General features: G+C 44.6%; 3 protein-coding genes, 2 long non-coding RNA genes and 1 pseudogene across 29 annotated transcripts; 3 read left to right on the top strand and 3 right to left on the bottom strand.

The window, feature by feature from the left end:
• Positions 1–7,214: 7,214 nt before the first annotated feature.
• On the bottom strand, positions 7,215–161,357 carry ALPK2 (alpha kinase 2). Of its 2 annotated transcripts, none has more exons than XM_049697699.1 (13): positions 161,219–161,357; positions 122,436–122,555; positions 118,061–118,178; positions 92,932–94,687; positions 53,178–56,550; positions 50,167–50,314; positions 45,217–45,344; positions 45,081–45,116; positions 41,036–41,310; positions 39,449–39,537; positions 27,813–28,030; positions 22,292–22,340; positions 7,215–8,002 (listed from the first exon to the last, which is right to left on the bottom strand). In XM_049697699.1, the coding sequence occupies exons 4-13, from the start codon at positions 94,306–94,308 to the stop codon at positions 7,789–7,791; spliced, it is 5,907 nt and encodes a 1,968-aa protein (XP_049553656.1). In that variant the 5' UTR covers positions 94,309–94,687; positions 118,061–118,178; positions 122,436–122,555; positions 161,219–161,357; the 3' UTR covers positions 7,215–7,788. The 2 variants fall into 2 exon arrangements, with proteins under 2 accessions (XP_049553656.1, XP_033280822.2); XM_033424931.2 differs by lacking the exon at positions 161,219–161,357 and adding an exon at positions 134,244–134,665.
• MALT1 (MALT1 paracaspase) lies at positions 161,354–221,012 on the top strand. Of its 4 annotated transcripts, none has more exons than XM_004268050.3 (17): positions 161,354–161,628; positions 171,371–171,537; positions 180,556–180,677; positions 184,909–185,068; positions 186,521–186,699; positions 187,117–187,213; positions 187,809–187,841; positions 190,738–190,764; positions 192,516–192,548; positions 198,045–198,248; positions 205,985–206,162; positions 207,300–207,374; positions 207,919–208,046; positions 211,818–211,967; positions 213,113–213,270; positions 214,396–214,521; positions 215,561–221,012. In XM_004268050.3, exons 1-17 carry the CDS (start codon positions 161,354–161,356, stop codon positions 215,999–216,001), a joined length of 2,553 nt encoding a protein of 850 aa, XP_004268098.3. In that variant the 3' UTR covers positions 216,002–221,012. The 4 variants fall into 4 exon arrangements, with proteins under 4 accessions (XP_004268098.3, XP_004268097.2, XP_049553674.1 ...); XM_033424935.2 differs by lacking the exon at positions 161,354–161,628 and adding an exon at positions 169,932–170,092; XM_004268049.4 differs by lacking the exon at positions 187,809–187,841.
• On the bottom strand, positions 162,888–249,430 carry LOC117200755 (uncharacterized). Of its 2 annotated transcripts, none has more exons than XR_007471592.1 (5): positions 248,992–249,430; positions 233,117–233,264; positions 190,968–191,034; positions 168,022–168,086; positions 162,888–163,015 (listed from the first exon to the last, which is right to left on the bottom strand). It is a non-coding gene; the product is annotated as an uncharacterized LOC117200755 (long non-coding RNA). The 2 variants fall into 2 exon arrangements; XR_007471593.1 differs by lacking the exon at positions 248,992–249,430 and adding an exon at positions 240,772–241,078.
• On the bottom strand, positions 169,795–170,420 carry LOC105747911 (histone H3-like centromeric protein A; annotated as a pseudogene).
• A 37,980-nt stretch (positions 249,431–287,410) lies between the features above and the next one.
• LOC117200756 (uncharacterized) lies at positions 287,411–300,254 on the top strand. 9 transcript variants are annotated; one of them, XR_007471583.1, is made up of 5 exons: positions 287,411–287,425; positions 287,511–287,716; positions 291,407–291,519; positions 291,805–294,195; positions 294,581–296,352. It is a non-coding gene; the product is annotated as an uncharacterized LOC117200756 (long non-coding RNA). The 9 variants fall into 9 exon arrangements; XR_007471584.1 differs by lacking the exon at positions 287,411–287,425 and adding an exon at positions 298,592–300,254 and having other exon boundaries at positions 287,443–287,716; positions 294,581–295,129; XR_007471585.1 differs by lacking the exon at positions 287,411–287,425 and adding an exon at positions 298,079–298,578 and having other exon boundaries at positions 287,443–287,716; positions 294,581–295,129.
• Positions 300,255–305,450: 5,196 nt separating this feature from the next.
• On the top strand, positions 305,451–415,033 carry ZNF532 (zinc finger protein 532). 12 transcript variants are annotated; one of them, XM_033424936.2, is made up of 12 exons: positions 306,753–308,155; positions 308,240–308,349; positions 348,163–348,908; positions 349,099–349,147; positions 355,915–358,277; positions 370,240–370,421; positions 374,847–375,023; positions 382,190–382,352; positions 386,276–386,557; positions 409,126–409,238; positions 411,445–411,592; positions 413,007–415,033. In XM_033424936.2, the coding sequence occupies exons 3-12, from the start codon at positions 348,783–348,785 to the stop codon at positions 413,499–413,501; spliced, it is 4,098 nt and encodes a 1,365-aa protein (XP_033280827.1). In that variant the 5' UTR covers positions 306,753–308,155; positions 308,240–308,349; positions 348,163–348,782; the 3' UTR covers positions 413,502–415,033. The 12 variants fall into 12 exon arrangements, with proteins under 12 accessions (XP_049553662.1, XP_049553661.1, XP_049553660.1 ...); XM_049697702.1 differs by lacking the exons at positions 348,163–348,908; positions 349,099–349,147 and adding exons at positions 343,546–343,669; positions 408,482–408,511; XM_049697703.1 differs by lacking the exons at positions 306,753–308,155; positions 348,163–348,908; positions 349,099–349,147 and adding exons at positions 306,338–306,479; positions 408,482–408,511.
• The last annotated feature ends 24,485 nt before the right edge of the window (positions 415,034–439,518 follow it).

Here is a 439,518-nt window from a genome sequence, read left to right as displayed (position 1 = left end):
CACCCAGTGAGGTGTCTCTGTCTCAAAGACAGTAAACATGCCCGAGGCACTGAGACCAGAGGCACTGAAAGCCAGCTTGAGGGTAGTGACAGCGGGACCCCAGCAAAATGGGGGCAGGGGGCAACCAAGATGGTCTGGGGGCCTCTTCTGCACATCCCTTCTTTGCTTTGATATTCTTCCTGGAGGTTGCTAGGGCTCAGATAAGCGAGGGCTTTCGTGCTTAAAATGACTGTCCAGGGGATTGGAACTCTAGAAGCAAAATGGTGAGGGCAGAGCGCAGGAAAGCAGAGTACCATCCCATTTGGTTCACTACATCCTCTGGGGTAGAGGTGGTTTTTCTTCCTTATCTCAAGCTCATCATTGGGAGGGAGGCTGAAGGAAGATGACTCATGGCTGCAGGACCACATCTAATTTAAACCCTCCTTCTGCTGCAGTGAGGGGTTTGATTTATGTTTCCTGTAACACAGACCTGGAAACAATAGCAAAGATCCTATCGATCTTCAAGACTGTATCACAAGGCACTGTTAGCAAGATGTGTAAATACAGACATAAAGACAAAACAGGACACCCTCCTGGGAAGCTGCAGCAGTGCCAAGTGAATCAATAATCGAGGGCGAACTTTTCTGTGGTCTGTTGATTCTGAGAAACAGCTGGACTACCTGCAAACAGCGGCTGCCTCTGTTGAATTTCATCTGCCAGGATTTTCCCACCTCGGCCAATTGCTACCCTGCCTGCTCTCCTTCCGTGTGGAGATGACCTGTATGCAGGGTTGGTCCCTGCCCTGTAGAGCCCTGGGAAGAGCTGCCTCGAGAAGGAAGTTTCCGGATGCTAGAATGGAACAACCTAATTTGGTTTCTGCCTCGCCCTTGTGTCCCCCCTCCCTCTCTGGGTCCCTCCAGGCTGCCTGTGACTTGCTTCTGAGCCCTTTAGAAGCGATGTCTTTCCGGTTTCCCGGTGCCCTCCCCGCTTCCCTCCTCTCTGCTCCTCCCCCTGACTCCTTCCTGGGCAAGCACTATACTCTCAGTATTCTAGCTGCTCAAGCTGTGTCTGTGCTAAGCCTTCAGCGCCTTATAAATCCACAAAAACAAGCCGGTCTCTGACCAATCAGCAAAGCCCCTGCCTCCATCATGCCCCCAGCCTGCTCCTCCTTTCTCCCTATTCAAAGGAAACCTCCTGTGTTTTCAGGCACATTCGCTTATTGTCACCCAGGGGTGCTCCTTTTCTGCTTGCTTCTGAACCCTGGCCCTTGAGATTCTCCCCCATGGGGCTACCTTCCTTTCTTCTCTCTGTCCATCCATCACTTCTTTTTATGCCCTGCTCAAAATTCACTTCTTGGGCTTCCCTGGTGGCGCAGTGGTTGAGAGTCCGCCTGCCGATGCAGGGGACACGGGTTCGTGCCCCGGTCCGGGAAGATCCCACATGCTGCAGAGCAGCTGGGCCCATGAGCCATAGCCGCTGAGCCTGCGCGTCCGGAGCCTGTGCTCTGCAACAGGAGAGGCCACAACAGTGAGAGGCCCGCGTACCACCAAAAAAAAAAAAAAAAAAAAAAAAGAAAATTCACTTCTTCCAGAAAGAAGGAAGATGAAAGAGGAACTGGTGGTTGGAAGGGCTACTGATCAAAGCTGTGCTTATCTAAAAACAGCAGGAAGGTAATGCAGCTGGGCTCTTCAGCAATTCCTGGACTGTCTTTAGGCAGCAAATGCTCCTTGATGCTTGAAAGGGAGGGTTTTTAAGAGACGTGCAGCAAAATTATTAACACTTTGATTTGCTCAGCCCCCTTAATAGAGGGACCGTATAGCCTGCGACCAATCAAACATTGTAAAATGACTTGAAAACTGAAGCCTGAAAAAAATGCATGACATCAATCTACTGTATGGCATGATTTCTCCTCATTTTCCTCTTTTCTGAATATCAATGATAAGGAAAAATATAGTTTATTTACGGTCGTAAGTCATCTTTAGGTGATGTTTTATTGTACGATTTTTGCCCTCGTGAATAGTAGAATGATTCATGAAACTCATTCCTTTATTAGGAGTGAGATATAGATATTTATAGATAAATAACTTCTCCAAGCTAAGAAGTATATAAAAGCTTGGAAGTTGTAATGATTCATATTTATTGAAAGCCACCCTTGGTCAGTTATTTTTATATGTAAATTAATTCTCATATCTTTGCAAGTTAGGTATCATTACTCATTTTGTAACCAAGCTGGACCCTGCTGTGTTCTCTGCCTCTTGTTTATAGAAAAACCTTAGCCTCCTAAGCCTTCCCTGAGTTCCAAAGAGCAAATGTAGTCGGAGAAGGGAAAAATGCAGAAACCAAGGAAAACAGTGAAGCAAGACAAAATAGGAGTTTAGTCATAAAACAAAGAATTTTAGTTCCTCTTCAGGGGCCATAACATTCTGAGCCATATCCTTGAGCTGTTTTGCAGATACTGAAATCGCCACCAGGTGGAGTATATTAACTGCATGCTGACCTCAAGCACATAGACCTAGAGTGGCTGGAACCAGGAAGTTGATGATGTTGACTCTCGATTACCTCACCACCAACCAATCAGAAAAATGTCCACGAGCTGAGCATGCACCCCACAACTCTCCCTCAATCTGTCTTTAAAAACCTTTCCCTGAAATCCACCAGGGAGTTCAGGTCTTTTGAGCATCAGCTGCTTGTACTCCTTGCTTGGCAACTGCAATAAATACTGCACTTTCCTTTATCACAACCCAGTGTCAGTAGATTGGCTTTATCACAGGAGGGCGAAAGAACGCAAGTTTGATTCAGTGACAATTTATCAGATGAGGGAGTTGGGTTCAGAGAGATGAGGTCACTCCCAACTCCTTTATTAACAAGTGGTATTGGAATAGGTTTGTAGCAATCAGATTCTCTTAAGAGATAAGAGTTCAATGGATGTGATGCAGATGGAGATGTTGACGAGGCTATTACGTAGATGGGTCTGGAATTCAGAGAGATAATTTGGGAATTGTCAGTGTATAAATATGCTTGGCTGTGACACTCCTCACTTTCACAGCTGACCCGCTGCACAACTCAAGGGGGCAACAGTCCCATTTCTCCTGTGTGAAAGACAAGGACACAATTTGGGTTGAATTGTCCCTGCAAAAACTCATACGGTGAAGTCCTAACCCCCAAGGACCTCAGAATGTGACCTGTGTTGGAGATAGGGCCTTTACAGAGGTAATCAAGTCAAAACAAAGGTCATTAGGAAGGGTCCTGATCCAGTATGACTGGTGTCCTTATAATAAGAAGGGAAAATGTGGACCCAGACACGCACCTGGGGAGAACTCCACGTGAAGATTGGACTCATGCTGCCACAGGTCAAGGAACTACCAGAAGCTAAGAAAGGGGCTGCAACAGAGCTTCCTCTATCACCGTGAGAGGGAGCATGGCCCTGCCAACACCTCGAGCTGGGTCTTCCAGCCTCCAGAAGCATAAGACAATCCATTTCTGTTGTTTAAGCCACACAGTTTGTGGTACTTTGTCCCAGCGGCCCCAGGAAACTAATACAGACACCAAAGAAAGTATTGTGGACAACGTAACTCTGGGAAGCAACCACTACCTTACCATTCATGTAGAGGTAGACGGAGAAAGAGGAAGGGATGGGCTGGAGAGGAAGATGGAGGTGAGACATTCCATCAGAATTGCTTCTGGTGCTAAAATGAAAGTTTGCGTCCCTAAGAAGCTGACAGACTGGTTTTTCTTAGTATCTGATGAAGACATGTAATGTTTGAAAAAAGCCTCTGAGATGATTTCTACCTTGGTCCATGTGGGCCTCTCATAAAAAGTAGAATTTTAAAAATCCTTGATCCTGTGGTACCATTTGCAGTTTAAATATTTGTTCACTGCATCTGTCAAGTTGAAGTCTGTGCTCACATGACCACACTGATGAACCTGGCAGTCCATCTTGCCTCTCAGCTCTTATAGAACAGTCTAGAACAAGCCAGTTCTCAGAGGATTTCAGAGCTGCTACAGCAGAGAGTTGGAAAACATACCCTTTGCTGGAAGGCAGAAGAGGGTTTTGTGTCTCTTTGATTTTTTAGAACTATTGAAGCCCAAGTGGCGTCTGCAGATCTAAATGGGGGAGAAATGCCCACCTGTTCACATTTGCACACACTGGGCCAGCAGAGCAGAGCGTACACGAAGGAAGCGAGCCAGGACCGGGCCGAGGCCAGCTCCTCCCATCTGCAAACAGTTGAACACATGCCCGACACACACACAAAACAGGATGTATATTTAGAAAAGAGAACACTGTATAATTAGAAAATCATTGTTACTTCTTTCGGCACTCTTTTTAATAAGAATCTATTGAAACCCTTTGCTATTAGGAGGCTTATCAGAAGCACGGCTGGGGAGGCGCTGATACAACAAGATAATGTGAAATATTCACACGATCCCAAACCAGACGTCTCCAGAACAGGACGCCACTGGCAAGAAGTCCTCATCTCTGCCTTCCTCATTAGTGATAAACCTGCTGTTGGAAACACCAGCCCATTTTCATGAGGTGTCACCTGCCCTTCACGGAGCTCTGCCTGGAGCCCTTTAGGCAACGGAGGTGCTTGCGTGCATGTGACAACCCTGCAGGCATCAGGCACCACATCTCCAGCTGGACCCACCAGGCTGTTCCAGCTCCATCCCGGGCTGAGTGTCTGTTGTGTTTATAGACCTCCTAGCACCTCACACTTCCAGAGGCAGATGGGAAAAACCATAGGAACTGGATGTGGTGCAAAGTGAGCTAGAACAATGGCAACGGGTGTGGGCATTTCCGAGACCCCAGAGAAACTCCTTTGGTGTAAGAGCTCACGGCACACTCAGCCTGTTAGTTGACGGTGCGAGGAAAACTGCCATTCATCTCAGAACAGAAGGTCAAGGTTTGGGTGGCTGGACGGATGGCCAGACAGCCCCACAAAGGCCATCCCTGGGAGCACTGGCTGCGACAAATCCGACTGTGGGCACCCCTTCTGTCCCTGGTCCTCCAAATGTTTATAAACAGATGAAATCAGATTATTATAAACAATAAGGGCACTTTGAAAAATAAGCTAAGCATCTGTAAAAGGAGGCAGGGGCAGCTCCATCCAAGCCACCCTGTGGGCTGCCTGCAGAATGCCAAATCCGGGAGAAAATCCTTTCCTTTCCACTGTCTCTCCAAGTCCAAATTCAAAGCCAGCTCGGGGTGGGTGGGGGGAGGAGGGTTACAGGATGACTTTGACTTTTCATTTTGTACCTTTCAATAATTTTTTTGAACACTTGTGTTGATTTGTTTTGGTTTTTTTTTTGCAGTACGCGGGCCTCTCACTGCTGCAGACTCCCCCACCGCGGAGCACAGGCTCCGGACGCACAGGCCCAGCGGCCATGGCTCACGGGCCCAGCCGCTCCGCAGCACGCGGGATCCTCCCGGACCAGGGCATGAACCCATGACTCCCACATCGACAGGCGGACTCCCAACCACTGCGCAACCAGGGAAGCCCGTGTTGATATTTTTATAATTACAAATTATTACCAAAGAGAGGGTCTTTGGTCCCACCCACACTGATGTATATACACTAATTCCAATCAAAATGTGCCCTGCGCTTTGTTCTTATGGAACTTTCTAGAGCTCCACTGCCAAATACATCTGCAGGATCTCGGCAGGGAAAGCAGGCTACAGGCTGCCTCATAGAAAAAATGAGCATTTTGTCATCTGTAGCTGGGGGAGTCATTTCAGAAGAAAAGCTGGAGATGACAGATTTTCTGAAAAGATGGGCTGTGAGTAGCTGAAGAGTTTTCTCCTTCAAATCTCTTTTCAAAACAAACATTACATCATGTCCTCTTCTTTATCTAAACCCCACGCCCGTGGAGAGCAGTATTCTCAGGCGGAAGCAGCCAGGAGTCTCCTGTGGAAGCCGGCTGCCTCGGAGGGACTGCGCACGGTGACCACCCCGTACTGTGAGCGCTGCTGCCCTGTTTCTTTGTCTCCAAGTTGCTCCCTCCCAGAACTGAAGCAGCTGGATGCCTCCTCCAGCCGACTGCTGTTTGAACTCTAGGCCTAGTCACTCCCCTCAACATTTCAGGCCCTTTCTCCCTGTGATCTAGACACCCCTCCTAAGTGTGGTCCCAGGCCAGCACGCAGATCCCCTGGGAGCGTGATGGAAATGCAGAGTCTCAGGCCCCACCCCCGACCCACCGAATCAGAGCCTGCATTTTCACAAGATCCCAGGAGGTTCGTGTCCACTTTCAGTTTGAGGAGCCCCCTCAGAGGAGGCCTAATAATCCTCCCTGGTCAGGGAGTAGTTGAAGCATCTTTGAAAACAACCAGCTATCTGAAAAGGCTACATCCTGTAGGTTTCCTCCTTTGCGCCCTTCTGGAAAAAAGCAAAACTATGGAGGCAGTAGAACAACCGGTGGCTGCCAGGAGTTGGGTCTCCAGGGAAGGAGGGAGAAATCGGTGGAACACAGGGGATTCTTAGGGCAGCAAAACGACCGTGGGTGATGCTGTGATGGTGGATACATGTCATTGTATGTGTGCCAAAACCCAGAGAGTGTGAGCACAAAGAGTGGACTGAAATGTAAACTGTGGACTTTAATGAATCATAATGTGTCAACACTGGCTCCTCAGTGATAAGAAATGTATCACACTAACGTCAGATGCGAATAATAGGGGGACATATGGAATGGCGGTAAGGGGCCATATGGGAACTCTTTGTACTTGCCACTCATTTTTTGGTACATGTAAAACTGCTCTAAAAAATAGTCTATTACTTAGACAATAACAACAACGCACTGTTGGGGCTTGAGATGTTCTTATAGTTTGGGGTGCGTGAAACAGTCGCTGAGCTGTCCTTATAGCGTTTCCTCCTGCCCAATGTGAACTGCTGTGGCCATTCTGCTCCACAGCTGGGCAGGACCCAGACTGGTAGGAAGGAGACCCCTTTGGAATGGGTGGATGGGACCAGGACCCTGTGAGCTTGTGTGTCCCAGCCAGGATTTGTACGCATCTTCCAGAGTAATCCTACATGGGGCAGCCCTAGGTTTAGGGAGCTTGGATTTAGAGAGCAAAGTAGGAAGTGGATCACACTAGAAGTAGTGCTTATAAGAATAGGGAAAAACACAGATGCAAATATTCTGTGCTCCGGGAGACGTATTAGGAAATTACTAATCCTGGAGGAATGTGAAATAGGGCACACATTCTAAAGAAAAGTGTCTGTGCTAATACATGCATCTTACGCTTTTTGTCTAAAGATGAATTTAATTAAACAGAACATTCTAACCAGATATGTGAGTAATGATGGGAAGTGGCCTGACGTTTCGGAAGCCCCCCTCCAGCTACAATAGCATAATCGACTCTAGTGCGACAGATAGACCCAATGACGGAATTCACGTTTTCTGTTGATATAGTAGCTGGATGTCCAGAAATTCTGAGGTTAGGAATGGGGGTAGGGAAGATTGGGGCTGTGGACAGACCCTGCTCAGGACCAAGTCCGTAACGAGACAGCCACGTGCAAATACACAAACAGACGCATAATGTGAGGTTGGTACAAAGGCTAACGGTATAGACAAAGATGGACTTCTTTGAGACTGACAATGGATTCAGTCTCTCCATAAGCCTGCTCACAAATCCTGCTCCGAAATCATCTCAGTGAAGACAGCAGGTGACGGCTTTGGAAGCAGCTCGGAGCACAGGCAGCTGGGAATAAGGATCGTCAGCTCTCTGCAGGCTACGTGTTCCCTCCAGGGTGTTTTCAAATTTCTACCCACAAGGCTGTGTGCTGCCAGCCGGTGACCGTTAGTTAACAGGAGATGTTAGGTTTTCTTTCCTGCTGGGGTCCCAGATGCCGTCTTCCTCACGGTTGTGCAGTTTGGCTGAATTTTGCTTTTCCCAATGCTTGGCTTCTTCTGTTTCTGGCTGTTTTGAAGCGACTTCAGCCCCAGCATTTTACAATACTTGTTACACTGGTGTAGCGCTTTAAACTGATCAATGAAGGTCATGGAACAGTTGCCTTTAAATCCTTTGTACCTGTGGGTTTGGGTGGAGGGAAACAATTTTTTTTTTTTTTTAAACAGGACCCTTCACCAATATTCAAAGAAACGTTTCAGCGGGGAAACTAATGGTGTGTGAAAATATATTTATTCCTACTTTAGGCAAGAATGGCCAAATGGTTGACATAACTACTGATAGAAGAAACAAAACCTGTGGATTGAAGTAAAGGCAAAGACCAACTGGTATGAAGTAAAGACCAAAGATTATGATCAGACAAATGTTCTAGGGGTTGACAGTTCTGCTATGTCAGCATTTTATAGCTTTTTTTTTTTTTTTTTTTTTAGTCATAGTGACTAGTGCTGGACCATCTCCATAAAAATTAGAAGATCTCTTGGTGATCTGAAAGCCATCCCATCCCATCCAGAGGTTCTGAATAAAGAAATCTAGAACTTTGGGGCTGGAAGAAGTTGAGTTTAGACCCTTCCACTTATCACTGAAGGAGTTTAGGCTGAGAGGCTGTGTGGCCAGCCTAAGACAGCAAAGCAAGTGGGTGTGAGAGAAGAGACCAGGGTGCAGCCCTCTGCGTCTCCCTCCTACAGAAGGGCTCTCTCCTGTGACAGTGCATCCTCTCCTCAGGAGGAGAAGAATCTGGGCCTTTGTCTCTGGTAGGCTCCTGGAGGGACCCTGCTGACCTGCCTGGAGTGGTCTCAGGGGCTGTTCCTTTGGGTTGGGACATTTCATATTCAAATCGTCGATGGCTGTGTTTTCACATCTCGATCGATCATGGGAGGTAAGTGTCCTCCTGAATGGACAAGTCCCCATGCCCCCAAATCTCCAAAATCCAGCAAGAGAGCTGGTGAAGGGTTGCTGAGAGGATGACGATGAGGAAATGCACACAAACCACCTAGATCAGCGCACGACGTACAGTGGGTGACGTTCAATTAACGCTGGCCAGGCTGTGTTACAGTTGTCAAGGTTATAATGGGTGCAGCCGGTAGGGGCTTCCTGTGGAAGGGACGCTGAAGCTGAGATTGAAGGATATGGGATTTGCCTGGTAAAGAGGATAGGCAGGGGTGTGGATGGCATATGAGACCATCGACATAATTTTCAGGGCCCAGTGCAAAACAAAAACATGGGTTCCTTGGGCAATAATTATTAAGACTTTCAAGATGACAAGAGCAGAACATGCATTAAATGAAGCCCAGGCCCATCTGAGTTTGGGGCCTTATGTGACCACACAGCCTGCCTGCCTAGGAAACTGGTCCTGCTGGGTGTGTTCTGCTGCATTTGATTAATAGGGCCAAACGCTAATTGGCAAAAGGAAGTCTGCAATGCTGGCATTGCGCTGAATCTGTAGCTAACGTGATTCAAGAAATTGGGCCTCCTTCATTTGCTGGTAGAAACCATAAAGGCCAACAGACCTGAATTGAATAAACTGGGACTTGTGCGCTTTTCCCTAGGAAACCCAAGCTGGGTTTTAGGCTGTTAAGGGCCTGAAAGATTTCTTTCATCTCTGAAGCCAAAGCCTCAGTGAGCAGCTCCATCCTGACGTGTTTGTTACAAATCCAGCCTGCCTCTTCCTCCCCCTTGAAGGGAAACGGCTCTTCCCCCTCTCCCTGGGAGCCCACAGTACATTTTCTTGTGAAAAATGACTCCGTTTTTAAAAGCCAAACTCCCTCGTTGAAGAAAAAGTCAGCCCAAGACAGGTGTTGACTCTAGCAGGGTAGAAAGAAATGCCACTGCCAATCATGTCATCTTTACATTTCTATCTTCTTCTGTAGGAGGTCATGAGAATGGCTGAAATAGCCTGCCTGCATTTCCTTGTTGTCTGAGCACGCCCTGGAGGGATGCGAGGCCACTTGGACCTGTGATTGTCAGATGGAATGGAAAGCCTAATCCCATCCTCCTGCCAGGGAGGCCCCACTTGTCTCACACGATTCCTGAGCTTCTCAAACTAGGATGATCAAAGGCAGCCTCCCTATAGAAGCACATTGGAAACTAGTCAAGGTCATCTGTCTAAAGCTGCCTTGAGGCTTGTAGACGTTCAGACAACACCTAGTCTCAGCAGAGAAGAATCACTCGTTGCACTGCAACCTCCCAGAAAATTTGCTAATTGCTTCTTAAGCCCAGCCTGGCGGTCAAGTGTATAATGCTGCGTAACAAATGGTCCCTTACATAATGGTTCCCACCTTCTGAAATGGGAATGGCTGAGTTTGGGACAAAGGAGCAGGACTTCTGGGCAGCCCAGCTGGGTGGAGCCCAGATCTCTTCCTAGGAATCTAGCACCTTCTTTAGACTCCTCCGGGAAAGCCAGAGTAGGCAGCAGAGACTGGGGCCGATTTTACTACAGAAGGCCGCACACAGATAGGGCAAGGCCCTAGAGTGAAGGCAGCTTTGCTCAGTCAAGGAGCCCCTGACTCAGCCCCTGGCTTCCTTCAAGCCCCAGCTCGAGTGCATTTCTGTGGAGCCTCCCCCCTCTCACACCATGAGAAGAAATCTCTCCAGCATCTTCCCTGTATCCTTGTGAGAACTACACCTACTTCTCAGAATTCAGGGTATGCCTTCCCGTGCACAGACTGATCTCCCCCAGGGCACTACATTATGTCCAAATACCTGTCTAGGGAGGCTTTTCCATAAAGGTCAAGGGAAGAAGTGAATGCATGCCGGCCCCATCCTCAGAGCTGCCTCACCTCGGCCCAGGGCATCTCCAGATCACACTGCTAAACTTCCTTTTCTCTCTCCGTCTAATTTTGGACTCTCAAATGGGCCTCCCGGGCAATATGGAACATCCCTCCCCAGCTACCTCAGGTGTAGACTATTTTTGCTACCTAGCATCTGCAGAATTAAAAATCGTTCTCCTTTCTCAATTTGGTCTCTTCTCAGCCAGGGCTGCTGGGCTTCTATTTGACCTCTTATTCTCTCAAACTCACAGCCATTGCTGCTGCCTGGGAAGAAAATAGGGCAACATCGTTTGTGTTCCTAGATCAGTTAACCCAGAGTTTTTCCAAAGGACACAAGTTCAATTACACCAAGTGTTCGTACACCCAAGAAATGAAAAATCCAGGCTCTCCTGCTTGTGGTCCACCTTGCATGCCACGCGTGCCATCTGCCACCCTCAGGATTGGAGGGGACCACAAATTTGAAGCATCATGACATCTCTCCAGCAAGGTCCCCATTGCAGACACTCGCCATTGTTGTTCTTGTTGGATGAATGTATTGGGTCGAATAGTGTCTCCCCCGAAAGTCATGTCCTTCCCAGAACCTCAGAATGTGGCCTTATTTGGAAATAGTGTCATTGCAGATGTCATTAAGATGAGGTCATACTGGAGTAGAGGGGGCCCTTAATCCAATAAGGGCATCTTACTGGTGTCTGTGTAAGAAGAGGAGAGGATATAGACACACAGGGAGAATAGCACGTGACAACAGAGGCAGAGATGGGAGCCGTAATCTACAAGTCAAGGAACGCTGAGGATGGCAACGAGCTCTGGAACGTAGGAGAGAGGAGGGGACACATTCTCCCTCAGAGCCTCCAGGAGACACTGACCCTGCTGCCTGACTCTGGACTTTCAGCCTCCAGAACTGGGAAAGGACACATTTCTATTAAGCTACCTGGTTTTGTGATCATTCATTTTGGAAGCCCAAGGAATCTAATACAATGGGAGAAAATAACCTTGTATTTGAGAACTTTCTCACACATTTCCGTTTTTAGAAACCTTAGTTCTATTGAATTTTATTAACGGAATCTTTGTATCCTTATCCTCAAATTAGTATAATTTTCTAGCCCTTCGCTTTAAATTATCCGTCTTCTCTCACAATCTCCAAGCATGGAACAATACATTTATTCTACTGAACGTCATCCAGCAGAGTATTTTCGTAAATATCTTGCCCCTTGGATGGGAGTGGGGCATACACATCACGCAGGGGCCTTGCTAAAGTGCTGGCTTGGAGTGAGCAGGTCTGGGGTGGGGTCTGAGATGCTGCTTTTCTAACAAGCTCTGAACCCATGCAGATGCAGGGACCCCCCTTGGAGTAGCAAGGAGACTAAAGTGTGAATGATCTCACATCATCCTTCTTTGACTTCAGAAACCTCTTTAAATCGGAAAATGGACCTCTTTCCTTCTTGACGTTTGTGTCATACAACTTTGTAAAATCGCTGTCACAATCCACTTCAGGAGGAGCCAGGAGGCTATCTTTACATCCTGCCTTCGCTCCACACAGACTTATTCAGCTTTTCGCCATTTAGTATTATGTGGGCTGCGGGTCTGTCATAAATGGCTTTTATTATGGTGAGATACGTTCCCTCTATACCCACTTTTTTCTGCATCTATAGAGACGATCATGTGGGTTTTGTCTTTTCTTTTGTTGACGTGGTGTATCACACTGATTGATTTGCGTATGTTGAACCATCCTTGTGACCCTGGAATGAATCCAACTTGATCATGGTATATGGTCCTTTTTTTTTTTTTTTATGGTCCTTTTTATGTGTTGTTGGATTCTGTTGGCTAATATTTTGTTGAGGATTACACAGATTTATTCAAAATGTGTTGGAAACCGTGCTAGGCTGACTTCTTGCTTAAAAGCGAGTCCCCTTGGGCTTCCCTGGTGGCACAGTGGTTGAGAGTCCGCCTGCCGATGCAGGGGACACGGGTTCGTGCCCCGGTCCCGGAGGATCCCACATGCCGCGAAGCGGCTGGGCCCGTGAGCCGTGGCCGCTGAGCCTGCGTGTCCGGAGCCTGTGCTCCGCAACGGGAGAGGCCACAGCAGTGAGAGGCCCGCGTACCGCAAAAAAAAAACCAAAAACAAAAACCGATTCCTCTTTCCTCTCCTGCTGATAATGGATGGCACAGCCTTTCGGACTCATACGAAAACCACCACTTAACAGCAATGGTCGGCTCCTCCCTCAGCTTAGCACAGATTCCTTGTGCAATTTACTGCCTCCAAACACGCCCAGAGAGGGGAGGGGGTGGAGCAAAGCTGCAGAAAACTCCCATCTCTGGCTGCGTGGAAGAAATCAACGTTCTTGTCTGGCTTAATAAAGGACTCGTTTAAAGAAAACTCGGTGAGACAAGAAAAACCTATAGAAAGTCCCCACACATTGGTAACCCTTTTAGAAGCAAGCCAGAAACTATTTATAACAGAGGTTTTAGTCTGAGATGCTTTCTAAAGAAAATTTTCATTTATGAGGAACGGCTAGAAGGACTTGGAATTCAGGTTGAGGATGGCAGGGAGGAATTGAAAGAAACCCCCTAGTCTGGGGAGGGGGTGTGCGTGTGCCGTGTCTGTGCAAAATAAAACCAGGGCTGAATTTAGGAACAGGTAGAATCGATTGTCACCTACGTGGAAAAGAAAGGGCGCTAAGGGAGCTGCCTGCTCTGGAACCATCTAGTAATTCCTGCCATTCCATCAATATCTCCATTTCTTCATGTTTGTTCATTCATTTCTTCATTCACTGGGCACCAGCTGTATGGCAGACATCGTAGGGGGATTAAAAAGGATTAATAATGTACGTGGCTCTTTTCCAGAAAGCTGGCATCTTGCAGGGGAAACGGACACGTAAACAAATAATTACATTATGCTGTGATAAAGGCTCCAGTAACCCAGGGATGTGATTTTTTCCCCACTGCCTGGTGGGTTCTAAGGATGTTTCATGGAGGAATAATGGCTCTGGGATTATGTGGCAGGGGTAACAGCATGGACAAAAGTTCAGAGGATGTTCTGAGCAGACCAGGCGTCCTGAGGAGAGACGAGGCCAGAGGCCGTTTGATAAGCCATGCTGTCATTTCTCTTGTGGGTACTCAGTGTTTCCCAAAATACGTTCCAAGGAACAAGAGCCCCATAAGATGCTTTGAAAAAAATAATAATTCTGTGTTGTAAATACTGTGAAAAATGCTATATAATCGCTCTCCTTGCCCCCTTGGGGTTCAAAATACACACCGGCTCTTGAAAGACCCTGTGAAGTCTCACACGGAGGAAACCTCCTACACTTATTCAAGCCAGGTCTCCCAGATTATTTGACAACAGCCATCTTGTTTTCACACGACCACTTTGCAAGCTGCTACCGTAAGAGTCACTGGGCCTTCTGGGGGGGACGATGTACCGTAACCAAATCCGTTGCCCAGAGAAGTTGTATTCTGCTCCCGTCTCCAAGCTGACCTTGGAGGTCCCCTCTAGACAGGGGACCTCAGCCCCCAAACACCATGGGAAGCCCGGTCCAGCCAGCACCACCCACCCCGGCCTCCCCATCGCCAGGGCCTCCTGGTGGTCGTCTTTGCTTCTCGCCTTGTCCGGGGCGCATGCCATGGCCACCCCGGGTGTCAGTCAGATCACGGTCACACAACGGCTCAGAAGGCTCCACCTCCCTTAGAACAAAGCCTGGCTCCTTCGCATGGCTGCCAGCCTCTCCGTCCTTCTCGAGGACGCCACAGCCCCTGCCCTCAGGCCTCCGTTAAGCAGGAGCCACAGTGCCTCCATGGAAACAAGCCCTGGTACTTTCTTCCCTACAGCCACCCAGGCTGGGAGAAAGCCGGAGCGCAGCGGCACGCCCACGGTCTGGTTCTCAGCTTCTGCTAGCAAGGCCATTCCAGCAGCCCTGCACACTTGCCAGCCTTCTGCTCTGACGCCTTCTGAAGGCGCCCCAAATCCAGGGGGGCCTCTGTGATGTGAGCCCTAGGACGAGGGAGCAGAGAGGGGCCCCAGGGGAGAAGAGGGGGCCCCAGATGTCTACTATGGGTCTGTTCTTGAGGCCGGGAGGCCCGTCCCCGTGGCTGTGCGGGAAGCATGTGGTCCTCGCCTTAATATCTGAAATGGAATCTGAAGCTGGGACCCAAGAGAGCCAAGGAGGGGATACGGGGGACAAGACAGCATGAAACAGGCAGTCTGAGACTGGGCTGCTGTCCCGGGCCACAGAGCTCCGACCCCCAAAGCCCCATCCTCATTCCACCTGCATATGGGGAGCCCCTTCAGGGCCACAGGGCCCGGAAGGTAAGGCGAGAGCGTCAGCCTCGCCAGAAAAGCACCTGCTCCGACGTCCAGGGTGCGGGGAGGGTGGCGCGGAGGCCACCCTGGACAAGCCCTGAAACCCTCAGGCAGGGGCCTCTCCTCTGAAACGGACTCTATTCAGCCCCGCAGTCTGTACCCCTACGGGCTCCTTCTCTTCGGCCTTTTTAGACGCACACACATGCCCCCCATGCCTTTTTCTAGTGGCATCTCCCTCTTCAATCCCGGTGTAGACCTTCCTGAAGGCACTGTAGCTTTTTTCCAGACAATTCTGGCCTTCACCCAGCCCTATCCTCTCAGGCGCTGGTCCTCCTGCTGTCTACCAGCCTGTCCTGCAGGGGGCGGTCTCGAGTCCATCAATCTTTCGAGATCTTTCAGTTCAGACTTGTCTCTGAATCTGGAAGACAAACGACTAGGGGCCTGGCTGTGTCCCTCTGGTTCTGGGCATGGACCGGGCAGGGGGGTAAATAGTGAGTAATGTCGGGGAAGTGGGAGGAAGCCCATGGCTCCAACTCCAGTCACTTCAACAGAACTGTCTTTTGTGAGACTTTGGACAGGAGGCCAAGAGACTGCCATGCTATTCCCGCTCTGTGGACAGGCTGGGTCCTGGCTGACTCTTGGGCCCAGGAGACTCTGAACACCCACTAGGAGCATTGCCAGTAGTGCCAGCCTCGCCAAAATTGTGAAGAGAATAAAGTGTTCCCATCATGGGCCTCCACATCTCCTTGAAGGCAAAGACTGGCCAATAAACCAGCCACTGGCCAAGTAGCTCTGCTACATAATGTCTCGATCGGATTTAAATGAGACGCAGGCTGCCTTCCAGGGTAGGTGACAGCAGTGGCGGAATGGGAAGGCAGACATTTGGGGTGTGAAAGTGCCTTTATTAGGTCCCTTAGGCCTGTGAGACTGGTCCCCTGGAGCCTGGTGTTGGTGAGACAGCTAGAACATCCGGGATCCACAGCGACACGGGCCTGCTGTGCAAAGCACTGAAAGGATGTCAGGAAATTCTGTTCCAAATCCCTTTGTTTCCTCCCCTCCTGGAAGATTCATGCGTTGCATTAAATAGTCGCCCAGAGTCACCACACACACACACAGCACATGCCCCCGTGTGCACACGGGCACACCCCCGAGCCTATTCTCAGGGTGTGTTTCTTGAATATGAGATCCCATTTCCTTCCACCCACAAGTATGTTTCGGCCCTTCCTCTCCAGGCAGGGTGGTGTCTCGGGATGGTGCCTGGGTTAAGCCTCCCAGGTGGCGGCCGCCGCTCTGTCTGCTCACAGCACACAGGGCTCCGTGGTGGGCTGCTCTTAGCATGGATGGCTGATCCTTTTTCTGGAACTCAGCTGACTGAATGTGGGAGGCTGTGTTCATTTTTCCTGCTTCATGGCTCATAGGACATCACGCTGATGCCAGGAGAGCCTGCTTTCTTGAGGCAGTTGTCCTCACTGTGCGCCTGCCTTGATATCTGGGCCCTATCACCTCACATGTGCCGCTCAGCGAGAACAAGCCATTCGTGATTCTCTCCAGGGTCTCCTGAATTTGGCTTCCACGTCAGGGATGCCTGACACATGCCATGTATCCTATGCATGACTGTTCTTTCTTCCAAAGGTAGAGCCACGATGCTGGCTGGCAGCCTGGTGGCCACAGGGAGGGGTTCCTCTGTGGTTATTCATATCGATCCTATTTTTGGTTCAATGCTTACAGACTGGGAAGAAATCTCTCAGGGTACTTCGTGTTTCACCAACATGAAGTGGGCTTTTCGGGGGAGAGATTACAGAAGACAAAAGCGTTGGCTCTGGTGCCCTCTGGTGGCTGAATCGCAATATCACCATCTCCCCAGAAACTCTACTGCTGGCTGGGGACAGGTGTGTGTGTTTGCAGGATCCACTGTGACATGTGCAGCTCTGCTCCCCAACAAGTGTTGGTATACACTGATTTTAGTTTGATTAGGTTAAATTTCCAAGTCTTCGGGTATGGAATTAGTCATTTTTTCCTCCTCTCCCTTCAGAGAACTCTAAATGCTCAAGCGATTTCAAATCAGAAATATGTTCGACAGTGCCGTTAGTATCTTGGGTCTGCCTAGAAAATGTATTATTCGATGTTGAAGCGATCCTATTTGCCACACTTTGTAACATGAAGTTTTGGTACGCAACACTGCCGAAGGATTGTAGGTATTGGGGTACAGCATTCTTTTTTTTTTTTTTTTTTTTGCGGTACGCGGGCCTCTCATTGTTGTGACCTCTCCAGTTGCAGAGCACAAGCTCCGGACGCACAGGCTCAGCGGCCATGGCTCACGGGCCCAGCCGCTCCGCGGCATGTGGAATCTTCCCGGACCGGGGCACGAGCCCATGTCCCCTGCATCGGCAGGCGGACTCTCAACCACTGCGCCACCAGGGAAGCCCTGGGATACAGCCTTCTTATCGCTGGCTCACAGGACAATATGCCATGCTTCAGTTTTAAGGCTCATACCACCAGGTAAAGTTGCATTAAAATGAATAAGTCATGACGGTCCCCTATTTTCTTTTATAAGATTATAAATAGCTTACCCTTCAAATAGTATTATGACTTCACTAAACAAGAGAACAAGCCAGGTCCCATTTACTGGGGCGTCCGCAGTCAAACATAGGGTTCAGGTTGAGTCACAGGGAATATTTTCTTTAGATGAAAGTAAGTGGCTCCTCTTCCTGAAGAAGATCCTGACCACTGCCAGCCAAAAAGGGTGGACCCTAAATTTGGGAGATTTTCTTCTTTCTGGTTTAAATTTATTATCATCATTGTTAATAATTATTAAAGTAAGTCATACCTGCCTCCTCACTGTTTCTCCTGTCCATACCTGGTGTTCTTTTTCATGCGATTAAAAGAACATGTGTAATGCTGCCTACATGGAGCGCTGCTTCTTAGGACGGGGGCACCCGTTCCCTAGGCTTCCGGAGAGCGGGCCACTGTCCCTCTCCAGCACGGATGAAGGACGCCTGCGCAGGCTGCTCGCTAAGAATTAAGAGAAGGGGCTCAGTGCTCAACCACCAATGTCCTCTCCTGCTGTCTGGAAACCCTGTGGCATCTGCCAGGCTCCCCAGTCTTTCCTTCCCCTGCTCGAGGTTGCTTCCCACCTGGACTTCTTTGCCTGTCTGTAAGCTGCCTTTGCACTTGAACCCTTTGCAAGTCTCTCCCATTGCCTTGTCTCTATTCTGCAGCTTTGACTTTCACTCGAGTTTCTTCAGTGGCACCCCGCCTCCTGTCCCTCGGGGCCCCGTACCCCGGTAGGGCTGCGCCTATAAGCAGGCTGCCGCCTTTCCCTGCACCTCTGCTCCTCACGTGGCAAGTAAGAAGGTGGGATGGACCCAGCCCCCAGGGGCTTCCGAAGACATCTCCCAGACCCCGACCCTTGTCCTCTGGTCAGAGAAGCTTCCCCTTTTATCAGTTTTTGGAGGAAAAAGAAAAAAATGTGACTTCACATAAAAGTTTTTTAAAAACACAATGGACAAGATGATCTAATACTCCTAATATCTAATCTTTCTCAGACACTTCAGAATTTCCTTCTCTCCCACCCCCTCCTTGGGAGGGAGGCAGTAAGTAACACTTAATAGACAACATTGTGCACTGGCCTCCAGCTACCAGCTCTAATGGGTGCTGGGCAGCTGTCCCAGGCCAGATAAGTCACATTAAAGCTGAGAACAAAACCAAAGGCATTGGATTTCTTTTTTAAATTAGGAGGAGAAAAACTATGGTCTGGGTTCCTGGAAGCCGTTAAGATGCTTTTAAAAGATATCTTAAATCATCACTCTTATGCTTGCCTTAGTTTTTGAAACTTCTTGGGCAGGTTTCTGCTTTGTTTTGGTAGACAGTTGTTCCAAATAATGGTATGGAATTTGCCTACCCTGGGGTCAGGCTGGGGCATGGGTTGGGGGGAAGGTATTTATGAAGCATGTACTGAGCTTCAAGGGACTGGATGCAGATGAACTGGGGGAATCTTTTTTTTTTTTTGGCGGTACGCGGGCCTCTCACTGTTGTGGCCTCTCCCATCGCGGAGCACAGGCTCTGGACGCGCAGGCTTAGTGGCCATGGCTCACGGGCCTAGCTGCTCCATGGCATGTGGGATCTTCCTGCACCGGGGCACGAACCCGTGTCCCCTGCATCGGCAGGCGGACTCTCAACCACTGCGCCACCAGAGAAGCCCGAACTGGGGGAATCTTCAAGACAACCCCATGTCCCCATTCTGTAGATCAGTGGCTTTGAGAATGTCAGGTCTCATGTCCACAGAGCTGGTAAGATAAGAACCCAGCACTCAAACCAGGTCTGGATGAGGCCTGAATTTTTAATGTTCTGCAAATATGGAGCCTGTAAAGGAAAGCTTTAACTTGGGAATTTTTTCTGGGGTCCAGGAAAAGTCCTTCGTAAATAGGGGTAACATATTTTCTCAATGGGGAAACTTATCCAGGACAAATGAGTAACTAGACAGGACGCTAGGATGGCAGGCATGAAATAGTACTGTCCTGGGCAAATCAGGCTGTACTGTCACCCTTTTCATCACATGGGCCAAATTCCTATGACACCAAGAAGAAAGGCTACCACTAGAAGAATCAGAAGTAAGTGGCAGGACCGAGAACTGAACCCGCGTCTTCTTCTAAAAGCCCTGTTCTCCTCACTACATCATACTCCCCTCCTGATGTGCTCTCTTCACAAGCCCAAGGCCATGACCCAATTCCCTGACCCATATGACAGGGCTCCGGTCAGCAAGGGGGATGGAGTGTGGAGATAGGAAAATACAATTTTGTTTGGAACTGAGCAGATTTTGAGAAGGAAAATATGCCAACTGCATCTTAGTTCTAAAACCAAATTAGAAGCTTTTGCGTAGTTGGTGAGAACTTCATGAATCAGACTTATTGATCTGTAGGTTAAAAGAGAGTGGTCCCCTTTCCACTTTTTTCAAATCCCTCTACTTTTCTCCATCCTCCATACACTAATTGAAAATTAGTGTACTTGTTAAAGCACTGCTGATGCCAATGGTCTGAAATATCCAGAAAGCTCAAGTAAATAAGCTGTTCCCAGCTGTAGGAGAGTGAGCTATATTAACCATGCTATTTTATTGTCTGTGTTTCTGACATTTTGACATCCGGGGCTTTGCTGGCCCTGGAGAGACTCCCCTTCCCAGGGTTAGCCAATTCCTATAGATAGTAAATAACTGGCCTTCTAGAATGCCTTTATATGCCAACTAACCAATCTGCAGCCTACTCCCACCATCTCCTCTATTGGGGTCTCACACTCTGGGCCACTATCCACCCGCCCTAATCACCCCAGGGCAGGTACCAGATGAGCCCAGACAACCGGACACCTCAGAGCCTGCTGGAACTTTTCAAACGAGTCAATTCCAAGCTTGCTTACCCAGCCCCACCTATTCCTTCCCTCCAAAACCACAGTAAAAGCTATCATCCATGTTTTCCCCTCACTCTTTCTGCCTCCTGACGGACCCTGGTGCTTCCCCCTGTGGCCCCCCATGGCCTGCAAGCCCCCTCATCTTGGGAACTGTGAACAACTCTTTTCAGTGGCAATTGTCTCCTGATCTGTCAGCTTCATCATATCTGAACCACAAGAAAGCCTATTTTAATTGAAGTATAGTTGATGTACAATATTATATGTTACAGGTATACAATACAGGGATTCACACTTTTTAGAGATTATGCTCCATTTATAGTTATTATAAAATACTGGCTATATTCCCCATGTTGCACAATATATCCTTGTAGCTTTTTTTTTTTGCGGTATGCGGGCCTCTCACTGTTGTGGCCTCTCCCGTTGTGGAGCACAGGCTCCGGGCGCGCAGGCTCAGCGGCCATGGCTCACGGGCTTAGCCGCTCCGCAGCATGTGGGATCTTCCCAGACCAGGGCATGAACCCGTCTCCCCTGCATCGGCAGGCGGACTCTCAACCACTGCGCCACCAGGGAAGCCCTTGTAACTTATTTTATAACTAATAGATTGTACCTCTTAATCCCCTACCCCTATCTTGCCCCTCCCCCTTCTCTCCCCCCACTGGTAACCACTAGTTTGTTCTCTGTATCTGTGAGTCTGCTTCTTTTCTGCTACGTTCACCAGTTTGTTGTATTTTTAGATTCCACATACAAGTGATGTCTTACAGCATTTGTCTTTCTCTGTCTGACTTATTTCACTTAGCATAATGCCCTCCAAGTCCATCCATGTTGCTGCAAATGGCAACATTTCAATCTTTTTTATGGTTGAGTAGTATTCCTTTGTGTAGATATATACCACATCTTCTTTACCCATTCATCTGTTGATGGACACTTAGGTTGCTTCCATATCTTGGCAACTGTAAATAATGCTGCTATGAACATTGGGGTGCATGTATCTTTTGGAATTAGCGGTTTTAATTTTTTTGGATATATACCCAGCAGTGGAATTTCTGAGACATATGGTAGTTCTATTTTTAGTTTGAGAAAACTCCATATTAAAACCTCCATTTAAAAACACACACCATCCCTTCTAAAAGTCACTTGCTTGCCCCCCCACCCATTTCTTCCTCCTTACAAATGGTCCTAGTACATGGGAAGAGCAGCAGTGGCAGAAAGCATGGTAGCTCCAACCTGGAGCTTCATTTTCACAAAGAACCTCAAATAGCCTGCTCTCTCCTCATTAGTGGTCCAGCAAAGCAGTGAGAAGAGACAGTTTGTTCAAGAGATACCCCAGTAAAATGTTATTTTAGTGCTCTCCGGGCACACCCCACAGTGAGCAAAGCAACTCCCTATGCTAAATTAGGAAATCAATACCACTGACAACAGCCATAGTCACTAATCACAGCCCTTCCATAGCCATTTGCCCCTGTAATCAATCATCAACATGGGAGTCTGGGAGCCGCCTAAAATACTTTTGAGTGAAAAGTATGGGGAAAATACATTAGAAATATGCAAATTGAGTTCACTCAGTTGCAAAAATAGAATTTTTAAAGAAGCTTCTAATAGTGAAGATATTAAATATAGAAAAACAGAATATTCCTAGTTAAAAGGAGTCCCAATAATGCTGGCATTTCCCACCCCCCCAACCATGGGCCACCTGTTAGTAATCAATCTTGAAATGTGTTCAGAGTCCTTATTTGTTTCAAAGTTAGGAAACAAATGTGTTTCCCTGGGAGGACAAAGTCCATAAATATTTTAGGTAAGTGAGAGAAGTGAACTGAATTCATCCCAAGAACATCTGTCTTTCGCAGTTAGGACAAGAAATCTCCTCTGCCCACATCAGCCTAACAGCATCTGCCCAGTAGGTGTTTGGAAACCCAGAGGTGAGTGATGTGCACTTGATTTTTTTCTTCTACTCACCCTTTAGCCAATGTTGCTATGCCAACGTCAGTCAACTTCATTCCTACACCTATGGGAAGAGAGAGCAAAGACGGGATTTGTGTTACACGGGTCTCCTCAGAAAAGAGGGACCATCTATTCACAGGGAGGGGTAGCGTCAGCCCCATCATCATTTCCGTTCCTGCATAAACACATACTTTCCTCCTTGTTTCCATCAGCAGAAGCCGACAGCCTTTCAGACGTGCATCCTGCTCTACGGGAGCACAGTGGGCAAGGCAGGCTTCTGAGGCAGCCGGTCAGGGGAGCAAGGGGCGGGGCCTGCTGCCTCACCACACATGCCCTTTACAGCTCCGGAAACGGAAGTGCTGTCCTCTGCCTGCCTGGACCACTGCCTCTGCTGGAGGAGGGAGGCCTGTCACTTGTCCCAGGAGTTCTCTCCCCAGAAACGCTCTGATTTGGGCTTAGGCCTGTTCTGTGTTCTTCATCAAAAGCGGAAGCCCTTGTACAACAGTGAGAGAGTTCAAGGTGGCCTTTGTTCAGTTCAAGGCCAGACTCCAGACACACAATTGCCCATCTCCAGAAAGATGGCATTCCGGTTCAGGACTGACGGTTTTCTGGGTCGGCTTTAGACCCAGGGAAGCACTACTGAGTTATGTGCAGACTTTTAACCATCGGCCTGGAGATGTCACGCGCGGTCTGACCTTTTGATGCTTATCCCAACCTCTCTCCATTAAGCCATTGGAAGTTGCGTGATGGGGGGCGGGACACCCAAGCAACAAAACAGCTGCCTGAGCTTCCCACGCTGGTCCCTAAACAAGCCATAGGCATCCCTGGTAGAATCGCAAGCACTCAGCAGTCCTTTTGCTTCTCCCCTCGCAGCAGAAGCAGATGGGACAGTGGCTAAGGAACCAGGGATTCAAAGAGAATGAAAGCCCTACTGTCTTGCAAGGTGGGGAAGGGCAAGGTTGCTGTCACCTTCTGCAATCGAAAAGCGCCATCCTTTCTCACCCAGGTCTGGAAGAAGGCAATCCTCTCTGATGCCCAGAGCGCGGACAGCCTCCGGCCTTTCCAGAATCTCCTTGCCAGACCGGCTACCGTTTCTGCTCCTGCCTCTCTAGGGTCGTGGCTGTAGGTACTAGCTCCGACTCTGTGGACCGCTGCCTTAATCTCACCCATGCCGTCTATTGACCGGCCTTTTACGGCAGGGCATGGGGTCCATGGTGCTATGCCCCCTGAGCCTCGCCTCCTCTTCTCTGGACCCCGACTCTTGTCCCACCCGGGCCAGGCTGTGGTCATTATATTCCCCAAGGCCAGCCGGCGACTTGCTCACTGAAGGGCCTGGCGGCCCAGAAGCCAGTCTGGGCTGTGGACGAAGGAACCAGCATCCCTGGCAAAAGCCAACCCTGGGGGTCAGGCCTGATGGCAACCTAGTTCCATGGGTCTCCCTCATATGAGCACTGTTTTCTCAGGCTCAGAAAAGGGCAGCTAGGGACTTCCCTGGTGGCGCAGTGGTTAAGAATCCGCCTACCAATACAGGGAACATGGGTTCGAGCCCTGATCCGGGATGATCCCACATGCCACGGAGCAACTAAGCCCCTGCGCCACAACTACTGAGGCTGCGAGCCACAACTACTGAGCCTGCGCACCTAGAGCCCGTGCTCCGCAACTAGAGAAGCCACCGCAATGAGAAGCCCGTGCTCCTCAAAGAGTAGCCCCGCTCCCCGAAACTAGAGAAAGCCCACGTGCAGCAATGAAGATCCAATGCAGCCAAAAATAAATAAAATTAAATTACAAAAAAGAAAAGGACAGCTAAAGCATTAATTTTCTGATTCAGCAATGTCTGCCTGGAGTGAGGCAAAAATACATGTCATGCTGCTGTTCAGACAGAAGCAAAGAGCCCTGCTTTTCTGCAGGGCACCTGGGAGCTAAATTAGACACAGCACTTTGGGGGAACCAGTAAGCATTTTAAAAGCTTTCACAGTTGGCAACTAATTCATCTCATTCTTTCAAAGCTGCTAACAACTAAAGCACATGTGGAAATGCTTCACGTAGTTGTTATGATAGGAACTGGGCTTTAAAAAAAAAAAGACTCCAAACTGCAAAAGCCCTCTCTGGACATCTTGTTTCGTGGAAAAGTTGTACTTAAAAAGTACAGCTCTAAGCCGCATAGAAGTCCAATTTTCAAGAGCCATTTGGCAAAAGGTCCTTGAGCTTGGGAATGGCTTTTCCTCAATTCTCACAATTACCAGCTGTCATTGATGTTTGGAAAAGCAGAATTTGATTTTCAAAAGGAAACTTCTCTCTTGGTTTTCTAGTTTGCCAGCAATTCAACAAAGGTTACTAAGGGTCTGTATAGGATAATAATTTAGATTATAGTGTGCAGCTATTAAACCAAGTTGGGGATAATAGTCATGTACAGGTTGTTTCTGACGGAAGGTAGGAAGAAGGCAGTATTACAGTTTGTTCTCCAGAACTCGAGTTCTTGGGTTATTTGGGTGACGGCTTCTTAGGAAGCCCAGTGGTCTCCGGTGTGTGCGGATCTTAGGGCCAAATCACAGGCTCACCTTTCACCCCACTGACCTGCAGGACTCGCCACAATCTCATCAACAAGCCGAGGCAACCAGGGAGAGAATAACTTAAGAGTCTGAGAAAGTGAGACTGGAGCTTGGGTTTGTTTGGGATTTTTAAATCCTAATTCCAGTGTCTTAGTAAAATTATAAAACGTGGGGATCGCTTAGAGAATGGATGTGTTATCTTGTGCCACAGTGATGATGACAATAGTAAGATCCTTCCCAGCAGCAGCAGAGAGTAAATCAACACCCTTAGGAAACACCATGCCATCACTTTCAACCACACACGTCATTTACGTCATTACGTCATTCCACTACAGCTGTTTACTAGTGACTGGAAGCAAAATTAACCGTGCGTGAAGCTCCGGAGTGCTGCTTTTCAGTAGATGAACTGTATTTAATGCAAAATTAACTCTGAAGGAGGAAAGATGGGGAAGTCTCAACAGTTGCACAGTCTAATTAAAATAGCTGTCTGTTTAAGACCGTATTGTCTGTGTGTGGCAGCAAAGTCTCTTCAAAAGTGAGTAGGGCTTCCCTGGTGGCACAGTGGTTGAGAGTCCGCCTGCCGATGCAGGGGACGTGGGTTCGTGCCCCGGTCCGGGAAGATGCCACATGCCGCGGAGCGGCTGGGCCCGTGAGCCATGGCCCCTGAGTCTGCGCGTCCGGAGCCTGTGCTCCGCAACGGGAGAGGCCACAACAGTGAGAGGCCCGCGTACCACAAAAAAAAAAAAAAAAAAAAGTGAGTGGATATGGCTGGCTTCAACTTGCAGATCAGCCTCCCCTGCGAGTCTATAACATTGCACTTCCCAGCTGACCTCAGAGGAATCCCTCACAGGAGCCTTTGACATTAAGGGATACTTGGAAATCTTGCAAATTTGTAAATTTGAGTTTTAGTGGAAAGAGTTTGGGGTTCAGAGTCAGAAGCAGTGTTGGAGTCTTGGACCCCTCTTCTTCTGAGTGAGCTGGGGATTAGATCATTATCTCCCAGCCTCTGTTTTCTCATCTGTAAAATGGGGATCATAACATCTCTTTGGCAGGGTTATTATGAAGATTAAACAAAAAATAGGGGAAAATGAGTGCAGACAAAAACTGGTGAAATCCACGTAAGGTCTGTAGTCTTGTTAATTACATCGTGCCGATGTGAGTCTCCTGGTTTTGATAGTGTACTGTAGGTATGTAAGGTGTTATCGTTAGGCAAAGCTGGGTGAAGGGTACATGGGGACCCCTCTGTACGTTTTTGCAATCTCTCATGCCTATGGTTATTTCAAAAGTTTTTTAAAATAGGGAACACTTACTATGTGTCCATGCTGTGCTAAATGTCTTGCTATCTCATTTCATCCTCCCAACCACCTCACGTGGAAATTACTGAGGCACACAGAGGTAAGTGGTTTGCCCAAGGCTAACAGCTAGAAAGTGGAGGTGCAGGAAATAGAACCCACAGGCATTCTTGCTCTTCACCACCATGATGTATAGAGCTTGGGATTCTTATACGTGACAATGTCTGACATTAGTAGGTACTCAGTTATAGTTCAGATTTTTTTCTTAAAGCATTATTATTTGGAAAAGAAAAGGAATAGGAAAGCCCCTGTGGCAGAAGCTGTTGGGACCCTGCCCATCACCCTCACCCTCACCCCTTCCATGCACACAGCTCTAAGTCCAGATACCACCACCAGCATCTCTTGGCCTGAGAACATGCTCTGATAACAGGCACCTGCTTTGCTCAGCGTGGCTTGCCCATGTGCTGGTGGCAAACGCAGGGGAGTTAACACCCCCATCTAGAACAGCCTGCTGCTGGTAAGTAAAGGGAGTTGGAGTATAAATACCCCTGCTCCCTCACTCCTTGGGTGTGCTAATTCTGAGAAGTGTGTTCTGCCCAGCCTCCCCCAGTTTCCCCAGCAGGCCTGAGCTTCAGTAACACAGTGGTAACCGGGTATAAGGTACCCTATTGACTTTCTTTCCCTTCCCTGCCACACTCCCTCAGTCTCCTACCAGTGTTTCCTGGGATCCCTTCCCAAATATTTGCACTTGAACATTCGCGTGCAATAAAGGATTCACCTTGCCTAAACAAAGGATTCGTTTTTTGCCCAACTTTTTGGAGGTAACTGCTAAGCTCTGATAAGAGTGTCCAAAGAGGCTAGAGGCAGAGGTCAGTCTCACAAGCAGGCAGTGACGGCTCCCTAATAAAATCTCTGAACACCAAGTCTCAGGGGAGCTCTCCTGGCTGGCAGTGCTCCCACATCACTGAGGGGGGAAGCACTGTCCCCACGGCTTCACTAGGAGGGGACAAATGGGAATTCCCACCTGGTCTCTCCTGGACTCTTTCCCGTGTGTCTCTTCCCTTGGTTGATTTGAGTATCTTTTCACTATAATAAACCGTAACCATGAACATAATAGCTTTCCTGAGTTCCCTGAGTCCTCCCAGGAAATTAAGGAACTTGAGGGTGGTCTTGGGGAAACTGCAACTTTGTCTCAGGGCTGTCTCTGTGGGAAACCTAACTATGACATCCCTACTTCATACAACAAATGTATTCCCCAGAATGTGGGTGTAAACTGAAAACATGCTGTAAATTCGCCAGCAGAGCCTGAAATCTAAAGCAACTGTGAAAGATCCTTTCGCCTATTAAGAGTGAATTCTTACATTTTAATTTATCTTTTGGTACATCTGGATTGTCACGTGTACGTCTGAATTTGTGCCTATTGAGGATATAGAGCGCCAGTTTTTGGTTACCTGTTGTAATGGGAAGGTGTTACTAGAATGAATTATTAAAATGTACTTTGTTACTCCATTGAGTTGCTCGTTTAGGGCTCCTTTGTTGCTTTGTTTCTGATGAGACATTAGTAACACTTTCTGCTGGTGAAGGTGCTTACAGTCTGTACCCAGCAGACCTCTCCCTCTGCCCGCCCCCACCCCCCACCAGGGACATCCCAGGCCCACAGCATCCCTGGAGCCCAGGCCAAGCCGCTCTCCTCACCCTGCATGTCTGTGACCAGGAGGCAGCCACTTGTTTTCTGGTAGACCCAGTGCTGGAAGGTGCAACATTTCTGACCAGCCTCCGATTCTCTTCTCAAGAAGTTTATCTCCTTCCCATCCCTGATGGAATACTTCACAAATTCTCCAATCAGCTCTTCCTCCACTGTTGCGTATGGGATATTGTTCTCAGGTCGATGGATAAGGAAAATAGGAATGATCCTGGAAGGGAAGAGAACATGGGCACACGTCGTGTTCTCAGATGGGAATAAAGATGGCGGGGATATTCTACCCTGACCTGGAGGAGTAGGGAGCTGCAGGATAAATCCCTGGGTTCCATCAGCTGTAGATTAAAAATTCCCCCAATGATTATTCAGTGGATAAAAGGATGTGTTCCTTTTATTTGTTCCTACAGTTGGTGAGAAACTCCTCTTTGAGATGGAGTTTAATTGCTCATGTAGCAATGAATGTCTTCATTATAGGCATACCTCAATGACCCATTGGTCAGGTGACTAATATATCCATCCATCCAGCATCTATCCGCCCTTCAATCCATCCTTCCTTTCAGTCAACAAATATTCATTCAGTGGCTTCTATGTGTCTTCCAGACACTGTTCCAGAAAACAGCAGTAAAGAAAAGAGGCTCTGCTCTCAGGGATCTTACATTTAAATGAAGGAGACAGACCATAAACAAGTGTCTAGTGCCCTGTGCTATATGAAGAAAACTAAAGCAGTGGAGAGGAGAGAGGTAGCACAGGGTGTGGAGGAGGGGTTGCGATTTTATTTAGGGAGGTCAGAGAAGGCCTTGATCGTAAAGGACATTTGAGCAGAGACCTGTAGGAGGTGGGCACGGAGAGAGCCATGAGGACGTCTATGGAAGGAACATTCCAAGTAGAAGGAACAGCAAAGGGAAGAGGCCCTGGGCAGGAGCATGTGGGGCGTGTTCAAACAGCAGCGAGGGGCCGATGTGGCTGGAGAGCATCGAGCAAGGGGAGCGTGGTGGTTTGCGTGAGGATGGGAGAAAACGGGGAGCTGGACCTTGGGGAGTCTGGGCCACTTGAGAAACTTTGCCCTTTGTACTGAGCAGGAACAGAAGCCACTGGAGGGTTCTGGATACAGGAGTGACATGATCAAACTTGCATGTGACAGGGATCACCCTGCCACCCTGCATGGTATGGAGCATGAAAGGGCAGACGCGGGACACAGGGAGGAGGCCACGTGAGAACGATGGCAGCTGGAGGTGGAGAGGTGATCAGATCCCGCACTGACCCATTCACCGTCACACCACCCTAGATGATTATCCCCAACCTGCTCCTCTCTCCTCAGACCGCCCACGCCTTCTCCCCAGCCTCACTCTCAGATGAGGACCTTGCTTCCTGTTGGACTGTGAAAACTGAAACAATAAGAAATTCTCACAGCTACACCCACCACGTGTTCCTGCCTCCCAAGGTCAGTGCCCATGTCCTCTGCCTGCCCACCATCTACAGTGGAGGAGCCCTCCTTGCTGCTACCTGAACCATCTCTCCGCTGGTGCCCTGGATCCCGACCCCTCCCTGATGCTCAAGGATATCATTCCAGTGACGGCTCCCCACTGTCTCTCCCACCAGGGTTTCCCCCTACAGACTCATTCCCAACGGCAACAGGGTGTAATAACTCTACTCAGCCTGTGGACCTCACAGCCCACCCCCACTACCGACTCACCGTTTACATCAAAACCCAAATCAGTTGTAGACTCACTGTCTCCAATCCCTTCCCTCCCGTTCAGTCTTGAATCCACTCAAAGTGACTTTCCTGCTTAAAGAAGCCTCGGTCAAGGGCACCACAAGCACCATGTTGCTGAGGCTAATTGTCCCTTCTCAGCCCTCATCTCACTCGCCCTCAATGGCACTGGACACTGGATCGCTCACTTCTTTTTAAGACACTTTCCTGTGGCTTCCAGAAACTCACTTCCTCTTGGTTTTCTTTCTGCTTCACTGGCTACTTCCTGTCTCCTTTCCTGGTTCCTCATTTCTCCCCAACCTTTACACCCTGGCACGCCCTGGGATAGCTCTTCTCACTCTGCACACGTTCCCTACTGACCCTCCTTGTTTTAAATACAGTTCATATACCGGCAGTTTCCACATTTATATCTCCAGCCCAGACCTCTCCCCTTAACTCCCAACTCACATCTCCAGCTGCCTACTCTCCATCTACACTTGATGTCTAAAAGGTGTCTCAAATTTAACATGGCAGGACTTCCCTGCCATGGCACAGTGGTTAAGAATCTGCCTGCCAATGCAGGGGACACAGGTTCAAGACCTGGTCCAGGAAGATCCCACATGCCGCAGAGCAACTAAGCCTGCAAGCCACAACTGCTGAGCCCACGTGCCGCAACTACCGAGCCCACGTGCCGCAACTACTGAGCCTACGTGCCACAACTACTGAAGCCCACGCGACTAGAGCCCATGCAACAAGAGAAGCCACCGCAATGAGAAGCCCGCGCACCACAACGAAGAGTAGCCCCCGCTCGCTGCAACTAGAGAAAGCCCGCGCACAGCAACAAAGGCCCAACGCAGCAAAAAAAAAAAAAAAGAAAAGAAAAATTTAACATGGCAAAAACTGAACTAGTCATTTGCCTCCATCCCAACGTCTGTAGAGTTGATTGGCAACTCTACCTTTGCATTTTTTCCCTTCAACAAAAATCTGCTGAATAGCTTGTGCCAGGATCTCAAAGATTCAGGGGAGGGGAGACGAGAGACACAGTCCCTGCTTTCCAAGGGCAGTCGTTGGGAAGGTGCCCAGAGGAGGGACATCTAACCCCCAACTCCCAGCTAATAAAGACAGTCAGCAGCCAGGTGTGTGTGGCCTGAGTTGTGAAGACTAAGGAGGGATAAGCTGGCAGAGTGGGAGGCAAGAGGGAGAAGCCATCCAACAACTCCACGCCTGTGCTTGGCACCCACAGCTCAGGCTCCCTCCATCCGCACCCGCACAAGCCAGTCCGAGTCCCACGTCCTGGTCCTCTCTGCACCCTACCTGGCCTGGCCTGAAGCTTCCCCGACGCTTCTGAGTTCCACCAAGTGATGCTCTGCCTCCCCCCCGCCCCTTCCCAGATGCAGTTAGTCCAGCACTGAACAGATCTGGTGTCACAACTGCCCATTCCCTTTTGTCACCAGGTGAGGAATAAATTGCATGAGAGCTTGTGAAATGGTATACATGAACCCACCTCACCCACTACTCACCGCAGGAAAATACGTGTACAGCAGGGTCAGCACCCTGTTACCTAGGGACCAGCTCCAGTCAGATGCCTGTTTTCATACAGCCCACAAGAATGGTTTTTACAGATGAACATTTGCAATTGATTGGCTTTTAGGGAACACTAACTCTGAACCCCAAATGTAAGCAAAGTTACTTTAAAAAGTTAGCAAAATGCCATTTAAAAAGAAAGAATTCCATTCTTCTATTAGGAAATCTGTATAATTCATCAATAAAGATTTGTAGCTACTGGTTTTCTTTACTGTTACATAAGCATCTACATAACAGCGTTGATTTTGCCTATGGACCTACACAGCCTAAAATAGTTACTATCTGGCCCTTTGCAGAAAGCGTTTGCCAACCCCTGGTCTCAAGTTCTGTCTTCTGTTGGTGAATTCTTTTGTTTCTTCTCTCTGCCTCAAGGTCACAAACATGTTCTTGTCTCCCCATCTTAAAAACAACCAGCACCACCCTTCCTTTGGGGGGACTTTGCCCTTAGATTTCATTCTGATTTTCCTTGTTTCCTTCACTTCTTGAAAGGAGCGCCTCCATTTGTATCCATGGCCTCAGTTCCAATTCCCTCTTTGACCCATTACCCCTCATCTTCCAAAGTCCCCGCCTGCTGTGGTCATCCATTCTGATGGCCTCTGATTATTCCCCTTCCGCAGCATCTGACAGTGTGTGTTTAATTTTTATTGGCGTATAGTTGGCTTACAATGCTGCGTTAGTTTCTGTTGCACAGCAAAGTGGATCAGTTATACATATACATATATCCACTCTCTTTAGATTCTTTTCCCATATAGGCCGTCAATACTCTAATACGGTAGGTCATTAAATAGATAACTAATAAGCTTCTGACCGTGTTGACCCCTTTTGCCCTCCAGAATCACCCTCTTGCCTGGACTCTGGGGACAGTGTCCCCTCCTGGCTCTTGTTGCACTGACGCTGCCCCTGAGCATTTGCCGGCCCCTGCTCAGCACTGACTCCGAGCCCTGCATGTTCGTGTTTCTCGAGCTTCCATCCTTGGTCCTTCCCTCCCCTTGTTCTATGCACTCTACGCAGGTAAGCCCACCACTTGCACAGTTGCTGTGATCATCTGTGTGCAGATGCCCAGCAAACCAGTGCACTGCCTCCCTTCTCTTTCCGCTCCAGGCTTCAATGATTGAATTGCTGCAGTGTGATGGGCCACAGAGACCACACACCTCAGACTCGGCCCACGCAAAAGTATTCACCTCGCCTTACACCTACGTGAGTCTTCTCCCTGCCTATACTGTCTTCAAGTGGCGGCATTGTCTACCCAGCCTCCCAAGTTCAGAGTCAACCTTCTCTCCCTTTTTACTCCTTCCATGAAGTCTGGTTAGACACACTTACCTACCGAATGTCACGCAAGCCCATTCTTTCCTCTCAAACTCCCCATGGCCATGGCTTAGTTCCACTGTCACTGCCTCTTTCTTGGGCAACAGAAACAACTTTCAGACTGGACTCACCACGTCCAGCCTCTGGGCCTTGTCCTTGGACATCCATTGCTGACGGACAGATAGCTCTAAGAGCCACGTCCGCACAGAGGATTTTTAGGGCAATGAACTACTCTGTATGATACATTACAGTTATCATACGTTATAGTATCATTGGACATTTGTCCAAACCCACAGAATGTACAACCCTAATGTACACTGTGGACTTAGGGTGACGATGATGTGTCAATGTGGATTCAATTATAACAGATGTTCCCGTCTGTTGGGGGATGTTGGTAATGGGGGAGGCTGTGTATGTGTGGAGCCTGAGTGGATATGGGAAATCTGTCCCCCACTCAATTTTGCTGTGAACCTAAAACTATTCCAAAGATTAAACTCTATTAAAAACAACAGGGGCTTCCCTGGTGGCGCAGTGGTTGAGAGTCCGCCTGCGATGCAGGGGACACGGGTTCGTGCCCCAGTCCGGGAAGATCCCACGTGCCACTGAGCGGCTGGGCCCGTGAGCCATGGCCGCTGAGCTTGCACGTCCGGAGCCTGTGCTCTGCAACGGGAGAGGCCATGACAGTGAGAGGCCCGCGTACCGAAAAACAACAACAACAAGAACAACAACGTGTCTGCTGCGTTGCTCAAGGCTCCCCTGCTGAAAGCTTCTGGTTAGCCCCTGTCTCCCTCTCGCCCCGACGCTCATTAGCTGAGCATTGAAAGTTCTTTGCATTCTGACCCCCAACCTGCCTCTGGCCTCTTTCTCTGCCCCCCTTTTTTCTACCCTACCAGTACTCTAGATTTACTGAGCATTTTCCATCTCCTTGAAAACCTTCTTTCACAGCTCTTCATTTCTTTCTTTGAACACGCTGTTCCCTTTGCTGGCAGTTCTCCACCCTTGCTCTCCATCTGGCAAACTCCTACTCATTCTTCAACACCCTCCTCCTCCTGGGAGGTTTTCCAGACCCCCTACCTCCTCCATGTCCCCATAACTCCTTGCACTTCATGCCAGCACACTGGGTTTTTGTTTTTTTGGGTTTTTTTTTTTTTTTTTTTTTGCAGTATGCGGGCCTCTCGCTGTTGTGGCCTCTCCCGTTGTGGAGCACAGGCTCCGGATGCGCAGGCTCAGCGGCCATGGCTCACGGGCCCAGCCACTCCGCGGCATGTGAGATCTTCCCAGACCGGGGCATGAACCCGTGTCCCCTGCATCGGCAGGTGGACTCTCAACCACTGCGCCACCAGGGAAGCCCCAGCACACTGGGTTTTGTCCTACACGCCTTGCACTCCCACTGGCTGCGAGGCGCAAGAACCTATTGCGTTTTCTTTGTATTCGTTAAGTGCCCATCACCTAGCATGGAACAAAGCCTGGCGCATGGTACATGCACGGTGTTTGGCAAAAATGAATGAATGTTTATATAGGACAAAGTTTCTCAGTCTCAGCATTATTGAACTTTGGGGCCAGATAATTCCTCATTGTGGGGCTGTCCTGTGCATTATAGGATGTTTAGCAACACCTCTGGCCGCTTCTCACTAGAGGCCAGTAGCACCCCTCCCAGTCACAACCATTAAACTGATACAGGATCTGATCTGACAAACTTGTAGATAGTCAGAGAAGAGGTCACCTAGTTAAGTGTTGATCACACAGATGTCATTTTCAAGGACTTAAAGTAGAAATCATGATAGCCACCCCAAAGAAAAGGTAAGATGCTGATTTTTTGATGTTCATGAATGTAAAAAATATTTTTAATACAGATTTGTCAAATGGGTAAACAAATAGGTATAAGTCTCTAATGCAGGCCCCTAACAACTGTCGATATATTTAAAGGCTCAGAAAGTAGGCTTCTGGAAGGGTCTAAGTGCCACACACACACAAAAAAAAACATTAATGGTGTGACAGTCACCTGCGTCCAGTGATGGTCACCTGGGTTGGGGAGGGGAATGGCTGGTGTCAGTTCTCTTAGTAAAACCACACAGAGAGCCCTAACATGAAAAGGCCTCAGAAGTGGCCCAGGTCTTGCGTCAGAATGTCTACAGGTAAAGATACAGAACAATTCTGCAACACTCAGTAACCAAATCCAAGCTTAGGAAAAGTCATGAGGGCAGCAGGGCCGGTGGCCTCCTTTCTCCCTTCAAAAATACTACCAGAGACACTACCATCATTTCTCTCTCTGTGGGGACGTGAGTCCCCTTTTCCAGTGAGATGAGGGTGAAGGCCTCTTACTTTGAAGGGAGGCTTGAGTTGGGCACCCCGGCCGGGTCTGCACTCACACCACAGGGCGCCGCCTGCTTCCCCAGGGGTGAGAACAGAGCAGAGAGGATTCTCCCAGAGCGTGGAGAGCATCCGGGCCTGTGCTGTTTCCACCCACATCCTGCCTCCTCCTGGGAGTTCAGCTGGAGGCTACACACAGGTGTCTGAGTCAAAGATTGTTGGGAAAACATTTTTATATTAAACAAAGAGGGAAGAATACAAAATTCAAGTGAATTTTAAAGACACAAAAGGTAACATTTCAAAGAAACGACTCTGCAGGCAGATTACTTCAGATTAAGCCCCCAGAGCTTTTGAAGGGAACATATTTACCCTCCTCTGCCATTTACGAGTATTTCCTTGAGAAAATGTGAGGAGGATGCCTCCTTTCCCGCCCCATCTCTCTCGGGAGCATTTCTGGACCAGGACAATGTCCTTTGAGACACCAAGTGGCCGACCCTTCAAACACCAACGTTCTCTGATTACTAATCACGGCGGGAGTCATTTTAAGCACTATTTCTACTTCTAGGATGAAATTGTTTGTGTCTTCTTTTATCAAAGAAATGTCAAGTATTAGCCAGTGGGCTGGTGGGCCCACCTGGGGCAGTGGGCCCTTCCCAGCACCCCTGAAATCAGCCTGGGGTGTCCCCAGCCTCCCTCTGACAACTTGGTCATTTCTGCAGGATTTGGGGCATCCACGTTGCCTCCTGAGGACGCCCTGAAGACAGCTGGCCACTGACCCTGCCGCAGGGCAAAAGGGTGTTCAGGGTTGACCTGGGTTCTTATTCGTTCCGTAGCCCTAAAAACCAGAGATGGAGCTGGCCGTGATTCAGGGTGGTAACTAGGCATGGTCCCTGCCCAGGGGGATCCTTTGCATGAAGAACGCTGACTCTACTGTCATTCACAAATTCAAAACCGGAAGCTGCCGGAAGGCGGAGGGTTTTCTCTTCTAGACCCACCCGCCCAGAAAAGGGAAGCGTAGGGCCAGCTTCGCGGTCTGGAAATAAACACATCGCCACCCCAGGAAGGCCAACCACCCAGCCTCGCGCCCTGGATCTGCAGCGGAGCCTGAGGCTTGGCGGGGAACCCGCTGGCCGCCCTCCCTTGGCTCGCCGCCTGGGAGCCCTTTCCCCTCACTGGCTGCCTCCTTGCAGGGATCGCGCTGAGGCCCTCCCCGCTTTGTTCTGCCCCTCCTCTCACAGCCATCTGCCAAGTGGCCACGTCTCCGTGGGCCCTGCACGTCCTCCCTGCTCAGCGGAGCATCTAGAGGCTGACGGGTGGGCGTCCGAATCATCCCCACCCCTCCAGAGACACACGCGCCCCCCCCGTGCCCTCTCCTCTCAAAGCCCGCTCACTTACACCTTTGCTAACGTGGTTTCAAGCACAGAGGCCTTTGAGGAAGCCGCGTGGACCTTAGGCCAGGGGCCGTTTCAGAAGTAAGGAGAGTCCTCGTGCTCAGAAAGGAAGTCAAGGTTGGTGAAACGGAGAGAGCAAACGAACAGGAGAGGAACTCCAGGGTCACAGAAAGCACATGCAGGCTGCAAATTCAAATCGACGTCAGCAGACGCGGCAGAGGAACGGGGGCTTCTGCTGAACCAAATACACAGGCAGACTCGGCGAAGGGGACCCAAAGAAATGATCTGTGAAAAATGACAAAGCTTCCTATACACAAAAGATGCCACAGTGTTGTGACAGCCTAAGACCTCAGAAGAAGACACCCATACCTCCCTTACCTTCTAACCTGCCGCCCCCCCTCCCCACGCCGTCAGCCTGATTCACCAAGACGTTTTGCAGGCTTGGCACCAGCGATTACCACCGAGAACCAGAGGCCGGAAGTGAGACGGACAGAAGCAGCCCTGTGAGCTGTTCACCTTCCTCCAAAAGCATTCCTGCTACAGCAGAAGAGGCCGGGATCCTATCAGCATGCCGAAGATAAAAGATAGGCAAGGGGGAGCTACCTCTGGAAAGCGCTGATGAAAAGATGTCTTTTGATGGGACCAATTCTCCTAAAGTGGCTGCTCCTCCTGAGGAGGGGGCACCCGCCCTTGAAGACCTACTGCTCTCCTTGAGGGAGTTAATACAATCGTGTCAACTGCTGACCCAGAGGCTGTGCTTGCTTCCTGGAGCAGAACTGTAGCCGGGCCGAGAAGACAGACTCAGTGGAATCACAGGAGGCCGGTGTGGTCAGGTGGTGCGTGGTCCACGGGCGAAGTCTCCCCGCTCCCCCACTAGGGCTGGGCTCATTACAGTTTCATGCCGGACAGGCTTGGGTTCTTGAAAAACCGAGGAGGGGCTCTGCACTCTTCTCCCTTCCTGCCGGCAATTTTCCACCCAACACCTGGGGGAACCACAGGCTGCGCCCTGAGTGTGTTCGTAGGAATCAAGCATTAGCGAAAAGCCCGCGGTGAGGCTACACCACCTGGAAAAAGGGTTCAGCTATAATGATAGTTAACGATAGAGAAGTGACTACAGTCCACTCCGTGGTGCCCCTTGACAGCTGAACTGTGGGCCGCTCCACACGCTCCATGCTTCCTGCTTACAGGGGGACACAGCCTGGCCGTTGCATGGGGGGAAAAAAGCCTGTGAACTACCTGACAGGAAGCCACCATGGAAGTGGCTCTCTCTGCAAAGAGCCCCGGCCCTAAGAGGGCAGAGAAGGAAGGAGATGAGACATTTTACAAATATGAACTCACTGAATGGAAGTAATTTACCTGAAAGGGCCTCCGGTAAGTTTCTACACTGGGGAAGACGGGGCTTATAGACAAAACTTGAAACTTGGTTATGCTCACCTTAAACAATATTCAAACCTATCATCGCCAGGAATGGTTCAAACAGAAATGTGTCTTCTGATGTGACACAGTATATCACTGACAATCTTCTTGCCAAAAAGATGTAATATGCATCGCTTCACAAGGAAGCAATCAGTCCTGATTATACCTGTTGTCCCGGCATAATTAAGAGACCCCCTTGTTTGGCGTAGCAGTCTCTTAGACATAGCTATATGTAAATATTCAGAGCTATGCACTTAAGATGTCTATTTTTACTTTAAGTTTTATACATAATTTTTTAAGTGTCCTGGAATGAATGGTAAGTTACAGTTCCTCTAGTAAAAAGGGTGGTTTTGGAATAATTGGGGAAATTTTAATATAGATTGGATATTAGGTGATACTATAGCAATGTTAAATGTGTTGGTTTTGATAGCTATTGTGGTTATATAGGAATATGTACACAGAATCTACAGAAAGAATATTGAATTAACTATTAACAATTGGTCAATGAGGTGCAAAATATACAGGTGTTATACCAACTTTTGTTTCAAAAGTTTTTAAGTTAAAAAAAAAAAAAAAGAATGCTGTGTGTTTCCAGTATAGGATCCTGATTTTGGTTCAGTGAACATGGAATCAGGCACAGATGCCCTTTTTTGGACCCTTATTCCTCCATGTACTGTCCTCGTCCATGAGTTCACAAATCCTCCCACAGTAAGGAAGGAAACGTATTTGGATACCAAAACATCCTCATCTGTCTCCAGGGCGGTGACAGATTTACTCGGAAGCTGATTAAGCCCTTGTCCTTCACCCGCACAGACCCTTTCCAAGTCCCTGGACACGTCTTGATATTCATAATTGTGTTCTTTTCCTTAGAAAAGCCCCCAAGTTGTGTAATGAGTCAAGCTGCACAAAGCTTGGGTGTGCCCCTGCGGGAGGGCGCTGTGGCTCCACGCCTGGTGGACTGATTACGGGTGGGTTCTTCCTCCTCAAGGAGGAACTGAAGAGGACAGAGCAGGAAGAGGGGACTGGAGAAGCAAGAACAGGACGAGTTCTCATGACAACCCAGTCCAGATTGCCGTCTTAGCGTACTTAACAGAAACACAATTGAAAGTGGTTTTCTTTGCATTATGTTAATTTTTCTTGAAGTTGCTGAGAACTGTTTGTATACTAAGTATGTTAAGCATTTCTTGGAGAAGAACAGCAAGCATTAGACTTTATACATGGTGTGTCCAACATACCACCTCAGGGTTGTTTTTTTTTTTTCCATTTCGTGAGTTAACAGAGATAATGCAGACAAGAGTCCCTTCCTTCTTTCCTCTCCTTTCCCAGTTTCTACTCATATGTAAATGACTGGTCTGTCTGAAGTTTCCACCGTGCACTGGCACAGCCTTTTCTCTTCCCATTTATGATCGCAACCAGATAAGCAGATCAGTAAATACAAGCTCCAGACACCCCAACATTTGCTTGTGCCAATCGATATTTAGTCAACGAGTGGATAAAAGTCAGTGTAGTTTACCTCTGTAGGGTTCCAGGAATCGGGTACTATGCTCCTATGTTCCTGATCTCCCAGCTCATTCTTCCCTGACACACCACCATATTTATTTTCATCACAGGACTCCTGTTCTATTTGTTTATGGTTTAGACAATGTAATACCCATGAGAGTAGATACATTTTCTATTTAACATGGTATATGCGTTTATTTAATTATTCCATCCATACACACATTTACTGAAATATCTAGCAAGTCTTTTTGTGCAAGCCTCTGGTGACTCAGTGAAGAATAGGATAGCAGCTGTGTGTGCCCTCTTAGAGCTTACAGACAGACACCAGTTGAAATGTGTGTCCTACTGTTTCTCCTCACCCTCTCATACCTCAGTGCCCTGCAAGTCCCGCAACAAATTAGAGGGGGGGGGGGACACAAGGGGGAATCATACTTACTCTGGCACATCTCCAAAGCCTTCCAGAGGCTGTGCTTCAGCGGCGTAGATCTTGGCGTAGTATCTGGCAGTATTTTGAACGTAGCACTCCTAGATCACCCAAGTACATGGGAAAGCCCAGTGATTAGAAGAAATTCAGAGAGCATTGCCCAGTAAGGCTCAAATTTCCCAATATAGGTTAAGCCAATGGATTTCCAAACCCATCCCTTCGTTGGGGGCACAGAAGCAACAGTGAATGTAGCCTACAGTTGGCCACTTGCAGAGGAGCTCTGAGATTTGAAGGAACCATCCGGGTGAAGGTCAAGGGGTCTCTAGGGCTAGGTGTCCCCGAACTATGAAATTTCTAGAACCCGCATGGCTGAAGTTCACCCCTGAGCTAAGGGGGCTGGTCCCTGGGCAGGATGTCAGATAGAGCACGGGGACTGTTGGATTTCCCATGAGCTACCCCATCTGAGGTTCTTCTTCAAAGGTGTAAACTTGAGCTGTAAGTAATGAACACCTTGCCAAGATTGTTGGCTTAGAAAAGCCCTACAGAGTGGAAAGCAGAATCCAGTTTGCTTTTCCTAAGTGGGAGTCTGGAGTCTGGAGGATTTTCCATGACTGGGCCAGATGGTACTTGAAATGGAAGGAATATTCAGTGAAAGAGAAGAACAAAGGAGGAGAAAGGAGTACAATTGCCAAAGCCTATGCTCAGAGAAGAGGGGTTGTCTTCATAAGTACCAAGTCCCACACGGCATTGCCACATCTGAGATGACCGTGGAGGGACAGTGTTTGAGAGCACCCAAGAGACTCATCTGAGTCTAGCTTATTCGTTTTATAGGTTAAAAAAAAAATTTCAGAACGCACCTAGTTTGTGAAAGAGCTAGACCTAGCTCTCCTGAAAGCTTGGCCAGCGCTGGCATGGAGTGAAAAGCATGGATGGGGTGGGGGAGGGGTGGTGATGCAGGGGGAGAAGATAGTGTTTTCCTCCCCTCCCCTCTTGCCTCAAGGGTCCTACGACTCAGTAACACAGGAGGGAACTTAGGTAGAGACTTGGGTCAATCTCCCTTCATAGCTGATGGGTGGACATTGAACCTAACTCAGGAAGGCAGGAAACAGGACAGACGTTAACCCTTCTGAATATTCCCACCCTCCTTCCTCTTCCCTAAAACAAACTGAAACACTCCAGAAACTCCCGTTGATTTTGGCTGTCCTTGAGGATCCCTGGGAATCCTGGCATCCACTGTAATTTGGACACCCCACTTCCCATGTCATTCTGAGTCCAGGTAGATTCAAACCCCTAGGGGTCTGATGGGGCTTCCTAGGAAGCCTTCCTAGAAGTGATCCCAGCCCAGGTAGGAACTGGTGAGACGCCCCCAGACATAGACTAGTCCCAACTGGCTGGCACGAGGCCAAGAAATCATTCAGAGGCTGAGATGTGATCTCCAGCATTTAGCCTCAATCTAGTGACTCCCTCATAAACATGCCCCAGAGGGAGAGAGACACCCTCTTGGAGACACCCCCATCGATTCTGAGTCTGATTTTCATCTCAGGGTATCATGGGTCCGTCTCACACCTCAAGCAGCACTTTCAGGCCAGTTGGACCCACCTGGGCGGCGAGTTTGTAGTTCCTCTGAATGAGCTCATCATTGTTTCTGGTCCCGTAGGCAACAGCGTTGTGCACCTTGAGCACACAGGTGTGGCCGGGCTTGAAGACTGGTGTGAGGCCCTGCATCACTTTGCTGCGGAAGGCTTTCCGGTGGACCCCTTCCCCAAAGTGCAACTCCTCCGTGGCGATCTGACCGCGCAGACGGCCCCCGAAGTAGCTGTTGCTGAGGAAGTCTCCTCCAAAGATGAGTTGGCTGAATTCAATCTCTTCGTATACTAAAGATATAACACAACTTCCGTTGGACAGGAACATCCCCCAATCCGGCTCCTTGGCTAACAAGCATTCCCACACAGGGACAACGACAAGGTTGGCCTACAAAATCTAGGAGGGGGAACCACGCTAACTCCCAACAGAGGCATAGCTCGAAGGGGAGATGGTTCACTGAGGATGTAGAAGATAGAGGTGAGGCCCCAGTGGATCGGAGGAGAGGGGAACAGAAGTGGATTAGATGAGAGGGGAACAGAACTGGGGAGACCAGGAAAGGAACTGTAGACAGACCCAGAAAACGTGAACAGAATCATGCAAGGTGATTCAAGGCAAGTTGAAAAGACCGATGAAATGTAGAAGAGGGAGGAGGTACCAGTTGTAAGACTGATCTGCTAGATCATTGATCTGCTGATCAATGTTTCCCAATCTTTTTTTTTCATTGTTGACTTCTGCAAGGATTCTTTTTAGTCTTTTCCCCCCCAGTTGCTCCACAGAAAATTTTAATACCACAGATGTACTGTGTATCTGGTATGGCTATCTGTGCTTAACACACAAAAATAAGTTTTCTTTTGCCTCCCCAAGACCCAGTTTTGTCCTCTTGGAGGTGATACTGCCTCTGTTAAAGAATGACTGTGGTAGTCATAAGAAATAAGTGGGAAAAAACCAAAACAAGTAAAAAGAACTCCCTCTGAAGGGAAGCTGAAAAAAGGTAGAATCATTCTGGATCTACTTGTAAAAAGTACTGAGTTTTCTATCAGCTGTTTGAGTTGATTCTGCATGTGTTTCAGATGACAATCAATTCGATCAGAACGTTGCCTTTTACACTGGAGATGACCAAGTCAGACTTCTGATTGGCTGAGAGAAGAAAATAAGATGGCTTTCAATGAAATAAGATTGTTTAGATTGTAAAAAAGCCACCTTCCACTCCTCAAAAGTCGATGAAAACTCATCTTTCTGAGATAGACATCATCGATCTGGTTGTGTGAAAATCCCACTTCACCTTTCTATTTAGAATATTTAGCAAAATGTTTTTCTCTTTGAAAAATATTTTCCAATCATATGTTTTAAGGGCAGCCTATGACCAATGGGATTAGTTCAAAGTATAAGGGAACAGACTGTTCTTAAAGAGTATTGATTAGTGTCTAGACCTAGTTATTGTCAGAAAGAAAGGAGGCAGGTAGGGGATTTTCAAATAGAAAAAGGAGGTGAAAGTGTCAGTGAAAGAGTATTCAGAGAGTTGCTCCAAGGCAACTCTTTCACAAGGGCTAGCAGAATGCCCCTGAAGACTAACCTATTTGGGGTCTAGAGAGAATGGGGGCAGAGGAACAGGCAAGCAGGTAGGTAAATGGGACATTTTCCCACATAAATTTTAAAGGAGATAGGATGAAATCTGTGAAAGAGCTAAGTAATAGAATGAGAAAGTTATAGAGAAGAGTAGAGTTTAAGTTAAATTTTAGAATTAGGTAATGAAATGGAGAGGGAATGCTACTTATACAACCCAAATCTTAATTCTAGTTACATGACTGATGAACAATTTTGCCCCCAAGACCTCTGAATACAGGAACTGCTTTATGTATGTACACCAGAGCCCAGTGAATCGGAGCTATATTTACCACATTGTTTTCCTTCAAAAGTCCCAACGTTTCTAAAATTCAATTGTTCTTGAAAGTTAAAAGTTTGTGTATTTTAAAATTCAAATTTAATTAACTAAAGACAAAAGTTGTTCCAGACTCTCTGCTTAGTAATAGAAAGGAACATTTTTAGTGCCGTACTGTATAGGGATGGGCCTATGTGTGGGGATGAGTAATTTTCCCTAAGAAAAAATACACGACGAGCATGGACTCCACCATCCTCGATAATCCTGTCCATAATTTCCAGAAATGTCCACTTAACCAGGATAAAACAATGCAAGAAAAATACATCTTAGAATTTTTCTTTGAAAGCCGTGCGTGCCACCATTAAGTTGTGCTTTATTTGAATCATTCACTTGGGGCTTTTATTCGACTTTTAGTCAGTGATCAATTTGTAAAATGTTATATGTTCCTCCTCTAGAGATTTAAATAAAATATCTAGTGAGAGATTCCTCCAGATAAGAAAGGTGATAAAGCAGTCATTGGAAACTTCTTCATCTGAAGGTACCTGGAAAGGCAGAGGAAGGTATGGCCTCCCCAGCCCAGTGAGCCATTGAAACTGGACCCACAGTCTCATGGAGAAGCAGCTGGCAGAAGGTGATGTCTTCAGGGTCTAGACCCCAACCCAACAGTGGGAGTCACAGGGCTACAACAGCGGTGACCAGTACCTCATCCTCACTGGGGTCTCATTCCTGACTGGTAAAGCCTTGAGAAACGAGTCTCTGCAAACCTAAATTAACCAGGTCAGAGCAGGAATCTGGGATGGGATGCCAAGCGATGCTAAGCAGCTGATGAAACAGAGAAACCTTCCTTCTGAAGGTCATTTTGGTTTTTGATATAAGGAAGGACATTCTTTTGCATATTTAGATTCTTGGGGGGATGGGGACAGATATAGGGAGGGATTTTAAATTACACAAGTACCTGACACACTAAAGACATGTAACATTTGAATGGTCTGTGAAGAGTTGGTATTTAAGTCTGTTGTTTTGGATAAATATCACAGCATTTGCTAGACCATTTCTAAGTCGAGATCCCAGCTCCTCGCCTTTAATTACTAGACGTTACTGCATCTTGATGAGCTGTACTGTCTTGTTTTCACAGAGGTTTCAGGGTTTTTATTTGCCTTAAAAGAAAATCAGCACATACAGTGTACACTAGCAGTTTAAACTTGGCCATGATGAGAGTGTCTGCACCACAGAAATTGGAAAACTGTACAAATCAGGGCCTCCCCAACCCCCTGGCAGGTTGTTAAAAGTTTGGCAGCAGATCACTGGGTGCGGATGGGCTCGTGTGTTGGGGACGGATAATTTTCCCCAAGAGGAAATACATGACCAGCCTGGACTCAGTGGGTGGCCCAGAGGCAGCCTGAACGTTCAAGGGCAGCTGGTAGCTTGTTGCTACACCAGGAGTGCACAAGTGCCAAAGGAAAGCACAAAAATCCATCTCCCGTTTCCACTAGGATGCGAACGAATGCACTTATTCTCCTAGACACCTGACTTTGGGAATCTGCTCAGCTAGTCGAACTGAAAAGTAAAACAGCTAGAGAAACAAAACATGCCGTGTGACGTAGAGAACAAACGCAGGGACACCAAGGGGGGAGAGCGGGCGGGGGGTGAGGGGGTGGGATGAACTGGGAGATTGGGATTGACATGTATACACGGACGTGTATAAAACTGATGACTAATAAGAACCTGCTGTATAAAAAAAAAAATTCAAAAACAAAGATAAGAGATAACAGGTGTTGGTGAGAATGTAGAGAAAAGGAAACCCTTAAAACAAACAAACAAACAAACCATGCTGTGTACGCGCCAGAGGTTGAAAAACCCCATGCAGATGGGCTGGATGCAAGTCTGGTGCTCCACAGAGAAAGTCTAACCCCAAAAGTGCCCCCCGCCCCCTCGCCAACACGGTCCCAACTGCACAGTCTGATCTCTTTAATAATTCACTCCTGGACCTCTGGAGCCTAACGCACTCATCACAGGCCCTGTAGTCAGGTTGAAATAGCTTATGAATTCGTCTCCCAGGCATTCCTGAGCTCTCTCCTACTTGGTTCAAAGAGTCGACGGGAATGTTGCTTCTACCATTGCCTATATTTCATGCTTTAGGATGCACCCGTTTCCTCTGACGTCCAGCTCAGGTTAGCTTACCTTTAACATCTGGGTGACTTGAAAGTTGTTTGAGAACTGGAAGATGACAGAGAAGAGAACGCCTTCAGTACAAAGCAGCATTCTGAACTGGTAGGGGCTAGCGGTTTTCACTGGAAACGGCAAAGCTGAGGTTTACCTTCTGTGGTGAGGTGAAATTCCGTAGCCACTTTCCCGTAACCGTTCTTGATACAGCAGGAATAGAGGCCCTGGTCCTTCTGACTGGCTTGAAGGATGGCCAAGGACACAGCGGAGCTGTCTCCTGCTCTGCAGTGGGGAACATGAACGTGGGCACGCATCATCATTCTGAAGTTGCACTTTTCTAACAGGAGAAAGAAACGAACGCTTCCCTGCCCTCGTGAGGTCAGCCAATGGGCTGGCTGAAAGACAAGATTGTGATCAGCTGTTAAAGCTAACTTATTTGTAGGAGACGATCAGCGTGGTTTTGCTTCACACCCACACTTCATTATGCAATATGAATGCACGGAAACACCTGGGAGGTTTGACTGCCATTAGTAGAGCAGAGAATGGAAAATGTGAATTCTGGGGGCTTTCGTTAACATTTCTGCTCAGAATTCCTCAGTTGTGTTACTAATCCAGGTGTCCTGGGCTCAAAGGAAACCTGAAAGTTCCAAACCCAGACACAGTAAGAGACAACAGAAAGGAGGTCTTTGTTGTATATAAGGACTCATGGGCTGGAGACTTTAATAGTGTGCTCCCCTCGCAAAGACCATCCATCCATCTGCCCACCAATCTCACGTTCCAGGACTGTGCTCTAAACAGAAAAACGTGGTGGTGACAGTGATGACGGTCATGGCTAATGTGTATTGAGCACTTGGTACGTGTCAGGCATTGTGCCCATCACTTTAAGGACTATTCCATGCCATCCTTGGAGCAATCTAACAAATACTATTACTGTCCGCAGTTCACAGAAGAGGAAACAGAGGCACAGTGAGATTAAGCAAGGGGCCTAAGGTCACACAGCTGATAAGAGTAGACTCAGGACTTAAACCAGATAACCTGACTCTGGAACCCTCCTCTTGACTGTGATAAGTGCCTCCCAGTGATGTGTGATCCCTGCCCTCAAATCGGGGATAACTGAGATTAGAGTTAAAGCCACAATCTTTGTTCCAAAGTCTCAAACAGAAAATTTACTTTGCAGCCAAAAAAATACTCAAATAGTATTCTAGTTTTGTTCTATACGGTGAATTTTGTTAGACATTCACCAAGGTCACGTGTGCGCAGTGTACGTTTTGGTTCATTTCACAATTCAACAGCAAAATCCATTCATCTCAGTTGGCAGAGCCAACAGAAGTCTTCGTTATCGTTCAGCTTTTCAGTAGACTTCAAGCCTCCGATGTACACATGCCTCTTCTGGAATGGACCCGTGGCTTAAAACAAAGTCCACTAAATCATAATACTCCCTCCAAGCGCATCCTGAATGTATGGTTGAAAGTGGACTCGAACAAGCCCAGTTATAAGGGGAAGACTTCCTGGACAGGCTGCCAAATACCAAGACACACCGGGGGGAGGGGCGGGGGGGCGTGCCGTATCCTCCTCCAGCGGCCTGTTGAGCAGCACAGCGTTTGTGGCCCTGAAAGGGGCAGTCGAGATCGGCCAGAAAGGCTGGCGGCTGAACTAGAATGGTCCCGTGACAAGTTCCTTCCGGCCAAGAAATCCTGACGCTTGGCACAGAATCTCGGTGGCCTTTTTCTGTCTTGGCCCACAGAGGCCTTCTTCTACGAGGGGTAGCTGAGGAGTCACAAAGACCTGGATTCAAATCCTGAGCTGAGCTCTGGTCTCTCGCCCTCAGTTTCCTCGTCTGGGAAAGAGGAAAGAGCAAGATCCCCTCCTGGGTGTGCATGAGTAGCAACTGACACCTGGCCCGTGAAGCCTGACTGAGGGGTCTAGTCTGGGGAGTGGCCATGAGCCATCAGCGGGGGTCAGCTGCTGTGGGCCCAGTACCGGGGGATCTGGTGATGGGGACAAAGGCACAGTCTTCACCCGTGAGGGTCTTCCAGTCTGGGAGGAGATAGACACACAGAAAATACCCATATAAACTGTGAGAAGTGAAAAGAAGTGGTCTTGCACCTTTTTGAATCAATAGGGGGAAAGCTCGGTTTCATATTCTCTTACCCTGTAAGGGACACAGGTTTTTGCTTTTAGGGGGAGGAACGGCCAAATGCACAAAGGGCCAAACGGGAGTGGAGCGTCGCCGGGGAGACAAGTGCAAGCAAAAGAAGCTCCAAGTGTGACCGGAGTTAACACAGCCAAGGACTCAATCGGCCGGAGGGGGAGGGCATCTAAACGGGGGGCTTCTCAGAAGCGCCCAGAATCCATCAGCAGCCCCAGGGAGCAGGGGTGAGGACTGCCAGCACCCGGTGCCCACCTTCCAGCCTGGGTGGAGACGTCCTTCCAACGGCCAACCACGGAGAACCTGCCTCTGATGGCAGCCAGCTCTTCCCTCCCTGCTTGTCCGGCAGCAATGATGTGATCTGTGCTCAGCTTTCAGCCAATCCACTCCATGGGGACAGTGGCCCTTTCTAACGCCCAGGCCACTCCCAAGCACCTCTCTCCCCAGAGTGGAGAATGGGTTCCTGGTTACCAAGGAGGTGCTGACGGCCAAGGCAGCACTGAAGGGTGCCAGCTTGAGATCTTCTTGGAGCCATTGCACAAGCTACCACTTTCTTCTTGGTTTCCTCAGAGAACATTCACCTTGTCCTAGCCACAAGCACATGTCCTGACACCTAATTTCCAAAATTTAGCCTATTAAGGAAAAGTATCCTAAACCTGGGGACAAAGGCGAAAGGATGATTGAGTGTCCTTTGTGTGTCACTGGTTAATGGGCTCACCCAAGGAGAAGTTAGTTATAGCAGATGCTCCTCTGTCGGACTTTGCTATTTACTCTTTAAACATCTTTGTAAGATGTTACAGAAAAACCCGAACGAACTTTTTGGTCAACCCAATAGAACCCACCCAGTTATAACTTCTCCTGGACAGAAACCTACAAAAGATAACTCCCAAGGTTTATTACCTGTTGAACATTAACAAGTTTCGTATCCATTTGCAAACATTCCAGCATTCTTTTGCCTGATTAACTGTATAAATCCATTCCTCAGATGTTCCTTTAAACAGCTTTCCCATCTTACTCATTATTTAATGAGTTAGAGAAGGAAGATCTTTGTTACATGTTCCTGTTACATTTGTTTGACAGATCAACTCTTTGATAACTATATCTTGACAAGGCAGTGAGAGATTTCTTGGAGGGACATGTAAAGGAAACATGCAGGGCTTCCCTGGTGGCGCAGTGGTTGAGAGTCCGCCTGCCGATGCAGGGGACACGGGTTCGTGCCCCGGTCTGGGAAGACCCCACATGCCGTGGAGCGGCTGGGCCCATGAGCCATGGCCGCTGAGCCTGTGCGTCCGGAGCCTGTGCTCCGCAACGGGAGAGGCCACAACAGTGAGAGGCCCGCATACCGCAAAAAAAAAAAAAAAAAAAAAAAAAAAAGGAAACATGCAACCGGAATTAGGGGTGAAAATTTGATAACGTTTGAAAATCCACCTGAAATATAAATGACTTAATATCAAAGGAGTTATGACTCCCAAATCTCCAGTGGTAGCACAGGGAGGGCACATGGGTGCGCCTAAGCCAGACAGTGTTACCCAGAAGAATGAAGCCAACCTCCCCAAGAACTTAAAGGCCTGGGCCACGTGTCATTAGTAGACGGCGTGCCTACTGAGGTCACACACTTTCTAGAGGGAGGCTACGTTCTCTAAAGACACCTCAGATGGAAAAGGGACCTGAAAGATTCAAGTGCCAATTTTCAGCTTAGATCAAGAGCAAAAAACGCTGGTTCATTTTCTTGGCTGACGGCTACGGAAAGTACTTTAAATGAATAATTAGCACTTTTTTTTTTTAAATAAAGCTCTAGGGAACCACCTTGATTTTTTAAAAAAATCAAGCCATTTATTCTTCATTGTGATTCTTAAGCCTTGCATAAGACAAGCAGGGTAATGATCAAGCCATTTATTCTTCATTGTGACTTTTAAGCCTTGCATAAGACAAGCAGGGTAATGACGGCCTTTTAGGTAAAGCAGCTTTATCACAATCATAGTTATAGGAGATGATAACTAGATAACTAGTTGGATTTCTGGCGTGATGTTACAGACAGGAAACTATAGCTCAAGTCTCCCATCGTTGCATTTGGAACAATTGCCAGATGTGTTCCAAGCAGACATTTGATTTAATTTTACAGGAAACTGATTTCTCTCACTTTTTCAGCCGATCTGTGATAAGATTAGTGGGTTAAGAACACCTCCCGTGACTCAGGGAGCTGTACTAGGACCTCCTTTGGCAGAAAGGAGCTTCTGAGAATTGTCTGAGTTAGGCTGGTTTCCATCGAACCAGGGCATCTGTTTCTAGAATGAGTCACACCTCCTCAGGTGCAAAAGACAAAGCTTGATTTGCCAGTTCACTCGAGCAAGGATTTATTGCTGGAAAGCCTCTTGAGGAAGGTTCGTTCCACACGGGGTATCCTTGGCAATGATGCTCAGTTATCTCTCCTCTCCTCCCCTTCAGCTCCTATGGCCCCAGATATAAACTGGTTTTCCCATCTTAGAGAGGGCAGCTTACCACCCTGGGTAGATGCCACTTTTCTGTAACCTCACGGATTGTTTTTTCCTTTTGATTTACCTTCTTAGTTTTTGTTAGGTTAATGGGAATTTATGAGAACAGCAAAATGCACGGGCATATAAAAGACAGCTCTTTAATCTTGGGACCACAGGACCTCAGACTAGATGATTGGACAGGTTCCCCTGATTTTTAAAAATGTGATGAAAGGTTTGTGCCTTCCTAAGGCCACCAAACGTGATGGTAGCCAAGGCAAGGCAAGAACGCTTCACCATCCTCCCTGTCCAGGTATCTGTCCTTTTGTTACTTACTTTTCTTGGATACTCTGGGTGTGGAGTTTCTGCTTCAATCTTCCTTTTACTTCCTATAATTTACTATTTTCCTTTAGAACCATGTTGTGAAATAAACAACCAACTGTGAAAAGTAACGGGGGGGTGGGGGTGGGGGTGGATATCGCACCTTCTCTGCACTTGGGCTATCGACTTTGAATCTTTCATCCACCAGATAGTAGAATCTTCATGAATCTCTGCAAACTGGCAGCTTAATTTTACATTTCCAGAGTGGTCGGGGAACATCTCAGCCTGGATCTTTTTCAGTAATACTGGAGCTGGAAACAAGAAACTTGTAGGTCAGTGTTCTTATAAGAATTGCAGAGAGCCTTAGGGTGGGCAAGAGACTTTCCCATTTTATCACATTTAATTCTCACTACAATCCCAAGAGACAGGGATAATAATCATTACCCTCCATTTGGTGGGTGAGGGAATCTGGTGTCTGAGGGGAGACGGTACTTTCCTCAACAGATAGAAAATGAACAAGTCAGTAACAGGCAACTCCCACTTTTCATTACTTAAAATTCCTGAGTGAGGTCTGCAATGCACGAAGTGAAACAGAACTTGAAACTTTAAAAAAATTGATGGGAGGGATGGGGGTTGTAGATACCAAGTCTATAGGACCTGGGCCAAATAAAGATGCTTTTAGATGACTACCAGATGATCCAGGTCAAAATTAAAGCTGGGGGTTAGGAAGTAGAATAAAATCTGGACTAGCCGAGTGATGTGGCTCAGCCCCCAGGTGTAAAAGGCAACAACAGTAAGTCATTTGCTGAAGAATATTCATCCATCTTTCCCCTCGATCACAGTTATCTTTGCAGAAAGATATCGGACATCACTGCAATCCATTAGGAGATCAATTTCATTAGCGAAAGAGAACTGTCTACTTGAATGAAATAGGAGCAATACACAATTCCCAGGGGTTAGGCTGAGCTCTTTTTAAATAAGGGACGAGAGGGTGGCACACCAGGTAAATGTGTAATTACTCAGGGCAGCCACTGGGCGGCAGCCTAGACAAGAGGAGGATGGCTGACACAGCCAGGTGGTCAGAATAATTTGGCAGGTAGAGGTTACTGGAAACGTGGTGTTGGTCTATTTCACACTGAGTTTCAAAATTACACAGCATTGGTAACAAAATGTTATAGAATCCACAGGCAAGCCCAAAATCATCAATACCGATGCTTTGTTTGCTCTGCTGCCTCAGATTCCACTGCTGTGAAATCGTTAATGTGTTAAATGTGCCTCCCGTCTCTTGGCAACAGACTTGGCTTGGATAACAGTGCGTATTGAAAAGCTTGTTTTCTTCCCAGGAAGTAATAATGGGGCTCTTGGGTTACAAATGCTTGCATTAGAGAGTAGCTCAGGGTACTAACAATATTATGGGAGAAAGATTAAATATACCAAGTCCTTACTGACGGCAAAACTCATTTCACTTCATCTGGCCCTACCTAGCTACCGGTGCTAGGTGGTCTGCCCCACGGTGTCAAGCTCTTTCTCTAGAGTCTTGACCAAGCCCACTGCTCCACCTGGGACATATTTCCTCAAGGGCCCTTCCTGGGTGATTTGCTGACACCTAAGTGTTCCTAAGGCTGCCAACCCTGTCCACAACCCGTTGTAAGTTCTGAAGACAAAACTGGGGGAGGGGAATTCAGGGAAAGGCATAAAATGGGCAGAACTAAATGAGGGTCTAGGATAGGAAGCTGGCTTGGTCAGGAGGCCTCAGGACTTTGGGAAAGGTCACCTGTCCGTGTGGGATGGAGGGAAAAAACAAAACAAAACAGAGGGAGCTAAAATGAGGCTCGAGAGGGAAGCTAGGTTTCTCTGCGGTGTATATTCTGCCCAAGTGTTGAGGGCAAAGGATAGAGAAGTCCCCTGTGACTATAAAGCTTTGGTTGTACTAAGCTTTGAATGTGGAAAAAAAGTTTACTCAAGTTCTATTTCTTTCAGAGTTATCCAAGTCATCCCTAACATCCCAACACACACACACTCCTAACTCCTCCCCACCCCACCCCCAGAAGGCTGTGCTCCCTGTGGCTGCAGCCCTTCATGCCTGGAGACGCAGCTCCGGAGATCAAGTCCTCCAATGGCACCTGGATGGTCCTTTCTCCCACGGAAACAGACAAGAATTCCAAATTAAGATTTTTTTCCTCTGGGCTGAAACCACTTGAGATCTCTTGAAAACAGGGTTTCATTCTCTCTAAATATGTTTTAAAACTCGGAAAGCAGTTTTGTGTTTGATCTTTTCAGCAGCAGGGGCTGTGGGCCCGTTTGCCGAGGTCTGGGAACACAGTAAGCACTGAGGTAAGAGGAAAAGCCTCTCCCCCGGGGTTAAGGAGGGCTGCAGCGCTCTGCTCCAGCTCAGGCAGGCACGTTACCTGGCTGCAATCTCTTCTGACTTCTGCCAGGTTTCATGGGAAGGGAAAGAGCTCAGGAAGAAGAGGCTGAAATCCGGGTGATGGGACGGAGTTTGGCATTGACTCGGTTCCCCAGGTGAAGCAGAATTGACTGCAGTTACCGGGGCTCTGAGCCTCAAGTGGTCTGAAACCTGGAACAGAGACCCAGGGGGGACTTCCCGCTCAAAGCGGAGGGCAAGTTGGAAAGAAAGTTTATACTCAAATTTGGAAGAAAACCCAACATCCAATCAGCCACTTCAAATAAAAAAAAAAAAAGATTAAAAGGAGGCTGCTGGACTGTACCTAAATGTTTTTCTGTCTATTTAATTACACTAATTAGCTACACTGATTAATGCTTCTGTTTCTTTAAAAAAATTTTTTGAAGGATAATTAAACAGAAAGGCGTAGTAATCACGCTCCCTCAGTTAAGCATACCTACAAGGCAGCCTATATCAGTGGTCCTCCCAGCACATCACCCAAGAACTCGTTAGAAACGCACTTTCTCCGGAATCAGGAACTCTGGGGTTGCGCCCAGCAACCTGTCTTAACAAGTCCTCTGGGGGATCCTGAGGCCGCTCAAGTTTGAGACCCAAGGGCCTACATGCCAGGCCACTGGTCACAGCCATAGCATCCGACACCTCCCCAGTGGACACGCACCTTAACTGCAAGGGCTCAGGTGGACACACGAACTTGACATCAGGTCAACAAACCCAAACGTTAACAATGATAGGAAGCAACACAGCCTCACCTGTCCCTTCGCTTTTGCGAGGTGGTCTTTTGGAGTCTTTTTTCTCATCTGTGCGTGATACCGATGTTTCGAGTTCAGGACTCTTTTTAAGAAAGATCGAGTTCTTTCTGGCGTTTTCTTTCTCTTCCAATCTCAGCCTCAGGGTGGCCACCCTGGACAGAATTTTCTTCTTTACTCCCTCAGCTATGTGTCCACTCCCTGGGGTTTCTTGCTTCCCCTTCACCTCCTCTGACCCAGTCACTGCTGGAGGGACCCTGGGGAGGCAGCCAGCTTGGGCCACCACAGGGAGGACCTTCTCCTCCCTTGACATTTTCCCACGGCCAAGGGTGGAGCCCTGCTGGCAGGGGTCCTGCAGCATCTTAGGAACTTTCCCTGATGCACATTCTCTGGACATGAGTGTTGCTGCTGGGGAGCCAGATGTGCTTGTGGGTTTGGTTTCCCCAACTGGGGGCTCCTCTATTTTATGTTCCTCAATTTTGTGGCTTCTTGAAAAGCCTGTGATGCTTTCCTCAAGAGATGAAGTAAAAAGCCCCCAAGTGAGACCACTAGAAGGGGGCACACGTTTCCCACACTCACTCTCAATAGCTCCCCTTTCCTTTAAGTCAGAAAACGCACACTGATGGTTTCTGGGCTCCACTAAATCGTTCTCAGGGAGGTCATGACTTTGACTTGTGGAGCCGTGAGTATCAACTCCAGAGGCGGGAGTCATTCTTGCAAGACCGCTAGAAAGAGGTAAAGTGGGGGAAACGAATTCTGCTTTGTTATTTTTACTTTGTTCAGCCTCCGCTAAGCGCCTCTCACTGCCCTCTTGTATTTGGCTTCTGCCGCGTCCCGTTGGAGTCGTTTCCCCACCTTTGACAGGACCCGGGACAGGCAAAATGGCAGAGCGTACGTCCCCCTTCGCTCCGTCACGTTGGCTTTGTCTCGCCCCCTCTCCCCCACTGTGCCCTTGGTCTCGGCTGATGGTGTTTTCTCTTGGAATGGCTTCCCCACTTTGCTGGGGGCACGGAACTTGAAAGATGGATGGTTGGACCTCTACTCTCTGGCCCAAGTTTCCATCATTCAATTTACTCTCCACTCTGATGGCCCCCAGTGTGGATTCAGAAGGCTCTGGTGTTTCCACCCTGGCCCACTCCACACTTGTTTCATCAGTGGGATCTACAGAGGACTCTAAGATTTCAGGGCAGGTCAGGAACTGTTTAAAGAAGGAAGGGCGATCCATCTTGAGTTGGCTTTCCTCTTGGTTTTGACTTGCACTCTTAACATTTTCCTTCCTTCCAGTTCTGGAAGCCTCTGATAGCAAGTCTGTGACACATAATTCTTTTTCATCTATAGGGTCCACAGAGGACTCCAGGAGTCTGGGTTGGCTCCAACACTGGGAGGAAAGACAACTCCAGTTTGCATGGCCGGCTAGGTCTTCACCTTTATGGATTTCTCCGTTATTAGCAATTGCTGAGCCGGACTCAGCCTGAGGACTGCAGGCTGATGCTGTCTCAGAGGGGTCCAGTTCAGGCACGGCAGCATCAGTCTTTAGAACGTCAGATACAGCCCAGACCCCACCAGGGATGAGACCAGGTTCTGACTCCTTGCACTTAGAATCTGTCAGTTGTCTTGGTGGCCAGGTTTCTGAAATGGAAGCCTCTAGAGTTATAATCTTCACCCGTTTACCTGCTTCCCAATATCCTGGACCGCCCTCTTTAGGCTCCCCCAGAAGGGTATTAGAGGGAGACGGAACATTACTCAGAGCCTGGCTATCATCTCCCGTTATAGATTCAGCCACCATGGGCACACGAGTCCCCAGGCCCGAGCTCTGTTGCCTTCCCTCCCTGGAGTTGGCCGATGAGTGGTCCAAGAGTACCAGGTTTATTTCCCCTGGTACAGCAGACGTCATGGGCAAGCTTTCTTGGAAATTTTCATCAAGAGAACCCTGCTGGACACTCTGTGTTGTTTCACTTCCTTTTTCTTGGAAATTCTCTTCAAGGCTCCTGGTGTCTGCTCTGCCCATGGTCTGGCTCTTTCCAGACTGGTTATCAATCTGAAGAGGGGCATTGCTACAGAAATCCTCTCCCTCTGAGAGCTGAGGAACGTGGACGTGGATTCCTGGTCCACCGGGAGCCACGCACGCTAGCCCTTTTGAAGATGCAGTTGTAGAACCATTTAAAATATGACCCAATTGTGCGTTGGAAGGAAGTTGAGAAAAATTGTCATCTGGTGCCCGAGTTGAGCTCTCGTCAGGGCCACCTACATGGCTGTTCCCAGCAACTGAAACAGGGAGGTATTTGGGTGGTTGGCCTTTGGTGGCAATGGTAACAGTGGATGTGTCCCCACTCTCCCCAGTCACCTCAAAACACTCAAGATTAGCAATTAATGTTGTTGGCTTCTCCTGAGGAAACTTCGCTGTTGAACTATGACTGGCCGGTGTGTCTGCAGTGACCGGGGCACTGGAGCTAGAGCTCTCATCACCACCTTCTTTAGACCATTCCAAAGAGTCATTCTCAGAAGACAGAGGCTGTCTTTCCTCGAGCCCACCTGAGTGACTGGGGCTCAGCTCCCCCTGACCAGCCTTTACCATGGAGGCCAACATGGAGGTGGAACCCTCCACCTTGCAGAGATTTTCCCCAGTGGCACCTTTACTGGCTTTCTGTGAAATGTTCCAGATGAGAGCACTGATAAAAAGAGGGAACACTGCAGAGGTTCTCTCATTGCTGCTTCCGTATGTAGACTGTGGAGGCTGAGAACCTTGTGTCTGAGAAAGAATATCCAGTGCCTTGTCATCAGAAGAACACAGATCAGATGCTTTGCTTTGACCTGCCAGCTCGAAGTCCACGGAGCAAATTTCTTGAGGCAAATATTTACCAGCTGGGGCTCCAACAGGAGAGCTCACAGTATCACACGCTTCTTGGTCACCTGCTTCAGGACAGCCTAGCACACACGCTGTTACTCTGTCTCTTGGCCCAGCACACGCAGTTTCCAAGGTGGGGACGGTATGTACAAATTCAGGGGAAGCAAGAGAGGGAGCCCGGGGCTCCCCGGGGTCAGCGCTGTTCTCCTGGGGGAGACGCGCCGACGGCTCACAGCGGGGCATATTTTCACTATTGGCTTCTGGGATGCTCAGCTCACACCCTAGGTCTCCCCAGGGACATCCAGGTGTGCTGTCTTCTCCATCTTGGTTTTCTTCGTGCCGTGGGCCTTGGGTACACCTTTCTACCTCCAGGTGTTGGGCCAATGATGCGTTTTTCGTGTCGATGCCTCCTAAATTGGAGAAGGAATCTATCGTGGTCATAGTAAATGCGGACTCCTCCCCAGTAGGCTCTGAGAAAGCTGGCATTCGGCTGAGAGAGATTTGCTCCCTGACTGTTTCCTGAATTTGCACCTAGAAGATGAAAAGTGATATTAGTAGAATCGTTCCTGGGAGATCCCACAACAGGGCATAACTGCAATCCCAAGAGTGTTAATCCTTGATGACTATAATCTCAGACAATGAGAAGGAATGATTGAGATCTAAACACAAATCCCCAAACTCTAGCTATTAGAGACATCCTGAAGAAAAGTTTAAGCAACTGCATGTTCCAGGGGGTCTTGGTCAAATTCCCCATTAAAAGCAAAAGGCCTCCTGACAATCATGTAATGATTTCTTGCCCATCTCGCAGGAAAAAAAGATGGAATTACATGTTAAATTACATGTTAACTTCTTTGACCGTCACAAGAGCTTGTGAATCTTTTCAGAAGGAAATTTCACATAACCATAACAAAATATGCAGTGCTGGGCTTCCCTGGTGGCACAGTGGTTGAGAGTCCGCCTGCCGATGCAGGGGGTGCGGGTTCGTGTCCCGGTCCGGGAAGATCCCACACGCCACGGAGCGGCTGGGCCCGTGAGCCATGGCCACTGGGCCTGCGCATCTGGAGCCTGTGTTCCGCAACGGGAGAGGCCACAATAGTGAGAGGCCCGTGTACCGCAAAAAAAAAAAAAAAAATGCAGTGCTTGTAAAGCAGCAATGAGCACACTTTGTCCCCCGAGTAGGCCATCTTGCTGGTTAATTACTAAAGAGGCATGTCTTTTGAACCCACCTCTAATGAAGTAATGGAGTTGTGATTGGCCTTCAGCACTGCCAATCATTTCTGCCCCAGGAAGGTTATAAAATCTTGAAGTGCCTCACCCACTTTAAGACAGATGCCCTGCGGCAGGCAAACCATATCCACAAGACGTAGGGGGTTCAGGACTTCTTGGGTTTTGGGGAAGAGATATACAGACAGGGGAAGAGAAAGTGAGGAAAGGGGGAGGACAGAATAAATCTCACTTTCCGAGGAGTGAACCCATCATGGTACTATCTGACTGTCCTGCGACACTGGGTATTGTTCAAAGAAGTAAACTCAGTCTAAATTCTTGCCTCTTGAAACTTTTAGCTCATTGATTATTTCGAAATATATGAGAATTATGCCCAGCCAAGGAGAAGGGAATCGCTGATCTGAGGCAAGCACCTCCTTCTTTGCCCCCAGGACTCCTGCTTTGAAGCAGCCCCGTTCAAATGTGCGGGCATCGATGACTGGGCTTACAGAGGCGAGGAGAGTCTCTCCCCCAGCGCACGACAACGTAGAGCTGAAGTACACGTAGCTCCAGGGTCCTGACGCTTATTCCCATCAATCACGTGTGACAATCAGTCAATCCCTTTACACACCGTCAGTAGGAAACAGGACAACAGTGTACCACTCCTGCTTTCCACACTCCCCAAGGCTGCCTGCAGCCACCGATTCACCTCTCCTTTTCTCCTGCGGGGTATCCTGATGTTCATTTAACTCATTTGGTTGACATAAAAGTGCTGAATAAGAAATTTAGTTTCCTGTGCTATAAATTCCGTGAGTGCTAGGACCATTCATCAATTCAAATATTTATTGAATACCTCCAACGTGCTAGAAAGTATCCCAGGTGATGGGATACAATACAGGCAAAATGCCCATCTGCAGGGAGCTCCCATTCTAGGCTGTTTAAGGCCCGGTACAGTGGTTGGCACCTAGCAGGGGCTCCATAAACACTTCTTGAAAGAATCAGTAAATGAATGAACACCACGCATGAGTCAGATCTACTCAACTTCCCCCATTAAACCTCTAAATTTGAAAGGGTTGGAGCTTTCATCTGCTTCTGTCTTCGGGACAACTCTCTTTTAAGAGACTTCTAGCCACAAGCAGAAGCACTACTGGTTCATATCCTGTGTTTCTAAAGGGACTCTATATATTTTTTTCCATCATATGAAAATGGAAGAGGGAAAAGAAATATCTGGTAAATAAGTTTTGGTTTTTTGGTTTTGTTTTTTTAAGTGTCCAGGACTTTAATGTGTTCATGGTTTCCCCTCTATACCTGAACATCTATAACGTGTAGAGAATGTTCTTTTCGTTTGCTAATTTGGGTTTCTTGTTTTGTTTTGTTTTTTTGAGCTATAGCACAAATCTACTGAACTATTAAAAGCATAGAAAGCATAGGGCTTCCCTGGTGGCGCAGTGGTTGAGAGTCCGCCAGCCAATGCAGGAGACACGGGTTCGTGCCGCAGAGCGGCTGGGCCCGTGGGCCATGGCCACTGAGCCTGCGCGTCCGGAGCCTGTGCGTCTGGAGCCTGTGCTCCGCAACGGGAGAGGCCACAACAGTGAGAGGCCCGCATACCGCAAAAAAAAATCATAAAAGCATAGAAAGCATGGGTAGCTTCCTGGTCATGATTTGAGAGGTGTAGGGAGATTATCTGATCAAAAACACCAGGACCCTCTCCTGAGCCTTCCTCCCTGCCTGAGCTTCCACTACCTATGTCAGCCCTTTAAGATCTTGTCATCATCACAACATCAGTGCCCGACATTTAAGGACTAGCTGCCATGTGTAGGATTCTCTGCCAGGTACTGGACAATTTTTTCCAAAGGGCTCCAGTCAAAAGGCCACTGTGTTACTAACTGGGATGCTACCCACCCATTATTGCTAATTAGCGTATCAGAGTTGTAGGCTGATACACCTGGAGAGGATGAAACACAGGAGAAGTAAGCTTTGATTAGGGTGGTTTGGTCATTGGGATATATCCTAACCATGGTGTATCATGCCTTGACTTACAGGAGAGTCCTGTTCCTACTAAGGTAGACTGATTCCTCCCCTCTCTACCTTTTAAACTAAAATCCTACTTTAAAATAGCCTGGTGAAGCTCCACACATAAAGAAATATGGCGAATCCTTGACCATGTAAAATTCATCCACTTGAGTATTTACTGAGCACCTACTATATACCAAGCTGTTCTAAGGACTGGAGAAGCATCAGTGAACACAGAAGACTGCTGGCCTTTTGGAAGTTAGGTTCAAGCAAGCAGCCATACAAATTGGTTCACTGCTGATGTGAAACTCCATAAAATGTGATTGTAACCAATGGACGTTCTCAAAGCAGAGCTTTTCACGGTCCAGTGCATACTTGCTGAGGTTCACAGCGTTGGTTCCAAGGGCAGCCTCCTCGGAGGCCAACTCAGAGAAAGGGAAACCACAGGCTCACACCTTTCAAATGAGTCAGACCTTTCTTTCAGCGGGAGATCTCTTAGTTAAGTCATTATGAAAGAACTCCAGCAAACGATTCTCCTGCTGCTCAGCTATTCTCATGACGGAGTGAGTGGTGAGACACAGGTGCTTTTGTTATGTAGGAAAATTATCCTTATTCAGGTGAGGGGGAGGAGAGTTTAGGGCTCTTGTCGGAAACCCATCGTGGTGTGTGGACTCAGGACTGGCCGCCTGGGCTTCAGCTTAATCACGTATTGCATTCGTGACCCCATGTAACCTCTTTTTTTTTTCTATTTTTGCGGTACGCGGGCCTCTCAGTGTTGTGGCCTCTCCCATGGCGGAGCACAGGCTCCGGACGCGCAGGTTCAGCGGCCACGGCTCACGGGCCCAGCCACTCCACGGCATGTGGGATCTTCCCGGACCGGGGCACAAACCCGTGTCCCCTGCATCAGCAGGCGGACTCTCAACCACTGCACCACCAGGGAAGCCCTCCATGTAACCTCTTTAGCCTCTCTGACCCTCCGTCTCTTCCTCTAAGGCTAACCACACGCACGTCAGCACTATCCTGTCGAGTGCCTGGCACTCGCTGACATTCGTTTCCCTTGTTCTGTGAGCCCCGCACTGCAGGGATCTTATCCATCAAGTGGAAGAGAAGGAATCAGTGGTGACCTTCCTTTTACTCCTGGAGCAGGACTGTTTGTTAAATTCCATCCCTCTGGCCATTAGCACAACTCATCAAGAACTGCTGTTTATCTTCCCACACACACACACCTTGTCTCTTCAGCTGGATTATAAGCCATCTGAGAAGAGGGATCTTATCTCATACCACCTTCTATTGTTAGTCACTGAAATTAGTGTCATGCACTTCGTGGCATCCAGGACACTCCCTCTAATGATGAAGATAACCCTGCACATCATGGGGTGGGTGAAGAGACAACACACCTTCCATGGGATCCACGGGAGACACAATTAGGGGCAGAATTTCTTGGAAAGGCTAACAGGTGGAAACAACGTGGTTGTAAAATCAGGCATGTTGGATAGAGGAGGGGTTGGAGACGGTTGTGCAAGCAGAGTTAAGTTTCAAGCTTCACGCTGCTTTCAAAACCAGCTTTGGAAGTGTTACTCTTTGGTCTACCCCTCCCGCTGCTGGTACTCATTCATGTTTATTCACTCAGTAATAGAGTCCTTACTATGTGCTAAGGTTCTAAAAAAGTTCAGCAAAGAATAACAAGTCCTGCCCTCAGAGCTAGTGAGGAAGCTGATAAAGAAGCAGTCATGGGCTTCCCTGGTGGTGCAGTGGTTGAGGGTCCGCCTGCCGATGCAGGGGACACGGGTTCGTGCCCCGGTCCGGGAAGATCCCACATGCCGCGGAGCGGCTGCACCCGTGAGCCATGACCGCTGAGCCTGCGCGTCCGGAGCCTGTGCTCCACAATGGGAGAGGCCACAGCAGTGAGAGGCCCGCGTACCGCAAAAAAAAAAAAAAAAAAAAAGATCCCTGCAGTGCAGAAACCAGAGGGTGCTCTCTTAGGTATCAGTTCTTAGATAATTCTCGGACAGTCCAGTGCGGTCTCAGGAGACCTCTCTACTGATGAGAGCGCGCAGGTGTGGCAGACGTTGCTGATCCTCGACTCCCTCCTCCCTTGCCACCTCCAACTAGAGGAGGTTGGAAAACCACGTATGCTCCCAGCCTCCTGCATAGCCATTAGTCAGTTCTGGCTAATGATGTAAGGGGAATTCCACTAAGGAGCTTCCGGAGAAGCTTTGCTTTCCTTATATAGAAGGCACAGACACGGTAGGTACCTTGCCTACCCCCTTCCTTCTTCCTGTGACGAACTTGTGATGCCTGATGCTGCAGCAATCAACTTGCAGTCACAAGGCAACCAGCACGAGAATGAAAAGCCCACTACAGCTGGTGGAGCAGAAAGGATGGACTTGGGAGCTGGTAGGTATCCTCAAGCCACTGGACCAACACCGAGGGCCTTCTACCCCTAGACTTGTGAAGGGAACAACAAAAGTCCATATGTTTGAGGCTGCTGGTAGTTGGTTATTCTGTTAACAGCATCTAAAAGCTTTCCTACTGGATGCTAGAGGAAAGGATATGGCTGAAGGGTGAAGGAAAGGGCACATGAGATTCACCTGGAGCCCTTCGAAGGCAGGGATCAGCTTGAAGGACAGTGTCACAAAGGGCACCGGGTGTGGCTCCTGGACAGGGTGCTGGGGAGCTGGTCAAAATAACAAGGGATCGATAGGGCCTGGGGCAAGGTGAACGTGAAGTAGAAGGTGGGCGGTGGGAGGATGGGGAAATGTGAAAAGACGGATCAAAGGAGAGGCCATGGTTCGAAAGGCCACATTCAACCGCCCAGAGCCAGGAGAGGTAAGCCCATCAGCTCCTGGCTTCAGCTGGGCAGTCCTGCCATAGACTGCCATGTCCTCCCACCGCCCAGAGCCAGGAGAGGTAAGCCCGTCAGCTCCTGGCTTCAGCTGGGCAGTCCTGCCATAGACTGCCATGTCCTCCCGTGGGACAATTTAACTCCTGTTTCTTTTTAGATGTTCCTTATCTGGACTCGATGCAAATAGCACCATGTCCCTCGATGGTTATCTATACATCAGTCTCCCCCTGGGGTTCCAGGAATCTTTAAATGGGAGTTCCCCCACTCCCCAGCCAGCCTGGGCTGGCTGCAGCCTCGCCCACTGGCTAACCTTTCCTAAGTGTCTGCTGAGCCCTCACTACGGGGCACAGCGTCATTTGTCATTCGATAGAGCAAATCCATACCACCTGGGGCTGGGAAACTGAAAATAGCCTGGTCTCCAGCCAAAGAAAGCTTAAAGGCAAACTAGAACATTTCAAGAACTTGAGTTTATTTTTAGGAGTTGCTGGGATGCCCAGAAAGGAGCTTCACTGAAGGCTTTGAATGTTAAAAGAACACGAAGTGGAGGACACACGTCTAACGTCCCCAATCCTGGGAATTCCCTGGCAGTCCAGCAGTTAGGACTCTGTGCTTTCACTGCCGAGGGCACGGGTTCGATCCCTGGTTGGGGAACTAAGATCCCACAAGCAGCGTGGCACAGCCAAAAAAATAAAAAAAAAAAATCCCCAAACCCTGAAACCCCCTCCTCACTTGACCAACCCTTCTCCATTCAAGACCCTCCTGGGAGGCATGAAATCTTCAGCCAGCTGGGGTTATAATCCTGGCTGATTTCCTGGGAAAGAAAGAGTTTGTAAAACACCAATTTGATTTCTTGGGAGAGGACTGGGTTTCCATGACGAATACCATTTCCTAGAGCTAAGGGGCCCCGTGCACCAGCGCAGTCTTTGCCTGGTAACATGGTGAGCCAGAGTCCCAGAGCCCAAGCCAGAAGCTTGTGTTTTTGTGCATCTCAGGTGACGTAAGTCTCAGCACCACTACTAGTGATAATCACCAAGCCCTGTGTAGCCCTTAGCACCTAGCAGGCACTGCTCTAAGCGCTTTACAGGCGTTAATACGGTTAACATTTGCAAAATGGTATAGACATGTATGACTTTGGGACTTAGGGTTGTGTAATGTTAAGGAGAAATACCAGCTATTCTAACACATAAGACCATCTCATGGTAAACTCCCATGGTCCACAAAAGCAACTGTCTTCCTTTCCCATATGGGCATCTTTGTTTTCCTGCATCTGAGAGTTTGCTGGGCGATGAGAGGACAGCCTTGATTTCCACATATGCAACTAGGAGCTATGCCAACATAAGAAAAGTGGAATTGGGAAGGCTAATGATTTTTCTTGAATACCACCATGCATTTCTGAGCACTCTTCGTGTTTCTTGCTATGTCCCAAACAGACTGGCACTTGGATGACGAGGTGAAAGGCAAGTGGAGCAGGGTGATGGATGGAGCAGGGGGCCTCAGAAAAGCCAGGTGTTTATCCTGGATGCACTGCCTCATGGGAAATGGCTTTGGTGAAGTCACTGGATCTGAGGCTGTTTCTTCCACAGTAAAATGAGGGTTGGAGAGTACCTCTTGGCCCTCGCTAGCTTTGGTGTTCTATGACCTGCTGCCATGGAAACAATACAAACATTGAAGTGAGGCTTAAACCTCACCTTCCACTTAGAGCAGCTTTTAACTCCTAAGGCTTCTAGATCTACCTCGACTACCTATGAGGGTTGTTAGGGGAAAGGACACATACGTAGAGTGATTCAGGACAAGCCAGTGGCGGCCCCAGGGAGGATCAGGAAAGAGACAGAGTGGGCTGGAGAACGCTCCCCGATTCCCAGCTCGTCTCTCCTCTATGTACTAAGTGCCCCATCTTTTTAGTGGGCTGCACTGTGTCCGCATATGGGCCCTGAATTGATCCTGCAGCGTTCTAGAGGCCCACAGACCTAGTACATGGCAATGAAAACCATCACGGCCACACAAGGGACGACCAGCAGCTGTCAGCCTCTAAATCCTTTTTGGCGTTGAGAAAAATTATGGCTTCTTTCACCCAGAAAGTCTCGTTTTCCCCACAGTCTTTCAAAGAATCAAGAGCTTCCAGACCCACTTGAGTCCCTTGATTCCCTCCTCCAGGCCCCTGAGGCCACGGAGGGAATCCCAGCTGCGGGTTCTGAGCTAGGAACATACCCAGCTGTGGCATTATTCCCACAGACCAAACTTCTCTGCAGATTTCGGACTAGATAACAAGGAGGGGCGGGGGGAGGGGTGGTGTTAAACCTTAGGTTCCAGAAGAACATTCGCAAAAATCCGTCTCCCTTTACAGTTTCTAGAATGTGTGAGCAAAACCAAAACCTAGTAGCAGTTACCGTACTACCCTGACAATAATACATGGTACACAGCCAGTTCTTGTAAACTTTAGAAACAGGAAATACTTGTCATGGTTACTATGCTACTTGCCTATTCAGCGAGGCTTCAAAGTGTACAGGGGTGATGCTACTTGGCACTTGGAACAGCTGAACATGAGCATAGAGCAGGTTGCCTGTCCTGGACGGCCATTACCAAAAATGAAAAAATGTAGGACTGGGGCTTGAAGAGTCCCTTACAGGCCATGTACTTCAAGTAAGCAGCAGGACAGCTACAGGTCCTTAGGTTAGGCTTCTGGTTAAACAGAAAATATCCCCCAAAAGAGCACAGTTTTAGGAGGGCAGCCGGCAGTTACCCAGCCGGCTGTAACAGTTACCCGATTAGAATCAGAGACAGCTTCTTCAGCAGGAGACGCGAAGTTCCCTGGACAGTGAGATCCATGAGTGGAGGACAGGGTTAGTCTTACTCATCGTGGTGCAAGGCACATAGTAGGTGCTCAAAAATAGGTCAAAGGAGTGGACATCCAACCAGTCTGTTCTTGGTCCCGTGTCCCTTTGCCGACAGAGGCAGGGAGGGTTTGTCCATCCCTTCAGAGTCTGGTTCTCGTCTAATTCTATCGAGACGTTGATCTTCTACCCGCTAACCTGCCCGAGGGTCCTGTGCTTTGGTTAATATGTACTTGCCGCTAAACTAACTCTTCTTCACCGCTAATGACTTGGTGCTGTGTTGGCCTCAATCTTTAGATTGAAATGGAAGCCACCTGTTCTCTTTCGAGAAGTGTCTCTTATTTCATCTATGAGCAAATGAGGTTCCCAATACAATCCCCAAAGAAGACATCAGCATGGTTGTAACATGGGCAACAGGCACTGAAGATGGGGGAACCGGGTTGTGAATTTACAACATGCAACCAAAGGGTTAAGTTTAAACACCTGTACTTTAAAGACGAAGGCAGTCAGAGGCAAGGTGGGAATGGGGAGGGGCAGGTGCAGATTAGAAATTCAGGAACCTCTTTTGATGGAGCCGTCAGAAATCAACTTTCCCCTTGTAGATAGAAAAAGAATGATTCACCAAGAAGCTTCTGGAGGGCTTACCTGGTGGCGCAGTGGTTGGGAGTCCGCCTGCCGATGCAGGGGACACGGGTTCGTGCCCCGGTCCGTGAAGATCCCACATGTCGCGGAGCGGCTGGGCCCGTGAGCCATGGCCGCCGAGCCTGCACGTCCGGAGCCTGTGCTCCGTCCGCAACGGGAGAGGCCACAGCAGTGAGAGGCCCGCGTACCGGGCGAAAAAAAAAAAAAGCTTCTGGAAAGCTGAAGTTATTGGGGGAAAGACTTTAAAAACAAAGAAAATGTCTAGGACTCACTGATTTGGAGCTAGAAAGCAAAAATATACTGAGCTGGTATTTGTACTTGTGGCGAAGATTCACACACAGGACTTCGTGTGCGCGTGAGCAAACGCATTCCCTTCATGCTTTTTCTCTGGCACTGATCATGTCTTCCTCATAAGCCCCCAGTCATGTAGCGGTTTGGGGGATGAGTGGAGAACAGTTCTCTCTAAGCTGCCTCTGGTAGGTGGGTGGGGACTGGCTAGGCCCCGTGTCCCAGAAGGGAAGCAGGGAAACAGCTCCCGTCCTCACGGTTTCCCTCGGTTTGTTCTAACCCAACCCCGAGGTTAGGAGAACTCGAGTTGGGATTACGTGCCCCCATGAGCCCCGACTCCGTCAGCCCTTTTGTCCCAGCATCTGAGGGCCGGGTCCCCTCGTCCACACCCTCACACACTCCCCACTTCCGATTGTGCAGGTAAGACTCTGTTCTAAGAAGAAAGGAACTTAGAAAACTCAATAAAGCCTGACTTTAAAGATTACAGCCCTGCTTAAATGAAAATAAAGCCAAACACCTGTTTATCTGTTTGCTTTCCTCCGTACAACTCTAATCACCATCCCCATGTCATCCCCAAGGCACCGCCCTCCCCCCAGTCCCGAGATGCTTTGGAAGAAAATTGAGGCATAAGTGGAGAGACAAGAATTTTTTCTGGTAATTCCCTGTACCCACCGTTGGTAACTAGGGCTTTTTCCTAGGACTTCGGAAATAAATTACTACAAACTGGTTAACTTAACAGAGCACACATTCCCTTAGTTCTGGAGGCCAGAGTCTGGAATCAGGGTGTCCCCAGAAAAGAATCTTTGTGTTTGGACCTCAACTAATGATATCTGCACGGAATCTAATTTCTCTCACGTTCTGAAGTTCCAGGTGCATATGAACTTGGGGGACGCTTTTCAATCCACTACAGCAACCCACTTTTCCCCAGGCTTCCCCTCTAGCCCTCCTTCCCCGCAGCCTGCCATCAACGGAGGATAAAACTCAGTACAACGGGGAGTCCATCCCTTGCCACTGCTCCGCTCTTGCTATTGAACCAAATTCCCTCGCCCAAAGCCCAAGCCGCCAGAACGCCCAGACCCCAGTTTGTGGAAGTTTCTCCGCGAGGCAGCCTAGCGAGGAGACCGCGGAACAAGCCTCAGAGCTGCCTCGCCGGAGGCCAGGGGCTCAGGGTATTTATGAGATTGAAGCAGGGCGGCCTGAGGCACGGGGAGGGTGGGGAAAGGTGATTGGAAATAAGAAAAAGGTGAGACACTTGTTCTCTCCACGTTCAAAAATGGAGGCTCTTCGCACGATCTGAGGGTGGAGTTTTCGGCCCTCTGACGTCAAAAGGTCACTGAGCGGACACTCGCGCATGCCCAGTTGGAGGGTGGGTGGTCCTAACCAGTCTCAACCAGCTCAGCTCCAACTAGACACAGCTGCCTCCAAGTTCCTGGAAAACATCTTATTGTTTATGCTACGTGCCGTTTGGAGGACTTCCCCGGTGGCGCAGTGGTTAAGAATCCGCCTGCTAAGAATCCGCTAGGCGACCAGGGTTCCAGCCCTGGTCTGAGAAGATCCCCCATGCCACGGAGCAGCTAAGCCCGTGCGCCACAACTACTGAAGCCCGTGTGCCACAACTACTGAAGCCCACGCACCACAACTACTGAAGCCTGTGTGCCTAGAGCCTGTGCTCTGCAATGAGAATCCCGCGCAACCCAACGAAGAGTAGCCCCTGCTTCCCGCAACTAGAGAAAGCCTGCGCGCAGAAACGAAGACCCAACGCACCCAAAAATAAAGTTTTTTAAAAGTGCCGCTTGGAAGTCATGAAAGTCTTTTGTAGCAACAGTGAAAACAACCTTGATTGGTGAAGGCAGGTGAACTGGACTTGACTGATAATTACCCACGGCTTCACCCTCCGGAAGGCTGGTGTTCTAGAGCCCAGCCTTCCAGACCCCGTAATTAGCATCAACCACTTCGGACTGTTTTTGGAGGGACCTGTCTGTGCCGGAGCCCCAGGCTCTCCCATCTGTGATGGAGAGGCAGTGACTGGGGAGTCCCATATATTTGTTGCCAGATTTAGACCCTGAACTAGAAATTTAGAAGATGAAGGGGTAAACAGTTTTCATGATGGTTATTTTCCCACCCAACGCTATCAGTTTGATGGTAAATGCGAAAGCACTTGTTTTTAAACCATCACTTTAAAAAAAGGCCCGAAATCGCAAGGCAGTATCAAAATACCTGTGCTGACTCAGAAAGATAATTTTTCAAGCATCAGCAGAAAGGGGAACTTACAGAATTTGCAACTTTACCTCCTGCCCTGCCCCTACGCTCAGCTCTATAAATACAGTGGAGGCCGTAAATTGGAGGGGGTGGGGGAATACGACTTCTCCCCCTTCTGTCTTGCCTCTGTACGTAGATTTAATTCAGTTCGACAAATGATATTGACAGGCACTGTGTTTGTTCTTAGCATTTACAGATGAATTAGACCCAGTGCCTGTCTCCACGTAGCTCACAGAGTAACAGCCCAGCTGGGCTTACAAACAGCTAAAATATACAGTGAATGCTAGCAGAGAGATTAGGAATAAAATGTTATGGGAGAGATTAAGTTTCCTTCAGGGAGAGGAGAAGGGACAAGGGTAGCAGAGAAAGATCCAGAATCTGCTGCCTGTGCATTTACATTTATTAATTCCTTCATTCCTTTATTCAACAGAGAATCGTGGAAAGCTCTGTACGTGCCAGGCCTCACCCTACCTGCTGGGGAAATCCTATCACCAGAAAAGATTCTGTCTTCTTAGAACCTGAATTCTGTGTAAGGAGGTAGACAAAGACAAGGAGGTCAGAAGATACTCTACAAGGAGAGATGATGGAGGAAACAGCATGAACAAAGGCACTGGGGCGTCCAAAGTGCCCATTTATCTGGAATGACTAGGATTTGGGAAGGGTGGGAGCAGGGAGACAGCTGAAGGAGCCCACAGTCTTGTTCTGGAGACTCCTACACCTGGCACAGATTTATGCCTATAACAAGAGGATCCATCCAAGTTTGACAGGGGCTAGGAAAGTGATGTTGTCATTGGTCTGAACAAGGGAATGATATTCCCAGATTTAGGTTTCAGGAAGATTGTTACAGTAACATGAGAGTATCTTAGAAGAGAAAGACAGTGGTCCAAGGAGTCTATTGCAGTGGTCTAGATAAAATTATGAAGATTGGGCTACAGTGGTGGCTGAAGGATGGAGTGTGTTGTGGATGGAATTGTGTCCTCCAAAAAGATATGTTCAAGTTGTAACCCCTGGCACCTGTGTATCTAACCTTATTGGAAAATAGAGTCTTTATAGATGTAATCAAGTTAAGATGAGGTCACACTGGATTTGAATGGATCTCAATCCAATGACTGGTATCTTTATAAGAGGGAAATTTGGACACAGAGACACACAGGGAAAATACCATGTGACCATATAGGCAGAGATTGGAGAGATGCAGCTACAAGGATGGCCAGCAGCCATCAGAAGCCAGGAGAGAGGCATGGAATGGCTTCTCCCTCAGAGAGAGCCTCCAGGAGGAACCAGCCTTGCCAAAACCTTGATCTCAGACCTCTGACCATCAGAACTGTGAGAGAATAAGTTTCTGTTGTTTTAAGCCCCCCAGGGTGACAATTTGTTATGGCAGCTCATGGAAACCAATAGGGAGAGGAAGATTCCGACTCAGGAGACACTGTAGAAGGAAAATTGACAGGATTGGGGGACTGGTTAGATGTAGGGATTGAAGATGAGGAGGACATCAAGGACCATTCTCGGGCTTCCAGCTCAGGGAATTGCGTTATAAGCTCTTGTGGGACTGACACACCTGTTTGCTGGAATACTTGATACACTAAGTAGGTGCTTAATAAATATGCATTAAATAACAAGTGTTGGCAAGGATGCGGAGAAAAGGGAACACTTGTTGGTGGGAATGTAAATTGTTTCAGCCACTATGGAAAACAGTATGAAGGTTCCTCAAAATTTTAAAAATAGAACTACCATAGGATCCAGCTAGTCCATTTCTGGGTGTTTATCTGAAGAAAATGAAAACACTAATTTGCAAAGATACATGCACCCCAATGTTCATAGTAGCATTATTTATAATAGCTAAGATATAAAAGCAGCCTAAGTGTCTATCAACAGATGAATGGATAAAGAAGTGGTTTATACACACACACACACATACACACACACACACACACACACACATATATATAGTGGAATACTACCCAGCCATGAAAAGGAATGAAATATTGCCATTTGCAACAACATGGATGGATCTGGAAGGTATTATGCTTAGTTAAATATGTTAGACAAAGACAAACACTGTATGTTTTCACCTATATGTGGAATCTAAAAAAATAAAACAAATGAACAAATACAACATAACAGAAACAGACTCACAGAAAGAACAAACTAGTGGTTCCCAAAGGAGAGAAGGGTGGGGGGAGAGACAAAATAGGTGAAGGGGATTAAGAGGTACAAACTACTAGGTATAAAATAAATAAGTTACAAGGATGTAATGTACAGCACAGGAAATAGAGTCAATATCTTATAATAAATTGGTATGGAGTATAATGTATAAAAATATCAATTGACTATGTTGTACACCTGAAACTAAAATAATATTGGGAGTCCACTATACTTCAATAAAATAAAGAAATAAATAAACATGAGTTAGCTCAGCTACCATCTTTGGGCTCGAACAGAGCCCCTGTACAACTTAGTTATTTGTGTCCAAGTTGTGCAGGGGGGATGGAGATAAGGCAAAGGCAGTGTGCCCAGGGCTGCCAGGAGGAGCAGGGTGGGCGCGGAATCGTGGCGGTGTGTCTGGGGAGGTACACTGGACATCGCAGCGAATGGAGTGTGATGGGCCCCACGGTTCATCTCTCTCTCTGTGTCACCACAGGCCACATCCTGACCTCTGCTCCTCCAGCCCCGATGAGAAGACCGACTGCAACATCTCAGATTGCTCCTCTTCCCACCTGGTGTGGGGCTCCCTCCCCTGCAACCTGCCAGGCGTCCCCAGACCCCAGTCCTCTTGAGGATCCTGCCTGGGGTCCTCAGGACCAGTGTCCCTGCCGCCTCCACTGGTCCTTCGGATCAGCGACGGGCCAAGAAGCTTCTCGGCCTCCCTTTTCCCGGAAGTGCGGAGACTCTCCAAGGATCTGGCTGGGGAGGGGCGTGGTTAACTAGCCTGGTCCATCCCACATTTGTAGAACGCCAGCTCCACACACGATGCGAGGCCTGCAGTGTGTCATCTCAGCAAGGGACGGGTCAAGAGGATGGGAACTTTGAAGGACCACAGAAAATATGAGGTTTGAGCTGATCTGAGCCTTTCTGCGGAGAAGATATTCAAAATCTAGGAAGGAGGATGACACCGGAAGCGCCCCAGGAGAAGCCGGCTGCTCCTTTCCCTGTTTCTTCCCTGCCTTCAGGATTCCTGCCCTTGCCCTTCGCGATGAAGGTAACCGAGGAGAGAAACTGGGGCATAAGGGAGCGTAAGGGGTGGCGGCAATTTGCTCGGGCTCGGGGCCCCCCCCTGCTGCTTTGTACCTTTGACTTTCTCTGAGTTCAAATCCATCAGTATCTTTTCAAGCCAATCCTCTGCGTTCCTGGATCCTCTGAAAAGGGCAGCACAGTAACAATTACGAAGGTCAGGTTAGGACATGGAATTAGCGCATTCATCAGCTCAGAACCCTCTCGCCCTCCTTCAGTCTCTGTGCTGACACTCCTACCCCATGAGTCCCCTTGCGAGAAGAACCGCCACTCGGAAATTTGAGGACGCAGCAAGACCCTGACAGATGTGGGACACTTCTCACTCCCCTTCCTATCACCTCGCTGTTGAAGGAACCTTACTCCATGGTTGCTTTTCTCCTTGTATCTCCTTCGTGCTCTCTCCCCAGTCAAGCAGATGGAGAGGTCATTCCTCACTGCCTCAGGGCGGGATGTGGTGAGGGAAGAACAAAACCAGCCTGTATTCCAGACTCTGAGCTCCTGGGCATCAAAATGCCTAAAATGTCAGGGGGATTTAGAGGATTTTCAGAACAGTTAGAAGATTCAGAGAGGCCTGACCCCCTTCCTAAAGCATCACCCCTCCCTCTCTGTCCTGCCTTGTCTGTCTCTATAGCACCATCACTGCTGATGATACAGGTACCTCTGTTTATTGTCTGTCCCCCCACTAGAAGGTAAGCACCCTGGGTTGGGGCGGGGGACTTCACTTTGCTCACTGTTGCATCCCTGGCACGTAGAAAGAGGTCTAACATAGAGTGGGTGTTCAATTAGTATTTGCTGGATGAACAGAGTATTTTGAGCAGAGACAGACTTCCCCTGGTGAGAGAGAGATCTGCTGGCCTGGGAGCAAAGGAGAGGAAAGAGGCACCTGGTGTGTCTCTGCTCCCAGCTTCCAGGAGAGAAGGGCAGTGTTCTTGCCAGAGAGGTAGCAAGAGCCCCGGCAGACAGCGCTGCGTGGGATCTCCCAAGGTGGGCCATCAGGCCCCTGGTGTGGCACAGAAAAAGCAGGAGACCTGAGGCTGCATGGCCCAGGGTAATGGTCACCTCTCAGCAGTGACCTCAGTGGACCAACAGCACCAGGACAGTATATGGACAGATGTCACAACCCTGCAGAACAGGGCAGGAGGACCTCCACAGACTCAGGTGAACGTTTCCCGCAGTCTGCATATGTGTGGCTCAAAATGGGAGAGTTACGGTAATTTCCTTATAGTAATGGGGAGCTGGGCTTGATTCCAGCCACCTGTTTGTGAGGCCCCTGGGTCTTGTTGGACACACGTGCCTATACCCCTTCTGTTAGTGACGTGAAGAGAGGTGGAAGGACAGGGGAAGGACCATGTGGTTATTGTATATACGTGGGAAGCACATGAAATTTCAGACTAGTGGAGTTTTTTTGGGGGTGTACGTGGGAAGCAAATGAAATTTCAGACTAGTGGAGGTTTTTTTGGGGGTGGGGGGAGGGTGCAGGTGTCCAAAGCTATTTTGAGCACAGCAGGAACATTCTGTCATTTGCCCAGCACGGAGCTGGGTCTCTTCCCACTCCGCAGGTCAGTGATACGGGCCCCCAGAGGCTCCAGCCCCCACCTTCTTAATATTCTCATCTATATACACCAGCTTCCAGCCAAACTGGACCTTGCCGTCCCCTAACATGTCCCTCTGAGCCAAATTCATGCTCTCCTATTGGCACTCTTCATTATGGCTAATTACCCTAGACCTTCATGTGTTCAGTAAAAACTGGTTAGGTCAGAGCCTCTTCTTGTAAACTCTTTTTAGCAATTAGATTCACTCACTATATGGATGTAAACTCTTGTTTACTTGTAAACTCTTTTTAGCAATTAGATTCACTCACTATATGGATGTAAACTCTTGTTTACTTGTAAACTCTTTTTAGCAATTAGATTCACTCACTATATGGATGTAAACTCTTGTTTACTTGTAAACTCTTTTTAGCAATTAGATTCACTCACTATATGGATTCGAAAGGAATTCACCTGAATTCTTTTACCATATGTGTGAAAGTTCATATTTTCAGGAGCCCAGCAATGAGCTGAGGTTAGTGGACCGGCAGTGAGGCTAGTGAATCGCATCTGGGTACCCACGAGGGCTGCGTACAAGTTTCTGGTTAACATCATGATTTTTTTTCCTCTTCGTTAATGTGTGATATCACAAAAGAGCAAAGATAAGCACCGTGGAATTCAGACCCATGCCCAGTTGTCTCAAGGGAAGGAATCTCACCTATGACTTTGAAAAGCACCGTTTTTACCAATATTATCTACTCATTGAATTGTTCCTATAGAGTCTACCAGCTCTGGAAAAGTCCTCGCCAACCAGGTGGTAAGTATTGTATCAGTTATCGTCTGGTGAGAGTCGAAGCCAGCCTTGTTCTGTATTCCCAGAGGATGGGAAGGATAGAACCTTCACCATCTCAGCCATGATGCTCAGTGCCCAATTTGGAGGAAAATATCTGATCCCCTTGAGAACTGGTCTGATAGTCACCCAGTTACTGGTGTGTGTTCTAACTATGAATAGGAAGGCTATGGGCTTATTGTTTTTTAACTATCTATTTTTTAAACCAATCACTAATTTATTTGAACAGGTAATACATATATACACAGCACAAAATTCACACGGTATCCGGTGAAAGGGTGTAGAGTGACAAGTAAGTCTTCCTCCTACCCCTTCACGAAGTCCCCTTCCCCAGAGGCAACCACCGTTATCAGAGTTTATTTTAGTTCTAAAGAGAGTTAAGGGGCTCAGCCCGAAAATGGAATTAGGAAGCTGTGTAATGTCGTGATTAGGGCTTGGAATCAGGCCAACTCTGTTCAAAGGCTGGCTGCACCACATCCCGACCCAGAGCCCAGACACCAGCAGGATTTATCCCCTTGGATTGCTGAGATAATTAAATGAGCAAAACACAGCCCCAGGCACGTATTTACATTCAATAAACATCAGCTATTCTAAGCGATTGGGCGACTGAGCTTGGAGGGGGAGGGCCGAAGGGATGGGCGGGGCACGTTGACTACTCTCTGGGGAAAGCCTTCAGCCCTCACTACTCTAAGTGCGGTCCCTGGAAATCCCTGGGAGTTTGTTAGAAATGCATGATCCCAGGCCTTCCCCAGACCTGCCCAATGAAAAGCTGCTGTCAGACAAGCTCAGCAGGTGACGTGCATGTGTGTTACGGTTTGGGAAGCACTGCCCTATGCAAGCCCAGGAATCCTTGAGGGAATGGGCCGTAGAGTCCCTGCCTCTGGGGAGCCAATGATGCTGTTTCTCCCCCTTCAGACTAGGAGCCTCTTAGACTTCTCAGGATGAAAATTCAGGAGAAAAACACGTTTAAGGGAAAAGCCACTTCCCCTCCCAACCCCCAGCTTTCTTTTCCACATCCGATTTCCCAAGCCCGGTCACCTGTGACCTCCAGTGCGGCTAGAATGTGTCCTCTCTTGTCCTGTAGCTTGATAGCAACCCGATAGAGGGTTTGGGGGCAGGGTGGCATGTTGTTTTCAGAGTGATACAAGAGACACAGTGGAGCCTGCCCAACGAGCTGCAGGGCTTCCAGGATGCCAACTGGGACGCGAAGGTCCTGGCAGTGGGGGGCTGCCGCAGTTAGGGCTTGTCATTAGAAACAAGGTCTGCATGGGGTGAGGGGTGGAAGGCTGGAGGGGCTCAGGGGGTGACAATCACTGCTGTTTGCCACATGTTCCAACAAGGAGTATACGACATACAGGAAGCAGCGCTTTCCTTAAAATAGCATTACGTACTATGATGGTGGTTACATGTCATTACACGCTTGTCCAAACCCATTGAACGTACACCACCAAGAGTGAACCCTAAAGTCAACTATGGACTTTGGGTGTTAACCACGTGTCAGTGTAGGTTCATCGGTTGTAACAAATGTACCTCTCTGGGTGGGGAATGTTAACAGTTGAGGAGGGCAGGGGGTAAATGGGAAATCTCAATACCTTCCCCTCAATTTTGCTGTGAACCTAAAACTACTCCAAAAAAGAAATTCTGTGTTTTAAAAAAGAGAGAGAAAATCACATCTTGTCACTGGATCAGCTGTAGAAGAGAAAAGAAAACCAAAGTTGAGGCCTGGGGCAGTGTGCTTTTTAAAAATCACCATTACAACAGAAATAACTTAGAGCTGGGCTGTCCAGTCCAGAAGACTTTAGCCATATGTGGCTAGTGAGCTCCTGAAGCATGTGTGGTGCAACTAAGGAACTGAATTTAAGTTTTTATTTAACTTTAGTTAATTTGCATGTAAAAATTTTAACGACACGTGATTCAGTTAGGAAAACATTTAAGTAGGTTCAGAACAGTTTGGGTATGTGAATCTACTCTTTCAACTGTTAATTTCATGAAATCTCAATACAGATCATGTATTTCCAATAAGTAGTTAGCATACAAATTGACTGTAAACTACACACCAGATTTTGAAGACTTATAACCAAAGAAAAGTAAAATATCCCGTTAATAACTTGTATATGGATTGCATGTTGAGATAATATTTTGGTTATACTGAGTTACTAAAATATAATATTAAAGTTTATTTCACCTGTGTCTTTGAACTTTTTTAACAATGTGGCTTCCAAAATAAATTAAAATGACGTACCCGGCTTACCCACATACACTGCTGGTGGGAAGGGAAAACGGTGCAGCTTCTTTGAAAAACGGTATATGATATTTCCCCAAAGGTTAGACATACAGTTACCCAGCAATTCTACTCCTAGCTATTTACCCAAGAGAATTGAAAACATATGTCCACACAAAAACGTGTCCACGAATGTTCACAGCAGCATTATCCATAATAGCTACAAAGTGGAAACAGCCCAAATGCCTATCAACCGATGAATGGACAAAAATAGGTACGGTAGAGCCATAGAACATAATATTATTCAGCCACGCAACGGAATGAAGTATTGATAGAAGCTCTAACGTGAATGAGCCTTGAGAATATTATGCTAATTGAAAACAGGCAGACAAAAATCACATATTGTATGATTCCATTTACAGGCAGACCTCAGAGATATTGCGGGTTCAGTTCCAGACCACTGCAATAAAGCAAATATCACAATAAAGCAAGCCACGTGAATTTTTGGTTTCCCAGTGCACATAAAAGTTATGGTTACACTATACTGTTGTCTATTAAGTGTGTGGTAACATTATATCTAAAAAAAAAAATGCACATAACTAAATTCAAAAAGACTTCAGGGCTTCCCTGGTGGCACAGTGGTTAAGAATTCGCTTGCCAATGCAGGGGACACAGGTTCGATCCCTGGTCCAGGAGGATCCCACATGCCACAGAGCAACTAAGCCCGTGAACCACAACTACTGAAGCCAGCGAGCCACAACTACTGACGCCCGTGCGCCTAGAGCCCGTGCTCCGCAACAAGAGAAGCCACCACAGTGAGAAGCCCGCGTGCAGCAACGAAGACCCAATGCAGCCAAAAATTAATTAATTAATTAAAAAAAAACAAAACACTTCATTGCTAAACAATGCTAACTACCATCTGAGCCTTCAGCGAGTCATAGTAGTAACAACAAAGATCCCTGATCACAGATCACCATAACAAATATAATAATAATGAAAAACTTTGAAATATTGCAAGAATTACGAAAATGTGACACAGAACCATGAAGTGAGCAATTGCTGTTGGGAAAATCATGCTAATAGATTTGCTCAATTCAGGGTTGCCACAAACCTTCAATTTGTAAAAAATAAAATAAAAACCAGTATCTGCAAAGCACAATAAAGCGACGCACAATAAAACAAGGTGTGCCTGTATATGAAATGTCCAGAACAGGCAAATCTATAGAGACAGAAAATGGAGTTTGCCAAGGGATGGTGGAGAGGAGGATAGGAAGTGAGTATTCACGGGTATGGGGTTTCTTTGGGGGACGATGAAAATATTCTGGAATTAAATCGTGGCAATGGTGGCACAGCTTATGAACATACTTACACAAAGTTACATATGTGGCTTGCATGACATTTCCACTGGACAGCACTGATTTAGATGAAATAACAGCTTCTTTCCCAGCTGTCACTGGTGAGGGTACAGAACTTAGCCAGAGCTAATCAACATGGGGTGATTTATGTTGCACCCCCCCACCCCCCAGGGGACATTGGGCGCTGCCTGGAGACATTCTTGGTTGCCAGCTGCGGTAGAGATGAGAGGTAGAGGTTGCTACTGGCCAGAGACGCTGCTAAACATCCTACAATGCACAGGACAGCTGCACATAATAAAGGATTATCCAGCCCAAATGTCAGCAGCGTCGAGTTTGGGAAACCCTGCACCAGAAGCTGCTCAGAGTTTCCCAGCCTCCTTTGCACCATCCCAGCCTCTCTGACTGCCCTGCGGTCAGAAGGTATGTTCTGGGCATGACCTTCCCAGGACACTTTCTCCTGGAGTCCAGCCACTTCACAGGCATTCTCAGGCCAGGAGCTCCTCTGGACACCAGTGTGGAGACGGAGACATTCTAGGCATCCTAATTCCAGAGTGGATTAGATGTGGAGTCCATGACTCTGTCCTTTCTCCCTGAGGCTCCCTGAGTTCCAAAATGTTATACTTTATTTATTTATTTTTATTTTATTGTTTTTTTATTTTTCTTTTATTTTATATTTTATTTATTTTATTGTTATTATTTTTTTGGCCGTGCAGCTTGTGGGATCCTAGTTCCCCGACCAGGGATTGGACCCCGGCCCCCTGCAGTGGAAGTGCTGAGCCCTAACCACTGGACCGCCAGAGAATTCCCAACATACTTACTTTAGATGAAGCTGGCCTTGTTCTGGGTAGAATTACCATTCTTGTTGTTTTCTCTTCCGTGTCAGATTCTGAAGCCAAAGACAACTAGAATTTGCATAGTCTGTGTCATAAATGGGTTCCTTCTCTGATGTCCGAAGTAAAAACCTAAGGGATATCCTGACTTGCTCTGAAGTGCTTTGTTTTAAAAATTATCCTTTCTGTCTGCATTAGTTTTTTATGGCTGCTGTAACTAATGACCACAAACTTAGTCACTTGAAAGATACGAATTGATTATCTTACAGTTCTGGAAGTCAGAAGTCAGACATGGATCTCCCTGGGCTAAAATCAACTTAGCAGCAGGGCTGCATTCCCTCCGGAAGCTCCAGAGAAGAAATCCCTTGCCTTTCCAGCTTCTAGAGGCTGCCCGCTTTCCTTAGCTCATGCCCCATTCCTCCATCTCCAAAGCCAGCAGCACAGCATCTTCCAGTCTCTCTCTGACTCTTCTCCTCCCTCTCTCGCTTAGAAGGACTTCTGTGATTACATTTGGACCCCTGGGAAATCCAGGGTAGTTCCCCATCTCAAAACCTTTAACTTATTCACATTTGCGAGGTCCCTTTTGCCATGTAAGGTAACATACCCACGGGTTCTGGGGACTAGGGCATGGACCTAATCTTTCGGGGGCATTGTTCTGCCTACCACACTGTCAACTGAACCTGGGCAATCTGCTGGGTGGTCCCTCGGCCAGCATCCTCATTCCACAGGGAGAAGAAATTGGGGCGTGTTTGCTTTTCCAGAATTGTGGAATTTTCCCAATCAGAGTTTTGAGGTAGTTAAAATGCTGATTTTCCAGATCCTAATTCTCAGTGACTTGTGCCCCAAAATGGTCAGTGATAGATTTAGAAACTATGTGTTATAGGCTGAATTATTTCCCCACCCGCAAATTCATGTGTTGAAGCTCAGAATGTGACCGTATTTGGAAACAGGGCCTTTAAAGAGGTGAATAAGGTAAAGTAAGGTCCTTAGAGTGGCCCTTAACCCAATATGACTGGTGTCATTATAAGAGGAGATTAGGATATAGACAGACAGCAGACACGTGCACCCACAGAGAGATGACCGCACGAATGCCCAGTGAGAAGGCAGCCACCTCAAGCCAAGGAGAAAGGCCTGAGAACTAGCCAGCTCTGCTGACCCCTTGACCTTGCCCTTCTAGCCTCCAGAACTTTGAGAAAATAAATTTCTGTTGTTTAAACCGTTCAGTCTGTGGTATTTTATGATGGCAACCCTAGTAAACTAAAACACGACTTTTCCATATTTATACCTTCATATCATTTGAAATGAATGATCACTATTCAAATCTATTCATATTATTATGGTTGACAATGTTTCTGGAGTGCTTGTCACGCTTGCTGGATTGATATCCCCTTTTGTACACGGGCCTTTCAGATCACAGGGCAATGTTCAATTCAACATTTATTGAGCTCTTCTAACGACCAGGTACTGTGTGCTCAGTAAGGCTCACCACTGACCACAAGGAATTCACAGTCCAGCAGGGCAGATGAATCAGGATAGTGTGGATCTAATCCAGTGTGATGGACAGGAGAGGCTCTAAATGAAGAGCTGTAGGACTAAGCAGACGAGTGACCCGGGGGCAGTTGAGCCCAGGTGACTGAGGAGCTAGGGGGCAGGCATAATCCAAATCTGCCTTGGGGACAATTAGATAATTTCATAAACAATCTGGATTTCGGAGCCAATTAATGGGGTTCTTTTTCCTGAATGATCCTGGCTCTTTTCTCAAACTTCGGTGGCCCTCAGCAGTAGCAGCAGCAGTTTCAATTTGTGGTGTGTTGACCTGATTGCCTTAGGGAATCTGAATTCCATTTTTCCCCCTTGAAATGAACGTGCCATGTTCCTGTTAATTAACATCTTTGAGCCTTGTGGGCAGGCTCACACTATTATTACAAGGATTGAAGGAAATAGCAAATGCGGGGCATTCATTCAGTACTAGGAACATGAAGACACTCAATAAAGGGTGATTATTTTTGTGGATGGGGTGACACTTCTGTTTCTCCCCACAGGCAGTGCAAACTTTTGACCAAGTATGGAAGCTGGGATGATGATCTAAAAGTGTACCTCCAAGTCAATGTCATCTTTTAACTACACAACTGACTGATCTGGCTTATTCCTTATTGCTTAGTTTGGGTAAGTAACAATTCCATGTCAGAAAAATGCCTTAGGATAGTGTCATATACGTGCCATGCAATGAACACAAAAGTATCAATATCACCATTCATAAGAACATAGCTTCCCAGTGAATAGGGTAACCTCTGGTATAAATTAGATACAAATAGAAGCTACTTTAAACCTAAGGGATGATTGTTAGTAATTTACGATATTAGTGCACCAAATAGCTCCCAAATTACCTGGGGCTGTGAATTCTGAGGGTGACTTTATATCTTAGTCAGCTTAGACTGCTCTAACAAAATACCACAGACTGGGTGGCTTAAACACCAGAATTTTTTTTTTTAACATCTTTATTGGAGTATAATTGCTTTACAATGGTGTGTTAGTTTCTGCTTTATAACAAAGTGAATCCGTTATACATATACATATGTCCCCATATCTCTTCCCTCTTGCGTCTCCCTCCCTCCCACCCTCCCTATCCCACCCCTCTAGGTGGTCACAAAGCACCAAGCTGATCTCCCTGTGCTATGCAGCTGCTTCCCACTAGCTATCGGTTTTATGTTTGGTAGTGTATATAGGTCCATGCCACTCTCTCACTTTGTCACAGCTTACCCTTCCCCCTCCCCATATCCTCAGGTCCATTCTCTAGTAGGTCTGCGTCTTTATTCCTGTCCTGCCCCTAGGTCCTTCATGACCTTTAATTTTTTTTCTTAGATTCCATACACATGTGTTAGTATACAGTATTTGTTTTTCTCTTTCTGACTTACTTCACTCTGTATGACAGACTCTAGGTCCATCCACCTCACTACAAATAACTCAATTTCGTTTCTTTTTATGGCTGAATAATATTCCATTGTATATATATAAACACCAGAATTTTATTTCTCATAGATCTGGAGAACCAGCTCGGTTCCTGGTGAGAGCTCTCTTTCTGGCATGCATACAGTACAGCTGCCTCCCCAGGGTCTCTCCTCTTTTTCTTATAAGACCACTAATCCCACTGTGGGGGGGGGGTCCACCCTCTTATAAGACCACTAATCCCACTGTGGGGGGGGGGTCCACCCTCATGAACTCATCTAAACCTAATTACCTCGAACATTGTCAGATTTATCCATTTTTCTTTCCCTTTATGCTTAGACAGACTTTCCTCACCTAGAGATCCACATTTCCTTCCATTTTATTTGATATTTTTTTGGTAGCTGATATATTTTTTTGGTATTTTTTTGAATTAAGGACTCACAGAACTTTAGTGCCTGGGAAACAGAGATCTTCTTGTTGAATCCCTTCAGTTCATACTGAGGAAAGAGGCCTCAAGAGGAGGAGAAATGACACAGGACGTGCAGCTGGTCACTGGCAGAACCAGGACTAGAATCGAGGATTCCTAGGCCCCAGACTGTTTTCCTTTTCAAAAACACTAGTTTTACTCTATGACATATATCACAGCAAGATCCTTTTTGACCCACTTCCTACAGTAATGGAAATAAAAACAAATGGGACCTAATGAAACTTAGCTTTTGCACAGCAAAGGAAACCATAAACAAGACGAAAAGACAACCCTCAGAATGGGAGAAAATACCTGCAAGTGAAGCAACCGACAAAGGATTAATCTCCAAAATATACAAGCAGCTCATGCAGCTCAATATCAAAAAACAAACAACCCAATCCAAAAATGGGCAAAAGACCTAAATAGACATTTCTCCAAAGAAGATATACAGACTGCCAACAAACACATGAAAGGATGCTCAACATCACTAATTATTAGAGAAATAATAATTTCTCTATAATTATTGGAGAAATGCAAATCAAAACCACAATGAGGTATCACCTCACACAGGTCAGAATGGCCATCCTCAAAAAATCTACAAACAATAAATGCTGGAGAGGGTGTGGGGAAAAGAGAACCCTCTTGCACTGTTGGTGGGAATGTAAATTGATATAGCCACTATGGAGAACAGTATGGAGGTTCCTTAAAAAACTAAAAATAGAACTACCATATGACCCAGCAATCCCACTACTGGGCATATACCCTGGGCAAACCATAATTCAAAAAGAGACATGTACCACAATGTTCATTGCAGCACTATTTACAATAGCCAGGACATGGAAGCAACCTAAGTGTCCATCAACAGATGAATGGATAAAGATGTGGCACATATATACAATGGAATATTACTCAGCCATAAAAAGAAACGAAATTGAGTTATTTGTAGTGAGGTGGACGGACCTAGAGTCTGTCATACAGATTGAAGTAAGTCAGAAAAAGAAAAACAAATACTGTATGCTAACACATATATATGGAATCTAAAACTTTTTTAAAAAATGGTTCTGATGAACCTGGGGGCAGGACAGAAACAAAGACACAGACATAGAGAATGGACTTGAGGACACGGGGAGGGGGAAGGGTAAGCTGGGACGAAGTGAGAGAGTGGCATGGACATATATACACTACCGAATGTAAAATAGATAGCTAGTGGGAAGCAGCCACATAGCACAAGGAGATCAGCTCGGTGCTGTGTGACCACCTAGAGGGGTGGGATAGGGAGGGTGGGAAGCTCAAGAGGGAGGGGATATGGGGATATATGTATACATATAGCTGATTCACTTTGTTATACAGCAAAAACTAACACACCATTGTAAAGCAATTATACTCCAATAAAGATGTAAAAAAAATTAAAATTAAGTTAAATTCAAAAAACCACTAGTTTTCAATAATGCAGGTAATAAATGAATACAGTTTCCTCTTAAAATGTTACATTACTAATCACCCTTCTGAATGCAATATTCCTATTTCCCTCCCTGGAGTTAGTCACCATTATCATTTTGGTGTGTATCCTTCCAGACTCAAAAAAAATAATTTTATGTATATATATATGTATGTATAAGAACATACACTATTCTGGATTAGTCTGGAGGGCATAAATGGTATCATGTTCCATGGATCATGCTGCACTATACCTTTCTCTCTATATTATGTTTTGAAATGCCCATCATCTGAACAGGCCACATTTTATTTAGCTGTTTCTGCATAAATGTTTCCTTAGACAAACAATTCTGCAAAACATATTATGGTACACAGCCCTCCTGGGGCCCGTGTGTAAGCTCTTCTTGAGAGTAGATACCGAAAAGTGACACTGCTGCCCTTCTTCGTGTTAAAAGATACCACCAAGTTACATTCTTGCTGGCAATGAACCCATTTCTCCATAATCTCAATAACTTGATGTTATCATCCTTTAAATCTTTTGTCTGTCTGATGGGTGAAAATGTTACATCTTTTAAATTTATATTTTCCTAATTACTCACAAGATTGTACATCTTCTCATATGTTTAATAACCACTTAGATTCTCTCTTCTATGAACTTCATATTTATTTACTTTTACCTTTTTTAAAATTCAGTTGTTAAGGGTACTTTTCTTATCTATTTGTTTTTTATATGCCTTGGAAATTAATCTTTGTCTCTTACATGTTTGACATATTTTTCCTGGTGTGTCACTTTCATTTAATTTTGTTCATAGTATTTTTTGTTATATAAAATTTTTAATTTGATGTAATCAAAACTGTCACATTTTTTCTTTGTTTTTGTTGTTGTTGTTGATGTTCTTTACATCCCAAGAAGATCTTGTGGCTTTCAAGGTCATAAAAATAGTTTCCAATACTTTTTCCAGTAGTTTATAGTTTGGGTTTTTTATATTTAACTCAAAGATCCATCTGGGGCTTCCCTGGCGGTACAGTGGTTAAGAATCCGCCTGCCAATGCAGGGGACACGGGTTCGAGCTCTGGTCCGGGAAGATCCCACATGCTGTGGAGCAACTAAGCCCATGAGCCCAACTACTGAGCCTACGCTCTAGAGCCCATGAGCCACAACTACCGAAGCCCTCACGCCACAACTACTGAAGCCCGCGCACCTAGAGCCTGTGCTCCGCAACAAGAGAAGCCACCGCAATGAGAAGCCCGTGCACCGCAACAAAGAACAGCCCCTGCTCGCCACAAAAGAAAGCCCGTGTGTGGCAACAAAGACCCAATGCAGCCAAAAATAAATAAATAAATAAATAAATTTTAAAAAAAGATCCATCTGGAGTTTATTTGAGGTCCATTGGTCTTATTTTTTTCCCCACACAGATGACTAGTTGTGTCAACTTTGAAGATTTTGCTTCTTCCCTAAAACTTGGCTATTTCTATCTTAAACCAAATTCCAATATATTCTTAGGTCTGATTCTGTTCTCTCAACTCACTTTGGTTTATCTACTTATCTGTTTGGGGCTACTACCGCACTGTTCTGATTACCACAGCTTTAGCGTTCGTATTGATAGATGGTTGGGTAACCCAATATTTTTTCGGTCCCTTTTCAGTGAAGCAAGTTCACTTTCAGTCATAGCAAAAAAAAAAAAAAAGACCAATAAGGCATGTCTCTGGCACTCAGCTCCCACCCAAGGCAGGGATGAGAGATTCGCTACAGGGACTAAAACTCATCCTCGCAGCCCAAGGACCCTCCTCTCACCAGCCTCTCCTGCTGCCACCCAGATTCTTGTCCCGTCCCTACTCCTCAAAATAAAACTCAGCTGTAGATGGTACACCTGTTTTGGATTAGTTACAATAAATCAGGATCTGTATTTATTTCAGTGGCTGGACAGGTGAAGCCAGCTGCATTTATAGCAAGCCAACTAGAAAGCAGAGAAAAATCCAAGTCATGAGGTTTTTGTCCTCTTAGGGCAAAGGGGTTACACTTGACAAGCCCGAAACTTCCCGTTGTTTCCAAAATCCTGTGATTCTTTACAGGAACGCCTCAAGTTGTAGTATTCACGCCAGGTCTCATTCTAGTTAAGCCCATGGCTTAAATTCTGCTCAGGAGAATCACTTAATTAAAGTGATCACTTAATTAAATCACTTAATTAAGAATCACTTAATTAAAGGTGCAGATACAACAAGTCTTGGGTAAAATTCAGAGATCTGTATCTTTAAACAAGCACCGTAGCAGGTGATTCCCAGTGCAAATCATCCCGGCCCCCACTTGGAGGCAGTGCCCTGAGGCCTTGGAGCCCCTGAGCAGCAGGCCTCTGTGCCCCCGTAGCACAGGGGGGACTCTGTAACACGTGTTCTGTAATGAGGTAGCCCGATGAATTCAGTTACTAGGGAATGACATCAGTATAACGTAGATGCTGCATTGGCTCATGGGCAATTTTTCCTAGGCTAAGGGCCCCTGAATAGCTGGAGTAAACTATAGAATCTTGAGCAGGAAAGGGAATAGCCTTTAACTCAGCTTTTGCATTGGCAGCAGGGACCCTTTGTAGTCATATTTTAATAAAATTAAAACTGAAGCCTGGGGGGTGGGGGAGGGATGGACTGAGGAACTGGGGTTGGGAGATGCCAACTATTACACATAGAATGGATAAACAGCAAGGTCCTACTGTATAGCACAGGGAACTATATTCAATCTCTTGTGAGAACTATAATGGGAAAGAATCTGAAAAAAATATAGGTATAACTGAGTCACTTTGCTGTACAGCAGAAATTAACACAACATTGTAAATCAATTAGACTTCAATTAAAAAAAAAAATGAAGCCTGCCCCAGTGCTCCTAAGAGGCACACTCCAGGCCTGGGTCACTTGAAGGCACGCGGCACCTCCCAGGCCCAGTTTCACAGACGGCTCCACAGAGACCCATTTCTGTTTTCGCATCTCAGCCTCCAGCTGCTCTGACTAAAGGGCTGCCAGCACTTCCACTCAATGACCTTGTGTATTTAATCTCTGCTGTGGCGGCCCTCAGGCAACCTGAGCCGCCTCCCTGGGTGGTCCAAGTGAACTTCTTGCATTCATTTTTTGCTTTTGTCTCTAGTTTTTAAATGGCCTGTTTATGAAGTAACCTGCGGGGAATACTATTTTCCCCAGAAGCTGTGGGGACTGTGACTTTGCAGAATGTGAGGTGTTGCGGGAATGCATATACCGTACCAGAGCAGAAACAACTTACACGTGGAGAACGCCCACTACCTTGATTTGAAAAGTAGTATTGAATAACCTGGCGCTTTGTTCCTTGGCTAAGATTGCAGAAAATCAGGTGCAAGGGGCTCCAGTATCCTTGAGGGAGCGCTTTCGTGAGGGGCACAACCTCTCAGGAAAGGTGGCCCTGCTCTGCCGGTGTGGGACCTGGAACCCCCAGGGTGACACTTGCATTCCACTCCCTGAGGGCCTTAGAACCACCAAAATCAGGACCTCTGTGGGTGGGGCTTGGGCACCTGTATATTTAGAAAACCAGGGATGGTTCTAAAGCACAGCCAAGATTCTCAATCTTAGAGGTTCAGAGAATCATTTGGGAGCTTTGAAAACCCTCAGTGCCCAAGCCACACTGCAGACAAATGACATCAGAATCTTGTAGGGGGAGTGAGGGACGGGGGGGTACTCAGGCATCAGAATGGTTTAAGGTCCCAGGTGATCCCAGGTACAGCAGGGTTGAGACCATTGCCTTAGGGTCTCAGTGGGAAAGATCTCTTCTTGCAGACCAGGACTTTTGGAACTTTAGTGTGCATACAAATCTCCTAAGAATTGGGCTAAAATTGCAAATTCTGATTCAGCAAGACTGGGGCGGGGCTTGAGATTTTGCATTCTGCCAAGCTGGTCTGCAGACCACAAGGTGAGTAGCAAGGCTGTAGGTACTAACGAGCTTCCGTTGATTTTTTTTTTTTTAACATCGTTATTGGAGTATAATTGCTTTACAATGGTGTGTTAGTTTCTGCTGTATAACAAAGTGAATCAGCTATACATATACATATACCCTCATATCTCTTCCCTCTTGCATCTCCCTCCCTCCCACCCTCCCTATCCCACCCCTCTAGGTGGTCACAAAGCACCAAGCTGATCTCCCTGTGCTATGCGGCTGCTTCCCACTAGCTATCGGTTTTACATTTGGTAGTGTATGTATGTCCATGCCACTCTCTCACTTTGTCCCAGCTTACCCTTCCCCCTCCCCATATCCTCAAGTCCATTCTCTAGTAGGTCTGCATCTTTATTCGCGTCCTGCCCCTAGGTTCTTCATGACCTTTTTTTTTTTTTTAGATTCCATATATATGTGTTAGCATACAGTATTTGTTTTTCTCTTTCTGACTTACTTCACTCTGTATGACAGACTCTAGGTCTATCACCTCACTACAAATAACTCAATTTCGTTTCTTTTTATGGCTAATATTCCATTGTATATATGTGCCACATCTTCTTTATCCATTCATCTGTCGATGGGCGTTTAGGTGGCTTCCGTGTCTCAGCTATTGTAAATAGAGCTGCAGTGAACATTCTGCTACATGACTCTTTTTGAATTATGGTTTTCTCAGGGTATATGCCCAATAGTGGGATTACTGGGTCGTATGGTAGTTCTATTTGTAGTTTTTTAAGGAAGCTCCATACCGTTCTCCGTAATGGCTGTATCAATGTACATTCCCACCAGCAGTGCGAGGGTTCCCTTTCCTCCACACCGTCTCCAGCATTTACTGTTTGCAGATTTTTTGATGATGGCCGTTGGTTATTTAATACCGACTGAGTACAACACCTGCAGTGAGTAGTAATCATGCAGGTCCAGGATGGTAATGGGTTTAGGCAGAAGTGGCACAGTGGGCTTTGTGATTAAAAACAAAACAAACGTTTGTGTTACTCCCTGGGTCAGCCGTGGAGTAGTGCTGACAAGAGGCGTGACTGCCACGTTCTGAGAGATGAGTGATTATAAACTTCGGCCCTTCCCATCATCAGCAGAGAGCTGGCTCATCCGCCTTCCTGAGTCAGTGCTAACAGTTGTTATTTGGGGTGATGCATTTTATTACGCAGATGAATTCGAATCTCAGATTGTTCTGTCCCAGATATGAAAACTATATTGCAAGAAGGTTTAGATTATCAGCTTATATTTTCCTATGCTTTAAGAATTTTACTGGAGACCTGTGTCTGCCTGTCACTGGGTGGCCATGCACATTTCAAGCTGCCGTATACCGTGTTATTACACTGCCTGCCTAGCTACTCGGCTGCACTTAAATGAACTTTCCTACCACATTTATCACATGAGCCTACACAAGTGACACATTTCTATAGATCTTACTACACACACATACATACACACATACAGAAGCACAAGTAAAACTGGGAAAATCTGAATAAGATCAACAGATGGTATCAATGTCAATGTCTTGGTTGTGAAAATTATGCTATAGTTTTGCCAAATGTTACCATCGGGGGAAGCTGGGCACAGTGTACAGCGCTCTGTCTCATTTCTTACAACTATATGTGCACGTACAATATCTCATTAAAAATTTCAATTAAAAAAAGGTATTAAATCCTCTTGTAGCCAGCCAAAAGGAGGCTGATATGGGGAGAAAGGACATATGGATTAAGAAGGTAAATAATAAATTGAAAAACGAAAATACTTATTAAATGTTAACTGCATAATAGGTACTGTGCTGAGCATTTAATCCGTACAACACTCTGTGAGGTGGTGGTGGTTGTTATTATTATTGTTATTAGTATTATTTTGTTTTAGATGAGGAAACTGGGGCTGGGAGAGCTTAAGTAGTTTTTCCCAGGGCACAGAGTCAGAAAGCAGTAGGGCAGGAACCAAACTCAGGTCCAGAGCTCACCACACTATACAAAGAATGAGGACAAGCATGCTGTTTCTCTGGAAGGAGAAATCATAGTTAGGGATGAGGAAAGTGCTTCAGGGGAAGTACAATTTGAAGGACCTGCACCTTGGCCTTGAAGGAGTAGGTGAGCTGAGCTAGCAACAAGCTGAGTGATGGCGTTCCAGACCAGAAGATGGAAAAAACACATTCTGAGAAAAGTCTTCCTTTTCCAGGTAAGGTAGCCAGCGTGTACGTCTGCTTTGCCTCTCAGAGGTAAACAGAAGCAATATTGTGGAAGGTCTTGAATGCTAGGGGGATGTGGTAAGATCTTCCTGGATCTAGTTAGCAATTTGTGAGAGCTGATAAGCCACCAACAAGGCCAAGGTTGTATCTGAATTCCCAGCATTCAAGGAAGCCGAATGCAAAGTGTGGTCAGTTTAGCATAAACCAATCCATCCCCAGGGCCAGAAGAGCAATGGGTAGCAATTTCCTAGTGGAACGGTGGTATATGAGGGGAACCAAGGAATGTACTTATGACAATGAAGGCCATAAAGTAGTTGAGACCAATGAATATTAGAATCATACATGACTATACCTGGAATTCGCAGCAAAAGCAGTTCTAAGAGGGAAGTTTATAGCAATACAATCTTACCTCAGGAAACAGAAGTCTCAAACAACCTAGCCTTACACCTAAAGCAACTAGAGAAAGAAGAACAAACAAAACCTAAAGTTAGTAGAAGGAAAGGAATCATAAAGATCAGAGCAGAAATAAATAAAATAGAGATGAAGAAAACAATAGCAAAGATGAGTGAAACTAAAAGCTGGTTCTTTGAGAAGATAAACAAAATTGACAAACCTTTAGCCAGACTCATCAAGAAAAAAAGGGAGAGGACTCAATCTAGTTATCTAGTACCATATGGCTATTTACTCATTCAATTATTGAGTGCCTATTACGTGACCAGTACTATTCCAAGGACTTGGGACATTTCAGTGAACAAAACAGTGACCGAACTCACTACCATCATGGAGCTCACCCTTTATGCTGATTCCTGGTCAGGAAGATTCTTAACTATCAGAACCTAAGAATACATTTCCATACCGTACACTTGAGTTCCCATGATCCCAGAGAGCAATGCAAATCTCTCTGGGGTGAAGCTGGCAGCTATGCAGAAGGACAGACACAGTACTTCTGATTTAAGAGTGAGGATGATCTTACCCCAGTGTGGCTACAAGGAAACTTAAGAGGGGCAGACTAGCTGGCCCTGCCTCTGAGTTGGATCAAGAAAGTAAGATCAGAACCAAGGTGAACGATTGGCAGTGTGACCCTTGAAGATGATTCAAGTTAGCCTGGGGTACCCTTTCTGTTTTCCACTCCCAAACTGGGATGAATTTAGGAATCTTCCATAAATGTAGAGCAACTGGGGGCTTTTCAGTCTTAGCCTGGGTAAGTACTATTTCGAGACAAATCAGAACAAGATGGCTTTGCCTTGTTAGAGTGGGAAAGGAAGACAGCAAGTAAGGACTCCTGGATTCAGTTTAGTCTACACGTTTGCCTTGTTCTTGTAACGTAGAATTAGAGATATGGAATTTTTCTCAGCATGCTAAAAGCAATACACAGATGAAGAGAAAATACTAAAAGATAAGATGCTGGTCACTGTTTCTACTGCTAGTCACCTTCAAGGAAGTGAATCAGGCAAGAGTCAGGAGAGGGCAAATTTATTAATGTTACCTTCAACCAAGGATTTTTAACCAATTTTAAGTTCCCACGAGCCTCAGATGTCTGAGAATAAATATTTTAAATGTCTTTTGACTTAGTTATGGAAAGATTCACCAATCTTGGGCTGGCTTTTTTTTTCTTTAGCAATATTATAAAAAATTTGATTTAGTTCCCAATGACCCCCTAATGCTTTGGTGTCACATTTGCAATGATATTTAGCCATTTCCTGTAAATGTGGCTATGCTGCGTACATGTGTAAGAAATACAGACATCTCCTACAGTTAGAGAGTAACTTTTTGCATGGGTAAAAGAAATCTGCACTCACTATGCCACTATACCTGTGGCAGAACGTTCCTGCTTTAGTTAAGGGTCAATAAATGCCACAGGTACAGAGATCCTATTTCTAACTTGGGGCTACACGGAACTATTTAATATATAGCTTCTACTCACATTGTCCCTTGAGTGAGAGGTCGACTCTGCTACTGAGAACAGCAGAGTGAGAAATGGCCCCTCTATCTGCAGAATGCAAGCTTTCTAAAAATTCATGTTCAGTGTCCTGAGATAATTGCCTTGGTCATGTGTGAAACCACAGATGAGACCTTGAGCTGATAGCTGGCAAGGTAGGTGTGCATCCATGAATGTGTGACTGCGTGAGCAAGAGTCCCATTAGAAGTTTGGCAGAGACAAGAGTGTCCCAGGGACCGCCCCTTCTATTTCACTGCGTTGCCAGGAAACAAGTGAGCTTCCTGGTCCCCAGGGCTCTCCATCTCAGAATTCAGGATGACAAAGGGGGCTCCTTCCTTGAGCGCCTCTCAACTTTTGGCAGCTGAGGGAGCTAGGCATTGCCTCCCACAGTGATGGGTCTAAAACTAACATTGTCAATAGCCCCCTCTCCTTCACTTACTTTTTTTGGGCCACTTTGCTCCCCACTTCCCCTTGCTCCACACTCAACCTTTAATAATTGAAGCAATTTGCCCAGTGAAACGCTCAACATGGATAAACGACTGTGAAAAGGCACTTAGCTGAGTCAGGAAGAGCATTTTATGAGTAGAAAGGGAAATGCTATATTTATTGACATGGAAAAATTTACATTATAACTTAATTTTGTATTACTTTTTGGCCAAACCGCCTCCATAAACTCCTCTTGGGCATGAATCTGTGGTCATTGGTGTGTTAAACAACCCAAAAGGATAAAGCTGGCACTCCTGCAAAGAAGTGAAGTATAAATGTGACCTTTATACAGCTAATTTGGCCCGTGGAACAGAACAATTTGCTCAGGAAAAAACTACCCTGGATCTGGAGACTTTTAGGCTATTTTATCACTGGGTCTTTAGAAATCAATATATTAAATTTTTACTTTTTCACAAAGGGAGTTCAATAACTTTGAATGCATTTGGGAATACTTAATTTCCTTTGGAGTATATCTAGGCTTCTATAAAAACAATACTAGGTCCCAACCACAAAGTTGGGAGAAGGGAGAACAGAGGCTGAGTAAAAATAATTGATAAATAACTTTTCTTAGGTATTTATTTCCAAAAACCAAATCTTGGTCATAGCATAGCATCAGTTCAAAGCCCATTTGGAACCCTTTAAAATTATAAATATAATAAGTTCATATATCAAGCATAACATATTTGTACATTAATTATTCCCATTAATTCAATTGCATCTTTTTCAAATACACCCCCACATCAGTAATAGAGTAAAACTTTTTTTTTTTTTTGGCTTCCTGTTGTGTTTTCTTAGCCTCTTTAATACTTTGTGGTCTAAGAAAAATAAAATAAAACAGACATTCATTCAAAAACCTACTTTGCTTTTTGAGCACAGCAAAATCTACTTTATCTACTTTCTCCAGCATCAAGTGAATTCTGCAAATCATTTAGACACACAGAAATCTTTCATTCATACTACGAATTCTGATAAAAGCCAGCACTTACCAGTTTTCAAACTGCCCCGAAACATCACTAAAAAGAATGTTTTGGTTTTTTTTTTTTACAAGCTACACCCAAAACATTTGCTTAAAAACTTTCTAAATAGTGACATTGCCTGGTAAAACACACGCAGTAGACAAAATATCAAATTTCTTTTTCCAGCTGTCCAGAATCCTATTAGTGCCTCTTACTTCTATCTGTCTTTTGCTATAATTAGGATGGCTTAGGGTTTATCTGGCCCTTTTTTCAAAACCAGATTTCCTTCCCAGCAGCAGCCCCTGTCATTCACAAGTACCCTGATGGTACTGGAAGAACCATTTTGATGTACATTGTGGAACAGCAATTGTGAATGTGAAGGGAAGGGACATACACACACGTGCGCACGCACAAATACATTTTAGCTTATAATTTTTTAAAAGAGGAGTCTTACCTGAAGATGATCACTCCAGTCTGGAATCCTGCTTGTTTCAAGTACGTTTTTAACCCACACTCCTTCTCCCTGCAAGTCCAAGCTCCCTTCTTTGGAGAGTGAGCCTGGTGGAGTCTGCAGGATGTTTGCTTCTTGCTCTGCTTGGGTTGGAGTAGCACAGCCTCCTGCATGGAGCTGGGAATTCAAACCAGTCGCTTCTGCTTTGGCATGGGAACTCTCTCTTTTGTCACTTGGGGTTAGTGGGTGCTTCACAGGTCCTCTGGGATACAGGAGATTCAGGGGGGCTTCTGTTGCCCCTTCTTCCAGGTTGGGGTTCAGCTTCTTGGCTTTTCCCTTAATCCCCGGTCGCCTCGCCCTGGCAGGTTTCTCTGAGCCCCTCCGGCTCAATAAGTCTTTCCCCCCTACTCTTTTCTCAGCCACAGTCTCCAAACACTGGTTCATCCCTGATTTTCCTAACTCACCAGATAAGTGCTTCCTCTCTCTCTCTGTTACTGCTTTATCCATGTTTAGCAGATTGTCACTGGCAAATTCCTTCCCTGCCTGGTGGCCGTCTCTGGTTTCCCCTTGAATTCCTGGATAGCCATCTTCAGCAGCTTCAGGGGCAGTGGGTGGTTTATATCTCCCCTGGTCTGTGACCACAGACGTTCCATCCTGGTGAGGTCCCACAGGCAGGGTCATCCCTGTCTGCGGGGATGAGGCACTGTGCATGGAGGCTAGGCTGCTCCGTACCTCCACTTCTTGGGATGGTGAGTGATGACCACAGAGGCCAGCGGTGGCATCCATAGGCCCGGTGTCATCCGACACCAGAGGCTCACAACCCATTTCACTGAGGAAATGCTCACATCCACCCAGGCAACACTCACTGAATTCCATCTCTTCGTCATCGCTTTCTAATAAAAAAACACGCTCAGTCCCCTGCAGGTCCCTTTGCCAAATTGCATTAGAGTGATCTGTCATGACGTCGGAACATTCCAGATACTCCAGGTCATTGTCTGAAAAGTCCTCGGCGTAGGTTAGGGTTCTCTCTGAGCAGAGTTCATAATCACTGTCAAAGTCTGTGCTGGAAGGCGGGCGGCTGACAGGCTTGTTGCCCGTGGCCCTGTCACCTGGGGAAGTGGATGAGGCTGCCTCCATCAGCGGCAGGCTCAAGCTGCTGTATTTCTGTACTGTGGGATTTTGATGACTAGAGTTGAAGACTTCTTCATTAGGGCCATTAGTGTCTAAGGCACCATCCATTAACCTTGATAGTTCGGAATGCACTGTCCTGTGGCCACACACATCTGGTTTATCGGGAATATTACTTGAATTAGAACAAAGCAACCCCTCTGCAACGTCCTCTGTGTTATCGGGATCACGAGCCTCTTCAGTTTGCCTCATGTCTTTAACATCCAAGGGATTTTCAGAACTGGATGTACCAAGGTCATTATCAGCCAATAGCTGGAGTGAACACGCACCATTGAATTTGGAGGAGGCGGAGTCAGCTGATGCGGGAGGACCTGAGGCGATACTTTCTTCTTCCTTATAGGATGCTCTTTCTCATCAATTTGATGTGTGCTTTCCTGCTCACAGGTCTCACGTTTGCAAACTGTGTTCCTGTCATCTTTCGGGTTAAGAGAGAGCTGTTGATTCTCTGACGGACACTCCGCTTCTGTGGATTGAAGCTCCACTTCAATGGATCTTCACTGCAGAGCCGCAGATCAACCCCAAACAGTTTTTAGCAGAGATTTGATAAATAGCAGCGTCATTCTGGGTACCGCTAGGATGAAGAAAAGATACAGGTAAGTTTGCATGCCTACATTTCTTGCCTCATGGCACACACAGAAAATGACCATGGTTTTCCTGCACACTCAAGGAGACCTGTGGTTCCCCTAGGAAGGGGTTTGTGGTCAGAGGCAACTGGCTGAGATGCTCAGCAGTTTCCCTTAAGACTCTTCACGATCTTACCCCAAACTGAAAATGCTATGAATTACTCAGATGAATGGAGAAACGTTTTATATTCTAGTTTCGTCTTCTCTCCTTTTATTTTAAGTCATTCTATGTTATGGGAGTTTGAAAAAGCATTACTTTCTGGAGTAAGGTATTATACACAAATAACTAAAGTACTCTAACTCCTGTAGTGGAATAGTATAAGCAGTAACTCTTTTTAAGACCATGCTAAGAAGGCATGGTTCTTGCCAGGAGGCTGTATAGATGATACCATACTAGGATGTGTATGAAGCATAGTGCCATTTCCTCTTTAATTTAACATGATTCTAAAGCCTAAATCACAGCTATGAACCCCTCTGGTTGGAAACCAATGTCCACATGCCATCCTGACCAAGACCAGCCAGGTGTTTGGCTTTGGCCCAGCAGGGAAGAAACCGAATCCTGGATCCCACCAAGCCTGCTCTCCCTCCCTGCTCCACGAGGGATGGTGCTCGGTGGCTCCTCCCTTGCTTGACTGGAGCCACATGGAGCCTGGAGCCTGACCTGCTTTGCTGACCTTTACCATTAAGACCCTTATCCAGGCTCTGCAGTCCCAATAAAAACTTGTTATACTTGCTTTATATTTGCATTCTTATTTCTCTCATTTGACCTCATTGTAATTGTAACACTGCTGATCTCACTCTGTATTATCCAGCTCAGAGGGAACCACTTTCAGAAGGCAGGAGCTGAGGGTCTGGCTCAGACTTAGAGATGATGCTCAGATCTTTACTGACTGGTGCATGTAAAAGATGCGCAAATATCTAACCCAGGAGGGTCAGTGTTAGACGCTTACAGCTACGGGACACCGTCTTCCCTATCCTCTCTCTTCCTCACTGGAGGGACCTCATCGTCTCCTGAGCTCACGTGCTCGTAAGCCCTCAGTCGTTGGGTGCCTGCTCACATAGGCCTCGTTTTCAGAAATCATAGACTGATTCCAATTTTATTAACACCTTGTTTCTTTTGGTAACTTGGTTCCCAAGTAGAAGGCATTCAGGGGTGGCCGAGGTTGGCCAAGCCTGACCCAAAGCTAATCTCTGGATTTGCCCTGACCAACAGCCTGGGGAGACTAAAATTTAGGGCAAATTTCCAGGGGAAACAGTACCTGCTCCTGTCTATTTCACAAAGTTATTCTGAGGTTCAAATGAAAAAAAAAAAAATCAATGTGAAGGGACTTTGTAAAGCAGAAATTTTATGCCACATATACTCTGTAAGAATGTAAAAGTGATAAAATGATAATTACGTGATGTGAGAGAGGTATTAGCTAACGCTACTATGGCAGTCATATTGCAATATAAACGTATCAAATCAATATATTGTACACCTTCAACTTACACAGTGTTGTAGGTCAAATATAACTTAATTAAAAAAAAAAAAAAAAGGATGAGTCAGTGCTAAGATCAGGTTATCGCTGGTTCTCAAGAAGTATGCAGAAGAATTATCAGGGAACTCCATTCAAAATTCTTGAATCAGAATCTGAGTAAAGGGCCTAAGAATTTACTTTTCAAGTTCCCAGATGCATTCTGCTACAAACTGTCCTTGATCCACCCTTGGAGACACCCTCATCCTCATCGCCATTAATTAGGCTTAGGTCTCTTCAATTAAAGCTGAGGGAGGCATGAAGAGAAAATGACTTTTGCATGAGTTTCACATTGCCCAAGTCATTCCCTTTCTGCCTCTTTTTGATTAGCTCTTGGAGATCTGGCCTCAGTCGAGAGCTTACAAGGGGTGTGAAACAGCACCAAGGGCTACTAGAAAATCCCAAGTAATTGTGACTTCCTGATTTATCCAGGCCATGATCCCTCTGCTGGACAAACCAGTTATCCTGAAGGTACTATAACTTGCGTGGGAAGAAGGAAAAGGAAGAGAGGAAAATAAGACCAAGAGGCACAAAGGACCAGGTAAGAAAGCAATAAAGGAGGAAATAGAGATGATTCTCTAGAATCAAAGAGGGAAAACAAAACAAAGTTGAGAAAAATATGGAGAAGATAAATGAATTAAATATACTTAACTTCTGAATGACTAGATTAACAGATCGGGAAATGTTATGATTTAGTAATGTGGGACTTTATGGAACGTGTGTTTTAGCGGATATAAGATTTACAAGTCATCCTGAGTACATTAAAGAGGAAAAGGAACTGGATTAAGTATAATTAACTTCTCACTGGCTAATAAGTGCCTTTGAGAGAGTTATGGTTTGCGGTTGGCATGCCCTAGTAATTATCTCTAAACATCCTAACAAGGAGGTGGAGAAAATCGGGCAAGGAACCCAGCCTTTGCTGAATACCTCCTCTATTATACAGTGTGCTAGCTGCTCCCTGTCTGCAAAACTGAGGCTCCAAGGAGCCATTTCCCCAAAGTGACAAAGTAGGTAAGTGGTGGAGCTCGGATAGGAAACCAGAGGCTCTGACTCTGTCGCTTGGCTCTGTGAATCCTGTTAGAAAACGGACATTCAGAGAAGGGAAATGATAGCGTGTAGAGAGAGATCATATTTGCAAATAAAATCTTTCTAAGTTTTCATCTTGATGGGTCAACTGACAACAAGAGTATGAACCAATATGATGGTAAGAGCTGAAGAAGGGTCAGGGAGATGGGGGAGACATCATGTCCAGCCCTCAAATGACTAAAAATCTACCGGGGGGAGATACTGCAAATTTCTCAGAGGATTTTGTGGGTCAGTTCTGTGCCAAGCTGTATGGTGCGGTCCAGGAGGACAAAGGGAGTTCAAAAAAGGGACTTCAGTGGTACCTGCTGAAATGGTATGAACGTAGCATCGGGGGTTTAGAATCTTTGCAAGATGCTGGCAGAGTGTGCCCCACAGTGATTTGACAGGAATGCAAAACCATCCTGGAAGAATTTCCCTGAACAATTAATTGCATTCTCTCCTTGCATACCTTTCCTTTTGCCTGAAGGAGACAGCAGCCTTCTTCCACTTTGCTGTGAAAATCTTGCCTGAATACTCTAGGTTCTTTCTAAGTTAAACATTTCCATATCAGAGAAAAAGGGATGCATGTGACCTTAAGTAGATGGAGCTTCTTCTGAGCTTGAACCGTCTGGAATTAGCCTAAACCAGAGGTTCTCAAACATTTTGGCCGCAGGACCCCTTCAAACCCTCAAAAATAATTGAACGCTCAAAGAACGTTTGTTTATGGAGGTTATATCCATCAATGTTGACCATATTAAAATTAAAACTGAGAAAAATCAAAAACATTTGTTTATCCCTTCAAAAATAACAAAAATTAACTCATTACATGTTTGCATAAATAACATATTTTTATGAAAAATACCCATATTTTTCCAAAACAAAGTAAAATTGGAAGAGTGGTATTGCTTTACATTTTTTCATGTGGCTTAATAGAAAACAGCTGGAGTTTTGTATCTGCTTCTGTTTTCAATGTGATACACCACATTGTTTGGGTTGAAGTGTATGAGGAAACTCTGTCCACACACAGATATGTAGTTGGAAAAGGAAGCAGTATTTTAATGGTCTTTTCATATGATTGCAGATAACCTCTTTGATACTACACAAAGATTAGTTGCAATGTGGAATCTGAAACCATACCAGTGAATTTTTCATACTTGTTACATAGAGTCCATTGGTCTAAATTGTATTTTACATACATCTCTAACCCATGTATGATTTTGTAACATCATGTGTTAGTCATTTGGAAAAACTTGGTTCATAAGATCTCCAAATATTAATATGGTTCAATATACAATATGTTTAAGATTCCCATTCCTTAATATTACTACTGATTGTATAAGAACAATTTTGAACTATTGGGAAACTATCAAGCTTATAACAAAGGATACAAGTTTTCCAAATTTCTAAATTAAGAAAATAATATAAATATTCACTTATCATAATGACGTAAGTCAATTCTGTGCTAAATGGCATGGTAGAGGTAGAAGATGGAGGGCATCAGCAAAAACTGTGAAATAAGGACGCCTGGAAGTTTCCTCCTTTATAAAAGCAACAAGAACACTGGCGAAATTTGTCTGAATCAACTTTTTCAGAGCTCTAAACGTCAGCCAAAGGCCATGTAGGTAGCATTTATTCAACAAAAAATGGCTGAATCTCAGTAAGAACAGTGAGTTTTTTGCAGTTTAACTTGCCCTAGTCCTCTCCCCCCATCCCTAGCTCCATGGCAGCCTCGGGAACCAAGAGCCCACAATCACAGTGAAAATTAGCAGCCTGGCAGCCACTGAAGGAAGCAGAACAGGGCTGGAGCAACTCCAAAGCCCCATTCCCAGGGAATCATCACGATTTGACCTGTCTGGTGCTTTCCTGGAAGACCTCACTCATGAGACTGTCTTTCTGTGACCTGATTCAGAGCTCACCCAGCATGAACAATATTTTCCCTGAGGGCATCTGTCCAAAAAATTCAGAGGCGATAATTTAACATCATGGCTGCCTGCAGCAGTGGATAACAATCGTCGCAAACAATGGGCTAACCCAAACGTTGACCTGGGAAGGAGGAGGCTGGTTTCCATCCATGCTGGGGTGGAGGTGGGGTGGCAGGAGGCGGGGAGGGGCGCTAATTCTAGAAGTTCCTTGGGATCACACCAACTTAGGATGGTTTTGTGCCTTGTGAGCAAGTGTTATAAATGTGAGTGAGAACTAAGAGCCCAGGGCAAGTATCCATAGGACTAATAACGCTATAAAATAAGAACATGAAGACAGGGGTTGGGGAACAGAATGTAACAAGTGCAATTAAAGACATGGAATCATTTTTTTCTTTAGCTACCAGTGCAAAAGACCTATCCAAACGGATACACTTTTATTTTATTTTATTTTTTTTAAACATCTTTATTGGAGTATAAGTGCTTTACAATGGTGTGTTAGTTTCTGCTTTATAACAAAGTGAATCAGTTATACATACACATATATCCCCATATCCCCTCCCTCTTGAGTCTCCCTCCCACCCTCCCTATCCCACCCCTCTAGGTGGTCACAAAGCACCGAGCTGATCTCCCTGTGCTATGTGGCTGCTTCCCACTAGCTATCTATTTTACATTTGGTAGTGTATATATGTCCATGCCACTCTCTCACTTCGTCCCACCTCACCCTTCCCCCTCCCCATGTCCTCAAGTCCATTCTCTAGTAGGTCTGTGTCTTTACTCCCATCTTGCCGGATATACTTTTAAATCCCTACACTTCAGTCACCATCATCATCACCATCACCGGCATCATCCCCTAAGGGTGTTGTGTTTTCAAATGCATTATTTCATACATTTATTTATTCATGATTCCACTGGCACAAATAAAATAAGTTACTACTCCCCATCTGGACTGAAAAGCAGATTAGCCCAGCTCCTGTCGCTGTTCCTTTCCCCTCTTGTCTCCTGGAGGTCATTTGCCTGCTTCCCAAAAAACTCTCCCAACAATGTTAAAATTGCTGACGCTCAAACTGTGCAATCTGGCCAGGAGCCCTGAAGACAGAGTTCATAGGAGTGGAAGCTGAAACTACTGGCTAGAGGTAAGATTTGGAATCCTCTCTGAATTTCAGATATTATTCTATTTTATTACGTATTCCACCTTCCAGTGGAAGAAAACAAGATCTGGGAACAAGCAGTCTGCAGTGTCTCCCCGCCCCCTCCCTGAGCCATGCCTGGCCGTGCAGCATGAAGGGGAGAGGCTGGGCTCAGTAAATACTTACATGATGACATCCTCGTCCTCTATGCAGTCACAGCACCTGGTGAGGGTCATAATATTTTCTGACACTAAGTGTCTGTATTTTATGACTTGCCTAACTGCTGCTATCCATTTTATAAATTGACTTATTCAGAATAACTAAAGGAATAAGCAAGCCCCTTATATGTCCCAAAGCTATATTTATTATACAGATGGAAGAATTCCAACACTAGAAACACACAGAATTTCTTGAAATTTTCCATAAGCAGCTGGACATATTTCAAACCTGATGAGGAGATTCCTGGTACATGTACCAATTTATTTAGTTATTTATCCGACAGATGTACTGAGCCGCACACCTGGAGAGCTGAAGGGGTCCTTTGGGCCGTGCTCCTCCAGGGACTGCCTACCTCCCACCCACTCTGCCCACCGCGTCCCCTCTTTTGCTCTGTATCACAGAGTTGGCCCCTGGAGGCTGCATCTCCCCAGCTCCCAGGACCACCAGCTTTCTGCTGCATTTGACCAAAAGAAGGCAGGAGATGGGAGGGTGGGAAGACATGAGAAGCCAGCTTCAGGTGGCATTTCTAGCAGGCATTTCTACCCTCCTGTAGCTCCAGGTCCTACAGGACAGGCCCATCCGGAACTGGTAGCCCTGCCGCCTCCCTTTGTCTCTGCAGATAGGGGATGGCGGCTTCCTGCTGATGCTAATCTCTGGAGGATCTCACTGCCCAATATCAGCAAAAGTCCTTAAAAATATTAGCCAGCCGAATCCACAATATTTAGAAAAATATATACATTCTAAACAAGTGAGGTTATCTGAGAAAAACAAGGCTGGATCCACACTCAAAAATCAATGAATATGGGGACTTCCAGATATGGCAGAGGAAGAAGTTAGTAAATCCCCTTTTCCAATAGCAACTATGAAACTGGACAAAACTGTCAAAAACCATATTAGGTTCAAGAAATTGATCAAAAGGAAAACAAATGCAAAACAAATTTGCAGCTAGGGATTTTAGCTGCAAATTCCCCTAATAAAAATGAACAGGGGCTTCCCTGGTGGCGCCGTGGTTCAGAGTCCGCCTGGCGATGCAGGGGACACAGGTTCGTGCCCCGGTCCGGGAGGATCCCACATGCCGCGGAGCGGCTGGGCCCGTGAGCCGTGGCTGCTGAGCCTGCACGTCCGGAGCCTGTGCTCCGCAACGGGAGAGGCCACAGCAGTGAGAGGCCCGCATACCGCAAAAAAAAAAAAAAAGAACAGTATTATAAAATCTCTGTCTTCACTATACTACACCACTACTAGCACACACACACACACACACACACACACACACACACACACAGATTATGACCATAAGAACAGACAAATAGCTGGAACAGACTAGCAACCAGAAATAGCGTGAAGGATATGGGAATATATCCGCCTGTTTGCCTCCATCACCTGTGTAACCCTGCATTTAATGCTTGGTTGCTGTCTTTCTGGTTAGACCCTGACTGATACAGAGATGATTTATTTTACAGATTTTAGAACTGAGGTCCAAAGAAGACGCGACTCTCTTAAGTTACACAACTAAAAAAAAGAAGAAACATCTCCCACGTGTAAGGCACTGAGTTAGCTGCTGTATGGATAAAGTTGTTAAATTCCTAGGCCCGCCTCAGGAGCTCCCCACCCAATAAGGGAAACGAGGTGTCTATATAAGCAGCTCCAGGACAGTACGTGCTAACCATTAAAAATCAGACCAATTATAGAAATTTGGGGGTAGGGGGGTGGCACATGATAATGGTGTCCTGGGAACTTGAAAGCTGAAGCAGATCTAGGAAATACACAGTAGGATTCTGGCAGGAAAGCTGGTACACGCCTGAGGTTGGGAAGGGGGCTGATCACTCCGGGCAGAAGGAACGGCCAAAGGTGAGAGGAGATAGGAAAGCTCTGGGCCCTCACGGAAAACAACAAACCATGCTTCATTTGGAAGCCGGCGGAGTGCTGAGCTGAAAGTTAGGGCAACTGCATGATTTACTGTTGAAGCAGGACGCTTTAGAGAGTGAGGAGGGATGCAATTAATATTTACGCCAAACCACAGGCAGAAAGTGGGGTGGACCCAGGCCAGTGAGGACGAAGAGTCGCCCACCAGGAGGTGGGCAGGGCCCAGAGGGTGAATGATTTTCCATCCCAGACTGAAGGGTTTGGACCTCAGGCTCCAATTCACTGGGAAGCAGATCAGAGCAGTCATTTAGGGAAGAGTGGAAATCATTCTGTGAGATGCTCACCACATTGCACAGGGTACCAGGGTGAGGAAGGTGTGCTCCCACTCTCCTGAGGCCTCTGCTAAGCAGGAACACCCCATCCTCCCATGTGTCCTGTTGGACCTACGACCACATATGCCCGGCACACTGCATGGGACTTGAAAAGGGAGAGAAAAAAATGGGTGGAAAAAGACTTGTTTCCTTCCCTGGGGGAGCTACCAATTTTGCTGAGAGATAAGATTTTCAGGTATTAAGCAGGGAGCAGCATGTGATTTGCAAACTCCAGTGTCATCATATTCCAAAAGGCACAGCTGAGGCAGTGAGCGCTTCTGGTGGATTGGAGGGGAGAGGTCAGGGTGGCCTGGATCTCAGGGAACGGAGCCAGGAGCGGGTAACCTGAGCCCAGAGGGGAGAATCAGACTTTGGCTAGATGGGGACGAGGCGAGGGCATTCCCGGCAGATGTATCGGAGCTGGAACAAGCAGGTCGTGTGTAAGGGACAGAGAAGAAATGAGCTGTGTGGGGAGAGGGCCCTGAAGGATAGGCGCTGTGGGTTGGAAGCACAGAATTCTGCTCAGGAGAGAAGCGCCAGGGAAATTCTACTTTTCCTCTTCACTCAGGTGCAGTTCTGAGCAGATCGGGGAAGCGGGCTACCAAGTCAGTACAGTGTATAATGGGTAAGGGACAGACTTAGCGGCAAGCCTGCCTGGGTTCACATGCTGCCCGTCCACCATGTCATACTGGACAAGCTACTGAGTGGCTCAGGACAATAAATAGGCCTACGCCAGGGGGTGACATGAGGATTATGCGAGTTCACTCCTGTAAAGTGCTTAAAGCAGGACCTGGCACACACGAAGCTCTAGATCGGTAGTTCCCAGCTCTGGCTGAACCCTAGAATCCCTTGGAGTGCTTATAAAAAAATACCAGTGCCAGAAGATTTTTAGGGCGGTGAAACAATTCTGTATGATACTATATTGGTGGATAGATGTCACTACGCATTGTCCCAAACCCATAGGTTGTACGATGCCGAGAGTGAGCCCTGATGTAAACCCTGGACTTTGGCTGGTAACGACGTGTCGGTGGAGCCTCATCAGTTGTAACAAACATCCCAGTCTCATGGGGGACGCAGACAGCGGGAGAGTCTGCGCTGGGGACAGCGGGTAGATATGGAAACTGTGCTTTCGGCTCCATTTTGCTGTGAACCTAACACTGCTCGAAAAAATAATCTATTTAAAAGAGGGGGGGGCTTCCCTGGTGGCGCAGTGGTTGAGAGTCCGCCTGCCGATGCAGGGGACACGGGTTCGTGTCCCGGTCCGGGAAGATCCCACATGCCGCGGAGCGGCTGGGCCCGTGAGCCATGGCCGCTGGGCCTGCGCGTCCGGAGCCTGTGCTCCGCAACGGGAGAGGCCACAACAGTGAGAGGCCCGTGTACCGCAAAAAAAATAAAAAATAAATAAAAGAGGGAAAAATATACCAGTGCCAGGGCCCCCCCCCAAAAAAAAAATCAATTAAGCAGCATCTCAGGGTGAAGGGCTTTGCCCTTGGTGTTTTTTAAGCCTCCCAAGTGACTGTGATGAGCAGTCAGGGCTCAGATAGCGCTGAGCTAAATGAACGTTAGCTCCGGGTACCTAGCGAAGGACGTAGGGGAGCCAGTAGGTGGATGGCAGAGGAGGGATCTCAGCCTGGCCTTGTCCGGGGAGTGGTTTCCTGGCTTCCATTTGGCACAAAAGTGCTGAGCTTCTGACAGCTTTTCTTTTCTTTTTTTTCTTTTTTTTTTGCGGTACGCGGGCCTCTCACTGTTGTGGCCTCTCCCGTCGCGGAGCACAGGCTCCAGACGCGCAGGCTCAGCAGCCATGGCTCACGGGCCCAGCTGCTCCGCGGCATGTGGGATCTTCCCAGATCGGGGCACGAATCTGCGTCTCCTGCATCGGCAGACGGACTCTCAACCACTGCGCCACCAGGGAAGCCCTGACAGCTTTTTGAGCCTCTGGGACCAAATGCAGACCAACCAGACACTCTGAACAAGAAATGAGCTAACTGACTTCAGAAAGGAAAACATTTCATGGCCTTACTGCCAACAGGCTTAGTTAACAGACGACTGACCTCTCTTATCAAAAGAAAACTCAAGCGTAGCCGCAAACAATCCCCACGCACCTCACCAACAGGCCACCAAGCCAGCTAGGGTCCCAGAAATCTCAAGGGACATTGTGACAATACAAAGACTCCTAGATTAAACTGCAAATCCACCTGTGAAAGACATGGCCTCTTGAGAGCAGGACAGAGAACAACGTATCACTGGACATAGGCTCAGAGGACCCAGAGCTCTTTCAAAAAAGCAAGTTAGCTTAGAATTCCGAAGGACTGATACTGTTAGTTTATTTAAATACCCAGCATGCTCCAAAACAAACCTCGATTTTCCCATCCAAACCCGCTTCTCATCTCAAAAACATCTGCAACTCCATTCTGCCGATTGCTCGGGCTGCACACCTTAGAGTCGGTCCTCTACTCCCCTCCAGCATCCGGTCCAGCAGCAGCATATCTGGTGCTGTCAGATGCATCCAGAGCCTGCTGGCTTCCTGCCACCTTCTCCAGGACCACCGTGGACCAAGCCCCTGCACCTTTTGTCTGAATTACCGAGTCGCTGCCTGCAGGTCTCCCCCCACTGTGCCCTGTCTACGCTATAGACAGAACATTCACCCCACAGCAGCCCAGCAGCATCCTTTTACAACGAAGCCAGAAGAGATCATTTCTCTGTTTAGAAACCCTCCTGTGTGTCTGCATCTCATTCAAAATAAGATTCAACGTGCACAGATCATGGCCTCTAAGACCCAACAGTCTTGTCTCTGGGATTCTTCTCCTACGGCTGTCCCCTCCCTCAACCCTCTCCAGCCACAGGGACCTTGCACAGTCCCACCTCCGGGCTTCCTTCTGCCCTTGCTATTCCCTCTGATGAGAACACTCTTCCCCAGGTAATAATCACGCCCCCCTTCCACTCCTGCCCATCGCATCTCTGCTCCCAGCAGCTCACTGGAGAGCACTTTCCTCCCCTGACACGCCTTCCCTCCCTGGCTTTCCTTTACTGTTTGTCACCACTTTACTGGTTTTACTGGTCTGTCTCATGTGTGACTCCCCCTCTCATCCCTACTCCATGAGATTGGGGACTTCACTGTGCTGCTACCACTGTGGGTTTAAAGCCACTGCAGCAAGAGTCAACCAGCTTCCTTTCTTTTTTTTGACCTCGCCGTGTGGCATGTGGGATCTTAGCTCCCCGACCAGGGATCGAACCCGTGCCCTCTGAAGTGGAAGCGCAGAGTCCTAACCACTGGACCGCCAGGGAATTCCCTCAACCAGCTTCCTTGAAAAAAAAAAAGTGGAGATGAAATTTGATCGGAGAGTTGAACAGACAGGGGAAACTGTGATTATGTGCCTGTCTACTGTTCCATCAGTTGATTTCAAACCTTCAGAAATAGAAGTTGGAGTAGTGACAGCCAAAATCCTAAATTCAGGATTCTTACAGAAGCAGAGATTGATATCACCTTGTTACACTAGCAGAGAGAGTAAACATTGCAGTCAGTTTACCAAATGATGCCGCTTGCCTGTGTGTTTGGTCAGGACAGAACAAGAATATGGAGGCCCCTGGATTGAAAAAGAACCCCTCTCACTCCTCCCGCCTCCGAAGTGGGTAGTACTTTGTATAAACAAAAACAATGCTTTTGGAAAATTAAAATAAAAACAAACAAACAAAAAACCCCCAGGGTCTTGAACAGTACCTGGTATATTGTAGGCCCCCCATGAATTCTTGTTTTTCAAGGAAGTACACACGATCACTCCTTTTTGAGTTATACTCCAGCACGTGTGTTAGCAGATTTTGTTTTGGAGGACGGCCCTGGTAGAATGAGATGCGTGAGTGACAGGACGAGACCCCGGGGCCCTGTGGGGACATGATTCTTGGGTAATCCTAGCTTTGCTCCTAACCAGTTGTTAGAAACTTGGATGGGTCCCCTGATCACTCGGGTCTTGGGTGATACATAAAGTAAAGGAATTGGACTAGATCAATTGCATTTAACTAATTAAATCAGCATTTCTTGGGAGTAGCACCTGAGTATCAGTATTTTTTTTATTTTTTTATTTTTGCGGTACGCGGGCCTCTCACTGCTGCGGCCTCTTCCGCTGCGGAGCACAGGCTCCAGACGCGCAGGCTCAGCGGCCATGGCTCACGGGCCCAGCCGCTCCGCGGCATGTGGGATCTTCCCGGACCGGGGCACGAACCCGCGTCCCCTGCATCGGCAGGCGGACTCTCAACCACTGTGCCACCAGGGAAGCCCCTCAGTATTTTTTAAGAGTTCCCCAGGAGTAATGTATAGCCAGAAGCGGGGTAATCCATAGAGCAGGGCCTCTCGTGCGTTACTGTGCACACAGATCGCCTGGGATCTCGTTAAAATGCCGAATCTGATTTGCCAGTCGGGGTGAGGGCTGGAACTCTGGCATTCTAACAAGCCTCCAGGGGAAATCAACTCTGAGCGACAAGGTCTTGGAGTCGCTTCCAGCTCCATGGCTCTGCCGTTATCTATGAAGAGTGAAGGTCCCTTTATTAAATTCTCAGAAAAATAGCATCTACCACTTGACTGGTGGTTAGGGGTCCCCAGTAAACGCCCAGCAGCTGCCCCCCACCATGGAACTCAGTGGCTGTTCAGGTTGGTTTTGCTTTTTTAAAAATCTAATTGCTCGACCCAGGCAGGGGGGAACGTGCAAAACCAGACCCAAGAACTTCTCTCTCAAAAGCAGCCTTGGAGACTGTGGTCAGGGAAGAAACCCATCACAATTTAATTGCTTCTCTTTGCCTGCTGCTCTGTCGTAGGAGCCTTGGCGCTAGCTGTGAACCTCTTAGACATCTTCACCGGGCCACCTCATTGCACCTCAGCCTCGCTCCCATCTCCTGGGGCCCACTGGGTGAGCAGGCCCGGTGCTGGCAGCAGACAGGACAGCAGGGCGCTGGCACGGGGCCGGGGGGAGCAGGCCCATGCTGGGGGAAGGCTAGGCAGGGTTGGCAAGGAGGAAGCATTCCCAGCCCACTGGGGCAGCGGCCCAGGGAGTGGGGAATGACATGGCCAGAAAGGGGGCAGCCACAGAGTGACCAGAAACTCAGGCTCCCTGCAGCTTAATGGGTGACAAGGAGCCACTGACATGGTGGCCTTGGCCTACAGCTCCTGCAGGAGACCTTTTAACATTATTCCCCACCTTCCCAACCCCTTCAGCAGCACAGCCGCTACAGTGCCAGCAGGCTGACCACCAAGAAGCCACCATAATTCAGATCCTTCCCCCGGGGTTCAGATGGCTGTCCGGAGAATGGCTCTATGGGGGAGGAGAAATTAAACTGACAAGCACAGATGAACAGGAGCAACGCATACGAAGTCCATTGAATTTGTACACGTACGTGGAGCCTTCACAAGAGAATGAAGACCCAAAGAAGTGACCAGAGTAGGAAGCTTTTAGACACAGAAACAATAAATTTGTGAAGAACTGACAAGACGAAAGGTTTGGGCTGTGGGTGGTAAATGGTGAAGAGGTAACAGGAAGAGAAGGGGGAGTTTAACAAGGTTTGTTTGTACAGAGTTCTTGGCTCCAGTTTCCCCATCTCAAGGCCTTCCCTCCTCCTGGTACAGGGGACACACCTTTCACAGGGGAGTTTTAGGACCTGTTTCAGGGAAGAAAGGCGAGGGGAGAAGGTCAGAGTGATCCTCCTCTTCTTCCATTTAAAAAACTTCCCTCAACTTAAGATCTTCCATATGCCAAGGTACCATATTTGGGGGTAGCGTGTCCTGAACCCCAGCAGCTCTTTCCTCTCCCCTCAGATCAGGACTCAGTAAAGAATATAACAAAAGCACTATATGCATTGCCTAATTCAACCCACAACTCTTTATCGAATTCCTGTTGAGAGGGCGCTGGCCACTGGAGGTCCAGCAGGGAACAGATCAGACAAGTTTCTGCTCCCATGGAACTGACCTTCCAGTTGGGGGAAACTCACGACAAAGAAAAATACAAATAAATATATACCATGCCAGGAAATAACCCAAGTGTCCATCAACGGAATAACAATTCTGCTAGATCCAAACCATGAAACTGAGAAACACTGCTCAGCCATAAAAGAAGTGAACCACTGACACACCAAATGACACAGGTTATTCTCGAAATACTTATGTGGAAGTGAAAGAAGCCAGCTACAAAAGAGTGCATGCTCCACGGCCTCATACATATACAAACTCTAGAAGAGACAAACTAGTCTCCAGCGACCAAAAGCAGATCAGTTGTTGTGTGAGGACGGGTAGACACAGAGGGCAGGAAAGTGGGGTTGCAAAGGGGCATCGAGAGATCTTTTGAGGGGACAGGTGTGTCCACTCTCTTGGTGGCGGTGATGGTTCCATGTGTGTGTGCACGTGTCAAAGCTCACCGAATTGAACACTTTAAATGCACAGAGTTCACTGTGTAGCCATCATACCTACGCAAAGCTGTTAAATGTGTGTGTGTACACATACATACATTACGTCACATGCTACATGAAAAGGAAAGCAAGATAAGGAAGGCAGGATACGCTGGGGGCAGGCAGGGAGTGCTATTTTGTTTTTTTTTTTTTTTTTTTTGGCTGTGTTGGGTCTTCGTCGCTGCACGCGGGCTTTCTCTAGTTGCGGCGAGCGGGGGCTACTCTTCGTTGCAGTGCACGGGCTTCTCATTAAGGTGGCTTCTCTTGTTGCGGGGCACAGGCTCTAGGCACGCGGGCTTCAGTACTTGTGGTGCACGGGCTCAGTAGTTGTGGCTCATGGGCTCTAGAGCGCAGGCTTAATAGTTGCGGCGCTCGGGCTCAGTTGCTCCGCGGCATGTAGGATCTTCCCGGACCAGGGCTCAAACCCGTGTCCCCTGCATTGGCAGGCAGATTCTTAACCACTGCGCCACTGGGAAGCCCGTGAGTGCTATTTTTTCTGACCAGATGGCTGGTCAGAGAAGGTCTCAGTGATCAGGTGATTTTGAGCAGAAACCTGAAGGCAGTAAGAGAACTGGCCATGGGGTTATCTGGGGAGAGAACATTCCAGGTAGAGGGAAGAGCAAGGGAAAAGGCCCTGTGGGCCTGAGTAACACTGGAGCTCACTAATGGCTCAGAACTGAGTTAATACTTCAAGATCTGGACTGAATCATTGCCCCAAGCTTCACATACAGTCTTGCATCTGTCCTGCCTACCTGGGTAGAGTCCATGTCTTTGGACGGAGCCTGGCTTGTTAACACCTATATAAGCAGCGGTCACACTATACCAGCTCTGGAATCTGCACTAAGATTCTCATTCAAGAATTCCAAGATCTGCTTGACCTCATCTTCTCTGACACGGGCAGGCAGCCTGACTGCACTTTCAAACTCTTATGACTGAGAGTGACTAACTGTGTCAAACGAATCACAAAAGACCTCAGGGTAAAAAGAGTGAACATTTACCTGGCATTTGCTAAGTAACAGGCACTGTTCTGAAAACCTTATGTGTATTATCTCAGGTCATCTTCCCCCAGCCTTGCAAGGTAGATACTGTTATTATTCCCACTTTACAGATATAGAAACTGAGGCAGATAGAAGATAAGCTACATGCCCAATTAAGAGGCTGACACTTGAACCTGGGCGGTATGACTCTGGAGCCAGCCCTTGTAAGTATCTACACATGGCCTCGCAGAGTGCTGCAAATCTCTGATTCTTTTTTTTTTTTAAATAAATTTATTTATTTTTGGCTGTGCTGGGTCTTCGTAGCTGCGCAGTCTTTCTCTAGTTGCGGCGTGCGGGGGCTACTCTTCGTTGCGGTGCACGGTCTTCTTATTGCAGCGGCTTCTCTTGTTGCAGAGCATGTGCTCTAGGCACACGAGCTTCAGTAGTTGTGGCACGTGGGCTCAGTAGTTGTGGCTCACGGGCTCCAGAGTGCAGGTTCAGTAGTTGTGGCGCACGGGCTTCGTTGCTCCGTGGCATGTGGGATCTTCCCGGACCAGGGCTCGAACCCTTGTCCCCTGCATTGGCAAACGGATTCTTAACCACTGCACCACCAGGGAAGCCCAAATCTCTGATCCTTAACCAGTGGTCCCCCATATACCCCCACTGGCCTGGTCCAAGCCTGTCCCTGCAAGTGGTTGGGACACCTTCCATATCTGGGGCAATCCTGTAGACTGAACTATGTCCCCCTAAAATTTATATGTTGAAGCCCTAACTCCCAATATGATGGTATTTGGAAACGGGACCTTTGGGAGGTGATTAGGTGGGGCTTTCGTGACAGGATTAGTGCCTGTCCTCTCGAAAGAGACACCAGAGAGCTTGTCCTCTCTCCCCACCCCGACCCCCGCTTTCTCTCTCTATCTTTTCAGTCCTCAGAAATGTCAGCCCATGATTCTGTGATTACAAAGTGAGACTGAACCCCAGTTGGCCCAAGAGCTTCCCTCATGTTATTGGTCCTCTCTAAGTTCTCAGAAGGTGTCGATGGAATGGCCTTTCCCGAGCCATTCAGCGTGTGTCCAATTTCCAGTGACTAGTGTATCTTTCTCTGGCTGTCCCACCATCTGGGGAGGGGCTCAGGGACTGACCTGTCACCTGCCCCCAGACTAGCATAGATCTGCCCTGAGAGTCAGCACCATGGTGGGAGCAACTGCTCAAGTCTGGTCCCCAGGAAAGGATGAGCGAGCACACAGGAAAAGCTGAGTGTCCCATGGCGTGGTTCCCATCACCATCCACTCCACTGAGACACTTACCTACCAAAGTTAAAACCGGAACGTGGCAATGAGCAGCAGATTATCAGCACGGACCTATCATCCTGGGGACCAAATGGGTGTTTCTTGTCACACCCTTGGGACTCACTCCAGAAATGTTCCAGGCAGTGGTCTGAGGAATGGCCACAGAGCGTATCTGCTGAATTCATTCAGGAAGAATGCCGCAGGAGCCCGTCCCAGCTCCGTGCTGGGAACACAGGGGCCTTCCTGGTGCCAGAAAGCTCTACCACTCCTCCTTAAGACTTGTGACACCTACTTAAGCTCACGGGAACACGAAGTTCACAAAATGCTTTCTGACCTTGGATGAAATGCCTTTTCCCTCTTAGCCAAGACATAGCAAGATTCAGTCATCTTTATTTCTACCCAGTGGGTCCTTGATCAAACGTGTTAATTATATTTTATCCTCCAAGAGGCAAATAGCAGAGAGGAAAAACACTGCCAAACTAAGCTACCTTTCTTTTTTCTTTAAGTTAATTTTTATTAGAGTATAGTTGCTTTACAATGTTGTGTTAGTTTCTGCTGTACAGCAAAGTGAATCAGCTATACGTCTACATATATCCCCTCCTTTTTAGATTTCCTTCCCATTTAGGTCACCACAGAGCACTGAGTAGGGTTCCCTGTGCTATACAGTAGGTTCTCATTAGTTATCTATTTTATACATAGTATCAATAGTGTATATATGTCAATCCCAATCTCCCAATTCATCCCACCCTCTTTCCCCCTTGGTATCCATACGTTTGTTCTCTACTTCTGTGTCTCTATTTCTGCATTGTGAATAAGTTCATCTGTACCATTTTTCTAGATTCCACATATAAGCGATGTTATACAATATTTGTTTTTCTCTTTCTGACTTACCACGTCTCTGCAAATGGCACTATTTCATTCCTTTTTATTAACCTACCTTTCTTACCTCTAAATTGTCTTGTTTTTAATCAGTTCCAAAAGTATAGTTCAGTGTGGGGAACATGTTCAGATGGCACAAAGTAACTATTATTTATAGAGTATTCTAAATTCTTTGCATGTGTTGATTTAATCCCTGTGCCAACCCTATAGAGGAGGTACTATCTTTATCCTCATTTTGCAAGTGAGGAAGTGGAGGCCCAGAGAGGTTAAGTAACTTGCCCAAGATGACACAGCTTGTAAGAGGTAGATCTGGGATTTAAATCCAGACAACCTGGCTTCAAATCCTTGCTTTCAATGGTGGATATAATCTCCTGTCCTTTGTAAGTGAAGTTGATGGTAACACTTCTACCTTTAGCAGGATGCATGCCTTGAGGTGTTTCTTCCAGGAATGGAGATATTCTTAACAGATTCACCACTACTCATTTGCCCAGCCTCATTTATAACCAGCAACTCATGTTTTTAAGATGTTTGGGAAAGAATCTGTGTTTCCCTGGGCAGAGAAGGAGGCTGAGGGTCCCTCCAGGGGCCAAAGTCTTTGGCTCAGACAACAAGCACTTATGAACAAGCTCCTGCCAGCTACAAACCAGAGTGGCTTCAGGAGTGTCCCAAGACTCCTGGCGTCTGTCTGTCCATCCAGATGTGAGGAATAACTGAGAAGGCCGAGACGTCACGAAAATCACAGATTCCACCTTCTAAAAACCATCCAAACAGGGTTTGGAGTATAAACACGTATGACAAAAACATCTTCAACCCTGTGTCTGGGTTACAGCTCTCCTGTTAAATATCCATTTCCTTCTTGTCTTTCAAAATTCTCCATTGATTCTAACATTTTCAAAACTATTCATATAAAATTATTCTGGCTCTAAACACACCTGGTATTATATGCTAGGACAGAGTAATTCTTTCAGAGTAATTCTGGGAACACAAGACTTTCAGGAAGTGATAATTAGTAACAACAAATACTTGTTGCACTGACCTGCACACTTCGCTGATCATTTTGCGTGAATCATCTCAATACATCATCACAAACACTCATTTTACGGATGAAGAAACTGAAGCTCAGAGAAGTTAGCTGGCTTGCTCAATGCCACACAGCTCACAAGCAGCAAAGCTTATTTTAAACTCTTAAGGGTACAGTAGATTACAAAATGCGGCCACTAATTCCTCTCACCCAGTTATGTACACCCTGTTGCAATGTGACATTCCTGCTCCACTCTTTAAGAGGTGGCCTCTCTCTTCCTGCCTCTTGAATCTGGTCTGGCCCTGTGACTTGCTCTGGCCCAGGGGACGTGGTGGGGATGGTGTTGTGAAGGAGCTCAAGAGGGCTTGCAGCTTTCTCCTGGATTGCTCCCCTGAGACCGACACATAGGAAGCCAGTTCCAGCCAACTGGAGGGTAACAGTCTATGTGGAGGAGAACTGAGGTGGCCCAGCCAACAGCCAGCATCAACTACCAGACCTGTTGGTGAGACCATCTTGGACCTTCCAGCCCAGCCAATCCCCAGACTGACTCAAGTCCGTGAGTGAGCATGAGTGGGCCAGGCAACTCCAGGGGAAGAACCACTGCCAGCCCACAGATTCATGAGAAATAATCAGCTGCTGCTGGTGCAGGGCCCTCTGTTTTGTTTTGTGGTGGTTTATTATACCGTTTCTCAACCTCAGCACTACTGGCATTATAGAATGGCTGGTTCTTTGCTGTGGGGTGTTGCCCTGGGCAATGTCAAACATTCAGCAGCCTCCTTGGCCTCTACCCCCCGGATGCCAGTAGCACCCCTTCCCAGCTGTGACAATCAAAAATGTCTCCAGGGCTTCCCTGGTGGCGCAGTGGTTGAGAGTCCGCCTGCTGATGCAGGGGACATGGGTTCATGCCCCGGTCCGGGAAGATCCCACATGCCGCGGAGCGGCTGGGCCCGTGAGCCATGGCCGCTGAGCCTGCGCGTCCGGAGCCTGTGCTCCGCAATGGGAGAGGCCACAACAGTGAGAGGCCCACGTACCGCAAAAAAAAAAAAAAAAGGGGGCTGCTTCTCCATCCCTCTTACCCTGTTGGAGCTCCTGCCCTGGCCACCCCCCTCGCCTCCCTCCTTTCTGCCTCACTTGTAACCTGGGCTCACTCTCAGCACTGGTGGACATGACCGTGACCATCCAAAGAGGCCTCCTTGCTGCGGAGAGGAGTGTCTCTCTCTAGGTGTGGGTTCCTGGACAGATTTGTATCTGTTGCTTTGCTGCCTGTCTTTAAATTGTGTTCATAAGAGACCACAGTTCCCCATTTGTATACACGTCCTCGTGACTTGCTTTCACTATGAGGTAGAAAACATCTATCAATATTTGCATTTTCTTCCCCTCCTCCCGACCCCTATGTCTTTAGGGAAAAAAAAAAAAAAATTTCACGCTACAGTGCAAACCATACTGTTATCATTGATGTTTCTCTCTCTTGGAATGCTTTCTTGGCTTTCCATGTCTTTTGTCTGCCAAGCACACTTGACCTGTGGTAATGGAAAGGTCACAACAGCACTGATCAATCTCTCCAAGCAGTCTCATTTGCCCAAAGTACGAGATTAGGGTGGTATGAGGAGGAGAACGCAGGAAGGACGGGGGAAGAGGTGCTACCTGGTTGAGGAAAGAGGCAAGATGAAGAGTGTGGATAAATACGGAAGCAGGGCTCTTGGCCTCAAAGCAGAACTGCAGATCAGGTTTATTAAACCAGAAAAAGCTGGGAAACACAGAAACAGGAGCTTTCAAATATCTAAGAACTCAGATTTAATGACTGAAGGACTAAACCCAGGTAGGTGAAGCAAAGTACTTTTCTTTGGGAAACTATGAGCTAATCAGGTGATTTATGGTGCATTGATAATGGCAAGAAAATTCAAGACTAATATTGTAACGAACAGCTCACTTTCAGTCTTTGAAAGGCATTTGCACAATATCCCACCCATTTTCTTAACCAGCACTTAATAAACGGGTAGAAGTCAAACTACTTTGCAGATGAATGTTTTCGGGTGTAAAGTATTTTGCATCTTGGACAACACATTACAATCACCTGGGCTGGGGACTGACTTTGTCAAGGGTGAAGGACAAGCGTTAGTGGGTTTTATTGCCCTGCTCATGGGCAGCTACAGCTCAGAACTACTAGTGTAGAAAGCCCGAACTTTTAAAGATTATTAGTATCCCACATATTTACTACTAAGCAGAAAAGAATGCAGTCACATCTTTTGTTATCTTGCCCTACCGTTCTCCTTGCCTTAGGACTGAATACTTTGTCCCAGTAGGGGTCTACTTTTCAAAAGGGCAGGCCAGGAACTTGGAAAGAGTGCATTCTGTCACATTTAACCTTTCATTTTTACGATAAACCACTGCCCTGCTGGACTTCAGAGCAGAGAATGAGGACCCCCTGCCCCTTCCACAGCACTAGCTCCCTTGCTAAGTTTCTCTTTCCTGTGTTGGCCTCTCCCATGTAACCTGCCCACCTGACCCTGGGGCTTCACCATGGCTACTTCTTAACTTCCTTAACACCCTACAGATGTTGGGTTTGCCTATATTCCTGGTCCTCTATAAAAAAACAAATAACAATAGCAAGTCTCAATTCCTAAATGGTATCTCATCAGTAAAAGAATACACATTAAGCTTCCCTTCTGGCTAAAAAGTGAGTATACTATTTTAGCTTAGTGTAAGACCCAAATGAGTCAATCAAGACATATGTATTGCATGCTCAGAGGAACAAGGGAAGAGCAGAAGATATACAAGTACTCTGTGTATATTCCCAAGGATCTTGCCATCTAGACCAGGGGTTGCAAACTATGGTCCACAAGCCAAACCTGGCCCCCAACTGCTTCTGTAAATAAAGTTTTATTGGAACACAACCATGCTTTTGTGTGTGTGTCTGTGTGTGTGTGTCTGTGTGTATGGCTGCTTTAGCACCATGCTGGCAAAGCTGAGGAGTTGTGACAGAGACCATCTGGCCTTCAAAGCCTAAAATATTTACCATCTGGCCCTTTATAGAAAAACTTGCCAATGCTGATCTAAGCAAACTAACAACCACAACGACAACAACAAATATATATTTGAGATGGATGGATAGATAGATAGAGATAGATAGATAAATAGATAGATAATGTATTAACGTGAAACAGAGAGGGTTCCTGCCTTTAGGAGGCCCACAGTCTACTGAACAATCATTAATCCTGAGAAGTAAATAAGCACCCAATGCGGGGACTGTGCAAAGGAGAAGAGGATGTTTGAGGCTGGGTACCAGATCCATGGGTAACTAGAATTGCCTGTGAGCTGTACAGGTAGATTCTAAGGTGAATGGGGTAAAGAGGAGAGTGGGGAAGGCCTTGGCAAAATTGGAATGAAGAGGCAGGAAGTCCAGTCCATGGCTGAGGGGCAGCCGTGGCAGCTGGGCTGCTTCCCAGTCTATTGGAGCATGCGGGCATGACTTGCTTACCACTTGTCTTCCCTGATGGACTTGAGGTTTTATGAGGGTGCAGACAATGTTCACATTGTTCACTTCGACCCCAGCATTAAGCAACATGCCTGCCGTATAGTAGCTACTTGATGAATATAATTTAAAAAGTAAATAATGAATGAATAAACGGATGTCTGGAATTATCAGGTTGATATGCCATAAGCCAGTTGAGTCAGGCATTTCAACCATGGTAAAATGACCTCTGACCTTACTTTGAAACAAAGGCATAGATGAGGAGATAAGAAAGCTTTTATTGAGCAACTACTCTATAACAAGCCTTTTACAAGCACTAAATCATTTAATTCTCTCAGCCACCATTTTAGGGATGAAGAGATTGAGTTTCAGAGAGGTTAAGTAACTGGCCAAGGTCACACAGCCAGAAAACGGCAGAACTAAAATGCAAACCCAAGTCTTCACTTTGTTATTTTCAGCTCCGAGGCTATGTACACACACCCATGCCTACCAGTCATTTTCATACCAGGCTCTGCAGACCTCAGTCTCCTCAGAGCCACCATAAGTGACATGAAGATCAATCCAGCAGCACTGGGGACCAAGAGCACAGACTCCCCAGCCAGCTTCAACCAGAGGAGTTTTCATTTCTCTACTTCACACATGGAGCTTCCTGATTTCATCCAAACACATAGTTCTTGGGGGAACGAAAAAGAATGAGAAACCACTATACTGGACCACGCTACTTCCTCAAACCAAGCCAGGAGGTACAGTTTCTAGCCTTAACTCCACCACCAACTTGCTATGGGGTCAGGGTCCATCACTTCTCCTTCCTTCCGTTCTTACACAAGAAATGTTCCGCGACAGATGCTGAAATCCCATGAAGCTTCTTAACTTTCCAGAGGGAATAAGATTAAATGAAGAGCCCATTTCATGAATGGAAATGGCCGGGCCACCTTGAGTAAAATTCTAGATAAAGCTGTAATTCCATCAATGACAGCAAATTAGAGGAGTGTGATGCGTTACCAGGCAGAGCTCAGCAGAGTCACTGCTGGATGCCTTGTCTGATGACTGCTAATCGCATCCAGCAGAACTCAAAAACCAAACAGGAGCCAATCTTTTGGCCTTACCTCATAGTAAGCAGCACGTGACAGAACATGGGTCTCTTAGTGAACAGTCCACAGAGGCACATCCACTTACCAACAGAGATGTAATAGATGAATATATTGATTCTCAAAGAATTCACAACTGGAGACAATGCCACACTCATCTATGGTTTGACCATTCTTATACGAAGTTACCTCTGGCTTGGGCTGACCTGACGATAAAGAAATAAGAATATTCTTATTATGTGAAGCATCTTTAGGAAAAAAAATCATAAAGCTATGAATAAGAATGGGTGATAAAAAAAAAAAGAATGGGTGATAAACAATAGGGATAAACATGCTGTATATGTCACTTGGGGAACTAGAAAAGCTTCCCCTCATTGATAAAAATGCATCCTTTGGACTTCCCTGGTGGCACAGTGGTTAAGAATCCGCTTCCAATGCAGGGTACACGGGTTCGAGCCCTGGTCCGGGAAGATCCCACATGCCGCGGAGCAACTAAGACCGTGCGCCACAGCTACTGAGCCTGTGATCTAGAGCCTGTGAGCCACAGCTACTGAGCCCGTGCTCTGCAACAAGAGAAGCCACCGCAATGAGTCCGCACATTGCAACGAAGAGTAGCCCCTGCTCGCCGCAACTAGAGAAAGCCCGCATGCAGCAACGAAGACCCAACACAGGCAAAAAAAAAATTAATTAATTTTTAAAAAATGCATCCTTCAATAAACACTATTGGGCATGTTACATGCCTAAGATGATGCGGTGCTGGGGTGAGAGTGGGGCAGACAAAATGAAAAATGTTGCTCCTAATCTTAAGACGCTATTAAGAAAAACTATCTAAAACTTAAAAAGAAGCCAAAACTGTGGATGGTATCTTGTTTCAGTGTCACATGGGAGCAAAGGTCCATCTAAGAGTTATGTAGGGGAATGTACTTTGTTTCATTAATGATTACTATTGATTAAAATTCCCAGATTTAGTGAAGTTACATATAAGCTTGTAGATTTGCATTCAATGGAGATGCAAATAATCTCTGTCTAGCAGACGAGATAACCCCACAAATTATGGTTTATTGCCCTATAGGACATTAACCAGTGTTTTATCTAATGCAGCAATCTTATCCTAACATTCCTGTATTAAGTTGTCTATAAATACCCAATTCCTCAAATGTTCTTTGACCAGGCCTTAATATTTTCTGGTTCCCTCTTTATTCAAAGAATTGAATAAAATCTTTGACGTTCACTCTGTATTTGCATGGGAGTGACTTTACCTTTTTGAAAATTATACTTTAACAGTGCTCAGAGTTGAGTGTATGTTATGGTACAAAAGAGGGAAGAACAAAGTAGATTAGCTAAAACCGTGTCTTCCTAAGGATAAAGGAGTTTGGAATGTAGGTTTCCCAGGCTGGTACTGTGCACATGTGAGTGACATCATCACAAAATTGACCTACGCTTTCTCCCTCAGAAGGGGTTCATCCTCCCCTGGTGATCATTAACCGGATGTAATGCTAAGGGGCTAATCTGGTAAACCCCCCAGGAATTCCATTCACCCCTTGGGATCTTTTTTCCCCCTTGTGACAGACAGGGCAGGAAGGTTTCCAGTCTGTGCCAACGAGCTTTCTCACTAGCTTCCATGTCATTGAAGATGTATAAAATGTACCATCTATACCGGAGGAAAGCCCAGTATTTGGGAGCAATACACCATTCTGAATCCATCCCAGGAACATTCTTGTGTTTCTGTCTTATCACACGATCTTTGGCGAGCAACCCCAGAGATCATTAAGAGAAAAACTCCATGTTCTCCTAAGGCTTAGAAGGGGGAGAGCTAAAAATGTCAGGGGCGGGAGTAACAAGAAAGTCTGTGACACCTGTACCGTGGACAGGACCTGAGAGGGGCTCAGGGACCCTCTCCCTTCCTCTCTATGTCTCTTCTAATTTGGGGTCTCCCAGCTGCGCTACCTCTTTCCTTCTCCTCCAGGTAAGCACCTGCATAGTTGATCCCTGGCTCCAGGAGCAGACAGACCTGCGTGCAGAGACACATCTCCAGCAGCTGCTTACCTGAGTCTCTTTCAAACAAATGACTAAACCACCAAAAATGAGCTTCCCTGAAAACCTATCAAGGAAGCTGCTGATCATATTTCATTTCTGCCTGTTCTTATCAGACTTGGGTTCCCATTCCCATCAGTTTTATCAGATTCCTTCTCAGGAAGCATTTAATTGCTCCTTTTGTGTGTGTTCCTGACTTTTATTGTAGCCATTATATCAAGTATGCATGAGCTGAGCCTGGGGAACTCATTCTGATCTCTTGGGCTCCAGTGTTTCATTTCAGCCAGAGCAGGGCTGATTGAGTCCTCTGGTTTCTTACTGGCTGACTGGTTTTTTCCCTTCGTGTGGTATAGAGCTGAATAATCAGCCGCAAATGAGACTTGCACAGGGAAGTGGTATCTTGTACCTTGTGGGTGGTTCTCTTTTCTCCCTCTACTTGCTGGAAATCTCACCCAAAAATCCTACCCTTGTTTTTTTTTTTTTAAAGAGTCAATTTTATTTAGTTATTTATTTTGGCTGCGTTGGGTCTGCGTTGCTGCGCACGGGCTTTCTCTAGTTGCGGCGAGCGGGGGCTGCTCTCCGTTGTGGCGCACGGGCTTCTCATTGCGGTGGCTTCTCTTGTTGCGCAGCACGGGCTCTAGGTGTGCACAGGCTTCAGTGGTTGTGGCACGTGAGCTCAGTAGTTGTGGTTCGCGGGATCTAGAGCGCAGGCTCAGTAGTTGTGGCGCATGGACTTAGTTGCTCCGCGGCATGTGGGATCTTCCTGGACCAGGGCTCAAACCCTCGTCCCCTGCACTGGCAGGCAGATTCTTAACCACTGCGCCACCAGGGAAGTCCCTACCCTTGTTTTTTAAGCCTACCTGCAGGTTGCATACTGAGAGCCACTTTCAGAACGTTTCACAAGTATCTGGCTAATGTGTGAGGGGGCCGGTAGCCAAGGTTAGGGTCCACCCAAACACTGGGGCTTCCTAGGGAGACAGGGGGCTACTCTGAAGGCTCAGTAGTGGACTTGAGCCCATTCCTCTATCTGGAGGCCTATGGACAAACACCGAGAAAGGGGGGGGGGCTATGCTCTCGGCCTGGGGAGTCTGGGTGCACAGTCCTACACCCAAACATCCACATTGAAAGGTGAGATTTTATTTTGACTTCTGCTAAGGCAGCACAGCCATTTCAGAGGCTGGCTCTTCTCCTCTCTGGACTTAGAAAAAGGGATCGGGGGCAAAAAGTTTTCTGTCATCCCTCAGGAAAGGCCATCAGTGCCCTCCATGTTTTCAAGGGTAGACATAATCCAGGAAAGAAAAGAAAACAACTCACAAGCTACAATATACCACTTCCCTACCCAATTATTTCACTTCTATTTTCTTCTAATAATAAATACCTTTTCCCACGGTGGGCACCAGTTCTGGAGTTCTGGATTATTTATTCTCCAGTCAGGGGGAATTCCAGCCCTCTGCTTTCCCTCCACTGGGCATGTATGTCTTGGTTTTAACGTTTTCACTGCTGACCAGCATAGCTGAAGAAGGCAAGCAGTGGGGAGATGAATTTAGGCAGGCTGGGGATATCAGTAAAAGGTGATAAAGAAGAGTTCAGTAAATTGTCTAAAGTGAAGTTATTCATGCCATTCCCATGCACCACAGGAAATTAAGAGTGGATTCTAAAAAAAAAAAAAAAGTTCTGATGAACCTAGGGGCAGGACAGGAATAAAGACGCAGACATAGAGAATGGACTTGAGGACATGGGGAGGGGGAAGGGGAAGCTGGGACAAAGTAAGAGAGTGGCATGGACATATATACACTACCAAGTGTAACATAGATAGCTAGTGGGAAGCAGCTGCATCGCACAGGGAGATCAGCTCGGTGCTTTGTGACCACCTAGAGGGGTGGGATAGGGAGTGTGGGAGGGAGGCACAAGAAGGAGGGGATATGGGGATATATGTATACATACAGCTGATCACTTTGTTATACAGCAGAAACTAACACAACATTATAAAGCAATTATACCCCAATAAAGATGTTTTTTTTTAAAAAAAAGTTAGGGAACAAAACATACCTTTTATATATATTTATATTCTTATTAAGGATTAAATACTTTGCACAAAAGGTGTGATTAATAAATATATGTGTGTGCAAAAAACAAAAACAAAACAACAAAACAAAAAAGAGTGAATTATCTGAAAAAAGAACCAGTGTGGGAGTTGCCTAACCAAGAGTCACAATGGGTAGTAAAGGAGATCACTAAAACGTGTCCAGAAAGGTATTCAAAGAAATCTTCTAGAAAAAAAAAATCACAGAGGATTCAGTTGCTCAATCAGTTACTCAGAACTAACTTCCCAGGTTATTTTGCCAGGTGATACTTTAACAATGCCCTTGTGAACCAAATAACCTGGTCTGCAGGTAGATTTCAGAGGGTGAGGAGCTAGAGATGCTTACCCGATATTATGCACAGAGTCTGACTTCTCAGGAACTTTCTGGGAAAGCAAAGTAGATAAAAATCAAAGTGTGCGTCTCTGGGGCCCTCCTGAGTCCGTCATCTTTCCATGCCACATGAACCTGAAAAATAAAAATCCCCAACATCACCATTTGTTCTGGGACGTCTCTGACTTTTCTCAGGAATTCGAGAAACCCCAGCACCCCATGAGTGGTACTTGGGGAGAGAAGGAGCATGGTCCCTTGGCTGGGGGCTGCACTCAGTCTGGCGGGTGGATTGGGAGTCCCCGGGCAGGCTTTCTCACCCACCACTGCTGACATTCGGGCCAGAAACGTTGTTATGGGGGGCGGTCCTGGGCATCGTAGGACGTTTAGCAGCATCCCTGGCTTCGACCCACTAGAAGCGATAGCACCCCTTCCCCAAGTGATCACAATCAGAATTGTCTGCAGAGGTTGCCAATGCCCCAGGGAGGGCAGCCATGGTTTTAACCTCAAGTCCTAGTGGATGGCAGGGCGGCCACAGCCCCGTCGGAGAAGGAAAACTGCATGAGCCTACGGCCAATGCCACCTCTTTCAAAGTTGTTTTCCTATCGGACTCAAAAAGTGTGTGCATATTTGCCTCCCCAAAGAGGAGTTGATTCAATACAAAGGAATCGCCAGGTGGGAGGTATTTCTCCAGGTGAAACTGGGAAACTACAGCTCCTTCTGAGAAGCAGGCAGGTGCCCCGGGGAGGGCGGCGAGTGGGCTGGCATTTTTGAGTAAGCGCGAATTCATCAAGTCGGCATTAAATGCTTGGTTAGTCACCAGGTATGTTATTTCACTTAATCTCCTTTAAGTGACCTAAACGGTTATTAATACCACCTACATCTTACAGATGAGAAACCTGAGACTCAGAAAGGTTCGGCAGTGTGTTCAAGATCACCTAGCTCCAGTGGCCCATCCCCTGGGGCCCCCTCATAGCCACAAGGGCTGACATCTTCAGTGTGTGAGGCAGCCCTGGAGCTGTGCAGCGCACAACTCACAGCAGCCCTAAGAACACCAGCCTGAACCCAGAGGACCCTCTCCACTCTGTCCTCTGGCTATAGTGCTAGCTTCATGCCTATCCTTTGTGGAGCCCCAGGCTTGGAAATAACATTTCGCTCTATCCAAACAGTGGAAATTTAGAGACAGTCTTAGATTTAGAATCATCTTCCACGTAAATACATTTTGTGTATTTATTTCTGGTGTGGTAAATTTCCCAAAGATGAGAACTGTGCAACTTACACGTTTTGTATCTCCAACTAGTGTACCGATTTGGACGTGGCATATAGTTAGGGTCATCCCAGAAAAGCAGCAGACTACGAGTCAGAAGTTTTAGTTCTAACATTTCCATTCGTCACTTTTGATGCCGTGCAGCTTGTGGGATCTTAGTTCCCTGACCAGAGACGGAACCTGGGCCCCCTGCAGTGGAGTCCTAACCACTGGACCACCAGGGAAGTCCCTCCATTTAACATTTTTGAGAAGCAACGTAACACAGGTGACTAAGAGTTCTAGAGCCAGGTACTCCGGGTTCAGATTCTGGCTCCACCCTTTTCTAACTCAGTAAGCGCGTCACCATTATTTAGTGCCTCAATTTCCTCATCTGTAAAATGAAGGCATAATAGTTGTATATTCTTCAGAGGTGGTTGTGAAGATTAAATGAGCTATTGCCTGTAAAGCGCTTAATCCTCTAATGTATGTAAATAGTCTAGGAAGAATCTGTTACATGATTGGTTTTCAAGATGGTAATCGGTAGGCTTTAAGGAAAGATTTCACTCATTTCATCAATTTCCTTTTCTGCTGTGGGTTACCACAATGATTTTTTTTAAGTGATATACTAATTCATGTCTAAAAATTTCTCCTAGTATAATATTCACCTGTAATAGTAATTTACAAGACATGACTATTCCCATTCCCAGGGGCCACTGCTGTGGATGGAGAGAGAAGAAAGGACAAATGGAACCGTCAAGAGTTGGGGTGACGTCGAAGACCTCGTGTGCCATCCGTGACTCCTCCCAGCTGACGGCTCCCTGATGGCAAAGTCCCACAGGTTACAACACTGACAAACACGCTATTTGACTCACATAGTTGGTTCAGTCACCACATATCCTGGCCACGGGGCACTGACTATAAAGGAAAGGACAGTTAAGTCAGGCTGTGGTTCATGTTTCCTTGCTTCTCCGAAGGCGAGAACCCTTGAAGACAGATTTAGCATTCTCTGCTACAGATAGATAACTAACGAAATACTGAAATTAGCAGAGGGGGCCAAGGTGGGGTTCATGGACAGCCCTGGAGTGATAACATATCAACTGGAATGAACACAAGATTTGCATGTTTTTGTTTTTGTTTTTTTAGCTGTGTAGTCCAAAGCAAGTTGCTTTCTTTTTAAAAATTTTTGTTTACCTTTAATTACAGCCTACATACATACATTTGTATTCTTTAAAATACACAAAAAAGTTGGTCTCCCACAAGCACTATCCCTCCATCTCAGTACTTTCTCAAGCGGAAGGGTCTGCCGTCCTTTCAGGCATTTTTCCATCCATTTACATATGAGTCATCTAAATATATATATCTTTTTTTTTCTGTTGTTGTACATACGTCATTAAATTGTACATACTTGCCATTCAGTTGGCTTATCTTACTTACCAAGTTTCGGCAGTCTTACAAGGTCAGTCCAGTCCATAAAGGGCTGCGTTATTTTTTTTAAATGCTTGATGATATCAGTATTGCATAAAATGGCAATACCATGCTTAATCTGTCTCTTCTTGTGTTGATGACGTGTAGCTTGGCTGGAGTTTTTCAGACTTACAAACGTGTTTCAAAATACTTCCTGGTACATGCCTCCTTGGGCACATAAGTGGTTCTCTAGACTAAATATCAAGAAATGGAATTGCTGGATAAGAATATTCACATGTTACATTTCAATAGATACTCCACGATGGAGTATCTACTCCTTAAGAGAATAGGAGAAGGATGTGATGATGAAGGGCCCGGATTCCTGGGTTCAAATCTTAGCTCTGCCACATACTAGCTTAACTTCTCTCTTCCTCAGTTTCGACTGTAAAATGAAGAGAAGAGCAGTATCTGCTTCCTTCAGTTGTTAGGAAAATTGAGTATATGTACAAGCTCTTCTGAATAGCATAGCAAGTACTATGTTAGTGTAAGCTGCTAACAACAGCTTTGGGTTTAATATCAGCAAAATTACAAAAACATCTCCCTCTCACATTGGTGGAGAACAGGTAAGAGGTAATAGGAGAATTCTTTGAACATTTCAAGCCCTCGACTGATGCCAAGTTTTGTTTTGGCCAATCTGCCCTCACACAGATAGCCAGTGGCATGGCTGCTGTCAACCGAAGGGGTCAGGGAAGAGCTCTCAGCCCGTTTGCAGATAATGGGTAAGCAGCTCTTCTGGGGCTTGCAGGAAAGCTAGCTGTCCGTGCTTTCTCACTGGGGACAGGAGGGATTAATCCTGACAACTCAGCCTAATCCAAGGGCAATTGGGTTCCTGAATTGGCCATTGGCAGTTACTCAAGGTTTGGATGCCACACCCACTGTCACTTAGTACCCAGTCCCACCTTAGCTGAAAAGCATCCTTCACAAAGATGGGTTCTGGAAATCTGGGGAGGCAGACCAGGTGTGGAGAGACAGTTAGCATGTTTGGGATGCCTTCTATGCGTCAGCCCCCAGGCTGGGCACTTCATAAACATTATCTCATTTAATCCTCACAGTGAAACTATCTCATTTAATCCTCACAGTGCAACTACCAGGAAGGTGTTCACAGATAATGACTTGGAAGCTTAAGGTGACTTTAAAGAGTTGATGTAACAAACCTAATTCCTCACTGCCTGCAAGTGGCAGGGCTGGGATATGAGTCCAGATCTGTTGGAGCGCAAGCGTCGTGCTCTTGCTTGGGTATGATTTTAGGGTTGGATGTGAGAAATAGAGGCTAAATAAATGAATAAATAAGCCCATGAAAAGACGCTCAACATCATTAGTCATTAGGGAAATACAAATCAAAACCACAATGAGATAGCATTTCACACCCACTAGGATGGCTATTACAAAACAGAGAGTCAAATGTGGGCGAGGCTATGGAAAAAAACAACCCTCAGACACGGCTAGCGGGAATGTAAAATGGTACAGATGCTTTGGGAAACGACTTGGTGGTTTCTTCAAAAGTTACACATACATTTACCAAAAGACCCAGAAATTCCATTCCTAGGTATCCACCCAAGAGTAATGAAAACATACGTCCACACAAAGACTTGTACATAAATATTCTTAGCAGGATTACTCATAATAATCAAAAATTGGAAATAACCTAAATGTCCATTGGAAACAACCTAGATGTCCGACTAGTGAATTGACAGACAAAATGTGGTCTAGCCATACAACGGAATACTATGGATAATGAAAAGAAACAAAGTAGGGTACATGGCACAACACAGATGAGCCTAAAAGGAATTCTCATTATACTCAGTGAAAGAAGCCAGAAACAAGACACCACATAGTATATGATTTCATTTATATGGAACGTCCAAGGAAAGCCATCGAGGCCAAAAGTAGACTAGTGGTTGCTGAAGGTGCGGGCAGTGGGGAGAACACTAATTAACAATAAACATGCACGTGGAATCTTTTTTTTTAACTTTTTATTTTATATTGGAGTATAGTTGATTAACAACGTTGTGATAGTTTCAGGTGTACGGTAAAGTGGTTCAGTTATACCTATACATGTATCTATTCTTTTTCAAATTCTTTTCCCACTTAGGTTATTACAGAATATTTAGCAGAGTTCCCTGTGCTATACAGTAGGTCCTTGTTGGTTATCTATTTTAAATATAGCAGTGTGTACATGTCAATCCCAAACCCCCAACTGTCCCTTTCCCCGACCCTTCCCTGCTGACCATAAATTTGTTCTCTAAGTCTGTGAGTCTGTTTCCATTTTGTAAATAAGTTCATTTGTGTCATTTCTTTTTAGATTCTGCATATAAGCGATATCATATGATATTTCTCTTTGTCTGACTACACTCGGTATGACAATCTCTAGGTCCATCCATGTTGCTGCAAATGGCATTATTTCATTCTTTTTAATGGCTGAGTAATATTCCATTGTAGGTATGTACCACATCTTCTTTATCCATTCCTCTGTTGGTGGACATTTAGGTTGCTTCCATGTCTTGGCTATTGTAACAATGCTGCAATGAACATTGGGGGGGACGTATCCTTTCAGACCATGTTTTTCTCTGGATATATGCCCAGGCGTGGGATTGCAGGATCATATAATAGCTCTATTTTTAATTTTTTAAGGAACCTCCAAATGTTCTGCATGAGGAATCTTTGGCGGGTGAGAAAAATGTTTTAAAACTGATCTATCAAGATGGTTGTTCAACTAGATAAATTTAAATAACAACATCATTGAACACTTAGAAAGGGTGAATTGTACAATATGCAAAACATGCTTCAATATAGTTAATTTTTTTTTTTTTTTTTTTTTTTTAATATAGTTAATTTTTTAAATACAGACAAGAAGGAGACAAACAAGTAAGCACCTAATATTCATTGCAGCATTGCTTGTGATAGCAGAAGACTGAAAGTAATCTAAATGTCCATCAACAGGTACCTGGTTACAGTATAACTATACAATGGAATTTTACATTTCTAACAGCAATGAGCATTAAAAAAGAATAAGGCAGTTCTGTATGCACTGATATGGAATGATCTCCAAGATATATTGTTGAGTGAAATAAACAAAGTATAGAAGAGAGCATAGCGTATGTTATCACTTGCATAAGCAAAACAAGGAAGAATAAGTATTATAATATGCTTATTTATACACATAATGATTCTAGAAATAGACAAGAAACTGGTAACCTGGTTGCCCCTGGGAAGAGGCCTGAATACCTGGGGAAAGGAGGGGATGCTAGTTGGGAACATTGCTTGTCTTTGCATATCCTTTTGAATATTTTAAATTTATAGATGTTACCTAATAAACAAATATAATTTAATTTTTAAATATTAACAGTGAGTGACTCCATGTGCCCGAGACTGTGCCTGGCACATAGATACGTGAACACACTGAGCTATAGCTGCTACTTGGCTCTCTCTGGATTTGTTTTGAACTTTTTTTTTTTTTTTGGTGCGCTAGAGAGTCTTCCCATTCCTCTCTCCTTAAAATCTGTGGCAGTTTGAAATTCTTTAAAGGAGGGTAAAAAAATAGCTCAAGGTTGCTGTGACAGGGCGAGAGAGAGAGTCATGGACATATACACACTAACAAACGTAAGGTAGATAGCTAGTGGGAAGCAGCCGCATAGCACAGGGATATAGGCTCGGTGCTTTGTGACCGCCTGGAGGGGTGGGAGGGAGGGAGATGCAAGAGGGAAGAGATATGGGAACATATGTATATGTATAACTGATTCACTTTGTTATAAAGCAGAAACTAACACACCATTGTAAAGCAATTATACCCCAATAAAGATGTTAAAAAAAAAAAAGAAAAATAGCTCAAGGTTAAATAAAACCTGTGAGTTTAGTAACTCCCCTGATTTTACAATTGAAAAACACCCCTGAATCACAGGCAGGTCAAGTTACTTTTCCAAGGTCACACAGCTTGTTAATGGCAGAGTCCAGGTTTCTTGATTCTGATTTTCAGCTTATTGAAAGGATACATGTCTCTGCCTTTCTTAAACGTGTCCTCCTCCCTCAGGGTAAAAGGAAGAGAGGAAAGATCATGACGATATAAACACACAGTGCATGACCATGTTTTAATGAGACCCACTTCGGTGAATTAATTGGTTAAAATCGCTTTGGTTTGAAGTTGAATGAGGTGAACTGACCATTGTGTCCAATCTAGGCAAGTGTCATCAAGGTCATCACTAAGAACACATGTGATAAAGAAATCCCCTCTCTGGCTGGTCCTCCACATTTCTCCCAGACTCCCTGTGTCCTCATGCTTGCTTTCCCTACAACGAAAAACCCAGAGCAACTCTGAGTCATCCCTCTTTGGAGACTGTTTATTATTAATGGACCTAGAGGTGACATCCTGTGAAATTTCAGGCATCAGCCAGTGTAGGGAAGGACCTGGGAAATGCTAGTTTCTCTTCCGTCCCACTCCTTGCCCTGTAATGGGCAGGAATAACACTGCCCCTGGTGTAATGAACTGAGCCTGGATTAATTATGCTGAGCAAACCACCTCTCAGTGAGCCAGCACAAGCCGGGGGGACCGGGGACACGGTGCTGTGGAGAGCGTCAATATTACCTCAACCTCCTCCTACCACCATCCTTCAACCCAGCCAGTCAGAGGGTCTTAGGAGAAAACCTTTTATTTTTGCCTCCAATTGTTTTGTTTTCGGAAGAATTTTTTTAATCGTTCTTTATCTTTTTTTTTTTTTAAGGTAAGAGATAAGTAGCTTCATTCCACTCAAAGGCAGCACTATTCTGTGGGAGAATAACTTGTCTGCGCTGAAGTATAAGGTAGGCCCATCCTAAGTCTTTGAAGTAAGAATGCTGCCCATTGCTAAACTTACGACTAAGGGGGGAGTTCGTGTGACTTTAGAGACCTTTCTCCAAAATATGCAAAACCTCCCGAAGCAGCCATTTCGCTTGTCTTCCTAACTCCATTCCACGCCTCTCGCATCACTCAAACCTGGTGACGGGTGGGCTGGACTGCGTCCTTCCTGCTCTGTGGGTTCTGATTGGCCTAAACTGATCAAGCACTCTTGCTCGGGGATGGGTTCACTAACTAAGGTCTACGCCAATCAGCACATGGCTTTCTGCAGAAAGTAAATTCCGCGGTTATCCAATCAATGCAAAGCTTAAGTCTTTCACTCTGTCCTCTAACCAGGAAGAAGAAAGCGTGCTGACTCCAAGGGAGGTTGATACCAGCTGAGACTGAAAAAGCCAGCCTGAGGTTGAAACCAAAGCACACAAAAGAGCAGAGTCTCCAGAAATGCAGAGACCGGACCTGGGATCCTGACCAAACTTCTTGGACTTTTTAGTTGCGGGAGCAAAGGAGAGTTGATTTTTTGATTGTTACTTCTAAAAAGCATACTGATGCATACATACTTCCCCATCGTACCTGAAATTCCTACCATTAGCCCTCCGTTCCAGATTGCTATGTCGGACATGCCTTCACCAAGTTACAGACAGAAGTAAACGATTTAAGTATAGACGGCTTAATCAAAGAATGCTTCTGCAAGAAAGTTCTAGGAACCACTAACCAAACCAACCGAACAAATTTCTGATTTCCACTGGCATCCTGTCTCTTTCTGACCTCCGTATTTTGTCTTGGTTTTTGTTATTGTTGTTTCCTTTACGGAAAAAGACCACCTTCCATCTCTATATGTTCATATCCCACCAGTTTCAAACCCCAGCTCAAGTGCTGACTTGTCCTTGACACCTCTCCCATAGCCTCAGCTGGAAAAAACAGCCCCCTCCCAAATAATGGACTGCTCACCTCAGTGTGTCCTCTCCACACTCAGTATTCCCAGCAGACATGCTCCGCTGCAGGCTGTTTGCCTGCGAGACACCTGATAGGTTTAGCTTTTGTGTTCTCCACAGCTGTTGTGGCTGGGCCTTCTGCATCTCTGAGAAGTAGGCAACTTTAGTGTTGAAAAGAACAAGCGCAAATAGGTTTTCTTCAGGAATTAGAGGCCAAAGAAATGGCTAAAGTGGTTCTCAGAGTGCTGGTCCCTGGACCACACCATCAGCATCACCTGGGAACTAGTCTGAAATGCAAATTCTTGGGACCTTCAGAATGAGAAGCTCTGGGTGGGGGACCCAGGAAAATGTGTTTTAACAAGCTTTCTAGATTCTGTTGCACTTTGAAGTGTGAAAACCACTGGACTAGAGAAAGGTCTTGAACTACTGACTGAGGAGCGAATGAACCTTGTTTTCTAAGAGCAGGAATGAAGGCCAAGTGACGATCAAGGTGAGCTGGGTGGCCCCAGACGTGCTGGTAGCAGCCATGGAGGAAATGGCCCTGGGAGGGGTAGGGTACTGTGTATTCAGAAGTGAACTCTCCAGACTGACGTCTCTTCAACCTGATGTCCAAAGTCTGCTGACGGACAGTGGGATGGGCCAGGTGGGTGTGCATTGGCAGAAACCTCAATGAAGGCTCCAACATTTTTAAATGCTCTTTTCTCTCATATAGGTTGGGCACTTATTCTTTCATTTTTGCCTCCTAAGACGACATGATTACTTTCTTCCAAGTTTGTTTACAGTTCTGAATTTCCAAATTTCCTTTTTGCAGAATTAAGCACAGATTAACAGGGTTCCTTGCAAACCTGTCAGTAACTCAAGCAAAGAATTTATCCAGATACCCCGAGGTGCCTGGACAAAAGCTGCGTGCTATCTCAGTCAAGACCACAAGGGCAATAATAAAGACGATGGTACAGCTCTTCAGAGCCATCCCACGAGCCCTGCTTGTGATTCTTGTCTTCTCCATCCCTCCGTGCCTGTCTCGCCCTCACCCCAGAACAAGGGAGCACCCTGTTCATTATGAACCTTTATCACTGACCTTGAAATTCCAGCCGTGGCTCCTGAGATGGCCCACCCAGCTGCCATCTCCACTCAGCTCCCCCAATGGCGAGCCCATTTCCCGAGCATCCCACCGCCCCCCTACTCCCAATCCCCCCACTCTACAATGCTCATGTCTGAGCGAAAAAGGGAATCAATGCAAGGCTCAACTATGATCTTTGAGGAAAGACAGATTTGTGCCTAAGTTTTCACAATAGTCACAGGCATCATCTTGTATGCGTGGATTGACCTTCACCTTCCATTCCTATGGATAAGTGAAAACTCCTATTTAAATGTCGTACTGATATGTATTAAACAGCATCATCAGATGACGCTGATAAATCTCTGCTTTTTAGTAACAAGTACACCATCAACCGTTTTCAGGCAAAAATAATTTTTCTTATTTATTGCAGATGCATTCGAAAACATAATGGTTTTTCTTTTGCTCTCAAATGTTTTCAAGTATAGAATTTTCTTCAAAATATCTAATTTTCTATGTTATTTTTGTTTAATCGTTGCACTGGTGTCAACATATGTAGTTTTTATTACTTTAATGATTTATGTTATGAAAGCATTCTGAAATTGTAGCAAAAAAAAGAGAGAGAGAAGCTTTTTAATTAACTAAGGGGAGGAACTAGTCTTTGTGGAGAAACTACGATGTGACAAGACACTTTAGGTATATTTATTCATGTAATTCCCCCATCAAGCCTGTCAAAGTGGATGTTATCTTCATTTTACAGGTGAGAACACTGGAGTTCAGACAGGCTGGAAACTGTGGTAAAGTCAGGATCTGGTTCCAGATCTGCCTCCAGAGCCTGGGCTTTATTCCTCAGCTGTACCCTGCGTCCCCAACCTCCATCTGGATTAAGATACACGACTACGTCCTCTTTCCATAGGCTGATATCCACAAGTAAGTGTGTGTGTGGGGGGGGGGGGGGATGATGAAAAATGAATTAAATTGGGGGGGGTGTCTTTGCAAGTGATGAAAATAGGAATTCCACCCTACCTAAAAATCTTCCCCAAATTGTGATTACATGTTTTGCAAAAACTTCAAAGGACAATGGAGTTTGGGAGCTAAACTACATTTAAATTGGTTTTAAATCTGGATTTCCAAAATCTGATCATGTTTCTTGACCATCAGTTGCCTTTTACTACAGGATTTGTCAATTTGTCCATTCAGAAGGCAGCTCACAACATCCGGGGTTTCAGTTAAGAAGGACTACAGCAAAGAAGCTCGTTCGATCTACCCTTACCTAGTATGCTGTTATAAAACGTTTCTGACCGTTCCTGGTTAACTAATCTTCAAAAATGAAGGCTACCTAAGGAAAAGGTTGTGGAAGGGAAATAATTAGCGCAGAAGCAGCTCTAAATGCTGCTCTTGCTTTTATCTATTTTTAAATGATTGCCAGATGTCTGCAACTGGCACCCTGAATCGGTAGTTTCAAAGTTTGCATGTGGTCGTCAAAATGTAACATGACAGTGCTGCTGTTTTATCGATCTTTCTGGGGTTGACTTTTTTGCCTTAAATTTTTTCAAAAAGCTATTTAACAACTCAAGTATAATGCCTTGCCTATAGTTAACAATACTGTATTGTACACTTAAAAATTTATTAAGACAGTAGATCTCAGGTTAAGAGTTCTTAACCCAATTTTAAAAAAAGGAAAGAAAATATTTGAATGACTCAGTGGATGTCTGCATCAGCCATTTTGAAATGCCTGATAGCTTTTCAGCAGCTTTCATTCCCACTGTCAGACAAGATGCTGCTGTGTCCCCTCAGAAAGTGCAGATTTGCAATCATCCAGATAGTCCAAATAAAAGGAATAACTTTTGACTAAAACACTAAAATATTTCAGGCAGAAGGACCTAGGGCCTGAGTTACCTGGGTCATTACCTCAGATTTTCATGACACTTTACTTTGCAAAGCCTTCACAGATCACTCCTTTGAGCCATCCTAGATGTTTATTTTTTCTAATTATTGAGATAGCCATGAGGTGAAAGAATCTTTTAAAATTATTGTCAAGCCAAAATAAATAAACAGACATTAAAAAATAATAATGGTTTCTCAAAAGGGTCAGAATGGACCAAAACTGAAAAAGGAGAATTTGGCCACTTTAAAACCCTGTAATGTACCCACATATGCTCTATAGACCCCACTTGTTTCATCTCATTCTAGTTCACAAGGAAACAATCTGCTTTGTTCCCTGTTGTAGAAAATGTAAACAACTACATACTTAAAGCACAGCCATTCCTCAGGTAAAACCCAAAATCTAGATACTTACTTTTCAATACTTTTTGTCCAAGAGACGCGATAAGAGGGCCGGCTCAGCTGTGGGCTCCCCAGGCTGTGTGTGAGGCATTGATTGGGAGTCCCTGTTCCTGGGATTGGGGATTCAGAGGAGTTACAGGGTTCAGGGTCTTTTCCAAAGTTTTTCACAGCGCAGTTGGGTCTGTTTCCAGAAAAGCTCCTATCTTCCTAAGAGGGAAGGTTCCGTGCCCAGGGAAGTTCTGGAAGCAGAGCATTTTTTTCCCCTGCCCTTGAATGAACTAGATCATTGCTGAAGCTGGAGAATACTTTTTAGCATCACTGTGATGAAACTCGAGGGCTGTTTCTGCAGTAGGTGCGACACTTGTTGACGCTGCTGGGGAGGCCCTGGCAAAGCGGCCTGATGAAATGCAGCCCCGGGAGAGCGGATGAAACCCAGATGAGCTGTCACTGGTGGCTTGGAGACAGCAGCGTTTGGCAGGGCCCATGCAGGACCTCAGGTTCAGGTGCTTGCCTCTTAGAAAAGCAAAATCTCGCTGCCTTATAAAGTGATTAAGGTCAGAGTAACACCAGAGTTCTCCTACCAAGGCTATCAGGCACTTGAAATACACATAGGAAACCTGAAGGGGGGTTGAGGGGGAGGGGTGGTGAAAATAAGAGTCATGTGTTGTTCATTTAGAGCTGGTATTACAGTCGTTCTCTGAAGTTCTCTGAGAAAAGCAGAAGCCACAGCAAGGCAGGATCCACCCTCCTCCCACAGTGGTCCCCCCTCTCCCCACCGCACACCCCTTTCTGTCTCTCTCAGACACACACACACTCACACACATTCTCTCTCTTCCTATTTTGACTGCAGTAGTAAGAAGAAAAGGGAGGAAGACCCGAAGAAATCCAGAGGAGAAATACCATGAGCCCTTTTTTTTCAAATCGTTCATGTTGGTAGAGTAGGTTTTGTAACGTGGACATTTCTTTTCTTGAATTTTGTCCAATTCCAAGAAAGAATGTAGAAAATCCAGAAGTATCATTCTGTAACCACTTTGCCTCTTTGCAAAAGTTATTTTAATGTACCATACCTGGAAACTGACAGCTGAGAAGGAAACCTCTTATGAGACTCACAGCTAAAATTAGCAGCTTCAAGTGGGGTGACTTTGAAAGGGGCATAACTGTAAATATTCACTCCCTACAGGGCACTATAATCCTCAAAAGCAAATTGTTTTAACACAGAACAGGGCATGCATCACTATACCATGGTGGAATTAAACTTCTCACAAGACGAAAAATCATCATCTAGAATTATTAGGTATCAAGAGTACTGTGGATGTGTTCTATTTATTTCAGTTTTACCTTCATTTGAGAAGAAAGATACTGGAAGCTGAGAGACTTTAAAATAATGACAGTCTCTTTTGGAACACGTTTCTATGAACTGCAGCAGAATGCAGAAATTACCAAACTTTTGTGATTGTAGATATCCACTGGATTTATTTAAAGCCCAATCCTCTTCACAGAAGAAGGTCCTTTCCAGATAAGAGGAGATAGCTTTAAGGTGAGATTGAAGAGAGAAGAAGGTTGTGATGATAAAAAATAAACAAATGTTATCACACACAGCAGGACAGGATAAAGCCAAAAGGGAACCAGTGTCCCAACACAGTAGGTAAATGTGATGTGATCGAGAAAGAAGAGTTGCCTGGGAGTTCTTAAATGGAAAAGTTGACACTCATTATGAAACTTAATTTTGTTCTTCACAAACAATTTGAAAGATGAACTCCCTCAAGTCCTATATAAATATATATATATATTTATATATATAATGGATTAGTCATCTCACAGCCTGCAGCAGTGTAATTTTTGTTTTAACTCTTACATTTGGGGAAGCAGGAATGGAAGGAAATCAGAAACAGAGACCTTGGGATTAAGCTCAGGCCAGGTTCTGAATTTTTTATGATTATTCGAAGGAAGGAATAGAAGGAGGGATGTTGAGAAAAAGAAGGGCATGTATTTATTTGTGTCCCTCTAATAGCATCAAAAAGTATGTGTTTGTGATTAAAAATGAAGACCTAAAAATATTTGGCATCATTCCAAGTGAAGTAATGTGGAACAGAGAAAATATATTTAGGTAATCTCTTTTTCTGAAGCTACAGGAGAAGGAAACATGTTTCATTTGAGAGGAGATTTTCCATCTAAGGAGCAGAGCTGGAAATGTATTTTTTTATCAGAGCTGGAAATGTATTTTTTATGTAATTGCTTCCCTGAAAGGCCTCTGGGGCTGTGTTAGTTCCTTGGTGTCTGGAATGAGAAAGGGTGCCGTGCAATTCACCAGCCACTCTGGGCTTGCCAGGGACTGGGATCTAGTCAGTTTCCAACGAATATTTCAAGCAAATCCATTAGGTTCTTAAACTGCTCTTCGCTCCCAAATCTTGAACTGAGGTTAGTATGTGAGGGGTTTATCACTCACTTTATTCCTCCTGGCACAGAAGGTCTTCGAATGCTCGCGTCTAATGGTACGAGTGTTGAATGCCCTTCCCAGCAGAGCGCGTTCTTAGCTGAGGTTTGGTACCAACCACATGTCAGGTCAGATCAGATTTTCTGCCACGGTCCTTGGCCAAGCTGGAACTGGGCAGTTCAGTCCAGCTGCGGGGAGCGGTCAGTGTCTGGGGAGGGTCCCCCACCACGGAGAGCAACAGTTCATCCCCATCCAGGGTCCAAGTTTCTCAGAGCTTCTGCAGTATGTGTGGTTCCTTGCTCAGTGGCCATGACCTAAATCGGCCTTTGCAACCTTCATTCAGTTCCCTGTATATTAAACGGCTGCTAGTCACTCAGGTGGGTCGACTCCACAGGTACTCCTTTCCCTCAGGTACAATGGCAAAAGAATTAGTACTGTAAATAAGATTCTGTTCTCTTAGCGTTTTTCATCCCAGGGAACAGATTTCTATAAAATTCTTCATGAGAATATGAAGTTTTAAACTACTTGCAAACTAAAGATTAAAAATGCAATTTTTCAGAATTCATTTATTCAAGAGGAACTTTTCCAAACATATGAATGTTGTTTGGAATTTGGAATTCATTTTTCCCCAGGGTATCAAAATCATAAATGGTAGTTAGGTTCACAGAACACCTTACAGAAGTACTGTATTTAATCCATCATGTTCCTAAAGTACCTATTTCAGCTACCTAAAACCCCAAGTATCAAAACCAGGTTAAAATTCAATTTAACTGCATATGACAGTCTAAGTATCTGAAAAAAAAATCCGAACTTCCATGATAAAGTTCCAGCACAGTTATTCCCGTGCTTCAGTTTCATTTTAAAACAGCCACCAAGAAAGCACTACAACTGTCAGAACAGGAGAAAATTCCAATTTTTACAAATTTGTAGGTTAAGCCCGAGGTCCAATTTCACAAATACTAAGTCAAATTAATTACTTGAATGGTGTATGGAAATTTAAATTTTTAAAAATATTTGTGGGAGGGGCTTCCCTGGTGGCGCAGTGGTTGAGAGTCCGCCTGCCGATGCAGGGGACACGGGTTTGTGACCCGGTTCGTGCCGCGGAGCGGCTGGGCCCGTGAGCCATGGCCGCTGAGCCTGCGCGTCTGGAGCCTGTGCTCCACAACGGGAGAGGCCACAACAGTAAGAGGCCCGCGTACCAGAAAAAAAAAAAAAAAGTTTTAAAAAAAAAATATTTGTGGGACTTCCCTGGTGGTGCAGTGGTTAAGAATCCGCCTGTCAATGCAGGAGACACGGGTTCGAGCCCTGGTCCGGGAAGATGCCGCGGAGCAACTAAGCCCGTGTGCCATAACTACTGAGCCTGTGCTCTGGAGCCCGCAAGCCACAACTACTGAGCCTGTACGCCACAACTACTGAAGCCCGCATGCCTAGAGCCCGTGCTCCACAACAAGAGAAGCCACTGCAATGACAAGCCCCGCACCGCAACGAAGAGTAGCCCCTGCTCACCGCAACTAGAGAAAGCCCCCGAGCAGCAACGAAGACCCAACGCAGCCAAAAATAAAAAATATAAAGTAATAAATAAATTTTTAAAAAAATCATTCACTTTCAGTGAGACATTAGTGAAAATAAATTTGTAATTTAAAAAATATATATTTGTGTATAGTATGTATAGTATTTTATAAAAGTTTCATTTTTAAGGCTTTCCTTCTGATTATAAGAGCAATACATACTAATTACTGAAAATTACATCCCCATCACTAAAAATTTTTAATATTTTGATTTCAAAAATTTCAAATCTCCCGCTACCCAAAGATAACCACCATTTTTGTGTATTCCTTCTACTCTTCTATTTTCCATTTGTGCATGCTTACACATACAGTTTTGTTTTCTGGTTTTTTGTTTGTTTGTTTGTCTGTTTGTTTTTTACTTAACATGGGCCTCTCATTAAGAATTCTTTAGGAAAGCCTACATACTAATCTGTTAGATGACTGTGTTATACTTTATGTAGCTAGTGTTCTACTGCTAGATATTTAGATTGCTTACATATTTTTGCTTTTATAAACAATGATGTGATACACATTCTTGTAAATAAATCTTTGGGCACATCACTCTTGTCTAAGGATGTTAAAAGTGGTATTGGTGAGTCGGAAGTTACAAATATTTTAAGGTTTTGAAATATACTGCCAAACAAAACTCTATCAGTTGTATTGTGCTATGTTTCCACCAGCAGGTGTAAGCCCGCCCATCTTACTGACAGAGTAATTACTCTTGGCACTGAACACTATCACTGACAATGTTTTTGCCATCTTAGAAGCACAATTTCTTTGATTGCTAATGAAGTTAAATAGTGTTTTATAAGTTCTTTGGACCTTCTTCTTTCATGAATTGTCTTTTCAATTTCGGGGGTCAACTTTGCTATTTGAGTATTTTCCTTTTGCACATATAAAAGCCCTCCATATATAATTTCCTGCAAATAGGCTCTACCTTCCAATTTGTGGCTTTGATACATAGAAGTTATGAATTTGTGAAGTTTTGATATATAGAGAAGCTATGAATTTTTATTTAATAAAAACTACACAGGAAGAAGGAAAAGGGATTTGTTTTTTAAAGGGTGCAGAGTTTCAGTTTTGCAAGATGAAAACATTCTGGAGACCTGTTTGACAACAGTGTGAATATACTTACCATTACTACATTGCGCACTTAAAAATTATGAACGTGACAAATTTTATGGGGTTTTTTGGACCACAAATTTTAAAAAGCTATCTCTTTCTTGTGGTTTCTTCCTTCGCTTATTAAGCCCCATCCCTACATGTACTTATCCACTATCCCATACTGCCCCAAGGCAGTTCACATCGAGCCCTTCTCCCTCTTTGTCATGTTATTTGGTCTGTGCTAACGTACCCGATCAACTTGTGCCTTTTCTCTTAGACTCCCAGACATCTAGGATTCTCAGTTTCCTTGCTGCTTTAGGGGCTTCCACCCTTTACAACTAAGAGAGTGATATACGTATAGGTATAATAGTTAGGATTTTGGTTTGAAAACTAGATTTTCCCCCCCCATTAAAAACAGAATGAAATGGGAGTTAGGACTTTCAGCCATGACTGAATGAGGAGGCTAGAAAATCTTCTCCCCAAAAAGCAAATATAAAGATAGACAATAAACCATTTTAATGCTCTGGAAATCAACCAAAGGCATACAACAATAGGAGAAGCATTTATGGTTGAGAAACATCTCAACTTTGGCTACTAACAGTGAGTCTCTATGACATTCTTGGCTAGAGCTGCTCTCACTCCCCCACCCAGCTCCAGCGTCACAGAGGTCCTGCCGGGGCAGGCTGTGAGCACTGCCATGTTTATTGCCACAGTTGAAGGGGGAGCACTGTATCTGGAGCAGTGGACAACACCTGTGCCCGGCAGTGTTATCAACGGAAGTAACTCTCGGCAGCAGATGAGTGGAGAAGGCCAACAGCTCTAGCAGCATGAGGATGGGGTTGAGGTTGGGATAGGCATCTGTCTGGCTGGGGCTGTGTTCATGTGCAGTGGAGACCAGGAGGGACCCAGCTCTCCATCCACACATTCCCAGCATGCACAGAGGAGACATGAAAGGGTCCAGCAGAAACTAAACATTAGGGCAGACTCAAACATGGCTGAAACTTGAATGCATTCCCCTACCCACCCACAGATACACTGGCAGGGGATGGAAGTTTTACTGGCTCAAGGTATTTGAAACACAACCTCTGTCCAGTCATTCACTGGCTGCCCACTAGGCCATGCAAACACAGGAGTGACTCCCAGGAAACAAAGCTTAAAAAAATTTTTTTAAGAAAACTGAACAGAAATATTTGTGCCCACATACTTCGGGCATGACAGATTGCACAGTTTTATCTCAGGTAAATTACTAAACTAAAAAATAAACCAAACAGCAATAACAACAAGAGCCTTGGGGATCGGGGGAGATAACTGGAACTCAGAGCTACCACGATATATTGGGTTGGCCAAAAAGTTCATTTGAGTTTTTCAGTAAGATAGTACAGAAAAACCCAAACGACACAATTCAAAAATGGAATTAATAATTATATTCACAATAGTGTCAATAAGAATAAAATACTTAGAAATAAACTTAAAAGACATATAATGAAAATTATAAAACATTGAAAAGAGAAATTAAAGAAGATTAAATAAATAGACATTCTATATTTATGGATTGGAAGACTCAGTATTGTCAAGATTGCAATTCTCCCCAAATTGATCTATATATTCAACACAATGCCTATCAAAATTCCAGTGGTACTTTTGTAGAAATTGATAAGCTGATCCTAAAATTTATATGGAAGTGCAACGGAATTAGAATAGCTAAAACAATTTTGAAAAAGAACAGCAAAGTTGGAGGACTTATACTACCTGATTGTAAAACGTGTTAAAAAGCCACCGTAATCAAGACAGTGCAATAGTGACGCACTATTATATAGATGGACAGTCGCTATATATGTATCAGAATCAAGAGTCCAGAAATAAGCCCAGAAATAATAAAAATCACATTTATGTCAATTGATTTTTGACAAAGGTACCAAGGTAATTCAACAAAAGAAAGGATTGTCTTTTTTTATTTTATTTATTTATTTATTTTTAAATTTTTTGGCTGCATCAGATCTTAGTTGCATGCGCAGGCTTTCTCTAGTTGCAGCGAGCGGGAGCCACTCTTTGTTGCGGTGCGCGGGCTTCCCATTGCGGTGGCTTCTCTTGTTGCGGAGCAGGGGCTCTAGGCACGCGGGCTCAGTAGTTGTGGCTTGTGGGCTCTCGAGCGCAGGCTCAGTAGTTGTGGCGCACGGGCTTAGTTGCTGTGTGGCATGTGGGATCTTCCCAGACCAGGGCTCGAACCCGTGTCCCCTGCATTGGCAGGCGGATTCTTAACCACTGCACCACCAGGAAGTCCCTTTTTTAAAAAAGTTAATTTATTTATTTACTTATTTTTATTTTTGGCCGCGTTGGGTCTTTGTTGCTGTGCGCAGGCTTTCTCTAGTTTTGGCGAGTGGGGGATACTCTTCATTGCATTGAGCCGGCTTCTCATTGTTGTGGCTTCTCTTGTTGCGGAGCCCTGGTTCTAGGTGCGTGGGCTCAGTAGTTGTGGCTCTCGGGCTCTAGGGTGCAGTCTCAGTAGTTGTGGCACGTGGGTTTAGTTGCTCCGCAGCATGTGGGATCTTCCCCAGCCAGGGATAGAACCCGTGTCCCCTGCATTGGCCAGCAGATTCTTAACCACTGAGCCACCGGGGAAGTCCAGGATTGTCTTTTCAATAAATGATGCTGGGACAATTGGATATCCATATGCAAAAAATCCAAACTTTGAAACTTACCTTATACCATACACAAAAATTAACTCAAAATGGATCACAGAACTAAATGTAAGTGCTACAATGATAAACTTCTAGAGAAACACATAGGAGAAAATTGTGACTTTGAGTTATACAAAGAGTTCTTCTATATGACACCAAAATCATGATCCATAAAAATTAGGAAATTGAGTTTTATCAAAATTAAAAATTCTTCTGCTTCAAAAGACATCATTACACACCACAGACTGGGACATGATGGAACTTTTGGGGATGATGAAACGCTCTAAAACTGGATTGTGGTAATGGCTGCACAACTATAAATATATTCAACATTGTTGAATCATACACTAACATTTGGAGCATTTTATTTTATGTAAATTATATTTCAGTAAAGCTTTTTAAAATGTACAATAAAAACAGTTAATGGATCCCTCGCCTATCCTTTAAAAATTTTTTAAATTTGTACTTTATGTACTTTCCAGGTTATTTGAGGTATAATTTGTATACGGTTTGCAAATATTTTCTCCCATCCTGCAGGTTGCCTTTTCACCCTGCTGATTGTTTCCTTTACTATGCAAAAGCTTTTTAGTTTGACATAATCTCACTTGTGTATTTTTGCTTTTGTTGCCTGTGATTTTGGTGTCATATTCAAGAAATCATTGTCAAGATCAATGTCAAGAAGTTTTTCCCCCATGTTTTCTTCTAGGAGTTTTATGGTTTTAGATGTTACATTCAAATCTTTAGTCCATTTTGAGTTACTTTTTGTGTATGGTGAAAGATGAGTGTACAGTTTCATTCTTTTTCATGTGGTTATCCAGGTTCCAGACACTATTTATTGAAAAGAATATCCTTTCCTCATTGTGTGTTCTTGGCACCTACTTGTCAAAAATTAGTTGACACTACATGCATGGGTTTATTTCTGGGCTCTCTATTCTGTTCTATTGGTCTCTGTTTTTATGCCAGTATTATACTATTTTGATTACTATTGCTTTATGATATAGTTTGAAATCAGGAAGTATAATGCCTCCAGCTTTTTGGTTCTTTCTCAAGATCACTGTGGCCATTCAGGTCTTCCGTGGTTCCGTATGAATCTTAGGATTATTTTCTTCTGTTTGTGTAAAGAAGTCTTTGGGATTTTTATAGAGATTGCATTGAAATTGTAGATTGCTTTAGGTAAGTATGGACATCTCAATGATATTAATTCTTCTAATCCATGGATACAGGATATCTTTCCATTTATTTGTGTCTCCTTTAATTTCTTTTATCAGTGTTTTATAGTTCTCATAGTACAAATCTTTCATCCCCTTGGTTAAATTTATTCCTAAGTATTTTATTCTCTTTGGTGCTATTGTAAATGGGATTGTTTCTTAATTTCCTTTTCAGATGTTCATTGTTTGGTGTGTAGAAACTCAACTGATCTTTGTATGTTGATTTTGTATGCTGCAATTCACTGAATTCATTTATTCTACCAGTTGTTTTGTGGAATCTTTAGGGTTTCCTACATCGTGTCATCTGCAGACAGAGGTAATTTTATATTCTCCTTTCCAATTTGGATGCCTTTTAGCTGACCTTCATAGTGACATCAAAAACCATAGGACCTATTTGGTAAACCTGTGACTTTGAATGATTCCTTTGGATTTCAATTCCCATGAGCCCAAGAAGCAGATACCCAGCAGGTAAAGGCTCCTGAACATGATATTCCTCGTGACAGATACCCAGAGAGCCAGAAGTCTAAGACAAGAATGATCACCTCGTGTGACACTTGCTCATTTGACAGTGTCATCATGCTGCTCTCTCATGCAACCAAACAGCCCAAGAGCCCGTCCTCCAGCACATGTAAAGGTGAAAGGCAAATGTAAACTGTGTGTGCCCTAAGGAGCTCTGCAAAAGTCAGGGGACAGAGCTCCTGAATCCTTGTACCATGTGTTACCCACTGGTCAGGTAGCCTTGCAGACATTGATGCCCAAAATTCTGCATTAATAACATGCATTTTTAAAGCATAGTAAAGCTGATCTTAAATCAGGGTTTTGGGCAAAATATTGTTTCCTGTTCCTACCATTTACTTTTATATTTACACAGTGAATTAAGAGACCAGTTAATTCTACTTAACAGATAAATTCAGCAGGGAAAGTGTATGTTCCTTATCTGGAGCAAAACTTCACAAAGGAGGTTCCCCCCAACTCACAGCTTTCTGTAGCACAGCTGACCCCCAGTTGCCTTTCTCCCTTTCTTGAACTTCAGAGTCGTGTCCAAGCTTCATGCAGTTAGATCCCTTCTCTTGGTGTAAAAGGTTCCCGTGGCTGAGTTCTGGGCTCAGTGTTGCCAGCCCAGCAAACTCCCGTCTTTGCTGCCCCCGTGAGAGGGCTTGTGACTACACCCTTGAGAACACGGCCCTTCCTTCTCTTTACATTTCACAGTCCTCTTTCTCATAAGTTGTCCAAACCTGTCTCCCCGAGGACAAAAAGAAAACCTCATTCCAGGTAGGAAGATATCATCCCAACCTGCAGATGTGGCTGCACGTGATAGTGACAGTAGGACAACCAGTGAGCATCTGCGTGTGTTACACAAGCACTTCCCCACGTTCATTTACTTTATGAGTGTTCACTGGAGTCCATTCGTTTCTCCCCAGCCCCCCGCACCCCCTAGCGATGGGACCACAGCAACTGCCTACTCACCACCCCTTACCGGGTCGACCACCATCACCACCACTTCCCAGCACCACAGCGCCACCTGAGCCTGCCAGCAGAGAGCCACTAGACCACTCTTCTAGGAACCCTGCTGTTCTCCACATGTCTCCCTTGCTTACAAATCTCCTATGATTTGTAAGCATCTCCCATCATTAACAGAATAAAGCGAAAACCTCTCAGCCTGACGTTCCTGAGTCCTCTCTTGTCCTGTGATGAAACCGACCCAGAAGCAAATTCTGAGGGAAATGTAGGTCTTGTTTCCGAATTTTTCCTGCTCTTGTGTAGGGAGCGTGCCAGGCTTGTCTTCAAACACTCGTCCTGCCCAGGCTCAACTTTCTTGTCAGTTTCAGCCGTACCTTCACCTCCGTCGACTGGTAACACGTGTGGATCAGAGCTTAATCAATGACACAGACCGTCGGTGGCACATGACATCAGCACTTCGGAGACTTCTCAAGGAGAATATATTTTTATACTGGTGTGAACCTGGACCATCTGAGAGCTCCTTCCCAGGACCAGAATATCTGGACCCGTAGGTAGAAATGCTTCCCTGAACTCTGCTCCTCCCCTATTGGCCCATCTCTTCACTTGTCCTCAAACACACTCTATTATCATCTCTCCCATGTAGCTTTGCTGACATCTGTCCTTCCACCTCCTCCCGGCAGCTCCCATCCCAGCCTTCCTCAACCTCCCTCCTCTGGGTATGTCACTCATTTGTTTTGACACTTTGAATTCCCCGAATTCTTAAAGTTCGTGGGGATGGTGGGAGTTTTTCAGTGAATACTGGGCGGGAAGATGTTGTCCTGAATTCCCTTATTGTACCATGTTTGTGGTTTCAGTTTTTAAAAATATTACCTAAATCTCTGATACATTTGGAACTTGTTTTGGTGTGATACATGAATTAAGGAAACAATTTTACCATTTGTCTCAACACCCAGTTATTCAAAATCAAATCTCCCCAGTGATTGCAAATGCCATTTTCATTATAATTTAAGTTCTCATCTATTTGGGGTCTCTTTTTTATGGCTCTACATTCTGTTCAACTGATCTGTCTAGCCATGCAATGATGTAAAACTATTTTAGTACTTATGGCTATTTAAATCTATTTTGATATTTGCTAGAGCTGGTCTTTTTATCATTATTCTTGTTTTTCAAAAACTTCCTGGTTATCACCTGTTTATTTTTCCATATGAACTTTATAATCATCTTGTCTGGTCTCCCTCCACCAAACTCCTGTTGTTGACATTATCAGATCTGAATTTCAAAAATCATTCTGGCTACAGTGTGGAGAACAAGGGTACATGAGGGAAGACCCGTGAGAAATGCTAGTGCACGAGTTCACAAGAGATGTGAGGGTAACCTGGACCAGGAGGGTGACAGTAGAGATGGAGAGAAAATAGGATCAAGTGATACGGAAAAATTAAAATTGGCAGGACTTGGTGATGAATGTGATTTGACAGTTTAGGAAGAAGTAGGTGGTTTTCGAGTCTTGCCCGGAGCAACCCTGGGATTTAGTCCAGTTCTATAAAGACCCCAATCTGGATCAATCCAAGGATGCACTGTTAGTTTGGGAGTTGCCCTGAAAAGCACGGTGCTCTTGGAAAAAGACCTGGAGCTCTTCTGTAAAGAGATATCATTGGTTCAGACAAGATACCCCAAAGTGCATTGCTTCCCCCAACCCGTATCAGGAATACCAAACCAGTTTCTAGAGCATTTCACAGGCCGTGGGAGTGTACCCATGACCTCAAACCTCATGGCTCTAAATGGCAACAGTGTATTCTGAGACATTCTGTTACATCATATTTGGGGACTGCAGAGCCAACTTGTGGTTAGTGAAGAAAAAGTACAATACTTCAAAAGTTTTCCTTTCTTCAGTTCCTCAGAAAGTGAAATTACCATAAGATTCCACTCCTAGGTAGATTACACCCAAAAGAATTACAAATGGGAACACAAAGAGATCCTCATATACCAATGTTCATAGCAGCATTATTAGTCACGATAGCCAAAAGGTGGAAACAGCCCAAATGTCCATCATCAGATGAGCAGATAAACAAAATGTTCTATAGCCATACAATGGATGCAGCCTTCTAAAGGAAGGAAATTCTGACACATGCTATACAACATGGAGGGACCTAGAAAGCATTGTGGTGAAATACACCAGAAACAAAAGGACAAATGTTGTATGATTCCATTTACGTCAAGGTACCTAGAAAAGGCAAATTCATAGAAACAGAAAGTAGAATAGAGGTTACCAGGGACTGGAGGAAGGGGGAAATGGGGAGTTACTGTTAAATGGATAGAGCGTCTGTTTGGGATGATGAAAAGGTTCTGGGAATACGTGGTGATGATGGTTGCACAACGTTGAGAACTTAATGCCCCTTAATTGTACAATTAAAATTGGTTAAAAGGGTAAATTTTATGTGTATTTTACCACATTTGGAATGTATAGAAAAAAATCACTATGTTGCCTAACAGAAATTAACATATTATTATAGGTCAGTTATACTTCGAAAACAAACAAACATGCAAACAAACTCACAGAAAAAGACCTCGGATTTGTGGATGCCAGAGATGGGGAATAGGGGGAGGGGGAACTGGAGGAAAGCAGTCAAAAGGCACAAACTTCCAGTTATAAGATAAAGAAGTACCAGGGATGTAATGTACAATATGGTAAATATAATGAGCACTGCGGCGTGTTTTACATGAAAGTTGTTAGGAGAGGAAATCCTAAGAGTTCTCATCGCAAGGAAAACAATTTTTTTCTATTTCTTTAATTTCGCGTCTCTATGGGATGACGGATGTTCACTGAACTTATCGTGATCATCATTTCGTGGTGTATATAAGTCAAATAATTATGCTGTACACCTGAAACTCATACAGTGCCGTATGTCAGTTATATAAACTGGAAGAAAAAATGGTAAATTTTATGTTATGTGTATTTTACCAACTTAAAAAAAGAATATATTTTTTAAAGTTTTCTTTCCTTATGAAAGAATGTGTCATAATAGAGGCACCTCCCCTCACCACTGAGACAAATTATGATCATGTTATTACAGCTATAAGTCGTATTAGCTCTCTGAGACCAAGGTTTTGCAGAGTAGGCAACATACTCTCTTACCTCAAACAATACAAAATATTTTGGGAAACAAACTATATAGCCTGCATCTCCGGAAATCCCCTCCCAAGTGGCTAACCACAAAGGGAGGAAACATAACAAGGTGAAACCAGAAGTTTACAGTCAAAACTTAGAGTCCATGTTATTTCGTTGTGTACTAGACCAATGCAGTGCCAACGTGCACTCGGGAATGATACGATTGCAGCAGTGAAGCTTTCTCTGCCTTGGTCTTTTCTTTATGCCATCATTTAGGGATAATCTTGTTCCAAAATGTCTTTTGAGGCAAATAGGTCTAAGGCATTCGATTAAACAGAAGCTATTTAAAACTCACTTGGCAAATCACCTGAATATTAAGTTAACAGAATTAGGCAGTATCCTTTGAAGAGCTCTGAAGACAGCTACGGATGAAACTGTGTTACTATTGATAAAGCTGATGTTACAGATAACCGCTGAGCTAGGGACTAGCAAGCTGCCAATGCTACTTCCATGCAAAAAAATATATATTTGTTCCAGAGGACACCCTAAGAGGAATCTATCATAAAATGTAGCAGCGTCTAAATGCAAGAACGATCAATCCGTTGAGTGAATAGCAACATGTTTTCCAGAAAAAAGAAAGCATAATTGATTAAAATTGTACAAATAAGTGGATGTAAATTATTTATAGTGATAAAATTCTTCGGCAAAATTCTACACAAGCAAATTTTTCTAACCACGTGGTCATTACTATATTAAAGAGTGTGCAAAGGTTCAAGTGTTGGCTCAATGACAGTAAATGAAGGGTAGGAATAAAGGGAAATGCTTCTCAAGAGAGGAAGGTAATAGCCCTTTCAAGTCGTTACTATATATCATGAAGATATGTGAACTTTGAAATCTACAAGTTTATGGATATCAGTGAGCTTGGGAAGATACCAAGTTAAGGAAGATAAGTGTAACAAGATGGTAAAATGAAATTTTCAGCTGAGGCCCCTGAAATAGACACCACATTCTAAAGAGGTACCAGAATACTCCATGCAGGATTTATAAAGCAGATGGCATAATTTTAAAAATAACCACTACACTCAGATTACAAGGACCAAAATTTGGAACTTCAACAACACCAAGTGTTGGCCAGGCTGTGGGCAACGGGAACTCTCATTCATTGCTGGTGGGAATGCAGAAGGACACAGACACTGTGGGAAACAGTTTGGGGTTCTTACAAAACTAAACATACTCTACAATCCAGCAATCACACTCCTTGGTATTTACACGAAGGAGTTGAAAACTTATGTCCACACAAAAATCTGCACACGGATGTTTATAGCAGCTTTATTCACAATTGTCAAAACTTGGAAGCAACCCAGATGTCCTTCAGTAGGTGAATGGGTAAATAAACTGGTACATGCAGACAATGGAATACTATTTAGCACTAAAAAGAAATAAGCCAGCAAGCCATGAAAAGACGTGGAAGAACCTTAAATGCAGACTACTAAGTGAAAGAAACCAGTCTGGAAAGGCTGTATGATTCCAACTACATGACATTCTGGAAAAGAAAAAACTATGAACACAGTAAAAATATCAGTGGTTGTCAGGGATGAGGGTGGAGGGTGTTAATAGGGGGAGCACAGAAGATTTTTTAGGGCAGTGAAAATACTGTGTATTATAATGATGGCTATATGTCATTGTATATTTGCCTAAATCCGTAGAATGAATGTATAACACCAAGAGTGAATTGTAAGGTAAACTGTGGACTTTTGGGTAATTATGATGCGACAGTGTAGGTTTGTCAATTGTAAGAAATGTATCATTTTGGTGAGTGATGTTGATAACGGGAAAGGCTATACATGTGTGGGTACCGGGGGTATATGGGAAATCTATGTATCTTTCTCTCAATTTTGTTGTAAACCTAACACTACTGTAAAAAAAAAAATTAAGTCTAAAATAATTAGTATGAATTGATTGCTTATCCACTTAGAAGATATTTTTTTAGAAAACCTACTGGGTGTCTTGCTAGTTAAAGCATCTACAGAAAGATGTCGTGAAGCTAGGCACGGTACCTAAAGGGTATGAAATTGGCTTAGGCAATGAAGAGGTTCAGAATATGCCTCTCCAAAAGATACCAAAATATTCTGTATAATGATTATTTTAGGCTGAAGACATTTGAAATTCAACAGATACACACACACACACACACACACACACACACACACACACAAAGCCCTCTGGGAGCTTCCCTTATTTGACTAAAAGCAGTGACTTCTGGGAAATAAGGCTGCCATAAATTCCTCTGCAGGATGGATCTACTCCCAGAAGAAAGAACAAAAATAAAACCCAACCCAATTCCCTTCTCCAGGGGATTGTTATGACCCTGAAGAAGATGGAAAGACTACCCATACCTGTATAGACAAACGTTATCACAAACTTTCTCCTCTCCCATCTAGTTTTCTAAAACCCACTGGCCTTTCTTAAAGAAACCTATTTGTTCTTCCCATAAGAAGCCTTTTCTCTCCCCTCCCCCTCTTCTACTAAATTAGGTATATAATTCTTTAAGACCAACCAGTTAAGGAGGCATCGACTTCCTTTGATGGTTCCCACGTGCACATGAAATAAACATTTTCTCCGGCTCATCTGTTGCTTACCAGTGTAATTCGCAGGACCCAGGTACTGAACATAAGAGGGTAGAGGAAAAGGTTTTTTTTTTCCCTCCCCTACAGCAAAAAAGCAAATTTGTTGGCTCAGCCAACTGCAGTAAAGGAAAGGTGAAAAGTGAGCTGGGCCTCGGCAGCAGCCACAACCAGGGGTGGAACACTACTTTCTCCACCTCTCATTTCTGCTTCTCTCAGGGCACCGGTCACTTTCTCCCCCTATGGGAAAAGTCCACACAGCCGGTGGGGACATGACCACCAGCCAGCTCAGGCTCATACTTCACAGGTTTGCCACCTGAGAGAGCCTGAGACCCTCCTCATCAAGGTGAAGGTCAGAAATCCCCAGGACTGGCCAAGCTTGGGCAACACGCCTGCCTCCGGCCCATCACTGGGTTGAGGACGCAGACTGGTAAGAAACTGGGGGCTCCCAATGAACCATGTATTGAAAAGCAATATTTCTGAGAAAAGAGTGCCACTCTAGGCAGACAGAACAGTCCTTCCAAACAGCATCGTGAAGACCTCAGAAACACATTCAGGCCACCTACATGGCTCCCTCGGCATCCTGAACCCCCATCTCTTGGGTACCCTGAATCCCTGGATTTCTCCCCTAACACTGGTTTGGCAGGAATGGGTGGGGAGGGGCAGAATCCTGCCCTGGATCCCAGCCCGTCATCTGGAGCCTTTTTTAGCTTGTCTGTGCTCCACTCCCAGAGGGCTAGACCCTTCTCCATTCTACGTTGCTTTATTCAGACAACTTGTGGAACAACGTTGGCCAGCGTCTGAGACACCCATGTCTCTACCACATCGCTCCTAAGCTTTACCCCAACTCTGCACTCCGTCGACTCAGTGTTGTTTGTCTTAAAAACCCAGACCCCAAATGAAACTGTGCCACACCCCTCTTTGGAATGGATCTCAGATTAGAAAATTAGACCCCAAATGAAACTGTGCCACACCCCTCTTTGGAATGGATCTCAGATTAGAAAATTAGTAATAAGAAGGGGCAAAGACCAGCCCTTGTTTCCCCAGCCCCTGCCCACCGCCAGCCCTGTCTTCATCTCCCCCTTCTGCTGAGCCCCACTCTGCGCTGTTACCCGTAAAGGTGTCTCTGCACTTGTACAGACTGTGTGCCACGCCCTGCAAAGCTTTAGGGAGATAAATTTAGACATAAAACAGGAAGTAATTCTCTATGTCACTGGAGAAGTTATTGTCTCAAGATATTTTAAAGCTAGAGTTGGGGGGAGCAGTTCTCAAACTGCTGTGGATCCGAATCACCTGGTGGGCTGGTTCAGCCACATCTTCCTCGGCTCACGCCCAGAGTTTTTTTCAGTAGGTTTGGTGGGGGGCCTGAGAATTTGCATTTCCGAAAAGCTGATGCAGTTGGGCCAGGGCCCTCACTTTGAGAACTACTATGGTAGAGGCGTAAGAAGAGACAGAAAACCTCTCTACGCCACAGAGCTCTCATCTGAAATTGAAGGTGTTGGCCTAAGTCAACTGAGGTGCTCTTTAGGGCTGACTTTCCATGAATATCGTGTTGAACAGGTGACCATATACATACTTGCTCAAGCTATTCTCATTATCATGAAATAATTTTTTTTTTTTTTTTTGTGGTACGCGGGCCTCTCACTGTTGTGGCCTCTCCCATTGTGGAGCACAGGCTCTGGACGCGCAGGCTCAGCGGCCATGGCTCACGGGCCCAACCGCTCCGCGGCACGTGGGATCTTCCCGGACCGGGGCACGAACCCTTGTCCCCTGCATCGGCAGGCGGACTCTCAACCACTGCGCCACCAGGGAAGCCCATGAAATAATTATTGATTATTATGATACCATAAAAATTTCCAGTAGCTTCAGTGCTCTGATCTATATACAGCAAAACCTCAGTAAGTTAAATTCATTAGAGTCACTCAGTGAAAAGCTTAGAGAATATTTTAAATAAATGCCCTTTTACTCATAATTTCAACTAGCCTCCTACAAAAAGTGTTTCAAAGAAGAGTTTTCATTGACGTAGCTTTACAGAACAAATGAATGATTAGCATGTAGGGATTAGCAAATAACTAATGTTTAAAGGCCTTAAGTATGATTTAAACTGTTGCTTGACTAAACATGCACCTTCTCCCCTTTCCCTCAACCAATAAATATTACTTGCATTTTAATTTAATACGGTGTCCATTCTCCTGAAACAGCATTGTTTGTTCTCGACATCTAATTTGAGCATATAACTAATATGTTACAATTTAAACCTTCAGTCATTTAAATATTGCCCCTCTGCCCCCCAACAAATAATCTTATTTATATGTTCATTTGCTTAACTAGAAGTAGTCCAGGATACTGGAAGAGCTGTGATCACCATCCAGGGCTAGTCTTTGATCACGTGCTCTCCTCTGAGACCTCATGCCCTTCCACTCAGAACCATAATATTGAAGGGGGCTTACATAGCATCTAGTCCACACCCTCGATCTGAGCCACCAAATATGTCCTCAGGGCACCACACCTAGGAAGTCCCAGGCTCTGATGGACAGCCCAAGCTGCCGGGAGCTTTGAATCAATTCTTGGCACATAACACCATGTGCACAGTCAGATCCCTCCATCAGTGACCCCCAAGAAATTGAGAACAGGTCGCCCTTGGAAGCACGGAGCAGAGCCAGCACTAGTGTATTTTCACCTTTCCACCTGAGTGTGTTCACCTACAAAGGCTAATATTCATTCCCATTCATTCAACTGGGAATAGTCATAGGTGTCACATTTTTTAAAAAGTAAAATTATATCAGTATTATCCAGGAAATAATCATGCCTTCACTGGTCAGACTCCTTTCACTCTCTGAGTCTACCATCTCTAATCTTAGAAGTTTACTTCTCTTCATTCCTGGCCCATCTCTAGGGCTTTTGATAAAAGTCTCTGGAAAACTTCTAAACTGCATACACCAATATAGAAATCCTAAGGTCCAAAATCTTGCTTTGCCACTTTTTCATGTTTATAAAATTTCTCTCCTCAGCTAGATCATAGGCTTCTAGAAAACATAGGTTCTATTTTATATTTTGTGTCCCTTGTCTGCTGTGTCTGAATGGACAGCCAGGATCTGGAACCCCAAGTCTCCTTGCCAATGTCTGCTTGTTTCCCAAGGGACATATATATGGAAGAAGGACATGTTATATAGGGGACATTGCCTGCAATGTGTTCTCATTATAATTGGGTAAGTTATCAGCCAAAATCCTCATGGTGGGACTCCACCTTGATGGAATGGCATAGACTAATGGGGAACCACTACTTTACCTCAAGGCTTAGAGTAGAGCTGGCCTCATCTGCTCTCTCCATACTTCCTGTCTTCCGGGGGCCACCCTGACCTCACGTTGCTTTTCAGCTGCGTGTCTAAATCCACCCCACCCGGTCTAGTTGGCCTTGCTTCCAAGGACTGAGAGTTGGAGTAGGGCGATCACAAACAAGACAGCAGGATGCAACAGGACCTAATAAGCAGACTGAGCCAGTATTTATACAGAAGAACAGAAATACAAATACCAAGGAAGATAAAAGGGACCAAAGATTGGCTGAAGGTAAGTCAGGATCAATCAAGGGATGATGTATGTCCACCATCTAGATGATCCTTTAAAGGTAAACTAGCTAATTTTTCATGCACCAGCACTATGGTTCCCCCCCACACTTATTTTTAAGAACATGTGGGATCTTAGTTCCCCCAACCAGGGATCGAACCCACGCCCCTTGCATTGGAAGCACAGAGTCTAAACCACTGGACCGCCAGGGAAGTCCCAGAGCTATGGTCCCTTGATCGAGATACTCTTAACAGCCCTGGGTCTTTGGAATCCTGGCTGGACAGATCAGCTCTGAGCCCCTCTTGGGGAAGGCGTGGAATAAGTGGGGACTAGGGATGTTGAGGGAGCAGTGCCCATGTTAGAAGCTGGGAGGAGCTGGATGCCAGAAGAATAAAGAGCCTTTCTCCCTTAGGAATGAGCCTAACACGCAGATAGATCTTCACTCCTTTCTCCTGGACCCTCTACTGGTCTGCTTTGCTTCTCCCACTTTTTTTTTTTTTTTTTTGCGCGGCACGCGGGCCTCTCACTGCTGCGGCCTCTCCCGTTGCGGAGCACAGGCTCCGGACGCGCAGGCTCCGCGGCATGTGGGATCCTCCCGGACCGGGGCACGAACCCGTGTCCCCTGCATCGGCAGGCGGACTCCCAACCACTGCGCCACCAGGGAAGCCCACTTCTCCCACTTTTAACATTCTGACTGGGAAGCGAAAGAGAAAGAATCAAGTGGCCTTGGAGAAGTTGAGCCTCTGACTCTCGTCAGTAGTTCCTTTCCCACTATGCCCTTGGTTTCATCATTGACAGACAAGGAAGTGCTTGCTCTCCAAAGATGGAATGAAAGGCAGAGATCCTGGGCTCTCCCTAGAGCAGTGGGTCTCACCTTGGTTACATATTAGAATCAGATGGGAAACTAAGAAAAAATTCTCAGTAACCAGGCAGCATCCGCGAGCCAATTAAATAAGAATCTTGGGTAAGACTCAGACACCAATGTATTTTAAAACTCCCCAAATGAGTCTAATATATAGTCAAGGCTGAGCACCACCACCCTGGACATTAAGCATCCCTTCTGAAACCTGGTTGTACCTTAGAATCACTTCAGGGACTTTTAAAACTACTATTAAAAAAAAGAAAGAAAAACTAAAGCCACCCCAGACCAATTAAGATCAGATCTCTGGGGATTGTGAGCCAGGTATCAGTATGTTTTTAAGGTTTCTCAGGTTTTAAGGTTCCTTTGTGTGTATGTGGTAAACCATATACAACATAAAGTTTACCATTTTAACCATTTTTAAGTATATAATTCAGTGGCATTAAGTACATTCACAATGTTGTGCAACCGTCACCACTATCCATTTCCAGAACTTTTTCATCATCCCGAACAGAAACTTTGTGTCCATTAAGCAATGACTCCTTATTTCCCCTAGCCCCCCAGCCCCACTCTATTCTACTTTCTGTCTCTATGAATTTGCCCATTCTAGGTACCTTATATAAACGGAATCATACAATATTTGTCCTTCTGTTTCTGGTGTATTTCACTAAGCATATGCTTTCCAGGTTGTAGCATGCGTCAGAATTTCCTTCCTTTTTAAGGCTGCATAATATTCCATTGTGTGTATGTAGCACGTTTTGCTTTTCCATTCATCTGTTACTGGACATTTGGGCTGTTGCCACCTTTTGGTTACCGTGAATAATGCCGCTACAAATATTGATATACAGGCATCTGTTTGAGTTGCTGCTTGCAATTCTTTTGGGTATATTCCAGAAGTGGGATTGCTGGATCATATGATAATTCTATGTTTAACTTTTTGAGGAACTGGGCTACCCTCATGTGATTCTTATGTGCAGTCAAGGATGAGGAACACTGGCAAGGCCAGCATCCCTGTTACGTCCTAAGAGAGTACAGATTGGTAGTTGGTAAATATTATTGGATTAATTTCTTCATAAATTGCATCGTAGCCCAATGCAGTTGTTAGTGTCACAAAGTCAAAAGACTGTCGGGGGCTTCCCTGGTGGCGCAGTGGTTGAGAGTCCGCCTGCCGATGCAGGGGACGTGGGTGAGCCATGGCCACTGAGCCTGTGCGTCTGGAGCCTGTGCTCCGCAACGGGAGAGGCCGCAACAGTGAGAGGCCTGCGTACCGCACAAAAAAAAAAAAGACTGTTGGGTGGCTTAACGTAGTTAGCATCCTTTTGAAAACCCCAACAAAGTGTCTCACGGCCATGAGAAATATCACGTCAACTGCAGTTCCTGCCTTCAGTTGAAATGTGTCCCCAGTGATTTGCTACTGCTGATCATTTAAGTATCAGAGTTTCTGATCTGCTTTGTAGATAATAAATGATTGGCATTTTAGATAGTAAATTAGACCTGATTCAAGACTTTTCCTATCGTAATGTTGTATCTATCATGATACCTGGTATTATTCCTCAGATACGTTTTCCTGAATAGGAAGGAGAAAGTGGCAGTGTATACAGGGGTGTGCTGTACACGGGAATGTCTTCCATCTCATAAAGCGCTGCTAAACTAGCCACTGACAGCCTCATGGGAAATCCCTTGTATGTGAGGAGGTTTTTGTCTTGTTTTTTCTCTTGCTGCTCCACATGGTACTTTCTCCTCCACGTTTTCAGCCTTCCTTCTTGCTGCCAACAGAGTACTCACCACTCCCTTTCTTTGCCATAAGCAGAGATTGGATTTAGTCAACCCTGTACTCTAAGCACTGTAAGAAAGAATTAACAAAGATGTAGAACGTAATGGGTGTCCTAACTAGCTCATCTGTCTGGGTTATCTATGCTTTTCTTTGCCTTTGACTAAGGTATCTTGCAACTCCGAGAGATAGAAGTTGTAGAAAACTGATACTAATGCAAATAATTCTTGATTATAAATAGATAAATTCTATCGGGGGAGGTTCAATGGATTTCCCTCCTCCACTGTGGAAGAAGTTGTTTTGCATCTATTAAGCTAATTCATCTCAGCTCCCTGCTGGGCTTACATATTTATCTCACTTTTGGATTCTCCTTTGAAGTGGTCACAACACCTTTCTGGTTCCCTCATTCACTAACGTGTTAAATAAAATCTTTGACTTGTATTCACTGTACATTCGTTGAGAGTCATGATTTTAACTTTCTTTTTGAAAAACCATCTTATCCAAAATCTGAAACACCAAAAACACCAAGTGTTGGCCAGGTTGTGGGCAACAGGAACTCTCATTCATTGCTGGTGGGAATGCAGGACACAGACACTGTGGGAAACAGTTTGGGGTTCTTACAAAACTAAACATACTCTTACCCTATGATCTAGCAATCACCCTCCCTGGTATTTACTCAGAGGAGCTGAAAACGTATGTCCACACAAAACCTACACACAGATCTTTACAGCAGCTTTATTCACAGTTGCCAAAACTTAGACACAACCCAGATGTCCTTCAGTAGGTGAATGGCTCAACAAACTGTGGTACATCCAGACAATAGAATATTATTTAGCACTAAAAAGAAATGAGCTATCAAGCTATGAAAAGACATGGAGGAATCTTAGATGCATATTATTAAGTGAAAGAAGCCAATCTGAAAAGGCTGTATGATTCCACTTATATCACTTTCTGAAAAGGGTCAAAATATGGAGACGGAAAAAACAAAAAAATACGGAGACGGTAAAAAGACCAGTGATTGAAAAGGGTTGGGAGGGAGCAGAGATGAATAGGCAGAGTACAGAGGATTTTTAGGACAGTGAAAATACTCTGTATGATACCTTAATGGTGGATACATATCATTATACATTTGTCTAAACCCACAGAACGTACAACACCAGGATGACCCCTAATGTAAATTATGGACTTAAGGTGATTATTACGTATCCGTGTAGGTTCATCAGTTGTAACAAATGTACCACTCTGGTGGTGGATATTGATAATGGGGGAGGCTGTAAGTAGGTGAGAGCAGAGGGTACATGAGATATCTCTGTACCTTCCCCTCAATTTTGCTGTGAACCTAAAACAACTCTAGAAAAAATGCAGGCTTAATAAAAACAAAACTAAATGAAAATCATCCCTTAACAGTATTTGGCACAGAGCCTGGCACAAGGTAGGAATCCAATTAATATTTGTGAATGAATGAGACAAGTAAATGTAATCTCTGCCCTGGATGATTCATCATGAGGGAAGGGTATGGAATATTAATGCAATGCTTAGCTGTTATTCCCAAGTTGAAATTGAAATGGGAAAATCCCCCCAATCCTTTGAGAGATGGCGGCAAGAAGGGGCAGCAAAGAAAGTGGAGAACCTTGTGTCAGAAAGTGGCTTGCGTGGACTCAACACAGAGGCTGAGTCGGAGGTCACAAAGGGTGATGAGCATGGAATAAGGTGGGAGACAAGGAATGTCATTTAAGTCACAGGACTCCTGTTTCCTTTCCCTCTGTTGTATACAGATCCCAGGACCTCTGGGTATTCTCCTGCACTGGGCCTTTGAAAATCTGTCCAGATATAAAATAATGGCATTCTGGCATTTTTGGTTAGAGTACCAACTCTAGTCAAAACACGTAAAGGAAAAAAGAGCTATGGGTCAGATTCCAGATGTGTGAGTGTTTTAAAGATGACATCAATGGATTTCTATAGAATGAAACCACAGGCTTCCTGCAAATCGTCTGGATTCACAAAGCCCTATGTCACTTTCAACTAAGGAGGAAGAACTCCCAAGTATATTATCCGTAGACGTGCATGAACTTTCAAGGGGCATTTAAAAGTCAGATCTCCACTCTGTTTTTCTCCTATCTTTATAGAAATGTAATGGCTGATATAGAAAAGGTACGTGACTTACTGTTTATTTATTTTTTTAATATTTTAATTTTACTGGAGCATAGTTGATTTACAATGTTGAATTACTGTTTATTATGTTTTTCCAAAATTAACCTGGCAACTTTGAGAGTACTAATACACTCTGCATCTACTTCTCCCAGACACTTTTTATGTGTACATATAGAAATTATCTCTCATTTAATTCTCGTAACAATCATTTGAAACAGGTACTATCATCTTCTACTCTTTACAGATGTGGAAACTGCAGGTGAGAGGTTAACTTGCCTAAAGTCACACCATTAATAACTGGCAGCATCAAAATTCAAATTCAGGGCTAACTCTAAAGGTCACATTCTTTCTACTGTACCATTAGCCCCCATAAGAGAACCACAGGAGTGAAATTATATTAAAAAATATTAACATTTGAGGGCTTCCCTGGTGGCGCAGTGGTTGAGAGTCCGCCTGCCGATGCAGGGGACACGGGTTCGTGCCCGGGTCCGGGAAGATCCCACATGCCACGGAGCGGCTGGGCCCGTGAGCCATGGCTGCTGAGCCTGCGCGTCCGGAGCCTGTGCTCCGCAAGGGGACAGGCCACAACAGTGAGAGGCCCACGTACCGCCAAAAAAAAAAAAAAAAAGTAAAAAAAAAATATTAACATTTGATTGGGAGGAGAAAAAGACCAGTCATAAAACGTAATGTTAGTCCAAGGTAGAGGCTGGAGGGTGACGGGTGAGGTGAATGCATAGGATATAAAATTGCTAGGTGAAAAACAGGGCCCTGACTCGAGTGAAATGAGGGAGGCACTTGTCTTGAGGCAGAGAGGAGAAGCAGGGGAGGGGGTGGGAGGGCTCTGACATCATCATTACCCAGCTGAGCTGTACTGGCTACGATGCACCTGGTCAAATTGGGAAGGATACTCACAGGGTAATGAATGAGCAGGTGCACAAGCAAAAACTTGTGTATAGTACACTTAGAAAAAAGTCCCTTGAATCTCAATTTTAACAGACTAGAAAACTAGACTAACAAGGACCAGACCAATAAAGACCAGAAGACTTGATTTCCATACTTGGTACCTGAAGGTAATAGACTAATATTTGTTCACTGACTGAGGACAAAAGCAGAAGGCACTAGAAGTAATTGGAAAAGGTTTACCAAGGTCAAACCGAGTATGAAACAAGCATTTGCACTTGTAAGAATAATGCTGATAAGTTGGCATTTATTATCTACTACTTGCTAAGCAGAGCTAAGTGATTTACATACATCAACTCCTTTAATTCTGGTAACAACTCTATATATACTATATTTTCAGTCCCATTTTAATAGATGAGGCAGAGAATTAAGTAACTTATTCAAAGTCATAAAACTAGAACCCAGCAGATCTTCCTGGATCCAAAGTTTGTGCACTTAGCCATTATACCGCATTCTGAACTCTGAACTTACACTGGATTAAAAATAAATCACTGGATAGTGACTAACTGTGCTAGAATGTGGTGGAAGCTGTGTGGAGCTACCACCCTGAAAAAAGGTAGTGAGAATTTGGGTGTCCAAATTATTGCTACAGAAAATCCTGCTGTCCCGTGTGATGAAAAAGTTAATGCCACCAGAAACTGGACCAGGAAACCTTCTGTCTGGGGGCTACCTGGCTAGTCACACTTTATAAGTTACTTGCTCGCTTTTGTCCCAAACTATCCTCTAGTTTTCAATGGGGCAATGGCCTCGAATATCGCTAAGAGTGGGAGAGTGAGCTCAGGTGCGACTGCATTTGTTATTTCATCTAATCTGCATCCTTCCAGGGAAGGGCAACCTCTATAAATCTGTCTGCTGTGATTTATGAAGATTCTGGATGGCAGTCTGACTCGGAGGAAACCAGGTGATTCCTGCTAAAAACAATCATTTCCAAGATCGAATTAGGTTTAAATACACCATAGCCCAGTTTTGTTGTTGTTGTTAAAGTCTAGGCACAGATTTCAGGCAATTTCCACTGAGTATCTGGATCTCTAGCACCACTTCCCTTAGCAATGCCATACACATCTAATCCTAAAACGAGGAAGCCTCCGCTGAGGCTGCCCAACGCGGGTGCTGGTGGCGTCGCCGGGCACACGCAAGTCACTGAGTCAGCAGAGCGCGCCTCTGGAGGAGCGGACCCGCCGGCGATGGAAAGCCACGTGCTCCCCTCCTTGGCGTGAGGCAATCCTCCTCCCACAGCCTCGGGAAGCCCCGACGCCACAGGCTTCCTCGCCATAGTGGTGCCGCCCGACCGTAGTTCCTCCACCGCTTCCTCCTCCAGCTGCCACCACTCGACCCTTCCTGCTCAGCAACGACTCCACCTCCCACCCGGGTTTGAAGCGCGCGCCTCGCCGCGGCCCAGAAGAGGCGGCGCGAAGGGCGGGGGGAGGTGCGCGGCCGCGCGCACGCACGCAGTGGGCAGCCCCGCCCCCGCCCGAGGCCCCGCCCCCGGAGCCGCTACCGCGGCCAGCGGGCCCGACTCACCCAGGCAAACCTGCCTCTGCGGGGCGGGAAGCAGCGCTTCCTCCTCCGAGCACGGTGCAGCGCCGTCCAATTTAGTCCTTCCGCCCCTGCCTCCGCGGCGCCGCGACGAGCGAGGGGGCGAGCGGAAAGTGCGCGATGCGGCCGGCGGGAGCAGCGGCTGTCGCGGGGTCGCCGGCGCGGGACATGTCGCTGTGCGGGGAGCTGCTGCAGGCCCCGCCGCCCCTGGCGTCGCAGCCGCCGGCGGCCGCGCCCTCGGGGCCGCCGCTCCCCGCAGCAGCCGGCGTGACCCTCAACCGCCTTCCGGAGCCGCTGCTGCGGAGGCTCGGCCGGAGCTTGGACCGAGCGCCCGAGGGCCGGGGATGGAGGAGGCTGGCCGAGGTGGCAGGGAGTCGGGGGCGCCTCCGGCTCAGGTGCGGCACCGGGGCCCGGGGGGGGGGTGGGGTGTAAGGGCGGGGCGGGGTCACGTGGGGCGTACTTGGGCGGGGGGCGCGCGGGGAGAGTGAAGTGGGCGCGGGAGAGGGAGGGCGGACGCGGCGATGGGTGAGGTTGGAAAACAGCGGGGCCACTTGAGATGGTGCAGGGGCCGCTGGGGGTAAGGAGCGCGGAGGGAAGGAGGTGGGAGAACTTAAGTAACCTTCCAGACAGAGCCTGAACCCAGGAAACTCCTGGGAATGCAGAGATTCGTGGTTGGACTCCGGCAGTGCACACCCTTTTCCTACTCTCCTCCCCTTTAGCTGAAAGAGAGAAATCGAGGTTGACCAAAGAGAATATAAAGAAAGCTATCTGGAGACCATTACGTTAGGGCGGTAATTCCAAAAGATTAAAATACACAGACCTAGAAGACCTAAGGGACGTTAGGAAGGGGACGTGCAGGTAGATAATGAAGGTGAAGGGTTTGAGGTGCAGGAATTCATGAAGGTTTTAATGTAGATGTAGAGAGAGAAGGATAGTGGGAAAGAAAGAAACTAAACTCACCGTCTTCCTCCATCAAACCAACTTGCCAGGTTTTCTTCCTGATTTCACCATGAACATTAAACCATTTTCCTATTACCAGGCTTGGAACTGGGCTTAAGACTCTCAGGACTCCTTTACACTCTTACGAATTATTGAGAACCCCAGAGAGTTTTTGGGTTTTATTTATTTATTTATTTATTTTTGGCTATGTTGGGTCTTCGTTGTTGCACGCGGGCTTTCTCTAGTTGCGGCGAGCTGGGGCTACTCTTCGTTGTGGTGCGTGAGCTTCTCATTGTGGAGCACGGGCTCTAGGCACGCAGGCTTCAGTAGTTGTGGTGTGAGGGCTTCAGTAGTTGTGGCTCACGGGCTCTAGAGCGCAGACTCAGTAGTTGTGGCGCACGGGCTTAGTTGTTCCGCAGCATGTGGGATCTTCCTGGACCAGGGCTCGAACCCGTGTCCCCTGCGTAGGCAGGCGGATTCTTAACCACTGCGCTGCCAGGGAAACCGCCCCCCCCCCCCGCCCGAGAGTTTTTAACGTGGGTTCTATATGTTACATACATACAACATATACTGATATTTACCATATTAGAAATTAAAATCAAGAATTTTTTAATATTTAAAGAGAACAATTCATTACATGTTAACAGAAATGACGTGTTTTTGTGGAAGAACAAACTTTTCCAAAACAAAAAATTTAGTTAGAAAAGTGGCATTGTTTTACATTTTGAAAATCTCTTTAATGTCTTGCCTTAATCCCAGAGAACCGGCATCTTTTATGTCCTTCTGCACTCAGTCTGTTGCACTGTCACAGGTCAGGTAACACTGGATATGCCAATGTCCATTCTTGAGAGAATGAATGAAAAAAATAAATAACATCTTAGTATTATTATGAAAAGTCATTTTGACCTTGGGCATTCTGTGAAAAGGGCCTCAGGAACTGCAGTAGGGCTTCCCAGACTACACTTAGAACCACTGCTCCAGATCACTGTTACGATTTGGGTCTGCCTTTGAACCCCTTAGCAGTTTTTTTAACTTCTCATATAACCAAACTTTGTCTTGTACTATAATTATTTGTACACGTCTTTATAAACTCCTCGAGAACAAGAAGATTTAAGATCCTATATGTTATGCATAGAACCTATCTTAGACACTCTATAAATAATTTTGAATTGAGAGGGGAACCATTCATTCAAAATTAAGTTTTTTGAGTGCCTGATCTTTGCAAATGTTTCAGAAGATAAAACGATGTCAGATATTTAGCTCCTACTTATAAGGGCTTATGCAGTAATAGACTTATTCTGAGACAATCACAAATAATATGTTAGAGGCTATGTTGGGTGTGAATAATAACAGTGGGTTTTTATCATTTATTAATCAGTTAATATATATAACAGACAATGTATTAAGTATTTAATTCTCACCACAACCTTGAGTTTCAAAGAGTTTGAGGTCAAACCAGAATAATGATGATTTGGGATTATTTGGCTGTTCAATGGAGTAATGATGTGAGGATGGAATCAAGAAGTGGTAAATTTGCAAAGTTGAGCAGATGGCATACTTTTTTCTTTCTTTCTTTCTTTTTTTCTTTTTAATTTTTTGCTACTCTGCACGGCACGTGGGGTCTTAGTTCCCCAACCAGGGATCGAACCCATGTTCCCTGCATTGGAAGCACAGAGTCTTAACCACTGGACTGCCAGGGAAGTACCCCCCCCTTTTTTTTTTTTTTCTGTTCTAGGAAGAATACATTGTGCTTTTGGCTGTGCAAAGAAAATCCAAGATACATACTATTATTCTAGGTCCATAGATTTCTGAATTTCTAGACTTACAATAACATAAACAGTTGTCTTCTTTGTGGGCAGGGGGTGGGGTCAGATTACCAGATCTGTGATTGGTTAATTTGTGAAATTAACTACTACTCTAGTTAGGGAAGGCTCTGGCCTTTCCTGAAGAAGGTTCACCTGAAGTGAGCACTCCTATTTGGCCATGAAGGAGGGAGAACATCAGTAAGGCCCTGTCGCTGAAGAGGCATGGCTGATGGAATCTAAAAGTAGTGGATACCTGACATCAGGTGTTCAGTTTTCCTCCCTAAGCCTTCAGTTAAGTTTTGTTAAAGGCTATAGAATGGTATTAGCTTTGTTTGAGGAACTAATGGAAAAGTTTGAGACCACTTCTCTGGTGAAGGTAGTATGGAGAGAGGGCAGTTGCCCAGCAAGAGGAGACAAGCAACAAAGGGCATGAAGTTGTGGAAGCTGGGGATTTCAGGGTGGGAAGTTTACTGGGGACAGATGAGTTTGGCCAGCCTTCCAGGATGGTGAAGGTTAGCTCAGAGTAGGTTAGTTGTGCTGGGGAAAGTGGAGGCCACCCTGAAGGTTGGAGAACTGGAGAACATTAAGCTCACATACCTGTTGAGATCAGAAGAATTAAACTGACCTAACAAAAGGTTAGCCCTGGGAACTTGGAGGCTGGGGAGTGACAACTGAGGGGGCAAGGTAAGCTGGCGGTGCTTTTTCTATTTAAGACTAAAACAGTGATTTTAAAACGATTTCATACCGATGGCAAAAGAGCATCTACAATAGTAAAAGGTCCGAAAGGCATTTTTCTCTAGTGTCAAACACAGGAATTATAGTGAATCTAGTCCAAATGGATGACAGTTCCCACGAGGATGTGCAGTGCTTTCTGCAGAGTCGCTGGATTCACAGCCCTAAAATCCCAGAAGTTTGCCTATTCTGTTTCTTTTCACTTTTTTTCCTCACTCTATACGACTTTCCTCAGACTAGGTAAGAATTTAATAAATAAGCCACAGGAGTTCCTTCTGAACTGTCCCATCAGGGATAAGGAGTGTTTCCAGATGGTTATTGGTGATTCAGGATAAATCCTTACATATAGTTTAGTTTCCCAAAACATGAACATGTGGGAGTGCCCTAAACAAACTCAGCCGTAGTTCCATTCCAAACTGCCTGAATATTGAATGCCCTTTGCTGTCAGTGTAGATAAGCACAGGTTCTGAGTGTCTTGCCCAAGCAGTGTGAATTCTGTGGAGGCTTGGAACGTTCGAGCCCCAAAGATGGCAGAACTTTCAGGAGGCTCTAATAGTGTGTAAATTCCATGAAGGAGGGAGCTTAGAGATGGGGCTTTGGGACCAGGGAAAACAGTCAGCCACTGCATACTTGCTGTGTAGAAGGTGCTCTTTTAGCTACGGAATCCTGCCCTCGAGCATTTATGATAGGAAGGCTTCCTCCTGTCCCTGTCTCTTCAAGTCTCTACCTCTTCATCTTTGGATTTTTGGAATGCCCTAGGGCTTAGGCGTTGTATCTCTGTCTAGACTTCTTCACCTAATCCCCACCTTGGTGTTATCCTTAAGTCCTCCTAGCTTTACACATATTTAGGTTGATTACTCTCAGTTCATATCTTCAGCCCATGTCTTTGCTTTGAACTCCTGGATTCATTCATGTAGATCTCCTCTTGAATGACTAATAGACATCCTAAATGCAACACGTCCAAAACTTAACACGTCTTCTGCCATAACCTCTTTCTCTTGCAGTCTTCTGTATCTCAGTGAAGGGCAACTACATCTGTCCAGGTGCTGAGGCCAGAAACTTCAAAGTCATTCCTGACTCCGCTTTTATATACCACATCCACTGCATCAGCAAATCCCTTCTGCCATACCTCCAGTATGTGTCTAGAATCCTACGTCCACTAAGACCACCCTGGTCCAGGCTACCATTATCTCTCACCTGCATTGTTCCAATGGCCGCCTAACTTCTCCGCCTCCTGCTTTGCTCCCATCCCAGTCTATTCTCAATATAGCAGTAAGAATCTTTTAAAACATTAAATCAGGGGCTTCCCTGGTGGCGCAGTGGTTGGGAGTCCGCCTGCCGATGCAGGGGACACGGGTTCGCGCCCCGGTCCAGGAAGATCCCACATGCCGTGGAGCGGCTGGGCCCATGAGCTATCCATGGTCGCTGAGCCTGCGCGTCCGGAGCCTGTGCTCCGCAACAGGAGAGGCCACAGCAGTGAGAGGCCCGCGTACCACAAAAAAAAAAAAAAAAAAAACATTAAATCAGGTCTTATCCTCCCTGTGTTCAAAACCCTCCCATTGTTTCTCCATCTCAGAGTAAAAACACCAGTTAGCTACCAGTGAGCTCTTGGAACTGATATCCTGTTAGTGTCTCCCTCCCTCTCTCAGCTCTAGTCACACATGCTTTCTTGCCCTTCCTTGAAGACAGTAGGGCCTTTGGACTTGCTGTTTGCTCAACCTGAGATGTTTTCCACGGATGAACCACAAGACAGGCTCCTTTACCTCTTCAGGTGTTTGCTTAAAAGTCACCTTCTCACAGAGAATGACAAATATCATATGATATTGCTTATATGTAGAATCTAAAAGAATGATACAAATGAAGTTATTTACAAAACAGAAATAGACTCACAGATGTAGAAAACAGACTTATGGTTACCAAAGGGGAAAGGAAGGAGCGATAAATTAGGAATTTGGGACTAAAATATACACACTACTGTATATAAAATAGGTAACCAACAAGGGCCTACTATATAGCAGAGGGAACTATACTCAATATCTTGTAATAACCTATAATGGAGGAGAATGTAAAAAAGGAATATATTTGTATATTTATGTATAATTGAATCACTTTGCTATACATTTGAAACTAGCACAGCATTGTAAATCAACTATATTTCAATAAAAATTTTAAAAATAAACAACATTGATTACATTTTTTTTAAAAAGGTCACCTTCTCAGTGAGGTCTTCTCTGATCACACTACTTAAAATCACCCTCTACGTCTGCTCCAGCCTTACCTATCCCCCTGCTTTGCTTTGTTTTTCTCCAAAGCACTTAGGACAGTTGGATGGATGGATGCACAGGTCTCTGTGTGTGTATACATATCTGTCCCTCTCCTGTAGAAAAATCCAGGAGGATGGGCGATTTTGTTTGCAGCTAGAAAAATACCTAGAAAAAATGGTTGTCCTATTTTAGGTGATTAATAAGTAGTTGTTGAATTAATGAATAAGGATTCTGAAGTGTAAATGTACCAAGAGAAACAAAAGAATCTAAAAGCAGCGCCATGGTTTGTACCCTAACAGGTGTATAATATCAATATGTTCTATTTGATTATACATTTTTAAAAGATAAATATAGGGTTTTTTTTAAAGCAAAGTCTATTTGTTTCAGTAAGAAAGCAGTCTTTTTAATTAAATCAGAAATTCAAATTAGAGCTGGTAGAAACCACTTCAAAGCACAGCCTGACAGGAATGTAACTAAAAAAGGAAAGAAAGAAAAGTTGAGTATGTATAAACATCATCTTAGCTGAAAGCCGGTGCCCATGTGGAAAATCAGTAAAAGGAAAGAAGAGAGAGCACCTTGTTTTTCTCCAGTGCCTCTTGTATTGGAAGAGAAGTCGTTGTCTATTTCAATTTGATCTTTCTTCATTTGGTGGGGGGAAAGTAAAATTGTTTTTAGTTTTCTCCATATTAATATAAAGATTAAAGCACCGTTTGGTTGCATTTGACAAGACGGCATCTTAATTTCATGTATCAGATCTTGATAACCTTTCTGAATCATAAAAAAAATAGCATACAGCATCCTTGTTTTTATAAATTTCATATTATAATTATTTGAAAAATGGGTAATCCTTATATTGTGTCTAATACCGGTTCCTTGGGTATTCCAGAGACTAGTAAAAGAAAATTTTACAAAATATTGTAGCAGCACCTTCCGCTTTTGTTTTTGCTACCATCACAATCACCATTATTTCATAAAAGAAAGGACACTTTGACACTTCTAAAAATAGGAAAGATAACCTTAGGGTAAAAGACAGTCTTATTGTCCTTACCTTTATCAATTTGCCGTGGACTTCAGTTTGTGCTGCCAGAGTGTACAGAATTGGGAACGGTTGATCTGTAATATGATTATTGACATTTAACAAGGATAGACTATTGAATATACAAATTTAGCTAGAATACCTAGAAAAGAATACCTAGTGACTGGAGGCTTTGGAGGACACTATCTGGTTACCAAAACAGTAATTACTCAAAAACAATTTTAAAAAAAATTATTTTATTTATTTATTTTTGGCTGCATTGGGTCTTTGTTGCGGTACGCAGGGGCTACTCTTCTTTGCAGTGCGCGGGCTTCTCATTGTGGTGGCTTCTCGTTGCGGAGCATGGGCTCTAGGCGTGTGGGCTTCAGTAGTTGTGGCACATGGGCTCGGTGGTTGTGGCTCGCAGGCTTTAGAGCACAGGCTCAGTAGTTGTGGCGCACAGGCTTAGTTGCTTCGCGGTACGTGGGATCTTCCTGGACCAGGGCTCGAACCCATGTCCCCTGCACTGGCAGGCGGATCCTTAACCACTGCGCCACCAGGGAAGTCTCTCAAAAACAGTTTTTGTTTGTTTGTTTGTTTGTTTTAGTCATAGATAGGTGAGCTTTATTCCAACGTCTACATAAAAATGAGTTGATGTCGAACAGGAAACGGTTTTTCCAAAGGGTTAAAGTCTATCACACAACAGAACTTGGTCCTTTTCCCTTTAGTTTGTCTCTCAGTTCAGTTGGCTGACGCATCATTATTCATGTCCGCCCTCACTAATCATTTTCACCACACACAATATCTAAAAGTCTTCAGGTGGTACTTCCCATTTCTCTGGAGATCTCTTAAGCTGCTTTCAGTTACAAGAGATGGGCAAGGTTTTTATCTGCTCTCACTCTACTCCACCGGAGCCAAAAACACATCCCTGAATTCTCTTGTTCAAATTGTGGCTGTTGGCAAAGCATTCAAATGAAGAACTTAATGCTAACGCACAAAGGACACAGTATAATCTCTGTATAATAGTGACTTCGCTTCAACCTTTTCTCATCAAAGAATTATTTTTATTATCTCTCCACAAGGGAGTTATAAAAAATACCTGTAAGAACATTGAAAAGGCTCTTAAAAGCCCTGGAATGAAAAATTCTGCAGTATAAATTACGATACCTCGTCTATGACTTGCAAATAAGAATAAATTCTACAAGCTAGAATTTCTGAATGATTTTGATAGGAATTTACCAGAAGGAGCCAGAACATCAAACCTTAACGATTTCCTGTTTTCATCCCAATTGAGTTTTTGAAAAGCTGTATAATCTGTTGACAGGCACAATCCACACAGGAACTTGCTGCTGCCACTGATGATGAAATCAATCTGAAGGACAGAGATTTGTATGCTGGACGCGCCAGGCTCTTCCATGCAACTGGTTGAAGTGGTCTTCTCTTATTTTTTTCCCTTATGTTTTAAATAAAAGTAAATATACATATGGTAAAAAATTTAAATGGTACAGAAAGATCTAAAATAATCAGTAAATATCCTTTTCTCTCATAACCTAGAAAATCTGGTGTCTTCCAAATCATCAGGCGTATGAATGATTTGCAAAGCAAAGTCAAACTTGGAGTCTCTTCGTCTGAAAAGTATTCTCAGGACTTTTGGAATGTGTTGATTCTGTCATGTATTACCTCTGTTACAGAGGAAAGCCATGCAGTCTTATTCTTCTTTAAAAAAACCTAATTACAAAAGCAACACACACGCTCTGCTCAGAGACATCAAGTCCAGGCAGCACCTTGTACTCCGTGGATCTGGCCCTAGTTACGGGCAGAGTCCCTGGTATCATCCAGAGTCATGGGCGGCAGGAGCTCAGCCGAGCCCTTCCTGATGCCTCGGATCCTCGTGGCCAGCGGCACATCGTTCGGGAACAGAGTGACACGGCCGGCATGTAAGGAGAGGAGATAGGCATCCTCAAAGAGATGAACTAGAAACGCTTCTGCTGCCTCTTGTAGGGCCAGCAGGGCCTGGGTTTCCCAATTGAAGTCCACACCACGGGTGAATTTAACACGTATTTCTCTTGCCAGGCGGCAGAAGGGGTTCTTCCTTTAACAACAGGTGTGTGCTCTTCTGAAGAGTTCCGATCTCCTTCAGAACCCGATGTCTCCGGCGAGCAAGTTGACGGGAGGAAGTGCCTAAGGATGGGCCCGGCCGGAGTGGGGTTGGGGGGCGGGCGGCGAGAGCCGGGCTCGCGGCGCGCCTCCTTGGGGTTTCGGGCTTGCAGATCCGGCGGCGCGGGCCCATGGTTGGCGCTCGGGGTTGCGAACCGCGGCTCCTTCTCGGCCTTCCGGGTCCAGAGGCAGAGGCTGGCGTCCAGGGTCAAAAACAGTTTTTAAGGAAAAGCTAAAACAGTATTAGAAATAAGCGAAATTAGCCTTAGTCTCCTTTTCATATTCCCATATTTTTATTGCATAATAAGAGCTAGCTTTTATTGAGTGCTTATTATTTGCCGCACACTGTGCTAAGTACTTTTTACATGGATTGTCTAATTTAATTCTAACAATACTGTGAGATAGAATATTAGTATTGAAGTTATTTTGGTTGGATCCATTTTCTTCATGAAATAACCTACTTTATCACAGAATTATAAATCTTGGGTGACCATTATATAAATGCTGTGGCAGCCTTTTACTAAAACTGATCAAAATGAATGTGGACTAACAATATTTTAAGTCGTATGAAAGCTTGCTAACTAATCTTGGCTCTGCCGCAGCTGTGGTGCCATTGTGTTTGACCCCTTCCATCAGGCTTCCAGGCATTTCAGTTATAAATAATTCATATGGGCAAGAAATTTTAGGTATTGAGGGATTTTAAAAAGATATATATATATATATATAATAGGGTGTCTGCTTGCAAGGAGTACTGTTATCTAGTTGGGTAAAGAAGACATGCTTGTGAAAGAAAAGCTCATGATTTTAAGACAAAATTGTGTCGAAACATATAGAACAGGAGTCTGCAAACAACAGCCTGTGGGCCATATTGAGGCCACTGCCTGTTTTTGTATAGCTAAGAATGTTTTTTATATTTTAAAAATTATAAAACAAAACAAAAATCAAGAAAAGAATATGCAGCAGAGACTCTGTGGCCCGTATGAAGCCTAAAACATTTACTCTCTGGCACTTTACAGGAAAAGTTTGCCAACTTCTGCTATCCAAGATGAGCATCATTAGGAGACCGTGTCTAAAGGGACAGCAGCATTCGTAATGTAAACCGTTTTCCCCACCACGCAACAACTTGCTGTGTATTCTCTACGACACCCATGACGGGGCCAAACACATAGCAGGCAGGTCATAGTGAAGAAAATCTGTTGACTTGAATTAAATTTGTTGTTTGCAGTTGTCTAGACTTGGAGCAGTGTTGTCTTAAGGTCCTGGAGCCTGAAGGCAGCCCGAGCCTGTGTTTACTGAAGCTGCTGGGTGAGAAAGGCTGTACGGTCGTGGAGCTGAGCGACTTCCTGCAGACAATGGAGCACACTGAGGTCCTTCAGCTCCTCAACCCCCCAGGTACGTGCTTCCCGGGGGCACGTTCTCCAGGAGTTCATGGAGACAGACTCAGAGGAAAATACCTCATTTGACCAAATGAATTGTGTTAAGTATTTTTGAAACATGTGAACATATGGAGCCTCGTTTTCCCCCCCAGGTTGAGACTAAAGAACACATAAAAAGCAAATACAGTGTATAAACATTTGTTGGATTGTTTTTCCAAAAAAACAGCTATAGAAGACATTTTGGGGACAATTGGAATAACTTGAGTGTAACCTGCATATTAGACATTAGGGAATCACCATGTGATGATGGTGCTGTACTTCTATAGAAGAATGTCTTTATTCCAAGGAAGTCCATGTGAAAGTGTTGAGGGGAAAGGTTTCTATAACTTATGTTAAAATAGTGCAGCCAAGAAAGTAAATACACACATTTATGTATGTATATGAATGAGAGAAAGTGTAACAAATGTTTATTGTTGAAGTTTTTTGCCAACATGGTGCTTTTGAAATGTTGAGTAACTCAACCACATGATTTTTTTTTTCCTGAATATACCAATATTGCGTGAGGTTGCTCACTTCCAAGGTCAGATTTGAGGAATAGGAAACAGTCCCTCCTTTCCACAACTGTGGATGGAGTTGGTCAGTTACCATGACGTCAGCAGGAGGGACCATGTCATCCAAGTCACGTGATGGCAGAGGCGCTGCAGACCTTCTTTCTTGGGGGCTTGGGGAATTAGAGACACGTCTTGTAGTGGTGTACTGACAAGTACACGTAGCAGAAACCCCAACTCAAGTTGGTGTAATAAAGGGAGCATGCTGGTTCCAACAGAAAAGTCTTGAAGCAGGTTGGGCTTCGAGAAAGGCAGGGGGCAGCCCTGTTTCCAAGGAGTTGGATTTTGTCTTTGCTCTTCCTTTCTTGTCATTGGCTTCCTCCCAAGGCTGACTTTCTACCTAGTCATGGGATGTCTACTAGCTGTTCCTTGCATTAATCTTCGTCTCAGCAAAAATCGTAGGATTCCCTAATAAGCTAACTAATTTTGGCCACGTGCCTGTCCCTGTACCTGTCACCAGCCAGGGAGTTGGAATGTGCCAGTTCCCCTGGCTTAGAGCCAGGAGTGGAGTGGGTTCAGTTAGCTTTCCAGAAACCTCATGGATCGCCAAACAAAGTTGGATGCTGGGCATGTGAGGGGGAACACCTGAAAAGTCTACTACAAATGGAAGGGACCCTGGATTGTGAGCCAGGAAACCTGGACTCTCAGGTTATCCCTGGCTCTACCAGGCCTAGTGTAGATGAGGAAGTAGGTCCTCTATAAACGCCTCTCTTGTGTTACCCACTGTATCTGATGCTTGACAAATGTTTCTCAGTGCCTCTTCATACGAGAGGCCTGGGATAATGCAGATCCCATCTAGATGCAATTGCTTTCTGTCACCAAACAGTAAATTATTTCTTCAGGTGACATTTATTAATTTTTGTATCCCCAGTGTCTCAAAAGTACCCAAGAGTTGTGGCAATTGAAATCTGCCAGACTAGGGCACTCAGCCTCTAAGTTCTCAGACTTTATAGACTTACCGGGGCCTCTAAGGAACCTCTCTGGGAATTAACTATAACTTTAATATCTCATTACGTTTTTCAATAATTGCACTTAATTACTCCACCGCTGTTGCCAAGTCAATAAAATGAGAGTCAGTGTTCTCTACCTCTCAGACTTGGAGGAGCTGCTGAGATGATGCTGTGTTGAGTTGCATCTAGGTGACCACGGAGGCTGCACACACATCTCATGATCTGTGGTGTGATCACTGGCCTGAGATCAAAGGTTTCCAAGTTTTCAAAGTTTCACATGTATGAAACTGAGCTTGACTGAAATTGAGTCACATGTTTATTTGTGTGTAATGATGCGCCTGGAATTTTTAGCAGTATTCTCTGTTTTGACGTGATAGGCCAGCAGCGAATACAGTGCCATCCTGATAAACATCAGTCATCTTCTTGGGAAAAATCTGTTTCTGCTCTTTGTGTTTCTCTCCAAATAGTAGGATCAGCACTTCACCGTCAGTGTTCCCTGCGCAGATCGTTCCGATGTTGGGCCAACAGGCTTTTTCAGTTATCCCCTGGGACTCTTTCGTATTTGAGGGGAGAATAGGAAAAAGACAGCAGTTTCTACATGACCACTTATGCACTATTTCTGTGAAGTTTTATGTCATATTAGGCATATAGTATTCGTTAGCTATATAGTATTCATTAGAAAGCAGTTGTTACTTGAATGTTAATTATTGATTTAAGAGGAAATATTTGGGGATCTAATAAAACTCAGTAATTTACAGTTAGCTTTCTACCTGAATCTTACTTGGATAATCTAAAACTTACTGTATTTACATACATTAGAATATAGAAATATAAGAATTTGAGAATAATTTTTATATTTCAATAAAGACATTGAGAATAAAAACTACTGTAATTATATTAAGAATGCAAGCTCTGATAGAATCAACTTAATCTGGGATTTTGCTCATTCAATCAACATTACTGTATTCTAATACTTCTGCTATTCCCGGCATTGTGCTTGGTACTATGAATTAAAACAATAGTTCCTGCATGTTCAAAATTCATCGTCTAGTAGGGGAGACAAACATGTAACTCATCACGTCCAGTACAATCCTAAAAACAAGTATATATTAAATCTCATTTTTCCTTTTCAGTGTATTCCTGAATCTTGGTGAAAATAAAAGGAGGAATAATCTAACATTTTCTCTCTTTTTTTTTTTTTGGTAGCGCAGTTTCATAAGAAGACATTAGTTCTTATTCCACAAAGAGCCTGATGACTTTTATCTGATTGTCGTTATAGAGAGCTCTGGTTTTGGGTGACTAAGATGCTGTGAACCTCTGAACAGGTCTTTCAGGCCTAAATACAAGGAGAAGGGGAAACTTCAGATTTATTTTAGTCTGATTTTGTCATATTCCATCCCAGTTATTTGTGGGATGACAGCCAGAGATGGCCATAGAAGATGGCTGTGGTACCAAGTTTCTTGGATGTCTTTGCTTTGGTGGCTCAGAGGTAGCTGGGGAGGGTTCCCCCATCTCTAACTAGAACACCTGCCTTGATCAGGAGCCAACTTCAGTGGTCCCTCATTTAGCATGAGGTCTAAGCCAAGGGTAACTCACCCCCAAATTCTTGTGCTCCATGGGCTCTGACACGTAATATATTTTTCAAAAGGTTGTGGTTTACTGTCTTCTGCTTTCCCTCCCATTGGGCTCTTCCACAGCACATGGGTTGGCCAGCTTGCCTCTCAGACTGGTCTTGCCTGCCCTTTGTTAGAGAAATGGCTTATAATTTGTATGGATGGATGGTGTCCATCTGCATTTTCCAGCTCTGACTCATTGTTTCCCTACTTTTATTCCTTTGGTCATTTCAGTGGGAATTGAAGAGGGGCGGGGTGTTAAATGAAGTTGCTGAAATTGTTTTGAACCAGAGGTCTGTAATGATTTTTTTAGACCTTTATTTATTTTTTTATTTAAGGGTCAAAGACTCTGATCTCAAAGCAACCAAAATTGGCATCTGTAACCTTGGCAAATACAGATAAACTTAGATGTGCCATTTGAGATGTTTTTGTTTTGAGTGAAACCATTTGCGTGCTGACTAGTAGCCTCTATCAACTAGAGTCCTGCACATCAGGAGACTGGTTGCCAAGGAAGCCGTGCTCTGACCTGGAATCGGCTAAGCAGAGGCTAGACAGTGGGGGATGTTTAGAGAGAATTAACACGTTACACGTGGGTTTCATTAGATGGATTCCCAAGGTTCTTTCTGCTCCAGTTCTGTGATGCTGCCATTTTATTTCATTCGTGTATGAAAGGAGCTTTGCTGCGCATACATTTCAGAAGTGCTGGCAGAGTCATGTGATTTCACTGACATCTTTTCCATTTTTCCCCACCCCTTTTTCATATCAATTCATTTTTCTTCTTTAATTCCTTGTACTATACTCATTGTTATGTTTCTGGTACCAATTTTTTATTACTTTTATTGTCTCTAAGACAAGAGCAAAGATAGTTGAATATTATTCTTTCGTTTCCAGGATAGCTTTACTTCACATTTTATCTTCGCAATTCTGTGAAAGCCCAGAACAGTACTATTATGAACATTTAAATTTTATTTTATTTTTATTTCTTTAACATCTTTATTGGAGTATAATTGCTTTACAATGGTGTGTTAGTTTCTGCTGTATAACAAAGTGAAGCAGTTATACATATACATATATCCCCATATCTCCTCCCTCTTGCACCTCCCTCCCACTCTCTCTATTCCACCCCTCTAGGTGGTCACAAAGCACTGAGCTGATCTCCCTGTGCTATGCAGCTGCTTCCCTCTAGCTATCGATTTTACGTTTGGTAGTGTATATATGTCCATGCCACTCTCTCACTTTGTCACCACTTACCCTTCCCCCTCCCTGTGTCCTCAAGTCCATTCTCTACGTCTGAGTCTTTATTCCTGTCCTGCCCCTAGGTTTTTGGATTTTTTTTTTTATTTAGCTTCCATATATATGTGTTAACATACGGTGTTTGTTTTTCTCTTTCTGACTTACTTCACTCTGTATGACAGACTCTAGGTCTATCACCTCACTACAAATAACTCAATTTCGTTTCTTTTTATGGCTGAGTAATATTCCATTGTATATATGTGCCACATCTTCTTTATCCATTCATCTGTCAATGGACACTTAGGTTGCTTCCGTGTCCTGTACATTTAAATTTTAAGTGTGAGCACACATTTATGTGGAAAAAGAGATTACCAGAAGTTATCATTTGGCCAAAATCACAGTTGGTTATTGACAAAAGTAGTATCAGAATCTGGGTCTCCTGACCCTGACCTGAACTCAATGTCATTTCAATAATACTAGGAAGTTTCTGGATTGTTTGGGAGGCTTAGTTATGGATTATTACCTCAATTCTCTCTTTGACCCACAGACTTCCATTTTTTTCTTCTTGCCAAATTAAAAAGTACTCAACTACTAGATCTTACTTATAAGGGACTCATCTTGTTCTGTGAACAACAGAAATTCCTGAAAGCAAGATATTAAGAAGTGAAAAGAGGCAAAGATCGTATAAATGGGAATAAAATTAAAGAAGAAGAGAGCTAGAAAGAGAGTGGTGGTGAGGGCTGGAAGGATGGGTTTCCACGCCAAGGTGTTAAAGGGAGTTGTCGATGATGTAGAAGGATGAGGGGTGTGATGTAGGAGACCAGGTTTAGCCACAGTAGATGCAAATGTAAATTGACCTGTAAGAGGAAAGTACACAACCAGTACACTGGTTGTGTAATGAGGGGAAGTTGTTAGAGGAAGAGGAATGGTATTTATTCTGGGACTCTCTGGGGTGCTTTTCAGTAATAGTTTTGAAATGTTCAAAATAACGTTGAGGGAGAGTTTTAGATGGAAGATGATAGAAAAAGTTTTTTGGTTCATGGCCTCTGAAAATGGATGCGCTGTAACGTACCCAATAGATCTGTTCCTGGAAAAGCTGTGAATTACTTCGATAGTAACTGCATTGTAAGAGAGAACAACTCAAAGGGAACCTACGATGAATCCTTTTGTCAGGTCAAGAATCACCCTAATTTATCTGTTTAGTGATTCCTGCAGGGGTTGTAGTTTTATTGTGTAATGTCTTGAGCCGGTTGCTCCACACAGGTGTACACGTGTTGAAAGCACAATCCCCATGTTCCATCAGACCCAGTCAGATTCTCTCCGGCTTACAGGAAATCAAGTAACCTCTCTGACTTCTTTGCAGATGTTATCTGAAAATAGGCTCGTTTGCCAGGAAGCTGTGCATTCAACCTTTAAAACAGAACTTTCGTCTGCCTTGGTACACCGTCCAGAGCTCTGTGTCATCTTCCCTCTTTACTCTGTTCAGCACATTCTGCCTAGTGGGCGCTGCGCGAGGGTGGTTAGAGGTGACCATGGTTCCCTGTCGCACACGAGACAGGATGGAAAGAAATATGTGTGGTTAAGACACGGGAGGTGTTGTGACTTCTCTCTGTGCTACTCACCAGGGCAGGTTCCAAATCACACTGTGCCTTTCAATTCTCAGTCTTTGAAGCAGTAGATAATAAAGACATGTCTTTGATTGCTTCTTGAAGACTTAGACTACTAAAATTGTTGGTACAGGACAGATGTATCAACTGTGAGTTTGAATGTCTGTTAAAAATCATTCAGTCTTGTCTCCCACAAAGGAAGCTTTTAGAACATCCTGGTCACGTGGGCGCCTTCCTCTGAAGTCATTCATTTCTTCGTAAGACCCTCTAGAGAGAAAGCCTTTCGGTTTCCTTCATTCTCATCTCTTGTCTCTTTGTGTAATAGCAGAGGCTCTTGGCCACAGTACATTTGGAAGCACTGCCACGGCACAAGACACTGCACCGTGCCTGACAGCCTCCTTCCAGTAAGAGAGGCTCACTGTGGCAGAAGATGGGATTAGCATGGGAGATGCATTAAGAACCGTCAGAAAATGATAACTATGTGAGGTGATGGATGTGTTAATTAACTTGATTGTGACAACCATTTCACAAACGTACACCTATACTGAATCATCGTGTTGCGCACCCTTATATATATGCAGTTTTTATTTGTCACTTATACCTCAATGAAGGGGGAAGGAAAAAAGAACAATCACTGGGATAACCCAAGGCTTAAAAGGGTTTTAAAGCCCAAGAAACCTTAGCTCTGCATCCTGGTTCTGCTGTTTTACAATGAGAAGAAAAGGAATCTCAGAGAAGTTAATAATTTACACAGGGTAATTTGGATGACTTTCTGCAAATGACGTAAGTTCATTTTCCTCATTGTAACATAGATGTAGTTAATATCTAACTCACGTGATTATTTTGAAAGTTAGAGATCAAAGTGCTGGGCGTATGTAAAGCAGCCAGTAAATTGCCGTTATAGTAATTTTTGTTATTATTATACACATTCGTTCAACAGATATGTGTTGAACACCCACCGTTTCACATATACCAGGCACTGTTCTAGGCGTCTGGTAACCTGGTGGCTGAGACAAGAGCTTCTGTTTTAGCAGGTGACACAGATAATAAGAAACGGGACTTGGGGTGATTAGTGCAGTGAAGCCCACAAAGTGGGATGAGTGTAATGCTGGGTGGGAGGGGGGAGGTAGCTCATGTTTCCTGGACCAGCTGGAGACCTGGATGATGAGAGAGTCTGTCAGGAAACAGTGGGGGTTAGGGGGGAATCCAGCAGAGAACCAGGAGGTGGAAAGACAGGAAAGAGCTTGTCTTCCGAAGGAAAGAGGCCCTCGCGGCTGGAGCCTGGTGGGCACGAGGGCCTCGTTGGCCATGTAAGGAGCTTGGGTTTTATTCTAAATCCAATGGGAGGTCAGTAAAGGGTTTTATCAGAGGAGTGACATGGATTAATTTATGTTTTAAAAAGACATTGGGCTGCTGGTTGGAAGTAAGGAAAGAAAGTTCGCAGGCTGTGACAATAGTTCAGTTCGGGAGGGGATGGCGGCTTGGATTAAGCTCATGGCATTGAAGATGGTGAGATGTGGAAATGCTTAAGCGACAGGCCTCGCAGCTAAATTACACGTGGGGAAGGAGGACATGGGCAGGAGGGGTTTGGGGGGGCTGCTAAGTTTCCATCCTGAGTAACTGGATGCTTGGGGTGAGGCCGGGGCCTGGTTTACCTTCCCTGAGATGGACAAGACTGGGGGCTCTCGCGGAGGAGGAGATCTTGTGTGGGATCTTCCCGGACCGGGGCACGAACCCGTGTCCCCTGCATCGGCAGGCGGACTCTCAACCACTGCGCCACCAGGGAAGCCCAACTCCAGGATCTTTGACAGGAAGCTCCTGTCAAAAGTTTTCCGAGTTTTGATGCTGGTAGTCATTTCTCAGATGAGAACTGTTTGCATCACATGTATCAAATTTATATCCTGCTGTTCTGTTTCTGTACCTTTCTGGTTACAGAAAAGTTTTAATGCTAAATCACAGCATTGACATTCATATGCCCTTTCTTTTTTAATATTTATTTTTTTTATTTATTTAGGCTGTGCCAGGTCTTTTTTTTTTAATTTGTTTATTTGTTTTGTTTTTATTTTTGGCTGTGTTGGGTCTTCACTGCTGCGCACGGGCTTTCTCTAGTTGCGGTGAGTGGGGGCTACTCTTCGTTGCGGTGCGCAGGCTTCTCATTGTCGCGGCTTTTCTTGTTGCGGAGCGCGGGCTCTAGGCGCACAGGCTTCAGTAGTTGTGGCACGTGGGCTCAGTAGTTGTGGCTCGTGGGCTCTAGAGCGCAGGCTCAGTAGTTGTGGCGCACGCGCTTAGTTGCTCTGCGGCATGTGGGATCTTCCCCGACCAGGGCTCGAACCCGTGTCCCCTGCATTGGCAGGTGGATTCTTAACCACTGCGCCACCAGGGAAGCCCCATGCACCAGGTCTTAATTACCACACGCAGGCTCTTAGTTGTGGCAGGCAGGATCTAGTTCCCTGACCAGGGATCGAACCCGGGCCCCCTGCATTAGGAGCACAGAGTCTCACCCACTGGGCCACCAGGGAAGTCCCTCATATGTCTTTTGAAGACATTTAAGTGGTATTTAAACTCACAGTTGTCTTACTCACAGCGCACCTAACTCAGTTGAAGTGCTGGCCGGATAAGCCTTTATGACTAAGTATTTTAGAGCTGGCACAGAGAAAGCATCGTGACTGCTGTATGCAGACAGCTATGGTAAGGCTCATCCTGGTTTCAGAGGCGTTAGAATGTGGAAAAAATGTTTCTCAGAATTGAAGAAATATGGCAAACAATTTTTTCCCCCAGTCGTGGGGAAGTACAGTAGATCAAAGTCTTCTGCAGGTGAGTTCCTTTCCTCCAGGTTTTATAGTGCCTGGAACTCACAAACTCATCATCTGATGGAGAAGGAGATGTGAATGGGTGATTTATAACCAGGATGAATATGCAGGTTATTTCCAAAATATTTCTTCTTTTGGTTTCAGAAACATAAACAAGGAAAACCCCTCTTCTCTGACTTTATATAACTTTTTTTTTTTTTTTTTTTTTTTAAGGAATAAAGATCACTGTAAACCCGGAATCCAAGGCAGTCTTGGCTGGACAGTTTGTGAAGCTGTGTTGCCGGGCAACTGGGCATCCTTTTGTACAATATCAGTGGTTCAAAATGAATAAAGAGGTAATTTTTTAATGTGTTTTAAATGCCTTTAATTCCTCTGTCATGAGAAGAGAGAAAGAAAATTAATTAGCCTGTTGTCTTCAGTGTGTTTTTAGGAATTTTGTTTGAGGATATGATAGGTCCTTGTTAAAGGATCTGTGTTATTACCGGAGTGTTTATTCAGTAATCATTACTTTGGTAAGCAGTAATAAAATCAGTTCTCTATTCTGAAAATTGTGGAAAATCAGGAGTACTTGGGGCAACAATGTTAACAAACATGAAACATCACCAGTACATTCTAAAATATCTACACAAAATTCTTTACAACAGATTATGTTCCAGTCTGAATCTTTAAAAGATTTTCAAAGCAACATGGAAGGCAATATTATTTTAAGCATTCCCCATAACTGTATTATATCAAAAGATTTAGGCTTTTATGGTAGATTCTGAAGTAAAACTCAGGTCGGTAGAAAGGGGCATTTATTCCTTTCGTGGAAGGATTGTATCCCCGTGCCACCCAACCAATAATTTAAAATTGCATATTGGAATCCTCTTGTCTTAAACATTCTTTGAGCACTCTGCTGCTGGGGATTTCTCAGTGGTCTGGCCACGTTGTGTCCCACGGTGGTGGGCTTCTCTCTTCTCCCTCATTCATCTCCCCTTGCTCCCTTCCCTCCTAGACGGTACCTTGAAACTCCATTATTCTTTTCAGCCTGTTAGTCACATAACTAAACTTTCTTTCCAACTCAACATTAAGACTCCATTTGCAAATCTGAAACTAAGTTCAAGAGCTGTTCCGAGATGACAATCTTTCCTTTGATGGGATCACCCTGTGCCTTAGAAGAAACGTGTGGATTTGTACAATTTTTAATTTCCGTCCCTCACACACAGGTGAGGTAAGGCAGATGTGAACTGCAGTAACAGCACTGCACTGGCACCAGACAGGCCTGTGTTGGATCCTTGACTGTTAGTAGCGACTCGAATTCCTATCGTCAGGGGTTGAGAGAACTTAATTGATGGGATAGTTTATGTGCCAAGGCTCTCGAGAGATGGTAACTAAAGTTATTTTTACCATATTTTCTCAATTGCAAAGTGGCTTTCATTTTAATAAACACCTTTTGAGGAAGAAATCATGGACAAAACTTACTCTATTAAGTATATCATTTATGAACTATGTCCTGACTTGAGAAGGGGAGGAACGTAGAGGGTGAGCAGTGCGTCGTGGATTTGAAGAGTTGCAATGGATTTTAAAGCCCTTACCAGTCGAGTTTTGTCAAACCACACTTAGGTTCATAGTCTATTTCAGGAGATACTCATTTAACAACTACTTGTTGGACACCTGTTTTGTGTCAGGCCAGGTTCTAAGTCCAGGATGGTGATGCACCGACACACAGGGGCCCTGCCAGCTCCACTGGGGAAAGACAGTGAGCAAATAAGATAACTCTGTGAGTTAAGAGCTGTGAGAAAATAAACAGGGTGATACAAAGGGAGAAGCCACTAAAGGTCTTAAGTAGGAGAAGTAACATGATAGAATTTTTGTTTTTAAAACACCAACTTGCTGCTTGAAGGGAAGCAAGAGCAAAGCAAGAAGACCAGTTAGGGGCTCCCCTGGTGGCGCAGTGGTTGAGAGTCCGCCTGCCGATGCAGGGGACGCGGGTTCATGCCCCGGTCCGGGAAGATCCCACATGCCGCGGAGCGGCTGGGCCCGTGAGCCATGGCTGCTGAGCCTGCACGTCCGGAGCCTGTGCTCCGCAACGGGAGAGGCCACAACAGTGACAGGCCCGCATACCGCAAAAAAAAAAAAAAAGAAGACCAGTTATCTAATGCCTACACTGGACTAGAAATAACAGTAGTGTGGATTAGGACATGGCAGTGGAGATGGATCAAAGTGGGTAAGTCACTTTATTTTAGAGATAGAGTTCATCAAACCCGACAGATTAAATGTGGAGCCTGAGGGGAAAGGAAGAGAGCTCAAGGATGACCCTAGATTTTCTACTTAAGCATCTGGGGACCTGTTATTTACTGAGGTGTTAAGAGACTGGGAGAGGAAGAGATTAAGGGCAGAAACTCAAGAGTTTGGTTTTAGACATGTTAAGTTTGAAGTGCCTATTGGATGTCTAAATGCATCTAAGTCAGCTTGGATACCTCAGGAGACAACATTGAAAGTTTGTTGGGACTTCCCTGGCAGTCTAGTGGTTAGGACTCGACGCTTCCACTGCAAGGGGCACAGGTTTGATCCCTGGTCAGGGAACTAAGATCCCGCGTGCCATGCAGCACGGCCAAAATAAATAAATACATAGATAAATGTGTTAAAAAAAGAAAGAAAGTTTGTGTAGTGGAGGAGGAACCAGTAGAGAGACTAAGAAGAATTTGCAAGATAAGAGGAAAACCAGGAGAGAATGGTATGAAGCCCTTGGGAAAGTATTTCAAGAAGAAAGGGGTGGTCAGCATTTTCAGTGCTGCTGAGAGGTATGTGGGTCAAGGGGGGGTATACTTGGGATTCTTTTGTTTAAGATATAAAGGTACTAGAGTATGTTTGGGGGAGTGATACAATAAAAAGGGAGAAATAGATGCTAAAGCAGAGAGAAAATTGCAGGAGCAAAGTCAGAGAGGATGAGGGGATTGTTGGAGAGGAAAAAACCTTTCTCCCACCCTCTCATGCTCAGTCCCTGGGGGCCTGTGAATTAACAGGCAAAATACAGATTAACAAGAGAAGTTTATTCATATGGGAAATTACAAAAGAAGTAGTCCTGTGATTGGTTACAGTTAGAGGAAAAGGGAGGAAGGAGAAAAAGCCTCTCTGGGAAGAACAAATGGGTTTCTTTAGGAAATAGATACAAAGGGGTTTCTAGGAGAATAAAAGGAGATGAGAAAGTTTGTGGTAATATCTATTCATGCAAGTGCAAATGGTCTTTCCATCTTCCTCATGGCTATTTAAAACTTCCCTGGAGAGGGGATTTATGGTAGGTTTCCTCTTGGTCTTCTTCCTAGGAATAAAAGCCACCCTGAAGAGGGAATTTATGGCAGCCTCATTTCCCAGAAGTTTCTGCTTTTGGTCAGATAAGGAAAGCTCTGATAAGGCTTCTTTCTGCATCTGTTGAATCCTAAACATCTTCAGCTTGAGCTAGTTTACATACCAGCTTTGGGACTCTGAGTGGTTTAGGATCCCCATGCAACCCAAGCCCAGGTAACCTTTGTTAGGAAGACACGCTTTCCGTTTTAACAGGAGGGAAGAGAGTTACAAATAAGCACAGACTAAAGTCAATGGCTGAGAGAAGTGGGATTGCAGGAGGTTTGAGGAGAGAGAAAGTCCACAGGAATAGCCTAGTAGGAAAGCAGACTTAGTAGGTTCACGTGGTTAGGATGGTCAGGCAGTGCTAAGGCAGCCTCCATCCCAGTTGTCAGATCTTCAGCAAAATGCTCCCTCTCCGGTGCAGGTTCTGAGAGGAGAGAGAGCCAAATTCAATTGGTTGGAGTTTGGAGACGGAGAGCTTGTTAAAGTACTTTGCAAGGGAGCCAATATATAATGAGGCACTTGACAAAGCCCTTTGACAATATGCCAGAGTTGGGTGGTGCTTATAAATTGATGGGAGCAGCTAAGGTGAAAGAAAACTTAACGTGGTGACCAGAGCCCAGGAGTAAAAGCTTGGGAAACCCTTGCATGGACCTTCCTTCCCATCACTGATAGGCTTCCCACAGCCCTTCTCCACCCAGACCTTGAGAGAAGCGTATTGGTCACGGCATCTATCCTCTGATAGAATTTTGCAGATGAGGAAATGAGGCCTTGGGGTAAAATAACTTGCTCTTATACTGACAGCTAATTTGATCAGAACAGAAGTAAAGAGCCAGGCCTAACTTTCTGTGATCCCTTCACTCCATCATGGGTTGGTCATGTTGTATGACTACTTAGCTCATAAATGTTACAATTCTAGATTCGTTAGATACTAATGATCAAACAATTTTAAATGACAGATTAGATACCTTTCTATTAGTGAGTTTGGGGAAGATATAAGGGAGAGAGAGAGCCTAACTCTCTTGTTAACAGATTTGTAGAAGACTGATTTTCTAAGACTTCAGTCCCAAGTTACTCAAAATGTTGTTGTTTTTTAAGTAACAGATACTTTAGAACTTGGGGGAAAAAAAGATATACTTTTCAAAGTTCCAAGAACATCATACATTTTGCGCAGCACGTTTTTATAAGGTGCGTCTTGATGAGTCATTCATTTTTATCCTCTCATTGATTCTTCCACAGATTCCGAACGGAAATGCATCAGAACTTATTTTTAACACGGTGCATATAAAAGATGCAGGCTTTTATGTCTGTCGAGTTAATAATAATTTCACCTTCGAATTTAGCCAGTGGTCACAGTTGGATGTTTGTGATGTCACAGAAGTAACAGAAGGCTTCCAGAGTAAGTGATAAAGTAACTTGAATGCTGGGATGGGAATTGCCTTTTTAAAATTTTATTTTAAATGTTTACTTTTAAATAAATAATTTCAAAGTATCAAAGATAGTACTCACATATGTACTTCACCCAATATAATGTCACCAGTCGATAATATTTTATCCCATATCCCATGTGATGGATAGATAGACAGACAAGACGGACATGCAGATGTCTTGGGCTGACATGACCTTTCTCAGTTTGGCCCTGCTGCTGACCTATTCAAACTTGCCACCTTTCATGGGTCTGAATGTTGTGGTCTCTGGTTTTGGGGGAGAAGAGAAATCTAATGCCGTCTTGCTCACTTTTCAGTTCCTTTCTATACTTTTTCTCCCAAACTATTGTATTACTTCTAAAAACTTGTGTCATGGAATAAAGACTATCTATAGAGTTGAAGTAGGCGTGACAGGGCATATAGTGCATCATTTGCTGCAGTGAAGCATTTCATCCAACTGGTTTTCTACTTTTGCCATCCATCTTTTTAGTCCAATAACTAGTATTGATCAAGGGAAAAACCCAGTGTACTCTAAAGAGTAGCCATCAGGTATTATTTTTTCACACAAACAGTCAAGAACGATATTTGTCATTTTTGCTAGACAAAAAGAATGAGGGAAACAGACTTTTTGTTGCCAATTTGTCTGTCTTCCATTCTTCTCTCAATTTAGCTTTTCCTATACCCGAATAAAGTCTCTAGAAATAGTCATGATTAATTGAGTGATTTATGTTTTCCTAGAATGTTTCTGTGCATGTAATTAACTTTAATATGTTTATAAATGGAATCTTATTCATTCAACAAATATTATTGATCACCTGCAATGTGCTAGACACTGAGTTTCATTGTTACTGGATCACATTGACAAGGCTTCTGTCCTCAAGGCCCTTAGAGAGTAACAGATGAGCATTCAGTAGATAACGCTTAACCCATCCATATTTATTCAGTGCTAATAACAAAACTCCTAATTTTAAGAAGGCAAGTTAAATGAAACAGCAGAACGTAGAGCTTTCTGTTTTGAACAGAAACATCACTCAAGTTGTTTCTGTCCTTTGCTCCCACCGAAAAGACTCTGTGGCCAAACACATTTAGAAACCACTTAAACTGTTTTCCCCTCTTAAATACACAGTGCATACTAACACTTGGAAAACTGAGAAGTCCTGCAATAAAGACAACTGTTTAACTTTGTTTAACCCAGAATGTTCTAAACTTATTTGTCTATAGCATCCTTTTATCCACAGAACATCTCTTAATATTTCTAGATGTGCTACAGTTTTATGGAACATCATTTGGGAGATGCTATTGAAGATTGTAAAAAAAAAAAAAAAAAAAGATGGATGAACTTGAAAATATTTTTTTAATTAAAAAAAATTTTTTTAACCTCGAGATTTTATTTATGTTCCGTGATATTTTTCTTTTAATTTAAGGAAGTTTGGATGGCGTCTCTGACTCTAAGTTGCAAATCTGTATTGAACCAAAGTCCCAAAAGTTGATGCCTGGCAGCACGTTGATCCTACAGTGTGTTGCTGTTGGAAGCCCCATTCCTCACTACCAGTGGTTCAAAAATGAATCACCACTAACACATGAGACAAAAAAGCTATACATGGTAGGAAGTTGGCCTTGGGGGTATTTGGGGGGGTTAATATGTAAAATAGTATAATTGAAAATTACAGTGAATATTAAAATTCATATTCTCTGGGGTGTTTTAATGTTTTCAGTATTTTTTCAAGTTCTTTATTATCTAATATTAATTGATTCTTATATTTGCAAAAGGGCTAGAACACCAGCCCACATGTAAGTGCTTGTATGAAAAACGTCAAACTGAGTATTGCATCAGACTCACCACTGTTAGATTCATTGTATTATTTGCTTGCTAATATTTGACCTAATGAATGGAAGTAATCTAGGAATGTCTGAAATGTTAGGATTTGTAGGTTTAAAAAAAAAAAAACTCAAAATAACTTTCTCCAAGCCACTTCAATTAAAATTGAGGAAATGTGAGCATATTCTAATACTGATACAGGTGCCTTATGTGGATCTGGAGCATCAAGGAACCTATTGGTGTCGTGTATATAATGATCGAGACAGTCAAAACAGCAAGAAAGTAGAAGTCATCGTAGGTAAGCAGTATCGCTCAGTATTCTGACAAATGGAGCCGTATAAAATGAAGTGTTTGAACAGCGGAAATTCTGTTCACCCATTGAATTTAATGGTATGTTAAACAAAATAACTGCTGATGCTTAAGTAGAAATTTGAGAGCATACATACTAAAACTCCTAATCAGGATTCACGTACAAAGAGCAGAAAGAACTGTAAAAAAGGCTATTTTATTGAGACCGTTTTCATAATTTTTTTAGTTTTATAGTTTATGTTAAACATTTATGGCAAAAATGTATTCCTTAAAGCTTTAGCTAAAAAAAAAAAAAAACCCTTGATTTAGGGGAAAAAGATTTTTAATAAACTATTTTTTCAAAAAAAATCACAGGCATATAAAGAAAAGAATGATTATTAACCAACAGTCCCTCTATGAAGTGCATAATGTGGGGGTGTGTTCTAGTTAAGCTTAATGCATTCAGTTATGTTGTCAGTAGGAGGAGATACTGATGCATATGTTGGTTTGTCAACATATTTCTGTGCTATTTATCTCTGCTTGATGGCTGCCCTTCCTAAGATCATGAATTACAATATATTCACATTTGTTTTCTCTGAAACAAGGAAGAACAGATGTGGCAGTGGAGTGCACTGAAGGTAGTGTAATCCTTTGGTTTGAAACCAAATATCCCGCATGCTGGTTCCTCTTGGGATTGGTGGAGTGCCCTGGTTTACTGAGGGCAGTGATGGAAAAAATACTAGCTATAAGAAAAAATTTTGATAGAAGGATACTGTATCTTAGTCTTTGAGGGTTAATAAATTACCAGAGACACTATTAAACTGACATTAATTAAAACAACTAATTTTTATTGTAAAGCAATTATACCCCAATAAAGATGTTAAAAAAAAACAACTAATTTTTAATTGATTTTCTATTGTATATAAAAATAAAGTTCCTGGGACTTCCCTGACGGTCCAGTGGTTAAGACTGCGCTTCCACTGCAGGGGGTGTAGGTGCGATCCCTGGTGGGCGAACTAAGATGCCATATACCGCATGGTGTGGCCAAAAAATAAAAAAGAAAATAAAGCTCCTGTACAACACCTTATGAATAGTGAACAGTTGCAATTAATTCTTAATGTTAATTATCTTCATAAAATTTGTAAAAATCCATGGCTATACTGTCATGGATAGTTGTTTAGATTATTTTATCTGTCCTTCAGCCATGGTAAGATGCCTCTCAAATGCAAATGTAATTTCTATAACAGTTTCAGGACGGGAGATTTATTGTTTAACGCATGCTTTAGCAAATATTAAATATCCTGTTTTAATATAAAATTTATAAGATCCATTTTTTGAAGCTACAAGGCTGAAGACTAGATATTATGGTAAAAGTGACATGGTAGATTAAAAAGAACTGAAAGTTATTTTAACATAAACTTTTATCTTGTTTTAATTAACCAAAGCCTTGCACATAAGTTGTAATGAGTAAATTTTAAAACTTAAATTACGTTCCCCTAGTGTGATGTCACTGTTTTGCAAAATTAGGTTTGTGGATAGCAAAGTATTTTTTCAATTTCTGCCTCTTTATTATAAACCCTTAGGCTCTACTTGAGCAAAGTAAAAAAATAATGTTAAATCTTATGTTTCCTGGTTTTCCTGTCCTTCATACTGCTATGGTGTCACTTTGAAATACTATAAGTACTGTTTTCATCCCAGTCATAGTTGCGGACAGGAATTCTCTAGCATAAAGCAGTTCTAATCCTGTGGCCTATGGGCCCTACATGAGGGAATCTATGTAAAGAAATCCTAACCAAACTCTTCTTCCTTCTCCTTTTTCAGCTAATTGCATGATTTTTAAAAGCTCCTAACACTGGAGACCTCTAAGAATAAACATAAACTAGCATTGCTGTTCAGCTTCTGGGTAATGCATGTATATTACCACCTTGCGGCTTCTTTACCTGCAAGATTCTTCCTATAATTTTTGCAGTGGCAAACACACTATTAAGTAATAACTTTCAGATAAATCTGTTCCAAACACAGATGAAAACCCAACTATGAAACTACTCCAAAAATTTCAGATGGAAAAATTAGATCCAACTCTTCTTTCTAAAAAAGTCTTCAAAGTTGAGGCATTTTATAGTTGGTGGAGTGGCACGTGTTAACAATGTGCCAACATACCGTATCTTTTTTTACCTGTAGAACATGATGTGACCTATTTTATGTGCTTTGTTAAAGATACTTGATCAGGAGAAGGGGTAGGGGGTTGGATAGGTGGAGCTCAGGGGATTTCTTTAGGGCAGTGAAAATATCCTATATGGCAGCTGTAGTGGTAAATACATATATGCAGGTTTTAAATCGTTTAGGAAGGTCAGAGGAGGGGGATCCCAGGATGGAACACAGAATATGACAGAAGAATCTAAACCTATTGCAAGTGTATGAAGCAACCTCACTGATTATGGGATGGAAGAACAGGTGCTAACCTAAGTACCTAGGAATGAGTGAACACAGAAGGCAGAAGAAATTGTACAGAACCCTGTACTCTAGCTGATACCACTCCGTAGTTGATTTTATATCTCATAGAAGTTACTGCATAATATTTTATGAATAGTATAGCATTTATAATTTATTGTGAATGTTAATTTTTATCTTCACACAATTTGTAAAGGAAAAATAGATGGCTATAATGTCATAGGTATTTGCTTAGATGATTTTCTTTCTGTTAGCCAGGCTCTACAGGCTAACAATTCTGAAACCACTATACCTCCAAAAACACATTCCACCAGTGTAACCAGGAGAAAAACATCAGACATCTCCCGATTTACAGACATTCTACAAAATACCTCACCGATAATCCTCAAAACTGTCAGTGTTATGAAAAACAAGGAAAGTCTGAGAAACTGTCACAACAAAGAGGAGCCCAAGGAGACACAAGTAAATGTGATGTGGTGTCCCGAATGGGGTCCTGGAACCAAAAAGAACTTTAATGGTTCATTAATTGTGACAAATACGCCTTACTAACAACAGATGTTAGACATAGGGCAACTAGGTATGGGTGTCTGTAGAAACTCTCTGTAGTATCTTCACGATAGTTCTGTAAAATCTTGAACTGTTCTAAAATTAAAAGTTTATTCTCAAAAATATCATTTGAGGTTTTTAATTAGTTTCATGAAGTGTATAGTCGAGGCCATAGACAAACCTGTCTCGTGACGGTTTTCATCCAGTAATTGGCCAGCATATCTAAAACTTTGATCAAATTAAGAATGAGTCTATTTAGCTTTTTGTCATTTAATGAAAGCAGTAATAGCTCAGGAGTCCTAACTGATGTCCACAGCCACGTTCTCTCCTCTTCACAGTTTGACTGCATGACTTCTCCTTTACGGCATTTTAAAAGTTCTAACCTGATAAGACATTATAACACGATTCAGCAGTGGAAGAATCAGCTTCTTCTGTCAGTCTTGCTATCTGTGCTAAACTGGCAGATTATTTAAAGGTCATTTAAATCTAGGTAAAATTTAAAGATTATTTAATCTATTTTCTCTTATTTTATTTTAGATGAATTAAATAATCTCGGGCATCCCGGTGAGTAATACAAACATTAAAACATTAGCTTTAGATATTTAGTTATTGAATACAGTAACTTAAAGATACTATAGATATTCTCTATCCTTGTGAATAACTCTGTATCATCAAAAGGCAGTTAAATGGGGAAATGCTTGCTCTTTAATTTGAAAGACAAGAAGCAGCCTTTGAAAGAGTGACAAGAGTAACATCTCTGAACTCACCAGACCCCTGGGTCCTTGTTCAAAGCTGCTCAGTCATTGAACACATCTGATCTAGTTGGGTGGGTGTCTGTAACGGAAGTAAAATTATTGTTAGTGCTGTACAGATGAGTAGTTAGTCATTGACCATTAAGGGACTGACAGTTGGCAGGAGTATTTATCATCCTTTGGCCAGTTTTAATCAGAACAGATTTCTGAACAAGTTAAGCTAAAGGGAAGCCTTACCTGAGATGAAAGGCGTAGTAATGATGAGGACTCCATAAAGACTGAGGACATCAGTCCAGGCTGTGGGCGTTCTGAAAGGCACTGATGGAACCTGTGACTATCTGAAAATAAAACCTCACAGGAGTACAATAAGAAGGTACTTATATGTATCAGTTAATATATGTAGAGATCCCTCTTATTTCTTGACATGTGATTTCTCATAGTTTTAGCACCATGACTAGTTTGCTTAGTTTTGTGCCCATATTTTGTTAAAAAACATCTGTTATGGTGAGTGATGATTGGGCTGTGCTGATGACACATAAGCCAGTGAGACAAACCAGAACGTCACTGTTACCCGCATGTCATTCCTGCTGTGCCAGCCTTGAGCTCCGGGAAGCCCCTGTGAGACGTGCTTCAAGCACCCAAAACTAAGTGGTGTTGGAGAACCACCCTCGTCATGTAGCTAGTTGCTTCTCTTGATCTGGTTAGGAATCCCCTTTTCCTAAGTTTGTCTGTTATTTCATGCCCTTCAATGAACATTATGAAAAGCTATTTCAGGAAAACTTTTGCAAACCAGCACCACTAAGCTTCTAAAATTTTCCTGACCTCCTCTTTCATTATATCGTTACTCCTCAAGAATTAGAAACACCAAGAAATTTAGTTAAAAAGAATTTAATATATTTTTAGTGGACTCTCGTAGCATATATATTATTAAAAATGCAAACACTCTGTCTATAGTAAGAGACATATTACTGACTGAACTCCATCTTTCCCTGCATCTCTTCCTGCATGGTCCTTGAGAGTGGGAGGTATTTCATTTTATGTGTAGTTGATGGCAAAGAGCGTGACCACGGAATGAGATTTCCTAGCTTGAAAACATTGGGCAAGTGACTCAGTCTGTCTCTGCCTCAGATTCCTTATCTGTATAATGGAGGTAATAACAGTACATACCTCATAAACTGAGATGATTTAAATCAGTTATATTTACAGCACGTACAGCAGGCCCACGCCATCGTTCAGGAGATGTGAAATTCCTGCTGCTGCTTGCCACCACCAACCATTTTCAGATTGTAATTTCTACCTCACGTGTTAAAGAGTATCACCCCCAGCTGTGGTGATCAGTTACCAGAGACATTCTCCTGCCCCGATTCCGACTCTTGTCCATCTAGGTACCTGTTTTTAATCAAGAACCTGAAAACCTTAAAAATCATAAATTAGCTGTTAGGATCCACATTCTGCCCTTCGGTGCTGCAGATGTGATTGTTCATTGTTTCCGTATCTCTCTAACCCCGAAGATGGATCATGGATAACAGCTCCTTATCTTTTTGCATTTTTACCTTTCTATAGATAATAAAGAGCAAACAGTGGACCAGCCTTTGGGTGAGTAGAGCTTTAAAATGCTTCATCAAAATATAACTGTAGCATGTAACTCTTTTATGGGGATCATGAAGGGATTTGAGACTTTTTAAATTGACAACTTTTATAAATATTTGAATAACATCGAAACCCAATGTTTTATTTTGGATATGTATACAAGAAATTATAGAATAGGAGACTTTAAAATATTATGAATTCAGTTTCAGGGACCAGATCAGCTTCTGTGGAGTGATTTCTGTGTTTGTCAATGTGCAAACAAATATACATATAGACAATAAGAAACATGTATAGGTCACATAAAAATAAGTAATACTATATCTTGGTGGAGTTAGAGGTTAGGAAAGCACGAAAGAGGCTGCCATAGCAGCTCTACATGTTGAAGGATGAATAGGAGAAGGGCCTTCCAGATAGAGGGAACGTGAAATCCTAAGTAAACTTCGTAGAGAAAGAATACAGGGTGCCTGTTGTATTTGGGGAGTTGCAGGTAACAAACGATTCTCTAGAACATGAAGAGAAGGAGCCTGGAGAAGCAGGGTGAGTCCAGGTCTTGAGCCCCATTTCTCAGACAAGCTATTGGAAGGAAACTTGATAGAGGGGTGAGATTTGTCCCTCTGAAAGGCCAGTCTAGTATCGGTGTAGAAAATAAACTGGAGGGAGACATTGTTTAGGTTAGGAGAACAACTGAGACTGTTGCAATGGTCTAGATAAGAAATAATGAGAATCTAAACCAGGGTAGTACCAAGACCATGCAGAAGAAGACAGAACAAATTCAAAAGACCTTGAGGTGATGGAATCAGTAAGCTGTTTTCATCACCTCACCATAGGGTATAAAAAGTACAGCGGAATCACCATGCCTGCTCCAGATTCTTGCTGGACCACTAGGCAGGTGGTAATACAGCCCACTGAGTTAGAGAATACAGAATCAAAAGCAGGATTCAAAGGATAGATGACCCTCATTTTGGGACCTAACCGGTTTGAGGTATCTGTGTCGCGTCTAGGCGGAGATACACAGCAGGCAATTGTGCACGTGGATCTGGAACTCTAAGGAGAGGCCAGGCTCGGAGATACCGTCATGAGCGTCATCAGCATAGAGGTGGAGGCTGACACCGTGAAGGGTAGCATAACGTGGGATTGCTCGGCCCATGGAGAAAAGGGCACTGACTGGGGAAGGGGGGTGGCCCACACAGTGTTGAACAATTAGAATCAGTTGTCACTGATCAGATAGCATATATAAATTCAGGTTTCTAGATTCTCCTGAAAATGGTAGATTTTGAGTGAGAGCTGTCAGTTGTGCTTAAATAGTAGCTGTCCCTGTAAAAGGGCATGTGCCCCTGTTTTCCTGTCATGTAATATTCTCAGTCTACTTCACTCTCTCCCTCTCTCTCCTCCCCTCCTTCCCCACATGGTCTCACCAGGTAGTTAAATTTCTTTACATGGTGGCTGAATCCCCAAACCGGAAACTCTCTGGACTTAAGGTTGAGACCCAGAACTGGCAAAGTGTCACACTACATTAAGCTCAGAGAGAACCACAGGGCAGCCCAGATTTGGAGCCGGGGGCAGGGGCCAGGGTGAGGGTGACCACACTGCTTAAAGACAAGGAAGCCATGGTTCCGCAGGGGCTGCCTCTTACCACAAGCTGGAAAGGCAGCCTGGATTAGAATATGAATGGTTTTGTCTAAGGAACTTGGACTTTATTTTGTAGGACATAGAAATTAAAAGATCTGATGCATGAAACCAACAAGGACTGTATATTCACCCAGTCAAAGTTGATGTTAATACTCAATCACTGAAAGATGGCCAAAGGTTTTTTGTTGTTGTTGTTTTTGCGGTACGCGGGCCTCTCACTGTTGTGGCCTCTCCCGTTGCGGAGCACAGGCTCCGGACGTGCAGGCTCAGCGGCCATGGCTCATGGGCCCAGCCTCTCCGCGGCATGTGGGATCTTCCCGGACCGGGGCACGAACCCGTGTCCTCTGCCTCGGCAGGCGGACTCTCAACCACTGCGCCACCAGGGAAGCCGCAAAGGGTTTTTTATTTAAACACTTATATAGCACTTAATATGTACCAGGTCCTTTTCCAGTTGCTTATGAATATTAACTCTTTTTGGATGAGATGAGTAATACACTATTAGAATAATCAGACATAAAATTATTGATGTAACTTGTACCAGTTTTTAAAGAATACATTTCATTAAACTTTGGAAGATGTCTAGGATCATGTAGTTAAATTCTCTTTCTGAAGTTGTTTTATCCTGTTGCTTAATCAACTGGTGTTTGTGTTTCCTTTTTCCAGTGAATGGTTTGTGTTCAAGAAGTTGTGGGTGGCTCTTACAGTAAATGTTTTTCTACAGAAAATTTCTTCCATTTATTTTATCACTTGAAAACCATCATAAGTCGCTTATATAGTTGCTATTTTGAAGTTTTCTTTGATTCCTCACCCTTGTCTCCTCAACTTCAAATTTTACTGTTTCTTTCTCTGTCATAGCTCTAAAGTCTGACTTTTCCTTTCCCTTTCTACAACCAATTCCTGGAATAAGACTTTGTCACCTCTCATTTCGACCACTGCAGTCTGCTTCTCTATTCTAAATCCACCCCAGTTCACCTATCGTTCAGGAACTGGTTTACCAGTAGAGTGGGCAAGGTAAGTTCCCTACCCATCATCTTTATTACCATCAAACTGAAAATGCTCCAAGACGGTTTAGGAACTAGCTGTTAAAAATTATCCTTGGGGAAAAGTTTTTGAAGAGTTATGGTCAATTATTGATACACACATTTTAAGCCCGTAGTTCTCAAATTGCTGAACCCTTGCATTCTTTTTTTTTCTTTTTAATTAATTTATTTATTTATTTATTTTTGGCTGTGTTGGGTCTTCGTTGCCGTACGTGGGCTTTTCTCCAGTTGAGGCGAGCAGGGGCTACTCTTCGTTGCGGTGCGTGGGCTTCTCATTGTCATGGCTTCTCTTGTTGCGGAGCACAGGCTCTAGGCACACAGGCTTCAGTAGTTGTGGCACGTGGGCTCAGCAGCTGTGGCTTGGGGGCTCTTGAGCTCAGGCTCAGTAGTTGTGGCGCACAGGCGTAGTTGCTCCGCGGCATGTGGGATCTTCCCGGACCAGGGCTCGAACCCATGCCCCTTGTATTGGCAGGCGGATTCTTAACCACTGCGCCACCAGGGAAGCCCTGAACCCTTGCATTCTATAAATAATGCCAAGTGTTCCTTCCAAACAGATAACAAAACTAGTGAATAAATAATCGATCTTAGCAGAAACAGCCTGTATGGTTAGTTTGACAACTGTTCCCCCAACCAAAAACCCCAGTGATTTTTTTCTATTACATACCTTTATAATTGTCTTCTGCCAACAGAAAATTTTAATCTAATATATATCCTAAACTATCATAATATCCCACCACGAAACCCACGATGCTTTGCAGACACTTTACTACTTGAATCGCATTGGGAACCCCATGATTTGGACTGTAATGATGTCAGCCAGTGACCACACATCCTCCACCTCCTCTCACTTAGGAGCAGATTGAACTGAGTCCATCAGTGTATTGACATTGGCTCTGAACTCTGATAGGGTTGATGGGCTCAGAAAAACATGCTCTGAAATTTTTCTGTGGGTTAGCCAGCTGAAGTGTTCCTATATAGTGCGTAAATTGGGGTAAGAGTACATTTCTAGTTTATTTAAGAAGAAACTTTAAAAAAAAAAAAGGAAATACAAGTGATCATGTTTTACACTGCCTCCTAGTTGAAATCCATCCTGAGTATTCTCAACTTTTTTTATTGTTTTAAAACGAAAGGCAGTTTAGTAGAGGCTTTATGTCTCAATTTACTTATTTATTAAACAGTCTTGAAAATTGGCCTTTTCTTTGGAATAGAAGAAGAGATTATCATTTGTACAGGACTTGAAGTGACTTTTATTGAGTTAGAAATGTGGCTTAAGTATCATTTCATGTTTTTCAAAAATGTGTATACTCATAAGAATAGGCAATGAGCAAGAAATCTCCGAAAATGTCAGTGTAGAATAAACATACCATGACAAGGGGAATTCCCTGGCCATCCAGCAGTTAGGACTCGGCGCTTTCACTGCCGAGGGCCCGGGTTCAATCCCTGGTTGCACAAGCCGCGCGGCGAGGCCAAAGAAACAAAAAAAAGATACCATGACAGAAGTATTGAGGATTTTCACAAAGTGGGGTATTCTGCCACTTTGAGAGGGTCACATTCTTTTAGTTGGTGCTAGTTTTTCTCCAGACCTTGTTTAACTGTAGACTTAAATGCTCTGTGGAAAGAGAAGAAATTCCACCAGAGATTTTTGGTGACATTTAATCATCTTAACGATCTGAAGCATCTGAAATTAGATGACATATTGTAGCCATCAAGTCAGCAATGTGATTATTTGTGCCTGTTTCAATTGCACAGGAGTAGTATCCATGTTAATTTATAAATAAGCTACTTAACAGCACTTTGTGACAAAGGCTGGTCACCAAGTCCTGGCCAGCGTCAGTCTGGGACTGCCACGTGCTCCTGTTACACCTTCTCTGCTGCTCTCTGGTGTCTCCATCATGGATTTAGACCGTAACGTGCTGCACACACCCCACTGCCAGCCCTTGAGAAAAACATCATGACAGGTTCCTGTTGTCGTGGCACAGTCTCAAGTCTTTAACCTTTAACCCCACCCGCGACTAGCAAAAGTACAATTCTGAAGACCTCTTAGGCACTAAGCTATGCTCAGCCTTCCACAACTCTTTTGGACAAGCTATATACCAGATAAAGCCAGCTGGTACTTTTAAAGGCACAGGTGTGGACCTTTTTGCCTCTTACAAACAGAACCACTTTTTGTATGAGACCACGTCCTTGAGCAAAGCCTCAGTTCACTAAGGTCACAGATTGAACTGCTAAGGTATTCATACAAAAAGTCTTCATGCAGCCCTGAGGTAACCGCATCTCACCCAAACACGAAATTTTTTTTAAAGAAGCTAACGGGAGACAGTACATCAACTGAAAATTTAAAAATACAGTATTTGTTAAACTCCTGCTTTTCCCTCCTCTTTGGTATTTCCCCTTATCTGCTCTGATGGGAATTCTTCCTTTCTCTCTTTTTGGTATTTCTTTTGTTTCTAGCCTGTTCCATTGTCAGCAAAACAGAACCTAATTTGATGGGAACCCAATTCCAAACATTCTTTGTTTAAATTTGCTCTAAAAGTCTATATTGAATATTCTTTCCTTCTGTTGTAAATCAGTAAAAGTATTACTTTAATATTAGTTACTATTATGCTTCATATACAGCTAACATCCTTTGCCTGGGTCTCAAAAGCATCAATTAATTTCAGTTTGATTCATCAGCCTCTGTATTCCTCAATAGAGTTTATTGGTCTGCTATGTAAGGTGATCACTCTAAAATGAAATTAAATAATGAAATCTTATTTGTACAGCATTTTATTAGGTTTAATTTTTATATCCTCCTTTAAATTTCTCCCCCTCCCCCCCTTTTTTTTTTAAATAGCAAAGGACAAGGTTGCTCTTTTGATAGGAAATATGAATTACTGGGAGCACCCCAAGCTTAAAGCTCCTTTGGTGGATGTGTATGAATTGACCAACTTGTTAAGACAGCTAGATTTCAAAGTCGTTTCACTGCTGGATCTTACTGAATATGAGATGCGTAATGCCGTGGATGAATTTTTACTGCTTTTAGACAAAGGAGTCTATGGTAAGATGTTTATCATCTTTGCTTTTATAATTATCCACTATTTTTCTTGTATAAGTTAGGTTAAAAGTTAAACAGAAAGGCATGGTAAACGGATTGTTGAAAAGTTTTATTCTTGTAATAAAAGATGGATTTTGATCTTCATTCCATAGTTCCATATGACTAATTAGCTTGATGTCTTTACTTTCATGTGTCACAACAATGTTGTTCTTATTAGAATTCTTACCTATCTTACGTGATTTTGTTTTATTGACTACGAGAGCTACAGTAAAGTTCAGTGACCAAATAGCAAATTGTATATTCATATATGTTAAATATTACTGTGTGTGTGTGTGTGTAGCGTACAAAATGCTGTAACCGAATGAACATTTCACGTTTGTTTCCTTTTTCTAACTATTGCATAGTATTTTCAGGTCTTTTAGTGGGAACTACAATAGAATTTAACAAGAAAATGTTGGTGAGTGAGACATATGAAAACAATCAGTAAACTAAAGTTTTATGCAGATGCAGTTAAAGATGGACCTCCACAAAAATTCTAACAGTAAATTTGTAATGGTTTTTCTCATTCTTTTAAATATGTTAAGAACACTACCTATATGTCAGTGATTCTTTAAAGAGAGAATATGCTGTCAGTAGTAAGCAGTTTCTTTGGTAATTTCTGTCTTTTAGTGGGCATAACCACAAGCATGGAACGGCCAAATGTTATGCTGTGAGCCATGTTTCTCAGAGTTGTGCTCACCACGATGTTGTGTAATAACATTCAACTGCTGGGAAGGTGACATCTCCAGGCCTGTTGTCAGGATGCCACCGATAAAGCGTTGATCTGGCTTCTATACCTTTCCAATTATTTTACTTCAATAATTTCTAAATTTAGCCTTTTTACTTCTAATTAGAGTCATATGATGAGGCAAGCTTGGTACAATTGCTAAAGGTTCTCAGAGTAGAATTTTTAATGGAAGAAAAGATTTTTTCCAAGATTTAACACATTACTGTACGTGGGATGAGGGACAGTCTTAAAATCGTACTAAATAAGTTTTAAATGAGTTTCTTCTTAAGTAATAAGGATTACAGTTGTTAGGCAAGTGAATCAACAAATTAAATCTCTCAGATTTGGGATTTCAACTATTATGCTGACGTTTTGATAACATAATCTTGTTTATGAGTATATAAAGTGATGAATCTGGGTGAATCCATTCATTTGTCTTATGAAAATATGGTAGAATATACGATACTAATGTGCCTTTGTGGTAGTTGGTTTATATTTTTAGTCTCTAATAAGGTGGTTGGTTGATTATTTTTACATTACATAATTTATCTCCATTTTTTTTTTTTTTTTTTTTAATCTCCATTTTTAAGTGCATAGATGGCTTAAACAGGAAAAGGCTTCTAAAACTTCCCCAGAAGTAAGGAGGTAGAAGGAAAAAATATTTACCGACTTAGGTTTTGGAATTGGTGAAGTATTTTAAGAGTGAGGGAATTTTATGAAGAATTATGTGCTTGATTATTTATTCTCATTTCTTATTAACATTATCACCTTGGCTTTAAGTCCTTGGTTTGGCTTTTTAAATCAAAACTTTTAATTGCCCCTGCAAGCTTGAGAACCAGAAATATTTAAAGTTCTGGCAAGAAGAGTTCAACTTATGCTGAAGCTTTGCCCCAGTATGAAAACCTCAACTTGGAATATGGAATAAATAGGTATATTAAAGCGAAATGGCAGCTTAAGAAAGCTGGAAAAGATGTTTAAATACTACTGATTCATGTCTTAACAGGGTGGCTGCATTATATTTTGAAGTATTGTGAATATCCCAAACATCAGACACATCTACTTTCAATGTAAGTGTGGTAGAGGCCTGAGGGCATAGGCGTTTCCCCTGGACTGTGCCCTGTGTCCAGCTGACAGCCCTGGGGGGCCAGGAGTACTTTGGGGGTAGGGGAGGCCGAGGCAGAGTCATAGGAATTTCCCATTAGATGTGGGAAACACAGGCATTCAAGTTTATGCCCTTTTGTACTATAGTGCCCTTGGGTTTGTGAGAGAAATAAAAATTAACAGAAAATAAGTAACTCAATTTTTAAACATATATAAACATTAAAAACACAATCTAAGAACAGGAATAACTGACTTAAATACTACATGTCCTTGAAGATAAATAAGGATAAAGATTTCAGTTGTATAGATAAACTAGGATGGAGAGTAACTACATATTTGGCTTGATATCCACCCTACCTAACACCTTTTTACATTCGTCACTTGCTGCAGCTTAGATATGCTTTGATAGAAAACAAGACTAAAGGAGTCCCCTAGAGTCTGTCATACAGAGTGAAGTAAGTCAGAGAGAGAAAAACAAATACCGTATGCTAACACATATGTAGGGAATCTAAAAAAAAAAAAAAAAAGGGTCATGAAGAACCTAGGGGCAGGACGGGAATAAAGACACAGACCTACTAGAGAATGGACTTGAGGATACGGGGAGGGGTAAGGGTAAGCTGGGACGAAGTGAGACAGTGGCATGGACATATATACACTACCAAATGTAAAATAGATAGCTAGTGGGAAGCAGCCGCATAGCACAGAGAGATCAGCTCAGTGCTTTGTGACCACCTAGAGGGGTGGGATAGGGAAGGTGGGAGGTAGGGAGACGCAAGAAGGAAGAGATATGGGGATATATGTATAGCTGATTCACTTTGTTATAAAGCAGAAACTAACACACCATTGTAAAGCAATTACACTCCAATAAAGATGTTTTAAAAAATAAATAAAATACAACACTAATGTCAAACCTGAAAAGAAAAAGAAAAAAAGATTAAAGGAGTCTGGTCAGAATAAGGCCAAAGCCTCATTCACTCTAGAGGAATCATTCACGTCAGTGTAGCTCAGTGGTTAAGCAACGAACCTGAGAGTAACCAACCCCAGGCTCAGCGCTCTGGCTTTTCTGCTTCCTAGCTGTGTGACTGTGACCAAGTTATTTCACTTTTCTAAGCCAAAAAGGACTTATAAAATGGATAGACTAAATTAATGAAGTTGTTCCAGAATAAGTAAGATAAAATAATCATCCCTGTGTCTGGCACACTAAAAGCGCTCAAAATACTGTAGCTATTGTTGTCATGATTTTCTGAATTCAGATTTTCCTTCACCGATAGATGGGGGATTTGGACAACATTCCACTTCAGGCCTCAACAGAGAAACCCAGCTTTCATCTGTTATTATGTGTTACGGTTCAGTCTAAGATTTCATTTGAAAAAAAGAAGGGGTTTTTAAAGTGATAGTGTGGTGAAGTGATGAAAACCAGCACACCAACATTTTATATTTTCTGAGAGTAAAGTTAACTAGAAAGCCAGCAGTAGATTATAAAGAGACAGTATAACATAGCGCAGCAGTCACTCTGGCTGGCATCCCACTTCCGAGTCTATCACTTATTAGTCATGTGAATGTGGGTAAGCTATTAAACCTCCCGGTGTCTCAGCTTGTACATCTGTAAGAGGGGGATGATAACATTGCCTACCTTATTGTGAGATATGTGTTGTGAGCATTATGAGATAATAAAAGTAAAGGGCTTTCTTCCAACAGTGCCTGGCGTGTAGTAAGAGCTATGTAGGTCGGTGGCGGCAGCGGTGGTGGTCATGGTGGCGCATGTTCTAATCAGAGCCCTGTGCCAGGTGCACTGCAGCTCAACTCAAGTGGGAAAAATCTTCCATTTAAACAATTATTTTCTCTGTAGGCAAAAATAAATATCTGTGACAGACTATATTCTTAGAAATCATATTCCCAAGAAATAAAATTCCCCAAAGATCTAATTTATAAGATTGTATTTTTAACCACATTGAATTCTTTGACATTTTAAAAGAGATCTGTTTTGTCCTTCTATCCTTGAGTAATGAGGGTAGTTAATTAAACGTACAAGTAGTACTAGAGATGGAATTTTTAAAATACAGTCATTTGGTCTAGTTATTTAACATAAAAATGCTTAATCTCCTGCGGTATAATTTGTACGTAGACTTTGATACAAAATTCTTGTTACACTTTTCATGAATTATTCTGCAGTGGAGAAAAGGTATTTTGTTGTCAGTGCCTTAATATCCGTGATTGCAGAGCTGAGCATTCAGCACTGAAACACTGGACACACACTTAGCTTTTCCTGGATGATGGAGGCTGAACCTTCCCTTGAAGTTGCTTCTTCTCCCAAGCCAAGTCTTGCTTGAGCCAGAATGTGTTAAGTGATACAATGGGAGCAATACCCATGCTTTCTGGTTGGCTGTCTCTTAATGATATCAGTTGTAGAAATGGTACCATTTCTACTGAAAGACTCTTTCTAGAAAGGTCTCCAGATCTACCTCTGCCCTGACCAGTTTGCATTGTTAATTTAATACAGTCAAGAAGTAATTACTGGGGCTTCCCTGGTGGCGCAGTGGTTGAGAGTCCGCCTGCCGATGCAGGGGACACGGGTTCGTGCCCCGGTCCGGGAGGATCCCACATGCCGCGAAGAGGCTGGGCCCGTGAGCCATGGCCGCTGAGCCTGCGCGTCCGGAGCCTGTGCTCCGCAACGGGAGAGGCCACAACAGTGAGAGGCCCGCGTACCGCAAAAAAAAAAAAAAAAAAAAAAAGAAGTAATTACTGAGTTCCTGTTATGTCCCTAGCCCAGATAAGGAGTATTCTAGGTGTTGAGGGAGATACAGAAAATAAAGAACATGATCTATACTCCAAGAAAATTACAGGACTTCCCTGGTGGTCCAGTGGTTAAGACTCCAAGCTTCCACTGGGGGGGCGTGTGTTTGATCCCTGGTGGGAGAACTGAGATCCCACATGCCGCGTGGCCCGACCAAAAAAAGGAAAGAAAATTATAAGTCCCTTAATATAACGGGAGGGGGAGAAGACTGTAAATAGAATCCAAACACCTATCAGCTACATGATTTTAAACAAATTGTTTAATCTTTTAAAATTTGATTTCCTCACTTATTAAATAGGTCATTTAAAGATTGTTATATGGGTTAAAATCAGATCATGTATATGAAGGTGCTTTGAAAACCATGAAAATGCTATGCAAATATAAAATTCCTGTTTTTATTACGATCACTGTTATCAGAGAAACTATATCTACGTAGAATCGGGAAATGTCAATAAAGCAAATACTGTATATGACTTTAAGTGTCAAGAGTGCTGCTGTAGGATTTCCCAGCAGGGTGAGGCGGAAGTGTGTTAGAAAACTGGAGACCAGGTGATAAGTTGCCAAGGGTTCTGAACCTGAGATAAGCCTGGAGCCTTGGTGAAGATTTGGGTAGATGGAAAGGAGATCGTGACCTGAGCAGGGTCATGGAGGTTACAGATAAGCATGTCTTGCTCTGGAAGCAGGAAAGAGAGAGCAGAGTCAGATTTTGAATACTTGACAGAGTATAAATTTTACTCTTTTAAAGTATACAATTCTTGGGCTTCCTTGGTGGCGCTGTGGTTGAGAGTCCGCCTGCCCATGCAGGGGACGCGGGTTCGTGCCCCGGTCCGGGAAGATCCCACATGTCGCGGAGCGGCTGGGCCCGTGGGCCATGGCCGCTGAGCCTGCGCGTCCGGAGCCTGTGCTCTGCAAGGGGAGAGGCCACGACAGTGAGAGGCCCGCGTACCAAAAGCTAAATAAGTAAATAAAGTATACAGTTCTTTTAAAGTATACAAGTGGTTTTTAGTGTATGCACAAAGTTGTGCAGTCACCTAATTCCAGAACATTTTCATCACGCCCCCCAAAAAACCCAAATCCATTAGCGGTCACACCTCAGTCCTCCATACCCCAAACTCCTGGCAACAACAAATCACTTTCTGTCTGGATTTGTCTGTTGAGGACATTTCATGTAGATGGAATCGCTCCCTGTGCGTCCTTCTGTGTCTGGCTTCTTTCACTTAGCACAGTGTAGTTAAGGGTCATCTGTGGTAGCGTTACTTTTATGGCTAATGAGTCGTCCACTGTGTGCATATAGAACGTTTTATTTATCCATTCATCAGCAGATTGGCATTTAGGCAGTTTTTGGATATTACGAATAGCACTGCTATGAACATTCGTGTGCATGTTCTTCTGTGGACACTTGTTTTCAGTTCTCTTGGATACTTCCCTTGGAGTGGAATTGCTGGGTCATATAATTCTGAGTTTCGTCTTTTGACCAACTGCTTAACTCCAAAGTGCCTGTGCTGTTGTGTATTTCTGCCGGAAATAAACGAGCTTTCCAATTTCTCTACATCCTTGTCAGCATTTGTTACTGCCTTTTTGATTATAGCCATGCTAGTAAGTGTGAAATGGTATCTCATTGTTTTGTTTTGCATGGTTAATGATGTTGGGCATCTTTTCATGTGCTTATTTGCCATTTGTATATTGTCTTTGGAGAAATGTTTATTCAAATCCTTTGCCCATTTTAAAATTGGATTGTCTTTTTATTGTTGAATTGAAGAGTTCTTTATATATTCTGCATACAAAGTGTCCTTACAGATATAGGATTCATCCTTACAAATATATATGTCCTTATAGACAGATAAGTATTTTCTCCCATTCTGTGGGTCGTCTTTTCACTTGATCTTCATGGCTTAGCGAATTAAACCCACTCCCTTTGTCGTGATTTTCAAAATGCTATCTGTGCACTCTTACTTTCATTTCCAGTGATCATTTAATTCCTTGCCAGGCTAGTCTCCTTTCCATTAGCTGTCATTCCAGGCCCAAGCCTTGTTTCTGTGCATCCTGCCTGTAACGCACCTTGCTTTCTCGCTGCCTTTCCAGATCGTACCCTTTCTCTCAAGGGTGTCCGTTATTGCTTCACCTTACACTGATATTCCTCTCTGCCCTTTATTCATTTCATACAGGGTTGCCCTCGTCACATGATATATGGTATTTAATTAGATGCCGACTCTTCTTTAAGTAGTAACATGAGCGTGCCTGAATGAATTACAAGACCCTCAGGGCCAGGAACTCTGTCTTCGTTTCTTTTTCATTGTCCTCACTGCCTACGTGATAATATTCAGGGCTCACTTGAGGTAGAATAAACCCACGCTGAATATATGGGTGTGCCCCTTTTGTCATTTTTTACCCAAAGCGATACATATGAAATACCCATTTTTCTCATTTAAATAGGAGTTCAAGAAAAGTAGGCAACCTGGCTCCTGCCCTCTAGGGCCAAAGGAAGCAAGTTTTCTTGGCCGTTTAAAGCCACATTCTTGCTAGGGGTTAGGGCTGTAACTACAAAGAGTTAGAGGGGCCTCCCTGGTGGTGCAGTGGTTGAGAATCCACCTGCCAATGCAGGGGACATGGGTTCGAATACTTGACACTGCAGTGGCTATTCGTCTGAGTTGTGTTTATTCCTTCTTCCATTAAATACTATACTCCTGCTGTGTGCCAGGAATGCACAGATAAATGTAAGACTACCCTGCCCTGAAGAAGTTTCTGGTTTCACAGAGGAGACAGATGAGTCAGCAAAGAAGTCCTTAGCCTTTTTTTGTATTTTAACATCATGAGATAAAACTGCATTCCATATGATACCATTGGTTACAAATGTATTGCCTTTATGAATTAAAATACACTTCTGGATAGCATCTTGATGTTGGTTGAAAATTCAGTACTTAAATGAAGATGGTTGTCAAAATAATTTAATACAAATTCAGTTAACACTGAGTTGTATTTATAGTTGCACATCTCTTAAATAAGCATGGATTAACGTCTTTTTTTCTTAAAGAGTGCTACGTGTTCAGAGTGCGATTTCTCTTTTTTCCTGCTTTTCAGGACTATTATATTATGCAGGACATGGTTATGAAAACTTCGGGAACAGCTTTATGGTCCCTGTCGATGCTCCAAATCCATATAGGTCTGAAAATTGCTTGTGTGTACAAAATATACTGAAATTGATGCAAGAGAAAGAAACCGGACTCAATGTGTTCCTGTTGGACATGTGCAGGAAAAGGTAAACTGTCCATTCTTTATATACTGAAACTTGTTGGTCAGTTAAATATCAACCTTGAGAAGTTAAATCTGAAGGCAAACCTCTGCATGGTAGGAATCACTTAAGTTTGTGAATTTTAGCTTATAGACTGAAAGTGATGAAGAAGAAAACTAGAGGAAAATATATTTTCTGTGTGTGTTTTACTTTTTCCTGTCTGCTCTAGGACAAAAGTGAAGAACAAAAGGGCATGGGTATTTTCTCATAATAGAAAAGATACAGGGGCTTCCCTGGTGGCGCAGTGGTTAAGAATCCACCTGCCAGTGCAGGGGACACGGTCTCCAGCCCTGGTCCGGGAAGATCCCACATGCCACGGAGCACCTAAGCCCGTGCGCCCCAACTACTGAGCCTGTGCTCTAGAGCCCGCGAGCCACAACTGCTGAGCCTGTGTGCCGTAACTACTGAAGCTCGCGTGCCTAGAGCCCGTGCTCTGCAACGAGAAGCCACCGAAATGAGAAGCCCACACACCACAACAAAGAGTCGCTCCCGCTCGCCACCAACTAGAGAAAGCCTGAGTGCAGCAACGAAGACCCAACGCAGCCAAAAATAAACAATATAAATTAAAATTTTAAAAAAAAGAAAGAAAACATACAGCTCTTCAGCCTGCCTTTAGAACGTTTCTAACAATCCCTGCAGCTGTTCCTCCAGGAATTAGCAGAGACACCATGCATGGAGTGAGGGCCTCTAGTTAGTCATGGTATTGCAGACAGAGAAAGTTTAGCTGAAGCAGACGTTTGAAGATTTGGATCCCCCTTGTCTGCCATTGTGATACTGAGGAGTGGAGCCAATGATGCTTCTACTCAGATTTAGTGTTTTGCTTGCTCAGCTGTTACCAATCAAAATCCAATGGCCGAATTCAAATGTAACTCCAGTTTTAAAGCTAACAAGAAAAAAGGTGTGAGTCTCTGCCGTCTCAATAGTTTAGGAGCCCTGGATTACTTTTGGTAAATATGTAGCTAATAAGATAAAGGAATTTGAACCTATAATTTTAAGTTATGTGTAATAGGATAGTATCATGTTTGTTATTGATGTTCTTTTAAGAATGCTGTTTTAACTTTTCATATTTATATCTGTCCTTCTCCTCTCTTACCTTTTAAATAGAAATGACTACGATGATACCATCCCAATCTTGGACGCACTAAAAGTCACTGCCAATATTGTGTTTGGATATGCCACGTAAGAAACTTTTATGTTTATGTTGAGGATTCCTTCATTCTTCGATGACTTCTTTTTGATTGTAGATTAGAAGCCTAGAAATATCCGTAGCCATCTAGGCATAAATTTGCCTCGATTTTTTTTTTTTTTTTTGCGGTACGCGGGCCTCTCACTGTTGTGGCCTCTCCCGTTGCGGAGCACAGGCTCCGGACGCGCAGGCTCAGCGGCTATGGCTCGCGGGCCCAGCCGCTCCGCGGCATGTGGGATCTTCCCGGACCAGGGCACGAACCCGCGTCCCCTGCATCGGCAGGTGGACTCTCAACCACTGCGCCACCAGGGAAGCCCTGCCTCGATATTCTTGATAGAAATTTTTAAATAATTGACTTCAGCACTTCGTAGCTTGGCATCTTCTTTTTACTAAGCAGCAAAGCATTTAGTTCTTGCTTAAAGATTAACTCTTTATTTGGGATGCCATGAGAGAGGCAGGGGAGTACATGAGGCTCATCAGTTTTTGCAGAAGCCTCATGCAGCAAGTGTTTGCTTTTTTAAAAATGTCTTTTTTCAGGTGTCAAGGAGCAGAAGCCTTTGAAATACAGCATTCTGGGTTGGCAAATGGAATCTTCATGAAATTTTTAAAAGATAGATTATTAGAAGAAAAGAAAATAACTGTGTTACTGGATGAAGTGGCAGAAGGTAAAATAAAAACTAAAGAGAAAGCTACTCAGGGTTCTCTGTTGGGTCATTATTTTATTCCTATTGTTACTGTGCAGATTTGGAATTCGTATTTATAAGACAATTTTTTTTATATAATGTTCACAACACTCAGGTTTCCCTCCTTCCTTCCCTGTTGGCTTAGCTACATGCATCTGTGCAGTATTACTTGAAGTACAAGTCTGACCCCAGACATGGTTGTGAAATAAATGAAGTTTGATCCTCAGAGCTCTTCACCTTGTTTCTATGCTTAGTGCCTGATGCTGCCCGGTCTGCTTATTTGCAAAAAAAAAAAAAAAAACTGTCTAATGAGCATCCTCTTTCAGGATCAGACAGATAAACTTTACAGAAATGCTGAAACCCTATGGGTTAAAGCTGGGTTCTTTTTCTTTTTTCTTGATGAACTTAGTAGTTTTAAAATTCTGCTTTAAGGACAGGATCCTAGAGGTCTAACACCTTGTCTTCCATTCCCTTCTATTCCTTCCTTCCCTGCCTGGCATAATGCGGTGCTCGTGTCAGGTGTTGAATAATCACGTGTTACAGCTGTAGATTGACATGTGGTTTCTGAAATGCTATTTTACAAGTCCTATCAAAGAGAAGGCAGTTCTTTTACAAACTGGCTCACTAGCAAATGGAGTTTCATGGATGTTCCTAAGATGGCAGCTTGAGTGTATGGTATCTGAGTGTTTCACGACCTGCTGTTAGTCACATTCGTTTATTTTCATGTTTTTGTCGGTGTAGATCCCTTAGCTGGATCACTTAACTACTTTCCCCTTTAATGTAGACAGTCAGAGCTTTGGCCCTCCTTCTTCAACCAAAGAAGTTCTGCTTTTATGTGTTTTACATATTGTGTGGGCTTCTATTTAAGTTCTCATTTGAAGACAAAGTTCTGGCGCTTAAAAAAAAAAATTAAAGCCTTTGGAGTATGTCAGTTATTTTCAAAGTGAGATCTGTGAAGGTGCTTCAGAGACTCCAAAATGCTTGATTCTAATTTTGGTCTTTAAGATATATTAACTATCTTAACACTTAGTAAAAAGCACCAGTTCACCCACATATGATATATACTTTGTTGTTATGGCAATGAGTGGCATCCCAGTATGTGCTGTGAGTTTATATTTGAACTTCTGGATTATATTTTTATTTTATTATATATTTGAACTTTGGATCTTCTGGATAACTTAAAAATATTCAGGAAAAATGTAAGTATTCAAAGATCATAGACCAAATAGTCAAGGCAGAAAAACTACCTTTCCAGTTTCAGTTGTGTACCCGTGAAACAAAATATGAAATAAGCTGACTGCTGTTACAAGGCTCCAGTTGTTAATCTGTGACCCCGGATTTTGATTTTTGTACTCCAGACAGCATTATTGTTCAGTTGCTTGAAATTGCAAAATAAATTCTTTCCTATCTAGTTTTAGCAGTATGGCATTTAAGGGACCCAAAAACCATCTTACTATATAAAACTCCAAGACCTGCTAGAAAAAATTATTTAATTAGTATTTCATTTTTAATGATGTCAGTCCCTTAGAACATACTTCTGACAGTTTTTATTGTGGAATTAGTTGTTTAACATGAATCTCAGACCTACATCCAATTATATGTTCCCTCTCTCTCTTTCCTTGCCCCCCCTTACATGATAACCATCATTCTAAATCTTGTTTATCATTCCCTTGATTTGCTTCTTACATAGTTTTAATTGAGTTTATATTATGTCTGCAAGAAGTATGTATATTTTAATTTTAGTTGTTTTTAACTTTATCAAAAGATATTATGCTGTGTATTTGGGACTTGAAGTTTTTCAGTTAATGTTATATTGCTACGAGTAATGCATATTGTTGCATGACTGTGGTTCATTCATTTTGACTGTATTATAATATTCTACTGTGCAAACATACTAGTTTTTTCAGCTGCCCTCCTGTTGAGCATTTGAGTTACATCCCAGTTTTTGCTATCGTGAACAGTACCGTTGTAACAATCTCTTATATGTCTCCTGGAGTATGTATGCAAGAGTTTCTTTGGGGTATAAATCTAGTATTTGGAATTACTGGATCGTGGGGTATGTCGGTATTCAATTTTAAGAAATAATGCCAAACCGTTTTGCAAAGTGGTTGCACCAATCTACACTTACCCTTTTCCCCGTAATGTACAAGAGGTCGTGTAAATCTGCACTCTCTTCATCACTTCATATGTCAGACTTTTTTATTTTTGCCAATCAGATGTGTTAAATACTATCTCATTGTGGTTTTGATTTGGGTTTCCCTGATTGTTAGTGATATTGAACATGTTTTTAATGGCAATACGTATGTCTTATGAAAATCTGCTCGTGTCCTTGGTCCATTTTTCTATTGTGGTGTTTTTGCTTTTCTTACTGATTTAGAGGAATTCTGATATGTTCTTGATGTCGCACTAGCTAGGACCTCTGAGACATTCTTGAATAAATGTAGTAGTGGTAGACATTCTTGCCTCATTTCTGATTTTAAGCGGAATGCTTCTAATATTTTCACATTTAGAATCAATGAATTTAAATCCAACGTGATAACCTTTTTCCTTCAACTAGAAAATTTAGTTCAACTACATTTACCGTAGGCTTTTCGTATCTGTTTTAACCATTTAATTTTTTATTTGGCTCATTCTTCCTTTTTCATCTTTTAAAAAATTGATTTCTATATCTTCTCTTCTACAACAATATAATTTTATATATGCTCATGACCCTTAGGCTCCCCCCCAACCCCCAATATGTTGATATAACTTAGTTCTCAATTGTTTGATATATTCCTCCCATTCTGTGTGTGTGTGTGTGTGTGTGTTTATAATAATCATATATATAAAATCACACTGTCTCTCTCTCTCTGACCTTACTATTGGTGAAAGAAAAACATTTGGGATCTCTTTGTGAGCAAAAGGGATAAAGTCTTAGAGTTTTATGTCTCTTTTTCCCAGATAAGTAACTACTTTCCCAAGACAGATATTAATTTATTTTTATTAATATATACAGAAATGGGATAAATTTATTGTAATGTATTCATACAAAAGAATATCTGGTTTTATAAATTTAAATTGAGATTTGTTACTATTCATAAGTCTCTAAATCATGTTGAATGAAAATAGTATTACAAAAATGTGTGTAACATTTTTGTTAAGCACAAAATCTAAAATGTTCACACATACTATTTACCAGTATCTACATGAGTGAAAATTAAAATATGCATAAGAATATACAGAGTACTTTGGTTACTTTGAGTTGGGGGAGGACAGTGATGGTGCTTTAACATATTGGTAGTTTTAACACATTATTTCCTTTTTTAAAAATAAATCTTAGGTAAAGACAGCATGATATTTTAACTTGCTCATAGCTGTGTCATCATTTATTATGAGAATGTATTTGTTTATCACGTTGAGAATGGATTTCTCAACAGAGTATAGACATAAAATTATGACTGCCCATACAGTAAAGAAATATACTTTCAGCCCTTTGTGAATTTCAAGGCTTAAAATATTGGGGATTCATTAATAGAATTATAGAAGATAAAAGCTAGAAAGGGGCCTTTAGATGTGAGCTGCCCAGTATTTTTACCTTTTTGCTCACTGCTATATCCCTAGCACCTGGAACCATGCCTGGCACATAGTAGGTGCTTGGTAAATATCTGTTGAGTGAATAAGTGATATTGAGGATATAGTGTGATTTGTAGAAGAGTTCTTGGTCTAAATGAAAGGATGTGGTCTTAAAACCTATATTCACTTCTTGTCTTTTAGATATGGGTAAATGTCACCTTACCAAAGGCAAACAGGCTCTAGAGATTCGAAGTAGCTTATCTGAAAAGAGAGCACTTACGGACCCAATACAGGGAACAGCACATTCTGCAGAATCTCTGGTGCGGAATCTCCAGTGGGCCAAGGCACATGGTACAGTAAAGTCTATTTTCTATGAGCTGTTTCTATAAAATGTTTATATAAAATCATAAAGTGTTTTTCCTTCTGAACATACAGCTTTCCTCCGAATTTTGTAAGGAAAATATTTTAGCCTAGTGAGTAAACCCAAGACTAAGCAAAGGTTTCAGTTATAGATATTACACTGATTTATTTGATGTTGGAAATATTAAATTAACCCATTATTTTCACATTTGGTAAAATTAAAATGATCATTCTTAAATTCTATCTTTAAAACTATTTTCAATTTGTCTAATATACAATCCCTTAGATTCTCCTATATTGTGAGATGTTGAAATGTGCCATTTCAAAAATCAGACAGTCCCCTACTTGATAAACATGTTTTCTGTAAAATGGGGACAAGAAGTAGTGCTTACTTGATAGGGTTGTTGATATTGAATGAAATCACATGTAAAGACACAAACATGATGGTCAGCAAATACTGAATGTTTATAAATATTACTGAGCATAACTGAGCATTGTCTCCTGGACATTTGAATCCATGGGTGGGTGAGCAAGAGAAAGAAGGTGAGGCAGAAATCATCTGTAACTTAATCACCTCTGGTAATTCTATGTGATTTAGTGAAAAATAAGTTTAAATTATTGGCTGAAATAATAGTTGGTTGAATCTTCTATGAATCCCAAATATCTATGCTGTGGATACATTATTAAGTGATAACTGAAAATTAATTGTATTTGTTGAACTCCTATATAATGTCTTATTTTTCGTAACAGTCTGTTCTCTAAGATATATTTTTGGTAAATTAACACATTGAAGCACATTAAATAAAACTATTTTCATGAGGAGTAAGGAAACAGTGGAAATATATCTACAGTTGTATGTATACTTTTGATTACCACTATAAAAACTATGTATGCAGAGGGACAAGAGCTGTAAGAAAATAGAAAACAAAAGATACTTGCTTGACCAGTAGAATATTGCACCCTTTTTTTTAAGTGTGTGTGTGTGTGTGTGTCTTTAAACAATGTTACTTATATAACATTTTTAAGCAGCAGAAATAGCTCTAATTGTATTTTGCCTCATAAAGAATATTTGTTTGCCACTTAACATCAGAAAACTTACGAAGCATTCTTTAAATATTTATAAATTGTTTTTTCAGAACTTCCAGAAAGTATGTGTCTTAAATTTCAATGTGGTGTTCAGATCCAATTAGGATTTGCAGCTGAGTTTTCCAACGTCATGATAATCTATACAAGTATAGTCCACAAACCACCTGATATATTAATGTGCGATGCCTATGTTACCGATTTTCCACTTGTAAGTCTTTTTCTTCTATTTAAAATATCATGATATAGCCTTACTTACTAACAACTAAGTTTTTGAAAATTTAAAAGTTGATAAATGTAAAGGCAATATATATATATATATTACACTTACAAAAATATTTGCATTTCAGTCATGATAGTCGTAATATTTAAAAACTAATTGCCAAAATACCTTAAATATGTTAAGTTTAGGAATGTCTGAAGTTCACCCAGAAAAGAAGGATTTAATTTCCCTTACCCTAAATAGGATATCAAATATGAAGGAATAAAATGTGCTATACATATGTCCAGAATAACTTCCTTTTAAAAACGTTTCCAAGAACGTTTCCAAAAAAGTTCCTACAACAGTGTAAGTCGTATTTGTCAAGCTATAGTAGTATATTGGAAGAATAGAAACCTAGTTCTTTCCAAAACATTTATTTCGTATTGGCCTAAGGAAGCCACTAAACAATATCCCTCGTTCCTACATAGTTGTAGTAAATTGAGGCGTAAGCACGGAGTAAGGCAAACAATCCAAAACATCTCCTTTGCTTCTCCTTCATGGAGGACATTTGCTCAGTGTGACCCCCAGAATTAGACGGGTCTGTGCACCAGTCCCGGCAGCTCTGGACCCGGGTTGGCCCCAGGGCACTGGGCAGGCGGAGCCTGAGGGCTGCTCTCTATAGAGTCACAGAGTAGATCCCCTGCTCTCGACAGCTGTTGCCTCTAAAAGAAAAAAGGGAAAAGCTGCCTTTGGCATGTCTACTTATTCCTCTTAAACATACAAATCACATAAATCCCCCTGCACCTTCCCAAAAGTGATGAATGTGGAAGGAGAGAATCCAGGAATCTAACACTAGTGGGGCTCGAACTTAAAAGGAAACTTGAGGACACTTAGAAGTGTTTGTAGGAATAGTTTGAAAGTAACTGTCCTTTCAGAGCTAACTTCTTAAGTGTATCGGTGAGGAATTTAGAATTTACTCTAGAATGTTATTTTCATTGTATCTCTAGCCCTAGGTAAGGGATTACCTACTCTGACCACAGTTCATCAGAGAGCAGTACCTGTTAAGATGTTTTATGGTCAGATGATGATGTGACTTCCATTGATTTCATTAATAACATTTGCTGATTTTCACAGGACCTAGATATTGATCCAAAAGATGCAAATAAAGGGACGCCCGAAGAAACTGGGAGCTATTTAGTATCAAAGGATCTCCCCAAGCATTGCCTCTATACTAGACTCAGCTCACTGCAAAAATTAAAGGTTATTACTTTTCCTGTCTATAACTACTAAGGGAAAACTTTATGAAAGTGAAAATGCATTTTTGCCTGTGAACCTTGGATTGGTCCATAGATGTGCTGCTGCTTTGCGTATTAAGTTGAAGTAGAGCGAACGGCTGGCTGTGCAGCAAGTCTCAGTGGCCTTTTGCATGCTGTATCCTGTCCCTGATAATGGCCTGAGGATTTGTGTGTGAGAATGCAAGTAATTGCCCTCCACGGTGTTAAAAAGTTAGAGACAAAAAGCATAGTCTACTTGTAAATATCTTAGCATTTTCAGTTAAGCATTTCCTATTTCTGACTTTCTACAAAACGTAACAAGTGAGAATTGGAATTTATTTTGATCTCTTTTCATCTCTCGTTGACCTTAAATCAGAAACTACATGGTACATGGTCTATAGGGTTGAGCTTTCTAACAGAACCAAATTCTTGCCAAACTGAGTTTTTATTTATAGCCAAAACCTGGGGAATGAAGTGAGCACTGCTGACGAGGACAGTCATAAACCTGCCGTTGCCCCGTCCGTGGCTAATCTACTTCCGCTCTCCTTGTATCTTTGAACTTCTGTCCATTATCTGATTCAATTATACTTCTCCACCTATGGTTGTGATTATTCTGTAGTATTTTAAAACAGCTAAATAAAATTTTGACCTAGATGTAAAGCCAGTTATTGTTTCATTAAAAGATTATTCCCCATCTCCAGTAATAGGGAAAGATCGTTTCCCAAGCCCCACTGCTTGGAAAATAGCTTTTCCCTGTTCATCAGGAATACAATACCAGATCTCTATGATTTTGACTATACTAATTCAAAGTATTGAATGAGGGAAAAGGAAGCTAATTCTAGCCGGCCTTTCTTAGTATAGGGAAGGTGTAAAGGATACCTTGAGGGTCTGGAACCTGGGAAACAGGAGTGAGACTGGGTTTTTGTTGTTGTTTGGTTTTGTCTGTATGTTGTGTGAATGAGAGTCTAAGATTGATGTACTTTCAGGGTTGATGAAGACAACAAACCTTTTCTTTTCCTTTTCAGGAACATCTAGTCTTCACAGTGTGTTTATCATATCAGTACTCAGGATTGGAAGATACTGTAGAGGAAAAGCAGGAAGTGAATGTCGGAAAACCTCTCATTGCTAAACTAGACATTCACCGAGGCTCCGGACGGAAGACTTGCTTCCAAACTTGTGTTATGTGTAACAGCCCTTACCAGAGCTCAACAGCTGTGTCCGTGGGAGCTGGCCATTATCGTTCATCTCAAGACTCATTCTGTGGTGTTTACCATTCACATCTTAGTAACTCAAGTAATGCGATGCCGTCAGATAGTTGTCGTTGCAGCCGGACTGCAGATGCATTTATTTCAAGTCATCATACCCACCATTATTCATGTCAGTTTGGCAGAAGCAATGTGCCAGTAGAGACAACTGATGAAATACCATTCGGTTTCTCTGATGGGCTCAGAATTTCTGAAAAGTGACCTTTTTGTTTTTGAAAGTTATCATAATTAATAGATGTCTCATCCAACAGTACTTAACATAAAGTGAGATATTGGGGAAAAGCAAATATATATACATGTGGAGAGAAAAAATTAGTAACAGCTGTTTCATGGCAAACTCAGGACTTTGAGATGCTGGAATTATATTATTTAACTACGGACTTCCTCTTTTAAGATTCTGTGAATTGGTTGATTTGTTCTGTAAGTATGAAGTACGGATGTGTATATGTTTATGTGTATATAACAAAAGTGTTTTCATTTTGACCACTCTGAAGTAAGAACAGTGGGAATGGCATTACTGTAGAATAAGTCGTTGTATTTTTAGAGCCAGAAAATGTACCTTGGTGGTCATCAGGCTTAACCTAATTTTATCAGTGGGAGAAACAGATTGAGGCATCTTGTTTAAGTTAGAGCTGAGACCTCCAGGCTTCTATTCCAGTGTTTATTCCACTACACACTGCCTTCCTGACAGGTTCTGAGACAGGTAGTATTTTGGTAGATAGATTTAAAGATATATAAATATGGATATCTGTATATAATCTAGAAATGTATGGACTTTAGTTTGTGATTATAGGACTTTGCTGCAAATGCCAGTTAAGAGGTTTGTATGTAAATCTTATGTATAACAGGCTGAAATTTCTTAAGGTCATGAAAGCACATGGGAAGTGACAAGATGTTTGTCTATGTTAAAGCCCTAGACAGCAGAATAATTTTGCTACTGGATGACCTTGGTAGCTGTTTACCTGAATCTTACAAATATTGGACATGTCTTCCTTAATAAGGTGTATTTTCTCATTTTATTGGCCTTAGGAGACAGTCACCTTTGGTTCTACCTAAAAGCAAGTTTAAAAAGCAGCTGGCAATAAAAAGGTTGAATTAGTAATTTTAAAACATCCCACAAAGAAAATCCCAGGCCCAGATGTCTTCACTGCTGTATTCTACCAGACATTTTTTAAAGAAGTAGCACCAATCCTTTGCAAACTTTTTCCAAAAATAGGAGAACACTTCCCAACTCAATTTTTTGAGGCCAGTATTACCCTAATACAAAACCAAAGACATTGCAAGAAAACTACAGAGCAATATCTATTATGACTATAGACACAAAAAATCATCAACAAAATACTAGCAAAATATAAAAAGGGTCATACACCATGACCAAGTGAAATTTATCCCAGGAATGCAAGGTTGGTTTAACATCCAAAATCAAACATAATGTGTAAATTATCTTGTTATTCACAATAGTTATATTCTATAATGTCACTATGAATACTGAATTAGCGAATACAGAGCCATTGCTCCTAGGGGAAATGTGTGTGTTTTACACATATACGTATCCCAAATAGACTGTAACCTTAAATCCTAAAAACAACTTATCCTGGTAGAGTCTATTTATTTTATAAGAGACAAAATGAGGTTCAGAAGTATTAAGTGACTTGCCTGAGGCCACCCAACTAATGGGTCAGACTTGGGATTCAGACACATCCAACCGGCCCCAGAGCCAGAGCTTCTTGCACTATACTGCCTTTCCCCATGCCTTCTCCATCCTCTGGTCATCTCTGCCGGAGAGCTGAAACAAGAAGGCAAAGCATTGCCTTGTTTGACCTCAGCTGAGACCATGCACCTCAAGGAACTCAGTTTTTTTCACCCGTCTGCACATGTCCATGAATGGTCATAAAAGTGCTGCAAGTATTGACGTTAGGGTTATAAACAAATTTTAAATAAATTGGCAAATTTACAAACACAGAATTATGAATGAGGATCATGTTCCTAAAGATCAAAATTACCACATTGTCTTGTCTTAATGTATACAGAAAAAGCATTTGATAAAATTCAGCACCCTTTCATAATAAAAATACTCAAGAAACTAGAAATAAAAGGGGAACGTCCTCAGGATAATAAAGAGCATCTACCAAAAATACACACCTACTTAAACATCATACTTAATGGTGACAGACTGAATACTGACTGCTTTCCCCCTAAGATCAGAAATAAGACAAGGATTTTCATTCTCACCACTTCTATTCAACACTGTACTTGAGGCACTAGCCAGGGCAATTAGGCAAGAAAAAGAAAGGGCAACCATATTGGAAAAGAAGTAAGACTATATGTATTCAGAGATGACATGATCTTGTTGTATATAGAAAATTATAAGGAATTCATTTCAAAACTAATGAGTTCAACAGGTTGCAGGATAGATACAAAGATCACCATACAAAAATCAGTTTTATTTCTATACTAGCAATGGACATTCTAAAATTGAGATTTTTTTTTTACTCCTGTTTATAATAGCATTAGATGAATAAAACAAAACTACAGAACATTATTGAAAGAAAGAAGATGTAAATAAATGGAAAGACATCTTTGTTGGTGGATTGGAAGACTTAACACTGTTTAGATGGCAGTGCTCCCCAAATTGGTCTACAGATTCAATGCAATTCTCATCAAAATTCCAGCTGGCTTTTTGGCAGAAATTGATAAGCTGATAAAATTCACATGGAAATGCAAGAAACCCACAATACCCAAAACAATCTTGAAAGAGAACAAAGTGGGAAGATTCACACTTAACCAATTTTAAAACTTATTACAAAGCTATAGTAATCAAAACAGGATAGACATTACAAAGGAATATAAAATGTAACAGTCCAGAAATAAACCCATACATTTTATGATCAATTGATATTTGGTAAGGGTGCCAATACCATTCAATGAGGAAGAGTAGTCTTTTCAACAAATGATCCAAGGACAACTGGATAGCCACATGCTATCCAGTGGCTATCCCTGGATAGCCACTTATGGTATAAGGAAGGCTATCCCTTCCTTATACCATACACAAATTTTAACTCAAAATGGATCATACACCTAAATAAGAGCTAAAACTATAAAACTCTTACAGGAAAACATAGAAGTAAATCTTTGTGACCTTGGGCTAACCAACAGCTTCTTAGATACAGCACCAAAAGTACAAACAAGGGGAAAAAAATAAATTGGACTTAATCAAAATGAACTTTTGTGCTTTAAAGGACACCATCAAGAAAGTAAAAAGACAACCCACAGAGTGAGAGAAAATTTTTGAAAATCACATCTGATAAGGGGTTTGTATCTGGAATATATAAAGAACTCATAACTCCTAATAATGAGCCTTTTATATGCTAGTACTTAATTATGGTTTCTGTGGAGGAGTAACCAATGGACTTTCTGTGATGATGGAAATCTTGTATATCTTCACTCTCCAATATGATAACTTCTAGTCCCATGTGGTCACTGAGGAGTTGCAATATAGCTGGTGTGAGGAGCTTTTTTTTAATTTTGGTTTTAATTTAAATAGCTACATATAGCTAGCGGCTTCCATATTCAACTGCGCAGCTGTAGAGAATGGGGCTAGAAGTTAGGTAGGGTAAAGGGACTTTTTGCCTTTCACTTTATATTTTTCTGTACATTTGAATTTTTAAACCAAGCATGTATTTATAATTTTAAAACATTAAAAAAATAAGAATGGTGCAGTTTTTTCATCTTTTCCATCAGCCATGCTTTTATTTTACTTGACTCTCTTACACCAATTGCTTTGTAATATTAGCATAGGATTTTTTTTTTATATACATCAGGGGAATTTAGGAAAGGTAACCTATCCATACCAATGACAAAGTGAGGAAGAGATTAGGATAGTAAAGGCTCACTAAATCCAAAGCTAATACTTGATTCTGGAGAAGGTATTTTCTGGAAAGTAACTTTAAAAATTATAAAAATTATAAGTTACATGTTTTCTAATAAAAGAAAAATCAAACCTCAATACATGGGATCATTTGAATGTAAAACATTAAAGTGTTGTTCTTCCAGAGGTGAGCAGGTAAATAGAGGTATAGCCTTAGGAAAGAAAGTCTTTAAAGAATACTGAAAAGGGGCATTTAGACCTTTTGTTTTTCCTTGATCTCCAAATCTAACTTGCCCGTGAAGCAACAATGAAGTGGTCTCAGTAATCACAATTTTTTTCAACTCGTCAAACTCAAGAAATTCCATTATGTATCCACAGCTCACATAACTGATATATTGACACATAGATCTGCACCAGTTCAGTGTCAGGATGAGATCTGATTTTTTTTTTTAAGGCCCAATAAATTTTAAGTTGTTTCCTGTTGTTTAAACGTTCCCCTGGTATTTGTATGCTGTTGCTTTCAACTACCAACTGTTGCCAAAAACTCAGGATTTACACATTACTTTCATGTATTTCAACCTGTTTTTCTAGCTTAACATTGTGAATTTTATCCAGGCCTAACCACAATAAGTTTTCAATACTTGCCCTTGAATTATATGACATATTTCTCATATTGATAAGCTGTTAGTAAAGAAAAATACACCCAGAAGTAATGTTTGTATAAATGTAATTTTTTTTTTCTGTTTGACAGCATTAAAAACATTTCAGCAGACACAAAGTTTGGCTTTACTGAAGTCTGAGTCCGCTCCAAGTGGTGTGACTTAAAAAAGTGTGTTATTTATCTTGTGTATGCTTTTTCTATTTCTTTATCTGTAAAATAGGGATGATGATATAATATCATAGGGTTTATAACACTTTACAGGGTTGGCAATACTCCAGAAATTCCCGTAAAGCGCCAGCCTTTTTAAAAGGATCATCATTCTCCATCTGGCATTCTCAAAATCGTACCAGTCCCCACACAGGGCGTAGTATCTGTTATTAAGGTACTTCCTACAATGCACTTTTCATAGTATTGGCAATGCATATTGGCTTCTAAAGTAAGTTGCAACTGAATTTTGTTCACTCCAAATTCACTTTTCAAAAAGTATGGAAATTGAACGTCCCCAGCCGTTAATGTTACATAAAGTACTTTACACACAAAAACAATTTGATTAGCAGTGTTTCTAACTGGTGGGATTATTTGTCTTTGCTTACCTGTATTTTCCAGTTCTTATACAGAGAACAAGTATAGTTTTAAAATATATTGTTTAATATTCTGAGCATCAATAAATGTTTTTGAACACATTGCATTTGCATTTTTTCATAAATGCAATCAAGTTTAAAAATGCAAAGGGTCTCATATAGGAGTTTTTTTGTAAATTTATTTATTTAGTTTTCGCTGCATTGGGTCTTCGTTGCTGCACACGGGCTTTCTCTAATAGTGGCGAGCAGAGGCTACTCCATGTGGTGTGCGCGTGGGCTTCTCATTGCGGTGGCTTCTCTTGTTGCGGAGCAGAGGCTCTAAGTGCTCGGGCTTCAGTAGTTGTGGCACATGGGCTCAGTAGTTGTGGCTCGTGGGTCTAGAGCACAGGCTCAGTAGTTGTGGCACATGGGCTTAGTTGCTGTGCAGCATGTGGAATCTTCCCAGACCAGGGCTTGAACCTGTGTCCCCTGCATTGGCAGGCAGATTCTTAACCACTGCGACACCAGGGAAGTTCTCTCATGTGGTTTTTGATGTCATAATTCATACATAGGTGCTTTTTTAAATTTTAAAATTGAGATGTTCCCAAACTCAAGAGAAAAGTTGCAAAACTAATACAAAGAATTCCCATAGTCCCATCACCCTGATTCTCTAAATACTAACATTTTCCCATATCGTATCATTTTGTCTCAAATGTATATGTTTGTATGTATATCTATATACATATATGTATGACAATTTTTCCTGAGCTGTTCGGAAGTAACCCTTTAGCCCCTAAGCAAATACTTAGGTGTGTATTGCCTAAAAACAAGAACATTCTTGGTAACACACTGTCAAGATGACACTTAGGATTCCAGAACCTCCCTCTGCTGTGGCCTGACCGCCAGGAACCGAGGGCTTATCTTGTTTGTCTCCCTTCCCTCAGGGATTACCATCCTGTGCTCCTGGTCCAGTATCTAAAAACTATTGTTTCTTGTATTTTGTCTGCTATTTTGGTTGTTTAAGATGGGACAGTACCTCCGGCCTTATCATTCCATCATGGCTAAGTGAACATTCGCAAGTAATTTTTAAAACTAATCACATATTCAAAAATACTTTCAGATGAGTTTGCATATATTGCAAGAAACTATTACCAAACCAGGGTTCGTGGCTCAAAGCACAGCAAGTCAACCCTGAAACACCAAGGTCTGCAGCAGAGAAAGGGTTTCTTTGCAAGGCAGCCAAGCAAGGAGACGGGAGAACTAATCTCAAATCTGCCTCCTGGAAGGCAAGGGGCTTTTATGGGATAAAACTGAGGGAGAGTGGGGAAAGGTGATCTGAGACAAGAGAAAGGTGAGGTAGTCGTCATTCTGTGCAGGTGCAACTAGGCTTCTTCACAGGAAGAGTGTTGAGAAAATGGTAGCACCAGCACGATCAGAGGGTAGAGTTCTCGGCTCTCTGATGTCAAAAGGTCACCAAGAGGACATTCACACACGCCCAGCTGGAGGGTCAGTGGCCCTAACCAGTCTTAAGCGGCTCGAGAGAGTACAGTTCCAGGAGGGCACAGTTACCCAGCCGGCAGCAACAGTTACCTGATTAGATTCAGAGACAGCTTCTTCAACAGGAGAAGCAAAGTTCCCTGGACAGTGAGATCCATGAGGGGAGGACAGGGTTAGTCTTACTCATCGTGGTGCAAGGCACATAGTAGGTACTCAAAAATAGGTCAAAGGAGTGGACATCCAACCAGTCTGTTCTTGGTCCCGTGTCCCTTTGCCGACAGAGGCAGGGAGGGTTTGTCCATCCCTTCAGAGTCTGGTTCTCGTCTAATTCTATCGAGACGTTGATCTTCTACCCGCTAACCTGCCCGAGGGTCCTGTGCTTTGGTTAATATGTACTTGCCGCTAAACTAACTCTTCTTCACCGCTAATGACTTGGTGCTGAGTTGGCCTCAATCTTTAAAATCTTCCATTGAAATGGAAGCCACCTTGGTCCCTTTTGAGAAGTGTCTCTTGTTTTATCTATGAGCAAATGAGGTTCCCAATACAAACCCCAAAGAAGACATCAGCATGGTTGTAACATGGGCAACAGGCACTGAAGATGGGGAAACCGGGTTGTGAATTTACAACATGCAACCAAAGGGTTAAGTTTAAACACCTGTACTTTAAAGATGAAGGCAGTCAGAGGCAAGGTGGGAATGGGGAGGGGCAGGTGCAGATTAGAAATTCAGGAACCTCTTGATGCAGCCGTCAGAAATCAACTTTCCCCTTGTAGACAGAAAAAGAATGATTCACCAAGAAGCTTCTGGAGGGCTTACCTGGTGGCGCAGTGGTTGAGAGTCCGCCTCCCGATGCAGGGGACACGGGTTCGTGCCCCGGTCCGAGAAGATCCCACATGTCGCGGAGCGGCTGGGCCCGTGAGCCATGGCCGCCGAGCCTGCGCGTCCGGAGTCTGTGCTCCGTCCGCAACGGGAGAGGCCACAGCAGTGAGAGGCCCGCGTACCGGGGAAAAAAAAAAAGAAGAAGAAGAAGCTTCTGGAAAGCTGAAGTTATTGGGGGAAAGACTTTAAAAACAAGAAAGAAAATGTCTAGGACTCAATACAGTGATTTGGAGCTAGAAAGCAAAAATATACTGAGCTGGTATTTGTACTTGTGGTGAAGATTCACACATAGGACTTCATGTGCGCGTGAGCAAACGCATTCCCTTCATGCTTTTTCTCTGGCACTCATCATGTCTTCCTCATAAGCCCCCAGTCATGTAGCGGTTTGGGGGATGAGTGGAGAACAGTTCTCTCTAAGCTGCCTCTGGTAGGTGGGTGGGGACTGGCTAGGCCCCGTGTCCCAGAAAGGAAGCAGGGAAACAGCTCCCGTCCTCACGGTTTCCCTCGGTTTGTTCTAACCCAACCCCGAGGTTAGGGGAACTCGAGTTGGGATTACGTGCCCCCATGAGCCCCGACTCCGTCAGCCCTTTTGTCCCAGCATCTGAGGGCCGGGTCCCCTCGTCCACACCCTCACACACTCCCGATTTCCGATTGTGCAGGTAAGACTCTGTTCTAAGAAGAAAGGAACTTAGAAAACTCAGTAAAGCCTGACTTTAAAGATTACTGCCCTGCTTAAATGAAAATAAAGCCAAACACCTGTTTTTTATCTGTTTGCTTTCCTCCGTACAACTCTAATCACCATCCCCATCTCATCCCCAAGGCACCCCCTCCCCCCAGTCCTGAGATGCTTTGGAAGAAAATTGAGGCAGAAGTGGACAGACAAGAATTTTTTCTGGTAATTCCCTGTACCCACCGTTGGCAACTAGGGCGTCTTCCTAGGACTTCGGAAATAAATTACTACAAACTGGTTAACTTAAAACAACACATTCTCAGTTCTGGAAACCAAAAGTCTGAAATCAGGGTGTCCCCAGGGCCACACCCCATTTTGGGGCTCTAGGAAATAATCTTTCCTTATCTTTTGACCTCAACTACCAACATCTGCAAAGACCTTAGTTCCTCTCACGTTCTGAAGTTCCAGGTGCATATGAACTTGGGGGATGCTTTTCAATCCACTACAGCAACCCACTTTTCCCCAGGCTTCCCCTCTGGTCCTCCTTCCCCGCAGCCTGCTATCAACGGAGGATAAAACTCAGTACAACGGGGAATCCATCCCTTGCCCCTGCTGCGCTTTTGCTATTGAACCAAATTCCCTCGCCCAAAGCCCAAGCCGCCAGAACGCCCAGACCCCAGTTTGTGGAAGTTTCTCCGCGAGGCAGCCTAGCGAGGAGACCGCAGAACAAGCCTCAGAGCTGCCTCACCGGAGGCCAGGGGCTCACGGTATTTATGAGATTGAAGCAGGGCGGTCTGAGGCACGGGGAGGGTGGGGAAAGGTGATTGGAAATAAGAAAAAGGTGAGACACTTGTTCTCTCCACGTTCAAAAATGGAGGCTCTTCGCACGATCTGAGGGTGGAGTTTTCGGCCCTCTGACGTCAAAAGGTCACTGAGCGGACACTCGCGCATGCCCAGTTGGAGGGTGGGTGGTCCTAACCAGTCTCAACCAGCTCAGCTCCAACTAGACACAGCTGCCTCCAAGTTCCTGGAAAACATCTTACTGTTTATGCTACGTGCCGTTTGGAGGCCATACAAGTTCTTGAACCAAGCACTAAAGCAAGCTTGATTAGTGAAGGCAGGTTCCAAGTGTAATGGATCTAACTAATGATTACCCTCAGTTTCAAAATTCACACCTTTCTGAGCAAACTATTTCCCTTCCTATTCACTATCCCACCCCAAAACTGACTTTTTAAAAGGCAATTTGCATCTACTATTTTAGTAGAATAAGTGGTTCATCAATATTACTGAATGAAGACATGGGAGCATAAATATTTATGCCAAGGAAGGAAAAAGTCTTTGGAGTGGGACGTGCCACTTTCTGTGTGCTGGGTACAAATGTTTTACACACAGCATCTCATTTAACTCTCAACATCTTTGCAATTTATATGAGGAAACAAATTGTTAGGCTGACCCAAGATCTCTCAATTCACCTGGAGAGCCCAACTGGCAAGTGGCAAGGGCAGGTTGACTCAGACCCAGAACACAGCCCATTGTTTTCTCCACTATGCCACTGCTTATTACCCAGTAATGAAGAGATACACAATCCTTGTTGAATAATAAATGCGGAATCAATGCAAAAGTGGGCTAACGTTAAATGACATTAAATGTTCACATTTGATGGAGTATTAAATATCGTGTCAAAGATACAAATCTTTGTTTGAATGAAGCTTGCAAGAAACCATCCTACTTGGAAAACAGAAGGAATGGCATCTTGAATCTTATAAACTTGATCTTGGTGTTTTTCTAACACAGCAGAGAAAGAGCCAAGTACGATTTTTGATGACATGTGTTAACAGAGTGGCTTAATATTTCACTCTTCTAAGAACGTGAAAAGTAATTTCTAAATATTGACACATTATTCTTAAAAGAGAAGGTAATTTACCATCTTTGTGTGAAAGTCACAGGTCACATTCCAAAACTTTCCTAAGAAGTTGACCTAAATTCAGAAATGTTGCTGTATTCTGCTCAACAAAGTCTGACAGGGAAAGGTGTTAAAAAGAATATTTGTTTAAAGTGTTTTCATTAGCTCTAGTTTTACCACATTCGACTTTGTGTAGAATGGTCATTTTTCTATTATGAAGATTTAGTGTCTTCCCAAAGACCAATCATTTTTATAATATACATCTTCTACGAACACCCATCCCCTTTGCTGCCACACTTGGGTTCCAACACCACTCTCTGACCTCAGGATCCTCTGTCCTGTGCTCAGCTTGGGTAAGTGGCTTTGTCTCCCTTCCCGACGACCTGCCATAATAGTGGACATCACATCTGAGTCCATTGCCTTTCAAACTATTCAGAGTAGCTTCTCTCTGGAAGGGTGGGATTGGGGCTCCCCACCTCTGTTTCATCTGGAGCAGCTCTGCTTTTATCTATTTTACATGCTGCCTTTCCAGGTCAGCTTTGGTTTGCATAAAAAGTTTCTCAGCCAAAAACAATGGATCTAGTCTCTGCTCGCTAGATCCCACCATTGCTGGGAGATCCTCCCCTCACACACAGCTAGGTGACCCCCCCCCCATGAGCTAGGTGACCTGAGGCAGACTACAGAGCTGAGAAAGAAGGGGAAGAAAAAAATCCCACTGAGCTACAAGGGCTTCCAGCCTCCCCGTTAAGGGGAGGAGGTCAGTGGGCAGTCAGTCTGAGCTGCTGATGACAAGTACAGGCCAGAGGAGCAGGTATTGACCGGGAGTTTTGGCAAACAGCACAAAACTTGGCCCTGAAATCAACTTTGTCATTCAAGATGTGGCTTCCTGGTAGGTGTTATTAACAAGGCAAGACACCATTTGATAACCTTCCCACTGGAATCAGTTATTGCTAACTAGGTATTAAGTTTCTTAATACCGGATTTTATACTTTGGAGTCACCTGACCTTGCTGTGATCCCAGGAACTATACGGTTTTGGAGCATGCAGTGGCATTCCCACCAGCAGGGCAAAGTGTGCTTGTTGGGGGAGGCCAGGTGGGCGACAGGCCAGTGTCAGCACGCCTGTACGCGCCCTCCCTGGAAGCACACCTGTGTAGAAAGGGCAAAGCATTTTGTAAGCATGATAGGAACCAGGGGAGGCGCTGTAAAGAAGCCAGTGGTTAAGGACGCCAGGCTGAGCTGACCCGAACACCCATCTCATTAGCCAACCTTGCCAATCAGCCTGGATGCTTCAAGAGTCCCTGTCCCAGGGCTTCCCTGGTGGCGCAGTGGTTGAGAGTCCGCCTGCCGATGAAGGGGACATGGGTTTGTGCCCTGATCCGGGAGGATCCCACGTGCCGCGGAGCGGCTGAGCCCGTGAGCCATGGCCACTGAGCCTGCGCGTCCGGAGCCTGTGCTCCGCAACGGGAGAGGCCACAACAGTGAGAGTCCCTGTCCCAGCAGTACCTGCGTCTGCTACCAACGCCCCTTTCTGACAGAGGATCTTCTTCAGCAGTAGGAACACCCAGTCAGCCTGAGACTCGCCTTGCTGGTCTGGGAGCCATCCTAGCCACACCCACTGACCTCACACATCTCAGGTCTAACCCATGAAGTGTCAATATCTTGGTGCGACTCTCAGGACTACCTTTTCCCTCATTTTCATGCCCTGGACCCTTGTTGGCAGATGTGACCAACATGGGTGACCAAGGCACATGTCGGAGCTGGCCAGCAGAGAGGGCCAGTGGCTGCAGAAACTGTAGTAAGATAGCACTGATTTGTCCATAGACTGAAAAGAATGTCACCAAATAATACAGTGAGGAAGGGGAAGGAGGCTGACCAGTTCCCACTGGTGAGCAACGGGGGAAGGGAGGTCTGTTTCCGGCAGGGCCACAGGGGCAGCTGGCTTCCAAAACACCTTTTTAAAGGGAAACGATTAGGGTCGGCCCACACTGCATGGGAGCTCTCTGACCAGATGCCTTAGGCCTGGGGTCACCAGAGCCCCGCTCCCGAGATCTATCCCCAGAAATGCAATCTGAGTGAGGACAGCAGGGCTGTGAGGGACAGAAGGGACACTGCAGGACCTACTCCTCCAAGCTTCACATCTGGTCCAAAGAGTATGCAAACGTGCCCGAGGTCAATGCTGCTGCCTGAGTCTGCGGAAGCTATGATGCCCGGGGCACTTAAGTGGGAAGACTAGGGGTCTCTAGAATCCCCTTTAGGAACTGGTTATACGCCTTGCCCTCGTGGATGACCAGCCGGGAGCCGGAGTAGAAGCGGGAGGACCCCTGCCGCTCCAGCACTGCCTGAGCTCAGCCAGCTTCCTAAGCAAAGGGCCCCCGGGCACACAGCGCAGGTGCCGCCTGCTGTGGAAGAACCGGAAAGGCACCTCCTTGAAGCTCTGCACCCACAGCTTCTGCCTGTGGTACTTGTTCATGACCACGAGCTGCCCGTGGCCCGCCGGGTACACCTGCACACAACCCTGATGCGAGCCGATGAGCGCAGGTGTGCTCTGCTGGCAACCGTGGATCTGGTTGGCTGCCTTCTGCCCTGAAGTATCATCTCCACGCTGGCACAGACGCATCTTGAAAGCCAGGATACCAGGCACCTCGTAGGGGGAAGGCAGTTCCGCAGGAGGACAAATGAGTACTGGATCCCACGTTTTGCATCCTCTGTCACTCTCTGTAACTGACGCTGGTGACATGTTATGCTCCAGGGTTACAGTGTTTAAGCTGGGAAGCCAGAGGCAGTCCCACTTTTCTCTACACTGTAGTACAGAACTTCAGATTTCCTTAGCCACTCAGATTCTTCTAACTGCAGGAATCTTCCTGGTAGAAACGTGATCCTACCAAGAAGAGGCAGCATAAAACTAAGAGGCCGGGGATTAAAAGGGCAGCTCCCCTGGGTCTGAAGCCCAGCTCTGCAGCTCATCTCTTTTTTTTTTTTTAAAGATTTTTTTGATGTGGACCATTTTTAAAGTCTTTATTGAATTTGTTACAATATTGCTTCTGTATTTTGTTGTTGTTTTTTTTGTTTTGTTTTTTCTGCGATACGTGGGCCTCTCACTGTTGTGGCCTCTCCTGTTGTGGGGCACAGGCTCCGGACGAGCAGGCTCAGCGGCCATGGCTCACGGGCCCAGCCGCTCCGCGGCATGTGGGATCTTCCCAGACCAGTGCACGAACCCATGTCCCCTGCATCGGCAGGCGGACTCTCAACCACTGTGCCACTAGGGAAGCCCTCCTTAACTCTTAAGTGCTCAAATCCCAACTCTTTATACCTGAAACTGTCGTTGTCAAAGTTACCAATGGTTTCTATTTGGTCAAATTCAATGAATAATTTCGTGTTGTCAGCCCTGAAGACGCCCCCTAAGTAGGTCCTCTTCATCCTACCGCCCCCTTGATTATGTTCCTCGCACTTTCTTCAGTTTGTAAATGTAGAATTGTCAACCTACTTTTTGTCTTTTTCTTCTAGACCCTAAGCTTTGAGGGCAGGGACTGTGTGTGCCCAATCCCTGACACAGTGCCTGGCACATAGAGGGCGCTTAGTGGATGTGTACTGAGTGAAAACGTGAATGAGTACGCAAGAGAATTCAAAATCATTCTTTTTAAATAAAGCTGGTGAAAACAGAGTTCCTGAACCAGAGAAACACTCTACTTCAAATACTCTTCCAAATGGCACAATTTCAAAATACCAAGTTGTAGGTGGAATCTCTGATGTCCACTATCTCTGTTAAGAAATCTGTTGCCAGGACTTCCCTGGTGGTCCAGTGGCTAAGACTCCACGCTCCCAATGCAGGGGGCCCGGGTTTGATCCCTGGTCGGGGAACTAGATCCCACATACTGCAACTAAGACTTCGCATGCCACAACTAAAGATCCCACATGCCGCAACGAAGATCCCGCGTGCCACAACCAAGACCCAACGCAGCCAAATAAATAAATATTTAAAAATATATATATATATATTTTTTATATATCTAAGGTTGCTGGATAATTTGCTCAGATGAATATTCAAGCAATCAGATAGATAATAGGAGTTGGAGTCAAAGGGACAACTTTGCCAAGATTTTCAACAAATAATAATAACCAACACCATTCCCTGGCAGTCCAATGGTTAAGATTTCGCCTTCCAATACAGGAGGTGCGGGTTCAATCCCTGGTCAGGGAGCTAAGATCCCACATGCCTCACAGCCAAAAACAAACAAACAAACAAACAAACCAGGGGCTTCCCTGGTGGTGCAGGGGTTAAGAATCTGCCTGCCAATACAGTGGGCACCGGTTCGAGCCCTGGTCCGGGAAGATCCCACATGCCACGGAGCAACTAAGCCCGTGTGCCACAGCTACTGAGACTGTGCTCTAGAGCCCGTAAGTAACAGCTACTGAGCCCACGAGCCACAGCTACTGAAGCCCATGCGCCTAGAGTCCTGTGCTCCGCAACAAGAGAAGCCACCACAATGAGAAGCCCGTGCACCGCAATGAAGAGCAGACCGCAGACCCTGCTCACCGAGACTAGAGAAAGCCCGTGCACAACAGAGACCCAACGCAGCCAAAAATAAATAAATAAAATAAATAAATTCATAATAAAAAAACCATAAAACAGAAGCAATATTGTAACAAATTCAATAGACTTTAAAAATGGTCCACCTCAAAAAAAAATCTTTAAGAAAATAATAATAAGCAACACGTATAAGGTGCCTACTATGTGCTTTACACGGATTCTACCATTCACGTTAACGACAACCCTGCGAAGCGTACTATCACTATTATCATCCCCATTTTATCGAGGAGGAAGTTGAGGCAGAGCGGTAACGCGCCCAAGGTCAGCTAGCAAATAGTGCGGCTGGTCTAGGAATCCGGGCTGTCTGGCAGCAAAGACTATGCTGCCTCTTGTTTGAGTGAAAAGAAGATGCCCGCTTCCAGAGGAGGTAATGTTGGTGTGAAACCCAGAAAGGAAGGGCAGGGTCCAGATCGTGATGCGCGCTGTATTTCATGCTGTTTTGTAATCACCCTCTTGGCAACTGGCAGACTTTGAAGGAGGTCAGACAAGGGCATGACAGCATCACCTTAACAACATTCTGGAAATTCAGTCTGGCTGCAGGGTCAGGCGGGAATGGCCTAGGGCAGGCAAGCTTTCCAGAGACTCTTGCAACAAGGGGGGACTGGGCAGCGCATCTAGAATTTTGTTTTGGAAAGGAAATGGGGGAACAGCAATGACAAAGACGAGCCGAGGACAGGGCACACCCTAGAGGAGCAAGCAGGGCGAGGTGCACCCCTCAGGGGGTTAGGAGCCAGAGCCCGCCCCCAGGGGGCTGCGGGGAGAGCTGAAGCTCACCTGGCCCGGAGGGGAGAGCGCCCAGTCGTGCTCGCCTGGAGCTGGCTTGCTGGTGGTGATGCACCCTCACAGCGGGCTCGGTGAGAAACTGGGGCCCTGGGGAAATTCGAGTCCCCCGTTTCAGTACTGCAGGTCCGCACGGGCCTCCTGGGCCTCCTGGGCCTGCCTGGCTCTCTGGGCCAGGCCTTGCCTTGTGTTTCCTTTTCTCGAGTCCTGGTGGTCATGAGCTGGGATTCCCAGCAGAGGGCAGTAGAGGCTCATTTGTCCTTGGCTCTGGGTCTGGGCTTTTTTTACAGCCCGGGAGCTTGCACACCCTCCGGACCTCCCCCTCCAACGCAGGGCACAGAGAAGGCCGGGAGCCTCGGGAAAGGCTGCCTGAGCAGCCAAGCCACGATGAGGCCTTGTAAGTAGCCACTGCCCCCTCCTCTCCTGACCTCTCACCCCATGACCCTGGTGCCCAAAAGCCCAGAGAAACGGTAAGAAGCACTGCTCCTGGGTGGGGCCTCGGACACCGGGCCTCCTCTCAGGGAGGCACCTGCTTTGAGGAACAGTCAACAAGGGCCCCTCTGGGGATGGGTCAGGGCACAGGAGCCACAGGACTTAAGAGTCCCAGCTGCCCTCTGAGTCCTACCCACACAGCAAGAGAAAACGCCAGGATTGCAGAAGCCGCCCCCGAAGCCGCCACCCTGGACTTGAGCCTCACGGAACTGGGTGTCAGATCATGAACGAAGGCCCTCACATTCCCTCCCAGTCCAGTCTGTTCTTTTCTTTAAATTATTTGTAACTGTGGTCAAACATCCCTAAACCTAAGATTTACCATCTTAACCATTTTAAGTGTGCAGCGCAGAACTGTTAAGGGCATGCCTATTGTTCCCACTCTAGATTTCAAGTGTGATTTTTCATATATAGAACCCGAGGCACAAGTACAGTGAACCTCAAAGCAAAGGCAGGGACCTGGAGAATGATTTTGCTGAGAAAAATACAGAAGGAATTCCAAGGTGGGCCTGAGAGGTTTCTCAGGCTATTATGCACCCACAAAGTTTCCTGACCCCTCTGCCCCGAGGGGCTGGGTGCAGGTATCCTGTCCATCTCGATCATATCTGCCCCCAGGCCTTCCCCAGACATTGGCCGGACAGAATCTGCAGCCCATCTAGAAGCGGTAGAGAGCACCCCCAAAGGGATCCCTGCCCACATTCAGAAACAGGACCGAAGGTTATTCAAAATCCTCTCAAACATCGCTTTGAAAATAATCTGTACAGCATGTAAATGGAATGTCAATGGGAAGGGGTGAGTAATTGTGACCCAAAACATTTTAAGCAATAAAATACATTCAGGTATTTGGCCTTTGATAAGCTACAAAGCTGAGCAAAACAGAACTTGAACCCCTAATAATAATAACGGCTAGTATTTAAACAGCTCCTATGAGCCTGGCACGATGCCAACTACTTTTCTCATTCAGGCTTTTGCGATGGAGGTGCTGTTTGTTGTGCCCATTTTACAGAGGAGGAAACTGAAGCCCCCCAGGGCTGGCTGACTTGCTCAAGGTCACAGAGGAAGGAAATGGTGGAGCCTGGATTTGGACCCTGCAGACTAGCTCCAGGTCGTGGCCTAATGACCACGCCTTTGCCTGACATGCTGGGGCCGGGGTGCAGTGACGGACTGTGGGAGTTCCCAGCCCCAGGGAACCCAGGAGTGGGTGGAAGGGTGAGTTCCCCATCTTTGAACAATGTCAGAGTCACCAGTCCTGAAGAGCTAGAATTGCCCTAAATCTTTCCATTTTAATTGGTGAATTTTCACATAAGAACTTTAACGGGGGCATTCACACACATGCTCGTGAGCCACACCCCCTCCTTCCACCACAGGCCCTCAGTTTTGGTCTTAGCGCAAAAAGAAAAAACAAATGTCACCAAAGTACCTGAGAACGTCCAGAATGTTTGAACACTTCAGCAGGAACACCTTCCTCGGCCCGTCCCTTCTTCCCCTTCATCCTTGGCTTTGCTGCCGGCTCTTTAAGAGATTTGAACCCGAGAGCACCTGGCCAGGAAGTTGCGTTATCCCTTGATCTGAAAGACCCGAAAGAAAAAGTAGAACAAGAAATATCGCATGGTTTTCTATTTGCCCGTACTTGGTTTTTTTGAATGTATTTTCGCTCTTATATCTCAAGCTAGTGGTAGGTGGGGGAAAAAAGGTTTGAGAATCATATTCCCGTGCACCAGGCAGCTGAGCACACCGTGAGTTTAATTAACCTCTCCTTCCTTTGGCTCTGCCTCTGACCTTCCCTCTCAACCTGTACCCACTTCATTGTCATGGGGAGAGGGTGTGGGGAGGGACCCAGCAGCTACTCTAATTGGTGAGAACCTACGTCTATTTATTATCACCCAGCTGCACTCACAGAACAAAAAAATACAGCCTTCGGTGCCCAGCGTTGATGATCTGTAGCGGAGGCATTTATGAACACACTCTTTCCATTTTCCCTTTGTTATCTGCTCATTATCTTTTGTAATGGAGGCCTGCTTTCACGTGTAGGTACAAGTAGGTGATGTTTGAATGCACTTTGAGGTGTAAGTATTTCAACAGACACTGGGTACTAAAAAAAAAAATAATCCTAAACGATAAGAGCCCTGCCTGCTGTCTTCTGTGGGCTGTGTCTGCAACGGATCCTTTCAATATTTGTTTGTTTTTTGCGGTACGCGGGCCTCTCACTGCTGTGGCCTCTCCCGTCGCGGAGCACAGGCTCCGGACGCGCAGACTCAGCGGCCATGGCTCACGGGCCCAGCCGCTCCGCGGCATGTTGGGATCTTCCCGGACCGGGGCACGAACCCGCGTCCCCTGCATCGGCAGGCAGACTCCCAACCACTGCGCCACCAGGGAAGCCCCCTTTCAATATTTGTCGTTTCGTTCTTCCACGTATCTCAGTGCTCCTACTGCCAAATGCAGCTGCATTCGTTGGCTTTTAGAATTTTTGCAGTCCCTTTTCCCAATCAGTGGTGCATGCGTCTATTAACTCTCTCCCACGCTTCCTCAGCCATCCTTCAAATGAAACGAGCACCCTCTCTCCTGCTCCAGGTCCCCTCCGAGTCTCTCGCCAGGAAGGGCCTCCAGTGAGGTATTTCATCCCAGGAATTATCAGCTAAAACGAACTATTTCTGGCTTTCTCAGCAGAGAGAATAGGATAAGAATCCTACTGCGCGAGGGGAGATTTCTTTTGGGATTTTCTCTCCCCGTCCTGTTGGACCAACTTACACATCATTTCTGTTTCTTTAAACCAGGGTTTCTCAGTCATGGCACTATTGAAACTTGGGGCTAGATAATTCTTTGTGGTCGGGAGCTGTGAACTGTGGATTATTTAGCAGCATCCCTGACCGCAGCCCCCTAGATGCCAGTAGACCACCCTCCAGTTACCTCCACAGTGGTGACCACCAGACATTGCCAAACGTCCTCTGGGGGCGAAATTGCCCCCTCCCCAATTGAGAATCACTGATCTAGGGGTTAGAAGCTGAAGACACCGTGAAACATCCTACAACACACAGGACAGCCCTCCAACAAAGAATTATCTGGCTCCAGATGTTAACAGCACTGAGGCTGAGAAACCCTCAAACTGCCCTGACTGTCTGATCCAGCATTAGTCAAGTCTGCCATGTTTTGCCACTTAACCAATTCCTATCTGATACATCGCTCATTAAGATTGTTCTCCCTGGTACAATCAAAGGATTGAAAGAGCTCTGTAAACAGTACAAGCTTGGAAGAGGGAAAGTGTGCTTACCCTAAAGTCGGGGCTACCCAAAACTTTGTAGATGGGGCTCACCCCTTGGAAGGGAAAGGACAGCAGGAATCGAGGCTCGAGAGGACTGGCCGGTAGGGCTGGGGGAGTGATGGTCGTTGTAACCTCAGCAGTGACACAAGAGACTGTGGTTTGTGGAGAGCCTCCCACTGGGGACTCCAAAGCCTCAATACTGAGAAAGGCGGCAGTCAGTCTGCTGTGCTCAGGGCTGTGTGTTCAGCTGTGGTGCAGGGAGGGTCAGAGGCGCCTGCGTGCTCTGGAGCCAGATCAAGTCCTAGAAGCTCCCACGAGATCTGACAACAGGACAGAAGACTTGTGCCCATCTGGGAGGTTCTGGGCCACATGGATGCCAACTCATTGTCTTACTCTCTGGGCAAGGTGTGGCGTCACTCCTTTTGAATGGCGCTGACTGGGGGATTTCTTGAAGGTGTTCTGAAACCAGCTTTCTCCACTGAGAATTCTTTTTTTTTTTTTTGCAGTACGCGGGCCTCTCACTGCTGTGGCCTCTCCCGTTGTGGAGCACAGGCTCCGGATGCACAGGCTCAGCGGCCATGGCTCACGGGCCCAGCCGCTCCGCGGCATGTGGGATCTTCCCGGACCGGGTCATGAACCCGTGTCCCCTGCCTCGGCAGGCGGACTCTCAACCACTGCGCCACCAGGGAAGCCCTCCACTGAGAATTCTTACCTTGAACCTGGTTCCCTTGCAAAGCAGAAGGAAATTTGATAAGTGGCTCCCATCAAGACTCCTCCTACTAATCCAATGCCAGGAACAGTCTCGCCAGAGACAGTCCAAAAGGATTCAGTGTGCTTTGGTTATAAAATCTCTTTTCCATTCTCCATGACTGCTGTGGCCAAGGTCATCTCCCTATCAACCTGTGGGGCCTGCCTGGTGGGTGGCTAGACTTTAAAGGACTTTCTCTTCTTTCCAGAGGAAGAAATTTGTACAGCTCTAGGGTCTCACCACCCCTAGCTCAGGAGAGTCTCAGGTGTGACCTCCCTTGCCCCCAAGGTGGGGGACATGTGGAGAAGCACACTTCCCATCTGCACATTTCAGAACCCCAATGGGCAACTCGTGGGTGAAACAGTCCACGGCCCTTGGAAGTTGATGTTATGGGAAGATTTCTATATTATAGGAATTCCTCTTCAAAATATCATTCAGTCTCTCTGCCCTGATTTCCCAGCATGGGAGGCAGAATAACGGCCCCCAAAGATACCCACATCCTAATCCCCAGGACCTGGGAATGCTACCTTACATGGCAAGAGGGATTTTGCAGATGTGATGAACAATCTTGAGATGGAGAGATTATCCTGCATTACGTGGGTAAGCCAACGTCATCACAAGGATTCTTATAACAGGAACGTAGGGAGAGCTAGAGACAAAAGGAAAAGGCCATGTGATGATGGAGCAGACACTGACAGATGCTCTTTGAAGGTGGAGGAAGAGGCAACAAGCCAAGGAACCCAGGCGGCCAGTAGAAGCTAAAAAAGGCAAGGAAACGGATTCTCCCCGGAAGCCTCCTGCAAGCCCACCTGATGCCCCTTTAGCACTCCTCTCTGCGTCCTCCCCTTGGAGACTCTCTTGCTACTCACTTTCACCTGATTCACCCATATTCAAATGTTGGGGAGGAGAAGGGACAACGTGAGGCCTCCACTCTCCTCCCTGTTATCCTGCTCCCGGCTCATCCGGAACTATTTTTCAGAGCTTTATTCCTTTATTCCCGCCTTGGGGTAAAGAAGGAGTCTCCCTTACCTAGAACTTACAGTACAAAACCAGGTTTTTTACAGGGGAGTTTTACTGCTCCAGACTTGCGGGCGGGGGGCGCACATCGAAGAACTGCTTGTTCCCTGCCCTGACTCTACTGCCATATTACTCCGATTAATGGTTCGTCCGTGTTCCCTTTTCTGGCCATCCATTTCCAGGGGATTTTGCGAAGATTCATGAGTTAGCATTTGGAAGGAACTCTTTGAACTCCTACATAAACAAAAAATCTCACAGCTGGAAATCTTGATGCCTTTTAATGAGTCCTTATAAAATCCCAAAGCACTTAAAAATTCATGTTGCTCCCCAGAAATAGCTTTTAGTTCTATATATACATGTAGTTCCGTACATATCAGGTATATTCAGAGCCGCTGTTACAGAACACTTACGAGGTACCAGGCAGTGAAGTAAGCTCACTGTGCACACGATCTCGTTGATTTAGGGAGATCAAGATCACCTGTGACCTGGGCTGTCTGAGTTCCTGGGAGGAAAACAAAGTCCCACAGGTATGTTTGCCTCCACCCTAATGTCACCAGCTCCTGTGCACAGAGCCTGGTACAGGGTAGGAACTCGGTGAGGCAAATGGATGGCATTTCTTTTAATTATAGCAAAGTGAAATGAGCCATTACCGGAGAGACCAAGCTTAGGTCAGAGAAGCAGAAATTGATGATATTGATAATACAGGGTTCTCTGCTCTTCTGGTAATTTACAGATTAAAAAAATGCACGGTGGCTGGAATCAATTACTGAAATCAAGACCTTCTTCACTGATCCCTGCTCCTCAAGCCTGCTGCTTTCCCAAATAAGCACAAGGCCAGGGCCTGAAGACTAAGGACACGGCCTTCTGTTTGGGAGCTGTTTTCTGGGTATTGTCTCTCTCACGCCAAGTACCACCGGGAATGCTGCAAAGCACTTCTCAGAAGTACCTTTATGTCTTGGCTCATTTTCCAAGAAAAGGACAAGAGGGACAAGGGGGACTTTCGACTGTGGGAAACCAGAGTAAATAAGTATGGAATAACACAACTTGTGTTATTCTTCAGTGAAAGTTTAGAGGAGTCTTGCATGTAAATGGCCACCAGGGGGCACTGTTATTCTCTAAAAATGCTGCTGGAGGGAGGGGGTAGTGTGTGTGTGACATATATGCACACACGTGTGTTGGAGTGAGACAACTTCCCTCTCATCCACTCCCCTCCACTCAGCCAGGTAGTCAACCCCTCCCTTGACTTCCACCATCTACCCACACCCTCTCCTCCATCATCCCTCTTTCCCATTCTTGGTCAGAAAGGAGCAGAGAGGAGCAAGAAAACCCAGCAAGATCATGAAACCAATATCGAATCAAAAGATATTCCCCAGGACGCCTCGGGAAGAACACCGAGGTGCCGTGCCTCTCGCCTTTGTTACCCCATCCCCTTTCCGTGCCCCGCCCCCATGCCTCCCCAGCTCCTGATGGCGATGCTTCATTGCTTTGCAAGATGGTCCCATCATCCTGGGAAGATGTTTGTAGGCATCTTCCTTTGAAAAGAGAACTCTGACCAGAGTGAAGACCTCAGGAGAATCATTCTTAATGATGGCTCTTCGGATACATTTCATGTCAGACCATCTGGATCTAGAGGATACGCTGCAGGGAATCTTTCTTTTCCCCTAAAATTACACGAGCATGGGAACAGCCATCTCCTCCGTCTTTGTTTCAAGTAGTTCTCCTCGGAGGCTTTAAAACTCCAGCCTTGCCAGAGAACGTGGGCAGTACAGTCAGGACGGCGAGCCCTAGTGGAGCTGCAAAAACACCCCTGTTCATTGATCTCTCTCCACCCTGCTTAATAGGCATTAAAAGCCGTGCACTGAAGGACTGCCTCCAGCTGATTTCAAATGCATTGACATAATGGACTTGTCTTCATAGAACAAACCTCTGGGGACTCAGGCTAGGCAGACCATTTATAATACCGTCAGGATGCAGGAGAGACCGCGGATGCTTTGGAGAGAGCCTGTATGTTGCTGAGTGTTTTGAGTTCGAATCCAGATGGCACCGTCTAACTGCTGGGTGACCCTGGGCACATTACTGAACCGCCTGAGGTTCCATCTCTATGAATCGAGGTTAGTAATCCTGGTGCACTAGCTTATGGTGAGCCATGGAGATAACAGAGGTGCATTCCCAAGGCCAGAAGGTCAAAGACAGTATTACTAATTCTTACTGAGCACTGGGCCCTATGTGCCATGTTCAACACACATGAATTATCTTAATTCTCATAACAACCCTACCTGCAGGAGTTGGAAGTGAAGGGCTTTGTGGGCTACTGAACTGTCTGAGGACCGTGGTGCTGGCAGGCGTGAGAAAGATGCTGGTCTAAGGGTACCATTCCTCCCTGTGAAAAATGAACCGGGATCTTTTCACTCGTGGGCAGGTTGGGGGGGTAGGTTCAATGTGGGCTCGCATGCTCTGTGCTCCTGGGCCCTGGGTACTGTCAGTGATGCTCCAACAGTAAAAAGGGACCTCATGAATGGGTGACAGTCTCCTCAACGTGACACTGAATGCCATGACATCTTCCAGGCTGAAACAACAGTCCATAAGGAAACGGCATTGTGGGAATTATTAAAAACAGCAGGTTGTGTCTCCAGAAGACATTTATTTTATTCCTAAGGGATGTAAATCGCGTTTGTAAAGTACACGAGCTTCTTCCTCCTTGGGTGTGGTAGGGAAAAGTGGTCACTTTTGTAGCAGCTGTGTCTCTAGATCTGGAAGCTCACATCCTTAAGTACCAAGAATCCAAACATTACTAGGGACCGAAGCTCTCTACAGCGGAGGGCATATCTGGTTCACAAAGTGCGCTAATATCTTTAGCCCTGGATGGTCTTATTGAGCCCCCTCAAGGCCACCTGAACTTTTACTATCCTGACAGAAAACTGAGACTAGAAAGAGGATGGGAGGTTTTCCTTTGTTTTAGCAATGTGTGTGTGTGTGTGTACACGTGCCTGCGTGAAGGAAATAAAAGATAAATGTGAAGAAGGAATGTGGGGAGAGTTGAATAAGGCGCAGGAGGGAGGGGGAGAAAGGACCACAGTAAAACGGGGATAGAAGATGGTGCAGTCGGAGGGCGGAGGATGGCGAATCCTCGCGGTAGACGGGGCCGTAGTGGGAGAAGCATTAAGAAGCTCCGAAAATAGAAATGCTAAGAAGAATACTCGGTCGTTTAGACAGGCTGGTCAGAAAATGCCAAGTGTGGGCTCTCGGGGCTGGAGGCCAGGACGGGCCGCCAAGCAGGGCCGTCGGGGAGCGGCCGCCTCCTCGCATCCAAGGGAAAGCTCGCCCGCCCGCGAATGCTCTCGAACGCCTCCTCCCGCTGCGCGCTGCCAAGTCGGCCTGCAGCCTCGTGTCGGCGCGTAAACAGCGAGCCCCGCTCTGCCCGCAGGCCCCTCCGCGGCCGTCCCCGCCCAGGGCGGGTCCAAGGACCCCGAGGGCGTCCCACCGCCTTCTGGCGGCACGCGCCCGGGGGTCCACAGCTCCGCCGCGGCTGCGAAGGGAAGGCCCGGGCAAGGCCGCTCCCCCCTTCCCTCCCCACGGCCCTTCCCAGCGGGGGCCCTTCCCAGCGGGGGCCCTCCGCACAATGGAACCGGGCCAGGCCCCGTTGCTGAGGGAACCGGCAGCCGGCCCAGCCCCCTTCCCCGCCGACGGAGCCGAGGACGAGAGCAAAGGATTAAAGCGCCCTAATCGGCCGGCTTCAGAGGAGGCCGCGGGCCCTGCCCGCGTGAGGTGGCGGCTCCCCATTGGCGCGGAGGCAGCAGGAGGCCGCACGCAGCCTCGTCCCGCACTCCCTTCCGCCCCACCTCCGCGGCCCCTCCTGGACCACAAACCCCCCGGAGGCGAGACCGCCGGTTCTGCCCCTCGCGCGGGATGGGTCGGGGGGCTGCCCGGCTTCACCCCTCTGACCTCTCGGGCGCCTGGAATGAAGGAGGAACTGGCTGCCTCAGTGAGAGACGCGCTTTTGTTTGGTCCTGACTCGCTGTAAACGTGCTTGCATGCGAGTCAGGGCACCTACCTGCAGCTGAGGCGCGGCGAATGCACACAAGCGGTGGGCCTCCGTCCGGGCAACCGCCCCTTCCCCTCTGCGCCCCTGCTCCCCAGATGCGAGCGCGGCTCTGCGGGGAGGAATGGCGGACGGGCCTGCGAGGCCTTCCTCAGAGCCTTTGCTGGGGGCTGCTCGCCCCTCAGGTGCTCATGGGGGGACGTGAGTCACGTTTTCAAAATATCCATGCCCGCCCCCGCTCTCCCCCCCCCCCCCGCAAATTCAGATTCAGTGAGTCTGGGGTGGGACTCAGGGAAGGTTTTTGGGGGGTTTTTTTGCCCTGTGACATGCGGGATCTTAGTTCCCCGACCAGGACCAGGGATGGGACCCGTGTCCCCTGCAGTTGGAAGCGCGGAGTCTTAACCACTGGACTGCCAGGGAAGTCCCAGGGAAGGTATGTTTTAAGTGCCCAGGTGATTTTAATGATTCTCTGGGCTGAGAACCACTGGGGCTGTTTGACATAAGCCAGCGGAAACTCAGCAGGGCCGCCTGGCTTGTCCGAGCGGACACTGCCAGCAGGAGACCTTGGACAACACAGTTCCTTTGACTTGAGCACAGCGTTCTTTCTGTCATATTCCTTTCTCTGCTTTAAAAAAAGATGTTTCTTGAAAGTAACACACATACTATTTAGGAAATTTATATAGAAAGGGATAAAGAAGAACATTAGATCACCCGTAAACCCTCATTATCCAGAGTTACACACTGTTAAACATTTGGGGTTATCTTTTCATCTATTTTCACATATTTAATTTACAAAAAGGTTAGACAGAGTATACAGTTTTATGCCTTCTTTTTTATTCCTTCGTAACCTGAAAGGTGGCATGGGCTTCTTAGACACGGCTGGACAAAGTGTGAGTGGGCAATTATTTTAGCAGGGTGCTTGGCAACGTGTATCAAGAATATTTTTTAATGTTCACCTTTCAGCCCACTATTCCATTTCTAGGAATCGCTCTTCAAAGAATGATCAGATGCATGCAAAATTTTTTTTACAGAGACTCTCATGTTAGTGTTACTTAAAATCACCAAAACTGGTGACTTCCCTGATGGCGCAGTGGTTAAGAGTCCACCTGCCAATGCAGGGGACACAGGTTCGAGCCCTGGTCCAGGAAGATCCCACATGCCACGGAGCAACTAAGCCTGTGCCACAACTACTGAGCCTGCACTCTAGAGACCATGAGCCACAACTACTGAGCCCATGTGCCACAACTACTGAAGCCCATGCACCTAGAGCCCGTGCTTCGCAACAGAAGCCACCACAATGAGAAGCCCATGCACTGCAACAAAGAGTAGCCTCCACTCGCCGCAGCTAGAGAAAGCCCGCATGCAGCAACGAAGACCCAACGCTGCCAAAAATTAATTTTTTAAAATGTTTTTTTAAAAAATCGCCAAGATTATCAACCTCATCAATGTACAGTATTACAGCGATAGTTTAATAAATTGTGGTTACTCATGAAATGGCATACTTGATGGTCATTAAAAATCACGTTTTCAAAGAATGTGTACTGGCTGTGATAATCTTTCTTTCCCACGGTCCCTCTACACCCTGGGATGTTGGTCTTTGAGTGAGTCTCACAGGAAGATCCCACCTCTGGTTCCACCTCTGGTAACCCCTTTGGATGCCACAGGGCCATCGATCTCCCCTTTCCTGATCGCTCATAGCATTTATTCTCAGTACCCAACGTTTTGGCAGTTCATTCTTTTTATTATTATTTATTATGCACTACTTCTATTGCCATCTGGTGTACGTGTATGAATGTGTATCATGTATGAATGTGTGGTTGTGTATATATATGTAAGAGAGAGAGAGAGCTCAGGATTATAAATTGTTTGAGGGCAGAGGCCATGATTTCCACATCTTCATTCTTTGCCAGCTCTTCGGTTTCAGCAAAGCTAAAACTCAATTTGTCATCCTCAATTCTGATCCATTTCTACTAACAACTTTCTGAGTGCATAAGACATACTTCTCTCCTGCATTACCAACTCTTTAGTGGTATCACCTAAACCATTCTCCTTTGGGACGCTCAGATGAAAATTTTTGGAACCATTGGTCATTGGATCCTAACACTGGTTTTCTTTTCAAGTCTTGGCATGTGTCTTTCCATTCCCACTGCTGCCACCCTAGGCAGCATCCCCATCACTTCCCTCCTGAACAATTCTATCCCTCTGCTGACCCATCTGCTTATGGCCCCTTGTGCCTTCAAACCACCCAATGTCAATCACTTATGTAAGTTCTTTTTATCCTGTCACTTCTACTCAAAAGCCTTCAGTGACCACTTTTAAAGGGCCATTATTAAATGAAGTGCTAACTTTTTATCTTGGCATGTGGGTTCCTCCTTTACTCAGTCCCAACCCATCCATCTTCCTGTTTTATATCACACAACTTCCTAATTAATATACCTGACTCCAATTGGTATATGCACCAACCCCAGGACACAGTCTGTGTTCTCATGCCTTCTCCACTTACTAGCTGTGTAATCTTGGATAATTTGCCTATCTCTTTCATCTCTGCCCCTCATCCACAAAGTGGAGGTAATACTAATAATATCTGCTTTATAGGATTGTTTTGAGAGCAAAGCTGACGCATGAATGCCATGACTGTCATTGATCTGCTCACAGCATTGCACCTGGACACAACTCTGCGAAGCAGCGCCTATGGGCTCCAAGTACTGTCAGCTGAGGTGGACCAATCGGGCTGAAGGGTCTACTGCCAAGATGGCTCACCACAAACCTAGCAAGTGGGTACCATTGGCAGAAACTCAACTGGGACGATGGTCCTGGAGCCTGAATTGGCCTCCATTTGGACTTTACATGTGGCTTCTTGGACTTCCTCACAGCATGTCTGCTGGGTTCTAAGAGAAAAGAAGCAGAAATTGCCGGTCTTCTTAAAGGCCAGGCCTGGAACTAACTAGCACAGCATAACTTCCACGATCTTCTTCTTGTCAAAGCAGTGATAGGCCAGCCCAGATTCAAGGAAGTGAAGAAATAGACTCCACCTCTCCAAGAGGGAGTGGCCTGTGCACAGAAGGAAAAAATGGATGGGAACCACCTTTTGAGACAAGTTACCACTGAAGGGTCTTTGCGACCCCTTATCTTGTCCAGTAGAGGAGATGCTCAACAAATATTTCACATTTCCTGAACTCTTAAGACCTGGAACGTTCATCTAGCAAAGGATCGCTTGGATTGCCGTCTTGAATTGTGAGTAGACTTTCCCCCTGTACGCTGATTAGTTATGATATTCCAACTAAACGGTAAGCTCTTTGAGGGCAAGGCTCCTAGCTACAAGATACATTTTTGTATTCCCCCCGCCCCGAGAGATTTACACATAGTAAACCGCATAAACGTGCAGCACTTGATTTCCTTTCCTCAGACAGCCCTGCCACCGGGAAGGGAACATAAGAGCTGCTTTCACTGAATTTTTGTACCACGCGAGGCTCGCTGGGCTCCAAGGAAAACTTGGAAACAGTCCCTTTGTTTCCCAGAGTGGGGTTCAGAGCCATCCAGGGTGGGGGGGAAGCACAGTGAAGAGGCTGTGGCCTGGAGGGCGTGTGGAGGAAATTCCATTCTAGACCCTTATTTCCGAAACTGCTCTGGGATTAGCCCGGCTTTGTGCCGGCCCCAGTCCAGAGGGGAGAGAGGCCAGGCCCTAGGTCATAAAAGCACCAGGAAAATACAAATACAGGCCCCTTTACAGCCCTGAACAGGAGGTTAAAGGATTTGCTGTGTTGTTTGTTTATCTCGCAGACTGAAGCCAATTATACCAATTACTTTTTTTAAAAAAAGCTTACTAGTGATTGTATTCTAAGTTCATTTCTTCTCAAAAATGGGACTCTACACCACATTTTTTTCTTTGGCTCCAAGGACTCAAGCCCAGTCTCTGAGGCAGGGAGGGCGGCCCTGGGGTCAGAGGTCAGGGGCCCCCTGATTGTTCCCAAATGCGCTTCCATGTAGCCATAGATTTGAACTTTGCGTTGTTGCTGGGGCCCCCGGTAGGGGGCTGCAGGGGAGGGGAGAGCCTGGGGGAGGCCATCTCTGCAGTTCAAAGGCAGCCGCTCAGGCAACACTTTGCTTGGTTTATGGTTTCAATCCTTGAGTCAGTCTTGAACTCCATCCCTGAGGGGCTCCCGTGGGTGGGGTCGGGACGGACACTCCTTTAACCCAAAGCTGCCAGCCTTGTGGACCGACCGTGGCTTCAGAGCCGGAAAACCCTCAGAGGCTGAAAAATCCCCGGATTGCTTGCAGGAACCCAGGAGCGTTTGCCCACAATGTCGGTAAAGGATGCCCCTTGCCCAGAACCAGCCAAGAGCTCCTCCCCGCCCAGCCCAGGCAGGACTTTATAAAGTGCAGCTGAATGAAGGGCACTGGGGTTCAGAGATGAACCCCAAGCTCTGGCCTTACCCAAGGGTAGGGTTTGCTCGATAGTGCAAGTTGAAGAGGAGGTGAAAGGTCCCAGACCAGTCCGCCAAGACAAGCATCTCCACGGATACCTGAAAATCTACCATAAATATGATGTACTTGTATATTTATTGACTTCAAGGGTGTGTTAACATATATGGTTAAGGCAAGAAAGCAAGCTACAGAGTAATGTATAGTGTACGGCCCCATCTATCTGCGCACACACACAGGGAAAATGTGGGAGAATACACATCAAAATGTTGGCAGTAGTATCTTTTACTGGTAGAATTTCAAATGATTTTTTTCCTTTTATTTTTCTGCATTTTATAATTTACTTACACTATTCGTGTTCCTTAATTTTTTTTCAAAGCGGAAAACCTAACGTTTGTGAATCATTTCTTTAGTTCAGTGTTTTTCAAAATGTGATCTAAAAACACCAACATCAGACTCAGAAAGCCTGCTGAAAAGGAAGATCCCTGGGTGTAATTCAGACCTATCGGGTCAGAATGGGGCCGGGGGAGGAGTGTAGCCTGAAAACCAGCATTTTAAACACCCTCTCCAGGCAATTCTAAGGGAATGGAATCCACCTGTGTGGATGTCGGCTCTCTTTAAAGGTTCTGGCTCCACTGTGAGCCATCTCAGGTGGGACCACTCAACCCCTCGGCCCTGGCGGACCCTTCTCCCCTCCCTCCCTCCTTTCTCTAGGTCCTCAGGAACCAGAAACAGCCCATCAACCCTGACCGAGTAGCCCTGGCCCTGCCCCTTCCCTTGACGAACAGTCCACAGGCAGAGCTTCCCAGCACCATTATCCCCCTCTTCCCCTTGCTCTAGTCTTCTCTTTTGTTTCACTACACTCGTCTTTGGCTAGAAGAAGTGACAGCACAGGGTGATTTGCATAATTATATATGTCAAGTTAGACTAAAGCTGGAAACCAAATTAAGTTATGCCAGTGGGCAGCAGGCATAGCAGAAGAATCACAGGGTAAGTCTGACCCTGCTCCTTGATACACATGTGATCTTAGGTTGCTTATTTAACCTCTCCAAGCCTCAGTTTCCTCAGCTGTAAAATGGGGATAGTCATACCTACCTCTTAGAGTTGTTGCAAGATTTAAAACTAAGATCACGCATATATGCAAAGCATCTGGTGCATGGTCGGTACCCAGGGAAAGCAGTTATTACCAATATGAACCAAGGAACTCATGAAGTCTGAGACAGCCGTTCTCACACTCCCCAGGGAGGTTCGTAATAATGCATGTTATTAAGTCTTCCCCGGAGATATTCCAAATTAGTCCCTCCAAGGAGAGGCCCCAGGAAACTGATACTTACAAGTATCCCAGGTGGTCTGATCACACTTTGCAGGTGGTCCCTGATCACACTTTCAGGAACACTAGTCTAAGATTTTCACCAGCAAAACAAATAACTACAACTACCAAATTCCCCAGCTTGTTCACACTTAAATAGTCAGTCATCCACACTGCCCATCACAGGTTGGCTGAGGTTTGGCTAATGTAAGCTGGCATGGTTCCAAGCTGGGATCTGGGTCCAGGTCTGCTCCACATGTCTTTCATCTTTCTTAGACCAGCAGGTACTCAAGGTATGTTCTCCTCAGGCCACACTTTGCTAACATTCCATTGGCCAGGCCAGCACATGGCCACACCCACACCCCCTCCCCGTGGGGGGGGAGGGACAGATATATTCTGCCTCAGAGACATGAGTGAAAAATAAACACTTGTTTCTCAAAAGCAAATCCAGCCTGCAGCCTCTTTTTGTACTGTCTGCAAGCTAAGAATGGCTTTTACATTTTTTAGGAGTTGTAAAGAAAAACAAAGTGAATAGGAACAGAAAACTATATGTGGTCCACAAAGCTTAAAATATTTACTACCTGTCCCTTTAAGGAAAAAGTTTGTTGATCTCTGCTGTAAGCCATCAAAATGTCAAGGGTTTTTGTTGTTGTTGTTGTTGTTTTTATATAGCATAACTGCACAAACAGAGGGGCAGTTGTTTTGTTTTGTGTTTGTTTTTAAGTTAAGAGGGATTTAAAGCTGTTTCTAAGCCACGGAGTAGGAACCAAGACGGAGGAGTAGGGGAACCACTGAAAAAACAAGAGAGGGAAGTTATTTAAGGGAGAATGGTCTTGGAGGAGAGGGGGCCAGCCTTTTCTCTAAAGATCTGGTCCAGTGGAGAAGAGGGTGGGGTGGGAGGGGTGGGATCAGGTGTGATGTTGTCAAGGAGAAAGAAAGGACTAGGGCTTCCCTGGTGGTGCAGTGGTTGAGAGTCCGCCTGCCGATGCAGGGGACACGGGTTCGTGCCCCGGTCTGGGAAGATCCCACATGCCGCGGAGCGGCTGGGCCCGTGAGCCATGGCCGCTGAGCCTGCGCGTCCGGAGCCTATGCTCTGCAACGGGAGAGGTCACAGCAGTGAGATGCCCATGTACCGCCAAAAAAAAAAAAAAAGGACTAGATAGGATTGTCCAGGGGCAGGAATACCCAGCTTCTGGGTGTCAGGAAAAGTTGCTAGACTTAGGAATGGGCAAAAGAGAATGCTGGTGTCCTTGCAGTAGAGTGCTGGGGGGTTTCTAGCAGACTTTCCAGGGATTATCTGACTCCATTTAGTGTGCACCTTGGTTTTTGATGGACTAAGCTACTTAACAACTCTATAGGGATAGAAGTTAAGTTGCAGAAAACTGACAACACAATTTTTTTTTTCTGTTCACGGCAATGCAAAGGAATTATGTCCTGAGGAGAATACAAACCTCTGTAAGTCAAATTCTCATTTGAGCCAGTTTGAACATCTTACTAGTGTTCACATTAACCAATGAGTTAAATAAAAATCGTTGACCCTTGTCTATTTCATAGTTGTATGAAAGTCATAATTTTACCACTTAAAAAAAGGATCTTTTAGCAAAGTCTAAGCACCTCATTTGACAGTCACTATAACCCTGTACGCCCATTACTACTGTCATTGTTATACCCCATTTTGAGGATGACATCACTGAGGAACTAAGAGCTTAAGATTGGGAGTTCCCTGGTGGTCTAGTGGTTAGGATTTGCCACTTTCACTGCAGAGGCGTGGTCTGGGCACGGCCAAAAACTTAAATAAAAAGAGCTTAAGATCACACAAGCTCACACAAGCGAAGAGTGACAGAGTCAAGGCTGGGACTTCGGGAGTCTTCCGGCTCCAAATCTCCCATTCTTTCTGTTAAGTTAAAAAACAAGACACCCTATCACACTATTTATGTGCTCATCATTGACGAGCATAGGAACTGTGATTTAGTAAACAAACGGACCTAACATTCTTGGGTGCATGAAGGCTCATGTGCAGATGCTGAAAAAGGAGTTACAGATGTAACTGCTTGCCCTGCCAAAGACAGACAGCATTTGAAATCAATAAGACTGCAGCTGAGTACCAGCACCAACAGGAAACTGGTATCTGATTTTTTCTTCCCTGATGGATCATCAACTGAAAATTCTCAAAAGTTGAATATCTCACAAGTACTTTCCAAAGTCTTCATTGTTTTCTTTCCACCTCAGATAAACCCTCCCCCCCAGGTATGTTGGCATTTCAGGAGGTTTTACTCTAAAGCATTCTGCATTTTTCCCAGCATGACCACTCCTCTCCCACAAGATGCGCAACACTGAATGAACACCTGTGGTGGATAAGCTCACTATTCCACAGGGCGCTTTACACCTGCACAACACTCCGTTAGCTCTATATTCATTCAGTCAGTGAATATTTATTATGCAAGTAAGATAATGTTAGTGATACAAATTTGAAAATATGCAAAACAAAACAGAATCTCTACCTCAAGTAGTTGAGTCCAGTGGAGAGCCTTTCAGGCAAACAGACAATTACAGTACCACATACCAGTCAAGGTGTGGTGGGAGCATGGAGAAACCAGTTCCTGAGTGTTTCAGAGCATCACGGAAAGTGTAATAGAGCTGGAGTTTGCACTGAGACTTGAAGAATAAGGAGGTTGCCTAGAAGAGAGAGGAAGAGGTGTCCAGAGGCTTCTAGATGGAGAGAATGCTCTAACAAAGGAGAAGAGAGAGCCCAGGGTAGCTAGGAAGCAGAAAACAGCCCAGAGTGGCTGCAGCTATCAGTATGGAGGGAAGAATTACAAATATGAAACCAGACAGGTGGCCAGGAGCAAGTGATGGCAGGCCCACGATGTAGAAACTTCCCTGCAGGCAGCAAATGAGCAAGCCATTGCAGCAAGGCTGAGCACACATCCTGCACGAAAGTACTCACAGGATGCCTCAAGGGAAGGCAAGGGCACCTTCAAGGAGATAATCATACCACAGTGACTGAATCAGCACCAGGTCCATCCTCAATTTCCCACCCATGTCCAAACCCCAAGATAGGTTCCATGGTACTTGTCTTAGTGTGTTCAGGCTGCTACAGGAAAATACCACAGACTAGGTGGCTTACAAACAACAGACATTTATTTTTCACAGTTCTGGAGGCTGGAAAGTCAAAGAACAAGGCCCCAGAAGACTCAGTGTCACAGAGAGTCATCTTTTCGCTGTGTCCTCACGTGGCAGAAGGGACAAGGAAGCTATTTCAGGTCTCCTCCAGAAGGATACCAATCCTACGTGCGCGAGGGCTGCACCTTCATGACCTAATCATCGCAAAGCCCCACCTCCTGACACCATCATCTTGGGGGTTAGGATTTCAACATATGAATTTGGCTGAGGGCGGGGGACACAAACATTCAGCCCATAGCAATACTCAAGTGAATGAAAGCCAAGAAATGGATTTGTGCAGTTGTAAATATTTTCTGTCCGTGGTCTGAGTCTCCAATCCTTCACCTCTTAGGCTGGGAAGGAAAAGGGCAAACGTTCGATGAATCTGAAGGAGACACATAGTCATGGCAAAGGAAACGGTTAAGTGGTTAGGACTCCTTGCACTCACCACCTAGGGGCAGGGTTCAATCTGTGGTCAGGGAACTAAAATCCCATAAGCCACATGGCATGGCCAAAAAAAAAAAAAAAAAAAAGCAGGCTGTCAAAGTGGCAACATTGCAAGGCAAAAGCCAATGGATGTTTTCCCATTCATTTATCGAGGTCTTTGGAGACACTAATTGGAAGGATGCAAATTAACCCCTGGGAGAGTGTTGTTTCTGGGGGCCTCTCAGGCCACGCATTAATAAGCATTGTTTCCCTTCCCCCTCCCATCTGCCACTGCCCACACCACCCCCTACCTCCCACCCTTCAGAGAGGGAGAAATCTGCAGGAGGTGCATTTTCTTCACTGACATCCTCATCCAATGGGGTCCTGGGGAAGAGTCTGCAGAGATTAAAAGAGGAGGAATGAATCTCTCCCCAAGAGAGGACCTGCCTCAGCTGGCTGACAGCTTAATCTCCCCTGGGTTCCTGAACATTCCTTTTATTTTAATGTACTACCTTTTTATAACGTACTGTTGAAAAGAAACAGAATTTTGGATAATTGGACAGTAGCATCATCTTTTACAGCAAAATAGAGACAGTCTATTAATAGTATCTGTGATAAACACCGTAGGGGATAACCCATTCATTTTTAGCAACAGGTGGCATTTTCGTCCTTATATCCTTTCCTTAACTAAATTCTCACTTCTTGATTGTTTTCCCATTGATTTTGACAGCAAAACGAGAGAGGGAAATTGCTCCCATATGCATAGCCATCCCTTCCCAGAGCACATTTGGGGCCCCAAGACCACCTAAATGTTGGGGTTTATGTTATAGCTGCAGCCACCCACCTCATCCCTGATGCCATGGCTCATCATCACAGCCCATAGCCCCCTCTCTTCTCAGAACATCTCAGTAGTGATTTTTCCATGCCCCAATTTAATCCTGCATTTCTCCGCACCAGCCTGCATTTGTTGTCCCCACAAGATGAAAGATTTTGAAGGCAGCGACAGTGTCTCTATATTATGCAGCCCTACGTCCAACACTGACAAGGTTGTACTAGTTTCCATTGCTGTGTAACAAATGCCATACACTTAGCCACTTAGAACAGCACCTATATATTAAGTCACAGTTCTGTAGGAACTGAGTTCTCTGTTCTGGGCACCACAAGGCTGATAACAAGATGTCAGCTCTCCTGGGCTCTGGGGAAGAAGTCACTTCCAAGTTCATTCAGATTGTTGGCAAAACTCAGCTCCTTGCAGCTGTAAGACTGAAGTGCCTGTTACCTTGTTGGCTGTCAGTTAGGGGTCACTAATTGCTCCTAGAGGCTGCTCTTTGGTCCTTGCATGGGACCCCCTCCATCTTCAAGCTAGCAAAGTGCATCAACTCCTTCTTACACTGTCAGTCTCTCTGACTTCCCCTCGCAGCGCTCAGCCAGATAAAACTCTGTGCTTTCAGTGGGCTAATGTGACTCAGTTAGGCCCACCCAGATAATCTCCGTGTTAACTCTAAGTCAGCTGATTAGTAACCTTAATGACATTTGCAAACTCCCTTTTTGCCATGTAATGTAACACAATTAGGGCATGGTGTTGCATCATATTCCCAGACCCTGGGATTAGGACAGGAAATCTTGGTGGGGGACAGGGGGAAGGGGGCATTTTATGATTCCTCCTACCACAAGGGTCTCAGAATACACAAAAGCACAAGAACTGTTGGAGGTAGGCTCTCCACCCATGCAGGTTCTGCCCCCATCCTAAGCATGACAAATGCTGACCTGGCCTCCTGACCTGCTGACAACTAGGTAGACCTAACTGGGCAGCATGATCCCAATTCGGGCACCTCACATACACGGCAGAGGGAACTGAATGTCCCCAACACCCACAGCTGATCACTTCTAGCAAGTCCAGGGCTTATATAACCGACAAGCTCATCAGCCACATCAGAGACTTTGCTCTCCTAAACTGAGACCAAGACGGTTCACGATCTTTCAGCTTTAAAAGATGCTCATTTCTCCTCCCCTAGAGCTTAGTCCTGGGCTGGATTGGGGTCCTTGCTTGATGGTAAAACTTTTCCATTCACTTCTCAACCCTTTGTTTGTTTGTTTGATTTTGGCCATGCTGCATGGCTTGCAGGATTTTAGTTCCCCGACTAGGGATCGAACCCACGCCCTCGGCAGTGAAAGCGCAGAGTCCTAACCACTGGACCACCAGGGAATTCCCCTCAACCCTTAGCTTCTCAGTCTTTTCTTGTTGTGACCAGAAATCCCACCGCCCCCTGATCTGATCTCCTTTCACCCGTTGTGTTCTTTAATCCGTGCCCATGGCTCCCTCCCTCCCTTCTCGTCTCTTCTGCAGCTCCTGAAAGTCTTTTTTCTCCTCCACCTGCAGGCTTGAGAGTCTCCCACTCTCCACCCCAGATGCCACTATTCCTATTGCTCACCGTAGATCTAATTCTGTACCTCAGGCGCCTGGCACACGGTAGCATTCAGCATATAACTTACTTGAACGCAAGAGTGAGTGGATGAATACACGGGTGACTTTGAGTCACCTATGCTTTTCTAATCTCCTATTATTCCTTAGTATCAGTACCACAAGGCTGCCTTCTGGTTATAGGATCCTTCATTTGTTCCCGTATCCTTAGAAATACAAAGATAAATATGAAGAGGATAAACGTTTCCCCCTAGGTCGTTGGAGAACCTGTGCTCAGTAGAGGATCTAGGGCATTTCCCCCTTGGGGTAAGTTCTGCCAGCCCAAAGGCGGCTTTAAAATGCAACATCTAGGAGTACAAGCTACTGTCAACTTTAATCCTTAGGAGTCCAGATCTGCCAATCCAAGAGTGATAGGATTCCTTTCTTTTGTGAAATACAGCATTCTCATTGTTTTTCACTAAAAGAGACACTTAAATTTGCTTCCCACCAGGTTTGAAGCTGGTGCCTAATGTGGCTGAAAATGTTATGGAGCCCAGGGAGGAAATCCAATGCCCTGGGGCTGCCAGGCTGAATGGCGGCCTTGTTTCCAAGGCCATTCTCCTTTGTCTGCCTGGGCTCTCAAATGACATGTTTGGACACAAAGCCTCTTAGGTAGAAATTACTACATTTGCAGGCGTTCCTAATTTGGAGCCAGGTTTATTATTTCAAAGTCTTTTTTCAAGATTAGACTTCAGTGAAGTCTTACAGCTGAGTCGCAACCCTCATTTGAAAATAGTATGATGTTTATGAGTATTCTTGTTAATTTTTTTTTCGGGTTTCCTCTTTGGAAAAGAGCCATCCCTCTCCCACCGTGAAATTTTCCAGGGAGGATTTCACTTCTTCCCATTGAGGTCATTTTCTTAACAGCTCAGAGATATTTATCTTTAAGACTTTAAAACCTTTCTGTGTAAAGGGAGCTTAGAGAAGACAGCTGATAGGGCCTAGGAAAGTCAGAATCCTTGGGGATTTGGGGGAAAGAAAGGCTATTTTTCTAATGACTATTATTCTCAGGCCAGTAGATTGAGTGGTTCCTTAGCCATAGGGGCAGGTTTGGGCCAAGGGTCCTGGGAGCATAGGAATCATGACCTCTGCATTTGAGAGCTACTCTGCATTCCTCACACACCAAATGTAGTATATTTTCTAATTTTCTATATTCTTTTTTTTTTTTAATTTTTGGCTGCATTGGGTCTTCGTTGCTGTGCACGGGCTTTCTCTAGTTGCGGAGAGCAGGGGCTACTCTTCATTGTGGTGTGCAAGCTTCTCGTTGCAGTGGCTTCTCTTGTTGCAGAGCTCGGACTCTAGGCACGTGGGCTTCAGTAGTTGCAGCACGTGGGCTCAGTAGTTGTGGCGCACGAGCTCTAGAGCACAGGCTCAGTAGTTGTGGCACAGGGGCTTAGTTGCTCTGCGGCGTGTGGGATCTTCCCGGACCAGGGCTCAAACTCGTGTCCTCTCTGCATTGGCAGGAGGATTCTTTTTTTTTTTTTTTTTTTTTTTGTGGTACGCAGACCTCTCACTGTTGTGGCCTCTCCCATCGCGGAGCACAGGCTCCGGATGCGTAGGCTCAGCGGCCATGGCTCACGGGTCCAGCCGCTCCGTGGCATGTGGGATCCTCCCGGACTGGGGCACGAACCCATGTCCCCTGCATCGGCAGGCAGACTCTCAACCACTGCGCCACCAGGGAAGCCCCGGCAGGAGGATTCTTAACCACTGCGCCACCAGGGAAGGCCTAATTTTCTGTATTCTTGATGTCTGGCATCTGAGGCTTTGCTGACTGGGCAAAGACACCCCCTCCCAGGGCTAGCCACTACTTAGAGATAGCAAACTACTCTTCTGGGAGGGGTCCTTTCGTATGCAAACTCACCAACGCAAAGCCCATACATCAAAGCACCTCATCCAAGTGGCTCTTACCCTCCAGGAGGCGATATTTCTCTGCCCTAATCATCCCAGGGTCAGGTACCAAACGACCAGAGACAGCCCCTATATTACAGAGCCCATGGAGATTGTTCAGATTAGCTAGGCCAAAAGCTGTCTGTCCTGCTTACCCTGCATCCACCCTTCCTTCCCAGGAAAACCACAGTAAAGGCTCTCCTCCATGCTTTGCCCGCACTCTTTCTCCCTCCTGACCAACCCTGGTGCTTCCTGTGTGGCCCTTCATGGCGTCACGTGCCTCCTGTTTTGAGGGAATTGGAGCAATGAACTATCACTTCAATGGCAGTCGTCTCCCCATCTTTTGGTCTCATCATCCCTGAATAATAACAAAGTCTACACTTTTTAAAACACCAACACTGCTCTCAGACACACTCCCAGGAAGCAAGAAAGAAAGAAGAAACACTAAAACCCATGACTACCACTTCAACCCAGAAGACAGAGAAAGGGGAATCTGTGAAGAAGGGCAGGCGACCAACGCTTTCCTACTTTGGACATTCTCCAGACCAGCATCATCGAGGTTTATAAAGTAATACTATGTCAACCTCATTTTGCTGATGGGCAACTGAGACTCAGAGAAGTTAATAATTTGTCCAAGGCCACAAAGCCACACTACTAGGAAATAAGCTTTGTTTCATTAATACTCAATGCCCATGTCAACCCAACCCCAACCTGTTTGTCTCAGCCCCTGCCACTTACACCTCCCAGTTCATGTGGGAGCTTCTCCTGGGTTCTCTTCCAAAACAGCTTTGCTGTCCAGCAAATCCCCTAAAATATGAGAGATGAAGATTTATGGTATTGTGCTTCCTTCTAAAGGTACTTCAAACAATCAGTCAGTGGTTTTTCCTGAGTATTTACCATATCTTCTTCTCTGGGCTACATGCAATGGGGAAGGAGGACAGTCCTGAACACGACATGATTGAAAATGGGGACTTTACTATCTAAACTGGGATATACAACTAACACGGGGGGGAGCAAGACCAAATAACACAGGGGAGTATTTAGTCAGGTGCCAAATTGTGTGGCACAAAATATACAAGTAGAAGGAGTGGAGGAGACCATTGAGGACCTCCTGGAATAGACAGAACTCAGTGAGGACCTTGAAGGATGGGGATCAGTTCAGTACAGAAAAAGATCAAAGGAATTATTTTAGACAGTAGTATGGCAATTCTGCAAAAAATTAAAAATAGAATTATCATATATCCAGCGATCTCACTTCTGGTTACATATCCAAAAGAACTGAAAGCAGGGCTTCCCTGGTGGCGCAGTCGTTGAGAGTCTGCCTGCCGATGCAGGGGACACGGGTTCGTGCCCCAGTCCGGGAAGATCCCACATGCAGCGGAGCGGCTGGGCCCATGAGCCATGGGCGCTGAGCCTGCGCGTCCAGAACCTGTGCTCCGCAACGGGAGAGGCCACAACAGTGAGAGGCCCGCGTACCGCAAAAAAAAAAAAAAAGAAAAGAAAAAAGAACTGAAAGCAGAGACTCAGATATTTGTACACCAATGTTCATAGCATTATTCACAATAGCCAAAAAATGGGAGCAACCCAAGTGTCCATCGATGGATGAATGTGATATATATATTTATATAGGATTATTATGTATATTATATATCCTATATATATATATATATATATATATAGAGAGAGAGAGAGAGAGAGAGAGAGAGAGAGAGAGAGTTATTATTCAGGAAGGAAATTCTGATACATTCTAGGACATGGATGAAGCTTGAGGACATTATGCTAAGTGAATAAGCCAATCACAAAAAAGACAAATATTGTATGATTCCATTTATATGAGCTATCTAGAGGAGTCTAGTTCATAGAGACAGAAAATGAAATGGGGATTGGGAGAGAGGAAATGGAAAGTAATTGTTTAATAGGTACAAAGTTTTTCTTTGGGATGATGAAAAAGTTCTGGAAACAGTGGTGATGGTAATTCAACACTGTGAATGTACCTAATGCCACTGAACTGTACACTTAAAACGGTAAAAATGGTAAACGTTATGTTTTACTTACTGCAATAAAATAATTAATTTAAAAAATTTTTGCTCTATCCCTTTAAGTGCCAAACCTTGAACATATTTGTTCTTAATGGAAACTTTCTCCACCATATTGACACACAGCCCTGTTTTCTTAAACAGAGCATACCAGTCATAACCTAAACATCTCCTGAGGGTCGACATCATCATCTAGAATGAAGTGCAGCCAGACCTGTAAAGTTACCAGCCCCAAATTGGTTCAATAAGTTACTAAATGTAGTCACCTAACTTGGCTGTCTATTGCTTTTGTGTTTTTCCAGTTTTCCTCTGTCTCCTCCCTAGTTTCCTGCTTCCATCAGGTCAGCATTTCCTTTCAAATTTGTTGTTTTATTTTTGAAATCTACTGTGAGCGGAGAAAGCAGAGAAGCAAGTGCGTTCCAATTGGGTATAATGTAAGACTTAACAGGCTGCTTAGAAAGAGGGGGTCGTCCATGCCGCTCTGTACACTCATATACTTAACAGCCCTCTCCTGGGTGTTTCACAAACATTTCAGACTCAACACGATCAAAACCAAGATAATGACTTTCCCCCTCAAGCTTACTTCTGCAGTGCGCCCCAGCTCCGTCGTCTTTGTGGTCGGTCATCACAACGCCACAAAAGTGAACACTGGTCCCTTACAGTTCCCCGAGGTCCAGTTGATTATCTTGATCTCTTCCCATTTATGAAACTCCAGGCCAGGCCCTCAAAACTACTACAATAGCTCATCAGGTCGTCCAGCCTTTAATCTTGCCTCCTTGTACCTCACAGCTACAAACTACATTCCTTTCTTCTTACTGAGACTAGACTTTTCTTTCAAAAACATACAGTCGCGGGCTTCCCTGGTGGCGCAGTGGTTGGGAGTCCGCCTGCCGATGCAGGGGACACGGGTTCAAGCCCCGGTCCGGGAAGATCCCACATGCCGCGGAGCGGCTGGGCCCGTGAGCCATGGCCGCTGAGTCTGCGCGTCCGGAGCCTGTGCTCCGCAACGGGAGAGGCCACAACAGAGAGAGGCCCGCGTACCGCAAAAAAAAAAAACAACATACAGTTGGCACTCGGTAGCCGTGGGTTCGATGTCTGCAGATTCAACCAACCTGGGACTGTAAACCTAGTAGATCCGCGGTTGGTTGAATCTGCGGGTTGGAACCGCTAATACGAACTGAGGATACGGAAGGAAGGCCGACAGCAGGACTTGAGCATCCGCGGATTTGAGTATCTGCCACCGGTCCTGGTACCCCCCCCCACCCCCATACCGAGGGAAGAGTGTATCTATAAGGTCGTCTGGAGCCTATGAAGCATTGATGACTCCTCACTGCAATAGAATACGTCCAAATTTACCTCACGATCTGGCCCCAACCTATTTTTCCGGCTTACCTCATCTCCAGCTCTCTGTCCCCCAAACCTTACATGATATTCAATAGTCATTTACCATGACTCCAGTACTCCCTGTACAGGCATACTTTCGAGTTCTCACAAATATTTTTCACTCTTTGTAGCATGTCTTTATGAAATTGCACACTCCTCAACCCAAATTCAAATACCACCTTGGTTGATCCCACACTGACCTCTACCCCAAACTCACTCTCTACCCTAAAGTAATCACTCCCTCCTCAGGACATCTGACATGTTTGTTGGTGCCTTGGATGAACTCTGCTTTAAGAACTGCCTGTTTTCTCAGAAGGAGGATGTGGGCAGAATGAACAATTAGAGTGTCGTATTCAGCACATTGAATTGTGCTTAACTGCCCGTCTCTCCTGCTACAAGACAATGTCCTATTTAGTTTCCTCTCCCAGTGTCCAGCACAGTGCCTCAAATAAAAAGACACTCAGTAACTGGTAGCTAAATAGAAATGAATTGTTGAGAATGCATTATGGAGTAATCATCTGAATTTGGAATTCCCAGAAAAAAGGAGAGAAGAGGAAATTGTGTTGGAGTCAGTGATAAACTTAATCTAATTCATACTTATGAACATGGAGATCCTGTCAGCATTGAGAGGCCAATTGATGAATTGGGGAGATATTCTGAGGCAGAAATAACACCCATGCTTCTTGCCTGTTATGGGCATGGCCCCTCCCATACATACCAACCCCCTTGGTACTTGTCCCGAGTAGGAAAACACGTGGTGTCAGTAAACTTGAAAATCCCTATCCATGAATTTTCCTACTTTTACGTCTTCATGAGGTGCAGGAGAATTGCAAATATTTAACAAAGCAAAATATGCTGTGCATATCTCCGTTGGAGCCCTCATCACTTTGAATTATGGTTATGATTGGTTAAAATTTCTTTCTCCCCAGCCTGACTCATCTTCTTAAGAGGAGGAACATTGTGGGCTTCCCTGGTGGCGCAGTGGTTAAGAATCCGCCTGCCAATACAGGGGACATGGGTTCAAGCCGTGGTCCGGGAAGATCTCACATGACGCGGAGCAACTAAGCCCGTGCGCCACAACTACTGAAGCCCGCGCGCCTAGAGCCCCTGCTCTGCAACAAGAGAAGCCACCGCAATGAGAAGCCCGCGCACCGCAACGAAGAGTAGCCCCCGCTTGCTGCAACAAGAGAAAGCCCATGCGCAGCAACAAAGACCCAACACAGCCAAAAATAAATAAGTAAATAGTTATTAAAAAAAAAAAAGAAATCCAAATGGTTGAAAAGTATACAGATGAAAAGTTATACCCAGTTCCCACCCTTGGTGTAGCCATGAACACTACTTTCTTGGGTATCCTTCTAGAGATAGTTTTAGCTTATAAAAGCAAATCCGTATTTTTTTTCTTTTTCTTTAAGCAAATGGAAGCATATTACAGATCAGCTTCTCTTCACCTTGGCTATACAGTGGAATTATTCGGGGGAACCTTCCAGAACACGTAAATCAGACTCTCCGGGGGGAGACCCAGCCATCAGCATTTAAAACATTCCTCAGGTGATTCCACTGTGCGTCCAGAGGAGTCAAGAACCATGGCATATGCTTTGCTCTGCAGCCTGCTTTTTTTTTTTTTTTTTTTTTCCTGTACGCGGGCCTCTCACTGCTGTGGCCTCTCCCGTTGCGGAGCACAGGCTCCGGACACGCAGGCTCAGCGCCCATGGCTCACAGGCCCAGCCGCTCCGCGGCATGTGGGATCCTCCCAGACCGGGGCACGAACCTGTGTCCCCTGCATCGGCAGGCGGACTCTCAACCACTGCGCCACCAGGGAAGCCCAGCCTGCTTTTTTTTTTACCTCACAATATTTCAAAGGTCCTTCCATACCAATGTATGAGAATGCCCTTTTTAAAAAACAGCTGCATAGTTTTCCACTGGATAGATGGAACATGAAGGCCATATTTGAGCCTCAGGTAGGTTCCAATATTTTGTTCTTAAAACAGTGCTACCCAAGAAATGCTGTCATGTTAAATAAATAAAAAAAAAAAAAGATAGTGCTGCAACAAATGACCTTTTATATCTGTCATTTTGCACATATGCAAACACATAAGCTATATATTATGTATAGACATATGTAGTACAAAGTCCTACAAGTGACATTTCTGAATCAAAGAACAAGAATCTTTGTGATTTTGCTAAATATTTCATGTTGAATACTTGATAGGTGTTACTAAACTGCCCTGTGAGGATTAATTTTTAATTCAGGTTGACAAAGAGTGTTTAAAGTGGAAAAGTGTGATTGCATTTTAAAGACATATATGCCAGCTTCCCTGGTGGCGCAGTGGTTGAGAGTCCGCCTGCCGATGCAGGGGACACGGGTTCGTGCCCCGGTCTGGGAAGATCCCACATGCCGCGGAGCGGCTGGGCCCGTGAGCCATGGCCGCTGAGCCTGCGCGTCCGGAGCCTGTGCTCCGCAACGGGAGAGGCCACAACAGTGAGAGGCCCGCGTACCGCAAAAAAAAAAAAAAAAAAAAAAAGACATATATGCCAGGACATAATTACTATACTTGGGCTTACATTTCAAAAAGTGACTACGAATTGGAGAAGAGGATCCTCTGTCACAGTTAGGGTAACCAGTATCTTTTCTGATAGGGATGGTTGGCCGCTCCGTCTCTTGTTCTTTCTTGTCATTAAAGAGTTCTGTTCTCAGAAAGGAAACAATATGTGCTCTTTGATGTGGTTCAGAAAAAAAGAGACCAACACCGCTTTTTAAAATGCTTTGTAGAAGAGCAACCAGAAGTGGTTCTTTAGAAGAAAGAGCCCACAGACGGAGCTACAGCTCAAATGAGAGAAGTCTTTCGAGCGCTTGGAGAATTTCTGACTCAGGAGGAATTCTGTCATATAAGAAAACACAAAAGCAAATAATGGAAAATGCAGACACAATTGTTCTCACCCTGATGGGAATAACTTTCCAACCGAAGGGAATCTTTACTTTGAGGATACTCCAGAAGCTGGAGGCAGTAAATCAAGCACTGAATTAGAAACAGTCTCTTCTCGTACAAAGGTGTGCATTCCACGAGCAAGAAACAGACGCCATTCTGGAAGTTTCCACGTTTTTATACAATTGAAGTTTCTGCTCTGTAACGTTCATCTCTTCTGCTTCCTTCTTTACTCCTCCTTTCTCCTCCTCCTCTGAGAGAGAAAGACAGACAGTCAAACACAGAGTCAGAGACAAAGACAGAGACATGGAGATACAGAGGGAAACAGAGACAGATTTTCTTTTTTAAAAAAATAAATTTATTTATTTAATTTATTTATTTTTGGCTGTGCTGGGTCTTCGTTGCTGCGTGTGGGCTTTCTCTAGTTGCGCGGGCAGGGGCTACTCTTCCTTGTGGTGCGCGGGCTTCTCTTTTTGCAGAGCAGGGGCTCTAGGTGCACGGGTTTCAGTAGTTGTGGCACGTGGGCCAGCAGTTGTGGCTCGCGGACTCTAGAGCACAGGCTCAGTAGTTGTGGCGCACGGGCTTAGTTGCTCCACGGCATGTGGGATCTTCCTGGACCAGGGCTCGAACCCATGTCCCCTGGATTGGCAGGCAGATTCTTAACCACTGTGCCACCAGGGAAGTCCTGGAGACAGATTTTCTTTCTGTTATGACATGTTTTAAAAGTAGCTCTCAGGACCTGCTGAGACAAATGGACCATAATAAAAGGGGTCATTTTCCTGTCAAATGAGTTTTATGGTATTCCTGTATTTCTCGAAGAAATTCAAGCATCAGTCTTTGAATAGTTTATCAGTTGAAGTTCTCTGATAGAAAGCAATAGAAAGTGGCCCAGGAACTCATAAGGCAAGAAGGAGGGGGTTCTTTGAGTGATGCTGGGCAGCTCACAGCAATGAAAGCAGGAACCAGGACAGATCTGGAAGCATAGTGGCAGAGGCTCATAATGAGCTTCTGTTGAAGATCTTATCGTCAGATAGTATTTTCAAATTCCCAGGAAAAATAACCTGATTGGTTTGGCTTCATCACCTGTCCCCCTCCTGTGGTCAGGCACAGCTGGGTCTGATCCCAGAAAAGGGTGTGGGTAGTTAGGAAATATGCCAGAAGGACTTCAGTAGCTCCCACCAAAAACCCAGTAATTGATGCCCATGAATATTTGATCTGGGGTAAACAGAAAGGCTACATTGAGATGCTATCATCACAGTTTATGACTTTGCTCTTCATGAAAATAGGTAGAAGGCTGATTACAATTAGGACTGGACAAAAGGTTTTCAAAAAAGTCCCTAATGAGACTGAGGGGGTATTGGACATGTTTCAGTCTCCTGGACAATGCCTATCATTTTTTAAAAAGTGAGCGTTTAAAAAGCTGTGTGCCATATCGGTGCACCAATATTCACAGCAGCAGTATTCACAACCGCTAAAAAGCTGGAAGCAACTCAAAGCTCCATTGATGGATGAATGGATAAACACAGTGCGCTATATGCATACACTAGAAAAGCCTTTGAAAGAAAGGAAATTCTGACACATGCCAGAACCTGGATGAACCTTGAGGAAATTATACTAGATGAAATAAGTCAGTCACAAAAGGGCAAATATTGTACAATTCCACTTACATGAAGTACATAAAGTAGTCAGATTCATAGAGACAGAAAGTAGAATGATGGCTGCCAGGCTCTAGGAGGAGGGGGAATGGGGAGTTGTTTAATGGGTACAGAGTTTCAGTTTTGCAAGGTGAAAAGAGTTCTGGAGATAGAGGGCGGTGATAGTTATACAACGGTGTGAATGTACTTACTGTCACTGACTGCGTACAGCTTCAAAATGGTTAAAATAGTCAATGTTATGTATAGCTTACTACAATTTGAAGAAAGAAAAAAGCAGTGTCTGAGAGTAGAGATGCCAACGGCACAAGTAACAAGGGTAAAAAAGGAGGTGATATTAAACACTATTTCTAAACATGCTCCCTTTTCCATGGCTTTCTGCGATGGATTAGTTTGGCTGGTTCCAACTTTTGCACTTAATCATTCTTTAACTTACAGAATAAAAAAATTCATGAGTTCTAAAGACAAATTTCAAAGCCAGCAAATAACTTCTTTTTTACATATGTTGCAAATCTAGCTGGTAAGCCGAACCCCCTGCATTGACAAGGGCTTTTGTTACTGGATTGCTCTGCAGAGCCCAGGGAAAAAAATTAAAACTTTATGACCAAGAGCACTATATCATTTCCTTTCTAAACTAACCCCATGAAAGGCCACCCAGGCAGGCTTGTGCAGACAGAACAAAACAACTGTACACTGAAGCAACAATATTTCTACTTCCTCCACACTGAAAAAGCAAAACAAAAAGAAGAGCCAGGGCTTCCCTGGTGGCGCAGTGGTTGGGGCTCCGCCTGCCGATGCGGGGGACACGGGTTCGTGCCCCGGTCCGGGAAGATCCCACATGCCGCGGAGCGGCTGGGCCCGTGAGCCATGGCCGCTGAGCCTGCGCGTCCGGAGCCTGTGCTCCGCAAAGGGAGAGGCCGCGATGGTGAGAAAAAAAAAAAAAGCCAAACAAAAACGAATACAATTTAAACCTGTAACAACGGATGGTTTCCATCTTCATAATTTACAATGGGTGAAGTACTGAGTTATCGATAGCCTTTCATGTGGTTAGCTTCAAAATTTTATTTTATTACCCTCTCCAGACTGTGGCTTTCTGGTTTGTTCAGTTGACTTCCCCACTTATTTGGCCCTTCTGTGCAGAGGCCCTCCCTCTGTTCTATAACTGTACACATCTATCAAGATCTTTTCTTGAAAGTCTTCCTATAAAAAACATTTTCTAGAAAGTCTTCCTGAACCTCTTCAGATCTCTTTCTCTAGTGAACTGCCATGACACTATTACTTTTTTTTCTATGGTGCCTAGAACTTTGGGCTATCAAAGAATAATTTTCAAAGAGTTAAACACCTGACTGTCAGACAAATATAGAATGAATACTTGTCAATTATTTACGTAACAAATGAGGGTGCCAGGAGGGTGGTAAAGCTGATTCAAAAGAATTAAATGAATGGAGGTCTGTGTAGTCATAGGAAAGGGATCCTAAAATAAGTTTTATAAATTGCAGACGAAACTGGTTAATGTCCTATAAGGCCATAAAACTATAACCTTTGGAGTTATCTTCAGTAGTCTTGGAAATCTACAAGGTAACATGTAAATTCAGGGAATCTGGGTCTTAGTCATGAGTATATAGAAAGAAAAACAAAAGTACATCTCCTAGGGAATTAAACAAACTTTGGATGGGCCTTGGGCTAGTCAATGCTCCCATATGATTTTAAAAGGACACGCAGTCATCCTTTTACCTTATTTCAAAGTGTTTGGATAATTTTTCTTGACTGGGTCAATCACGCGATTTTATGAAGAAACAGGAGTCTGGCGAGATTAGCCAAGATCACACAAGTAGTGAGAAATCGAGCTGGGACTTGAAACTAAGCCTACTTGCCCAAGCACAGTATCCAGGGGATACAAATGCTTATTATTATGTGTCAGAAAAGTCCCATGACCTATCTAGACTACCTCTGGACACCACTGGTGATATACAAAGAACAGCTAAGAATCATATAACCAGCTGATCTCAGGTGCAATTTAGCAAAAGTGTTCTATGATTCTGTTTTATTTCAGCAGATTGCAACTTCTTTGAGAGAAGGTATTTACTCAATAAGTATTTTCGTTTGTTTGTTTGTTTTGACTGTGCCATGAGGCTTGCAGGATCTTAATTCCCCAGCCAGGAATTGAACCCAGGCCATGGCAGTGAAAGTGCTGAGTCCTAACCACTGGACTGCCAGGGAATTCCCAATTAGCATTTGTTGAGTTCCATCTGTGGCAGATTATATTTTCCAAAGACCTACATATTTATCCCATGTCACATGATCTTTCTATGATGGACGGACACCCCTTCCACTGAGAGGAAACAGGTTCCCCCACCCGTTGTATCTGGTGGTAACTGCCCTAACAGTAGAGCACAGCAGAAGTGTTGCTATGTGACTTTGGAGCCCAGGTAGTAGAAAGTTACAGCATCCAGCATGGAGCTCTCTCCCTCCCTGTCTCTCTCTCTCTCTCCCTCTCTCTCTCTCTCTCTCTCTCTCTCTCTCACACACACACACACACACAAAATGTTTGCCCTTAGAACCCAACCACCATTTTGTGAGGAAGCCCAGGCTACATGGAGAGACCATGTGTGGATGTTCTGACCAACAACCCTCGCCCCCCAGCCAACAGTCAGCATCATGGTGAACTCCCACACATGGGAGCAAACAAGGCAAAAGATGATTTAAGCCCATAGACTTTCAAGTCTTCCAGCTGAGACCCAGACATTGTGGAACAGAGATTATCCCTGCTGTGCCCTGTATGAGTTCCTAACCCACAGAAACCAAGAGAGATAATAAATGACTTTGGTTTTGTTTTAAGTTACTACATTTTGAGTCATTTCTTACGCAGCAAAAGATGATTAACTTATTGTGTCCTCAGCACTGTGGCATTAATAGTGTCAACTTTTTATTGGTGGCTCAAATGTAAACGTCATGTAGTTCTCCCTAACTTTGCTGAGTCACAGATTTGATTGAAACTTGCTGAGTGAGGGTGGGTGTGTGCGTCTGTGGCTGGTAAAGGAGCCTCCCAGCATCTAGGGCTCAGTCAGTATTGGTAGCTCCCACTTGTAATTGGATGTACCATCTCTCATGTACAGAGATTAAATGCTCATAGCCCTGAAAAAAAAAAAAAAAAGCCAAGTGCTTGTCCTGGAAGTGAAGAGAAATTGGGGATGTTTAAGAAAGTAATGATTCTTAGTGAAAAATAAAAGGTAGGGGGAAATTGGGTTAAGCAATAAAGTAAAATTCAGTGAAGGATCAGATTACACGTGGCATGGCCTCGTCCACCATGTTGTTAAATGGTACACCATCCGATGCATAATTACATTTTATGGGGAAATGTTTTGCCGGAGTGGAGGTATGCACATTTGTAGCATTATGAAAGTCTCTGGATGTATTCTCCTAAACTCTCAGTGGTTAGTTATGATTCTTTACATTTGCCAGCTCCTAGCTTAAAAGTTCCCATCCCGTGAGGTATGAGATTTCCCAAGTCCTCTGCCAAAGAACCTCAGCTCAGGAGAAATATAAACTAAACAGACCTCTGATTAAACCAGTCATTAGCGTAGGCTGACTTGGCGCTTTTCACTTCATGGACACAAGAAGCTGATGAAGTCGTTTTCCCAGAACAGGCTTAATTTAGATACAGTGTACTTTCAGGAATATTCTTTGTTTAAGAGAGTGAGCACACTAAATTACTACAAAGAGCTGTGTTTTGAAGATTCCTTGATCTATACGATTTTACTCCTATCAGCTGGAGGCTGTATTTTAACATGACAGCGAAAACAAACAAACAAACAAAAACCCACACAAAAACAAACAAACAAAAAAACACAACAGAAAAAAAGGCAGGCAGGGACTTCCCTGGTGGTACAGTGGTTAAGTCTCTGCACGCCCAATGCAGGGGGCCTGGATTCAGCCCCTGGTCAGGGAACTAGATCCCACATGCATGCTGCAGCTGAGAGTTCGCATGCCACAACTAAGACCCAGTGCAACCAAATAAATAAATAAAATAGATAAATATCTTTTTTTTTAAAAGGCAGGCAGCACAACATACCCACGAAGAAGTTAGAGTCTTGTTTCTGCCTTTACTGGCACCATAATTTCTCTGAGTGTTTCCTCATCTATAAAATGGGGATATAATAACATGCCTCATAGGGTTGTTCTGGGGGTTAAACAGGATAATGAATGGAAAGACTTTAGCACAGTGCCTGTCACACAGCGAGAAAATAAGAGCTTTTCCCATGACCGTTCTCCTATGTCCTGCTTGCATTTTCCTCACCCACGTGTTTATGGTGTGTCCCCCACTAGAATGTGAACTCCAGGCCAGCAGGAACCTGCTTGGTCACTTAGATATTTCGGGGGCCTAGAATAGTGACTACCACAGAGTACGTGCTGAATAAATAAACAACTTATTTTTTCATGTACTTCTAGAGTATTGTGTAAACAAACTGTTGCTAATAATAATGTCAACAATAACAACTGTTTACTTTAACAAAAAGCCCATTAGACGGAGGTGGCTCTAAGGCCATGGCACCTGTGTCAGCAAACCAAACGCTAAGCCTGTAAATGCCTCAAGGTTACGAAACTGAAATCTAAGGACAACAAGTTACAAACAGCCAACTTGGCTTTAAGCTGTAGCCAATCAATCATTTCCTTGCTTTGCTTCCACCTTTTCTCTATAAAAGTCTCCCCAAGCTCCTGTCAGTAGAGTCCTCCTAACCACTTCTAATTTGGCATTGCCCTATTTGAAGCAATTTTTGCTCAAATAAACTCTTAAAATTTTTAATATGCCTCAGTTTCTCTTTTAACACAGCTAAGGAACATTGGCCACTTATTATCAACCAGATACTGAGCTAAGACTTCATACACATGATCTCACTTAATTCTAACTACAGCTCTATGTAGATATTATTCTACTCATTCTGTACATAAAGTGATTGAGCTTTAGAGACCGTATTTCAAGTTCTCCAAGTCACATGGCTACAAGCAGAATTAAACGTGGGCCTGATTCCAACACCTGCTCCCTTAAAATCATATGATGCTGTCTCCTGACTGGAAGAAATCTTGCAAATCACCGTTGCAGACAGGGCAGCCCCTAATCTTTGTTGTTTGATGGCGAAGCACTATTCCTGGTGATGGAAATTCTATCTGTTCTAGCTCCGTGTTAATCATGTTTTTAATTTTTTTGTATCTTATGATGTTTTGACATCTTGGAGGGGCCTTAGAGATTCAGGGAGAGACTGCACTTACCAGGGCAAGCTAAGTCCTAAAGATAGTAACAACCTACTTAGGAGAGCACTTTTCATGTGCAAACCAAACAATCTCAAGTCCATAACCCCAGTGACCTCTTTATCTAACTCTCACACATCAAGTCAATATATCCCCTAAGTCATCCCAGGGCCAGGTACCAGGCAACTAAAAACCTCCTTTATAGCCCAAAGCCCGTTAGAATTATTCAGAGTAGCCATTCCTAAGCTGTATACTCTGCCCTGCCATGCCTTTTCCACAGAAAACACCGTGAAGACACTGGCCTCAGCTTTCCCCTTCTTCTGACCAAAATCTGGTGCTTCCCCTGTGGCCTTACATGGCATGCCCTCTTCTCTTAGGAAATGTAAGTAATAAAAATCTTTCAATGGCATTGGCCTCTCCCTGTGATCACTCAGTTACTTCCATAAATTAAAATTCTGCAGGCACAAATTTTAGTTTTACTTTATTTATTAAAAAATTTTTTTAACATCTTTATTAGAGTATAATTGCTTTACAATGGTGTGTTAGTTTCTGCTTTATAACAAAGTGAATCAGCTATATGTATACATATGTCCCCATATCCCCTCCCTCTTGCGTCTCCCTCCCTCCCACCCTCCCTATCCCACCCCTCTAGGTGGTCACAAAGCACCAAGCTGATCTCCCTGTGCCATGTGGCTGCTTCCCACTAGCTATCTGTTTTACATTTGGTAGTGTATATATGTCCATGCCACTCTCTCACTTCGTCCCAGCTTACCCTTCCCCCTCCCCGTGTCCTCAAGTCCATTCTCTATGTCTGCATCTTTATTCCTGTCCTGCCCCATGGCTCTTCAGAACCTTTTTTTTTTTTTTTTTTTTACATTCCATATATATGTGTTAGCATACGGTATTTGTTTTTCTCTTTCTGACTTACTTCACTCTGTATGACAGACTCTAGGTCCATCCACCTCACTACAAGTAACTCAATTTCGTTTCTTTTTTATGGCTGAGTAATATTCCATTGTATATATGTCACATCTTCTTTATCCATTCATCTGTCGGTGGACACTTAGGTTGCTTCCGTGACCTGGCTATTGTAAATAGTGCTGCAGTGAATATTGGGGTGATGTGTCTTTTTGAATTATGGTTTTCTCAGGGTATATGCCCAGTAGTGGGATTGCTGGGTCATATGGTGGTCCTATTTTTAGTTTTGTGAGGAACCTCCATACTGTTCTCCATAGTGGCTGTATCAATTTACATTCCCACCAACAGTGCAAGAGGGTTCCCTTTTCTCCACACCCTCTCCAGCATTTATTGTTTGTAGATTTTTTGATGATGGCCATTCTGACCTGTGTGAGGTGATACCTCATTGTGGTTTTGATTTGCATTTCTCTAATGATTAGTGATGTTGAGCATCTTTTCATGTGTTTGTTGGCAGTCTGTATATCTTTTTTGGAGAAACAGGCACAAATTTTAAAACACTGGCACCCTGACTTGATTCAGGGAGGAATTGATTTAGGAGGCTTCCTGCAGAACTGAATCAATGCCTTCCAAAACTCCTTTTTTTTTATGGTGTCATAGTACTATTTTCATAGTTTATCTGTTTCAGCTCACCTCAGAGCCTGTGGACTCTGAAGCAAGTTATTAAAATCAGTGGGTTTTTTTGTTTTTGTTTTGTTTTGTTTTTGCGGTACGCGGGCCTCTCACTGCTGTGGCCTCTCCCGTTGCGGAGCACAGGCTCCGGACGCGCAGGCTCAGCGGCCATGGCTCACGGGCCCAGCCGCTCCGCAGCATGTGGGATCTTCCCGGACCGGGGCACGAACCCGTGTCCCCTGCATCAGCAGGCGGACCCTCAACCACCGCGCCACCAGGGAAGCCCCAAATCAGTGTTTTAATATGAAACCACACCCACCAAAGTATTACCTACTACGTGTCTTGGCTTATTTAACAGCTCCTTTTTGATTGATTTTTATAACTGCCGAAGTCCAGAGAATTGGAGGAGCACATTATAAGACAGAGACTCCGAGTTTTCTGCAATATCTGCTTTTCTCATCTTTCCTAGTACTAAAAATTTTATCAAAGGACATGACCACCCACACACACAAAAAAAGTAAAGATTACATTTGCTGACCTCCCTTGCTGCCCAGTGTGGCCCTGTGACGAAGTTCTGGCCGATGGGATGGACGGGTGCAGAGGTTATGTGACCCACAATCCTTTTCTTCTTTATCATCCCTTCTTGCATCCTGGTGTTTGGAACGCTAGTGCCACCGTGTTGGACATAACGGTTGGTCCCTGAAGACTTCTTAGAGCAGATTGCTTACTCCTTCAATTGGTATATCTTGTTAAGTAGCTGTTATTGGGGTTTTCTGTCACTCACAGCTAGGCCAAATCATTACTAATTCAGTGGCAAATGCTCTAAGTGAAGCACTCAAGGAGGTGGCCTTTAGTGACAAAATTGATAACTACATAGCTGAGATTGCATCCTATGAACAAGAAAGAGAGTAATAATAATGGCTTGCTTCTTTTAGTGCTTTATAATTGAAACCATTTTCAAATGTATTTTCTTATTTGCTTATCTATTTATTTTTATTTATTTATTTATTTTGGCTGTGCCAAAATAATTTTTTTTTCTTTTTTTTTAGTTTCAGCATGCGGACCCTTATTTGTGGCATGCATATGGGATCTAGTTTCCCAGCCAGGAATCAAACCTTGCCCCCCTGCATTGGGAGTGCTGAGTCTTACCCACTGGATCACCAGGGAAGTCCCCTGTATTTTCTTTTTTGATCCTCATAATAAACTCCTGGGCCAGTGAAATAAAAGGACTTTGGTGGTAAACTCCAAGCAGAAAGCCATCCTCTCCTGGCCCTGAGGACACAGCTTTTTTGTCATATCTCACCATCTGGTCTTACTCACCGATCCAATTAATGGCATGGTAGAGGGCTGAGATGTTACTTTTTAGTTTCCTATAGACTTCTCAAGTTGATTTCAATTTTCTTTGCAATAATGATAAGATCAAAGTTCAGAGGGTCTGAACTGTGTCCCCCGTAAACTCATATGTTGAAGCCCTAACTCTCAATGTGACTGTATTTAGAGACAGGAGCTTCGAAGAGATAATTAAGGCTAAATAAGGTCATCTGGGTGGGACACAACCATTATGACTGGTGTCCTTACAAGAAGAGTAGGAGATACCGGGAAAGCATGCACACAGAGGACAGGCCATGTGAAGGCACAGAGAGAAGGTGACCACCTGCAAGCTAAGGAGAGAGGCCTCAGGAGAAACCAAACCTGCCAGCACCGTGATCTTAGAGTTCCATCCTCCAGAACTGAGAGAAAATTCATTTCTGTTATTTCAGCCACCCAGTCAGTGGTATTTTGGCAACCTTAGCAAACAGGGACTAAATAATTCTCTCAGTGTCAGAGAGAAGATGGAGGCCCAAGCATGTCAACTTCCAGCTCAGCATCTTTCCAGCAGTCCAGTCCACATCCTCAAGGCGTCCACAATTCCCATCTCCTAGTTTACCCCTGAGAAGACAGACCTTCCATCGGCCCAAGTTCATATCCTATTATTTAGATGTTTGGGGGCTGATAGCACTGCTCTGAGTAGACATGAACCCAAGTAAATTCTTTGTTATTATTTTTTTTAATTAAATTTTTTTAAAATTTATTTTTGGCTGCATTGGGTCTTTGTTTCTGCGTGTAGGCTTTCTCTAGTTGCGAAGAGCAGGGGCCACTCTTCATTGCAGTGCGCGGGCTTCTCATTGCAGTGGCTTCTCTTGTTGCAGAGCACAGGCTCTAGAGCACAGGCTCAGTAGTTGTAGCACATGGGCTTAGTTGCTCTGTGGCATCTTCCCGGACCAGGGCTCGAACCCGTGTCCCCTGCATTGGCAGGCGGATTCTTAACCACTGCGCCACCAGGGAAGCCCAAATTCTTTGTTATTGACTATTACTTATCAGGAAAAAAAAGGTTTTTACATAAACGGTTGTATTCAAGATGTTATTGAAAGTCAGAAAAATGTCAAACTGAATGGAAAGCAAAAAAAAGCATGAGGGAAACCACAGTGAGACATCACTTTATACCCACTAGGATAACTATAATTTTTTTTTAATGGAAATTAAATAAGTGTTGGTGAGGATATGAAGAAATTGCAGCCCTCACACTTTTCTGGTGGGAATATAAAATAGTGTAGCCATTGTGGAAAACACTGTGGCAGTTCCTTAAAAAGTTAAACATAGAATTATATGACTCAGCAATTCCACTCCTCATAAAGACCCAAAAGAATTCAAAAAAGGGACTCAAACAAATACTGGCACATGAATGTTCATAGAGGCATTACTCACAGTAGCCAAAAGGAAGGTCCAAATGCCCCACATGTCCATCCACTGTTGACTGGATAAACAAATTGTGGTATATCCATACAACAGAATATAATTTGCCCATAAAAAGGAATGAAGTACGGATACACGTTACAGTATGGATGAAACTTGAAAAGGTATACTAAGTGAAGGAAGCCAGGCGTGAAAGGTTATGTATTCTGTGATTCCATTTATGTTTCGTGTCCAGAATATGTTAATCTACAGAGACAGAAAGCAGAATGGTGGTTGACAGGAACCAGAGGGAGTGGGAGACGGGGAGCAACTGCTTAACGGCTACAGGGTTTTCCTCTGGCATGATAGAAATATCTTGGAACTTGATAAACCTGGTGGTTGCGCAACACCGCAAATGCACTAAATGCCACTGAATTGTATGCTTTAAAAGGGTTAAATTTGGGCTTCCCTGGTGGCGCAGTGGTTGAGAGTCCGCCTGCCGATCAGGGGACGCGGGTTCGTGTCCTGGTCCGGGAAGATCCCACATGCTGCGGAGCGGCTGGGCCCGTGAGCCATGGCCGCTGAGCCTGTGCGTCCAGAGCCTGTGCTCCGCAACGGGAAAGGCCACAACAGTGAGAGGCCCACGTACTGCAAAAAAAAAAAAAAAAAAAAGGTTCATTTTATGTCATGTAAATTTGACCTCAATTTTTTTAAATACTAAAAAATAAAAAGCATGGGGAAGAAGAGAGGATTTACTGTGAAGGTGTTGAAGCTTAAGCTTGAGTGTCTTTGATTGTCTGGACCCTGAGTGGGACCCTAGTGACGTGTTCCCATGGCTCTATCTATTCTTTTCTTAGAGAAGGTCTGCAAATGGTTTAACCTCCAGGCCCCACAAAACCTGGCTCTGCCCCAGGGAAGGACCTCATGGATGTGAGCCCTGGAAACAGCTGGAGGAGACAAGTCAGTTTCACCTACTGCCCCCTCAGATCTCTTTGGAGCCTCAGGGAGGAGGTGAACTCAATTCTGAGCAAAGACTTACTTACCCTTGTGGCCATAAGGCTCTAAAAATAAACTCAAGTACTGAAGAAACATTTTTCCTTGGGAAGTATCAATTGAGCTCGGCAGGAAGCCTTCTAGTTCCATTTTGTCCCTGGATCTCAGAATCGAGGTGTCATTGGCGTAGGCAGCTCTCTAGGGTAGGGTGCCCAACTGTCCCCATTTGCCTGGGACTGAGGGGTTACCCAGGATGTGGAATTTTCAGTGCTAAATCAGGGAACATCCCAGGTAAACCATCACCAAACCATGTGATGTTCATCTTTATTAAGGTGAGAGAAGTCTGAACGCCTTGAGAGTAGAGAGGATCGTAGCCACTGTTCATTCCCTCCAGTGGATTTGAATCCCTCCAGGATTTTCAATTAGTTTTGAAGGACCAGTGCTTAGTAGAGCACCTGGCCCCTTATAAAACCCTCAATAAATCTCCACTGGAACTGCGCTCAGGGGCTGGCTTTGATGTCTCTGTAGCACCCCTCTCTCTGGCCCAGCGTGGGTGAGGACCCTGTAAAGAGAGCCCTTCCTGGCATGAACCGGTCAACAGTGGTGGATGGTTCCCCAGGAAAAAGACGTCCCCAATAGCAATTCCTGCCAGCAAGAGACAGAGAGAGAAAGGAGTTCAGGGACAGTACATTAAATAAAGATATTAACTTTGCACTTAAACAGTGTGCTGACGAAGCCTGCAGGCTGGACTCCAGTTTCTTCGGTTTCGAGGACCCTCGTGCTGAGCACTTAAATGGGGGTGTCTATGGGCTATTCACGTAAACTGGTTCAGAGCTGAATGTCTACATGCAGAGGCCTCAGCTGTGGGCACCAGAGCTCTGGGTCTCCCGTTTCCCAGCTAATCACTGCCCCACCCCCTCCACCACAGACTGAAAGGGACTCTCTCCCCTTAGCAGTTATTGGAGAAATCCAGGCAGACCAGGCCTCCAAGGTACCTTGAGAAGCAGTCCCCATTAGAACCACAAGGGGAAGGGGAGAGAGTCCCCAACAAAATGAGGAGCTACAATCTTCCTCCAGGCTCATTCCCCACCCCCCTGATCCTTATAGAGACCCTACACAGGAGCCTCACTAACCATAGTAAGCCTTCTTTTTTCCAAGGGTCTAAACACAGAAGCATCCAAACAATAGACTTGTTCTTCAAAGTCAATTAAAATGATCATTGTCTTAACCTGGTTTGCTGTAACAAACATTGTAGAACAGGTGGCTTAAACAGCAAACATTTACTTCTCACAGATCTGGAGTCTAGAAGCCCAAGATCAAGGTGCCAGCAGACTCGGTGCCTGGTGAGAGCCCTCTACCTGGCTTGAAGACAGCTGCCTTCTCCTTGTGTCCTCACATGGCAGAGAGAGGGGTCTCTTCTTCTAAAGGCACTAATCCCATTCGGGAGGGCTCCACTCGCATGACCTAATCACCTCCCAAAGGCCCCACCCCCAAACACTATCACACTGGGAGTTAGGCTTCAACATATGAATTTTGGAGGGACACAAACATTCAGTCTGTCGTAATCATTGAGGAAAAAAGCAAACCAGACATTGTGAAAATTTGCTACCATGCATCCATCATGGGTCTTTCTGGAATGACCTTCTGGGCTGCAATGGCAGGTCAGCAACGTCAGGACAGCCCCATCTGAGCTGGGGTGACTTCCCCACAGTCTCACCGGTCAGGTGTGGAGTACGGGAGGCCTCTCAGTAATTTTAGGCCCGGGCAGGCAACTAGTGTTCTATAATGTCAATGTCATCATCCAAACATGTAGACTAAACACAGCTACAAGACCTCAGCAGGCCACCCTATCAAGAGGTGGAGCCTTATCACTTGCTTTAACCAAAGAATGCACCGGAAGTAACATTGTATGACTTCTGAGCCTGGCAGCTCTGGTTCTTGCCCTCTGAGAACCCTGAGTCTCCCCCCCGCCCCCAGTGCTGTGAAGAAACCTGAGATGAAAGATCCCATGGAGAGAGGGACCTGGTCCCCCCTCAGCCATTCCAGCCAGGCCAGCCCAGGGGCCATCATAGATGGTCCAGCCCCTTCTGACCCAACAGCTGTGTGAGGGAGCCAGGCCCAAGCAGCAGAACGGTCCAGGTGACCCACAGAATCAGAAGGCGTAATAAATTGTTATTTTAAGCTGCTGAGTTTGGGGGTTGTTTCATACCAGAGAGAACAGAAATGAACAGAAATGAGGCCCGCGTACCGCAAAAAAAAAAAAAAAAAGAATATTATATTGAACCCCAAGTAGCCATCATCAGCCTCAACAATTAACTCATAGCAATTGTGCTTTGAATATACCCTCCACCCACTTCCCCCTTCCCCCAGGATTATTTTAAAGCAAAGCCCAGATATCACATCATTCCCTCTGCAAATATTTGAGCATGGAGCTCTTAAAGATAAGGCTAATTTTTTTTTTTTTTTTTTTTTTTTTTGTGGTACATGGGCCTCTCACTGTTGTGGCCTCTCCTGTTGCGGAGCACAGTCTCCGGACGCGCAGACCCAGCGGCCATGACTCACGGGCCCAGCCGCTCCGCGGCATGTGGGATCTTGCCGGACTGGGGCACGAACCCGTGGCCCCTGCATCGGCAGGCGGACTCTCAACCACTGCGCCACCAAAGAAGCCCAAGGATAATTTTTATAACCACCTGTTTACATCTCTCTGACCACCACAGCTTATAAGCTTTGTGAGAACCAGACTTTATCCTCTCCCTTGTTGTCTGCCCAGAGCCCTAGCTCCACTCGTGTGTGACCTGGGCAGTTAATTGCATAGGGTTCCAGCACTCAGAGGGTCCCATGCTTGGTTTAATGCTCTACAGTTGCCATCTTGAAATTCTTAATACCTTCTGAACAAGGTCCTGCATTTTCATCTTGCTCTGGGTCCCACAAATTACATAGCCAGTCCCGGCTATAGATTAACCAAGCAGCAAACATTCAGTGATGGAAGAAGGGCACGGTGTTAGGCTCTGCAAGCACTATAGCACACTCATGATCTTGACCCTGGACTGAGCCTTCCATGCTTAGCGGATGACACCGCTATCCTTCCGACTTGCAAATCCAAAACCTAGATATCATCTCTGCCTCCTCCTTCCCTCTCAACCTCCCATCCCCTCACCGTGCAAGCTTTTACCAGATCCTAACATTGGCAACTCCAGAATCTCTGTATAGGACGAGAGGCTAAGGGAAAGCTCATTTTGAGCTCTCTTTGCACAGCAAGTATTAAAGTTGTTTAGGTTTATATTTATTTGGGTGGCTTATTGGCAAGGGTCTTAGTTACGGGTTCTCCCAGGTGCTAGTGGTCTCTTTGGAAGGTGATTCCAAGAAGTCCTGTGAGCCAACAGGGAAGCGAGACAGGGAAAGCAAAGAAGCACACGGCGCGTGTGAATGAATGGGTTACCCCCCTAGGCAGCTGGAGTTTGATTCTGTTGGGTACCCTCTGTGAGATGGTAGCGGACACTCAGAATTGTCCCACTGAAAGGAAAGGAAGCCGGGGTATTTATCCACCAGCTCCAGCAGGTGTTGACTCAAGGTTGCTCCTGGGGGCTTTAATTCCCCAGCATTTCCAACTGTGTGCATGCTGGCCGAGCACATATCTACTGCCCAGGAAGGCCCTCAGGCAGGAAGACACAGGTGCTTGAGGTAAGAAGCCCTCTGTGTGTAGAGGGAACTCTCTCTCAAACCTGCAGGTGACCTCTGAGGTGCTGAGGGTTATGGGTGAGACATCAACAGCACCTCCCCTAGGAAGATGGACGGAAACGTGGGACAGCTAAATTTTTTCCCTTCCCAAGACCTGTTTGACGTTGTTACTGGAATCAGCCATTTCTTTTCGCTGTTCCCATCCTGGACCAAACCTCCATCTCTCTTCTCCTTTGGTTAGGCCCCCATCATCCACATTTCCTTCTTGCCAATCTCTTCTTTGTCCCACAAACAAAGAGATCATTAATACTCATTGGGTGTTCTCATTGCTCCTAGGATAAAGGCCAAAATCCTTAAGGTTACCTGGAAGACCCTACAAGATTTGGCCCTGACCTACCCTCCAGCTCTGTCAAGCACAAGGAAAATGGCTTCCTATACTCAGCCATGTTGCTTTCTGTTCCTTTAATAGCTTGTATTTCCTCCTGCCACAGGGCCTTTGCACAAACAGTTCCCTCTTCCTGGAAAGCTTTTCCTAACCCCCCAGCTTTCTCGCCAATTTAACTCACAAAATGTCTCAGCTCAGTCAGAACTTCTTCAGAGAAGTTTTCCCTCAACTCTCTGGCTTGGTCAGCTCTGTTAACACTTATCACAATCATAACATCACATTTATTTTGCAATTAATTATTTGTTTCCTCCATGATGGCATAGTACCCTTTTATTTCTATTTTCTTACTGTTGTTCCCCAACACTGAGCTCAGGGCCTACCTAGCATGCAGTAGGTACTCAGCAATACTTGTGGAATGAATTTGAAGACATACCCAGTCTAAAGGATGTTTAAAAGGAATGTACTGGGAGACAAAGTTTAACAAAATATTTATGATAACCACAGACATATATTAGTATGAGTAAACAGACATCTCTTTAAGGGTACATATTGTCTGTAGTTGAAAAAGGTAAAGATAACCTAAAATTCTAGAAACATGTGAATGGCTAAATAAACTGTGCTATATTCGTGCTATGGATACTCCACACTCTTGATAGAATAATACAGAAACGTTATGATAGAGTTAAAATCGAAAAGCAAATTGTAGAACACTATGGTAGTATGGTTCCGTGAGAGTGTGTGAGTGTGTGTGTGTGTGTGTGTGTGTGTGTGTGTGTGTGTGTTCCTGTGCAGGCCCTTGATTTGCATAGAAGCTATATGAAAGGTGACCCAAGAAACAGTGGTTGTCTCTGGGGAATTGAGTTGGTGAGGTAGGAAGGATATTTGTACCCTTCTATAATATTTGCACACTTTACTTTTATAATGCTTTGCTTAATGTTAGTGAGGGGAATTTTAGACACCCACAGTGGAGATTTTCTTTTTCTTTTTTTGGGGGGCGGAGAGGTGAGCCCCGTGGTATGTGGGATCTTATTTCCCCAGCCAGGGATCGAACATGTGTCCCCTGCAGTGGAAGCATGGAGTCTTAACCACTGGACTACCAGGGAAGTCCTGATTTTCTTTTTGAATGGAGACTATTTCTCTGCCTAGGAAAAAGGCCTCTTGTGTTTAACCCAAGGAAACATCTTCATTTGTCAAAAAATAACTTCCACAGGATCCAGTTATGAGGCTATTAGCTGTGTATCCAATAATATGGAGGAAACACCAATGTTTCAAAATTCTTTGTCTTGTTGAAGACTTCTGGGACGTCCCAATATTCCATTTACTTTCATTAAAAAGCAAATTGGCAGTAAATTTTCCTAGATTTATTCATTCTCAAAGTAAGCACAGCCTTTGGCTCAAATACTCTACATTCAGCAGAAGCAAGAATGACACAGTGAACCTGCTTTGGGTTATAAAATATTCTAATGGATTGAGCTAAGGCATTACTTTTCTGAACCCCAGTCAAATTGCTATATTCAATATTTAATTTAATTCATGTTTATTGAAAGTCAAAGTACCTATTACTTTACAAAGCACATAGGGAATCAGAATAGTAGCGCTGGAATTAGACCAACACAACTTGAATTAAACCAGACACCCCCACTTAAGGGTTGTGAGACCCCATAAATCTATATTTCTTTGTCTGTAAAATGGGAATAGCAGCTCATAGAATTATTTTAAGGAGTAATCTATATATTTCTACATTAGGGAAATGCAAATCAAAACCACAGTGAGAAAAAAAAACAAACCACAGTGAGATACCACTTCACACCTATAAGGATGAATATTATCAAAAAAACAGAAAACAACAAGTGTTGATGAGGATGTGGAGAAATGGAATCCTTGTGCACTGCTGGTGGGAATAGAAAAAGGAAACTGTGGAAAACGGTATGGCAGTTCCTTAAAGAGTTAAACATAAAACTACCATATGGCCCAGCAATTTCACTGCTAGGTATATATGCACAATAATTGAAATCAGGAACTCAAACTGATATGGTATACCCATATTCATAGCAACATTATTCACATTAGCCAAAAGGTGGAAACGATGAAACTGTCCATTAATAGATGAACGGATACATATTGGATTGGCCAAAAAGTTCATTCAAGTTTCCCGTAAGATTGTAGGGAAAAACCCGAACGAACTTTTTGGCCAGCCCAATAAAACGTGGTATAAACCTACTTTGCAATATTATTCAGCCTTTAAAAGAAATGACATTCTGACCTAAGCTACAGTATGGAGGGACCTAGAAAGCATTAGGCTAAGTGAAAGAAGCCAGTAACAAAAGGACAAATATTGTATGATTCCATTTATAGAAGGTACCTAGAATAGGCAAATTCACAGAGACAGAAAGTAGAATAGAGGCTCTTAGGGGCTGGGGTTGGGGCGACAGCAGGGATGGGCAGTTATGGTATAATAGGTACAGACTTTTTGTTTGGGTTGATGAAGAAGTTTTGGAAATGGATAGTGGTGAAGGTTGCACAACACTGTGAAGGTACTTAACGCCATTGTACTGTACACGTAAAAATCATTAAAATGGTCAATTTTTTGCTATGTATATTTTAACCATAATAACTAAACTATATATATTTCAAGCACCTAGCATGGTACCCAGTGGGCACTCAAATTTACTTTGAACCATTCATGGGGTAACACCTTTGGCCCGGACAAAAACCTTTTCATAATTAAGGAAATAGGGTATAGAATGTCTACTGAAAAGACCAATATAGCAGGGTACTAAAAACAAGGCAAAGATACTCTTTATTTCAGCCTTTGATTAGCCCTGGTTCCTCTGGTGGAACATAAAATGCACAAGGCAAAACCTGCCTACATCTGTCCCTGGTGCCGACATCATCACATTTTATAAAAGAGATGCTACAGCAGGAAAGGGCAGGAAACCTGAATTGACAAACATGAATTCACAGGCCATGACTTCTACCAAACCCTGCGAGCACAAGTGAGTTCTGCAGTGGCTCACCCCCTCCAATGATTCTCACCCCATAGGCTCACTTTAAATCCACATTCTGCAGGAAGGGACCTAAGACTCAAAAGCCTCCAGGAGCCAGGAACATTAAGGAGTGACACAAGCTGAGGCAGTAGGGAGTGGTGAGGACTGTGGCAATTTGGAGCTTTCAGGCCCCACCTGAGTAGGCAGCAGCTCAGCTGACACTCGCTGTGGCCACGCCCAGACACAGGTCCAGCTTTACAAGATCCTCTTATTTCATACAGAGAAGTCACAACCCCAAATTCTTATGTGAAATATCCCAATTTCTAGGGGCTTCCCTGGTGGCACACTGGTTAAGAATCCACCTGCCAATGCAGGCGACACGGGTTCGAGCCCTGGTCCGGGAAGATCCCACATGCTGCGAGGCAACTAAGCCCGTGCACCACAACTACTGAGCCTGCGCTCTAGAGCCCGCGAGCCACAAGTGCTGAAGCCCGCGCGCCTAGAGCCCGTGCTCCGCAACAAGAGAAGCCACCGCAATGAGAAGCCCACGCACCGCAACGAAGAGTAGCACCCGCTCACCACAACTAGAGAAAGCCCGTGCACAGCAACGAAGACCCAACACAGCCAAAAATAAAAATAAATAGATTTATTTTTTAAAAAAATCTCAATTCTAAACTCGGGTGTATTAATCACGCCTTTTATTTTCTGTACTTTTGATGCTTTGACACGTGGGTCCTTGCTGACCCTGGAGGGACTGTCCGTCCTAGGTTTAGCCAATTTCTAGAGCATAAACAACTCATCTGTGAGTGTACTTTTCCAATATAAACCAACCATTCCAGAGCCCACACACCAACTACCTCCTTTATTGGGCTCTCACGCTCTGGCTCACTATCTCCCTGCCCTAACCACCCCAGGGTAGGTGCCAGACAACCAAGGACACACACTATGCCCCCCCCCAACCCTCCGACATTATTCAAACCAGCCAGTCCTAAGCCTGTTGACCCTACTTTGCTCGATCTTCCCCAGAGAAACCACTGTAGAGTCTCCAGCCCCCAGTCCCGCCCCCTCCCTCTGCCTTCGGACCTACAGCAGTCTCCCCATGTGTCCTCACAACCATGGCGTCGCATTCCTCCACCGCTGGGGAACTGTAATAAACTATCTTTTCAATGACAGTTGTTTCCTGATCAGTTGGCCTTACTAAACCTCACATTTTCATTTAATATACTATATTTTAAAACAATGGGAAACACTGATTTAAAAAAAAAAATTAAGTGGCGAGAACAGTGATGCATGTTGTAATATCTGTGAAGCAGGACTGAGCCATGCTACTCTCCAAGACTTTCGTTTCGATGACTTTTTACATCCATCCTATATGGATATCATTTCTTTCTTTCTTCTACGATAAAGACCCTGAGGCCCAGAGAAGTCAAATAGTTGCCCAAGGTCACCAATAAGTGGCTTAGATGGCAAGTGAATTTGAGTTTTGAGCTTGGAGAAGGCAAGATTAGGGGAGGAGGAGAAACAGAAACTCCTAGATAGAGAAGATTAGGACTGTGACGTCACAGAGGTTAAGGAGAGAGATTGTTTATGTGGGATGGCCAAGTAGTAATTTCCATTTCTTAGGACTTAAAGAAAAGGGTTTTGTGAGTGCCTATTGGTGATGGTTAAGAATTGAATAAAGGGTTTTGTCTTGCTATAAGGTATGTGTTTCACTTGGAATCTAAAAAGAGAAGGATTTTGTCCAGTCACAAATCAGCTTGGTGGAGAAGGAGGAGGGTCAAGCCTCATGGTGGATATTATTCCCAGATAATAAAACACCTGCTAGTACTGAGCTAACAGGCCTGTAAGTAGCTGCTGTATCTCGGGCCCAAGGTCATTCCCAAGGTGACACACATATTGAGTGGTACCTTTGGAGTTTTCAGATTGATTATTTACATATACAAAGAATGCATATTTAGATCTGATTGTTAATGTGCTTCATAAATGTCAGCTCAAAATAGGGGAAATCCAAGGCATCTCATTTCTGGGATACTATTAAATTTCTTGACTGATTAAATTCTATTTTCAGCTGTATGACTCATGACACCACTAGGATCTTCAAGTTGTATGACACACTGTGTAGAACAGCTGTGTAAGGTCCTCAGCCATGGAACCACATATGTTTTGGGGTGTCTTTTTACTGCCCAGCTAATATGGAAGTTCAGAGGAAGCAACTAATGCCAGAATCACAGAAATGGGCATATACCTGACAATACTAGCAACATCTCACACCAGGCAGGGTGACCAATAATAGGCGTGACACACACCCTTAATGTACCTCTCAGTATCCATCCCATCTCTTTGCTAACGAACCAAATGATGGGGGGCAGGGAACTTGACAATGTACCCAGCTAATTAATCACTTTCCCAACTCTCTTGTAGGTATGGTTGGCCTTGTTAACGAAGTTCAGGACAGTGACAGGTAAGGAGAAATCTGCTGGGAGGTTTTTGGGAAAGACTTTCCTTTTCTGATGACAGGGGACAGAGGCAGCAAATCCAAGGCTTCTCCCTCTGATGGTGATCTGATATCCATTCTCCTGGTGATAGACATTTGGGCTGTGTCTAGGTTTTGACTGTTATAAATAAAGCTGTTATAAACATTATTGTGCAAATCTTTGTAGAAATATGTTCTCCTTTCCCTTGGATAGATAATTAGGAGCAGAATTGCTGGGTCATAGATTAGGTGTATGATTCATTTTCTCAATAATGTAAGGGCGTTCCAGTTGCTCCACAGCCTCACCCATATTTGATGTTGTAAGCCTTTTAAGGTTTAGCTATCTGGAAGGAAATGGTATCTTACTGTGATTTTTTTTTTTTTTTTTTTTTGCGGTACGCGGGCCTCTCACTGTTGTGGCCTCTCCCGTTGCGGACGGAGCACAGGCTCTGGACGCGCAGGCTCAGCGGCCATGGCTCACGGGCCCAGCCGCTCCATGGCATGTAGGATCTTCCCGGACCGGGGCACGAACCCGTGTCCCCTGCATCGGCAGGCGGACTCTCAACCACTGCACCACCAGGGAAGCCCTCTTATTGTGATTTTAATTTGCATTTCCCTGATGACTCATGATGGTGAGGACTTTTTCATGTGCTTATTCACCATTTGGGTATCTTTTTTTGTCAAAATGTCAGAACCACAAGCTGGGAACAGCCAGAATCCCACAGTCAGTGCTTGGAGAACCATCTGACCAGCACAGGCTGCAATGAGAGTGAGAAATAAACTTCTATTTTGCTAATCCACTGAAATTCTATTCCATATGTTTCAAGAGTTAAACTGTATATAAATTATACCTCAATAAACCTAATTAAAAAAATAAAAAGAATGGCAGAGGAGGGATGGATCCTGAGAAGACAGGAACCCAAGGGGATGTTGAGCTGACCTGGACCTCCAAGCATGACTCACATGTGGAGACGGCTTCTGGGCCCTAACCTTTTGTGTTGGGATTTAATCCTATGCCGCACATTTATTAACTAAATGGTGATCCTTGCTAGAATACTTCCACTTGCTAGAATGAATTCAGGCTTGAGATGAGAAATTGAACTAGACAAATGCAGATGGGCTGCAATGACCTAACACTGTCAAAATTCCCAGCTCCCCTCTGTTAAACTGGAAGGCCCAGTCTCAGGCTTCAGAGACCCTCAGGTCACATTGCCCGCAAGCTGCTGATTCTGGACCTGGCTGCCCCCAGAATTAAGTTGAGACCTCCGGGAAGTCTGCTGTGCAGAAGTATCTGAAACCTTCTGAACTGTCTTAAGCTGAACTTTCCTCCACTCCACAAGGCCTGCTAAACTCTATCTGAAGAGCTTGCAATTTAAAGAAGTGAAGAGGCCGGGAGGAATAAATTAGGAGTATGGGATTAACAGATACACACCACCACATACAAAATAGATAATCAACAAGGATTTACTGTATAGCACAGGGAACTATGTTCAATATCTTGTAATAACCTATAATGGAAAATAATAGAGAAAAAAATATATGGAACTTTGCTGTACACCTGAAACTAACACAATATTGTAAATCAACTATACTTCAATAATAAAAAAAAATAGTGTAAAGAAGTGAAACAAACACATGGGGTTGAAAACAAAAAATATTTTCTCCAGGGTTAAGTCAGGTCCTGGGGTTAAGACTTGTTAGTGGAGGCCACCTGCTATCCTTTTAAATAGATAAAAGACTTTTCAGTCTGCCACCATGAAAAACTACATCCATTTCTCCCCCCAGCCCCTCCCATTCTCCCACACCCTGCTCCCCTCACCCCCAAAACCCTATAATTAAAAAGGCTCTTTTCATTCTGGAATACAATTCAAGCACAATCACTAGGAAAACCCTGCCCTGTTTCTGTGGTTACTGACAACTCCCTTTGTGTAAATCTCATTAAATCAAACTGGGGACTCCCAGTCTTTAAGACAAATCCTAGGAAGAGAAAGCTATGTTGAATTTAAAAATGATGTTGCAAATCTCAGGTGTGAGACCTCTTTGGATTAGAAAATAATATTATTTATCTCCCTGAAACCACTAATAAATCAACCATGAAAAATTGATAATGGTTTTTGTCACCAAGCGCCCTTTTTCTACTGTGGTAGTGTTCTTTGTGTTTCCCTTTCCAGAAACAGAAGGCTTTCTTTGACAAGCTATCTTATTTTCATGTCTTTAAGAAGACAAATGAAATTACTGAAAGTATTGCTTTGGAAACTATTTTCAATTCATTTTCCTCCTGTACATTTTTTGTATTTAGGAGCAATTTGCTTCTCATTTGAAAAGAAGAATGTTTCTTATTTAAAGCATAAGCAACAGTGGGTGTTCCCTATAGCCTAAGAGGCTTGAAATGTAAAATGGTTCTCATGTAAAACTAGAGACAACAGAGAGATTTCCCTATAACAGAGCAGCATACAACATAGAATACTTACACATTTAACAACCTCCGGGCCTAGAGGTTGTGTTACCTGCTCTTATCCTTTTTTTTTCTCCCCTTTAATTTTGTTATTTCTATTTCCATTCTAGAATTTCCAAAGTCCTTAACTATAAAGAGTCCTCTTCTCTTGTGTCTTTTTCCATCAAAGGATATAAATAACTTAGACATTTCCTTATCATCCAATGCACAAATAGACTATACTGAGCCCTATTCCGGGTACTACCCAAAACAGGGCTGTGATGGGACCCACCCTGTGGGCTTATGTACGGATATGCCTTTCTTTGTGTGAATTCTCTTCCCTGCCACTGTGCCAAGTCCTAGTGACTGGAAACAAGCTCCTTGGGGGCTTCATTTAAAGATTAACTTCCACCGACTCCTCAGTCTTAAAGGGATCTTTCACATGCTCCACCTTGCTTAATTCATGATGATTTCCTAACTTTGCCCATGTACCTATGCCTGAGAATCTAGAGCTGTTGGGACTTGGTCAGACATACTTTATAGAAAAAGGATAACCTGGTAGAATAATCTTCAGATAGAGATAAATAAAGATAGCTTTAAATCAGAACTAGAAATATCTTTACCTTGAATGAGATAGTGAAGACCTAGGAAGACCTTAGGAGGTTTAGGAGTAGAGAAAAGACTGTCAGACAAAAGGAGGGTGGAGAAGAGGGCAAAAGGGAAGAGGATTACAGAGGCACACCCTCTTGTGAGATGACATCGTGATTAACACAGAGAAATGAATATTTATGAAGGTGGCACTGATTATATTACGAGGGAATCATTTGAATAATCATGAATATGTTTCCATGCATTTGGACCTAATGGGACGGTGTTCAGCCTTTAATGAGGCATTGGCGCGTGTTTGCAGAGCCTGGGAGAGGGGAGTGGGAACACAGAGAAGGGGATGAACAATACAGGTCACGAGGTTTCCGCATGTAGTTTTCTCACTGTACTGCTCTCTTCTCCCTGCAGTCCTGTCTATATAGATCTAGGGGAAAAACTCTAAAGTCATGCACTGGGTGCCTTCGGTGCAGAGGCCAAAATGGTTTGCTGTTTTTTTGTTAAATTTATTTATTTTTTGTTTTATTTTATTTTTTGCTGCGTTGGGTCTTCATTGCTGCGCGTGGCCTTTCTCTAGTTGCAGGTAGCAGGGTCTACTCTTCGTTGTGGTGCGCAGGCTTCTCGTTGCGGTGGCTTCTCTTGTAGCAGAGCACGGGCTCTAGGCACGCAGGCTTCAGTAGTTGTGGCACACGGGCTCAGTAGTTGTGACCCACGGGCTCTACAGCGCAGGCTCAGTAGTTGTGGCGCACGGGCTTAGTTGCTCCACGGCATGTGGGATCTTCCCGGACCAGGGCTCGAACCCGTGTCGCCTGCATTGGCAGGTGGATTCTTAACCACTGCCCCACCAAGGAAGCCCGGTTTGCTGTTTTATCTAAACCTACTTTGCGAATGAATGGGGCGGAGTGAGGCTCTAAGTGTTATGCAGATTGTGAAACTGAGTTTTTGGATGGTTAAGTGACTTTTCCAAGGTCACAAAGCCATAGAATGGCCAAGCCAAGGCTTCAGATGCACCCCCTGGGTCACTCCCAAGTGCATATAGGGTGAATATGCCACCCCTGCTCTTAACCAGGTCCTGAAACCTGGGGTGTGATCTCAGTTGGAATACTGTGGGTTTTGGCCAGGTTCGAGTCTTGGCCAAAACCCAGATTGGGACTTGAACCCACGTGGCTGAGTGGTTTCAGGACTTAATGAAGCTCAGGTTCTTGATGTCTCATCACAGAAAGAATTCAGTGAGAGACAAAGTGATAGGTAAGAAGTGGATATACTTAGAGAAAAACACACTCCACAGACTGTGGGCCATCTCAGAAGGTGAGAAAGGCACCAGGGTCTGGGGTTGTCAGTTTTTATAGGGGTGGGTAATTTCATAGGCTAATGAGTGGGAGGAGTATTCCAGCTATTTCAGGAAGGGGCGGGGATTTCCCGGAATTAGGCCACCGCCCACTTTTTGATCCTTACGGTCGCCCTAGAACTGTCATGGCGCCTGTGGGTGTGTCATTTAGCTTGCTGATGTGTTACAATGAGCGTCTACTGAGGCTCAAGGTCTAGTGGACGTCAAGTTTTCCACCATCTTGGACCCATTTGGTTCTAATCCGTTTACGTCATGTCCTCAGGCTATGTCATTGTTTCAAAGGTTGTGCCCTGCCCCCTTCCCTCCTGTGTCCGCAGGAGGCAGGAAAAGCATGGGTGCGTGATGCTGAGTTGTTCCATGGGCCGGAGGAGCTGGGGGCGGAGGAGGAGGGCTCCGAAAGGGTAGAAGGTTCCACCTCAACAAACTGAGCTGGACTGGTTTCTCAGGAAAGACACACGGAACCAGTCCCGCATAAGGCATAAACCCGCATGCCAACTCAGTTCTTTTCTACCAAGAGAAATAGAGCTCTCCTTGGTCCAGGCATGCTCGTGTGGGCGGTACGTGCAAGGGAGAGGCAGGTGATCTTGTGCCCTGGAGCTGAGCTAGCCCGGCTCCAAATCTCGGCTCTTTCTTTTTCCATAGCTGCAGTTTGACCTGGGGCAAGCCCTCTAGCATGGGTTCCTCGGCTGGAAGATAGGCTGTGTGAGGCCGAAATGCAACAAGAAGTGTAGCAAGACGCCTAGCACAGGATGCAGACCCACATATGGGAGCTATTATTAGCTTCTCCCTGCAGGCGGAAGCGGAATTGCACGCGGAGTGCAGGCTCGCTGGGAACCAGAGCGGGGGAGGTAAGCGCGTGATTCAGCTGCCCGGTGCATCCTTTCCGCGCGGGCTACACCTGCCACATTCGCTGGCACCTACCGCCAGGGGAGGTTTTGGGTCCGGCGCTGTCAAAGCTGGAATCCGACTGGAGTTTATTCCCCCCAGGATTGACACATTCTTTCTTTAGATATGCTAATACAGTCAATTAGATTACAGGCTAGTCTGGCCTTGGCAGGCTTTGTCTCTTAAGCGACTTTACCTATCTCAGGCCTTTCATATTAGATTTTTTAAATAGTGCATTTAAAAGGAGGACTTTTAACCCTAGTTCCGAGTTCTTTCAGGGGTACTCCAGTCTGGTGACCTCCAACCCTGACCGGGGCCCATCCATTCTTCCATCCTGGTATCTACTGGGACCTTGGGCACTTTTTTTTTTTTGTTAATAAACATTAGAAACTACATCTCACTTTCCTAATCTATGAACTAGGTTGTTCGGTAAGTTAAGAAGAATAAATGAAGTCATCCTTGAAGGATTAAATGAGAAAATCTTGAGTACCATAGTGTATGGTGGATAGTAACATTTAATAAATGTGTTGAATGAGTGAATGAATAAATATTACCTTTGATTACTGGGGCCGCCTGCCATGTGCCAGGCACTTTGCTACTCTTTGGGGATATAATGCTGAACCAGATAGCGGTCCTGCCCCCTTGGAGCCTACAGTCCTTGAGGGATAGAGACAAACAAGAAACCCCCATGCTGGGGAATAAACGCAACCACTGGAGAAATACAGGGTGTTCCTGGAGTGCTTAGCTAGAGGACCAACATCAGTGACAAGGTCTCCGAGGCTCCCCAGAGGATGTGGGCTCCTGATGCTAAAAGCTCAGCCTCTCTGCACCAGTGCAGAATCAAATCTCGGAGACAGTTTTGAGTGAAGTAGAAAAGGATAGCTTCATTACTTTTCCAAGCAAAGGGACACAGAACGGGCTCCTGCCTTGAAAGGGAAAACTATGTGTCCCAACCCCAGAGGATTTGATGAGGGGTTTATAACAGTGGTTCAAGGGCGGGATCTCTGACAAGATTAGGGTGTGAGCAGGGCCTGCCCTCCTGTAATGTCGTCTCAGGTGGTCGCTCTCCTAATCTCCATGAGCTTCTCTGCTCCCTTTAATCTCGCCTCAGATGATTTCTTCGCTGCTCCTCCCTTGATTAGCAATTGTTAGAATCTGCCCTTTGGAACTCAGGGAAGGTCATGGAGGCCGGAGTCTTCCCTACAAGAAACGGGGGAGCAAAAAAAAGGCCTCCGTGCCTGGGAGCCCCACAAGGCCCCGCTCGATTTCACTCCAAGATATGACATGAGTGGTAAGAGTTAGCCAGCCAGAGGTGGAGAACCTCAGTGCCCTGGTGCAAAAGTCTTCAATGCAAGAAAGACTTTCTTCCTACAGTGAGGCCCTGAGGGACAATGGGAGTGTACCTTGCGATGGGGGGGGATTTGGGTCTGAGAAGAGGCATGAGAGGTAAGCAAGGGTTAGAGTTTGGAGAGCTGTGTAAACCACGTAAGGGAATTGGATTTTATCCTAAGTACCATGGGTTTTTAGGAGACAAGGTCCACAAGCTTGATAAAAGTGACTCAGGGCTTTCAAGCTTGGACTCCATGTGGAGTAGTGGTCAATATGAGACAGGAGGAAGGGGGCAGGGCACAACCCTTAAAGAAGGACACAGCCATTGAGAAAAACTGGATATGTCAAAAAGTGGTTAGAACTGATTAGGCCCGAGATGGTGGAAGATTAGACTTCCAGTAACCTTGAGCCTCATTATACCCTCATTTTAATACCTTAGCGTATGCTACGTGACATGCCCACAGGCACCATGACATTTCTGAGGCTGGCCAAAGACTGGGTGGTGGCCTAGTTCCTGGAAATCCCCACCCCTTCTCCAGAATAGTTGGAATAATCCTCCCATTCCTTAGCCTATGAAATTACCCAGCCCCTAAAAACTAACGACCCCATATTTCAGGCCACGCTCGCCTTTTGAGACGGACCTCATTCTGTCTGTGGAATGTGTATCTCTCTCAATAAACCTGCTTTCACCTTGCTATGGCTCACTCTTGAATTCTTTCCTGTGCTAGGCCATGGACCCTCACCTGGCAGCACATCCCAGGGACCCATGTTCCGAGGCTTGGGACGTGAGGTGGTCTGCCCCCCCTCTCCACTTTTCCTTTGATTATTTTTATTTTTCTTTTTATTTTTTGCGGTACGCGGGCCTCTCACTGTTGTGGCCTCTCCCATTGCGGAGCACAGGCTCCGGACGCGCAGGCTCAGCGGCCATGGCTCACGGGCACAGCCGCTCCGCGGCATGTGGGATCTTCCCGGACCGGGGCACGAACCCGTGTCCCCTGCATCGGCAGGCGGACTCTCAACCACTGCGCCACCAGGGAAGCCCTCCTTTGATTATTAAAATTTAGCTCAGTTAGTTCTCGGGGCAGAACCGTCTTGCCTTGCCGGCTTGTATTCTTCACAAGCTTCCTATATTAATAAATCTATTTCTTACCTATCACTTTGCCCCTTGCTGAATTCATTCTGTGCCAAGACATAAAGAACCTGAGTTTCATTAAATCCTGAGACAAGTTGTGTAGTTTCAGTTGGAAGACTGTGGGTTCAAGTCCCATCTGAGGTGCGGTTTTAAATAGAACGTGGCGCCCGACTGCCTGCGATTGAATGCTGACTCCATCGTTAGAGGCTGTGAGCTCGAGAAAATTACCCAGCCTCATTTGTAAACTGAGATAATCACAGGGCTCAACTCTTAGGTGTGTGTGAGAATGTGGGTTAAATGAGATAATAGATACAGAGCAAGATACTTAGAACAATACCTGGCGGGGAGTCAGGGCAGCGTCAGTGTTGGGTATTGTCCTTGCTACTACAACTCACACACCTAGAACCACAGGTCTGGGGAGTGTAGGGGGAGGGAGAAGCTTACAAACTGCCAGGTGAAGGAAACGCCAGGAACTTGGAGCTCCTCCTCTTAGTTTAGTCATGGTTCTCACACACTTGATTACTTGGTTTCAATAGCTGATTAGAAAAGGAGGAGGTGCTGGAAGTAGGTTCCCTAGGAAAGGCAAAAGTAACTCCTAGAGGCTCAAGAAAGATCGAAGTACCAGGAGAAACAGATGCAAGAACCTATGCACCCAAAGCATACGAAAATCTTCACTGTATTCTAGTACAATTACTGACAGCATAAAGACTCTGTTCAGAAAATGGCTCGCCCATGAAGGTGGGAGTATGTCTTATGAACTTTAGAAGTAATGTTAAGTTGGACAGAACATAGATTCACAAGAGATCTGGTGCTAAACCACCCAGTGTATGTATGGTATCTCTTTCTATAAACCTCAGCTCCAAGATGCCTGGCCATTTAGGTCTTGCACCTGTTTCCATTTTTGTCTTTAATGGGCTTGTTTCTTGGATCTTTGAAATTTTCCTGGCAGGCTCTCAGTAGCAAACTGTGCCAGCTAACCTCACTTTCTTCCTGTATCGCACCACTGTATTCTTGGTATCCCATCATTTACTTCAAGACATCCTGAGATATACATTGCTCATAATTATGCTGTAGGGTGAAGGTATAGCGAAGCTTAAAGGCATTAGCAAGACAAAAGACATACGTGGCTATTTCTTTGTATAAAGGTAGATGTTTTCCATTTTTATTTTATTTATTTATTTTTTTCTTCCAGGTGGGTGAGATATGGAATAAGCAGAAGAAAAAGAAAACTTGGTTTGCATCTGGGTGGAAGCTATTAAAGATCAAACCACGGCAAGAAATACTTTCTGCTGCTGCGTGGAAAAGGTGTGCTTTCTGAGCTTCTACCACCTTTCTGGCTTCCTGCCTCTGGAAAAGACCCATAAGAGGAACGCCACGGGTCACAAGAGTTACTTAGCTGAGTAAATACACATGAGTGATTGGGGGTGGGAGGATTACAAAGTCTTCTCTAAGTAACCAAGTCAAAACTAACAATACCCAGTTGTCAGAACATCAAATGAAGCTGCCCAAACTATCACCCTAGACACGGCCAAGTATTTTAAAGACTGGCCGTTGAGGACAATATTTGATGGATGTAGTTTTGTTTTCTAGCTTATGTGAACAAGAGCGCCATGGAGGAACAGAGTGAATGCAGTTGGGGAAGGAAATCCGGTGATTGTAGATGGAGAACACTTGGCAAGACAAGGAATGGTTAGGGGTTGTTTAAAAAAAAAGGATTTTGTTTTTACTGCCAAATTTATGGCTCAATTCTGATTCGTATCAGTGGGATTTGTAAGCTGTTCTTTGACTGGGGTTTGGCAGTTTGGTACATATTGGTGGTCTTAATCCAGTATCTGGACCAGAAAGCAAATGTTTTCATCTTTGGAATCCCCGTTACAATTGAAAATTTTCCAAGGAGACAGTGGAAGCCAGATGGGAATGCGGCATGCATTGCCCTGTTAGCACAAAGTCCTCAGTTAGTGCCGTGTTGCTTTGTGCTTTCTTCTTTCCTTCCTGAACACTCACAGAGTGCCTACTGTGTGCCCAGCCTGATGAGACTCCAGAACACTAGATGCTGGGGATTTAGAGCAGTGAATCCAACAGACCACATCTTTGCTTCATGGAGTTTGCATTCAAATGGTAGGGAAAGGAATGAAAGATGCCAGATTTAGCAAATAAAAATACAAGGCACCCAGTTAAATTTGAATTTCAGATGAATAATGAATTTTTTAGTGTTAAGTAGGTTCCAAAGATGGGATGTATTATATCTGGCAACCTTAAATATAATGCCAGGTAGTGGTAAGTGCTATGGGACAAATAAAACACAGTAAAGCGCTAACTAGAGATAGAAGGGGGCGATTTTAGTTAGGGCAGCAAGGGAAGCTCCCCTCTGACAAGGTGATGATGGAGCAGAGACATGAGTGAAGAGAGGGAGGGAGCCAGGCTGGTAAATATCTGTGGAAAGCCATCCAAGACAGCAGGAACAGCACCGCAGAGACCCCGAGGTCCAGTACTAGGGTCACGAATTGGGCTCTGCACCAGTAAGCATTCAATAACTTAAATCAACTAACTCCAGGTCAGTCCACGGTTCTATTAGCCACTCATATCATATCCTAATTCTGCAATGTGTATTATTAAAGTCTAAGTGATGGGGGGGGTGGTAGAAAAGGACAAAGAATGGTAAGGAAGAAGGGTAGTACGTGGAACTGTTGACCTTGGCACTGAGGATGGGATTCAGCCTCAAAGCTCCCCACCAGGGTACTGGGAGAGCTCCTGTGGAACCTTATACTACTACCTTGCTCTATGCTAGAGAGTACTACTGGGGTCTCTAAAGGCCGGCGAGTCTGTCAGATGGAAGGGCTGCTTTAAATCTCACCTGCAGGGCCTTCCCTGGTGGTCCAGTGGTTAAAACTCCGCGCTCCCAATGCAGGGGGCCTGGGTTCGATCCCTGCTTAGGGAACTAGATTCCGCATGCTGAAACTAAGACCTGGTGCAGCCAAGTAAATAAATCTCAAAAATAAAATAAAATGTAAAATAAAAGAAATCGCATCCTACAAGCAGAACAGTTTGGTATGAGTGTGAGCACTCCTATTATTTCTACACTTGCACGTATACTTCATGACATCTTCACTATCAGAAAGTGCCCAGGGGCTCCCCTGGTGGCACAGTGGTTGAGAGTCCACCTGCCGAAGCAGGGGACGCGGGTTCGTGCCCCGGTCCGGGAAGATCCCACATGCCGCAGAGTGGCTGGGCCCGTGAGCCATGGCCGCTGAGCCTGCGCGTCCGGAGTCTGTGCTCCGCAACGGGAGAGGCCACAACAGTGAGAGGCCCACATACCGCAAAAAAAAAAAAAAAAGTGCCCAGGATAACAGATCAAGAATAGTTTTCCAGGGCTTCCCTGGTGGCGCAGTGGTTAAGAATCCGCCTGCCAATGTAGGGGACACGGGTTCGAGCTCTGGTCCGGGAAGATCCCACACGCCGCGGAGCAACTAAACCCGTGCGCCACAACTACTGAAGCCTGCACGCCTAGGGCCCGTGCTTTGCAAAAAGAGAAGCCACCGCAATGAGAAGCTCGCGCACCGCAAGGAAGAGTAGCCCCTGCTTGCTGCATCTAGAGAAGGCCTGCGTGCAGCAATGAAGATCCAATGCAGCCAAAAATAAATAAATTAAAAAAAAAAAAAAAGAATAGTTTTGCAAATTCTACCTAAAGAGCCAAAGCTCTAAGGCAAAGGTAAGCCTTCCTTGGCTTTATATTTGTTCGTGGGCTTTTGCTATTAAATTCTAAGTGCTTATTGGTATATTAGCTAGGATAGTAATCACAAAGGAAAATTGTCTATTCTGTGACAAGCTTCCTAGCAGAAACAATATAAATATTTTAACACGAAATAAATAAAGAGAAGGAACATTGAAAACAGTTCTTTCCTCAGATCCGCCATATGTGCGCCTAAGATCCTACCCACCTGATTGTGGAGGAGTCCTGCGATGGTCTTGGTTTTACAGAGGGTAAGATTTTCCCCTCTTTTTTGGCAAGCTACTTTGGATTTGCTAAGGATAAAGGGATCAGACCTTTTTTCAAATTGAGATTGTCCTTATTTACCCAAATGCTTTATTACTTAGTAGGTTCCAGAGAGGAAGGTTTAGGGATACTTCTGTGCATGTTTTCTCTTTCTTCTCCAGTCACCTGGTAGCACAACCTCAGACAGGATGGATGAGATGGAGGAGGCTAGAGTCAAATTAGGGAGGCCCTGAAGAGGCAAAATCAGCAAGAACCAGAACTGGCCACTCCCCACCCCAGCCTGGACTTTGAGAACCTACACTATACCTTAGTGTCTATGTTAACATCACTTTCTGTTCCGTTATTTTAATTAGCATTTCTTTATTCTTCCAGAGCTCTCCTGTCCCAGAAAGTGGTTTGGTTGTTTCTTAGAAGAACTTCTCTAAAGACCCATCAACTCTTGATGAAAAGGACACGGTAATCCGTGCGCTAAGATTCTTCAAAGCCCTTGCCTCTAAGTCCTCACCTTGCTGCTTTTATCAATCCTGGACTCATGCCTCCTAGCCAAGCTCCCACATTGATAGGCCCACCTTAAACCAAGCTTCCAATTCTCAGTAAATTCTTTTGTTTTATTTTTCCCGTCCTCGCCCCTCCTCCCATCCCACCCCCTGATTCTGACCTTCCCCCTCCCTATGAGACATTGTGCAAGCATTTTTTTTTTTTTTGCGGTCCGCGGGCCTCTCCCGTTGCGGAGCACAGGCTCCGGACGCGCAGGCTCAGCGGCCATGGCTCGTGGGCCCAGCTGCTCCGCGGCATGTGGGATCTTCCCGGACCGGGGCACGAACCCTCATCCCCTGCATTGGCAGGCGGACTCCCAACCACTGCGCCACCAGGGAAGCCCTGTGCAAGCATTTTGAGGAGTGTTCTCCCTGACTTCCTGTGGTGAGCCTTCAACTCAACTTTGTCTCGTCAGCAGGTGGTGATGATCACGTGAGGGGGGCGCTTTTTCTTCCAGCGGAAGGAATAACATGGTGTATGTGCATTTAATGTGATAAGCTGCTTGCTTAAGGGCTGTTTGGTGAGCAGAAATTGCTTGAAGAGTTAGCAATAAGTGAAGAAGTCTCTGTAAGAGAGCAGGAGAGGGACTTCCCTTGAGGGAAGTGGTTAAGACTCTGCGCTTCCATTGCAGGGGGCACGGATTCGATCCCTCGTTGGGGAACTAAGATCCCGCATGCTGCACAGTGCGGCCCAAACAAACAAACAAAAACAGAGAGAGCAGGTGAGAGGGAGCTCCTTAAACCAAGGCATCCACAGAGCTGGGGACAGAGGACAGGTGCACGGAGAAGGCTGCAGAAAGCACAGGCAGTCCTCGCCTCCTGGCTGTGGAGGCAGGAGTGCAACATGGCAGAGGGATGGAGAAAGGAGGGTGGGGCCGTTGAGTCACATACCACCATGGAGGATGGGAGAAGAGGAGGTGTCTTTTGGACCTCCCGAGTTAGACATGACTGTGAGTCATTTCTCGAGCTTACTTGACAATTCATTGTGATCTGGAGTTAGAGGCGATGTTAAGGCTAGAAACAGAGATTTGGGAATCCAGAATAAAGAGATACTTGAAGCCCTGAGAACGAATGTGTTTCCCCAAGGAATGCAGAGTTCGAAAAGAAGAGGGTCAAAGATAGAACCTTGAAATATGAAAAAGAATGTATATATATATATATGCTGAATCACTTTGCTGTACAGCAGTAATTCACTCACCATTGTAATTCAACTATACTTCAATAAAAAATAAATTTTTTAAAAAAGATAGAAGGGTTTCCCTGGTGGCACAGTGGTTATGAATCCACCTGCCCATGCAGGGAACATGGGTTTGAGCCCTGGTCCGGGAAGATCCCACATGCCGCAGAGCAACTAAGCCCGTGCGCCACAACTACTGAGCCTGCGCTCTAGAGCCTGCGAGCCACAACTACTGAGCCCACGTGCCACAACTACTGAAGCTCGCGTGCCTAGAGCCCGTGCTCTGCAACAAGAGAAGCCACCGCAATGAGAAGCCCGCGCACCACAATGAAGAGTAGCCCCCGCTTGACGCAACCGGAGAAAGCCCGCACGCAGCAATGAAGACCCAACACAGTCAAAAATAAATAAATTTATTAAAAAAAAAAAAAGAACTTTGAGAACATCCATATTAAACAGAGGACTGCAGAAAACTCAGCTAGGAAGAAAGGCTGAGAAAGCATGATCTTTAGAGGAAGGGGAATGGCATCAAGCTAAGGGAAAGAAAGAATTTCAAGAAGGGGCTGATGTGAGGAGTTCCATGCAGAATTCCCAAAGTAGGGACAATCTTTCAGACTATAGTTTCATTAGGGAGGCAGCCAGAAAGAGGGGTAGAGGGTTTATTTTACGCCCCAAGAGAAAGGGTCTTTATTCCTCTTGACTTAATTTGTGCTTAGAGGGTAAGGGTAGGATGGGCTAGTTAAAAGAATCTAGGAAGATGGGTGGCAGCCCCTGGAGGGGCTTAGTTACTGCTCCCTTTGCAAAGCAACTGTGGGGTGCCTGTGGTGCGCAGTGCCTGGTGCTAAGGTACAGTAAGTCCCCTACATAGGAGCGAGTTCCATCTGAGAGCGCGTTCCTAAGTCCAACAAAGTTAGTCCAACAAAGGTACCCAACTAACACAACCAGCTATATAGTACCGTGCTGTAATAGGTTTATAATACTTTTCACACAAATAATACATAACAAACACAAAAGATAAAACATTTTTAATTTTACAGTACAGTACCTTGAAAAGTACAGTAGTACAGTACAACAGCTGGCATACAGGGGCTGGCATTGCAAGAAGAGTTACTGACTGGAGGAGGGAGAGGAGGTGGGAGATGGTAGAGCCGAAGGATCGTCAGCAACGGGAGACAGAGGGCAAGCTGCAGTTTCACTCACGCCTGACGCTGATGGCACAGGTTCCGGTTCCTTGCTGGATTCAATTCTGTCTACCCTTTTGAAAAAATGATCCAGTGATGTCTGGGTAGTAGCTCTTTTTTTCTTGTCATAGATGACACGGTAGCACTGGATTGCATTCTGAACGGCTGCTGCAACCTTCGTGTACCGTTCTACATCCGGGTCTGTGCCTCAAAAACTAACAGTGCCTCCTCAAATAAAGAAAACCCCCTTGCGTCGTGAATCTCTTCGGTTCTTCAGTTACTTCTTCCCCTTGTCTTTCTTGGTCCTTTCTCTGGGCCTCCAATTCCGTCAGGTCTTCATCAGTAAGCTCCTCATGTTGCAGAGCAAGGAGCTCAATGAAGTCGTCCTCTTGCAGATCTAGCTTGAAATAAAGATACTGTACTACTGTACTCTCTACAGTACTGTGAAGTACACAAAAGCACAACCACCTGTAGAGGATGCATGCATGTGACAGTGTACCTCAGACATGTGAACTAACTTATGTAGTTGGACATGCGAACACACATTTGCAACTTGAAGGTTTGTAGCTAGGGGACTTACTCTAGTTTAACTGGTTGTGGTTTATGCTCTGAATTTTCCACATGCTACAGTCAAGTTGACTTAATACTCTGTGTGATGGACTGGGAGGGACAAAATGAGGGAAAGGTCAGAGGAGAGGCGCTGATGGAAAGGGAGGATCCAGGAATCCTCTGGAAGTGATACAGTTGATTGCCTTTATATTTGGTGAGAGGCTGAGGTGGAAACTCAAGACGGGTGTGATGATGATTATTTATCTGATCATGGTTATTTATTTCCCCAAATCTGGACTGTCAGTGCAGTGAAATTAAGGAATACAAGTGTTCACTCTATCTAGCAAAAATTGAGCTTGTCCACTCAAGGAAAATTTTCAAGTCCAGTGGCTTTTACTCTTTTTTTTCTTTTTTGGACCACACCGCGCAGCATGTGGGATCTTAGTTCCTGACCAGGGATCGAATACGTGCCCCCTGCAGTGGAAGCGTGGAGTCTTAACCGCTGGACCACCAGGGAAGTCCCCAGTGGCTTTTACTCTTGATGAATCACACCTATATATTCACTTATAAATTAAACACAGAGAGTACTATCCTGATATGTCTTGTACGTTACAAATTATATGCAAAAACAGAAGTCAAAGAAGGTTGAAATTATGATGGACCAAACAATGTCATTAAAATTTAATTTTCTTTATGAGCAGTATAAAGTATTTTGCTCTCATTAAAACTTTTAGTATTCAACCTGCATCTTTTTGGGAAATCTTGGTAGAACACATTGTGATAAAGTGATTTGAAGATCTTGTTCTAAATTCAGTTTCTTTTTACGTTGGTTGTTTTAAACGCTGTCTTAGTGGGAAAAGTTATGTACCATTGGAACAGGTGGATCATTTTCACCGAGTGCTTAATGATAATGCTCACTTTTTCTTTTTTTTTTTTCTTTGAGGTACGCGGGCCTCTCTCTCACTGTTGTGGCCTCTCCCGTTGCGGAGCACAGGCTCTGGACACGCAGGCTCATCGGCCATGGCTCACGGGCCTAGCCCCTCCGCGGCATGTGGCATCTTCCCGGACCGGGGCACGAACCCGTGTCCCCTGCATCGGCAGGCAGACTCTCAACCACTGCGCCACCAGGGAAGCCCGATAATGCTCACTTTTTAATTCCACCTACCATCTGTGCAAAAGGTTGAGTGGAAATTTGGGTGATGAGTCGCTGTTTCCCAATGTCAGTCAGTTGTTCCTGTAAATGGGAAGATGTTGCAATTGCATTTTTATATTTTAAACAAATAGGTTCAAATATACCAAAGCTCTTCATCTGGGAGTTGTATTTTTTTTAAACAGTTTAGAAAATTCACTTTATGATATAAACTACATACTTGATAGTTGTTAAAGGTAACATTCATACATAATTTTTAGCACCAAATCACAAGTGATTGCTAAACATCTGTTTCTAAAATCTAAAATGCTCTCTCCATAGCGTGAGTTTCTTTCTAAAAGTAATCACTTTCTTCCTCATGGTTAGAACATTATCTTTAAAAGAACAGATTAAGCTTTTTTTTTTTTTTCCTTTTTTGGCCTTGCCAAGAGACTTGTGGTATCTTAGTTCCCCGACCAGGGACTGAACCCTGGCCACCACAGTGAAAGCGCCAAGTCCTAACCACTGGACCGCCAGGGAATTCGCACGCATTTTTTTGTTCTAACAAAATATCTGCCAGGCAGTGTGTAATGGACAGCATTTACTAATGAAAAGGACAGCAGATTTGAAACTACTGTCTTTAAGAGGACAACGAATAGCTTATCTTTATAAAGTTCTTTGCTGTAACATATCCAGCAAACCACTGTGTGGTACGAAGATTTCAGTAGTGATGCCTCATCTTTCAAAGTCCAAGATTGAGTCTTTCTGGCAGGAAAGTCCTTCTTATACCCCCCCACCCCCCCTTTAAAAATAAAATTAACCTCACTGATGATATCCTGTAGCAATCTCTGAAATTTTGGCTTCAATATCTTGGCTGCAGTAGCTTATCTGTGAATGATTCAGTGATCGATTTTATGTGCTAGAAGTTTTGTAATTTAATCCCAGAATTAAAAATTCCTGGAGAGTGGCTGCTTCTTTGGTTGTTATTGTTACAATAACATAAACTCAATATATGAGTTTTTAAAAAATCATATATTGTTTCCATTAAAGAAATCATTTATTATTGAGAATATACCTTCTCTGCTAAACTTTTTATTTAGTTGTTCATAAAAAATCAGTTTGTACAGCTCTGTCATCACTGGAACAGGATCGTGCATATATACCCTAAGCAGTGGCATGTTAGAAATAGCTGCTCTTCTCTTTCAACAGTACAGCAATCTTCCCACACTGTGTAGTTTATTCTAATATGTGTTTGCTCAAATCTACAGCAATATTTTTTAAGCATCTTCCAACTGTTTGCTGACAAATGAATGTATTTTATTTTGCAGTCATATTTTCTGGTTATTATTTTCCTAATTTAACATTTGTTGGTTTATATTTGTGTTTTCTACCTCTCCAGAAATAACCAATGTTTCCCTAGTGATATGTGGCTTTGGGTCTTTTGGTGTTAAATAAACTTATCATTGTTTAGCAAAAATTGTATTTAATCATCTCTTATCTCCAAATGTCATTGAGAAAAAAAATCCCTACGGGCGTTTAATCAATCTGGATGTTCTGAACACCTAATTTTTCAATGTCTTTCTATATGTGATGATGGCACTGGAGAGACCTCAGTGAGCCAAAGTATCATTGTCCCTGATCTCACAGGTTTCTTGTCACATGGGGAGAGAGCCGAAAACTCAAGTGTCAGGAATTCCCTGATGGTCCAGTGGTTAGGACTCGGCGATTTCACCATGGTGGCCGGGGTTCAATCCCTGGTCCGGGAACTAAGATCCTGCAAGCCGCACAGCAAGTGTCACGTGAAAAGAATAACTTAGGGACATGTCAGGGCCACTCAGCTTGTACATGTAGAGAGAGGTCAAGGAAGGCTTCTCCAAGTGAGTGACGTAAATTTGGACCTAAAGATACATGGGAGTTAGTTAGACGAATGGGATTGGGAAGGGTGGGGAGAGCCTTCCGGAAAGAGGGAACAGCGCTGTGAAGGCCTGGCAGCGAGAGCCATCAGGTCTCATTCAAAGAACGAAAAGTTCTACAAGGCTGGATCTTAGAGTGTGAGGAGGGAGGGCAAGGGATGTGGACAGGCAAACGGCTTGACTCATGGAGAGTCTTCTGAGCCCGGACCTTATTCTAAGGACAATGGAGAGATATGGAAAGGTTTGCGAAGAGGGGTGACAAGCTGGCATCTTTAGAAATGTTCCTAGAGTTCTCGGTGTGGAGAATGTATTGGAAGTTGGGCAGGTTGGAGGCAAGAAGATCAGTTAGGGACCAGTTTTGAGCTGAGGGGATGAGCAGGAGGTTGAGTCCAGGTGATGGATATGGAGAGAAGGGACTGGAATCAACAGATCCTCGGGAGGTAGAATCCTCAGCACATGGCGATGGAATAGATGAGGTAGTAAGTGTCATCAGGTGGCAGAATCAAGGGGGAGGTGGATCTGGTTTGGTTGGTGTCTGGGGCTGAGTTTCTTAGAAATATGCTCTGGATAATCTCTGGAGAGCCACCTGTGAGGGAGTGAGGAAGGCCAGATTAGGTAGAAGGAGTTGACCCACAGTGCTGTGGAGACTGAGGCCTAAGCCAGTTTCCAGGGAGTTCTGGAGCTAGGATGGCTCTTTAGAACTGCCCCAATTAAGGCAAGCCTTGGTCTTGCTACATCAGCCAGACATTGGCTGCTCCCGGGGGAGGAGTGTAAACTTGGGTGAGACAGTTCACAGAACCTGGCACAAAATAGCCAAGGCAATTTGCCGGGGACTCAGTTGTGAGTGGTCAGCTAGCAATAGTCTCAGCAGCTAGGGGATGGGCGTGTATACCCCAAAGATGGTTCTAGACAAAACGCTTACAGTATCCACTACAGTGGCAAAAGATCTTATGTTTAGCTTGGGACATGCTTATTTTTAGGTACTTGTGGGTTTATTATCCATTCTTTAGTTCACAAATAACTAGTTAATTTCAAGTATGGGATGTACAAGGTATTGGGCTAACTGCTACAGATGGTGGGGGGCGGAAGATGCAAAGATGAAGATGCACATACAGAGTGCCCAGGTAGCCTCTGTGCTGCAGGGAACCAATGAGATCCGTTCTTGGGTGGAAGTAAGTCCCCTTTCCTATGTGTTAGCTTCTCCTCCTTAAAGGATTAAGTCTGATTGTCTTTCCTTTTCTCATATACCTTCCTAGCTCTCCTCTTTCTCTTCTCCTCCTCTTAGTAGGAAAAAGCCCAAACAACCAGTTTCTTTCAAAGAAGCCCAGACATAATGTAAAAGTTACAAAGGGTTAGGAAATCTTACAAAGTTCTCAACAGGTATTGTCTGTTGGCCCATAGTTGCTGAAGATGACTCTTTGCTGGTATCCCAATCCCAAAATTTCTTGCTCTTCTTTGATTCTCTAGAGTTCATACAACAACCGTTTCCTCGGTCCCTATCCTTTTCTTTCCTTAGGCAAGTCTGGCTTTTCAGCATTTAGGCCTAAAGAGACAGTAGGAGATGAAGATTAGCGAATTCATCCAGGGCCCAGGAATTCGGAGGTCATTCGGATACCTAGGGGGACTCTTAAATAATGCCCAACTTTGCACCGTTAAATTAATTAAATGAGGAGGCCATTAAACTGAGGTGGCTCTAATGCCACTTACTTAAATAAACCAAAATCTTAGCCCGGAAATACCTCCAGGTTACAAAATCAAAACCGATAAGGACGGCCAATCACAAACAGCCAACTAGGTTTTAAGCTGTAGCCAATCAAGTAATTCCCTTGCTTTGAGTCCTCACCTTCTCCCGTGCCTCTCCCCAGCCTCTGTAGGTGGAGTCCCCTAGCACTTCCGGTTTGGCACTGCCCTAGTGGGATAGATTTTTGCTCAAATCCCCATGTAAAAATTTTAATGTGTCTCAGTTTATCTTTTAATAGGACATAGCCCCCACCTCCTTCAGGTCTCTGAGTGAAGGCTCTGCAGGTATTTCCAGATAAGGTTTGGGAAAGGGGAGGTAGCTTTGCTATGGAAAATCTGTTTGTGAAATAACTAACAAAAAATAGGGGGAATCCTCTCCTAGACCTCCCCTCAGTCTATTTCTGGCAGGTTAATATAATAATAACTTAAATCTGGTTATGATTTCTTTCAAAGGTATGTTTTTGGAAAATATTAAAAAATTCTGATTCTTTCAATATTTTGTTGAAGACGTTGGATGGATTTTTTTTCCCCCTTTGCTGGCCACTCAGCTACAGATCTTGAAATTGTAATGCTAGTGTTAAATAGTGTAATACTTCCTTTGAAAACAAGCCAACAAATTTAACATAATGAAACTCTATAAACTCCTAGGCCTAGTCTTAGTTTTGAGCTACAAAATATGTAGCTCAAGTCAGGGGGCTGTCAGTTTAAGGAGTGGTTTGTCGGGCCTTTTGATGGTGAGATAAAGAAAAGGCTTTTCTTTTTGTTTTCCTTCTCCTTTCCCTCAAGGAACACACCTTTTGTGTGCTCTGCCTAACAAAGGAATTTACCAATCTCATAGTGGAATTCAGAGGAAAAGTATGATGTGTAGACTGATATCTATATGCGCCTACAAAGTCAGCTTCAAACCACAAAAGGTTTAAAAAAAAAAAAGCAAAAAAAAAATGCTGGGATTTTGCAATACACTGATTGGAGGAATAAACGAAGACATTAAAAGTTAGCAATAAAAACAGCAACAACAAAATCCCAAAGGATTTGGAATTCCTTTAGTTTCTATTTGACAGAAGAATAATATGATTTCTTTGTTCTGCCCCTTCGTATCTACAGCAGTCAAATAATAGTTTATTTCATTCTTTACTTCTATTGTTGCCCAAAGCAGGGTGGTGCCCAAGATAGCCTTACATATGCACAATAATAGAATGAACCTTTGTATTAATTTTTGGAAGAGGGGTAGTGCTATTTTTTTTTAACTTACACTAAAAATTGTTTTTTTCTGCTGTGAAATTCAGTGATTTCATAGAATAAAGATGGGTGCTTTGCTTTTCACTACTGATCTACCTGGCAAAGGGATTTCTCTGAAATCCTCTTTGTAAAAAGAGAACTGAGATAATTTGCAAGAAATTATTATCTTTTACTTCTGGTTGGTTAAGGTTTTTAAAAAGCAGATGCAATGTTATCTGTTGCTGTTTGTGCAAATGATGAATTGTGCTTTCAAACTAATTTCCGAGGCTTGACCAAAATACTGGGCTTTGTAAAGAGCTCTGCTCAAAAAGTATATGATATTCTGAAGCCATGTGAGGTGGTTCTACAACCGAAGGCTCCTGCGATAAGCAATCCAGACTTGAGTTTTGGAAGTACAATTCTTGAAACCATTCAAACACTTTGTGCTGTGCTTTCAACTCTAGGAGAAGGGAATTGGGGGAGGGGTAAGAAGGTATTCTAAGTAAACAAAGATTCTAAATCGAGGAAAGCTAGGATTTACTATTGTGTGGACATTATGAAATTCCATACATCGTAATATGTGTAGTGGATCACGATTTCAGATAAGCAAGGCCTTGTATCCTTTCCACTGCACGTAATGTTTTTACATGCATATTAATAAAGGCCCACCTTCGGGAGAAGAAAAAAGGCCTCCTTTCAAATGAAATCAAGCCCAGGTAAAGTTGAAACTCAACCCACAGAGTACTGGCACCGTTTTCAGGCTAAAAGAAGATGAGTTTCAATTTCACCATTTTGTAACATTGATAAATGTGATCCCGTGGCTGGCAAAATGTGCAGATTACATAGGTCCTTCTAAACACGTGTAAATGTGTCCCAATTTACGTGCAACTCCAAACAATTTGCTGTTTGAAATTAAAGACCAACAACTCTTCCGTGAAACATTCAGTTCATTTACATGAAAAGTCTTAAATAGCAAAAATGCTGCTTCCAATTTACATCAGACAATGACCCCATAACAGAGAACAATGGCTTCCTCGATGGAAGTTAATGCAAAGCAGAGGCACACTGAGATAACAAAACAAAACCAAAAAAACACAACACCCTCCCCCCCCAAAAAAAACAAAAGAAAACTTTGCAGCACACTTTGCAAATATTAACCAATTAATGTAATTTAAAATAAAGCACAGAAACGCTTCCTGTGCTGGGAATCTTCACGGCTCCTCGAGTAACGTTAGTATCTTCACAGTCCGATCAAACAGGAGTGAGCCTTTTTAAGAGGTGTTGGTGACATTGTTTTCAGATCCTTCCATTTTGTCCTATTTCTAGGGTAAGCACAATTCGGTTGATTTGGGGGTTCCTCGTTTTTTAAAAAACCTTTCAACCGAGTGCACGTCTGTGAACCTTGTACGAACCAGGACCCAAGGCTATATGAACAGCATACCTGATCTGGTGCTAATATATTGTCTCCATCTCGGACGTGGTAACGATTATACACCTTTGTAGTCTTTACGGGGTTTATGTATGTATCTTTTGTGTGTGTGTGTTCTGGAGGCTGTGACCACCTGCTGTATGTACAATATGTGCTTGTTACATTTGTACACATCTCCCTTCGTGAATTTAAAGACTTGGCTATTACATCTTGTTTACTCAATATCATTCCCCCATTTAAAAAAAAAAAAAAAGCTACATGAACTGAACATGCCATGTTTCAATCTGGCCCCAGTGGCTTTTTCTCCGAAAGCAAAACGTGTGTCTTTTACACCAGGGCTTTCTCCCCACCCCAGGGGGTGTCTTCCATTCTTTTGTGGCTCAGTTTAAGGCGAAAAGGGCTCCAAACCACTAACTACCCAGAAGAGAGCCCCTTCTTCCACCTCCAGGGAGAATTCCAGATTTAATGCATCTGAAGATAGCGTGCTCTCTTCTGACTTATTGGCCACCATTACGAGGATAACAAAACACCACCTTGGCTTCAAGATCCTGGGTAGAGGCTCGCGGTCTTTTGCAACCATCTTTGGCGAGGCCTTGCTTCCTTCCACTCGAGTAAGTTGCGGCTTGGGGCCATGAAAAGGACTGGGTGAGAGCCTGCAATGCCGCTGGAAAAAGCAGCAGGCCCTCAGCACCACCATCACCACCACCCCGCTCTCCGGGGCGAAGCCGCGATGCGGCGGCCGCATATGGGCGAGACTTGGCAGGTCCGCGCGGCTCGCCTTCCCTCCGCCGAGTCGGCACCGGCCGAGCGTCCGCGCCCGCGGGCTGCGGGGCTTCGCGTCTCGCCTCCTTCTCCCCGATCCTCCCTTCCCCCACCGGCCGCCCCCTCCCCCTCTCCCGCGCTCCCTTTTGTTCGCTCGCCGCTCGGGCCGAGCCGCCGGTGCCGCCGCCGCCGCCCGGGCCCGCACCCCGATCGTAGGCCCCGGCGTGGCGGGCCGCCGCCGCCGCCGCCGCCGTGCGGCCTAGAGCGCGGCGCCCGGGGAGGCGCGGGGCCCGGGCGCACCGCAAGGCCGCGGCGGCGGCGGTGGCGGCGGCGGCGGCGGCGGCGGCGGCGGCGGGGCGGCCCGGGCGGCGGCGGCGGCGGCTGCATCGGCAGCATCGGCGGCGGCACCGGCGGCGAGGCCCCTCCGCCGCACACGCACACCTCGACCCCGGCAGCGGGAATGCGGCTGACACGCCCGTAACATGGAAGCCGCCGCCGCCGCCGCCGCCGCCGCTACGACGACAGCAGCAGCAGCTACAGCAGCAGCAGCCGCCGGCGGCGCCGGGCTGAACAAAGGTCATCCGAGCTGCGGCCCAGACGCCCGGGCTTGACCGCTGCGAAGGCCAACCCCGGGCAGGGGGTGGGTGTGCGCCCGGGACGCGGGGGGCGGCGAGGGGGCGGCCGGGCCGAGCGAGGGGTGCAGGGCCGCGGAGGAAGCGGCGCGGGCGGGCTCCGGCGAGGGGCGGGGGCGCGGGCCCCTCGTGCCCGGCCCTGCGGTCGGGGCCGGCGCGTGAGGCTCCGGCCCCTGGGCCTGACGGCCGCGGCCTGTCCCACCCTGGCCTTGGGGCCGGCCGGCCTTCGCGCCCCGCCGGCCTCCTTGGGGGGGCCGAGGACCAGCCGGTCTGGCTAGGCCCCGCAGGTTCCGAGAGGGGGGCCACGTGAGCGCCGCCGCTCGCCTCCTCCCCCCTCCGGCGCTGGCGCTGCGCAGCGGATTTTTTAAAAGGTCTCTGTGCCCCTCTGTCCCACTGGCCCCGAGTCCGCCCCCCCCACCCCCCCGCCTCCACCCCGGGCAGCCCTAGACTTCTTGCCCGAGGTGAAGGGATTTGGACTACTCCCCCCAGGTGCTTGAAAGAAGAGAAGGTCGGAGGAGGAGGAGGAGACTGGGGGGCTGCTGGTGGTGGTGACAGGGCTGCGAGAGAGAGGAGAGGAACGGGAGGAGGGGGCTGGGTGGGGGGGTGACAGGCAGAGAGGAGCCTGGTCAACAAGCCCGCAGCACTCTGCTAGGAGGCCGAGGCCGGCCCCTGCCGCCGACGCAGCCAGGGTGAGCAGACACACATAGATTGCTTTCCTGGGGGCTCTTTGTCAGCCACCAACCCAGAGCACACACACTGACACACACGTACACAAAGATCTGAGCCAGGTTGTGGGAGGTAAGTGGGGGAAGGAGAAGGAGGGGCAGCAGTGTCTGCGGTGGGCTTTGGGGTGGACGGGAGGGGGGATGGGCCCGAGGGGCTCTGGGGTGCTCGTGAGGGGAGCCCTTCCAGGGCTGTGTGCTTGTGCGCCGGTGGAGGGGACCCACGATGACCTTCCCGTCCTCACCAAGACCTAAGAGGGAGCAGCCACCCCCAGCGAGATCCTCCCTGTGCTGATGATTTTCAGGGACTTGTTGGCAACTCAGCGAGGGTTGCCATAGCTTTTTTATGTAGGGTGACCAGAACCGGTTGAAACTGGTTTGAGGCAGATCAGCTCCTGAGCACAATGCAGTCACTGAGCTACTACAGTGGGATAGCAGCTTCCTCCCTTCATGGCAGCCAAAAGCAGAGGAGCTTGCAGGAAGGGACCATCCCAACACAGTATGTGAATGCACACTTAGACACCACACAGCACTGGTACGTGACTAATGGAGCCCTAGAAGAGTCTGTGTAGAGAAGATGGGGGAAAATGTGCAGGTTTGCAAGGTCTGAGATTACTTGGGCTTTTCCTGCCTTTTTCTTTTGCTTAAGGGATGGACAAGGAGCTGAGATTTATGACCCTTATTAAAGAAAAAAATGTGCCTTGCTAGGGTGGGGACACTTGGTTTCTGCAGGCTCGCTCTCTCTCTCTCTCTCTCTCTCTCACTCTCTCTCTCTCTCTCCTCTATGTTTTTAACAAAACAAAACCAAAATGAACTGATGGATTTGTAATAATAGTTTGTTGCTGGAGAATGCTACTTTGCATGTTTTTTTCTCTTGCAGGGTATGTTCTGTTTTGTGCTTTTCCTTTTAGAAGCTACTAAAGGGTTTTGGGGATGCTTCTGACTATTATGAAGGCCAAAAGGTAACAATATTGTTCTAGGAAATGAGCATAAATGCGTTCCAGTGATGCTGTAAGGCATACATGCTGTCTTTTTTTTCCTTGTAGGCCTGTTGACTGGGGCTGCTTTTAACCCTTTCATATTTGCAGAGAATGCAACCGTGTGACAGTAACTGAACATTGGTCCAAAGTCTTTCCAAAAGGTCAAGGTTCACAAGGTGAGATATGATAATTTTGAGCATGAATTTAAGTATTTATTTGAAGATCCGTTCAGACACAGATTGACAGTGCATTGGTACCCTGGAGATAATATTGGGTGGAGAGTGGAGAAGAAATACTCTTGACGTTTAGCCAAGTTTAATGGGATTAGGGTGACTTTATGATAGTGTTGCTATCAAGGCGAAATCAAAATGACTTCATTAAATCGCATGTGGCTGGTCATTTATAAGAGGCAGGCCTGAAAAGAAGCAAGTTGAAGAGAATGGTAGGCGTCAGGGCCTTGTGGGGAATGCACTGTTTTGCATAAGACTAAAGCAGTACACATGGGGCATTTTCCCGATGATTACAGGGAAATGGAAGGACTTTGTCAAATCCAGGCAGCCTAGCCACCTTTTTGGGATCTGAGGAGTCTGCAGGTAGATTTGCCTTTTGTTCATTCATCACCTTTCTTTTTACCTTGCTCTGTGTGTTAACCTGAAAGGCTTTTCACTCTGAGTCAAGTGGTGGAATGGCTTTTATTGATTTGGGCGGGGGTGGGGTGTTGACGGTGAGTTTGCCATTGGATTATTTGTGGCATACGTTTTAATATGGAATACTTAATGCAATGCCAGGAGAAGACTGGGTAGTCTGGCTTCCTCTGTGCAAAGATGCCTGTTAACTCAGAGCTTTACAGCAGCGGATGGTAGAAAATGTCCAGGGCCTTAAAGGATGACAGTTTGCTTTGAGCTGGCATTTTTTATGCATCCTCCAAAACCAAAAGAGGTTTTAGAGGAGAAGAGAGAAGCAGCAGTGATCAGTGGTAGCAAAGTAAAGAACAAAGGCAGTGAGACCTCACAGGGGAATAAGAAACATTTCGCCTTGGGGTTCCTTGTGAAAAGAACTGCAACTTCCCCAAACAGGAAACCAGCAGTTCCAGAATCAAATCCAAGATGAACGCCAACAACAGATAGAACTAGTTCTGTCTTCTGGTTTGGTAAAAGTACAGTCAAGAGGAGCCCATAGAAGACACGATTGAAAACAAATTTCTCCCCTACTCTGTGGAGGGTATTTTGTTCCTCTTTGCATTCAGCAGAGCAGTCTTTTCAGAAGTGCCGAGGGTCTTAGAATGGGTTCTGTGCTGACAGTTGGTGGGCAGAATATCTGCAGTGAAGGGTGTCAAGTATGCAAGGGTTTTATTGTTGAAATGTTTTTCATAGGATTTCAGAGCATCCAGCGTGTGATAAAACTGGCAAAAGAGAAACAACAGGGCATGGTTAGCTCAGAATACTTTGTGTGGTATTTAATAGAGATAAATGTAATCTCGGACTGGGAGACCAGTAAATAGCTCACGTGATGGAACAAGATTCTTGACAAATCACTGTGCGAAAATTGGTTTTCAATTCTGCAACATTTTTGACTGCCAGAGGTTCTGTGTCTGAATGTGGCAGAAATCTGCTTGCAAAGCAGATCCCAATCCACGTTGCATGATATGCTGTTCCTGCTTTTCTGGTGCCAACTAAAACTCAGATGGCTAATGTGATAAACCTTAATTAGCTTAATACTACAATAAGCTGTTTTATAATTGAGTCCTTCACTCCTATCTTTAGAAAGTCAGTGATTTTTATTTACCTTTGACAGCTAACCCCTTGCAGTGACTGTTTCTTGATAGGATGTTTTAAAGCCCTTTTTGTAAGGCATGGCGTGTCCCAGAACGTTCTGGTTTACTCTCTGTGGTTTTTAGATTTGTTACTCCCCCTCCCCCCAGAAGGCGCCTGGAAAATAGCATTTGCTTTGCACGCAGGCCCGTCTTTCCACTTTCCAGCTGCAGAGAGCCGTTGCAGGTCAGAGAGCTGGTTCTCCAGGGCTGCAATCAGGAGCCCATCTTGGCTGGAGGTTTGTCTCAGGTGGCGATCTCATGCTGGGCTCTGAGGATGTGGCAGGCCCAGGTCTCCCGGAGAGGAACAGAGTTTTCTGGGCTCGGGAATGTGAGTGCGGAGAAGCCGCAGTATCCTCTTGCCCAGAAGAGCCAGGTGGGAGTAGGGTGGCACCCACCCTTGGTGCCCTCCGGGTCCCCCCCCCCCCCCCCATCTGTCGCCCTGTGGGCAGCCACACCTGGAGCCCGGAGCCCAGCGCCTGCTCGGGATTGCCTGGGGCAGTCTCCAAGGACGCCAGGCCGGCCGTCCCCTCTGGAGGAAGAATGCGTCGGTTTGGCTGACTGAGGGTCCGCTGGAAAGAAAGTGTCACTGGGTGGTGAACCTTTGCTTGTTTTTATCATTTGCCTACTTAGCCTCACTTTTTCCATGTTAAAGAACGTTGGATCCAGGGTTTTTAGAACTCTCAGCCTCCTGGTTTAGGAGAACTCTCGCTCGCCTTCTCTCTCTCTCTCTCTCTTTTGCTGTCTTTTCTCACAAAGAGATTCCCCACCCACCTCCCACCTTGACTCCTTTCTAAAGGAGGGTCTAGGAATGCTGCAGCCAACACGTGGATGGAATTTTCTGCTGATACCTTTGACTAGGATGAGTTAGAACTTCAGGATTTGTAGTCTCTCCCCCCTCCCCCCCGCCGCCTTTATTTCTTCCCTTGAAATGCTTTCTTGGGCTGTACTGTGGGGTACCGTCTGTCTCCCGTTGGTTGTGAATAAGCTTTCCCATATCCTTGGTGGAACTCCATTTAGCTGTTCACAGCTGGGGTGGGGGTTGCCTTCCTGTGGAGCCTCGCAAAGGTTGCCAGCACGGGGAGGGGGGAAAGACTTGGGGTTGCCCCCCACCCCGTCCCCCTAACATTTCTTCCTCATCAGTGCAATACAGTAGCAACAAAATAATAACAACAGCCACTGTTTAACGTCGAGGAAATCCACACCTTTGTGTTAATTATACAGGCAGTACCTCAGAGATCCCGTGGGTCTGGGTTCCAGACCACCACCAGAAAGTGATGATCGCAGTAAAGCAAGTCACTTGAATTTTTTGGTTTCTTGGTATGTATAAAATTTATGTTTACACTGTACTGTAATGTGTGCAGTAGCGTATCTAGAAAAACAACGTACGTATCTTTATTAAAAAATACTTTATTGCTGAAAAAAATGTTAACTATCACCTGACAATGCACAGTTGCCACAAACCTTGAATTTGTAAAAAAAAAGCACAGTATCTGTGAAGTGCAGTAAAGCAAAGCGCAAAGGAGGTATGCCTGTATTTGGCGTATAATCTTTAACTATGTCATGGTTAAATAATTAACTTTTTACCCTTTTTTACTTTTAAATTTACATACAGTAAAACCCATGGTTTTATGGGTTTTGACAAGCGTGTAGTGCTGTGTATGCGCCACCACTACCCATAGGGAGTAGTTCCCTTGCCTGAAAAACTTTCCTCCTGCTGTCCCTTTGCAGTCAGACTCTTCTCTCCACTCCAGCCTCCCGGCAGCCAGCGATTTGTTCTGCCCTTATATTTGGTCTTTTCCAGAATGCCATACCAATGGCTTCTTTGACTTACAAAGTGCATTTGAAAGGCATCCATGTTGTCTTCTGTATCCATACGTGGTTCTTTTTTTTATTGCCAAGTTGTGTCGACCACTGTATGGATGTACCACGGTTTGTTTCTCTGTTCTCCTGTTGAAAGACATTAGGATTATTTCCAGTTTTTGGTGTTTGGGAATAAAGCTGCTATAAACATCTGCATACAGGTCTTTTGTCTGAACATAAGTTTTTGGTAAGGGCTTAGGAGTGGGATGGCTGGGTCATATGGTAAGTAGATAAGAATTAGAAGTTAGGAATGAAAGTAAATTCAGCTGGTCATTCCTCACAAAAAAGATCTAGCCTTGTCAGCTGCAGTTAAGACTGCCCAAGTAAATTTTTCATAGCAAATGTTATCTGAAGACACTTGAGAGATGTTCATGATAATAGACCACTCACTAACGGGATGACAGGCTTTATAACCCAGAACTAATTGGAATTAGCCGAAAGTGGAAACAAGAACCTGCCAGTGGTGAAATGGCCTTTATTCCCTTCAGCAGTTATTCCTCATCTCCTCAGAGGCATTCGGCAGGTTCCATAAAACACCAACCAATAATAGAATCAAAATTTTGGAAAGGGGTACGAAAGAGCTCCGTTGAAATCTTAGCTGCAGAAAGAACTTACCGTTAATGATAAGTTGTCTGATTTATTGACTGTCAAAATATTGGTGTTATTTTAATATTTGAAGTTATTATTCAGCTTTTGTGTCTTTTTTTTTTTTTTTCCTGCGGTACGCGGGCCTCTCACTGTTGTGGCCTCTCCCGTTGCGGAGCACAGGCTCCGGATGCATAGGCTCAGCGGCCATGGCTCACGGGCCCAGCCGCTCCGCGGCATGTGGGATCTTCCCGGACCGGGGCACGAACCCGTGTCCCCTGCATTGGCAGGCAGACTCTCAACCGCTGCGCCACCAGGGAAGCCCTGTGTCTTTTAAAGAAGTGAAAGTATTTAAGCAACATAGAGCACTGAAGTAGGGAGATTTTGGAAGCAGCTTGGTTTTTTTTAGAGGATAAAGCAGTGTTCAGGATCAGGAGAGGTTATGGTGACGTGTGGAGGGAGAGGAGCTCGAGAAGTGGGAATCATTGTTAATTTGGGGATTATTTCATCCATTTAGCAGATACTGCGTGTTTACTAAGCACCGGACGTTGTGCTAGGCACTGGGAGGACCGAGGGAAAAGGAATCCAGAGAGGAAAACCTAGTGGGAAGTAGCCTACAGATGCTATGATAGGAATGTGAATAGGCCACCTAGTGCCAAGCATGGAGGGAGGAGCCCTGGAAGAGGTGGCTGCTGAGCACAACCAGTAAGAGTATGTAAGGCAGGCAGAGACTTGGGGGAAGAGCATGAGAGCCCGATGGAGTGGCGTGTGGAAAGGCCCTGGGAGAGCTTGGTGTCGCAGGTGGGGATGGGAGAGTAGGAGGAAGCTACGAGGCTGACAAGGGCCAGGCTTCTGAAGTTCATTTTATATCGTCCATTCCAGCGTGGGCTTCCCTGTGTAGACAGCAGAGGCAGAAAGACTTTTCATGACAGAGGTCCTGGGCCAGCACCACGAGGATGGAATGAGGACTGAGGACTTCTCTGGCTGGAGGCAGGGAGGTCAGAGGGGAGGCCCCACCCCAGCAGTGCAGGAGAAAGGAGGAGGGCTCCCTCTGAGGCGTTGGTGTGGGGCAGGAGTGGTAGGTGGCTACTGCATCAGGTGCAGGTGTGTGTGTGCTGGGCCCCGACTGGATATGCAGCGTGATGGAGGGGTGGGGGCAGAGGCTGCTCTCTGAGGTTACCTGCCGCCACGGGTTACTTGCGTCTCTCAGATTCTGAACTCAGGAGGCAGAAAAGATTTGGGAGGTGGAGGTGTTGATACAGTGAGTTCAGGTTTGGGTTGTGTTGCCTGCCCGCGGGGTGTCCTTTGCCTCCCAGATCTGTTTGAGCTGGAGGTCTAGACTGGCGGCAACTAATACAGAACAGAGATGATAGAAGAAAGGTATGAAAAGGTTTGAGTTTGGGCTCCCATAAGATAATGGTTTCTATAGTAAAAAGCATAAATGAAGGGGAGGTAGGGGCTGAAGAACTTGAGAAGCATGCTTCAGAAAGTTGGAGGGCAGGACATTTCCAGAAAGGCAGACCACGTGTTAGTAGCTGACACCTGCAGGCAGCACAGTCCGTTGTGGTGGCCTTTCCCTGCATTTAATAGCAAGACGATGAGGTGAGCTGTATGCTGTTATCCCCATGGTGCAGGTTGGGAAACTCAGGCCAAGATCCTGGCCAAGGTGTGCCAGCTCAGAAGTGGTGGTGGCCACCTAGAGGGGTGGGATAGGGACGGTGGGAGGGAGACGCAAGAGGGAGGGGATATGGGGACATATGTATGTGTGTAGCTGATTCACTTTGTTATACAGCAGAAACTGACACAGTATTGTAAAGCAATTATATTCCAATAAAGATGTTTAAAAAAAGAAAAAAGAAATGGTGGTGGAGGCAGAATTTGAAGCATGTTCCTCGTCACTGGGCTCTTCTGCCTTCGGGACAAGGGGAAACCATGGAAGGTGCTTGGGGGGAGGAGGCTAGAGAGACACAAGTAGCTGGTAAACAGCAAAGGCACCGAAGACTCTTGCGTTGGGAGTGGCCGTTAAGGACGGTGAGTGTGTCATGGAGAAGCGGGGAGGCACAGTCGCGGGCCTTTGTAATTAGGCAGGTTTTCCTGACCTTAGTCGTCATGGAGAGGGGAGAATCTGTATCTACACCCAAGACGGACAGTGCTAGGAATAACCTGTTGGAAAGACTTAATTAAATGTTTTTTTCTGGGTACTAGGGTGAGGTACAAATTGGGAGAAGGAACCAAGAGGTGTTTTTGTTTTATTTATTCTTTGAAAAGGATAAGAAAATCAAAGGAAACTGAAAGTGGTGTTGTGAAAAATCTTTTGTTCTAACACAGAAACATAGTTTAAAGAATTCTTTGAATCATCTGCTATAGACAGGAAGTTCTAAATTCTGCCTGTTTTAGAATGAGGGGGGAGAGAAAATTCTACTTAATCTAAATCTGGAGACTGAAATAAGTAATTTTTAGATGAACTCAGAGTGGCCTTCTTAGCTGTCCCAAGTATTCCCCACCAAGTATCCTCTAGTTGATGGTCGTTAGGGCCCCCAAATGCAGGTTTTGTTTTCAGTCAGATATTACTACAACGGTACATAATTAGAGATTCTGAGCATCTTGAAGGATTCATAGAGACCTAAAGGTAAAGTCAAGGTGGTGTGGTTCTTGAATGTCTGTCTTCTCAAGTCAGTCTTACCTTCTAGGGAACCAAACTCCTGCTGACTCATGGGTCTGGTAATGGGTATTGATTTTGATAATTTTCTTCCGTGAGGAATAAATTCTTTAGGTATCTGAGCAGTAAGGATTTTTGAAAAACTTCTAGGTTAGAAAATTTCTAGCTCTGGGTTAAAAAAAAATCACAAAGCTGGAAATACATTAAATATTTACAGTTATCTCCTTATTTTCTGTAGTGAGCCTAAATTGGTAGTAGTGCCGGCCGGGGCTGGGGGGTGGTGGTTCAGCAGGTAGTTAATATCAATAGCACATTTGGAACTAGAACCCAGCACTCTAGACCTCCTGGTCTAAGACTGTTGCCATCATTCCTTTCTCTCTGCCTTCCAAAATTTCTCATATGTGTTTTGACGGTATATATAGGCCAGCTCATACCTACAGTCCTTACATCCTGTGAACCTGAGAGGTTGAAGGATTCAAATGAAGCCCTCATATAGGTACTCATTGATAAGCTGGTTCTTAACGGTTTTGCTGATTTAACCTAGCAAGAGTGGGGAAGGTAGTTTGAGGTCTCTAGCTTGAGAAGTGATTATGGCTAGTGTTCTACTTAAATTTGGGTGGAAAGGCCATGGAGATTTTCAGTTGCCTTTGGTCAGCTCTCAGTGATAGATACCTGTCTGCCCAGCCCTCAATGATATGAACCTGTGTTCTGCCCCTGGCTAGCTGTGAGACCTCAAGCAAGTTACTTAAATTCTAAGCCATACTTTTCTTGAGGGTTGTTTTGAAGATTAAATGCATATGAAGTGCTTAGGGAAGTGGCTGGTGCGTGACGAGACCTCCCTAAAATCTTAGCTATCGTGTTCCTGAGGCTTCCTGTTATAGGGGAAGGGCCTTAGGCCTGACATTTTCTGTCTTGGAAGGTAGTGTTTCTCCTGTTCTTTTACCTCCTTTATCAGTAGTGATTTTTGTTTTTGGAGGGTGGGGCGTGAAAACTTACACAGTGAGTGTCTCCTGCCTTGCCTTTAGGTTTTCAGTTACAGCTGCCCTATATCTGGTGAAAGTGGGTGAAATCTAGGTAAGAGTACTTGTTCCTACTTGGCTGCACTTCCCTTTTGTAGCTGGAAAATCTTGGACAAATTTTGTAGTTGTAATCTTACAACTGTCTTTGCTCCCAGAAAAATTCAGCCCCGTCGGCGAGTGGCTAGAGTCTGGGTTGTCCGTCTACTGGTGTAATTTATGTCAACCAGAGTTTAAAAACAAGCAAAATTTGATCGTGACTATATGGCAGGTAGCTCAAGCCTCTGTTCCGTCCCTTTCCTGCGCATGTTCGCTTGCAGGGACCAGATAGTCGTGTCTTGCACACTGGGATTTGGAGGTGATGGAAGATTGAGTGGAGAAGGGATCCCCGGGACCTTTCTGTCCAGGACTGCCCTGTCCAGTGCGGCAGGCACCAGCCTCACATGGCTTTTGAGCACTTGTAACGTGGCTAGTCCTAATTGAGATGGGCTGTAAGCATAAAGTATACACCAGGTTTTGAAGACCTATACAAATAAAGAATGTAAAATGTCTCACTAATAGTATATGTTGAAAGGATATTTTGGTTGAATAAAATTTATTATTAAAACTTACTTCACAACATTCCCTCCCTTCTATTCTTTTAAAAATAGGAATAGAAAATTTAAAACCATGTATTTGGTTTTCATTCTATTTCTGTCGGACAGTGCTGGTCTGGATTGTTGGATGGACAACTAAATAAATTTAACAGTGAAACTCCACTGGTGCCCTGCAGTGTTCATATTTATTGATGTTGAGTCCCTCTTTTGGTTGAAAAGGATAGTGTAAGAACTACGTTAGGGTCTCCTTGTTAGAGAAACTCATTCTCCCCTAGTTTGGGCTCCCTTTCTCTCGCAGATATTCCTAATTCATCCCCGGGTTATGGGGTTGAAACATGCGTGCCGGTTGGTGTCTGCTTCTGAATGGAAAGGGAACTAGCATTTACTGCAGGTTTACTGTGTGCTAGATGCTTTACACTGACTGTCGCCTGAAAGGTAGGATATCCCCAGGGAGACTTAGAGGCTAAGTGACCAGAGGTGGCACCACTAGTGACAGACTGAGCCTAGACTTGGACCAGGGTCTGGCTGGCTCTGGAGTTCTTCCCTGTCTCCCTACCTGCCGCTGCTGTCCTGTACCTGCGGACCACAGTCCCATGTCCTTCCTGGGTGCCCTTGTTATCCAGATGGGACTCCTCGCACTTTAATTTACATACAGATCACCTGGGGGTCTTGTTAAAAGATGCAGATAATGATTCAATAGGACTGGTACGGGCCCAAGATTCTGCATTTTTGACAAGCTCCCAGGTGATGGTGATCTGCTGGCCCGTGGACCACACTGAGTAGCAGAAGTCTCCACTGTTTCCCTTGGTTTCAGACCTGCTGCCTTTGCTTCCAGAGTGATCTGATTCTCCCAGCCTTGCCTGACTGTGGGAACTCACCCTCGCTTTGCATCTGATGCCAGTGAGTGCAGTTGGGGTCAGCCCTGGTTTTCAGCCATGGACGCCTAGTCTGGCGTGAACACTGATTTCTGGGTACACGGGGTCTGACTGGATCCTCAGTTTATTCTTGTTCCCACATACCTGCGTTACTCCAGCTTTATTACCTTGAGCCCTTGGCATCTGTAGTCTGATGAGACAAGGTGATTTTAATATTGAGATGAGATCCAGGAGATACACGACAGGGCTCCAACCATTTCAAGTCATTGTGATGAAGACTCTCAGGCCTTAAGTCAACACGTAAGAGTGACTGTGCCATGTTTGGGTCAGGGACTTGGGATCTGATGGGAGGTGAGGACTCAGAGCTGTTAGCCGGCCACTATTTCTGCCTCCGTACCTGACAAGGAATTGGGTGACTTGTGACTTCTCCTTAGAATGGGAGTCCTAATGAGCCGCCTCCCAGGGCCGTGTTGAAGCATGGCTAATCCCCACCACCTGCTTGTCCAGCGCCTGATGAAGGCGACCACCCTGGAGTCCCTGGATCCAGATGCCTTGGGAAAGGTCACTCCGGGGCCCGGGCCAAACGAGAGATTGAGTTCTAGGAAGGAGTTTGGTTATGTGTTTGAACGATAAACTGTAGACTACGAAACTGTAGTTGGCTTGTTTCTGATGTTGGGAATGGACATTGATTAGATTAGTTGTAAGGATAAAATGGTATCTGTTCCATGAGATAGTTTGCCACCCCATCTCTCTACAAGTAAAGCCTTCCATTTCATAGAAATCCTAGTTGAGTTTTAGCTCTTACTGGACATTTGGACACAGTTCTGTGATACATGGATCCAGCACATTGAATACGATTTATTAATTGTTGGCTAAATCCGTCAGCTCCTCGTTTCGTGCAGAATCCCTGCCTGGGGTGGTGGAGGTACGTGTCTTGGACCTGTGAGTGTGTCGTCCATGGTGTCACATTGCCGTGCGGGGAGCAGGGACAAGGCTGGGCATTCAGGACGGGCACGGCCACGGAGGCAGCCCTGGAGAAAAGGGTTGGAACCGTGGATGTTAACCTGAGTTGGGGGTGAGTTCAGGATGTAGTGGGGTAGTGAGTCAGAAGCCTTACTGGAGTATGCCAGGAGTCAGCGTCAAAGACCAGGCAGACAGATGTGCAGAGAACATCACCAGGCAAAGCAAAGATGGCTGGTCCCCAGTGCAGTGAGCTAGGAAAGAACCGGGAGTGCGCAGCATGTAAGAGTCCAGGACCACAGGCACCAGGAGATGTGCACGATCTCTGTGCTCATAGCAGAGCCCCACGGGATGATTGTGGAGCGAGTTAGTGAACAGGTGAGTGAGTGAGCACAGTAGGAGGTACAGTGCCCATGGTCCCTGGATGACTGAATCGGAACCAGCCTTACGAGGTGGCCTTCACTTGGGATGGTGACAACCAAGGACAGCTCAGGCGGCCGAGGTGAGGAGACGGATTGGGAGAAGCAGTAGCTCCTTGTAGACAGGATTCGCGTGGGAAGGCATTGCAACGCTAGATCGTTGGAGTTCGCTTGACTTTAGAGGACACGCGATCAGGACACGGCTGTTTAAACCAACACCGTAAGAAGGGGGCTAGCCGTTAGGCCCCAGCTGCTGCCACGAGGACCTGAAACTGGGAACTCAGACGTCATCTTGCTCTAAGGTTATTCTTTGCTCTTTTTAGGGCCACGCGTCCTCAGTTGTCACTCTGTGCCTCTCCCTTGGTACAGCGGCGTTCTCTTTCCTGAGCATGTGGCTGTCCCACAGCCCACGTGTCCCCGCGTCCTCGTTTAAGCCGCCGGTGGACATCACCTGTATTCCTCAGTCTCACTGCCAGTTCTCAAGACCAAAAACCTAATTGGTCCTGGTCTCATCCGCTGTGGCTTGGAGGGCAGGGTTACTGCTGACCCTAAACAGGGGACAGTAGTTTCAGAGGAGGTGGCCAGTGGGCTTGTGCAACACCCTGAGGAATGTCTGCTACAGTAGAGGGATCATAACGGCAAATGGCTGCAGTGTTAGCTGTCTTTGGTGTGTCTGGTCCCGGCATTCCCCATTGTACGATGTGATGCTCTAGAGAATGTCATCCGAAGAGCAAGGTCTGGCGGCCGCCTTTGTTCTCACATCGGTGCACCAGTAAGTAGATGAGTAAAGGCTGTGAAAATACGAGCTGCTCGTGTTTATTAGCGAAGTTCAACAAGCTGTAGGCCAAAAGGAGGCAATGAAGGGGGGGGTGCCTTTTATAGAATGTGCTCTTGTTCACACGTGGCGACGATGCTGTGGACCAGCTGTTGGCTTTTTCAGTCAGGACGGGGTCTCCTTGGTTTGTCCCGTCTTTCATCTGCTCTCCTCTCTAGCCTAGAGCCCGGGGTTGCTCTCCGACTCCACCGTTTAGGGAGCGCAGCCTGTAGCATTGCCGTAATTCGTTACTGTCAGGAAACAGCTCAGCCATAAACGAGTGGAATTTGTGTCAGGTTTTCACACTGTTCTCTGATAGGCTCATCTGGCTTCTAAAGGTAGAGGTGGGAGGAAATACACAAAAAAGGAAACATTGCGTGGAAGTAGCGGTTCCAGTAAAGATAAACTTCGGGTGCAGTTTTGAAAAATAGAGGGATGGAGTTTTTACAAAAAGGGAAAGCAGACCGAAGGAGGGAAATGATGGGAAAGCTTAGCGCCTGGCATGAGAAGACGACGTGTGCAGAGGACGCCGGGCAGAGTCTTCAGGCTGGGACAGAGATTTTGAGGCAGGAAATGACTCAGAAAACAAGAGTTGCAAGGAAGATAGCTAAAGGGTGACTTGGTCACTTTGGGAAAGTGCAGTGAAGGAAACTGTGTCTGTTTGGAGACACTCTGGATTTCTGAATCATCAGGCCTCACAGCAACCCTGACAAGTGGGTGGCCTTAAACCATTTTATGCCTGAGGCACTTGAGGCCCCGAGGATGAACAGATACGCCAGGCTGAGCGGCCAGTCATTGTTGGAGTCGGTGTTCACAGCTGCCTCTTTGGGACCCGACGCCTGTACCTTTTACATTCTTCAGTATAGGAGCCAAGGTGTACGAGCTCTTTTGAGTGTAGAAGTGCAATCTTTTCTCTATTTTGTGTTTACTCAAAAATCACAAAAACAGAATGTTTAGCTTTCAGTATTTGCTCCATAAATGCATAGCACGTGTCTGAGGAATGCACTGGACTGGGGCGCTGGAGGTAGGAAAACTGGCCGAATGGCTGGAGGAATTGTTCAAGCGTCATGTTTAGGGTCTCTCCTGGGTGCGTAGATGTATATGTGAGGACTCGCATGGGGGGTGGCGGGGGCTTGGTGTGAGTGTATGAATGTTTGAGGCCCCTCACAGGTGTATGTCTGTTTGGCAAAATGCAAGTCTGGTTTAGCTGTCCAACGTTCATTTGGGGGAATGATTAAACACATGGTTTAGTACTTGAGTAGTAATAATTAAGCTTTGCTGGTTTTCATTTAGATGACTCACAGATTTTTAAAAAATTTCTTTTCCTCCTAATCTTGGGCATTAGGGTATTATTGACTTCTGTTGGAGTTTCAGATTTAGCTATAACTTCTTTGGTTACACAGTGCTCTAATTTCAGGTCATTGAGGATAGGAAAATGGTGTTCTGCCTCTGCTGGCTTCTTAGAAGACCTTGCTGGGCTGCCTTTCTGCTAGAGGCATTTGAGTGAAGGATGCTCATTATTAAGTCCATGTAGTTGTTGAGAATTCTGGTGGCATCTGTGTCCTTATCGTCCCCTATTTGGGGGCATCAGAGTTGTGGCTGAATTTCTTCTAGGGCTTTCTCTATGCTAGAATTCTATCACTGGCCTTGTTTTGATGTTTTAATAACTCACATTAATATGTACTTACTATATTCCAGGTACTATAGCCAGCACCTACCTGGATTGTTTTATCTAATTCTCACAATAACTGTGGGGTAGATCTTACCATCTCCATTTTCTACTCAAGAAAACAGAAGCTTAAAGAAGTAACGTGCCCAGAATCTTGTAACTTTTAAAGAGCAGAGCCAGGACTTACTCCAGTTTGTCTTATTCCAAAGCCCAGGTTTTAGCTGCCACAACGTACTGTGGTTTAGAGGTGTCATGTCTATAGCTGATCAGTGGGCGGCTCAGATATCTTTGAGGTTCAAAGCCACGGCTTCTGGGTCAACCAGTATTTCTCCTATTGTCAAGATTCAGGAGGTGTGTCTTCTTTGCTGCCCGACCCTGATGTGGCTATGGCTACTGAGAGTAGGTGAACATTAAGAGATACCTTGGTCCCCTGATTTTTCTTCCTTTACCATCCGTAAACGTGTGCCTACCTGTGTGCATGTGCGTTTGGCAACACAGATAGCCTCCTCTTGGCAGTACTCACAGAACCGGTCAAACACTGTTTTTATAGTCATTTCTACGGCAGAGTCCCTTTAGAAATACTACCTCTTGTTCTTCCTCCATATTTGGAGATTCTGCTCTCTTGTTCTTTCCTTAAGTTGTCTTGGGTCGATGCAGAGGTGCCCCTGGAGAGGAAGTACCAAGAAAAACATGGAGGTAGAGTTGTTCAGAAACACGGGCAGGAAGCGTCTCCCTCACACTCGGCTGCAGAACTCCTATTTCCTAATACCGTCCTCCAAGGAGGGCATAATTGATTAGACCTTGTTTCAAATATGTCCCAAAGATGTCTCCCCCCGAAAGCTTCCAGCATCAAATAAGCTTGGGTAGTGTTCCCAGCCTGGGCACCGGAGCCCCATAATGAAGTTTCGCACTAGAAGTTCACATCAGCACTTGGCAGGTTCAGAGAAGCCTTAAAAGAAAGGTGTGTGTGGGGGTGCTGAATCCAGCACTTCCCAAATTCCTAGACTGTAGAATCCCTTCTTTCGCCTTTTTGGTGGAAATTGAACAGCAGGAGGAGTGTTCTTGGGGGACCATTGTTCCAAGCTGTCGGTTGTCTTTGATGAAATTAGTAAAAAATGAGGGAGGGCCTTGTGAGAAACAGACACCTTCCTCCTTCTCCTCCTTTTAATAGAACATAGCGTTGGACAAAAATATGATCAATTCTCTTTCTCTGTGTGTTTCTGTTTTCTGTCTACTCCAGGAAGAGAACTTTAAGTGAGTTTTCTTTTAGAGTCAGCAGCCTGTAGACATGCTGTGAATGATAACCTTGGGGGATGCTCTCAGTCATGTTTTATAGATGAAAGTACTACCTTTCATAAATCCAAAAATGCCTTAAGTGAATTTGGTATCTAGCAAGACTAGGCAATGGCCTCATTTTGGAATTCAGGACCAGTTGTGATAACCCTGCGGGGAGCCCCTTTGTCTACACCCTTCCTCAGCTGGTGGGAGAGGAAGTGGAGGGGTAGCTGGAGTGGTGACGCCACCCTCTCTAGGCTGGGAGGTGGCTCTGGTGTGCATGCGCAAGGGGAGCAGGTTTCTCGTGATCTTAGGAGGATTAGGTGTTGGTGGGAGGATAACAGGTTATAAGGGGAGTGTCTGTTCATGCAGAGCAGGGCTTTTCACCCTCAGCACTGGTGACATTTGGGGCTGGGCAGTTCTTTGTCTGGGGGCTGTCTGTGCAGTGTAGGATGTTCCGCAGCGTCCCTGGCCTCTACTCAGTACCCCACTGGGTGCCAGTAGCACCCCTCGCCCTGCTCCGATGTGCCGACCAAAAACGTCCTGGACATTGCTAAATGTCTGTGGTGGCAGACGAGGGGCAAAATCACCCCCGTTGAGAACCACTGACTCAAAGCCTTGTAGCAAGGACGACACTTCAAAACTGGGCTAGTAAAAATTCCAAAAGAAAGACCTCTGAGGGAAGCCGGCGAGCACGTGTGGCTGGACTGTGAAATCCCCAGAGAAGAGCAAGATACCTTCAGCTGCTAGGGCTCGCCTCCATGTTTTCTAACGCTGGAAGTCTCAAAAATGTTTGCAAATAGCTTGTTTCGTATTTAAAATAAAAACGTTGCTGGTAAAATGAATACAAAACAGCAAAAGATAGAGCCGCTGGTTTGATGGGAGCATTTCAGGGACAAAGGCTTCTGTGCAGGATTTAGGATTTTTGTGCAAAACTCTGGAAGGCTTATTCAGGTGACAAAGGAGAATTACTTTGAAGCTCTCCTGTCTGTGCTCTCAAAATATCGCCTCTAATTTAGAAAATCTATACTTTGCTTCAAGCTACAATTATAGAGATGCTACTGAAAAGTGTGGCATTTATAAAATGCCAAAGGAATGCTTCTGAAGCCTTCATGAGTTTTTCTCTTAAGCCAGGATCTTTTGTTTTTAGTACTTAAATGGGTCTGTAAGTGATTTCTTAGTTTTGAAATAATTGGAATTCACCAAACACGAAGCATTTTGTATCCAACTAATAGCAAAGAAATTTAGAAATTTTTTTCTTGCTCTCTCATCATTGAAACTGTTTGAATAACCCACTTCAAGCAGAGGCTGTAGTGACTTTTTCTGAAGTTTATTAATGGTGACAGATTTAGCCCAGACCCTTTCAGTATTTCTATAAACTCATGGACAAATTAGTGAATTGCCGGCACAGGGGCCTTTTAGTTAAAAGAATGTGGAATATCCAGTGGGAGATAGAGCGCTTGCAAAAGTACCTTTGACAGAATTGCCAAGGTTGATGATTCTGACTCTCCCCGAGTTCATAGGAAATGGAAACTTTCATCTACTTCCCTGTAGGTAAGAGATTGTGAAAATGCTTAGGTGGTGAACTTTGAAAACCATCCTGCCCCTGCCCTTTCTGGATTCAGGCGTCAGATGTTTAGTGTGAAACCTGAGCCTTTCTATGAACTTTACGTATCTATACATTTTACGTATCTGTATGTATAAATGTATAAAATGCAGTATGCTTATTTTACATAACTGTCTGTATAAACATGTACAATGCAGTATGCTTATTTTTTCTTTTTGATTTTAATGTAGTGTATATATTGTTTTAGGAACTGGTCCCCCCCCCCCACTAAATGGTGTATCTTGATTGTTCCATGTCAGTATCTATAATAGCTCTACCTTACTTTTAATGAGTGCATAGCACTCCATTAGAAAGGATGTACCATAAACAATGTGAATGTACTTAACACTGTTGAACTGTACACTTAAAAATGTTTAAGATGGTAAATTTTATGTTATGTATATTTTACCACAATTTAAAAAAGAAAAAGGATGTACTGTAATTGATATAATCATTTCTCTGCTGATGGACATTTATACGTTTTCCAGTGTTTTGCTGTATTGCAAATAACTGTGCACCAAACATTTTTACACAGATGCCCCTCACTTTGGAAGATTTTATTTCTCTGGTTTAAAGCTTTGCGCCTGTGCACTAAGATCAATGGCATGTCTTCCAGATCCAGCAACTGGGATCCTGGCCCTTTTTCCCTTGGGAGTAGCTAAGGAAAGAACAGGTTTTTCCTTCTGGACTTTAAGAATTTCTTGGTTGTGAGTGTGGTTTTGGAGAGAGAATCCCATAGTTTGTAATCTCCTCAGATGAAGGTTTTCTTTCATTAGACTTGGAGGGTGTCTGGGCAAGCCCCTTGCCCCAAACACCTGTTTACTGTCTCGCGCCAGATATCTGCAGAGACCGTCGGCCCAGGTAGGTGACCTGGTTCCCAAAGGCATTCCTGGAGGTGAAAGGAAGGCCACCCGTTGGGAAGACCGGTGGCTGAGTTTCAATAACCGGGTTTGGCCGGCCGCTTAGGGGCTTACTCCTTCACACAGTTGTCTGGGCAGAACTGAGCCAGCTCTTCAGACGCAGGGCTTTGGTATTTGGTCAGCTCTGACTCCGGCCTTCGAGCTTTTCTAGCAGAGCCATCATGTTGAAATGCTAACCCGAGGGCAGTCCTGCCCTTCAAATTTACATTCTGCTTTCTAAAGAAAAACACAGGACAGGTATTTTTGGACGCTTTGTGTATCCGGTTAAGTAGCTATTCCATGTTTGCGAGCCCTGGCGCTCACGGCAAGTCAGCACAACTCTATTTTTGACTCTTGCCCAGGGAAAGAAAACAGCGGTCACGTGGATGGACTGGGGTTGCTTAATTTGGGTATGTCGGGTGCGGCTTCAGTCACGGGGCAGTCCAGCACCCTGAGTCTCCCGCGCTTGGTGTCGGGGAGGTGGTCTGGTGGCAGAAGAGGGACATAAACTGGTCCTCGGCAGCAGTGCGGGACCCGTCCCCTCCCCCTGGGGCCTCCACAAAGCCAAGCCAGAACCCCAGGGCTGAGCGCGCGGGAGCCTCTGCCCTGCGGGATGAGCCAGTCGTGGTGAAAGTGTCCTTTCCCAAATCCTAGGACCACGCTGGGCGGGGGGGTGGGGTGGGGGGGTGAGCTGTGGTTAGTCCCACTTCCTGAGGAAGTGACTGAGGGCGAGCTCTGTGAAAGCTGCTTTATCCAGGAGTCCCGCGGGGCCAGCCGGGGAGGAGCAGACATCCCATGCAGATTGGTTGTCCTCTGGGCAGGGGCTTTGAAATCAAAGGAGCCCTCTGCAGACATCTTTCTGTTAGTTCCGTTTGATGTTTTTGTGCTTCGCTCTCAAAAATTATTTCTTACTGCTCTGCCGTTCCAGTTGTCTTTCTGTGGATGTCCTGTACCTGGGTAAACAGAAGATGGAAAGAGCAGGAGTTTGTCTTCCACACAGAGGGTTTTCTGGGGTTATGCTCTGATCTAAGTTACAAAAACGCAAATGCATTTTAAAGGAATGTAGTCACTTGAATAATAAAACACAATTTTCAGGGGATATTTAATTTTCTACAGGCAGACTCAGGATACAACTCCGGGGTGTTCATTAATAAAGCAAAATGTGGAAAATGGGACATTTCGGAACATTTTAGCCAACTGCAAATTAAAATCAAATATTAAATCCGTTTTAACTCCATGTGAAAGTAAAGAACCACTTCTGACGTACCCTGTCATGGCTCAGTGTTGCATATTTTCTAATTTTGTGAAGATGGAATAGAATATTTTCATTTTGAGTTAAAAAAATGATTATGTGATTCAGACTTTCCTTCCCTTTTCCTCCTGTCTTCAGCATATTGTGGGCCATATTTTCTCTTTCCTTGATTTTCCTCTCTTCCTTCCCTTCTTCCCAAGCATTTAGATAACACTTAAGAGCTAAAAGCTCTGAAGTTAGGTAAGTGGAGGTGAATAAACTCCTCGTGGGCTCCCTGTGTCCAGGTGGGCGTCACATATAAAGAAGGGTGTTTGTCAGGGTGGAGCCTCCATCCTGCGGGCTGTCTTTCTTTTACTTTTTCTTTATATTACTTTTACTTGCCTCTTCATAGACATATTTGACTTTATTTCTATAAAATACAGTTACTAAGAAAACAGCATCACATTAACTTGTACATTCAACTTGAAAGGGCGTTTTCCCAGACTGGAGCAGGTGCTTAGAAAATATAAACTCCTAAGTAAAATGAAGTACCGTTGTCAGTGCTCCCCTGTCATAACCGGCGCATATCCAGATGTTGTGTGCCTCAGGCTTCCACATTCTTTCCTACTCTTTTTCACCAGAAGGGTGGTTATTACCTCTTTAATGACTTCTAGTTAGTTTTTTGACCTTTAACTGTACCTGGTATCTGCTTGCTGAAATCTCCGTGACTCTGCATTGCCCTGTTGAAGGAATTCTTTTTTTTTTTTTTTTTAAATTTTCATTGGTGTATAGTTGCTTTACGATGTTGTGTTAGTTTCTACTGTACAGCAAAGTGAATCAGCTATACGTATACATATATCCCCTCTTTTGGATTTCCTTCCCATTTAGGTCACCACAGAGCATTGAGTAGAGTTCCCTGTGCTATACAGTAGGTTCTCATTAGTTATCTATTTTATTTATTTTAAAAATTTTATTTATTTAATTTAAAGATATTTATTATTTGGCTGCATCGGGTCTTAGTTGCAGCATGTGGGATCTTGGTTGTGGCATGTGAGAATCTTTCATTGCGGCACGTGGACTCTTCGTTGTGGCACATGGGCTTCTCTCTAGTTGTGGCACGTGGGCTCCAGAGCATGCGAGCTCTCTAGCTGCGGCACGCCAGCTCAGTAGTCGCGGCCCGCAGTCTCTCTGGTTGTGGCATGCAGGCTCAGTAGTTGCGTTGCGCAGGCTTAGTTGCCCCGAGGCATGTGGGATCTTAGTTACCCCACCAGGGATTGAATCCACGTCCCTTGCATTGGAAGGTGGATTCTTAACCACCGGACTACCAGGGAAGTCCCAGTTAATCTATTTTATACATAATATCGGTAGTGTGTATGTGTCAATCCCAATCTCCCAGTTCATCCCAGCCCCCACCTTTCCCCAAAGGAATTCTCCCCCCAACCTTTTTTGAGAAATTTAAAAGTACTTTGTACTTTAAATTTAAATTAAATTAAAATATAATTTAAATTTAAAAATTATGAGTTACATATCAAATACTACCTATATTCCTACCAGCCACTCTTTTAACTGTGAATGTCTTGGTACACATGTTCTGTTCCCTCCCCCTCTGTCTCTCTGTTCAGCCCTCTTTTCTCCTCCTTTCCCTTCTCCTCCTCCCCTTTTCTCCTTTTTCCTGGGACCTGGGACCTTTGTACTTAAGGATATTTTAAAAATCACCAGATAAAATGGATTATGCTTTATAAATGGGGTTTTAAAGTTTTTTTATACTTGGTTTTGGTCTATTGTTTTGCATATGTCTTAAGACTTTTTACCTAAAATAAGAATTTATCTATACCAAGTCTGACTAAAGGTGCCTTGGAAAGTTGACTAGCTACCTCATTCTGTCCTTCTGACCAGTGCTTTTCATTGTCGACCATACCATTTTCTGTCTCACCCTGGCATGATAGGACAGTAAGTGCCAGCCTAAACCACTTTGCCCTCTCTCCTGAGGCTTGGTGAACTCCTGGGTTCATACTTTGCTTGACTTGGGGGAAGTCGTCGATTGCCTAGAAAAGATTTCCTTCAGGCTAAGATCCTTTAGGAAAGTGAAAGTAAAGGAGTACCAAATATCAGGCATGTGCATACATATGGATACTTCTCCGTAGGCAAGCCTGGTTTACTCTGAAGTCAAGAATATGTGGTCTCTTGATGAGTGGAATGACAGAAATTGCTCTTTGAGACATGGTAAACAAGGGTTACGCTTTACGAGCGTGAGTAAATGGTTTTAATGTCTCTGTTTCCCTCATCTTTCACTTTATCACATGAGTTAAAAATACATCTTCAGAATTTTAAAGCAAATGGGTGAAACTCAGCACTGTATATCTTAAAGGTTATTTTTTGAAGTGTTCTTATTTTTACAAGAATTCTTGAAGAGAAAGTTTTCTCTTGCGGTTCTGTGCTTTGGCAGAGTCTTTTTGGAATAGATCAAAGTCTGTATTTAAAAGGGTACTCCTGAACAAATGTGTGTGTTGAAATAACGTGGACGTATGTCTGTGACATGACGGAAACGTGTATAGACATAGAAAGTTGTCTGATATATTGTTGAACTTAAAAAAAGCCTATTATGTTAAAATTATATATGTGTTTTTATGTTTATGCGTGCATTTAGAAGTCTGTATCCGAAATATTATCAGTGATTCAAGTGGGCCTCCTGGAGACTTTTACTTTCTGTTGCTTATACTTCTGTTTTTTTTTTTTTTAGAATATTGGCAAAGAGCATATACTACTCTTACAAGAAAAATGTTTTAAAAATCCAGGAAAGAAAGCGAGGTATTTTGAATAAATGGCAGTCTGTTGTCTAAATAAAGCTCTTTTCAAAGATGCTACCTGGGCATTCAGTTAAGAGTGATCCTAAGGACGACGTAGCGATGTTCACGTAGAGATTTTGAATCTAAGAATCTAAGAGGTTGTGTTGGCTGGAAGGTCCCTGAGTGGGGGGTGAAGAAGACAGAGGAGGTAGGATACTATTAGTGCAGCGGAATTCATGCAGAGGGACTCAAGGTTCTGCTGCTGATGGACGAAATGATGGGCTTCTTGCCCTATCGTTGCTGTAGTGTTCATTACACAGAACGTCTAAGGAATGCTTGTCAGTAAACTGAGAGCAAGTTGGTTATTCCAGGCTATCAAATCAGCAATTTCTAATTTGTACTTCAAAGAAACAAAAGAGTAATTAGAAGTTTCTCATTACTTTTAGACATCAGTGAATCTCTTCCCATTGTGGAGTAAGTTAATGGTTAGCTTTCAGAAATGAGGTAATTAGGAAGCTGTATACATTTTTGGATCTAAGTGCTTATTACTTAATATATTAGAGCTGCTTGAAGACCTAGCTTCCTCGTGAAACGGTTGGCTTTAGTATTTTATCTTTAAAGGGTTTGTTTGGCCTATGCGTCTCTGTGTGGAAGCCAGAGAGAGCAGTGGTTGTGTGGGGCGGAATGGTGGCACCGTTGGAATTTAACTGTGGATCAGCTGGGTGGTTCCAGCGTATCCGAATCCTTCAGGAAAGCCGGCAGAGTTCACTGGGCTTATCGTGGCTTTGTCCTTCTCCTGTACTGACTGTCTTTGGTAGTGCGGTAGAAGAGCCATTTCCTCTGGCTCTAGACTCACACTGCTTAGAGAGGGAAGAGATGCTCCACGGCCCCGTGCTGTCTTGCTGGTACCTTTGTAGTGGATCCCCATTGTCTTCTTGTTCTTAGTCCATCATTTGTCTTCTCATTATCAGCGCTTTTGCAAAGAAGCATAAATCCATGATTTTCATCATGGAAAGCCTTCTGTTTAGGAAGTGTTTAAATAATAAAATAAGTGAAATAATATTCTCATTAATCAAATCCAATAAACCATGGCTCGCTCTGGGTATTAATTGGCGAGGCTTTAGGAGTATTGACCTCCTTACTCTTCCTGAAAGCATCAATTAATCATTTGCTTTTTCTGCAGTTTTTGTTTTTTTTAATACATTTATTTATTTATTATTTATTTATTTTTGGCTGTGTTGGGTCTTCGTTGCGGTGCACGGGCTTTCTCTAGTTGTGGTGAGCGAGGGCTACTCTTTGTTGTGGTGCACAGGCTTCTCATTGTCGTGGCTTCTCTTGTTGTGGAGCACGGGCTCTAGCCACACGGGCTTCAGTAGTTGTGGCATGTGGGCTCAGTAGTTGTGGTTCATGGGCTCAGTAGTTATGGCACACGGGCTCAGTAGTTGTGGCTCACGGGCTCAGTAGTTGTGGCACTCGGGCTCAGTAGTTGTGGCGCACGGGCTTAGTTGCTCCGTGGCATGTGGGATCTTCCCGGACCAGGGCTCGAACCCGCGCAGGCGGATTCTTAACCACTGTGCCACCAGGGAAGCCCTTTTCTGCAGTTTTGATCCTCCCTTTACTCGCTTCATTGTCAGGCACTCCTTGGCATTTTATGATCAGAACTAGCCTATCAAGTTTTTCTAGATATTTTGGCAGTTTTATCTAGGTTAATGTTGTGCCCTACCTGGAATATTTTAGACGTTAATGTACATTAAAGTTGGAGGGAGGTGCTACTGGAATCATAAGAACTGTGTTGTGGGACTTGGAAAAAAGTTAATATCCCACAGGAAAGGGCAAGAGAAATTGTACCCGAACTTTCCCCTCTTGTCTAACATCCCTGTGGCATGGGGCCAATGAGCAGAGGCTCTAATTGCGTTCTTCTGTGTAAATTGTCACTAAATTTTGACCCCAGTTGGCTCGCCCCACTTGGATTGTCTGACAGCGTGTGCCAATCGCAGCCGGCATTGGTGGTGGTCTACAGAGACTAGGCATCTTCTGCATGCCTGGCCGTCTCTGCTTTGTGTGGGGCTGTCTGCTTGTGAATAGACTTCTTTCTTTCTTTTGGTTTTTAATTTTTTTGGCTGCACCTCGCCGAGAGGCTTGCGGGATCTTAGTTCCCCGACCAGGGATGGAACCCTTCCCCCCTGCAGTGGAAGCGAGGAGTCCTAACCACTGGACCTCCAGGGAATTCCTAGACTCATTTCTTGAATGTGGTATTTCCCAGAAGGCATGGAGCACCTCTGAGATGTTCTCCAAGGAAAAGAAGGTCCAGGGGTCAAATAGATTTGGGAAACATTCCACATTCCAGCCCTTCTCTGTGATTCAAGATGCACGTTGCTCTGTTGAAGATCTCAAAGGAGGTGGGAAGAAAGATTCCCACATTTTGTGGAATGTCTTGTGGTAAAGAAGCCAGTTTAAACTTCGTTTAACCATGGGACCCTAGAATCTTCCTTCCCTCCTAATATCTGTAAAGAGAGCACATTCTGGGGACTTGCGATGGTGGGAAACGAGTTGAGGCTGCCTCTCACCAGCACACCGCGCCCGTCGCAGGTACCTCTTCTCAACCCCCCGGGGATGTCATATCAGTACCTGGAAATGTATCATGGTGGGAGTATTTAAATCACAGAAATGGGTAAACACTAAAAATCAGGACTGCCCACCCCTCAGACTGCTGGTTGTTAAAGGTTACAAGCCCTCTGCTGATAAGCAGCCCATTTCAAGATGTTGCAGAAGAGAGCCGGACGTTAGAATACACTTCTCAAATCGTCATTTAAAAATTGATTGTAACTTGTTCTCCCTGTTCAGTGCAGCAGGTTTGTTTTTTTTTAAATTGTGGTGAAACACATGTAACATAATAGCTTTCATTTTAACCCTTCTTCAGCGTACAGTTCAGTGGCATTAAATGCATCACCCTCAACAAACTTTTCCATCACCCCCAACAAAAACTCTGAATCAATTAAACTATAACTCTCCCTTCCCCTCTTTCCCCAGCCCCTGGTAACTTCTGTTCTGTTTTCTGTCTCTCTGAGTTCATCTATTCCAGGTACCTTAGATAAGTGGAAAGTGTAGCAGTTTTTTTCTGGCATGTCTGCTGTGACCCAGCCGAGCCATCCCTGGTGTCCGGTGGGAAGGAGGGTTGCAGCACATACCTGGGACATCCTCAGTCGTATGATCTTTATATTCCTCCTCCCCACACAGTTTTTTTTTTTTTTTTTTTGTGGTACGCGGACCTCTCACTGCTGTGGCCTCTCCCGTTGCGGAGCACAGGCTCCGGACGCGCAGGCTCAGCGGCCATGGCTCACGGGCCCAGCCGCCCCGCGGCATGTAGGATCTTCCCGGACCGGGGCACGAACCCGTGTCCCCTGCATTGGCAGGCGGACTCTCAACCACTGCGCCACCAGGGAAGCCCCCCGCACAGTTTTTGGTCCGTATATATGAATCTCTTACTGTAAACCACCTTAAATCCTTCTTTAGAGGTATTATAGAGATAAAACAACATACGATATACATAAATGTTGAAAAGACCAGTAACTTGGGACGGACTGGAGCAGGTGGGGATTAATCAGTTAGAGAGAGGTGTCTTCAGGAGGCTCTGAACAGGAAGAAGATAGAGTAGGCAGAGGAATAGAGCATATGAAGAGAAACCAGCAAAAGAACAAGTTGGGAGACAAGATCTCAGCCTTATGTGACCTTCCATTTTAAACTGGGCAGCCTGGTTAGCTAGAGACATAAAAGGCTACACAGAATATATTCTTCAAAGGGCCATAGTTCTGTTTTGGGGTCAAGCCTTCGGTTGTAAGCCTTTTTCTTTTTTCTTTCTGTTTCTACCCCCCAGGACTTGGACAGAAACACAAAAAATTCTCTGGGTTGGAATTTCTCTTTGATATTGGTCCTGGTCTAAGGGGGAATTGTTACTCACATTTCATTATGTTTGCTCTTAGATTGGGTAAGTTTGACAGAACAGTTAAGCTGTTTCTGAATTAAGCAGTTTTGTAAGAGGTATTTTTTTCAGAATATAGATCATCTAAAAGTAGTTGAATGCCAAAAGCTTTTCTTCTCTCCCCGTTTTTCCTTCCCTTTATTTATTTTTTGAATCTATCGCTCGATAGACCATCTCTCTCTCTCTCTCTCTCTCTCTCTCTCTCTCTCTCTCTCTCTCTCTCTCATAAATTTATTTATTTATTTTTGGCTGCATTGGGTCTTCGTTGCTGCGAGCGGGCTTTCTCTAGTTGTGGTGAGCGGGGGCTACTCTTCCTTGCAGTGCGCGGGCTTCTCATTGTGGTGGCTTCTCTTTTTGCGGAGCACAGCCTCTAGGGGCGCGGGCTTCAGTAGTAGTTGTGCACAGGCTTAGTTGCTCCATGGCATGTGGGATCTTCCTGGACCAGGGCTCGAACCCATGTCCCCTGCATTGGCAGGCGGATTCTTAACCACTGCGCCACCAGTGAAGTCCCTCCTTCCCTTGATTTTTAACTCTCACTTGAGTAAGGGTCTCCTAAAAGCATTGAGGTTGGGGAAGAGAGACCTAACAAAGAAAAATATATTAAAAAATTCTTTCTCATGACACCTAATTTTGGAATCGAAAATGACTATTTTGGGGTTTTCAGTTACATAACATTTTGGGACAAATAATAGAATTTGCTGTATTTCACTGTAAACAATTTTGAGACCACACAAAGTGCAGGAACAGCCTACGGGTTACAATCAGTGAACTGTTTTCATATTTGCATTTCTGTTTAGGAAAAGCCATGAACACATTTGATATATTTTTGGAGAAATGAGGCTTGAGGAACAGAGTGATTTTTGAGTTGTTTACACTGAGGAAGGTGATGTGAAGTTAAGATGGTTAATGATTTTTAACAATTTAAATTTTTTGTTGAAGTAATACTTGTATACATAGATGAAAAAAAAAAACCAACAGTATTTTCCAGTCCTTATCCCTGTAGGCAGTCAGTGTCAGCTCTTTGATCTGTTCTTCCGTTATTCTCATTGCAAAGTAATATTCTTACGCTGCTGAATTTGGACTTCTTCATTTTAGAAATTACCTTCTGGCTGTCTGTTCTCGTAGGGATGATGAGCCTGGGCTGTGGACGCAGAAGGTCTGGGTTCTCGTCCATCCTCTCCCCTTCACTGGCCATCTTGTCCTTGAGCAACATACTTAAACGTTCCCTGCCTGATATATAAAACAGGGATGATAATGATAATCATGGCCCCCAGGCCTGCCCTTAATGTTGCAGGGCCTGGGGTAAGAGCACAAAAGGAGGCCAGATGGCTAAATATTTAAAAGGGATGATGAAATATTTAAGAGATACATTTAAATATTTAAAAGGTATATACCATATGCCTAAATATTTGAAAGGTTTAAATCAAGCTGTAGCTGTGGCCTGGCCCCTGTTTTCACCCAGGGCCTGGGAGCCTGCTCCTCCAGCGTCTCCCTCAAGACCCAAAGTCTGGAGACGCCCTCATCCTTGGAGCAGCCCCGTGAGCTGAGTGACGGCAGGAACCTGCACGGGCGGCCCCGCTGGACGCTGGCCCTGGACCCACTGAACCAGCTGTGGACTGAGCGGCTCAAGCCTCCCAGGGAGCCTGGCTGTGGGTGGATTCTCCCAATGGGATAATTGTCTGGAGCTTTTTCTGACTGAGACTTATCCAGGCAGTTGTAAGCACCTCCCCAAACCTGCACCTTCTGGGTGGGGGGGCTGTGCGCAGGGGCTCTGCCACCCCGGGGCAGAGGCTGCGATCTGCACGCAAATGCCCCTCCCTCCCTCACCCCATCTCTCTCTTTCCCATGATTCCCAGTCACTCAGCCAGTTTCCAAAGTTAAAAACAAAAACCAACAGAAACAAAACTTGGCTGTGAGACTGAAAAAAGAAAAAAGAAAAACCTCCGTGTTTAGATAAACGGGTTGTATGAAGCTTGGGCCCAGGGCAGAGGCTCCTTTTGTCCGGAGGCAGAGGTACTGAGTGCCCCTGGCTGTTGCGGGGAATCACAAGCAGAGCTCTCACCACAGTGCCTGCGGTACACCAAGTCCTGTACTGTTGTTTGCTGTGTTTCTTAAATTTGGGGTGTTCTGTAACTTGGCTGTGGTGTGGACGTTTGTCATATGAGGTGCTGGGCCATCAGAGGTAGAGGCTTGCCAGGTTAAGCCAAAAAAAAAAAAAAAAAAAGATGCCCAGATAAACAATGGAATGTACTTCTAGGGAAAGACTAATTGTCGTTTATCTGAAATTCAGATGTGTCTGGCAGCTCTGTGAGGACCCTTTCAGTCTGAGACTTGGCTCCTTTAGTCTTGGGAGATATATTCCTGTATTATTTCTTTGATAATATAGTCTCTGTGTTTTCTCTTTCTGAAGCACTCTTATTAGATGTTGGACCCACTGGATTGAACTTTTACTTTTAATGCCTTTTCTCTCCTATTGTCCAGATCTCTTTTCTGAGAGATACCCTGATTTCCTTGACTTTTTTTTTTTTTTACTTGTTTTATCTTTTATTTCAGTTATTACTATTTATTCTTTCCAAACATCCCTTCTTGTTCTTTGGGTGCTGCTTCTCCATAACTTCCTGCTCTTTTTCTCTGAGGCTAGTGTTTGTGTACGTCCATATGTTTCTCTACTCTTTGAGGCATTTCTGTCCTCATTTTGCTCTTTTATTTGTTTGTTTACTTTGGTCTGTCTTGTGTGGGAGGCTTTCCCACAGGTCTGGTGATCTTTAAGGACGAGACTGTGACAAGCTCCTTGGAAGCGGTGCCCGCCCAGACCCATCCTTGGGCTTCTCTGTGATCAGTCATGGAGCCGGACTCTCCACCGAAGGATCCCCCAGATCAGCACCTGGAGCTTTCGTTTCTCAGGGTCCATTCTTCTGCCTGGGGAAGAAACTTGGCTTTTGGCCTTAGGGGTGGAGGAAAGGGAAGGCTAGGCTTTTCCATCTCCTGTCTCACCATGGGGGCTCTGAACCTTGAGCCTCCGTGGCTTTGGTTAACCCAGAGAATTTTCCTCTTGCCCTTCCCCCAGCTGTGCCAGGTAGCAGAGGGTCAGAGCACCATCCAGGAGCTCTTACAGGGGCATGCCCATCATACAAGGACATGCGGACTTCATCTACTCCCTGTTTTCAGCCCCACCCCACTCCTTCCAAGGCCTGAGCTTCTTTGAAGTCCCTGGGACTAACTGTCCTCCATGTCTGCAGCGCCCTCCTGCAGGACCTTGGGATATAACTTCTCGACCACTGTCCTCTTCCCTTTCCCAAAACTTTACTGGTGTCTTATGTTGGCTTTGGCTCCATTCTCATGGCCCTATCCTGTGGGTGTATACTGTATATTTTTGGTAAAAACTTTATTGAGATCCAGTTCACATACTATACAATTCACCCATTTGTACCATACAGTTCAGTGGTTTTTGGTCTTTTCACAAGAGTTGTGTAACCATCTCCACAGTCAGATATAGGACCTTTCCATCACCTCAGAAAGAAAGCCTGTCTGTTGGTGGGAATGTAAATTGGTGCAGCCACTATGGAAAACAGTATGGAGGTTCTTAAAAAACTAAAAATATAGTTACTATATGATCCAGCAATCCTACTCCTGGGCGTATATCTGGAGAAAACTAATTCAAAAAGATACATGCACCCCAGTGTTCAAAGCAGCGTTATTTACAATAACGAAGACATGGAAGCAACCTAAGTGAATATTGACAGATGAATAAAGAAGATGTAGTATATATATATATATATGTGTGTGTATATATGTGTGTATATATATATATATATACACATGTAGATGTAGTATATATATATGTATATATGTATATATATGTATATATGTATATATATGTATATATGTGTATATATGTATATATACATATATATGTATATATATGTATATATATATGTAGATGTAGTATATATATATGTGTGTGTATATATATATATATACACACACAATGGAATATTACTCAGCCATTAAAAAGAATGAAATAATGCCATTTGCAGCAACGTGGATGGCCCTAGAGACTGTCATACTAAGTGAAGTAAGTCAGACAGAGAAAGACAAATATCATATGATACCACTTATATGTGGAATCTAAAATATTATACAGGTGAACTTATTTACGAAACAGAAACAGACTCAACAGACATAGAAAACAAACCAATGGTTACCAAAGGGGAAGGGGAGCAGGGAAAGAATAAATTAGGAGTTTGGGATTAGCAAATACAAACTACTATATACAAAAGAGATAAACAACAAGATCCTACTGCACAGCACAGGAAACTATATCCAATATCTTTAACCTATAATGGAAGAGAATATGAAAAAGAATAGATATATATGTAGAACTGAATCACTTTGCTGTATGCCAGAAACTAACACTACATTGTAAATCAACTATACTTCAATTTTATTTATTTATTTATTAAAAAAATTTTTTTTTTAAATTTATTTTTGGCCACGTTGGGTCTTCATTGCTGCACGCAGGCTTTCTCTAGTTGTGGTGAGCGGGGGCTACTCTTTGTTGTGGTGCGCGGGCTTCCCATTGCGGTGGCTTCTCTTATTGCAGAGCACGGGCTCTAGGTGTGCGGGCTTCAGTAGTTGTGACGCATGGGCTCAGTAGTTGTGGCACACGGGCTTAGTTGCTCTGCGGCATGTGGGATCTTCCCAGACCAGGGCTCAAACCCATGTCCCTTGCATTGGCAGGTGGATTCTTAACCACTGTGCCACCAGGTAAGTCCCTCAATTTTAAAAAATAATAAAAAAGTAAAATGGAGTAAAAATAAAAACAAAAATACAGTGCTTTTTAGTTGTCTCTCCCTAGTTCTCCCAACTCTCCAGCCCTAAGCAACCGCATATCTACTTTCTGTCTATATGTGCTATTTTTATCTTTCTAAAAATACTTTTAATGTCATCTTTGTAGGATTTCAGGAGGGAAGGGAAAGAAACTCATGAATTCAGTCAACTTTCTTTCGTGGCAAGTTCTTGCCATGTATAAAATATTAACATATAAAAGCATTCTGCCCATTTCTCTACTTCTGCATTCTGAGGATTGACTGAAGTACCCTTTGACAGACGTGGGAATTTTCCTTGTATTCTCTCTCTTTTCCCCCGCCTTTTTTAATTCCCTTGTTTAATGCCTTTTTTAATTCCCTTGTTTAATGCCCTTGCTTGACCGGAACCTCTGATCTTTCAGAGCTGGGAATTGCCAAGCCCAGACGAGTGGCCTTCAAGTTCTCTTGGCTTCTGGAGTTTTCAAGTGTCTGAATAGTGGTTGTATGGGGTAGGTGACTTGGAGCTGGCGGGTCAGCCTCTGAATCCAGGCCCCCAGGTACCTTCTAGGTTGAGGCTCTGAGCTTGGAAAGTGGGTATTACTTTCAGTCACTTAACAGCTCTCACTCTCGTGCATTCACTAGTCAGTCAACACCTGCCCTTGGGCAGTTTTAGAAAATGGACTTTGGAGCTCTGACTGAGCCAGTGAGGTAGAGAAGACAGACACACAGACAGACAACATCACCTGTTATAAATGGTGATGAATACAGGGTCACAAGTTCTCATGGCCTTTGGGATTGACAGTGGATACTAACCTCTCCTTGGGGCAGCTGCCAGGGAGCCTTGCCCCCATCTCTTCTGGACTCCAGGATTCCTCTGCAGGTTCTGTACCTCACGCACTGCGTTCACAGCCTGCCAGGCTGTGGTCCTCTCCTTTCCCACCTCCAAGACTGCCTGCCTTCCTCTTTCCCTGAAGAAAGGGATCTCATCTTTCCAGAGAATTAGGTGGCTACGAGGTAGATGCTGCTACAATATGGGGGGCACTTAGCCCACGATTGCTTTGACTTTTCTCCAAGCCCGGTCTGCATTCCTGTTTTTCTCTAGCTTTTGTTGGTGTAGTGACTTGTTGGTGTTGGTTTAGGACTTGGACACTGCTTCTCTAGGATGGGGGCTCCTGGCTGGGGGCATGATGCTGGACTCCCAGCATGGCGTTCATCCGCCCATGGTGTGTTATGGCTGCTCAGGCTGGCGCTCAGCCCTCTGGGGGGGGCCTGGTCTGAGCTGGGCTCTGGTGACCTGTCAGTCAGCGTGTGAACATGGTCCAGAGGTGTGGGTTGGCCCAGGGTTAGGCAGGGAGCAGGTGAGACCGCAGCTAGTCCTTGGTTATCCTCGACTGGGAGGACAGAGCTTCAGAATTAAGAGAGAGAGTTATAGGGCAGTCAGAGACGTAGTGAGTTGCTTTGTGAGTTGAAATTTTGCTGCCCTTTTTTTTTTTTTACATCTTTATTGGAGTATAATTGCTTTACAATGGTGTGTTAGTTTCTGCTCCATAACAAAACGAATCAGCCATACATACACATATGTTCCCATATCTCTTCCCTCTAGCATCTCCCTCCCCCCTACCCTCCCTATCCCACCGCTCTAGGTGGTCACAAAGCACCGAGCTGATCTCCCTGTGCTATGCGACTGCTTCCCACTAGCTATCTATTTTACATTTGGTAGTGTATATATGTCCATGCCTCTCTCTCGCTTTGTCACAGCTTACCCTTCCCCCTCCCCATATCCTCAAGTCCATTCTCCAGTAGGTCTGTGTCTTTATTCCTGTCTTACCCCTAGGTTCTTCATGACATTTTTTTTTCTTAAATTCCATATATATGTGTTAGCATACGGTATTTGTCTCTCTCTTTCTGACTTACTTCACTCTGTATGACAGACTCTAGGTCCATCCACCTCATTACAAATAGCTCAATTTCGTTTCTTTTTATGGCTGAGTAATATTCCATTGTATATATGTGCCACATCTTCTTTATCCATTCATCCGATCATGGACACTTAGGTTGTTTCCATCTCCGGGCTATTGTAAATAGAGCTGCAATGAACATTTTGGTACATGACTCTTTTTGAATTATGGTTTTCTCAGGGTATATGCCCAGTAGTGGGATTGCTGGGTCATATGGCAGTTCTATTTGTAGTTTTTTTCTTTTTTTTCTTTTTTTTCTTTTTTTAACATCTTTATTGGGGTATAATTGCTTTACAATGGTGTGTTAGTTTCTGCTCTATAACAAAGTGAATCAGTTATACATATACATATGTTCCCATATCTCTTCCCTCTTGCATCTCCCTCCCTCCCACCCTCCCTATCCCACCCCTCCAGGCTGTCACGAAGCACTGAGCCAATATCCCTGTGCCATGCGGCTGCTTCCAACTAGCTATCTACCTTACTACGTTTGTTAGTGTGTATATGTCCATGACTCTCTCTCGCCCTGTCACAGCACACCCTTCCCCCTCCCCATAACCTCAAGTCCGTTCTCTAGGAGGTCTGCGTCTTTATTCCTGCCTTACTCCTAGGTTCTTCATGACATTTTTTTTTTCTTAAATTCCATATATATGTGTTAGCATACGGTATTTGTCTTTTTCTTTCTGACTTACTTCACTCTGTATGACAGACTCTAGGTCTATCCACCTCATTACAAATAGCTCAGTTTCGTTTCTTTTTATGGCTGAGTAATATTCCATTGTATATATGTGCCACATCTTCTTTATCCATTCATCCGATGATGGGCACTTAGGTTGTTTCCATCTCCGGGCTATTGTAAATAGAGCTGCAATGAACATTTTGGTACATGACTCTTTTTGAATTTCGGTTTTCTCAAGGTATATGCCCAGTAGTGGGATTGCTGGGTCATATGGTAGTTCTATTTGTAGCTTTTTAAGGAACCTCCATACTGTTCTCCGTAGTGGCTGAACCAATTCACATTCCCACCAGCAGTGCAAGAGTGTTCCCTTTTCTCCACACCCTCTCCAGCATTTATTGTTTCTAGATTTTTTGATGATGGCCATTCTGACCGGTGTGAGATGATATCTCATTGTAGTTTTGATTTGCATTTCTCTAATGATTAATGATGTTGAGCATTCTTTCATGTGTTTGTTGGCAGTCTGTATATCTTCTTTGGAGAAATGTCTATTTAGGTCTTCTGCCCATTTTTGGATTGGGTTGTTAGTTTTTTTGTTATTGAGCTGCATGAGCTGCTTGTAAATTTTGGTGATTAATCCTTTGTCGGTTACTTCATTTGCAAATATTTTCTCCCATTCTGAGGGTTGTCTTTTGGTCTTGTTTATGGTTTCCTTTTGCTGCCCTTCAAGAGGAAACGGTATTCTTTTCAATGTATGAACTCCAGGTGACCCACCAGTGGGTGATCCCGAGAGCAGGCCTTGGAGGCACATCTACACTAGGAAAGGGACCCGTGTTTCGAAATGAAATGAGATGTGATAAAGAGCCAGGGCATCGTTCTGTAAGTACCCAAGAATGTTCCTCCTCCTTTTTCTCCAGTCAGACCATCATCACCTCAAAACTACTTCATTTTCTTGTCTCAAGAACATTTCTTCATTTTTCCTTTCTTTCCCCCTAGTTTGTTTTATTCTAACAAAGAGACAAAGAGGAAGAAAATAGCATTTTAATGCCTACGTGTTTGGTTCTTTTCATACATATTGTTTTCTTAAATACAGCAGTCTTATGATATGGAAGTTGTTATTAGTTCTCATTTGAAAGTTGAGGAAATTAAGGCTCTTTCTTCAGAAAAACCTGAGGAATGGGTTCTTCATCCTTGGCTAATGGAGGGGTGTGTGTGTGTGTGTGTGTGTGAGAGAGAGAGAGAGAGAGAGAGAGATTCCAGGTTAAGAAATAGCATGGCCCTAGGAGGAAAGGTGTGTGTGTGTGTGTGTGTGTGTCCCCCACCCCCCCACCCAAGGAGAACAGTGGTTGGTCTCTGATTGAATAAGGTCTTTGGTGTCAGGCCAAGGAATTTGGACTTAATTTGGAAGGTGATTCAAGGATTTTTTTTTTTTTTTTTTTTTTATTGCGGTATGCGGGCCTCTCACTGTTGTGGCCTCTCCCGTCGTGGAGCACAGGCTCCGGACGTGCAGGCTCAGCGGCCATGGCTCACGGGCCCAGCCGCTCCGCGGCACGTGGGATCCTCCCAGACCGGGGCACGAACCCGTGTACCCTGCATTGGCAGGCGGACTCTCAACCACTGCGCCACCAGGGAAGCCCTGGTTCAAGGATTTTTAATAGAAGGGAGTGATAGATAGGATTAAAGTGTAGTTTTAGAAAGATTAATCTGGCAATTCTGAATGAGAGCATAGAGAACGGGGTGTTGTGTTTTTCTAGGTGTAAGATGGGATGGTCCACAGTGAGAGGAGTGACAGGGATTATGTTCAGCATGGAGGTAACATTGCCAAGGAAAAGATACAGGACTTGGTGAGAGAGAAAAATTTCATATAAAAAGTAAATGTATATATTTGAGATGGTAAATTTTATCACAGTTTTAAAAAATGAAATGCGTACCTTGCTTTGCTTTCCTGTATGTGGGCTGTTAATTACATTGGCTTCGTGATATGTGTGGATTTTAATATTTGGTTGGGAACTTATACTGCTTATAATTTATTTAAAGGGAAACAGTAGTTCCCGTTTTAGCTGTTAACTTCTGAAATGGCAAAACCCAGTTATGCTGTTATTGTAAAAAAGGAAAGGCTGGCCTTGTTAGAAGACACCTGCAGGATGACAAGAGGGGTAAATGATTCATTTCTTTCCACGCGACCTGTATAACCAAATTGCTAGGAGGGACTTATTTTTCAGGCTGTTTTTTTTTTGCCTGTGCCACGTGGCATGTGGGGTCTTAGTTCCCCAACCAGGGATTGAACCTGTGTCCCCTGCAGTGGAAGTCCTGACCACTGGACCTCCAGGGAAGTCCCCACATAGGCTGTTGTTTTATACGGCTAACTGTCAGTGATTCAGTAGTCCAGCTGCCCACCTTGGGCATAAAGAGAAACCAAATAAATCGTTTATCGTCTCTGGCCACAGGCTGGGGCTGCCTGTAGTAGCAAACGGTCGGTCTCCATCATTTTGTGTGCGAGAAAGCATGGAGAATGCAAACTTTTAGAAATTCTATTTCTAATAAACTTAGGTTTAAAAGTTGCTAAGCTGTTTTGATTACTCAGTGGCTGACCTTGAGGCAGCTTATTGGTAAGAGGATAAAATGGAAAATTAATCTCCACATATGCAGAGCTGCTATTTAAACATTTTAGGAATTACTTCTTGTTTATAATGCCATTTGCCAACGTTCTTTGGGAGTAAAAGGATAGAAGTACCCAACTTCTGCTCATCCCAGCTCCCTTCTTTGCATTTTAATACTCCCCCACTCTCTTAACTATTCATTATCTCTGTCTTACTTTTTAAACAAAAACTAAAGTCCATGCTTTATTTAGATTTCCTCAGTTTTTACCCAGTGTCCTTTTTCTGTCCCAGGATCCCATCCAGGAGATCACATTGCATTTAGTCACCATGTCGCCTTAGACTCCTCTTGCTGTGACGGTTCCTCAGACTTCCCTTGTTTTTTGTGACCTTGATAGTTTGGAGCAGGACTGGTCAGGTAATTTTGTAGAATGTCCCTCAGTTGGGATTTGTCTGTTTTCCCTGTGGTTAGGCTGAGGTGTGATGTGTTTCTGGGATAACGTGCTGTTCTGTCACATCAAGGGGACGTACTATCCATATGACTTATCACTGTTGATGTTGCCCTTCGTCACCTGGCTCAGATAGTGTTGGTGAGGCCTTTCCACTATGGAGTTACTCTTTTCTCTCCCCTTTCCGTACCGTCGTCTTTGGAGGAGAGTCACTTAAGGAGTGGGATTATTCTTCGCCTCCGTAAGGGTAGGGCATCTACCTAAATTATTTGGAGTTCTGCACAGATTTGTTTGCCTTTCCCCATTTATTCAATCATTTGTATTTTATATTTCAGGTTACAACCCAGTATTGCTTTATTTGTTGCTTGTGTTGTAACAGCTTGAGCCGTTGGGAACTCTTTCAGTTCACCTCTGTCCCTCTGACATGCTCCTCTCAATGCAGTTTGTTTCCTTTCTTTTTGTCTTGTTTTGGAGCACTTCCTTAATTTCTGGCACTACAGAATGCTCCAGGCTCATTTTGTGCATTTCCTGCCCAGTGCTGGAATTGGCCATTTCTTCAAGGAGCGCTGGTCTCTTTTTCTAGTGGAGAGCAGTGTTAGAAACCCAGGTCTCGGTGCTGGCTGTCCTCACTTTTGGTCTTTGCCAGGCATCTGCCCCAGTGCTGGGTTCACCTCACATGACTTATTTCTTCATTTTCCTGTCAAATCTTTTCATATGGTTGCCCAGATCTGTTTTTTTTAAATTAATTAATCAATTTAAAAATTTTTGGCTGCGTTGGGTCTTCGTTGCTGCGTGCAGGCTTTCTCTAGTTGTGGCGAGCAGGGACTACTCTTCGTTGCGGTGCGTGGGCTTCTCATTGTGGTGGCTTCTTTTGTCGTGGAGCACAGGCTCTAGGTGCGCGGGCTTCAGTAGTTGTGGCACACGGGCTCAGTAGTTGTGGCTCACGGGCTCTAGAGCGCAGGCTTAGTATTTGTGGCCATGGGCTTAGTTGCTCTGCTGCATGTGGGATCTTCCTGGACCAGGGCTCGAACCCATGCCGCCTGCATTGGCAGGCAGATTCTTAATCACTGCACCACCAAGGAAGTCCCCAGATCTGGTTTTTATAGCTGTCAGAATTTTAGCCTAGATCAATACAAAATTATTCCTTGGATGGGCAATCAAGCTGCTTTTATATATTTTAAAAACGTGTTTTGTGTTCTAGTATCAACACTACATAGGAATCTGGCTACAAATTTAGATTGCATTTGGGTGGGTGATATTTTTGGTCTGTGATTTGTCTTTTAATACAGTTTTTACAAGAATTTTACAGATTCATGAACCTTAGGGAGATAGTTAAAAACCTATTAAAATTAAATTTTGTGCATTTGGTTTTATCAAGGCAAAATAAGCAGCTGAAATAAAATGGACCTGGGAGCTAGAGGTTTGCATTTATCATTCCCCAATTTAAGGTGCAGCTTAGATGGTAGAGAATGCCAAGGGTAGCAGTATAGTTAAATGAAGGAGATTAATTAAAGTGTAGGCAACTGGAATGATATAAAATTCACATCTTCCGGATGTAATTTCTTCTCTGTATTTGTCTTTCCTGGGAAACCCTGCCTGAGAACCTTCTGAGCATGTGTCTTGCTATTGAGTGTGAGGGGGGACTGTAAGCTGAAGTGAATATTCTTCTTTACTCCTTGTCTCAAAACAGAGATACACATTTTCTTTTCTGTTCCCCACATCACATTAATTATTAATCAGTTTTTTGTTTTTTTTTTTTTTGCCGTAAGCGGGCCTCTCACTGTTGCGGCCTCTCCCGCTGTGGAGCACAGGCTCAGCGGCCGTGGCTCACGGGCCTAGCCGCTCCGCGGCATGTGGGATCCTCCGTGACCGGGGCACGAACCCGTGTCCCCTGCATCGGCAGGCGGACTTTCAACCACTGCGCCACCAGGGAAGCCCTATTAATCAGTTTTTTATTTTATTTTATTTTATTTTACTAACTGAGACTCAAAACTTAGAGCTTGATAAAATTCTTGTATCTCCTGTGGGGAAAACTTACTCGTGCGGGTCCTGAGGATTTGGAGAAGGCAGGTCTCACCCCCGGCCTTCCCTGCATCTGGAGGACAGTACGTCTTCTGCAGGGCACCGAGCAGCCAGAATCCTTTCAGCTGTGGCTGCTGAGCTTGCTCCCGCTGCTCGTGGGAAGCTTTGCCCACCATGGAGTTGCTAGTCCATAGTTCTGCTGTCCTTTGGGCGCTGCGGAGCTCAAGTGAGGGCGGTGCCCCACGCCTCTGGTCTGAGCATCTCTTTGTCCACCCCCCTGGTTCTGACCTGCTGGGTCATTTGCACCTCAGCCTCTAATTCTGATCCCGACTGAGGCTCACGCCTCAGCCTGTGGGTTCTGTGCTGGACAGGGTGAGCCCCTGACCTTTGACCCCTAGCCCCTCGTTACCAGCCCCCCTGCTGAGAGTGCTGCCCACTTAGGCTCCTTTCTTTTCTTGCTCAGATCCAGACGCTGACGAGGAACCTGTCAGCCACACGGGTCTCCTGGCTGTGGTTGCAGGTCTCTGGTCTGGTTGTGGGATGAAAAGAGTAGGAACATGCCTTGAAAATGTCTGACCACCTGCCCTCCGTGTTTGAATGTTATGCTCTCTGTGCTTTTTGTGTAGTGTATTTGATCATGACAAAGTTCCCTCTAGATATCTAAATAGCACAGCCCTGGGGTTGGGTGTATGCTGTTATCTCCATTTTTAGGTGGAAAACTTTCCAACACAAAGAAGCCAGAGAGAGCACAGGGAACGTTAGTGCTGGGAGGGACATTGGGCCTCACACCCGCTGTCTGTGTGTTGTCGCTGGGACATTAAAGCTCATTCTCTTCACCAGGGTTTGTCCATAGAAACTAGTTTATTTTAGGCAACTGTATGGATGGGTTTTTGTATGCTCTTGCTTATTAAGTGACAAGAACGTAGGTCGGTAAGTGATTTCATGGAGCTGCAGAGAGAAGTAAATAGGAAATTCATCATCTCCCTCCATGCATTCATTCATCAGTCACAGAACAAATATTTCTTTTACAGCTAGTAAGCAAACCGTATTAGGAAAAGTTTAAACTTTCTAGTAATGTAGAAGTTGTATAAGAAGTCATCATTTTGTGTCATAAATATTTATAAAGTTGGGGGCAGGGTGGACTTAAAGTAACTCTAATGCATGGTGGCAGCAACAGAATTGGTGCAGCCATCTGGGAAATCATTCTGGCATTTGTGTTCACAGATCAGAAAAAACGACCTGTGGTTAGATCAAAATTTGGGAACTATAGCATCCCTCTTTTTGGAGACTTACAATATTTGTTGCGTAATAGAGGCTGTCCTGCAGAAAGAAATCTGTTCAGCGTAGAAAAGTTCAGCATTTACTCTATGTATTTCAGTGCTGCGTTTGTGAAAAGCCTAGTAAGGTCCTTCAAAACTGGGGTCTGTGTTTCGCAGTGTGTGAAGTGCAGCACGTGAAGGGCTTTTACTGTTTTCCTAGTGGAGGTGAGTGTCATGGACAACGTGGCTAGGACTTGGACGGGGGACAGGTTGGGAGGGAAAACGAAGGAGGGCTTTAGTGTAAGTTTGACCTCCTGTTGGGAGAGTCAAGTGGCATATACAGTTGGCAATTGGAAAGGTGGCTCTGAAGGCAGAATTAGGGCTGTAGGTGGAAATGTGTGAGTTCTGTGAATATATGGGATTGTTGTGACCACAGGGGTGGCCGAGGCTGCCTTTGGACAAAGGTAGGTGACAGAGTCTGACGGGACCCAGGAGGGGAGGAGCCAGGGAGTCAGGGGAAACCCGAGGGGCTTCTGGCAGTGCTTGCAGGGTCCACGAGAGGACAAGATGGCTGGAAAATGAAATTCTGCTGAAAGGCAGCGGCAGTAAGAAAGGACACAGGCAACAAGGACCAGCACAAGGCAACAAAGAATGGGAATGGACCGTTTTTGGAGTGTTTTCTAGCTGTGAGGCACTCGCTTTATTTCATTTAGTAGCTATACACTATTAAATGAATGCATGCATTTTCATTTAACTTTTTATTTTGGAATAATTTTAGCTTCTAGAAAAATTGCAAAAATAATACAAAGAATTTCCAGGTGCCCTTTACCCAATTTTCCCTAGCCACCTTGTATAATTATAACATATTAATCAAAACTAAAAAATTATCATTGGTATAATGCTAACTAGACCATAGACTTTACTCAAATTTCAGCAGTTTTCAACTAAGTGGAGGACACTATTTGTGTACAGTTCCCTTTCTCTGTAACCTTACAGTATACAGTCAAGGTTTTGTTTTCCAAAGTTACTTGGGTGGGTTCTTTTCCTCCGTACGGTCTCTTCATCTTCAGCACGGGTGTTACGTCATTTGCTTGTGATATAGTTAGTTCTTTGTTACACTTGGTCTCTTATTTTGGGCCTCTCCTCATTCCTGATTGCTTTTATTTTTTGTTTACACACAGTAAAACTCTCTGGGTCTTGACAATGACATAGACGTGTGTATCCAGCCCCACAGTTGTGGTACAGAACAGTTCTGTCACCTCCACGTTTCCCCCTACAGCCTGGATCTTAACGGTGGTTTCAGGCGAGTGGGTAGCAAAGGGGTGGGGAAGGAGCTGGGCGGTGTAGGATCTCCCGACGACTGAGAACTTGACTGTGAGGGCAGCGTGCCCATGGACAGAGCACAAGGGTAGGGTCTCCAGGTTGAGGCTGGGGGACGTCTCTTTAGCCAGTAGGTAGAGGTAATAGGAGTGGCCAAAAGCCCCGGAGCCGGGCAGCAACCTCCCAGTGAGGACCAGCTGGGAAAGGCCAGCTGTGCGGACCAGGCAGGGTCTGAAGGGGCAGGCGGACCGTGGGGAGGGGTCCTGCCTGTTGTCTTCGCAGCTGACTGTGGAAAGAAGGAGGTGTGGAGTAGGTACCGGGGGAAGGTTAGAAAACAGCCTCTGTCCCCTGGCAGGGTGGGAGTTAAGGAGAAGGAAAAGAGAGGGTGGTGGGGCAGAGTGACACAGAGGACAGCCTGGGGCACGAGGAGCGGGGATTTGCTGCAGTCCTCTCTGGAGGTACCCTTGACAGCTGCAGAACCATGTGGAAAACGCAAAGGAGCTTTTTACTGCAGAGCTTTCGTTTGACCTGTGAGTGCTTGGAGTTGGGGGGAGTGATGCGAGGAGTAGGCCAAGAACTGCGAGTCAAGCTTCTGGAAGAGGCTGAGGTTTGTAGGGACCATTTGCTTCTGTTCCTGTGGGAGGAAGGGTGGGTGGAGGAGGGAAGGGGAGGCGCTCGTCGGTGTAGCCTTGAGGGAAAAGTGAAGGATAACCCGCAGGGAGGGGCAGGGGCTGGATATATTCTTGTCTTTCCCAAGGTTGTGCCCTGATGCAGTGCCTCTGTGTTTATGTTTCCAGAAGCAGTTTGAACTTTCACATCGGTGGTTTTTCAAGTCAGGAATATTAGGTATTAACTGAAGAAGAAAACACGGCCTTGGCCAGAGTATCTGTATGTCAATATTGATACCATCAGGATTCAGTGAAACAAGAAGATATCTATTCTGGACGATAGCAGCTGCCTTTACTAATTTCTTATTAACTCATACAGAATTAAAACGTATATTCTTTCCTTTTCACCTTATGTGTAAACTGTCTTTTTACACGTGGGCAGCTAACCTGGTGGGGGCTGTTTAGAAAGTGAAGTTCTTCTGGCCTCAGCAGGTGGTGTGCAGGGAGTGGGGGGGACGCCCGCCAGTGCTGGAAGCTGAGAGGGGCTGGGCGCTCTGTGGTCCTGGGTCACACTTCTTCCCAGTGGCTGGAGAGGAGCCTCAGACCTACATGGTGCCCTGGCTTACCGTCCAGATCCACCCAGGGCCTGATGAATGTGGAGGATGGAGATAAAATAAACACTTCTCTCTGGCGTTTTGGCACTTGTATGGGGCCTTCAACTAGCATGTATTTAAGAGATTCCATAGCTCCATTTATTATTGCTTATTTTTTCCCTCAAAGCTATACGCACGTAGCCATTCGTGTGTGTGTGTGTGTTTGTGTATTTTTTTTAGTTATTATTTTTTTGAGACCTAAGTGTCTGCCAGTTTTTGGGGCCCAGTCTCGTTGTCCATCCCCCACCCTTCCCTAGAGAGCAGCCCTGAGGCAGAGACATAGCCCATCAGGTGTTTTGTTTTGTTTCTGTTTTTTGTTTTAAACTCCACAAAACTGACATCGTTTCCCAGCTGGTTTAGGAAGAGCGAGCAAAGAAGCATGAAGCAGATTTGTGTAACTGAACCTGCTGTTGGGGATGGAATTGCAGTGAGAAAATATTTTTCCCTGATAAGCAATTCAGATTGAAGTGAGGGAGAAGGAAATGGTCAGTTGGGGAAAAAGAGATGTGATGTCTTTTTCTCTTTTGTGGTTGAAGAGATGTCATGATGGAGGGCGTTGAAAATGCTAAAGGTGAAAAGGGATTGGTGAAGAAGGAAGAGCCCAAGGGTGTGTGTGTACTAGTATGAGGGGAAAGACAGGGATTGGGAGGTAGAGGCCAGGAGAAACCAACCCCCTGCTTATTTCTTTGAAGACATGAAACCTGAGGGTGCTAAGTCATTTTCTGTGAGCAGCAAACTAAATGTGAAGCATTGCATAATATCAACACACATAAGAACATTGCATAGTTGAAGAAATGAAGGTTAGAAATGTGAGTTAGATTCATTAATCTGTTGAATTACTTCTTCGAAAAGGGCTTCAGTGGCCAGATAAGTGCCAGAAAACAGTGACAAATATAGTCCCCCAGAAGGATAACAGACCTTGGATTATCATAGTTGTTCTTTGAAAAGTTTGTGTAGTGCTGTTGAGGCGATCTGTAGACTTGGATTTGTTTTTCTTTAGGATTATTATGACTTAGCGTTTATTGATTTTCATTGAAGAAAATGTTAGTTTCTCCATTTACATGGGGAAGCCGATGTGTTGTCACCGGTCACATTGACCTTTGCGTATTCATTTTGCAGGCGTGTATCTGGGGATTATTTGCAGTTGGGTTCAGTGGTTACTTTATGACTGGGAGCTTCTGTGCCTTCATCCTCTAGTTGGAAATTGACAAGTGCCTTCATGAAGAACAGTTTCTTATTGCAAAGTGTAAGAAGTATGATTAAGGGGTGAATGGGTTTTTCGTAAGTTTTTCTTTTGATTTGATAACTTTTGACTTTTACCAACAAAGATGAAATAGCTTACTATAATTTTAAGAGACTTTGGTAGGAAAGGAAGTGTTTTGTCTGTGTCATAGGAGGGAATAGAGTGACCATGTGACAGACTTGAGTTCTTTGATTTTCTTTTTTTATAAACAGGCCTAGCATTCCCCCCCGCAGACATTTTCAAGGTGAAAGGACTTTTATACATCAAGCACAAATGCTGTTAGTGAATTATACGTTATTTATAGGGGGTTTAGTTTTAAATTAAAAGACTGTTAGTGCCTTTGAAGGAAGCTGTATTTTACAGGGTTTAAATGAGATGAAAGACATTGTTGCAATAACTAAAACTAATTCTGTTTGAAAGTCAAGCTGTTGAGGGAAAGGGAAGCTAAAATGAGATCTTTTTATCTTATCTTTTAAACGAGAAGACTGAGATTTATCTTTGTAATGTTTTTAAGCAGAAGAATCTATTTTTAAAACAGTACTTAGGAATTGGGGTGAACAAAAGTAAAGAAAACTTTCAAACATAAACATTTCTCTCTGTACTTGATAGAACGGAGAAATGAAGCAGGAGTTAAGCATTTTTCCCCCCAAGTGGTAAATTCACTCTTGCCTTCCAGAATGTGGGACGGTGTGATTGTGGGCATGACAAACATTTCTATAAACCAAAAAAGAAGTGTGAAGTTACAGACAGCGGTGTTTATTACATTGATTATACAGCCCGGGAGAGGTGAACTCACCGCCACTATGGTCTTGGGTTTCAGACAATGCGATGTGCTTTCAGCAGCCGCTGCACTTGGCCTGTTATGCCCGCTGTGCATTTTCACCTTATTCTTTCAGGTGAACTAGGAGAGCTGACTCATATGTTTTTAAACTGCTGCTAATTCACTCTTACCTCTCCACAGTGTCCCAGTACTTCACCCCAAAGAGTTCATCTGGGTTTATCTTCTTCCCTAAAGAGAAAGTGTATACATCTTAGGCGTTAGGAGGAAGGGGGGGTGGGGGCAGGTATGCCTAGATGTCCACAGAAAAAGTTGTTCCTGCATCAGGAATGTCTTCTGGACTCCTTGGGGGGCTTGCAGATGTGGAAGTTCCTCTCTGGGGTTTTCTAAGCCTTCACTCTGCTTTATTTATGCAGATAGGAAAAGATAACGGCAGTGTGGTGGGCGACATCCTACCATTGATGATAAGATTTAATGCTGCTGCTGTCGCCGCCATATGTGAGCACCTGTGTGTCCATAAAGCAGGCAGGTCCCTGTTGTGTGTAAACAGGAGGGAGATGGTACGAATCATGTATTAATCTTCCAAGTATTCATCAGAATGCCTGCCAGCTGCACTGCCAGTGTGAACTGCCAGTCGCTTAGCAAGTTGTGTTTCACGTGGTGACCCTTTTATCATTTCTTGTGGTTGTGTGTTCTGGGCCTCCCACCCACTGAGTATTTGAATTTTCTGTTATGTTCTTTTTGTTCCTGAACCGACTGCCCTCTAGGATGAATGGTGTGAAACTGGATGACGTCTTTTGCTCACCAAAATCATAAGGAGAGGGCAAATGACATAAATCCCATGTAGCTGTAAAGAAAGGGTTGAGGGATTTAGGCAGAGCCCAGCCACCACTGGGGACATCCAGAGGCTGGATCCCAGCTTTGGATAAGTGGTGGCATTAAAAAACCACCTTTCAGGCCCATTCGACTCCAGTGGGGTTTTGGGGGTGGTTCATGAGTCTATGTTTTGAATTCTCTAAAAAGTGATCTACAAACTTGGATCATCATGGCTGGTAAAGATAGATCATAGGGATGCTTCGCTCATGGTGGTTTTATTGTGAGTATTCAATTTATAAAGGCCGTATGATGCTTAAAAATAAAGCTGGTGAGGGACTTCCCTGGTGACGCAGTGGTTAAGAATCCGCCTGCCAGTGCAGGGGACACAGGTTTGATCCCCGGTCTGGGAAGATCTCACTTGCCATGGAGCAACTAAGCCCGCGAGCCACAACTAACTGAAGCCCGCACGCCTAGAGCCCGTGCTCCGCAACAAGAGAAGCCACTGCAATGAGAAGCCCACACACTGCAACGAAGAGTAGCCCCCGCTCGCCGTAACTAGAGAAAGCCCACGCTCAGAAATGAAGACCCAGCGCAGTCAAAAATAAATAAATTAAATAAATAAATAACACGGTGACATTCAGGGATTATTCCTAAGTGGGTGGACTCTTAAGTGGGTATATTGTCTGACAGATGGATTTTTCATTGCCCACATTTTACAGTTCAGCTTCATTTAAAAAAGAAAATCATAATATCAAACTTTCTCGCTAGATTTGACTTCATATAGATGTTTTCATGTCATTATATGCTTAGAAGTGTTGTACTTTGATGCCGGGGGTGCATTATTCCCTGTCTGGTCCTGCAGGCACCCATCTGGGAGAAAAGTGGCCCAGAGTGTTCTCTCTAGGCCAAGCAAACCATCTAGAGAAAAGCACATGTGACTTCTGAGACATAAGTGCATGGAAAGTGATTTATTCTTTTATTTATGATATTTTCTGTTGCTTTCTCTCTTTATTAATGCACTTTAAAAAAATTAATTTATTTATTTTTGGCTGCTTTGGGTCTTCGTCGTTGCACTCAGGCTTTCTCTAGTTGTGGTGAGTGGAGGCTACTCTTCGTTGCGGTGCGCAGGCTTCTCATCGTGGTGGCTCTCTTATTGCGGAGCACGGGCTCTAGGCTCACAGGCTTCAGTAGTTGTGGCACGTGGGCTCAGTAGTTGTGGCTAGCAGGCTCTAGAGCGCAGGCTCAGTAGTTGTGGCACACGGGCTTAGTTGCTCCGTGGCATGTGGGATCTTCCTGGACCAGGGCTTGAACCCGTGTCCCCTGCATTGGCAGGCGGATTCTTAACCACTGTGCCACCAGGGAAGCCCTGGAAAGTGATTTATTCTTCAGCTCCTATTGAGCCATAAGTGTTTGTCTCATCTTCAACAGTAGTTTTTCCCAACGAAATTCTTTGAAGTATTTGGGTGTGTCCCAGAGTGGGTGAATATGCTGAGGGTGTCTTAGCAGCTGATGATGGACTTATGGTTAATGTGAATTTTCACGGGTATGTTTATTGTTGCCTGAGTAGAAATCCTACTGTGATCCTCATATAGTTATTTTTATTAGGAATGCATGATTTTTTACAGATTGTACAAGAAAAAAATCATTAAATACTTTCGTAAAATACGAAAGACAACTTCTCAGTGATTTAAAGCAGACTTAAAGGAGGAATGATGTAGTAAATATTGACAAGGAAAGAGCCTAGGTGTCTACAAATCACTTAGGCCGATTCTTCCATTGAAAGTTGCCTAAGATCAGCTGTGATCCTTGTTTCTTCCGACATTGATTGTTTCTTGATTCCCCTCTCTTCTTCCCTTCTTCTCCTTTGCTTTCTTTCTCTCCCTCTCCTTCCCTTTCCAGTTTTTCATTCATCCTCTTCCCTTTCCTTCTCTTCCTGGCTGCTGGCCTCCATGGCAGAAGGAAGGAACAGGCCCAGAGAGATGCCCTTACTTCCTGAGGGTCTCAGAGGCAGTGAGTTGTCTGCAGAGCAGGGTCAAGGCCTGTTCTTATTGTAAGTCCTGTGTTCTGGTCCCTGACTTGTGTCCTGTTGGTTATTTGGCATTTATGGTGCAAAGGCAAGTGGGACATTGCCTGTCTTCAGGCAGCTGACCAGGCCAGTGGGTAAGAAGAGACAAGTACACACACACTGTAATACATACAGAGCATAATCGAATCATAAGATGGAGTGCTCCGGGGGTTCAGGGAGGAGGAAGAGCTCCCCTATAGTGGAAGGGCCCCTTGTAAAGACCCCAAGCAGTCTGTGTATTTATATATCCTTCATCTTTAGTAACGGCTGTGACTGTCCATTTTCCTAAAACTCTCCATCCTTCTACCATCCAGGGCTTCGTGCACATTAATGCAAGCACTTCTTTTTTTTTTTTTTTTTCCCTGCGGTACACGGGCCTCTCACTGTTGCAGCCTCTCCCGTTGCGGAGCACAGGCTCCGGACGCGCAGGCTCAGCGGCCATGGCTCACGGGCCCAGCTGCTCCGCGGCACGTGGGATCTTCCTGGACCGGGGCACGAATCCGTGTCCCCTGCATCGGCAGGCGGACTCTCAACCACTGCGCCACCAAGGAAGCCCCAATGAAAGCACTTCTTCATAGACTGTTGTCCACCCTGATCTAGCCTGGCTGCCAAAGAGAGGGCCTTCCTCCCCCAGGCTCTGTCACGTACTTGGGTCCATGTTGTCACGTGCTGGGAGTAATTTCGTGGAAGGCCTTTCTCAGCTGCCACAGCCATTTGCAAGACTGTGTTGGCTGAGTATTGATTAGGAAACAGCTGTGCATTCCCTTAACTAGCGAAACCACTGGACTGGGGAGGGAGATGGAAGGGACACTGCACTTTTCTGCCTAGAGAGTGTTTTTTTTCCCTAACATAATGGAGGAAATTAAGATTAAGTAAAACGTGATGGAATGAGCTCCTGGGGGATTTTTGAAACTTTATCAGCAGTAGACGGCCTGTGCTGGGTTGGGCTGCTCACTTCTGTGGATGAATTGAAATCTGTAATTGGGGTTTTGCCTGTAATCTATTGCTTTTCATGTGATACCCCAAATCTGACGGTGACTGTGTTAGCAATAGTTTTCCCAGTAGAATTAAATGCTGTCAAGATCAAGATATGTTTGGAAGTAGTTTTTTGTGAAAATGGTGAGGTGAATCCAATGATAAATAACATTTTCTAGTCGTTAACACCAGAACCTGCTCTTCGTGCTATAATAGTTTTGATCAGCTTGTTAGAGAGGCTCCACGCTGGCAGTGCTGCACGGCCTTTTGGAGGAATTACTTCAAAGCTGTAATCGTCAGGGCTTTATACCTGTTTTCCAGATGCTTGTTCACTTTGGCTCAATGTCCTGACATTATAATAAGTGCAGTTGGCAACTCGCTCTTTCATGATAATCATCACTGTTCGTGTAAGTCCCATAGGGGTGTTTATCTGCATGTTCATTGCTGATGGAATTATTTTCTGTTCGTTTAACAGAACATCTGATCAAATTCATGACCATGGGGGATATGAAGACCCCAGACTTTGATGACCTCCTGGCAGCATTTGACATCCCAGATATGGTCGATCCTAAAGCAGCTATTGAATCTGGACATGATGACCAGGAAGGCCACATCAAGCAGAACGCCCACGTGGATGACGACTCCCACACGCCGTCCTCCTCCGACGTCGGCGTCAGTGTTATTGTGAAGAATGTGCGGAACATCGACTCCTCCGAGGGCGCAGAGAAGGACGGCCACAATCCCACCGGCAACGGCCTGCACAACGGGTTTCTCTCGGCGTCCTCTCTGGACACTTACAGTAAAGATGGATCGAAGTCCTTGAAAGGAGACGTGCCTACCTCAGAGGTGACTTTAAAAGACTCCGCTTTCAGCCAGTTCAGCCCCATCTCCAGTGCTGAAGAGTTTGACGACGATGAGAAGATAGAGGTGGATGACCCCCCAGACAAAGAGGACATGCGCTCTGGTTTCAGATCGAATGTGTTGACAGGGTCGGTTCCCCAGCAGGACTATGACAAACTGAAGGCACTCGGGGGAGAAGGCTTAAGCAAAACTGGCATCTCTACGCCAGGCAACCTAGAGAAAAACAAAGTTGTCAAGAGAGAAACGGAAACAAATTCTATAAACCTGAGTGTTTATGAACCTTTCAAAGTCAGAAAAATGGAGGATAAACTGAAGGAAAACTCTGAAAAGGTGCTTGAAAACAGGGTCCCCGAGGGCAAGCTGAACTCGGAGAAGAATGACGCCTCCCTCGGCGGTGTGGTGCCCTCGAGGACCAAGCCATCCTCCAAGCTCTCTTCCTGCATCGCTGCAATTGCGGCTCTTAGTGCTAAAAAGGCCGCTTCGGACTCCTCTAAAGAACCAGTGACCAACTCCCGGGAGGCCTCTCCGTTACCAAAAGAAGTAAACGATAGCCCTAGAGCCATTGAAAAGTCTCCGGAATCCCAGAGTCTCATCGATGGGACGAAAAAAGCATCCCTTAAGCAGCCGGATAGTCCCAGGAGCATTTCCAGTGAGAACAGTAGCAAGGGATCGCCATCCTCTCCTGCAGGGTCAACACCAGCAATTCCCAAAGTCCGCATAAAAACCATCAAGACGTCTTCTGGGGAAATCAAGAGAACAGTGACGAGGGTGTTGCCTGAAGTCGATCTCGATGCCGGAAAAAAGCCTTCTGAGCAGACGGGGTCCATGGTGGCGTCCGTGACGTCGCTGCTGTCGTCTCCGACCTCGGCCGCCGTCCTTTCCTCCCCGCCCAGGGCGCCTCTGCAATCGGCGGTCGTTACCAACGCGGTGGCCCCCACCGAGCTGACCCCCAAACAGGTCACCATCAAGCCTGTGGCGACTGCCTTCCTCCCGGTGTCGGCCGTGAAGACGGCCGGGTCTCAAGTCATTAATTTGAAGCTCGCCAACAACACGACGGTCAAAGCCACGGTCATATCTGCTGCTTCCGTGCAGAGCGCCAGCAGTGCCATCATTAAAGCCGCCAATGCCATCCAGCAGCAGACCGTCGTGGTGCCGGCCTCCAGCTTGGCCAACGCCAAACTCGTGCCAAAGACTGTGCACCTTGCCAACCTTAACCTTCTGCCTCAGGGCGCCCAGGCCACCTCCGAGCTCCGCCAGGTGCTCACCAAACCTCAGCAGCAAATAAAGCAGGCAATAATCAGTGCCGCGGCCTCACAGCCACCCAAGAAGGTGTCGCGGGTCCAGGTGGTGTCCTCCCTGCAGAGTTCTGTGGTGGAAGCTTTCAACAAGGTGCTGAGCAGCGTCAACCCAGTCCCAGTTTACATCCCCAACCTTAGTCCTCCTGCGAACGCGGGCATCACGTTACCGACCCGCGGCTACAAGTGCTTGGAGTGTGGGGACTCTTTCGCCCTTGAGAAGAGCCTGACCCAACACTACGACAGGCGCAGCGTGCGCATCGAAGTAACGTGCAACCACTGCACCAAGAACCTCGTTTTTTACAACAAGTGCAGTCTCCTGTCCCATGCCCGCGGGCACAAGGAGAAGGGAGTGGTGATGCAGTGTTCGCACTTGATCTTGAAGCCAGTCCCAGCAGATCAGATGATTGTTTCTCCATCAAGCAATACTCCTGCTTCATCTTCCGCCCTCCCGAGCTCCTCGGGAGCCGGCACACACACTGTAACAAAAATTCAGTCTGGCATAACCGGGACAGTCATATCAGCCCCTTCCAGCACACCCATCATTCCAGCTATGCCTCTGGATGAAGACCCATCCAAGCTCTGTAGGCATAGTCTGAAATGTTTGGAGTGTAATGAAGTTTTCCAGGATGAGACGTCGCTGGCCACTCATTTCCAGCAGGCTGCAGATACAAGTGGACAAGTAGAGTATCATTTACATTTTGGTATTTCGGTGATGAGTCTGTAGACATGAGTGCTCTATACCGTGCCTGTGGATTTTAGGGGCGGGAGCTCAGTTAAATGGGGGGATGTGTGTGTCTATTTGTGTACACACTCACATGTGAGAGAGGATTGTTTGCATAAAGCAGTGTTGAAATATGAATCTTATTTAAAAATCAGTGTTTTTGAAGATGACTGTTTTAGACAGAAGCTGTGTACTAGTTGGGTCATGGCACCTTAGATGTGGGGTAAGTAAAGGAGTTCTTAATTGTTGGGTGATTGGAATTTACGTTGGAAGTCTGAGCTCTAGCGAGTGATAGTATAGACCCTTTGGATTAAGTGTTCAAGTCAGGCTACGTCACCAGCGTTCCTGAGTCATTTATTAGCGACCGTTGTGGGATTTAAAAATTTCCTGTTGTTGTTTATAATTATTGTCTTTTACAGTTAAACACACCCAGTTGATACCCACTTTTCAGGCATGCCTGCTTACTTAAGGTGTTGGTCTGGTATATTCAGTAATATTCTCCACTGCAGTGAATTTAACCTTCTAACGGAAAACCCATCCATTTAAATAGAATACCTTTGAGTTTGTTTGTGGCTTTTTTTTTTTTTTTTCTTTTTTGGGCTACGTTGGTTCTTCGTTGCGGTGGCTTCCTCTCGTTGCGGAGCACGGGCCCTAGAGTGTGCGGGCTTCAGTAGTTGCGGTGCGTGGGCTCAGTAGTTGTGGCGCATGGGCTCTAGGGCGCAGGCTCAGTAGTGGTGGCGCATGGGCTTAGTTGCTCTGTGGCATGTGGGATCTTCCCGAACCAGGGATTGAACCCCTGTCCCCTGCCTTGGCAGGTGGATTCTTAACCACTGTGCCACCAGGGAAATCCCTTGTTTGTGGCATTTTTGGTTTGTTTTTTTGTGGTGAAGTGTAGGTTGGTGTTGGTGAGATGTATTTCACAGTGCGCGTCAGTCGGCGGTTTTATCTCTACCATTTACTTCTCTCCATGAGGCAACTTCTGGGCAGTAGATAAATGTGTTTTACAGATATATGGAAGTAACTGGGCATGTTGAGTGAAACTAATTCAAGCTAGAGAGACCATATGATTTATTGTGCAAACCAGGAAACGTGTGATATTGGAAGGGGCGCTGGTTTGAGCTGATATATACCCTGGCTCAAACTTCTGTTTTGGAAGCCCCAGTGGTAAACTGATCTTTCCCTTACTTGCCTCCGCTATCTTGTGACGAGGAGCTTTATGCTGTGGTTCAGACGTCTGGTACTGTCACCGTGATCAGCTCCCCAAGGGCAACTGCTGAGTCAAGTTCTTTGTAGGATTTAAGTTTGGGGAACAAAAGATCAAGAATACCTCAGTGACTTTTCCTGTGGACATTCAGTTGAGTGGAAATGGAGGCGATAAAGAGTTTCGAGAACATTCTTGCATCGAGAACGTTGGATGTTACATGTTTCATTGGCTCTGACGGTAAAGCGCTCAGGTGGTTAAGCTGGTTCAAGAAGAAGTGATTGTTGCAGCCCCCCAAGCGCGTCCTGGTGACAGGGCTTGGGTTCTTTCTGGGTTCCTCTTACCTGGTCACCGCTTCATCAAAGGGGCAGTCTTTCCTTCTGTCTTAAAAGGATGCAGTTAAAAAAAAAAAAAAAAAGAAAAAGCCGTTTCCGTAGTTCTCTCTGTTCTGCTGGTATTTTGTGGAGTATGTCCCGGCTCACGTGTGCTGGTCCGTATTGGCATGTGGAGCTGCCTTGAGAGATGTCTGTTCCCTTGGGGACCTTTTCTTCCCTGTTTTCCCCTCGTTTTTGTTCTCTGTTAACTATTTAGGCTCATCCGCTGAACCGGGGTCAAATAGGGAAGCGCTTTCCCTCAGGGAAAGAGATTGACGTCTCTTCTTGTGTGGGTGGTTGCTTTGCCTTGACTCTTTGTATTTTGCTGGGACAGGTGTGTAGCGCAGCTCCCCCGTTTCCCCTGGAGCACTGAGGGATGAGTCAGGGCAGAATATATGTTAACTCCAGGGCCAGGTAATACTAGGCCGGACAGTCACCCTGTTCTGGTTCCTTCCTCTGACTCTGCCGAGCTAGGGTCCACTCAGCCCACCCGAGAAGAGCATTTCTGTCGAGTGAGCTTCAGCTGCCGCCTGAGCCAGCCACCGCCTGGCTGGCAGCGCCAGCACACCCCGAGGCACGTCTCCCGCTCCTAGTGCCCCTGCTTTCACCCAAACGCTGCCCTTCACCACGGTATCCCCTCCACAACTTGCCACTCTTCTCAGGCTCTGCCGGGGGCTCTGCGCACCCAGGGGCAGCCTGGTCTGGTCTATCACCCGGCCGCCCAGCCTGCGCCCCTGGGTGCGGAGCGGCTGCCCCTTCTTCAGCCTCCTTAACACCTTCCTCGAGTCTCTCCTGCAGCCCAGGAGGCCAGTGGCATCCGTGCAGCTCCTGCTGTCCTAGCCTCAAGTGTAGTGGGAGCTCGGGTGGTCCCCACCTGTGGTTGGCCCCTGGCGTGGCATCAGGTACCCATGGTGATGGGAGGCTGGGGCTGAAGACAGGAAGGACAGGAGAGAAAAGAGAAAAATTCTTCATTTCGTCTTCTCCAGTTTGCTATTCACACAACCGCTGGCCGGTTTACAGTTTGTGAACTTAAATTTAAGTGTGGGGGAAAAAGTCCACCTGTATAAACTGTTTCCTCTCTGACGAGGGCACTTACAACACATAGTTCAACTTCTCAATTTTGTAAGAAGATCTAAGGGCACCTCAAGCACCAGTCTTTGCCTGAGTGCCTTCTTTCTGCCTTGCTTTCCGTTTCTCCGTTGGCCTCCCCGTTCCTGGTGACTCGTGCGTGAACTTGAGCCGGAGCAGGCTGCCTCACTGCCCGGGGGTGGGGACCGTTACAGGGTCAGCCGCGGGCCCGCAGCTGCCCGTTTTCTCTTCTGGCTCTTCTCAGGTCTGCCCAGGCCGGGCTTCCCTACGTCTGCACATAGGCTTAGAGTCATGTACAACAGCTTCCTGTACTGACCCCAGCTAGTGTTGATTCTGGAGGTTAAAGGGTGTGACCTCAGGGCCCTGGCAAGACTAACAGGCCCCCGGGCCCTTGCTCCGTGCCTTTCCACGTGTGAGTTTACCAGACCTAGAGAAAGGTGTGCCGGTTCACTGACAGCGGGGATATTCCTTCCTCCTTCCCTTCCTGCCTCCCATCAGGGATTTTCCTATTCCTCCCTTCCTTTCTCCTGCCCACCTTCTACTTATAATTGCCAAGGTAGTTAAAAAATTTTATGTGATAATGCCGAAAGTATTCCGTGCTAATTAACACCTTGAGTCTTCTCAGATCATCCCACTTTCAAATTAAACTTTTTATTTTGAGGTAATTGTAGATTATGGTAGGAAATAATACAGAGGTATCCTGTGTACCCTTTACCCAGTTTCCCCCAATGGTAACATCTTGCAAAACTATTAAACTGTATCATATCCAGGCTGTTGGCACTGATGCTGTCAACACGTAGAGCCCTTCCACGACCATAAGAGTCCCTCATATTGCCTTTTTAGAGCCCCAGTCACCTCCCTCCCACCCCTGCCTCCCTCTTAACCCCTAGGAGCCACTAATCTCTTCTCCTTTCTATAATCTTGTCATTTCAGGAATGTTATATAAATGGAGTCATACCGTATGTAGCCTCTGAGACTGGCTTTTTTCCACTCAGCGTAATTCCCTGGAGATTCATCCAGGTTGTTGGATGTATCACTAGTTTGTTCCCAGTTTGGGGCTATTATGAATAAAGCTGCCACAAACATTTGTCTGCAGGTTTTTGTGGGAACGTAAGTTTTCCTTTCTCGGGGGTAAATCCTTTTGTGTGCTGGGTTGTATGGTAGTTGCATATTTATATTCACAAGAAATTCTTTTCCACAGCGGCTGTACAATTTTGAATCTCAAGAGCAGTGTATTAGTGGTCTAGTTTCTCCACATCGTCACCGACATTTGGTGGTGGCATCATTTCGTATTTTAGCCATCCGGATAGGTGTGTAGTGATATCTTGTGGTTTTAATTTGTGTTTCCTCCATAGCTAATAATGTTGAATACCTTTTTGTGTTTATTTGCCATCTGCCTATCCTTTTTGGTGAAATGTCTCTTCTTCTGTCCATTTTCTAATTCGTTTTTTTGTTTGTTTTTACTGTTGAGTGTTAAGAGTTCTTGATATATTTTAGATACTGGTCCTGTGTCGGTATGTGTTTGCAAGTCTTTTCTCCCAGTCTGTGGCTTGTCTTTTCATCTTATGAGGTCTTTGGCAGAATAAATGTTTTTAATTTTGATGAAGTCCCATTTATCAGTTTTCTCTGTTACGGCCTGTGCTTTTGGTGTCAGGTCTAAGTTCACTTTGCTGTAGATCCTGAGAACCTTCTTTTATGTTTTTTTTCTAAAAAAAGTTTAGTGTTATGATTTGCGTTTAAGTCTGTGACCCGTTTTGGGTTAGTTTTTGTATAATGTGTGAGACTTGGATGGAGATTTCTTTTGCCCCATGCATGTCCTTTTTCTCCAGTACCACTTGTCGAGAAGGCTGCCTTTCCTCCATTGAATTGCCTTTGCAGTTTGTCAGACGTCAGCTGGCATATTTGTGGAGGCATTTCTGGGACTCTGGTGGACTGACTCCTCCAACTTTATTCTTTCCTCTCAAAATCGTTTTGTAGCTATTCTGGTTATTTTGCCTTTCCATATATATTTTAGAAGAGTCTTGTCTATAATCTACCAAAAAATTCTTGTTGGGATTTTGATAGGAATTATGTTAAACCTGTATATCAATTTGGGGGGAAGTCTTTTCTTTATTATGTTGAGTCTTTCAGTCTATGAACAAAGAATGTCTCTCCATTTATTTCGATCTTCTTTGATTTATCATTTTGTAGTTTTTATCATACAAGCCCTATACATGTTTTGTTTGCTTGCTTTCCTTCTTCCTTTACGTTTTGTTGGTGCTTCCCCTCCGCCCTGCCCCCCTTGCACGTGGGCAGGTGTAAATGGTATTATATTTTTCAGTGTTCACATGTTCGTTGCTAATATATGGAAACACAATTAATTTTTGTGTATTTATCATGTATCCCTTGTCTTTGTTAAACTCGTTATTGGATTTAGGGTATTTTTTGGGGGGAAAGATTATATTGATTATTTTTCAGATATTGAACCAACCTTGCATCTCTGGGATGAATCCCACTTGATCAAGGTGTGTAATTCTTTTTATATATTGTGAATTATATTTGCTAATATTTTGTTAGTATTTTGCATCTGTATTCATATAGGAAGGGACTTATAACTGGTGTTAGATTTTCTTTAAATATTTGATAGAATTCTTCAGTGAAACCATCTGGGCCTGGAGATTTCTTTTTTTGGGATTTTTTTTTAAACACCCGCTGGGCTGGTGGAGGGACTCATTATCACTTGGTAGGGATGAAGGTCCCACTTCCCTGCTGCCATCTCTGATACCATCTGGGTGAGGGTACTAGGACACCTTATTACAGCCTCAGGAGCGGAGGTCTGGGCTCCACCTGGACTTGGCGTGCTATGGGTGAGGGCGCAGTGCTTCCTGGGGTGTTTGGCTGGAGTAGAGCAGTAATTGTCTTTTGCTAGGCTTCCCCTTTCCGGATCCTTTGGCTAAAGATAGCAGGCTTTTGTTGGGGATTTTTTTGTCTGTGCCCCTTGGCGTTCCTGGGTTCCCCGTTTCCTCAGCTCCAAATCTGGGATCCGTGAGGCAAAAAGAACCCCGGAGAACTCATCACTAAGGACCTGAGGTGCCTCGCCAGCCTGCCTCCTCTCTGCCTTCCAGAGCCTCATTATGTTTGTTGTATATATAACGCCCAGGAGTGTTAGTTGTACTTAGTGGAAGGAATAGAGAGAGGTGCTTCTATTCCATTTCCCTTGAAGTGGAAGTTTCACTCTACTTTTTCAAATACAGCTCTTCCAGGAGAGAATGTGTGGTTACGTCACTGGGCTCTGCCCGAGGCCCTCCGGCCTGTGATTCTCAGTCGCTCTTTGGAGTCGGGCTTCCTGGGAGGACAGCATTCCGCTTGACTCTGGACTCCTCTCCTCTTTGAGCCTGAGGCATGTCGCCTGCTCAGTGAGGTCACGTCCATCTTGGCCTATCTGTGGCAGCTGTCAGGAGTGAGCGTCTCTTCTTCTCCCTTTCCTATGTGTTGAACGCGGCCTCTTCAGACCTCAGCCTTTCTGTTGAGAATGACTTCTCGGTGTAGTGCAGGCACCATCTCCCTTCCCTTTTTATCTTTCATTTTCTCCCCATTTATATTTTCACCCCTGTTTATGGTTTGAAAGGCTCCTTTTCCAGGTTGGTCCAGGGGCGCTTGTTTGAACCCGGTGAAGGGTTTCTTTTTCTTTTGGCACCAGCTGTGGCTGTCTGTGCGAAACTCCTCTCACCGTCACCCCGTACATACGTGCTCAGGCTCTGGAGCCAGCATGTCATGGGATAAAGGAAGGTTTGGGTGGCATTTGCCGAATTCTGCCTTGTCAGTTACTCCTTCTCTTAAAGGTATTCTGTGGCCAGTCTATACAAGGGAATGATGGACTCAGGGACTCAGAGTGCTGCTTTATCATTCGCTGGCCCCGTGCTCAGCAAACCCGCATGCAGGTCTCTGTGGAGAGCCGGGTGGGAAGTTGTGGTTCAGCTGGAAGCCCTCTTCACCCTGCATCCCCCGAGCCTGAATCCGAGCCAGGACCCCAGGCAAGCTCGGGCCCAGGTTAGTCTGCCTGCCTCCGTCTGCTTACCCTGCCGAGGAGCAAGCCCCGAGGAGTGGGGGTGCGATGGAGCACCTGGGGTGGGTCATGCCCTTCCCAGCCGCCCTGAACCAAGCGGTGCAATAAGAGTGGAGCACGTGGACATCGACTTCTAACGCCGGTAAAACTGCCCTGGTTGGCGGTTTATGTTCCACCCTATCCCATTAATAATTCCTGCCTTGGGGCACACTGAGAAAAGGAGTGGGTGGAGGGGCTAGAGAAGTTTCCCTCCTCTCCATGAAGTAGTTAAGAGCTGACAACTGTAGCTTTAATAATTGAAAATTAAACTTATTGGAATGTTGTTGCTTCACCTCTTGGTAAAACCACAACTAAACTTAGCCAAGTACAGACTGGAAGCGCGTATTACAACCTCCGAATCGGTAAAATCAGTTTTCTTCCCGTAGAATCTGTATCAGCCGTAGAATCAGAGGATGTCATAGGTCCTTTGCTCAACTCTTTTATTTTACAGTTGAAGAGACAAATGCCCAATCAGTGGCCAACTCAGAACCTGAGGCAAGATTTCTTTATTGCTAGCTATTCTTTCCAGTTTCTGATGCTGGTAACCTAAGATGTAGAAGCATAGAACTTTACAGCTGCAGGGACCATAGGAGTCTTCTGACAATGGACCCTGGGGTTACATTCAGATTAGCTTCAAGGGTGCAAGTGAAGGTGACTTATCTGCCACGGTCCTTATTTTGGGGGGTTGCTGATTCAGTTCAGGTTCAGGGAGTTTATGGGCATCATTACTAGAACATACCAGGTGTATTAAATTATCCCGAGCAGCCTCCCCCAGGTCTCATTTCTAGACGTGCTCTGCTCCAGCAGCTGCTTCTGGAGGCCGTGGGGCCGCCTCAGTTCCCGCGCCCACCCCAAACACCATCACTAGCTTGGTTTTTGGCCCTGCTCTCCTAAATGTTTACTGTTAATTTTGGTCAGGCTAGTCCTGTCCCAGTTGATAGTTTAATGTTATCAGCTCTTAATTTATCTGTCTTCTTGAGCGATTGTCATCTGAGTGGATTATATGTGTGGACCATACTGCTTTCTGCGAATTTGCTCATTTCACTGTCAACTTTTATTAGGGATTTTTAGTGCAGAATGATTTGAGGACAAAACCAGCACCAACAGCTAGCATTGGGAACAATGGTATATACAGTTATTTCTGCTATAATGCTTGCTTTGTGTTACTTCCATTTAACTGAGATCTGAAATGCAGTGCTTTGTCTGTGTTCTCATTGTGAAACTGGGTGAAAGTGAGAGCCAGAAAACAAACTGGTATACTTTTATTATTATTACTATTATTTGGTAATTATACTGTAGATGGAAAATTACAAAACTGCTGTCAGTGAGGCAGAAACAGTGTACTTAGCATCTGGGCTGACTGTTAAGTTGACAGTGTTTTGACCTCTGGATCAGTGGGTTTCATGCTGTCACAGGCTTTTGGTCTGTTTGAAATTTAAGCATGAGTAGATGCTATGTTTACTCACATTTCCCGAGCCTTCCTCATCTTTTCCCTTGCTACTCTTCTCCCTAAAACATGAGGTGAAACACATAGAATTGTTTTCCTTGTTACTCAGATAATTCCTCCTGTATACAGAGAGGGTGCCGAGCCCTAGGGCTATCTGAATCCTTACCAGGGCCCCAGTGTACCCCGTTCCTCACAGCCTGCGTTGGAGGCCTAGCCTTCACTCTCTGTGCCAGGATTGGGCAGAGAAGGGTGCAATGCAGGTAGCTGTCAAGTGTGAGTGTGATTACTTTTCAGCTTTATTTTCAGCTTTCTCATGTTACCTGAGTATTGAAAAATAATGTTTTAGTTTAAAAAGTAGCAGTTCTCTGAGCAAATGAGTCTGCCCCAGACTAGAAATTAACCGCTTATTACCTAAGTACTGCAAACGTTTTCCATTTTCAGATGACATAAGTAAACTGTCAAAAGACACATGAGACTATTTAAGTGCATTTTATTATACTGTTTTCTGTTCAGAAGGCAGGTCCTGTCACGTTAAACTGCTTTATCCTGTCGAAAGTAGCCTCAGCTTGTATAGTAGAGAGTTAGAGTTTTAAGATACATTTTTGTTTCTTTGATTTAAAGTAAGGAAAAAAAGACAGTCAGATTCTTGTAGACCACAGAGAAATCCTGGCCTGCCCCCATCCTCAAATGCATCTCCCCAGATCCAGAGAACGTGTGTCATCACTGTGAATTCCCAGTATCCCAGAGAAGCTAATGGCATCTGCTCCTCTGTGCTGTGAAGATCTGTCACCGTTGTCTCAGGATGCAGAGAGGGCACATTATCTAAAACAGGGGCGGTGGATAAAACTGGAGGGAGAGCAATTAGGTAAACCCTAAAACTATTGCCAGCACACAAGTATCCAGGAAGAGAACGTCTGCAGTCCAGACAACTTGCTTGTTCTCAAGATGGAATGGAGTGGGAACAGGTAAACGGAAACGTGGGAGTCAGCACAGAGTCTGCGCACAAATACACATGCATCCGTGTGTGCAAACTAAAGAGTAGAACTTAATCTGATGTGATTTCCCAGGCACTGAATTCTCCCATTTCAGCAATATGGAAGCACTGTGATTTGGGGCTGTAGCCCACTCTGGCTCCCACCCTCGCCTGTACTTCTTTCTGTACCTACAGTGGGTGAGGCGCCTCAGCCCATGGAAATGGCTGAGTGCAGATTCCTGTAGCTCATCAGTGGTGGAGGGGGACAGGGAGGGCAGAGGCTGCCGCCTGCTCTCACAGAGCCCTGGGGCCACAGGGAGCGCCCCGCTGCACAGTGCAGTGTGAAGGGAATGCGTCCCCTCTCCAAGGACTGGTGCGAGAGAGGTCGCTATTGAAAGGTTGGTAATTGGGTGACCTTGTTACTCTAAAAGCATTTTTCATAGTCTTTGCAGTCAGACATTTCTATCGTAAAGAGCACTTTAATTAACAAAACCTCTTCTTGAATAATTTTGATACTTATTTTAGTTGACCTGCTAGTAACAGAGCTCTTTCACCCACCAACCGGTCCATAACTATTTTTATAGTTACGTGTGTTACAAACATACGGGCATCCAGTAGGGGAGCGTGTTTAAGTAATTCATTGTGAATTTTATGTGTATCGTGAAGGGTGTTTGTTAACATGTCTTGATGAGAGATCATGTGAAACTTCTCTTCAGCTTTAAGGAGCACATACTTTGTCTCCTTTTTAGATCTCCTGTTTTTATTTTTGTTGCTGTCCCTCCCTATAATAAAAGTGGTAGAACCACATCACTCTCCGAGAAGGAGAAGCTGCGGAGGTGGATTGGGGGATGGCCTGTAACCCTGACAGCGGTCCTCTGTCCTTCACGTGCATTTGCCCGGCGGTGGGGGGTGGGGGTGGGGGGGCGCGTTTTTGCTTGTTTATTCCTTGTGGACCCCCACCCTACTCCTCCCTTGGCCTTGGAATTAATTATTCAGAGCCCAGTTCAAATCCCGGTTCTTCCACCTCATAGCTGTGAGGTCTTGGCAAGTTTCTTAACTTCTCTAAACCTCATTTCCTCATCTGTAAACTGGAGATAATATTATCCACGTCATAGGTTATGATGAGAATCAGATGAGGTGATGTATCGAAGTTCATCTGTTTAAAGGACCTAGTTCACCACTTGGCTTAGAGCGGAATGGGCTCAATACATATGATAAACATAAAATGTCTTGACTTGAGTGTAGAAAACACTGGTTTTATTCCTAAGTAAGTGCAAGACATTCTGAGATGTCTGTGGAAATTCAGACATTATCATTCACTGCCTGGGATGAATGACGGTGTGGTAAAAGCGAATAGAAAACCTTCATTCAAAGAAACAGACTACGTGTGATAATGTAGGTGTCACCAGGATCTTATAATTAATGCGTCTGTTGATTGGTTTTCGTTGCTGTGGCTTTGGAATATGTGTTATTAGAAAAGGAATGCTATTTTTAAATGATGCTTAACCTCATCATAGCTGCCTGTAATGTTCTTATTTTGTGACTGCAATAAACATTTTTTGGGATAAAATTTGTAATTTAGGCCTTTCAGGAGAGAACCAAGAAAGAGTTTTCAAGTGAGTGTCTGATTTTTCTTAGTTTAGGTTCCTCAGAAGTTTAAACCTTAATTTGTTTGCAATAGCTGAAAGAATAAAAAGTCTTTTGAAAATGTCTTAATTCTGTTGTCAGTACAAAAGATTGTTTCAGTTTTAGCTGGAGTCTATATTTTGAGGCTTTCTTTAACTGACTTTAATAAAAATTACACATTTTAGAAGGTAGTAGTAGGTACTTGTGGCACGAATGTCCAGATAGTATTCAGACACATTTTATCTTCTGCTATGTTAGGTTTATTTTTGGAATGGAAGTAATTGAGTTCTCTATTTATATTTACTTTGAGTTTTTTGTGTTTTAAAAACATGCCATGTTTGTTTAGTGCTTATATCTAAGGGGATGAAAACGATGTAGTGTGTTCCAGGTTTTCGTGGTTAGTGAATGGTGTAGAGCCCTTTCCACAGAGGATTTCAGTCTGTTTTAGTTTATATGTGATTAGATTTTAAGCTCTGTGAAGTTTCAATTTCATATCTGAATTTATGTATCTAAACTTGGTTCGTTGGTTTTAATCATAAGTCATAATGATCAGTTCATCCACTTAAGAAACCAGTTCATGTGCAAAAAAGAACAACTGATTGCTGCGGCCATTCTTTTTGCATTCCTGTGTTTCAGATCTCAAATAACTGAAGTGAAAAAAATTAAAGAAAGAAAGAAAGCTGGATTAACCACTAATTAATTTTTATTATTTTGAAGAAACTTTTGAGTTGTGGGAGCTCTACTGTCAAGATAGATGCCCATAAACTTGTATTTTAAAGTTAATTATACATTAAAGTAGATTTACTAACATACTTTATAAGGATACCTCTTCTTCACACTAAAAAAAAAAATGTAAACGTAACAAAATTGGAAGTCTACCTAATGCTAACAGTCTCTTTACATCGTACTTTGGGATGAGCATGACTACATAGTACATATTGTCTGTATTTTACAGGGACATTTTACATTGACCATTTAACTTTTAAGTTTGCTTTTTCTTTGGAAATCAATTATCGTAGTATTTGAAATGACCGCTGTATACTTATTTTGAGGTTTAACCAAGCTTCTTTGCATATTAGAAAATACTTCGTAGGACCAACCCTGTTTCCCCCTTTGGTTTATTTAGAAGACTTGCACTGTCTGCCAGATGCTGCTTCCTAACCAGTGCAGTTACGCATCTCATCAGAGAATCCACCAGCACAAATCTCCCTACACCTGCCCCGAGTGCGGGGCCATCTGCAGGTCGGTGCACTTCCAGACCCACGTCACCAAGAACTGTCTGCACTACACGCGGAGAGTTGGTTTTCGGTCAGTATATCGTTCATTTCTGTGCAAATAAAGCTTATTCACGTCTGAGGGCACAGGGTTCTGAGTGGTCTGTGCACATCGTTTTCAGGGTCATACGGTGATACCTCGATTAACAGAGCCTCTGGGAACCTGGCTCATTTGTAGTCGAGTTGATCTGTGTGAATCCTGTAATGTGGTATTGACTCTGGTCCACATGAAGCCGAGGGTCAATGGGACCCATCCTTCTAAGCAAAAGTGTGCAGGTGGTAAGGTTTGGCCTTGATTGACTGTTAGAGCCTTTATACTTTCTGTACCCTTTCTAGCATACTTCTGTTGTCACGCTCTCTGCATTTTAAGCCCTGCAAGAATGCAGTGCGTTTCTGTACCTCTGAATACTTGCTCTCATCAAAACAGAAAGGGTATGGATGGTCCCTTACTTTTATCTTGTCTTGTTAAAGGATTCGGTGTGTGTCCTTTCCTACCACCGCTCGTTGTGGAAGAGCCTTCCACCCCAGATCACCTTCCTTTATTCCTTCTTCTCCATTACCTGAGTCCAGGCTTCTCCCTCATCTCTGCACATCTTAACCGTGACCCCTTTCACTGCCCCCTAATATTCTCAGATGTGTCTTTTACAACATCTGACAAGGCTAATGTTAGTTTAGTCTTTTACAACATCTGACAAATCTAAATGTTAGTTTCGTATCGAGCGAGGATGCATTTGAACTTGATCCTCCACTTTGTGACCTTCTGAAATGCATTCCTGTACCTTTTAGAAACATTTTATTCCTGTACATTTTGATCCAGTGAAGGTCCACCCAGAAAACACGTCATTGATATACAGTGTCTTTGTTAATAGAGGTATTACTGTATTGTGTATTTATCTTAAACTTGAACATTTGTTCACCTGGTATTGTTAATGTTAGACTGTTAATATACAATTATTTTTTTTCTTTTAGTTGTGATACAGATATGATGTTTTATAAAAATGAAGGCCAGTCGGTATGATTTAAAAGTTTTATTTCAGTTAAATTTACGTTATGGCATCACCAATTTCTAGGTGGTTCAGTCCATTCTTCTAACACTAAGACTTATTTCACATTTTTATCTCACGCCTCCAAACCTGTGATGCACAGATATTTAATGGATTGGCAACCACCCTAGTAGAAAACCTTTGGTTTGGAAACTTAGAAACCAGGGTTTTTGTACCAGTTAGGCTCCTCATTGTGTGGTAATTCATGTGTTCTTCGTGCCTTGGTGCCCTGTCTGTAAAATGTTTGCCTCCATCTCTGTGGGCATGTTACAGAGCAAAACAGGATAGTCCAAAAGCATGCTAAGTGCTTAAGAGGAATGTTCCACATTGAAGGTGCCCTTGATTCCACAGAATTCATACACAGTGATACTTTGGTTCTTATCCCATGTTTTGAAACTCTTATTACTGGATTCTTTATTTAATGTAAAACTACAAGTGCAGTTCTTTTAACGGATGCCAATTTCCTCAGATATTTATAGTTGATTTTTCTAATATAATGAAAGTGAACTTAAGTTGGAATGAATAAAGGAAGTAAGACTCCTATAATGCTAGCTATTCCTGGTATCTTTTTTTTTTTTTTTTTTTTTCCCTGCGGTACGCGGGCCTCTCACTGTTGTGGCCTCTCCTGTTGCGGAGCACAGGCTCAGCGGCCGTGGCTCACAGGTCCAGCCGCTCTGCGGCATGTGGGATCTTCCCGGACCGGGGCACGAACCCATGTCCCCTGCATCAGCAGGCGGACTCTCAACTACTGCACCACCAGGGAAGCTCTATTCCTGGTATCTTTTCTAAATTAAAACAAAAGCTCTGCCGGCAAGCTAAAAGTAATTAACTCAACTTGGAAAAGACCATCTCTTGCTTTTCTTTTCTTTTTTTTCCCCCCTCATTCACAGAGTTGCTTAAATTTGGCACTTTGAATTTTTAGTAAAATTTCTGTGTTTAGTATAGACTTTTTTTCTTGCATTTGAGGGGTTACAAGAGCTATAAAAAAAACACTATGTTTGTACATTCTGAAGTTTAGTTCATGTTTACCTCTTTAGGTAATAGAACAGAATGCGACCTGAGTTTTTTTCCTGTTGTTTCAAATAATGGTCCAGTCTGCTACTTGTCTGGGGTTCAGCAGCCCCTTGACCTTGTACATTTTCCCCTCCTTCTTTGGCTTTATAGTTTTTCCAATTAAAAAACTTCTTTATTTCATTTTTAGCCGGAGGAGCCTCTCTGGCGTGGCTCCCAGCCCGACTGTGTCAGGATCCCAGCCTCTTCCTGGTTTGGTGCCTTGTCTGCTCTCTTCCTGATCATACACTGCATCTCCCAGATAGTGAGGGGGCCATTTCTAGCTTCTGGTTGACTTGGTAAAAGTCATTTATTTCTCTGAATTTTTCTGCTTCTTGATCCACTAGATCTGCGTCTAGGGAGGGGAATTATAGGATTGTATACTGTAAAATTTTTTTTTAATGAAGAGACACTTAATTGGTACCCAGAACACACAGGGCTTCAGCTATATTAAATATTTATTAATAGACTGGGTTTTTAGTAGCATTAGGATGCTGTATGAACCCTTCAAATTCTCCTTCTATTTTTCTGTCTTATTTGCATTCCATATTGGCCTCTTTTCTTCCACTTGTAGGCAGATATTTTACAACTTTCTTTCAAGTTCTTTTAAATTTTTCTCCTTTCTTTCCTCACGTTAAGGGGAGGGGGGCTTTCCCTCGGCCTCCATGAAGCTCTTCGGACCAAGCCTTAGCCACCTCCTTTATCAGCTGTAGGTTCTCTAACCTCCTGCTTGTTTTCTTAGAGATTAAATCTTCCTCTCCAGGCGACTTCAGAGAAACAGCCCTTCCTTGGTGTTTTGCCCTTTGAATACACCTTTGTACTCTTGATGGGGAAAATACTTTATGATTCACAATGTAGCAGATTCTTTTGTTTAATAGTTAGTAACCCATCTGTTTTTGTTTTGTGTTATCTTCCTCTTTCATAGGAAAGAGGCTTCTGGGGTTGGGAAGGACTAAAAAATTATCTATTCCAACTCTTCTCATTTAACAAATGAGAAACCAGCCCAGAGAGGATCAGTAACCTGTTCAAGAAAACCCAGGTTCTAGTTAACTCAAAATTGTTGCAGTGTGCTTGGGTGGCTTCATTGCCTAAAACAGTAGGTCAAGTAGATAGGACAGAGGAGCATTCTGTATTTATTCTCCTATATTCAGTGCTTTTAATGTATATGCTGCTGAACATGATGCCGTAAGTCATTTAAAATGCTAAGGCATTAATTATGATTTTTATGAAATGCCCGCAAAGCTTAACATGGCAGGCTTTATAGAGCACGTGTAGTTTAGAGTGTGTCGCTCCTGTACGACTCTGGAAGCTGCTCCTTGAATTTGGAGGGAGGTTCTAAGAACAGAAGTGTCTTAGATGTCAACGCCATCGAGCGCTGCCCCTGGAAGGCAGCCCCAACTGCAGTCTTCCTCCCCCAGGTCAGCCCTCACATTCACACCCAGGGCACGTCTGCCGGGTGTGTGAAAGGTCTGCCCCTGCAGACCCTCGAGGGTCGACAGAGAGACCACTCTCAAATAATTTTCAGGTGTGAACAAAGAAGGAAGACTAGGTGATAGATGGGTGGACTGTTAAGGGGTGCTGGGCGTCCTTGCGTGAGAAAGGTGAGGCTGGGGGGAAGTGTCTCCAAGTTCTAAAGTTTGTTTCTGTAGGACTAGATTTGAGTGAGGAGTGAGCTAATCATCAAATTATTAGAAATTCAAGAAGAGGTTAGATAGAGAGGCAATTTACATAGGGAGGTTGGTTTTTCAGATGGTTTATCTTTCACGTCATTTGTTAAACAAATGTAAGTGTACTTAAATTGAATCTCCAGGAGACAAACACACTAGGTGGTTGACCTTCTCTATAGCCTCCAGGAACGTTCAGTGCCTCCTGTGTGGTCACGACACAGCGGCTGTGGCTTTGGAGCCAGTACTCATTTGTTCCTCTGGGTCCCTCTGTCGATGGCATATAGGATTAGACAGCAAAGCTTTCTTCCTTTGGGTATTGGGGATGGGTGGGAACCTCAGAATCCAGCGTGCGGGGGTCCTCTCAAAGCCAGCAGTCGTAGGGTCTTGCTGTGCTGCTGGCCTTGACGTGGCCCCATGGTCCATTGGTTTTACCACAGCCTGGCGTCTGGATGTTCATTCTTAGAAACTTGAAAGATGCTCAGAAAATAGTCCATTGGAGTTTTAGTTCTCTTCTTCATGGTCTTCCTTCTCAAATATATAAAAATAATTTGATCTGTTACAAACAGAAAAAACCCACACGCTTAAAAAAGCTCCTAAGAACCTTAAAGGGCTATTTGTTCATTTTACCCAGTTTTACACAGTTAAGTTATACATGTTTAGTGGTCTCGTGCTAACGACTGTGTGTTTATTTTCTAACAGATGTGTGCATTGCAATGTTGTGTACTCTGATGTGGCCGCACTGAAGTCTCACATTCAAGGTTCTCACTGTGAAGTCTTCTACAAGTGTCCTATTTGTCCAATGGCGTTTAAGTCTGCCCCAAGTACACATTCTCATGCCTACACGCAGCATCCCGGCATCAAGATAGGAGAGCCAAAGTAAGTCATGCTGCCTTTCGCCTTTTACCCCACTCCTTTATTAGTAATTTAGAAGAGGTGGTAGTTCTGTGGGATATAATTTAAGATATGAAAAGTTATGCCGCTGTGCAGATTTTGATGCTCTGCGAAGTATAGCTCGTAACTCCCTAAACCTCTCAGTCCTGTCCAGGGGGGACTCTTTGCCCTAAAATGTCACTTACCATTCATGCGCTTGTCATCAGTTTCTGCTAAACAAGTGAATGTTTATCATTTTTGTTCTTTTTCTTAAGATGATTTTGTTCTTTTTCTTAAGATGATTTTAATAGGTTCTTGGAAGACTGTAAAAAACTGTCCTCTTTCAATTTTCATAGTTTCTTAAACACTTTTCACAGTAACATTTATAAGATGAAGTCTACTTAAGACACTGGTTCCTGCATTTAACTTCATAGCCGATGTAAATCCTTGATTAGTAAAAAGTAAATTTCATCTTTTGCTTGATTTCGCTCTTAATTTTGTCAGTGTTTGCCTCGTTGAGTTTGTGTTTCAGCAGGCAGTTACGGGCTGCCCGCCTGCAGTGGTGGCCAGCTTCGCAAAGATGAGGCAGTGAGGGCGCTGGGGTCAGAATCCTGCTGCCACCCACCAGCTGAGTGACCTTGGGCCGGCACTGACCCCTGTAAAGTGAGGGTCATGCTTCTGTCCCCGGGTTTGTGTGAGGATAAAGCAGGGTGAGGTCTTTAAAATGCACGGCACGTGGCCCCTCTCTCTGGCACACGGAGAGCCTGTAGCCTCGGCACCTCCCCTGCTTCCTTGGTTCCTGGATGTGCACACAGCCCTGGATCAGATGCCCGGCCTGATGTTCACTTTCTTCCTGTGTTGTTTGCGGCAGTGTGGAATTTGATAATTATGTGAGGCTAGATTTGCTGCCTCAAACCTATTGGTGTGTTTTGTCTAAAACTCTATAATCAAGGAAGCATTGGGGGAAGATATGTGGATATGCCATATTATGTATGTCTGGCTTTCATGTAACATTTAGTTTGGGGGAAATGTCATTGGCTAAACACGATAGAAGTGACTCTGTTTACTAAAAAACTATGAGAAAATGGAATTTTATTCTAATAGGACCTTCACTCTGATCTTTGTAGATCTTCAAAATGAAACACATTACAAATTAGGGGATCCACATACGACTTGGTGTCTTGACTCCGAAGACAGACATTAGTGAAACGTCAGTTAAACAGCCTTCGGTGTTCCTGGTCATCAGCCTTTCGGACAATAGCATAGTCTGCCCTACCCCCTACTCTCTCCCCCCACAACCCCCCGGTGAATATAGTTTTTGACTTGGTTTTTTTATTCAAGTAAATAAAACTTTATTCACTGGAATGTGCATGAAATCTGGAACAGTAGTTGTTACCTGGGAATACAGCATAGCAAACGATTAAAGTAAACTAAAACAATATTCCTCAAATTTGAGTAATGTATAGGAAAAAAATCATTCCAGTATTTTCTTAAAAACTTTTCTCTACCACAGTGGTTTTTTAGCAGGTGCAAGCCCAAAGATAGGCATTAACGATTGAGTTTTAAACTATAAAACTAAAACAAATTTACAAGTAAAACACAACAAAACTCCCAGACCAGTGAGCACAGCTAACAGCATTAATTCAGGGTAATGAGTCAAGACCTCACTGCAGCAGCAGATGCTGCTCCTCGGGCCCTGTGATTGTCACCTGTACTACAGGTGCCACCTTTCCCTATGCACACTCTATAAAGCCTGGCTTCCTGTGCCATGCTGGGAGCTGCTTGGCCTACATTTGACCCAGAAGCTTTCGTTCGACATTAGATCTCTGTTCTGTTAAAGTTATAGCCCCACGTAAATAAGTAGCTCCCACACCAGTAGAACATCAGGCATGAAATCTCCCAGCAGTCTTTGGTTAACTGGTTTTATGCAAATGACTCAAAATCTTTGGTTAAGGTGGTTTTATGCAAATGACTCAAAATTATGCAGATGATTTACATTAATTTTTAAAGATCAATATAAAAATCCCACCTCCCATTTCCTTTAGAGAATATATGGAAGTCTGAAAATACACCCATGAAGAGTCCCAGCACCTCAACTTGAAAAGCACAACATAAGACTTTTATTTCACAGATGTAGTGATTATTATGTGCAGGTACCATTCCAGTGCTTTGTTTTCCAGTGTGTGGTCAGGCATGTTTCCCTGCTGTGTCAAAGGGAACTTTGAACACCCTTTAATCTTTTCTGGGTAATTTAAGATCATTTTGAATGTCCACTACTAGATTTTATGGGGATACAGTCTTGTGACTGTTTTTATATCTTCCTCGACGTCTGATTAACCAGCCGTTTCTTTGGGTGCTTTTCCCTTCCTTCCATTTGCCTCTTCTAAATGTATATAAATAGAGCAACGAGGACTTCAAAGTGAAGAATTGTATGAGACGGAGTTGTTCTTTTTTTTGTTTCATTTTGTTTTTTTTAAGAGTCTGAGTGCCCTCATCCATGACACTCCTGGGTCTCCTATCATGAGTGCTCAGCTGATTGCTATGTGATTGAATATGGGCCCTGAATCCAGATTATTTGCTCTGCCATTTACTGTCAAGTTAATTTTTTATGTCTCAGTTTCTTTTCTTTTCTTTCTTTACTTTTTTTAAAAAAAGATTTATTTATTTGGTTGCACCAGGCAAGCTCCTTAGTTGCGGTTCGCCGTTTCCTTAGTTGTGGCGTGCATGCTCCTCAGTTGTGGCATGTGAACTCTTAGTTGCGGCACATGGGATCTAGTTCCCTGACCAGGGATCCAACCCAGGCCCCCTGCATTGGGAGTGCAGAGTCTTAACCACTGCGCCACCAGGGAAGTCCCAAGAGATGGAGTTCTGGAGCAAGTTCCTAAGAAATAAAACGGTACAAAACTACAGTAGCGGCGTGGTGGAGGACTTTGATTCAGACGAAGCTGAATTTAAAGCACGGCCCTGGGATTTACACAGCATCAAGCAGATTCTCTAATCTCTGAGCCCGTGTCCCAGCTGTGAGGGGGCAGTGGTGCAGATTCACCTGATGGAGGTGTGGGGACGTGTCCTACTCGGACGGTGCCTTGTACCTGGCTGTACTCACTCAGTGGTGATGGAGGCAGTTGGCAGCAATTCTGAGCTTAGAATCCTTTACTCATGTGTTTTTACATTTGTTTCAAGGGTAGCACTCTGTCCTGACTGAGGGTGGGTTTTTGGATTGACTTTTTCCTTTCCACCTCCTCTTTTCCTTCCCCTACCTTCCATCCCCTGCCTCCCCACCCCTGCAGATTTTTTTCAGCCACCTCCTCCCTCCTTTATTCTAGTCCAGTTATCTTGCCATTCACTCAGTCTTGCAGTTGGGTCAAGTCAAACTTTTAGGTTTATCTTTCAAAGTACCTCCCCTGCATCCAGCCACACTGTCCCCAGCATGCTGTGCCCGTGTAGACTCCACCTTTGTGCGCACTGGCCTCCCTGTCTTTTTTCTAATTAATTAATTTATTTATTTATTTTGGGCTACGTTGGGTCTTCATTGCTGCATGTGGGCTTTCTCTGGTTGCGTCGAGCGGGGGCTACTCTTCGTTGCAGTGAGTGGGCTTCTCCTTGCGGTGGCTTCTCTTGTTGCGGAGCATGGGCTCTAGGTGCGCAGGCTCAGCAGTTGTGGCTCGCGGGCTCTAGAGTGCAGGCTCAGTAGTTGTGGCGCACGGGCTTAGTAGCCCCGCAGCATGTGGGATCTTCCCGGACCAGGGCTCGAACCCTTGTCCCCTGCCTCGGCAGGCAGATTCTTAACCACTGCGCCACCAGGGAAGTCCTGGTCTCCTTGTCTTGAACAAAAGCCCTCCCTCCTCTCTGCCTGCCAGTCTCCCTGTGGTTCTTTCCTGCACTGTAGCAATAGTTGGAGAGTCTGCTCTGTGGTCACGGCCTATCACTATGTCTGTGAGGTTCGTGGTACCCTTATTTGGACTTTTCTTTTTTGACATTAGCACCAGATTTTATTTTATTTTATTTTATTTTTTTATTTATTTATTTTTCCAGTACGTGGGCCTCTCACTGTTGTGGCCTCTCCCGTTGCGGAGCACAGGCTCCGGACGCGCAGGCTCAGCGGCTCACGGGCCTAGCCGCTCCGCGGCATGTGGGATCTTCCTGGACCGGGGCACGAACCCGCGTCCCCTGCATCGGCAGGCGGACTCTCAACCACTGCGCCACCAGGGAAGCCCCCAGTTTTTAATTTTTTAATCGTTTCTATCTTACAGAAAAGTTGAAAGAGCACGGTGGAGAACTCGTGCGTCCCCTTCACCCATATCCCGCAGTTGTTAGCATTTCTGACATTTGTTTCATCCTTTCATTTTCTTCTTTCTGTATCTCTCCCTGTCTCCTATTTAGGAATAATGGGGCATCATGACATAAATATTTGAGTGTGTTCTGCCTCTCCTCCCCAAAAGGACACTCATGTATATTATTACTACCATCTAGCCTCCCAACCAGAAACCAGCGTGGATTACATTACCAACCAGTTCATAGATCCCATGAAAATTTCTCCAGTTGTTGAGACATTGTCTTTTTTTTCCCTTTCTTTCTGGTACAAAATCTAGTCCAGGAGCACATTTTGCATTTAATTGTCCTGTCCCATCAGCGTGCTTCCATCTGGAGCAGTTGCTCAGTCTTTCCCCCTCTCATCCAGCAGAGGATACCGGTCTTGTGTTCTGAGGATGACCCTCCTTCCCGGCCCGGCCCCGCTTTCTCATAGTTGGACTCAGGATACATACTCAGGCAGGAATCTCCTCATCAAATCCCATCGAGGATGCTCACCGCCTACCTGTCCTTCTAGGGATGTTACCCTCCATCATCTAGTCCAGTTGGCAGCAGCCAGATTTCTGCACTGAGGTCACCATTTCCCCTTGGTTTTTTTTTTTTTTTTTTTTTTTAAGGATAGCTAATTTTTTTTTTTTTTAATTTTTTTATTTGGCTGCATCGGGTCTTAGTTGTGGCATGTGGGATCTTCCTTGTGGTATGTGGGATCTTTTGTTGTGGCACGCGGGCTCTTTGTTGCAGCGCGAGGGCTTAGCTGCTCCGCGGCATGTGTGATCTTAGTTCCCGGACCAGGGATCGAACCTGCATCCCCTGCATTGGAAGGAGGATTCTTAACCACTGGACCACCAGGGAAGTCCCTCCCCCTGGTTATTTGTTAGTGGTTTGTAGGGTGTATTCCAGTATTACACCAAAAACCTGTTCCTCAGAAAAATGCTGAAGTAAATAGATTACGTCCTGTCTTATACTTTTTTTCAGTTCAGTAGAAGGCAACAAAGCAAAACAAACAAAACCTGAAAGGAATGTAGCATGAATAAAACAAGCCGTGCCATTTTTCATGAAAGAGTTATTGCTGAAAGTGTAAGAATAGAGTCCTGAGAAAATACTTAGCCTAGCTAGTAAGTCTTAGTACTTTTCTTGAGGCTATTCTGCTAATTACAGAAAAATCAGGAAATATAAGCAAGCAAAACAATAAAAAATTACCATCCAGCAGAGATTATGATAGTTATATACCATATGTTTCTTTTCTATACCCTTTAAACAAATGTGGTCGTATCCCGCATACTGTCCTGTTACCTGTTTTTTAATTTGCATGAAGATCATTCCATGTCATTGGTATATGTCTGCATCATAATTAAAAAAAATCATACATTATTGTTCTTATTTAACTACTTATATTACTAGATGTTTGGGTTATTTCCAGCTCTAAGCTATTTCAGACAGTGAGGAGATGCACATCTTCGTCGCATCTGGTAGACTTAAGGGTGACACATCATTAATGTACCACCTTTGGGCTGAATGATGAAATCCTGTAAACCTTGTCTGATCTTAAAAAAAAAAACCTTTCTCCCATCAAGGGTGCTTGTGCTCTGTGCCAGGGTAACTGACATGTCAGGACCTTCTAAAAACATGTCACTCACGCCAATTAAATTTATAAATTTCATGTGGAAAAAGAGAAAACAAGTTAAATCTATAATTTTGGGGTATAGAAATAGAGCGTGAAGTCCGAAGGTACGTGAGAAGTGCTCTCTTAAGAAGACCCTACGAGGAGACGAGTGGTTTCAAGAAGAAAGCCATTCCTTTTTTTTAACTTTTCTGTAGAAATAGCAAACAACCTCAGCTTTTTCCTTCTCACGTGGCTCACACCTTTGGTCAGTGTTTCTCTGCCATTTTCCTAAGCTGCTCTTTGGGATTCTTTGTTCTGGTGATCTTGGTTGTTCAGAGGAAACACAGGTGTCCCTAGGGCCTCCCTTAAGGCCCAGGACGACCCTGTTGGGAAAGGGTGACCTCCTGTGGGCAGACGTGCTCACCAGTGACCCAGCAAATCCCTGGGGGCAAAGGTTGGCAGCGGGGAGGACTCTCTCCTGACGGCCAGAGGAAAGTGTGGATGGATAAAGGAATTATGTCCAAAAGGTTCAGAGCTGCTGAGTTAACTTCAGGAGGCTGCTTGGTAGTAACATATTAGGTAGGGAAATGGTTTGTAGTGGATAGTGAGTATTTTAAATCATTTAGAGCACAGTAGACACTCAGGTGTTGAAGCAGCATTTGATTTGTGGATTTTATTGTATGCGTCTTTATTTTCATGCATAATTGCTTCCTGGTGCAGGGCTTTCGTTGTTAAGAACAGGTACAGAAATAGTGATGTGCAAGTGTAAAATTACTACTAACTCTGAAAGAAAACCTGGAACAAGTAACAGTGTGTTCAGGCATCCAAGACGTGTGGGCCTGCTTAGTTCATCAGTCAAATTCTCTCAAGTTAGGGTACCACCATCAGGCTGTGTTCCTTGTCTGATCTTTAAAAATATTTTTTAAAAAAAAATCAAGGATGCTTTTGCTCTGTGTTAAAGTAGCTTACGAGTAAAGACCTTGTAAAACCATGTCAGTTGTAGATCTGTGGGTAGTAGAATGATTTCTAAGCAAATGTGATCCAGTGCCTCTATACCCAAAATGTTAAGTTGAGCTGCACTCCAGTGATGCCAGCTGCCTTCGAAAGTTTGTTTCAAAGCTAAACTGCTCTATTCTTTTTATTGTGTTTGTTTGTTCTTGCTGCTTCTGCCTCCTGAATTCTTGGATGTGAAGTAGTGGTTCCTTTGGCCTGAGAGATGAGGGCTGACTGACATTTCCCTGCACCTCTTCTGTTTTAGAATAATATATAAGTGTTCCATGTGTGACACTGTATTTACCCTGCAAACCCTGCTGTATCGCCACTTTGACCAACACATCGAAAACCAGAAGGTGTCTGTTTTCAAGTGTCCAGACTGTTCTCTCTTATACGCACAGAAGCAACTCATGATGGACCATATCAAGGTGTGTGCGCATCTCTTACGTCCTTTAAATGAACCGCAGATCCATTCATTGGTCATAAATCAAGGCTGAGCTGCAGATTACGGGAAAGCATGTGCTCTGTCGAAGGAAGGGATGGACGCTGGCCGTTGGTAATGAGCCGTTTACAACATGCTGTCATCACGAGTTCACTTAACTGAGGGATGCTTTTTATTCCCGAGCCCTGGTCTGCATACCATGAAAAATCAAAGCAAAGTAACAAATCATGCCCTGACTTTAAAAGGATAATCAAGCTTTAGGTTTTTTTTTTTCCCCCATATGTGAAAATGAAGGCTGTGAAGTTTACTTTTTTGAGAACTTGGTGTTATGTAGGATTTAGAAATAGACAGGGACTCTGATGAATTATGTTAATTTGTATAAATACTGGTGTGTTTAGAAAAATGAAGGTTTTCCCTTGAAATTACTTAAGCAGTTAAGTTTGCATTATAATTGATGCCCTGGATCTTGTAGTCTTTTTTTTTTTTAATCAAGTTTGCATGTAAACTGACAGTGAAATGTCCAGGATACAGCACAGTATCTGGCACCTGCTGGGTGTTCAGTTAATGAAATGAATAAATGTCCAGTTTGGACGACCCACTCTCCAGTCCCCAAAAGGGGCACCTAAATCTCTTTATAGCCTTTTAAGCTCACTAAGGACAGAGCTTAGTCCTAGCCTCTTAACTGTCCACTGTGAGAGGTTAAGCAGTTTGATTCCTGTGTCATTAGGAGATAATATCCATTGGCTCTCAGAGATTAAAGTGACTTCCTTTTTAAAAAGAGAAACAACAGACCCAGTATTACGTAAACTCAATCTCTCTTTCTCTTAGTTTTTCTGTTTTTAAATGTATTATACAGAAAAGGTCAGTTTAAAGAGCAAACCAAGTCTCTAAATTATTCTAACCTCATGTTAGTTAAATGAATGGACTCTTAGTTCTTGAAAGTTCCCGTGTTGAGTGTATATGAGCATAACTGCCTAAAACCTCTCAGAGAGGCCACTCACTAGAAGCCACTCACTAGAAGCCACTCACTAGAAGCCAGGTGAAGGTGGTGACGGCGTGGCATTACTAGGACGAAGAAAATGCATGGGAGAAGTGTTTCCTCATTCTCACTTTAAGTACAATAAAATCCTCTGAAGATGTTTTAAAGATTCTTACTAAAATTACAAAATTATCTTGACAATAAATATTTAATGAATGATCAGGAGAAACTACATACTGCTAATAAAAACACAGGGACATAGGAATCAGACCCAGATATTTTACATGTACGATATGCGGGTTGGGTGGGGTGCGAGGAAAAGAAGAAAAGTTGCTTCTTAAGAGGCTTTTAAAGTATTTGTTTTCTGGAGCTCATGTTACATCTGGAAGTGGGGTCATCCGACTTGTGGTCAGGGTCTTCCTTGTGTTAATACTGAATTTGGAGGAATACAAGGTTCCAAGAAATAGAGACTGAAGAAAACTGGTAAACCCTGTGGCCACAAGGAGGAGAGAACTGTGTTTATTCATCTGAACCTTCACGAGACTCCATGGTACAAAAACAGTGGGAATGCTCACTTTTGTTCTTATTTCAAGTATGTTCTGTATGTTCGAAAATATTATCCTGCCCTTACGTGTTTGGGGCTGGGTAAGGATAAAGCTAGTTTTAGGGGCACCCTGTTTTTGTTTTTTACATGTATGTATATATCTAGCTTGTGAATTTATTTACATTGTCTAATACTAGCGCTGTTCAGTTTTTCATGAGGAAGAAATTAAGAGAAAGGAGCCCAGGAACCCTTTTTCTCTACATACATATTTATTTAGAGGTAGATTTTTATTTGCCCAATTTAATCAACTTTGTATAATTTCTATGTTCCACCACAGTGTGGACTTATTCACTGTGTGGGACCCCTGTGCTCCATGTTGGCATCTCCATTTAAAGTAAACCTTCAAGTTATAGTCATTCAGGTTTTTTTTGTTTGTTTTTTTTGTGTGTGGTACGCGGGCCTCTCACTGTTGTGGCCTCTCCCGTTGTGGAGCACAGGCTCCGGACGCGCAGGCTCAGTGGCCATGGCTCACGGGCCCAGCCGCTCCGTGGCACGTGGGATCTTCCCGGACCAGGGCGCGAACCCGTGTCCCCTGCATCGGCAGGCGGACTCTCAACCACTGCGCCACCAGGGAAGCCCCATTCAGGTTTTTTATTGTTGCAGGAGCTAAGGAAGCATTAATTCCAGAAGAATTAAGTTGTATTTCTTTTATTTAAAAAAGACATTCATCCTTAAAAAATAATTTTATTTTTACTTAAAATATAAAAACAAAATGAGTAAATCAGAAATTCTCATTTTTGCACACATTCCATTGCTCTGTGGTCACAGCAGCACTTTTTGCTGCCTTTCTGGAGTTTCTATAGCATAAGGCTATCTTAGAATACTTTGATACTTTACCCTCTCTTCAACTTTTTAGTTAGTAAAAGTGCATTGCCTAGAACCTTATGAAAAGTATATCAGAAGATTTGGGGTTTGTTTTCTTTGGGTTTTAAGTGGTTAAAAATGTAAAAATTTGGCTTCTGTTTTGAAAAGGACCATTTAAACACAGAGGCCTCTGCACTGCATGGTGGAAAAGAAGCAAATGCACAGTTTTTGGTGTCAAGAGATAACATCTCTCCCCAGATTTTCTCTTTGCAAAGGCACATTAGACATTCAGCCCAGGCCCTTTTCACAGCCCAGTTTAACGATTGTCTGGGGAGACCTATAACCTCTGCTCATGAGGAAATTATAGAAGCCCCATTTTTCCCGCTGGGGTGAGACAGTATTGAAGAAGGTTGGTTAATTCTTGGTACAATTTAGAGAAGAGCCTGCCTTGAGAAAGTATGCTGGTGAGTTCGCCAGAGGAACAGCTTCTTACCTGAACACTCAGGGTAGGGAGCTGAGGTGTGCCAGTGTGAGTCTCTGTGGCCCAGGGCACTAGCCGTGCTAACACGAGTTAGGACGTGTCCTGTTGTCTTTCTGAAGATTCAAGAACTCAGAGGATACTGGTATGAGACAGCCCCATCCAAAGATAAATTGTAAATTGAGGCACACACATATTTGCTTGCTTTCTCTTTTTTGGACTCCAGGCTTCCAGAACACAAACAAAACAAAAACCAAAGTGAGGGCTTCGGGATCAAATTGCACTAATTTTACGCCAGTGGAATTTGAAATCCTGTGAGTTTACGTTGAGGCTATGGAGGCTACTATGTTAATGATAATAAACAGGCAATTTAGAAAGGCTTTTTGAGCAGCTAGTGTGTATAGTTCACATGTCTGGGTGCTATCAGTAAGAAGGGATGGATTGGGATAGGGGTAGAGAGAGTAAAATTACCAAAAATCCCCCCAGCAAAAACCCAAACTGTAAGAAGTATTTCAAGAATGTGAAAGACATTCGAGGGAGGGAGAAAGGTTTGCTATTAACACACTGGTCTCAGGTGTTTGTTAAAGTTGGTTAGCTAAGGGTTTTGAACCCCTACCAGTATATTAGCCTATTTAAACATTTTTGGGTAGATGTGAAAGTAAAATGTTCTTCACCAGAAGTGGTCTGTGGTAGAGAGGACTCACTCTAGTACATTGGGGGATGACAGAGTGCCAGGAATGATTTGGACTCAATACAGAAGTCTTTCTTTTCAAATTTTAAAATGGCACAAGCAAATAAGCTTTTAAAAATTACTTGGAACAAGAAACGCATAACTTAGAGCAACTGTAAAAGTTAATACTCCTTTATTTCTTTTTATGTGTATATCTTGCTTAGGTTTTCATCTTGCTATATTAAGAAATATTTCTGAGTGAAAATAAAATCATACTGAAATGTCTATAATGTAGTAAGATAGTCCACATGTGCTTTCTTTTAGTGGTGTGACTTGTGAAAGATATTTCTTTTTTTTTTTTTTTTATAACATAGTCTATGCATGGAACATTGAAAAGTATTGAAGGGCCTCCAAACTTGGGTATAAGCTTGCCTTTGAGCATTAAGCCCACAACTCAAAATTCAGCAAATCAAAACAAAGAGGACACCAGATCCGTGAACGGGAAAGAGAAATTGGAAAAGAAATCCCCATCACCCGTGAAAAAATCTTTGGAACCCAAGAAAGTGGCCAGCCCTGGGTGGACGTGTTGGGAGTGTGACCGGTTATTCACGCAAAGAGATGTTTACATTTCCCACGTGAGGAAGGAGCATGGGAAGGTAAGTGACGAGTGAAATCCTCCCTGTCAGTGTAAGGAGGACACTCCAAGACGTGGGTGCTTGCTTGGCTCTGCCGGTAATTAGTAGGATGACCTCTAAAATCACTCATTATCTCTGAGCCTCAGTTTCTTAGTCCATAAAATGGACTCTCTGGGATTTCCCTGGTGTTCCAGTGGTTAAGACTTCGCACTTCCATTGCAGGGGGCACGGGTTCGATCCCTGATGGGGGAGCTAAGATCCCACATGCCGCGTGCCGTGGCCGAAAGAATTTTTAAAAAAAGACTCTCCAAGTCCTTATAATCTTGTGTGATTTTGCTGATAACGCCTTCACTTGTGCTCCCCGGGGCCAGCAGGGAGTTATCCACCACAGCCGTGTTTATAGCTGAGGAAACAGAGAACCATGATAAACCAAGGTTAAAAACATTTGAATTTGCCTGTTGGCTCTATGACAAACAAAGGAGAAAGGAGGAGAGAAAGAAAGTGGGTGTTTTGAAAACTGTAACATTTGTCTGACTTCTGTGATTCTCTCCTGAGTTTGGTGATAGAAGGACCTCAGCCATAAACCATCCAGGAGAAGCTCCGTAACTCAAAATCTCTGAAAAATCTGAGTGTGCATACTTTTTCTTTTTAAAATAATAAGTATACATCTCTAACTATTACGGATTTTTTTTAATGCCCGTTATTAGACTTAATAAAACTAGCAAGATTATTTTTTAATATTACTCTCATTGTCTCAAAGTTGGTTTGTTCCAGTTAGGATCCAAAGAGTCTGCTTTGCATTTGGTTGTTGTATAACTTAAATCTCTTATTCTCTAGCATTCCTTCTTCCATTTTGTTTTATTTTTTAATGTGCTGTATATGTTGGAAAAATTGGGTTATCTGTCCTGTAGTTGTCCCTCACATTTCTGGACTTAGGTAATTGCTTCCTTTTGACATTGTTTGTTTCTCTTTATCCCATAATTCCTAGAAATTGGATTAGATTCAGGTTGAATTTTTTAGATGGGAATATGTCATCGTTGCTGTATTTTTGTTTCACATCCTGAAGCACCTAATACCAGCTTGTCCTGCTTTTGGTTCAGATGACACTGTACTTTTAAAGAAACCATCTTATTGCTTTAATTTAAGCCAATAAAACCAAATAGTTATTCTTGGGGAACCTGTGTAAAAAGTGCATAAGAATTGGTTTGTGATTAGTATATACTAGATCCTTGAAAAGTCTGTTTCTGTAGCATTTACGAATTAATTAAAAGCATTACTTTTGTATTCTCATTTATGCTGTTTATTTGAGGTACTCATGAAGCTGGCATGTTTGGCCTTCCTGCCATCCAAACAATGTAAACTTGCCTTTGAGCGTTGATCACAATGATCACAGATGGCAAAAAGATGGTTTTTTATTATATTTTGTCTAGCTACACTTAATTCAGTATCTCCTCATGTAGGAATTAGTTACTTAGAGAATATAAATGGCTTTAGCAGCAAGCACATCGCTCATTTAACTGTCTCAACCTTAGGCTCCCCTCATGGGCTGTAGCATCTTAGAATATTCGTGCTAAATATTTGGTAGTTCTTTTGCAGCAATACTTGATAAACCTAGTATATAAATACATGACCTGTAGTTCTTTCAGAGCCCAGTGTGATGATTCTAGGAAAAGTCGTCTTTTCTTGGCATCCAAACTGGATTTAACAAATGTTGAAACGAGAGCAGACGGTAATAATTATCTGGTAGTCCGAACCGTTCATTTCTTATACATTTGAGATTTCTGTAACCAACTTGGAACCTTTCAGAATTATTTTCTTTCCTTTTTTTTTTTAATATCTTTATCTTGCACGTCTGACAATTTTTGGGTCTAGAATATAACATGAAGAGACAGCTCGTTGAAAGAGTTTGGGATGAAATGGCACACCTTCCTGCGGGACCACAGCCGGCCGTGTGCGCATGCGCGCCGCGCACGCGGTGTGAGCCCTGACGTTCGGGGCACCGCTCGTCACCGAGGAAATGTTTACCTTAGCAGGAGTTTAGGATTAGCTTTGAAGAAGTTGAGACTCTCTGCCTTTTGGAGTGAGGCACATCAGGTTAGATTACAGCTTCAATTCTGTTCACTTGGGCCTCCTGAAAGAACCAAAGGGAGGTGGGGAGGGAAGGAAAGACACGTCTTTATAAGCTGTTTTGAAATGAAAAGAGTGTTGAACTTGAGTCAGAAACCAAAGTGCGAGTTCTCCGCACTGAGTCAGACTGGACCCTCTGCTTCCACACCCCACCTACAGACGTCCTTGTGTCTGTTCCCACTCTTTCCTTCTTCCCTCCTGTCCCCAAACCTCAGATCTCCTGCCCCCTTCTTTTCTCTCTCCTGCCTTCGGACAGCCAGCAGGCACCCTGCCTTCCACACATTTCCACCCCCTGTGCTCCTCAGCTGACCACTGCGGGCTCCGTCACCAGACCCGCCTCACTCGTGACCTCCTTGTCGAGGCAGGTGGTCATTTCTCCGTCTTTACGTCCCTGACCCACTGCAGTATTTCACCCGACTGACAGTTCTTCCTAAAAGCATTTTCTACTCTTAAGTGTGGAACAGTACACTCTCTCCTGCGTTTTCTCTTGGTAATTCTCTCTCTGGGAAGTTTCAGGTATTCTCACAGCTTCACTTCTCATATATATCAATATATGTGCAGATAACTTCCAAATCTCTGTTTATAGCTTTGGTTTCTTGCCTGTATTCCAGTCCCTGAAATCCAGCCACTTATCAAGTGTTTCAGCTTCTTGTATCATTTACAGAAGCTTTAAGCCTGTTCAACAAGGAACTTAAACTATTCTCAAATATAAAATCAGAAAGATGAGCTTGTCAGTATTATTAATCCAGTGATCTCATCCAAGCTGTGAGCCTTCTCCCAGATAAATGTACAAATACACAGAACTTCATATACAATTTTAGGGGCTCACGTACCTCCTGAGATACTTTCTTGGTTGCTCTAGGGGCGTCCTGGGGACCTCAGATTAGGATCCCCTCAATGAGATAGTGTCTGAGGTCATTCTCACAGATCAAATAAATCTAGAATTTAAGGCACCTGATAGTAAATAAAAAAGTGAAAGTTGTCTGTACTTGTTCATATCTTGAGAATTACTCAGTGATCTATGATAACTGTAGCCATTTTCTCATTTGCTGCCAGGTACCCCTACCCATCAAGGGACCATTATTAACTTTTAAATAGAAAGATCCTAAAGCAGATTTGCATTTACTGAATTCTGGGACTCAGATGCCATCAAAATGGACCTTATGAGACTTGCTGAGGTTCTCTCGGGGTATAGATGTGGTCCAGTTCTGTGTCTAGAAATTGGGAGGAGCCTGGGCTTTCAGAGCCTGACAGACTTGGGTTTGAATTCTTTCTCTGGCCTTACGGAGCCCAACCATTTCAGAGAACAGGTTGTCGAGTAGCTTGGTTCTGAGCACCAGGAAAAAGAATGTGGTGAATCCTAACTGCAGGTAGTTCCAGGTAAGTTTTATTTTCTTCCGTTTACCAGGGTACTTGGTGGTAGGTAGAGTAACACCAGAGGTGGAGAGTAAGTGGGTTTTGCACAGCCTTTGACAGGGTCACTCAGTGCTGCTTTGTGTAGGATCGCACAGACGGGCCTGATGAGACGTTGAGTTTATAGCTGGCTCTCGACTCATTGCTCTGTTGGAGAGAAAGCTTCCATTCTGGATCAGATTTTACCCAGTATTTCTATCAGTGACTTTTGACTGTAGGGAAAGAAACTGGGGGGGATTTCACAAGGTAAATCTTAACAAGTAAACACAGACGTTTCATTTAGGTTTAAAAAAATCAAGCACACTGATATCATGTGGAGAAGGTAGGGTTTAGTCATCTTACGTGAAAAAACATTGCACCTTTGTTTGCCCATCTTAAGACCACCATCCTTTGTGGCTGCAGAGATAGCATTCCCATCGGGGAGGCGAATGCCCTTTGATTTGGTGCTGTAATCTAGCTAGTGGCTCTCCAAACTTGACTGTGCAGCTGAATCCCCTGGGGGAGGGCTGGTTAAAATCTTTATTTCTGGGTTCCATCCCCCCCACAGTTTCTGATGCAGTAGGTCTGAGATGGAGCCTGATAATTTGCATCTCGTATAGGTCTCCACTCTGAGAACCGTTGGTGTACCCTAGGTAGCAGTAAAAGCCCCTAGAGCCCATCGATTTGTACGAGAAATGCTTATTTCTTGCCCATGCAGAGTTTGTTACTACAGGTGTGAGCAGTTCTCTGGGGCAGCTCTCCTTCCAGTGACTCAGTGATCAAGACCATTTCTTTCACCCCCATCATCTCAACATTTCCTGCAGTAGGGAAAAAAGACTAGAGAATCACACGCCCTTATATTTCTGGCTGTGACATGCAACACATACCATTGGCCAGTACAGGTCATGTGAGCAGACCCACTGGCAGTGTAGTCTTCACTGTGCCCCGGCTGGGGGGCCGGGGAGGGGGAAACGACAGGCAACGTTTACCATGCCCAGTGCGGTGGCTACGGCATTGGAAGTGGTGTGCCCGGGTTTTCATGGCACTGACTGAAGGTGGGTATTGACACTAGCACCTAGGAGGGTAACCGGAAGGGTGAGGGTCTGGAAACAATGTAAGGAGGAAGAGAAGTTGGAGTCTGAGGGAGCTTTTATAGCTGTCTTTAGATACCTGTATCCTCCATAGAAGGACCAGTGCATGATTAATTACGGGGCAGCTGGAGCCTTGTGGGTGAAATACCTACCTACTTGTCATGGGCAGGTAGATTCAGGCAGCAGCCAAGTGACCACCTGTAAAGGGATGGAATAGAAAGGATGCCTTTCAGACTCACACCGGGATTAAATGAAAGCATCTGTAGTAATACATGCAGTGGTGGCCTAGCTACCAGGAAGTAGGCATCTGTATGCGATCATAGTCTAAAAGTCATTCCATCCATCTGCAAAAAGCATTTCTTCTTACAGTTGATCTGATTTGTAAATTGCAGCAGAACTTGCAGAACAAAGTCATTGTGACCCCCAGTGGAACTGAGTCCAACAGAGTGACCGCGCATTAGAATCACCTGGAACACTAAAATCCCAGCACCCATGTGCTCCCCAGGCCAATTTCCTGGGCGATGCTGGGGATGGGACCTGGCATTGGCATGTTAGGCCAGGTGATTCTGGTGTGTAGACAGGGTCAAGAGCACTGGTATCACCAGGGACCTGCTGTGGCCCTCGCTCATCTGACTGGAGCACACACCTTTGCTGGTTTGTGGTGCAGGGGAGGCTGGTCCCAAGTGCATTTGTTTATGAGACTCCACCTAATGCTCACTGTTGCGGGTGAATGCAGGTGACACAACTCATGGAAAGTTCAACGTTAGTGAGTAGATGCGCAGCTGGGCCTAGAGTCTCACTCTTCAGTGCCTAATTGGAAACTATTCCAGGATGTCTTCATGTTTCTGTTTCTAATCGGTTTGTAAACCCTTTTAAAAAAAGTCCACAGATCTCATTGCCTCCTTTTTTGGTACTGGTTGCGCGTGACCTGGAATACTTGATATTATTTCGTCTCTTCTGTTGTGAAATACACTTTCAGCATACTCAGAGGTGTAGGTGAAAAGGGGGCAATGGCAGAAACGGAAAATGGGAGAATGAAACGATGAGAGTGTCTGGGAGTTTAGCAGAGCTATTGGTGTGAGCGTGCTGTCATTTGCCTTTTTAAATGATGCTGAGTTTCCTGTGTGTGTGTACGTTTGTGAGTGTGTTTATGTATGTATTTTTTTTAAGCACCCATCCGACCTGGATCCTAGCCATGCTTATGAAATATATGATAGGGCATACTTTTCCCTTAATCTTTCTGAAACACTTTTAGAGAAAATTATGTAATAAAATGTTACATCTCCTTTTTGTTGCTGTTTTCCTGCTTTACTGTGGTGGTGATTATTAGTTAAGAGTATGAAAATATTGTTTGCAGTTAACTGTTTGCAGTTAATTGCCAGATGTTTTCACTTTCTTTTAGCCTTAGTTAGAGTTCATCCTGTTGTCATTATGCCTGCGTTACTTAGCAATATGAAAAGGCCTTTAATTAATATGACTGTAAGAAGAGGAATAGGGTTTTATCCTGAAACTCAGTCTTTTAGCTGTGGTGGTGTTAACTCTGCCAAAATTATACCACCCTGGCAGGAGGTGAAAAACATCAGTTTCTCATATCTTTTTGGCTTAGAACTTATTTGTGATTGCTCAAGGTCTCAGGAGAAGTGTGTTTAGGTCACTTGTGTATTCTGCACTATTCCTGGTCAGTTGTTGGTGAAGGATGGTTTCCCACCTGATTGTATGTTTGGCATCAGATTTGAACCCAAGGGTTGAAAGTCACATAAGTTAGAGTTTGTATATTAATGCTTTGTGCAAGAAATGTACATCATTGCTGGTTTCAGGAGACTTATTTTTAATTTTGGCCACTGAAATTGATATTTTGTTAATATATTTATTCTTTTATTATAATTCAATTATAATATGTAAAATTTTAGAATATATTTTAATTATATATTTTACTATATAATTAAATTATACATTTATTATAATTTTAGTATATTTTTTCTATTACATGGTTTATTAGTATAGTTTATATGGTTTTATAAAAGTCTTCTATGTGATTCAAAAACTTTAAAGGTAAAAATGTCAACGTTTTTAGTTGAAAGCATATTAAGACACACCTATTGATGATGTCGGTGAGTTGTGCTGATTTGGAAGGTGGGGTGATGAGATGACAGGGTTTGAGGACTTCCTGCCTGTGTGGCGTGCACCATTTTGATAAGTAGTGCGCTTGTCCTTGAAGCAGGCTCTAAGGTGGACGTTGTTACGAATGCCGTTTTACAGGCGAGGAATGGAACCTTAGGGAAGGTTGATTTATTGCCCCAGGCTCTACAGCTTGTAAGCAGCAGAGGGAGGATTCCGATCCAGACTCCCCAGTGTAATGCTAGCAGCTACTGTTTGCAGAGCAGGAAAGCCTGATATTTCAAAAAGAGCTTACTTTTCGTCTCATTGGATCTTTCAATACCGATGTGGAACAGTTAGCAAATATGTGACTTTCCATCCATCGTCACTTTAATTTAGGCGTTCGGTCTTGGTTAAAGTTGTTTATGTCATCCTTAAACGAGCATGTGTCTATGGTTTAGGGAGAAGGTTGAACGTAACAGTCTCAGATTCCTTAGCTGGGACCCACGGCTTTCCTGGAGTGGTTGCAGTGATGGGAGGTGTCGTTAATTCATTGTGCGGGTCTTCCTGCGGGGTCTCGGGATGCTTGGGGTGGCTCCCCTTTCTTAGAGACTGCCTGGGTTGTGTTTGTGGCTGAGTGGATTGTAGCGGGAGTGGGCTTCCTGGGAGATAGAGGATCTTCCTTCAGAAAGAGAGCTCAGAAACCTGCAGAAATGCGTGAAGGAGTCCGCTGCCTGACTCTAGGCGTTACCTACAGTAGAGGCTCTCAGGGAGAGCAGAATCAGGATGAGAGTTTGTCTGATGGTCTGGGTCTGGGGGGTTGGGACGTGGAGAGGCGGGTGGGACCTGGGTGGGGTCCACCGTGGGTAACTGTGACAGCGTCACACTTGGTCACACTCCTCCCCTCGATGTGTCCCTTGAAGTTCTGCTCCGAAGGAATTAGTTAGTTGACTCTGCATGATGAGCTGTTGAGGATGTTCACTGTTCACTTCTTACTGATGCCTAACAGGGAGATGGCACTGGAGAATCACTTCAATTTAGGAGTTAATATATCTTTTAAAATATGTAGAAAGCAGCAAGTTTTTATCTTGGGCATTACCTTCCATTTAAAAAGTTTAGGGAATTTCCTGGTGGTCCAGTGGTTAGGACTCTGTGCTGAGGGCCTGGGTTCAATCCCTGGTCAGGGAACTAAGATCCCGCAAGCCGCCCAGTGCGGCCAAAAAAAAGGCTTAATAATTACTTCTTTGATGTTAGTTTCTAATATATTCCAGTTAAACTATTTTAGCAGACCTATTTTTTTTTTAACCCTGAACAAGAACTTGGAAAGCCCCTGCCTTCCCGGCAATTCTGCCTTGTTTTACTGAACCAAAATACAGTTACAGATGTAGAGAAGGAGCTATGAGATTTGGCACTAAATTCAAAGAAGATGAAAGGACAAGTTGAGTGACCAGTTTCCACTTCTGAAATTTATGAGGGACAGAAAATGAAGAAAAATAAAACCTTCAAGAAAGATTAAGTTCTTTTGAAAATGTGACTCAAATGAGACTCTAAAATATTATTCCAAATTTTGTTTATAGCCAGAAGAGATTTTTTTTGCAGATGCTTCAGAAGATTTGCTCTTAGACGTAAAACATTTATATCTGCTCGTACATCCGTTGCAGCTATTTTAGGAGACAATTTTCTGTAAACTCACCAGAGGTTTCTGCAAACAAAGTTGAAGGACTTTGAATATATATATATTTTTTATTTATTTATTTATAAAATACATTTATTTAATTTATTTATTTTTGGCTGCGTTGGGTCTCTGTCGCTGCGCAAGAGCTCTCTCTAGTTGCGGCGAGCGGGAGCTACTCTTCGTTGTGGTGCGCACGCTTCTCATTCGGTGGCTTCTCTTGTTGCGGAGCACAGGCTCTAGGCACGTGGGCTTCAGTAGTTGTGGCACGTGGGCTCAGTAGTCGTGGCTTGCAGGTTCTAGAGTGCAGGCTCAGTAGCTGTGGTGCACGGGCTTAGTTGCTCCGCGGCATGTGGGATCTTCCCGGACCAGGGCTTGAACCCGTGTTCCCTGCATTGGCAGGAGGATTCTTAACCACTGCGCCACCAGGGAAGCCCTAAATATATATCTATATATGCCCAGTTACATAGTCTAAAGGATAAGAATGGCTTTCTCTGTGAGCTCCTTTGGTGAACGTTTTCTGATTCACTGTAGGACATGGCATGTTACTGCACATTCCATTGGATATTCAGTATAAAACCCCAAATTGAAAAATGTACAGGGAATTTCCTGGCTGTCCAGTGGTTAGGACTTGGCGCTTTTACTGCCGTGGTCTGGGTTCAATCCATGGTCGGGCAGCTGAGATCCTGCAAGCTTCGCAGCATGGCCAAAAAAAAAACAAAAAAGATGTACAATACACATAATAACAAAGTAGTAGGCAAATATGTTAAGTCTCAGATCAGTGAGGTCGCCTCTGAAAGTCTTGTAGGATTTAGGGGCTGGTGGAGCCAGAGCGGGAGCTGCTAGTGGTCCCAATAGAGAGGGTCCCCAACAGAACCAGTCGCCCTGCAGTCAGAACTCAGGAGATCAGACCCAGCAGCAGGTAACACAGCTTAGCGGTAGATCCCCGCACGACTGCCAGAGCATCTCCTGGGAATGTTGTCTGTCTGTCACGGGTGGACCCTTGTGGGTTTGTCTGAGGTGGAGTCCCGAGGCCCTTGGTGTCTCCCCTGGGCCTTCCCACACCTGCCCTGCCAGGCCTTGTGGTTGCAGCAAGAAGAGCTGCTTACGGTCCCTTCACACACACCACACTCTTCCTTGTCTTTGCCACTTCGGTTCCCTTTGCCTGGAAATCCCTGTCCTTGCCTCATTGCCTGGTTAACTCCCGGGTGGATCCAGCTAATTGTGGCCAGCAGCAGTGCCCCTGTGCCCGTGGGGCCCCTCTGTGTTCTTCCGCCTGCCTGTGGCCACTGCAGTCATAAATGGGACATCCACTCTTTTTTTTTTTTTCTGTCTTCTTCAGCAGACTGTGATCTTCCCGCTACACAGCAGGGAGATCCTGGTGACTGAAAGTAGGAGCTCAGTTAACAGTGTGGAATGATTCAGAGAGCCCTGGGCCCCATGGGGTACTGGAGAACCAGGCTGTCCGGGCCTTCAGTGTGGCCAGGCCCAGGCCCTGGCTGGCTACTCTCACTCCTTTGTGGAAGTGTGGATGGCACCTGTATTTTTTACCTTGCCGCCTGGTGGGTGCAAGCCTCTGGCCAAAAGGGGCTGGATCAGTGTGAGCTCATCGAACTTAAAGCACTGGTGCTGCCGACCAGCACAAGGTATCTTTTTTTTTTTTGTACTTGAGTATAATCGATTTACAGTGTTGTGTTAATTTCTATTGTACAGGCAGGTGATTCAGTTATACACATATATACATTCTTTTTCATTACGGTTTATCACAGGGTGTTGAATATAGTTCTTTGCAGCGCAGCATGTCTTTGCACTTGAAGTACAGCTCGGTGGTCCTCTGCCCTGGGAGCGTGCAGGCAGCACCTGGTTAGAGAGGGCTGCCTCCCGCGCCTGCAGGGACTGAGGTGTTCACAGACGTTCAGGTGCTTGCAGTGCACGGCCCAGCAGGGTTGCTGTGATTTTGGAGACCGAGGAAGACTCTTCCTCCCTGGGCTCTTTCTGTTTATCTCTCGAGGTTTAGGAGGTGGAGGCTCCCTGGATGCCGGGCTGGTGCTGTTGCCAGATGGGAGAAATACGAGACTTGGCCGTCTCCGTCTGCTTTGGGTGAATGTACCAGGACTGGCTGGCCTAAGAACGTTTGTTATTAAAAACATTGCCTGAAGCCGGGGACTGACTTCCCTCGCTGTCACCAATGAGCAGTTTTCCTCCTCTCCGCTTCCACTGCCCCCGACGCAGACTGAAGCCTCCCAGGGTCCCACCCCCTGTTCTCTGTCAAACCTCAGTCCCTTCCTGTGCCCCAGCGTCCCCTCCCTGCCCGTGGCATCCCCGGCAGGCAGATGTAGGTATAGATCCAGTGGGCTGAGGCTAGGGGAGGAGAGTAGTTTCTTTTATGACCTGAAGTGTCCAGGTTTGCTCTGGGATTGGGTTTCTTCATTGAACCAGATCGGAGAATGGTGGCGAGGCTTTAGAGTATTGGTGCGGTATTGTGGTGTGATGTGAGGAGACTTTTGTGTGCTTGACCAGGAATGCAGCATCCATGTGTAATCTCTTTAGGAAAATACGTTCCTAAGTCCCAACTGGCAGACCAGATTTTTAAATTTTAAGAATTTAGCACCGACTGTGGTGACCTACATGGGTGGGATGGGGCGGGGTGGGGGGAGGTCCATGAGGGAGGGAATATACGTATACATACAGCTTATTCACTTTGTGGTACAACAGAAACTAACACAACATTGTAAAGCAACTCTACGCCAATAAAAAATTAAAATTAAAAAAAATAATAATTCAGCACCCGATTCAGTAAGCTGATACTACCTTGAAGCCCAAAACAACCAGAAAATAATTTTACATCCCGAAGTGGGGGCATCAAAGAAAATACAAGGCCATGGTTGACTTGGTAAGAATCATAAAATAGATGGCTCTGGAAGGTGACTCAGAGGTCACAGATTCCCACTCAGTGTTCATTCAGTAATCTAGATCCTGGTGGTGCGTGGGACATGTTCTGAGCACTTCCTATGAAAGGAAACCATTCTCCTCTACAAAAAGTAGTTATGACTTTTTCTTTTCTTACCCGGATGGATTACTTACTTTGTTAAATAGTTTTGGTTCTGAATGATTGAGACTTGGCTCTGTTTTCTGTAGAATGTGAGACAGGGGTCTAAATCTGGGTTAGCAAACTGGTTCCCAGGCCAGCCACCTGTTATTGTAAATAATTTATTGAAACACAGCCACGCCCACTCATTTATTCGTCATTGTCTGTGGTGGCTGCTTTTGAACTACAAGGCAGAGTTGAGTAGTTGCAGCAGAGACTTTATGGCCTGCAGAGCCTGAACTATTTACAATCTGGCCCTTTACACAAAAAGTCTGCCAACCTCTGGTCTAAATTTATACTCTGTATGTATTTCCCCCAAACCACGCAGTTCCAGTTTGTGGAAGCTTGGATGGTTTAGTACTCAAAAATTATTTTTCTTGGTGCTTTCACATGTACGAAGTTTGAGCTTCCTGTGCTGTGTTCATCTAAATACCTTTTTATTTGTCTATTCTTAGATGTAGTGAGACTGGAAAATCTCACTAGTGTCCTAGATATTAAATTCTCTCAGAAAAGACTAGAATTTATGACCCACAGTATTCCAGATTTCGGAGGAAGGCTACTCTACTTGTGTGCGTACAAGACCGTTTCCTAAGAGAGCACAGGTGGCTTGGGTGAGCAGGGTTATTTCTTGTGATTCACCATCCGTGACTGTAGGTAATACTCATACAGAGGGAAAGCTTTACAGTTTTGTGGGCACATACTGACTATATCCGGATCTAATAGGAATAGATGAATGAAATACTTAATGAAGCATTACTTTTTATTTATCCTGGTGAAAAGTTTCAAGAATCCTCACAATGCAAATTATACCTTTTATTTATTTAATACATATGCTAATGATACATGTTTCGTTAGTGAATTTCTTTTTTAATAATCAACTTATTGAGTTATATTTTTTATGTAATCTGAGTACATTCTTATTCTGTAGAAAAGCTAATTTATTTTACAGGAGGCATATATTAGACAATATGTATATATATATAGATAGATAGATAGATTTTTCACCTGTTCAGGTTATCAGTCTAGACTGTTTTGTTTTTAAAGTCTTTGGTGCCTCTGGGTACTTGCATATTATAGGAATAATGTACAGTTCTGCAGCTGCTTAGAACAGGCCATTCAGTCATACTTAGGGAATGTTTAGCTTTACGCCATGTTCTTCCGTATGTATCTTTCTTTTATTCTATAAATATTTATCAAATTGCATAGTGTTTGCTATGAGGGAGCTCCAAGTGTGAAACGTAATTCTTGCCTTTATAGATGCTTATAGCTGGGTAGAAAAATAAAGGATAAATACTTTTAAAGCTAAAACTAGTTTGAGTTGGGTATGAAACAAGAGTCTCAGGAGCATCACAAGGTGTGAACGTAATTAAATGCTAAGCGAAAGGTGCATTCAATTCAGATTTTAGCTCAGTGCCTGTTGAGGCTCTGTGAATAAAGCGGGCAACAAAATATAGCCCAGCCTTAAATCACGGGAGGATAGCGTGAACTTAAAAATTAAAATTGGGTTTGCTACGTGGAAGAGAAGAATTAGACTTACATCTAAGGTACAGGGAAGCGGATTTGAGCGTCACTGTTCCGTGGGACATCAGCAGGGGTGGGGAGATGCCAGGGAAGGCTGCACAGAAGAGATGCTACCTCATACTATCCAAAGAGGTATTTGGAGGGTGCACAAGAGGGATTTGCCCTGTGTGCAGACGAGCAGGAGGAGAATGGATATGTGGTACAAACCGTCACGGCTTTGCCAGGTGGCTGCCAGCACGTAGTACTGGAGGGTGATGCTCTAGGAAGGGGGTGATGGGAGGCTGGGACGGGTGAGGCGGGCAAGTCCAACGGCCTCGTTCCCTGAAGCTACAGAGAACGCCAGGTGGGCTTTAGGGAGAGAAGGGACACATTGAGATGTGTGTTTCCAGAGGTTCACTCGTAGCTGTGTGGGATGTGGGCAAGAGAAGGAGAGGCAGGTGGCTGGAGAGCGGAAGGCCCACCAAGGACCTGAGAGCTGAGCTGGCTGGAGGGGGAAAGGGCGTGAATGGGCGTCCAGGAGAGGGAAGGCTGTCTCAGAAGAGCAGGGAGGAATGTGTCATGGTCTCCAGAAGATGCGGATTTGAGAGGCTTTGAATGGAAGGTTTATAAAGTCCCAGGAGATGTAGTCAAAATGGTGGCTTGAGGATTAGATTGTGGACCGTCTCGAAAGGCAAGAAGTTTGGATTTTGCCTTACACATAAGGAGACGGTGCAGTGAAAACCCTGTTGCATCTGATCTCAAATACTGTGTCATCTCCCATTACAAAGGATGATCCTGCGTCCCCGCCCCCTGTAAGGGCAGCCCATCCATCTGCACGCTCCATCCAGCCCCCTGTTGACCACTCGAGGGTGTCACAGCCGCCCGCACTCGTCCACTCTCTCCTGCATCTTTCTCAGCATCATAAAGCTCTGCCCTGGTACCCTTATCCTAGCAAAGCAGCCTTCCTCACCCCCCTTCCCTACTGCCATTTTTTCTCTCCCTCCCTTTATAATAAATCTCCCTGGAATCGTTTTCTGTCCTTCTGTTTTCTGCCTCCTTCTCCTGTTTAGACTTTCGTCCCCCCATTCCACCAGAGCCACTCTTGCCAACCTGTCCAGTGCTTCCGTGTCCCTGAGTTCAGGGGGCTTGGGTTTCTCAGTTGGCGTCTTCGTTGACCTGCCTGAAGCACTCGTCTGCTCTGTCCTCCTAGAAGTGCTTTCTTTGCTGGGCCTCTTAAGCACTGTCTTCTCTTGGTTCTCATCCTGCCTCATCGATAGCTCTTCTTGGTCTTTATCATCTTATGAACGTTGATGTGTCCTTTGACTCTCAGACAGTTCTCATCCAGGCCCATGACTCAGAGTGGCATCTATGTCCTAGTGACTCACGGATCTGTATCTGCAGCCAGACCTCTCCTCTGAGATCCGGACTTGACGCTAACCACCTATTTATTTAACATCTCTGCTTAGATCTCCAGTGGGCTTCTCACACTTAACGTATCCAAAACGTAACTCTTTTGATCCCTCTCCTTCCCTAATCCTGCTTCTCCCCTGTTTTCCCAACTAGTAGCTGGTAACTGTGCTCCACCGATGCCCAGGCCAAAGAATTTGGAGTGATGACTGACCCCTCTTTTTCTCTTCTTTGTCACCTACATTCAGCCCATCCATACATCTACCCTGGAGGTACATACCAAATCTAACCACTTATCATCACCCTTTTTCCCAAGCCCAGAGCACAGGATCTCTCCTCTGGAGCCTGTGCCCTGGCTCCCTGCTTCCACACTTGGCAGCCGGGGTGACCCATCTAAACTGTGTCGGTCATATTGGTCCTCTGCTCAAACCCTTCAGTGCCCCCTCCTCGCACTCATGGACGATCCGGAGCCCTCACCATGGTGTGCAAGGCTCTGTTGTCTGCCCTCTGAGCTCCCCACCTGCTGTCTCCAGCCCTCACTGCATAGAAAACCGCAGAAAGGATGTGATCGGGCAGTTCCCCAGGGAAATATAAATGGCTCAGGAGTACGTGCCTAGATGTCCAGCGTCACTAGGCATTGAAGAGAAACAAAAGTGCAGTAGAATTTTTACCATTGACTTCGGCAGAGTTGAAGAATGTGACCTGGTGTTGAAGACTCCTGATGAAGAGACACCGACTTAGGTCACTGGTGTCCTTTTTGAGGACAGTTCGGCAAGAAGGGACACAGAGCCTTAACATTTTTACAACTTGAAAGTCTATTTTCAGAAATCTATCCAAAGGAAATAATTGGTTGACTATAGAAAATTTTATCTGTAAAAGTTGAAATAATCTAAATCATTAATAGAAGATATTTAAATGGATTATGGTCCATTTATACAATAGAATACGATGGTGGATTCAGAAGAATGTGGAGTCATCAAAATATGTGTAGCTGTGTGTGCTTTACAAGCAAAAAATCAGGTGACAAATCAATATGTATAATACAGACTCATAAGTACACGTGAATCCGTGTATCCAGAAAAGACATGGGCAGGATATACAGCTAGAAATTGATAGTGGTTACCTCAGTTGGTGAGATTAGAAGCAATCTCATTGTCTTTTATTTTGCAATAACCATTTGTTATTTTCATAATTGGCAACAGTAAGAGAAAGAAAGTGAACGCTGCAGCATCTAGATGCATCGTATCACTTCACTTTGATATGGAAGCTGCCAGGCAGGAGTTCCTTCCGTTTCCCAATCCCTTCTTCACCCGCCCACCACTGGCCGTGTAAGCATTGCACCTGTTTATGGGCAGAGCCTTATCTCCAGTCACACAGGAGGATGTGCTCTTCCTTCTGTGTGAGTCCCTCCCTGTCTCCCCACCTCTGTCCTCAGTGTTTTGTTTTGTTTTGTTTTGTTTTGCGGTACGCGGGCCTCTCACTGTTGTGGCCTCTCCCGTTGCGGAGCACAGGCTCCGGACGCGCAGGCTCAGCGGCCCTGGCTCACGGGCGCAGCCGCTCCGCGGCATGTGGGATCTTCCCGGACCGGGGCACGAACCCGTGTCCCCTGCATCGGCAGGCAGACTCTCAACCACTGCGCCACCAGGGAAGCCCAGTGTTTTTGTTTTTTAGAGGCTCTTACCAGGATTTAAACATGCCCGCGTCTCACCCATCTTCCAGAAACAAGCAGTGCTTGCTCTCTGTCCAGGACTTTATGGTAAATTTGTTATTCTGTGAACACTTTGTAGAACATGCTCGTATTTTTCCAGTAGATAATTGTGTATTCAGTTATTTTTTTCTTTTATTCATTTACACAGTGACTATTTACTGAGTGTTTTCTGTGTGCTGAATGCCAGGGCTGTAAGGATGGATGACCCACAGCTTCTGTTTTCAAGGACCTTACAAGAGAGTGAAATTCCTCCTGAAATCAAAATAAAAAACCAAAAACAGAGTTCAGGGCTTTTCTTTGGAGGAAGAGGCACACCATCTAAATAGGTATTTTATCTGTTAACTGAAAAATTTTTACCTTACTATCATTAGTCATTAGAGAAATGCAGATTAAACCACAATGAAATACCACTAGCCACCCTTGATAATGGCTATAATAAAATAAAATAAAACAAAATGGCAATATCAAGTGCTGGGAAGGCTGCAGAGCCATTGGAGCTCTTATCCATTGCTGGTGGAAAAACAGAGTACAGCCATCTGGAAAACACTTTGACAGTTTCTTATGTAATTTACCATAGGACCCAGTAATCCCATTCCTAGGTATTTACCCAAGAGAAATAAGATCATATGTTGACACCAGAACCTGTCCATGAATGTTTATAGTTTATACTGTATTCTTTAATAATTTTCAAAAACTGGAAACAGCCTTGAAGTCCTTCACCTGGTAAGTGGTAAACAAACAGGGGTCTGTCCATACAACGGAGTACTCCTCTGCAGCGAGAAGCACGGACTACTGATGCACTCGATAGAGTTGCCGATGCGTGATGCCGAGTGAGAGATGCCAGGCTCACAAAACCACACACATTATACTGCATGGTCCCACGTACGTGACAAATGGAAAAAGCAAAACTGTAGGATGGAAAACAGATGAGTGGTTTTTAAGAGTTGGGTGTAGGAAGGAGGGGTTGACGCTAAAGGGGCACGTGGGAATTTGGGGGGTGATGGAACTGTTCTATATCTTGATTGCAGTAGCAGTTACTTAACTGTGTCCATTTCCCAAAACTCATTAAAAAGTGAATTTTACATTTCGTAAATTAATACCTCAGTGAACCTGACCTAAGATCTTTTTGAGGCAACAGAAAAAAATAATTTTTTTATATGAGCTATATTCACATGGTTCAAAAATCCAAATAATATGAAGGAATGCAGTTAAAAGCCTCATTATTTCTACCCTTGCCACCCTTGAAGTTTCTCTATGCCAGTATCATCGTATATGCATCTGTGTTCTCATTTTTACCTCTTTTTAACACAGAACACAGTTTATTAAGTTAATTTTCTGCACCGGTTCCGTCTCCATGTAATTTATGTTACAGTTCTTTTCATACCAGTGCTTTGAGATCTTTCATTCTTTTCTACAAGAATATTGTTTTGAGCGCATATCATTTATTTAACCATTCCTCCTTGGAGGGACCCACATTTTTTCCCATCTTTTCCCCTTACATACAGGGCTGCAGTGAATAACCTTGTATGTACAGTCAGTTCTGCTGTAATGCCTGTGTTGAAAACACAGATTTGTTCCAATGTAGTTGATACATCAGGGAACAATTGAAACATAATGTGAATTCCGAGTTTGCTCGTGTGATTCCATCCCTGAGAAACACTAGGTGATCATTAAACTGTGCAACAGAGTTGTGTAGGAGTCCACCCGGCACACTTGTGCACACACCTTCTGCCTTCACCAGTGACCTCATCTCCCCGTGGGCTGAGTCACACAGGTCCACACCTGGTGTTACAACTTCCCTCCAACTTCAGATAACCCTCCTTACACCACTTCACAGAAACTCAAGCAAGCCCCCGGCGCTCACTTCCACAAGCAAACTGAAGGTCTTTTTCGAGGTAAAGTGCCACATTTTTTGCAGCACCTAATATGTGTTTCTTAACCATTTAACATGTGCAAATCCATGCTAGTTTAGTTTTTTATTAAATGGGTCATTGGCAGTTTTTGAAAGTTATGCCCTGAACTTCACTGTTGCTGGAAGTCTTGTGGGTTTTGTTGCCTGATTCTGCATAGTTCAATGATTTAGAGCACGTGTTCTATGTATGTTGTGTTAAATCAGAACTGACTGTACCATGTGCGGGTTTATCTGTAGAATAGATTCCCAAGTGGAAGGGTCCAGGGTTTTAGGAGTTAAATTCTGAGGGATTGCTGCTGTGGTAGGCGTAAATTATGCAGTTGGTTTGATTTTCCTTTTTCATAGAAACCTCTATGATAAGAGCTGAAGGATGTGTGTCAGCGTGCTTTGGGAATAACTTCGCTCCCGTTTAATCTTAAACTTGCGGCTGTTCCTGGACGTGTGCTGGTTGTCAAGGAGGCCCTGTGCGTGTTGGTGTGAGGCAGATATCTCGTGGAGGAGGGAATCGCAGAAGAGATGGAGATGCGTGGGTGTCTGGCCAGATGGGAGTGTGAAGTTGTGGCTTTTCTCCCTCTAACTTCTTCAGAGTCACCTGAGACAGAGGCCTTCAAGCCAAGAGACAGGAAGGGAGTGGTTATCAGCATGGAAATGTCTGATCGTGAGAGCGCCCACCTCCACCAAGTGCCATCCGAAAAGAATGGCTCTCAGAGGCATTTTAAATCCCAGAGCTCAGACCTGAGCCCAGGGCTGGGGCATGTAGAACAAAGGAGTTTGTTTGGTAAGAGCAGTTAATAATAATGCTTTCTTCCCTACAGGACACAAAGGTAAAAGAGTCAGAAATTGGAGATGAGGGAGACAGTTCAGGAGGTGTGCCCACGTGTTTTAGTTGATATTTTGCTCTAACGTTTTAGCAGAATTTTCAGACCCTTCCAGCTTATTAGTTCACTGTTTCTTTAAAGAGTTCTATTTAAAAACAAAATAATTTATAATTCATAAATTTCTTTTCTGATTTTAGTTAACTATAAAGAGTGCACTTAAGGCCCTGGTTCTGTTGATACCAGTTTATGCAGCCTTGGAGCCAGCAGAAGTAAAGGACATTAAAAGTCTTGAAAACAGAATGATGATAGACTTTTACACTTTTTTTCCTTTTTTTAAAAGTTAATTATTTATTTGTTTTTGGCTGTGTTGGCTCTTTGTTGCTGCGCGCGGGCTTTCTCTAGTTGCGGCGAGCGGGGGCCACTCTTCGTTGCGGTGCGCGGGCTTCTCACTGAAGTGCCTCCTCTTGTTGCGGAGCACGAGCTCTAGGCGCGAGAGCTTCAGTAGTTGGGGCACGTGGGCTCAGTAGTTGTGGCTCGCAGGCTCTAGAGCGCAGGCTCAGTAGTTGTGGCGCACGGGCGTAGTTACTCTGTGGCATGTGGAATCTTCCCGGACCAGGGCTTGAACCCGTGTCCCCTGCATCGGCAGGCGGATTCGTAACCACTGTGCCACCAGGGAAGTCCTACACTTTCTTAATACTGTTTTTTCCCATGTTTGTTTGATTAAAAATTGCTCCCTGTGTCATAAAGTAGCAGTATGAACTATTATAATATTGAAGATACAAGTTATGAAGATAAATTAGGCAGAGCACCTTTAAACAAGTTAGTATTTAAAATTTAACAAAGAAGAAAGTCATTTGTCTTCATAGGTATTGTGAACATGGCAGGTTTGATCTGGAAACTGGAGTTTAACTTGTAGTTTTCTTGTCACCAGTGATTTTGAAACCTTGCCCCATTGTTTTGAGATTGCACAGTTCATTTCTGCAATTTTTTTTCATAAAGATGTTGAAAAAGAGTATCTCATACATCGTCAACTCTTTTTGAAAATAATAATTATTGATTTAGCTAAACTGCTCTTCATTTATTTTATTATCTTCTGAGGATTTCTTTATTGATATTTCTCTATTACAATTTTGATTTGATATTAATATAACTACACAGTAACAAGAAGTAGACTATTAAAATCTTCACCATAATAGAAAATCCAGTCTGCGTGTCTCTGAGGTCTCTGCCCTGTTCTGTGCTTAGAAAGATACACTTCCGTTGTCTCCCTCCTTTATGATTATTTGCTACAACTGTCTTGCTTTTAGAAAGATGTCTTATGTTTCAGCTCTCCCAGGTGATCTTAACATTGTCCATCTTATATGTACAGAATTCAACAGGAGTTAGGTATTTGTAGATGTTAAAAACCTTTATTGAAACATAGTAGAACTCTTCATAACTGACTGTTCTTGACTTAAAGTTTTATTGTAAAAGAAACCTCTTACTCATTCTCTGGCTACATATGCTAATAAAAGAGACTAGGGATGGCCTATTCAATGTGATCGAAAATTTTTATGAAGGAGAAGGGACAGGATATCTCAGGCACTAGTTGGTCACTTGCTTTGTTGTGTCTTTTTTTCCCCAGAGATGATTCTTACAGTCTGGGATACATGATGTATATGCATATATCCCGGGGATATGCTTAGGAAAGCAGTACAAGCAATGGTACGACTTTCATCTTTAACTTGGAGAAGGAACTTCCTCCTTTGCCTTTGTCTGGGTTCAAGACCTTTTCAGCGTCCGCCGGACTGATTTGTTTTATTTAAAAGATTGTGTTTTCCACTTTTTAAAAAATGAAACTTGGACATGTAACTTTCTTATTACTAATAAAGTAACACATATTGAGGATTTCTCTGTGTCCCAAGCACAGTGCTAGCCCTTCAGTGGCCCCCTTCCCCCAGCACTCTCTCTGAGGACGGCACTGCTGTGATCCCCACTTGACAGCTTGGGGAGTGGGTGTTTATGGAGGTTGGGACACTTTCCCCCATCACATGGTTAGTGAGTGGTGGAGAAAAGGTGCCAGCCCATCTCTGGGACTCCTCTCAGCCGCCTGAATAGAATTGCTTACCAGCTTGAATAAGGATGTGTTTGTCAGGTGATTAATGTAAAAATAATTTTTTAGAAAACATCATTTCTTTATCACTTAGGTCACAGTTGCTTGCTTATCTCTTCTTACTGCCAAAGTAGTAACACAATTTCACGTGAGAACGTATTCCTTCTTCATCCCCATTTTTTACGAGGGCTGATGAGCCAAATTTGTTTCATTCACGAGGCGAACAGTTCTTTCTTGATTTCATTTCCTTGTGATGTGACATTACTTCCAGACTGCAGTGCGTATCATGCCCAAATAATTTGTGTTAAATGTTAAGCCACTAATTTGACTTCAGAGGTTCCACATGGGAATCTGTTGAATTAACATTATGTCTTAGCCAAAGTGGGAAACTTTGATTTTTATCTCTCTCTCTTTTTTTTTTTTTTTGTGGTACGCGGGCCTCTCACTGCTGTGGCCTCTCCAGTTGCGGAGCACAGGCTCCGGATGCGCAGGCTCAGCGGCCATGGCTCACGGGCCCAGCTGCTCCGTGGCATCTTCCCAGACCGGGACACGAACACATGTCCCCTGCATCGGCAGGCGGACTCTCAACCGCTGCGCCACCAGGGAAGCCCAGATTTTTATATATCTCTTGATCGTGCTCTCTTGCTTTCTCAGTGTCCCTCCCCTGCACACACACACACACACACACACACACACACACACACACTCTACATATACCAACAGGCAATATCCCCAAAGTGGTTTCAAACTTGTGTTTTTGAGATAACCAAATGGTATCATTTAAAACAAAAAGCATTCTTGGAAAACTCTTTCCTTATTTAAGCAATAATTAGTTATTAGGGGGAAAGCTAAAATGTTTAAAATTAGCCAGAGATGTAATTTAAAATGGCATATTGGAGAAGGAAACCTGTTCTTTCTGGATATAACAAATTAACTAATGGCTTTATTTGGTATCTGCTGAAGATTGTTTTTCTAGGTTATCTGTTTTTTAAAAATAACGTCTCTTACGCAAAGAAAATTTATGTAATGTTTTCTTTTCAGCTATCTGGGTATTTGTGTTCAATCAAAACAATAAGTCTTTTTAAGGAAAAAAATAGTTTTTTAGTCTTATGATAAAGTGTGTTCTCTAGAAATGAACCCCTCCATGATTACTCCAGCCCTGCCCACCCTTTCTGTTACGTTTTTTTTTAAATTGATTGATTGATTGATTGATTTTTGGCTGCATTGGGTCTTTATTGCTGCGTGTGGGCTGTTCTCTAGTTGCGTTGAGCAGGGGCTACTCTTCACTGTGGTGCCCAGGCTTCTCATTGTGGTGGCTTCTCTTGTTGCGGAGCACTGGCTCTAGGCGCGTAGGCTTCAGTAGTTGTGGCTCACAGGCTCTGTAGTTTTGGCGCACAAGCTCTAGAGCGCAGGCAGGCTCAGTAGTTGTGGCGCACGGGCTTAGTTGCTCCGTGGCATGTGGGATCCTCCCAGACCGGGGCTCAAACCCGTGTCCCCTGCATTGGCAGGCTAACCACTGCACCACCAGGGAAGTCCTCTGTTACACCTTTAAAATCTTCTAGTCTTGTTACTGTATTGCTAAACAGCAGTGATACTTAAGACTCTTACAAAAGAGTTTTTAATTTGTAAAGTGTTCCCGTTTTTGTTCTCTCAAGTGTCTTTCTTTCTTTTTTCTCCTAATAAAGCAAATGAAGAAGCACCCCTGCCGCCAGTGTGACAAGTCTTTTAGCTCATCCCACAGCCTGTGCCGTCACAACCGGATCAAGCACAAAGGCATCAGGAAAGTTTATACCTGCTCGTAAGTCGTGATTTCTAATGTGGGAAGCACAGTGAAAGGATTAGCCTGGAACTTCTCGAAGGTTTTTCCCATTTCACCATTAACTTTTCATTTTCCCATTCTCTGCTCCATGGTGTATGGATTTCCTTTCGGAATTGTATTTTGTTTTGACAGACCATTCTTGCTTGGTTTGTAACACTTAACAATATTAAAATAAAAAGGAGCAGTCCCTTGCCCACCCTTTGTATGTTCTTATCTGTTACCTTTGTTCTTTTTTTTTGGCCACACAGTTTGTGGGATCTTAGTTCCCCGACCAGGGATTGAACCCGGGCCCTCAGCAGTGAAAGCACAGAGTCCTAACCACTGTACTCCCAGGGAATTCCCACCTATGTTCTTATCCATTATACAGAGGTAGGCGTTTTATTACTGAGAATTTTGGAGAAGTGGCTCACGGGCAGGTAGGTGCACGGTTGAATGAGATGCTCTTCAGTCTCTTACACACAGGGAGTTGGCAGCAGCATCAGTAAGCTGTTTGGGCTGGTAGATGTACTCAGGGTTCCGAGCAGGCCGTGGTGGGGCCAGTCATGGAGTCATCCTGGGCTGGACGTTTGCCCCTCGGCTGCAGTGCATCCCTCATCTCAGCACACGCTGTTGGTTAGAGACCAAATTCAAGGAACTGAGTGGGCCACCCCACTGAGTGGACAGTCCATGAGACTCTTTGTGTATGAAGGTCAGCGATTGTCATATTATTATTAGTGAGAAAGCTTTCTCACCCACTCAGAACATGCCTGAAGTGAGGTGATGTAACAGGGTTACTTACTTTAAGGCACTTCCCATAAAAGAGGACTAAACGACACAGAAGCCATACAGCCAGCGTGTGGCCGTGATGAAAGCAGGACTCCGTGTACCACGTGGCTGAGGGAACGTGAGAAAGTCAGCTACCAGATCGCCGGGGCTTTGCTGTGTCTTGGTTAGGTAGGGAATGTTTCTTGGGTAGGAAAACAGGGACCCTCCTTCCGTGAAATTGAAGCTGGGAGTGATTTTGGTGAGATGAGAACATTCTGTAAATACAGTCTGTATGTTGAGACTGCATTGAAAGAATCAGTGAATTTAGGAGGAAACCCTGGGCTGAGAAAATGGAAAGCGATGCTGGCGTGGATGGCACAGTCCTTCCTCTAACGGGGGTGTTCGTTTCCTCGTGAAGTGCCTGTAAGGCAGTAAGACGCCGGGATTGTCCAGCTATTTCGTCTGTTCTTTGGTGTCGGTGCTGACTCCCACTGCTGCCCCACAGAGCGTCTCTAACATGACACCAGAATTGGGAGCCAATCATCATAAAATGCTTAGAAGCCTCTCTGAAGACAGCAAATTTGGTTCTTCATAAGCCGTGAGGCACTTTCCATCCACCTTCGCTGCAGTGGTATTCTTGATGTCTGGCTTAGAGTACCTGTAATCACCATGGTCATTAACTTCCGTTTACCTGTGTTTGGCCTGTTTGATTAAGAAAATGATAAATTCATATCTTCTAAAGAAGAACTGTAATCGTAGTTAACATAATTTTGCACAAGCGGAAATGACAGTTTAAATAATTGACCTGTCTTGGATATCTGTTCACAGTTTTCTACATTTTAATCAACTGACTGAACACATGTATTTGAGTGCTGCGGTTCTAACCATGCATATTGCATTTGTGCTCTGATGAGCAATTTGATGGGGAGACAGTCTGTCTTGTCTGTGTTACGGCAGAGTGGACAGGAATCGTTAACACCAGCGTGAAGGAGTCAGGCAGGGACTTTCTTCCTACCAAAGTGTCTCATGACGTAAATTCTGAGGGAACCATCTGAGTCACTGGAAAGGAAACTTTTGAAATTTAATGTTCTCCATGTTAAAAATTACAGCCATCTAGAATAACGAATTAAGTAATACTTTAACCAAACTCAGAAAATAAATACTCCATCTGACCCAAATTAGGCCGATCCTGTAAGGACACAAAAACTGATAGAAAACTTTTAACAAAAGCTGCAAGAGTTTTTTTTTTTTTCCCCCACCAATTGGAAACTATGATTCATAGCAAAATTACTCTTTCGCTTTGGACCAGTGGTACTCATGCAGACGACCCTGGCCCCTCTGAGCGGGGCTGTCGGCCGGCTGAGGGCTTTCAGCAGTGAATGTGCGCCTCAGTGAGTTCCTTTAAAGCAAGTAGGTTATTTCCTTGTCTTTTTCCTCACAGGCACTGCCCAGACTCCAGGCGTACCTTCACGAAACGGTTAATGCTGGAGAAACACATCCAACTCATGCACGGAATTAAGGATCCTGACTTGAAAGAAATGACAGAAGCCACCAATGAGGAGGAAGCAGAAATAAAAGAAGATACCAAGGTCAAACACTGCACGTGTTCTCTTTACAGTGAAGTTGTGTTGACTTGCTTTTGCCATTTTTTTTTTTTTGCATTTAAATTATTCTACGGTTACACAGTTTTAAAAATTCACACTGTGCCTAAAACTTTAAAATAATAGGGAAGCTCTCTCTGCACTCGTTCTGAGCTTTCATCTTGCTCCTAAAAGGTAACCTTCATTAAGTTTCTTCTGTATCCTTCCAGACACAACTTTAGGGATTGATCTACTTACATATAAATGTTATGCTGACTCACAGAAGTGGTCTCTCAGCCAGGAGACTGTATGAATCTAGACCCCTCTTCATCGGCAGTGTATTGGTTGTGAGAGGTGCCTAATCAAAATTGATTCCATTTAGCTTCTCTTTGTACTGATAAAGGATTAAGATAAGATCCGTAGATAGTGCCTTATCAGTAGGTAGTGAACTTGAAGCAGACAACAGAACGTATACTAACCTGAGTGCACATATACTAACCTGAGTACACGGTGTGTGTGGCGCAAGTGCTGTTGCAGTAAAGCAGACACTTAGGAGACCTGCCGTCTTTGGCCCTGTGCTGCGTCTGGAACGTTCCTGGGTAAAAGCCTGTGTGTGCTTTCAAGGAGTTCATCGTTGAAATCAGAATACAAGTCAGACTCGTGTCGCATTAAATTGTAACCCTTTCCCTCAAGTGATGGGGAGGCGGGGGTGGAATTAAAGAATGTACGTGCAGGAGCAGCCCTAGGTCAAGGCGGAAAAGCAGGACGGCTGCAGAGCTGGGAGGACAGGGCGGCGCCTTGTCTTGGCTTTTTAGAGAGCTGGAAGGGAGGGGATTTGATGAGGCCAGAGGGGAAGGGGTGGGAGGAAGGTGAGTGGGCAGGAAAGGGCGCTTAGGAGACCCGGTGAGGCTCAGGTGGCTCCGCCTGAGTCTCGGGAGAAGCACAAGTGCGGACATCTTCTCCTCCACGAGGTGCTTTTCAGTCCGCCCGCCCCCTGCCTCTCCTCGGCCTCATCTGCACACTCACCTGGTCGCCCTGCCCCGGCCCCCCGGCCCGCCTCCTGGGCCCCTTTCCCCGTGTGGCCTCCTGGCTCAGGCTGTCCCTGCCACACTGCACGCTGGCTCCTTCGTGGCTCTTCGTCACTCCATTGGCGCCTGTGTCCCACGAGGGCTGGGACCTGTCTGTCCTACCAAGCCGGCTGTTGGAGGATGCCTGGTCATCCCGGAGCTGAGTCCACCTCTGTTGGGGGGCTGGAAGGCACGACCCTTGGGTGGGGCGGCAGCCACGCAGCCGTAAGGAGCCCGCACCCCGCCGCTCCTGGGACACGTTTCCCCGCAGCCCCAGAGCCCGCGAGCACCGACCGCCCGTCACCCGCCCAGAGACCGGTTTTCAGTGCGTCACCCGCTCTGTTTTTCTCTCCAAGGTTCCCAGTCCCAAGCGGAAGTTGGAAGAACCCGTTTTAGAGTTCAGACCTCCCCGAGGAGCCATCACGCAGCCCCTGAAGAAGCTGAAGATCAATGTGTTCAAGGTGCACAAGTGCGCTGTGTGCGGCTTCACCACGGAGAACCTGCTGCAGTTCCACGAGCACATTCCACAGCACAAGTCAGACGGCTCGTCCCACCAGTGCCGCGAGTGCGGCCTCTGCTACACGTCGCACGTCTCCCTGTCCCGGCACCTCTTCATCGTCCACAAACTGAAGGAGCCGCAGCCAGCGGCCAAGCAGAACGGGGCCGGCGAGGAGAGCCAGCAGGAGAACAAGCCTGGCCCAGAGGACGCGCCGGCCGACGGCCCCGTGTCGGACAGAACGTGCAAAGTGTGTGCAAAGACGTTCGAGACGGAAGCTGCCTTAAACGCCCACATGCGGACCCACGGCATGGCCTTCATCAAATCCAAAAGAGTGAGCTCAGCGGAGAAATAGCCGCGCACCCTTCCCGCCGAGAGTCCCGGTCCACGTTGGAAGCAAAGAGACAGTTTTCTTACAAAAAGTTGGCAGTTATCATAGAGTTAACAGTACTGTCTAGGCTGTTGCAATATATCCTCCTTCCACTCCCTTCTCCGCCTCCTCCTGTATATCCTCCTCGATTAAGTATTAAAACAGTATTTGAGTTGAAAAGAGTTTGTATATATTTAAATGAATAACTTTTTATACTCTTTGTTACATGTTTATATCAGTATTTAGTGGAAAATGTTTTGAAGTTTTTTTTTGTTTCGTTCTTGGTTTTTGTTTTTTTTTTTTAATTTGAGTTAGAATTTTTCTTTTTGTACTGTTTCTTTAAAACAGTTCTTAGTATCAGGGGCAGTTCCTGAATTCAAATAAACCATTTTGTATGTCACAGATTTGAATGGGTTAACTAATTACAGGCTACGATAATGCCTTTTTTAGTGTTTTTAATTTTTAGAATTCACTACATAAATCGTAGGTGATTGTAGGTCTCAAAAACACTAGGGACTTTTAAGTGTCTTAGCACTATCCTCAACGTGCCTGCTCCGCCAGGGTGCCGGCCCCGTCAGGACCGCAGCCCGGCGTGTGGCGTCTTCTCCAGGCCAAACTGTGTCGAAAGCAGCCTTGCAGGTCGCTTCTTTCTCAGTGGGGGGATGAAAACTTGGGCCAGAGATCCAGTAAGGAACGTGGATTGATTCCATCTCAGAATGGGGAAGAAGGATATCCTAAAGGGAAGACACGGGGGTGTGGGGTGGCTGGGGGCCACGGTGGCTTTCTGGGCCGATTTGCAAGGCTGACTTCTAAAGAGCACAAGGAGATGCAGCAGCGAAAGGGCTGGACTGTAAAAGTTACAAATACGTAGTTAGACCAATAGGTTTATATAGTCGAGCTTTTGTCATGTAATTTATTAACTATTGCAAAGACACAACTAAAAATATCAAGTATTTCTCTGGCTCTTGACAGGAAAAAAAAAAATCACAATTGACTTAACCCTTTGCTGTCTAAAGAGTTGGCGTTTCCTGTTCAGGGTGCTACTGCCATACGTCCTGGTACTTAGACTTGGGATGCACAATTTCCACCTTATTGATGCAGCAGCCGGCATGTCGCAATTGGCCGTTCGAGTCAGCACTGAGCCACCTGGGTTTATTAGTTCAGCCATTTAAATAAGTATCTTTAACATCGGTAGTTCCGCTTTCTTAGTGCAGCCGAGGTACTCTTCTGTCCCTTCCAAACGTTTATAGTTCTCTGGGAGAGTTATACTTTTTGGTTTTGTGTTTTCTTTTGCATTTTATATCTTGTATTTATCCCTAAACATGTTTTGTACTTTTTTTTTTAAGAGAAGAAATTCTTTTGTGTATATATAGATATACTTGCATGATATACTGTAGTCAACGTTCGGTTCCTCAGAAGGTCTTGCTGCTGTCAGGTGTCATGCACTAACCATATCCATCCTAACTGTATTAAACACATTTCATATGTAAATAAACGTGGGACATTTGGCCCTTGTGCTTCCGTGAGAGAGTTATTGATGGTGGGTCGCTGACATCTTCATGCAGTTTAGGGAGTGATTCATTGCAGGGCTGGGCTACGGGATATTGCAGAATTCTCCCTGCTCAGGAGAGCGGCATATTCATTCTTGTTAGCAATCGGCTAACATATCGACTCCGTCAGTACATCGGTATAACCCGAGGGTGTGATTAAGTACGCCTCAACTTGAAATTCAATTGCTGTTACTTGTTATATTTATACTTGTATTGCTCTTAAGTTGTATTCATAGCACTTTTCATATGTTTCTGCATTTGAACCTTGCAATAAACCTGTGTGGTGGGCTGCACGGGTCTAATAGCCTAGTTTTACAGTCGAGGAAGCTGAACTCATTAAGTTCTTGGCCTAAGCCCTCAGAGCTGGTAAGTGGCTTTGCGTATTAGAACCCAGATATTCTTGCTCTAAATCTAGTGCTCGCTCTATGTGTTTATGTACATATTCACAAATACTCCTTTATTCAACAAATAAAAAGTATGCAAAACACAATACTAGAAATTTTTGTTTGTGGCACTATGACTTTTATAAGATAACTTGGGAGGCTGTCTACTTATAAATACCCAGATGTGCTGGGTAATACGAAATTGGCATCTATTAAATGCCTAGATGAGCATCCAGGAAAGGTTTTAAATAGGCCCAGAGGTCCAAAATGAAGAAGAAACTAAAATCCAGAGTAGAAAAACAGCACCCGATGCTGTAGCCCTGGGAGGAAACCTGGATGGTTCAACTGAAGAGAGAATTGATGAACTGGAAGCTGGATTGTGAAGAAATTCCCTAGAATGCAGCAAAGAGATAAGGAGATGAAATATATGGGAGAGCATAGGAGTCCAGGACGAAATAAGCAGCTCTAACAAGTTTCATAGGAGCTCCAGAGGGGGAATAGAAGGAACTGGAGAGAGCCAGTGTGGAAAATTCTTAGCTGTTAATGAAAAGACATGAATACTTGGGTTAACATGGTGAATGCTGAGCAAAAAATCCACATTGGGACTTGTGAATTCTATTCATTTTTCATTAGCTGAAGATACTGGGTGTGGTTGTCAATGCGGGCATTTGAGAAACAGGACATAGACCAAAGGTAGAAAACTGGGGCACATTCCATGAACTTTTAGGAATCCCATTTCCTCTGTTGGTGGGGAAGGGGAGGCGAGGCTGACAGAGTAGGCTGGGTCCAAGGTGTAAAAAGCCTTGAATGACAATCTTCGGGGGTTTGTACTCTGAGATGAGTTATTTGGACAGGGGAGTGACTACCAGATTAATTGGTGACAATGCTTAAGATGGAGGGTGGAAGGGATTTCCCTGGTGGCACAGTTGTTAAGAATCTGCCTGCCAATGCAGGGGACAAGGGTTTGAGCCCTGGTCTGGGAAGATCCCACATGCCGTGGAGCAACTAAGCCCGTGCACCACAACTACTGAGCCTGCGCTCTAGAGCCCACGAGCCACAAGTGCTGAAGCCCGAGCGCAGGCTGTGCTATGAAGAGTAGCCCCCGCTCACCGCAACTAGAGAAAGCCTGCGCACAGCAATGAAGACCCAACACAGCCAAAGTAAATAAATTTATTAAACAAAAAAGAGATGGATGGTGGGAGTGTATCAATCAGCATAAGTTAGGTTATGCTATGGTTGTAACCCTGAATCTTAACGGCTTATAACAAGACTTATTTTTCTTTCTTTTTTTTTCGGCTGCACCCCACTGCATGTAGTATCTTAGTTCCCTGACCAGGGCTTGAACCTGTGCCCCCTGCAGTGGAAGTGCAGAGTCTTAACCACTGGATCGCCAGGGAAGTCCCCTGAGACTTGTTTCTTGCTCAGACTGGAGACACTGCTCCAAATCTCTTTATCCCCTTACCCCACTTTCAACAAAATTGCTGCTTATTGGGGCAGACGGAAAGTGCAATTGAATGTTCTGGCCCAGAAGTGACAGATGTCACTTTTCACATTTCATTGACCAAAACCAGTAACATGGTCCCACCTAATCACAAGGAGGTCAAGAAGTGCAATCCTACCATGTGCCCGGAAAGCAGAAGACTGAAAATATTTGCATAGCATAAATGACCATCACAGGAATAAAGTTGAAATCGAAGTAGCTATGGTGCCAACACAGTGGTCCACATGGGCATGAGGACTCAGCTTAGGGTGGGGGAAGTAATCTTGGAAGGAGGCTGCAGTTGTAGGTAGCAGTTCAGGAGTATCAAGGAAAATTTCATGCTGTGGGATACAGAGAAAGAAGAGAAGCCTGAAAGTTCAAACCTAGGTGATTTCGCGAACAGATTTTTTTTCAACGTTTAGATTACTTAAATAGAAATATGGAAGTCAAAATTAAGAGCTGTTCGTGGGGCAGATGAACTTTAGATATTCATTGAAGGTTAGTTTTTGTTTGAATGTGTGTGGTTGGGTGCTTTTATTACCAATAATTGACTAACAGTAATGCATAAAGAAGAATACCATCAAGGTGGTAAAACATGAAATGAAGACAAGGACAGTGCAGGCTTAGCATCCCTGGCATAGACAACTGCTTCCTCCCAAACACATTTTCTGCAAATTCCTGACTCCTACTCCAGTAAGTATTCCAAAGAACAACTGTTCCACCCCAAAGCTCTGATGGGTGCCTCTCTTCACGGTCGGTGGGCTAGTGAGTTCCGTCCCAGGATCTTTGACCAACGGAAATTTCCTGTTGAAAACTTTGGCCGAGATTAATATATTATTTCATAATATATTCATCATGCCGTGAGCACTGTTATTCTTTTTTTTGTTTTTGATGCCTACTTGGAAGGGGAAAAAAGAAATGTGTTTAAAGAACTTCATAAATAAAATATGACTTAAAGGAACCATTCATCTGTCCCAGAGAATTGTCTGAAAATCAAGAGGGGAGTGCCAAATGCAGGATGACATTTATGCCATTTAGTTTCTCTCTCTCCCTCTCTCTCTCTCTCTCTCTGCAAATCAGATGCTGTAAGGATCCCAGATTGTAGCTCTTACTTTTAAGCATACATCTTTTAAATAAAGAACCTGGAGTTCGTTTCCTTAAAAACTTGGCTTCTGCTTTTGCACAATGCAGTCTTTGCTTAAATGGATCCTTGAACCTTCTTGTTTGACTTTCTTTTTGCAGTGAGGAACCTCACATCCCTACAGAGTTAATCATAAACCTTTGGGATATGACAATATGAACTTATTTCTCTGCAAAGAGCCTCTTCTCCTGCTGCTAGAAGCCTCTGGACTAGCCAGTTGTAATTTTGTAGTCACCATTACTCCCAAAGCACTGATTCTGAACAGCCCAGTCTCGGTTCACATGTTTTGGGTGTAAGGCCGAATTTGAGACTTGGCTACTGTCAGTCTTCCCTAGCTAGTTTCCAAATTAAATTTATGAGGTTAGTTTTGACTCAGAAAGCAACACTATTTATACTGTTTCACAGTATTTAAAGGAACTGATTATTTAATTTGCTTTGCTTTTTATCATAAGCTGCTATCCTTGAGCTTTTCTTATAGTTATAAGTGTAAATTACACTACCACGGCAAGTCTGTTTCTAAACGCACTCCTTTGCAAGATGATATTTTTATCTAGAGGCAGTCTATAATTAGAGTTCACCCTATCACACCTCCAACTCAGTTCCAGAAGGTGTGGGTTTAGCCTAAGAGTAATTGTCTGACCTTCAGGTCGAGTCAAGTTTAATTGGATCGGTTATTTCTGGAGAAGAAACATCATCAATTTTTTGAAAAAAACAAGGAAGGCAGAGATCCACTGACTGGAGAGAATGGTGTGAGGTTGACGTGAGTCAGAAAAAAGCAGAGTTGTATGTGTCAAAGGGAATGACCCTGTCTTGGAAAGGGTAGAAGACACATCTCTAAGCAGGGGTGATGGACATTTATCTTGACTTTGTCAGTTCAGTATCTGATCCCTTTCTGGGGTTGGGAATCTACCATTGTATGAATCTCTGAGGGACGGATCTTGCCTCCTACTCCCGAAACCAGAAGGTCACTCTCCCCGACCCCCAGCAGCCTAACCTTAGGCATGGGACGACCAATACTTGGTCCAAATGATGCTCCTGCTTTGACTCTCGAGCGGGTGATACAACGAAGTAGGGACAGTTTAAATGTACTCATTCTGGTGGCACGGGGGCGATGATCATGGTGATTGCAGATGGAGAATTGCACAGAGCATTGCTTTTGTTGGTCAGGGCAAAGGAAGAACCAAGATCTGGAAGAAAAGAATGTAGACATTCCTCGGAATCTCTGCCAGTTGGGAACCAGTCTGCCTTCCGGGAACAACTGACCATCTTGGACCCAGGGGTGCCATTGTGGTGGGACATTTTGAAGCTTAATCCTTTCCTTCCCTCTTAATAAGACACCATCCAAGCAACATGATGATATCAATTATTTTATTTTAATATTTTATTGAAGTATAGATGATTTACAGTGTTGTGTTAATTTCTGCTGTAGAGCAAAGTGATTCAGTTATACATATATACCTTCTTTTCATATTATTTTCCTTCATGGTTTAGCACAGGATATTGATATTGAGTATAGTTCCCTGTGCTATAGGGACAAGTAGCACCTTGCTGTTTATGCATCCTATGTCTACTAGTTTGCATCTGCTAATCCCAAACTCCCAATCCTTCCCTCCCGCACCCCTCCTCCTCCCATCACAGGACATGGTACTTGCTGATCCCTCTGCCTGGACTGCCTGCCCCTGTGGTTATTCCCACGGGGGCCTTTCCCCTTCTTTCAGCTTGGCTCTGAAGTCACCTGCTCAGAGGGATCTCTGGGTCACCTCCCTCAAAGTGCCCACGCCCACCAACAGCACACACCCACTTCGACACTCTCCGTTTCTTTACCCACGTTTTATTTTTCTTCCCAGTGCTAATCCCTCCTGCCACTGTATGCTGATTTGTTAACCCTGTGCCATCCTCTGGATGAAACATTCCAAGCTGCTCCGTGAACTCTTGCCTGCTTTCTCATCCGCGTTCACCATCTCCTCTCATGGCAAGAGGCGTTTTTTGAAAATTTTGCAACCTGGGAGCAGCAGATATTAGTTTTCCCATCAGGTTGACCCTTACTCTTGTCAGCAAAGACAAATCCTTGTTTTCTCAAGTCCATTGCCAAATGATGAGAGGCCAAATGCTCTTTCCTTTTCTGTGGAGCTAGTTACTTGAATAAAATGACTGTGGCATTAATAACAGCATAAGCCAGTGATTGCCACTGCCTCGGGAGATGATAGAGGCTTGCTTTCAGGAAAGGAAGGCGTTACTTATTTTCATGTCCTATTTTTATGCCCCGCTCATTGCCTTGTGGAAAACAGGTGCTTAAAATGTCTTCATAAAACAGCTGAATCTCTTTGAAACTTGATTAGTCATAATTTTATTCCTTAAGGGTTGGGACAAACATTACAAGGATCTTGAAAAGTAGGATTCTCTTTTTCCTTTTTATTTAGGTGGAATTTAAAAAATCATTTAGGTGGTTTTTATTACTAATGATTAAAATGTGGATATGTGTTCCGCTCATTATATTTTGCCCCCAGTTGACAAAAGATGGAGTACTTCATACTGAATTCTAACAGCAATTTCATATTTTCAATAACTACACAATATCAACAACTGACTTGGAAATCAATCTAGGTTTCAGGGATTTTTCTGTTTACGCATTCTTAAATATTCAAAGTACCTAAACCTCCGGTACTTTCACCCCTCCCCCTTCTTCACCTTTTTTTAACTTTGAAAGAGAGTTAAGCACAGGAGATACATACGGAATGGAGACCTTAAACACTGACTAATGTTTGTCTATCACTCTAACGTAATACTAGGAAACAACTGAGGTAGGCTGATTATGTGTTTTTATGAATTTACAAATGGGGAAAGTGAAGAGCTTAAACCCTGGTTTCTGGGGCCAAATTAGGTCCCTTTATTTTTATTTATTTATTTTTATTTATTTTTTTTGCGGTACGCGGGCCTCTCACTGTTGTGGCCTCTCCCGTTGCGGAGCACAGGCTCCGGACGCGCAGGCTCAGCGGCCATGGCTCACGGGCCCAGTCGCTCCGCGGCATGTGGGATCTTCCCGGACCGGGGCACGAACCCGTGTCCCCTGCATCGGCAGGCGGACTCTCAACCACTGCGCCACCAGGGAAGCCCTAGGTCCGTTTTTTAATCCAAGTTGTTGCTTTCTCTGTGTAGTTCCACATTGGATGTTATGCTTCATTTTTTGCACTGAAATTTCAGCTTCTACTTCAATTTAAGAACAGTCTCCCTGGTGCACAGTAACAACCAATGTATTCATGGCAGAAAATAATTTTGAAGGTAGACTCAGAGGGTTTCAAGGTCAGAGAAGACCTTAAAGGTAATTTTTATACAGACCCTTTGATGCTGAATCTTGTCTTTAACACTCTCATCCAGTGCTCAGCCACTATTTGGATACCTCCAAGGTTGGAGACCTCTATACCCCTGGAAAGAGCCCAGTTCATCTTTGGGTAGTTTTGAAGAGAAAGCTCTTTATTGTTTCAAAACTGTCCCTTTGTAACGTGGATCTAATGATCTGTCTTTTTCAAGGAGCTATTCACCAGTAGCATTGTAACTGTTTCAGCTTGTGTGCCTGAATCTTTTTCTTTAGGTCAATAGCAATAACAAAGAGTAATAATAAATCACCAGTGTTTGTTACGGGTCTGCTATAGGTCAGACCCTGCAAGGCCCCCTTGTGTATACACTATCTGGGTGTCTGGTATATATATTATCATCTGCCATGTGTGTAGTAGGCATTTTGAATATAAGGAGAATAACAGCTAATTGTTTCGAGTATTTATGGTAAGCCAGATACTGGCAATACTTTAAATATGTTAATTAAATCACACAGCAATTCCAAGAGGTAGAGGCTACTTGTTTTCCTAATTTTCCAGATGCAGTAACTGAGGCAGTGAGATTTCCCTGGGTCACACAGGAAGTGTCAGCTTTGGGTCTTAGCTATTATATGAATTGCCTCTCAGAAAAGCACAAAAGGTTAAAAAGGGCACACTGCCTGCCCAGATGGAGCATCTAGGCTGTAGGAGAGAGGGAAACAGAAAACAGATGCCTTCAGTGTGAGGAGATAAAGAGAATATGCCAGGCGAGTGGGGAGTACAGAGAACAGACACCTATTCTGACCCAAGGGGAAGTCCAGGAGGGCTTCCTGGACGAGAAGGCTTAGAAGAATAAGTAGGCTAGTAATGCTCAGGAGGAGGTGAGCTGGGTGAAGAGCACTGGGACAGAGGGCACAGCAGGAACAAAAGAACAGAGGTGAGAGACAGTGGAGTGTGTACAAGGAAGTGTGCTCTGGTCTGAATATTTGTGTCCCCCTAAAATCCAGATGTTGAAATCCTAACCCCTAAAGATGATAATAGGAGGTGGGGCCTTGGGGAAGTGATTAGGTCTTAAGGGTGGACCCCTCATGAATGGGATGGTTCTAACCAGTTCATGTCCTGTACTCCACGGCTGAAGGTTGTGCCCTGCCCCCTTCCCCGCCGTCGCATGAGGACACAGAAGGTGCTGGCTAAGACAGCAGGAGGAACTTTACCAGAACAGCAACTTCATCTTGACTTCCCAGTCTCCAGAACTGTGAGCCCTAAGTTTCTGTTGTTTATAAGACACCCAGTCTGTGGTATTTTGTGATAGCAGCCCCAATGGACTCAGACAAAGGGTAGGGGTCTGGGAGGCTAGAGGCTGCTGTGAAGCTAGGAAGTACAACTGAGTCACAGTGGACGTTTTCCATCAGTGTAAACAAAATTTGCATCACATTTTAAATGTAATTAGCGAGGTTATTATTTAAGGACAGGCTTTCTGGGAAGAAAATATTTACACCATGAGAAATCCAGATCCACACATTTTATGTTTTTTTAAAGTAGATGAACGCAGTTGCCACCGTCTTTTGTCAGCACCATTTGCTTCCCAGGACATGTGTCCTAAGCTCCCACAAGAGGACGGGTGTGTTTATTTGTCCTACCGCAAAGCCGTCTCTTTCTATGGGGGAGTTCATCACTCCCACGTGTGGCTTCCAAGTCCGGCAAACACGTAAACAGATGAATACAAAGCCCAGGTGATGACGTAGAAGTCCTTCTTTGCTTATCATTTATCTGAATGTTATATAGGTTGGATTCACACTCATTCTCAGATAAAAACCAAATATTGCCACTTAACATCCTTGGTATATTTATCTTTTAAACCCAGAGGTATATACAAGACATCTAACTAGAGAACATCTAGTTTTATCCATGTTAGCTGGAAATGTTAATCTGCATAACTAAAGGAAGCCAGGTGGTCAGCGGCCCTCACATCCACAGCACGATTTTGCTCAACAATAACAAGTTGTATACGAATCCGTTTCCATGGCTTGTTCATTGCAGCCGCTTTGCAGGTGGCGGAGGAGTCGCAGCCTGTCTCTGCATGTTAAGGGGTGAGAATGTCACATTTCCCCACCACACATTATAGACTAGTGTTTCATACATTTGAGGCTCTTTGTCTAAGAGGGGAGTTGTATCCTGACAGGTTAAGATCCTGACCAAAGATGGTCCTGACCTTACTATTTTGTCTTCTCTCTTTTCAGTTTCAACTGCCTTTTGTTTTTCCTGCAGGAAACATTTCTCTCAAGTGCCTGCAGGACACTGATGAATTCCTTTCTGATCTGAATTCAGTGGAACCCAAAGAATATGCTCAAAGAAGTAAGTAGGTTTTCCCTAACCCGTTGGGTAGGTGGACACAGGGCAGACAGGTTTGGGCTGGGGGCTAGAAAAAGTCCTGAGAATTAAAAAACCCAGAACCAAATAGGAAAGAGAAGATGATCCTCAATTTATAAATTGCTCCAGGAATCAAGGAGGGAGGAGGCATTTTTATTGCAGAAGGCAATAGCGGGGGTGGTATTCTAGCCAGAAGGAATCTCGTGAGGACCAATCTCTTAATATGACGAGGATTACTTGTAAACTGTATGATTTACTATATCTACTATTCTGAAGTTGATAACATTTCGCTGTCATAGGGGATGGCTTGGTTTATTTCTTTTTCTAGACATTTAGTCTGCTTTTGGTAAAGAATTGTTTCATTATTCAGGAAACAGGTCTTGCCCATTATATGTTGGATAGTAGATTCTGAGGAGTGTTCTGGTGACTGCATTGGCTCAAGCTGGAAGAAGTTCAATGGTAGCCAGGCCTCTTTGCGCGTGGTAGGGGTGGACCTCAGGCTGCTGTAATTATTTTTGTTAGTTTCCCAAAATTATTTTCACAAATAAAGGGACATATATTGGTATCTTCCTGAAGGAAAGGGGCAGGCAATCAGATTCATTTTCAGTGGGATAACCTCTCCAGGAGAATGATTCACTGTTGATGCTGATGTAAACCACTAACAAGGAAAAATGTAAAAACTCGCTCTTTCCAAAGCCAGAAACACTATCATAGCAATTTCCATTTCTGTTTTGTACGCACGACTAGTTTATTTTGTATTGGAAAACCTTTAGTAGCATAATATACATTATAAAGAGAAAACAAAAGTTTTGATCTAATATTGAGTCATTCAAAATGGCACGTGGTTTGAAGCGAGTGCCGTTCTACACTGAATTATATGTCCTGATAGTTAATGAAAAGGTGGGAGATATGAATCCAGTGGATTCAATAACCACCTTCAAGTTGTATTTTGGAATTGATTACGTTTTGCTACAACATTTGGTGTTGTTTGACAGGGAACATTCTGACAAACCCAGGCCAAATAAGCGGGCCAAGAAAATCCAGAAGGGTGCAACGATTTCTGGTGATGCGGTGGTGGTACCTACCGTCATCATTAGTCACAGCCTTGTTGATGCTTTATTTGTCTTATAAGTTACTCTAGTCATGTACCAACGATGTTTCATCTGTAGGCATCTGAAAGTTGAAAATCTTTTTTTTTTTTAGTTAAAAATATTTCCCTGTGTTGAATGGTCCAAGAAAGAATTGAATGATGTACATAAGTGGATAGATGACAATAACTTAATTTAACAGATGAATACTACTATCTAGTGTTTTAACTGATTTTCTTTCTAACGCACGCCAAAAACACTTGACATCGTTGCTTTGACATTTTACCTGAGACTTTTGAGCGCAGAACGTAGTTCTGACCTTTGCTCGCAGCATGGTTTTCCTGGCAGTCATGTGGATGCAAAACTATGAGTCGATATTTAGAGAGTACTTTTACATGGCAGGTACTGTCCCCAGCCCTATGCAAGAGTTGTCTCCCTTAGACCTAATGCACCCCACCACCACGGGGAGGGTGTTATTATCACCTCTATTTTATAAACGAACCACGAAGTTGTAAAGTATCTTGCCGAAATAAGTGGTGCAGATAGGATTTCAACCCAGATCATCTGATTTCCGAGCCTGCATTTTCAATCACTGCCTAAAGAAGCAGCCACCAGAGAAACAAGACCAACAAAATAGTCATCAGCAAAAAAAGGAACGAAGCAGAGATACATGTATCAATATGGAGGGAATGTACTTAAGTAACATCAAGAAAAAAAAGTTGTAGAAGAATATATATAGTATGTAAAGTTTAAAAGATGCAAATTAAGGTGCTCTACTTCTTTGGGAGACGTATGTATGTAGTACAAATGGAAAGAAATTCATGAGAATGATAACCTCCAAATTCAGTTAGAGGTTGCCTTGCAGTGGGCATGGTGAGGGTGCAGATGTAATTGGGGACCCACCAGATCTCAAACGATGGGTCAAGTTGTGTTTTTTTTAAACTGGGTGATTGAAACATAGGTGTTTCTTACTGTTTCTCTTTATACCTTTTTAAGATATGAAATGTTGCATAATAATGTTTCAAAACTCCATCCCCAATCCAAAACACAGAGATGACAATAGGAGAACCTCTGAATATGGGTGGGGTCTGAGGAATAAAGTGGAGAGAAAGTGTTCTTGAAATTCAGGCTGACACGTTTTTACACAAGGGAATTGGCATCGTTGCAGCTCAGGAGCAGGGAGAGAGCCTGATATTAGAGCCTGAGACAGACACTCAGTCTGGCAGTGGGAGGACGGATTAAGCAGCATAGAGCTTATGAGAAGGAAGAGTATAGTAATACACCTCCAAAGTGAAGTTTCTGTGCGTCCTTCCCACCATCCTTCTGCATTCACTGTCACGCCCACCATCTTAACGGGAACAGAATCCATCAAACAGTATTTGTGTGCTTTAATCTTGCCACGCTCTTGGGTCCCTGTCTGATTTTATCCCTTCTTTCATTGCTGAAGTCCTCAGGCCATTGTTCTGGCCCCTCTGCTTCTCTTTATTTTATTTTTTTGCGGTACGTGGGCCTCTCACTGTTGTGGCCTCTCCCGTTGCGGAGCACAGGCTCCGGACGCGCAGGCTCAGCAGCCATGGCTCACGGGCCCAGCCGCTCCGCGGCATGTGGGATCCTCCCGGACTAGGGCACGAACTCGTGTCCCCTGCATCGGCAGGCGGACTGTCAACCACTGTGCCACCAGGGAAGCCCTGGCGCCTCTGCTTCTGATTTTGTTTTTGTTTTGTTTTTACACTCCATAATCCACAGAAATCTACACTGAATCCCTTATTACATATAAAAATTGCAGCCTAAAAGATCTCTGTAACCAAGTAGATACAACTTACATTATCAAGAAGAGAAAAATTAGATTGAAAACTATTGAGCATCTAGAAAATAAAATATTATGAACTAAAAATAATGCCTTTGAAAAATATTTAATGGTATGGAAGATAATCTTAGTATATTATTAAGGAAAACAATCAGGATACAAAACAATATGTATAATATAATAACTTTTTTGGAAAACATATAGAGATAACTGTGTGTATATATGTAATATATATATATATTTATACATAAACATATATTTATAGAGACAGAGAGAGAGAGAGGTGCTATGTCTCTTTTGTAGAGAGAGATTGTCTATCTTGTTTTCCTTTGCAAACTCAAAACCTAGCACGGTGCCTGGAACTCAGAGTGTGTATTAGGTGTATACCACATCAATCACATATATATAAATGAATGATTAATAAAAGACTATGAAAACATTCAAAAAAAATCTCTGGCATCCTCCCTCCTGATTAATCATTTTTTTCTCTCAATTTTCTTTCTCCTTGACCACTGTGGTATTCACTTCCTTCTTAAAACTCATCTGTTTCTGGTTCAGGGATGGTCCTTCCTGATGGGAATCCTTCTCTCTCCTGCCCTTTCTCTCTCTACCCGATCGCCTGTACCTTCCCACCTGTTCCTTTCCTCATTGTACATTTCTTGTAAACGAATCACATTTTAGAGACAAGGTGTTGCCCACAGACGTCGTGTTGGGCTGGCAGTCCTGATGCCTGGGCTCTCATCCTGTTGAGGCTGATAGTCAGCTGTGCAGCTGGCTCTACCCAAGCCATGTCACTTTGCTGAACAAGTTTCCTCACCTATGAAGTGGAGAGGCTGTGTTTCCCAAAGTCTGAAAATCTACAGCAGCTTAAAACATGTTCTAATTCCTGCACCCACCAATCTGCTCCAGCCGGGCTTAAATGTTCAATCTGGTTGTCCAACACAGTGACTTTTAAGGGTTGAATCACATAAATTAACAATTGAGTAAATTATGTTAAGAGCAAAAGGAATGAATACCCCAAATTCACCACTTCCTAACGGTTGTATGCACTTGACCATCATCTGTACTCTTGAACTGAGTCTGTGTGGTGGAAATGTATTGCTGTGCTACCGCACATCATCCTTTAAGCTCAAGTTCAGGGATCAGGCTGGGAGCTTGAAGTCTGCTGTGGTAGAAGTATATTCACCACACAAGTCAGCAGTCACTGTAGGTCAGGGCTTGATGTTTTGTTGACTGTCTAGGCTTCAGAAGTTGATGGAGAAAATGTTACAAATTAAAATAAAACTTAAACGTGTTATGTCTACAGCCTTTGCATTATAAATAGCACCCAAAAACTGTTATTCAGCAAAAACATTGCTCACATCATGGACAAATGAGTGAAGTTCTGACATATATCTTTCTGGCTTCACATCCATATTACTCATTAAGGTGGACAAAAATATCACCCAACATTTATGTGGGGATGACACTCACTGGTGTCATAGGTAAAATCATAGGTTGGCTACAGATATGAGAGTTTGGCAAAAATTAGTGAACGCATTCTGTGAGAATCAGTTGGCTATATATGGAATTTATAACAAGGAATATTATTGATTTAATTATTATTTGTAATCTGTGCGTGTTATGGGCTGAATTGCATTCCTCCCAAATTCATATGTTGAGGACTTAATCCTAGTACTTCAGAATGTGACTGTACTTGGAGACAGGGTCGTTAAGGAGATAATTAATGTGAAATGAGGTCATTGGGATGGGCCCTAATCTAATATGACAGGTGCTTTTATAAGAAGAGATTAGGACACAGACACACTCAGAGGGAACGCCAAGTGAAGGTGCAGAGAAGGTGTCCGTCTATAAGCCAAGGAGAGAGATCTCAGTAGAAACCAACCCTGCCAACAACTTGATCTTGAACTTTTAGCCTCCATGACTGTGAGGAAATATATTTCTGTTGTTTAAGCCACCCAGTCTGTGGTATTTTGTAATGGTAGCCTGAGCAAAGTAATACACTATGCTATACATTCTTTATATCAGTATAATTTATGGTGTATGTGTGTGTGTATATATGTATATATATATTTTCCCCTCAATTTGGGGAGAGAGCAGATTATTAAACATTTATCTTCACTGCCCGGCTCCACCCCACTGCTAGCAAAACCTATAGGAGCTGGACTTTTTTTTTTTTGGCTGCATTGGGTCTTCATTGCTGTGCACGGGCTTTCTCTAGTTGCAGCGAATGGGGGCTACTCTTCGTTGTGGTGCACGGGCTTCTCATTGTGGTGGCTTCTCTTGTTGCAGAGCACAGGCTCTAGGCATGTGGGCTTCAGTAGTTGTGGCATGTGGGCTCAGTAGTTGCGGCATGTGGGCTCAGTAGTTGCAGTACAAGGGCTCTAGGGCACATGGGCTTCAGTAGTTGTGGTGCACGGGCTCAGTAGTTGTGGCACGCGGGCTTAGTTGCTCCGTGGCATGTGGGATCTTCCCCGACCAGGGCTCGAACCCATGTCCCCTGCATTGGCAGGCGGATTCTTTAGCACTGCGCCACCAGGGAAGTCCCTAGGAGCTGGACTTAAGAATCTGAATTTTAAGGAAGCTTCTTACCTGATTCTGATCATTGTGATGGTCAGCTGAAAATACGGATGTCAGTTTTACTGGTAATTACTGGTGAAAACATACGTCAGACAAGATTCCAAAAGTAGACAAAAAACCCACCCCCCTGTATTAATTTGCTAGGGCTGCTGTAACAAAGTACCACAGACTGAGGGGCTTAAACAAGGGAAATTTATTTTCTCACAGCTCTGGAGGCTGGAAGTTCAAGATCAGGATGCTGGTAGGGTTGGTTTCCTCTGTGACCTCTCTCCTTGGCTTGCAGATGGCCAATGACCACCTTCTCCCTGGTGTCTCTCTGTGTGTCCAAATATCCTTTTATACAGACACCAGTCAGATTGGATCAGGGCCCACTCTAACAGCCTCATTTTAACCTAAAAACCCCTTTTCGGGACTTCCCTGGTAGTCCAGTGGGTAAGACTCCAAGCTCCCAATGCAGGGGGCCTGGGTTCGATCCCTGGTTGGGGAACTCGATCCCACATGCATGCCGCAGCTAAGAGTCCACATGCCACAACTAAGGAGTCTACATGCCACAACTAAGAAGACTGCATGTCACAACTAAAAAGATCCTGCATGCTGCAACTAAGACCCGGTGCAGCCAAAATAAATAAACAAATAAACAAATAAATAAATAAATATTAACCTAATCACCTCCTTTTAAAGGCCCTATCTCCAAATGTAGTCACATTCTGAGGTGCTGGGGGTTAGGGCTTCAACATATGAATATCGGGATGCGGGGAGGTGGGTGTGGGGAGCTCAGGTCAGCCCATGCACCCTGTAAAAGCCCACTGTGGATTTCTAACCTCTAGAACTATACGATAAATAACATATGTTGTTTTAAGCCACAGAGTTACAACAATCAAAGTTACCTTTTTTTTACAGCAGCCACAGGAAACCCATAGACTTGCAGGAAGCTCACTTTGACTAGTGTGGCCACACATGCCGGTGACCCCATTTCTTACAGTTTTTCCTACCCTTTTGTTCTATCTCCACTTTTGTTTCTCCACGTCCAACATCTACTTGTTTTCCTTGCTATGTTTTTAATATTGGACTCCAGTATAAAATGGTGAATTTATTTAGTAAATATGTGATCCTTATTAAATATATGTGGAGGTAGGAGTATATCTATATATCCATATATCCTTCTCAGTTATTCTAATCTGGGAACTGACTGCCTTTGGCTTTATCATATGTGTTCTAGGATAACGATTTCACGTCTCTTGTCTGAATATCTTGTCTGGTTCCATCTTTTCTCTGGAGGAAGAGCACCTGGAAACTAAGAAGGGTGTATGCCCTTCTATGTTGGCAGTTGGTATAAATGTATATAATTTAAAAAGCAGATGACCAGACCACACAATAGAAAAACTATTGAAAGGGGGCTCTGAAGCCCTGTTGTGTGTCTTTGGTCCCATCAGGCATCCGATCAGTTATCTCTTCAGGTCTTTCCGTGGCCTACTGTGTTCTCCAATTTCCACCCTCCTGGCGTCCTGTCTCTCCATAAACTTGTCACACCTTCCCCAAGCACATGGCTGCTGCTTCCCTCTAGGCTCGTGGCTTCCCCAGCCGCACCTCACAAGCTAGTTAGTAGCATCCTTGGCTTCGATTAGAATCCCCACTCTGAGAGCGTTGCGGGTTGAACTGTGTCCTCCAAAAAGATATGTTGAATCCCGAGCCCCTGGTACCATGGATTTGTGATCCTATTTGGAAATAGGCTCTTTCTAGATGTAATCAAGTTAAGATGAGGTCATGCTGGATTTGGAAGAGTCCTAACCCAGTGACTGGTGTCCTTATGAGGGAACTACACACGCAGACACAGAGACACACAGGGAGAATTGATGCATAATGACTGAGGCAGAGATTGAAGTGATGTGTCTAGAAGCCAAGGAACGCCAAGGACTGCCCGCAACCACCAGGAGCGCGGAGAGAGGAGTGGGCAGACTCTCCTCCAGAAGGAACCAACCCCGCTGACCCCTTGATTTCAGACTTCTAGTCTCCAGAACTGTGGGACAAAAAATTTCTGTTGTTTCAAGCCACCCAGTGGGTGGAAATTTGTTAAGACAGCCCTAGGAAACAAATGCAGGGAGCTGTGGCCTCTCAAAACCACCATCCAGAAGAAAAAAGCATGTGTTTATTATCTGAGACAAAAATAAAAAAGCAAAACAAGCAGTCTCAGGTAGGTCCTGGAATTCATTTTCCTTGCGATGTACCAGGCCCACCCATGGTCATCTCATCAAGTCCAAGCATACCCATTTGTAGCACTGTCTGCAGTGGAGGCCTTTCAGAGGGAATCTATTTATATGGAATTAAAACTTTGCTTAGCATATCGAGGGCCTGATGGTTTCACGTGATGTCTGCATTTTCCTGTACTTTGTTCCTGGGAAGGAGGCGGGTGGAGGGAGGCTTCTGGTTCCCAAGCAGCCTGCAGGGTTTTTCATTTCCTGTTTTCTCTAATCTCCTCACAGCCTTGAAATCTTCCCCAAGCAGCTACTTTTGCTATGAAACTTTCTTAACCCTTCAAGTCCCTTCTCCCTGGTCCTCATGCCTCAGCCCACCCTGACGGCTGGGTTGCCGAACTTCCTACTCTCATCACTTACTCCCTTGGTTTCATCGTTTATCTCTTGAGGTGATTATTTCATGTCGCCTATCTGTGTGTCTCATCCTCTCCCCTGGAAGCCAAGGCCTGTGGTTACACTCCTGGCATAGGAGGTAATCCATAGGTGGCACTCACTGGGCGAGCCAATCACTGGCCCCAGCCCTGCCTTTGTTCTGTGGTCATCAGTGGAGGACTGACCATCTACATGAGTTGTGTTCTCAGAATGTCGCCTCTTTTCCCATCTGGCTGCCAGTCTAGAGGGCATTTTACTCAAGCCCAGCCTCTCCACTGGTGCTGGAGCTAGGGGAAGAAAAGATGCTGAAACCAAGAAAATCTCAGAATAGAGAAAGGGTGACACAAGGGGCTTCATTGAAATTTCTGGGTTAGCTGGATTTCAAATATCCATGTTGTGGTAGGCTGAAACATGGATCCCCAAAGATATCTCATTCTAATCCCTGGGACCTGTGAATATTACCTTATATGGAAGCAAGAGCTATGCAGATATGTTTAAGTTAAAGATTTTGAGATGAGGAGTTTATCCTGGCTTACCCAGATGGGCCCTAAATGCAATCACATGTATCCTTAGAAGATGGAGGCAGAGGTGGAGGGAGATTTGACATACAGAGGAGAAGGTGACGTGACCACAGAGGCAGAGATCGGAGCAATGCGGCCACAAGCCAAGGGATGCAGGCAGCCACCAGAAGCTGGAAGAGGCAAAGGATGGACTTTCCCCTGAAGCCTCCAGAGGGAGCACAGCCCTGCTCACACCTTGATTTTGACTCAGTGACACACCTTGATTTTGACTCAGTGCTACCGATTTTGGACTTCTGGCCTCCAAAACTGTGAGAGAGTAAATTTCTGTGCCACCAAGTTTGTGGTAATTTGTAATAGCAGTCACAGGAAACTAATACACCTACTATTCTCGTTCTTGAAGTCCAAGATTAATAGTTGGTCAGATGCAAGGGGGACTGCCAAGAGGTGGTTGTAAAGAGCCTGCTTCAGGAACCTGGATATCAAATTGACAGCACATTCCGATCTTTTATCCACAAGGAGATCACTGAGTACTGATGCTTAGCATTTAATGTGTATCCAATGCAGAGCAAGACTGTTCAATTATAGTTTTGAAAAATCTGCCGTGTAACACAGCCATCTGGTAGGTGCTTAATAAATATTTGCTGTCAATGCTGAAGATGATCGCTGCTTACAGGATTTGTTTGTGGCTCAGCATTCTAGAAGCTTCTGGTGCCTTCACCTTCCTGATGTAAGTGCATCCATATTTTAAAATTTAAGACCATTGACCAAGGCCTCTCTTTCGTTCATTTAAACCCAGAAATTAATCAATTCTGCATTTTAATATCCGCCTATCGTTGCCAAGAAAGAAAATGTGTCTGCTAATTAGCTCGGCAGAATTGAAACAAATTGTTTTTAATCTTTTGGAAATGAAAACTTGGAACAACTGCCATGCAATTTGAAGTAACAGGTGGGCTTAATCATTAGCTTATTCTATCCTTCCCTCCCGTGACAATCACAATGTATTTAGATTTGGACAGTGCCCATGGCCTGGCATCTCAGGTTCTTGACAGAAACTAATTAAGGATAAGGCAGGAAAAGAACAACCTGTCCATTCGATTTCATAACCAGAAAGGAAACAAATGCAACTGAAAATCTGCACAGCATACAGAATAACCTCAGGTAGAAAACCCTAAATCCAATCCATTTCCAAAGCAAAACACCAATTGGAAAGAGAACTAGCGTTTAATCTTCTCAAGTGAAGAATTAGGTGTCTCTCTACATTTGTCCTTCAGGGATTTATCCAAGGGTCAAGAAAGGCTCTTATAGTTCCAGATCCTTAAACTTTAGGCTATCAAGTTTGGAATACTCAGTGATGGAGAAGGGAATTTGGAAATCATGCAGTCTATTTATAATAAATACATCCAGTTTTGTTTCTGACACACAGAGGACCTTACAATACATTTGTGGAGCTGGATTTGGGGCATTTGCACTTAGTTTTTTCAAAATTTAATTTAGTTAACTCAGCAAATGTTTATTGACCTCCTCCTCTGAAATATCCACTGATGAAGACACAGCCCCTCCCTCACAGGGGAGACAGGCCAACAGCTACAGGCCTTCTAGTCTGATACACTAAGCTAGAGTCTGGGCTGCTTCCTGGGCAGACCATCTTTCAGCCCAGACTCAAAGGATGATTCAGCATTTGCCAGGCAGACAGGAAGGAGGGACATTCCAGGCAGAAAGACAGACAAGTGCGGGCCTGGTGCGTTCTGTATAATGGAGCAGAGGAAATGGGCGTGGGTGTGGGACGATGAAACTACAGGCAGGTCTGGTCACGAAAGGCCTTTTAAAACGAGCTTGGAGTCTGGAATTAATCTGAAAGAGCACAGCAGTCAAGGCTAGCGGCACATAGCATCTCCTGGGAACATTTCAAAAACAATTAATGCCCAGGCCTCACCCCTGACCAATTAAGTCATTCTTTGTGAGGGTGGAGCCTGGGCTTTAGTGTTTTTTAAAAATTGCCCCAGGTGATTCTCATGTCTGCCCAGGATTGAAAATCCCCTCTCTAGATAAGAGATCTGCAAAGTTTTCCTCTAAAGAACCAGATAGTAAATATTTTCAGTTTTGTGGGCCTTACAGCCTCTGTTGCAACTACTCAACCTTGCCTGTATTAGTAAAGCAGCATTGACAATATGTAAACAAATGAGATGGCTGTATTCCAATAAAACTACTTACAAAAATAGCAGGGCCATAGTTTGCCAACTCCTACTCTAGAGGATGGAACGAGTATCTTTGAAGAATTTTTGAAAATATTGATTTAAAAATTCTGTTCATATTTTATTGTTTATACACTATATTTGTTAAATATGTGATTCTGTTCTCATTGTAAAAGAATGGAAACAGGGCTTCCCTGGTGGCGCAGTGGTTGAGAGTCTGCCTGCCGATGCAGGGGACACAGGTTCGTGCCCTGGTCCGGGAAGATCCCACATGCCGCGGGGTGGCTGGGCCCGTGACCCATGGCTGCTGAGCCTGCGCGTCCGGAGCCTGTGCTCCACAAAGGGAGAGGCCACAAGGGTGAGAGGCCTGCGTACCGCAAACAAACAAACAAGAAGAATGGAAACAATACAGACAAATCTCAAGTCTTTCTTGTTCACTCATTCAATTCTTAGTCCCCTTTCTGGATAACAGCTGTTTAGCAATAGGTGTGTATCCTTCTAGAACTTTCTCCATGCATTTTTGTTCATCTATATCTACCAGAAAGATATTGTTTTGTTTTGTAAAATTGAAAAATATATTTATTGTTCTTAATCTTTTTTTTTTTTCCATGTTACAGTGTCTTGGAGCATTTCCCACAGCAGCAAATATAGATCTATCTCATTTTAGTTGTTGCCTATGAACATTTAACTTTTTCCTGCTGAACGATTTGAAACTACTGACATTAAACTGTTTTTGCCCCATAAAATGGATCTTTCATGTGGTTCAACCTAACAGTTTGTGTCCATTTTTCTGCTTTTACAAGCATTAATGCCACAAGCATCTGGCAGTTCTCTGCTCATATGTGTTTCCCTGGAGCAGATGCTGAGATGGTGAATTGCTGGGCCACTGGGGATACGGTTAGAAAGGAACCTTCGGTTAAACCACAGACAACAACCCTGACAACCTTCAGCAAAAAGGGGAGTTTATCGGCAGACGATGGGCAGCTCACAGAAGGGAGAGTAAGGCCTGCTAGGCTTGAAACCGGTCACTGGACCAGTGAGGTCCAAACAGCCTCCACAGTGGTGCACATTCTATAGCCTCTGAGGAAACCACCTGTGGATGAATGAAGCCCAAGCTTCTCTTCAGGCCTTGACTCACTCCACACTAGTCCTGGGACCTCATGTCACAGGGACAGGAGGGCAGCGCAGGAGTGGCCTCCAGGGCTCCCATCAGCTTCCATAATGAGAGGACACAGCACCTTGATATTTTTTCAAGACTCCATGCAGTTGGAAAGTGACAATTTACTAAAAGAAAATTTAGTTGCTATTAGGAAGGAGATTAGCTCCCAGGAGGCCGGATTGAGAGAACTATTTCTTCATATTCTTACCAACATTCAATTTTATCAACCTTCTAAATTTTTACCAATCAGATGGCTAGAAAAACTTGGTGTCTAATCGTGGTTTCTTGGTGAGACTGAACAACTTTCTCATATTTATTGGTCACTTGGATTTCCTTCTCCAAGAGTTGCCTGTTCATATCCTTAGCAGGTTTTAAATCAGTTTCTTTGACTTTTTAAAAATTACTGATTGGAAAAAAAAAAAAAAAATTACTGATTCGTATTTGTTTTGGGTTTTTCTTCTTTTGGCCACACCGCACAGCTTGTGGGATCTTAGTTTCCCGACCAGAGATCGAACCTGGGCCCACAGCAGTAAAAGTGCCAAGTCTTAAACACTGGACCGCTAGAGAAGTCCCCCCAAATTACTGATTTGTAAATCAACCATACTCCAATATAAATGCAAAAAAAAAATGGAAAAAATAAAAATAACTGATTTGTAAGGGCTTTTTATATGATCAGAATACAATTCTTTATCCGAGTTATTAATACAGTAAATATGACCTCTCCCTTAAGAGTTACGTTTTAACTTTGTTCATGGTGCCTTGGAAGCGTTGTAAGGAGAGGAGGGATGTGGTCAGTCTTGTGACTCAGGCAGTTTAGCTTAAAAGTTGAGCGCTGGCTACAAGTCACTGTGGATACCAGCTCTAAGGTTCTGGGTGTGGTCAGAGCCAAGGAGGGTCACATTCACGGGAGGGAAAAGGGGAAAGTAAGTTTCGCTCATCACAGCAATAACCTGGAATACTTGGAAGCATAAAAATGAGGCCAGTGATAACAGACACCCACTGGATGAGCCCAAGTGGCCAGAGCAGCAGAACTTGCCAGAAGAGGAGAGGGTTCATGGTGAAAGTCAATTATGGCCAGAAGGTTTTCAAAATAACATACTACTTTCTTTTCTTTTTTTTTTTTTTGCGGTATGCGGGCCTCTCACTGCTGTGACCTCTCCCGTTGCGGAGCACAGGCTCCGGACGCGCAGGCTCAGCGGCCATGGCTCACGGGCCCAGCCGCTCCTCGGCATGTGGGATCCTCACGGACCGGGGCATGAACCTGTGTCCCCTGCATCGGCAGGCAGACTCTCAACCACTGCGCCACCAGGGAAGCCCAACATATCACTTTCTTAAAAAGCACTCATGTAAGCAAAATGCAGTTCCTTCAACCTGATTTCTACATTACACCTTGGGAACCCAATTCTTAGTAAAGACAGAGACAGAAAGGCAAGAGGAGCTGTATAATTTTCCCAGCTGTATTTGGGGTTTCCTTCCCACTCACTCTAAGGAAGATCATTATCTTTAGCTATACATAAGAACCGACATACCAAACTGACAAACAAAAACAGGGTCTTTTTGTATATCTTAGAGGGCAAGAAGTTATGGGTTCAGGTTAAAATGGGTTTGAACACACAGCTCTGATCCTTATTAGCTGCTTTGAGTACTCAGCTCTGATTCTTGCTAGCAATTAAAAAGAGGTAGATTTGTATTGCTGTGTATATTACTTATCATCTCTGTGCTTCGGTTTTCTTACTTGTTCTATCACTCAATAATGATGTGACCCTGGGCGAGTGACTTGACCTCCCTATGCCTCAGAAATTAACATTGGTACGTGTGTGTGTATAGCTCTATGTCATTTTAGCACATGTGTAGATTTGTGTAACTCACACCACGATCAAGGCCATAACTATCCATCACCACATCCCTCTTGTTCCTGCTTTATAGACGTATGCAGCCCCTTCCCCCCACCATCACTAACCCTTGGCAAACAGTTATAATTACAGTAAATTTGACTATAACTTTGATTCCAAAACTAGAAAAGGAAAAAAAAATAGTGGTCTAAAGATTAGAAAGAAAGAAATAAGGAGGTAGAACTATTAAGAAAGTTCAGCAAATTCTCCAGATACCAGAACAAATTACAAAAATCGATAGCATTTTTCCACACCAGCAACAGTCAGTTGGAAAATAAAATTGAAAATAAAACACTGAGGAAAATAGCCAACTCTACACTACCTAGGAATTGTTTACGTAATCTGTCTTAAGATTATCAAGGAAAAATATAAAGTTATAAATAAGGACGCAAAAGAAGATTTTAGTAAATTGCATGACATCCAATGATAGCTTGATACAACAATGATGTCAATTTCCCCCATATAACCTATAAATAAATTTGAAGCGATTTCAATCAGTATTCTAGTTGGATGTTTTGAGGAACTCAATAAACTTTTTCTGAGATTTTCTGCAATTTCTAAAAATTTTCTGAATATGAATTTTCTGAAAGTTTCTGGATACGAATTTTCTGAAATTTGAATGATTAACAGTCCACAAATATTAACTAGCTCAACTTTGAAAAGATGACTAAAGGCTGAATACTTAATATACCTCAAATCTGTAATAATAAAAACCATATGGTTCTGGTATTAGAATCAGACTGGCTTCGTAGGCATGTGACCTTTGCAGTCACACTGTGCCCCACACATAAGAGGGCCCCATGCTTCCTTTAGCGTGATTTGGTGTCACCATCTTGAAATGCTTAATTAATTTTTAAACAAGAGGTCCTGCATTTTCATTCTGTATTAGCCCTGCAAATTATGTAGTCAGTCTTGACTAGAACAAAGATTGTTCAAGACTAGAACAAAAATTACAGGCTCAAAAGAACAGATTTCTATCCAATAAGGGAACCAATAGATAAAGAACTGACAGATAACTGACTGAGAGTAAGTATTTTCGATAACTCAGGTAGAATAGGACCAATATATAGAATGATAAGGAGCTCTTGCAAATCAAGAAAAGAAAATTCATTAAGAAGTGGGCAAAGGATACAAACAGGTACTTTACAAGAAGAGAAAATTTAAATGGCTTAGCTATTTTAAACAAAAATATCCTGACTTATTTGTAATTTGATAGACAAAAATCGAAACAATTGGATATCATTTTATATCCATTAACCACCAAAAATGGGAAAGCTGGACGATGCAAAGAAGAGATAGGAGTCAGCATCCCTGGGGATGTAGATTGGGGCAGTCACTCTGGAGCACAATCCGGTGGGATTTACACAGTATCTGTGTGCCTTCTGATCCAGCAAGCCCACTCACAGGTGTGTATATCTGACCTAAAGCCTCACGTAGGTTTATACAGGGATACGTATGAGGAGTTTGTCCTTGTGTGTTTTTGTGTGTTAGAGGCCATCTATGGGTCCATCACCCGGGGAATAGCTAAGTCTAAGATGATGATGAGTTATTATACAGAAATCAGAAGCTCTGGACTCGATGAGCACAGTAACACCAGCTCTGAGTTACATATGTGGAAACAGGAGATCTGAAGCACAAGCCCATTCATATAAATTACAAATACATAAAATAAAAACACCTACAAATGAGACGATATATATCAAACATGGGGGTGGGGGGAATTGGGGGAAGGGAAAGAGAAAGGGAGAGATGAAGAAAGAGGAAAGGAAATGAATTATTTAAAATGAAGGGGAAGAGGACATATACGAGCACAAACTAATAAAATAGGAGCTTTACAGGACCAGGGCTAGAGAGGCATTAACCGTGGGACTTGATTACTGCCCACTTTTACTCCCAAGATTAAA

Source organism: Orcinus orca, chromosome 15 (genome assembly GCF_937001465.1).
Source record: "Orcinus orca chromosome 15, mOrcOrc1.1, whole genome shotgun sequence".
In the NCBI taxonomy this organism is placed as follows: domain Eukaryota; kingdom Metazoa; phylum Chordata; class Mammalia; order Artiodactyla; family Delphinidae; genus Orcinus; species Orcinus orca.
This window is presented reverse-complemented; position numbering and strand designations above follow the sequence as displayed.

Bases quoted from the DNA above. Each gene is read 5' to 3' on its own strand.
- ALPK2 (XM_049697699.1), bottom strand. From the start codon at position 94,308: ATGAGGCAAACTGAAGAGGCTCGTGATCCCGATAACACAGAGGACGTT. The intron at 56,551-92,931 runs GTAAGACTCCTC...TTCATCTTCTAG, and splicing joins ACTGGAGTGATCATCTTCAG to GTGCAAATTCAGGAAACAGT. The intron at 41,311-45,080 runs GTAAGCTAACCT...TTATATCTTTAG, and splicing joins AAGTCACCCAGATGTTAAAG to TATACGAAGAGATTGAATTC.
- MALT1 (XM_004268050.3), top strand. From the start codon at position 161,354: ATGCGGCCGGCGGGAGCAGCGGCTGTCGCGGGGTCGCCGGCGCGGGAC. The intron at 187,214-187,808 runs GTAAGCAGTATC...CTCTGAAACAAG, and splicing joins GAAAGTAGAAGTCATCGTAG to GAAGAACAGATGTGGCAGTG. The intron at 192,549-198,044 runs GTGAGTAGAGCT...TTTTTTAAATAG, and splicing joins AACAGTGGACCAGCCTTTGG to CAAAGGACAAGGTTGCTCTT.
- ZNF532 (XM_033424936.2), top strand. From the start codon at position 348,783: ATGTGGAAAACGCAAAGGAGCTTTTTACTGCAGAGCTTTCGTTTGACC. The intron at 348,909-349,098 runs GTTTGTAGGGAC...TTATGTTTCCAG, and splicing joins AGCTTCTGGAAGAGGCTGAG to AAGCAGTTTGAACTTTCACA. The intron at 411,593-413,006 runs GTCAAACACTGC...TTTCTCTCCAAG, and splicing joins AAATAAAAGAAGATACCAAG to GTTCCCAGTCCCAAGCGGAA.